The sequence below is a fragment of the Dendrobates tinctorius genome, unplaced genomic scaffold (genome assembly GCF_039654945.1).
Source record: "Dendrobates tinctorius isolate UK_male_01 unplaced genomic scaffold, ASM3965494v1 ptg000144l, whole genome shotgun sequence".
Lineage (NCBI taxonomy): Eukaryota > Metazoa > Chordata > Amphibia > Anura > Dendrobatidae > Dendrobates > Dendrobates tinctorius.
This window is the reverse complement of record NW_027361811.1, coordinates 7452501-8015000: the sequence shown is the minus strand read 5'-3', so window position 1 is coordinate 8015000 and position 562500 is coordinate 7452501. Positions and strand designations below refer to the sequence as shown.

The following is a 562500-nucleotide window of genomic DNA, read 5'->3' as shown; positions in this document are numbered from 1 at the left end:
CAAGACCGCCTAGCTCCTCTCCCTCCCGGGGGGGAAATCAGTGCATTCTGGAATTCTTCTAATATTGCAGAGAAGTGCAGGGAAGACTGCTTGGCAGTGCTGAGAAGCTTCCTTTTAAAGAGCTTGTAAGCGCTGCACACCTCACCTCCAACCACCTCTGATAAAACTGCAGCAATGGCCCGTCCCCTATGAAGGGCACTGTAAGATATAGCATTCACAATCCCTCCTTTCAACAAGTTACATGAATATAATATATCAATATAGATAATGTAACCTATACCAAATTGGCACCATGACTGGGTAATTACTAGTTAACATCGGATTTTTCTTTCGTTTAATCGAACATTGGAATAGTTCTGGTTTTCTTTCTTTACCACTACATGGTGAAGAACATTTTCTTACCACAAGGTGGAGCATGGATTCAGCATATAAAATACAAGATCTCTAGGTGCAAGTGATTCCAGTAGACAGGTACAGAGTTTACAGCAGGGTCTCAAACTCAGCTCGGTATATGAGACGCACATTCAAAAAATGTGAATTTGATCGGCTGCATTCTTTGCGGAACAAAATGACATTTTCAGCTATAGCACTTTTTTTTATATACAACTTAACAATTTTTGGCTTTTTTAAAGGCAATTTTTGTTTGGGTCGTTTATTTTAGTTTGTACATAAAATAGCATTTTTTAGTGGCAAATATTTCTCAATTGTTTTTTCATATTTTGAATTTATTTTTGCATTTTTCCCCACTTTTTTTGTCCTCCAATTGGCCCCAATCTTGTCCTATAATTAGCACCATATAGTAATTGTGTCCAACATCTTGTAGCCCCAAAACCTTATCCCCATCTTGTAACAATGATCCCCATCCTGGTCTCCATCTTGTGGCAATGACCCACATCCTGGTCCCCATCTTGTGGCAATGATCCCCATCCTGGTCCCCATCTTGTAGCATTGACATCCATCCTGGTTCCCATCTTGAAGCAATGCTGCAGTGTTTCACATACCCAAGAGACATAGTTACATACCGGTAACGGGATTTCTTAGAGCCCATGCCAGCACCACTGAGAGTTGAGGAGATCTGCCCTTCAAGGACAGGAAACCTACAGTTAAAAAGAGGGGTACCTCTCCATCGCATCAGTTGCTCTACAGAGCACAAGAGGAACTCCAAGTTATTATAATAAACATTTTAACCACAATATTTATAAGCAAACACCCTGTGACCTATACATAAATCACACACAAACGAGAGTGTGCTCACCAACACATGACAGGGGGGGGATAAGGATGCAGTCATGGGCTCTGAGAAATCCCATGACAGCACCACAGAGAGAATTGCAGAGAATAGTATCTTAGGGAGGGACTACAGCCTGTAGACCCTTCTCCCAAGGGTTAGATCAGAAGAAGAGGCTAGGTCCAGCCAAGTAAATCTGTTCAATGGAGACCTCCGACTTTTCCGCCCAGGAAGTTGCCACCCCTCTTGTACTATGAGCTCTCAATCCCTCCGGGGCAACATTCCTACTAGACGAATAGGCCAACGAGATCACATCCCTTTATCCACCTTACCAGTGTGCTTTTTGAGGCCTTAAGCCCTTTCCCAGGTCCCTGAAAACACACAGAGACCTATCGTTCCTACACCCCTGGGTGGACACTAGGTACTGAACTAGACATCTTCTTACGTCTAACATATGGAAATTTTCCTCTTGCATTCTTGGGGCTGGAGCAAAAAGAAGGGAGGACTATTTCTTGGGACCTATGGAAATGAGCGGTTACCTTGTGTAAGTAGGCAGGGTTGGGTTTCAGAATGACCCTCCCCTCTAAAATTTGAGTGAAGGGTGGCCTGCAGACAGGCCTGAATATCGCTCAACCTGCAGGCTGATCTCAATGCCACTAGAAGAACTGTCTTAAAAGACAGAATCTTAAGTGAAGTTGAATTTGAGGGCTCAAAAGGGGGACCCATTAGGGCTGATAATATCATATTTAAATCCCATGGTGGTAATTTCTGGCTAGCAATGGGCCTAGATCTTACAGAGGAATCATGATGGCATGTAGAGCCTGAGGGTTCCCTCTGGGATCTATGGAGCAAAAGGAGACTACTCTTTTGTGGTTATTGTTGGCAAAGAGATCTATGACTGGGAGACCCCGCAACTCTACTATCTGGTTGAAAATGGACAGTTATAGAACCCATTCGCCCTGTTTCAACTGAGTGCTGCTCAAGAAGTCTGCCTTGTAGTTTTCCACCCCCTGTAAATGGCGCGCAGTCAGAGAAAGAAAATTGCTTTCTGCCATCTGGAGAATCTGGGCTTATAACCATCAAGGGACTCGACCTGATTCCACACCCTAATGGTTCAGATAGGCCACCACTACCTGTTTGTCTGAAAATACTCGTACAAGCTGGCCCTGAAGGGAATCTAAGAACTCTATCAGAGCGTGACTGACTGCTAACAGTTCTTTCCTGTTCGAGGAAACCTATTTCTGATTTCCTTCCAGACTCACTGAGCAACTCTGTGGTTTAGACGAGCCCCCCAACCTATGGGTTTGCATCTGTGGTGACGACTCGAGTCACTGTGGTTACCCAAGGAACCCCTTTGGTTCAAATCTCCTATTTTTTTCCACCCACCCAGGGAATGAATAGTTTTTGAAGACAGTCATGTGTCCTTCTAACTGCCCCTTTAGGGAGACCTAATTTCTTAAGATGTCCCACTGAAGATCGCTGGTGTGTAATTGGGCCCACTGAACTGCTGGCATACAGGTCAGGGAACCTAACAGAGACATAGCTTTTCTCAATGCCATGGAAGGGTATTGTGATGCCCTCAACACCTGACCCACAATGTTCTCCCTTTTGTCTTCTGGTAGGTGACATTCCTGCTTTCGGGCTCGATCTTTGATTTTTTTTTTTTTTTTAAGCTTAAGACCCAACCTAAGTATACTAAAAAGGTCATAGCTCTCTCCAGTTAAGCTTTCCAGTGTTGGACAGAGTTGCCTATCACTAGGAAGTCATCCAGGTAAAGTACAATTAAGATGTCCTGTTCCCTTAGGTGTGCCATTACTTCCGCCACCAGCTTGGTTAATACTAGAAGGGCTCCCGCCAAGCTAAAAGGGAGGGCATTGCATTAAAAAATCTGACTTCCCCCTCCCCCCCATGGAGACTGCCACCCTGAGGAACTTCTGAGAGTCTTCGTGTATGGGAATGGGATAATATGCATCCCTCAGGTCCAGGACTGTCATAAAGCAATCTGAAAACAAGATTTTTACAGCTGACTTTATTGACTCCATCTTGAAAGATTGAGTCTTTAGTGATGTATAAAGTTTTTTCAAGTTTATTATTGTCCTGAAAGATCCATCTGGTTTCTTCACCAGAAACAATGGGGAGTAGAATCCTTCTGTCTTTTCCTGAAGGGGTATCTCCTGGACGACAGCTTTGTCCATTAGATTTAACACTTTGTGTTCCAAGGCCTGTTGTTCCTATGGAGAGGACCGTAGCCGAGTTACCACGGAGTTTGGGACTAGGAATGAGAGGAATTCTATCTTTAGGCCTGACTTTATTAGGTTCAGTATCCAGGTACTGCTAGAAATCTTTTCCCAGACCGGAAGGAAGAGGGATAATCTTCACCCACCTGGGAAAGACTATCACTAGGAGGGCTTCCTATCTTGAGAGGAACCCCCAAAGAGAAAAACTCTACTTTTCTTTTTCCCCTCTTCCCATCTGCTTTTCTCTCTTGGGTGTCTTCTACAAATTTTTTTTTTTTTCACTTCGAAAGGACTTCTTATATGTGGGAATGGACAGGTTGGGAAATCCCTTTTTCTTAACCCCTGCTTTTTCAAGAATGTCACCAACTGTTAATAATAATAATAATCATCTTTATTTATATAGCGCCAACATATTCCGCAGCGTTTTACAGTTTAACAGTTTCAAAACACAAGTCATAAGTAACAACGTTAACAATACAATAATTAAAGCAAAATAAGACGAAATAAGACGACCCTGCTCGTGAGAACTTACAATCTACAATGAGGTGAGGGAGATAAAAAGTACAGGTGTGTATTTACAATTGTGTATTTACAATGATGGTCCAGCCATCTTGAGGGAGTGAAGGATGGATGGAGATAGTGAATGGGCTACACACGCACACTTACACATAGAATGACTTTGATTAGTGAACGTGATAGGCCACTCTGAACAAATGTGTTTTGAGGGAGCGCCTAAAACTATGCAAATTGTGGTTAGTCCTAATTTCTTGGGGTAGAGCATTCTCCAGAGGATAGGAGCAGCACGGGAGAAGTCTTGGAGTCGGGAGTGGGAGGTACGGATTAGTGCAGAGGTTAGTCGAAAGTCGTTTGCAGAGCGCAGCGATCGGCTAGGCCGATAGACAGAAATGAGGGAGGAGATGTAGGGTGGTGCCACACTGTGGAGAGCTTTGTGGGTGAGAACAAGTACTTTGAATTGGATCCTATAATGAATGGGCAGCCAGAGTACTGACTGACGAAGAGCGGACATGTCCGAGTACCGATAAGCTAGATGGACGACCCTGGCCGCTGCATTAAGTATGGACTGGAGAGGGGATAGTCGAGTGACGGGGAGGCCAATTAATAGAGCGTTGCAGCAATCCAGGCGGGAGTGGATCAATGCTACAGTAAGGGTTTTTGTTGTTTCCATGGTGAGAAAAGGGCGGATTCTAGAGATGTTCTTTAGGTGTAAACGGCAAGAGCGGGCAAGAGATTGTATATGGGATGTGAAGGAGAGATTGGTGTCAAATATAACACCCAGACAGCGCGCCTGCTGCCGGGGTGTTATTGTGGTACCACCCACGAAGAGGGAAATGTCAGATTTAGGGAGGTTAGTAGACAGCGGGAGCAGAAGAAGTTCAGTTTTGGAGAGGTTGAGTTTCAGATAGAGAGTGGACATGATATTGGAGACTGAGGACAGTCACTGGCGTTCTGTAGTACAGCGGGGGTAAGGTCGGGGGAAGACGTATATAGTTGTGTGTCATCAGCATAAAGATGGTACTGAAAGCCAAATCTGCTATTCACCACAACTAACAGTAGCCGTGGGGGGTTCCTACGGTGCCCTAGACCCCTCGTCACAGCCGGAGAACTACATAAGCCTAAAGAAAGAAAGGGGAAATCTAAACTGCCCCAGAGCAGACCCCAAAGCAATAGACAGCCCCCAACATGTATTGTCGGTGAAAAACAGATGAAAACACAAACACAGACAGAAAGACAGGCTGAGCAAACGATGGGGCCCAACTAACTAGATAGGACAGGACAGAAAAGATGCTGGCTGCAATCAGTAAAAAACCCTACAAAAATGTCCCAACCGTCTGATAGGAAAAAAGGCCCTGAAGTTGCTAGACTTCAAAATCACTATATCAGCACTCAGGTATATTCTGAAAACAGAGCAGAGAGATCAACTGATCAGAGACAAAAATGGAATTCAGCCAGTCCCAACCAGGACTGGCTGAATACAAACACTAAGGAAACCAGACAAAATCTCATGGAATAATAGAAGGGCAAAAACTTAGCTTTTAGTAGACAGGAACTAAAACTGGATGCCAGAGTTCAGAGCAGAAAGGATCACCAGCAAACCCTGCAGGGCGTCGGCTGCCTTATATCCACTCAGAAATTCCAGATGTCCAATCACACTCCGCCTGTTCAGATAACAGGTTCTTTCCATCCCATTCAATTTCACTACCTCTCTTCACCAGCAGAGGGAGTTCATCAGACATCAAAGGTGAAGGGGAAAATGAACTCACAACACAGAACTATTGGTCTCAGATTCAGGGCACCTCCTGCTGGTCTTTTGCCTCTTGATACTACCCCCAGGAAAGAGATTTATAGGTGCTTTCGACCTCTGTCCTGATTACAGATCTTTACTCAGAGGTGAAATTTAGGGTCTCCTCATATAGCACCTGCTCTGTGCATGAATGGCAGTCTATTTTCCTATGTGACAGGTAAATCCTCATTACAAATTAGGCAACGCCTGTGCTTGGTCTTAGCCAAGCATTTTCCTCCCTAAATAAAAGAGAGAAAAAAGGGGGACCCCATTTACAAAGTGTAATTTCATGAAGATGCAGCTGCGTGTACCAGTTTAGAAGGAGGAATGGGATCCACTGATGGGCCTTTGGAGGCTGGAGATCTTTCCTGCTTTGTTGGGTAGAATGGCTGCTGGTATGTCCTCTCGACTGGGATGAAGGATCATCTCCTTCCTCTGTATCCTTGGCTGCTGCTGCTGCGGTGGTTTACTATTCTGCACATCCATTTCTACAGGGGACTGGCTATGTTGCAGGAAGCGTCTTACCATGCTCTCTTTTGAATGCAAGCAGCCTTGGCATGTCCCCTGTACTACTTCCGGTTTCCTCACTGGATGTTACCTCCGGTCATGTGAGCCGCTGGCCGTGTCATCAGTGAGCGACTCCAGCACGTCCCCGCGCATGCGCAGAGCACAATGCCCGCAAGCCAGCACCAGAGCATTTTGTGACGGCTGAGCTCCCTCCCAAACACCTTGAAAGGCCCCCGGCCCCAGCAGTGGAAGCTACAGGACACCACACCCGTCGTGGCAGGGGCATCCCCACTGCCTGTACCAGTCTGGTCAGGCCTGGATCCATCTTTAATCTTCTTTTATTCAAGTACGCCATAACTGAAAGGTTCCGCGTCAAGGACAGAGAGGGAGAGGTGCTGCCTTTTTAGCTGTAGGTTTCCGATCCTTGAAGGGTGGATCCCCTCTCTCCGTGGTGCTGTCATGGTAGAAGGAGAAACAAAGATCCTTCTCCTCTTCCCCCTGCACAGCACGGATGGACAATGGCAGCTACATCATATGCTGCCCAAATCGACACGCCGACGTCCGCTGCTAGCCTCTGCTTGTCTGGTATTGGTATTGCAGTGCAGAGAGCCGGTGTCTGCTCTGCAATAAATTTCAATTGAATGTACACCCAAGGAAGTACATTCAGCTGACATGAAGCGCTGGTTTTGGTGGCCCCTGAACCAATCTGCGGTCATCATGGGCAGCTAAGATGCCTGCCGCATGAAGCAGCCACAAGTGTTGCATGTGCCCTGCGGGCTGCGTGCTTGACACCTGGCTTACAGAAAGAAAATCCATGCAGAATCCATTAAAAATAAATAAATAAATGAGCGAGCGATAATGTGACATGTCTATAACTTTCAAAGCAAAACTAAAACCAGGATGTTTGTCAAAAAAAGGAAGGAACACTTGAGATGAACAATGACAAGGCAGTTTCACATGTACCATAAACATTCCAGGAATGGAGAAGTCATCTTGAGACAAACGAAAAATTGTTTCTTAATGCCAATGGACAAACTTGAAATCCGGCCTGAGAGAATAAGTGCATTGTTATTTTATGTGTAGTGAGATACAGTATATGGACTGAGTGGGGAGTTCAAAGGAGTTACTAATATTAGATATATTTACACATAAAACCAGGACAATGACATCTGAGTATATGGCATTTATTTTCTGCTGAGCTTTATCTTTTACTTAGGATCTATAGCAATGCATAGTAAGTCCACCTCACATTAGGAAAACCATGGAGAAACCATACTGTTTTCCTGGCACGTGCACATGTTGAGTATTTGCAGCAGAAATTTCTTCACCAAAACGCTGCAGTTTACAGTACCTGCAAAATTAATGAGATTCCTGATATCTCATGCACATGCTGCTTATTCTTCCTTTGCAGATTTCAATCGGTTTCATATTTGCAGCATGTCAATTCTGTCAACATTTTTCACCCATACTAATGAATGAGAAAAAAACTAAAATAAAATTGCATGCCTGTTTGTAACTACGGAGGAGCGGACCTGTCGATGTTCGGGTTCGTCGTGTTCAACCAAATGTTTGTCCAATGTTCAGTTCGGATACCAGAAACGGATTTACTGGAGAAGTCAGTGTTCGGAGTTCAGCACCGGACACAGCACATCTCTATTTGTAACCCATTCAAATGAATATGGAAAAAAACATAAAAAATGCACTCAGCAAATGCGTCAAAAAACACAAGAATTTTACGCAACATTTTCCTGTCAATAGGCCTTTTTGGTGGAGAAATTTCTGATGCAAATACTCAACGTGGTACACACCCTAATACTTTCATCTGTGTTGGCCTGCGGAATTTTCCGCAAAGAATCTGCATCTCTTCGCAGAAAACGCAGGCCAAAAGACATGCGGATTTCATGCGGAAATGATGCAGATTTCTTGCGGATTTGTTCCGGATTGTCATGCGCTTTTTGATGTGTGGATTTGCCTTACTCAATGTATAGTCAATGGGTGTAGAAACGCTGCGGATCTGCACAAAGAATTGACATGCTGCGGTACATAAAACGCTGCGAATCCACATGTGCACACCAATTCTCAAATTCCCATCGACTATCATTGGTACTGTACTACACTGCGGATTTGATGCAATTCCACATGTCGAAAAACGCTGCGGAAACTCATCAAAATCAGCAACGTGTGCACATAGCCTTAGAGAAGAAGACAGCGATCAGTTTCCAACAACAGCTCCTGTCCTCTTCTGGACCATGTGACCTCAAATCAGACTAGCCGCATCACAGGGGGGTTTAAGGCTGTGTGCCCACGTTGCGTTTTTTAAGCATTTTTGCGGCGCTTTTAGACGCGCGTTTCTGCCACGGAAACGCTTAAGAAAAGCATCCCATGGAAACATAATTGAATTCGCACATGTTGTGCTAATGGTGCGTTTTTTTCCGCTGCGGAAACGCTAAGCGGAAAAAAAACGCAGCATGTTCATTAGGAAAACGCATGCTAAAACGCTTAACAAAAGCGTAAAAAACGCTAACAAAAGCGCTCCATAAAACGCATGAAAAACGCTACGTGGGCACATAGCCTAAAAGTCGGATTCTCAATGTAAGCCAATGGCGGTTCATTTTGAATCTCAGACTATGGCCAGGGTCACACGACCATATGTTTTCTCATCCGAGAACATTAAGTCGAGATGCTAATCACACTCTGTTCATACGCAGATCAGAGTTTGATCGTACTGCATTCAGAAGTCATCCGAGTGCAGTCCGATGAGTTCCAAGCACTCATAGACTAGAATGATTGAGTGCGAGCTGAATATCGGATTGTCAGCACTGATATACTACACATATAAGGTACTTACTTCATCAGGCTGGTGTTCTTTTTACTGAATGGTCCTATTATTTTGAACAGAAGTTCTACAGCTCCATTTTTTCCCAAGTACACGGCATTTACAGCTGAAATAAAAAGCACAAATGCCTAAATGTATTGCAAAATCAGTTCAATGCATGTTAGTGGGGTCGCACCATCCATTCGAGAGGTCATCAGTATGACTAATGCACACAGCAGCCTATATGGCGGCACATGGCATACCACACAGATCTGTACTGCAGGGCTGCAGGAACTTTATGTGCCACAATAAATGCCGAGTCCATCATCACATTGATGGAGCAAATCAGCCACATACTCAGAAAATACATTTCAAGATCCATGGCGCAATTTTATTTTACCTCCATATAAAAAGGTACATTAAAGGTTTCCTGCACGTCCCTGACTTTATGCACAATGTGATAAATGTACACTCAGCGAGATTGACGTGCCAGAGATAACCCTTCAAAGGCCAGGGAATTTTTCATGTTTGTGCTTTCATTTTAACCTCCCCCTCTTCCAAGAGCCATAACTTTTTGGGCAATTCTTCCATAGTTTTTTTGGGTTTTGTTTTTACAGGAATGCAATATTTGACCTTGAAACATGATTATCCAGGTTAAGTCTATTATGGTGATAGCACATTTTCTGTAGATAAGATGCTTTCATTGCATTGAAAAAGCCATCACGTACCAAAATTGGGGTTAATTAAGTTTCACAATTGTGGTGATATCAAATTTAGATTTTTTTTTTTCCTTTATTTTTAATGGGGGAGATTTGAATTTTTATATTTAAAAATAACTTTTTTTAATTATTATATTTTACTTTATACTGCAAGACTCCTAAATGTAGGATAAGCAGTAGAGCTTCCCAGGCTGACCAAGATGACAGTGACAAGGGTCTTCAGAAGATCTCTGGCTGTCACAATAACCAGTCTATCCACTGCGATGGCGTCCTGCTAATGGGAGCTGGAGAGTGTTCCATGTAAATGCTGCTGTCAGAGATTGACAGCGGTGTTTAAATTGTTGTTAACAGCTGCAGCCAGAACTCAGGTTTGGCTGTTCGAGAGCATTGCAGGTTATGCACTATAGCCGGTATCTGCCACACGTGGAGAAATCTCTGCTCATGAGCCCTCTCCACACCCACGGAAGTTAATTCACATCTTAATGCAGGAAGCGGTGAAAAGGGTTTTATTGTCTAACGATACAGATGCATACCATAGGTCATCGGTATCAGATCTATGGGCATCCGATACCTGGCACTCCACAATATGTCGTTTGCTACTCCCAAAACCACCGGATGCATGCAATGTAGAGCTGGAAAACATGGCTCAAGTCATGGTGGAGCGACTGTTCTCAGCTCTTATTCCCTTATGAACTGCAGCTGAGAATGGCCACTGCTGATGTATGGAGGTGTGCTGTCTCTCCTCCATACATGGTTAACATGAGGCCATTTTTGGAGTGGCAAACAGCTGAACCCAGGTGGTGCCAGGGGTCCAATCTGACACTGATGATCTTTTATAACTCTTGAATACCCATTTAGCCATGACTTTGCAATACAGTTTTTGGCACAATGACCTGAACCGGTGAGACATGGGGAAGTCTCGTTTTGCCCACTGTGCCATGTGACAAAATATAGAATTGCAAAAGCATGGTAAATCACTGGAAAAAAATAATCCCTTGTGGCAGCTGTTCACGATCTTAAGTTTTTTGTCATAAATTAAAACTGCACAATACTGATCAATAACTCCTCCTTATAAATACATTTGTAGTGTGCTGATTTATCATCTCAGGGCTGCCGGTACTCACAGTTCATACAGTACACACGGAACACTTGAAGACATGGAAGCAACAACTTTGGACTTTGCAGATTTTGCTTGACGAGGTTGAGAGATATGCTTAGCGCTCCACTGACTCGTGCTTTGATTCCAAATTTTTTATCTACGAAGTTAAAAATAATCATTTCATCAACTCACAAAATCCTTATTTTTAGTTCTGTTTTTACTGTCATAAGGCTTTTATGTCTGTACACAAGTAACTGGATATTCTAAATCTTTTTTTCTACAAATATAGGCCACTAATACTAAAGACTCAGTTCTGAAAAACACTGTACATTCTGTAAAATTACAATTCTGGAGCATCTTTACTTCCACAACAGGAACGAGAACACTCAGGTGACAACTTATCCATACATTTCCAAGGTGAAAAACAGAAAAAAGGATTGTCGCAAAGTTTTAAGAAAAGAGGCTCCAGATTTTAGAGGCGCTAAATATGAATATACAGTTGCACATGGCAATCTTGGGCTTCAGTTTGTAAATCATTTTTGCCTATTAATACAGCCACAATGCTTCTTTCATTTTTAATGAGGCCTTGTTTTGTACTTGAACCATTTTCACAAATTGTGGTTGAAACACTGCGATTTTACAAAGAGCAAATCATAAGAAGACTGAAAATAGGCCATTCACAAAAACAAACTGAAAAATAAATCATTTTTGCCTATTAATACAGCCACAATGCTTCTTTCATTTTTAATGAGGCCTTGTTTTGTACTTGAACCATTTTCACAAATTGTGGTTGAAACACTGCGATTTTACAAAGAGCAAAACATAAGAAGACTGAAAATAGGCCATTCACAAAAACAAACTGAAAAATATCAAGATTTTTTGTTTGTTTTTTGTTGCCAGAAATAGCAATACAGAGACTGAAGAAGGCAAATGGAGCAAAATTTTTAATGGAACCCAATTTAAAAAAAAATTGCCTCAATTAAAAAAAATACAGCCTCTAATCTGCTATTTTCCTTTGCTCATATTTCCTATTCCGCTTATATCTGAATTAAAAATATATTAAAAAAATTTATACGCGTCTTCCTGGAAATCATCTGTTTCCTGCCTCACAATTCTTACTTAGTCTGGCTGTGAGACAGCCGGCTGCAGCAGGAGCCTCCCCCCACCTATTTACGATAAGAGACACAGATTGGTAAAGCACCCAACCCAGGATTTCTAGATATCTACAGAGCTTTCTCTGATATTATTTGTGTTAAAACCATTAAACTGATAAAAGTTTATTTTCTGATTCATTTTAAAATTTCTAAATTTAGTGTTCATTTAAAGGGATGATGTAACATTTATCAACATTATACATCCCCTGGGGGCTTTAATTAGGTCCAGGTTAGAACTATGATTGGAGTTATTCACAAATTGAAACAGACATGTGGGGAGTGTAGATTTTTCTAGAAAAGGGTCTATTCGTGCTTACAAAAAATTCCTAAATAATAGGGAATATGATAAAAAAGCAAAATAGGTTATATTCACCAGACAAATCCCTGGTGAATATAACTAACTCTGTGGACAATCACTTGACTCAGCCAAGATGGCAGCACCATCGACAGGGGTCGTATACCACGGAACGTTGTGGGTGCGGCCGTGTTTTGATTGGCCAGCATCAGAGGAGAAAAAGCAAACACCCACAGAGACGTTCTGTGTTATACGCCCAGTTGGATGAAAGGAATATAGCAATCTTTATTTAACTTTGGATGCAGAAAAAAAATGAGATAACTCACTGAGTTTTGTTAAAATATCCCATGAAATGTCCTTTTAAAGCCTGTACTGGTTTTACTTTTATGAATATAACAAGGATATGAAGGATTTACACAAACCGCAGAGGCAAGAACATTGCCATGTTACATTGTGTAATTCTAGCTTTATCAGCATACGGTAATATCATCCCTATAATGGCTTAAAATAACCAATGAATGAATAGAATTTGTAATCACGTAAAAACTTTCAACTAATGAACTTGATACAAGAATAATAATCCCTCCTGGAGCCAGTCATTATTTTATGCACTTCAGACTGACCTTTTGGTCCTATCTTTGCCAGCAAGCTGTGAAGAAGTACCATTAACTCTTCATTCGGAGAAGAGTCCTTACTAGCACTGAGCAACAATTGTAGCAATATCTGGGTCCCTCCTTTAGAAACGAGAACACTTATTCTCCTTCCCCCACCTGGAAGAAAAAACACATTGCATTGAACTCTCGCAATAGGTCCTTGCATTTTTGTACCCACATCAGCATACAATCCCCATTAAAGGCTTACCCCCGCAGGGACAAAATAAATATATATATATATATTAAATAAATATAAATTAAATGAGTACAATTAATATATATTTTATATATTTATTACATATAATTTAAATTTGTATTTTATATATATTTATTTTTGTGTATTTTTCCCCCTTCTTCCAAGCCATATGAGGGCTTGGGTTTTTTTTTACGGGATAAGTTATAATTCATTTTACCATATAATGTACTGAAAAATGGAGAAAAATTACAAGTGGTATGAAATGCCAAAAAAGAAGCAAATCCGCAATAGCATTTTAGGTTTTATTTTTATGTCGTTCATTGGGTTAATATATAGTCCAGGCACATTATAAAGTTTTTCTAGTACCATAGCGTCTTTTTTCGTCTTTCTGCACTTCTGTGCATACAGCATCACATAGTTGAGTGGGCGGTCCTATTCGATCTATTAAAACTACATTTCCCAGCACTCCGCTTCTTTTCAGTGCTGCAGGTCCCTCCCTCTGCTCTCCTGATAGCGATAGATTGATCTTAACATGGGCAATGACCCTATTGATAGTTTTGAACGTAGTGACTGTGACCCACTATTCAACCAATATTCATTATTTCCAAATTCCACATTTTATTGATGTTCAAGGGGATCTTCGGAGCATAATTGTGCTCTTCTCTGAATGAATACAACAGCTGAGCTGTGCTACAATACCGCTGTTAGGGCAATGAGGATGTCATGGGAGGGTCTGGATATGTTTTAATAGGTCATAGATGCATTTTTTCATGAATTACATTGGGTCATAAGGTGCAAATGCTGCAGGAATCAGTGGGATTTTCAGCATAGTGTAGCAGAAATGTACTACAAGCTGGCTGTCAGTGGGTTTATATTACACAGGGTCATTTGGCGATTTGAACCAGCTAGATCGTCATTAAAACTACTGAAGGACGGATCGAGTGGCAACGAAAGGTGAAGAGAGCCCAGGGAGGGAAAGGTCATCATCAGGGGTTGATAGCTGCAATTAAGTGCAGATTTAAAAATCAGCTGCTTTGGCACATGATTAATTCAGTATGTAGAGGACATGGAGACCACATTATGATTTTGGAAATAATCATTTAGGACGATGCTGCCTTCACATCTCTGCTTACACATACAGCCTATGACTCTCATCAGCACAATGCTTCATAGTATTAGAATTCAATACAATTATTAGGTTTTGGAAGTCAGAATAGCAATCATTCATTTTATATAACAGTAATGGGCAATCTCAGTGCGAAACATAACCAGCGAGAGACAAACAAAAAGTTGAAAGTGGCCCTATACAATATATAGGCCACCAGAGATGAGTGAATAAATTCTAAATGGCTCAAATTTGCTATTAATTTCCCTAAAAATTAAGATTAGATCAAATCAGAGTTTTGGGAGATTCAATTTGCACAAATATAGCAAAATGTTGGCGAGCTGATTCTGAGATCAGAGAACAGATTCTGTTTTTTGGGGGGGTGTTAACCCCCTCATTGGCAGCTTCGATTTGTACTGAACTTATTTGATGTGAATCAAATCTCTCTCCTAAGTTGAGCAAATCTACTTGAATTTATCATATTTTTCAGACCATAAGAGGCATTTTTTCCCAAAAAATTTATGGGGGAAAATGGGCCTGCGTTTTATGGTCAGAATATACTTACAAATACTGTGGCGGCAGTCCCAGTCAGACGCTGCAGGGCGATGCAGCCTCCCTTCCCAGGCTAGTACGGCGGTGGTGCTTCTCTGTGGGGTGGCGGCGACGGTGCTCACCGACATTTCGTGAAAGCCCGGAGGCCCTTGAAGATTTCGAGATCTCGTTGCCAAGATCTGAATCTGAGCATGCGCCAATGGACAGGACTTAACGTCTATGAGCACTATAGCTCTTGTACTTACATGCCTTAAATAAATAATCTATACAGTCATCGCCAAAAGTATTGACACCCCTGCAATTCTGTCAGATAATACTCAGTTTCTTCCTGAAAATGATTGCAAACACAAATTCTTTGGTATTATTATCTTCATTTAATTTGTCTTAAATGAAAAAACACAAAAAGAATTGTCCTAAAGCCAAATTGGATATATTTCCACACCAAACATAAAAAAGAGGGTGGACAAAAGTATTGGCACTGTTCGAAAAATCATGTGATGCTTCTCTAATTTGTGTAATTAACAGCACCTGTAACTTACCTGTGGCACCTAACAGGTGTTGGCAATAACTAAATCACACTTGCTGCCAGTTGACATGGATTAAAGTTGACTCAACCTCTGTCCTGTGTCCTTGTGTGTACCACATTGAGTGTGGAGAAAAGAAAGAAGTCCAAAGAACTGTCTGAGGACTTGAGAAACCAAATTGTGAGGAAGCATTTTTTTATAACAATAAAAAAGAAACCATCAACATGAATGTTGCACATAACAGAAAATATGTTGATAACCATTTGGATAAATCTGAAATCCATCAAAAAAAGGCATATAACTCCACTTCTTGATTGAGGCCCCTAGGGGCCAAACAATCCAGAGTGAAAATCCACTGCGACTCAACCCGAGACATTTGCGCCAAATAATCACCACCTCTCACGTTTTTGTGTACTCGTTGGATACCACAAAACGATGTTCCCTTAATAGATTTATTATGGTAATCTTTAAAATGTCTAGAGAGGGGATGACCACTATAGCCTTTTTCTATATTATTGAAATGTTCTTTCACTCGATCCATGAGTCTGCGTTTGGTGCGACCAACATATATTTTTTCGCAGGGGCACCTGATTAAATAAATAACACCAGTGGTAAAACAAGTAATCGAGTCCTTAATCTTAAACGACAATTTGTTATGAGAGTCGGTAAATGCAGTCTGAAAAATTTTCTTAAAACTGGTACGACTGCAACAAGAGCATGTACCGCACGGTATAAAACCCCTTGGACGTGCCCCTGATGAGATTGGCAAAAACGGTTTAATAGTAGGGGCTACCAAATTACCCACCGTTTGAGCCCTCCTAAATACAAATCTTGGAAATTACGGCAAAAGATTACCTATTATTTTATCACCCCGAAGAATAAACCAATGTCTCCGAATAATATTCATGAATTCTATATGACCAGAATGATATTGGGTGATAATAGGTAAATCCTGGATTTGCTCAGTGATAGTGGGTAACTTAGCACCATCAGGATCAGATTAGTGGATTAGAGCATGCCTAGATAACAATTCAACTTTTTTTCGGTCTACATCGAGATCTTCAGGATAACCCTTAGTGAGGAATTGCTTGGTTAAATTCAAAGCCTCAAGGGACGCTCCCACACCACCGTCTACAGGAGGGACACCTCCTTGGTGTTGCGTCTCTGGTTTCCATCGGGGTACAGCCATTTTTACACATGGCACATGCTGGATTCATCTGCAGCCCCACAGTACACAGGAAGTAAGTACAGCATTCATTCATGACCTACTTAGGTGGTCATTGCAGGATATAGTCAGTCAGCGCAGGTGCAATTTAATTCTTGATTTTTTGTTATTTACTTTTCCTTGGGTGTGCACAGACCCTGGGCATTCGCCAGCAGCGGCTGTATTGCACATATCCATCATTATTTGTATTTGGTAGCGCCGGTGTATATTTGTTACTCGTTAACAGTGATAAGCAGTTCTGCTGGAGATAGAGACATTTCTTACTTCTTGTGTGTCACTGTTCTCCACTGCCCTTATCTAATCTTATACTTGGTTAACCTCATGCTGCCCCAACCCCCCTACTTACAATGTATGAAACTGAAAGTGAAAATGTGTTGCAAATTCTTAGTAGTAAAGCTCCTCCTCTAGACTAGATCATACTAGGTGTACGTCTTCCAAGCATCTCACAGCTGCCTGCTACTCAGAAGAGGAAGACTGTAAGAAGTATTATCCTTTCAACAAACTTTGCATTAGTTAACTGTGAGTACATGAGGAATAATAACAGTATTACTGACCACTATATCAGTTGTACGACCTGGCAATAATTTTGTACAATTGTTTTTAGGAAAAACAATTGTCATTTGGATTGTGAATGCAGAATTAAAAACCTGAGAATGTCAAAGAAGCATCACATTAAATCAGCTGTATTTGAACATTTCACCATCACTCAAGATAGATACACTCAAGATACACTCAGTGTATGACAGTGTATGACAAATGATCCAGACGAAAACAAATGCTGTGAAGCCAAGATGAGTGCATATTCAGGCAAAGATAAAAATGCTCCTACCAGAGCTTCTAATCTAAAGAGACATTTACAGTACTTTCATCCAGAAGTACTGAAAGCAGTGGATGAGAAAGACTGCATCCAAACCAATGAACCAGTGCCCAGCTCTTCCAGCCAAACAAAGGAGCAGAGAACTTTGCAGCCATCAGTTGCAAGATATTTTGTCAGTGACAAAGTTACTGTGACAATGACAGTAGATACATTTAAAAAACAGATCATAGAGCTTGTTGTAAAGGATAGTGTGCCTATTTCATTATTTTCACGACCAGCTTTTATGTGTCTGAATGGGGAAATGGCCCGCAAGCTTGGTGTTTCTCTGGAGAGAGAGAGTATTAAAAAATTAGTAATCGAAGAAGCTTTTAAACAAAAGGAAGAACTTAAAAAAACTCTCAAGGGACGCTTTCTGTTTCTTAAAATGGATGCCTGCACACGTCACAGAGTGAACTATTTTGCCATCAATGTCCGATTTGTTTGTGACAAAAATGAAATAGTTACCAAGACATTGGCAGTAAAAGACACCAAAGCTCATCACACCAGTGAGTTTCTCCAGGTCTTGGTGGAAAAGGTTCTGCAAGACTATGAACTTAAAAAAGAGCAAGTTCTTTCTGTCGTAACTGACAATGCTTCAAATATGATAAGTACTATTAAGCTAATGAATGAGAGTAATGATGGTGACCAGCAGCTAGAAGAACATTCTGGGTCCACAGACACAGAAATGTTTGAAATAGAGGAACACAGTATTGTAACTGAGGAGCAAACTGAAGTTGCTTCAGATGAACAGCAACATGATAGTTTAGATGATCTTGTTGAAACTGTGTCAATATGTTCTTTCATTCATCACATGCGCTGTGTTGTGCATACGCTACAGCTGGCTATAAGAGACAGTCTGCAAGAAGGACATGCTGCTGCACTGATTGGCAAGGTGAGAAAATTGGCTACTGTTGCCAGAACCCCTAAAGTTGACTCAATTTTGAAGAGACGTGCTGGAAAAGGGGCAATTATTGATCAAGCCACACGATGGGGCAGTACTTACTTAATGATTCAGCGCTTGGTTGAACTGAAAACCTTTCTTGTAGACATGGCTAACCCTCAACTGACGCTAAATGAAAGTCAGTGGAATCAGGTGACTGAGCTGGAAAAATTGCTAGAGCACCCATTTACAGTGACTAAAAAAATTACAAGCAGAGGACTTAACTCCAGGTATTTTCTTAAAGGAGTGGAAGAACCTGATGTTTCGACTGTCCCAAAGAGGAGGGTTAATTGCAAGTGGCATTGCTACATCAATGAAACGGAGAGAGGAGCTACTATTACAAAATAACATTATTTTGGCAGCTGTTTATGTAGACCCAATGCATCGGATTCTTCTAGACGATCAACAGCTAAGTAAAGGAAAAGAAGCTCTGTTTGAAATAGCAGTAAGGATGAAAGGGTTGCAGAACAGTCAGGAGGAACAAGAAGAATTTGGTTGTCCTGCCACATCTTCACCCTCATCATCAACTGATGAAGAATTTAATTTCGAAAAATATTTGGATCACAAGGACCGTGCAAAGCGTTCCCGCATAGAAGAAGAGTCATCCCCATCAAGGAACACAGCCAGTACATTTCAGCAGAATTTTTCATGTGCACTAAAAGAAATTGAGAAATTTGACCATTCATCAAAAATAACAGTGCAACAAGCGATTCCTCTGTATCCTGACATTGTCAGAGATGTTGCCCGAGTGGTTACTGCTTTGCCACCAACACAAGTTAGTGTAGAGAGGTTGTTCTCTGCTCTCAAAATAATTAGATCAGATTTGAGGGCATCCATGAAGGAGGATCTGACAGAGGCAATACTTTTTCTGAGGACAAATTTATAGATTTCTTCTTATTAACTGCATAAAAGTGTTTATTGCATATTTACTTACAGTTTAGAAAAGTTTATAAAAGTTATTTGCTATATTCTAATTGTATTCTAATAAATGTAGTTTTTGCTCTAAGTGGTCTGATTACTTATATGATGGTGAGAAACTGAATAAGCACGATGTTTAATATTTTACAACAGTAAATTTGTTGTTATGAATTGGCCATTTATGAAGGAGTCAGAGTCGGAGCCTGAGTCGGAGTCGGAGCCTGATAAAATCCAGGAGTCGGAGTTGCAACTGTGGCTTACCGACTCCACAGCCCTGGTTTAAAGCCCATGGCACTGTGGCTAACCTCCCTAGATGTGGACGGAAAATAAAAATTGACAAGAGATTTCAATGCAAGATTGTGCGGCTGTTGGATAAAGAACCTCGACTAACATCCAAACAAGTTCAAGCTGCCCTGCAGTCCAAGGGTACAACAGTGTCAACCCGTACTATCCGTCGGCGTCTGAATGAAAAGGGACTGTATGGTAGGAGACCCAGGAAGACCCCACTTCTTACCCCGAGACATAAAAAAGCCAGGCTGGAGTTTGCCAACACTTACCTGAAAAAGCCTAAAACGTTTTGGAAGAATGTTCTCTGGTCAGATGAGACAAAAGTAGAGCTTTTTGGTAAAGGCATCAACAGAGTTTACAGGAGAAAAAAAGAGGCATTCAAAGAAAAGAACACGGTCCCTACAGTCAAACATGGCGGAGGTTCACTGATGTTTTGGGGTTGCTTTGCTGCCTCTGGCACTGGACTGCTTGACCGTGTGCATGGCATTATGAAGTCTGAAGGCTACCAACAAATTTTGCAGCATAATGTAGGGCCCAGTGTGAGAAAGCTGGGTCTCCCTCAGAGGTCATGGGTCTTCCAGCAGGACAATGACCCAAAACACACTTCAAAAAGCACTAGAAAATGGTTTGAGAGAAAGCACTGGAGACGTCTAAGGTGGCCAGCAATGAGTCCAGACCTGAATCCCATAGAACACCTGTGGAGAGATCTAAAAATGGCAGTTTGGAGAAGGCACCCTTCAAATATCAGAGACCTGGAGCAGTTTGCCAAAGAAGAATGGTCTAAAATTCCAGCAGAGCATTGTAAGAAACTCACTTATGGTTACCGGAAGTGGTTGGTCGCAGTTATTTTGGCTAAAGATTGTGCAACCAAGTATTAGGCTGAGGGTGCCAATACTTTTGTCTGGCCCATTTTTGGAGTTTTGTGTGAAATGATCAATGTTTTGCTTTTTGCTTCATTCTCTTTTGCGTTTTTTTCATTTAAGACAAATTAAATGAAGATAATAATACCAAAGAATTTGTGTTTGCAATCATTTTCAAGAAGAAACTGAGTATATTATCTGACAGAATTGCAGGGGTGTTAATATTTTTGGCCACAACTGTATGTAATAGTCACTTTTGTTGAAAACAAAAACTTTGCAAAGATCAATAGTAAAAGCAAATATAAGAATATTTGTAATATATTTTATCAGATAAAACGGACTCTTCCCCTCTTCATAAATTAGTAATTTACTGAAAAAAAAATACAAAAATCCATATTGGTCTAAACAAAATGGGCTACCAGTTCACTGACTTGTTAGAATACACCTGCCTGTTGGAATCTATTGAGATGGGAAAGGGGAAACAGCAGCTTTCTAGTTAATGGTCTTATTCCACCACAGAGCTTGATTCACAGACACACACTGCTCAGTACTACTGTATAATATTCTACATGCTGCTGCTTCTGAGCATGTGCTATATAGAGATAGGATAGCAGCAATCCCTCTTTTCTCTGTGTACTGTTTATGGGAGAAATTAAAGCCGTCAGTTTCTATCCACTAGCTCAGTTAAAAATTAAAATAGTTGAAAACAGATGGAGATACAGATATTAGTGATGAACGAATGTGCTCAGATAAGGTGTTATCTGAGCATGCTCGTGTGGTAGCCGAGTGACTTCAGTGTGCTTGAAAAATATGTTCAAGTCCCCGCGGTTGCATGTTTTGTGGCTGTTAAACAGCAGCAACACATGCAGCGATTGTCTGTTTTTAGGCAATCCCTGCATTTGTTGGAGCTGTTGAACAGCCACGAGAAGTGCAGGTGCGGGGGACTCGAGCATATTTTTCGCCGAAGACCCTCAGCATCTGAGCATGCTCAGATAACGCCTTATCAAGATCTCTATAAAAGGCAGTCTGACCAATGCACTCTGGAAAAAGTTGTAAGCTCTCAATTTAAACACCGGCAGGCCATATAATATACAGAACCAAAATCTAAAATTAATGTTCCTACAACTGAATTTTAAAGGCATTTCAGAGTGATTAGATAAGCTCAAGATCCAGTTTTACAACATAACAAAAGATTTATAAGTAATACAAATAAAACTGCACCTCTCATCCCATTTACAGCTGAGCTCCAAACCGAAGGTATATCTTACATCTGTAAACAGTATCTGGACACTTACCAGCTGACATCAGCTCATTGAGAATATTTACAATATTTAATATCGTTTGTTGGTCCCGGGTGTTCTGGAGAAACAGAAATAATATATTACAAATCCCCAGGGATTCAAATAACAAGGAAATAAAAGAACTGTACAAGAAAATCAAAACAAACAAAGAAGAGAAAATAGAAAGAAGCTCACTTACCGTATCTACTTTTAATATTATATTTAATAATCTGTTATTTTTTAATTCTATGATATTAAACAGCCAAAACAGATACAAAATGAACATATACCCAGGTGTAAGTAAATAAGTAAAAGAAATATTGCATATATGTACTATTGCTTCTACATGTTGACTTACAGCAGGGTACATGTCCATTTTGCTTCTGTCGGCCAGTGTGAACATGCTCTTATTTTGCATGCATATCAACTTATACTCCAGGTAATTTTATTTTGGTTAAGTTATGATATTAAACAGTAACAAGTGGTGGGCAAAAACTATATAAACCCAATAAATGCCACCAATCATCTGGAGAAGGAGCATTAATTAATGCCGCCATTAAGTTGGTTATCGGCAGCACATCACCCAATGGATGAGTTACCAATAACGATGAAACTCTATGCTCACAGAACGATCATATCAACAATTGTCCTGTACACAGATTTCTGGTCAACCTGTCTAAACCGGGCGTTATACGACCATCCTCGGCTCGGGTATAGCCGATTGGCAGTCTTTCATGGTCGCAGTCAACATGTCTAAATAGGCCCTAATAATTGTATTCTTTACTGTTCCCTGCAGCTAGTTTAGTTTACCAATCCTAAAAAAAAAAAAATATGGTAAAGCCTGATTACACGGACTGGTGGCAATAAACAACTTCCCGTCATTAAACTTTTACTGATCATCAGTCAATTAATATCCTGTTTACACAGGAACACAAAATGAGTGATCTGTAATCGATGGGCCAATGCACATAGGCTGCCATAGTTCTCGGCAGTACGAGTTCTGTTTACACAGGACAATGCACCAGTGAGAATGTTAATCTATTGCACTGCACAGGTGATCAGCAGCTTGCTTACATGAAAAGACGATTGTCAAATGAGCATTCTTAAGAATGCTCGTGCAAGGATGCTTTAATGATAATAATATTAACAAATACCTCAAACTAGAAATGTATATAGTTCATCTGATTCGCTATGTCACTTACCCCATGTGCAGGGCATTGCAGTAGCTTAGGTATCCATGGTTACAACCACTATGTATTAGTTGTAATAATATTAGCAAATACCTTCTATTAGAAATGTAGTATAGTTCTTATGATTAGCCACATCACTTACCCCAAGTACAGGGCATTGCAGTAGCTCTGGTATCCATGGTTATGACTACTCAGTGAAATTTATTTAACTGTTAGTGATTGTATCCATGGATACTTAAGTTACTGCAAAGCCCTACTCATGGGGTAAGCGACATAGCGAATCAGAAGAACTATACTACATTTGTAATTGGAGGTATTTGCTAATATTATTATTAGAGCTACTACATATTGAGATAGGATCTTGGAGATGGGAAGGTGTACTGTAATTTAGTGGTTAATAACTTACTCAAAAAACAACTGTACAAAGAAGAATTCGATGCAGATGACTACACAAACACAATGTGCCTCACCTCCAGTGTACAGAGTATGACTTCCATACCAGTGGACCCTTTGGCAGTCATTTCCTTTCTAGTTTTTTCTATAAAATGAAGAAAAAGAAAGAAATGAGATCTAATGTTTATAGGTAACATATCACAAGTCTCCAAAATTATTCAAATGCAAGCGTAAACCGCAAAATTATCAGGAATGGATCATTACCACACGAGGAACTACCTCCAGACCCCAAAAGAATTCAGTGTTGCTCAGCAGCCAAAGTGGTTTATCTTACTGCAGAAAGGTCTGCCAGCCTCCACAGCTGGTGTACAATCCTGGTGACGGCGCACGCTAGATATTAGACGCGCCCGATTCATTAGGCAGCACATGACGCTTAATGAATCAAGCGAGCGCTTCATTAGGACTGGCGTGCGTTATACCAGTCTTAACGAATCGCCCCTCTAAGATCTGCACATGGCCAAGGACAGAGAAGGTTGCTGCAGAAAAATGGAGTCATTTGTGACAAATCTTTAGCGTACTCACTCGGTCTTTAATATTTAACCTTTTTTGCGACTTCTATAGAAATGCAATCGTTAACCAAAAATTTTACATCCTCTCTTCTCATATTTTTTTTTAAGTTTTAGGGTAGATATTAGAAATTGTGTAATAAATGGAAAGAAAATGCAAACTTTTGACATTTAGGCATTTATGACAATGAAATGTAGCAATGTGCTAAAAAAAAGGTTGGAGCAAATACAATGTTAAATATCCCCCACAATTCTTAATTTTGCACACCAAGGGGCCAATTCAAAGGATACAAGCCAGATTTCAGGAGTAAAACACTTTGAAAGTTGTAACACTTTTCGGCAATATGACATTCGGCGCACATAGTGGAAAATCTGCTACAAGGTATCGTGGGGGGAGTGTTCTTTTTTTTCCTTTGAGCGTTGCTGCCTGCATATGATTGGTCAGCATCATACAGGGAGAAGAAGTGCACGCCCCCCAGTGAAAATTCTTTCATAACACCCAATTGGACTTAGCTAATACATTATGTGTCAAACACTTGAGACGTGAAATTAAAAATGGAAAAATTTAATTCCGCTCTGCAGCAACTATTACATTGTGTGTCCAGTTCAACATGAAAAATGTGGTGAAAGGTCCTCTTTAAAACAAGCATGTACAACGCCAGTCTTAATGAATCGGCATATTTCTGCCCAAAGTCAAATCACACAGGTTATTGCAAAATGTCATAATGCACACGGCTACGGTCTTTATTCAAAATTGATATGAAGTACCACCTTCCCTTTTCCAGAGGTTTCAGCATGCCCATACACCTTAGTTAACCCTCAACTGGTGAGGTGGGGTTTGTCACACCCCAGGGAATTTTTGTTCGGCTGCCATTCATTGAAAAATGCTGGTATGAGGATACGTGTCTCACTAGCTTCCATCCATTTCCTTGTCAACAGGATGTCGTCAAGGCCTCTCTCTTCTGGCCACGCATAACAGAGCTAGCGGTCGCTAAGTGCTGTCTTGGCCTTGCTGAACCCCACATCTCCACTGATGTTATTCTTTTTTTTACACATTTTCAAATTTTGAAAACTTCTATATTTTTGCACAAATTTATGGCGTTTTCAATTTTCATGTTAATACTTATATTCACTTGTTTTTGAAAAATTTTTGTGCTTTTTATTTACATTATCCTAAAAGTCATGTTTCATAATGCCCTCGGATTGAATCATCAAAGTATGACATTTTCCGATACTTGTGGGTGTCAAAAATTTGTTATACTCATGTGTAATCAATCGCCAACAAGAAAACAATTAAAACAAACGTGATCTTTGCATTTTCTGTAAAACTAAAAGATTTCTAAACACTGGGGTATAGGAAACCCCACCTCACCAGTTGCGCGACAAAAACCCCACCTCACCAGTTGAGGGTTAATGGTCAAAATCTACAGAGTCAGCTGACACTACAATGTATGGGGGACTTTAGTATGGTAATTTGGAAAGATTGTGTGGTATATTTAAATAGCTGCCATATATGCCGGTAACATTATAAAAGGAACAGATATTACATTTCAGGTCATGGATTTACATACATCCAAGCTTATCTCCAATTTATAGGGAACCTGTCACACGGTACATGCAGCTCGATCTGTGAACAGCATGGTATGCGTAGAAGAAAAACTATGCTGATTGAGCCATCTTATGTAAACTGCATCCTGTATTATTTCCTCATATATTCATTCCCCCATAATTTCCAAACTTGTTTCTATGTTTCTCCGTTCTTACCTTATCTTTCCTTATAGTATGAATCAATAAAAATATTTGAAAACAAATGATACGTTTGTTGGAAAACATTCAGCATAACCTTGCACTGCGTTCATTGAAATCCCTGTTTGCATGCATAGAAGTCCAGTGGGCGGTCCTACTAGTGAGTGACAGCCATCTCTGCATGTCCAGTCATATAGAGAAGACTGTCAATCACTGAATAGGACCGCTCACTACTAACACCACACAGATCAATTAACAAAATTCAAGTTTTACTGAAACTTTTCCAACAAACATGTACATCAGTCTGATCTTAGCTCCTGCCATTCTATAATATCCTGCGTGCAGATCAGATATCATTTTAATCATGGTAGGTTCCCTTTAAGGTTAGTCACACGATCAGTATTTGGTCAGTATTTTACATCAGTATCTGTAAGCCAAAACCAGGAGTGGGACAATCGTAGGAAAAGTATAATAGAGACACGTCACCACTTCTGTATTATCACCCGCTCCTGGTTTTGGCTTACAGATACTGATGTAAAATACTGACCAAATACTGATGGTGTGAAAGTGGCCTTATAGGTGTAAAGGAAGCTATAGCGTTAGGCCATGTCCACAACTTCAGTATTTGATCAGTATTTTACTTCACCAAATACTGAACATGTGAACGTGGCCTAACAATATTCCTCAATAAAGCTTGTGACCGAAGACGACATCCACATAAGCACACAGTTTCCTATACTTACCATCCACCACAAGTGGTTTCCTAATATCTCTCTGAAATGCAGTCATAGCCGATGAGCCTGCAAGGTGCAGCGTACAGTACAGTTCCCTTACAGCACATCTGACATGCTGATGAATGCTGACAAATGCCAAGCCACTCCCCACGAGAACGGCACAGAGCTGGTCGGCCAGCCGAAGTTACATTATTTTTAGCTATCATGGTTTTTCCACGACATGTGATGTTTACAGGGCGGTATGACAGTTATTACAAGTTGTTAGGTTCTTTGGCTTAAAGGCAAATTATGAAATTCCACACTGGAAACACTATTCCTTGTAATCCAGCCAAGGCTTAAAGGCTAATAGCAGGCTAGCAATATGTCATTAATAATAGTTTCATTAAAGATGTGTCACTACCATGAAATAACTGGGAATGAAAGCACAGTAAATCATAGCAATATGCAGCCCAGCAGACAAACCAACATTTATTCAACTTTCATCAATGTGATCAGAGTTTGTATACCTTAACAAGAAGCTGTCACATCCAAAATAAAAAAAAAAAAAATAGAAAAAAAAAACATGGATTTTTATGATAACTCACCGTAAAATCCTTTTCTCCAAGACGCTCATTGGGGACACAGATACGGTGGGTCTATGCTTCTGTCGCTAGGAGGCTGACACTAAGTGAAAAAAAGAGGTTAGCTCCTCCTCCGTCGTATACACCCTCGCCCCTATTGCGGGCGGAATTCAGTTTGGTGCCAAAGCAGTAGTAGGACAACAAAATCAGCCTTAATACAGGAACAATATGTCCAGAAAAGGACCACCCTTATATCACATAAATAAATGCACATTAACTAAACAAAAACAGAGGCAACTGGCTAATAGGGTGGGTGCTGTGTCCCCCAATGAGCGTCTCGGAGAAAAGGATTTTATGGTGCGTTATCACAAAAATGTTTCTCCTTCGCCTCATTGGGGGACACAGATACTGTGGGACGTCCTAAAGCAGTCCCTGGGTGGAAGATTGACTCACCTATCCAAGCTACATGCACCTCTTGTTTAAAAGGTGCGCCAGCGCTGCCTGGAGAATCCTTCTACCCAGGCTTGCATCCGCCGAGGCCTGAGCATGGATATTATAATGTTTGGCAAATGTGTGCAGGCTGGACCATGTTGCTGCCTTGCAAACCTGTTCCGTCGAAGCCTGGTGCCGAAGCGCCCAAGAGGCGCCCACTGCCCGGGTAGAGTGCGCTCTGATCCCTGCTGGAATCGGCGTGCCTCTAATGCGGTAGGACTCCTGTGAATAGTCAAACGAATCCATCTGGCTATGGTCAATTTTGAGGCATCGCGTGCCTTCCTGCACCCTTCGGGGAGCATGAACAGTGTGTCAGTCTGACGAAAGGGTGCCGTCCGCGACACATACCTCCGGAGGGCTCTTACCAGGTCTAACGTGTGAAGAGCCTTTTCCACACGGTGCACCGGTGCTGGACAAAATGAAGGCAAAACAACATCTTCATTAATGTGACAAGAGGACACGACTTCCGGCAGAAAAGGAGGGGCTGGTCTGAGCACCACCTTATCCTTATGGAAAGTGAGGAACGGAGCTCGACAGGATAGGGCCGCCAGCTCTGAAGCCCGCCTGATGGAAGTGATGGCCACTAGGAACACCACTTTCCAGGAAAGGTCCCTCAAAGAGATATCCTGAAGCAGTTCAAATGGAGCTTCCTGCAGAACACTTAGGACCATGTTAAGGTCCCAGGCGTTCATAGGTGCCTTATAGGGAGGTACCAAGTGGGAGACTCCCTGAATGAAAAAGTCTTCACCTGCAAATTAGTAGCAATTCTGCGCTGGAACTGGACGGATAAGGCCGATATCTGTCTCCTGAGGGAACTTGGGGCAAAGCCCGAGTCTAATGCTCTATTGACTGAGCTATCCGGGCTCTCTAAGCCCGACTGTAGAAAAGCCAAGATGCTGGGGATAGAGAATCTCAGCGGAGAAACACCGCGGCCTCGATACCAAGCAAAGAACACCTTCCAGGTGTGGTGGTAAATTCGTGCTGAAGCTGGCTTCCGGGCGCTAATCATTTTAGCGACCACCTCGCTCCCGAACCCTGCCTGGGTTAGAATCCAAGATTCAACGGCCATGCCGTCAAACACAGGGTCCCTGAGTTCGGGTGGCAAATCGGCCCTTGAGACAGTAGAGCTGGGCGCTCTGGCAGGCGCCAAGGAACATCGGCGAGCAGCTGCATTAGATCTGCGGCCCACGCTCGACGGGGCCAGCAGAATCGCCGGCACCCCTTCCGTCTTGATTTTTTTGATGACTCTCGGAAGTAGTGGCAGTGGGGGAAATAGATATGGGAGGTGAAACTGGTTCCATGGCAGAACCAACGCGTCCACCGCGAATACCTGCGGGTCCCCGGGCCTGAGCGACATATGCGGGCACCTTGGCATTCACTCTGGAAGCCATCAGGTCCACATCCGGAGCTCCCCATAGTTGACAAATCTGCTGAAAAACTTTGGGATGTAGAGACCACTCTCCGGATGCAAGACCCTGCCGGCTGAGAAAGTCTGCCGCCCAATCTTCCACGCCCCAGAATGTGGACAGCCGAAATCACCGAGTGGTTTGCTTCGGCCCACTGAAGAACGTGCCCCGCCTCGCGCATGGTTGCTCTGCTGCGGGTGCCCCCTTGATGATTTACGTAAGCCACCGCCGTGGCGTTATCCGACTGAATCCGGACAGGGCGGCCTGCTAGAAAGTGATGAGACTTCTGCAGAGCCAGCTGAATAGCTCGTATCTCCAATAAGTTGATCGGGAGGCGTGCCTCCTGTGGCGACCACCGTTCCAGGGTTGTGTGGTGGCGAAACACCGCTCCCCCACCGAGGAGACTGGCGTCGGTTGTCATTCCCAGCCAATCATCTGGGGGGAAAGGTTTCCCCTGGGCCAGAGAGGAACTGGCTATCCACCATCCGAGCGACTGCCTGACTTGAGAGGACAGTCGGCACCGCCGATTGAGCGTGAAAGGATTCTTGTCCCAGGCTGACAAGAGGGCGTGCTGCAGGGGGCGAAGGTGGAACTGGGCAACAGGTATCGCTTCCATTGCTGCCACCATTTTCCCTAGAATCCTCATCCCGGATCGGATGGTACGAGGGACTGGTTGGCGAAGTATCCGGACACCCTGCCGGAGAGCTAGCGCCTTTTCCTGAGGGAGAATTATCAACCTTCAGCAAGTGTCGAAGATCATTCCTAGGAAGGAGATCCTCTGAGCTGGCACAAGGGATGACTTCTTTGCATTGCCAAGCATCCTAAGCAGGCAAGAGTATCTAGCGTGATGTTGAGCTTTTCCTCGCATGCCCGTATTAACGAGCCCTTGACCAAGAGGTCGTCCAGATAAGGCAAGACGATTATGCCTCAAGAATGCAGTGTGGCCATGACAGCTGCCATAACCTTTGTTAACACTCTGGGAACCGTGGCTAGCCCGAAGGGTAACGCTAAAAAATGTTGATTGCCGATGGTGAAGCGTAGAAACCTCTGATGAGGAGGAAAAGTGGGAATAAGCAGATATGCGTCCTGGATGCCTATTGAGGCCAAGTATTCTCACTGCTCCATGGCCGATATGACTAAACGGAGAGACTCCATCCGGAAATGTCTGATCCTGATGAATTTGTTCAGAAGCTTCAGGTCCAAAACAGGCCTGACAGACACGTCCTTTTTGGGAACCGCAAAAAAGGTTGGAATAGAACCCCTGAGCTATTTCGTGTTCTGGCACTGGAACAATGACTCCGTTGTGCTGGAGCGATTTGATGGCTCCCAATAGAGACCTTGCCTGGGTATCCACCCTGGGAAGCCGGGAAAGAAAAAACCATCTTGGAGGATATCTGACAAATCCTATCTTGTAACCTGAGGCCACCAATTCCTTTCCCCATGCGTCGTGAGCGACATTGACCCAGACGTGGTGAAACCAGAGTAGGCGGCAGCTCACCTTGCCGGTGTCGTCTGGTAAAGGCCTCGAGTCATTTGGCCGACGATCTTTGGGATCTGGATCCCCTCGATCTGGGCTGCTGAGTATGCATTCTCCCCAATGGACACTAAATGCCAAATAATACATTAAATGGCACAAGGAATGTGAAGTACAAAGTATAAATATTTTTATTCTTACTGAAATTCATATTACATACAATGACACATAGTAGCCTCAAAATATCAAAAAATCGCTGGCAGCTTAGGACAAAAGACACTTCCGTATCCCCTACATAAAAACAATAACCGGTGCATAAATGGCATAAAATACCCATGCAGTCAGAGAATGATACCGCTGAAAAATCCATATTGTATAAAGTGCCCAAAAGACAATTCACATCTTAAGCATAGTGCCTGGATTTCTACACAGCGGACAAAATCCTATCCATGTGGTGGGTAATAAACCATTTAAGTGCTACTGAAATATAGATCAGCGATACGTGAATGTATGTCCGAGCTGTCACCGCGACCTACCCCGATGCGCGTTTCGCCTGTTCTTCTTCCGGGGGGGTGTCTGGAAGTCCTTATAAATAACCGGTGACCAATCGCATGAAAAGTGGCATCCCACATGTTAATTGATGAGGCGTGTGTTAGTGTAATGCCAGGAATACAGCGGTGCATCCGGCGCCAAGACCGCACCTCATGGAGCCACCCACCTCCGGACAATGGACCGCTGACAACCGGGCGGAAGTCCGGCGAGGCCATCTTAGTGCTGGGACTGGGAGACTCAGGGCGATCCAGGCAGCGCATGCGCACCTAAACCGGCAATGAAAGTGCTTAGTGCCTAGTGAAATGTAGTGTAGTGTAAAAAAGTGCATATATTAAAGTAAGCTTAGCCTCACGTGCAAATATTAAAGCAAGCTTAAAGCTCATTATGTAACGTTTTTTTGAACTGGGCAACAACATACCCATATAAAAATCGCATAGCAATGCATATCAATGTGAATGGAGTGAATTATTATAAGTGCAAGGCTATATATATTTTACCCAAAATTAAAATACTCATATTATAGATAACACCATAGAATCATAGAGTTGGAAGGGACCTCCTGGGCCATCTGGTCCAACCCCCTGCTCAAAGCAGGATTTGCTAAATCATCCCAAAGTGCCAGAATTAATAACCCATAAGCCGCTGTAGAGACCCTAGCTATTTATCAACCCACAAACCGACCCCGTACTACCTATGAAAACCGCATGTGGAATACCAATAAGATACCTAGACAATAGTGATACCCAGACCATTGTCATACCATGAAGATACCTAGACTACGGCAATAAAATTATGCCCTCATGTACTCTCTAAACTAATACAAAACCTCATAAAACATCATATATAGAACCAGTCCTATTAGAACAAAATTATTTCATCACAATTACTGAAGCAAACTTCCAAAAGAGGCGGTTTGAGGCAAATCTTCACCAAGATATTCAAAATCGCATAGGATCTTCAGAAAAGAGTCCAGGGACACCAACGGACACCAGATATTGATGATTCAAAATTGCCTAGGATCTTCAGAAAAAAGTCCAGGGACACCAACAGACACCGGATATAAATGATTCAAAATCGCATAGGATCTTCAGGAAAGGGTCCAAGGACACCAACAGACACCAGATGATAAGGACAATAAGGACAATCCTACATGAATGAATAATAAATAAAATCAATACAAAATACAAGTAATAAGAACAATAAAACCAAAACTCCGGACAAAGAGTGATATAAAGCAAAACCATTACAAGAAAGCCCCAAAATCCAACATTTTTTTCAGGATAACACCCCTGGTGAATGCATCTTCGAGCACTCCAATTAACTCCATGTGAAACGACTGCAATGGACTCATTGATAATTTCTCATAACAATCTCTCTCATTCAATAATTTGACTGAATGGGTATTTTATGCCATTTATGCACTGGTTAATGTTTTTATGTAGTGGATACGGAAGTGTCTTTTGTCCTAAGCTGCCAGCGATTTTTCGATATTTTGAGGCTACTATGTGTCATTGTATGTAATATGAATTTCAGTAAGAATAAAAATATTTATACTTTGTACTTCACATTCCTTGTGCCATTTAATGTATTATTTGGCAATTAGTGTTTATTAGTTATTGCGGAATGTACCCATGGTTGGTTGTGGGTTTTAAGGACTAATATGTATACATTCTCCCCAATGGGTTGGCTCTATATGAGACCTGCCGCTCCCTATCGTGGTTGGGGCGGCCTGAGGTGACAGAATTGGCCGCTGTAGTCCACCCGGGGTTGCGAAAGGCCCGAAATGTGCCTGAAAACACATTGTGGGTTTGGTCGCAGGGGAGGGCTCCTGGGCGCGTTCGGTGTCACAGGTTTCACATAATTTTTTACTCTGCGCTCGTGGAAACCTGGCCCCACAGGAAATGCATGTGGCATAAAGGAACGTGTGCGATTTCTCCTTTCTGGTCATATTGCTGCCAGGCCCTCTGTTTTCTATAAGAGGGTTGAGGGAAGGGAGGAGGAGGAAACGAAACCCTTTTATCGCACATAGCGCGGCTCCAGGGTCGGGGTTGCACTTACCCTGATCCTGTGTCCCCACGTGCTCCTGCCGCTGCCTCTGCGCTGCGCTCTCCTGCGCTCCTTTCTCCCCTGAGTAGGCCGAGACGTCCTCTCCCGATCGCAGCCTACCCTGTAATGGTACCGGGGGCTCAATTTGTTCGCTGCCGCCCTAGCCACGGGGGGGGGGGCGGCGCCGGAAATGACATCATGCCGGGGGCGGGGCTTCCACCGCAGCCTAGTCACGGCTGAAGCCGCGGGGCTAGATTTCTACCCCTGCCCGCTGGCGGCCCCGCAACCATGGCGATCCCGTCGGCCCTTCTCTGAGCCGCTCCATGGACCGACATCAGCTCTGGCGTCCCCTGCCTGGGGGGGTAGGAGGGAGGACAGGAAATGCTGTGGACCAAGTGAGCACAACCTTCCGCCTGGAGCCTTCTCAATGGAGCTCCCGGAACGTTGCCGCAGGGCCCTCCCCAGTCCTGCATACCTGCGATAACCTCCGCTACAGATCCAGCGCACCAGGTAGAGGGGATGGGGTAATTTTCTGGACGGTGCAAGCACCCTAGCTCCGTCCCGGAGAGAGACCGTCCGCCGCCATGCAGCACCGTCGTCTAGCGTTGGTGGAGCAGTGGGGGCCGCACAGACTAGTCTTGTGCCTCTGTGCAAGCCCATGGTTTCAATACCTAGGGGTGGACAGGGCTAAGTCCGGCATTATGTCCCACGTCGCAGGAGAGGATACGAGGAGGGATACTCACACGTGCTCGCCCGCTGATGGTTTGGGGAAATCGGATTCTTTCAATAGGATGCGTTGCCCCTGTCTTATCTTCATAAAATAAAAAAGAAAAATAGAAGTCTGGGGAAAAAGACCGAGATATGTCCCACGGTGCGGGAAAGGATACGCGGAGACGATACTCAACGCGTGCTTGCCCGTTGTTGGTTTGGGGAGATCGGACCCTTTCAATAGGATCCATCGCCCCTGTCTCATCTTCATGGGAAGAAAAAAAAAATAGTCTGGAGACATCCAGACGTGTGTGCCTCCAAAGGACACTAAGCAAAAAACTGAGTTCCGCCCGCAATAGGGGCGAGGGTGTATACGACGGAGGAGGGGCTAACCTTTTTACACTTACTGTCAGCCTCCTAGCGGCAGAAGCATACACCCACAGTATCTGTGTCCCCCAATGAGGCGAAGGAGAAAAACAGATTTACCTGCAAATACAGGGTAAATCTGCAGGGTAACATCTTGCCTGCCTTAATGGAAGAGCGGCAACAGGGAGACAAACTTATATGATGCCCGTAGGCAATCACTTACATTCATCGCTCACTATACAGTGAGTACGGCAGCAATAACTTCCCGGCTGAAATTCGTCACATATTTGTACATTATTATATTTTTGTGGATTTTTCTATTGCATTTTTGCGTCCATGTAAATATTTTAACACTAGCCCTAGAATCAACTCTTGCCCTAACCTTAGGTAGGGCTAGAAAAAGGATGTAAATGTGTTTTTGGTATTTTTGTTTGCTTTATTTTTATACAGTGAACACAGACATCTGTTGAGGAGGGAGCTGTCCCCAATTTGTCAGTTAGAAGAAGAGAGGTGGTGGGGAGCACAGTACAGATCTTTTTCATTTCAGTCACTGCCTATGCAGAGCACAGCAGTCAAAAGGAGTAGGACATTGGTTACTGCACTCTACACAGGCAACGCCGTAGATGACAAAGTACACTTCATCATTTTGTCATCTCGGTTGCTACCTATGCAGAATGCAGCACTCAATGACTAAATCCTTTTGATTGCTTCGCTCTGCACAGGAGTCTGCAGAACCACCCAAGAAGTTAATGCAGCCCCTGAAGCTGCTTTACTTATCTAGCTCACTGGGCAAGCAGTCGCTGCATTCCTGCAATGCTCCATGAAGAATTAGCAGTGAAGGGGAGGGGGGTAAAATTTTGTACCCTGTGCCCACACGCTAGGCCACTGCCACTTAATATCAGTCGATGGGTGAAACTCAACAATATGCTCAACGGCACATGTGGAAAAAGTGCAGCACGTGAGAAATTTCCAACCCTTCCAGTCAGGCCCGTGAACAAGGACAGCTAAACCATAGTTTCACAAACTATGTATCACACTGCTGCAATGCAGGTAGGTGCAGGTGTGGCGCCCCTGAGGGTTCAGTCACCACAGAGGTACTGCACCTCCTCCTGAGGTGTAGTATCCCACTCTCCAGGTAAGATGGTAACACCTTGCCAGCCTCCAACACCTGCATCCCACACAACATAGTAGTGTAGCAAAGCACCTTTGGTTTCTCCCTGCTTGGAGTGCTGGGAGGTGGGTGGAGCTTAGACTGCACAAGAGAGTAGGAGAATATTAGGACTAGGTCAGTCTGTGAGAGAAGATCCCCAGAGAGGGAGGGAGTGAAGGAGGTGCTGCAGCAGACTCCTGTGACCTGGAGCTGCTGGCACAGGAAAGAGCCATAGAAAGCCTGATTCTTCAGAAGGAAGATAGTTCTCTTCTCCTTACGTTCCGTACTAAACTAAGGACTAGGGTCAGAGCAGAACCCTTCCTGAAGTTTGAAGCGCATGGCCGGGGTCCGGTCCCCAAGGCTGTTTGTGAAACTAATGTTCCAGCAGCAGACACCGGAGGAATAGGAGCGGTGACCACTCTATTCCCACAAAAGACTCGAAGACACTGTGGCAACCTATGTGTGAGCCGGGACATGACGGATGGAGTCCCCGAAGCAGGCTACAGTCACTTGTCATGCGAGTTCAGTTCCAAGGAACATCTGAGAGGAGGAACTTGGGTTTAACACACAACTACAAGTATTTCAGTTTAAGCGCTATTGAGGAGACGTTCAGAACAGGCACACGAAAGGAAGAGCTGGAAAGGTTAATTCCATCTGCCTGGGAGTTGGCGGAGCCCCTGATCTGGAGACCGCAGCATTGAAGTGAGCACCTGTGTGCCAGGAACGTGAGTAAAAGAACTGGAACTGCACTCAGCTGTCTCATTGCCTTCTTCCTGCGCCAACCCACTCAGCACTGCTACATCTCTGTGCCTAACCCTGCACCATCTATTTCTCCTCACTATCTCCTCATTTGCCAACCTCATCTACTCTGCCCTGGGACTACAGCCCTACCTGTGGAGGGCTACAACATCATTGCTGCACCACACCATCTGTCCCAGAGAAGCAACCCTGCAGCGCTGGTCAAACTGACCAGAAACCACAGGTGGCGTCACGAATCATCTCAATGACTTTATCCCCATCACTCTACCCCTTTTACATTGACCGCCTGAGGCCACGGACCGGGTCACTGCCACTGTGACATCTCCCATTGTAATCAACGGGCCCGGCACAGAGTACCCCACAGCCTCTGGGGGCGAGTCACAGGCTCCACTAGATGGCAGTAGAGTGGAAGCAGGACTGTACCTAAACAGAGCTGGCCTGCCATGCAGCAGTGAGGCCACCACAGGAGGCAGCAGAGTAGTCAAACAAGCCGAGTCAAGCAATAAACTGCAGCGCGGTATCAAACGGAATGAACAAACTCAGAGTCAGAAGCTAGCAGAGAAGGTCAGTAACTGTCAGGAGCGGATAAGCCAAAAGACAGAAGCAGGTCAGGACACAAGCCAAGTCAAAACCAGGGAGTCAGCACACCAAAGGGAAACAGAGTCAAGATGGGAATAGGGGAAAACAGAGACACAGGTTCAGACAGCAAATGCAACAGGACCAATCAGAGTCAGCTGCAGCAGCCCTAGGCAAAAACTATAACTGACATCACATAACTATAACTGACATCACATCAGGAAGCAGCGGCGATAAATAGCCAACCTGAACCCAGACTGAGGCTGAGAAAGGTTAACCCCTACATGACCAGACCGGAAAAAGGGAACACAGGACTCAAAACCCGGTGTGGATCATGACACTATAGATTTTGTTCTGATAAGGGGGTGCTGATAGCGCTGTTGGGCAGTACTATGGTTCTAAGGTGGTGTCAACCTGACTTGAAAAATTTATGTTGATACATAGCTGAGGTACACGTAATAGGTTGCATGCTGTGCATGCCTGACTGCTAAGGCGCCACTTTATGCGAGCTCGCCTGTGTGCCAGCAGTGGTTACAGTGTGCATGGCTGATTCCCGACTCACTGAAACAGAACAAAAAGAGGATTCTCACTTATGCTGCCAGAGCAGCACTTAGTGAAGTCCCCACCGCACCGGTGAAGCAGCTGATATAAAATCCCTGACACACAACCAAAGACACTGTTTATGTCACAGGAGCAGAAGGGACATAGATAGGGTTCAAAGTGGCCACATGATGGAGGTGAAGGAGGTACGTAACCATAATTTTTTTATTTAATGATTCTTTCAGGTTATAGGTTTCCTTTAATGGCCAAGACTGAATTAAAATAATAAAACCAAATGTTCCTCTCTCCGATTTCAGCGCCACCTCTCCACCACCATTACGGTCTTGGTTAAATGACTTCAGTAGTGACAGAAGATGGCAATCATGTAGTTAGGCATCTTTGCTAACGTAGATAGGATGAGCTGCTGAACTCAGTGGTTGCCCGTAGAAGTGATACATTCAGTAATCGTGCTCTCGCTGCTGCAGCCAGTAAACAGACTAGAGCTGCAGTACTAGCCTCAGGGAGAATCCAGACACCTATAACCGGAAAACACCTATTCAGTAGACTGCGGGCATTTAAAAAAGGAGTTGTCCAGCACTAAAAGACTCCATTAAAAAAGTTTTCCATTAATACAATTAAGCAGTTACTCACTTTCCTCTGCTCCAGCAGTGACATCATGACTACAACTAATAATTCAGCCTATTGGTTCAGCCCTCTGAAACAGTCATAATAACCATGTAGTCCCTTGGTAAGTTTAAATGCCCAGCCTTGCTCTACAGAATTTAAAGGATTCTCCAACTTGAATAGTCTTACATCATCAAATAATGTTAAAAATACTTCTGATAAAGTTCCCCACCAACTGAGACTTATTTGGAAAGTGGCATGACAGGAGTTCCATAGCATGGTCACACCTTAAGAATAAAGATTATAATTATTATTATTATTTATATAGCACCATTGATTCCATGGTGCTGTACATGAGAAGGGGTTACATACAAATTACAGATATCACTTACAGTAAACGAACTAACACTGACAGACTGATACAGAGGGGCGAGGACCCTGCCCTTTCAGGCTTACATGCTACAGGATGGTGGGGAAGGAGACAGTAGGTTGGTGGGTTGCAGCAGTTCTGGTGTTGGTTGAGATGATATCTCCGGTAGTGGTGAGGAAGTAGTGGGGTCATTGCAGGCTGTAGGCTTTCTTGAACAGGTGGGTTTTCAGGTTCCGTCTGAAGGATCCAAGTGTGGTTGATGGTTGGACTTGTTGGGGCAAAGAATTCCAGAGAATAGGGGCTATTCGGGATAAGTCTTGGAGGCGGTTGGGTGAGGAGCGAATAAGTGTGGAGGAGAGAAGGAGGTCTTGGGAGGACTGGAGATTACGTGAGGGAAGGTATCGGGAGATTAGTTCAGAGACATATTGGGGAGACAGGTTATAAATGGCCTTGTAGGTCAGTATTAGTAATTTGAACTGGATACGCTGAGGGAATGGAAGCCAGTGAAGAGATTTGCAGAGGGGAGAAGTGGAGGAGTAGCGAGGAGAGAGATGAATTAGTCGGGCGGCAGAGTTAAGGATGGACTGGAGAGGTGCAAGGGTGTTAGCAGGTAGACCACAGAAAAGGATGTTGCAGTAGTCGAGGCGGGAGATGATGAGGGCATGCACAAGCATTTTAGTAGATTGAGGGTTGAGGAAAGGACAGATTCTGGAAATATTTTTGAGCTGGAGGTGACAGGAGGTAGAAAGAGCTTGGATGTGCGGTTTGAAAGACAGGGCAGAGTCAAAGGTTACTCCGAGGCAGCGGACTTCTGGTACTGGGGAAAGTGTGATGTCATTAATTGTTATAGCTAGGTCGGGTAAGGAAGATCTGTGAGATGGAGGAAAGATGATGAGTCCAGATTTGTCTACATTGAGTTTGAGGAAGCGAGAGGAGAAGGAGGATATGGCTGATAGACACTCTGGGATTGTGGACAGCAGAGAGGTGACGTCTGGGCCAGAGAGGTAGATCTGAGTGTCATCAGCATAAAGATGGTAGTGGAATCCGTGGGACTTTATGAGTTGCCCCAGACCAAGTGTATAGATTGAGAAGAGTAGAGGTCCTAAAACAGAGCCTTGGGGGACTCCAACAGAGAAAGGGTGGGGTGAGGAGGTGGTGTGGGAGTGGGAGACGCTGAATGTGCGGTTGGAAAGGTATGAGGAGATCCAGGATAGGGCAAGGCCTTTGATGCCGAAGGAGGAGAGGATCTGTAGTAGGAGGCAGTGGTCAACTGTGTCAAATGCAGAGGACAGGTCTAGAAGCAGGAGTATAGAGTATTGTCCATTTGATTTGGCTGAAAGTAGGTCGTTAGTAATTTTGGTCAGGGCTGTCTCAGTGGATTGATGGGGGCGGAAACCAGATTGTAGATTGTCAAAGAGCAAGTTAGATGATAGGTGGGAGGAAAGTTCAGTGTGGACGTGCTGTTCCAGGAGTTTGGAAGCGAATGGAAGCAATGATATTGGGCGATAGCTGGACATAGCGGTTGGGTCGAGGGTAGGCTTTTTAAGGATAGGCGTGATTGTGGCATGCTTGAAAGCAGAAGGGAAGGTACCGGACGTTAGTGATAGGTTGAAGAGGTGGGTTAGGGATGGGATGAGTGTGGTGGTGAGGATGGGGAGGAGGTGGGATGGGGTCAAGTGCACAGGTTGTGAGGTGCGATTTGGAGAAGAGGCGATTAAGCTCCCCTTCAGCGATGTTGGAGAGTGAGGTTATGGGGTTTGGGCATTGGTCTGGTATACAAAGGGGTTGTGGTGGTTGAGTGATGAAGACTTGCCTTGTTTGGTCAATCTTGCTTTTGAAGTGTGTGGCAAAGTCCTCGGCAGAGATGAGGGAGGTTGGAGGAGGCAGTGGTGGGCGGAGGAGGGAGTTAAAAGTTTTGAATAACTGTTTTGGGTTGTAAGATAGGGAAGATATGAGGGTTGTGAAGTAGGCCTGTTTAGCAGAGGTGAGGGCAGATTTGAAATCGAGTGTTGCCTGTTTGAATGTGGTGAAGTCATCTTGCGAATTTGTTTTCTTCCAGCGCCGCTCTGCAATCCTGGACACTTGCCGGAGCTTTTTAGTGGTGTTATTGTGCCAGGGTTGTCTGTTGATACGTCGCATTCTGCCATGAACGAGAGGGGCAACCGTGTCAATAGCTGATGCGAGAGTGGCATTGTAGAAAGCAGTGGCACCGTCTGTGTCATGGAGTGAGGATATGGATGCCAGTGGTAGAATAGAGTCAGAGAGCACGTGGGTGTCTAGGTGTGCAAGGTTTCTGTGGGGGTGTGCGTGTTGCTAGACATGGGTGCCAGGTGAGGAGGACAGGGATGAGAAAGTGAGTAGATGATGGTCAGATAGAGGGAGAGGGGAGTTAGTGAAGTTAGAAAGAGAGCAGAGACGGGTGAAGACCAGGTCTAATGTGTGTCCATCTGGGTGGGTGGCTGAGGAGGACCACTGAGTAAGTCCAAAGGATGAAGTAAGGGACAGGAGTTTGGAGGCTGCTGACTGAAGGGTATCAGTGGGGATGTTGAAGTCACCCATGATGATAGTGGGGGTGTCAGTTGAAAGAAAATGAAGAAGATGAAATTCTTATTAAGCTAGACAGAGCAGGATGCATGAAGGGAAATGCATGCACACTGTGGTGACATCACCCCATAGGGAATCTTGGCCCACACATGTCACGCTGCTTGAATACCCCCATCAGCCTTTCAACAGAATACACAGGTCAGATGAGATTTCTATGCATCAGGCTAACTACTTTGCACACCTTGAAGTGATAAACCTGAGGCCAAATATCCTACCAGCGCAATTTCACGCATAGGTGTATTTTTACCCAAAAAAGTACATTATAAATCAAATTGACCTACAGTATAGTTTAGAGATTTCTGTTTCTGCTTTGGTCTTTTCTATTTTTTTATGTCAACCTCAATCACCATCTACTGCAATACAAACTCAATACCAGGCTGAAATAACGCCTGCCCTGTGTGTATATGGAGCCCCCCAAAGGGCCGTGGGATGACTCGGTTCCGGGCCGGTGTCTTAAAGGGGATGTGTCACGGCAGCTGTGACCCGGTCCATGGCCCTGGGCGTCCAATGCAAGGGGAATATATACAAGGGAGATAAAAGTTTGTAATACAGTGTTTGCGATGCCAAATGCGATTTCTGGTCAAAGGTGACGAGCGCTGCAGTGTAGATCCTCTGGGACTGATGGTGTGATGCAGCAGAGTTGGAATAGCTCTCCACAGGCAAAGCTGTTGTCCCAGGGCAATGATAGTAAAGATGTTGTATTTGGTGGTGGTAGATGTAGCAGTGCTGAATAGGAGTTGCAGAAAGTATTCAGAGGACACAGCTGGGTGCAGTTCCAAAGTTTTACTCATAGTTCACTTGCATGCACGTGCCCGCTTGGTGCTGCGTCCTCCAGGCGAGGGGCCCAGCAAACTCCCAGGCAGATGGAGAACACCTTTCAAGAACTCCGTTCAGTGTGTTCCTTTCCTGGCGGTCTTCCTTTCCTCTTTTCCTCCCTCCTATCCAGCACCTTCACAAACCGTGTCCCAAGCCAGCAGACTCAGATCATGTCGGGAATAACCTTTAGGTCCCTGGATCCTATGTGTCTGCCTTTTCAGCGAATAATTGTGGATTTGGCTGCAGCACTTGCAATGCTTGGAGCCTCTGGTTTATCTAGCCGAATACGTTGTCCACTCCACTAGTTTTAGGGCCAGTCCCTATACTGCATCCGATCCCTCCACCCGACGTCAGCCGGTGTGGAACAAGCCCCACGGACAGCAGGGGTGGATTAAGGGTAGCCAGGGCCCCGGGCTGTTCAGACTCTGTGGGCCCCCCAATCATGTGACGGGGTCATGTGATGGGGTCATGTGACGGGGTCATGGAGGTCAGTGCCCAGAGATGGCTTACATAATGAGGACAAGCCCCGGGCAAACAATAGCCACAGAAGAAATGGACATCTAATCCGAAAAATGCCGAGCTTCTGCCAGGCGGCTGCTGCATCACCAGGTCATTAATATCGCAGGGAGAAGACAATGGGAGAGGGAATCCCCACACCAAAGAGGCATTTCACTCCCCCAGCAGACAAATCAATGACTGAAGCCTGGAACTCTGTGAGCAGTGTCACAGTCAGTGGCCACAGACGAGATCTGGTAACCACATGGAGAATACAGCTGGCCCATCAACCCATCACCCCAGAAGCCATCACAACTTGTACTGGGGATGAGCGATGTGCATGGATCTATAGATCTGGGGATCTCCTCCAGAACCAGAGACCATTGTGCTCCTGGGAGATCAGTTCCTGGTAACATACATGACAGGGGCATGTGGCCCCACAGGACAGGGAGCAGGGGCATCACAGGGGCAGGGGGTCCCACAGGACAGGGAGCAGGGGCATCACAGGGGCAGGGGGTCCCACAGGACAGGGAGCAGGGGCATCAGAGGGACAGGGGGTCCCACAGGACAGGGGACAGGGGTATCACAAGGGCAGGTGGCCCCATGGGGCAGGAGATAGGGGGTCCTATAGGGGCAGATGGTTCCACAGGACAGGGGGCGAGCAGCACCACATCACAATGCTCATCTGTGCCCCCCACTCTGCACTGGCACTGCCCAGGGCATCACCCGCTCCTGGCACTACTACAAAGCTGGCAGCAGGTTCAGCACAGTTTGTGGCACCATAGCGAAGCTTGTCCTCCGGGGCCCCACTCACACTGACATGTGGGGGCCACACTTTTACCTGTGGACAATCTTGGCCCCGTCTCCAATCCTGCCCCCGTCTCCAATCCTGCCCCCGTCTCCAATCCTGCCCCATTCTCCATCCTGCTCCGTCTCCATCCTGACCCCAATGTTTCCAATCCTGCCCATCTCCATCTTGCCTCACCCATGCCTCCAATCTGCCGGGGAAACATATTGTCCTCTTTAAATAATTAAATAAAAAAACGTTCTTCTTACCTGGCCGCGCTCCTGCGGCAAAGATACAGCTTCAGTGTGATCTAAGCTGAAGGACCTGTGGTGATGTCATCGTCATGTGATCAGGGGGCAGAGCTGATCAATGGTAAAGGCCTGTGATTAGCTCCACCCCCTGATCACATGACGATGACGTCACCACAGGTCCTTCAACGCTTCGGCCGCAGCGCACAGCACTTGGGGCCCGATGGCTAGGAGCACAGGAGCGGGGCCCCTGACCTGCGGGCCCCCTTCTGTACTGCTGTTCACCGGGCCCCATACAGCAGTAAGGGCAGTATTGCCCTGATGGCGGCCCTGCCTCTCACTAACAGGCTGGGCCCCCAAAAAACCTTGGGCCCGGGGAGACCGCCCCATCCGCCCCTATTAAGATCCGCCACTGACGGACAGTATGGTCGCTGTACCGTGCCTGTAGGATCCCTTCCCTCTTCAGGGAGCTTCCTTCAGTGTTTTCCTTCCCAGCAGCTGCTTCAAACATGTCGTTCTCCTTCCTCACCTCAGAGTGGACTCTCGACTAAACTCTATTCTCCCCCTCTCATCCTACTAGCTCCAACCACCTCCAAACACCCTTTAACACCCAGACAGAGTTGAGATTATCCTCCCGTAGAGTACATCCAGATGCCCTGCTGCTATAGGGTGTGTGTTGGGTGCACGTGTTAGAGTACTGTCAGGTGCCTCCACCTTACCTGGGAAGTGGGATACCACACTTCTGGGTGAGGTCCAGTACCTCTGTGGCGACTGGACCCCCAGGGGCGCCACATATAAATGTGAACATATGAAGAAATGGAGATTGGGATTCACACAACGCCCCCTGGTAAGGTTAAGCAAGGCCAACACAAAGCTGTGAGAACCCTGGTGTACACAAATCACAGACTTGGGCTGCTGTCCGTTTAACTAAAATGGAATTGTTACACAGCTAGACACAGCTGCAAGGATGATGGCATCATTGTGTGGCGCCCCTGAGGCTCAGTCGCCACAGAGGTACTGCACCTTCTCCTAAGGTGCAGTGCCCCACCACCTAGGTAAGTTGGGAATTCCTTTCCACACTCCAACACCTGCATCCCACACACAGGATAGTTCAGCAATGGACCAGATTGCGGCTCCATGCTTAGAGGGTAGCAGAGCACCTTTCGTGGGTCCTTGCTTCGTAACACGAGATGTGCTGGGAGGAGGGTAGAGTTAGATATAAAAGAGTGGGAAAGTTTAGAATTACAGATCAGTCGGAGAAGTCAGTCTGACAGTGGGTCAGAGGAGTGGAGTCTAGAGGGTCAGTCAGTCAGGAGAGACTGAGGACGGATCCCTAGAAGGAAGGATGGAGGAAGGAGTGCTGCAACTGCCTCAGTGACCTGAGCCAGCTGGCACGGGAAAGGAACAGAAGGAGAAAGACGTAGAACTGCAACCTAAGCTTCCATAAGAGAGAGAAGGAACAACGCGGAACGAATTAGTAGGAGAACAGAGAGGAGTTGTGGGTTGGAAGAGGAACCCTGCCTATAGGTTCTCAGCGCAAGGCCGGGGCCCAGTCCCCGAGGTTGTATGAATACTTATGGTTCTGCAGCAGACACCGGTGGAGTAGTTGGCTGTAAATGCACTACTCCCATCCAAGACTTGGGGCACAACAGCATCTGTATAGAGAGCCGGGACTCAGGATAAAGGGAGTCCCCGAAGTAGGCTACAGCTGTCTGCCGTACAAGGAGAGTTGTTAGGAACATCTGACAGGAGGAACTTCAGAGTACCACAGTACTGGAGCTCTTCACACTACAAGGCGCAATAGAGGAGTCGTTCAGGATAGGTACATGTTGGCGGAGTGTTGGAGAGGAGAAGCCTGACTTGCCCGGGAGGTTGATTGAGTCTCTACCCCAGAGGACACGGCACAGAGGCAGGCACCAGTGTGTACCACGAACTGTGAGTAAAGCTTTGGAACTACAAGCCCTGGTGTCTTTCAGTCATTGTGCGCCAACACCGTCAGCACCGCTACATCTGGGTATCCTCCTTTACGCTACCTGCGCCTATACACTGCCCTGGGGTTACAGCTTCACTTGTGGGGAGCTACATCATCTATGCTGCAACACACCATCAGCCCCAGAGGATCTGCACGCAGCGTTGGCTTGACATCTTGCTTGACAAACACAACAGGTGGCGTCACAAACTATTTCATCACATAAACTATATCACAAACACCATTGATTTGGGCACCCAGGGCCACGGACCGGGTCACAGCTGACGTGACACATCCCACTGACACCGGCCCGGTACCGAGTACCCCACAGCCCTGGGAGGGCGACCCAATTGTGTATGGTAAAAGTCAAAGTGTCATATGATCCATTGAGCACACCACTCTCCCAAAAAGCAGTTGAAATCAAACTGCTAGATTAGTGATGAGCGAGTGTGCTCGGATAAGGTGTTATCAGAGGTCACCTATAGGATTCAGTGGAAAATGGGGTGAATGTAGCGTACACACTCTATGGCTTTATAAATACTTGTAAAATAAAACTGTGCGAAAAAACAAAGTACTCATTATCCTAGTGACATGCCATCAACCACTAATCATAATGGACACCTGTTACAACAAACGTTACATAAATCAACAATACTAGCAAATGTAATAAAAATATCAGAGAAATTTACTTATTGCTCCACTTTTTTTTATCCATTTTGCTTCCTTAAAAAAGTCACAGATTCACTATGAAAAACTTCTCATATCAGTCTAGGTCAAAACAAGATGGGCTGTCAGAACAGTGAGGTGTCAAGTAAAACGGCATACTGAAGTCCATAACGTGCAGTAGTTATCCCAGAGCTGAGTTCACAGCTACAGTGCTCAGTACTGCTGTATAAACGCAATGCTGCTATTGCTGCTGCTGTGGCTACCTCTCCACATGTCTTAAATTACTGTTTAATAAAATTGTTAGAAGTATTTGAGATATTATCACTTGATTAGCATACACCTCATTGCCTAGGTGACGGACCAACCTGTTGTGAGTTCATTTTCCCCTTCGTCACTGAGGTCTGGTGAACTCCCTATTCTGGTGAGGGAAGGTAGTGAGCCTGATTATCAGGCACCTGAGCCTAATGATGATGACTGGCTGAATGGAGTCACTGACTGGATATAAGGCTGCCGACGCCCTTCTGCCCTGCGGGTGATTTCTCTGTGGACTTCTAGGACACCAGTCTGATTCCTGCTCCTCTAAAGCTAAGTTTTCTGATTTGCCTTTTTGCATTTGTGTTTTGTTTTTTGCCTTGCTTTTCTGTATTCTGCCATTCCCTGCTGGGGTGAGCTGAATCTCCTTTTGCCTGTTGCTCTGTCTTCAGAATATTCCTGATTACTGACATAGTCTTTTTGAAGCCTAGCGTCTTCAGGGCCTTTTTCACTGTCAGTCTGTTGGCTCTTATTTTCATAGGGTTTTTCATGGATTGCAGACAGCAGCCTTCCTGTCCTTTCCTATCTAGTTAGCTTGGGCCCCGTCTTTGCTCAGTCTATCTTTCTGTCTGTGTTGTGTTCTTTCTTCTTGCTTCACCGTCATTATATGTGGGGGGCTGCCTTTTGCTTTGGGGTCTGCTCTGGGGCAGTTTAGATTTCCCTTTCTGTCTTTTAGGCTATCTAGTCCTCCGGCTGTGATCGAAGGGTCTAGGGCATCGTAGGAACCCCCCACGGCTACTGCTAGTTGTGTTGATAGGTTCAGGGGTCTGCAATCCGATAGCTGCCAACCTCTCTGGTTTTCTGGACTTAGCTTGCATTTCTGTTTTTGCCTCCTGCGGTGACTCAATCATAACACCAACCCTGCTGTCTAGCTATAGCAAGCTCTAAACAAAAGTGTTAATATCTCAAGAATGGCTGAAAATTTTAAGAAACAGTAAATCGTAAAAGTGCTAATTTTTACAAGCACTATCCAAAACTATACATCCATGGAGATGGGAATAAGCCTATGACCAGTAATATCCCTGAAATGTGAAGAATATTTTATATATGTGTTCATGGGTAAGTAATTTTTCATCTATAGTCGCAATCTTTGAAGCCTTAAAAAACAGCTGTATATAAATTTACAAGCAAGTAATTTCAGGCAGCAACACTATTATTATCACTTAATGTCCATAGCAACAGAAAAGGGTCATACCTTGGGTTTGTGCCAAGTGGAGGATTTTTGCAGTGACAAACCTGGCATTATCCATATCCAGGGCCGATGACTCTGTGTTGATCTTCTCCAGCTGTGACAGAAGGCTCATAATCCGAGAATTGTTGGAAAGACTGCACAAAAACAAAGGATAGTCCAGATATCAACAACATGAGGGATGAGTTTGGACAGTCTACACTATGTGCACAATTATTGGTCTGCTTACAAGTCGCTTTCTTTGTTACGTCTGTTTTGTATTCACATAATGGTGTCCTCAACAAAGCAAACTGACAAGTTGCAGAAAATGTTGGCATCATACAAACCATTGGAAAAAAGGAAGAAAATTATGCTTTTGGTAGAAGGCCAGTAAAAATGTACATTCTATACAGCAAGGTCTCATTTTCTACATAGATTCATTGGAGATATTCCTACTAACCACAATTCGGGAAAGGGGAACTGCAGAAAATTATCTTCTAATGTCCCAAATCTCTAAGGCCGGCTTCAAATTTGCATTTGGCAGAGCTGCGGAGGGCTGTGTAGTTCCTCCACGAAGCTCCGCCCACTGCCGCACCTTCTCCATTCAGCTCCGCTCTGTACCTATCTTTAATATTGGGTATGCAAGCCAAATGATCTGTATTTAAATCAAAATGTACATCTTGACAAAGTCACTTATGTGGGATTATATAGCTCCTATATTCTCAACTTTATCCGACAGCTTGTTCTTGCTGACATACAGTTGTGGCCAAAAGTATTGACACCCCTGCAATTTTGTCAGATAATACTCAGTTTCTTCCTGAAAATTATTGCAAACACAAATTCTTTGGTATTATCTTCATTTAATTTTCTTAAATGAAAAAACACAAAAAGAATTGTCCTAAAGTCAAATTGGATATAATTCCACACCAAACATAAAAAAGAGGGTGGACAAAAGTATTGGCACTGTTCGAAAAATCATGTGATGCTTCTCTAATTTGTGTAATTAACAGCACCTGTAACTTACCTGTGGCACCTAACAGGTGTTGGCAATAACTAAATCACACTTGCAGCCAGTTGACATGGATTAAAGTTGACTCAACCTCTGTCCTGTGTCCTTGTGTGTACCACATTGAGCATGGAGAAAAGAAAGAAAACCAAAGAACTCTCTGAGGACTTGAAAAACCAAATTGTGAGGAAGCATGAGCAATCTCAAGGCTACAAGTCCATCTCCAAAGACCTGAATGTTCCTGTGTCTACCGTGCGCAGTGTCATCAAGAAGTTTAAAGCCCATGGCACTGTGGCTAACCTCCCTAGATGTGGACGGAAAAGAAAAATTGACAAGAGATTTCAACGCAAGATTGTGCGGATGTTGGATAAAGAACCTCGACTAACATCCAAACAAGCTCAAGCTGCCCTGCAAGTCCAAGGGTACAACAGTGTCAACCCGTACTATTCGTCGGCGTCTGAATGAAAAGGAACTGTATGGTAAGGTAAGGAAGACCCCACTTCTTACCCCGAGACATAAAAAAGCCATGCTGGAATTTGCCAAAACTTACCTGAAAAAGCCTAAAACGTTTTAGAAGAATGTTCTCTGGTCAGATGAGACAAAAGTAGAGCTTTTTGGGCAAAGGCATCAACATAGAGATTACTGGAGAATAAAAGAGGCATTCAAAGAAAAAGACACGGTCCCTACAGTCAAACATGGTGGAGGTTCCACGATGTTTTGGGGTTGCTTTGCTGCCTCTGGCACTGGACTGCTTGACCGTGTGCATGGCATTATGAAGTCTGAAGACTACCAACAAATTTTGCAGCATAATGTAAGGCCCAGTGTGAGAAAGCTGGGTCTCCCAGCAGGACAATGACCCAAAACACACTTCAAAAAGCACTAGAAAATGGTTTGAGAGAAAGCACTGGAGACTTCTAAGGTGGCCAGCAATGAGTCCAGACCTGAATCCCATAGAACACCTGTGGAGAGATCTAAAAATGGCAGTTTGGAGAAGGCACCCTTCTAATATCAGGGACCTGGAGCAGTTTGCCAAAGAAGAATGGTCTAAAATTCCAGCAGAGCATTATAAGAAACGCATTGATGGTTACCGGAAGCGGTTGGTCGCAGTTATTTTGGCTAAAGGTTGTGCAACCAAGTGTTAGGCTGAGGGTGCCAATACTTTTGTCTGGCCCATTTTTGGAGTTGTGTGTGAAATGATCAATGGTATGCTTTTTGCTTCATTCTCTTTTGTGTTTTTTCATTTAAGACAAATTAAATGAAGATAATAATACCAAAGAATTTTTGATTGCAATCATTTTCAGGAAGAAACTGAGTATTATCTGACAAAATTGCAGGGGTGTCAATACTTTTGGCCACAACTGTACTTATCTCGTCTAAATTACGTACAGTGATTGTGGATATGACCGGAGACCATTACATATGCAGCATAATATCAATCAACTTCTTGCTATCAGCAGCTAAATAAAAAGCTGCCAGGCAAGAGTTCCCAGAGATTTGCAGCAGAGCACATTAGCGGACTGTGTGATCCCAAGTAATCATCACCTGTTCCAGGTTCCTCTGTCAAATGCTAGATCTCCACTAGAGTACAATCTGTCACCAGGCTTAGATGTCCTCGTGCGAATACCAAAGAAACATGTGCTTGCCAGAAGCATAGCTCAGATATCATACTAATATGTTATACTGAATTACGGGGGCTGCCAAAAGTATCAAATATCGTATCTTGTTATCTGACAAACCCAAGTTCCATTTGCTAATATTACGGAACAAATGACAGCAACATGGGCTCGTTTCCCTGGTGTCACGCCGCCTGTCACACCGCTCTCACCTGGGGCGGGACCCGGGCCCGACGTCACCAAGTCCGATGCCGTGGCCGCTACAGGGGATCCTGTCGGGAGCGCACGCGCACCTCTCACACTTAGTTCCATGACTGCACTACGTTGCTAGTGCGCATGTGTGCTCTTCTCGGCTCTAGCTGCAGCCATGTCCTCTCTATGGTCCTGGAGGACCTGACCCGGAAGTCCCTGCGCTCATGCAATATATTAGGCTACCTGTTCCTATGGGAGGTGCCTGATTATTGTTGTGCTTCCTGGCTTGGTCTGCTTGGCCCTTGCCTGGCTGTGTGCTGCATTCGGGTTCTCTGCCCTGTACTTTGTTCCTGTACTCTGCCTTGTGCTGTTCCTGAACTCTGCCTTGCTTCCCAGCACATGCTCCGTGCATACACTCTGCTCTGTGTTCTATCGTGCTTCATTGCACACGCTCTGCCTCTGCACTGTGCTCTGTCATACTCCTTTGCACATCCTCTGTCTAAACTTACACTCAGGCGTGCTCTCTGCACACGCTCTAACTCTGTACTCAGGCGTGCTCCTTTGCACGCGCCCTGCTTTGCCCGAACCCGGGCGTGCTCTCGCTTTGCACTATCCTGTATCTAGCACACTCCCGTGTACTTGCTTTGTATTGTCCTGTACTCTCCGTGCTTCCGTACACTCGCCCTGTATTGTCCTATACCCTGCGTGTCCCTGTGCCCACGCTTTGCACATTCCTGCAGACACACTCACTCGTGTCTCCTGTGAGCCGGCCACCTGGTGCCAGCAGTCGTGGCACCTTAACCCCTTGGGCTTGCTCCTGACACTCCCTGTATAGAGGGTGGTCCTCACTAGGTCAGCAAGCCCTGGGAGGGTTGGTGCCACGACCCAGAGGGTCCACTCCAAGAGTAGTCACACCTGGTCTCTCACTGGTAATTTCAACTGTCTCCCAATTATAGATTGGACAAATGAGTGAAAATTTATGTTTGTACAAGAATTTTTTTTAGCATTTGGATTGCATAAAGCACCACTCCAGTGTTTTAGGGAGGTATTCAGCGCTGAAATGGTGCTTATAATGTAAGGTCCCTGTCATGGGTTTTATACATGCACTCTGTTTTCACCTTTTTCAGAGCTGCGCCAGTCCCGCGGTGCCATCTTGTGATCTGCAGGACTAATCATCTTGAGGGCTGCAGGGGCAAACTCTGCACCTTCAGCAGAGGATCGGGTGGAAGACAAAGCAAAGGGACTGAAGGCACTCTCAGCCAACCAATCTAAACCCACCTTTACTTGTTCTGGCTTCACCATTCATCCAGCAATACTCGGGCCTACAAAATTACGCAGAACATCCTGTCGCCTGCGTGTATCAGAAGAAAGGTTTTTCATTTGGGCGCATAGCAGACACAAATCAACCATTGCCTCTCTCCCTACAGCACCTACACCACCACCAGTAACATGGCCACATCTCCCATTTGATGCTCTCATCATTGTTCCCAACCAAAAAAATTGCAGAGCATTACATAGCCCGTATACAGAGAAAGAGCGGTCAGCAGACTATTACACTGACTTTTTTTGGGCGGGTACTCTGAAAACAATAAAAAGAAAAAAAACTCACAAAAAACAATGTTGGCTTCCTCCTTCTAGAGATGGGCAAATTCGAAGAGTAAAGTTCAGCGTCCGTACCAAACACCTACTGTTCGGGCAATGACACTGAACATGGACTTCACCAGGAAGTCTGTGCTACTGTTCGGGTTCAGCCCCCCAAACACCAGATATTGCACTGTTATGTGCATGACAGCGCAGCAAGCACTCCTTCTGATTGGCGGTAAAATCATCACCGCAGGTCAGACAGCCGTGGTTCCCACGCTGTCAAATGACAGTGTGAGTCCGCAGCTGTGATCGGCGGTAAAAAAAAAAATATACCTCCATTCACTGGCGTCAGCTGATGGGACTACTACTCCCATCAGCCTATGCCTGCTTGCAGCTAATAACAGCAAGTGCAGGCAGCGAGTGATGGAAGTATTCATCAGCCAGCAGCTCAACTCTAATAATTAAAAAAAAGGCGTTGTTTCCTCTGTATTTTTGATAACCAGCCAGGCAAAACTCACAGCTAGGGGCTGCAACCCTCAGCTGTCAGTATTGGCAAGGCTAGTTATCAAGAATAGAGGAGTCCCCATGCTTTTTTTTTAATATTTAAATAATTTAAGAAAAACTGCATGGGTTCCCTTCCATTTTTGACAACCAGCCTTGCTAAAGTAGACAGCTGGGGGCTGGTATTCTCAGGCTGGTAAGGGGCCATGGATACTGCCCCCCCAGCCTAAAAATAGCAGCCCACAACCACCCAGAAAAAGACACATCTATTAGATGCACCACTGGCACTTTGCCCGGCTCTTCCTACTTGCACTGTAGCGGTGGCAAGTAAGGTTCAATAAATAAAGAAACAACATGGAGACCCCTCAATGTTACCTTGATACCCGCAATCGGGTTGTCTTATAAGAAAAGCAGATATTCCTGTGGAATATGTAAATGAGATGTTAAGATCTACCTCCAAAGCTTACTTTAAATAACAGGGGACATTATCAGTGTGAGACATGTTATGGCTGACACTTTACTTTCATAATCACACACAGCTCTGCAGTGAAGTCAGCACTAACAAAGTACAACAGAAGTGAAACTTTGTCTCATTACAAACATTTGTAGCTGCAGTTGTCCTCTAATAGTGATGGCAGCTCTGCTTCAGAGTTGTGCTTGAATATAAATAATAGTACAGCAGAGTTGAACCTTGTCTTCTTACGAACACAATAAGCACATTTGCAGTGGTCTTCTCACAGAGCTGTCAGCTCTGCTGTACTTACCACCCGCCCTTCCCCCCATTCTGTATGCTTGTGAGATGGAAGTTGAAGCACTATGAGAGGACCGCAGCTACTGTTGCTCTGTTTTAGCTCTGCTGTACTGTGTTAGCTTTTAATCACACGCAGCTCTGCAGTGAGATCAGAGCTAAGTGTCAGTTATTACATAGTTCACACCGGTAATGCCACCTTGCATGTAAAATAAGGTCTGAAGGCAGATTTCTCAAGTAGATCAGTGCCTGGCCAATAGATATTAACAGCTCATTTACGGATAAGAAAAACATGGATTTCTCTGGAATAAGATATCACATTGCAGATATCAATGTATCATTTTATTCAGCTTTCTATGACCTACATACGCATATAGACAGCTTAGTAGTGTTGATCCTTCTGACTGTCAGGCTATGTGCACACGTTCGGAATTGCCGCGTAAATTTCCGCTGCAATTCCGCAACTCCCTGCAGCGAGAAATATGCATGCGGAATTGGCATGCGTATTCCCGCTAAACACTAGCGTTTTGCAAGCGTAATTAGCTTGCAGAATGCTAGAGATTTCCAAGCAATCTGTAGCATCGCTTGGAAAACTGATTGACAGGTTGGTCACACTTTTCAAAAATCGTGATATTCTCACCTTCAGGCGGCCCCCGAAGCCTTCCCGATCCTCGCGATGCTCCTGGCAACTCTAGTTCCCAGTGCACGATTTTTTATTTTAAAACAGGGATATGGTACCCAGGGCCTGGAGGAGAGTCTCCTCTCCTCCAGACCCTGGGTACCATGCGCACATGATCCGCATACTTTGCGCATGGTGGGCATAGCCACATGCAGAAAGTAAGCGGATCAATGCATTCCTATGTGTGCGGAATCGCCGTGATTACGCACAAAGAATGAGCATGCTGCATTTTTTTCCGCGATGCAATTCCGCCTCGGAAAAATACACAGCATTAGCATAGCATTGCGGAATGCCATTGAATTCAATGGGTTGCGTTGTGTAAGCGTTTTCACGATGAAAAAACGCGGCAAAAATGCTTACAATCCACAATGTGTGCACATAGCCTCAGGAACATTGCACTGCACTGGCTCACTGAGCCAGTGCGCGTGTCCTGAGTAGAACAAACTATGCTCAAAGATACCTGTGGAGCGGGGGGCAGAGATGGAGATGAGTGCTTCAGGGGGCGGAGACAAGCCCCGAAGCTCCGGAGACCGGCGCTTTGGCTAGAGATGCCTGGAGAATAGTCAAGTAGGCGCGGATCTAAGCCAGGAGATGGCACAGTACAGGAGCGGCAAGACAGAAACGTAGTCAGTCACAAAGCAGAGTCTGGATACCTGAGATAGCAGCACGGTACAGGCAGGAGCAATGGAACGGAGGTCAGGGACAGGCAAAGGTCATAACAGAGAGGAAAACCAAGTACAGAGTCGGGCAGCAATATCAGAAACAGGATCGGACCAGGTCATACACGAGCAAGCATACACAGGCAGACAGTATCCACAGATACACAGGGGTCAGGAACTAAGCCGAGATCAAAAGTATCACTGACAATGGACAGAGCCCAAATGAGGCTATTTAAAGCCCTCCCAGAACCAGAGAGAGGCCAAAGGTATTAACCTCTGCAGCACTAAACCAGAATTCACATGCATACCATGACACTGACAGATTCCTTTTAACTAAAAAATTAGAATTGTTTTGTCTAGGTAGCTAATCAATATAGAATTACAAAGGCCACCACCTTTTTATGTGAACATGTGCAGTAGGCAGCTCCAATTCCCTCCCTTCATGTGTAGGATGAGGTGCTGTCAGAGGACATACTGATCTAATACTTAAGGTATCAGAGCTGTTGAGGTAAGAAAGGCCGCTTACATTGCTACCCACCTGATTTAATATTGGCAATATTAGGTGTGTTAAAGCAAGGAGGCTTGAACCCACTACTGACCGCTGTGTGTTTCTGATCTAATACTATAAAAATACCAAGAGTGCTGAGGTATGTGCCAGCACCGTTAGCAGCTCCTTCTTACCTCGCACCCCTGGTATCTTCATTATTAGAGCAGACAGATACACACGGTGGTCAGTAAAGTGAACATCCATTTCTTATCTCAGCGTCGCCCATTATTGGATCAGAAAGACAGGATAAATAACACTATGAAATGACTTGTCTTTCTGATCTAATACTGAAGATACAAGGGGTACTGAGGTCAGAAGAGGTTGCTCACAATGCTGTCTATCCTGTCTGATATAAAACTGGAGATACCAGGGGTGCTGAGGTCAGAGGCTGCTCAGTATCAACCTGACAACAGGGAACCTGACAATTCTGATGTTCTTTGACACATAATAAATGAGCTACACGGTTGTGACCTGCAAGCCTAGATGCCTCCTGCCACCCTCAGAGTCTGTTTCTTACAGTTGGGTCAGAAATGTACATACACAACATGTTGGTTATTTTGTAAGGCTCAGGCACTGCTCCTCCTGATACTTCTCTCATAAAAGGAACAGATATTAATCCTGCTCCTGGGTTGATGCTCTTCTGTTGCGCTTTCCATTTCTCCTCGTGTAACAGCCAGTACTCTGGTATCTACTCCAGAGCGTGCTAGGAGACCTTCTTGTGATGACACGCAGATATGCCATCATGGGGAAGGTGGATTACTTGTAGAGCCTAAATGTGCTACAAGTACCAACTCCTTCTACCAGGAGTGATTAGGACACCAGCAAAACAAGAGAAGAATAAATCCTCATTCGCACATCAATATTTTTGCATCAGTGTTTGTATGCCTAAACAAGGAACGGCTCCAAAACACAGAAAAAGGTGTTGATCTTTCAATTATAGTTTTTCTCTGTAAGTTCCATTACTGGCTTTAGCTTTCAAACATTGATGCAAAAATAGTGATGTGCGAATGAGGCCTAATGATGAGAGAGCAATTTCTGTGACGAGGACTGGCGTTAGAGGAGGGGGAGCCAAAATGGGCAATTGCCCATGGTTCCCACTTCTCCAGGGCCCCCAGCATTTACTGCATTCAGTTCATCCTGCTTTAGAACCTGTGTTAACATCTCAGTCATGTTACCAGACATGTGACCGTGATATCACCACAGGTCCTCTAGAAGAACTGAAGGAGAGGAGGCAGGCTGGTAAGTATTCTACAGTGTATGTGTGTCTCTCTCTCTGATATCTATATCAATATCCAGCCATCTCTCATTCAGCCAGCTCTCGCATCTGTCCACCCAGCCAGCTCTCGCATCTGTCCACCCAGCCAGCTCTCGCATCTGTCCACCCAGCCAGCTCTCGCATCTGTCCACCCAGCCAGCTCTCGCATCTGTCCACCCAGCCAGCTCTCGCATCTGTCCACCCAGCCAGCTCTCGCATCTGTCCACCCAGCCAGCTCTCGCATCTGTCCACCCAGCCAGCTCTCGCATCTCTCCACCCAGCCAGCTCTCGCATCTCTCCACCCAGCCAGCTCTCGCATCTCTCCACCCAGCCAGCTCTCGCATCTCTCCACCCAGCCAGCTCTCGCATCTCTCCACCCAGCCAGCTCTCGCATCTCTCCACCCAGCCAGCTCTCGCATCTCTCCACCCAGCCAGCTCTCGCATCTATCCAACCAGCCAGCTCTCGCATCTATCCAACCAGCCAGCTCTCGCATCTATCCAACCAGCCAGCTCTCGCATCTATCCACCCAGCCAGCTCTCGCATCTATCCACCCAGCCAGCTCTCGCATCTATCCACCCAGCCAGCTCTCGCATCTATCCACCAAGCCAGCTCTCGCATCTATCCACCAAGCCAGCTCTCGCATCTATCCACCAAGCCAGCTCTCGCATCTATCCACCAAGCCAGCTCTCGCATCTATCCACACAGCCATCTCTTCCATCTATGCACCCAGCCATCACTCGCATGCACTTTATTGGCAACCATTTATACATGTACTTTGTACCTTTACTTATTGCTTGAGAAAAGCTCTATGATAGGTGGATTTATATTTCGGGCCTTTTTTGTATCATCCAGGGAGTCCTGCCTCGTTTTCATTATTTTGCTATAGTGGGCAATATTTGTAAGTCCACAAGACTTTACATCCATCGTTTGAAATAGTATTGTGGTGCTGTTCCATTGCATCGCTGTTTGATATACTCTGTCTGTATATGTTTGATGCATTCCTGCATATATGCTATGTGTGTGCATGTAACATGGTGTTTGTATGTAGCATCTCCATTTATAAAAACAGGCAGATGAGAGTTCATAGGTGTAAATATGTCAGCAGTTGCTCAATGAAGGAGCAAAATGCTGCTCATTCATCGGGTAATTGGATGGTTTATGGTGGAAAAAAAATCATTGTTCTCAGCAACACATCGCCTGGTGCAAACTGCAAATATGCTGCTGATAACATTATAAGCATGGAGACAGATTGATCTGTTAGTGATTGTGTTCTGACACAGAAGCAGTGCTGGAGTCAAAAGCTGTTTCTGGTGAAAATTTTAACATTTTTGCAGAGATTTTTTATTTATTTATTTATTTTTTTAATGTGGAGAAATGCTACAGTTACAATACAGTTAAGATGTAAGCACCATGTCAATATCGTGGCCATATAATCCCCACGGTTACAAGCAATAATTTAGAGCTGGTATTTTTTACTTACTACATAGGAATAGGCAGCTACGAGAAGCTAGAGATAATATCCAAGGACTTCACATTTGTCATACATAACCTTGCTTTACATTAGATTCTTTTCATATGACCTACTAATTCCATAGAGGAACAATGCAGTACACAGAGATCTGGAAGTATGGAAACCAGTCAGTGCAATAACAAAGTATATAAAAACACGATACAATTATGTTTAAATGGATCAAGAAGAGACACACGTTTCAAGATGTGCTCTAGGAAGACATGCTGCGCAGACTTGGCATATATAGGCAAGTATCTAGTTAGCAGTAGCAATTTGTGCCTGTATGAGAATAGTGCCAAGATTGCGCTAGTGCCAAGAAGTTATTAGAGCGGGAATTTTCTTGCTCTGACACAAAAGTTCATTTGCTGCTGTATTTAAACTCATATCCGAAGGAGAATTATTCATTTTGATTTTTGCGAAATCAAATAGTAGTGATAAAGCACTACCACAGTAAAGAAAAAAAAATACACATATATATATATATATATATACATATATACATACATATACACAGCAAAAATTAAGAGACCACCACATCAAAACCCTGTCATGGGCAGCCCATTCTCCAGACCTGAACCCCATTGAAAACCTCAGGAATGTAATCAAGAGGATGATGGATAGTCACAATCCATCAAAGAAGAACTGCTTACATTTTGCGCCAGAAGCAGTGTGAAAGACTGGAGGCAAGCATGCCAAGACGCATGAAAGCTGTTTTTAAAAATCATGGTCATTCCACAAAATATTGATTTCTGAACTCTTCCAGAGTTAAAACATTAGTATTGTTGTTTCTAAATGATTATGAACTTGTTTTCTTTGCATTATTTGAGGTCTGAAAGCATTGGATTTTTTTTTTTTTTTTAATTTTGACCATTTTTCTTTGTCAGAAAAAAACATACAAAATTTATTATTTGGAAATTCGGAGACGTCAGAAGTTTATAGACTAAAATAACAATTTAGATTTTACTCAAAAATATACCTATAAAGAGATCATTTGACATTTGAAATTGACATTTGAAAGTGATCTATATATATCTGTCAAAAATATATACATTTTTGCCGCCTTCAACCCAAGGTAAAGGAAACAGAAGGGGCCCTCCAAATAATGGAATGGCTGACAGTCAAAGACGTTCAGGAAGACTAGGAGGCCGAGAATCTGCAAGTGGCAGTTCTACTCTCAGTACGACATTGGGAGGCCTGGACAGTAGCCATTGTGATGTACTAGATGGGTCAGACTCAGACCAAACAGTAGGCTCAACTGTACGTGGGTCTCAGGACCGCCACAACTGTGGGAGGCGGCCATGGAGAGAAAGGTTGAGTGAAGGGGCACATGGAAAGTGTGGTGACTAAAGGTCTGGTGACACAGACAGACTGTGCCTTAAGGGCCAAAGCTCAAGGCCTATATATTGACCACTGGGGCAGGAGAAGCCTAACAAGGGTATAATACTGAATGACGCCCACAACCTACTGAGATGGCTCTCTCGATGGGTTGGGCAAGTAACGTGCATGATCTGTGTGTGACAAGTGTTCAACCTCACAAGTTTGAAAAGGGGGGGATATGTGAGGCAGTGCCCCCTGCTGCAGCTAGGGGGCGCTGTGTGTGCTCCTCGAAGTGCGCACAGAGGCATGTTGGGGCCATGGGACTGCATGGCAGTCGCATCTGTGATTATGATGGCGAGATAGTGACTGGAATGATTGTAAATGGCTGGTATGTGTCGCAGAGGTCCTCTGCGCTGTAAGCCCGAAATAATGTTGTTGTGCTGGGACTTGTAGTTCCATTAGTTTTGCTTAGTATAATAGGGGGGGCTTATAGGGTTAGTCGTAGAGCTGGGCGGGACTGACTAACCACACAAACTGCCCGCCTATGGGGGTGGTTTCAGCTATATAATGTGACTGAGGTCTGGTCACATGGCCCGAGTGTATGGACCTGAATGGTCAGTGTGTAAGGTCCTAAACGTCTTTGTTGGAAGGTCCTGTGTGTGCATCGGATTCCGGGAAACACTGGGTAAGGCCATGGACCTGTACAGCCTTTGACAGCTACTGCGTTGAGGAAGCTACCATCCTGCTGTGGTTCTGGACTTTTGGGTGGCCTAGTGAGCAAGGCACTGTCCGGGATGGTGATCCCAGTTAGGCAGCTTCCTCAGGGACCTAGGACTGACGAGGAGTCAGCATGAGGAGCAGGAGCTCCTGGAAGGTAACCCAGAGTATGGGGGAACTATGTGCACTGACAAATGTCACTTAATGAACTGTGCGGTCACACATGGGATCTGGACGGAGCATGGTTCAGCGTGTTTAGAGACCGCAAACTTAATGTTATGTTCTGGTGATGTATGTAAAGGACTGTTTGTGGTATGGTTTATGACTGCATAATAAACCGCATGGACTTGGTTATGTGAGAAATCGTTACTGTGTGCCTTCATCCCGCTGCCAAACGAGTGTCCCCCAACACACTCAGTAAGTGCTGTCTTACAAAATATATATATATATACTGTATATATAGTAACATAGTTATTAAGGTTGAAGGAAGACTAAGTCCATCTAGTTCAACCCAGATCCTATCCTAACTTGCTCTAACATGTTGATCCAGAGGAAGGCAAAAAAAAAAACCATGTGGCAAACAGTAAGCTTCACATTGGGGAAAAAAATTCCTTCCCGACTCCACATACGGAAATCAGACTAGCTCCTTGGATCAACGCAATATTAAGGAAACTAGTGTATATACCCTGTAATATTATACTTTTCAAGAAAGGCATCCAGTCCTTTCTTAAATTTTAGATGGGAATCACTCATTACAACATCATATGGCAGAGAGTTCGAAAGTCTCAATGCTCTTACAGTAAAGAATCTGCATCTGTGATTATGCTTAAACCTTCTTTCCTCCAGACGCAGAGGATGCCACCTTGTCCCCGTCACAGGTCTAAGGCTGTGTTCACATATAGCGTTTTTTCGCGGTTTTTACCACGGATTTTTCAATAAAACCGCGAAAAATAAAGTAAGCTTCCCATTCATTTCTATACATTTTCCACTTTTTGTGCACATTGATGCGTTTTTAACACAGCATGCTCATTAATTTCGCGGATTTTTCCGCGTTTCTGGTTATTTTTATGCGTTTAAAAAACGCACAGAAAAAAAACGCGTTAAAATCGCGGTGAAACCGCACAGAAAAAGACGTGCGGTTTCTGGGAAGGGAGTCAGGTTTTCCAGCAGAAATTTTCTGCTACGTGTGCACTTAGCCTAAGAGTAAAAAGATAATTACAAAAGGTCTTTGTACCGTCCACGCATATATTTATACATTGTAATAAGATCACCCCAAAAGCCTTCGATTTTCCAAACTAAATAACCCCAAGTGTAGTAACTTGTCTTGGTACTGTAGACCCCCCAGTTCCCTAATAACCTTGGTCGCTCTTCTCTGCACCCGCTCCAGTTCAGGTATGTCTTTCTTATATACCGAAGACCAGAACTGTACGCAGTATTCTAAGTGTGGTCGCACTAGTGACTTATATAGAGGTAAAATTATGTTCTCCTCATGAGCATCTATGCCTCTTTTAATGCATCCCATTATTTTATTTGCCTTTGCAGCAGCTGCCTGACACTGGCCACTAAATGTGAGTTTGTCGTCCACCCATACACCCAGGTCTTTTTCAGTGACAGTTTTGCCCAGTGTTTTACAATTAAGCACATAATTATACATCTTGTTCGTTCTACCCAAGTGCATGACCTTACAATTATTCCCATTAAAGCTCATTTGCCATTTATCAGCCCAAGCTTCAAGTTTACATAAATCCTCCTGTAATATTAAATAGTCCTCCTCTGTATTGATTACCCTGCAGAGCTTAGTGTCATCTGCAAATACTGAAATTGTACTCTCTATGCCCCCTACAAGGTCATTAATAAATATGTTAAAAAGAAGCGGGCCGAGTACTGACCCCTGTGGTACCCCACTGCTAACAGTGACCCAATCCGAGTGTGCTCCATTAATAACCACCCTTTGTTTCCTATCCCTGAGCCAGCTCTTAACCCACCTACACATATTTTCCCCTATCCCCATTGTTCTCATTTTATGTATCAACCTTTTGTGTGGCACCGTATCAAAAGCTTTTGAAAAGTCCATGTAGACCACATCCACTGTATTCCCTTGGTCCAGTCCGGAACTTACCTCTTCATAAAAGCTTATCAGATTAGTCTGACAGGAACGGTCCCTCGTAAACCCATGTTGATATTGGGTCATGAGGTTATTCTTTTTCAGATACTCCAGTATAGTATCTCTTAGAAAACCCTCCAGGATTTTACCCACAGTTGAGGTTAAACTTACTGGCCTATAATTTCCAAGTTCAGTTTTTGTCCCCTTTTTGAATATTGGCACTACATTTGCCATACGCCAGTTCTGTGGTACAGACCCTGTTATTATGGAATCTTTAAAGATTAAAAATAATGGTCTATCTATGACTGTACTTAATTCCTGCAGTACTTGCGGGTGTATCCCATCCGGGCCCGGGGATTTGTCAATTTTAGTGATTTTTAGATGCCGCTGTACTTCCTACTGGGTTAAGCAGGTGACATTTAATGGTGAATTTTTATCACTGATCAGGTTGTCATGGGTAGAGTTGAGCGATACCGTCCGATACTTCAAAGTATCGTATCGGATGGTATCGGCCGATCTTTAAAAAAAGTATCGATATCGCCGATTCCGATACCGGAAGTCCCATTCAAGTCTATGGGACTTCCGGTATCGGAATAAGAAAAACCCTTTCCTGCCCTTGTACAGCCTCTCTGGGGTCTGTACGGGCCTTTCGGGGGGCTGTGCCGGCCTGCCAGGGGGTCTGTGCAGGCTCCGGTGGTCTGTGCCGGCCTGCCGGGGGGCTGTGCCGGCCTGCCGGTGGTCTGTGCAGGCTCCGGTGGGCTGTGCCGGCCTGCCGGGGGGCTGTGCCGGCCTGCCGGGGGGCTGTGCAGGCTCCGGTGGGCTGTGCCGGCCTGCCGGGGGGCTGTGCCGGCCTGCCGGGGGGCTGTGCAGGCTCCGGGGGGCTGTGCCGGCCTGCCGGTGGTCTGTGCAGGCTCCGGGGGGCTGTGCCGGCCTGCCGGGGGGCTGTGCCGGCCTGCCGGTGGTCTGTGCAGGCTTCGCGGGTCTGTGCAGGCATCGTCCGATGGGACTACAAGTCCCATCGGGCGATGCCTGCTACCATGACAGTGATTGACACATTAGCCAATGATGGGACAGTAATAGTCCTATCATCCGGCTAATGTGTTGAATGTAAAAAAAAAAAAAAAAAATTACATGCTACGTACATACAACATGCATACTACATACATGCTACATTCATACTACATACTACATACATGCTACATACATGCTACATTCATACTACATAAATACTACATGCAACATACATACTACATATATACTACATACATACTACATATATACTACATGCATGCTACATACATACTACATGCTACATACATACTACATATATACTACATGCATGCTACATACATACTACATGCTACATACATACTACGTATATACTACATGCATGCTACATACATACTACATACAACGTATATACTACATGCATGCTACATACATACTACATGCTACATACATACCACATACATACTACATACATGCTACATGCTACATATATACTACATATATACTACATGCATGCTACATACATACTACATGCTACATACATACTACATATATACTACATACATACTACATGCTACATACATACTACATATATACTACATGCATGCTACATACTACATGCTACATACATACTACATACATACTACATACATGCTACATATACTACATATATACTACATGCATGCTACATGCTACATACATACTACATATATACTACATACATACTACATATATACTACATACATACTACATGCATGCTATATACATACTACATGCTACATACATACCACATACATACTACATACATACTACATGCTACATACATTCATACATATATACTACATGCATGCTACATATATACTACATGCATGCTACATACATACTGCATGCTACATACATACTACATGCTACATACATACCACATACATACTACATACATACTACATGCATGCTACATACATACTACATATATACTACATGCATGCTACATACATACTGCATGCTACATGCATGCTACATACATACTACATACATACTACATGCTACATACATACCACATATATACTACATACATACAATACATTCATACAATACATACATAGACATACAGTACATATAACATAGAGTAACATACTTACCAATACTTGTCACATTGTTCCCCGAAGCCATTGTCTTTTCCGGAATAAATATTAACATAACAAACCACAAAAATACTCACCCACGATCCGAAGCAGTCCACGAGTGTGTCCCACGACGATCTTTGGTAGAGAACTGCAGCATCAGATGATGCTGCCGTTCTCTACGGGCTGCAGGAATCCAATGACGGAAGGTAGGTATCCTTCCGCACTGTATTCCTCCGCCACTTAAAAAAAAAAAAAAGTCCCTAGTCTCACTTTATGCCATTGCAATTTCCCACACAGCAATGGCATAAAGTGAGACTAGGGACTTTTTTTTTTTAAGTGGCGGAGGAATACAGTGCGGAAGGATACCTACCTTCCGTCATTGGATTCCTGCAGCCCGTAGAGAACGGCAGCATCATCTGATGCTGCAGTTCTCTACCAAAGATCGTCGTGGGACACACTCGTGGACTGCTTCGGATCGTGGGTGAGTATTTTTGTGGTTTGTTATGTTAATATTTATTCCGGAAAAGACAATGGCTTCGGGGAACAATGTGACAAGTATTGGTAAGTATGTTACTCTATGTTATATGTACTGTATGTCTATGTATGTATTGTATGAATGTATTGTATGTATGTAGTATATATGTGGTATGTATGTAGCATGTAGTATGTATGTAGTATGTATGTAGCATGCATGTAGCATGCAGTATGTATGTAGCATGCATGTAGTATATATGTAGTATGTATGTAGCATGCATGTAGTATATATGTAGTATGTATGTAGCATGTATGTAGTATGTATGTGGTATGTATGTAGCATGTAGTATGTATGTAGCATGCATGTAGTATATATGTAGTATGTATGTAGCATGTAGTATGTATGTGGTATGTATGTAGCATGTAGTATGTATGTAGCATGCATGTAGTATGTATGTAGTATGCATGTAGTATGTATGTAGCATGTATGTGGTATGTATGTGGTATGTATGTAGCATGTAGTATGTATGTAGCATGCATGTAGTATATATGTAGTATGTATGTAGCATGTATGTATGTAGCATGTGGTATGTATGTAGCATGTAGTATGTATGTAGCATGCATGTAGCATGCATGTAGTATGTATGTAGTATATATGTAGTATGTATGTAGCATGTATGTGGTATGTATGTAGCATGTAGTATGTATGTAGCATGTATGTAGCATGCATGTAGTATATATGTAGTATGTAGTATGTATGTAGTATGTATGTGGTATGTATGTAGCATGTAGTATGTATGTAGCATGCATGTAGTATGTATGTAGCATGCATGTAGTATGTATGTAGTATGCATGTAGTATGCATGTAGTATGTATGTAGCATGTATGTGGTATGTATGTAGCATGTAGTATGTATGTAGCATGCATGTAGTATATATGTAGTATGTAGTATGTATGTAGTATGTATGTGGTATGTATGTAGCATGTAGTATGTATGTAGCATGCATGTAGTATGTATGTAGCATGCATGTAGTATGTATGTAGCATGCATGTATGTATGTAGCATGCATGTAGCATGCATGTAGTATGTATGTAGTATGTATGTAGTATGTATGTAGCATGCAGCATGTATGTAGCATGTATGTAGTATGTATGTAGTATATATGTAGTATGTATGTAGCATGTAGTATGTATGTAGCATGTAGTATGTATGTAGTATTTTTTTTTTTTAACATTTAACACATTAGCCGGATGATGGGACTACTACTGTCCCATCATTGGCTAATGTGTCAATCACTGTCATGGTAGCAGGCATCGCCAGATGGGACTTGTAGTCCCATCGGACGATGCTTGCACAGACCCCCGGACATCAGCACAGCCCCCCGGCAGGCCGGCACAGCCCCCCGGCAGGCCGGTACAGACCCCCACAGGGTGCACAGACCACCGGCAGGCCGGCACAGCCCCCCGGCAGGCCGGTACAGACCCCCACAGGGTGCACAGACCACCGGCAGGCCGGCAGAGCCCCCCGGCAGGCCGGTACAGACCCCCACAGGGTGCACAGACCACCGGCAGGCCGGTACAGACCCCGGGCAGTCCACACAGCCCCCCGGCAGGCCGGCACAGCCCCCCGGCAGGCCGGCAGAGACCCCCGGAAGGCCCGAAATGACGGCGCATCATGATGCGCACACACCGCGCATCATGATGACGTCAGGCTGTCAATCAACTGAACTTCCGATTCCGATGCCGAATTCCGATATTGAAAAAATATCGGAAGTCGGTATCGGAATTCCGATACAGCAAGTATCGGCCGATACCCGATACTTGCGGTATCGGAATGCTCAACACTAGTCATGGGATTTTCTTGTGTAAATACTGTTGAAAAAAAGTCATTTAGCATAATGGCTTTTTCCTCATCCACAATTTTGCCCAGAATATTTTTAAGGGGGCCAACACTATCATTTTTTAGTTTCTTACTATTTATGTAATTAAAGAATATTTTGGGATTATTTTTACTTTCTCTGGCAATGAGTCTCTCTGTCTCAATCTTTGCTGTCTTGATTTGTTTTTTTACAGAATGTATCTAATCTTCTGTATTTATTTAATGCCTCATCACTACCTACTTGCTTTATTTCTCTAAATGCTTTATTTTTATCTCTTATTGCACGCTTACAGCTCTATTTAGCCGTAGTGGTTTCCTCCTATTTCTCGCATGTTTATTCCCATATGGTATATATTATGCACAGGTCCTATTCAGGATGCTAATAAACGTCTCCCATTTTCTTTATGTATTTTTATGTCTCAGGATATCGTCCCAGTTAATTGCACCAAGATCATCTCTCATCCGTTGGAAATTTGCCTTCCTGAAGTTTAATGTCCTTGTAACCCCTCTACTACACATCTTATTAAAGGATACATGAAAACTTATTAATTTGTGATCACTGTTACCCAAGTGACCCCCAACCCTTACATTTGATATGCGGTCTGGCCTGTTGGTTAATATTAGGTCTAGCAGTGCCCCCCCTCTTGTTGGGTCCTGAACCAGTTGTGAAAAGTAATTGTCTCTCATAGTTGTCAAAAACCTATTACCTTTGCTGGAACTGCAGGTTTCGGTTCCCCAATGTATTATTTCAGGGTAGTTGAAGTCCCCCATAATAATGACTTCTTGAGTCGCAGCTTCATCTGTTTGCTTTATGAGGATATTCTCTGTTGCTTCCATTATTTTTGGAGACTTATAACAAACCCCTATCAGTAATTTATTATTTTTCCCCCTCCCCTTATCTCCACCCACAGGGACTCTACATTTTCATTAGATTCATATATATTATCACGAAGGATGGGTTTTAACCCCTTCCTGACATCCGACGTACTATCCCGTCCATGGGACCCGGGCCCCTATGCCCATGGACGGGATAGTACGTCGGCGCGATCAGCGGCGCCCACGTGGTGAGCGCCGCTGATCGCGGCCGGGTGTCAGCTGATTATCACAGCTGACACCCGGCACAATGTGTCAGGGGCGGTCACGGACCGCCCCCGACACGTTAACCCCTTGCACACCGCGATCAAACATGATCGCGGTGTACCGGGGGTTAAAGGGAAGCATCGGCAGGGAGGGGGCTCCCTCCGTGCTTCCCTGAGCCCCCCACGGCAGCGCAATGTGCAGCGCTGCTGCGGGGGGCTCCTTTCCTCCAGGCCCCCGAATCCAAGATGGCGACGGGGGCCTTCGGGGGCCTTTGGAAGCTGGCTTCCTCAGTGCCTGCAAAGCGCAGGCATGAGGAAGCCTTTTGCAGTGCCTGTGTCAGATCGCTGATCTGTCACAGTCATCTGTGATGTGACAGATCAGCGATCTAAAGGATGGAATCTCCAGCGCTGGACTTCAGTTAAAAATACATCATTTATTGTAAATTCTTAAAATCGAACAGAAAAAAGTATGGATAAGGACATACAGGCAGATGGGGTCTCTGGTGGTCTCCAACCAACGCGTTTCGACCTAGAGGGTCTTACTCATGGTTCACACTAGACCAATACTGATGACTACAAATAGTACAAAAACTAGTAAATCACAGGTGTTGGACAAAAGAATTAATGAAAATAGGGAGTATCCCTACCAGTTAACTCTTGCAAACACTCAGCCTAATGTGGAGCTGAAACAAAAACTTGACGGAAAAACAGGAAAAAAAAAAAAAAACTAATAAAAAGATATCATAAGAATATAATAACAATCACAAAAATTATCAGAATAACCAGAATTAAATAGGACTAAGTAGAATGTAAATATACAGAAGAAAATATCAATCTAATTGCAATATTAAATCAAGTCGTTTGTTCAGACCTAATGGTACTCTTGTATTTAATTTAAAAATCCAAAAGGATTCACGATTTAATAATTTTCTCCTGAAATCACCTCCCCTAGTAGATCTATAGACTTTCTCTATTGCTATAATTTTGAGACTATCAGTTTTACCTCCATGAACAGTTTTACAATGATAAGAAACATGAAATATTATAATTACTACTAGTAGCTTCTGACAAGTGTTTCCTAATTCTCTTTTTAAGAGGTCCTATTGTACAGCCCACATATTGTAGATTACAAAAACGCATTCAGTAACATATATTACTCCTTCTGAATTACAATTTATGTGAGACTGAATAGGGTATGATATGCCAGTAACACTGGAAGTAAATCTGCTGGTTTTAACCACATAGTTGCAGACTTTACAGGGATAATGTCCACATTTGGAAAAGCCTTTATATGACAACCAAGTATTTTTAGTTCTCCTATTGCTGATAAAAAGACTGGGGGATAAGATATCGCTCAAAGCAGCTTTCCTGGCTATGTATCGTATCTGGGTATTGTCCAGAATTTGACCAAGTTTATTATCATTGTGTAAAATAGGTAAATATTTTTTGACAATGTCCGTTATCTTATTGAATTGTGGACTGTACATGGTAGAAAAACTAACTATAGGACGGTCATAATTATTACAGGAGGCCCGTGTGCGATTCTTTTTCTTGTTAGCAGTAATTCCAGTGTGTACAAGGCTCAAAGGAGATTCATTCAGCAGGGTGTGTCTATCGATCCTGCTGACAATATTATCAGCTCTCCTTAGCATCCAATTGGCATATCCTCTGTCCTTAAGTCTAGAGAGGGTTTTGTTTGATTCTTTAGCAAATGTTATAGGTGAACTACAATTTCTTTTTAACCTAATTAATTCTCCCACTGGAATGTTTTTAACCACGTGCTTGGGATGACAAGAAAAAGCTTGTAAAATTGAATTGGTATCTGTGGGTTTTCTGAAAGGAAAAACGCAGACCTTTTGGCTGTCAGGATTCACAGACAAAGTCACATCCAGATAACTGATAGAAAAATCCGATACTGTAAATGTAAATGAAAGATTAAAATCATTCATATTAATATAGCTAATGAAATCACTAATCCCTGAGATGTCTCCCTTCCAAATCAAAATCAGGTCATCTATAAAGCGACCATATAGTTGTATATTTTGTGAAAAGGGATTATTGTTACATAAGATATATTTCTCTTCCCAAACAGCTACTGTAATATAATCAGCGATCTGTCACAGGACAGTGATGTCCCACCTGGGACTATTTAATAAAGTAAAGAAAAAAAATAAAAAAAAGTGTTAAAATATTAAAAAAAAAAAAAAAAAAAAAAAAAAAAAAATCGCCAAATAAATTAGAAAAAAAAAAAAAAATATTCCCCCAATAAATCCATTTTTTGGAAATAATAAAAAAAAAAAAACAATAAAAGTACACATATTAGGTATCGCCACATCCGTAATGACCCGCCCTATAAAACTGTCCCATTAGTTAACCCCTTTAGCGAACCCCTTAAAAAATAAAAATAAAAAACGAAGCAAAAAATAATGATTTATTATCATACCGCCAAACAAAAAGTGTAATAACGCGCGATCAAAAAGACGCATATAAATATCCATGGTACCGCTGAAAACGTCATCTTGTCCCGCAAAAAACGAGCCACCACACAGCATCATCAGCGAAAAAATAAAAAAGTTATAGCTCGCAGAATAAAGCGATGCAAAAATAATTATTTTTTATATAAAATAGTTTTCATTGCATAAAACCGACAAAAACATAAAAAAACGACCTAAATGAGGTATCGCTGTAACCGTACTGACCCGAAGAATAAAACCGCTTTATCAATTTTACCGCACGCGGAACGGTGTAAACGCACCCCCCCAAAAGAAATTCATGAAACGCTGGTTTTTGTTCATTCTGCGTCCCAAAAATAGGAATAAAAAGCGATCAAAAAATGTCACATGCCCGAAAAGGGTACCAATAAAAACGTCAACTCGTCCCGCAAAAAATAAGACCTCACATGACTCGGTGGGTCAAAATACGGAAAAATTATAGCTCTCAATATGTGGTGATGCAAAAACTATTTTTACAATAAAAAGCGTCTTTTAGCGTGCGACAGCCGCCAAACATAAAAACCGCCATAAATAGTAAATCAAACCCCCCCGATATCACCCCCTTAGTTAGGGAACAATAATAAAATTTAAAAAAAAGTATTTATCTCCATTTTCCCGTTAGGGTAAGGCTGTGTGCACACGCTGCGGATTAGGTGCGGATTCATCCGCGCGGATTTTGTAAAATCCGCAGGTGAAACCGCTGGTCAAAAGACCTGTGGTTTTACCTGCGGATTGCTCTGCGGTTTTGTCCTGCGGTTTTTCATCTCCTCAATAGAGGAGATGGCAAACCGCAGGAGAATCCGCAGAAAGAATTGACATGTCAATTCTTTCTGCGGATTGAAAACCGCAGATAATCCGCGCGGAAAATTCCGCACCGTCTGCACTGCGGTTTTTGATTCCCATAGGGAATCATGGTACTGTACACCGCAGCAGAAACTGCTGCGGGTCCGCAGCAGCCAAAACCGCTGCGGAACCGCAGCAAAATCCGCAGCGTGTGCACACAGCCTTAGGGTTAGGGCTAGGGTTAGGGTTAGGGCTAGGGTTAGGGCTAGGGTTAGGGTTAGGGCTAGGGTTAGGGGTGTGTTGGGGTTCGGGTTGGAGTTAGAATTGGGGGTTTCCACTGTTTGGGCACATCAGGGGCTCTCCAAATGCAACATGGCGTCTGATCTCAATTCCAGCCAATTCTGAGTTGAAAAAGTCAAATGGTGCTCCTTCCCTTCCAAGCTCTGCCATGCGCCCAAACAGTGTTTTACCCCCACATGTAGGGTATCAGCCTACTCAGGACAAATTGCAAAACAATTTTTGGGGTCCAATTTCTCCTGTTACCCTTAGGAAAATAAAAAATTGGGGGCAAAAATATCATTTTTGTGGAAAAAAATGATTTTTTTAATTTTCACGTCCGAGTGTTATAAACTTCTGTGAAGCACTTGGGGAGAATTGAGGGTGAAAAGATCATTTTTGTGGAAAAAATATGATTTTTTAATTGTATGGCTTTATGTTATAAACTTCTGTGAAGCCCATGGGGGTTCAAAGTTCTCACCACACATCTAGATAAGTTCCTTAGGGGGTCTAGTTTCCAAAATGGTGTCATTTGTGGGGGGTTTCCACTGTTTTGGTACATCAGGGGTTTTCCAAACGCGACATGGTGTCCGATCTCAATTCCAGCCAAAAACGTCAAATGGCGCTGCTTCCCTTCCGAGCTCTGCCATGTGCCCAAATAGTGGTTACCCCCACATGTGGGGTATCAGCGTACTCAGGACAAATTGCACAATAACTTTTAGGGTCCTGTTACCCTTGGAAAAATAAGAATTGAGGGTGAAAAGATCATTTTTGTGGAAAAAATATGATTTTTTAATTGTATGGCTTTATGTTATAAACTTCTGTGAAGCCCATGGGGGTTCAAAGTTCTCACCACACATCTAGATAAGTTCCTTAGGGGGTCTAGTTTCCAAAATGGTGTCATTTGTTGGGGGTTTCCACTGTTTTGGTACATCAGGGGTTTTCCAAACGCGACATGGTGTCCGATCGGAATTCCAGCCAATTTTGCATTGAAAAAGTCAAACGGCGCTCCTTCCATTCTGAGCTCTGCCATGCACCGAAACAATGGTTCCCCCCACATATCAGGTATCTGCGTACTCAGGACAAATTGCACAATAACTTTTGCAGTCCAATTTCTCCTGTTACCCTTGGTAAAATAAAAAAAATTGAACCTGAAGTATTTGTTTTATGAAAAAAAGTTAGATGTTCATTTTTTTTTTAAATATTCAAAAAAATTCCTGTGACGCACCTAAAGGGTTAATAAACTTCTTGAATGTGGTTTTGAGCACTTTAAGGGGTGCAGTTTTTAGAATGGTGTCACTTTTGGGTATTTTCTATCATATAGACCCCTCAAAGTGGCTTCAAATGTGATGTGGTCCTAAAAATAAAATGGTGTTGTAAAAATGAGAAATCGCTGGTCAACTTTTAACCCTTATAACTTCCTAACAAAAAAAAATTTTGGTTCCAAAATTGTGCTGATGTAAAGTAAACATGTGGGAAATGTTAGATATCAAGTTTTTTGTGTGCCGTATCTCTGTGATTTAAGGGCATAAAAATTCAAAGTTGGAAAATTGCGAAATTTTCAAAATTGTCGCCAAATTTCCGTTTTTCTCACAAATAAACGCAAGTTATTTGAATGAAATTTTACCACTAACATGAAGTACAATATGTCACGAGAAAACAATGTCAGAATCACCGGGATCCATGGAAGCGTTCCAGAGTTATGACCTCATAAAGGTACAGTGGTCAGAATTGTAAAAATTGGCCCGGTCATGAACGTCCAAACCACCCTTGGGGGTGAAGGGGTTAAGGATGATTTTTCATATAAACACACGCCTCCCCCTCGCTTATTAGTACGGTCATTTCTGAACAGACTATATCCCTATAAATTAACCGCCCAGTCATGGCTCTCGTCCAGCCAGGTCTCAGATATCCCCACCATGTCATAATTATGCTCCAACAACATTAACTCCAATTCCTCCATTAGTATACATGCACTGCATGTATCTCTCTGTACCTCTATTCTCTCTTAAATTATTAACTGTTCTAACCCCACCTCCCATGCCACCCCCAATTTCATTATTTGTGCACAGGTCTCTATCTGCACTATCTTCCCCATCTATAAAAGGAATACCCTCCCCCCGTACCTAGTTTAAACACTCCTCCAACCTTCTAGCCATTTTCTCCGCCCCCCCACCATATCACCACACACAATCCTGCCCCCACCACATCACCACACACAATCCTGCCCCCACCACATCACCACACACAATCCCCCCCACCACATTACCACACATAATCCCGCCCCCCCACATTACCACACGAGGCTCCGTTCCCCCACATTACCACACGAGGCTCCGTTCCAAACATGCTTAGAGGTCAGACTAAATCATACTTCAGTGTCGACAATATTTCATCCTCTGAGACAGAAGAAGAAAGAGCTCAGTACCCCATCGAATGTGTACATTCCCTAACTCCTACGGGCCTCCCTTCTCATATGCTGAACCTTAAGAAAGGCTGCTGTGTCATGCTACTCCGCAATCTAAATCCAAAGAAAGGACTGTGCAATGGTACTCGATTAATTGTAGAAAATCTTGGCACAAATCTCATCGACTGCAGTATTTTTTCTGGGGAGCGTCGTTGTGAAAAGGTTCTCATTCCAAGAATACCATTGGACACTAGCGAAAATCGCGATATCCCGTTTAAGTTAACAAGAAAACAATTCCCACTTCGTCTGGCTTATTCCATGACAATTACAAAATTGCAAGGACAAACATTCGAGAAGATTGGCGTTCTCCTACCTGATCCTGTATTCACACATGGTCAATTATACACTGCATTCTCTAGAGTAACAAGTTGTAAATGTCTTTCAGTTCAAATTGTACCTGGTAGAAGTCAAGGAAAGATCTTTGAAAATGATGAAAATGACTATACATTTAATTGTGTTTACAGAGAAATTTTAACTTAATTTATGTTTCGTTATGAAATTTGTTTAGATGCTGGAATGAATAAAAAACGCACATCTTACTGAATCCAGTTTGTTTTTGATTTTACACTGTGAATAAAATGTATCATTAGTATTATTCAGATTTTTAATGATTATTATTGTTATTAACTTCATTTTAATTTAATTTACCACCTGCGTAAGCGCTACTGAATGTTGTCATTATTTACTTTAGTTTAATCACCAGCAGCGTTAATTAGATAGCAATGAGCGTGCTGAGCGTTAGCTGGCTGGAAACAGCTAATATATATATATATATATATATATATATATATATATATATATATATATATATATATATATATATATATATATATATATATATATATATATATTATACATACACACACACACACACCACTATCCACTAGCGTTACAGTATCAGACTACAAAATCTTTCTGGAGTCTCAAGTCATGTTGGGTTTAGGCAAATCCACCATGGACTTTACAAAAATTCTTCAACAGAAGAGAGCGACTGATGATTTCAACCAGTGATGTGCCAGCTGATCTGCCCTTGGATCAACTCCAAACAAAAACTAGTCCGTGGATGCTAAAACCTACAGCACGTTCACTATGCCGCTTGAATAGTTTATTTTCTTAACAAACTCTAAATGTGTGAACAAGACCTATTTTTGCATCTATGACAAAGTAAACCTGATGTCTGATACACAATGCCCATGTCACTGGCAGCAGGCAGGTGAGAAGCCACCAGGGACCCACCTGTCCAACTAGCCTGCCGTGCAGCCTGTTCCCTGGAGGCTGAAAGTATGTTCTTCACTGAAATGACAACATTTCAGAGTCAAACATACATGGCTGTGATCGCACAGACAGTGTGATACATGCTGCTCATGGAATGTATATGATGTCAGGTTCTCTTTAACTCCCATTGTACCTTTATATTTCCAATCTACATGCTGTAAAACAAGAGTACCTGTAGCGCCTCAGTGAGGGGAGCTTCCTAGAGTGGACCCTCTGGGTCATGGTACCGAACCTCCCCTGGGTGAGCTGAACCTAGTGGGACCGACCCCTATACAGGGACCATCAGGGGCAAGCCCAGGGGGTTCAATTACCACGACAGCTGATACCAAGAGGGCAACTCGTAGAGAACAAGGGTACGGAGGGATAACGGTACATAGATCCGTAAGGAGACTGGGAACGCTGTGGAACAAGGAGTCCGGGCAGAGAAGAGCGTGAGTTCCTAGAACTGAAGACGAGAGGCCGAAAAGGAGGGCAGGATCCGAGGACCACAAGGGAACCAGGTGGCGTCCAGTAATGTGAAGAGAACAAGGGCAAGGCAGGGTAAAGCCAGCACTGAGCTATCGCACAAGTAAGCACACGGGGAGCCAGAATTACTACCAAAGAAAAAATGTAATAATCAGGAGCTTCCACTAAGAGGAAGCAGTCTGATATACTCAGTAAGTTACCGCTATTGGCTGGACGCCACTTCCGAGTCAGGGGACGTCAGATCCATAAAACACTGGAGCTGCGCACAGCCGTGTACGAAGCCGTCCAGAGAGTAAGTGCGAGCACCGTGGTCCCATAGCCAGCTGCAAGACAGGAAGTGCAGGAGAAGCGCTGCAAAGCCTCCGACCAACCGGACAACGGGGCAGACTGAACAGAGTGAGTGGCGGGGGACCGGACAGCAGCAGACGTAACAGTACCCCCCCCTTACATCTTCTCTTCCTAAGCCGGGAAGAAACCTCCCTAGAATACGGGGTGCATTGATGTTCTCCCATGTCTCCCAAGATCTCTCCTCGGGACCAAAATCCTTCCAGTCAATTAAGAAGAAAAAGTTCCCCCTCTAACCTTCTTCATGGCAAGCACATCTTTGACCTCGAAGACATTCTCGTTGCTAACAGGTTGAGAAGCGGTACCGGGTTAAGAATGAAAGATTTAGTACCATGGGTTTAAGGAGGGACACATGAAAGGCGTTGGGGATACGGAGCGAGGCAGGTAACGTCATCAATTTGTCCTAAGATCTCAAAGGGACCAATGTAGCGTGGACCAAACTTGTAGGAAGAAATCTTTAGTCTGATGTACTTGGACGAGAGCCAAACTTTATCACCAAGGAGATAAGGAGGAGAATCCAAGCACCTCTTATCAGCATGTTTCTTTATCCTACCACAAGCTTTTTTTAAAGAGCACCTTTAGTCTCCACCCAAATTTTAGAAAATTCCATGGACAGAGAGTCGGCTGCTGGCACTCCCAAGACAAGAGAAACTGGAAGAGGCATACCTGAATGTTGTCCGGAGAAAATGAAAAAAGGGGACTTGGTAGAAGACTCATTGGAGTGATTATTGTATGCAAATTCCACCCAAGGAAGAAGACTGAGCCAATCGTCTTGATGAGCATTAGAAAAATGTCAAAAGATAGGAAGTTAAGACCTGGTTAATTTGCTCTACTTGACCAGTGGTCTGGGGATGATAAGCATAGGAGAATTCCAAGGTCATATGCTTTCAGAAAGCTCTCCAGAACCAGGAAGTGAATTGAACTCCCCTGTCAGATATGATGTGTCGAGGGAATCCATGGAGCCTGAAGATATGACTAATGAAAATCCTCACCAACTCAGGAGCAGAAGGCAAGCCAGGCATAGGAACACAGTGAGCCATTTAAAGAAACGATCTATGACCACCAGAACAACTGTATAATCAGAGGAACGGGGTAGGTCGTGTCATGATCCCAATGCAGGTTTTTGAGCTGCACACCGGGGGTTAATGTCTGGAGCTCTGTGCAGGTTTTGACCTGCACACTTGGGGTTAATGATTGTGGCCTCTTTCTGGGTCTGGGAGAGCTTCATAAACCCCTGGGTAGCTTCAATCCCTGCCAGTTATACTTTTGCCTTTGGCCTAGTGTGCTGACCCCCGTGTGCCTGTTTGTTGCTATAGCTTGTTTATATGGTTCTGACCCGATTCTGTTGTGAGTTTGCCTGTTGATTTTGTACTGCGTTATTATCTGTGTATGACCCATTGCCTGTGACCTGATTACTCTCTGCTCGCCCCTCTTGTACCTTGCAGCTATCTGTGTATGACTCATTGGCTACGTCCTGACTATTCTCTCTCTCTCTGCCCCTTGGTAACTTTGTCTCACAGTTACTCTGCTAGGAATTGTCTTGCAGCTCCTAGCTCTGTGGAGTTTAAGCCACGCCTCTAGCAGTCACGTGCTTCAGGCCCTGCAGCTCTGAAGTACGCATCTATTCGGTTGCTGCCCGCTCCACAGGTAGCTTTGAGCACGCTTTCGCTTACTCGGGGCACGCGCACTGGCTCAGTGAGCAAGTTCAGTGCGGTGTCTCTGACAGGTCGGTAATAAAGTCCATAGCTGTATGTTGCCAGGGAGCCGAAGGAACCAGGAGCGGAAGCAGAGATCCAGAGGGTAATTGTCGTGGGATCTTTGTTTCTGGTGCAGGATGAGCATGAAGCAATAAAATCTTTAATGTCTTGGTGAAGGGAAGGCCACCAATAGTAGCGAGAAATAAGAGAGAGTGTCTTCTTTACCCTCAGCATGACCGGCAAATTTAAACGTACGTCCCCACAGTAACACCCTACCCCTGTCGTGCTTTGCCACGAATGTCTTACCCGGAGGTGGAGTAACTAAGCTTAAAGGAGCCACAGTGATGATCTGATGTGACGGTTCCTCCTCCACATCGGAAGACTGGAAAGACCTTGACAGCACATCAGCCTTGATGTTCTTGTTGCCGGGGCGGTAGTGGAGTTCAAAGTCAAAATGGGCAAAGAACAGAGACCACCCGGCTTTCGCCGGGGATTGAGCCTTTGAGCGGATCAGATATAGGCCAGATATTTATGGTCAGTGAAGATTACAAAAGGATGTACAGCTCCATTGAGTAGATATCGCCATTCCTCCAAAGCCAATTTTATGGCTAAAAGCTCACGGTCTCCAATAGAATAATTGTGTTTAGATGTCCAAAATGCCTTGGAGAAAAACCCGTAGGTGACTAACCGACCAGAAGAGGAACTCTGGGAAAGCACATCACCAGCTCCCGTGGAGGAGGTGTCCATCTCCAGAATGAATGGTCTGCTAGCCTCTGGACAATGTAGCACAGGAGCTACTGCAAAGGATTGCTTCAGGGTCAGAAAATGGTTCTCGGCCTCCCAAGACCAAACATTAGGATTAGCTCCCTTTTGAATGAGAGGCGAGATAGGCGTGGACGACGAGGAAAAATGAGGAATGAATTGCCTGTAGTCTCTCTCTCCGGCGCTGTTCCGCCATCTTGAACCGATCTACTTGCATCGGTTCAGGTGCTGTAGCAGAGGTAGGTACGGTAGGACGCGGACTGAGTGGCCTGTGAATAGAAGAGAAAGGTCGAATGGGTATCCCCTCCCGGACTTACTTACAAGAGCACTCCTGGAAATGCAAGTTAATGCGCATGGCAAGAGAGATTAGGTCTTCCAGAGAAGCAGGAATATCCCAACCTGCGAGTTCATCTTTTATTCTGCCCAACAGCCCACGCCAGAAGGCTCCGACCAGCCCCTTGTTATTTCATCCCTACTCAGAGGACAAGGTGTGGAAGCAAACAGCATATTGGCCGACTGTAAGAGTACATTGGTGAAGATTGAAGAGGGACTCAGTTGTGGAGGCCAGCTGACCTGGCTCTTCAAAAACTCTGCGAAAGGTCTTCAGAAAGGTCGGCAGCTGAGAAACTATGGGGTCATCGCGCTCCCATAGTGAATTTACCCAAGCCAGAGCCTCCCCCTCCAAGTGAGAGACCACGAAAGCCACTTTAGCCTGGTCGGTAAGATATTGCTGAGGTAGCAGCTCAAAGTGGAGGTGGCACTGGTTCAAGAAGCCTCTGTAAGGCTAGTTTCACACTTGCTTTTTTTTGCATCGCGTTTTTCCCGCAAAAAAACGCATTGAAAAAACGCATACATAAGCATACAACTGCTGCGTTTTTTTCAAGCATTTTTATGAGCATGCATGAAAAAAACGCAGCGTTTTTATGCGTTTGTATGCGTTTTTAGCGCGTTTTTACCGCGTTTGCGTTTTTTTCCAACATTTTTAGGTGGCCCCTCACACTACCCAAACCATGACTTTACTAACCCTAACCCTGACCCTAACCCTAACCCTAACCCTGACCCTAACCCTTAACCAAATCATACTTAACCCTAACCCAAACCCTAAACCCTAACTAACCCTAACCCTAACCCTGACCCTAACCCTTAACAAAACCATACTTAACCCTAATCCTGACCCTAACCCTGACCCTAACCCTTAACCAAACCATACTAAACCCTAACCCTGACCCAAAACCCAACCCTAACCCTGACCCTGACCCTAACCCTAACCCTAACCCTAAACCCCCTTAACTAACCCTAACTCTAACTCAAACCCCTAAATTCCATGGTTAAAAAAAAAAATGCATATGCAAAAAAACGCTTACATGAGCATGCCAGTGCGCACATATGCGCATCCATAGGCTATAATGGCCATTTTTAGCGCAAAACGTGCGCATATGTGCGCATGCGCTTTTTTGCAGGGCCAAAAAATGCAACATGATGCGTCTGGAAAATCCAATCGCACACACCAAAAAAACGCAGCGCATGAAAATCGCATACATGCGCTTACAAGCGCGCAGGTATGCGCACCCATGTTAAATATAGGGGAAAAAACGCATGCGCAGGTTAGCGTTTTTTTCCAGCGCTAAAAAACGCAAATGTGAAACCAGCCTAAAGCTTGGAATCTTGGAATCACCATTATACCTAGGCGGCTTTCCAAGGTGAGGCGTAGGATGCGGTACAGAGACAGAGTCTGGATCATGGGGTAAGGTCTGAGCAGAGGCTGTGGCAGTGGACTGAAGATTATACAGACGGTCATCCACTGAGACCATATAACTCAGCATGCAAGATTGTGAGTCACGCTGCTGGGTAAGTTCCTGCTGGAGACTTGCAAGCTGAGTAGCATTTACTGGGTCAGAGGCCTGCAGCGATGTCAGTCGAGACTCCATAGATTACACGAAAGACATGATGCGTTTTTGATTCTCGCACGGAAAAGCCAACTCCTTTTGAGCGTAAAATGCGGCACTGGCGGGGTCCATGGCCTGATTATTCTGTAACGCCTCAGTAAGGGGAGCTTCCTAGAGTGGACCCTCTGGGCCGTGGTAACGAACCTCCCCTGGGTGAGCTGAACCTACTGGGACTGACCCCTATACAGGGACAGTCAGGGGCAAGCCCAGGGGGTTCAAATACCATGATAGCCAAAACCAAGAGGGCAGCTCGGAGGGAACAAAGGTACGGAGGGATAACGGTACGTAGATCCGTGAGGAGACTGAGAATGCTGGGGAACAAGGAGTCCAAGCTGAGAAGAGCGTGAGCTCCTAGAACTGAAGGCGAGAGGCCGAAGAGGAGGGAGAGGATCCAAGCACCACGAGGGAACCAGGCGGCATCCGGTACTGTGAAGAGAACGGGGAGCCAGAACTACTACCAAAGAAACTAATGTAAAAATCAGATGCCTCCTCCAACAGGAAGCAGTCTGATATACTCAGTACATTACCACTATTGGTTGGACGCTGCTTCAGAGTCATGGCACGTCAGCACCATAAAACACTAGAGCTGCGCGCGGCCGCGTCCTAAGCATGTGCGAGCACTGGGGTCCCACAGCATGCTGCGAGACAGAAAGTACAGGAGAGGCGCAGTGAAGCCTCCGACCAGCCGCACTCCAGGACTCCAGGACAGACCGAACAGTGTTAGTGGCGGGGGACCGGGCAGCAGCAGACGTAACAGTACCCAATCTGTAGATCGGGAGGTATGTGTTACTCGGAGGCCAATTTATGTGTGGCTCGTGGCTACCTGTCAGTTATTACATTAGCACCAGGTCTAGCAAACAGTTATGAAGAGCCATACTCAAGATTGTGATGTTTTTGAATAGCCCGCCCAGAAGAGCAGATCTGGATAAATATATATTGGCCATGTTATAGAATGATACTGGCAGTCAGAAGACGTGCTTGAAGCTGGATGTGAAAGTGTAGTGGGGATGCTTGATGCACAAATATCGAAGGTAGGTAAGGTGGGAAATACTGTCACGGTGTGATCTCTATAAGGACGTTTTGGTTGTCATTATACCAGTAATGGAGGCTCTGGGTATCACTATTGTGGATGAAAGGGTGACTCAAAAACTTAATGTCACTCAGGGGACTTTGGATGTGGCTGAAGACACTCCATCAGAACCAAATTTGGCTGTCATGGTTGGAAAGGGTGGGGCCACTGCTGTACAAGATGCTACCAATGAATGCTAACAAATTACTTTATTTGTGTAGTTAGCAACTACCTTCTCTACCACAGCCACAGAAAAGCCAAATTACAAGCATTTTACTGATATAACCAAGTTCTTTAATTCCAATTATGTATTATATATTTTAGTTTTTATATTCATTTTTAAACATAACTATTGATGCAATTGTCATCTAGGCAGATTTAGGTGGGCCGAAGTCATATGGAGCCTTCACTTGTCATGCACCGTGCTTAATACAAATACTGTCACTTCGGGTAAAGCAAAGCACCAACTTACATGGCCATCACTACAGCTCCCATGTAGGTCAACAGTTTTCCTGAACAAAAATATATTCAAGTATTCCGCAATACTTTCCGATTGAATATTCCTTTAGGAAAGGTAGCTGATAACCCATTTGGGAGACAATACACTTGCTAAATTGAAACACAAACAAAGCACAGAATGAAAAATGTGCAAAAATACCTTGCAGTAAGACATATAATAGTAGTCAGCAAGTGCTGATAAAAAGATAACAAATACAGGGTATTTAGTGGATACTTTTTTTGCAAAAAAATGTATGCCAAGCTGCTCCACCTCGTCAAGGTAACCCCTATTGAAGCAGTCCCTATCTAATATATTTAAAACCTGAACATGTGAACAGTGTCTAAATGAGCAGGATTAAGACAGGCACTTACCAGTATGGGCTCGTGGCGTGAGACAGCTCCTTTTGTGCATGTCACACAAGAGAGGGGTGGGGTCTCTCAAATCATGCATAAGCATGAAAAAAACTGGATTAAAAACACATGTGACATGCACAAATGTGAGCAAGTCGGTAGGACAATATTCCCACCACCCACTGACTGAAACACAAACAAAGCACAGAATGAAAAATGTGCAAAAATACCTTACAGTAAGACATATAATAGTAGTCAGCAAGTGCTGATAAAAAGATAACAAATACAGGGTATTTAGTCGATACTTTTTTTGCAAAAAAATGTATGCCAAGCTGCTCCACCTCATCAAGGTAACCCCTATTGAAGCAGTCCCTATCTAATATATTTAAAACCTGAGCATGTGAACAGTGTCTAAATGTTTTTTTCATTCTGTCTTAATCCTGCTCATTTAGACACTGTTCACATGTTCAGGTTTTAAATATATTTGATAGGGACTGCTTCAATAGGGGTTACCTTGACGAGGTGGAGCAGCTTGGCATACATTTTTTTGCTGCTCCCGAATCCACAAAAGCCTTAGCGGAAAATGTGGACAGGGAGCAGATCAGAGTAATTGCCAGAAGAAACTTAGGTTGAACACCACCCACAGCAAATGTGTGTGCAAAACGTTTCTCTCGTTTAGGGCAGACAGAAATAATATGAGAGGCATCTCCACAAAAAAAACACAGCTTATTACGCCTTCTGAACTCCTGACGTTGTGCCCTAGACAAAACTCTATCACATTGCATAGATTCAGACACTTGTTCAACAGGTGGCAACACCTCTCGTGCAGTTTTGCGTTCACGCAAACGCCGATCAACCTGAATGGCTAATGACATAGAATCGTCAAGACCAGAGGGAACTGGAAATCCCACCATAACAACTTTTACGGTTTCTGACAAACCCTTCCGAAAGAGAGCTGCCAAGGCACCATCATTCCAGGTAGTAAGGACCGCCCACTTTTGGAATTTTTGACAGTACAACTCTGCAGAATCCTGACCCTGGTTCAATGCCAACAGGGCCTTTTCAGCCTGATCAATAGCATTAGGTTCATCATACAACAACCCCAAAGCTTGAAAGAATGCGTTCACATTAGTTAGAATAGGATCATAAGGTTTTAAAGAAAACGCCCAATCCTGGGGATCGCCGCAGCAAAGAGATGACAATTTTAACCTGCTGCGCGGAGCTCCCCGATGAGTTAGGCTTCAAGGCAAAAAAAAATTTACAATTATTCTTAAAATTCAAAAATTTAGACCGATCCCCAAAAAACACATCAGGAGTAGGGATCTTTGGTTCAGCAGCATGTGCATGAGCAAGATAGGCGGAAATTTCCCGCACTTCAGCAGTGAGCTGCTCCACACGATCAGACAATTGCTTAATCTCCATTGAGAAAAAATTCCCCCTACGGCTTCAGAGAAATAGAGGAAAAAATATACACAAAAAAAAATTCTGACACTTTTTTTTTTTTTTACAATTCTTTCCTGCTATTGAGTACCCTAGAATCTGCGGTATGGCTGGTGATTCTGTTATGAATGAGTCACCGGAGGAGGAAAAAACAAAAACACAAGCTAAGTCCAGAAAACCGGAGAGGTTGGTAGCTGGCGGATTGCAGACCCCTGATCCTATTCACCACAACTAACAGTAGCCATGGGGGGGTTCCTACGGTGCCCTAGACCCCTCGTCACAGCCGGAGAGCTAAATAAGCCTAAAGAAAGAAAGGGGAAATCTAAACTGCCCCAGAGCAGACCCCAAAGCAATAGACAGCTCCCAACATGTATTGTTGGTGAAAAACAGATGAAAACACAAACAGACAGAAAGACAGGCTGAGCAAATGATGGGGCCCAACTAACTAGATAGGAAAGGACAGAAAAGATGCTGGCTGCAATCACGCAAAAAACCCTGCTAAAAATAATATCCAACACGTCTGATAGAAAAGGCCCTGAAGTCACTAGACTTCAAAATCACTATATCAGCACTCAGGAATATTCTGAAGACAAAGCAAAGAGATCAACTGATCAGAGACAAAAATGGAGTTCAGCCCGTCCTAACCTGGGCAGGCTGAACACAAACACTAAGTAAACAGACAAAATCTCATGGAAAAATAGCAGAGCAAAAACTTAGCTTTTAGTAGACAGGAACTAAACTGGATGCCAGAGCTCAGAGCAGAAAGGATCACCAGCAGCCCTGCAGGGCGTCGGCTGCCTTATATCCACTCAGAAATTCCGGATGTCCAATCACACTCCACCTGTTCAGATGACAGGTTCTTCCCATCCAGATCAATTTCACTACCTCCTTTCACCAGCAGAGGGAGTTCATCAGACATCAGAGGTGAAGGAGAAAATGAACTCATAACAGCATACATTTTTTTGCAAAAAAAAAAGTATCGACTAAATACCCTGTATTTGTTATCTTTTTATCAGCACTTGCTGACTACTATTATATGTCTTACTGCAAGGTATTTTTGCACATTTTTCATTCTATGCTTTGCTTGTGTTTCAGTCAGTGGGTGGTGTGAATATTGTCTTACCGACTTGTTCACATTTGTGCATGTCACATGTGTTTTTAATCTGGCTAAATTGGTAGTAGTCCAGATTTCTCAGAAGTATAAGTTTGAAACGTGAAAGGATAAGCAAGGTCATATATCTAGAGATCTGATATAAGAAAAAAATATTGCCTTGAATCTAACTAAATGAAAAAAAAAAAAAAAAAAAAACCAATCAACGGTCTAGTTATAATAAGTGTCCCTAGGGCTTATTATTCTTGTAATTATTAAGTCAACAGAAATCCTGGGATAAAAATATCGTTTTGAGAGCTTAAAGTAAACCATCACCATATTTAGGAATTGACGTGCGCAAAGTCAATATTACTGAATATGGTCTTGTAGTCAGAATTTCCATAATTTCTACAAGTTACATAGCCTAAAAGCTAAAGGCAAATCAGTACTGTTCAGAATATGACACCAAGATTGTCAAACATAGGATATAATAGACGCATTGGCTTCGGATATGGCGGGTAATCTCTGTTATGAAACCAAAGACTGACACCTGAAATGTAAATGCCAACGCCGCACACACTCCAGATAGGACATTCATCACTAACAAGTGTCTGGCACTTAGCTTATGTTTCCAGCGGGCATGCACCAGAAAGAAACCATGTCATAATAAAGTGGCAATGCATTTCAGAGTATGAAGGAAATGTTTAGGACATAGTCCTGATGAGCAAAAAAATTTGAGCTGACCTGATGAGTTGTCCAGTCCAGGGTAGCTGCACTGGAGCAAGTCTTCACATCTGCACACAGCATCCTCAACCCAACATCATGGGAACTTACTAATTGCATTTCATGATGTTGAGGGATCTAGTAAACACAAGAGTTGCCCATAATGCCAGACGCAGCCCTGAAGACTGTAGCGAGGACGAGACTGGACACTGTAAATCTATATGCTTAACTCTAGAAAACATACAGTCATGGCCGAAAGTGTTGGCACGCTTGAAATTGTTCCAGAAAATGAAGAATTTCTCCTTGAGGCTGAGTTCACACGTGGCGTTTTTTTCGCGTTTCCGTGGCGGTTTTAACCGCGCGATTTTGCCGCGAAAATGCGAAAAATAAGCATCCCATGCATTCCTATGGGATTCCGCAATGCTGTGCTAATGCTGCGGTTTTTACCGCGGCGGAATCGCTTCGCGGTAAAAAACGCAGCATGCTCATTACTTTGCGGAATCGCGGCGATCCCGCACCCATAGGAATGCATTGTTCCGCTTATTTCCCGCATGTGGCTGTGCACAACATGCGGAAAGTAAGCAGAACAGTTGCGGATGGTACCCACGGTCCAGAGGAGAGGAGGCTGTCCTCCGGGCTTTGGGTACCATATCCCTGTAAAAAATAGAATTTAAAATAAAAAATATTGTTATTCTTACCTTCCGGCGTCCCGCGCAGCCTTCCCGCCTCTCTCCATGCTCCTGTTCCCAGTAATCCTTTGCGAAAATGCCCGCGATGACGTCCGATCTCGCAGGATCGCGAAGTCTCGCGGTCATTCGCGCGACATCATCGCGAATTACCGCGAGACGTCGCGATCCCGCGAGAACGGACGTCATCGCGGGCATTTTCGCAAAGGATTACTGGGAACGGCTGCGCAGGACGCCGGAAGGTAAGAATAACACCATTTTTTATTTTTTTTTACATTCTATCTTTTACTACTGATGCCGCATAGGCGGCCCCAGTAGTAAAAAGTTGGTCACACTCGTCAAACACTATGTTTGATGAGTGTGACAACCTGTCAATCAGTTCTCCAAGCGATGCTACAGATCGCTTGGAAAACGCTAGCATTCTGTAAGCTAATTACGCTTGCAAAATGCTAGTTTTTCCGCGGGAAAATCGCGGGAATTTAAAATGCGATTTTCCCGCGGAATGGAATTCCGGAATTCTTGCGGTAATTTCCGCGAGAGTTCCGTTACGTGTGCACATAGCCTAAAAATTATGGCAATTACACATTTTGTTATACATAGGTTTATTTTCATTGTGTGTATTGGAACGACACAAAAAAAAACAGAGGGAAAAAACAGCAAATGGGACATAATTTCAGACAAAACACCAAAAATGGGATAGACAAAATAATTGGCACCCTCAACTTAATATGCGAGTACACACCCTTTTGGATTAAATATCTGCAATCAATAACCATCAACAAGCTTCTGATACCTCTCAACTGGAATTTTGAACTACCCTTGCTCCAGGTATCTCATATTTGAAGGGTGCCTTCTCCCAACAGCAATTTTAAAGTCGCTCCACAGGTGTTCAATGGAATTTAAATTCTGACAGCTGGCCACTTCAGAACTCTCCAACGCTTTGTTTTCATCCATTTCTGGATGCTTCTTGAAGTATGTTTGAGGTCAGTGTCCTGCTGAAAGACCCATGACCTAGGACCCAAACCCAACTTTCTGATACTAGTCACTACATTGTGAACCATATTCATTTAGTAATCTTCTGATGTCATTATTAGAGTTGAGCGAATTTGTTCGGGTTCCATGTTATTCGGCAAGCTATAGCACTTACCGAATAAGCTGCAGAGGGAACGCGGCTTCCTGGATCGCACCAGACTCTACTTTGCTCAACTCTAGTCATGATGCCTTGTGCACAGCCAAGGCACCCAGTGCCAGAGGCAGCAAAACAGCACCAAAACATCTTTGAACCTCCACCATATTTGACAGTAGGAACTTAATTCTTTTCTCTGTAGGCCTCATTCCATTTTCGGTAAGCAGCATAATGATGTGCTTTACCAAAAAGCTCTTAGTTTTATGTGTCCACAAGATCCTTTCAAATAATTTTGATATACTGCAGTCTAGCATTTTTATGTCACTGTGGCAACAGTGGGATCATTCTGTGTCTCCTGCCATAGCGTCTCATTTCATTCAAATGATATATAGTTGGGCTGACACTGATGAACCTGGAGCCTGCAGGACAGCTGTAATTGCTTATTCACCATCAGGACTATCCTGCGTGGCAACTTTTCATTATTTTTTCTCTGCCACCCATGTCCAGGGAGATCAGCTACAGTGTCATGGGCTGTAAACTTTTTGATTATGTTGCACACCTTGGACAAAGAAATATCTCTGGAGATGGAATTGAGAACCAAAATTGTTGAAAAATATCAACAATCTCAAGTTTACAAGTCCTCAGACAGTTCTGTTCTCTTTCTGTTCTCCATGCTTAGCGTAGCACACACAGACACACAATGCAAACATTGAGTCAACTTCTCCCCTTTTTATCTGGTTTCATGTGGGATTTTCACATTGCCCACACCTGTTAATTGCCATAGTTGAATTTGAAAGCGCATCACATGCTTGAAACAAAGTTGTTAACTTCCATTTTTAGAAAGGTGCCAACTATATTGCCCGGTCCATTTGGGGGGTTTTGTGTGAAATTATGTTCAATTTTCTTTTTTCTGTTTTTTTTGTGATGTTACAATACACACAGAGGAAATACATGTGTGTAATTACAACAATTTTCTGGGCGAACTACTTCGTTTTCTGAAACAATTTCGGCCATGACTATGCTATTGTTGAAATAGACGAGATTACAATATTCTCACCCTGAGGAGAAACAAAACAAGTAACCAAGAGAAGTAATCCAAAAAAAAAAAAAAAAAAAAACAAGCACAAAAATTATTCATATAATTAGAAAAAAAAACACTTGGGCATTTTATAATACATGGCAACTTTCCAGTTGGCCTTTCATGCTGGCATTTTACCTGTGGGAAATAGGTTTATGGTTTGTTTTTTTCTACCTGATGAGAATACCGTTTTCCCATCACTGTCAAGATTTTCCGGTATTGCTGGAAAGAACGGTCAGTCACATGACAGCAAGTACGCAATTTGCATACCTTCTGGCCACATTCCAACTAGACGTGCTCATCCTTGCTCAATACAAGTGAATGGAGGGAGGCCAAGCACATCTCGCCGGAATGTGACAGTATGTATGCAAATTGCTCTATTATTAATTTATCTAGTGCCATTAATTCCATGGTGCTGTACATGAGAAGGGGTTACATACAAAGTTATAGATATTGTTTACAGTAGAAACATTTACAATGACAGACTGGTACAGAGGGGAGAGGACCCTGTCCTTGCGGACTTACATTCTATGGGACATTCTCCTCTAGTTTCAGATGTCAGCTCTCACTATACACGTTGTGCGGTGCACACAGTGTATGGATTCAGAAGGCTGCAGTCACAGAGTGACAGCACACTTATCAAAGGACCGTACAACCCCTATAAATTATTCCAATTGTAAAGTTGCTACAATTTGAATCAAAAATGTAATTTATGGGTGACCCTGCACTTTGGTTACATCCTGATCATCTTCTTTTATCACACAATCATTCTGCCCTCGCTATAATAGATATTAGGTCCTTATCCACTGCTGCCTGGTGTGCCTGTGAAGGACTTTCTGAGAACAGAGGAGCAGCATGAACCAATGAGGAGACAGGAGGTGTGTCTCAGACTACCTATAGGTACTCTGATCTTCCTGGCGCCGCTGGAGTGGCAGCCTGTTACAGTAGCTCCTTCTTTGCTCTCTTTTTTCTCTATTTTTTCTATTTTTCCTTTCTCTTTTTTATTGTTACTCCAAAGGACATTGCACTATGGAAAACCATAAGAGGACCTGGACCTTCGATGGACTTTTTGTCAAAGACACCGCACTGAACTTGCTCACTGAGCCAGTGCGCGTGCCCCGAGTAAGCGAAAGCGTGCTCAAAGCTACCTGTGGAGCGGGCAGCAACCGAATAGATGCGTACTTCAGAGCTGCAGGACCTGAAGCACGTGACTGCTAGGGGCGTGGATTAAACTCCACAGAGCTAGGAGCTGCAAGACAATTCCTAGCAGAGTAACTGCGAGACAAAGTTACCAAGGGGCATAGAAAGGGAGAATAGTCAGGACGTAGCCAATGAGTCACACACAGAGATAGCTGCAAGGTACCAGAGGGGCGAGCAGAGAGTAGTGAGGTCACAGGCAATGAGTCATACACAGATAATAACGCAGTACAAAATCAACAGGCAAACTCACAACGGGAAACAGAATCGGGTCAGAACCATATAAACAAGCCATAGCAATAAACAGGCACACGGGGGTCAGCACACTAGACCAAAGGCAAAAGTATAACTGGCAGGGATTGAAGCTACCCAGGGGTTTATGAAGCTCTCCCAGAACCAGAAAGAGGCCACAATCATTAACCCCAAGTGTGCAGGTCAAAACCTGCACAGATCTCCAGACATTAACCCCCGGTATGCAGCTCAAAAACCTGCATTGGGATCATGACAGTACCCCCCTCTCAACGGGGGGCCTCTGGACCCCCAGGCTTCCCCGGGTACTTGGCATGGAACGCCCGAACCAGGCGATCCGCATGTACCGAATGAGCAGGGACCCATGAGCGCTCTTCTGGTCCATATCCCTTCCAGTGGACCAGGTACTGCAAAGAGCGGCGCACCCGCCGAGAGTCCACAATATGTCCGACCTCATACTCCAATTGACCCTCCACCAGCACTGGAGGAACAACAGTCTCAGAGTTCTCTTTGACAGATCCTGCTGGTTTCAACAGAGACTTATGGAACACATTAGATATTTTTAAAGGAGGCGGGGAGACGCAACCTATATGCCACAGGGTTGACTATCTCCATAATCTCGTACGGACCAATGAACTTTGGTCCCAACTAAACTGATGGTACCTTCAAGTTGATGTTACGCGTGGAGAGCCAAACCTTCTCTCCCACCTGAAACATGTCTCCCGAGGCTCTCTTTTTGTCCGCAAAATATTTGTATCTCCCCTGGGCCCGAGAGATATTACGCCGGACTTCAGCCCAGAGGTTTTTTAACCGTTGAACAGACCCCTCTGCTCCTGGACAACCGGAATCCACCCGAGAAAACTCCCCAAAATGCGGATTAAAGCCATAGTTAATCAGGAATGGGGACATGTTGGTGGACTGACTCACCCGGTTGTTAAAAGCAAATTCAGCCAACGGTAACGCATCACACCAATCCTCCTGTCTGGCGGAGGTCAGACACCTGAGAATTTGTTCCAGGGATTGATTGGTGCGTTCCGTCTGACCATTGCTCTCCGGGTGATATGCCGACGAGAAGGAGAGTGAGATGCCCAATTTCATACAGAACGCCCTCCAAAATTTGGCCACAAACTGCACACCTCTGTCAGACACAACATTCAGGGGTACCCCATGCAATCGGACCACATGCTGCACAAACAACCTTGACAATGTTTCTGCTGAAGGTAATGCTGCCAAGGGAATGAAATGGGCCTGTTTAGAAAACCTGTCCACCACCACCACCCAGATCACGGTATTGCCCCTGGAAGGTGGAAGACCGGTAATAAAATCCATGGAAAGATGAGTCCATGGCCTATCAGGAACCGGTAAAGGTATGAGTTCCCCAGCCGGTCGGTTATGCGAGCTTTTGGAACGGGCACACATGCCACCAAAAACCCCTGGTTACTGCCTCTCTAGTGGCCGTGATACCTGGATGAGCACTCAGCCTAGAATCATGAAACTCCTGCAGAAGTCTAGGCCGCAATGAATCTGGAACAAACAGTTTATCGCTTGGCCTGGTTGCCGGAGCTAGGGCCTGAGCCCTTAGGATTTCTTGTTCCAACTCAGTTGAGACCCCCGCCACTACCACCCCTGGGGGAAGAATGGAGGACGGCGGCTCAGGGGGAGACACTGGATCAAAACTTCTGGACAGGGCATCCGCTTTAACATTTTTGGACCCCGGTCGAAAAGTAATTGAGAACTGAAATCGTGAAAAAAAAAGTGACCAACGGGCCTGTCTAGGAGTAAGCCTTTTAGCAGATTCAAGGTATGCCAAATTTTTGTGATCCGTGACAACCGTGATAGGGTGAGCCGCCCCTTCCAAAAAGTACCTCCATTCCTCAAATGCCAGCTTGACCGCAAGAAGTTCTCTATTGCCTACATCATAGTTTTTCTCAGCTGAAGAGAACTTCTTGGAGAAGAAGGCACAGGGTTTGAGATTGGTAAGGGTGGCCGGACCCTGGGACAGCACAGCCCCCACCCCCACTTCAGAAGCATCCACCTCCACAATGAATGGTTTGGACGGGTCAGGTTGCACCAACACCGGGGCAGACATAAAACATTTCTTAATTGCTGAGAAGGATTCCTTAGCGAGTAGAGACCAATTTTTTACATCATCAGCTCCCTTCTGGGTAAGATCCGTGAGTGGTTTAACCACTTGTGAGAAACCTTTAATGAATCTCCGGTAATAATTCGCAAATCCTAAGAAGCGCTGGAGCCCCTTGAGATCTCGAGGCTGAACCCAGTCAGCGATCGCCAGCACCTTCTTAGGATCCATACGAAACCCCTCACAGGACACAATCAACCCCAAAAAAGACAACTCCTGTACAAAAAACGAACATTTTTCCAGTTTGGCGAACAATTGGTTCTCCCTGAGTCTCTGGAGAACAGTCTTTAGATGTTGCAAGTGAGATTGACTGTCCGGGGAATACACCAAAATATCATCCAAATAAATAATAACAAAACGGCCTATCAGATCAGAAAACACAACATTGATGAAATTTTGGAAAATAGCGGGTGCATTAGTTAACCCAAATGGCATTACCAGGTTCTCAAAGAGTCCTTCTGATGTGAGGAATGCCGTTTTCCACTCGTCCTCTTCCCGAACCCTTATCAGATTGTAGGCCCCCCGCAGATCTAACTTGGAGAACCATTGGGCCCCAGCTAACTGGTTACATAAGTCTGGGATGAGGGGAAGCGGGTTAGAGTTCCTAACCGTTATTTTGTTCAGTTCCCGAAAGCCGAGGCACGGCCGCAAACCACCATCTTTTTTCTTCACAAAGAAGAACCCTGCTGCCACAGGTGACACAGAAGGCCTGATATGCCCTTTGCGGAGACTCTCAGCTATGTACTCCTTCATGGCTTAGCGCTCAGGCCCAGACAAATTGAACAATCGAGCCTTAGGTAACTTGGCTCCGGATACTAAATCAATGGCACAATCATAGGGTCTATGTGGTGGCAGCGCCTCAGCCTCACTTTCGGAAAAAACGTCTTCGAAATCTTTCAGGTACTCCGGAATACCTTCCAGATCGACAGATGACACAGACACTGATTTAACAGCGTTAACAAGATGTCCCCGGTTACCACATTTACTATTGCATCCCCATTGAGTGATTTCCCCTGTAACCCAATCAATGGTAGGATTATGGCGTTGAAGCCAAGGCATCCCCAGTACCAGTCCTGCAGGCAAGTTATCTACCACCAGACAACTTAGTTTCTCCACATGAGTGGAACCCACTTTTAGAGAAAAAAGTTCAGACCTGCAACAGATACCGTCTTGGGTAAGAGGAGATGAGTCAATTGCCACAAGTTTAACAGGATCGTGAAGCCTGACTGTCCCTATCTTATAAAGAGTCATAACCTTGGTATCAATCAGGTTCACAGCCGAACCGCAGTCAATAAAAGCAGTAGTCTGAACAGGACCATAACCAAGTTCCAGTTCCACCTGCAGCACCATTTTTGCACATGAGGAAAATTGTACCTGAAGGTCTGTGTAGCCTCCTCGATTACTACCCAGACCTAGTCGTTTCCCGCCATCTTGGAGGATGACGGACAGGAGGGGCAGTCCTTCTTCCAATGTCCAGATTTCCCACAATAGAAGCACAACTGCTTTTCCCGGCGGCGTCTTCTTTCCTTTCCCTCACAGGTGACAGCGTTCACCTCCATAGCCATAGGAAGAGTCTGGGTCTCATCTCCACTGAAGAATAAGGGCGTTTCCCGTTGCATAATGCCTCTAGCCCGCAGCCTGCGATCCATGCGAACCGCTTGGACCATGGCATCCTCCAGGGAGTCAGGCGGAGGATGAAGTGCCAAAGCATCCTTCAGACGTTCACACAGGCCTCTGTGGAACAGCCCCCGCAGGGCGGCGTCACTCCAGGAAATTTCCGCTGCCCAACGTCTGAATTCAGTACAGAACCATTCGGCCGAGTGCTCCCCCTGACAGACACTCATCACTTTGTCCTCAGCCAACCGCACTCTATCAGGCTCATCATAAATAAGCCCTAAGGCTTCAAAAAATGCATCCACAGACATTCTCTCAGGGGCAGAAGAGGAAAGCGAGAATGCCCAGGCTTGTGGGGACCCCCTAAGCAGGGACATCACCACCCCCACCCTCTGTTTCTCATCCCCAGAGGAGCGGGGTCTCAAAGAAAAAAAAAAAAGCTTACAGCCCTCCTTAAATGCCCTGAAATCATCCTTGTTACCAGAAAATATATCTGGCAATTTAACCGGGGATTCAGGTGGGACTAAAATGACATCTCTATTCCCCACCTGCTGGAAGCCAGCGGAAAGTACCCCCTGAACTGAGTCCTCAACCCGCCGTTGGGACTGGGCCAGAGCTTGGTGTTCCAAACTAAGCTTCTGCAGTGACTGAGTCAAGCTTCTCACCTGCTCAGATAAAGCACACATTGGTTCCATGCTGCAGAAGGGAGGAGAGAAAAAAAAATTGTAGGCCAGTTATAATGTCAAAAACACCGCACTGAACTTGCTCACTGAGCCAGTGCGCGTGCCCCGAGTAAGCGAAAGCGTGCTCAAAGCTACCTGTGGAGCGGGCAACAACCGAATAGATGCGTACTTCAGAGCTGCAGGACCTGAAGCACGTGACTGCTAGGGGCGTGGATTAAACTCCACAGAGATAGGAGCTGCAAGACAATTCCTAGCAGAGTAACTGCGAGACAAAGTTACCAAGGGGCATAGACAGGGAGAATAGTCAGGACGTAGCCAATGAGTCACACACAGAGATAGCTGCAAGGTACCAGAGGGGCGAGCAGAGAGTAATCAGGTCACAGGCAATGGGTCATACACAGATAATAACGCAGTACAAAATCAACAGGCAAACTCACAACGGGAAACAGAATCGGGTCAGAACCATATAAACAAGCTATAGCAATAAACAGGCACACGGGGGTCAGCACACTAGACCAAAGGCAAAAGTATAACTGGCAGGGATTGAAGCTACCCAGGGGTTTATGAAGCTCTCCCAGAACCAGAAAGAGGCCATAATCATTAACCCCAAGTGTGCAGGTCAAAACCTGCACAGAGCTCCAGACATTAACCCCCGGTATGCAGCTCAAAAACCTGCATTGGGATCATGACACTTTTTACCTTGTTTTTACATGGATGTATTGTGTTGGGAAATCCAGGAACTGAAAAAGACCCTATTGCCTACTCCAGAGAAGCTATACTGCTGCTTAGGGATACAGCAAGGCAGCATGCTGCTAATAGACAAGAGGACATTCTACCAGAAATAAGAAGGACTAAGAGAAGAGGTTGCAGAGCTGGAGCCCTCAGGAAAGCTAGAAGAAGGCGCTATAGACCTGCTCTTCCCTCTGTCATTATGGGCAATGTGAGGTCACTCGGGAATAAGATGGACGAACTGTCGGCGCTGACCAGACATCATCGGGAATTAAGGGAGTGCAGTATGTTGCTGTTTACAGAGACCTGGCTCACCGAAGGTACTCCGGACACTATTTTCTCGTTGGATGGCTTTAAACTCATTCGCGCGGACAGGACAAGGGAGAGCGGGAAGAGGAAAGGCGGAGGGCTGGCGATATTTGTGAATGATAGATGGTGTGACTCTAGGCATATCGTGGTCAAAGAGCAAACATGCTGTAAGGACATTGAGCTATTAGCTGTGGGCATGAGACCTTTTTATTTACCGAGGGAACTATCGCATGTAATCATGATAGCTTCATATGTCTGCGAAAGCTGATGCCGCCACTGAGGTCCTACAATCCACAGTGAGCATGATGCAGTCCCTTCACCCCCAAGCACTCCTTCTGGTTTCGGGAGACTTCAATCATGTGTCTCCAGCATCCATACTACCCGGTTGCACACAGTATGTTACCTGCCTCACTAGAGATAACAAAATATTGGACTTGTTCTTTGCCAAGGTGAGAGGGGCATATGCCTCGTCAGCCCTACCGCCCCATGGAAGATCGGATCACAACCTAGTGCACCTCCAACCCGTGTACAAGACACTTGTACAGAGAGAACCTGCTGTCACTCGCACAGTGAGGATATGGACTGAGGAGAGTGATGATGCTCCGAGAGACTGCTTTGAAACAACCACTTGGGATGTGCTGCAAGATTCCTATGGTGATGACATGGATGGTCTCAAACACTGTATAACGGACTACATTAATTTCTGTGTAGACAACACGGTACCCACAAAAGTAGTGAGGTGCTTCTCTAACAATAAACCATGGATCAGCCCCGTAATAAAGGCTCTTCTCAAAGTGAAGAAGTTGGCCTTCAGATCAGGTGACAAGGGCAGGCTGAGAGAGGTGCAGAAAGATCTGAAGAATCTAATCAGGCAGGGAAAGGCTAATTATAAGAGAAAGATTGAACTGAAATTGTCACAGAAAAGGATTCATGAAGTCTGGGAGGGTCTAAAAAGTCTATATCTGGGCATAGACAGACTGTCTCTAGGATGGTTGTAGATAAAGAGGGGCTTAATGAACTTAATCTATTCTTTAACAGATTTAATCACACACTGGCTGCTCCTGCCCCTGCATACCATTCACACCTCTCTGCTACAATAACCTCACCCCCTGCTGCAACTTGTCAACTGAGCCAGGGTCTGTTCTTCACAAGTACCCAGGTTGCAAAAGAACTGGATAAGATCAAAGTTTTGAAGGCTGCAGGTCCTGATGGCATCAGTGCAAGGCTAATCAGAACCTGCGGGCACCAGCTGAGTGAGATCATTACATATCTGTTCAATATGAGCCTGAGAATAGGTATAGTACCACAACTGTGGAAATTATCGTGTGTGGTACCAGTTCCGAAGAAACCTTATCCGAAAGACCTTAATGACTATAGACCTGTAGCATTGACATCACACCTGATGAAGGTACTAGAGAGATTGGTTCTCACACGTCTCCGTCCTCTAGTGAGCTCGGATATGGACCCTCTCCAGTTTGCCTACAGGCCGGGCATTGGTGTGGATGATGCCATTATCCACCTTCTAGATAGGACTCTCTCTCACCTGGAGAAACCTGGAAACACTGTGAGAATAATATTCTTCGATTTCTCTAGTGCTTTTAACACCATACAGCCAGGTCTACTGAGAGACAAGCTGGGCCTTGCTGGCGTGGACCTCCAACTCTCCACCTGGATCCTTAACTACCTCACGAACCGACCTCAGTTTGTAAAGGTTCGGGACAGTGTGTCAGACACGGTGATCTGCAATACAGGGGCACCTCAAGGTACAGTTCTTGCCCCTTTTCTCTTCACACTGTACACTGCGGATTTTAAGTGCAACTCAACTAGCTGCTACTTGCAGAAGTATTCTGATAACTCTGCAATAGTAGGCCTCATCACAGGGGGAGATGAAAGAGAGTACAGAGATACTAACCAAGCTTTTGTGGAGTGGTGTCAGAGGAACCACCTTAGGATTAATTCCGGGAAGACCAAGGAATTGGTGGTGGACTTTCGCAAGGGAAAAAATCCACCAGTAGTGGTGAACATTCAGGGAAAAGACATTGAGATAGTCGACACCTATAAGTACCTTGGTGTGATCCTCAATAATAAGCTTGACTGGGCCCATCACTTGGATGCAGTGTACAGGAAGGGCCACAGTAGGCTTTATCTGCTCAGAAGGCAGAGAGCCTTCGGAGTTAGGTTGGCAATCCTTGCATCCTTCTTCAACTCTGTTGTGGCATCAGTCATCTTCTTTGGTGTGGCGTGCTGGGGTAGTGGCATATCAACCAGGGACAGGAATAGGCTGGACAAACTGATTAGAAGGGCCAGCTCTGTCCTAGGATGCTCCCTTGATCCAGTTCAGGAAGTAGGCGACAGGAGGATACTGGCCAAGGTGAGCTACATGGTGCAGAATGATTCCCATCCCATGCATGAGACCGTGACAAAGATGTGCAGTACTGTCAGTGACCGGCTACTTCATCCTAAATGTGAGAGGGAGCGCTATCGAAAGTCCTTCCTTCCTGCTGCAGTTAGGCTGTATAACCAGCACTGTCCAAAACGGAGAACGACCCAAACAGATCCAAAGTTGTGATAGTCCGGTTATATCTTTTTTTTTTTTCGTATATGTACCTACTGTCAATGTAATGCCTTTATGCATCTGTATCTGCACTTGTTCCTGCCTTGCTGCTGTAATGCTCTAAATTTCCCCATGGTGGGACGATTAAAGGATTATCTTATCATATCTTATCTGAAATAGTAGTCACCGATCACAGTTGTGCACAAAATGAATCTGAACTAAAAAGCAGCCGAGCACGGAGGCAAAGAAACATCAGCTAAGGATTTCACATAGTCACTTAAATTACTTACAGGTCGGGACTGTGGGTATGGTTTTCAGCTCTGTCACCGTCCCTCTGCGTTTGTACAAGCCTTTTTTAAAGTTTGCATTAGCGCTGCTCTAGGCGCTAGCGCACAGTCATCTCCCAGTGATCTTCAGAAAAATGGTGCTGGGGGCAGTGAGTGAGCAGATTCAGACCTCCGCTCATCAGAGCAGTTGGGTCTCACTGAACACAGCAGGAGCCAGCGACAATGACGAGCCTGGTCATCACTACCTTGTACCTGTGAATAGCAGTCACTTTACTACTATCCACAGACACAGAAGCAAGGTTCAAGGAACGTTGACTACGGCAGAGCTTTGTGGGAACACTTTGGGGAATAAATTGGTGAAAGGGGCAGTGTCTTGCTTTTATGCTTTTCGGGTATCCTTTTCTGGACTACTTTGGATTTGTTTGATTAAAGCAGATCTGCACGGGATTTTACTTATTTTTTTCAATAAATTGGTGAACAAGGGATAGTGTGGGGGACTCTTTATTCAATTAAGTGTTTTTTTTTCTGTGTGTGTGATTTAATTTCATATTACCAGTTTAGTAATAGTTGAGTCTGATAGACAGTTCTCCATTACTAACCCCAGGGATTGATGGCAGCTGTGATTTTTGACAAATCACAGCTATCATCAACCCCAACTACCATTACCCCGATAGCCACAGCACCAAAGCAAATCGGGAAGAGCCAGGCAAAGTGCCAACTAATGTGATGTGCCAATTCTGGGGTGACTATGGGCTGGTATTTTTAAGTTGGAAAGGGCCCAATGACCTGAGACATTCCAGCCGGAGAACATAAGCCCACAGTTGTCTGCTTTACCTTGGCTGGTATTCAAAAATAAAGGGGATCCAACGTCATTTTTTAAAATTATTTATTTATTAAAACCAGGCGCACTAAATGCACTTACAACGCATATGCTTTTTTATTAAATTGCGGATTTACCGCATTTAATACAAGACTATGCGGAAATTCCGCACAGAAGAGTCAGTGACTCCACAAGAAAAAATGACATGCTGCGATTCAGAAACCCGCACCGCAGGTAAGCTTACACATCGTAAAAAAGAAGCAAAGTGGGCATGATATTTCTATTAATCCCATCCACTGAGCTCCTACTGTATAACTAGAAACCCAAGAGAGGCCTAGTTTACATAAAAGAGGGGGCTCATCCATAAATATTCAAATATATAACCAAAAACTAAATGGATAACCGAGCAATAATAAAAAAAAATTATACATATATAGCTTTATTGTAACTTTAAACATAGAAAATATATTTTATTAAATCATAAACATATACTTATAAAATTCAAAGGGCAGCAACACTTTAGTGCCACGTCTGAGCAAGGTTGTGGCATACAAGTCTATATAAATGCCAAAAAGTCAAAAAGATCTACAAAACGCAAATAGCATTATATACCTATAGTTGTATAGTCATGCATATAACACTCGGGAGGACAATAGCTGATGATCACACAAAAATATTTTAGTTGAATAATATAAAGTGCATAGTTCAAGTTCAACTATGCAAAGTGCATAGTTTTTTTCAGTCCTCTTATACCTTATTCCCTTGTCAGATGGTATACTAATGTCAGTGCCTAAATCTAACCTGGCTTCCCTCTGAATACTCACAGTATCTGGATGTGTATCCAATATTGACCATTATGTTACCTTACTTCATTAACATTTACCATATGTGTGTTTTCCATTAGTAGGATATATGTCTTGCACTATGCACTTTATATTCATAGAATCATAGAATCGCAGAGTTGGAAGGGACCTCCTGGGACATCTGGTCCAACCCCCTGCTCAAAGCAGGATTCGCTAAATCATTCCAGACAGATATCTGTCCAGCCTCTGTTTGAAGACTTCTATTGAAGGAGAATTCACCACCTCTCGTGGCAGCCTGTTCCACTCATTGATCACTCTGTCAAAAAGTTTTTTCTAATATCTAATCTGTGTCTCCTCCCATTCAGTTTCATCCCATTGCTTCTAGTCTTTCCTTGTGCAAATGAGAATAAAGATGATCCTTCTGCAATGTGACAGCCCTTCAGATATTTGTAGACAGTTATTAAGTCTCCTCTCAGTCTTCTCTTTCGCAGGCTAAACATTCCCAATCCTGCAACCTTTCCTCATAAGACAGAGTTTGCAGACCGGTCACCATTCTGGTCGCTCTTTTCTGAACTTGCTCCAGTTTGTTTATGTCTTTTTTAAAATGTGGCGCCCAAAACTGGACACAGTATTCCAGATGAGTGTGCTGCTCCGTCTAAAGTTATGATTATATGGTTTCATAGATGGTGTTATTTTCCATACTGTGTAGTCTAGGATTTGGTCTGCTGCCACCTGGTGGTCTTTTTCTGTATAGCAGCCTGCAGCTAATTATTTCTAGCACATGCCTTCCACTTCCGGGTCAGATCACTCCTTCTCTTCCTGTTAGCTGCCATTCTTAGTTTTACTTCACCCGGGAGAGACGCGCCTGGAACGCCAGATGCCTGAGACGGGCTGTAAAAGGCATCAGTTTTTTGACCAATTTGCTGAATCAACTTGCTACCAACTTGCTGCATACACTTTGCTGAATCACATTTGCTGCACAAGCACTGCACAACTTGCTTCACAATTTGCTGTGTCACCTTGGTCGTTACATCTGCACGTCTGGAGAACCTACTGCATTACCAATCATACGCTGTATGTCCAGATGTCCAATAAACAAGTCTGGACTTCACAATATCTGGTGTGTATCATCTCTCCGGACGCATGAACAGCAAAACAGCAACAATGGTCCTGTCTGCTCTGCACTGAGGAAACGGAAGGTAGGAATCTCTCCCAGCCCCAATCAACTACACCTCCATTCGCCTCATGTGGGGACAGAACAATGAGGTCTGACCAAAGAGGAGTAGAGGGCAATAATGACTTCATGTGATCTAGACTGTATGCTTATGTTAATACATCCTAGAATTGCATTTGCCTTTTTTGCTGCTGAAAAAAAAATTATTCAGCATTTTGGACAAAGTGAAAATATGCCGATTCCAGAAAGCTAGTATTACTGCTCGTGATCACTCAGCTTAAGACTGACTATGAAGATTTGCAATTTGAACTCCTGCCAGGGTATGCCAGTCTCTGTTCCCAGTTGGAGTCTATGTCACTTATTAATGCGCTTTTCAATTTCACTTTAGAAAAATCTGAGGCAACATGAACGGGAATACAGATTTCCCAATGCAAAGGAAGGGCTTTGTGAGTGAGTGGTCCCCACGAGAGGCATCTGAAGACATTGTAAATGGTTTCATGTACAGATCTTGCATAACCAGAAAGATGAATCCTTGAGTGGTCCAAGAAGCATTACAATGACTTGTGATGATGGGTCATTCAAAGCCCACATTTCTACCAAACCTAAACACCCCTTTTGTAATAAAGACTAATAACGGATGTCAAACTGATCACATTGTTACACAGTCCACTTAAGAGGGTTTATCTTACCATCTCTCCTTAAGATTCTTTGTAAGAGACTCTAAAGCCTTTAAGGACTTGTGCCAGTTAATTTTTAAAGCAATGTATAACAATCCAGCACATGCCCAGTATCCAGAGAGGCGTGATCCATGGATTTATGATCCGTTATACAGGCTTGTGCATTGCTAGCATATAAACAATGGCTAGGATCCCATCGCTGCAGACACTAACAAGGGGAAACCTGCTTCTGTATGACGCAGAGAGCAAACATCTGCTTAGCCGGTAGAACCCATTATAAATGGTCACATCCATTTTTCCTAAACTAGATGAAGAATCTCTGCCAAAAAGCGCCATTGCGTGACAGCTTTATCCTATTGGTGCTACAAAAGGTTACTAGATTATTAATATCAAAGCTGGACCAAAATAAGTCCGAATTTCCTTTTTGCACATTGTCAATGCCTGATTTAGTGCATTATGTCAAAACGTACGATCTAATGTGGCAAAATGCCATTCTGGGTAATATGCCTACTGCAGGGCAAGCTAGCTTCTCACTTCACTTAGGTTTAAAAAAAAAAAAAAAAAGGACTACTGACAGTGACAGCTAAGAGGCTTCGGCAGGACCGAATTGTACTAGATAATTCTCTATGAAGCCACAATTAACAAAATGAAACGACAAAAATAAATAAAACTAAAACTGAGTAAATTCTGTATTTAGAAGTGACAGACTCAAAATTCTATAGAAATTATGAGAAAGGCAATCAAAAATTTATAAAATTGAACAGATCAATGAAGAATGATTCACAACCGAATATCTATTTATATACGGTAATTGCCCTGTAATGTTTTCATTTCCTGTTCTGTCCAGATGTTACCGTATCCCAGAATTCCAAGGGGAGGAAGTTCACCGACCGCCATATTGGGACACCCAAGTGATCGGTGTCTCAATATGGAAACCGCTGCTGGTACCAACCTATTGTTAGGTACCACCAGCAGAACACCGTACACACACACACTCACGCGGTACCACCAGCAGAACACCATACACACACGCTCACGGTACCACCAGCAGAACACCGTACACACACACGCGCGCGCGGTACCACCAGCAGAACACCGTACACACACACACACACACACACACTCACGCGGTACCACCAGCAGAACACCGTACACACACACATGCGCGCGGTACCACCAGCAGAACACCGTTGCACTGCGCCTGCGAGAATTCCACACAGGCGCAGTGAATCATTCGGCTGATCCCAGCGGCAGATGAGCGACATATCTACAGACAGAGGAAGCCGGTCACATTAAAGGGGTTTTCCCACAAATGAAAGTTCATTTTAAAAATTGTCTTTGTCTGACCGTGTACGGAGCATACCACATCTCCTGGGCAGGGGAGGAAGCAAAAGACAATGCTGACATTACAGCAGGGGATCACAGATGATTCATTTTGTGAGGTAAAATATTTCACTGACTGTTTTTAAACAATATTTTACCTCACAAAATGTATCCTCTGCGATCTCCTGCTGTAATGTCAGTATTGTCTTTTGCTTCCCCCCCTGCCCAGGAGATGTGGTATGTTCTGTACACGGTCAGACACAGACAATTTTTAAAATGAACTTTTGTTTGTGGGAAAACGCCTTTAAATGGAAATTCCTCCTGACATGCTGTGCACTGACTGTTTAGTGATGGGGTACACAGGTCAAACAAAAGATGACATGAGAGAAGACAGCAGATGGGGGAGAGAGAAAGCGCCCAGTGGTGAGACAGACAGAGTACAGGGGGGAAACAGCTCAAACGGGACAGCACATGAGGGGAGAACACAGCACAGAAAGGAGAGAGACAGCAGACAAGGGGGATAAGACATGGGGTAGACAGGTCAAAGAAGAGAGCACAGACGGGAGAAGTCAGCACATGGGGAAAGAGAGTGGATAGGTGGGTGAGCACATGGGGGGGGGGGGGTTCTAAACACTGCAAAGCCTGCCCCCATTGTGACATCAACGCTCTATAGCATCGTGCCTCCATCTAGTGTTACTATAAACATCTAGTGACAATCACTTTTCCAGCCATAAGATTTAACGCAAACCTGCCAGTTTCCATGAACTGGACACATTATATTTTTGTGGCTGCAGAGAAGGAATAAAATGTTGTTATTTTGCTTAATTTCTACTCTTAGTTGCTGAAATATTAGCAATCAAAGTATTTGGCACCTAAACGGGCATTCCCAAGATCCTATCCCAGTAGATAGTAGGCGTAATTATAATAACATTGGCAAATAACTCCTATTAGCAAATCAGAAGAACTATACTACATTTCTATGTCACTTTCCCCCATGTGCAGGGTATTGCAGTAGCTTAGATATCAATGGTTACGACCAATCATACAGTGATATTTAGTTGTTAGTGTTCGTAACCATGGATATCTAAGCTACTGCAATACCCTGCACATAAGGTTCTTCACTCAAAATTAGAATGTCATCAAAAAGTTGATTTATTTCAGTTCTTCAATACAAAAAGTAAATCGCATATATAATATAGAGTCATTACAAACAGAGTGATCTATTTCAAGTGTTTATTTCTGTTAATGTTGATGATTATGATTACAGCCAATGAAAGCCCGAAAGTCATTATCTCAGTAAATTAGAATATTTTATAACACCAGCTTGAAAAAATTATTTTAAAATCCAAAATGTTGGCCTACTGAAATAAATATTCAGTAAATGCACTCAATACTTGGTCGGGGCTCCTTTTGCATCAATTACTGCATCAATGCAGCATGGCATGGAGGCGATCAGTCTGAGGCACTGCTGAGGTGTTATGGAAGCCCAGGTTGCTTTGATAGCAGCCTTCAGCTCGTCTGCATTGTTGGGTCTGGTGTCTTTCATCTTCCTCTTGACAATACCTATGGGGTTAAGGTCAGGCAATTTTGCTGACCAATCAAGCACAGCGATAGATTAATTAACAAAAAAACACCTACAAAGGCACCTGTAGGGTAAGAGACCAGGGGCGGGCTGGCCCGGGTGGCAGAGAGGCAAATGCCCCCTGGGCCGCTCCCCCAGCCCCTGTACAGGGCCGCCCGCACAGCAAATTGTGCGCGGCCGTGCCCTCTGTACTGTGACGCGGCCGTCAGCACCTCGGCGCCCGCGTCACAGTCTATCACGCCGGGGCCGGGTGCTCTGCACGGCCGTCACCCTGACGGCTGCACAGCTCCCGAGTCCCGCTCCCTTTGGCTGTACTTCCGGGTCAGGTGTCGTGCGTGCGTGATGACGTCATCGTGCACGCGCCGACATGTCCCGGCCGACGCTGAAAGCAGAGGCGCTGCTGGGGAGCGGCTGTGAGGCAAGTATGGTAAACTTTTTTTTTTCTTTATAAAATGAATTCAATGGGTGAGGGGGTGCGGGGGCTACACATGATGAAGGCGGGGCGAGTGGGGGCTACACATGATGAAGGCGGGGCGAGTGGGGGCTACACATGATGAAGGCGGGGCGAGTGGGGGCTACACATGATGAAGGCGGGGCGAGTGGGGGCTACACATGATGAAGGCGGGGCGAGTGGGGGCTACACATGATGAAGGCAGGGCGAGTGGGGGCTACACATGATGAAGGCAGGGCGAGTGGGGGCTACACATGATGAAGGCAGGGCGAGTGGGGGCTACACATGATGAAGGCAGGGCGAGTGGGGGCTACACATGATGAAGGGGGGGTGAGTGGAGGCTACACATGATGAAGGGGGGTGAGTGGAGGCTACACATGATGAAGGGGGGGTGAGTGGGGACTACACATGATGAAGGCAGGGTGAGTGGGGACTACACATGATGAAGGGGGGTGTGGGGGCTGTACATGATGAAGGCAGGGTGAGTGGGGGCTGTACATGATGAAGGCAGGGTGAGTGGGGGCTGTACATGATGAAGGGGGGTGAGTGGGGGCTGTACATGATGAAGGGGCGTGAGTGGGGGCTGTACAGGATGAAGGCGGGGCGAGGGGGGCTACACATGATGAAGGCAGGGCTAGGGGGGCTACACATGATGAAGGCAGGGCGAGGGGGGGGCTACACATGATGAAGGCAGGGTGAGTGGGGGCTGTACATGATGAAGGGGGGTGAGTGGGGGCTGTACATGATGAAGGGGGGGTGAGTGGGGGCTATGCATGATGAAGGGGGGGTGAGTGGGGCTGTAAATGATGGAGTGGGGCTCTACATGATGAAGAGGGGGGATAAGGGAGATTGCACATGATGGAGTGGGGCTGCACATGATGAATTGGGGGTAAGGGTGACTGCACATGATGAATTAGTGGGTAAGGGGGACTGCACATGAAGTGGGGGTAAGGGGGACTGCACATGATGAAATGGAAGGTGAATAAAGGGCAGCAAATGATGAAGGGCCACTGCAGATGAAGTGAGGGGGGTGATAGGGGACTGCAGGGACTGCAAATGATGAAGTGGAGGAGAGGATGGGGGCTGCAAATGATGAATTCAGTGTGAGTGATGGGGCACAGCAATTTAATTGAAGGTGGGGGGTGAGGAGAGCAGATGATGAATTGAAGGTGGGACTGGGGAGAGCAAATGATCTATGGGGAGAACAAATAATGAATTTTAAGAGTGGGGGAGTAAATGATGTATTGATTGTGGGGTAGAGCAGTTGATAATGAATAGAAGGTGGGAGAGAAAGACATGACAATGAATTGAGTCGGGAGGGGCATGTAAATATAATGAATCAGGATTAGGGTTAGAGCGGGAGGTACAAAGTGGGGGGTGTTGAGGATGAAGTGCTTGGTAATGAATTGGGGAAAAAAGTACAGGTGCTAATTAATTTATATTATTATAATATTATATTCTGTATTCAGATGTGTAGTATATAAGAAAGGGAAAAAGTGGGAAATGTGCTTTGGAAGACGTACTCTAGGTAGCTGTTATTTTATGCAGAGACAAGTCCTGGCTGGAAGAAGTGATGGCGTTCTGTGCAGGATGAAAAAGAAAAGCAAAGATGAAGGACTTCAGCTAGAGACGTCACTGGTGAGTCAGTGTGTTACCTGTGCACTGACACTATACACTATACAGAGCTCCTGTGTATAATGTCATCAGTGATCACTGTATTTCGTGTACACTGACACTATATACAGAGCTCCTGTATACAATGGCACTTAGTATTATGTTTTTTTAATTAATGATCAGTATTGTAGTACTTAGTCACTATGTGGTGGTAATATGTGGTCTGGTCATGATGTGGTGCTATTTGTTCCTTGTATGTGGTATTATTCAGTCACTATGTGGTGATAATATGTTGTCTGGCCAAGGTGTGGCGATATTTGTTCCTTGTATGTGGTATTATTCGGTCACTATGTGGTGGTAATATGTGGTCTGGTCATGGCGTGGCGGTATTATTCTGGTGGTAATATGTGGTCTGGCCATGGTGTGGCGTTATTTGTTCCTTGTATGTGGTATTATTTGGTCATTATGTGGTTGTAATACGTGGTCTGGTCATGGTGTGACCATATTTGACCCTTGTATGTGATATTAATGGTTGTTTTAAAAAAAAATGTAAGTGTATGTGACGCATTCCCTTAAAGAAAAATACATAAATATATATTTATTTTTAATAGTTTAGAGTAGAGTAGGGCCCAGCCCAAAGAGTCTACCATGTGGTGGTATCAGCTTAAAAATTATTTTGGCCAGAACAAAAGCTGCTGTTATGAATGTGATCTGGGGTTTGATGGGAACTGTTAATATCTGATCGGTGAGGATGTGGTGGGGAGTTTTTCCAAGAGTGGGCGGTGGGACGGTGGAGGCGGAGCTGGTGTGGAACCTGGGCAGAGTCTCAAGGGAACCTGAAAATTTGGCCAGTATGGGGTCCCGAAATACCTAGTGGAAGCCCTGGTCTCTCTCATAAGCTGCAGACCGCAGCTTCCTGAGACTTCAGTCTACTCACGCAGGCGGCATGATGTCATTATTGTCTCAGTCATGTCGCTCATGTCATTCTCTATATGGGAGAACTGGGCTCTTATACTATATATATGGGGATAACTGGGGTCCTCATACTATATATATGGGGAGAACTGGGGCCATCATAATATATATCTAGGGAGAACTGGGGCCATCATACTATACAGTATATATGTGAGAACTGGGGCCATCATACTAGATATGAGGGGAGAACTGGGGCCATCATAATAGATATGTGGGGAGAACTGGGGCCAGCATACTATATATATGGGCAACTGGGGCCATTGCACTAGATTTATGGTGGGAACTGGGGCCATCGCACTATATATACTACTAGCTGAAGAGCCCGGCACTGTGGTTAGTTATAGCAAATTATATTTATCCTCCATCCCATAGTCCCGTGCCCATATACCCATCACACATCCTCCATCCCATAGTCCCGTGCCCATATACCCATCATACATATCCGCCATCCCATAGTCCAGTGCCCATATACCCGTCATGCATATCCTCCATCCCATAGTCCAGTGCCCATATACCCATCACACATCCTTCATCTCATAGTCCCATGCCCATATACCCATCATACATATCCTCCATCCCATAGTCCCGTGCCCATATACCCATCATACATATCCGCCATCCCATAGTCCCGTGCCCATATACCCGTCATACATATCCTCCATCCCATAGTCCAGTGCCCATATACCCATCACACATCCTCCATCCCATAGTCCCATGCCCATATACCCGTCATACATATCCTCCATCCCATAGTCCAGTGCCCATATACCCATCACACATCCTCCAACCCATAGTCAACCATTATGACATCATAATGAGCGGCGGGGCTTGCAACCTATGATGACATCAGAGTCGCCATGGCAACCATAATGACATCATAATGAGGGGCGGGGCTTGATACACACTTGTAGATAAGGGCAAAATTGTTTGGTGAATTGGAACGCGTGGGGTTAAAATTTCGCCTCACAACATAGTCTAGGACGCTCTCGGGGTCCAGACGTGTGACTTTGCCAAATTTTGTGGCTGTAGCTGCGACGGTGCGGATGCCAGTCCCGGACATACACACATACATACATACATACATACATACATACACACACACACACACTTGAGCTTTATATATATATCCCATATCTCTATAGTAATAATAATCTTTATTTTTATATAGCGCTAACATATTCCGCAGCGCTTTACAGTTTGTTGCACACATCATCACTGTCCCCGATGGGGCTCACAATCTAAATTCTCTATCAGTATGTCTTTGGAATGTGGGAGGAAACCGGAGTGCCCGGAGGAAACCCACGCAAACACGGGGAGAACATACAAACTCCTTGCAGATGTTGTCCTTGGTGGGATTCGAACCCAGGACCCCAGCGCTGCAAGGCTGCAGCGCTAACCACTGAGCCACCGTGCCGCCCACCACTGAGCCACCGGTTCTGCTCCCATATCTCTGGAGTAAGCTCAGCTCTGCTCCAAATATCTGTAGTAAGCTTAGTTCTGCTCCCATATCTCAGGAGTAAGCTCGGTTCAGCTCCCATATCTCTGGAGCAAGCTCTGTTCTGCTTCCATATCTCTGGAATAAGCTCTGTTCTGCTCCCATATCTCTACAGTAAGCTCTGTTATGCTCCCATATCCCTGGAGTAAGCTCTGTTCTGCTTCCATATCTTTGAAGTAAGGTCGTTTCTGCTCCCATATTTCAGGAGTAAGCTAGGTTCTGCTCCCATATCTCTGGAGTAAGCTCTGTTCTGCCCCCATATCTCTGCAGTAAGCTCTGTTATGCTCCCATATCCCTGGAGTAAGCTCCGTTCTGCTTCCATATCTTTGAAGTAAGGTCGTTTCTGCTCCCATATTTCAGGAGTAAGCTCGGTTCTGCTCCCATTGTTGTGAGTTCATTTTTCCCTTCACCAGTGAGATCTGATGAACTCCCTCTTCTGGCGAAGGAAGGTAGTGAGGCTGATTACCAAACAGCTGAGCAGGTAGATGATGACTGGGTCACAGGAACTGATGACTGGATATAAGGCAGCCGACGCCCTGCTGCCTTGCCGGTGATTTTCCTGCTGGATTCTTGGAGACCAGTCTGATTTCTGCTTCTCAAAGCTAAGTTTTGCTTTGCCTTTTGTACACTTTAGTTCTGGTTTTCTTTGCCTTGTTTTTTGGAGTTCAGCCATCCCCGTCCGGGGGTGAGCTGAATTCCATTTTTGTCTCTGATTTGTTGTTCTCTGGCTCTGTTTTCAGAATATACCCGAGTGCTGATATAGTCTTTTTGAAGCCTAGCGACTTCAGGGCCTGTTTTTCCTATCAGTCTGTTGGTTCATTTTTGGATAGGGTTTTTGCGGATTGCAGACAGCAGCTTTTCTATCCTGTCCTATTTAGTTAGCTTGGGCCCCCATCATTTGCTCAACCTATCTTTTTATCTGTGTTAGTGTTTTTCATCTTGCTTCACAGTCATTATATGTTGGGGGCTGCCTATTGCTTTGGGGTCTGCTCTGGGGCAGTTTAGATTTCCCTTTTCTGTCTTTAGGCTAATTTAGTTCTCCGGCTGTGATCGAGGGGTCTAGGGCACCGTGGGAACCCCCCACGGCTACTGCTAGTTGTTGTGGATAGGTTCAGGGGTCTGCAATCCGATAGCTTCCAACTTCTCTGGTTTTCTGGACTTAGCTATTATTTTTGTTTTCTCCTCCTTCGGTGACTCATCCATAAAACCCCATATCTCCGGAGTAAGCTTGGTTCTGCTCCCATATCTCTGCAGTAAGCTCGGTTCTGCTCCCATATCTCTGCAGTAAGCTCGGTTCTGCTCCCATATCTCTGCAGTAAGCTCGGTTCTGCTCCCATATCTCTGCAGTAAGCTCGGTTCTGCTCCCATATCTCTGCAGTAAGCTCGGTTCTGCTCCCATATCTCTGCAGTAAGCTCGGTTCTGCTCCCATATCTCTGCAGTAAGCTCGGTTCCGCTCCCATATCTCTGCAGTAAGCTCGGTTCCGCTCCCATATCTCTGCAGTAAGCTCGGTTCCGCTCCCATATCTCTGCAGTAAGCTCGGTTCCTCTCCCATATCTCTGCAGTAAGCTCGGTTCCGCTCCCATATCTCTGCAGTAAGCTCGGTTCCGCTCCCATATCGCTGGAGTAAGCTCTGTTCTGATCCCATAGCTCTGTAGTAAGCTTGGTTCTGCTACCATTTCTCTGTTGTAAGCTCGTTTCTGCTCCCATATTTATGGAGTAAGCTTGGTTCTGCTCCCATAGCTCTGTAGTAAGCTCGGTTCTGCTCCCATATCTCTGGAGTAAGCTCGGTTCTGCACCCATATCTCTGGAGTAAGCTCGGTTCTGCACCCATATCGATGCAGCAAGCCCCTTAGGGCCCCGTCACACATAGCGATCTCGCTAGCGAGATCGCTGCTGAGGCACAAGTTTTGTGACACAACAGCGATCTCACCAGCGAGATCGCTGTGTGTGACAGCGATCAGCGTCCGGCCCCCCTGCCGGTATCGCTGTAGGAAACCGCTGGACATTTCTTTTGTCGCTGGTCTCCCGCTGGTCAGCACGCATTGCTGCGTGTGACAGGCGGGAGACCAGCGATCTGCTGGTAACTAACGTACACATCGGGTATCCAAGGTGATACCCGATGTGTACGTTAGTTACCAGCTCCCTGCATCAGCGCGCTGGTAACTAACGAACACAGAGACGTTGCGCGCTCGGCGTCGCTGTGCTGATCGCTGGTGAAGCTGTCTGTGTGACAGCTCACCAGTGATCACATAGTTGTCGGGATCGTTGGTGAGTCGCTATGTGTGACTCCAGCTTTACTGTTCCCATATCTACGTACCAGCCTATTTGTAAAGCCTGTTATCTCTGCTGCTTTAATGCAATGGCCAGAGTTAAGCAGGGAAAGGGAGGGCCACTGCCTTGTGATTGCCCCCCAGGCTGAAAAGTGCCAGCCAGCCCCTGTAAGAGACATATCTAGTATGGGTTATTCTGATTGGCTTTCTAATTGGAGGTATTTGGAATTACTGCTGCTGTTGCTACCACTACTACTAGTTACAGTGAAGGAAATAATTATTTGATCCCTTACTGATTTTGTGAGTTTGCCTACTGACAAAGACATGAACAGTCTATAATTTTAAGGGTAGGTTAATTTTAACATTGAGAGAAAGAATATCAAAAATAAAAATCCAGAAAATCACATTGTATAAATTATATAAAATTGCATTTTGCAGTGAGAAATAAGTATTTCATCCCCTACCAATCATTAAGAGTTCTGGCTCCTACAAACCAGTTAGACGCTCCTAATAAACACGTTACCTGCATTAAGACAGCTGTCTTACATAGTCACCTTTATAAAAGACTCCTGTCTACAGACTCAATTAATCACTCAGACCCTAACCTCTACAACATGGGCAAGACCAAAGCGCTTTCTAAGGATGTCAGGGACAAGATCACAGAACCATACGTAAGGCGCTGGGTGAGAAGGCCACACGTGTTGGTGCAATAGTAAGAAAATGGAAGAAATACAAAATGTCTGTCAATCAACATCGATCTGGGGCACCATGCAAAATCTCACCTCGTGGGCTATCCTTGATCATGTGGAAGGTGAGAGATCAGCTTAAAACTACACGGGGGGAACTTGTTCATGAGCTCAAGGCAGCTGGGCCCACAGCCACCAAGAAAACCATTGGTAACACATTACGCTGTAAAGGTTTAAAATCCTGCAGTGCCCGCAAGGTCCCCCTGCTCAAGAAGACACATGAGCAGGCCCATCTGAAGTTTGCCAATGAACACCTGGATGATTCTGTGAGTGATTAGAAGGAGGTGCTGCGGTCAGATGAGACAAAAATTGAGCTCTTTGGCATTACCTCATCTCGCTGTGTTTGGAGGAAGAGAAATGCTGCCTATGACCCAAAGAACACCGTACCCACTGTCAACCATGTAGGTGGAAACATTATGTTTTGGGGGTGTTTCTCACCTAAGGGCACAGGACTACTTCACCGCATCAATGGGAGAATGGATGGAGCCATGTACCGTAAAATCCTGAGTGACAACCTCCTTCCCTCATCCAGGACATTAAAAATGGGTCATGGCTGAGCCTTCCAACAAGACAATGACCCAAAACATACAGCTAGGGCAACAAAGGTGTGGCTCAAAAAGAAGCACATTAAGGTCATGGGGTGGCCTAGCCTAGCCAGTCCCCAGACCTTATTCCCAAAGAAAACTTATGGAGGGAGTTGAAGATACGCGTTGCCAAGCGACAGCCTCAAAATCTTAATGATTTAGAGATGACCTGCAAAGAGGAGTGAACCAAAACTCCTCCTGACATGTGCGCAAACCTCATCATCAACTACAAAAAATGTCTGACTGCTGTACTTGCCAACAAGGGTTTTGCCACCAAGTATTAAGTCTTGTTTATCAGAGGGATCAAATACTTATTTCTCACTGCAAAATCCAAATAAATTTATATAGTTTATACAATGTGATTTTCTGGATCTTATTTTTGATATTCTATCTCTCAGTGTTAAAATTAACATACCCATCAAATTATAGACTGTTCATGTCTTTGTCAGTGGGCAAACGTACAAAATCAGCAAGGGATCAAATACTTATTTCCTTCAATGTATTGGGATAGGATCTGGGAATACCCCTTTATGTTAATTTCCGTTAAGTCATAAGTGAGCAGCAACAGTCAAGAGAGAAAAAAGCACACCCCGACCACAGCTTAGAAAAGTCTACTCTTGTCATGGGTGACCTTTCTCATGACTATTAGGTTATATAAGGGAACTTTACTCATCTCGATCTGTGTATTTATTGTGACATTACTTTTTCAGGGATCCAGGTCTTCTACCTTTTTCTCTGCAGCCCAGATGATTTTTCATGGGTATTTTCATAAGCCATAGTACTACTTTTTAGACTCGTGTGACTGCTGTACACCAATTCTGCATTAGCAGACCAGATATCTTTGGCAGTCCATGTAGGGGGAGGAGTGTTATAGCAGCAGGATGTAGCAACAGAGACCCCGATTCCAGCGATATATCACTTACTGGGCTGCTTGGAGCAGTTTTAATAGAATCCCTGTTTATTCTGATGTAGATGTAGCAGAGCCAAGTCTTCTGGGTTGTGTATAACCCCATCCCCCTGATTGACAGCTTCCTGTGTACACTGTGCATTGTCACCAAGCTACTAGTCAGTGGTGGGTACGGGTTTATATTGATTAGCCTGATTGGCTGTGCAAGATGTAGTCCAGTAGTGATAACCTCATGCTGATAAAACACCGATTGTATTGAAACTACAGGGCACAGCCTAATAATTGACAAACTTCTAGAACCAGGCTCTCTACCTCTACATTACAATTCTCTCAGATTAAGTTGCAAAACCTGCTGACAGATTCCATTTAAAGGCAATCTGTCAGCAGATCTTTGCTATTTCATCTGAGCACAGCCTGATGTAGGCAGAGAGACCCTGAATTCAACAATGTATCACTTAGATTACTGGGTCCAGCTCCGCTATGATGCAGAGTATTTAGATTTAGCATGAAGCACACACAAGGCTCTATGTTTAGTGTAAATTATCTCCATGGTTTATTTGACTCAACAGCAACTATTACACAATGTGCCTGTCATGGTTCCACCCCCAGTGTGTCTAGTATGCAGGGGCGTGCTGAAGCTGTCAGTGTGTTGATTGACAGCTCAACTACTATCCAATCTGAGACTGGGAGGTGTCGGCTGTCTCCAAGTGTTCATTATTACAGGTAATTACCATGCTACTTAACAGAGCTGTTTCTTCCAGACCTCTGCCAGACATACATTCAGCTAGTCAGGTTTTTTCCTCTGTGCCTCAAGTGCTGTATGTTGATCTTTCATTGCCTGCCCTTGGACCTCTTTCTGGCCATGCGTCTGATTAACCCCTTCTGCTCTGATCCGCTATCCTCCTGGTATTCTGACCTCGGAACGTTACCTGACTACGCCTTTGTCTCTTCCTTCTGTTTATGACGTACCCTCCTTGTTTCTGACCTTGGACTTCTCGACTATCCTGACTCACGGCTTGGCCGTGAAAAGTGACTAGAGACACAGTGCCCAGTTCAATATGAAAGATTTGGTTAAGGGTCCTCTTAAGAACATTTTTGCAAACTACACATTCAATTCAGCCAGTTTGATGAATTTTGTATACTGCATTTTAAACACATGAAGCCTATTGGTCTCAGGACTCACATTACAGTTGCTTTTTCGGTGCGTTTTTTTCAGTGCATATTTATCTAAAAACCTGAAGGATTTCCTGATGCCAGCAAAGTGAATGGGAATCCTGAAGTCTCCTGCACAAGTTGCTCAGTTGTGATTTGCAGATTTGGCGCAGATATAAATCTACAGCATGACAGTTCTTTCCTTGTTTCTGCTGCAGATTTCACCCATACTAATGAGAGGGGAAAAAGTTGGAAAATGCTAAACGCCTTTGTTTGCAATGCAGATTTGTGCGTTTCTACAGCCGGCGCTCCAGGCACAAGCGACTCTCCAGCCTGATCTAATGTTTGTGTACTGGAAAGAATTCAGTGATAACGCCAGCACAGCAGAAACATTCTGGGAAACAGGGGAATGGTACTTTTCACATGGAGGTTGCACAGGTCACTTAGGAAAATATGTCCCATACTAGGCACAGAGAGTCCAATATATGCACATATTTGTGAATTTGGATTATTTTTGTATTTGCAGCATATTTTTAGTAATCCTGGGAACAAGAAAAAGCTAAGATTAGAGAGAAGAATCCCTAGGCTGTCACACGGCCAAAGATCGCTCAGTTCATCCGCTTCGTCGCAGAATAATGAATTGCGACCAGCAGGTCTGGCTTTTTCTGAGTTATTTGCCGCAGTCGCTTGGGGGTCACAATGCAACTCCACCCACGTGCATTATGCCGCTCACAGATCGATCTCTGGCAATGCAACCTGTGTCGTGGCAAAAAGTCGCCCCTTGGCACCAGCCTATAAGGGTCAGCTTTTTGATACAGAAATATTTCCAAAATGTTTAAATTTACACTTTATGAGGCCACATAAGGACACAATTTATACCCTACTAATGCTTCTCACTCAGGGCCCACCTTAATGAGCCAGAACAGAGGTGCTTATTATTAAGAAGAGGGAATAAACTCAAGAGTACTGACATTTTTTGGGGAAACTGCAGAAAATGTATCATTGAAAAAAAAAGTAGTATTTGGGTCACATCCCGCTAAGGCCACTGATGCCTATAAATAAATTATTAAAGGGGTATTCCCATCTCCAAGCTACTATGTGGTTGATGTAATAATAATATTAGCAAATACCTCCAATTAGAAATGTTGTATAGTTCTTCTGATTGGCTATGTCACTTACCCCATGAGTAGGGCTTTGCAGTGACTTAAGTATCCATGGATACAATCACTAACAGCTAAATAAATTTCACTGAGTGGTCATAACCATGGATACCAGAGCTACTGCAATGCCCTGCACTTGGGGCAAGTGATGTAGCTAATCATAAGAACTATACTACATTTCTATTAGGTATTTGCTAATATTATTACAACTAATACATATTGAGATATGATCCTGGAGATGGGACTAGCCATTTAAGCATCAATACTGGAGCCAAGGGTTTGTTTCTTTTTAGTTTATATCATATTTTTATGCTTGTTTTTCTTTTCATTATTTATTTCTCAAATATCACCATTCACCCCACATATCAAGATGATTCTTTCATTTACTAGCCCAGTTTTGGATAATTATTCACATAAAGAAAAAAAATGGGAGAAGATTAAATGAGGGGGTATGGCCAGAAATGCTGCAACATAGTCCAGTGGAATACCAGAACATGGAGCAAGAAGCAGGAAAAATTTAGGATTATTTAACAATGACATATGAAATGTAGGCTTTGTACATGTCCCTCAATTTACCTTCATATCATAGTCTAAAACAATAGTCAAAAGCGTGCAGAACAGCAAAAGCTATACCCAATACATGCTAAGTTTTTAGGTAAGAAAATCACATTTATGGATCACTCCTCTCACTTTCTTTTGCCATGACTCAATAATGACTCTTTAATAGGCAATCTGTCACCATATCACACAGCATAGACGCTATCAGTCAAGCTGGAGATGGCGGCGCTGTGCAGGGAATAGAGCTGGACTGACAGTGGCTTCAGAGCTCCAGCCTCATTTACATATCAATTCAAACACTAATTTCTCAGTAACGGAGGAACGGACTGGCCACCTAAAGGTATTGCTGGATTTGTTCTGGAAAGAGCTACATGTGCAGTAACCATTATTTAAATTTTTATAAATCAACAGTACACATTAAAACAAAAAAAGTTTGTAATATATCTTATCAGAGAAATCCTAGTCTTTCATTATCAGGACTTCATTCTCAATTCATAGGTAACAATTGTATTATGTCAAAACAGGTTTTTCATTACAGAGATAGGAGATGATAGTTCCTAGAGGACTAGGAAGTAGCTCTGCCTGCGGCGCCTTCCTCCTCCACTCACCGTCTACATAGACTCTTATCGGCAGCAACTGCCATATCCTCTCTCAGTAATGAGAAATACTGAGACTATTATCGGCAGCAACTGATAATATCCTCTCTCCGTAATGAGAAATACTGGTGTAGGCATTTTACCGTCAATTGAGAATTTAGTGAATGAATGATCTGTGCAGGAGGAGAATTAAAAAGCAGCTCTCTCTGATAAGATATATTACAAAAGATCCTTATTTGGAAGTGTACTATTGATTTAGATAATAAAAATTAAAACGAAGGTTACTCTTTAACTGGGCAAGGATGATGCATGAGCAATCATGTTTCCCCACTAATTTTAAATACGGAGAATGTTACTTTCTTCAACAATTAATTAATTGCTGAAATGTCCACTTCTTATAATGATGGTGGGTCTCACAACCTGAACCTTCAACTTCATAAACACACATAAGGTTGTAAGTCTGCGCTAGACCAGGTATTATGGTCTGTGTACGGACAGAGAAATATGCCTGTGTGAACCCCACCAACATTGCAGTGCTAACCACAAATTTAAAGAGGTTTTATGGGCAAATTTCAGAATAAACTTATGTTTAAAAGATTTCTCTTTTTCAAGATCTACCTGGATGTCATATCGAGTAACCCCTTTAAATCACTCTTCAAACCTTAGCCCACCCCCAATAAACATAATGTTTTTATCTGTAGTTTTCTTCTTGGTCCACTAACTGCTAAAACTTTTGCTTCTCCTTGAGTTGAGTTCTCTACTAGTGATGAGCGAGTATACGCGTTGCTCAGGTTTTCCCGAACATGCTCGGGTGATCTCTGAGTATTTTGGCGTGCTCGGAGATTTAGTTTTTGTCGTACTAGACAGGCTGAATACATGTGAGGAATGCCTATTTGTTAGGGAATTCCCACATGTATTCAGGTTGTCCAGCAGCCACAAATCATGCAGCTGCTTCGACGAAAACAAAATCTCCGAGCACGCCAAAATACTTGGAGGACACACCAGCATGCTCGGGAAAACCCGAGCAACGAGTATACTCGCTCATCACTATTCTCTACTCTTGTTCCCTTGAAACTTTTTAGCTTTCATCAGCTACTGTCATAACAACCTATACTAACCCATAGTCTCTTCTCCAAATAAACAGTACCTGGATGGCACTATTCACCATTTTATTACATCTGACATTTACAGTCTCAGTACGGTCTGCCATTTCTGGACTGGTCAAGGGTCTCCTGAGCCGAACACATGAAACATACCTGAATCTGTTGAATTCTGGTCAGGAGACCTGTTATCCGTCCAGACCATCACGGTCTGTATTCTGACTGTCAATATAGGACATGTGAAGCTGGCCGTAGTACTCACATTCCAGATTCATTCCATCATAAGATAATATGAGGTAGCACTTACCATTTTTCTGTAGGCACTTTCACTTTAATCATTTTGAAGCAGTTTTCATTTCACCATTTCAATCTCTGAATACAATAAAAAGAAGAACAAGACAAAAAAACTGATAAAATATGACATTTTCTAATATTAGAAATTGTACATTTAGCATAATCTTATTCCACTGCTAGTGTAGTTTTTATACTATAAGTATTGCACATGCCTCTTAGAGTCCACAAATTCAGTATTTGTTATGAACAAGACTGTCACGACTTTGTTGTTGGGTGTCCTGGGACCAGGGGCACCTTCCCTGTCCCCAAAGCTAGGAGCATCCTTGTTCACCCTGTTCCCCAGATTACTTCTGATGGTGAAGACGCCAGGGCCCCTCACCCTGCCTTAGCTCCTGAATCTGCCCTCAGTCTGTACCCTCCCCCAACCAAGGGAAGAGGGGAGTAGTAGTGTACCGTAATACACCAGACTAATAAGATAATACAAACAGGCATAAAGGAAAATATCAATCATACAAATATACTCACAAAACAGAGGTAAACACCGGGGAGTGGAAGATGGGGTAAAACCAAAAGTAGGAGAGAGGATTAGCACACAATCTAAACCACGCAACAGTCTCCGATAAATCCACGAAACACCTTCTCAATCCACCATCTCCTAGCCATGCAGCATAAGCTTGCTCTGGCAATGAGTGCTAGCCAGGGCCCAGATTATATAGGAGATGGGAGTGGCTAACAATGAACAGCTGAGAGTCTTAATGCAGGAAAACTTTCAAGAGCTCTCAACTGAGTAAATTAACCCCTGCACTGCTAAAAGAAACCTGCACATTTTAATATGAAGGTGAAGTGCTTCTAAACTGCAAGAAAATGAGAAATCAGATGCTGCGGTCTTCTGGCTCCTCTCTGTCGTGGTAAAACTATGACAAAAGCAATTGTCTGCAGCAGGAGCCTAACCCACTATCTTTACATGCACTACAATATAAAGCTTGTTAAACCACAGGCACTAAATTAAGTCCTCCATCTGTAGATTCTTGACCAAAAATGGAACAGATCAGCAAAAGGTAAAAATGCAGAACATCAGACAGACACAGTTAAGGCAAGTTTATGGTATATTTCAATAATTTATTTTTAGGTTTAGTTTTCCTTTAAAGCACCGCTCCAGCATATTTTTTTATTGCACCGCTGGAGTGGTTCTCTAAATGCAAGTCCCCTGCCCCCTCTCCGATACTCACCTGTTGCCCCCTTCATTCTTTTTCAGCGTCACTCCGGTCCATCTCCATCAAAAAGTGACCTGCTGGAGCGCGTCAGAAGTCACTTTTCAATACAAGTCTATGAGAGCTTTGTTCTGGCTTTCATAGCCTTGCATTGAGAGCTTGTGACGTAGCTTCTGACTTCCGACCAGTCAGAAGATACTGTCGCAAGATGGCGCCGCAGGATGAGAGCGGCGTCTGTAAGAAGTGTAATCGATGGAAGGCGAGTATATGACCAGGGGTAAAGGGCATACATTTAAAGCGCCACTCCAGTGCTGGTAAAAAAAACAAACGCTCGATTGGTGCTTTAAAAGGGTAGAATTGTTTTGCATTCTCCAGTGATGGTGTACGGCATAGAAATACAATATTAAAGGGGTTGTCCACTACTATGTCAACACCTTCTCATTCCTTGTGTTTGGTCACATGAAAATAAAAACACCTACCCTCATTTCTGGTGCCAGCGGTGTTCCCGGCCCTCACAGTCCCAGCACTCACGTGGAGGTTGTTACATCACATGAAGCCTGCACCAAATCAGCACCGGATTCAGTTTGGATGAATTGAACATCAACAGGATTTCAGGGCTACAGCTGATCACTTCCTCTTGATGTTCGATTTGTCCTAAGGTGGGGACAGTGACGCCAACGTTGATTATGCGCAGGCCTCGTGTGATATAACAACCTTACGTGATCCCCGGGAACGCGAGTGCAAACATTGACATCCAATGATTTTGTCATTTGAGAGCATCTGATGAGATATGCTAATGACACTCGGCTCTGCGGTGAGTGTGATCCGAGTGTCAGTGCTCTGTACACCATAATCTCACATGACAGCATCAGAGAAGACAGAGGAAGTAATCTCTCCATCTCCTCTGCTGCTAGCAGGAATCACACTGCACTCGGGTGATATCCGAGCTCAGTGCGATGTTTCACACGCACACATAGACTTACATGGGTGCATGCGATTAGATTCTCGGGGGTAATCGCAGCATACTGAGATTGTTTTCACATGCCGAATTGACATGAGAAAATAATTGCAGATGTGAGCTGCCCCATAGAGAAACATTGGGGCGAGTGCAATCCGATTGTTTTTGTCAGATTGCACTCGTCCGAATGGATCGAAAGTTGGAATGTGCCCTCACAGTGCAGCGCACAACACTGCTTTGTGTGCACAGCTCATTACACGAAACCCCCATCAGCAACTCTATGCAGCACTTGTAATATATAAAAACAACAGTTACACTTTAACCAATCAGATTTTCAGGGATATTAGATATGAATCCATAACAGCCTTAGGCTGTGTGCACACGGTGCGATTTTTAAGCGTTTTTGCTGCGATTTTTGCCGCAAAAACGCTTAAAAAACCACATACAGAGCGCACTCCATGCATTCCACACATGCTGTGCTAATGCTGCGATTTGTCTCCGCGGCGGAACCGCATCGCGGAGAAAAACGCAGCATGCTCATTCTTTTTGCGGAATCGCCGCAATCCCGAAAAGAATTGCCGCAATTCCGCACCCATAGGAATGCATGAGATCCACTTACTTCCTGCATGTGGCTATGCCCACCATGCAAAAAGTGAGCGGCTCATGTGCGGATGGTACCCACAGTGTGGAGGAGAGGAGACTGTCCTCCAGGCCCTGGGTACCATATCCCTGTAAAAAAAAAAAAAATAATTGAAATCGGGTTATAATCACCTTCCGGCATTACTGGGAACAGGAGCATCGCTAAGGCCTGGGAAGGCTGCGCGGGATGTCGGAGGGTGAATATAACCCGATTTTTCATTTTTTTATTATTTTTTAACATTCTATCTTTTACTATTGATGCCGCATAGGCAGCATAAATAGTAAAAAGTTGATCACAATTGTCAAACACTATGTTTGACGAGTGTGACCAACCTGTCAATCACGTTCCAAGCGATGCTTCAAATCGCTCGGAAAGTGCTTGAATTTCGCACGCAAAAATCGCGGGAAAAACGTGAAAAAAAAAACATGCAAAAACGCAGAAAAAGATGCAAAAAAAACGCAAGTTTTTCCTGGGAAGAAGTGCGGGTTTTTTCTGCATACGTGGGCACATAGCCTTAAAGTGCATATATCATGTGCTCTTGACACAACAATCATGGCAGCACATGATTTTTAAGAAAAATAATTTTCAAGCAAACTTTTAATCAAATCATTTCACCCATAGAAGAGTGTTTCCCTCAGGTGCTCGCCAGCCTGTAGACACCGGATAATTATCATGGAAATGGGCAATCTTAAGAACACGCATTCAACATAATCAGCCAGTGTAAACGCACCTCAGGTCTGGTGTGTAGCCAATGTGTCCGGTTTTATTACCAGTGTGTCTGTTTTTACCATCCGTGTGTCATCAGTGTGTCCATTTTTACTATCAGTGTGTCAGCCATGTGTCCGTTTTTACCATCATTCTGTTATCCATTTGTCCGTTTTTACCATCAGTGTGTCATCAATGTGTCCGTTTTTACCAGTGTGTCCGTTTTTACCATCAGTGTGTCATCAATGTGTCCGTTTTTACCATCAATGTGTCCGTTTTTACCAGTGTGTCCATTTTTACCATCATTGTGTCATTCGTGTGTCCGTTTTTACCATCAGTGTGTCATCAATGTGTCCGTTTTTACCAGTGTGTCCATTTTTACCATCATTGTGTCATTCGTGTGTCCGTTTTTACCATCAGTGTGTCATCAATGTGTCCGTTTTTACCAGTGTGTCCATTTTTACCATCAGTGTGTCATTCGTGTGTCCGTTTTTACCATCAATGTGTCCGTTTTTACCAGTGTGTCCATTTTTACCATCATTGTGTCATTCGTGTGTCCGTTTTTACCATCAGTGTGTCATCAATGTGTCCGTTTTTACCAGTGTGTCCATTTTTACCATCATTGTGTCATTCGTGTGTCCGTTTTTACCATCAGTGTGTCATCAATGTGTCCGTTTTTACCAGTGTGTCCGTTTTTACCATCAGTGTGTCATCAGTGTGTCCATTTTTACTATCAGTGTGTCAGCCATGTGTCCGTTTTTACCATCATTCTGTTATCCATTTGTCCGTTTTTACCATCAGTGTGTCATCAATGTGTCCGTTTTTACCAGTGTGTCCGTTTTTACCATCAGTGTGTCATCAATGTGTCCGTTTTTACCAGTGTGTCCATTTTTACCATCAGTGTGTCATTCGTGTGTCCGTTTTTACCATCAATGTGTCCGTTTTTACCAGTGTGTCCATTTTTACCATCATTGTGTCATTCGTGTGTCCGTTTTTACCATCAGTGTGTCATCAATGTGTCCGTTTTTACCAGTGTGTCCATTTTTACCATCATTGTGTCATTCGTGTGTCCGTTTTTACCATCAGTGTGTCATCAATGTGTCCGTTTTTACCAGTGTGTCCGTTTTTACCATCAGTGTGTCATTCGTGTGTCCGTTTTTACCATCAGTGTGTCTGTTTTTGCCATCAGTGTGTCATCAGTGTGTCAGTTTTTACCATCAGTGTGTCATCAGTGTGTCCGTTTTTACCATCAGTGTGTCATCAGTGTGTCAGTTTTTACCATCAGTGTGTCATCAGTGTGTCCGTTTTTACCATCAGTGTGTCATTCGTGTGTCTGTTTTTGCCATCAGTGTGTCATTCGTGTGTCCGTTTTTGCCATCAGTGTGTCATTCGTGTGTCCGTTTTTGCCATCAGTGTGTCATTCGTGTGTCCGTTTTTGCCATCAGTGTGTCATTCGTGTGTCCGTTTTTGCCAGTGTGTCATTCGTGTGTCCGTTTTTGCCAGTGTGTCATTCGTGTGTCCGTTTTTACCATCAGTGTGTCATCAGTGTGTCCGTTTTTACCAGTGTGTCCGTTTTTACCATCAGTGTGTCATTCGTGTGTCCGTTTTTACCATCAGTGTGTCATTCGTGTGTCCGTTTTTGCCATCAGTGTGTCATTCGTGTGTCCGTTTTTGCCATCAGTGTGTCATTCGTGTGTCCGTTTTTACCATCAGTGTGTCATTCGTGTGTCCGTTTTTGCCATCAGTGTGTCATTCGTGTCCCCGTTTTTACCATCAGTGTGTCATCAGTGTGTCCGTTTTTACCATCAGTGTGTCATTCGTGTGTCCGTTTTTGCCATCAGTGTGTCATCAGTGTGTCATTCGTGTGTCCGTTTTTGCCATCAGTGTGTCATTCGTGTGTCCGTTTTTGCCATCAGTGTGTCATTCGTGTGTCCGTTTTTGCCAGTGTGTCATTCGTGTGTCCGTTTTTACCATCAGTGTGTCATCAGTGTGTCCGTTTTTACCAGTGTGTCCGTTTTTACCATCAGTGTGTCATTCGTGTGTCCGTTTTTACCATCAGTGTGTCATTCGTGTGTCCGTTTTTACCATCAGTGTGTCCGTTTTTACCAGTGTGTCATTCGTGTGTCCGTTTTTACCATCAGTGTGTCCGTTTTTGCCATCAGTGTGTCCATATTTACCATCAGCGTGTCTGTGTTAAGCAGCCTCATCTGCGGGACACTTGTCCTTTACTATGTATATCCGCTTTGATTTACTAATGAACCTGGATTTATGGGGGAAACGAGTCAAGATCACGATTTAGAAGCCCATTAGAAGTGATATCATCTTAAGATGAATAAAATGATCTGCATCATTAGGTCTAACTCGTGAGATTATGTCTTGTCATATTGAGGCCTTACTCACACCGCGTTCAAAATGGGGATTGCTATAATTGCCTTTTCCGCATCATTGATTTATTGATCACGATCGTGTTGTCCTGATGGTCTCCATGGAGATCCCCGGCCGCAAGATGGCCGTGGGGTCCTTCAAGGAAGGTGGCTTCTCAGTGCCTGCTCAAACGCTGATCTGATGTTCTGCAGTGAAGAAGAATTGCAGGGTATCAGATCATCAATCTGCTGCTATACAGTGATGTCCTATCCTGGGACTAGATAAAGTTAAAAAAAAAAATTAAAGTGTCAAGCTATTTTAAAAAATCGTCAAATAAAGAACAAAGAAAAAGACAAAAATATTATTACAATAATTACCTTTATGTAAAAAACAAATAAACAAAAAAAAAAAAACAAACAAAAAAAAAAAATAGTACACAGATCTGGTATCGCTGCACCCGGAAAAACCTGCTCTATAAAACTGTCCCACAAGTTTACCCATTCTGTCCAGGCCTATTTCATGAGTTTTATTTTTTTTTTATTTCTGTGGAGCCATGGTTGAAAAGCAATGTCTGACTTTCATTTGTTCATTTTCATAGATTTTTGATTCATTATTACTTGTGTCAAGATTCAAGTTATTTCTGTCACCGTTGTGGGTTTTTCTGTCATTAAACGAGAGGCACCAACAATTTTGACCTCTTGTGTATACATGGCAGGGACTTATCCACGATGTCTTCAGGTTTTATACAATATAGCTTTGTCTCATGGTAAGCGAACGCGTGAACCCTGGCCTCATCCATCATCTTAAAGGAATGAATGTATAAGTGGTTTCAGAAGTGACAGACTCCCTTTAAAGACAGCTAATTGGTATATGTAGTTTCAAATTATTCTTTATTATGCAAAACTGCTACAGCGAGCTGATTTTTGAGGGGTGCAGATTTCTCTTGTTTGGCCAACAATACAGCCCGGCCAGATAAATGGGCAGGCAGAGGGAATGCCCTGACAGTGTCCTACCTACAGATCAAACATCCTAAACACTTCTCCCGGAATAACTGGAAAACGCTCAGTAAAGGGGTCATCTTCCAGAAGAGTCGGCAAACTTCATGGTCATAGCCGCAGGCAATGTCCGACATCAAGCGGTGTGTAGCTGAACATCATTATTTCCATACATGCCCAGTGTCCCGGTCCAGTGGCCATTCTGCTTTCATTTTGGCAAGTTTGTTGGCATTGATTGATATGCAGTACCAGCCTTCAAGCCACAAGTATACTGTGGGGAGATCAGATGAGAACATAGGAGTGAAGGGGGTCCCATTAAGGCATTACTAATAGTGGGGACCCCTTTTTTGTATATTCAAACTACAAGGCAAAGTGCACTTGGCCAGTATTTGGTCAGTATTTTACCTTAGTAACTATAAGCCAAAACCAGGAGTGGGTGATAAATACAGAAGTGGTGACGTGTCTCTATTATAGTTTCCCTCTGATTGTTCCACCCCTGGTTTTGGCTTAAAAATACTGAGGTAAAATACTGACAGTGTGACCGTGGCCTTACACCCGTACCCATTTTTCGTTCATCCTCTATCATCTCTAGAAATAAAATGGCAACATAAGCCATGGCCCTGTTTGAACAGCTTATTTTTGTGCTGTCATTAGGAGAGCCCTAGTGCCCACTATCCATGGATTACTTGAGTTCGGGGTCTTTACTGTCACTGCACCCCCTCAGTAGTTGCCTGAGATACTTGTGTGGCACAGACAATCACTATTGCAGACCTTTCCATATGGGCAGCAGTGGGTCAGAGAGGTGTCCTACTCCTATATAAATTGGAGAGGCATAAGGAAATCATTATGGCTGGTGAGCTATGCATGGCGGTCTCCTCCCCACACACAATCTTCAGAATCTCCGATGTCCCTTCTGAAAAGCAGACAGCATTATTCCTCAGTCTTTCCCCTTTTCTGTAGAAGGCAGTTTTATGGCAATGGACTAGATCAACAAAGTAGCCAAAAGTGGTGATAGTGTCCTGTGTGTTATACATGGTGGGAGGACATTTTTCACAAAATGTATTATGTTTCTTGGTTATATGTCTAAGACAGGCTTCTCGTCTTTTCGCTATACAGGGAATATGTTGTGAGCAGATAAAAAGTAACAGCCCAAAAAGAGCTATCTGAAAAAAAAGGACTACCCACATATACATGATAGAAATGCAAGTCATCATTGACCCTCGCAGGACCAAACATTACAAGAACTTTTCAGAAATCCTGCAATACAATAGTAGGCTTTTGCAGCAAGAGTTATACATTTTGGAATAAAAAAAAGAAGTGGGATTCCAGCCCAACCGAAGTCTTCCATCTGAAGTTCTGCAAATATCTCCTCCAGGTACATCGCAGCACCTCAAACATAGCCTGTCGGGCAGAGCTGGGCCGATTCCCCTTATGGCTCACTATACACAAGAGGGCGCTATCACACCAGGCGCATATACAGAACAGCAACCCCAGCTCCTACCATCATAAAGCCCTGCTGAGCCAGAGCCAAGAGCAAGCCAGGAACCTCGGCAGCCAGCTCAACCAAAGTCAGCAACACACTAACTAAAGCCCAAATAAAAGAGATCTCAGAGAGCTGCAAGATGCAATACATAGAGGGTTGGAAGAGTGAATTGGAGAACTCCCAGAAACTCACCATCTACCGGTCACTGCGGAGGGACTACACACTGGCTCCATACCTGGAAAGGATACGCCACCCCAAAGACAGGCAGACCTTGAGTATATACAGATTAAGCGCCCACAACCTAGAGGTGGAAACAGGGCGGCACCGACAGACATACAAGCCACGAGAGAACAGACTGTGCCAGCACTGCCAGCAGGGGGCTCTGGAAGATGAGGTGCATTTCCTGCTGCACTGCAACAAATACTCAGCAGTGAGGGACTCCCACTTCCAGAAACTTACCACCCATACCCCAGACTTCCCATCCATGGACGAGGAGAGGAAACTCTGCATCCTACTGGGGGAAGAAGAATCAATGGTGGAGGTCGCCGCCCAATTTGTCACCACATGTCATAAGATGAGAGGAACTAAAGACCTCCAAATGGACAATCACTCCCCAAATTTTGCCCCCAACACCCCATCCCCACTACCCTAATCCACTCCCCTGCCACACTTCTTTTCTTGCTTTGGCAACACTAATTGTATTTTGGTCCTGCCAATAAAGCCTATTTGAATTTGAATTTATATTGGGTACAGCAGTGTCTCCCTCTAAACCAATTTGTAACCCATCGTCTGGCAGGTTCAATGGCAAATCTAATGGAAAACCCAAATTAAAAATTTGTTTCTGGACTGATTAAATATCTTATTCAATGGTCTGTAACTGGCAGATACTATACAGACCACCTTCCCAGCCAAAAGTAAACCAAGCGACCTCCATTCAAGCAATACAAGTTATGTAGGCCAGTAAATTAAGTGCCCGGCATCAATTGCAAAATCAGGTGCCCTCACTATAGTGCTCACTGTACTCACCTGTCTGCCAGCGCCCCCAGGCAGTGTACGTGCCAGCACCCCCAGGGCGGTGCCAGTCCCAGCACTCCCAGGGCAGCGCGAGCTCCAGTGCCAGCGCCCCCAGGCAGTGTACGTGCCAGCGCCCCCAGGGCAGTGCCAGTCCCAGCGCTTCCAGGGCAGTGCGAGCTCCAGTGCCAGCGCTCCCACGGCAGTGCCAACGCCCCCAGGCAGTGTACGTGCCAGCGCCCCCAGGGCAGTGCGACCTCCAGTGCCAGCGCTCCCACGGCAGTCCCAGCGCTCCCAGGCAGTGTACGTGCCAGCGCCCACAGGGCAGTGCGACCTCCAGTGCCAGCGCTCCCACGGCAGTCCCAGCGCTCCCAGGCAGTGTACGTGCCAGGGCCCACAGGGCAATGCCGCTCCCCGGCAGTGTACGTGCCAGCGCCCCCAGGGCAGTGCCAGTCCCAGTGCTCCCAGGGCAGTGCGAGCTCCAGTGCCAGCGCTCCCACGGCAGTGCCAACGCCCCCAGGCAGTGTACGTGCCAGTGCCCCCAGGGCAGTGCCAGTCCCAGCACTCCCAGGGCAGTGCGAGCTCCAGTGCCAGCGCTCTCAGGCAGTGTACGTGCCAGCACCCCCAGGGCAGTGCCAGTGCTCCCAGGGCAGTGCGTGCTCCAGTGCCAGCGCTCCCATCCTAAAAGCTGGGTCCACAATAGCCCAGTTTCTCATATGGTCCCCCACCAGATCTAATGTAGCCCCCTTACCCAGGATGATCTGCAGCCATGTCTGTATTATATGCAGACTCGGACTGGCCCAGAGGGGAAACGGGGGGTCCCACCACCCTAGAACAGCAGGATCTGGCACAACTCACATGATTCCCCATGCACAAACAAGGGAAATAACTAAAACTACCCAGGTTGTTGTTCAAGAGGGTAACCTAATATTACATGTAGCTCCCAGAGTCAGTATTACAGGTGGGCCCCTGGCTCCCAAGTCTGTTACTGATCATAGTAACTCTTCCCTTGGATCAATAGGACAGAGACCCCAATAATGGGGGGGCTATTGTAGACAGATAGATTAGCACTCGGGACTGGGGGTCTCATATCATAAAGGGGTCATTCCTCAGAGATCAGGGGGGCTACACTTCCCTACATCATCATGGGCAGCGACCACCATATTGAGTGGAGCTGGCCCTTGGTGTCATCATTGTCTGCCACTCGCCCATGTCCCCCCACACAGCAGTGTCTGACAAGTGATCAGACAGAGGCCCCTGCAGCATCCATCACACGGGACGCATCGTGTCTCCATGACAACACACAGACCCCCGGTATACAGACACACAGCCCGGCAGGTGCGGCCACTGCAACCCTCCTCCCCGGCCACTGCCGCAGCACACCACGCTCGTCATCCAGGCCTCATCACCTGACACACGGAACTCCCAGCCGCCGCCGCTCCGGAGCCCGGGCTGTCACTGCCCCAAACAGCGAGACGCCGCACCTCGGTAACAGCAGAAGAACCGGAGGCGGAGCGACAGGTCGCGGCTGCTAGGATGCGATGCTGGGGACCTGGGCGTGGCAACCGCACATGGGGTGGAGCCGGCGTTCACACGCTCCTACTGTGCCCGGTCAAGTGTGAGCGTCTTTACTATGCGTGGGCGTGGTTACAATATGTTGTGGGCGGGGTTTGCTACCCTATTGGAGGAGAGCAGAAGAGTGCTCACGCCGCTGAGCTCACAATGAAAGTAAAGCGATAGAAGTCTGCGGGTAACCCGTATGGAAAGCCAGCCAAAACATGAAACAGCTGCCAGCAGCTTTATGACAACGGTCTGAACGAAGAGCTGCAATAATGGATCACAGCAGCCAATCCTAGGGCAGCTTTTAGTTTACTAGCGCAGGCTAAAGAATGAAAGCTGAGTTCTGATTGGCTGCTATGTGTAACGAAGATAAATAATGTGGCATTCACCAGATGAATTAAATGTTCCAGAATCCTTTTTTATTTCATCCAAGAGACTTTGGGATTTGCGGGTTAGGGAGCGTGCAGGTGGACGCCGATTCGTGCGACAAGCGCTTCAACAGGTCCAGTATTGCGAGGGGGTGGGGTCATTTCCTTTTCAAAGGATTTAGACTCAGAGTTACATATGAACAAAATCAAATGTTGCATACTTCAATACAATGAATGAAAACATTGACTCACTAAATACATAGCTTGCAGCACTGCAGCAAGAAGACTCAATTCATTATTATAAGGGTATATTTCCTCTGTCAGTAAAGGGTGCAGGTTTGACGCTGCGTACATCCGCAGCGCCCAGATGTTACAGCATAGTGGAGGGGATTTCAAGAAATCCCGCCTCCACTATGCGTTCAAAGGCGCAGGCAGCAGGCCTGCAGAAAGTGACATGTGGCACGTCTTTCCAGAGCGCAGCATGTCTTTTTAACGATGTGGCGAAGCTCTGTTGCCGCACCGTAAATTTCCCATAGACAAGCATTAGATGCAGGGCCACCATCAGGGCATTACTGCCCTTACTGCTGTATGGGGCCCAGTGATTAGAGGCAAAAAGGGGGTCACGCCCGCCCGGTCCGCACTCAGGCCTTCATCTCTTTGCTTCTCCTCATCGGGCCCGGGATCCTGTACATATTTTTCAAGTTTTCAGAACGCCCGATGCATTAAAGCACTGTGGTGTTTTAAAGATACACCACAGAGTTGTTAATGTATCCGGCAAACAGAAAAGGGCACTGTACCTTTAATCTGTGGCAGCCGGCCCGGGTGCATAATGGGACTCCTGACGTCACACAGTGTCGCTGCTCCACTTCCACTTTCTGGTCCGGAGCATAGCAGCGTGCGTGCCATGTGGGTGGGGCACGGGCGGATGGCGGCAGACGAACAGGACAAGTGGAGGCTGGCGAGCATGGTGAGTGAGTCTCTCTGGCGGCGGTGAGAAAAGGCTCACCATGGCTGCTGGATAGACTGGTAGCACACCGCTGATGAGGGAAGGCAAGGCGAGTGGTGACTGGAGGCCGGCATCCAATGGGGCGCAGGGCTTCTGGGCCCTGTTAGATGCGGGGCCCCAGACAGTCCCCACTAGCCTCCCCCTGGGCCCTGTTGGACAAGGGCCCTCAGTTCCCACTAGCCACCCCCTGGACCCTGTTGGATAAGGGTCCCCATCCAAAGTTCCCACTAGCCTCCCCCAGGCGCAGTTGGATGAGAGCCCCCAGTCCCCACTAGCCTCCGCCTGGGCCCTCTTGGACGCAGGCCCCCCAGTCCCCAGTAGCCTCCCCCTGGGCCATGTTGGACGCTGTCCCCCAGTCCCCACTAGCCTCCCCTGGTGTTAGGCATAGGGTTCCGGGCACTGCACAGCAGGAATCTCGAGCCTTGCCATCAACAGTCTCCCAATCCCCTTCAGCCGCAGTGGAGCCTACTCAGCAAACTCCTCGATCTGGCATTCTGCTCACACCAGCATTGTGGACTCGGTTGCTGCTGCCACCTCTGGTCCAGTTATGGGAAAGCAGCCTGAGCAGCAGCAAAAGACTCCAGAATCTAAGTCCTTCCTTCGGTCCACTGAGCATGCTCGTGGGACGATCTCCCATTGGGGATCGGGTGTCACGTGCTCAGGTCCTTCTCCTGCTCACATTGGCTCTTCAAAGAGTGTCCCGGAAGGACGTCACTATAAAAGGTTCACATGGCCGTCCCGCCATGCGCTATGATAGACTCTGAGGCTATAGTGTTTAGTGTATAGTATGTGTGATGACAGATGTATGAGACTGGTGATTGACGCATTAAGATTCCCCCTCCTTGGATATCACGCATGAGTTAGGGTTTAGGAATCAGAGTCAGCACCGTTGCTCTGACACTGCTTAGCGCCGCAGTGTAACTACTCATCACTCTCTAGCTCCCTGGGGCGTCGGCCAGTACAGGCCTCTTGAACCACTGCTACTGCAGCGTCCGCCAGAGTAGCGCTGTGCACCGTTTGTGCGCTTTCCAACTAAGTTGTCAGGCTGGTTAGTGGCGTCCGCCAGGGCAGACATTGCACCCGCTCAGAGCGGTGGTTCACATTGCTGTGACCTGTGATCTTAACAGGTCTCATTTATTCGCCGGCAGGTGCGAACTCCGTGAGGTAACGGAGCTTGTACCTGCAAGCAATGGGTCAGTGGTTACCCACCGGTGTCCGGCTTCCTCCTACACACCTCTCTCCTCATTCCTTAGCTGCAGTTTGTCACCTCTGCATGGTGGGCCCCGGGCTGCGAACGCACCTCATACCTTATTTCATCTTTATTATTTGGTGCGTTCCACACAGGCCCTCAGTCACCGCTAGTATCCCTCTGGCCCAAGGGCAGGATGTGAGACACAGAAGGCAGGATGGGAGACACGGGGGCAGGATGGGAGACACAGGGGGCAGGATGGGAGACACAAGGTGCAGGATCATGGGGCAGGATGGATGCAATGGAGACAGATGGTGCAGCAGGATCATGGGGCAGGATCATGGGATCATATGTGGGCAGAATGGATACTCATGAGGGCAGGATGGGAAAACATATGGCTGGAGCCAGAAATGAGATACTAGGGGCCAGGATGGGGGATATTATTACCATAGGGGCTAATTAAGGGATATTATTACTGCAGTGATGTATTTATTTTCTTTTCTTGAGGATACTGTTTTAAATGGAGGGCGGGGTGGTCCTGTTACTGTGCAGAGCGACACTATGTCACCTTTTTTTCTTCATCTGCTGTAGTGTAGAAGTTGGGGAAAAAAATAAGTAATGTGTTCTGCAAGCGGTGCTCTAGATAACTGTGCTATTTCCTGCAGAGACGAGCCCTGGCTGGAAGACGTGATGGCGGTCTGTGCTGGATGAAAGATGAAAAGCAAAGATGAAGGACTTCACCTAGAGACGTCACTAGTGAGTCAGTGTGTTACCTGTACACTGACACTATACACTATATACAGAGTGCCTGTGTACAATGTCACCAGTGATCTCTGTATTACCTGTACACAAAGAAAGCTGCTGCACTCCAGGTGAAATGCGCGTCGGGCGTCTTTTTTGGGGATCCAAACCTGGTGCCCTATACCTGCCTTCCAAAGGTAAGTGTCGCTCCACTTTATTTATACACCTAAAAAGGTTTTTACTTCACTTGTTGGTGACGACACTCTGCCACTTAGGTCATATGCTGCTGGTATAGTACTCCAGGGTTGAGGGATTGTTTGTTCATCCCTAGTTTCTAAGTGTTTGTTCCTTGTATGTTGTACTATAAGTCACTATGTGGTGGTAATATGTGGTCTGGACATGGTGCGGTGGTATTTGTTCCTTGTATGTGGTAATATAGGTCACTATGGTCACTATGTGTTACGGGCTGGCGGAACGCACCAAATAATAAAGATGGTATTTAGGTGCGTTCGCAGCCTGGGGTCCACCGTGCAGAGGTGTTAACTGCTGCTCGGTAATGGCGGAAGCTATATGGCGGTATAATAACGGGACACACGGGGTTAACCTCACCCAATGTGTACAGAGGCGGACTCTTATCTCTCAGAGCCGCACAACTACCAAATAATAAATGCCGTAGCCTGTTACTGCTCACAGAGCTCAGCAGTGTGAGCGCTAGCATATAGTCACAGAACTCAGCCCTTAGACCGCAGGACTGAAGTCCCTCTAGACAGCTAGCGCTTGGCACCGCGATGCCAGCAAGGGTTAAATCACTTGTGCAAGTGTGCACAGTGCCATTCAGGTGGACGCCACTAATCGCCCTGGGTAGGCCCAGGTAAGCGCACAGGTTGCGCAAGGCATTGCACCGGCATGGCTGTCACTTGCCGCGGTTCGATAGTGCCCTGCAGTGGGCGACACCATCGGACGCTAGTGTGCAGATGGCTGGTATGCACTGTGGCCTATAGACTAGCCACTGACAGGCGCTGACTCGGACTCTAAACCCTAACCACATTCGTATTATCAGAGGGAAGGGGTTTCATAATGAGTCAGTCACCAGATACATGCATTCGTCATCATACACTCCAAACTATTTCAGTCTATACTAGTGCATGGGCGAGTGGCCATGCGAACCTTTTATAGCCACGGGCGTCCGGGACCTTCCTGGCTTCTCGGATGGGCCAATCCGAACATGAGCAGGACCTGAGCACGTGACCCTCGATCTCCAATGGGAGATCACTCCACGGACATGCTCAGTGGCCCGACATGAAGACTTAGTCCCTGGAGAATCTCGCTGCTGAGCAGCATGCATTGTTACTGCTGTGCCAGAGGTGTCAGCAGCAAGCAAACCCACGGAGTTGTCCTGGGCAGAGCGCCGGAACCGACGAATCTGCTGAGCAGGTTCCACTGCGGCTGAAGAAGAATGGGAGACCGCTGGGTGCAAGGCTCTGGATTCCTGCTGTGCAGTGGCAGGAACCCGACGCCTAACACTATGTGATGGTAATATGTGGTCTGGACATGGTGTGGTGGTATTTGAATGTGATATTATTGGTCATTTGAAAAATAAATAAGAATATACCTAAATTGTATTGGATATTGTAACAAATGTTTAATAGGTTAGAGTAGAATAGGGCCTGGTCAAAAGAGTCTACCTTGTCGTGGTGGCAGATTTAAAAAACTTTTTGTCCAAAACAAGAGCTGCTGGCTATATGTTTGATCTGGTGATGGGAACTGTTAATGTGTGATTGATGAGAAGTAGAGTTTTTCTAAGAGAGAGCAGAGGGGCTGTGGACAGTTAAAGAGGTGGAGGCGGGGCTGGGGTGAAGCCTGGGCGGAGTTTCAAGGGGGCCCCGAAAATTTTGCCAGTATGGGGCCCTGAAATTCCTAGTAGCAGTCTTGCGACTAAGGAGGACACCATTGTTGAAGAAAAATCATAAAAAGCCAGACTGGAACTTAGCAAACTACATGTTGACAAGCCACAAAGCTTCTGGAAGAATGTCCTATGGACAGATGAGACAAAAATAGAACTTTTTGGCGAGGCACACCAGCTCTATGTTCACAGATGGAAAAATGAAGCATATCAAGAAAAGAACTGTGTCCCTACTGTGAAACATGGAGGGGGCTCTGTTATGTTCTGGGGCTGCTTTGCTGCATCTGGCACAGGAGGTCTAGAATCTGTGCAGGTACAATGAAATCTCAAGACTATCAAGGGATTCTAGAGAGAAATGTGCTGCCCAGTATCAGAAAGCTTGGTCTCAGTTGCAGGTCATGGGTCTTGCAACAGGATAATGACCCAAAACACACAGCTACAAACAACCAAGAATGGCTAAGAGGAAAACATTGGTCTATTCTGAAGTAGCCTTCTATGAGCCCTGACCTAAATCCTATTTAGCATCTTTGGAAAAAGCTGAAACATGCCGTCTGGAAAAGTCGTAGTTACTCACCGGTTAACGGTATTTTTCGGAGTCCATGACAGCACCACCTGAGAGAGGGGATCCGCCCTCCAGGAACAGGAAATCCTACAGATACATAAGGGCGGCACCTCTCCCACGCATCAGTTGGTTTACAGAGCACAAGAGGACCACAATAGTTAATAGCATAATTTATATACAATACTCTACACGACTATTAATTACCCATATACATATAAGAGGAAGAAGTGCACACCAAATAAAACTAAAGGGAGGGAATATACGGGTGCGGTCATGGACTCCGAAAAATACCGTTAACCGGTGAGTAACTACGACTTTATTCGGTCGTCCATGACAGCACCACCTGAGAGAATTACAGAGAGTAATAATTACTTTAGGGAGGGACTACAGCCTTGCAGAACCCTGACACCAAAGGAGAGGTCTGAGGAAGCACCCAGGTCTATTCTATAATGGTTGTAGAAGGTGCTCGGAGAGGACCAAGTAGCTGCCTTACATATCTGGTCGATCGAGACCTCCGATCTCTCTGCCCAAGAGGTTGCCATGGCCCTGGTGGAATGCGCCCTCAGCTTGCCAGGGGCCGGTTTGCCTTTTGAGGTGTATGCTAAAGAAATGGCCTCCCTAATCCATCTCGCTAGCAAACTTTTTGAAGCCCTAAGGCCCTTTCTAGTGCCCTGATAGGAAATAAATAAGGCATTATCTTTTTTCCAGGGGTCAGTAACTGTCAGGTACTCTCTAGGAGACATCTCCTAACGTCTAGAGTGTGTAATTTCCTTTCCTTATCGTTCGTGGGATTAGGGAGGAAGGATGGAAGAACTATCTCCTGAGTTCTATGGAAACTGGAGGCTACTTTAGGCAGGTATGCTGGATCGGGTGTAAGAATTACCCTGTCAACCCTGAATTGTATGTAAGGAGGAAGTCTAGATAGCGCCTGGATGTCACTCACTCTACGGGCTGATGTCAACGCTACCAGGAGAGCCACTTTAAGGGACAGGTTTTTCGTGGAAGCTGATGAGATAGGTTCAAACGGGGCCTCTGTCATGGCCGTAAGAACTAGGTTTAGATCCCATGGCATAAATTTATTCCTCACTATCGGTCTGGACCTGCCTGTTGCTTTAATAAACCTATTGATCCAATGGTTACTGGCGATTGCAGTTGAACAGTGCCCCTAGAGCCGACACCTGTACCTTAAGGCTGGTGGTGGAGAGTCCCATGTACAGACCTTTTTGCAAGAACTCTAAGATCTGTGCTATGGGAGTGGACTGTCCAGCTACTACCCCTGAGCTCTGAAGGAATCTCTTCCAGATCCTCACGTAGATTTTGGTTGTAACCGACTTTCTGCTTTTAAGCAGGGTGTTAATTATGGCCGGGGAAAAACCTTTCTCTTTTAGCAGTGCCCGCTCAAAATCCACGCCGTCAGATGTAGGCCAGCTACCTGAGGATGGTAAACTGGGCCCTGGGACAGGAGGTCTGGGATGTTTGGTAGGACCCAAGGGTCGGATACCGACATGGTCCTGAGGCATGAGTACCATGCCCTCCTGGGCCAAAACGGGGCGATCACTATAATCCTTGCATTGTCCTTCCTGACTTTCCTCATCACCAGGGGTAGTAGAGCCAGGGGAGGGAAGGCGTATGCTAGGCCGAAGTCCCATTTGATTAGAAGAGCATCTACTGCCAGAGGGTTCTCCCTGGGATTCAGAGAGCAGAACTGAGGCACCTTCCTGTTCTCTCTGGTGGCGAAGAGGTCCACTTCTGGCTGCCCCCATATTTGTACTATTTGGTTGAAGATGGACGCTTTTAAGGACCATTCCCCTTGCTTTAGGAGGTTGCGGCTTAAGAAGTCTGCTGTGGTGTTTTCCCTTCCTTTTATGTGCAGAGCTGTTAAAGATAGGAGATGTTGCTCTGCCCACTGGAACAGCCGTTCTGCTACCTCCATCAGGGGCCTGGACCGAGTGCCGCATTGGTGGTTGATGTAGGCCATGGTGACCTCATTGTCGGAGAATATTCGAACATGGCGACCCTGTAGATACACAAGAAGGTTTTTAACTGCCTGCTTTACGACTGTTAGCTCTTTCAGGTTGGAGGACATTCCCAACTGATGGCACTCCCACAGGTCCTGGATCAAGATTCCCCCCATGTGTGCTCCCCAACCCGTAGGGCTTGCGTCCTAGGTGACTACTCGGGTTATGTTATAATCCCAGGGTACCCCTCTGGCTAGATTGTTCTCGTCTAGCCACCACTCAAGTAATCTCAAAGTGTGTTGGGATAGAGTCAACTGACCTTCTAGATAACCGCCCAGGATCTTTTGATGGCGTAAAACCTCGCCCTGTAGCCCCCTTGTGTGGAACTGGGCCCACCGGACCGCGGGGATGCAGGATGAGAGAGAACCCAGGAGGGACATTGCCTTCCTGAGAGACATGGTAGGGTTATTGGAGGCGTTCAAGACCTGCTGACATAGGCGAACTAATTTTTCGTGTGGAAGACGACATTCCTGATTCTGTGAATCTAGGTATCACGGTCAACGTGTGTCTGGACGCAGATGTTACCGCAAGGCGAACCCATAACACACGTGACCCTGGATACAGCGCCTCCAGTGGCGAATTTAAATAATAAGGGGGAACCTGGGTAACATTAACAATGGAGGGCCCTGCGATAGGGAATGGGGACGTGGAGACCTCCTAAGCTCCCCTGAGCCAGAGTCCCTGCACTCCTTACGTTCCCTATACAGGCTCCGCACCTGTCGCCGCACGCGAACCTTAAACCCTTGCTCGCCCTGACCCTAAACCCTCACTAGGGAATTGGTCGGTGCGGAGACTAATCCCACCACTGCATTAACAACAGACATGAGGAAAGAAGACAATACAGGGGAAACACCACTTAGCTTTTGGCTCTGTGCTTATGCTCCTGCAACAGAGCCCCACCACCTGCGTGCGTCTTCTCCTCCACCCGGATCCATCACCATCCTGGATCCTACACCATAGTGCAGCCTTGGAGCAGAGTCCATCTCCAGTTGCAGCAGTCCAATAACAGAGTCCCAAGGATGAGTCAGCCTCTGCCAAAATTCTAAGCATGCTTGAGTCCAGCTCTCGGCCACCAAGTCGAGCATGCCGAGTGCAACTCTCTCCACAGTCGCCACTCCACAAAGCCATGCACGCACTTCCCGCCGACACCATAAACTGCGACTCCTCCACGCCACACCAGCAATTCCTGCAGACACCATTAGCTGCCACTCGTCTCCTCTGGCTGACTGCGCAGGACTCCTCTTCAGCTCCATGTTCACCCAGGCTTCACAAACTCAGAATGAATCAATCAATGAATGAAAGAATATCACAAGCAGTGATTGCACACCCTGAGACTCATTTATAGAGCCCCACACCTGATTCATAATTACGTGCACATTAAACCTAAAGTGCGATACCACTAACCACCACCGGGGACAGTCAAGTCACTTTGGCAACTTGCCAAAAGGAAAAAAAAGTTCACTCTGTGCTTTTAAAACTGTCAGATCCACTTCAGATCATGACACTAGGATTAAGCCCAAGAACTGCTGGACCTTCATGGGCTGTAGACGGGACTTCTTAATGTTTAATAGCCACCTTAACCGTTCCAAAGCAGATTTTGCTTTTTGCAATTGATCCAGACAATGGACTGCTGTTTTGCCTACAATAAGGAAGTCATCCAGGTAGGGGATTAGTAGGATGTCTGCCTCCCGTAGATGGGCCATAACTTCCGCTATAACCTTAGTGAACACCCGGGGGGGCGACTGCTATACCAAAGGGAAGGGCGACTTATTGAAAATGCTGTAACGACCCCTCCAAATGAACTGCCACTCTAAGGAAACGCTGATGAGACGCATTGATGGGTATATGGTAATAAGCGTCCTTTAAATCCAGCACCACCATAAAGCAATTTTCGAATAGCAATTTTATTGTGGAACTGATCGTTTCCATTTTGAAAGGCCGAATGACCAGGTATCTGTTGAGTGCTTTCTGATTAATTATGGTCCTGTAGGAATTATCTGGTTTACGGACCAAAAATAGGGGGGAGTAGCAGCCTTCGCCCTTCTCCGCCTCTGGTACCTTTATCAATATTCCCTTCTGACATAGGTCAACAACTTCGGTTTCTAGGGCAGTCTGTTCCGCCAAGGAAGACCTGAGCGGGGTGACCCTAAAACTGTTCTGGGGGACACAGGCAAATTCGAGCTTTAGGCCTGAGCCTACCAACCCCAGGATCCAGTTACTGTTCAAGATCCACGACCAGGCTTGGAAGAAGGCCGATAGTCTACCTCCCACCGGGGCCTCTAGTCATTGGGGAGGTCTCTTGGTCTCACGGGATGCTTCTTGGCGTCCCCCTCCAAACATAAAACCGGGACCTTTCCTCTTCTTATCTTCCCATCTGCCCCGGTTCCTGGATGACCTCCTCCGAAAAAATCTCTTCCTAGCAAAGGGAAGTCTATAGGAAGGGGTGGGCAGGGAAGGGAATTTCTTTTTATCGTCGCCAGCATTCTCCAGGAGATCATCTAGGACTGGTCCGAATAGATATTCCCCCTCACACGGGATGGAGCACAGCCGGGATCTGGCCTGGATATCCCCGGGCCAGCATTTTAGCCATATAGCCCGTCGGGCTATATTTGATAGCCCTGCTGCCTTGGCCGCCATTCTTGTGGAATCTGCCGAAGCGTCAGCTAAAAAGGCTGCCGCATCCTGGATGGTGGGTAGGGTTTTCAAGATAGATTCCCTCGAGGCTCTGTCCTCTAACTGCGTTTCTAGCTGGTCCAGCCAGACCATCATAGATCTGGCCGTGCAGGTAGCTGCGACCGCCGGTCTCAGGGCGCCAGCCGACATCTCCCATGTGCCTTTCAAGTAGGAATTCGCCTTTTTATCCAGCGGATCCTTTAACGAGACCATGTCATCAAAGGGGATAGCGGATTTTTTGAACGCCTTAGCCACTGCTGCATCTAATTTCAGGGCTTTATCCCATTTATTCACCACAGGGTCCTCAAAGGGATATCGCCGTTTAAAGGCTGGTGGTAGGGAGCCTTTTCTTTCAGGTTTCCTCTAGTTCCTGTTAATCAAATTTTGGACCTTGTCGTTTAACGGGAATGACTTACGTTTCCTGGGGTCGAAACCCCCGAACATTAGGGCCTGTGCAGATTGTTCAGGTTTGGTGTCTGTTACCCCTATGGTAGCCCTGACTGCCTTGACTAGTTTGTCCACTTGTTCCAGACCTAGGCAGAAACGACTGGCGTCTTCCTCTGAAGAGGACGCAGACGCAGAGGTGGAGGGCTCTGAGGAGTCTTCATTCCCTCTAGTCAGCTGAAGAGCCTGACCCTGAGAAACTCGCCCTCTTTCTCTTCATAGACGACTCCCCTTGGGGTACGGACTTTAGGGCTTTAACCTCCGTCCTGATTATTTCCCTCAGGCTGTGTGCACACGCTGCGGATTAGGTGCGGATTCATCCGCGCGGATTTTGTAAAATCCGCAGGTGAAACCGCAGGTCAAAATACCTGCGGTTTTACCTGCGGATTGCTCTGCGGTTTTGCCCTGCGGTTTTTCATCTCCTCAATGGAGGAGATGGCAAACTGCAGGAGAATCCGCAGAAAGAATTGACATGTCAATTCTTTCTGCGGATTGAAAACCGCAGATAATCCGCGCGGAAAATTCCGCACCGTCTGCATTGCGGTTTTTGATTCCCATAGGGAATCATGGTACTGTACACCGCAGTAGAAACTGCTGTGGGTCCGCAGCGGCCAAAACCGCTGCGGAACCGCAGCAAAATCCGCAGCGTGTGCACACAGCCTCAGACTTGTAGTGAAGTCAGGGGTTTCTGCCACCACCTACAGGAGGGGGACAGAGTAAGGAAGTATGCCTGTAATTTTTTTTTTTTTGGGACTACGCCCCCCCCTTTTTTTTTTTTTCTTACCGTCTGCATGACTGGCACAGCCTCTTAGGGTAGGCATCCGGCAAGGGGCATTTTCAAAGGGCGCATTCCCTGTTTTTTGCCTTGTCAGTGCATTTCTTTCCCTATAGGAGGAAAACATAAGGGGAACACTGCGTCAGGGTACATTCACGAAGATCTCTTACCCTGAGCAGAAGGCGTAGGTACCGGATCACGGGGGGGCGATCTGGATCTTTCGGCCTGGAGGAACTTCTATGGCGGGATTGTCCAGTTCGTTTCTTCTTTTGCTGGGAGCTAGTTTGGGACCTCTCTGAGGTATGTTCCTGCTCTTTGTCCAGCTGGGGCACGAGAGCTTCCTGCTCATCCATCCTGCATCTGAGCTGAAGCCGCTTGTCAGTGCCTCTGTGCCCTTTTTCCTCCCGGTAATCCGGGTTCACAGGTGACGTTGTCAGGGGCTGATTTTTGCCCCCCTCCCGCATTTTCCCCGACGTCCCTCCCTCTGCTGCCGTGCCCCCCCCACCCCCACCGCTCTTCCGCCGCCCGCGCCACCGCACCCAGCGACGCACGGGAGAGAGAAAACCACCGGCACCCGACTTCCGGCCTGGCGCCGCTGGCCCCGCCCCCGCGTCACTTCCGGTCCGGGCGCGCGAGGATGCACAGGCCACCAGCATCACCGGCCCCGCCCCCCGCCGCGTCACTTCTGGTACGGGCGCGCGCGAGGATGCGCAGGCCACCGGCCCCGCCGCGTCACTTCCGGTCCGGACGCGTGCGAGGACACGCAGACCACCCGCGCTGCCGGCGGCGCCCCCGCCGCATCCTTTCCGGTACGGGCGCACGACACACAGCGCCCCCCCGGACGCCACCGAGGCCCAGCCGCCGCCCCGACCGCGATTCAGGCTGAGGGGGACCTCACCGGCCAAAACAAGGACTGGGATCAGGGGAGGAGAGGCCATACTTACCTGCCGGCGCCGGCCCAGGAGACGGGCATCCGCCGGACCCCGCTCCCACCTGCCCCGCACACTGACGTGGAACCCTGTGCGGGCCACCGTGGCGCTTCCAGGGGACTCCGCACTGCCCGAGGTAGGAGACCACCCGCTACCTGAGTCGGACAGCCGGCCTGGGGATTCCTCATCCATGATGGCATGATCTGTAGGGAATCTTGTCCTCCAGGAACAGGAAACCAACTGATGCGTGGGAGAGGTGCCACCCTTATGTATCTGTAGGATTTCCTGTTCCTGGAGGGCGGATCCCCTCTCTCAGATGGTGCTGTCATGGATGACCGAATAAAGACAACCTTCAAACACGAGACAACTGGAGCAGTTTGCTCTTGAGGAGTGGGCCAAAATACCTGTCGAGAGGTGCAGAAGTCTCATTGACAGTTACAGGAATCATTTCATTGCAGTGATTGCCTCAAAAGGTTGGGCAACAAAATAAGTTAAGGCTACCATCATTTCTGTCCAGGTCTATTTCATGAGTTTAACTATTTTTTTAATTCTGTGGAAGCATGGTTGAAAAGCAATATCTGCTTTTCTTTTGTTCATTTTCATAAAAAAAAGTTTTTATTATTACTTTTGTCAGATTAAAGACCATTATGGGTTTTTCTGTCATTAAACGAGGATTACCAACAATTTTGACCACTCTTTCAGATTCTTGTACTAAACAGATGCAAAATCTTTATATTATATATATATATATATACACACTGCTCAAAAAAATAAAAGGGACATCCCCTGATGAAGCCGCACATGCGGTAAAACGTGTTGGGGGGACATGTGCTATAAGTTCTGATTGTCCTATTCTGTTCTATAGGTGATAGCACCCCGGGGTCTCTTCATATGAATACATACAAGTGACAATTGTCAGGAATAATTAATTAGAGGCAGATTAGGGACAAATTTTTATATACTTAAGTATTTTTAAAAAATTACTAAAAAAATATATAGATGGAGCTATCGGGGCGTCTTCAAGCGGCTCCATTTTTTGGTAGTATTGCCAATTAGGTGGACAAAAAATATCATATATATATTAATATTTTCTGTTGTCAGCTCTTTTGATCCTGTTGGATCATGGAGAGACATGAAGTTTTCAGCTTATTGTGGCCAGGAATTGTAGTGTGGAGTCTGTGTTTTCCTTTAGTTCATTGAGAAGTAGGTGGTACGGATTAAAATAAAGAATTCCTTTGAATGATTGTCACAAATGATCACATGAGGCTGTGAGTTATTTGCAGTCTGCGTCTGATGATTTTCTTTATTAATTTATGCAACTATTTTCTGATGTGTAAACTTGTTATATAAAACAGCATTGACAGTTCTGATGACGTCACCAGGCACGTGACATCACAGGACACCGGACACCATAGAACTCACATGATATCACAGTTGCTATAGAACATACAAGGTTCTAATCCGGAACCATCTTGTGTCTCAGCTTGAAGAGGACGAGTTCAGGTAGAAATCTCTCCAATAAACGCCCAAACCTGATCACATCAGAGAGGGATGAGGAAGTGATATGCAGTGTGTCCTGTGTGGATAGTGTCCTCATCATACCCATGACTTTTTCAGATAATTAATAACTGTATTGTTTCCTTCTTTCCTGACTCTCCCCCAATGCTGTTCTGAGATATTTGCTGTGAGGATCAAAGGATCTGCAATTATCAAGGGAGAAAACGTTTCAATGTCCAGCACAGAAGGTGGGTGTGTGTGCATGTGCCTGTGTATGTATGTGTGTGTTGACGTGAGTGTGCATAAATGAGTGTGTTCGTGTATATTTGTATGCATTTGTTTATGTATGTGTGAGCTTCTCTGTGTGCATAAATGTAAGCCATCCCTTGATTTGTGTGGTCTGCAGTTTGTTCTGTGTGGATGGTGTCCTCATCATGCCCATGACTTTTGCAGATAATTAATAACTGCATTGTTTCCTTCTTTCCTGACTCTCCCCCAATGCTGTTCCGAGATTTTTGCTGTGAGGATCATAGGACCTGCAATTATCAAGTGAGAAAACTTTTCAAGGTCCAGCACAGAAGGTGGGTGTGTGTGCATGTGCCTGTGTATGTATGTGTGTGTACATAAGTGTGTGTGTCCCCAAAGCATGCAGCATTGTAGGGGTTTATGCATGACAACAACATTGAAAAGGTGTGTGTGATGGTTTCTGTATCCCAGTGCTAAAGGGGTGTGTGTTTATGTCCGCAGCACTGAAGGAGGGTATGCGAGTATCTGTGTGTGAATGTGTTTTGATGTAACTGTGCATTAGTTTATATTATACGTGTATGTGTCTTGAGATAAGTGTTTTTGTGTTTGCGTGTGTTGAGGCAAATGTGTGTGTGCTTGTGTGTATGTGTGTGTTAAGGTAAGTGTGCATGTATATGCGTTTGTATATATGTGTGCATTGAGGTGAGTGAGCATGTGTGTGTGTTTATTGAGGTGAGTGTGCATAAATGTGTGTATATGTTTGTGTGCGTATGTGTGAGCTTGACTGTGTATCAAAGTAAGCTTTCCCTTGATTTGTGTAGTGTGCAGTGTTGTGAGTTCATTTTCCCCTTCACCATTGAGGTCTGATGAACTCCCTCTTCTGGTGAAGGAAGGTAGTGAGGCTGATTACCAAGCACCTGAGCAGGATGATGATGACTGGGTGACTGGAATTGCTGACTGAATATAAGGCAGCCGACGCCCTTCTGCCTTGCTGGTGATTTCTCAGAGGGATTCTAGGAGACCAGTCTGATTCCTGCTCCTCAAAAGCTAAGTTTTCTGCTCTGCTTTTTGCATTTGTGTTTTGGTTTTGTTTTGCCTTGTTTTTCTGGATTTCTGCCATTCCCTGCTGGGGTGAGCTGAATTCCTTTTTGCTCTGTCTTCAGAAAATACCTGAGTACTGATATAGTCTTTTTGAAGCCTAGCGTCTTCAGGGCTTTTTTTCCCTATCAGTCTGTTGGCTCTTGTTTTGATAGGGTTTTGGCGGATTGCAGACAGCAGCTTTTCTATCCTGTCCTATTTAGTTAGCTTGGGCCCCATCATTTGCTCAGCCTATCTTTTTATCTGTGTTAGTGTTTTTTCATCTTGCTTCACCGTCATTATATGTTGGGGGCTGCCTATTGCTTTGTGGTCTGCTCTGGGGCAGTTTAGATTTCCGTTTCTGTCTTTAGGCTATTTAGTTCTCTGGCTACTGCTAGTTGTTGTTGATAGGTTCAGGGGTCTGCAATCCGATAGCTGCCAACTTCTCTGGTTTTCTGGACTTAGCTAGTATTTCTGTTTTTGCCTCCTACGGTGACTCATTCATAACAGTGCAGTGTGTCCTGTGTGGACGGTGTCCTCATCATGGCCATGATTTTTGCAGATGATTAATTATTGCATTGTTTCCTTCTTTCCTGACCTCCCCAATGCGGTACTGAGATTTGTACAGTGAGGATCACAGGACCTGCAATTATCAAGGTCCAGCACAGAAGGTGGGTGTGTGTGCATGTGCCTGTGAATGTATGTGTGCGTACATATGTGTATGTGCTGTGAAAAATCTTGTGTGGATGAGTCATTGCCTTATCATACGGCATGACTATATCACATCTCACATGTTGTTTTTAACTTTTTATGCAATTTGTGTGTTGGTTTTTTTGTATGTGCCTTCTGTAATTAATAAAAGTAATGTTATTTTTTAAATATTTTGTAGCATTCTCAATTTATGGGGCATGTTGCTTTCTCTTCTTGCCCACACTGTGTGGACTGTGTCTTCATCATGTCCATTACTTTTGCAGATGATTAATAACTGCATTGTTTCCTTCTTTCCTCACTCTCCCCCAATGCTGTTCTGAGATTTTTGCACTGAGGATCATAGGACCTGCAATTATCAAGGGAGAAAACTTTTCAAGGTCCAGCACAGAAGGTGGGCTTTCATGCATGTGCCTGTGTATGTATACATATGTGTATGTCCCCAAAACATGCAGCATTGTAGGGGTTTGTGTATGTCCCCAGAAATAAAGGGGTTTTATTGTGACCAGAGCACTAATTGGTGTGTGTCTGTGTTGGTTTGTGTGATGACCCCAGCACTAAAAAGGATGTGTGTGTCGGTGCGTGTTTTAGCTCCTCGGGCCGTGAAGTTCCAATCTATTATCTTTTTCACTTAAATATCAGTTTTTATTGAACTTTTAGAGACTAAAATATAAATAAATGAAAATAAAAATGAATACAAATATTGACTAAAAAGTCACTAGGACCTCCATCAGCACGAGTAACAGCCCAATCAATAATTCATTTTCAACTATCAATTCATTTCTGACCATCACTTGCTTGAACTATCAATTATCCACTAGCACATCTATCAATAGCACTTTTTATAGCTCTACATGTAGTGTTTCACTCCTTGGTCTCATTTTTATCACAACATCGTATCTCCAGGAAGCATATCCTGACAATAACATATTTTTACACTATTTATTGACCTATTTGAGTTCTTTCACAATTCAGTACATGATTAATGTCTTTATCTGGTAGAAAATAAATGTAATTGTACAACTTCAGATGAATTTTTTTAGGCATGTGACTGTGTGCACTCCTCCCTCTGCTTTTGACATCTTTTTATTTTTTTTTATTTATTTTTTTAAATATATTTATAACATTTAAGCTGATTATCTTGTGTTATGTATGGATATCTCGCGTTATGTATGGTTGTCATGAGGAAGGAGATGGTGGGCTCTAAAACGCGTAGACAATAAACCTACATTTTTATTCCACTACTGGTTTATCACTATTCCAGAGAGCGCAGAATAAGTTCCATTCTCAGCATCTATTTTGGTGTGTGTTTATCCCCAGCACTGAAGGGGTTTGGGTGTAACCCAGTGCTAAAGGGGTGTGTAAGTCCATATGTGTCTGCTTTTGTATGTGTGTGTTGAGGTGAGTGTGCATCTGTGTGTCACTATGCATGTTTATTGAGGTGAGTGTGCATATGTATGTATATGTATTGAGTGTGCATGTGTATGTGTCTGTGTCTGTGTATTGAGGTGAGTGTGCATGTATACGTGTTTGTATGTATGTATGCATTTTGACGGCGTTTGAATATATGTGTATGTGTTTGTCTGTGTATCTGTAAGCTTCCCTGTGTGTATAAAGGTAAGTTAGCAATGCTGTAATAACTGCATTGTTCCCTTCTTTCCTGTCCCATACCTAATGCTGTACTGAGGTACTGAGATTTGTGGAGTGAGGATCATAGGACCTGCAATTATCAAATAAGAAAACTTTTCAAGGTCCAGCACAGAAGGTGTGTGTGTGTGCATGTGTATGTATATGCGTGTTGACGTGAGTGTGCATAATGAGTGTGTTCGTGTATATTTGTATGCATTTGTTTATGTATGTGTGAACTTCTCTGTGTGTATAAATGTAAGCCATCCCTTGATTTGTGTGGCCTGCAGTTTGTTCTGTGTGGATGGTGTCCTCATCATGCCCATGACTTTTGCAGATAATTATTAACTGCATTGTTTCCTTCTTTCCTGACTCTCCCCCAATGCTGTTCTGAGATTTTTGCTATGAGGATCATAGGACCTGCAATTATCACGTGAGAAAACTTTTCAAGGTCCAGCAAAGAAGGTGGGTGTGTGTGCATGGGCCTGTGTATGTATGTGTGTGTACATATGTGTGTGTGTCCCCAAAGCTTGCAGCATTGTAGGGGTTTATGCATGACAACAACACTGAAAGGGTGTGTGTGTGATGGTTTCTGTATCCCAGTGCTAAAGGGGGGGGTGTTTATGTCCGCAGCACTGCAGCACTGAAGGAGGGTATGCAAGTATCTGCGTGTGAATGTGTTTTGACGTAACTGTGCATTGGTTTGTATTATACGTGTATGTGTCTTGAGATGAGTGTTTTTGTATTTGTGTGTGTGTTGAGGCAAATGTGTGTGTGCTTGTGTGTATGTGTGTTAAGGTAAGTGTGCATGTACATGTATATGCGTTTGCATATATGTGTGCATTGAGGTGAGTGTGCGTGTGTGTGTGTTTATTGAGGTGAGTGTTCATAAATGTGTGTGTATATGCTTGTGTGCGTATGTGTGAGCTTGACTGCGTTTATCATGGTAAGCTTTCCCTTGATTTGTGTAGTGTGCAGTGTGTCTGTCAGAGACACCGCACTGCACTTGGTCATAGAGCCAGTGCGCGTGTCCTGAGTACAGAAGCAGTGCTAAAAGATACCTGTGGAGAAGGGCAGCAGAGGTGACCATGCGTGCTTCAGGCTAATAGTGTCAGGGTCCAGTCAGCCCTGGAAAGTAAAGAGGCATAGGACCTGCGGACACTGAAAATGAATAATCTGGCACGGGACCTATGGTCATGTGACTGCAAGGGGGTGGGGCTTAGCGTCCTGTTTTCAGATAGGACAGGACACCATACAACAACTCAGAGTCAGGCAAAACAGAGGTCACAGCAGTAGGGGCAAACGAGGTACAGGAGGGACAAACAGACGGGTAGTCAGACAGAGCCAAAGGTCATACACAAGAGGGCGACGTGGTACCAAGGGGACAAGCAGAGAGAAGTCGGGTCACAAGCAGAGAGTCGTACACGAGAGGTAGCGCAGTACAAGTGGGTCAGGCAGAACTCGTAACAGGGACAGAACCAGATCACAACCGAACAAGCAAGCAAGATATCAGGCACAAGGCACACGTATACAAGAGGTCACTTAACTCAGCCGAGGGCTGGAGTATAACTGACACCAGACCCAGGTCCAGTGAGCACTAAATAGCCTCCTTCTGCCAGAGAGAGGCAGCACAATTAACCCATAGTCTAACCAGGACGGGTCAAAGCGAAATCCCGTCCTGGATCATGACAGTACCCTCCTCTCAATGGGGGGCCACCGGACCCCCAGGTCTCTCAGGGTACTTGGCGTGAAAGGCTCGGATCAACCGATCCGCATGAACTGATCGAGCAGGAACCCACGAGCGTTCCTCAGGACCGTAGCCCTTCCAATGTATCAGATACTGAAGGGTGCGATGGACCAACCTGGAGTCGACAATTCGTTCCACCTCGTACTCAGCCTGCCCATCTACCAGAATCGGTGTCGGGGAAGATGATGATCCCTCCCCACCGGACCTCACAGGTTTCAAAAGGGCCTTATGGAAAACATTAGGGATCCTTAGAGATGGCGGAAGACTCAACCGAAAAGCCACCGGGTTAACTGCTTCGGTAATTACATAGGGACCTATAAACTTGGGTCCAAGCTTCGCAGAGGGGACCTTGAGCCTTATATTTTTGGTGGATAACCATACCTTATCTCCGACCTGAAACACTGGACCCACGGATCGTTTTTTGTCCGCAAAAAAATTTAAATTTGTCCTGGGCCTTCGTAATGTTATTCTGGACCTCCCGCCATACCTCCCCCAACCGCTGGATCGTCTCATCCGCCCCAGGACACCCAGAATTCAAGCGGGAAAATTCTCCAAAATTAGGATGAAACCCATAATTGCAAAAAAAAGGAGATGTACCCGTAGACTGGTTAGTGCGGTTGTTAAATGCAAACTCAGCCAATAGTAACACAGAACACCAATCATCCTGTCGGGCTGAGGTCAAACAACGCAGAATTTGCTCCAGAGACTGATTGGTCCGCTCAGTCTGCCCATTAGTCTCTGGATGGTAGGCGGATGAAAAGGACAGACCAATACCCAACCTCCTACAAAAAGCTCTCCAAAATCTGGACACAAATTGCACTCCCCTATCAGACACCACATTCAGGGGTACCCCATGCAACCGCACCACATGCTCCACAAACAATCTGGACAATGTTTCCGCATTAGGTAGGGCTGCCAAAGGTACAAAATGTGCCTGCTTACTAAACCTGTCCACTACGACCCAGACCACGGTATTACCCTTGGAAGGGGGAAGGTTGGTGATGAAATCCATGGACAGATGAGTCCATGGTCTCTCAGGAATTGGCAGTGGTACCAATTCCCCGGCCGGCCGGTTATGGGGAGTTTTTGCACGGGCACAAACCTCACACGCAGACACATACTCCCCAACATCAGAGGCTAAAGAAGACCACCAGAATATTCTAGCAATGGCCTTCCGGGTCAACTGAGATCCCTGGATGTCCACCCAGAACTGAGTCATGGAACTCCTGGAGGACCTTGAGACGAAACTGAGCTGGCACAAAAAGTTTATCCACCGGCTTAGCTGGAGGTGCAAGAGCCTCGGCTTCTCGAATCTCCCGTTCCAGCACATTAGAAACCTCTGCCACCACCACCCCAGGCTGAAGAATGGAGGATGGAGGTTCCGGGAGGGACACCGGATCTAGACTGCGTGACAGTTGAGTCGGGAAAAAAAAAGTGACCATCTAGCCTGTCTGGGAGTCAACCTTTTAGCTGACTCAATGTAAGCTAGGTTTTTGTGGTCCGTGATTACCGTTATAGGATGAACAGCCCCCTCCAAAAAATGCCTCCATTCTGCAAAAGCCAATTTTACGGCCAGAAGTTCCCGATTCCCCGCATCATAGTTTCTCTCCACAGGGGAGAACTTCTTTGAGAAAAAGGCGCAAGGTCTTAAATTGGTCAAAGTGGCGGGTCCCTGGGACAATACCGCCCCCACCCCCACCTCTGAGGCGTCTACCTCAACAATAAATGGTTCAGAGGGGTCCGGTTGAATAAGAACCGGGGCCGACATGAAACATTTTTTCAAAAACTGAAATGCCACTACCGCTGCGGTTGACCAATTCTTGATATCGGCCCCCTTTTGAGTCATGTCTGTGAGGGGTTTAACCACCTGTGAGAACCCCCTTATAAATTTCCGATAATAATTAGCGAACCCTAGGAAACGTTGCAGACCCTTCAAATCACACGGTTGAACCCACTCGAGAATGGCCTGCACCTTATTAGGATCCATGCGATACCCTTCAGCAGACACGATGAACCCCAGAAAGGACAGTTCCTGAACAAAAAATAAACATTTTTCAAGTTTAGCAAACAGACAGTTCTCCCTGAGCCTTTGGAGAACTGCCCGAACATGACCAATGTGAGCCTGTTTATCAGGCGAGTAGATTAAAATGTCATTCAAATACACCACCATAAAACGTCCAATCAAATCGGAGAACACATGATTTATGAAATTTTGGAAGACCGCTGGAGCGTTGATCAGGCCGAAAATCGAGGCATGGGCGCAAACCACCGTCTTTTTTTTTTTACAAAAAAGAACCCTGCCGCCACAGGAGAAACAGAAGGACGAATATGTCCCTTACGGAGGCTTTCGGAAATATATTCCTTCATCGCAGCCCGTTCCGGACCGGAGAGGTTATACAGGCGGGCTTTGGGCAATTTAGCACCTGGAACCAGGTCAATGGCACAATCAAATGGGCGGTGTGGTGGTAAAACCTCAGCCTCTTTTTCGGAGAAAACGTCAGTATAATCTATCAGGCACTCCGGAATGCCTTCTAGACCCACGGACGACACAGACACAGACACAGACACAAGACATTTCTCAGAGCAATAGGGACCCCATTTAACAATATCCCGAGATTCCCAATTAATCACAGGATTATGCAGCTGTAACCAGGGGAACCCCAACACCTGTCCCGCTGGCAGGTTGTTCATTACAAAACATGAAATATGTTCCTGGTGTAAGGAACTCACTTAAAGGAGAAACTCTTCAGTACAAAACACAATGTCATTCTTAACCAGTGGTGTTTTGTCAATAGCAACAAGGTGAATCGGAGTCTCCAACCTAACTGTCCCTAACTTACACCTGGCCACTAAGTCAGAGTCAATAAAGTTCAATGATGAACCGCAGTCCACGAAGGCAGAAGTGGATATGGAGACACTCCCACAACAAAGTTCCACTTGAAATGACATTTTAGAAAATGCAGAAAAGGGTACCTGAGAGCCTGGGTGACCTCCACGATAATCACCCGGGCTCAGTCGCTTGTTGGTTAGTGGCCGGGAGGGGCAATCCTTTTTCCAATGTCCAGACTCGCCACTGTGAACACAGCATTTTCTCAAGTGCCGTTGTCTCCTTTCGTCCTCCTTAAGGTTGATGGTTCCCATCTCCGTGATTTTAAATGAAGAACTGGCTCCCCTTCCTTGGGAGAATAATGATGTCTCGGTTTGTATCACTCCTCTTGCCCGTTGTCAGAGACACCGCACTACACTTGCTCATAGAGCCATTGCGCGTGTCCTGAGTACAGAAGCAGTGCTAAACGAGGTACAGGAGGGATAAACAGACGGGAGGTCAGACAAAGCCAAAGATCATACACAGGATCACAGTACAGTACCAGGGATGAGACAGAGCGGATAGTCAGGGCCAAGCAGAGATCAAAACCAAACAGACATAGGAGGTACCAGGCAGAATCCAAAGCGATATCCAGGAAACAGACCGAGTCATACACAGAGAATCAAGTAACCAGAACAAAGCACAAACACACTCAGGGGTCACCACACAATGCCAAGGGCGAAAGTATAACTGACAGGGATGGGAGCGTCCTGAGGCTATAAGAAGCCTCCCCCAGAACCAGGGAGAGGCCACAATCATAGCCCCTGGTGTGCAGGTAAGCCTGCACCGGGATCACAACCTTTAACCCCAGAAATGCCAGTCATCCGTACTGGTTCCATACATTAACCCCACGTGTGCGAGTCAAACCCGCACTGAGATCATGACAGTACCCCCCTCTCAACGCGGGGCCTCTGGACCCCCAGGCTTGCCCCGGTACTTAGCATGGAAAGCCCGCACCAGGCGATAAGCATGCATCAACCGGGCCGGTACCCAGGACCTGTCCTCCGGTCCACACCCCTTCCAATGAACCAGGTACTGTACCGACCGCCGATATGACCAACCTCGTACTCCACCTGCCCCTCGACCAAAACAAGAGGAGCAGCAAGCTCGGAGTCTCCCCGGACTGCTTCAAAAGGTTTCAGTAGAGATTTGTGGAAGACGTTAGGGATCTTGAAAGAGGGTGGAAGGCACAGCCTATACGCCACTGGATTGATTTTTTCCACAATCTTGTACGGGCCAATGAATTTGGGTCCCAACTTGGCTGACGGAATCTTTAACTTAATGTTTCGCGTGGAGAGCCAAACTTTCTCTCCCACCCGAAACATGGGACCAGGTGTTCGTTTCCTGTCCGCGAAAAACTTATACCTGCCTTGAGACCTAGATATACGCCGCTGGACTTCTGCCCATGTATCTTTTAACCGCTGAACAGAGTCCTCAGCCCCGGGACACCCCCAATCCAGACGAGAAAACTCACCGAAATGAGGACTGAACCCATAATTGATCAAAAAAGGAGTCATACCCGTGGATTGACTCACCCGACTATTGAAGGCAAATTCAGCCAACGGCAGTGCATCTCACCAGTCATTCTGTCTAGCAGAGGTTAGACACCTGAGGATCTGTTCCAGGGACTGGTTAGTGCGGTCCGTCTGCCCATTGCTCTCAGGATGGTATGCAGACGAAAAAGACAGAGACATACCTAATTTTTTGCAGAAAGCACGCCAAAACTTAGCCACAAACTGCACACCACGATCAGACACCACATTCAGGGGTACCCCATGCAACCGGATCACATGCTGCACAAACAACCTGGACAACGTCTCAGCTGACGGTAGTGCGGACAGGGGTACGAAATGAGCCTGCTTAGAAAACCTGTCTACCACTACCCATACCACTGTATTACCCTTAGATGGAGGGAGATTGGTAATAAAATCCATGGATAAGTGAGTCCATGGCCTTTCGGGCACTGCCAAGGGTATCAGCTCCCCTGCCGGCCGGCTTTGAGAGCTTTTAGAACGAGCGCAGACCCCACAACCAGCAATTAATTTTTTTATGTCCGAACCAAGGGTAGGCCACCAAAAGATCCTAGCCACCGCCAGACGTGTGGCCGAAATACCAGGGTGAGCACTCAGCTTGGATTCATGGAACTCCTGCAAGAGTTTCAGGCGCAGCTGCTCTGGGACAAACAACTTCCCCTCCGGCTTGGCTGCCGGGGCCAGCGACTGGGCTCCCTGAATCTCCCGTTCCAATTCAGATGAGACCTCTGCTATCACAACCCCAGGGTGAAGAATGGAGGACGGTGGCTCAGGGGGCGACACCGGCTGAAAACTGCGTGATAAGGCGTCAGCCTTGACATTCTTAGACACTGGACGAAATGTAATCGTAAACTGATAATGGGAAAAAAAAAGTGACCAACGGGCCTGTCTGGGCGTTAGTCTTTTAGCAGACTCAATGTACGACAAATTTTTGTGATCCGTGATCACTGTAACCGGGTGACTGGCCCCCTCCAAAAAGTGCCTCCATTCTTCAAACGCCAATTTGACCGCAAGAAGCTCTCTATTGCCTACGTCGTAATTTCTTTCCGCAGCAGAGAACTTCTTGGAAAAGAAAGCACATGGCCTGAGGTTGGTTAGAGTGGCAGGCCCTTGGGACAACACCGCCCCCACCCCCACCTCAGAGGCGTCCACTTCCACGACGAATGGTTTGGACGGATCTGGCTGCACTAACACAGGAGCAGACATAAAACATTTTTTCAGCGTTGCAAAGGCCTCTTTTGCGAGCGAGGACCAATTTCTCACATCCGCACCTTTGCATGTTAGATCTGTGAGAGGTTTGACCACTTGCGAAAACCCCCGGATAAATTTGCGGTAATAATTGGCGAACCCCAAGAAGCGCTGAAGACCCTTAAGATCTCGGGGTTGCACCCAATCCGCAATGGCCTGCACCTTCTTGGGGTCCATGCGAAAACCCTCACCGGATACAATTAACCCCAAAAAGGACAACTCTTGTACACAGAATACACATTTCTCCAATTTGGCATACAAATGATTTTCTCTAAGCCTTTGGAGCACAGTTCGTACATGTTCCAAATGAGAATACTTGTCGGGGGAATATATCAAAATATCATCTAAGTAGATAACGACAAAACGACCAATGAGATCCGAGAATACCACGTTGATGAAATTCTGAAATATGGCAGGGGCATTGGTAAGACCAAACGGCATGACTAAATTTTCAAATAGTCCCTCGGTCGTGAGGAACGCGGTTTTCCATTCATCCCCCTCCCGGACCCTTATCAAATTATATGCCCCCCGAAGGTCCAGTTTAGAAAACCACTTTGCCCCTGATAGTTGGTTACATAAATCGGGAATCAACGGAAGGGGGTACGTATTCCGTACAGTAATTTGATTAAGCTCCCGGAAGTCGAGACAGGGACGTAACCCGCCATCTTTTTTCTTTACAAAAAAGAAACCTGCCGCCACAGGTGAGACTGAAGGACGTATGTGTCCTTTGCGCAGACTTTCAGTAATGTACTCCTTCATAGCCAAGCGCTCAGGACCGGAGAAATTAAACAGACGGGCTTTGGGTAATTTAGCCCCCGGGACCAGCTCTTAGCGCAGTCAAAGGGTCTATGTGGCGGTAACGTCTCGGCCTCGCTTTCGGAGAATACATCTTCGAAGTCCTTCAGGCATTCCGGAATACCTTCCAGCTCGACAGATGATACAGACACAGATTTAACAGGTTCAACCAGCAGTGCGGATTTATCACATAACTCAAAATCATTAAACCCCATTGAACAATCTCCCCCGTTTCCAGTTAATAACTGGGTTATGGCGTTGTAACCAGGGCATGCCCAACACCAACCCTGCAGGTAGATTGTCCAGCACAAAACAACTTATGTTTTCCACATGAGTAGCGCCCACTCTGAGCGAAAACACATCAGACATAAAGTGAATTCCCTCCTTAATGAGGGGAGATGAGTCAATGGCCATCACCTTGATCGGAACCTTGAGCCTAACTGTCCCTATCTTGCAGTGTGTGACCAATTGGGAGTCAAGGGTCTGAGCAGCCTCCCCGTTGACTACCCAGACCTAGTCGTTTCCCGCTGACCGGGTTTGAAGACGGGCAATTCGGGCACTCCCTTTTCCAATGTCCCGTTTTACCGCAGTAAAAGCATAACTGCTTGTCCTTCCGGTGTTTCCTCTCCGTATCCTTCAGGGAGAGGGCGCCTACATCCATGGGCTCAGGGGCAGTCTCTTTTCCACTGGGGAATAAAGGAGTATCCACCTGCATCACCCCTCTGGCCCGCAGCCTGCGGTCCATCCGGACGGCCTGGGTCATGGCGTGCTCGAGAGAGTTAGGTGGGGGATGTAACGCCAAGGCATCCTGCAGCCGCCCGGACAAGCCTCTGCGAAAAAGTCCTCGGAGTGCGGCGTCGCTCCAGGAGACCTCTGCCGCCCAGCAGCGGAACTCAGAACAAAACCACTCAGCTGAGTGTTTCCCCTGACAGACACTCATCAACATGTCCTCTGCCAATCGCACTCAGTCAGGTTCATCATAAATGTGCCCGAGGGCCTCAAAGAATGCGTTCACTGACATACGTTCAGGAGCAGAGGAAGACAGAGAGAAAGCCCATGCTTGCGGAGCCCCCCGAAGTAGGGAAATAATGACCCCCACCCTCTGGAACTCATCCCCGGAGGAGCGAGGCCTTAGAGAAAAAAAAGCTTGCATCCTTCTCTGAAAGACCTGAACTCCTTTTTATCCCCTGAGAAAAGGTCTGGCAATTTGACCGGAGATTCGGGGGGCGCTAATGACACATCCCTACCCCCAGAACTAGAAGCCCCTGCATCGACAGCCCCCTGCACAGTAACCACCAACTGTTGCTGGGTCTGGGCCATCGTGCGTTGTTCCACATTGAGCTTATGGAACATTTGGGTCAGGTGCTTGACCTGATCAGCCAAGGCTTGTATGGGATCCATGAGGATAACACACACTTTTTTTTTTTTTTTTTTCCCTTCAGAGAAAAAAAAAACCTGAAATGGTCAGTTATAATGTCAGAGACACCGCACTACACTTGCTCATAGAGCCAGTGCGCGTGTCCTGAGTACAGAAGCAGTGCTAAACGAGGTACAGGAGGGATAAACAGACGGGAGGTCAGACAAAGCCAAAGATCATACACAGGATCACAGTACAGTACCAGGGATGAGACAGAGCGGATAGTCAAGGCCAAGCAGAGATCAAAACCAAACAGACATAGGAGGTACCAGGCAGAATCCAAAGCGATATCCAGGAAACAGACCGAGTCATACACAGAGAATCAAGTAACCAGAACAAAGCACAAACACACTCAGGGGTCACCACACAATGCCAAGGGCGAAAGTATAACTGACAGGGATGGGAGCGTCTTGAGGCTATAAGAAGCCTCCCCAAGAACCAGGGAGAGGCCACAATCATAGCCCCAGGTGTGCAGGTAAGCCTGCACCGGGATCACAACCTTTAACCCCAGAAATGCCAGTCATCCGTACTGGTTCCATACATTAACCCCACGTGTGCGAGTCAAACCCGCACTGAGATCATGACACCCGTAACCTGCGATCCATTCGGACGGCCTGTGTCATAGCTTCCTCCAGGGCATCAGGTGGGGGGTGGAGAGCCAAGGCATCTTTCAGATGCTCAGACAGGCCTCTACGGAACAACCCCCGGAGGGCGTCGTCGTTCCAGCAGACCTCAGCAGCCCAGCGACTGAACTCTGAGCAAAACCACTCAGCTGAGTGCTTCCCCTGGCAAACATTCATCAGCATGTCCTCAGTCATACGCACCCGATCAGGCTCATCATAAATATGCCCCAGGGCCTCAAAAAATGCATCCACAGTCATACGCTCAGGGGCCGTGGTAGGGAGAAAGCCCAAGCTTGGGGGGCTCCCCTTAACAGAGACATAATGACCCCCACTCTCTGACTTTCATCCCCAGAAGAGTGTGGTCATAAGGAAAAAAAAAGCTTACAGCCCTCCTTGAAAACACTGAATTCATTTTTATCTCCAGAAAAGGTATCTGGTAACTTCACTGGAGACTCAGGGGAAATTAATGTAACATCCCGAGCCCCCAATGAAAGAACCCCCTGCACAGTGTTGGCGATCAGCTGCTGAGACTGAGCCAGGACTCTTTGTTCTCCAAAGAGTTTCTGAGACATCTGCGTCAGATGCTTAACCTGCTCAGAAAGAGCATGCATAGGAGCCATCACACACACAGGTGAATGGGAGCAGAGAAAAAAAAATGGTATCGGTCAGTTATAATGTCAGAGACACCGCACTGCACATGCTCATAGAGCCAGTGCGCGTGTCCTGAGTACAGAAGCAGTGCTAAAAGATACCTGTGGAGAAGGGCAGCAGAGGTGACCATGCGTGCTCCAGGCTAATAGTGTCAGGGTCCAGTCAGCGCTGGAGAGTAAAGAGGCATAGGACCTGCGGACACTGAAAATGAGTAATCTGGCACGGGACCTATGGTCATGTGACTGCAAGGGGGAGGGGCTTAGCGTCCTGTTTTCAGATAGGACAGGACACCATACAACAACTCAGAGTCAGGCAAACCAGAGGTCACAGCAGTACGGGCAAACGAGGTACAGGAGGGACAAACAGATGGGTAGTCAGACAAAGCCAAAGGTCATACACAAGAGGGCGACGTGATACCAAGGGGAGAAGCAGAGAGAAGTCGGGTCACAAGCAGAGAGTCATACACGAGAGGTAGCGCAGTACAAGTGGGTCAGGCAGAACTCGTAACAGGGATAGAACCAGATCACAACTGAACAAGCAAGCAAGATATCAGGCACAAGGCACACGTATACAAGAGGTCACTTAACTCAGCCGAGGGCAGGAGTATAACTGACACCGGACCCAGGTCCAGTGAGTACTAAATAGCCTCCTTCTGCCAGAGAGAGGCAGCACAATTAACCCATAGTCTAACCAGGACGGGTCAAAGCGAAATCCCGTCCTGGATCATGACAGTGTCCTGTGTGGACGGTGTCCTCATCATGGCCATGATTTTTGCAGATGATTAATTATTGCATTGTTTCCTTCTTTCCTGACCTCCCCCAATGTGGTACTGAGATTTGTTCAGTGAGGATCATAGGACCTGCAATTATCAAGGTCCAGCACAGAAGGTGGGTGTGTTTGCATGTGCCTGTGAATGTATGTGTGTGTACATATGTGTATGTGCTGTGAGCGATCTTGTGTGGATGAGTCATTGCCGTATCATACGGCATGACTAGATCATGTCTCACATCTTGTTTTTAACTGTTTTTATGTAATTTGTGTGTTGGTTTTTTTGTATGTGCCTTCTGTAATTAATAAAAGTAATGTTATTTTTTAGGTAATTTATAGTGTTCTCAATTTATGAGGCATGTTGCTTTCTCTTCTCACCCACACAGTGTGGACTGTGTCTTCATCATACCCATGACTTTTTCAGATGATTAATAACTGCATTGCTTCCTTCTTTCCTGACTCTCCCCCAATGCTGTTCTGAGATTTTTGCACTGAGGATCATAGGACCTGCAATTATCAAGGGAGAAAACTTTTCAAGGTCCAGCACAGAAGGTGGGTGTGCATGTGCCTGTGTAAGTATGTGTGTACATATGTGTATGTCCCCAAAACATGTAGCATTGTAGGGGTTTGTGTATGTCCCCAGCAATAAAGGGGTGGCATTGTAACCAGAGCACTAATGGGTGTGTGTCTGTGTTGGTTTGTGTGATGACCCCAGCACTAAAAAGGATGTGTGTGTCGGTGCGTGTTTTAGCTCCTCAGGCCGTGAAGTTCCAGTCTATTATCTTTTTCACTTAAATATCAGTTTTTATTGAACTTTTAAAGAATAAAATATAAATAAATGAAAATAAAAATGAATACAAATATTGACTAAAAAGTCACAAGGACCCCCATCAGCATATGAGTAACAGCCCAATCAATAATTCATTTTCAATTATCAATTCATTTCTAACCATCATGTTGCTTGAACTATCAATTATCCACTAGCACATCTATCAATAGCAATTTTTATAGCTCTACATGTAGTGTTTCACTCCTTGGTCTAATCTTTATCACAAGATCGTATCTCAAGGAACCATCTCCTGACAATTACATATTTTTACACTATTTATTGACCTATTTAAGATCTTTCACAATTCAGTATATGTTTATGGTCTTTATCTGGTAGAAAATAAATGTAATTGTACAACTTCAGATGAATTTGTTTAGGCATGTGACTGTGTGCACTCCTCCCTATGCTTTTGACATCTTTTTATTTTTTTATTTTTTTATTTATTTTTTTAAATATATTTATAACATTTAAGCTGATTATCTTGTGTTATGTATGGATATCTCGCGTTATGTATGGTTGTCATGAGGAAGGAGATGGTGGGCTCTAAAACGCGTAGACAATAAACCTACATTTTTATTCCACTACTGGTTTATCACTATTCCAGAGAGCGCAGAATAAGTTCCATTCTCAGCATCTATTTTGGTGTGTGTTTATCCCCAGCACTGAAGGGGTTTGGGTGAAACCCAGTGCTAAAGGGGTGTGTAAGTCCATATGTGTCTGCTTTGGTATGTGTGTGTTGAGGTGAGTGTGCATCTGTGTGTCACTATGTATTGTATGTTTCTTGAGGTGAGTGTGCATATGTATGTATATGTATTGAGTGTGCATGTGTGTGTGTCTGTGTATTGAGGTGAGTATGCATGTATACGTGTTTGTACGTATGTATGCGTTTTTTCAAGCTCCAGCACAGAACGTGGGTGTGTGGGTGTGTGTGAGGCCGGAGTCACACTAACCTGCGCAAAATACGCTCCGTAGTTTACATGTGTAATACGGATGAATGACCCCTAAATAGTGCTCCGTAGGTCATCCGTAAGCAAGGTGAGGTCGCGTATTTTGCGCATGTCTGCATCCGTATGTAATCCGTGTGGCATCCGCATGCAATCCGTATGGCGAGATTTTCTCGCAGCCTTGCAAAATGGACATTTAAGGGTTTTGAGGCCTGCAAACAATTTAAATCATTAGCCTGCACCCTATTTAGACACTCAGAAACAGGTGGCTGCCTACATTCTGTACATTTGTCACCTTGCTTTCACGAGGTGTGTTGGTGTTCTTTGTGCAGCATGGCAGAGGGTCTGACATTCAATACAACTGAGCAGGTTCTCTTTACCTGGCTTTTGTCACGGCGCTTTGGCCAACCATATCCTGTGATAGTGGATCCGCGGAGGAGGAGACGCATGTGGGTCCATCCACTTTTGAGGCAACGACTCACAAGAGGTCATTTTCACCGCCTCTATTCTTCTCTGCGGGAGCATCCGGAGAAATTTTACCAGTACTGTCGTATGAGCATTTCCACATTTGATCGACTCTTGGAGACAGTGCGCCTTGGGATCACCTACCAGGACACAAGGATGCGCAAAGCCATATCTGCAGAGGAGCGACTTCTACTCACAATACGGTATGTACTACACAACCACATTCTCTATGTTCATAATGTGTGTGTTAAATTATGTTTTTTGGCCTTCTTGGACAAAGTTTAATGCCCTCATCTTACTCAAAATATGCTTCACCTGGCACACCAGAATGTTACATCTAATATGTCCTGCATATCACTTAGTCATTGTGCCACCAAATATGTGTGTGTTGTTCTCTCTCATTTCCTACCAAGTTTGGTCGGCATGTAACTGATTGTTTTTTACTTTAGCCATTCTAAACTGTACTATTTCTGTTGTTCTACAGCTTCCTGTCCACTGGCCTGTCTTATGCCGCCCTCCACCATGAGTTTCTCATTGGAAAGTCAACCATTTCAGGCATAGTGAGGTCTACATGTGCAGAAATCTGGACAAGACTCCCATCAAGTGGTCATGCCCGAGCCCAGGATGGAAGACTGGTTAAGGATATCAAGGGACTTTGAGGAGGACTGCCAGTTTCCAAATTGTATTGGGGCCCTGGATGGCAAACATATCAGGGTGCGTAAGACGCTGAACTCAGGCTCCCAATTCTTCAATTATAAACAATACTTTTCTGTTGTATTGTTGGCTCTGGTAGACCCTCAATACAAGTTTATAATTGTTGACATTGGGGCCTATGGAAAGACGGGAGACTCTAGAGTCTTCAATACTTCCATAATGGCTCGGCGGCTATGCACCAACCAGTTGGATCTACCACCACCACGCCAGCTACCAGGCTCCCCCGAACAATCAGTCCCTTATGTCCTTGTGGCAGATGAGGCCTTTCAGTTATCACGCAATGTCATGAGGCCATATCCCCGACGCAACCTTGACCACAGGCGCAGAATTTTTAACTTGCGCCTATCACGTGCTAGGCGACTGGTGGAGTGTTCCTTTGGGATTCTTTGTGCCAAATGGCGGGTACTCCAGTCTGCCATTCAGTTGAGTGAGCAAAATGTGAATGAAGTTGTGAAAGCCTGTGTTGTTCTGCATAACTTCACCAGGATACATGATTGTTCCTCCTCTGATGGTGTTGTGCATAGGCCGGACAATGTGCGCAGGGTGAGACCACCTATCAACCCTCAACGTAGACCGCTCTCTGGCCTCAAAGTGCGTGATATTTTCACAAATTATTTTATCTCACCTGAGGGGGCAACTTCTTGGCAAGAGCATGCTGTGTCTATGTTATAATTTGTTTCTTTAAGTGTGTCTAAATATATATTACTCAAGCCTTTATGATTCTATGAGTGTTTCATTGCATTGGTTGGTGTCTGTTAGTATGTTGTGAGGGATTGTGAAAAATCACACAGAGACGTTAACTAGAGTAGACAAATTTTTAGTTTTGCTTTTTTTTTTTGGTTTGCTTAAAGGCAAACATAATATTGCCATAACACAAATTTGGCAATGGCCAAAATGACCCTTTGTGCCTTCTTTAACTTGGTGTAAAATTAACATTACATAACAAAACAGCAGATTTGGCCACAAAAGGTGAGCTCCATCACCAAAATAAAGGCAACAAGATAACACTCACATTTCCTCATAATGTTATCCAATCATAGAAAGATTCCACTATGACAGGCAAGGCTACCTCACATCTTTCACACAGATATTACCTGTCTGTAGAACAGACAATATTTAAGCATGCTATACTGGAAAGGATGAAAATACAAAACTCACTTGTTAAGACATAGAGAGAGCGTGATATTCTGAATGCTGGTCGCCTAGAATTTTTTGCCTGTCATGATGGATTGTTTCATATGTTTGGAAAACATTGTTTAAAAATGTGAGTGTTAAATTATGTTCTAAATGTTGGTGAAGGAGAACACCTGTTTTTTGTTTTAGATTAGGAGCACCAGTTACATCTCACTGGACATCTCCAACCATCAGAATCATAAATCCTCATATGTTGGGGAAGGGGAACGTGGATGAACAGCCTGTGGGTGCTGCTGGACATTGTGGCCAACATCGCCCTGTGTGGGGCCATACTGTTGCCCATGATGCTGTAATTGTCCAGCCTCCTGGGCCTGTTGGGGATACTGGCCAGAGTAATGATGATGGTGAGGGGCTTCTTGTTGGCTCTGGTAGGCCCGTGGCTCATACCCACCAAGATAGCCAGATCGTCCCCAACCAGGTTGGGACCAGCCTCCAACACTGGGTGGGTACAAGTGGCCATATTGGTGGGTTGGCTTGAGGAAGACATTTGGGGCTGCGGAATAGAAGGATGGGTAGGGGGAGGAAGGGCTTGAGGTGTTAGCCGATGTATTAGGGGCTGTTCAGACCCTGCTTGAGCAAGCATCTGTGTGGATGGTCTCATGCGCATTAAATTTCGTGGTGAGAGCTGCCACCTCTCCAGAAATTCAAAAACCTCATATGGGGTATTGGGGGGGTGCTTGCATCAAGCAGGATCTGAATACATCCCCTAATACGGAGCCTGACCTCACGGGTAGGGGCACGGAGATAAAGGGTGAGGCTACGTGCATAGGCCTCCTCACCATCATCTGTAGTTACTCTGGACAAATAATTCAGCACCCCTGTGTCCACATTGGTCCTGCTCTCTTGAATGGTGACCTGGCGCCTTCTTCTTATTCGCCGTGAGGCTAGAGCAGCCTGTGGGGAGGACCTTATCTGGGCAGTTGGGCTGCTGCTCAAGTTGCCCGGCTCTTCCAGGATGGGTGAGGTGGCAGCAGCAGACCGTCCTGGTGGTGTGGTGTGTAGGCCAGCCATTGTGTGGTCTTGTGTTGCCTCATCTTCAGCCATCCTTCTTGTATTGGGAGAAGATGGGCCAGCCATCTCATCCCCTACAGGATCTATAATTGGCTCTGCCTCTGAGGCCGTTCCTCGATCCGTAAGGTTGGATTGAGTTCTGTTATGAAATAGAACAGAGGCAAAAATACATCAATATTTTTGTCCCTGTAAAGTATTTGTGTAATGTATTTGTGTAATGTGGTGTGAGGTATGTACTTACGGTCTCAGATCCAGAATTGGGACGAGGAAGTTCAGCCGGTCATAGTAGATATATTTTCTTTTCACATGCCCAGCATCCCCACTCCTGGACCGCTGCTGGCGTTCCCGGCGGAACTGGTCCCGGATGCTTCTCCACCGTTTCATCACATCTTCCACTGCAATGTGACAGAAAAGATTGTCAAAATCACATATTTGAGAGGTCACATTTTCGAACAGTAGTCTAGGCATGGGGCCTTCTGGGGTGTGCGTTCTACCCATGGTGGCATATGTAATTGGGCCGATACACAGGGTCTCATTAGCTCCACTGAAACTAATTTTATTGGCTAGGAGGATGAGGAGCTTGTGGCCTAACCCCTAATTATGGCTGTGTGAAGCCACGTGTCACATCCAAATGTAACGGCCTCATGAGGCTAATAAAAGTACATGCACAGGAAGGGGGGTGCTGATTCTAGATTCATTTTATAGCGCGCGCTAAGGTTAATGATGTTTTTATGGTTGCACTTACAAATTTTATGCTGCTCATCACGTGTCACCAAAGTCATGGTACATCTGGCGACAGATGCGCCTCCATGACGCCTCCTTTCTGCAGTGGGACACGTCTGGCACTGCAGGATCTGAGTCCATGGTGGCGTAGTGTGTTACTTATGGTAGGCCTTGTTACATTGGTCCTAGCTCTCTGAAGTTCATTCACTAGGTCCCCCCGCGTGGTTCTGGGATTTTTGCTCACCGTTCTTGTGATCATTCTGACCCCACGGGGTGGGATTTTGCGTGGAGCACCAGATCGAGGGAGATTATCAGTGGTCTTGTATGTCTTCCATTTTCTAATTATTGCTCCCACAGTTGATTTCTTCACTCCAAGCTGGTTGGCTATTGCAGATTCAGTCTTCCCAGCCTGGTGCAGGGCTACAATTTTGTTTCTGGTGTCCTTTGACAGCTCTTTGGTCTTCACCATAGTGGAGTTTGGAGTCAGACTGTTTGAGGGTGTGCACAGGTGTCTTTTTATACTGATAACAAGTTTAAACAGGTGCCATTACTACAGGTAATGAGTGGAGGAAAGAGGAGACTCTTAAAGAAGAAGTTACAGGTCTGTGAGAGCCAGAAATCTTGATAGCTTGTTTCTGACCAAATACTTATTTTCCACCATAATATGCAAATAAAATGAAAAAAAAAACAGACAATGTGATTTTCTGGATTTTTTTTTCTCAGTTTGTCTCCCATAGTTGAGGTCTACCTATGATGTAAATTACAGACGCCTCTCATCTTTTTAAGTGGTGGAACTTGCACTATTGCTGACTGACTAAATACTTTTTTGCCCCACTGTATGTATGTGTGAGCTTCTCTGTGTGTCTAAAGGTAAGCCATCCCTTAATTTGTGTGGTCTGCAGTTTGTTCTGTGTGGATGGTGTCCTCATCATACCCATGACTTTTGCAGATAATTAATAACTGCATTGTTTCCTTCTTTCCTGACTCTCCCCCAATGCTGTTCTGAGATTTTTGCTGTGAGGATCACAGGACCTACAATTATCAAGTGAGAAAATGTTTCAAGGTCCAGCACAGAAGGTGGGTGTGGTGAATGTGCCTGTATATTTATGTGTGTGTACATATGTGTGTCTGTCTCCCCAACATGCAGCAATGTTGGGGTTTGTGTATGTCCCCAGGAATAAATGGGTATGAGTGTGACCCCAGCAATAGAGGTGTGAGCGTGTGATGTTTTTTTTTTTTATCCCAGCGCTAAAGTGGTGTGTGTTCGTGTCCCCAGTACTGCAGCACTAAACGAGTGATTTTAAGTATATGTGTGTTGAGATGAGTGTGCATATGTGTGTGTTTAAATGAGTGTGCATGTGTGTGTGTGTGTCTGTGTGTGTGTTGAGATGAGTGCGCTTGTGAATGTGTGTGGTTAACGTGACTGTACAGTGGTTTGTATTATGTGTGTATGTGTGTTGAGGTGAGTGTGCTTCTGTGTGTTGAGCCAAATGTGCATGTATGTGTACTGTATATATATGTGTGCTTGTGTTAGGGTGTATATGTGCTAAGGTGAGTGTGAATGTATGCACGCTGGATTTTTAAAATGGAATCTATGATCCCTAGGGGCCTAAATGATCGACTAACGTATGGGTGTTTCATTTGAGGATAACCTGACATGATGTGTATACAGAGTATTATGCCTCATTTTCATAAATACAGAAAAGCCTTTGGCCTTTCATAGATCTAAGAGATGAGATGTGCAGGGATTTATACTATGGAGAATATGCGCTTTCCGCAGGTGATGCCCGTTTGATAGGGTGTCTCTGGGGTTAATTGCACTAGTATTATGTCTGGTTTTTCTTGCGCATGCGCTGTAAATGTTATATATATCTCAGCCATGATATTGGTTGCCAGGGTGATTGACACGGAAGTGACGACAAGGTTTTCACGTATATAACTGTACATTTTCATTAATGGGCTTAGTACCGCTAAATTATTATCTCCAGTTCCCCTTCACCATGTGGTGGAGGGGAGTGGACACTGATTTGAAGGTTTTCTGGCTGCGGTGCCTGGAGACGACCTGGAGGTGGGATTGGATTGTCATCAGTGACGTCCCAGGCATGCGCAGAGTGATTAATAGGCGTGTACCCATGGCTTAATGCAGGCGCGATAGGGATACATTTCATGATACCTCGGGGCATGCGCAGTATGGTTTGGGAGTGCAGGAAGTAACGTAGGCACAGTAGACACTGCTTTAACCTCCAGCGACCGGGAACAGGAAATGAAAGAACTTTAAGTAAAGTACCTCTAGTGTCTGCAGCATTGAGCAAGCGCAATAATATATATGGAGTCATGCGCTAGGTAATATCAGTATGATGTGTTACCCTGTAACCTGGGATACATGGCGTGGGAACTATAAGAAACCGTCAGTAACCACATTCCTATTGATACCTGCAACCAGGCACCATATCTGATGCTCTGAGTGAGCATAAAGGGATTATCATATGCCTCCTGAGGAACACCTATTGTGGGAGCGAAACGCCTCGAGGATAGGCGAGACGAAACTAAATCAGCATTGAGCTAAGTTTCAATTTATGTCTATACTGGCTGATCTATATTTTGGCATGTGCAATATGAGGGCATATAGCAATAATAGTCGTGTTGGTATCCTTGTATATGTATGGGAGCTAATATGATTTCAATTTGGACCAATAGATGCTCCCAGGAATATTAATCCCTGTATTTGTTATCAGAATGGATTAATGATAAGGGATACTACTGGTAAAGGAGTCTTAATGCTATATGTTATAGGCTTGTTCCCGATGAGGGTTTAGAGCTTTTATACACGATGGCCCTCATTTAGTTGCCTGACAAGGTCAATAGTCCAATTTAAATCCCTACACACCGTATTGTCCCCCCTTTTTTCTCCTTGTGAGAATAATTGATATTTAAAAGGATGTCATTAGGGTCACTAAGGGACAGCCGACACGGAGCGGGGGCACCAGCACAAATTAGGGTGAAAAAGCTCCGTTGGTAGGCAGAGACTGTTCAAATAGGGAATTCAGTTTATTTTTTCCCCCTGTCTCTTCCATAAAGTAAATCTTTTTTTCGGTTACTGGTTGTGACCCTCTTCTTATAAGCTATGGTGGTCTGTGATAATTGAAGGTCATTGGAATGTTTTATTATATCTATCGAACTGTTTCTATTCAATTGACCAGGTAGCCTGTCTATCTTATATATCCCCTTGTTTGTTTGCGTTGGTGCTCCTCATGAGAACAGCATTCAACAGGGTGAGTAGGGACAGCCATCGTGGAGCGGAGGCGCCATTTGTGTTTCAAGAGGGTGCCAACCTCCGCTGTTAGGTAGGGGGTAGTAGAGGGCCTATTAGGGACAGATAGGCTATCCTTCCCCTATCCTAAAAAATTTTTCAATACGTTGATTATGGTTGGACTCTGATGAGCATTAAGTTGCTTGGTTCTTTTTGATGTTCTATGGTTTTTTAATCTAATATATAAAGCTCAAAGTGTGTATGTATGTGTGTATGAGTGTGTGTGTATGTCCAGGATTGGCATCCGCACCGTAGCAGCTACAGCAAAAAAATTTGGCACAGTCACACGTCTGGACCCCGAGAGCGTCCTAAGTTATGTTGTGAGGCGAAATTTTAACCCCGCACGTTCTAATTCACCAAACAATTTTGCCCCTATCTACATACTGGGGAAATAGTGTGTGTGCGTCAAGCCCCGCCCCTCATTATGATGTCACAATGGTTGCCATGGCGACGCTGATGTCATCATAGGTTGCAAGCCCCGCCGCTCATTATGATGTCATAATTATTGACTATGAGATGGAGGATGCGTGATGGGTATATGGGCACTGGACTATGGGATGGAGGATATGTATGATGGGTATATGGGCACGGGACTATGGGATGGAGGATGTGTGATGGGTATATGGGCACGGGACTATGGGATGGAGGATATGTATGACAGGTATATGGGCACGAGACTATGGGATGGAGGATATGTATGATGGGTATATGGGCACGGGACTATGGGATGGAGGATATATATGATGGGTATATGGGCATTGGACTATGAGATGAAGGATGTGTGATGGGTATATGGGCACTCGACTATGGGATGGCGAATATGTATGATGGGTATATGGGCATGGGACTATGGGATGGAGAATATGTATGATGGGTATATGGGCATGGGGCTATGGGATGGAGGATGTGTGATGGGTATATGGGCACTCGACTATGGGATAGAGGATATGTATGATGGGTATATGGGCACGGGCCTATGGGATCGTGGATGTGTATGATGGGTATACATGCAGCACTGAAAGGGTTTGTGTATGTCCCCAGTAAAAAATGAGTGTGTGTGTAACCCCAGTATTAAAGGTGTGTTTGTTGGTTTGTGTGATGACCCCAGCAATAAAGGAATGTATGTCAGTGTGTGTTTGTGCCCAGCACTGAAGGAGTGTGTGATGGTGTGTGTATCCCATCGATAAAAAGGTGTGTGTTTGTGTCTCCAACAGTGCGTTTGTACATGGTTGTGTGTTCAGGCAATTGTGCATGTATGTGTTCATGATTTAGTAGGTGTGTGTGTGTGTGGAGATGAGTGTACTGTACATGTGTGTGCGCTTGTGTGTTAAGGTGAATGTACGTATGTTTGAGTGTGTATGTGTTTGTTCATATGTGTGAGCTTCCCAGTGTGTATAAAGGTAAGCGCTATCCCTTGATTTGTGTGGCCTGCAGTGTGTCCTGTGTGGATGGTGTCCTCATCATGCCCATGATTTTTGCAGACAATTATTAACTGCATTGTTTCCTTCTTTCCTGACTCTCCCCCAATGCTGTTCCGAGATTTTTGCTGTGAGGATCACAGGACCTGCAATTATAAAGTGAGAAAACTTTTCAAGGTGCAGATAATTAATAACTGCATTGTTTCCTTCTTTCCTGTCCCTGCCCCAATGCTGTACTGAGATTTGTGGAGTGAGGATCATAGGATCTGCAGTTATCAAGGGAGAAAACATTTCAAGGTCCAGCACAGAAGGTGTGTGTGTTCCTGTATATGTATGTGTGTGACAAATGTGTGTGTCCTCAAAACATGCAGCATTGAAGGGATTTTTGTTTGTCCCCAGTAATAAAGGGGTGTGTGTGTGACCCCAGCATTAATGGGGGGTGTGTGTGATGGTTTGTGTGATGACTGCAGCAACAAATGGATGTGTGTCGGTGTGTGAATCACAGCTCTAAAGAGGTGTGTGTATGTGTACCTATGGCAGGGTCACACTTGCGAGTGCAATGCGAGAAACTCACGTGAGTCTGTCGCATCAATGCCCTGCTGCCATCATTCGGGACCGTAGTGTGCGGTGGCTACATGTCTTTCTATGCAGCTGAACGCTCCGGTCTGAACTGCAGGAGCAGTGCCGGTTATTGATGTGAGAGACTTGCGCAAGTTTCACGCATTGCACTCGCAAGTGTGACCCTGGCCTATCACTGCAAAACTGAAGGGGTATATACAGGTATGAATGTGTATGTTGAGGTGAGTGTACATGTATGTGTGTTTTTAGATGAGTGTGCATGTGTGTGTATGTGTTTTGATTTGAGTATGCATATGTGTGTATGTTAAGATGATTGTGCATGTGAGTGCGTTTATATGTGCTTGTGTGTTGAGGCAAGTGTGCATGTGTGTGATTGTATCTATGTGTGTGGAGGCAAGTGTAATTGTGTGTGCGTTACTGTGTTAAGGTGAATGTGCATATGTACTGTATGTGTGTCTTGAAGTGAGTGTGCATGTATGTTGAGGTTAGTGTGCATATGTGTGCATTGAGGTGAGTGTGCATGTGTGCATATGTGTGTGTTGAGGTGAGCGTGCATAAATGAGTGTGTGCGTGTATATTTGTATGTCTTTGTGTGTGTGTGAGCTTCTCTGTGTGTATTAAGGTAAGCTACCCCTTCATTTGTGTGGTCTGCAGTGTGTCCTGTATGGACCGGCAATTTCAAGGGAGAAAACTTTTCAAGGTCCAGCATAGAAGATGTGTCTGCATGCATGCGCCTGTCTATGTATATGTGTGTACATATGTGTATGTGTGTCCCCAAAGCATGCGGCATTGTAGGGGTTAGTGTATGTCCCCAGTAATAAGTGGGTGTGCGACCCCAGCAATAAAGAGATGTGTGTTTTTGTCCCAGCAGTGACGGGGTGTGTGATGGTTAGTGTATCCCAGTGCTAGAGGTGTATGTTTGTATCCATAGCACGGCAGCACTGAAAGGGGTGTACACAACTATGTGTGTGTATGTGTGTGTTGAGGTAAGTGAGCATGTGTGTATGTTTGGTGATATAAGTGTGTATTTATCTTGAGGTGAGAATACATAACTGTGTGTGTTGAGGTGAGTGTGCGCATGTGTGTGTGTTTGTATGTGTGTATTAATGTGAGTGTGCATGTTGTGGGGAATAGATAGCTCAGCTGGGATCTTTGCTTTGGCACAAGCGTGTGGCTATGAAGTCACTTCAGCAGACTAGCAGTATGGACACGGCATATTTATTGTGCACACTTGTTATCCAATGTTACACATGCCAAACATGAAATAAAACGTCTAAGGCCATCTGGCCACTAACTAACAGTAGCAGGCTAACTACAAAATAAACCTATATAACAGCAAACAAGTCCATGTTATCTTACTGTGTCAGCTCCCAGCTCAGCAGACGATAGACTGAGAGATTCCAGCTCCTCCTGATTATATCAGCTGGACCAGTCAGGAAACCAAAACCTGGATTGAATTAGTGGAGGGGGAACTACCAGTCCTTTCCATGCTGATCACTAAGGAAACCAGGACTGGATTACAGTGAAATAAACTGGCTTCATCATCAGTACAGGGAGACATATGAAATGAAACGGGGAGAAACATACCTGTTTTCTAGTACCTCTCCCCTTGGCACCTCACACACCCCCCTCCTCTGTTCGAGCCCGTGGGGTCGGACACGACGAGTCACCAAGCAGTGTGTTCTAGACAACGCATCTGCATTTCTGTGCGCTGTGCCCACCCTGTGCTCAACGGAAAATTTAAACCCTTGTAATGCTAAGAACCAGCGTGTCACCCGTGCATTGCCTTCTTTTGCCCGGGACATCCACGTTAGGGGCGAATGGTCTGTCACTAGCCTAAACTGGCGACCTAGTAAATAATAGCGCAAGGTGCACAGGGCCCATTTCACAGCCAGGGCTTCCCGCTCAACTACACTGTAGTTCTTTTCTGCTCTCGTAAGCTTTCTGCTTAGGTAGGCCACTGGGTGTTCCTCGCCATTTACTTCTTGAGACAAAACCGCACCGAGGCCCACCCCAGAGGCGTCTGTTTGGACAATAAACTCCCGTTTAAAGTCTGGTGCAACCAACACTGGTTGGTCACAGAGGACTGTTTTCAATCGCTGAAAGGCCTCCTCTGCTTCTGCGTTCCACTTTATTGTGACAGATTTCGACCCCTTAGTAAGATCTGTGAGAGGAGCTGCGATGGTCGCAAAATGTTTGATGAACCGCCTATAATAACCAACGATCCCTAAAAAAGCTCCAACCTGTTTTTTGGTTACCGGTCGTGGGCAATTTTAAATAGCATCCACTTTATTGGCTTGAGGCTTCACGACGCCTCTCCCTATGCTATATCCCAGATAGCGAGCCTCTTCCAATCCCAACGTACATTTCTTGGGATTGACAGTCAACCCAGCTGTTTTTAGGGAGTCTAAGACGGCTTGTACTTTTGACAAATGCGTGTCCCAGTCATTGCTAAAGATAATAATGTCGTCCAAGTACGCAGATGCATACTGGCCATGGGGTTTTAGGACAATATCCATTAGACGTTGGAAGGTGGCTGCGGCACCATGCAACCCAAATGGCATATCTCGGTACTGGAATAATCCCTGGGGCGTAACAAAGGCAGTTTTCTCTTTGGCTGATTCCGTGAGGGGAATCTGCCAATAACCTTTTGTTAAGTCAATAGTGGATATGTACCTAGCCGAACCCAGTCTCTCTATCAGTTCATCGACTCTTGGCATCGGGTAGGCATCGAATTTCGATACTTCGTTTACTTTCCGAAAATCGTTACAAAATCGGATAGTCCCATCGGGTTTGGGCACCAGTACGATAGGGCTAGCCCAATCACTCCGGGACTCCTCAATGACCCCGAGCTCTAACATCTTCTTCACTTCCTGGGCAATGGCTTGTCTCTGAGCCTCCGGAATTCGATATGGTTTAAGCCGTACCCGCGCCTGTGGATCAGTAATAATGTCATGTTTAATTAGGTGAGTCCAGCCAGGAAGTTCCGAGAAAATATCTGCGTTCCTCTGTATGAACTCCCTGGTCTCTCGTTTTTGGCTTTCGGATAGCGTGTCTGCAATACCCACTTCTGGCGGAGCTACCTGGGGGTCCTTTACCTTAGAAGGTGGTGCCCCTCGAGGCCCATCCTCAAGGGCAGCTCCTGCCACCAGACTCTCCCTGTCCCGCCAGGCCTTAAGCAAGTTTATGTGGTATATTTGTTCGGGCTTTCTCTTGTCTGGTTGGTGTATCTTATAATTTACTTCACCTACTCGTTCCAGCACTTCGTATAGTCCCTGCCATTTCGCAAGAAATTTATTCTCTATGGTAGGCACCAATACCAACACCCTGTCTCCGGGTTGAAAGACTCGTGTTTTTGCCGCTCGGTTGTATACCGTGCTTTGGGCATGTTGTGCGCGCTCTAAACACTCTTTAACTATTGGCATAACTGCTGCAATTCGGTCCTGCATAAGTGTTATGTGTTCAATTACACTGCGATAAGGAGTCACCTCTTGTTCCCAAGTCTCCTTGGCAATATCTAACAGGCCTCTAGGACACCGCCCATAAACCAACTCAAAAGGTGAAAAGCCTGTGGAGGATTGGGGTACCTCACGTATAGCGAACAGGAGGTATGGTAGTAGGGCATCCCAATCTCTCCCGTCCTTATCCACCACCCTTTTCAACATTCCCTTTAGGGTTTTGTTAAAGCGCTCCACCAAACCATCAGTCTGAGGGTGATATACTGAGGTACGCAAATGGGAGATTTTTAGCAGTTTACATAAATCCTTAAGTATACGAGACATAAAGGGGGTCCCTTGATCCGTAAGTATCTCTTTCGGAATGCCGGTGCGGGAAAACATATTAACCAGCTCCTTTGAAATTGATTTCGCATTGGCATTCCGCAAGGGCACTGCTTCGGGATAACACGTGGCGTAATCCAATACTACCAAAGTGTACTGATGACCCCTGGCAGATTTAACTAATGGACCGACTATATCCTTTGCTATCCTCTCGAAGGGCACCTCTATTATTGGTAAGGGCACTAAGGGGCTTCTAAAATGTGACATAGGTGCGGTCAATTGACACGTAGGACATGACCGACAGTACTGGGTCACGTCTCCCACTAGACCCGGCCAAAAGAAACGTTGCAGAATACGGTGTTTTGTCTTTTCTACCGCCAGGTGACCTCCCAAGGGATGTTTATGTGCCAACTCCAAAACTACCTGGCGAAAGGACTTAGGTACCACTAGTTGTTCTACCACCACCCCTCTCACCTTGTCTATGTGATACAACATATCCTGCTGCACCACCACGTGTGGGAACTCGTTTTGAGCCCCTGGGTACAATGGTCTTCCCTCGGAGACCTTTATGTTTTCCCACGCCCTTGCTAGAGTAGGATCCTGGTGCTGAGCGGTCCCGAACTTACCACGGGCCACCTCAAGGTCAGGCATTTCTAAAACATCCTCTAGCTGGTCTGCCTCGCCTGCATACACAGCCAGAGGAGAGTCCACAGATTCTAGTACTTCCTCTGAGATGAGTTCTCCGTCGTCTTGCTGCAATGGTTCAGGGGCTAGCTCCGGAGCACCGTCTTCAACTAGAGGGTTCATGCCACTTTTGAAGTTCCACAAGTCCCAAAATAAGGGAAAGTCTCTCCCCAGGATTACACTGTGTCCCATAGACTTTATGACTGCCGCCGGATGTCTTTTGGTCCCTACTGACGTGGCAAGAGTAACCCAGGCAGTGGGGTAGTTCTTAGTATCCCCATGGATGCAACTAATGCCCACGGTTAAGTTCGTTAGGGCGCTAGAGTCCACCAAACTGGCATGTACCAAAGTTACTTGACTGCCGGAATCCAAGACGGCATTCACACTATAACCGTCAATCTCGACATGGCACACGTGTTGTTCATTTCCCGTGAGGGTCTCCGCCACACAGACTGACTGCACATATAATGAAAGACGCCTCATAGCATTACAGTCCATTGGCTCTGTAGTCATTGGGCAGTTAGCTGCTACATGGCCAAGCCCGCGACATCGCCAACATTGTATAGGCCCTTGTCTCCTCGATGGAGATCCCAGACGAGGTCTGCTGGCTTGATGTGAGCCCGTACCACCTCCATAGTCCTTTGTAGGTCTGCTACCCTTCATTGTGACGTTCTCTTCTTTTGAAGATGGAGTAGGTTTCGCAGGACTCTCTAGCGATTTCTTGGGGGGCCAGTGGGGTGCTAACGTCCCTTGGAGTAGGCTTTCAGAAGCATTGTAGCGTTCGACCATATTCACCAACTGGTCAGCGGTAGTTGGGTCACCCTGTCCAACCCACCTCTGGATCTTAGCGGGTAAGGACCGCAGGTACTTGTCTAGAACAACACGCTCCACCATCTGTGCGGACGTCAAAGCCTCCGGTTGCAGCCATTTTTTTACTAGATGGATGAGATCATGCATTTGTGAGCGGGCTGGCTGATGCTCCACAAAATTCCATAAATGCACCCTCTGTGCACGTACATACGTGTTTACTCCCAGCCTTGCCAGGATTTCGCCTTTGAGTTTGATATAGTCCATAGCATCCGCTCCACTCAGATCGTAATAGGCTTTTTGTGGATCTCCGCTCAGAAATGGAGCCACTACCTCAGCCCATCTGTCCAGTGGTAAGTGCTCACGTTCTGCAATACGTTCAAACACGGTGAGGTATGCTTCCACATCATCGTCTGCGGTCATTTTAAGCAAAGTCTTCTGTACGGCTTTCTGCGCACTAGCAGCGCTTTGTGCAGTCTCCCTCATCTCGGGGTTGCCGAACCAAGGCCTGTTTTATTGCCTCCAACTGCTCTTGCTGCATCTGGTGTTGCTGCTCCAGAGCCTTCTGTAAGCAAGTATTAGTCTGCTGTTGTTGCACATTTGCTTGCAATAACTGCTTCACTAGTTCCTCCATATTACTGGACTCTTGGCTCTTCAAAAGCGCAGAAGCTTTCAGCCAGGGCATACACAGCGTTTTCTCTGCAGTCACAGTCCAGCAGCCACAACTGCCCGCATTCGAAACACCATTTGTGGGGAATAGACAGCTCAGCTGGGATCTTTGCTTTGGCACAAGCGTGTGGCTATGAAGTCACTTCAGCAGACTAGCAATATGGACACGACATATTTATTGTGCACACTTGTTATTCAATGTTACACATGCCAAACATGAAATAAAACATCTAAGGCCGTCTGGCCACTAACTAACAGTAGCAGGCTAACTACAAAATAAACCTATATAACAGCAAACAAGTCCATGTTATCTTACTGTGTCAGCTCCCAGCTCAGCAGACGAGATAGACTGAGAGATCACAGCTCCTCCTGATTATATCAGCTGGACCAGTCAGGAAACCAAAACCTGGATTGAATAAGTGGAGAGGGAACTACCAGTCCTTTCCATGCTGATCACTAAGGAAACCAGGACTGGATTACAGTGAAATAAACTGGCTTCATCATCAGTACAGGGAGACATATGAAATGAAACGGGGAGAAATATACCTGTTTTCTAGTACCTCTCCCCTTGGCACCTCACAATGTGTATATTTATATATATATATATAAATATATGTTTGTATGATGAATCAGTGAGTATGTGTGAGGCGAGCGTGCATGTGTATGTATATTGCTGGGGTCACACGGCAGTTGATTCTCTCGGGGCCGATTTTGCGAATACTCTAGGATCGATCTCTGCTGCAAGTGTGAGCCGAGTGTCAGCGCTATGTGCTTCGTCTCACATGATAGTGTAACAGCCCAGGTGCGGAGGAGACGGAGAAAGTAATTTCTCCATATCCTCCATTGCCGGTGTCCACGGCAATCGCACTACACTCAGATGAAATCAGAGTGCAGCCTGATGTTTCACACGCAGCCATAGCCTTGCATGTATGGATGTGTGTGAGCCGAGTCTCATAGTCACTCGCAACGTGCTATGACCAAATTGGCATGAGAAAATAATGGCAGATCTGTGCTGCCCCATAGAGTTTTACATTTGGCCGAGTGCTGGGCGACACATCAGGTAGCACTCTGCCATGTTATACGTGTGAGCCCTGTGTGTCAGTATGTGTCAACAGTTTTTGCTGGGGAAAATAGAATCCTCTCCAGGAAACTTGTGGTATTACATGGTGCTCTATCAAAAGAATGGCGGGGCCCTATTGAGGCGTTTAGACCAAAGGCGCACATGGTATCACAGCCCCATTAGGCCGGTGTTTTATTGGCCATCGCTGTTATTACATTTATGGTGTCTTTCTTCATATTATTCTCTTTTCTTCTATTATTTCTGTTCTATCCATAATGGCTACTGGTGTCATTTTAATATGAGATGTTTTTCTGTACTTGGTTGTGCTGGTGACTGGGCAGATTTCAGGACTCCATTACATTGGTGGCTCTGAGGGGTCAGCTGTGTATTGGCTCCAGCACGTACTAATTATAGCCCTTGGTAGCAGAGCAGACATTTTTTTCTTACAGATATTTGATTGGATGGTGAAAATGGCGGGAAGGAGTGTTCCTGATAAATGCCTGCTGCTGACAGATTTCCTGTCAGTCTGAAGAAAGAAGAGGAGGAACAGTGCCCGCCCTTCCTCCCCTAATTTTTTTATTTTTCTTGTCACATTGTTGGTAGATGGGGGTTATGTCGCCCAGCTATGCCATCTGCACTTTGTGATTGTTTCATGGTTTGGTTATTTTAACTAATAATTGATATTTATTCATGTCAGTTATTGGGTAACCTCATCAATAAATATCGTGGCCTATTCAATCCAAAATTCCGGTGTCTGTGTTATCTTATGTTGGGAGGTGTTCTGGGTATTTGGGATTGGGGCTTGTGATACCATGAGTCTCTATGTAATACAAGATATATCGGAGTCTTGGAGAACAAGATATTGGAAGACATGTAATGATTTATTACCTATCAGTCATTTTCTCCTTTACCATTCACTAGTCCTTATACACATCTGGCTGATTTCAAAATGAAAAAAAAAAATAACACTACTGGTAACACTATTTTTCCTGTCAAAACAATGGACATCGTGGCCAAACTTTCAACCAAGTGTGCATGGGTACATAAATCACGGTGGGCAGCACGGTGGCTCAGTGGTGAGAACTGCAGCGCTGGGGTCCTGGGTTCAAATCCCACCAAGGACAACATCTGCAAAGAGTTTGTATGTTCTCCCCGTGTTTGCGTGAGTTTCCTCTGAGATCTCCAGTTTCCTCCCACATTCCAAAGACATACTGAGAGGCAATTTAGATTGTGAGCCCCATTGGGGACAGCGATGATAATGGATGTAAAGCGCTGCGGAATATGTTAGCGCTATTTAAAAATAAAGATTATTATTTATTAAATCAGACCCTGTGCACCAAGTCTTTGTCTACAGGTGTATGTGAAACATTGGACTGCAGTAGGATGTAATTCGAGTACAATCCGATTTATGCACACAAACTATGGTGAAATTAAGTTCTTCATCTTCTCCACAACTGTGCTGTGATTGTCTCATGAGAGAATCAGATAACGGTAAGATAACACTCGGCTCAAACTCTGATCGGAGTGTCATTAGCATGATCCAGCTGATTCTCCTGGATGAGAGAATCTACGATCATGTGGGCGAGCCCTAAGAAAACCATACAGATGTCAGTTGGCCAAAAAGTCACCGATTTGGATGAATACAGTCCTAGGTATACATTTTGCTTACACACCTGGAGATTTTCCCAGTGTGTACATCAACTGCTGGCTCTAATCCTGATGTGAACAAGTACAATTCTTCATAGTGCTAGATTAGGAGCACGGCATATAATAGTCTGTAAACGCTCAGGGGCAGCGTGTATGTTGTATACTAGATTGTAAGATCATAGGAGCAGGCCGTAATGTCTTTTCTTTGCAGGCTCTCTGGACCTTATACAGTTGTGCTCAAAAGCTTACATAACCCAGCAGAATTTTGCTTTCTTGGCCTTTTTGTTGACCTCTCTCCAAATGTAGTGTTTATAGTTGTGGCCAAAAAGTTCAGTTTTGGTCTCTTCTCTCCAAATTACCTTGTTCCATAAGCTTTGAGCCTTGTCTCTGTGCTGTTTTGCGTATTGTAGGTGAGATACTTTGTGGCATTTGCGCAGTAATGGCTTTCTTCTGGCGACTCGACCATGCAGACCATTTTTCTTCAAGTGCCTCCTTATTGTGCATCTTGAAACAGCCACACCGCTAGTTTTCAGAGACTCCAGCATTTCATCTGATGCTATTTGTGGGTTTTTCTTTGCTTTCCGAACAATTTTCCTGCCATTTGTCACAGATCAAAGGTGAGGATGTTACCTTTAGTAGCCATTCAACCCATTTGTGTCAACTTCTGTGCATGTTATCAGGCCAAAATCACCAGGGTAGGTGAACTTTTGATCAGGGTCATTTGGATGTTTTGGGTTGTCATTAAGATTTAAAAAGAGAACACACAGTAGTTTGACAATAAATGGCTTCACCCAACCACTAACCATGAGTGGAGAAAAAGATTTGGTGTTATCATTCATATTCTCTGAAAAAAGGCCAAGAAAGCAAAAATATAGATGTAGATACACACGATGTCAAATGTGTTGGTACCCCTCGTTTCATGACAGAAAAACCCACAATGGTCACAGAAATAACTTGAATATGACAAAAGCAATAATAAATCAAAAATCTATGAAAATTAACAAATGAAAGTCAGACATTGCTTTTCAACCATGCTGCCACAGAATTTTTTAAAAATAAAACTCATGAAATAGGCCTTGACCGAAATGATGGTACCCCTGAAAATAATATGACAAAAGGGACATGTTAAATCAAGGTGTGTCCACTAATTAGCATCACAGGTGTCTACAATCTTGGAATCAGTGAGTGGACCTGTATAGAGGACTACAGATACTCACTGTGCTATTTGGTGACATGGTGTGCATCACACTCAACATGGACCAGAGGAAGCGAAGGAAAGAGTTGTCTCAGGAGATTAGATTAGAAAATTATAGACAAACATGTTAAAGGTAAAAGTTATAAGGCTATGTGCCCACGTAGCATTTTTCAAGCATTTTTTTCCTGAGCAGAAACGCATACCCTTGCCAGGGAAAACGCATGCAATTTTTGACACGCGTTTTTGATGTGATGGTCAAGCATTTTGACATGCGTTTTCCCATGCGTTTTTGCAATTACAGTGTATGTATGCGGAATCGCATGCGATTCCGCACAATTATTGAACATGCTGCGTTTTTTTCCACTAAGCGTTTCCGCAGCGGAAAAAAACGCACCATTAGCACAACATGTGCGTTTTCCATTCTATTACATTAGGTGCTTTTCTTAAGTGTTTCCGCAGCAGAAACGCTGGTCTAAAAGCGCTGCGGAAACGCTTAAAAACGCAACGTGGGCACACAGCCTAAGACTATCTCCAGGCAGCTTGATGTTCCTATGACTACGGTTGCATATATTATTCAGAAATTTAAGCTCCATGAGACTGTAGCCAACCTCCCTGAACGTGGCTGTAGGAGGAAAATTGATGACAGATCAAAGCGATGGATAATACGAGTGCTAACAAAAGAGCCCAGAAAAACTTCTAAACAGATTAAAGATGAACTTCAAGCTCAAGGAACATCAGTGTCAGATCGCACCATCCGTTGTATGAATCAAAGTGGACATCATGGGAGACGACTAAGCAGGGCCGCCATCAGGGCCTTACTGCCCTTACTGCTGTATGGGGCCTGGTGATTAGAGGCAAAAAGGGGGGCCCGCCCACCTAGTCTGCACTCGGGCCCCCATCTCTTTGCTTCTCCTCATCGAGACCGGGCACCTGTACAATTTTTTCAAGTCTTCCATTAAAACACTGTGGTGAGTGAGTCTCTCCAGCAGCGGTGAGAAGAGGCTCACCATGGCTGTTGGCTGTATCTGGACTGACTGGTAGCGCACTGCTGCTGCATATGGCTGATGGGGGAAGGCGAGGCGAGTTGTGACTGGGGGCCCGCATCCGCGCATCCAAAGGGGCCCAGGGCTCCTGGGCTCTGTTGGATGTGGGCCCCCAGACAGTCCCCACTTGCCTCTCCCTGAGCCATGGTGGACAAGGGCCCCCACCCCCAGTTTCCCCCCAGTTTCCACTAGCCTCCCCCTGGGCCCTGTTGGACGAGGGCCCCCACCCCCAGTCCCCACTAGCCTCCCCCTGAGCCCTGTTTGATGAGGGCCCCCAGTCCCCACTAGCCTCTCTCTGGGCCCTGTTGGACAAGGGTCCCCAGTCCTCAATAGCCCCCCCGGGCCCTGTTGGATGAGGCCCCCACCCCCATTTCCCACTACCCTCCCCCCTGGGCCCTGTTTGACGACTGCACCCACCCTCAGTCCCCACTAGCCTCCCTCTGGGCCCTGTTGGATGTTGGCCCCCAGTCCCCACTAGCCTCCCCCTGGGCCCTGTTGGACACAGGCACTCAGTCACTGCTAGCCTCCCTCTGGCCCAAGGGCAGGATGTGAGACACAGGGGGCAGGATGTGAAACACAGGGGGCAGGATGGGAGACACAAGGTGCAGGATCATGGGGCAGGATGGATACGATGGAGACAAATGGGGCAGCAGGATCATGGGACAGATGGGCAGAATCATGGGACAGATGGGGCAGGATTGGGAGATCATATGGGGGCAGAATGGATACTCATGAGGGCAGGATGGTAGAACATATGGCTGGAGCCATAAATGAGATACAAGGGGCCAGGATGGGAGATATTACCATAGGGACTAATTAAGGGAAATTATTACTGCAGTGATGTATTTATTTTATTTTCTTGAGGATACTGTTTTAAATGGGGGGGTGGTCCTGTTACTGTGCAGAGCGACACTATGTCGCCTTTTTTTCTTCATCTGGTGTAGTGTAGAAGTTGGGAAAAAATAAAGTAATGTGTAATGCAAGCGGTTCTCTAGACAACTGTGTTATTTCCTGCAGAGATGAGCACTGGCTGGAAGATGTGATAGCGGTCTGTGCTGGATGAAAGATGAAAAGCAAAGATGAAGAACTTCACCTACAGACATCACTGGTGAGTCAGTGTGTTACCTGTACAATGACACTATACACTATATAGAGTGCCTGTGTACAATGTCACCAGTGATCACTGTATTATCTGTTCACTGACACTATATACAGAGCACCTGTGTATAATGTCACTGGTGATCACTGTATTACTTGTGCGCTGACACTATATACAGAGCTCCTGTGTGTAATGTCACCGGTATTCACTGTATTACCTGTGTACTGACACTGTATGCAGAGCTCCTGTGTATAATGTCACCGGTGATCACTGTATTACCTGTACACAGACACTGCATACTAAGTACAGATCTCCTGTGTATAATGGCACTTATTGGTTTTTTTATTAATGATCAGTATTGTAGTATTCAGTCACCATGTGGTGTTAATATGTGGTCTGGACAATGTGCGGTGGTATTTGTTCCTTGTATGTGGTATTATAAGTCACTATGTGATGGTAATATATGGTCTGGACATGGTGCGGTGGTATTTGTTCCTTGTATGTGGTATTATAAGTCACTATGTGATGGTAATACGTGGTCTGGACATGGTGCAGTGGTATTTGTCCCTTTGGATGTGATATTATTGGACTTTTTAAAAATTTAAAAATAAATAACAATATACCTAAATTGTATTGGATATTGAAACACAAAAAGTCCCAAAATAGTATTTCCATGGACAAAAAGAGTAGAGTAGGGCCCGGCCAAAAGAGTCTACCTTGTCGTGGTGGCAGATTTAAAAAATATTTTGGCCAAAACAAGACCTGCTGGCTATATGTGTGATCTGGTGATGGTGAGAAGTGGAGTTTTTCCAAGAGAGAGCGGAGGGGCTGTGGACAGTTAAAGGGGTAGAGGTGGGGCTAGGGTGGAGCCTGGGCCAAGTCTCAAGGGGGCCCCAAAAATTTGGCAGTATGGGGCCCCAAAATTCCTAGTGGCAGCCATGATTAGATGCGGTAAAAAAATCTAATGATTAGTCACATGCATAATAACTGCAGGAACTCTGCTTACTATGCATGTCTACTAATTTACATGATGTCTTACCTTGTGACCGCCGGAAGTTCACGTCCACTGCCGTTCTCGTGATGACGGAGATGACAGCGAGAACTGCTGTGTACATGACCGCCAGGATTTTCTACGATCACCCTAGGATGGTTCTCACAGTCAACTGACCAAGAGAACTACAATGCATGTGATCACCGGAGACATTTCCGGTGGTCATCCACAGGCCCTGCTATAGGCCCCTTTACATTTAGCGATGCACCAGCGATCCCGACCAAGATGCGACCCGGTCAGGATCGCTGGTGCATCGCTAAATGGTCGCTAGTGAGCTGCCACACAGGCAGATCTCACAGAGATGCAGCAGCAATACAGCGGTCGTTACTTACCTTTCAGACGCGGTGATCCTGACGTCCTCCCATCCGCGTCCACGCATCGCTCGTCGGCGCCAGCAGGAAGCCCAGCAGGAAGCGCCCGATGAGAAATGGAGCTGCGCGATCTCACGCGATCAGCGATGGACAGCAGGGGAGCCGGTCAGAGGTAAGTATCACAAATCGGTGATGCTTTAGGGATATTGTTAGCGATATCGCTATGTGTAAAACCCCTTATGTCTGGATGCCATGCATCCAGATGTAGCAGAGCTGTACTCGTTGTGGGACACTCGTTATTAGGACTACGTCGGAACAGGAAGTATTTGTGTTTGTTTATTATTTTATTTTTATTTACAGGAGAACGGGGATTTGCATGGATTAGGAGTACAATAAAGCTGGGAAACTGTTTTGTGACTTTATTCTGGCTGTGTATTTTTTAACCCTTTAATAACTATAAGATTAGTAATGGATAGGTGTGTCTTATAGACGCCTCTCTATTACTAAGCCAGGCTTGATGTCACCTTACAATATAAAGGTGACATCAACCCCACAACTTTTACCCCATATGCCACCGCTACAGGGCAGTGGAAAGAGAGAGGCTAAGTCCCGGAATTGGTGCATTTTAGAGATGTGCCATTTCTGGGGCGGCTGTGAGCTGGCGTTTGTAGCCGGGGGGGGGGGGGGGTAATATCCATGGTCCCTTCCTAGGGTTTCAATATTAACCGGCAGCTGTCTGCATAGCCTTTTCTGGTTATTAATTATAGGGGGATTCCACGTCATTTTTGGTGGGTTCCCCCTATTTTAATAGTCAGTGAATGCTATAAAGATAGCTGCAGGCTGAGATTAATAACTTGGGAATCTCCATTGGTATTACCGCTTCCCAGGCTATAAACATCTGCCCCAGTCGCTGGCGTTCCCTCTCTGGTGCAGAAAATTGCGCAGGAGCCCACGCTGTTTTTAAAAATAATTATTTATTTAGTAAAAAGGAAAGCACATTAAGTATTCCTCTCTCTGCTTTCAGGAACTTCCTCTGTGGCCGATGTCACACTTGCGAGTGTGATGTGAGAAACTCGCGCAAATCTCTCACATCAACACCTGGCACTCGGGACCAGAGTGTGCGGCTGCATGTATTTCTATGCAGCCGCACACGCCGGTCCGAGTGTCGACGGCTGTGCCAGGTGTTGATGCGAGAGACTTGAGCGAGTTTCTCACATCACATACGCAAGTGTGACATCGGCCTGTCAGGTACTTCCGGATGTGACACAAGATTCAACATATGTAAATTAGTACATATGCGTAGTAAGCTACGTTCCTGCAGTTATTATGCATGTGACTAATAATTAGATGCTGTTTTATCTAATGATAGTCTATGGGAAATTTACGCTGAGGGGACTGAGCGTCTCCGCATTGTAAATAGACATGCTGTGGTCAGAAAAAACGCGCTGCATGTCCATTTACGCCGGTCTGCCGCCTGCGTCTTTGAACGTGCGTCAAATCCTGAGCAAATACTGAGCCAATCCTGAACGTGGAAAAATACCCTCACTCTTTAGCAGAATTTTATTACGATCTCCCCCTTGTGGTGGATATGGAATGGTTTCCAAACCTGCGAATCTTAGTAATTCTGGATTTGCCTGATGTTTTTCTTTCATATGGTTAATTAAACGCATAGAACACTTTCCAGAAATTTTTGAGCGATATTGTTCCCTAAATCTCTTAGTCAGTGGTCTTATGGTCTTGCCTATATAATAGAAAGAGCAGGGGCAACATATGATATATACTACAAACTGTGATTTACGTGATATGAAGTCCCTGACCACATGTGTTATTGGTCCTATGCGTAAACAGCGATCAGTAGTGTGGAGGTGGCAAGTGGCGTAATTTCCACACTTAAAATTCCCTCTTAACCCCTTTACCCCAAAGGGTGGTTTGCACGTTCATGACCGGGCCAATTTTTACAATTCTGACCACTGTCCTTTTATGAGGTAATAACTCTGAAACGCTTCCATGGATCCCGGTGATTCTGACAATGTTTTCTCATGACATATTGTACTTCATGTTAGTGGTAAAATTTCATTCAAATAACTTGCGTTTATTTGTGAAAAAAAACAGAAATTTGGCGAAAATTTTGAAAATTTCGCTATTTTCCAACGTTGAATTTTTATGCCCTTAAATCATACAGATACGGCACGCAAAAAACTTGATAAGTAACATTTCCCACATGTTTACTTTACATCAGCACAATTTTGGAACCAAAATTTTTTTTTGTTAGGAAGTTATAAGGGTTAAAAGTTGACCAGCGATTTCTCATTTTTGCAACACCATTTTATTTTTACGGACCACATCACATTTGAAGTCACTTTGAGGGGTCTATATGTTAGAAAATACTCAAAAGTGACACCATTTTAAAAACTGCACCCCTCAAGGTGCTCAAAACCACATTCAAGAAGTTTATTAACCCTTCAGGTGCTTCACAGGATTTTTTTGAATGTTTAAAAAAAATGAACATTTAACTTTTTTTTCACAAAAAAATTACTTTAGGTCCAATTTTTTTATTTTACCAAGGGTAACAGGAGAAATTGGACTGCAAAAGTTATTGTGCAATTTCTTCTGAGTACGCTGATACCTGACGTGGGGGGGAATCACTGTTTCGGCACATGGCAGAGCTCAGATGGGAAGGAGCGCCGTTTGATTTTTTTCAATGCAAAATTGGCTGGAATTCAGATCGGACGCCATGTCACGTTTGGAGAGCTCCTGATGTGCCTTAACAGTGGATCCCCCCACAAGTGACCCTATTTTGGAAACTTGGAAACTAGACGCCCCAAGGAACTTATCTCGATATGTGGTGAGAACTTTGAACCCACAAGGGTTTCACAGAAGTTTATAACATACAGCCGTACAATTAAAAAATCATATTTTTTCCACAATAAATGATCTTTTCACTCCCAATTTTTATTTTCCCAAGGGTAACAGGACCCTATAAGTTATGGTGCAATTTATCCTGAGTACGCTGATACCTCATATGTGGGTGTAAATGACTATTTGGGCGCATGGCAGAGCTCGGAAGGGAAGCAGCGCCATTTGACTTTTTTGGCTGGAATTGAGATCAGATACCATGTCGCGTTTGGAAAGCCCCTGATGTGCCAAAACAGTGGAAACCCCCCACAAATGACCCGATTTTGGAAACTAGACCCCCTAAGGAACTTATCTAGATGTGTGGTGAGAACTTTGAACCCCCAAGGTTTTCACAGAAGTTTATAACGTATAGCCGTACAATTAAACAATCATATTTTTTCCACAAAATAATCTTTTCACCCCCAATTTTTATTTTTCTAAGGGTAACAAGACACCAAAAGTTATTGTGCAATTTGTCCTGAGTACGCTGATACCCCATATGTGGGGTTAAACCACTATTTGGGCGCATGGCAGAGCTCGGAAGGGAAGCAGCGCCGTTTGACTTTTATCACTGGAATTGAGATCGGATACCATGTCGTGTTTGGAAAGCCCCTGATGTGCCAAAACAGTGGAAACCCCCTACAAATGACACCAATTTGGAAACTAGACCTCCCAAGGAACTTATCTAGATGTGTGGTGAGAACTTTGAACCTCCCAGGGCTTCACAGAAGTTTATAAAGTACTGTCGTAAAATTAAAAAATCACATTTTTTCCACAAAAATGATCTTTTCACCCCCAATTTTTATATTCCCAAGGGTGACAGGACCCTAAAAGTTATTGTGCAATTTGTCCTGAGTTCGCTGATACCCCACATGTGGGTAAACTACTATTTGGGCACATGGCAGAGCTCGGAAGGGAAGCAGCGCCATTTGACTTTTTTGGCTGGAATTGGGATTAGACGCCATGCCGCGTTTGGAAAGCCCCTGATGTGCCTAAACAGTGGAAACCCCCACAAATGACACCATTTTGGAAACTAGACCCCCCCAAGGAACTTATCTAGATGTGTGGTGAGCACTTTGAACCCCTCAGTGCTCCACAGAAGTTTATAACGCCCGGGCGTGAAAATAAAAAAATCATATTTTTTCCACAAACGTGATCTTTTAGTCCCCAAGTTTTTTATTTTCCCAAGGGTAACAGGAGAAATTGGACCCCAAAAGTTGTTGTCCAATTTTTCCTGAGTACGCTGATACCCCATATGTGGGAGAAAACTACTGTATGGGCACACGTCGGGGCTCGGAAGGGAAATGGTGACGTTTTGGAATGCAGACTTTGATGGTATGGTCTGCGGGTGTCATGTTTCCTTTGGAGAGCCCCTGATGTACCTAAACAGTGGAAACCCCCCACAAATGACCCCATTTTGGAAACTAGACCCCCTAAGGAACTTATCTAAATGTGTGGTGAGCACTTTGAACCCCCCAGTGCTCCACAGAAGTTTATAATGCCCAGGCGTGAAAATAAAAAAATCATATTTTTTTTCCACAAAAATGATATTTTTGCCCCCAATTTTTTTATTTTCCTAAGGGTAACAGGAGATATTGGACCCCAAAAGTTGTTTTGCAATTTGTCCTGAGTAGGCTGATACCCCATATGTGGGCGTAAAACACTGTTTGGGCGCATAGCAGAACTTGGAAGGGAAGGAGCAACATTTGACTTTTTCAACGCAGAATTGGCTGGAATTGAGATCAGACGCCATGTTGCGTTTGGAGAGCACCTGATGTGCCCAAACAGTGGATACCCCCCAATTCTAACTCCAACCCTAACCCCAACACACTCCTAACCCTAATCTCAGCCCTACCCCTAGCCCTAACCCTAGCGCTAATGGGAAAATGGAAATACTTTTTTTATTTTATTATTTTTCCCTAACTAAGGGGGTGATAATGGAGGGTTTGATTTACTATTTATAGCGAGTTTTTATATTTGGCAGCTGTCGCATGCTAAAAGACGCTTTTTATTGTAAAAATAGTTTTTGCATCACCACATTTTGAGAGCTCTAATTTTTCCATATTTTGACACACCGAGTCCTGTGGGGTCTTATTTTTTGCTGGACGAGTTGATGTTTTTATTGGTACCATTTTCGGGCACGTAACATTTTTTGATCGCTTTTTATTCTGATTTTTGGGATACAGAATGAACAAAAACCAGGATTTTAAGAATTTCTTTTGGGGGGGGTGCGTTTACACCGTTCCGCGTGCGGTAAAATTGATAAAGCAGTTTTATTCTTCAGGTCAGTACGGTTACAGCGATACCTCATTTAGGTCGTTTTTTATGTTTTGGCGCTTTTATGCACTGAAAACAATTTTATATAAAAAATAATTATTTTTGCATCGCTTTATTCTGCGAGCTATAACTTTTTTATTTTTTCGCTGATGATGCTGTGTGGCGGCTCATTTTTGCGGGACAAGATGATGTTTTCAGCGGTACCATGGTTATTTATATCCGTCTTTTTGATCGTGCATCATTGCACTTTTTGTTCGGCGGTATGATAATAAAGCATTATTTTTTGCTTTGTTTTTTATTTTTATTTTTTAAGGGGTTCGCTAAAGGGGTTAACTAATGGGACAGTTTTATAGGGTGGGTTGTTTCGGACGCGGCGATACTAAATATGTGTACTTTTATTGTTTTGATTTTTTTTTCCAAAAAATGAATTTATTAGAGAATATTTTTTTTTAATTTATTTAGCGATTTTTTATAAATTATTTTTACACTTTTTTTTTTTTAACTGTCCCAGGGGGACATCACTGTCATGTGACAGATCGCTGATCTGTCACATCACAGATCGCTGTGACAGATCGGCGATCTCACACAGGCACTGTTGGAGCCTTCCTCATGCCGACGCTTTGCTGGCATGAGGAAGCCGGCTCCCTGCAGGCCCCCGCCGCCATATTGGATCCGGGGACCTGCAGGGAAGGAGGCCCCCGCAGCAGCGCTGCACATCACACTGCTGCGGGGGTCGCAGGGAAGCACGGAGGGAGCCCCCTCCCTGCCGATGCTTCCCTATACCCCCGGTACACTGCGATCGTGTTTGATCGCAGTGTGCCAGGGGGTAACGTGTCAGGGGTGGTCCGTGACCGCCCCTGACACATAGTGCCTGGTGTCAGCTGTGATAATCAGCTGACACCTGGCCGCGATCAGCGGCGCTCCCCCCGTACTATCCAGTCCATGGGCATAGGGGCCCGGGTACCATGGACGGGATAATACGTCAGATGGCAGAAAGGGGTTAATATATTTTTCTTTAGCCAAGTATTTTTTTCAGCCGGTTTTAACCTTTTATGAACCAGAAAGTCTCCTATGTTTTTAGATCTGTGATATGAGAACATGGGGGATTAGAACTTAGTTTAAAGTATGGTAAATCTTTATCCGTCTTTAAAATATGACAATGCTTACAGATTGATGAATGAATAATATGGTGTGCTTGAAATTAAAAATAAATCTTTGCTTTTTATTATCATTCATTTTTTTCTTGATTTTTATTTCTATAGCGCAATCAATTTTGTTAATTTTTTTTTGCTCTTTCATATGCATTGTTCAATAGCAATTCCGGATAACCCCTTTCTCTAAACCGACATTTTAATGATTCAGCTTGCTCTTCAAAACTGCTATTATTGTAATTGATTTTTCGCAAACGTAACATTTGGCTATAAGGGAGACCAGTTTTTGCATGACTAGGGTGTGCGCTATTGTGGCGCCCCTGAGGCTCAGTCGCCACAGAGGTACTGCACCTCCTCCTGAGGTGTGGTATCCCACCATCCAGGTAAGGTGGAGACTCCTGACCACGCTCCAACACCTGCACCCCACACCACAAAGTAGTGTAGCAAAGCACCTTCGGCGGCTCCCTGCTTGGAGTATAGCAAAGCACCTATTGGTGGCTCCCTGCTTGGAACACGAAATGTGCTGGGAGGTGGGTGGAGTTAGATTACATTACAAGGAGCGGGAAGAGTTTAGGACAACAGTCAGTCAGTTGGTTAGAGAGTTGGAGAGAAGAAGGTCCCTGGAGAGAGGGATAGATGGATGGAAGTGCTGCAGCAGATCCCAGTGACCTGGGTATGCTGGCACGGGAAAGGAAAAGAGAGAGCAACATAGACTGAAAGCCTGATTCTCCATAGAAAGAAAGACTAGTACGGAACGTGAGGAGTAAAAGGGAACAGAGGACGTGGGTTAGAAGAGAACCCTTCCTAGAAGTTCCCAGCGCAAGGCCAGGGCCCGGTCCCCGAGGTTGTATGGATACTAATGGTCCTGCAGCAGACACCGGAGGAATAGTAGTAGTGACCACTTTATTCCCACAGAAGACTTGGGGGCACAACAGCAACTGGATAGTGAGCCAGGACTTAGTAGCAAGGAGTCCCCGAAGCAGACTACAGCTGTCTGCCGTACAAGTAGAGTTCATAAGAACATCGGACAGGAGGAACTCCAGTGTAACTCAGCACTAGGAGTACTTCATTTAAAGGCGTTATAAGAGGAGGCGTTCAGAAAGGCACATGTTGGCGGAGTGTTGGAAAGGAAGATTCCATCTGCCCTGGAGGTTGACTGATTCCCTGACCTGGAGGACATGGCACGGAAGCGGTTACCTGTTTGCACAACAGACTGTGAGTAAAGCTTTGGAACTACATGCCCTGGTGTCCTCCACTTATTTCTGCGCCAACCTGCCCAGCACTGCTACATCCCTTGTGCCTGACACTACACCATCTACGTGTCACTTCACCTACACTGCCCTGAGACTACAGCCCTGCCTGTGGAGGGCTATAACATCACTGCTGCACCACACCATCTGTCCCAGAGGATCTGTCCGCAGCGTCGGCTTACATCTTCATTGCCGAACACCACAGGTGGCGTCACGACTTACACATTGACACTGAACATTTACAATGGGCGCCCAGGGCCACGGGCCGGGTTCCAGCTACCGTGACATCTCCCATTGAAGCTCATCGGGCCCAGTACCGAGTACCCCACAGCCCTAGGTGTGAGGGCATCCCACTATCAAAATGTAACAACATATTCGTTGCAGTTGGTTTCCTATATTCCTGTGTTATGAGGTTGCCATTTACGATATTAATTTTGACATGAGTTTAGTGAGTCAATGTTTATATTCATTGTATTGAAGTATGCAAAATTTGATTTTGTTCACATGCAACTTTGTGTCTAAATCCTTTTAAAAGGAAATGACCCCACCCCCTCGCAATACTGGACATGTTGAAGCTCTTGTCGCGCGAAACCGCCGTCGTCCACGTGCACGCTCCCTGCATGCCTTCCTAACCCGCAAATCCCATGCAAAGTCTCTTGTTCATTTGAATGAAATAAAAAAGGACTTTGGAACATTTAATCCATCTGGTGAGTGCTGCATTATTTCTCTTTATATATAAGAACAGACTTTTATTTTCTGTGCTGAGCACCCCGTGTTGGAAATGAATGCTGTTTATTCAATGCAAAAGGATCGCTCATCAGAGTAATGGTGAATGAACAAATCCTCTAGTGCAGTCAATTTAGGCTAATTTCACATTAGCCTTTTTTTTGCGGAGCGCATCGTGCGCAGTAGAAACGCATGCAAAAAACCGCATCATGCGTTTTTGCATACGTTGGCGTTTTTGTGCGCATTCGTTCTCTAGGGTTTAAAAGCAGTGTCTACACATGTTTATGCCAAAAACGCATGTGCACGAAAACGCAGACGAACGCATGTCCAAGCGCATGTATGCGTTTCCAAATGCATTATTTTGCCGCATTCCGTGCGCAAGCGCTTTTTTTTACATCTTTCGGCAGACCCAAAAATGCAACAGTTGCGGGTAGCGCGCCTAGTTGCATACCTTGAAAAACGCATGTGCACAAAAACGCATACGAACGCGTGCAAACGCAAGACCATGCGCACGCCACGTGAACCATAGGTATGCATGCGCATGGACGCGCTCGATGCGCTGCTCAAAAAAACACTAATGTGAAACCAGCCTTAGTCTTGCTTTTGAAGATTATGTGTAACTAAAACAGTTCTTTAAGGCCTGTTTCACACAGTGTTTCGACGTCAGTCAAAATCCGCCAATTTTTGAAAATGGCGGATCCGCTATTTTTTCGGCGGATCCGCCGTTTTTTCCCATTGAATTACATTAGTGGCGAATTTTGGCGGATGGTCGTCCGTTACGTCCGCTATTTGGCGGATTCTGTCTGAGGTGGACGGACTCTGTAATGTTTTTTTGTCTGCGTCAAAATGGCGGATCACGGCAGATCCGCCATCGTCCGCCATTTGATAGAATGGCCGCCGGCGGAATCCGCTTTGTCGCACTGAGCATACTCAGAAAAAAAAGATACTTTTCCAGACAGTCCAAAAACTATATAAGGTGGGCTAATTAATTATTGGGCCCAGACATCCGGCACCAGCAGCAAGATACAAGAAGACAGAAGAGACAAGCCTGTCATCACCTGCCCAGCACCAAGACGCCTGCCACCACAAGCCAGGAGCAAGAGGCCTGCCAGTGCCAGCCAGCACCAACAGCCTGCCAGCAAAGCCTGCAATTGTGAGTATAAAACCTATTTGCGTGGGTCATGTCTGTGTGTGTGTGTGTGTGGCCTACCTGTGTGTGTGTGTATGGCCTGCCTGTGTGTGTATGGCCTGCCTGTGTGTGTGTGGTCTGCCTGTGTGTGTGTGGTCTGCCTGCCTGTGTGTGTGTGTGTGTGTGTGTGTAGCCTCCCAGTGTTGCATGTCTGTGTGTGTGTGTATTTTTATTATGCATTTTTTTTTCATACTTGTTTTTCTGTTTTTGCATGTGTACTGCATTTTATTTTCATACTACTGTAATTTTATTTGAATATTTCCAAGTGTGCTGTGATTGTGTGTTATGTGTGTATTGTATGTGGTGTCACTGTAGAATGTGTTCAGCGATTTTTTATTTCATATACTGTGGTATTTAAAATAAAGAGCATAGTAGCTTCTAATTGTAAAAAAAAAAAGTGAAAACAAAAAAAATATAATAAATAAAAACTGTCTCCAAAAACTGTCCGTAGTATCATTGTAAAACCAGGTCACTTTAAGTGTGGGTATACGTGCAATACCTAAACAAGGTCACTTTAAGTGTGGCATATGCTCACTGATAGATTCTCAGTTAACTCTGCAGCAGGGAATTACACACATGCAATACCAAAAACAGGTCACTTTAAGTGTGGGTATCATTGTAAAACCAGGTCACTTTAAATGTGGGTATACCTGCAATACCAAAACCAGGTTCAGTTTGAAAGTGTGGGTTTACATACAATACCAAGGGGTTTTTTTAGAGCAGAGAGAGAAAACACTTCAATTTTCCCAGTAAGTATAAAGGCCTGAAAGTTTTTTTTTCCTTTGTATAATAGTTTTACAAGTGTCTTTTTATACTTGCAGATCCGTTCAGGAAGGACCAGCCAGCCAGGCCGCAGCAGACCCGCCAGCCAGGCCGCAGCAGACCTGCAAGCCAGGCCGCAGCAGAGAGAGAAAACACTTCAATTTTCCCAGTAAGTATAAAGGCCTGAAAGCTATTTTTATCCTTTGTATAGTAGCTTTACAAGTGTGTTTTTATACTTGCAGATTCGTTCAGGAAGGACCTGCCAGCCAGGCCGCAGTAGACCCGCCAGCCAGGCCGCAGCAGACCCGCAAGCCAGGCCGCAGCAGGGAGAGAAAACACTTAAATTTTCCCAGTAAGTATAAAGGCCTGAAAGCTTTTTTTATCCTTTGTATAGTAGCTTTACAAGTGTCTTTTTATACTTGCAGATCCATTCAGGAAGGATCCGCCAGCCAGGCCGCAGCAGACCTGCAAGCCAGGCCGCAGCAATAATGTCTTCTTCTGGGAGCCCCCCCTCACAGCATCAGCGAACTGAGGTAATATAAATGATGTTCTTTTTTACTCTTATTTGACACCTTTTTTTTTTTAACCCTATATGCATGTATTATGTTTTCACAGGAAGGTGAATCTGAGGAGCTTCCAGGAGGAGACATGCAGGGTGGAGAAATGCAAGGAGGGGGCGCGCAGAGTGTAAGTTTAGCAGATACAAACACTGACATACATAATGCTACACCCAACACAAACATTCATCACAGCACATACAATAGCTACGCATCCATCCAAGCACATAACTTTTTTTTTTTATAGTCTTCACAATCTGGTGCCCGCACTAGAGCGACTCCCAGAACATCCCAGCATCGTTGAAGTGATGCTTCCGGCGGTCGGCGAACAGTAAGTAACACTTTATTTGGGTGATTGATTAATGAACTTCGAGGGTCTGAATTTAATATTACATTTTTTTTTTTCACAGGTTTCACAGCGTGCTCCCGACAGACCATTCGAAGAGGGGATCATAGATGTGGACACCCTCATCGAGGCTGTGCAACAGCGGAAGCCGCTGTGGAACATGGCGAACCGCTACCATGCCGACGAACCAACCACACGACGGCTTTGGGATGAAGTCTGCTTTCAGGTTAGGCCTGTTTCACACATCAGTTTTCTCCCGTCAGTCAAAATCTGCCAATTTTTTTAAAAAACGGATCTGCCAAAAAAGGGGCGGATCCGTTATTTTCCCCCATAGACTTATATTATTGGCGGATCTTGACTGATGGTCGTCCGTCCCACCCGTTTTTGGACGGATCCGCCAAGATTTTAGCGGCTCCCGGGCGGATGAGACGGACTCTGCAACGTTTTTTTCGTTGACAGTCCGCTATTTTGAGCATTAACTCATAAATGCTGTTCCGGGAGGCGCTAAAATCTCTCTTTCTCTCCCGATCTTGAACACCACCTCCCGCGAGATTGCGGCCATGGTGCCGACCGCGACCGGCCTCCCGCGAGATCGCGGCCTTGGTGCCGACCGGCCTCCCGCGAGATGGCGGCCATGGTGACGATCGCGACTGGCCTCCCGCGAGATCGCGGCCATGGTGCCGACCACGGGCACTTTAAATCAAGCCGCATTGCTTCTTCCACGGATCCGTTCTCCTACGTGGTCCGATGTCATACGACATCGCTAAACGGAGACGGATCAGTTTCTTTCCACCTTTGGTGGATTTCAGCTGACCGCCAACGACGGAGGTGTGAAACAGGCCTTATAGAGAACTGGGAGGAGCTCGATGCGAGGGACAAGGATTTAGTGCGTAAGTATTCCAATTTCAGTAACTTATATTACAGCATGTGAAGTGTTGAATACTAACCACTTTAGTTTTTTTTTTGCTTCACAGGTGACAGGGTTATCATCCGGTGGCGGTCACTCAGGGATTGCTTCAAGAGGGACTTCAACAAGGAGATGCAGGCCCCGAGTGGATCGAGAGGACACAGGAGCAGCTGGTATAAATACTACAGAGCGCTGTCGTTCCTCCGGTCGACGATGGTGAGCAGAAGGTAAATATTCCACACACCATTTTTGTAGTACAAATGTTTACATGTTTAACCTAATTTTTTTTTCAGCAAGGCCAAATGAAATATCAATATATTAATATATCTTTTTTTCTCTTTTATAGCACCATCTGCAGCACTCGGGAGCCTGCTTCTGAGTTGCCTCCCTCTGGAGGGATCCCTTCAGAGATCGCCACCGGGGACCACAAGGAGGTATCCGCCCCCTCTGTACCTTCCCTCTTGTGTCATCCTTCTGTCCCATCCACCAGCACTGGAGCAGCAGGGCAGTTTTCATCATATGAAGCTGCAGGTGACGATTTACAGTTCCCTTTACCCCACCCCTCTGACACTGCCGCAACATCTCTACCGACTTTTGGTTCTGGACGGCAGCGTCTGAGAGGTCAGGAAAGGATGACTTTGTCTGACTATTTGAATCTGAATTCAACCGTCCAGAATGCATTCCGACTTTTAGGACAGTAGATAACTTCTGGGTTGAATATGATAAATCAAAATATCGTGGAGCTCAGAAGTTATATGGAGAGGATGAATTCAGAGTCAAACCAGGCGCCGAGACATATTTTTTTTCAATCAGTTGTCCGGCACATGGAAGATTTAAATCCTCACCTGCAGATGCATGTGATGCAAGCCTGTCACAATGCTCTAGTGACTGCAGTCTCCCAGGCCTTCCAATCTACCCATCTACCTATTCCATCACATTCTCATTCCACCGTCCATCCTTCCACCGTCCATCCTTCCACCGTCCATCCTCCCACCGTCCATCCTCCCACCGTCCATCCTCCCACCACTCCTTCTCCTTTCTCTAATTCCCCATTCCATTCTTCCCAGTACCTTCCTTCCCCACTGCATTATACCACAATGACCTCACCGTACCCCCCCCAGCCACACCTTCAATATTCCCACAAACCTCCTCTGTCCATCAACTCCCGTCCCAACCTCATGTTTTAAACCCCCCTTCCACTTCTGATCCTCACCAACTCTGTTCAGTCCCCCCCCTCGATGTGGTCAGCCCTGTTAACCCCTCCGATGATATCTCCACCCAACAATACCGGCATCTATAAAGAATTTGTTAAAAATTGTCAAAAAAATAAATTATTTTTTGGTTCAAAACAATTTTATTGTGTCGTTTAATTTTTTTCTTTAGTGTTAAGTAAAAAAAAAAAAAAACACCAGTGGTGTTGAGGTTAAATACACAACACTTCGGTAAAGGTACAAAAAGGTTCAAGGTACACCGGTGGTGTACAGGTATATACACAACACTTCGGTAAAGGTACAAAAAGGTTCAAGGTACACCGTTGGTGTACAGGTATATACACAACACTTCGGTAAAGGTACAAAAAGGTTCAAGGTACACCGGTGGTGTACATGGAAAAAACACCACACTTTTATTACACAAAATTGGTGTAAAGGTACCATAACTCTGGAACAAAAAAAGAAAAATTACAAAAGGTTTTCTTATACAAAAAAGGAACCTTGGTATAAAATTAAAAAAAAAAAAAATTATGCCTTGTCATCTTGCCAGTCAACTCTTCCTTCTGGTGACACAAAATAATCAGTAAATGTGTCCCTCATTCTTGTCACTGACACAGTACTCTGAATACTTGTCTGCTGATAATCCCTCAAGGTGGTTTCACAAACATTTTCTTCAATGGAAACAGGTTCCTTTGAAATTACAAAATTGTGCAGGATGACACATGCCTTCACCACCTCATCCAGAGTCTCAGTTTTTATTTTTATGGCAGTTAACAGCACTCTCCATTTTGATGTTAAAATCCCAAAAGCGCACTCCACCACTCTTCGCGCTCTTGTCAATCGATAGTTAAAGATTTTTTTCCTGTGTGTCAATCCATAACTTCCATATGGCTTCAGAAGATGTTTAGACAGTTGAAATGCGTCGTCACCAACACACACAAATGGCATTGGTGGGCCTGTTGTTCCAGAGAGTGGTCTTGGAGGTGGGAATTCAAAATTTTCTCCATACAAACGACGGCCCATTGTGGACATCTTGAATACCTGAGAATCATTGGATCGACCATACGCACCAATGTCGACCCCAATAACTTTGCATTTTGAGTCTGCAATGGCCATCAATACAATTGAGAATAATTTCTTATAGTTGAAATATTCAGATCCGGATCCAATGGGTTTCACAATCCTTATGTGCTTCCCATCCACTGCACCAACACAATTAGGAAACTGACACTTCTTGAAAGTTTTCTGCAATCTCAAGCCACCTTTCCTGTGTTGGCTGTGGGATGTACTCCTCCTTTAGACAATCCCACAATGCCCGGCAGGTCTGTTGTACTATTCCAGAGATTGTAGATATCCCAAGCCGGAACTGGTAATGGAGGGAGGTGAAGCGGCACGGGCGGCATGGTGGCTCAGTGGTTAGCTGAGGTCCTGGGTTCGAATCCCACCAAGGACAACATCTGCAAGGAGTTTGTATGTTCTCCCCGTGTTTGCGTGGGTTTCCTCTGGGTACTCCGGTTTCCTCCCACATTCTAAAGACATACTGATAGGGAATTTAGATTGTGAGCCCCATCGGGGACAGTGATGATAATGTTTGCAAACTGTAAAGCGCTGCGGAATATGTTAGCGCTATATAAAAATAAAGATTATTATTATTAAGGATTCTCCAGTTGCCAGGAATCTGTTAAAAAAGGGGAAAAAATAAATTTAATACAAACTACAAGCAAGAACATGACAACAAAAGTCTGCAGAATCAGAAAACTTTAAAAAAAAAGATAACTTACCGAAGGGTCACCATCAAACACTCCGCCGGTGATATAGAAAAGCGCAAGTAGGTGTCCTTTCTCTGGATTTGCACTCTGACATGCTCCACCAAAATCTCAAACAGGTCCTGTCTCATCCGCACATAATTGAAGAACTTGTCCGGGTTATCCCTCAATTCCAGATAAAGTGTAGCAAAAACTCCAAGGGTAAACCTCTGTGCATTTATAGGATGAATCCACTGCCGTCTCTTCCTTCTCCGATGCAGGATTCGCAGTCTTGTTTCCTCCTTCTGCCGAGCAAGAATTGCCAAACGATTGCACTCAAAATCAAAATCCACACAGATGCTATTAATATTCGCTAATACTCCTTCCATCTCTGCCACTAGCTCTACAACCTTTCAAAGATATTGTGTTAAAACCTAGATATAGTTTTCCCCTAGTTTCCAGGATCCAATCACGTTTGGGAGCAGTTTCCAAGAGAAAATCATATTTGGGAGCATCCCATTTTGGAGGTGTGGAAAAACGGATCCGTCAGAAAACGGACACAACGGATGGCAAAAACGGATGCCAGCTGATGGTACGGATCCGTTTTTTGACGGATCCGTATAAACCCCCGTATAGCGGATCCATCAAAAAACTGATCCGTGTCATCCGCTTGCATCCGTTTTGACACATTTATAGCGGATCCGTCAATCCGCTGCGATGCCGGATCTTGACTGATGTCGAAAAACTGAAGTGTGAAACAGGCCTAAGACAGATTTTATCAATGTAATCCTACATGTGCTGAAGTTAACCCGTTCCTGTAGCTGCCATATTTCTTTTGTGCGCTTCTGGTTTTTTTTTTCCCAAGAGCTGTTTTATTTTTACAGCCGCGTTGACTTATAAGGACTTGTTTTTGCAGGCTATTTTACCTTATAATGTGCTGAAAAATGGGGAAAAAAAAAAAAAAAAAAAAGCTATACTTCTGCCAGTGTTTTTTGGGTGTCCTTTTTATGGCAATCAATGTGCAGTAAAATGGCCTGAGAGCATGATTCTTCAGGAAAGAAAGTTTTCTTTATTAATTTAAAGGCTTAATAAATTCTTAACTTTGTAACAAAAAAAAATTGGTCCAATGGTAATGCTTGACGTGGCGCTTGTTTTTATTTATTTTTTTGCTGAGCTGTAGATTTTATTGGTTGCATTTTGGAGCACATGTGAAGTTTTGATTGCGTTTTTGGCGAAGGTACAGCAACCAAAAACCATCAATTTTAGCTTTTTTTTTATAATTTTTTTAGGGCATTTATTAAATGGGTTACATTTTATATATTTGAATTAAAGAGTGTTGTAGGAATATGATGGCGCTATAGAAATAAAAAAATATTGATAGGACATTTACAGACATTACAATTCCAAATATGCTTATTCATTTATTTTTATATTTTAATTGCAAAAAAAGGAGGTGATTCAATTTTATTTTTATTTATTTTTTTAACTGCCTCTTTATTTAAGGGGGACTTGAACCATGCGAACATTTAAAGTTGCATTACCATCTCCAAGATCCTATCCCAATATCTAGTAGGTGAAGTAGTAATCATATTAGCAAATTCCTCCAATTAGAAATGTAGTATAGTTTTCAGATTCACTATGTCGCTTACCCCATGTGCAGGCATTGCAGTAGCTTAGGTATCCATGGTTATGGTCACTAAAAGCTGTCTAACTAACTAAACACTATATGAGTGGTCATAACCATGCATATCTTTGGCTAGTTTCACATTTGTGTATGGAGGGGCTGTGGACTTCCTCTGTGAAGCTCCGCCCACTGCTGCACCTCCTTCGGTCAGCTCCGCCTACGTCCGGATACTTCTGCATGCGGCCTGCGAACCTATCTTTAACATTGGGTACGCAGGTCGTGAGGATGTTTTCGGATGCCTCCGCATGCATCGTTTTGACAATGTGGCGACCGCATCAAATTCCAACATGTTGCGTTCGCCGCGGATCGCACATCGTCAAAATGACAAATGCGAGACATCCGCATACATTCGCACGATCTGCGTACCTAATGTAAAGATAGGGTACGCAGGCCGCATGCAGATGTATGCGGATGTAGGCGGAGCTGACTGGAGGAGGTGCGACAGTGGACGGAGCTTCACGGAGGAAGTCCGCAGCCCTCCGCCCTCCGCAGCTCCTCCATACGCTAATGTGAAACTGGCCTAAGCTACTGAGAGGCTCTACGTGAGGAAAGCCACATAGAAAATCTGAAGAACTATACTACATTTCTAATTGGAGGTATTTGCTAATATTATTACTATAAGGGCTCATACTCACACGCGAGAAACTCAGACGAGTCTCGCACGTCAATACCTGGCACTGCCGCTGGCACTCGGATCGGAGCGTTCATCTGCAGGTATTTCTATGCAGCTGAGCGCTTTGATCCGAGTTTCTCACATGGGAGTATGAGTCCGTCATTAGACATATCCCCTGCTTTGATGAGGGCTCCGGCGCTGAGCCCGCATCAAACCCGGGACATGTCAGCTGTTATGAACAGCTGACATGTGCCCGCAATAGGCGCGAGTGAAATCGCCGTCCGCCCGCGCCTATTAACTAGTTAAATCCCGCTGTCAAAACTGACAACGGGCATTTAAATAGCATTTCCGGCCACCGTGCCGGAAATGACCTCATCGCCGACCCCCCGTCATGTGATCGGGGGTCGGCGTCATGTTGCCTGGACAACCAGAGGTCTCTATGAGACCTCTATGGTTGTTCAAGGCATATGACTTTCAGCGCCACCCGGTGGTCGGCGCTGAAAGCACAGGAGTAAATTTGCTACATATGGGCGATCTGCTCATCGCCCATATGTAGCAGAGCCGATCAGGTTGTGCATACTTCTAGCCTCCTATGCCAAAAGTAAAAAAAGAAATGTTTAAAAATAAAAAAAAATTAAAAAAAACCTAAAAGTTCAAATCACCCCCCTTTCGCCCCAATCAAAATAAAGCAGTAAAAAGAAATCCCACATACACATATTAGGTATCGCCATGTGGAGAATCGCCCGATCTATCAATAAAAAAAAGCATTAACCCGATCGCTAAACGGCGTAGCGAGGAAAAAAATTCAAAACGCCAGAATTACATTTTTTTGGTTGCCAAGACATTGCATTAAAATGCAATAATGGGCGATCAAAAGAAGTATCTGCACAAAAGTGATATCATTAAAAACGTCAGCCCGGCACGGAAAAAATAAGCCCTCACCCGACCCCAGATCACGAAAAATGGAAACGCTACGGGTCTCGGAAAATTGCGCAAATTTTTTGTTTTTTTTAGCAAGCTTTGGAATTTTTTTTCACCACTTAGATAAAAGAGGACATAGACATGTTTGACCTGGAGAATCATAATGGCAGGTCAGATTTAGCATCTAGTGAACCTAGCAAAAAAGCCAAGCAAAAAACAAGTGTGGGATTGCACTTTTTTTGCAATTTCACCGCACTTGGAATTTTTTTCCCGTTTTCGAGTACATGACATGGTAAAACCAATGGTGTAATTTAAAAGTACAACTTGTCCCGCAAAAAATAAGCCCTCACATGGCCATATAGACAGAAAAATAAAAAAGTTATGGCTCTGGAAAGAAGGGGAGCGAAAAACGAATACGAAAAGTCGAAAAAAGCTCTGGTCATTAAGGGGTTAAGACTCTTATGCCTTTATAATTGTACTTCTTTGAATGCAGGCCTGTGACTGCTGTTCACAGTAGACTGATTTTTGCTATACCTAGCAAAACTGTAGTATTGCTATGTATTTCACAAACTATATTACTATTAGGTTTAGGTCCCCTAAGGGGACTAACAAATACAATGATAAGTAAGAAAAAAATGGAAGAAAAAAAATATATATATATTTGAAATCACACCCTTTCCCACAAAAAAATACACATATGTGGTCTCACTGTGTTCATAAAATTTGTTTTATCAAAATATAAAATGAATTAATCCAATCAGTAGATAGTGTAAGGAGAAAAAAATTAATGCACCAGAACTGTTTGCTGTTTTTTTTGCCCACTGCAACAATACAAAATAATATAATAAGAGTCAATCAAAACATCATATTGATCCCAAAATTATATTAATAAAAACACATTGGCTTTGTACACAAAAAAAACCATCACACAGATCCATATCCCAAAAATTGAAACGTTACAGCTCTCGGAAAATGGTGACACAAGCAATTTTTTTTTTTTTTTTACAAATTTATGAATTTCTTTTTTGTTTCACCACTCAAGTAAACTAAAAACTATGCATGTTTGGTAATCACGTAATCATGCTGACTAGTAGAATCACATTATCAAGTTTTTGTTTTACTGTAAAATGAATGCTGTAAATAAAACCCTCAAAAAATCTTTTGGAATTGTCACGTTTTGCCACACTAACATTTTTTTCCTGCTTTCCAGTATATCATAATAAAATGGATGGTGTCATTCAAAAGTACAACTCATCTTGTAAAAATACAAGCGCTCACATGGCTATATTGACGGAACTATAGAAAAAGTTATGGCTCTTACAATAAGGGAGGGAAAAAACAAAAGTGCAAAAATGTAAAATCGACCGATCCTTAAGGAGTTAATTTGCAGATATCGGGTTGTGTAGGTTAATAGCATTATAAAGCGTGCTGCCACCACACTGAAAGCCTGGATACCGGGCGGAAATTAACTTAAAGGGGTATTAACATCTCCAAGATCCTTTCCCAATATGTGTCATAACATGTTGTTGGGTGTCCCGGTCCCAGAGGCTCCTTCCCTGTCCCTAACACTAGGGGTGCCCTAGCTCGCCCTGTTCCCAGGATTACTTCTGATGGTGAAGACGCCGGGGCCACGTACCTTGCCTTAGCTCCTGAATCCGCCCTCAGTCTGTACCCTGCTCCCACCCAGGGAAGAGAGGAGTAGTAGTGTACCACAATTACACCAACCAGACTAATAAGGTAAAACGAACAGGGATAAAGTAAAATACCAATCACACAAATATCCTCACATAAACAACAGAGGTACACACTGGGGAGTGGAGGATGCGGTTAAACCAAAGTAGGAGAAAAAGGCCGGCGCCACACTACCGTAAAATACAGGTGAGTGCTATGGAAGAAAACATTGCATAGCACTCGGACAAGTGTTAATTTATGGGGCAGCTCACATCACCGTTATTTTCTCTGCCATATTTGGCATGCTTGTAAAATCGCAGCATGCTGCGATTGTCACAGAGACTCAGCCGAGACTCGCAAAAGCAAGTCAGTGACAAGTCAGTGACATATATATATATATATATACAGTATATATATATATTATAGATATATAAATTATTTTTTTCTTTTTTTTTTTTAAAGAAGAAGCTTTTCTTCTATCTATCTACAGTTGTGCTCAAAAGTTTACATACCTTGGCAGAATTTTTACTTTCTTGGCCTTTTTTGAGAGAATATGAATGATAACAACAAAACTTTATCATTCATGACTATTGATTGAGTGAAGCCATTTATTGCCGAACTACTGTGTTTTCTCTTTTTTCCACTCAATGCCGACTTTTATTCCCCGTTGACTTGCATTGGGGTCGGGTTTCGGACGAAACTCCGACTTTTGTTTTGCCCTAGTCGGACCAGTTTCATCAGACTCAAATTTTGTTTCCTGAAACCTGATCCGACCAAAGTCGCTCAACTCTAGTTATGACCACTAGGAAATAGCTAACTGTCACTATATCAGTGGTCGCAACCATGGATACCTAAGGTCCTGCAATGCCTGCACATGAGAAAAGAAACATAGCAAATCAGAAAAACAATACTAGATTTCTAATTTGCTAATATTCTCATTATTACACCTACTACATACAGTGGGGGAAATAAGTATTTGATCCCTTGCTGATTTTGTATGTTTACCCACTCACAAAGACATGAACAGTCTATAATTTTAAGGGTAGATTAATTTTAACTCTGAGAGAATATCAAAAATAAAATCCAGAAAATCACATTGTATAAATTAAATAAATTTGCGTTTTGCAGTGAGAACTAAGTATTTGAAAAAAATAAAGATTATTATTATCCCCTGCAAATCATTAAGAGTTCTGGCACATACAGACCAGTTAGACTGTCACGGTCCCCGTGCCTCCAGTGGTGCGCCGCGCCAGCCCCCCCCCCCCGTTGCGAGTGCTCATTCTTACCCGGCGCCGCAGCCTTGCTCCTTACTGCTCCAGCGACGCCGTCCTCCTCTGACCGGCCTGCGGCCTGTGACGTCATTGCGAGCTCTGCACATGCGCCATAGGCCGCGGCCGGCCCTCTGCCTGTGATCTTAACGGCCGGCGGTGCCCTGACCCGGTAGCACCGCCGGACCAATGGGGGCACATCTGCGGGTATATCAGGCCGCCCTCCCTTAAGGGAGGCGCCTGATCGTTGCTGTTATTGACATCCATCTAGGTCCTGTGGTTTGCCTAGCAGCTTCCACTCTCTCTCACTGCCTTCTGCTTCCTTGCAGTCCAGCCTACCCGTGTCCGAACCTGCTGTCCTACTCCGGTCCCGTCTGTCTGTGTCCGCACCTGCAGTCCAGTTCCAGTCCAGCCTACCCGTGTCCGAACCTGCTGTCCTACTCCGGTCCCGTCTGTCTGTGTCCGCACCTGCAGTCCAGTTCCAGTCCAGCCTACCCGTGTCCGAACCTGCTGTCCGACTCCGGTCCTGCCTGTCTGTGCCCGCACCTGCAGTCCTGCTCCAGTCCAGCCTACCCGTGTCCATACCTGCTGTCCTACTCCGGTCCTGCCTGTTGTGTCCATACCTGCAGTCCTGTTCCAGTCCAGCCTACCCGTGTCCGCTCCGGTCCTGCCTATCTGTGTCCGTACCTGAAGCTCTGTCCCAGTCCAGTCTACCCGTGTCTGTACCTACTGTCCTACTCCAGGCCTGCCTTCCTGTGTTAGTCCCTGCACTCCACTCCGAGCCGCCCCTCTTGGTTCCGGCTGCCGTGGCATTCGAACCCCTGGACCTACTCCTAACGATCCCTGTATAGGGGTCGGTTCCACCTGGTTGCTCGTCCGGGGACCCTCGGTGTCACGGTCCAGAGGGTCCACTCCGGGAAGTCCACCTAGTCTAGTGCAAAGCTAACATAGACACTCCTAATCAACTCGTTGCCTGCATTAAAGACAGCTGTGTTACATGTTTAAAATCCTACAGTGCCAGCAAGGTCCCCCTGCTCTAGAAGGCACATGTGCAGGCCCATTTTTAGTTTGCCAATGAACACCTGGATGATTCTGTGAGTGATTGGGAGCATGTGCTGTGGTCAGATGAGACAAAAATTGATGTCTTTGTCATTAACTCAACTCGCCGTGTTTGGAGGAAGAGAAATACTGCCTATGACCCAAAAAACACCATCCTCACTGTTAAGCATGGAGACGGAAAGATTATGTTTTGGGGGTATTTCTCTGCTAAAGGCAGAGGACTACTTCACCGTCTCGGTGTGAGAATGGATGGAGCCATGTACCATAGAATCATAGAATGGTAGAGTTGGAAGGGACCTCCTGGGCCATCTGGTCCAACCCCCTGCTCAAAGCAGGTTTCACTAAATCATCCCAGACAGATGTCTGTCTAGCCTTTGTTTGAAGACTTCCATTGAAGGAGAACTCGCAACCTCTTGTGGTAGCCTGTTCCACTCATTGATCACCCTAACTGTCAAAGTTTTTTCTAACATCTAATCTGTGTCTCCTCCAATCCACTTTCATGCCATTGCTTCATTGCTTCTAGTCTTTCCTTGTGCAAATGAGAATAAAGATGATCCTTCTACAATGTGACAGCCATTCAGTGGGTAAACTTACAAAATCAGCAAGGTATCAAATACTTATTTCCCCCACTGTATTGGGATTTAATCATGGATATGGGAATACCCCTTTAACTCCTTTAGACAGCCTCCAGCTTTCAGTCAGAGAGGAGCGACCAGAATGCCTTCAGTCACTTCTCAGTACATAGTGAGCAGTGGGCTGTAACCAGAGGTGGGATTCAAATTTTTAACAGGTTTTGTGTTTGAGTAGGAAAACCACGCCCATTTTAAGCCATGTCCATTTTAAGTCATGTCCATTTTTAAGCCACACCCATTTACACACATTTTCCTCAAGCATATACAACTAGGGGCGCAGTCAAACAGTTGAAAAAAAAAAAAAAATTGGAATGAGATCAGAACAGTGCACATTCTGGCCAGCGGCTCTCCTGACCCAAGTGTGACAGCTGCATATATTTCTATGCAGCTGTCTCACTTGACTGACTGGCTGGTCAGGCTGTGCACTACATTCTACAGTATAATGGCCCCACATGATGATGCATACAGTATAATGGCCCCATATACTGCTCCATACAGTATAATGGCCCCACGTGATGCTCCATAATGTATAATAGTCCCACGTGATGATGCATACAGTATAATGGCCCCACGTGATGATGCATACAGTATAATGGCCCCACTGTTGTGAATTCCCTTGCTCGAAGTTCTGAGCCGAAGCTCCCTCTGCTCCCTCTGGTGGTTACTGAGAGTAGTGGAGCTGGCCAGGTGGATGGAAGTTCTCCACCTAACGACAATAATTGGGAACCTGGGACTACTGGCTGGGAGCATATAATTGAGCTGGCTGCTCTTGGAGGTTGCTGGTATTTCCTTTATTTTGCCTCCTGCCTGATCTGCATGGTTCAGCTAAGTGATTCTTTTGCTAATCGTTTGCATCTAATCTGGTTGTGTCTTTTTTTGCTTTATGTTTTGCTGCTAGGGTTCAGCGTGCTCCCTGCTGGGGGCAGCGCTGGTCCCTGCTTCATATGTTGCAGCTTGTTCAGTCCCCTGTTGTGTTAGTATCTTTTTGCTTTGCTGCCAGTTTATACCAGAGTGCTGATCTAGCGGGGGTGAGGTCGTGTGACCTTAGTTTTTTGGTATATCAGAAGTGTTGGACTTTTTCAGGGTTTTGTGCGTGATTGCAGACAGTGTCTTTTCTGTCCTGTCCTGTCTAGACAGCGTGGGCCACACCATTTGCTCAGTCTGTTCTCTGCCTGTGTTTGTGTCTCATCTTGTCTCACCGACAATATATGTTTGGGGCTGTCTATTCCTTTGGGGATCTGCTCCGGGGCTGTTTAGATTTAATCTTTCTGTCCTTAGGCTTAGTTAGTCCTCCGGCTGTGACAAAGCATCTAGGGCATCGTAGGAATGCTCCACAGCTACTGCATGTTGTGTGGATAGGATCAGGGGTCTGCAATCCACTTAGTTACCAACCTCTCTGGTCTTCTGGTGGCTTATCCTGTTCCTGCCATCTTCCTCGGTGACCCATTCATAACACTGCACATTGTGCTGCATACAGTATAATGGCCCCACATGATGCTCCATACTGTATAACGGTCCCATATACTGCTCCATACATTATAATGGCCCCACATGATGCACCATACAGTATAATGGCCCCACGTGATGATGCATACAGTATAATGGTTTTATTGATAGTTTGAATAAAAAACACCAATTCCCGTGTAATCCACAAAGACAAAAAGCCCTAATCAAAAACTACAATAACCTATCTGGACACCTTCCTAGCCGTGGAGGTTGGCACCCTAGAAGAAATCGATTATTTGGCGCCCCCACTCGGACGTCGTCTGTCCCTATCTCCCCTAACTCACCCTGGATGCAAAGGTGAGAAAACAATCAATGAAAGGAATGAGATGACGGAAGGGAAAAAAAAGGTTATGTGTAAAATGAATATTAATGGGCAAGAAACATATTATATCATATTAGGAGTGACCCTAAAAAAGGTACTAATATCAATAAGAGACCAACAATAAACCACATACAGCAATGTTATTGCACCCTAGGTACAGGTGCTGATAGAGTGAAGTATGGATATAAAATCCAAAGATACATCACAATGCGGTTCCTAGACAAATAGAAAAAGTCAAAACATGGCCTACATATATAATGCTCATATGAGATAACATATGGATATAATTTATCCCAAAAATGAAAAAAGCATGTATGGCCATGCAGTTACTTATCAGAGAGAGTAGAAAATCGCCTTGACGCGTTTCCCCGTTGTTGCGGTTCCTCAGGAGGCCTATAACTTTAGTACCATCGATGCTGAATATGTTTTATGATGCCCCAGATACCATGATGAAAAAGGCCATTATATATGTAGGCCATGTTTTGACTTTTTCTATTTGTCTAGGAACCGCATTGTGATGTATCTTTGGATTTTATATCCATACTTCACTCTATCAGCACCTGTACCTAGGGTGCAATAACATTGCTGTATGTGGTTTATTGTTGGTCTCTTATTGAGATTAGTACCTTTTTTAGGGTCAATCCTAATATGATATAATGTTTCTTGCCCATTAATATTCATTTTACACATAACCTTTTTTTCCCTTCCTTCATCTCATTCCTTTCATTGATTGTTTTCTCACCTTTGTATCCAGGGTGAGTTAGGGGAGATAGGGACAGACGACATCCGAGTGGGGGCGCCAAATAATCGATTTCTTCTAGGGTGCCAACCTCCACGGCTAGGAAGGTGTCCAGATAGGTTATTGTAGTTTTTGATTAGGGCTTTTTGTCTTTGTGGATTACACGGGAATTGGTGTTTTTTATTCAAACTATCAATAAAAGTTTTTAAGGGAATATATGTACACAAATAATATGGATTTATTCCTTTGCTTATTTAAGAAGTTTGTTATACAGTATAATGGCCCCACGTGATGATGCATACAGTATAATGGCCCCACATGATGCTGCATACAGTATAATGGCCCCACATGATGCTCCATACAGTATAATGGCCCCATATACTGCTTCATACAGTATAATGGCCCCACATGATGCTGCATACAATATAATGGTCCCATATACTGCTCCATATAATATAATGGCCCCATATACTGCTTCATACAGTATAATGGCTCCACATGATGCTCCATACAGTATAATCGCCCCACATGATGCTCCATACTGTATAATGGTCCCATATACTGCTCCATACTGTATAATTTCCCCACATGATGCTTCATACAGTATAATGGCCCCACATGATGCTGCATACAGTATAATGGCCCCATGTACTGATTCATATAGTTTAATGGCCCCACATGATGCTGCATACAGTATAATGACCCCACATGATGCTGCATACAGTATAATGGCCCCATATACAGTGCCTTGCGAAAGTATTCGGCCTCCTGGAACTTTTCAACCTTTTCCCACATATCATGCTTCAAACATAAAGATACGAAATGTAAATTTTTGGTGAAGAATCAACAACAAGTGTGACACAATTGTGAATTTGAACGAAATTTATTGGTTATTTTAAATTTTTGTGGAAATTCAAAAATTGAAAAGCAGGGCGTGCAATATTATTCGGCCCCTTTACTTTCAGTGCAGCAAACTCACTCCAGAAGTTCATTGTGCATCTCTGAATGATCCAATGTTGTTCTGAATGACTAATGATGATAAATATAATCCACCTATGTGCAATCAAGTCTCCGTATAAATGCACCTGCTCTGTGATAGTCTCAGCGTTCTGTTTGAAGCACAGAGAGCATCATGAAGACCAAGCAACACAACAGGCAGGTCCGTGATACTGTTGTGGAGAAGTTTAAAGCCGGATTTGGATACAAAATGATTTCCAAAACTTTAAACATCCCAAGGAGCACTGTGCAAGTGATCATATTGAAATGGAAGGAGTATCATACCACTGCAAATCTACCAAGACCCGGCCGTCCCTCTAAACTTTCATCTCAAACAAGGAGACTGATCAGAGATGCAGCCAAGAGGCCCATGATCACTCTGGATGAACTGCAGAGATCTACAGCTGAGGTGGGACAGTCATACACTGCACAAATCTGGCCTTTATGGAAGAGTGGCAAGAAGAAAGCATTTTCTTAAAGATATCCATAAAAAGTGTCGTTTAAAGTTTGCAACAAGCCTCCTGGGAGAGACACCAAACATGTGGAAGAAGGTGCTCTGGTCAGATGAAACCAAAATCGAACTTTTTTACAACAATGCCAAACGATATGTTTGGCGTAAAGGCAACACAGCTCATCACCCTGAACACACCATCCCCACTGTCAAACATGGTGGTGGCAACATCATGGTTTGGGCCTGCTTTTCTTCAGCAGGGACAGGGAAGATGGTTAAAATCGATTGGAAGATGGATGGAGCCAAATATAGAAGCACTCTTGAAGAAAACCTATTGGAGTCTGCAAAAGACCTGAGACTGGGACGGAGATTTTTCTTCCAACAAAACAATGATCCCAAACATAAATCAAAATCTACAATGGAATGGTTCACAAATAAACGTATCCAGGTGTTAGAATAGCCAAGTCGAAGTCCAGACCTGAATCCAATCGAGAATCTGTGGAAACAGCTGAAAACTGCTGTTCACAAACGATCTCCATCAAACCTCACTGAGCTCGAGCTGTTTGTCAAGGAAGAATGGGTAAGAATTTAAGTTTCTAGATGTACAAAACTGATAGAGACATACCCCAAGCGACTTGCAGCTGTAATCGCAGCAAAAGGTGGCGCAACAAAGTATTAAGTTAAAGGGGCCGAATTATATTGCACGCCCCAGTTTTCAGTTTTTGAATTTCCACAAAAATTTAAAATAACCAATAAATTTCATTCAACTTCACAGTTGTGTCCCACTTGTTGATTCTTCACCAAAAATTTATATTTGGCATCTTTATGTTTGAAGCATGATATGTGGGAAAAGGTTGAAAAGTTCCAGGGGGCCGAATACTTTCGCAAGGCACTGTACTGCTCCAAACAGTATAATGGCCCCACATGATGCTGCATACAGTATAATGGCCCCATATGGGCTCATTCTCATCCTCTTCCCCCCCCTCCTCCTGGGCTCATTCTCCCCCCCCGTCCCCCTTGTATGCATGATTGGGCTCATTCTAATTCTCCCCCTGGGCTCATTCTCATTCTCCCCCCGTCCCCCTGGGCTCATTCTCATTTCCCCCCCGTCCCCCTGGGTTCATTCTCATCCCCCCCATCCCCCATGGCTCATTCTCATCCTCCTCCTGTCCCCCTGGGCTCATTCTCATCCCCCCATCCCCCATGGCTCATTCTCATCCTCCTCCCATCCCCCTGGGCTCATTCTCATCCTCCTCCCATCCCCCTGGGCTCATTCTCATTCTCCCCCCGTCCCCCTTGGCTCATTCTCATCCTCCTCCTGTCCCCCTGGGCTCATTCTCATCCCCCCCATCCCCCATGGCTCATTCTCATCCTCCTCCCCATCCCCCTGGGCTCATTCTCATGCTCCCCGTCCCCCTGGGCTCATTCTCATCCTCCTCCCATCCCCCTGGGCTCATTCTCATCCTCCTCCCATCCCCCTGGGCTCATTCTCATCCTCCCATCCCCCTGGGCTCATTCTCATCCTCCTCCCATCCCCCTGGGCTCATTATCATCCTCCTCCCATCACCCTGGGCTCATTCTCATTCTCCCCCCTGTCCCCCTGGGCTCATTCTCATCCTCCCCCCCATCCCCCTGGGCTCATTCTCATCCTCCTCCCGTTCCCCTGGGCTCATTGTCATCCTCCCCCCCATCCCCCTGGGCTCATTCTCATCCTCCTCCCGTTCCCCTGGGCTCATTGTCATCCTCCCCCCGTCCCCCTGGGCTCATTCTCATCCTCCTCATATCCCCCTGGGCTCATTCTCATCGTCCCCTTGGGCTCATTCTCATCCTCCTCCCGTCCCTTTGGGCTCATTCTCATCCTCCTCTCCCCCTTTGTATGCATGGCTGGGCTCACCTGAGTTCTCCGCGGTCCCTGCATGTAAATCCAGGCGCCTGTATCCTCTCCTCTTCCTGTTGTGAGTTCATTTTCCCCTTCGTCACTGAGGTCTGGTGAACTCCCTATTCTGGTAAAGGAAGGTAATGAGCCTGATTATCAGGCACCTGAGCCTAATGAGGATGACTGGCTGAGTGGTGTCACGGACTGGATATAAGGCTGCTGACGCCCTTCTGCCCTGCGGGTGATTTCTCTGTGGACTTCTAGGACACCAGTCTGATTCCTGCTCCTCTAAAGCTAAGTTTTCTGCTTTGCCTGTTAGCATTTGTGTTTTGTTTTTGTTTTCCTTGCTTTTCTGGATTCTGCCATTCCCTGCTGGAGTGAGCTGAATCTCCTTTTGCCGGTTGCTCTGTCTTCAGAATATTCCTGAGTACTGACATAGCTTTTTGGAAGCCTAGCGTCTTCAGGGCCTTTTTCACTGTCAGTCTGTTGGCTCTTATTTTCATAGGGTTTTTCACGGATTGCAGACAGCAGCCTTCCTGTCCTTTCCTATCTAGTTAGCTTGAGCCCCGTCTTTGCTCAGTCTATCTTTCTGTCTGTGTTAGTGTTTTCATCTTGCTTCACCGTCATTATATGTTGTGGGCTGCCTATTACTTTGGGGTCTGCTCTGGGGCAGTTTAGATTTCCCCTTTCTTTCTTTAGGCCTATTTAATTCTCCGGCTGTGATCGAGGGGTCTAGGGCATCGTAGGAACCCCCCACGGCTACTGTTAGTTGTTGTGGATAGGATCAGGGGTCTGCAATCCGATAGCTACCAACCTCTCTGGTTTTCTGGACTTAGCTAGCATTTCTGTTTTTGCCTCCTACGGTGACTCAATCATAACAGAATCACCCGCCCTACCGCAGATCCTAGGGTACTCAATAGCAGGAAAGAATTGTGTAAAGAAAAAAAACAAAAGAGTGTGTATATTCTTTCCTCTATATTTCTGAGGCCGTAGGGGGAATTTTTTTTTACTCTCAATGGAGATAAAGCAATTGTCTGATCGTGTGGAGCAGCTCGCTGCGGAAGTGCGGGGAATTTCCGCCTACCTTGCTCGTTCGCATGCTGTTGAACCAAAGATCCCTACACCTGATGTATTTTTTGGGGATCGATCTAAATTTTTGAGTTTCAAAAATAATTGTAAATTATTTTTTGCCTTGAAGCCTAACTTGTCAGGGAGCTCCGCGCAGCAGGTTAAAATTGTTATCTCTTTGCTGCGTGGCGATCTCCAGGATTGGGCGTTTTCTTTGAAACCAGATGATCCTATTCTGACTAATGTGAACGCATTCTTTCAAGCTTTGGGGTTGTTGTATGACGAACCTAATGCTATTGATCAGGCTGAAAAGACCCTGTTGGCATTGAACCAGGGTCGAGATTCTGCAGAGTTGTGCTGTCAAAAGTTCCGAAAGTGGGCGGTCCTTACTACCTGGAATGATAATGCCTTGGCTGCTCTCTTTCGGAAGGGTTTGTCAGAAGCCGTAAAAGATACTATGGTGGGATTTCCTGTTCCCTCTGGTCTGGACGATTCTATGTCATTAGCCATTCAGGTTGATCGGCGTTTACGTGAACGCAGGATTGCACGAGAGGTGTTGCCACCGGTTGAACAGACGTCTGAACCTATGCAATGTGATAGAGTTTTGTCTAAGGCGCAACGTCAGGAGTTCAGAAGGCGTAATAAGCTGTGTTTTTTCTGTGGAGATGCCTCGCATATTATTTCTGTTTGTCCTAAACGAGAGAAACGCTTTGCACACACGTTTTCTGTTGGTGGTGTTCAACCTAAGTTTCTTCTGGCAATTACTCTGATCTGCTCCCTGTCCACATTTTCCGCCAAGGCTTTGTGGATTCGGGTGCAGCGCTAAACCTAATGGACTTGGATTTTGCTAAACGTTGTGGATTTCCGATGACACCTCTGCAGACGCCTATCCCTTTGAGGGGGATTGATGATACTCCTTTGGCTAAAAATAAACCCCAGTTTTGGACCCAGGTGGTCATGCGGGTCGCCCCAGACCTTCAAGAAAATTGCAGATTTTTGGTGTTGCATGGTCTGCATGATGCCATTGTTCTGGGGTTTCCCTGGTTGCAAATTCATAATCCAGTTTTGGATTGGAAATCTGTGTCTGTGGTCAGTTGGGGTTGTCGGTGTGCCTTTAGTGAGGCTCCGTTTTTTTCCACCTCTCCTCAGTCGCATGATGTTCCTGACTATTTGGCGGACTTTTATGATGTATTTAGTGAGAATGAGTCTGCGTCCTTGCCTCCTCATAGGAGTTATGACTGTGCAATTGAACTAAGCCAGGGGTGTAAACTTCCCAAGGGTCGGCTCTTCAATTTATCTGTACCCGAGCACGAGGCTATGCGGTCCTATATTAAGGAGGCGTTGGAGAAGGGTCATATTAGACCATCCTCTTCACCCTTAGGTGCCGGGGTTTTTTTTGTGGCCAAAAAGGATGGTTCTTTAAGGCCTTGTATTGATTATCGTGCCCTCAATAAAATTACTATTAAATATCAGTATCCATTACCCCTGATTTCGGATCTATTCTCTAGAGTTAGAGGTGCTTGCTGGTTTACCAAGCTTGACCTCAGGGGGGCGTATAATCTTATCCGCATTAAGCAGGGGGATGAATGGAAGACGGCGTTTAATACTCCGGAGGGACATTTTGAGTACCTGGTGATGCCTTTTGGGCTCACTAATGCCCCTTCTGTCTTCCAGTGCTTCATGAACGATATTTTCCGAGACTTTGACGATAAATTTTTGATTATCTATCTGGATGATATTTTGATCTTCTCCAAGGATTGGGATTCTCATGTGGAACATATTCGGACTGTGTTCCGGATCTTGAGGAAGAATTCCCTGTATGTCAAAGGATCGAAATGCCTTTTTGGAGTACAGAGGATTTCATTTTTGGGATTTATTTTGTCTCCGTCAACTATTGAAATGGACCCGGCCAAGGTACAGGCCATTTATGATTGGGTTCAGCCCACTTCTTTGAAGGCCCTCCAGAAGTTTTTGGGTTTTGCTAATTTTTATCGGAAATTTATAGCAAAATTTTCTAGTATTGCCAAGCCATTGACTGATCTGACTAAGAAGGGTGCTGATGTGTTGAATTGGTCTCCGGAGGCTGTTGCTTCCTTTCAGGAGCTGAAGCGAAGATTTACCTCCGCCCCGGTTTTGCAGCAACCTGATGTCTCACTCCCGTTCCAGGTAGAGGTGGATGCTTCTGAGATTGGTGCAGGAGCTGTTTTGTCCCAAAAGGATCCTGTAACATCTAAAATGAATCCCTGTGCTTTCTTTTTCCGAAAGTTCTCTCCATCTGAACGTAACTATGATGTGGGGATTCGGGAACTGTTGGCCATGAAATGGGCATTTGAGAAGTGAAGACATTGGTTGGAGGGAGCTAAACATCAAGTTGTGGTCCTCACTGACCACAAGAATTTGATTTACCTAGAGTCAGCTAAACGCTTGAACCCTAGACAGGCTAGGTGGGCCTTGTTTTTTACACGTTTTGATTTTGTGGTCTCTTTTCTTCCTGGCACTAAGAATGTCAAGGCAGACACCCTCTCTAGGAGTTTCTTTGCTGAATCTCCTGTGGTGACCAAGCCTGCTACCATCTTAGGCGAAGGGGTAGTTCTTTCTGCCATCTCGCCCGATTTGAGACTTGCTCTGCAAGAGTTCCAGGAGGACAAACCTGAGCGTTGTCCCAGTGGAAAGTTGTATGTTCCTGACCAGTAAAAGAAGAGAGTGATGTCTGAAGTTCATTGCTCTGCATTGGCTGGTCATCCAGGTATTTTTGGTACTAGAGATCTGGTGAGTCGCTCTTTTTGGTGGCCCACCTTGTCTCATGATGTCAGGAATTTTGTGCAGTTCTGTGGGACTTGCTCCCGGTCTAAATCTTGTTCTCGCTCTAGTGGGTTGTTGATGCCTTTGCCCGTCCCCAGGAGGCCATGGACCCATATTTCAATGGATTTCATCTCTGATATGCCGGTCTCTCAAAGAATGACTGTTATTTGGGTGATTTGTGATAGGTTCTCTAAGATGGTTCATCTTGTACCACTCCCTAAGTTGCCATCTTCCTCTGAGTTGGTGCTCCTGTTTTTGCAACAGGTGGTTCGCTTACACGGGATTCCTGAGAACACTGTATCTGACAGAGGAGTTCAGTTTGTGTCTAGATTTTGGAGGACCTTCTGTTCCAAGCTGGGAATTCAGTTGTCCTTCTCCTCTGCTTTTCACCCTCAGACCAATGGGCAGACAGAGAGAACAAACCAGACCTTGGAGTCGTATTTGAGATGTTTTATTTCCGCTGATCAGGATGATTAGGTTTCATTTTTGCCCTTGGCCGAATTTGCTTTAAATAATAGACCTAGTTCTGCCACTTTGATGTCACCTTTTTTTTGTAACTTTGGGTTTCATACTCGATTTTCTTCAGGGCAGGTGGAGCCTTCTGCCTGCCCAGGTGTTGACACTGTGGTGGAGAGAATGCACCAGATCTGGGACCAAGTGGTGGATAAGTTATCTCTCTCCCAGGAAAAGGCCCAGCGGTTTTCCAATCGACATAGGACCATTGGTCCCCAGTTTAAGATTGGTGATATGGTGTGGTTATCATCAAAAAATATTGCTATGAAAGTGGCTTCTCCTAAGTTTAAGTCTAGATTTATTGGACCTTACAAGATTTTGGAGATTATTAATCTGGTCTCTTTTCGTTTGGCTCTTCCTGTCACATTTCAAATCCATAATGTGTTCCATAAGTCCTTGTTGAAGAGGTTTGTTGAACCAGTTGTTCCTGGGGTGGCACCTCCAGACCCTGTATTGGTTGAAGGTAACATGGAATATGAGGTAGAGAAAATACTGGATTCCCGTCTGGCTAGACGGAGACTCCAGTATTTGGTTAAGTGGAAGGGTTATGGTCAGGAGGATAATTCCTGGGTCTCTGCCTCTGATATTCATGCCAAAAGATTGGTGCGTGCCTTTCATCGGGCTCACCCTGATCGCCCTGGTGGCGTGGTTGAGGGTTCGGTGACCCCTCCTCAAGGGGGAGGTACTGTTGTGAGTTCATTTTCCCCTTCGTCACTGAGGTCTGGTGAACTCCCTATTCTGGTAAAGGAAGGTAATGAGCCTGATTATCAGGCACCTGAGCCTAATGAGGATGACTGGCTGAGTGGAGTCACGGACTGGATATAAGGCTGCCGACGCCCTTCTGCCCTGCGGGTGATTTCTCTGTGGACTTCTAGGACACCAGTCTGATTCCTGCTCCTCTAAAGCTAAGTTTTCTGCTTTGCCTGTTAGCATTTGTGTTTTGTTTTCCTTGCTTTTCTGGATTCTGCCATTCCCTTCTGGGGTGAGCTGAATCTCCTTTTGCCGGTTGCTCTGTCTTCAGAATATTCCTGAGTACTGACATAGCTTTTTTGAAGCCTAGCGTCTTCAGGGCCTTTTTCACTGTCAGTCTGTTGGCTCTTATTTTCATAGGGTTTTTCATGGATTGCAGACAGCAGCCTTCCTGTCCTTTCCTATCTAGATAGCTTGGGCCCCGTCTTTGCTCAGTCTATCTTTCTGTCTGTGTTAGTGTTTTCATCTTGCTTCACCGTCATTATATGTTGGGGGCCGCCTATTACTTTGGGGTCTGCTCTGGGGCAGTTTAGATTTCCCCTTTCTTTCTTTAGGCCTATTTAATTCTCCGGCTGTGATCGAGGGGTCTAGGGCATCGTAGGAACTCCCCATGGCTACTGTTAGTTGTTGTGGATAGGATCAGGGGTCTGCAATCCGATAGCTGCCAACCTCTCTGGTTTTCTGGACTTAGCTAGCATTTCTGTTTTTGCCTCCTACGGTGACTCAATCATAACATCTTCCTGTGTGAGTGGTCACGTGGTACCGCTCATTAAGGTCATGAATATGGACACCACGCCTATGGGAGAGGAGTGGCGTCCATATTCATTAGTGTAATGAGCGGTACCACGTGACCGTTCACACAGGAAGACTAGAGGATACCAGCGTACGGAGCTGCAGGCACCGCTGGAGGAGGTGAGTATGATGTCTTGGGGAGGAGGGGAGGAGCGGAGGGGAGGAGGAGGGACCGACCCCGGACTTATATTAAAAAAAAACAAACTTGCCCCTCTGCCACCCGGCCCAGCCCACCCCTGGTGGCAGTACTGGATCACGGCTCTGAGTCTCCCCGATTCGGGGGAACCAGCTGCTTTTTTAATAAGCGGTTCCATCAAAACCACAACTGACATCAACCCCAACTATCACTATCCCAATTGTCATTACAGCAAGGCAATCAGGAAGAGCCAGACAAAGCGGCAGAATTGGCGCATCTCATGTGATGATGATCCAATTATTCAAAGCCACCCTAGCCTCTATTTAAGGAATTCTTCGGGATTAGAAAAACGGCTGATTTCTTTAAAAGACTGCACTACCCTGATTATGACTGGCGTGTGGTACTGCTTCTCAGTCGCAGTAAAGTGAATGGAGCTGAGCTGTAATAACACTCAAACTCCATTGTCAGGGGGTGGCAATGTTTCTGAAGACCCTCAGTACAAATGGAAACAACTTTTAACCCTTTTTTTATTATAACAGCCTTCAGCTCCATCTGAACCCATGACCAGGGCTGCCACTAGGAATTTCGGGGCCCCATACTGGCAAAATTTTAGGGGCCCCCTTGAGACTCCGCCCAGGCTCCACCCAGCCCCGCCTCCACCCCTCAAACTGTCCACAGTCCCACCGCTCTCTCTTGGAAAAACTCCACTTCTCACCTATCACACATTAACAGTTCCCATCACCAGATCACCCATATAGATGGCAGCTTTTGCTTTGGACAAAAGATTTTTTTAAACCGCCACCATAACAGGGTAGACACTTTTGGCCAGGCCCTACTCTACTGTAACCTATTAAATATTTATTAAAATATGCAATACACTTTAGGTATATTTTTATTTATTTTTCAATTTTTAAAATGACCAATAATATCACATACAAGGAACAAATACCGCTACACCATGTCCAGACCACATATTATCACCACATAGTGACCTATAATACCATATACAAGGAACAGATACCACCACACCATGCCCAGACCACATATTAACACCAGATGGTGACTGAATACTACAATACTGATCATTAATAAAAAAAACATAATACTATCACCATAAGTGGCATTATACACAGGAGATCTGTATTTAGTATGCAGTGTCTGTGTACAGGTAATATATTGATCAATCACATTATACACAGGAGCTCTGTATATAATGTACAGGTAACACAGTGATCACTGGTGACATTATACACAGGACCTCTGTATATATATATATATATATATATATATATATTATACAATGTATAGTGTCAATGTACAGATAACACACTAACTCACCAGTGATGTCTCTAGGTGAAGTCCTTGATCCTTGCTTTTCATTCATCCAGCACAGATCGCCATCACGTCTTCCAGCCAGGACTCGTCTCTGCAGGAAATAACTGTTGAGAGTTCCGCTTGCAGAACACATTACTTATTTTTTCCCAACTTCTACATTACATCACATGAAGAAAAAAAGGCGACATAGTGTCGCTCTGCACAGTAACAGGACCGCCCCCCATTTAAAACAGTATCCTCAAAAAATTAAATACATCACTGCAGTAATAATATCCCTTAATTATCCCCTATGGTAATAATATCCCCCATCCTGACCCCCGTGTGTCTCATTCCTGGCTTTAGCCATATGTTCTCCCATCCGGCCCTCATGAGTGTCCATTCTGCCCCCATATAATTTCCATCGTATCCATCCTGCCCCATGATCCTGTGCGATCTGTCTCCAATCATGCCCCGTATCTCCATTCTGCCCCCATGTTCAGCATTCTACCCCCATGTTCAGCACTCTGCCCCCATGTTCAGCACTCTGCCCCCATGTCCAGCATTCTGCCCCAGTTCAGCATTCTGCCCCAGTCCAGCATTTTGCCCCATATCCAGCATTTTGCCCCATATCCAGCATTCTGCCCCATATTCAGCATTCTTCCCCATATTCAGCATTCTTCTCCCATGTCCAGCATTCTGCCCCCATGTCCAGCATTCTGCCCCCATGTCCAGCATTCTGCCCCATATCCAGCATTCTGCCCCATATCCAGCATTCTGCCCCATATCCAGCATTCTGCCCCATATCCAGCATTCTGCCCCAGTCCAGCATTCTGCCCCATGTCCAGCATTCTGCCCCATGTCCAGTATTCTGCCCCATGTCCAGTATTCTGCCCCAGCACCCAGCATTCTGCCCCATGTTCAGCATTCTGCCCGATAGCCAGCATTCTGCCCGATATCCAGCATTCTGCCCCCAGTCCAGCATTCTGCCCCATGTTAAGCATTCTGCCTCATGTTCAGCATTCTGCCCCCAGTCCAGCAATCTGCCCCATGTCAAGCATTCTGCCCCCATGTCAAGCATTCTGCCCCCATGTCAAGCATTCTGCCCCAAGTCCAGTATTCTGCCCCATGTCCAGTATTCTGCCCCATGTCCAGCATTCTGCCCCATGTTGTGCATTCTGCCTCCTGTCCAGCATTCTGCCTCAGTCCAGCATTCTGCCCCATGTCCAGCATTCTGCCCCATGTCCAGCATTCTGCCCCATGTCCAGCATTCTGCCCCATGTCCAGCATTCTGCCCCATAGCCAGCATTCTGCCCCAGTCCAGCATTCTGCCCCATGTCTCGCATTCTGCCCCATGTCCATCATTCTGCCCATGTCCAGCATTCTGCCCCAGCGCCCAGCATTCTGCCCCATGTTCAGCATTCTGCCCCAGTCCAGCATTCTGCTCCATTAGCCAGCATTCTGCCCCAGTACAGCATTCTGCCCCATGTCTCGCATTCTGCCCCCATGTTCAGCATTCTGCCCCCAGTCCAGCATTCTGCCCCATGTTCAGCATGCTGCGCCCAGTCCAGCATTCTGCCCCATGTTCAGCATTCTGCCCCCAGTCCAGCATTCAGGCCCATGTTCAGAATTCTGCCCCCAGTCCAGCATTCTGCCCCCAGTCCAGCACTCTGCCCCCGGGCCCCCTGGATCACCGCTGTCAAAAGAAAAAAAAAAAAGTTCTCCTTACCTGGCCGCGGTCCAGCGGCGGGCAAGGCTCCCTCCTTTCCTCCACGCTCCACGCATGTCATTAGCGTCTAGCTGCCACCCGTAGCGCTGCTAGCCAGGGCCCGGTTTACCTGCCAGTAGGGGCCTGGTGAGCAGAGAGGAGACCGGGCCCGATGCGGGCCCCCTCTGCCTCCCGGGCCCCATACACCAGTCAGGACAGTAATACACCAGGGCCGGGCCCCATACACCAGTCAGGGCAGTAATGCCCTGATGGCGGCCCTGCCCATGACCACTTGATGGATGACCGATCTGTAGGAAGATCAAGCCTAGATAGGTCAACCAGGTCTTCTCTGCCGTTATCTTTATAATATAAAGCCATTGGGTTGCTGATCTTCCTCTTCGCCTTGTTCCTTGTATTATCGTGACCATCATGTTGTTCTCTGGTGATTGCTCTCTTCATATGATGTGTCCAAAGTAGGCAGATCACAGCTTGGTGATCCTTGTTTTGAGTGACATGTCTGGTTTGATTTCTTCCAAAATTGATTTGTTACCCTCCATGGTATTGATAACATCCTTCTCCATTGAAGGCGTCGACTCTTCTTCACACTATACACACTAATGTGCAGCATACAATTTATGATGGCTTTTTACATTCTCAGGTGCTTGCATTTTTAACCGCTTTATTTTGCATATTCATAGTTGTATACTTACAGAAATATATGTGAAGAAGGGTGAAATAACTCCAAATCATCTGTGACAGCCATTTAATTCTATTACAATGAGCTCTGCTGCATCAGCATTCCCATTTGTCATGTAGAATGTGAGCAACACAGTAGAAACTGTCCAGTAGTGATGGCATGCATCACTCAAGGGGTTAACGTGCTCTGCAGCTTACAGTTTGTTCCCTGGGATCTCCTCCCATGTTAGAGCAACTGTTGCTACAAACTATCTCCTGGCTCAGAGGGAGGGTTGTATCCCAATCCCACCCATCTGAGGAAGGAAGCAATGGCCGAAAGATCCCCAGTCATCCAGCAAATAGGCAGAAGTACAGATGTCAATAGTGCGGGTCTGTGGAATGCCATGTATCACCCAGATGTGGCATCAGCGGCCTCCTGCCCCCTGAGGGATCAGTATGGCAAGACTTTTGAATTTGGGGACTTATACAGAGATAAAAAAGCCATTATAATCTTTGTGCGGGTAAGACCCTGATCTTACTATTGTGCTATACACTGAAATATCATAGGCCATATGTGTAGTAAGATTATCCCAGGTTATGGTGACTACCGACCAGGACAGTTATCCTGATTGCCATATTTGGAGCCAGGAAGGAATTTTTTATCCAAAATGAAGAAAACTGGTTGCTGCCTCAAGGACGGGGTGTTTTCTTCCGGATTCGCATTAGCATTGCAGGATAAAAACTGTGTCTTTTAGATTTAATGTCTTTTACAATTATGCAGCTGCAATAGGTTTTGGCACCTAAATGTCAAAAATGTCTGCGGAGTAAGCAATGACTGTGTTTTCTAATATTTCTGCGGCATATTTCATAAACACTATATACTAATGTTAAAACAGAGCCCCAGCATTTACCTATTGTCTCAAACTCTTTTCGTGATCCTTGCAAATTGAATTGCTGTGTTCAAATTCGCATGGAAATGTGAAAATTTTATAATCTGTCCTACACCAATTGATTCGCTTATCTTTACTTATGGTATTTTGTTGTGTTTTTTTTCCTCCAAATTCTTCAAAATGGTACCCACAATTAATGAATGGTGGGCTAAGTCAAGCTTAGTTTTTACTTTTGTTTTGACCTTTATTCGATTTTTGTTAGCGGCGAAAAGTAGCACATTTTATAAAATTACACAAAAATTGTGCAAACGTGGGGTATTTTTCTGCCAAAATTGTACAATTTTTAGAAAAGTCGCAAGTGATGAATCAAACGAAAATGTCTGGAAACCCTAAATTTCACATAAAGTGGTGACTTTAAAAAAAAACAAACAGGCGGACACATGTAAAATAGATTTTAACCCCTTTACAACTTCCACCGTACGGGAATGGCAGAGGTCGCTTCCCTCCCTTTGATGCGGGCCCCGGAGGTGAGCCCACATCTTTCCCGGGACACGTCAGCTGTTTTAAACAGCTGAGATGTGCCCGCAATAGCCACAGGTAGAATCTCGATCCACCCGCGGCTATTAACTAGTTAAATGCCACTGTCAAATGCTGACAGCGGGATTTAACTAGAGCTTCTGGAATCGCGCCAGAAATACGCTCACCGGTGATCGTGGGTCACCAGTTTGTTGGCATGACAGCCAGAGGTCTCCTGGAGACCTCTATGGTTGTCAGTGATGGTTTGCTGTGAGCGCTACTCAGTGGTCGGCGCTCATAGCAAGTCAGTGAATCTTATACATAGAGGTGATCTGATCATCGCCTCAATGTAACAGAGCCAATCGGGTAGTGGCAGCTTCCAGTCTCCCATAGAGACTACTGAAGCATGCCAAAAGTGGAAAAAAAAGTTTTAAAAATATTAAAAAAATAAACAAATATATAAAAGTACAAATCACCCTCCTTTCGCCCCATTCAAAATAAAACAATACAAATAAAATCAAACACCCACATATTTGGTATCGCCGCATTCAGAATAGCCCAATCTATCAATAAAAAAAGGATTAATCTAATTGCTAAATGGCTGTCATGATCCAGTCCAGAGTTTGTTATCTGCTGTCTTCTCTTTGGACTGGTCATGTGGAGGTTAATCCCCTCTGCCTCGTTCTGGAGCTGGTGGGGCTATTTCAGTCCTCTGCAGCCTGCGGGTCAGTGTCAGCTATAGTTCATGTTTCCTGGTTAGAACCTCTGACCCTATTCTGGTGATCCTTCTGCCTCCGATTTCCCGACTTGTGTATAACTTGGCCTGATCGCTGGACTCTGCCTCTTGTTTTCCGTCTCTGATACCTCGCTCTCTGACCGGTTTTGACCCTGGCTTGTATCCTGACAACGGCTTACGTCTTACGTTTCTGATACCACGTTCCTGGTAAGTCCTGACTTCTCGCTCGTCCCTGACTACGCACTTGCTTTCTCCCTTTGTACTTCTGCTCCTGTCAGTTGCTGACTTCGGCTAGTCTGACTACTCTTTCATCACCTGTGACACCTGTGCTGTTGCTCTGTGTTACGAAGTTGTGTGTGTGCAGCCTCTTTCCCTCACCATCACACCCTGGGCGATATTGTGCTGTATTACACTGCAGCAGCACATTACAGTGGCGTAGTGAGAAAAAATTCAAAACCCAAGAATTACGTTTTTTTTGGTCGCCACGACATCACATTAAAATGCAATAACGGGCAATCAAAAGATTGTATCTGCACCAAAATGGTATAATTACCCCCAAGGGTGGTTTGCATGTTAATGACCAGGCCAAGTTTTACAATTCTGACCACTGTCCCGTTATGAGGTAATAACTTTGGAACGCTTCCATGGATCCCGATGGTTCTGACATTGTTTTCTCATGACATATTGTGCTTCATGATAGTGGTAAAATTTCTTTGATATGACTTGCGTTTATTTGTGAAAAGAAATGGAAATTTGGCGAAAATGTTGAAAATTTCGCAATTTTCCAACTTTGAAGTTTGATGCCTTTAAATTACAGAGCTATGGCACACAAAATACTTAATAAATTACATTTCCTACATGTCTACTTTACATCAGCACAATTTTGGAACCAACAATTTTTTTTGTTAGGAAGTTATAAGGGTTTAAATTTAAACAGCGATTTCTCATTTTTACAACACCTTTTTTTTCTTTTGGGACCACATCACATTTGAAGTCACTTTGAGGGGTCTATATCATAGGAAATAGCCAAAAGTGAAACCATTCTAAAAACTGCATCCCTGATGGTGCTCAAAACCACATTCAACAAGTTTATTAACCCTTCAGGTTCTTCACAGGAATTTTTGGAATGTTTAAAAAAAAATTAACATTTAACTTTTTTCACAAAAAATGAACTTCAGATCCATTTTTTTTATTTTACCAAGGGTAACAGGAGAAATTGGACCCCAAAAGTTGTTGTACAGTTTGTCCCGAGTACGTTGATACCCCATATATTCAGGTAAACTACTGTTTGGGCGCATGGCAGAGCTCGGAAGGGAAGGAGCACCGTTTGACTTTTCAATGCAAAATTGGCTGGAATTGAGATTGGACGCCATGTCGCGTTTGGAGAGCCCCTGATGTGCCTAAACAGTGGAAACCCCCCACAAGTAACACCATTTTGGAAACTAGACCCCCTAAGGAACTTATCTAGATGCCTGGTGAGCACTTTTAACCCCCAAGTGCTTCACAGAAGTTTATAACGTACAGTCGTAAAAATAAAAAATTACAAAAATGATCATTTCACCCAAATATTTTATTTTCACAAGGGTAACAGGAGAAATTGGACCCAAACATTGTTGTCCAATTTGTCCTGAGTACGCCGATACCCTATATGTGGGGTAAATCACTGTTTGAGCGCACAGCAGAGCTTGGAAGGGAAGGAGCACCGTTTGACTTTTTCAACGCAGAGTTGGCTGGAGTTGAGATCGGATGCCATGTCGCGTTTGGAGAGCCCCTGATGTGCCTAAACAGTGGAAACCCCCCAATTCTACCTCCAACCCTAACCCCAACACACCCATAATCCCAGCCCTAGCCATAACCCTATCCCAAACACACCCCTAACCCTAATCCAAGCCCTAACCCTAACTTCAGCCCTAACCCTAACTTTAGCCTCAGCCCCAACCCTAACTTTAGCCCCAACCCTTACTTTAGCCCTAACCCTAACTTTAGCCGCCCAATTTTATTATTTTTCCTTAACTACGGGGATGATAAAGGGGGGGTTTGATTTACTATTTATAGCGGGTTTTTATATCGGGTTTTTATGTTTGGCAGCTGTCACACGCTAAATGGCGCTTTTTATTGCAAAAAATAGTATTTGTATCACCACATTTTGAGAGCTATAATTTTTCCATATTTTGGCCCACAGAGTCATGCAAGGTCATGTTGTTTTGCGGGACGAGTTGACGTTTGTTTGACATGTGGTAATATAATTTATACCAAAAACAGTGATTAATCTGGTTATTGGACTGCTATTATTACATGTCAGCTTTATGACAGTAGTTTTTAAGTTCAATTTATGGACTCGATAATGAACGTACTGGCTGTGGCTCTCCCAAGCATTGCATCTTTGTGCATTTCTGTGAGGCTGTCATGCACGAGTCGGGAGACTAACGGTCAGTCCGTTTATTAGCAATCTCTGCTCAGACTGATGATAAAGACATCTGACTGAGCCCTTAGCGTAAGGTTGGGTTCAAACGAGTGTCCAAAACATTGTCCAATTTTCATCCAAAGAAAATGTCTGACTTTCATGTGAATTGCTTCCTTGTGTCATCAATAAGTTCATACAGCATCCATTTTTATACATCAGCTTTTAAAAGACTTTACAATACCAAGTACAGTTTCCCATGTTAATAATGGAAGTGTATCAATAAAGCTCGGATCAATACAGATGAACAATATGTGGGACGATTTTTTTTTTTTTTTTTTTTTTTTGGGGGGGGGGGGGTGTATCACCTATAGACTTGAATAGGTGATTCTCATCCGAAATATGGAAGAATTTAATGGATGCTGCAAATTTAATTTTTTTTATATCTTTGACACTGAAAAAAAATTGTTATCTTAGCATCCCTATCCAAAAACACTGGTTAGTGTGCTGTGTGATATCCAATGGTAGCACAGACAGCACAAGAACGTGTAACATGCTGATCACAATTGAGGGGACACCAATATATGGTGCATAAACTAAGCTGCTCGTGAAAAGTTTTTTTTTGTTTTTTTTTTTAGAATTTTCTCTGTTATATATGTAAAGAATACGTGGAAGATTTGGCTAAGATTCCAAAAAGCTATCTACAGGTATGGACTAGTAATAATGATGGTTGTAATAATGAAATATAATAGTAATAAGTAAAATATTTAAAATGCAGGTTCTTATGAGATTGCATTGAATAATTGTATATTACCACAAAAATATTTGTCCCTATTTCTCTTTATTATACAATCGGAATTTGAAGGAAATTTGTCCCTCCCTTGATTTCCTTGTCAGGTACCTGATGTCTTTATTTACCGCATCCACCGACGAGTGCTCCCGGTGTAAATTTTTGGCTGCAGCGCTGACGTCAGATCGACAGCAAAGCAGCCATTTATGGAGTTCAAAACACAAAAAATAAGCTTGATTTAAACATGGTGAGATGCAGGGAGAGGGATGAAGGAGCTTATCATGCTGAGAATGTGTAGCTGGAAGATCTGGCCCGGAGTTCCTCCTGAGGGTGCCGTTTCCACTGGTGATCACAGGAAGATGGACGAAAAATGAGGAAAGATTCCGGCACAACCATCCAGGGATAAAACAAATTCTTTATTTAAATGTAGTTAAAACATTAAAAAACGAGGCCTTGCTTTTTAATGTTTTAACTACATTTGAATAAATAATTTATTTTATCCCGGGATGGTTGAGCCGGAATCTTTCCCCATTTTTCGTCGAGCTTGGTTTAAGTTGGTATACATGCAGCACATAAATGCATGTTCGATTTGGACATAAAGCATACAAAACCTACAAGAACCAAAATAAACATAAACCTACTGTAACTAAATAAGTAAAAAGCAAAATTGCATTTAAATAACAATATTCTTAGTAATACTGTTTTTGATCAAAAATAACATAAAAGCCATCCCACCTTCGACAAGGTGGCCCTGATCAGGGCGGTCCTACACTACAATTAAAAACCTTATCATGTGTCAGAGTTGACCTCAATGTGTGAATAAGGGCAGACAAAAGGACTGGATCCACCAGTGAATCAGTCTGGGGAAGCCTTTAAATACAATTTACAACTCAAGAGAGGGAGACCACACCCCGGCTTGCACAGAATGCAAAAATGCAAAGAAAAAACACAAAAATTGAGCTTTATTTAAATCATATCGACAGCAAGGCAGCCATTCATGGAGTTCAGCGGTTCCGGCTGAGGAGAGGGAATGATCCAATTTGATCTCCCTGATTGGCTGACATGCTGTACATGTGACATCAGCGCTGCAGCCAGTAACTGACGAGCATTGGTGGCAGAGACTTAGAAGTGGATCTGGGCTAGAGAATCATAGCTTATTTTTCTCTAGCAAATTACGCACAGGGACCAAAATTTTCTGAAAAAAAAAACTAAATCTTTGATTACTGTGTCATACCCAGTTTACTTCATGCGTCAGTTTCATTTGAAATAAAATGCTAAGTATTCAGGACAGTATGCAGCAACAGATTGAAATCTACAGTAAATCCACCAATACCTTTCTATTTTCTAAGATATGCTTTTGGGTGGAGAGGTGGGGCTTCATCTTACTGACAAATTTTCTAAAAGTTTTATTTTTTCAGACTCCACACTTATCACCTCCCTACGGCATAGGTAAAAAGTGCCTGACCCCTGGAAGTTTCACTACTGAGAACCCTATCAGTCATGAGAAAGGGGATCTTGTGTCAATAGTTCTCAAGGAGATAGCCCAGGTCAACTCTACCTGTCCCATAGATTTTGATTAAGTGTGCTTGCTTGACTGCTTGCTTATTCTTGTGACCAGTGAGTGTCACAGCGGTGGGGTCCCCAGTGACCAGACACTTTCCAACTGTCCTACTGATATGTGTTGATTCTTGAAGGACTGTTCTCAATTTGTCTTCAGGACCACACCGATCCCCTGCCTTCTGCTTGCATGTGTTGGGAGGAAGGAGGCTGGGGTGAGGTCCTTAGGTATGGAGGGGGCTCCCTCCACATGTGGCAGATACCGGCTATATTACATACCTAAGAACTGTTTCTTATGGCAGGTCCCAGCCGTGGCAACCATTTAAATGCAGCTAACAATCTCTGACAGCAGTATTTAAATGGAACGCCACTTAGGAAAACACGTGCAAAATACCACTGCCAAAATGCTGCCAAAGCGAACGAATATAGTCTAACTCTTCATTTGTCTTGTGTACATATTTTTAGGCTGCAGATGTCAGACTTATTGTTATTGGGCAGTCATCCTATCTACATATGCAGGTAAAACAGATTTTTTTTTTTTTTAAGAAATAGAATGAGTAAAAATAGCAATATTTGCATCATTTTGTTCATACAAATGCTGTCAGTGCAGGCTTAATATAATTTTTGGGGATATATTGAACTAAATAATATTCTGCTAGTCTGTGCTACTGGCTCCTGTCCTTAACACACCAGAGATGGCTGTAGATACTCGCCCAGTCAATCACTGGCTAAGGGGTCACCAGTTTTAGAACTGTCCTTAAGGGAAATAGGTCCTGTTTTTTAATTAATTCAATATTTAGTTCCAACAAAAAAATTCATTTAGTATAATATTCAAGTGTCGTTTTTAGCAGCATAACAAAGATGAAATATGGCACACAATGGACATGGGGTTGGTCTTCGTCACTACTCCCTTATCTCTTATGCTGGAGTTATGCGTCCTCTATGACGTACCCAGGTTAGGGAAGAGGAATGGAGGGTTGGCTGCTATTTCTTTGAAGTTTGGAAATTGCTGCCCATCTAATATGGTCGACTTCCATTAGTGGTCTTGGTGGGCAGCAGGTGGGAACTGCAGTGCGTGGCAGCATTTATGCTGCAAAGATTAAGTTTGCCAGATAGATGAAGAGAGAAGATCTGCAGTTGTCTGATACTAATCATCTTTATTAAACCATGGACACCACAGGACAAAATGGGGGATCTGTGCAAGGGCAGTCAAAAGTGCAATAGCGCAAATACAAAAACGAGCAGGACCTACCAGGTCCACCTGAGCTGCAATATACAATTAGAGGATATCCAATCCATATACAGAGAGGCATATATTGTATCCAAATGGGTCCAAAAAGAATTTCTATTTAGCAGGAATGGAGTCTAGACTGCTTTATATTGCTAGACCAGCTACACATATACATTGCAACACATAAAGGAGGTCACATACCCATCATATATTATGTATATATGCCTAACTAATGAGGTAACTAATTGTGAATCAAAAGCTACCACTGCTGCCCTAAGGCAATACCAGCATGGCCCATATATATAGGGAAATATAGCAGCTAATTTTTCCCAATGCTGCACCAATATATGTATATACAACCCGCCCCAGTGGGGTAAATACCCTGATACACATACCTCACTACAGCCTCAGGATGACCGGGCGGTACGCTTGTCTCCCCGACGCGCGTTTTGGAGCAATGAGTGACCTTCTTTATGTGTAGCTGGTCTAGCAATATAAAGCAGTCTAGACTCCATTCCTGCTAAATAGAAATTCTTTTTGGACCCATTTGGATACAATATATGCCTCTCTGTATATGGATTGGATATCCTATAATTGTATATTGCAGCTCAGGTGGTAGGTCCTGCTCGTTTTTGTATTTGCACTATTGCACTTTTGACTGCCCTTGCACAGATCCCCCATTTTGTCCTGTCGTGTCCATGGTTTAATAAAGATGATTTGTAATTTTATTAATATGGATCTATGGTCGCAATTTTTGTTGTGGTTTCCACATCCTCGCTCCATATATTATAGCGATTGATCCTGGATTGTCCGATATTAGCGGCACCTGTGTGTCAAGCTTTGACATTCAGGATGCAGCTTTGTACCATTGCTATTGTAAGTTGTCTGATACTGTAGTAGAAATGTGACGTGCATTTATGCATGAAGTGCACCAGGAGTCGACTACTACATCATTTTTAATACATTTTTATGGTTTAAATTATGTGTGGCAAATTCTATACATGACTTCTTACTTACAGAGAGCAAAGGTCTAATGGATAACATTTTCACTGTATTTTCTAGCCATTTTGCTCCTTAACCGGTTATGATCATGAAATATATGCTGATGGTGATAGAGAAATTTATTGCAAACTGGGCTTGAAAAAAGGAGAGTCCTCTGGTTCTTCAGGTAATGATTATGCTTCTATAATTCACCTTGTTGCTTTCTCACATTAAAACACGTTAATACTTAAAATCTATCAACAATCAATTAAGCAATTAGCAACATCTCTCTAGGATCCTCTAGATTTTCATCTCCAACTCAGATTGAAAAGGAATTTGTGCATAATTATTGTTTTTACGGGTTATAGTCTCTCATCCAATGGGAATAGTTTATAGTGTCTTCTGATGAGCCGCCAAAGAGAGAGTGACGAAACGCGTCGAAACTGAGGCAATATTTCTATGTGATTGGTATACACATAACATTAGTGAGACTAGGGGTTTTCGTGTTTGTTAAGTCAGTCACTTCCTGAAATGTTCTGGATTTGAGTTATTTCAGCGCACATTGTTAGTATGTCTAATATGGGTCATTTAAACTAATTTTAATAAAAGGTAAGTTTATTTTAATAACTTTCCAGAAAGATCTATATATTGAGGGATTTTCCAACTTATACAGTGAGTTTGAAAAGTTGTGTAGAAGAGGTCCATCCACAAAGGGGTTGATATCTGATATCTATACAATAATTAACTCCCCTCAGGGGAGTTCCTTTTGTAAATATTCATATATAATTGGACTGAAGACTTTTCTGGGTAGGTACATGAGATACCAAAATTGGCAGATTATTTGGTCCAAAGTGGCTAAAACCTCAGTTTGTACCTTATCTTATACAAGGAAAATCTATACAAGATTCTCATGTTCTGGTACCATACTGCATAACTCCTTAATAAAATGAATCCCTAAATTCTGAGGTTTTGGTGGTTCTGTGGGTCCTCAGTTGGTACTATACCACATATCTGGTGACGTGGGCAAATTTGGCTCCTTTTTGGAAAATAGTCAAATCCCTAATTATAGATGTATTATTTACAGAGTTACCAATGGATTCATCCGTCTACCTTCTTAATGTCTCTCCTAGTGTACTGGGGGGGGGGCAAAAACTTTTCTTGCCTTCTTCTTCACTTATTAACAGTGACCAGATGCATGATAGTTTGTTGTTGGAAAATGGTTTTCCCTCCCTCTTATCAAGACTACTTTTTACAAATTTGGGATGTTCGCTGCATAGGATGCTTGATTGCTATCCTAAATGCAAAGGATGACCTATTTGAGATGATTTGGGTCCCTTGGGAATACTTCAGGGCTTAGCAAAATATAAAAACTCCTGTTCCAAATTTCTTCCTTCCTCCCTCCACCTACGTTTCCTGCTTTTCAGGTAATTTGTCCTCCCTTGGTTGTTTGTACCTTTAAGCAATGTCTTGAACTTCATGGGTAGAAGTAATGTCATAGTACTTATTGGTGCTATTCTTTTCACTACCAAATGTGGATATTATAGGTTTATTTCTACTCTCATTTTTTACATATATACATATCTTATGGTTTTGCTACTTCTGTTAATTCTGTAAGCCTTAAAGCGAACTTGTCACCAGGTTTGGCCGGTATAAGGTACGGCCATCACCTTTCAGGGCTTATCTACAGCATTCTATAATGCTGTAGATAAGCCCCCGATCCGACCTGCAAATGGAGAAAAATAAGTTTTATTATACTCACCCGGGGAGCTGTGCGGTCCGATGGGTGTTGCAGTTCCGGGTCCGCCGCCCTCCTGCTCGCTTCATGATTCCACGGCATCACGCTCCTGCGCAGGCGTACTTATCTGCTCTGTTTGCACTGCCCTCAATATGGCAGATAAGTACGCCTGCGCAGGAGCACAATGCCAGGGAACTATGAAGCAAGCAGGAGGGCGGCATCGCAAGAAGATGGGAGGCGCCAGACCCCGACTTGCGACACCCATCGGACCGGACCGTCCCCCAGGTGAGTATAATAAAACTTATTTTTCTTATCTTCCAGGTCAGACTGGTGGTTTCTATAATGCTGTAGATAAGCATTGAAAGGCAGTGGCTGAATCTTATATCAGCCAAAACTGACAGGTTCGCTTTAATTTTATCTAACAATTGCTTGGATTTTCATTGATGCAGTGGTATGCTGGCCATTGTTTTGGATTTCAACCATATCATATTACCTAGCAAAAACACCGGCACCTGCCAGACAAAATACGGTAGTTTAACAACATCGAAACTACTACTGCTGCTTGTATTCTTTACTTGTTACAGAGAAAGAATGTTCCCTAGTGTGTGACATGAACCTAGAATTATTACCCGCTCGGCGTACCCAAGGTTTTCAGGAACAGCAGAATTGAAAGACATCTACCCAACAGAGGACTTTCTAGCTGCTAGCTGTCACGACTCTGTTGTCGGGTGACCCGGGTCCAGGGGCTCCTTCCCTGTCCCTAACTCTAGAGCAGAGGTCTCAAACTCAGCAGAGTAAATGGGCCACACATGAAAAAAAATTTGAGCTGGGGGGGCCACATTCCTTTCAAACTTAATACACCTCGTACACGCGCGGCTCTTTAAACCTCGTACACGCGCGGCTCTTTAAACCTCGTACACGCGCGGCTCTTTAAACCTCGTACACGCGCGGCTCTTTAAACCTCGTACACGCGCGGCTCTTTAAACCTCGTACACGCGCGGCTCTTTAAACCTCGTACACGCGCGGCTCTTTAAACCTCGTACACGCGCGGCTCTTTAAACCTCGTACACGCGCGGCTCTTTAAACCTCGTACACGCGCGGCTCTTTAAACCTCGTACACGCGCGGCTCTTTAAACCTCGTACACGCGCGGCTCTTTAAACCTCGTACACGCGCGGCTCTTTAAACCTCGTACACGCGCGGCTCTTTAAACCTCGTACACGCGCGGCTCGGCTCCTTACACCTCGTACACGCGCGGCTCGGCTCCTTACACCTCGTACATGCGCGGCTCCGCTCCGTACACCCTGTAAACCCCTCCTGACCCCATTCATAAACTTACCTTCATCGAGTACCATGACAGCCAGCACACAGACAGCAGCATACGTCCTACACACACTGAGGCCCCTGATCATGTGACCCCTGACTCCTCCCCCTCCTGTGACCTAATCACAGGTCCTGTGCAGTGTGTGCACACAGAACAGCCAATGCCATCATCGCTCCTGAATGCGTGCCTTCCCCCTTCCTCAGGGAGTGTGACATGTGGTGCACCGCGGGCCGCAGATGTCTGCCTCAGGGGCCGCATGCAGCCCATGGGCCGCGTGCTTGAGACCCCTGCTCTAGGGGGTTACTTCTGTAGGTGAAGATGCTGGGGCCACGTATGTTGCCTTATCTCCTGAATCTGCCCTCTGTCTATACACTTCCCCCACCCAGGTAATAGGAGAGTAGTTGTGCACCGTAGTACACCAACCAGACGAAGAAGGTAACAGAAACTACCAGGCATACAAATATTCACTCATATATCACAGAGGAATGCAGCGGGGAGTGGAAGATGGGGTAAGACCAAAGTAGGAGAAGGAAAGTGAATTATCACACTTACTATATAAAGCAACAGTCACAGATAAACCAACCAACACCTTCTCATATAACCACCAAACTACTATCCTCCCAGCCATGCAGCATAGGTTAGCTCTGACAATGTGTGTCAGCCAGGACCCAAATTATATACATTAGTGGATAGGAGTGGCTAACAGTGCTCAGCTAACAGCCCTAACATGGTCGATTAATCCCTGTACTGCCAAAAGAAATTTACACTGTTTAAAAAGAAGTTGAAGTGCTTCTTTTCAGCGCAGGAGTAAGAGAAATCAGATGCTGCGGTCTTCTGGCTTCTCTCTGTCATGGTAATTCGTGACACTATCTTTTCTGATGCCTTCATAAATATACATCATCTGATCATGATCTGTTCATTTTAATAGGAAAAGAACGATAAGATGTTGCCAAAAGGCCCATGCCTTCTTTCCCTTATAGGTGCATTCTTTGACCATCAGACTACACCATTGCATATTTGGTCATCATCCCATTCCATTAAAATACGCAGGTTCGACCAATATGGATATGAAGTGTATAGCTAGAATATATGTTTTTTTGAGTCCATGTCCTGGCTGCAGAACAGGAAGAGGCTGTGACAGTGCATATGCAATTGACATGCGCTCCCCGCCATGTTTCGCCAGATGGTGTCATCAGGGGAAAGAGACCATCTAGCGAAACATGTTGGGGAGGCTAATGGCTGCCAAGTTTTAATAGCATGAGCTAGGCAGGGTGATAGTGATGTGTTAGGAAATAAGCACTGTGATATAGATAAATTACAATAGGAAAGACAGTATGAGCCTGCTTGCACAGTAGCTCAGGAGGTTGATATATAGCAAGATAGAATACAGAAACGGGATTCCAAGCTAAGATAGATACAAATCTGATAGTGTATGTGGATATGCTAGTGGTCAGTTGCTATACTTACAGCAGGGGTGCACTGAAATGATCTGAATAAAATACAAGCACCCTATTTATGTGACTACATAGCATCAGGAGGGTGGACACAGGAGTAAGGCAGTGGGCCTTGTGAGCATCAGGTACCTGAACATATTAGTTATATAGACGTACTAATGGTTCTCTATCCCGTCCTCTATATATCTAGTAGGACTGGTTTGTTTAGACCTCCAAGTAAGCACAAGCACCTTATATATCCAATAGGATTCACTTGGTTAACAATGTACCTTCCTAGTGTTTTAAAATACACATTTCATTCCGTTTAATGATTAAAATAAGTTATGTTTTATTGGGGTCTTTAGTAAAAGATATTTATTTGCCTATGGCAATTTGTGCGGTTATTTATGTAGTCTGGAACACTTCTATAAAGTACAACATTTTCTTAATTGCTATATTCCCCTTTATAAAGTGAATACAGCAAATACTCACCTACAGTGCTGGCGCCGTTCCAGTGACGATGACTCTTGCTCTCCCAGGGCTTGTGTCACCTTAAGTCAAGTGAGCCCTGCAGCCAATCAGCGACCTTTTCACTCTCACTTCCTTTGGACGAAACTGCTATCCGGAAGAAGTGAGAGCCGCAGCTGCTCTCTGCCTTCCTACGAATGTGAGTTGCGCTGTGAACTGTGGCGAGTGGTGCACGTTGTGTTGTGTGACATTAGACTGCTCAAGTTGCAGCTGGAAAATTGCTTGCTGTGAATTTATTCTAAACTTTAATAACAGACTGTTCCTTTTGCTGTTTGCAACTGCCAAGCTCTGTACCATGAAGTTCTGTGCCACAATACTGTGTGTAACCTCTATCTTTCTACCCCCATTGCACGATTGTAACAGCTATGCTAGTTGCCTCTACTGGAGTAAATGTCTGTTCCAGTTAAACATGCTGTGTCCATGTCAGTCACTGCCCTATTCTCAAGTTGGACGTCATATTGAGGACTTTTTGCCAGGTATCTAAAACTGACCCTCTTTTAGCCACAAGCCCAAGAATGGAGACTAGTGGTGCTGCATATCAATCTTCCTCAAGGGATACCTACATGTGTCTATCTCTACTGTGCTCCTTTGTTGTACAGTTGAATATCATAAGATGCTCTACTGTGAGGTTTAGGTTTTGTGAACTATGTACGCTCTATCACATATAAAGAGAAATATATATATATAAAAAAGGCTTCTTCAGGAGAACACCGCTCCCCTCCTTCCCATCTTCCTGCTTTGCATGGAGCAGTGGACTCCTGAAGACCAGGGCTATGGAGTCGGTAAGGCTGGTTTCACACTTGCGTTTTTTTCGCGGTATTTTAGCGCTAAATAGCGCATGCGTGTTTTTTTTCCTATACTTTGCATGGGATGCGCTTATGTGCGCATACACATGCGTTTGTACGCGTTTTTCCGCGCATGCGTTTTTTTGCGGTATGCGCTCGGGCGCACAAAATGCAACCTGTTGCATTTTTTGGGCGTCCAACTTGCCTCAAAAAAACGCATGCGCGCGCAATGCGTTTTTTTACAGCAAGACACCCATTATAAGTCTATGGTGAGCATATGTGCGCATTGGCATGCTTATGTATGCTTTTTTTGCACATGCGTTTTTTTTTTTTACCATTAGTTTAGACAATGGAATTTAGGGGTTTGGGTTAGAGTTAGGGTTAGTTAAGGGGGTTTAGGGTTAGGGTTAGGGTCAGGGTTAGGGTTAGGATCAGGGTATGGTTAGGTTAAGGGTTAGGGTTAGGGTTAGGGTTAGGGTTAGGGTCAGGGTCAGGGTTAGGGTCAGGGTTAGGGTTAGGATCAGGGTATGGTTTGGTTAAGGGTTAGGGTTAGGGTCAGGGTTAGGGTTAGGGTCAGGGTTAGGGTTAGGGTCAGGGTTAGGGTTAGGGTTAGGGTCAGGGTCAGGGTTAGGGTTAGGATCAGGGTATGGTTTGGTTAAGGGTTAGGGTCAGGGTTAGGGTTAGGGTTAGGATCAGGGTATGGTTTGGTTAAGGGTTAGGGTTAGGGTCAGGGTTAGGTTTAGGGTCAGGGTTAGGGTTAGGGTCAGGGTTAGGGTTACGGTTAGGGTCAGGGTCAGGGTTAGGGTTAGGATCAGGGTAGGGTTAGGGTTAGGGTCAGGGTTAGGGTTAGGGTTAGGGTTAGTAAAGTCATGGTTTGGGTTAGTGTGAGGGGCCACCTAATGTTGGAAAAAAACGCAAACGCGGTAAAAACGCACTAAAAACGCTGCGTTTTTTTCATGCATGCTCATAAAAATGCTTGAAAAAAACGCAGCATCTGTATGCGTTTGTATGCGTTTTTTCAATGCGTTTTTTTGCGGGAAAAACGCGCTGCAAAAAAAAGCAAGTGTGAAAGTAGCCTAAACCAAACCTCCGACTCCTCATTTTTCATGAAACGATTTCAACTCCACCAGAATGGGCTCCGACTCCACAACTCCAAATCCGACTCCACAGCCCTGCTGAAGACTAACCGTTTAGGAGAAAGACATTTGCGTATGCTCTAAAGCAGTGTTCCCCAACTCAAGTCCTCAAAAGCCACCAACAGACAATGTTTTCAGGATTTTCTTAGTATTGTAATTATCTCTTGTACGTTAGTAAGGATATCTTGAAAGCATGATCTGTTGGTGGCTCTTGAGGAATAAGTTTGGGAACACTGCTCTAAAGCATAGCCACTCTGAGACTACAGGGTGATCATTAACCTAGGTAACGAGCTGTCAGCTATACAATCAAACATTTCTCCACCTTCAGAGCAGAAAATATTTTTAGCAAAAAGTAAATTACAAAATTGCTTGTTCGTACAATAAATTGCAATTTTGGAAGCAATGAGTTCCCGTTACGAACTTGAAATACCCCCCCTTTATTGTTTATTGTATGGGCAGAATTCTTTATTTTGTTTTATATTTTTTGGGGGAAAGGAAGCTTTTATATATTTTATTTTTATATATTTTATACAGATAAATGAAATTACAGATCTCTGAAGCTATGAATGCTGCACACAAGTCACAGATGAATCTGAAATAGTTGCTTGAGCAAATTTATTTCTACAGAATCCAGCTTCCAAACTGTCAAAGTTTCACACTAACCATTTTATAATGCTGTTCTCCAAATGTATAGAGTGTTAATAGGAGAGTATAATTCTTTTTTTTTAGCAGGAAGTCCCCATGTCAAATCAAACAATATCACTGGAAGCGTCAAAAGCATTTGGAGAGCAATAAAAAGTCCTGCATTTGATTTTCAAGGGGATCCAGCACAACAAGGTGGAGCATTAATAGTAGGACCAGGTATGTAACATTGTAAGATAAAAGTATATAATATTTTCTGCGAAAAGTCCTCTAACCAAATGCAAGGGTGTGCATCTGCCAGTGCAGGTGTTAAGGGGCTGGAGGATATAGGGGTCTGTTGCTGAGAGCATATTTGTAGGTCTCCCTCATGTATTTGAAAGATGCTTTTCTATATAATAAAACAGTTTGTTTTGCTTTTTTTTATAGCTGCAGAAGGCAAAGCTTTGTATAGAAAAACTCTGTAGATCTTCACCTGTCCCTTACTAGCCCACACATTAGGTCTAAGCAGACAAAGGTAATGGGTTATTGCTGTCAACAGCCACTTGGGAATGAGCACAGAAAACAATATACTCGTCAGCTGTATCGCACCATAACTGTATAACTGAGCTGCTATGAATACCACAACTATTTAGACCTACCAGGGTTTTTCTGAAAAAAGTGCTTCATAGATTTTTGGGACAGTGAGGGAAGGAATTACTGATAATGAGTTATGTATTGTAATCATGGCGTGGCCCAGAATACAAGACGATTTTCTCTCCTCACTAGTTTAGCTTTCCATAGAACACTGTTCAGCGTGTGTCTGGGGAGGAGAAGCTGCTCTCTGCACTGAGGCTGCTAGAGGGGGAGGATTTGTTACTGTGTGATAAGGGCTTCTTCATGTGGACGGGGAGGGCCTGTAGCTATGGAGGGTGGGGTTGTTGCTATAGAGGGCATGTTTGGAATAGAGTAGGAGGTTACGACTAGTTCTCATTTCAATGCCATAACACCCCCCCCCTTGGACGTTCTGTTCAGAATATATAGAAAACTGTGCAAACTAGTGACAGAAAGCAAATTACTTATCGTCATAATTCTGCAGCCCAGATATGTACTGAGATTATGTGAAAAGCCCGGACAACCCCTTTAAATGTCTGACCACTGAGGTTTTTTTTTATCTGTGGGTCTTGAGACAGGAGAGCTCCATAGAAGTGTTTATGTGCAACTGTGCTGTACTCTGATGATTGTACCCTAAGTGGGTGGATTCCCGCAGGCATAAGGACTGTGCTATACTTTATCTTTTTGTTTCTTGTTTTTGCCAGAAAGGTGCTGACCCTACAGAAGGCCCTATGTAATAACATGGCCCTTATTCATGCCAATGACTCCTGCCCTCACAAAAGCAGTCTCCAGTTATCCCTTCACACCAGGAAGCTCTAGACTGTTCCTCCGTGCTTTCTCGGCTTGTTTCTCCCAACTGGGTCCATCAGGGGAGCTCAGCACGTGTCCATTTTGTCCAAAAAAGAGACCGGGCTAAATCACTAATTTTGTATATATGCACATTCTAGACAGTGGCATTTAGTGATTTAACCCTGTCTCTTGTTTGGACGTACAGGGCGGAGTCATTGGGATGAACAAGGGCCATGTTAGTACATAGGACCTTCTGTTGGGTCAGCCCTGACTACCAAGGACAAGGAACAGGAGTCTATGTGACATGATTTGAAATGCTATGACTAAGCTTAAATTTCTACATTGGTGAGATTTTTCCTATTTTTTATGCTCCCTATTTCTATTTTGTCATTGGGTGGTAAATCAATAGGTAGGTTGTGACTAGTAGATAACTGATCCACTTGCTGCGTCTGCGGTTCTTTCGTAATATGGACCACCTCTGTCAAGATTGACCACTGTCAGTTTAGGATCACTATTCACATGTCTTTTTATCCTTCTTACCTGTAGGTTATTGTTATTTATATTAATATTTTTGTTAATTCATTTTTAGGAATTTTGACTGGAATTGCAATCAATTTATTACATTTCTATTAAGCTGTTTTTTTAACACTTTTTTTTGCTGCTATTACTTTATCTTCAGTTGAAAACCCACTATTTTGTCACAACAAGGAGGATGCTTTGTAGGGGCATCACCATTTAATATTATGCACCAGAGCCCATGGAAAAGTGAACACTTCAAATCACTGGTCCTTTTCTGAATTACGTAACCTAGTGATGTTTTTGCTTTTTTTTTTTTTTTTGCAGGTAACAGAGTCCATTTCTTGCATCGTGATATGAACAGATACGACCATGTGCCTATTAGCTCCCTGCTTCATTATGCAGGGGTGCAAACAGTTCATTTTGGAAATAAGCCACAAATATTAGAAGTATAAAGTTATTTGTCAAAGCAAAAATATCACCTACAAGCGCCAACTGTGTTTTATATTTATGAATGAATTGCTTTCATAACAGAAAAATAAATGTACTTTTCTACCGTGAAGTGTTCAGTTTGGTATAAATAGGGTGGTCCTCAAGCAAAAAAGGAACACTTGGGTATATCAGTTGGCATTGGGCCTATAATCAATGTTCCTTGTAAGACAGCGCTTACTGAACGTATTGGGGGACACTCGCTTGGCAACAGGATTTAGTCACACAGGAATGGTTTCTTGCTTAAACAGTCTATTTCGGTTTATTTAGTCTCATAAACTGCACCACGAACAGTTCATTACATCATTTCATATACAGCTTCAACTCAGTTACTAAACACGCCGGACTTCTCACTTCGTCCAGTTACTGTGGGTGAACATATGATCAACAGTTCATCAATGTCCACAGAACACAACAAGCACCAACAGTTTGTTCCAATGGCAGATACTTGTCTGCAGTTCCATAACCCCCTTGTCTGGAGTTACCTTACAGGAGCTCCTGCTCCACACGCTGACTCCTTGTCAGTCTTGGTTCCCAGGGAAGCTGCCAAACTTGGATCACCGTCCCAGACAATGCCTTGCTCCCCAGGCCACCTGACAGTTCCAGACCCTCAGACAGGTGGTAGCTTCCCCAACGCAGTGCCGTCACAGACTCTGCCATTCCATGATCTCACCCTGTGCTCTTCAGGAAGTCAGTCCCCTCCTGGAACCTTCCAAACAACAAACCATTTAGGTCCATACACTCTCAACATGTGACCGAAACCCGGGTGACATTATGTAGCTGTAATCACCCCATAGGTGGGTGGTGTCTGTGGTTAGTCCCACCCAGCTCTCCGACTAACCATGTAAGCCCCCTTATAAACTACACAAACACTTGTGGAACTACAAGTCCCAGAACAACAACATTTCAGGCTTACAGCGCAGACTTCCTCTTCTACACATACCGGCCATTTACAATAATGCCGGTCACTGTCTTACCATCATAGTTATGCCTCCGTGCATATCCTGAGGAGCTCATACAGCACCTCCTAGCTGTAATAGGGGTCACTGCCTCACACACCATACAGATTACACAGGAAGAACATTGGCCAAATCTCAAAGCAGCTGGACTGGCACAATTAAAAAAAAAAAAAAAGTCACATGCACGGTTGGATTTATCTGTGCATATTAACAATTTAGTCTTAACCAGGTCTGGAAATGTTAACCGAGAGTACAAATACAGCCAACCCCTTACTCCTACTTAACCCCTTAGCGACCGCCGATACGTCTTTTAACGGCGGTAATTAAGTGTACATAAACCACAGCGCCGCTAATTCACGGCGCTGTGGAGAAAGTGAATAGCGCCCCCCAGTGTCAGATTTTCTCCAGGATCTCGGCAGCCGGGGGTAGCAGAGACCCCCAGAGAACATGAATCCCCGCTTTTGCGATCGCCGTTATTAACCCTATAACGGCAACCGTAAAAAAGCCGCGATTTTGCATTAAATTTCTCTTTCCTTTGATGTGATCGCATATCAGAGGAGAGAGAACTAGGGTCCCCGATTTCCCCCCCCCCGGTACCTCTCCGTGGTCCAGGGTCACCTCCGGTGGTCCCGCATCCCGCCGGCGTCCTCCGGTGGGCGCCACCATCTTGGATCCGGAAGAAAATGGCGGGCACATGCGCAGTGCCCCAGCCGGGAATCTGCCGGCTCCGGCTGGCAGATTCCATTCATTCATTTTGATCACTATGATAAACTATCATAGTGATCAAAATAAAAAAAATAGTACATAACCCCCCCGTTTATCACCCCCTCAGTAAGGCCAACATAACGAAATAAAGAAAATATTTTTTTTTCAGTTTTCCACTAGGGTTAGGGGTAGGTTTAGGGCGAACTAGGATTAGGGTTAGAATTATTATTAGGGATTAGGGTTGGGATTAGGGTTAGGGGTGTGTTGGGGTTAGGGTTGGCACAAGAATTGAGGGGTTTCCACTATTTACCAACTTTGGGGGTCTAAAAATTGGGGTCTAAAAAAATCACTTTTCTGGAAAAAAAATGATTTTTTATTTTCACGGCTCTACGTTATAAACTTCTGTGAAGCACTTGAAGGTTCAAAGTGCTCACCACACATCGAGATAAGTTCCTTAAGGGGTCTAGTTTCCAAAATGGGGTCACTTGTTGGAGGTTTACACTGTTTAGGCACATTAAGGGCTCTCAGAACGCAAAATGGCATCCAATCTAAATTCCAGCCAATTCTGCGTTGAAAAAGTCAAACGGCGCTCCTTCCCTTGCGAGCTCTGCCGTGTGCTGAAAAAGTGGTTTACCCCCACATATGGGGTATTGGCCTATTCAGGAGAAATTGTACAACAAATTTTGTGGTTGATTTTCTCTTTTAACACTTGTGAAAATAAAAAAAGTTGGTTCAGAAGTAAATTCTTTGCAAAAAAAGTTAAATGTTAATTTTTTCCTTCCACATTGCTTTACTTCCTGTGAAGCACGTAAAGGGTTAATAAACTTCTTGAATGTGGGTTTGAGCACCTTGAGGGGTCTAATTTTTAGAATGGTGTCACTTTTGGGTATTTTCTGCCATGTACACCCCTCAAAATGACTTTAAATATGATGTGGTCCCTAAAACTGGTTTTGTAAATTTTGTTGTAAAAATGAGAAATCGCTGGTCAAATTTAACCCTTATAACTTCCTAACAAAAAAAAATTTTGCTTCCAAAATTGTGCTGATGTAAAGTAGACATGTGGGAAATGTTGTTTATTAAGAAATTTGTGTGACGCATCTCTCTGATTTAAGGGCATAAAAATTTAAAGTTTTAGAATTGCACAATTTTCAAAATTTTCGCCATATTTCCGTTTTCTTCATAAATAAACACAAGACTTATCGAAGAAATGTTATCACTAACATGAAGTACAATATGTCACGAAAATACACTCTCAGAATCAGCGGGATCCATTAAAGCGTTCCAGAGTTATAACCTCATAAAGTGACAGTGCTCAGAATTGTAAAAATTGGCCTGGTCATTAAGCTGCAAACTGGCTCTGTCACTAAGGGGTTAAAGAGACACTCCACAAAAAAAAATCTCTATATAATATTTGTATTGTGCATCAGAGCAAGACTAAATTGATTTATATTGTAAAAACGTCTTTTGGCTCACACATAAACCTCAGTGTGATCTGACAATTTGGACTTTCAGTGACATGAGTGAGAAGAGGACCAAAGCTGCACTGTAAACCTGGGAAGATGGCGATCGGGAAGTAAATTAATGCACTTACACCATAGAATCATAGAATCATAGAATCGTAGAGTTGGAAGGGACCTCCTGGGCCATCTGGTCCAACCCCCTGCTCAAAGCAGGATTCGCTAAATCATCCCAGTCAGATGTCTGTCCAGCCTCTGTTTGAAGACACCCATTGAAGGAGAACTCGCCACTTCTCGTGGCAGCTTGTTCCACTCATTGATCACTCTAACTGTCAAAAAGTTTTTTCTAATATCTAATCTGTGTCTCCTCCCATTCAGTTTCATCCCATTGCTTCTAGTCTTTCCTTGTGCAAATGAGAATAAAGTTGATCCTTCTACAATGTGACAGCCCTTTAGATATTTGTAGACAGCTATTAAGTCTCCTCTCAGTCTTCTCTTTTGCAAACTAAACAATCCCAAATCCTGCAACCTTTCCTCATAAGACAGGGTTTGCAGACTGGTCACCATTCTGGTTGCTCTTTTCTGAACTTGCTCCAGTTTGTTGATGTCTTTTTTAAAATGTGGTGCCCAAAACTGGACACAATATTCCAGATGAGGTCTGACCAAAGAGGAGTAGAGGGAAATAATGACTTCACGTGATCTAGACTGTATGCTTATGTTAATACATCCTAGAATTGCATTTGCTTTTTTTGCTGCTGCATCACACTGTTGACTCATATTCAGTCTGTGATCTATTAGTATACCCAAGTTTTTTTCACATGTGCTGTTGCTTAGGCCTATTCCTCCCATTCTGTATATGCTTTTTTCATTTTTATTGCCCAGATGTAGTACTTTGCATTTTTCCCTGTTAAAAAACCATTCTGTTAGTTGCTGCCCACTTCTCCAGTTTATTTATATCTTTTTGAATCCTCTCTCTCTCTTCTCTAGTATTAGCTATCCCTCCTAGCTTTGTGTCATCAGCAAATTTAATCAGTTTACCCTCAATTCCTTCATCTAAATCGTTGATAAAGATGTTGAACAATACAGGGCCCAGGACAGAGCCCTGTGGTACCCCACTTGAGACATTCTTCCAACTGGATGTGCAGCCATTTACGACCACTCTTTGGGTCCGATCACTAAGCCAGTTATGAATCCACCTAACAGTTGCCTTGTCCATTCCATACTTAGTCATTTTTTCAATAAGGATTGTATGAGATACTTTGTCAAATGCTTTGCTGAAGTCAAGATATACTATATCTACAGCATTTCCTTGATCCACCCAATCAGTGATTCCGTCATAGAAGGAAATTAAGTTAGTCTGACATGACTTACTAGTTACAAACCCATGCTGACTCTGTTTAATCACTTCATTCTTATCCAGGTACTGACATACATGTTGTTTAATAATTTGTTCAAAGATCTTTCCTGGTATAGAAGTCAGACTCACCGGCCTATAGTTGCCTGGGTCCACCTTCCCCTTTTTGAAGATAGGAACAACATTTGCTCTTCTCCAGTCTTCTGGGACTTCTCCTGTTCTCCAAGAATTTTCAAAGATTATGGAGAGGGGTTCAAAAATTTCTTCTGCTATCTCCTTTAGTACTCTGGGGTGTAATTCATCTGGACCTGGAGACTTGAATTCATTTAGGTTAGCTAAGTGTTTCCTCACTATCTTTCTGTTTATAGATATCCTGGATTCTTCTATTCCCTTAATAGGACAGTGAAGAACAGTTGATGTCACATTTCCTTTCTGAGAGAAAACAGATGCAAAATAGGAATTTAAAAGTTCGGCCTTCTCAACATCCTGTCTTACCATTTCATCATTTTCATCCTGTAAAAATCCTATAGCATCTTTGACTTTTCTTTTACTTTTGACATATCCCCAAAATCCTTTATTATTGCTTTTGACATCTCTTGCAAGCCTCAATTCATTGTCAGCTTTAGCTAATCTGATTTGTGCCCTGCAGGTTCTGCAGACAGCTTTATATTCTTCTTTAGATATGCCTCCCTCTTTCCATTTTATAAACATTTTTTTGTTCCTTTTTAGCATGTGCTTAAGTTCTGTGTTCATCCATCCTGGCTTCCTTAAATGCTTCTTATTCTTCCCTCTTTTCGGAATTGTTAACAATTGTGCTTTGAGAATTTCATTTTTCAAGATTTCCCATCCTTCCTGGACTTTTTTGTCTTTAAGGATATCCAGCCATTGGATCCCTCCAATTCTCTTTCTGAATCCCTTAAAATCTGCCTTTCTGAAATCTAACCTTGACGTCTGAGTCTTCACAGGTCTTCCTCCTCTAGTTATCCAAAATTCTAAAATAGCATGGTCACTACCTCCTAGGGTCCCAGCCAGTTTTACCTCCTCAACCATTTCCTCCCTGTTTCTAAGGATTAGATCCAAGGTAGCAGTTCCCCTTGTTTTCTCCCCTACCTTTTGGAAGATAAAGTTGTCAGCAAGAGAGGATAAGAATTTCCTTGACCTGTTAGTTTTGCCTGAGAGAGATTCCCAACAAATGTCTGGATAGTTGAAATCTCCCATGACAACTATGTCATATTTTTGGGAGAACTTGGCCATTTGATGCATAAAGAGTTCATCCATATCTTCAGGTTGCACAGGCGGCCTGTAGTAAATGCCTACAATGGTGTCCTTTCCATTGTTCTGTCCTTGTATTCTTACCCAAACAGTTTCCACAGAACTCCCAGTCTCTGAAGCTTCAATCTCTGTGCAGATATACGCGTTTCTAACATACAATGCGACACCTCCTCCTCGTTTATCAAGTCTGTTTCTTGCAAATAAGTTGTATTCCTCTAGTCTTGTATTCCAATCATGTGTATTGTCCCACCAAGTTTCAGTGATTCCAATGACATCATATTTCTTCTCCTGCGTTAGTAGTTCCAATTCTCCTCGTTTGTTGCCCATGCTTTGTGCATTAGTATAGAAACATTTTAGTTTGTGATTGGTTTCTCTTTCTCCAATATTTTTATTAATTACATTCTTTTGTCTTTGTTCTTCCTTTCCACTTCTAATAGCAGAGTTCTCAATAGCATTTGTCAGGTGTATGGCTTTTTCTGGTCTTTTGCTTCCCTTCCCATGTTGTTCTAGTTTAAAGCTCTCCTTACAAGTGTAGCAAGACGACTTCCAAATACATGTTTTCCAGTCTTCGTAAGGTGCACCCCATCTCTAGCAAGTAGTCCATCGTAAAGGTAACTCCGTGATCCAGAAATCCAAATCGTTGCTGACGGCACCATCGACGTAGCCAGTTGTTCACCTGCAGAATCTTATTCCACCTCCTTGTTCCATGGCCATCCACTGGGAGGATGGAAGAGAAGACGACCTGCGTTCCCAGTTCTTTCACTTTCTTGCCTAAGTCTTCAAAGTCTCTGCAGATGGTTTCCAGGTCGTTTCTTGCGGTGTCACCACATAAAGTATGCATTTAGACAGATTTAGGGAATAAAAAAAATTGTGCAAGTGCTTCTTTAAAAGCATTTGGAAACCATAGGGGACTTATTGAGCCATCCAGTGGCGTATCTAGGGGGGGGCAGCCGGGGCAGTTGCCCCGGGCGCAGCCAGCAGGGGGGCGCAGTCGGGCCGCCTAATGCAGCGGTCCGCAGTGTCCTCCCTGGCGGCTGCGTTCTGCCGCCCCCCACCCGAGAGTCGGCGGTTCTCTGTGTCAGCTGTCAAGCTGACAGCCGGCGCAGAGAAGGAGGCCGTGCCGGCTCCCAGGGAGCAATTGTACTGGCGTCTATACAGACGCCTGTACAATTGAAGCTCTGACCGCCGGGCCAGAGCGACGTCAGCAGCGTGATCAGGTCATGTGATCACGCTGCTGACGTCACTCCCCGGCGCCCAAAGCAAACGCTGGTGGTAAGTGTGCTCCTCTGTGGAGCTGAAGAACCACCGAAGATGGGAGATGAGGGGGAGTTAATGAGTGGAGATGGGGGGGATTTGTAGAGGGGATGGCGGTTAATGTATGGGGTATTTAGAGTGGGGATGGGGGTTAATGAGTGGGGATGCCATGGGGTTAATGTGTGGGGGGATTTGGAGTGGAGATGGGGGTTATTTGATGTGATGGGGGTTAATGAGTGGGGGGGTTAATGAATGGGGATGGGGATTAATGTGTGGGGGCATCAATGAGTGGGGATGTGGGTTAATGTGTGTGGGGGTATTTGGAGTGCAGATGGTTATTTAATGTGTGGGGGGGATTTGGAGTGGTGATGGGGTTAATGAGTGGGGATTGGGTTAATGTGCGCGGGGGTTAATGAATGGGGATGGGGGTTAATGTATGGGGGCGTTAATGAGGGGTTGGGGTTAATGTGTGGGGGTATTTGGAGTGGGGGTGGGGGGATTTGGAGTGCTGATGGGGGTTAATGAGTGGGGATTGGGTTAACGTGTGGGGGGATTTGGAGTGGGGATGGGGGGTTATTTAATGTGTGGGGGGGATTTGGAATGGGGATGGGGTACTTAATGTGTGTGGGGGATTGGGGATGGGGGGATTTAATAAAGAGTATGTATGAGGAAACAGTATGGGGGATTGGTGCAGACAGGGAGCGAATGGGTTAATGTATGTGGATGGACACAGTATGGGGAGTCGGGGATATGTGTGAGCAGACAGTATAGAGAGTGAGGGGGTAAATATATGAGGAGACAGTATGGTGAACAGGTGGGATGCTAGAGGGGAATAGTGTGAGGAGACAGTATATTGCAGATATTTTTATTTAGGGGCATTATAATGACACTTCTATCTTTAAGGGCATCGTGTGGAGATTTTCTGCAGAAGACCGGAGAAGATGGACGTCTACAGAGACGAGATGTGGATGAGAAAACTCATCATGGGGTCTAGAAGAAAAGGTGACTGACTGCAGAGACGATGTCATCTATAAGGTACTTGGATGTAAATGTTATTTGTGATACTGACTAATTCTCATGTTTTTATTTGTTAGGAACATTAAAGGGGTTGTCCAGGTTTGTGCTGAGTCTGCAGTCATTCTATGTGACTGCAGACTTCTGAATTCTCACAGTGCGCGCTGAACGCTGTCAGGATTCTCTCGTGCCGGTAATTTACATACATGCGGTCACATGCTGACTAGACGTGTGTGGCCTCACTCAATGAAAATGAACAGAGCGAGGCCGGGCACGTCTAGTCGGAATGTGGCCAGAAGTATATAAATCACACACTTGTGCTGACATGACGGTACATCAGCAAGGGAGAATCCTAAAAGTGTGCAGTGCATTCGTTGTGAGAATTCAGAAGCTGCAGTATCAGGATTCAGCTCTGCAGGTTGCCGTAGTCATCACATGGACACTTCACTCATATGCGATTTTCAAAGGTATGATCCTGTGACAACAAGCCTCTCTTCCTGCTTCTCTCAGTTTTTTACTGAACATTGAGAGCATTAGGAGGAGCAGCTCGTGGGTACATGGCTAAGTGTTCAAGTCGCATATGCGGGGGGGGGGGGGGGGGCGCCGAACCGAATTCTTGCCCCGGGTGCCAGAAAGCCTAGATACGCCTCTGGAGCCATCTTTCAATATGTCCACTAATTTGTTCTTGGAGTCTGCTGGGCGGGTCCCTCTCAACTGGGTGGTGTGAAGGCGATTTGTATAGTGGCGCAGATTGATTGTGGATCTGAGAAGGCGTCATAAACTCTGGGTCCATCCTCTCATCAGTCAAGAGGCCTCTTAAGGCCACTTCCATTGACTGTATGAAGGGCTACGGTGCCACCCCGACAAGTTTTTTTGCTTACTGCCATATGCGCTGTCACATTTGACCAGCTATTGGAGGAGCTTCGTCCCGGCCTAGCATTCCTGAATACGACAATGAGACGTTGTATTTCTGCCAAGGAACGTCTTGTGATCACCATCAGGTAATTTTCAAATGGTGAATTGTACTTGTGAAAGGGAAAGGCATGTTTGATAAGTATTAGGTTAGATTTTAGGTTAGGTACCCATCATAGAAAGGTCACCTTGCCATGGTTGATGGACAAACATTAATTGGCCAATTTATGGGCTAATTATCATACTGCTGCAATGCAGGTAGGTGCAGGCTCCACAAGATGGCAGTAGAGTGGAAGCAGAGGAAGAAAATCATCCACAGCTGGGCAAAGCATACTGCGCAAGCGCGAGCAGCCTTTTCAATGCGCAGGCGCAAATACACAACGGCATCTGTGATATTCACAGATGAAATTACGTCCAGCTAGCCATAGAGGGGGGGGAGGAGAATAAGCCACGCCCATCGGACCGGACAGTGGCGATTTACATACATCTCGAGTGCTAAAAAAAGTTTTTATGCATCAAAGGTGCGGGGTCAGGGGGGATCAAAAGTACTACTAGAATCCTTATGTAACACACAATTGAATGATATCTTTACATGATATGCCAATAAATAAATGGGTGACAGATTCCCTTTAAGTTAAAGGGGTTGAATAATATTGCACGCCCCACTTTTCAGTTTTTGAATTTCCACAAAAATTTAAAATAACCAATAAACTTCGTTCAACTTCACAATTGTGTCCCACTTGTTGATTTTTCACCAAAAATTTACATTTGATATCTTTATGTTTGAAGCATGATATGTGGGGAAAAAGTTGAAAAGTTCCAGGGGGCCAAATACTTTCGCAAGGCACTGTACCTATGGATATATCCAGTAGCGTAGCTACTGGGGGGCATAGGGGGTGGTCACCCCGGGCCCCGCGGTCTGAGGGGGCCCACCCCAAGCTACACTACTGTAATGTATCGGCGTGTGCAGCGCGCCGATACAATTACATTCTGCGGCAGAGCAGGGAGAATCGATCTCCCCACTAAGCCGCTATGGGCCCCTGAGCAGGCGGTGGGGGGCCCCGTGCCAGCAGTGGGCCCCCCGCCCGTCATTGCAGGGTCAGCTGTATAGGCATCTAGCCCATACAGCTGACCGCAGTGCTAAGAGTTGGAGCGAGCGCTCCTTCTCCCATCATCCCCCTCTCCCTGACATCGGGCGTGATGACGTCACTGCCCGGCGCCCGCTGCCAGGAGATGAGCGGGAAAGCAGGGAGCAGCGCAGGAGCCGGGAGGAAGAGAGGTATTAGATTTATTTATTTTTGTAATGAGGTGCATTATAATACAGAGGCTGCCTATAGGGGTACAGAGGCTGCCTATGGGGGTACAGAGGCTGCCATAGGGGTACAGAGGCTGCCTATGGGGTTACAGAGGCAGCCATAGGGGTACAGTGGCTGCCTATGGGGGTACACAGGCTGCCTATAGGGGTACAGAGGCTGCCATAGGGGTACAGAGGCTGCCTATGGGGTTACAGAGGCTGCCTATGGGGGTACAGAGGCTGCCTATGGGGTTACAGAGGCTGCCTATAGGGGTGCAGAGGCTGCCTATGGGGGTACAGAGGCTGCCTATGGGGGTACAGAGGCTGCCTATAGGGGTACAGAGGCTGCCTATGGGGGTACAGAGGCTGCCTATGGGGGTACAGAGGCTGCCTATAGGGGTACAGAGGCTGCCTATGGGGGTACAGAGGCTGCCTATGGGGTTACAGAGGCTGCCTATTGGGGTACATTATAATACAGAGGGTGTCTATGGGGGTGCATTATACTATATTGAGGACTATCTGGTGTATTATACTATATCAGGGGTCCCCAACCTGTAGCTTGGGAGCCACATGTTACTCGCGGTCCCATGAATTGTAGCTCGCGACTGTCTGCCAGCATGGTGCATTAGCTCCAGGTCTAGCAAACAGGTATGAAGAGCACATCACAAAATAGTGATTTCCGTGAGTAGCCCTGCAGAGAAGAGCAGATCTGGATGCACATTTACTGGTCTTAGGGGTTTAGAGATGATTTAGGTATGGTACGCTGGAGGATAGTACTACCTGTTAGAGGAGGTGCTCAAAGCTAGATGTGACAGTATGCTGGGAGTCCTTGATGGGAGAACACCGAATGGGGTATTGTGGGAACCCCTGGATCTCAGTGTACTGCTTTGGAGTGATTTATGTGGAAAAGCATTGGTTATCACTATACCTGTAATGGGGGTATTGAGTGACAGTACTTTGAAGGAGATGGGAGGTGAATGTGGCTCGCGACCCTCTGTCTAAGCTGAATGTGGCTCTCAAGGTCAGAAAGGTTGGAGACCACTGTGCTATATGGATGCTATCTAGGGGGCCATCATACAGTGATTATATTGACGGGGCCATTTTACAGTGAGGGGGCATCATACTGTGTACAGAGGAGCTGTACAGGGGGGAGACTTGGGACATTACTAAATGTAAAGTGGGCACTTATTATAGGGGAACTTGGGTTACTGTGACTGTCAAAGGGGCACACAGGGCACTATTACATTCTAGGGGACAAAATGTGGGCACTGTTTTCTAGGGCTCTTGCACCCGACATCACTATATTGTAGAGGGTTGCTTTAAAATGTAGAGGTCACACAGAACCACACAGCAGATGCAGTAATAGGGGCACGTACGGCAGCAACGGCTCAGTATTGGGGTATCAGGTGCAGTAATAGGGACACATACGGCAGCAACGGCTCAGTATTGGGGTATCAGGTGCAGTAATAGGGACACATACGGCGGTAGCGGCTCTATATTAGGGGAATCAGGTGCAGTAATAGGGACACATACGGCAGCAGTGGCTCCGTATTGGGGCATCAGGTGCAGTAATAGGGTCACATACGGCAGCAGCTCAGTATTGGGGTATCAGGTGCAGTAATAGGGACACATACGGCGGTAGCGGCTCAGTATTGGGGTATCAGGTGCAGTAATAGGGACACATACGGCAGCAGTGGCTTAGCATTGGGGTATCAGGTGCAGTAATATGGACACATACGGTGGTAGCGGCTCAGTATTGGGGTATCAGGTGCAGTAATTGCGACACATAAGGCAGCAGTGGCTCAGTATTGGGGTAGCAGGTGTAGTAATAGGGACACATATGGCAGCAGCGGCTCAGTATTGGGGTATCAGGTGTAGTAATAGGGACACATACGGCAGCAGCGGCTCAGTATTGGGGTATCAGGTGCAGTAATAGGGACACATACGGCAGCAGAGGCTCAGTATTGGGGTATCAGGTGCAGTAATAGGGACACATACGGCAGCAGCGTCTCAGTATTGGGGTATCAGGTGTAGTAATAGGGACACATACGGCAGCAGCATCTCAGTATTGGGGTATTAGGTGTAGTAATAGGGACACATACGGCCAGCAGCGGCTCAGTATTGGTGTATCAGGTGCAGTAATAGGGACACATACGGCAGCAGCGGCTCAGTATTGGGGTATCAGGTGTAGTAATAGGGACACATACGGCAGCAGCGGCTCAGTATTGGGGTATCAGGTGCAGTAATAGGGACACATACGGCAGCAGCGGCTCAGTATTGGGGTATCAGGTGTAGTAATAGGTAGACATACGGCAGCAGCGGCTCAGTATTGGGGTATCAGGTGCAGTAATAGGGACACATACGGCAGCAGCGTCTCAGTATTGGGGTATCAGGTGCAGTAATAGGGACACATACGGCAGCAGCGTCTCAGTATTGGGGTATCAGGTGCAGTAATAGGGACAGATACGGCAGCAGCGGCTCAGTATTGGGGTATCAGCAGGGTGAGCAGTTTGTGCTGGTTGAGACTAGTCCAATTGGTGACAGAGTTGAAAATGTAAGAAGTGAAATGTGTCGTTGTTGTATTCTCTGTAGCTGAGTCCTGGCTGGAGGAGTTGTCATGTCGGTCTGGGCCAGATGGAAAAGACGTGAAAAGTGAATAATTCCATCAGAAAGAACATCGGCGGTAAGTCACTCTCTGTAACTCTGCTGTAATCTATTATATGTTCTGTAGGACTGGTATTATTTACCACTGACCATATGGCGGTAATATCAATATTGGTCTTTTTATATATAATTTTTGGCAGCTGTGCAGTCATCTGTTGAGGTTCTCTGGTTAGGGGCCCACTCAGAAGTTTCGACCCCCCTGAACCAAAACCCTAGCTACGCCTCTGGATATATCTATGGAAAATCTATAGATATTAAGTGTATTCAAATCAGGGCTCCTCGCTGCACTGTGTTATTATTGTGATTATTTTTTGTTGTTAAACCAATAAAAAAAAAAAAGAGAAACGAAAAATTTTGTTGAATAAAGAAACCAACGCTTTGTACAATGCGGAACATGACGTGCGAGCCGTGCTGGAGCCACAACCAATCAGATATCTGCTTTTAATTACGACCCAGCAATGGACTAATCAGACCTCACATCTCATTGACTACCACTGCAAACACGTCTCTCGTGTAGCACTGCACGCAGCAGCTGCGTCTGTCCGGCTTTGCCTACTACTGTCTGTGACTTGGCAAGAGCAACTGCTGCCGGTACGCGAGGATATCGCGAGAGCGTGAAATCTCGCGGTATTGTCCCCCATACGCGTACATTGTTGTATTTTCGGGCGCCGGTAGGGGGAGTACTCCGCGGTGCACTGTATCGCTTGTTGCCGATTGATTTCCATGTGATTTTCAGCCGTCACGAAAGCATGGCCTAGGAGGCGTGTCCCGCCTGTCGTGACGTCATCACGCCGTGCCTTCTGTAGTGCGTAACGTGGAAACAGCGGCTTCTTGCAGCAGCAGAGGAAGCGCACAGGTACAGTACCGGCGGTGACCTGGCGGCGCATGAAAGGAGAGCAGCTCCTGAGGTCCGTGGTGTGCAGCAAGGGAGACCCTGTACTGCAGGCTTGTGCTGTACTCCACTGTCACCCTGTGTGTGGGGGACACAGGACTGTTCACTCTTCATATCCCAATGACTGTTGGTCCCTATAGGATATAAGGGGATGGTGTGCTGCTGTTGGTTCTGTAGGGCTGTCACCATGTGCTGCCGTAGCCATTCCGTGATGGCAGTGACCTCTCCAGGTGTAGTACATGTCCCTGAAGATGGTGCTGGTGCACAGCTGCTGGCAGTTCTGTAGGGCTGTCACCATGTGCTGCCGTAGCCATTCCGTGATGGCAGTGACCTCTCCAGGTGTAGTACATGTCCCTGAAGATGGTGCTGGTGCACAGCTGCTGGCAGTTCTGTAGGGCTGTCACCATGTGCTGCCGTAGCCATTCGGTGATGGCAGTGACCTCTCCGGGTGTAGTACATGTCCCTGAAGATGGTGCTGGTGCACAGCTGCTGGCAGTTCTGTAGGGCTGTCACCATGTGCTGCCGTAGCCATTCCGTGATGGCAGTGACCTCTCCGGGTGTAGTACATGTCCCTGAAGATGGTGCTGGTGCACAGCTTCTGGCAGTTCTGTAGGGCTGTCACCATGTGCTGCCGTAGCCATTCCGTGATGGCAGTGACCTCTCCAGGTGTAGTACATGTCCCTGAAGATGGTGCTGGTGCACAGCTGCTGGCAGTTCTGTAGGGCTGTCACCATGTGCTGCCGTAGCCATTCCGTGATGGCAGTGACCTCTCCAGGTGTAGTACATGTCCCTGAAGATGGTGCTGGTGCACAGCTGCTGGCAGTTCTGTAGGGCTGTCACCATGTGCTGCCGTAGCCATTCGGTGATGGCAGTGACCTCTCCGGGTGTAGTACATGTCCCTGAAGATGGTGCTGGTGCACAGCTGCTGGCAGTTCTGTAGGGCTGTCACCATGTGCTGCCGTAGCCATTCCGTGATGGCAGTGACCTCTCCGGGTGTAGTACATGTCCCTGAAGATGGTGCTGGTGCACAGCTTCTGGCAGTTCTGTAGGGCTGTCACCATGTGCTGCCGTAGCCATTCCGTGATGGCAGTGACCTCTCCAGGTGTAGTACATGTCCCTGAAGATGGTGCTGGTGCACAGCTGCTGGCAGTTCTGTAGGGCTGTCACCATGTGCTGCTGTAGTCATTCGGTGATGGCAGTGACCTCTCGGGTGTAGTACATGTCCCCGAAGATGGTGCTGGTGCACAGCTGCTGGCAGTTCTGTAGGGCTGTCACCATGTGCTGCCGTAGCCATTCGGTGATGGCAGTGATCTCTCCGGGTGTAGTACATGTCCCCGAAGATGGTGCTGGTGCACAGCTGCTGGCAGTTCTGTAGGGCTGTCACCATGTGCTGCTGTAGCCATTCGGTGATGGCAGTGATCTCTCCGGGTGTAGTACATGTCCCCGAAGATGGTGCTGGTGCACAGCTGCTGGCAGTTCTGTAGGGCTGTCACCATGTGCTGCCGTAGCCATTCGGTGATGGCAGTGACCTCTCCGGGTGTAGTACATGTCCCCGAAGATGGTGCTGGTGCACAGCTGCTGGCAGTTCTGTAGGGCTGTCACCATGTGCTGCCGTAGCCATTCGGTGATGGCAGTGATCTCTCCGGGTGTAGTACATGTCCCCGAAGATGGTGCTGGTGCACAGCTGCTGGCAGTTCTGTAGGGCTGTCACCATGTGCTGCCGTAGCCATTCGGTGATGGCAGTAATCTCTCCGGGTGTAGTACATGTCCCTGAAGATGGTGCTGGTGCACAGCTGCTGGCAGTTCTGTAGGGCTGTCACCATGTGCTGCCGTAGCCATTCGGTGATGGCGGTGATCTCTCCGGGTGTAGTACATGTCCCCGAAGATGGTGCTGGTGCACAGCTGCTGGCAGTTCTGTAGGGCTGTCACCATGTGCTGCCGTAGCCATTCGGTGATGGCAGTAATCTCTCCGGGTGTAGTACATGTCCCTGAAGATGGTGCTGGTGCACAGCTGCTGGCAGTTCTGTAGGGCTGTCACCATGTGCTGCCGTAGCCATTCGGTGATGGCAGTAATCTCTCCGGGTGTAGTACATGTCCCTGAAGATGGTGCTGGTGCACAGCTGCTGGCAGTTCTGTAGGGCTGTCACCATGTGCTGCCGTAGCCATTCGGTGATGGCGGTGATCTCTCCGGGTGTAGTACATGTCCCCGAAGATGGTGCTGGTGCACAGCTGCTGGCAGTTCTGTAGGGCTGTCACCATGTGCTGCCGTAGCCATTCGGTGATGGCGGTGATCTCTCCGGGTGTAGTACATGTCCCCGAAGATGGTGCTGGTGCACAGCTGCTGGCAGTTCTGTAGGGCTGTCACCATGTGCTGCCGTAGCCATTCCGTGATGGCAGTGACCTCTCCGGGTGTAGTACATGTCCCTGAAGATGGTGCTGGTGCACAGCTGCTGGCAGTTCTGTAGGGCTGTCACCATGTGCTGCCGTAGCCATTCGGTGATGGCGGTGATCTCTCCGGGTGTAGTACATGTCCCCGAAGATGGTGCTGTTGCACAGCTGCTGGCAGTTCTGTAGGGCTGTCGCCATGTGCTGCCGTAGTCATTCGGTGACGGCGGTGACCTCTCCGGGTGTAGTACATGTCCCTGAAGATGGTGCTGGTGCACAGCTGCTGGCAGTTCTGTAGGGCTGTCGCCATGTGCTACCCTAGCCATTCGGTGATGGCGGTGATCTCTCCGGGTGTAGTACATGTCCCCGAAGATGGTGCTGGTGCACAGCTGCTGGCAGTTCTGTAGGGCTGTCGCCATGTGCTGCCGTAGTCATTCGGTGATGGCAGTGACCTCTCCGGGTGTAGTACATGTCCCTGAAGATGGTGCTGGTGCACAGCTGCTGGCAGTTCTGTAGGGCTGTCACCATGTGCTGCCGTAGCCATTCCGTGATGGCAGTGACCTCTCCGGGTGTAGTACCTGTCCCCGAAGATGGTGCTGGTGCACAGCTGCTGGCAGTTCTGTAGGGCTGTCGCCATGTGCTACCGTAGCCATTCAGTGATGGCAGTGATCTCTCCGGGTGTAGTACATGTCCCCGAAGATGGTGCTGGTGCACAGCTGCTGGCAGTTCTGTAGGGCTGTTACCAAGTGCTGCTGTAGTCATTCGGTGATGGCGGTGACCTCTCCGGGTGTAGTACATGTCCCCAAAGATGGTGCTGGTGCACTGCTGCTGGCAGTTCTGTAGGGCTGTCGCCATGTGCTACCGTTGCCATTCGGTGATGGCAGTGATCTCTCCGGGTGTAGTACATGTCCCCGAAGATGGTGCTGGTGCACAGCTGCTGGCAGTTCTGTAGGGCTGTCGCCATGTGCTGCTGTAGCCATTCGGTGATGGCAGTGATCTCTCCGGGTGTAGTACATGTCCCCGAAGATGGTGCTGGTGCACTGCTGCTGGCAGTTCTGTAGGGCTGTCGCCATGTGCTACCGTAGCCATTCGGTGATGGCAGTGATCTCTCCGGGTGTAGTACATGTCCCCGAAGATGGTGCTGGTGCACAGCTGCTGGCAGTTCTGTAGGGCTGTCACCATGTGCTGCTGTAGTCATTCGGTGATGGCAGTGACCTCTGGGGTGTAGTACATGTCCCTGAAGATGGTGCTGGTGCACAGCTGTTGGTTCTCTAGGGCTGTCACCATGTGCTGCTGTAGTCATTCGGTGATGGCAGTGACCTCTCGGGTGTAGTACATGTCCCCGAAGATGGTGCTGGTGCACAGCTGCTGGCAGTTCTGTAGGGCTGTCACCATGTGCTGCTGTAGCCATTCGGTGATGGCAGTAATCTCTCCGGGTGTAGTACATGTCCCTGAAGATGGTGCTGGTGCACAGCTGCTGGCAGTTCTGTAGGGCTGTCACCATGTGCTGCTGTAGCCATTCGGTGATGGCAGTAATCTCTCCGGGTGTAGTACATGTCCCTGAAGATGGTGCTGGTGCACAGCTGCTGGCAGTTCTGTAGGGCTGTCGCCATGTGCTGCTGTAGCCATTCGGTGATGGCAGTAATCTCTCCGGGTGTAGTACATGTCCCTGAAGATGGTGCTGGTGCACAGCTGCTGGCAGTTCTGTAGGGCTGTCACCATGTGCTGCTGTAGTCATTCGGTGATGGCAGTGACCTCTCCGGGTGTAGTACATGTCCCCGAAGATGGTGCTGGTGCACAGCTGCTGGCAGTTCTGTAGGGCTGTCGCCATGTGCTGCCGTAGCCATTCGGTGATGGCGGTGACCTCTCCGGGTGTAGTACATGTCCCCTAAGATAATGCTATATACCGCATTACAGTGTGGAACCTGCCAATTTCTATAGGATCCTGGTGTATGAGGGTCTTCTGACTGCCCCTAATGGCAGAACACCATTGCACAAGTCTTGGTGGCGATCTACCCCATTGTTTCCTGATGGGTACTGATCTGTGCATCTGCCTAATGAGATGCCCTTTGACATGTATGTACTGCAGACGGAGGCAGGCCACCAGTTGTGGGAAGCAAGGCGTTGGGTGGACAGTCTACGCTGTCCCATCTGATGTGGTACAGGTTTTGACGAAACCTTGTTACCCTGCAGGTGATATGTATGGGTCCCAGTATGTAGCATGGCCCCTGTGCTTACTGAGCATTGGGACTTGCTTTGGCAATAGTAGGGGCCAGCGTGTCAGATTGGGAGACACTACCCCTATTTCACACTTGTGTACAGCAGCTCTATTTGCAGATTCTCAGCACCCTATGGCACTACTGATTTCAGGAGGACACCTATTGCATTAAAGGCGTTGTCTACTGTCCATTTGGCACTGCTTTCCGATCTCGGCACCACTTTCCCCACATGTCCACTGACATAGTGTCATAGGACCACTGCTTATTGGCTGCAGCTGAAGCCATAACAGGAAACAATTGCGGTGAGCAGAGACTTGGCGGGAAGGTGATAGGAGACGGTTGACTCCCTCTCCGCTGCTTGCACTGAACTCCGTGTGCTGACCTTGAGACTGCTCGTGACACTATTCAGTTACCGTCTGTTAGTGATGTGTCATTCGTGAACGATTCGACACAAAGAGCCGGCTCCCTGCTGTGAATGATGGGAGCCGGCACCCCAGTGAGAGCCACTAAAATCCCAGAATGGCTCTCACTGGGTGTAAAATCCCGGTGTTCAGCAGATGTAACTCTGCCTACCCGAACAAAACTCGGCCCATTCAGCAATTTAATTGGTCCCTAGAAAGTGGGTGGGGTTTATGCGGTAGGTGGTTGGGGTTTTGGACGCCTGAACATGTATGCAATAGGGATCCAAAAAGAGTCGGCTCTTTTTGGTGAGCGGAGCCATGAGCGCCACATCACCAAAAACAGTCGGAGTGCACATCACTACCGTCTGTTCCCGCACTGTTGTATATTCCGGTTTTACCCGAGACACAGGACAAACTGATAGGTGACTACTCTGAAAGGCTGCGGGCCGTTGCAGCGTGTTCACGTGCTCACGACCCGTGCTCGGAGCCGTTAATGAGGAATCCGGCGCACCCAAGTCAAGCAAGACTGAATCCATCAGCATTGTCGGGCGGCAGTGTTACTCGTTTCTCCATAGCAGAGCCAGAGACTTTGTTAATCATTTGAGACGCCGCCGGGAGATTTCCCAGCCTTCCCCTTGCTAGAACTGTAACCAATAAGTTTTCCTGTTTTCTTGTATATTCCTTTTCTCTGATTGCCTTTACCTTCCCTTTGTGGAGTACTACTTGTTATTGGTTGTTCAGTAAACCCTTGTTAATCCCTTCTGTCTCCGGTTACTCACTGCATCCCACGAACTGTCCCTTACACAGCCTTCACAGTATTGTCCGATTAGACCTGTGTTTCTTCCTCTGATAAAATTGTGAATGTGGCAGTATATTGCCGGCTGCTGTTTGTCTGCAGCTGTATCGTGACATTGTCAGTTGACCAGCAGCAGCCATTGATATCTGAGGTACAGTGCTGACCTAGGACATAAGTGTATATATACACAGGTGCTTCTCACAAAATTAGAATATCTTCAAAATGTTTATTTCAGTTCTTCAATACAAAAAGTGAAACTCATATATTATATAGTCATTACAAACAGTGATCTATTTCAAGTGTTTATTTTTGTTAATGTTGATGATTATGGCTTACAGCCAATGAAAACCCAAAAGTCATTATCTCAGTAAATTAGAATACTTTAAAACACCAGTTTGAAAAAATGACTTAAAAAATCCGAAATGTTGGTCTACTGAAATGTATGTTCAGTAAATTCACTCAATACTTGGTCGGGGATCCTTTTGCATCAATTACTGCATCAATGTGGCGTCGCATGGAGGTGATCAGCCTGTGACACTGCTGAGGTGTTATGGAAGCCCAGGTTGCTTTGATAGCAGCCTTCAGTTCGGCTGCATTTTTGGGTCTGGTGTCTCTCATCTTGGCAATGCCCCATAAATTCGCTATGGGGTTAAGGTCAGGTGAGTTTGCTGGTCAATCAAGCACAGTGATACTGTTGTTTTTAAACCAGGTATTTGTACTTTTGGAAGTGTGGACAGGAGCCAAGTCCTGCGGGAGAATGAAATTTCCATCTCCAAACAGCTTGTTGGCAGAGGGAAGTGTGAAGAGCTCGAAAATTTCCTGGTAGACGGCTGCGCTGACTTTGGTCTTGATAAAACAGTCGACCTACACCAGCAGATGACATGGCTCCTCAAACCATCAGCAGCTTGGATTGTGTGCCTCTCCACTCTTCCTCCAGACTCTTGGTCCTTGATTTCCAAATGAAATGCAAAATTTACTTTCATCTGAAAACAACACCTTGGACCACTGAGAAACAGTCCAGTTCTCCCATTCTTTTTCTCCTTGGCCCAGGCAAGACGCTTCTGGGGTTGTCTATTGCTCATGAGTGGCTTGACACAAGAAATGCGACACTTGTAGCCCATGTCCTGGATACGTCTGTGTGTGGCGGCTCTTGAAGCAGTGACTCCAGCAGCAGTCCATTCCTTGTGAATCTTCCCCAGATTTTTGACCGGCTTTTCTTAACAGTTCTGTTAAGGCTGTGGTTATCCTGGTTGCTTGTGCACCTTTTTCTACCACACTCATTTCTTCCACTCAACTTTCCATTAATATGCTTGGATACAGCACTCTGTGATTAGCCAGCTTTAGCAATGACCTTTTGTGGCTTACCCTCCTTGTGGAGTGTGTCAATGACTGCCTTCCGGATATCTGTCAAGTCAGCAGTCTTCCCCATGATTGTGGAGCCTACTGACAGACTAAGGGACCTTTTTAAATGCTTAGGAGGCCTTTGCAGGTGTTTTTGTTAATCTAATTTACTGAGATAATGACTTTCTGGATTTTCATTGGCTATAAGCCATAATCATCAGCATTAACAAATACACACTTGAAATGCATCAATATGTTTGTAATAACTATGAGTTTCACTTTTTGTATTGAAGAATTGAAATAAATTAACTTTTTTGATGATATTCTAATTTGAGAAGCACCTGTATGTATGTAAGTAATATATGTATGTATATACAGCTCTGGCAAAAATTGAGACCACTTGCAGTGCTTTTTAAAAATCAGCTTCTCTGCATGTCTGTCTGACGGCCATTCTATTCCAGTGTCGGTTGAATTCCAACCAGAGTACACCTCATTCTACTTAATGTGCTTCTGATTAGGTGATCACCTGAACCAAATCTTACTAAACGAAGGAACGTATAAAAAGCCCTGCTGTGGTGTTCGCAATCCTCTTGCAATAGGACAAGCTGAATGGCAAAACAAGTGCTAGCAATATCCCAAAAGTAGTAGGAATGAAAAAATAACTTTTGACCATGCCAAAGGAATTGAAAAGAAAAATCCTGAGTGAGGAAGAGAAGGGCTCAATTCTGGCTTTACTAAAATTTCTAAGATGGCAGTCCATTACAACAAGGTCAAGCAGCAGATGTTGGGGACAACAAAGTTACAGACCAGCAGAGGGCTAAAACGATCCACAGCTGACCGAGATGACCGTCATTGTATTCGAATGTCACTCAGCAAACGCAGGATGACATTAAGTGACCTACAAAAGGGAATGGTAAATGGCAGCTGGGGTGAAGTGTCCGGCAAGAACAGTTCATAATAGGCTCCTAGAGGCAGGGCTCAAGTCATGTAAAGGTAGAAAAAAAGCCTTTCATCAATGAGAAGCAAAGGAGAGCCAGGCTGAAGTTTGCCAAAGACCATAAGGATTGGATCATAGAGGACTGGAGTAAGGTAATCTTCTCTGATGAGTCTAATTTCCACCTTTGCCCAACACCTGGTCATCTAATGGTTAGATGTAGACCTGCAGAGGCTTACAAGCCAGTGTCTTGCACCCACTGTGAAATTTGTTGGAGGATCAGAGATGATCTGAGGATGCTTCAGCAAGGCTGGAATTGGGCAGGTTAATCTTTGCAAAGGACGTATGAATCAAGCCGCATACAAGGTTATCCTTGAAAAACTGTTGATTCCTTCTGCGCAGCCAATGTTCCCCAACTCCGAGGACTGGTTTTTCCAGCAGGACAATGTGCCATGTCACACAGCTAGGTCAATCAATGTGTGGATGAAGGAGCACCACATCAAATCCCTGTCATGGCCAGCCCAATCTCCAGACCTGAACCCCATTAAAAACCTCTGGAATATAATCTAGAGGGAGATGGATAGTCACAAGCCATCAAACAAAGAATAACTGCTTACATTTTTGCTCCAAGAGAGGCATAAGGTCACCCAAAAGCAGTGTGACAGACTTATGGAAAGCATGCTGAGATGCATGAAAGCTGTGATTCAAAATCATGGTTATTCCACAAAATATTTATTTCTGAACTCTTCCTGAGTTAAAACATTAGTATTGTTTCTAAATGATTATGAACTTGTTTTCTTAGCATCATTTGAGGTCTGCAAGCACTGCATTTTTTATTTTGACTATTTCTCACTTTCTGAAAATAAATACAAAATTTAGTGCTTGGAAATGCGAAGACATGTTGTCAGTAGTTTATAGAATAAAAGAGCAATTTACATTTTACAAATATACCTATAAAGAGAAAAATCAGACAAATTTTACAGTGGTTTCTTTATTTTTGCCAGAGATGGATGTGTGTGTTTGTATCTGTCCTGGCGCTATTATAAGGTTTTGTCCGGAACCTCCTTAGATATCATTGACACCGCATTCAGGAGTGTAGACAGAGAGGAGGGCTCTCTTTGTCACACCATTAATCTTTGGCGTCGCTATCCGTGGGTAACAATGGTAGTCTGGGGCATAATGTAGTTGTCTGCTTATTATGTTGTGCCCTAGACAATGACTTAGGCATGGGAAAATACTGAGGAACACGGAGTAAGAAGAGGGAATTATATAAGGAAGCAGTGAATTGCCTTGTGAGGTCCCCTATTAGGACAATGCAAAAGCAGTTTAATAAAGTTTATTTTGCAAACGTGTTAAAAAGCCCCAAACAATACACAAATCACAGCAGTTGTAGACTTCCTCTTTGATATCACCCCTAAAAATAATAAATTGTTCAATAAGTGGTTTTAATTAAGCTTACAGCTAGCTCCCGTTCTGTATACATTGGTAGGTCCCTGTGGTGATGGTCAGACTCTACCCGTAACCGTCATTCAGGTCCAAGCAGGAGGCAGGTACATTACACATCCCGCGCAGACCTGCATTTTGGCCGTGTGACGCCCCAGGTCAGGACGACATTGCTTTGATCTGACGGGAGCCTATCCCATTCTTGTCCTTAAATAGAGCAATGTGACTTGAAACCTGAATGTGGCTTCATCTTGGTTTGTGTTCATCTTTGTTCTCTTAGTGTGCACGGTCATGGTGATGAAAGCTTCTATGGAGGATGATGACTCCGGATGGGAAATTTCCATGCAGGACAAGATGGGGAAGACCAATGCTAACTGGATAGATATCACACTGGAATTCAAAGATGCTTGCAGTGGTAATTGTGTATATTTGGGGTACAATGCTGTATGAACTTTGACTAATACCTGAACAACAAATATTTTGTATTTAAGTCAGTAGGGTCAGAGTCAGTCTATTGCTGCTGTAAAGAAAAATAAGTATGAGTAATACTAGGCATAGCTGCCAGTTGGAAGATTTCTGTGTTGTGTTTTTTTTTTTTTTTTTTTTTTATAGTGATATAGGAAAAAAAACATTTGCAAGTTTTTAAACTACATTTAACCATAAAAGCTTAACAATAGGTCATTTTCTGATGACCTTTCCTTCAGGTATAACCACAGAGCCTCCAGGTCAGATGAAACTATACCATGTTTCTCTGTTGCGATGTTTTGGCTAAAATTATAAACGCCGATATACCCTAGCATAAGAACGCTGATGAATAGACTGTAATTGTGACTTCATATTGTTCGTCTGCTGCTCCGTAATAATTCTGGACCTTGCCTTACTAAGATGTCATGTCTCCATTGCAGAATTGAAGCTGGGCGAGCTGCTACATGACAAACTGTGAGTATTAGAGGGAATGCGTAATCAGTTTACAAAGTGATATTTCGTTTTATATTTCGGTACGGACATAATGTAGTATGTTTTCCTTTTCGACAGCTTTGGCCTTTTTGAAGCCATGTCAGCCATTGAAATGATGGATCCTAAGATGGATGCAGGAATGATTGGGAATCAAGTTAATCGTAAGGTTCTGAATTTTGACCAGGCAATAAAGGTGAGTTTGTATTCAGGTCAAAGTAGTCAACAATTTTTTTTTTTTTTTTTTTTTTTTTACTTTTTATTGAAAGATTCCACAGATTAATACACCAAGCATATGACATTTCAGTATAAATTCCAGACCATCATATCATTATCATTCAAAGTGGATGTAGAATCATACCTTCAATAATAGAGTGAACAATCATTACAAACAAAGTATAACATTCCTACAAAGCATTGCATCATTAAAACATCAGGTTCTATCAAAGTTTGAGTCTGTATTTATTCCGGTTGTGATCAATGTTTATTCTTAAGATCTACCTTACCATCACCTCCATACATAAGAGAAGGTGTATTTTAGGGGTTATACTGCAGAATTGACGAAGTAACAACATCAGGGGCCAGATGTGTCAAGGGTGAGTTGCACCAACTTTCCTAAATCCTGTGAAACTTTTGGGGGCATCCTCTATGCCTATATAATATATTTTCGTATGGAATCACACCATTCACTAACTTCTTCCACTGCCGAATTGTAGGAGACCTGCCCCCCCCCCATCCATCTCAATGCTATTGCCTTTCTGATCATAAAGAGAACCTCCCGGAGAAATATTCCATCGTAATGAGTCCATCTTTCCCCATCCACTACACCTAAAATACAGCGCTCCGGGCGACATTCAATTGGTATCCCAATTATTTGTTCCAAAGTGACTATCACCTCATTCCAATATCTTTTAATAATTCTGCGGTTCCAGATAAGATGCCAGAAGTCCGCACCTGCATCCCTGCATCTATGACTTTCATCAGTTGCTCTTCTGCCAAAATTATATAGTCTACTTGGGGTTAAATAGTATTGATGAAGAATATACAATTGAATTAACTTATTGTTTGCAGCTGGAGATACCACTGTATGTGCCCCCATTGGTCATTTAATAGAGGGGATCAAATGTTTCCTTTTACATTCTACAGCCAGTTGAGTGGATGTAATCCTGGAACTTAGCAGGAAAGTATATAGCGGGGATATCACACCTGTGGGCTCCTGAGTTGATAATACTCCTATCAATGGGTATTTAGAAATTCGGCTTCTAGGGAGTGGGAATTGATACTGTATGGCGTGTCTTAGCTGCAGGTATCTATAAAAATCCTTATGGGGAATCTCAAATTTCACGTGGAACTGTTCAAATGATAATAAGGTTTGGTTTTCAAAAATTTGATTAAGCGACACTACTCCATATTTTTTCCAGAAGTTTGGATCTTGCAGCTTCTGAAGCTGCGAAAATTCAGGATTATCCCATATTCGAGTCTCCCCCATTTGGTCAGTAAACTGTATAATATGCTTACTCTCTCGCCAGACCTGTATTGCTAGATTATGTGCAAACAGCCCCGAGATGGTCTGTATGAGCCTTCTAGTATTGCCCATGGCGTATGTCCCTTGCAGAAAATACATAAGATGAGATTCCGCATTATTAAGTCTATCCTGTATTAACCAACACTTTAGGTAACGTAACTGACCAGCCAGATAATATAAAAACAAGTCAGGCACTGCGTATCCACCCTGTTGTTTAGGTCTCTGTAGGGAATTAATGCTTAGTTTAGGTCTAGATGAGCCCCATATAAAAATTGCCTTCAGGCTATGCAGCTTCCCAAAGAAACCCTTGGGGATCCGAAGTAATGTATGTTCCAGCATATATAAACACTTTGGGAGAATTATCATTTTAATTAATCCAATCCTACCTGCCACAGATAGGGGGAGTCGGGACCATATCTCAAACTTCTTCCTCATCATATCCTCCAGAGGGTATATATTGTCTCTAAGGTCATTAATCGGGTTTTGATTGATTATAATGCCTAAGTACTTAAATTTGGGAACTACCTGTAAGTCGGATAGCGTATCTACAGTTATATTATTAAGCAGTGGCATAACCACTGACTTACGCCAATTAATTTTAAGGCTCGATAGTTCTCCGAAATTATTAATCAGATCAATTGCTCTGGGAAGAGACCGCTCAATATCCCCCAGGAAAAGCACCAGATCATCGGCATATAATCTGACCTTGTCTACCTTAGAATTAATGTCAATTCCCTCAACCAAAAGATCTTGTCTAATTTTGAGTGCAATTCGCTCAATCCCCAGGTCAAAAAGCATTGGAGACAACGGGCATCCCTGTCTATTTCCTCTACCCAGATCAAAATACTCTGACAAAATGCCATTCACTAGAATATTTGCTCTTGGCTTACGATAGAGCAATTCAATCCATCCACAAAACTTATCCGTAAAACCAAATCTTAGGAGTACCCGCTGCACGAATCTCCACTCCAGTGAATCACAGGCCTTTGTCGTATCTAAAGAGGCTGTCACCTAGGGCTTTTTATATTTATGGCCTATCTGTGTCAGAACCTGGACTCTTCTAATATTAGTGGAGGTGGATCTTCCCGGCATGAAGCCGGGTTGGTCTTCGTGTATGATACTCAGTATTACCATTTTGAGTCTGTTAGCTATTAATTTTGTGAGAATTTTATAATCAGAGTTAAGTAAGGATATAGGACGATAAGAACCACAATCCTCGGGAGGCTTATCAGGCTTTGGGATAACCACAATAGTGGCATCATAAAAGGATTGAGGAAGTGAGCGTTTGTCAAGTGCCTCCGAAAAAGTTTTCATCAGAATTTGCCCAATTTGGTCTAGGTATCTTTTATATAATTCCATAGGCATACCATCAGGTCCTGGAGGTTTCCCATTAGAGAGAGACATGACTGCCTCCTGAATTTCCACCAGAGTGATCTCCCTATCTAGGAGTGCCTGTTCCTCATGAGAAAGTCTAGGGAACTCCATCTGACTCAAATATTCATCAATTTCTTCTGTAGTGTAATTTAGTTGGGAGGTGTACAGTTCCCTAGAATACTCTTCAAATCTGTTTACAATTTGGTCAGATCTGAGCACCGGGGTTCCCTCACTTGTATTGATATAGATGAGGACATTTGATTTTGTTGGACAATGTATGCTAAAAATTGACTTGATTGGTTACCCAACTTAAAATAGATTTGTTCGGTGAAAAAGAGTCTCCTCTGGGCTTTTTCCTGCAAATGTATCAGGTATTCCCTCCCTTTCTCAAGCCACCTGTGTAAGGCATCATCGGATGGGCTAGTAATATACTCAGCTTCCAGGGACTTACACTCATCAGCTAGTCTCTGTTCTCTGACATGGGATTCTCTCAATATGTGAAATCGTAGACCTAACACATCCCCTTAAATATGCCTTAAGTGTGTCCCACATCACCAGTTTATCTGGGAAATCAGTATGAACTGTTATGAAAACATCTATTTGGTCCGTTATTCTATCTTGTTCCCCTATAAGGGATAACCAAAATGGGTGTTTGCGAAATCTCCTGAGTCTATCAGGGCCACCTAGATGAAAGCACATCACCAGTGGGGCATGATCTGATATTGCCCTGGGAAGGTATTCAATCATACGCAGTATTATTCCCAAATGCGTGATCTATCCTAGACAGGCAACGAACAGCCGGGGTATAGCAGGAGAATTCTTAAGAGGGTGTTGTTGTCTCCGTAAATCAATCCAGCCCATCTCCTTGACAAAGGCATCCAACGCTGTGGTGTTGTGGCCATCAGATCCAGAGCTCACAGCTCTCATTCTGTCTAAATAAGTATTAACCCCTTTCCTACATTAGATGTACTATTCCGTCCATGTGACCTGGGACCTACGTCCCAAGGACGGAATAGTACGTCTAGCCCGATCAGCTGCGCTCACGGGGGGAGCGCAGCTGATCGCGGCCGGGTGTCAGCTGATTATCACAGCTGACACCCGGCACTATGTGTGAGGGGCGGTCATGGACCGCCCCCGACACGTTAACCCCTGGCACACTGCGATCAAACACGATCGCAGTGTACCCGGGGTTTAAGGAAGCATCGGGAGGGAGGGGGCTCCCTCTGTGCTTCTGAGACCCCCACAGCAGCGCGATGTGCAGCGCTGCTGCGGGGGTCTTCTGCCCTGCGGGGACCTTCGGGGGGCCTGCAGGGAGGCGGCTTCCTCATGCCTGCAAAGCGCCGGCATGAGGAAGCCTGCAGCACTGCCTGTGATGTGACAGATCAGTGATCTGTCACATGACAGTTATGTGACAGATCAGCGATCTGTCACATGACAGTTATGTACCCCCTGGCACATTGTAATAAAGTAAAAAAAAATTTAAAAAAATGTAAAAATAAGTTATAAAAAATTGCTAAATAAAAAAAAAAAAAAAAAATTCCCAAATAAATTAGTTTTTTTGAAAATAAAAAAAAACAAGCAAAAGTACACATTTGGTATCGCCGTGTCCGTAACGACCCGCCCTATAAAACTGTCCCACTAGTTAACCCCTTTATTGAACCCCTTAAAAAATAAAAATAAAAAACGAAGCAAAAAATAAAGCTTTATCATACCGCCGAACAAAAAGTGCAATAACGTGCGATCAAAAAGACGGATATAAATAACCATGGTACCGCTGAAAGCGCTATCTTGTCCCACAAAAAACAAGCCGCCACACAGCGTCATCAGCGAAAAAATAAGAGTTATAGCTCGCAGAATAAAGCGATGCAAAAACAATTATTTTCCCTTCACCCATGACAGCACCACATGAGAGAGGGATCCGCCCCGCCAGGACAGGAACCTACTGAAACATAAGGGGCGGCACCTCTCCCCCGCTTCAGTTGGGTTCCTGTCCTGGAAAGGAATCCCTCTGACAGCGGCGGTGCCTGTCAGGATGAAAAGACCCAGGGCCGTCCCGGCGTGTGAAGATGCAGGGCTGGCTCACCTGCAACGCTGGCCGTCGGCAGCTGGTAGCGCAGTCCCCGGGGTTTTCCTTGTACGGGCCCCGGGTTCGTGTGGGCACGGTCCGATGTCCTCCCTTCGGAGGTTCCTAGCTGTGCCGCCCTCCCCCTGCGCGCGCGCCCGTTCCTTCCCCTGCATGCAGGGGAAGCCGGGGGCGGAGACCGGCGTCTGACGTGGGGCGCGTGACGTCATCTGGACGCGACGGTCATGGCGCCGGGCGCGACGCCGGCCAGGAGAAGCGGCTGGCGGTCGCGGGGGGGAGGGGTAATGAGGGGCTCACTCACCACATAAAGGAAGGAGCAGAAGCGGCTGCAGGGGTGACAATGGCATCTCAGGAGGATCGCTCACCGTCCCCGTTGTCCCTGCCCCCATCGCAAGCTTCTGGTCGCAAGAGCCGCTCGAGCGGCAGAAGCAGCAGCCGTCCGAGTCACCGATCGAGGGATTCCTCGAGATCAAGAGAGCGCAGAGCGCACGCTCCTTCGCAGCCCCAGAACCCGGTATTCGTCTTTCCTGGGTGGTGAGTGATCTCCGTGAAAGTTAGACAATAGGCCTTCCTATGTCTTGTTTTTTCTCTTTTAGGGAGGCAAAAAAGCTATAAGCAAAAAGAAAAATAGAGAATGTGCCATATGCCACAGCACTTTAGCAAAAGACTACCAAAAGGACTTGTGTCAGCTGTATCCAGCGGACTATGGCTGAAGAGGTGCCGAGCCTGGCAACAAACCTCAGATCGATAATAAAATCTGAGGTGCAGGGCTCACTTAAAAAATTATTAAAAAAGAAGGGTAAGAGTAGGAGAGCCTCCCCGAGTTCCTCGTCAGGCTCCTCCTCTTCGGAGTATCATGTTGAGCACGGGTCATCTTCATCCTCAGACAGTGATACGGGGGGCAGACCTTGCTTTCCCGTAGAAGATACGGACGCTCTCCTCAAAGCCATCAGGTCCACTATGGGCCTGCAAGAGGAGAAGGTAGAGAGATCACTGGAGGATGTAATGTTTGGCGGCCTGCAAGAAAGGAAGAAGCGTACCTTTCCGGTCAATGACAAGGTTCAGGCCCTAATCGAAAGAGAATGGAAGAAACCGGAGAAGTCAGGTAGCCTTCCCTCCTCTTCAAAGCGAAGATACCCCTTTGAGGCTAAGGACACGGACGTCTGGGACAAGGTCCCAAAGATTGACGCAGCAGTGTCTAGATCTTCCAAGAAGTCGGCCCTGCCCCTGGAGGACTCAGGGGTTTTGAGAGATCCCCTGGATAAAAAAGCGGACTCATACCTAAGGCACACTTGGGAGGTAGCGGCAGGGGGTCTGAAACCGGCAATAGCCGGCACCTGCACAGCCCGATCATTAATGGTCTGGTTGCAACAACTTGAAGAAAAATTAGCCTCCAAGGTACCAAGAGAGAAAATATTAGGAGAAATGTACTTGCTACACGGAGCTGCCACTTTCTTGGCTGACACCTCCGCCGACTCAATGAGGTTAACTGCAAGAGCAGCGGGGCTATCGAACGCCGCAAGACGGGCGTTATGGCTCAAAGGCTGCCCTGGGGACATTCAATCTAAGGCGAGGTTATGCTCGTTACCATGTGATGGACAGTTCCTGTTTGGGAAAAACCTGGATGACATCCTGGAGAAGGCCGGTGATAAAAAGGGCTTCCCCAGATTCATGGGTGATCAGAGGAGACCGCCCTTTCTGAGGGGAAAGTTCAATCGGGGCTGTCCCCCGGGAGAGCGGAAAAGGTGGGACGACAAGAGGAAAAAAGAACCAGGGTTCATGTTTGGGGGAACTACCTCAACCGCCAAAAAATCCCCGCAATGACGTCAGCCCTCCGGTGGGGGGAAGATTGAAGCTCCTTTCTCAAGAATGGGAGAAAATATCGGCCAACAATTGGATTCTGAGCATTATAAAGAATGGCCTAAAATCCCTTTCTTCCAGCATCCGAGAGCTTCATTTGTGGTAACCCCCGTTAGAAAGGAACCAGGAGAGCAATCAGCCATAGAAACGGAAATTTTAGGACTGTTCGAGAAACAAGTTCTAATAGAGGTCCCAAAAGATCAAGAGAGAAGGGGGTTCTATTCTCCCCTCTTCCTAATAAAAAAACCAGACCTTTCCTTCAGAACAATAATAAATCTCAGGCGCCTCAATCAATGGGTCATAAACCAAACATTCAAAATGGAATCGGTGACTTCGGCCATAAGGCTGTTACACCACAACTGCTTCATGGCCGTAATAGATTTGAAGGACGCCTATTACCACATCCCGATGCACCAAGAATACCAGAAATACCTGAGGGTAGCCCTATACATCCAGGGCGACCTCAGGCACTTTCAATTTACAGCTCTTCCGTTTGGCATCTCCATAGCGCCAAGGATTTTTATGAAAGTAATAGCGGAAATGACAGCTTTCCTTCGAATCCACCATGTGATTATGGTGCCTTACTTGGACGATTTTTTTGGTCATTGGCAATTCAGAACATCACTGCGCACATCAAGTAGAGAAAATAACAGAAACCCTGCAAAGACTGGATTGGATGATAAACTTAAAGAAATCAAAACTTCAACCCCTAAAGAAACAAACATTTCTAGGTTTCGTCTTGGACTCCGACCGTCAAGTTTGTCTCTTGCCAGAGAAAAAACTAGAGAAGGTGAGAGAAATGACCCTTACGGCAATACAGCATCCTCACATGACCCTAAGAAGGGCAATGTCCATGTTGGGCACGCTAACAGCCTGTATTCCTGCGGTCAACTGGGCACAGTTTCATACCCGTCAACTGCAGGCGGAAATCTTGTCAGCCCAGAAACGATTGAAAGGGCGTTTAGAAGGGAAGCTGGAACTTTCCGAAAAGGGGAAAAACTCTCTCACTTGGTGGCTAGACGGCACAAATTTAGCAGGAGGAACTTTGTGGCACAGGCCCGTGTCCGATGTAATTGTCATGTCGGACGCTGTTCACACCACAGCATCCGGCAGGCAGAGGTAGTTCCACCTCCAGCCACTATAGCCTCAGTGGCGCCGGCCTGATCTTCAGGCTCTCGGGGGTTAATCCTGCTGGAGACCAGGTTGGATGGTTAGTCACGCCCACGGTCTTTAAATAGTCATGCTGGCCTATGGGCGTCGCCGATTATAGCTTGTGTTTCATACCAAGTGGTTCCGGTCTGGAGTGGAGGTGTTCAAGAGAGAGAGAGATTCATATCTGGTGTCGTATGATCCGTCGTTATCCTTTCTCCTTCCCATATTTGTGTTTAGTTGTGCCCTGTTCACATTACTGTTTATTCCTGTGTGTGTGCGGCGCAGTGCAGTTTAAGTTCTCCCTGTCTGTCATTATTTGTGTGGGAGCTTTGGTGGTGACTTCTCACTGGGTGGAGGGTGGAGGGTTAAGTGCAGGGCTGAGCAGGAGATAAGGAAAGGTCGGAGGCTCAGGCATTTGCACCTTCAGCAAAAACCCTGGGTTGAGGGTCAGACAGGGTTTCCCCTAGTAAAGGGACACCACAGGGGCCCCGGGTCTTTCAGCCTTAGTTGAACTAAGCCCCCGTGACATTATAATCGGCCCACATTTTTTCAGGAGTCCATGGATCCATTAGATTCCATAACCCGCCAGTTGGCGGCGCTGTCCATACAGGTCTCCGAGTTGAATGGGGCAGTTCAGCAGCAGGGCCTGGTAGTAGCAAAGGTGCAAACGGCATCTGCAGGTATCGGTGCAGAGCCGAAGTTTCCGCTGCCAGAACGATTTTCAGGCGATCGCAGCAAATTTGTCGTATTTCGGGAGGCCTGCAAATTATACTTCCGCATGCGGCCAATATCCTCAGGTAATGAGGCCCAGCGAGTAGGGCTGGTGTTGTCATTACTGAGTGGTGACCCCCAAGCATGGGCATTTTCCTTACCACCTGACTCTGCTACATTTCATTCGGTCGATAATGTTTTTTCTGCCCTCGGGCTCATTTACGATGACCCTGACCGACTGGCTCTAGCGGAATCTAAAATCCGCGCCCTCCGCCAGGGGGAGCGCTTGGCAGAAGACTATTGTTCGGAATTTCGCCGCTGGGCTGTAGACACACAGTGGAATGACCCAGCACTGCGGAGCCAGTTTATTCATGGGGTATCAGGGAGGGTGAAACAAGCCCTCCTGATGTATGAGACTCCGGCATCATTGGAGTCTGCCATGAGTTTGGTGATACGTATTGATCGCCGTTTTCGTCAGGGGGCACAGGAGACGCTACCTCTGGGGGAAAACAGAGGTGCAGGTGTGGTTGAAGTAGATGAGTCCCCTGAACCTATGCAGATTGCTGGCGTGGCACAGGTTCAGCCTCGCGCTCCGGGAGTCCGGAAGTCCGGAGCATGTTTCTACTGTGGTAAAGGTGGTCATTATGTTAACGTTTGCCCGGTACTACCTAAGAGGGTCACACCGGCGGAAAACTGTTAAGCTCAGAGGGTATGGAGGAGACCCAACTGAGCGTATGCATATCCTCCATGATGGTATCTCAATGTATGCTCCCTGCCAAGGTTATTGTCGCCGGCAGAGAGCTACCTATATCAGTGTTTGTGGATAGCGGTTCCGCCACCAATCTCATAGATGAGGAGTTTGCACACACCGCCGGGTTTAAGATTGAAAAACTTCCTCACCCCATACAGGTGGTGACCATTAATGCTGTTCCCCTCCCTCAAGGGGAGATTACTGAGTTTGTGGCAGAGGTGAAACTCCACATTGGGGTCCTACATTCTGAGTCGGTTACATGTAGGGTCCTCCGTAATCTCCCAGCTCAAATGGTCCTGGGTTTTCCATGGCTGTCCAGGCACAACCCGGTAATTGATTGGAAAACTCAGGACATAGTACAATGGAGTGGTTTCTGCCAAGACAATTGCTTGGCCACATGTGTGTCCGCCGTGACGCCCAGCCTGCCGGAGGCTTTGCAGGATTTTGCGGATGTTTTCTCTGAGAAGGGTTGCTCAGAACTGCCTCCACATAGAGCCTATGACTGTGCTATTAGGCTAAAACCCGGGGCCAAATTACCTAAGGCCAGGATGTTTAATATTTCTGGTCCTGAGAGACAAGCTCTGAAAGACTACATCGCGGAGAGTCTGAGCAAAGGTCACATCCGGCCTTCGTCCTCGCCTGTAGCCGCGGGGTTTTTCTTCATTAAGAAGAAAGATGGGGGGTTACGCCCGTGTCTGGATTTCCGAGAGTTAAACCAGATTACTATCCGTGATCCCTACCCAATGCCGTTGATCCCGGATTTGTTCAACCAGGTAGCGGGGGCAAAATGGTTTTCCAAGCTGGACCTCAGGGGGGCGTATAACCTCATAAGGGTCCGTCAGGGGGATGAGTGGAAGACGGCGTTTAACACTCCTGAGGGTCATTTTGAGAGTCTGGTTATGCCGTTTGGGTTGACCACCGCGCCTGCTGTTTTCCAACATTTTATTAATGATGTCTTTGCTCATGTCCTGGGGAGATTTGTGATTGTATACCTGGATGATATCCTCATTTATTCCAGCGATCGGGACACTCATTTGCAGCATGTTAGGCAGGTGTTACAGTTGCTCCGGGAGAACCAGCTCTATGCTAAGCTGGAAAAATGTTTATTTTTTGTCCAGGAGTTGCCCTTTTTGGGATATATTGTGTCCGCAGCTGGTTTTAAAATGGACACCGCTAAGGTGCAAGCGGTGTTGCAATGGGAGAGGCCGGAGAGTCTGAAAGCACTCCAGCGGTTCCTGGGGTTTGCGAATTATTATAGGAAATTTATAAAACACTTTTCGACTGTCGCCAAACCGCTCACGGACATGACAAAAAAGGGTGCCGATCTGGCGAACTGGCCTGAGGTGGCTATACGTGCATTTGAGCGTCTGAAGAATAGTTTTGCTTCAGCCCCCATTCTGGTGCAACCAGACGTGTCTAAACCTTTTGTGGTAGAGGTTGATGCGTCGGAGGTGGGAGTGGGGGCAGTACTGTCTCAAGGCTCGTCCTTGAGCGAGATGCATCCATGCGCCTACTTCTCCAAGAAGTTGTCGCCGGCCGAACGGAATTATGATATCGGCAACAGGGAGTTGTTGGCCATCAAACTGGCTTTTGAGGAATGGCGACACTTCTTGGAGGGGGCGGCTCACCAGGTCACAGTTATCACCGACCATAAGAATCTGCTCTACCTGGAGTCGGCCAAGCGTCTGTCTCCTAGGCAGGCTCGCTGGGCATTGTTTTTTTACTCGTTTCAATTTTCTTGTGACGTACCGTCCCGGGGCTAAAAACACCAAGGCGGATGTTTTGTCTAGGTGTTTTCCGGGGGGAGAACCTCGGGAAGAGCCGGTACCCATCCTCCAGAAAGGGGTAGTGGTCTCGGCTCTCACGACTGAGGTAGAGGCGGAGATTGCCGAGGCCCAAGAGGAGGTACCACCAGGACTTCCCGCCAACAAATCATTTGTACCCCTGCATCTTCGGCCTAAGGTGTTGAAGGAACACCACGATTCGGTACTGGCTGGTCACCCAGGGGTGAAGGGCACCTTAGAGCTGGTATCGCGTCGTTTCTGGTGGCCCAAAATCCGGCAGGACGTGGTCTCGTACGTGGCAGCTTGCATCACGTGCGCTAGGGCTAAGTCACCCCGAACCCGTCCTGCTGGCACGCTACAGCCTCTGGGGGTACCCAATAGGCCATGGACAGAAATCTCCATGGATTTTATCACTGACTTGCCAGCCTCGGCAGGGAACACGGTCATCCTGGTGGTGGTTGACCGTTTTTCAAAGATGGCGCATTTTGTGGCGTTGTCTTCTTTGCCCAATGCTAAGACGTTGGCTCAGGTATTTGTGAAGGAGGTGGTCAGACTCCACGGAGTACCGTCTGACATAGTATCTGATAGGGGTACGCAATTTGTGGCGAGGTTTTGGAAAGCTTTTTGCTCAAGGTTGGGGATCAAGTTGTCACATTCATCGGCGTTTCATCCACAGTCTAATGGACAAACTGAGCGCATGAACCAAAATCTTGAACAGTATTTACGATGCTTTGTGTCCGACAACCAGGAGGAGTGGTCTACTTTCCTTCCTCTGGCCGAATTCGCATTAAATAATCACCGCCAAGAGTCATCAGGAGAGTCTCCATTCTTTTGTGTGTACGGTCAACATCCTCAGTTTTGTACCTTACGTCAGGGTGTCTCCGGGGGTGTCCCGGAGGAGGATCAGCTAGGAGCCCAATTGTCATCAGTCTGGAGGCGGGTGAAACAGCGTTTGTTGAGCATGAGTGCCAGGTACAAACGGGTGGCTGACAGTAGACGCGTGCCAGGTCCGGACCTGTGTGTGGGTGAATGGGTGTGGTTAGCTACGAAGAACATAAAACTCAAAATCCCTTCTTTAAAACTGGGTCCAAGGTTTATTGGGCCTTTTAGGATTTCTGCCATCATTAACCCAGTGGCTTATCGGTTGGAACTTCCCGCAGTGTACAAGATACACAACGTGTTTCACAGGGCTTTATTGAAAAAGGTGGTAGGCTCTGTGGACACAACGCCGATGCCACCTCCAGTCATGGTGGATGGCGAGTTAGAGTTCGAGGTCGCCAAGGTAGTGGACTCTCGAGTAGTACGCCGTACTCTTCAGTATTTGGTGCACTGGCGGGGGTATGGTCCAGAGGAGAGGTCTTGGGTTCCAGCCTCAGACATACATGCAGATCGGCTGGTCAGTTCTTTTCACCGTCGTCATCCGGACAAGCCGGGTCCTATGAGTCTTGAGGGCCCTGGGGTCCCTCGTAGAAGACGGGGTACTGTCATGTCGGACGCTGTTCACACCACAGCATCCGGCGGGCAGAGGTAGTTCCACCTCCAGCCACTATAGCCTCAGTGGCGCCGGCCTGATCTTCAGGCTCTCGGGGGTTAATCCTGCTGGAGACCAGGTTGGATGGTTAGTCACGCCCACGGTCTTTAAATAGTCATGCTGGCCTATGGGCGTCGCCGATTATAGCTTGTGTTTCATACCAAGTGGTTCCGGTCTGGAGTGGAGGTGTTCAAGAGAGAGAGAGATTCATATCTGGTGTCGTATGATCCGTCGTTATCCTTTCTCCTTCCCATATTTGTGTTTAGTTGTGCCCTGTTCACATTACTGTTTATTCCTGTGTGTGTGCGGCGCAGTGCAGTTTAAGTTCTCCCTGTCTGTCATTATTTGTGTGGGAGCTTTGGTGGTGACTTCTCACTGGGTGGAGGGTGGAGGGTTAAGTGCAGGGCTGAGCAGGAGATAAGGAAAGGTCGGAGGCTCAGGCATTTGCACCTTCAGCAAAAACCCTGGGTTGAGGGTCAGACAGGGTTTCCCCTAGTAAAGGGACACCACAGGGGCCCCGGGTCTTTCAGCCTTAGTTGAACTAAGCCCCCGTGACAGTAATATTGACGGACGCAAGCTCCTCGGGATGGGGGGCACACCTGAGAGAACAAATAGCCCAAGGGTCCTGGGGTCACCTAGAGCAGAAGGCTTCCTCCAACTTAAGAGAGTTAAGAGCGGTGAACAGAGCCTTAGAGGCATTCCCATTTTACAGGGTCAAAACGTCCGAATTATGTCAGACAACAGGGTGGCAGTGGCGTATGTCAACCACCAGGGAGGGACAAGGTCAAACTCCCTAATGGACGAAGCCAGAAGAATCTTTCTCAAAGCAGAACAACATCTAACCTCCCTGACGGCCCTACACATCAGAGGGACAGAAAATGTTCAAGCCGACTTTCAAAGCCGCAACAAGTTAAAACAGGGAGAGTGGGCCTTAAATCGTGTAATATTCCAGAGGATAGTACAGTTATGGGGGCAGCCAGTGATCGACCTCTTTGCCACCAAAAACAACCGGCAAGTGAGGAGGTTCTGCTCGTTAAACCCAGGGGAAAACCCGTGGGCAGTAGACGCTCTGCAAATCCCGTGGCTGTTCAAACTGAGCTATGCCTTTCCCCCAGTAGCGTTAATCCCGGCAGTGGTAAAAAAGATAAGAGACGAGCAAGCCAGAGTAATCCTCATAGCCCCGTTCTGGCCAAAAAGACCGTGGTTTTCACTACTAAGAATGATGTCTCTCTCGGACCCGTGGGTACTGCCAGAAATCCCAGATTTATTGGCTCAGGGGCCGATATTCCACAAACAAGTCAAGGGGTTCCATCTGACGGTGTGGAATTTGAGAGGGCGCTTTTGAGAGATAAAGGGTTTTCCCCGGGGTTGGTGACTACTCTAATGAAAAGTAGGAAACCAATAACGACCAACATATATGGCAGGACGTGGAAGAAATTTCTACAATTCCTGGGAAAACCGTTAGGTCAAGAGCCCCCAATCGAGTCCATCTTGGAGTTCCTGCAGGCAGGCCTGCAGCTAGGCCTGGCGGTTAATACCCTCAAGGTACAGGTTTCAGCGCTGGGTGCGTTATACAATTGCAATATAGCGGCAAACAGATGGGTAGCCAGGTTCATAAAATCTTGCCACAGATCTAGGCCAGTTTCCCTACCAAAAATAGCTCCATGGGATCTAAATCTGGTACTGGAAGCCCTTACGAAGGAGCCGTTTGAACCCATACAGCAGATTTCAACTAAAAATCTCGCCCTAAAAACCATTTTGGTAGCTCTAACGTCGGCATGTAGAGTTAGTGACTTGCAGGCCCTCTCGGTCAACCCACCATATACCCAGATATACCAGGATAGGGTGGTTATGAGAACAGACCCTGCTTACTTGCCGAAAGTAGTAACTAACTTTCACCGAAACCAAGAAATTGTCCTCCCTTCCTTCTGCGAGAATCCGAAAAACCCAGGGGAGGAGAAATTTCATAGCCTAGACGTTACAAGAACCCTAGTAGAGTATATGTCTATAACCAGCCAGTGGAGGAGGTCCCAGTCCCTATTCGTAGCCTTCCAGGGTGCTAGGAAAGGTTATGGAGTGTCAAAGGGGACTATTGCCCGATGGATTAGGGAGGCCATTAGTGTAGCCTATTCAGCTAGTGGCGTCCCGGTTCCTGACGGCATCAAGGCTCATTCCACCAGAGCCGTGGCGACCTCCTGGGCTGAGAAAGAGGTATCAATAGAGCAAATTTGTAAGGCCGCTACTTGGGCCTCACCCTCAACCTTCTTTAGACACTATAGACTAAATCTATCCTCCTCTGCTGACTTGACCTTTGGTAGAAGGGTGCTGCAAGCGGTGGTCCCTCCCTAAGGTGTTCGAAGTCTCCAGAATCTCTCATGTGGTGCTGTCATGGGTGAAGAGAATACCACCATGGTTACTTACCGGTAGCCGGTTTTTCCGGAACCCATGACAGCACCCGTATATTTCCCCCCCCCTTTTCACCGTTTGTCGGGTGTATTTGTGTGATGTGGTGTTGGATAAATATGTAACTAACCGGGAAGTCCTCTCAAATGCTCTGTAATCCAACTGAAGCGGGGGAGAGGTGCCGCCCCTTATGTTTCAGTAGGTTCCTGTCCTGGCGGGGCGGATCCCTCTCTCATGTGGTGCTGTCATGGGTTCCGGAAAAACCGGCTACCGGTAAGTAACCATGGTGGTTTTTTATATATTTTTTCATTGCATAAAAGCGCCAAAACACAAAAAAACTACATAAATGAGGTATCGCTGTAACCGTACTGACCCGAAGAATAAAACTGCCTCATCAATTTTACCGCAGGTGGAACGGTGTAAACGCACCCCCCCCCCCCCCAAAAGAAATTCATGAAACGCTGGTTTTTGTTCATTCTGCGTCCCAAAAATCGGAATAAAAAGCGATCAAAAAAAGTCACGTGCCCGAAAATGGTACCAATAAAAACGTCAACTCGTCCCGCAAAAAATAAGACCTCACATGACTCAGTGGGTCAAAATATGGAAAAATTATAGCTCTCAAAATGTGGTGATGCTTAAACTATTTCTACAATAAAAGCGTCTTTTAGCGTGCGACAACTGCCAAATATAAAAACCCGCCATCAATAGTAAATCAAAACCCCCCGTTATCACCCCCTTAGTTAGGGAAAAATAATAAAATAAAAGTATTTCCATTTTCCCATTAGGTCTAGGGTTAGAGGTATGTTGGGGTTAGGGTTGGAGTTAGAATTGGGGGGTTTCCACTGTCTTGGCACATCAGGGGCTTTCCAAACGCGACATTGCGTCCGATCTCAATTCCAGCCAAAAAAGGCAAATGGCGCTGCTTCCCTTCCGAGCTCTGCCATGCGCCCAAATAGTGGTTTACGCACACATATGGGGTGTCGGTGTACTCAGGACAAATTGCACAATAACTTTTGGGGTCTTGTTACTATTGGAAAAATAACAATTGGGGTGAAAAGATCATTTTTGTGGAAAAATGAAAAAATTGAACCTGAAGTAATTTTTTTTTTTTTTTTTTTTTTGTGAAAAAATGTTAAATGTTCATTTTTTTTTTTTTTTTTTTTTTTTAAAACATTCAAAAAATTCCTGTGAAGCACCAGAAGGGTTAATAAACTTCTTGAACCTGGTTTTGAGCACCTTTAGGGGTGCAGTTTTTAGAATGGTGTCACTTTTTGGTATTTTCTACCATATAGACCCCTCAAAGTGACTTCAAATGTCATGCGGTCCGTAAAAATAAAATGGTGTTGTAAAAATGAGAAATCGCTGGTCAACTTTTAACCCTTATAACTTCCTAACAAAAAAATGTTGGTTCCCAGATTGTGCTGATGTAAAGTAAACATGTGGAAAATGTTATTTATTAAGTTTTTTGAGTGCCATATCTCTGTGATTTATATGAAAATTTTACCACTAACATGATGTACAATATGTCATGAGAAAATGTCAGAATCACCGGGATCCATGGAGGCGTTCCTGAGTTATTACCTCATAAAGGGACAGTGGTCAGAATTGTAAAAATTGGCCCGGGAGTTAACGTGCAAACCACCCTTGGTGGTAAAGGGGTCAAGAACCATATTGAAATCGCCCATGCACACCATTTTAGCATCAGGGTACTGTGACACAAAAATTGCAGCCTGTTTAAGTACCTCCAATTTGGCCGGTGGGAGATTGTAGATATTAATTAACACATAAGGCATCATGTCTACGAATGCATCTAAGAAAATGAATCTACCCTCTGGGTCTTTCTTAATTTTCTGGACAGACCATCTCAAGGATCTACGCACCATAAGTTACCCCCCCTGAAATATGACGTATGCGTGGCATGTTTCTGCCATTGTATCCAGGGCTTGTTTGTTCTCAATATGGTGTCTGGTGTCAAGTGGGTTTCCTGCAGGCATATTATCTGCGCATGGGTTTTACGTATCTGCGAGAACACCATATTCCGCTTCCTAGCACTCCCCAACCCTCTAATGTTCCATGAAAGGAGTTTAAGTGATGCCATATAGACCTCGTGGAAAATCTATGCACAGGGTAGTTTTCGCTCCTGGAGTATTCAACTCCATCACATACAGACTATCCACAGGCAATGTAATATAGATGCAATGCTGGTTTTTAACTAGATTAACCATTAGACTATAAATTTGTGACCAGTAGTGGTCATTGAAACAAAGCAAGAGATGCCCATGTACTTCTCCAAACTGAAGCATAGGCATGGGAATAGTCTCCGTCTCCTCCCCTCCTCGTTCCGAACCACCAGTAATAGATGTGGCAGATGCAATGCATGTCATAAAGTCCGATTCCCCCAATCCCCTTTTCCCGAAAAATAGTATCTCTAGATTCGGTCCGACCTCCCAGTTTTTACTAGACCCGTAGGGTAACCAGGCTGTCGGACCACGGAGTATAACATCGACGCCCCAGCATTGGACGTTCCGGTCACCCTCCCATAAAGTGTCGTACTTATGTAATATGGTCACAGCAGGGTAAGGCAGTCAGGTGACGTGTGGGGGGGCGGGAACAAAGGCTATAACCGCATTAGTTAACAAATATAAGAAAAATATCTTATCTTAAGGCTATACATGAAGTCCTAGTGTTAGAGATATAGCTATCAGCCATTTTGTAGTAACTCAGTTAAGGCATTCGTATAGATCAGCACATTAGCAAATATTATCCTCACTACGTCCGATTAAAAACATAAATCAGCAAATAATCTGGTAAGTATTTTAGGAGTGTACAGTCATGGCCAAAAGTTTAGAGAATGACACAAATATTAATTTTTACAAAGTCTACTGCTTCATTTTTTCTAATGGCAATTTGCATATACTCCAGAATGTTATAAAGAGTGATCAGCTTAACAGCAATTAGTTGCAAAGTCAATATTTGCCTAGAAAATGAACTTTATCCCCCAAAACACATGTCAACATCATTGCAGCCCTGCCTTAAAAGGACCAGCTAACATCGTTTCAGTGATTGCTCCATTAACACAGATGTGGGTGTTGATGAGGACAGGGCTGGAGATCAATCTGTCATGATTAAGTAAGAATGACACCACTGGACACTTTAAAGGAGGCTGGTGCTTGGCATCATTGTTTCTCTTCTGTTAACCATGGTTATCTCTAAAGAAACACGCGCAGTCATCATTGCACTGCACAAAAATGGCCTAACAGGGAAGAGTATCGCAGCTAGAAAGATTGCACCTCAGTCAACAATCTATTGCAGCATCAAGAACTTCAAGGAGAGAGGTTCCCTTGTTGCCAAAAAGGCTCCAGGGTGCCCAAGAAAGACCAGCAAGCGCCAGGACCGTCTCTTAAAAGTGTTTCAGCTGCGGGTTCGGGCTACCAGCAGTGCAGAGCTTGCTCAGGAATGGCAGCAGGCAGGTGTGAGTGCATCTGCACGCACTGTGAGGCGGAGACTCTTGGAGCAAGGCCTGGTCTCAAGGAGGGCAGCAAAGAAGCCACTTTTCTCCAGGAAAAACATCATGGACAGACTGATATTCTGCAAGAGGTACAGGGAGTGGACTGCTGAGGACTGGGGTAAAGTAATTTTCTCTGATGAATCCCCTTTTCGATTGTTTGGGACATCTGGAAAACGGCTTTTTCGGGGAAGACCAGGTGAGCGCTACCACCAGTCTTGTCTCATGCCAACTGTCAAGCATCCTGAAACCATTCATGTGTGGGGTGGCTTCTCAGCCAAGGGAATGGGCTCTCTCTGTCTTGCCTAAAAACACAGCCATGAATAAAGAATGGTACCAGAATGTCCTCCAAGAGCAGTTTGGCGATCAACAATGCCTTTTTCAACATGATGGAGCACCTTGCCATAAAGCAAAGGTGATGACTAAATGGCTCAGGGAACAAAACATAGAGATTTTGGGACCATGGCCTGGAAACTCCCCAGATCTTAATCCCATTGAGAACTTGTGGTCAATCATCAAGAGACTGGTGGACAAACAAAAACCTTCAAATTCAGACAAAATAAAAGCATTGATTTTGCAAGAATGGACTGCTATCAGTCAGGATTTGATCCAGAAGTTGATTGAGAGCATGCCAGGGAGAATTGCTGAGGTCCAGAAGAAGGGTCAACACTGCAAATATTGACTTGCTGCATTAACTCATTCTAACTGTCAATATAACCTTTTGCTACTCATGATATGATTGCAATTATATTTCTGTATGTGATAAAAACATCTGACAAACACACATAAAAACCAGAGGCCAGCAGATCATGTGAAAATATAATATTTGTGTCATTCTCAAAACTTTTGGCCATGACTGTAGCCATTGGTCACTATAGTAGCTCAGTTCAGGTACATGTATAGGTCGCTATGTTGATATATACTACCAGTACTGCCACTAGCGTCTTTCTGTCTTGGAGATCCACTCATCTGCCTCCGCCGGATTCTGAAAGAATCACTCTCTCCCCGTCCACCACTCTAAGCCTGGCTGGGTATGCCATTGAATAAATCACATTAGCACTCTTGAGACTTTTCTTGAGTGAAGTAAATGAGCTCTTCGCTTCTGTAAATCTGCTGAGAAATCCGGAAACAACATTACAGTGGTATAATCATGTTTGATTACTTGGACACTCTGCGCCAATTGCAGAATATTGTCTCTGTCCCTCCAATTGAGAAATCTGGCCAACGGGTCTAGGAGGGGCTCCAGGGGGAATTGGTTTCCCAGGTACCCGGTTTGCTCTCTCCACCGCATAAGCAGCAGAGAAGTTGGCGTCTGGAAACAGAGTACGGATCCATTTTCCAGGACGTCCCTCCTGACAGCACCAGGGAGGACGTCCCTCGCCTCCTTTCAGGGACAGGAAGAGCACACAAGAGGTTAAAAACAGTCTACACCCCCATTCCCTCAGTGTTTCTTCCTGTCCCTGCACGGAGGGACGCACAAGAGGAGTCGGCTTACCGGAGGGGTCCAGGGTGATCGGGCGGCCCTGCCAATCCTTCCTCCTGTGAAGCGGCCCTGGCGCTGAAACCCTCCTGGATGGGGATCCCTCAGCCACAGAGACTAGGGGAGGACTAGCCCCCTGGGTAGAGCTGCTTCCTCCCGCAGTGGAGGCTCTCAGCTCCGACGCCGGCAGCAGCGCGGGGACCGGAAGTCGCGTGCAGAGAGACCGCGACGCCCTTCCGGTGACGACAGAGCGCCATAAATACAGGCCGCCGGCGGGCGCTCTGAAGGAGCAGAGCGCGGTATCAGCGAGACAGGCAGCACCTGTCCTGACCTCGCAGAGGCTCTCAAAAGCGATGGAGAACCAGGGCAGAATCGACCCGGATGGGGTAAGTGCTCATAGCGCAGACTGACCGACTGACTCCCGGAAGGCCCAGATCAGAGCCTGACTGTCCCTCTCTTGCACTATGCAGGAAAAGGCACAACCGACAGCGCCCATTCCCACGACCAAACAGGCGGAGAAAGACCCAGGGAAGCCCAATAAGTGTCCCGTATGCAGAGTTAAGCTCCCGAGCAAGCACAAGAAGTTGCTGTGACACTTGTACGGCCAAAGTAATTAAAGGCAAACAGCTGTCCCTCCTATCGGAGATGAGATCGCTGATTCGAGAGGAGGTCCAGGCTTCCGTGGCCACCTTGTCCCAGCCACAGCCAGCCAGTCCAGGCCCCAGTGCTAAGCGAACCAGACAGGAAATGGAGCTTAGTTTGGAGGAAGGTTCCTACTCCTCGGAGTCGGATCAGGAAGAAGGCGAGCTGGGCACTAGCGAACCGGAGTATGGGAAAAGATACCTCTTTTCCTCGGATGATAGACAATCTGGTGCAGGCGGTCAGAGACACACAAAGCAGATTTAGGAGGTCCAGAAACCTCAGTCCATGCAGGACATGATCGGGGGCCTTAGGGCGCAGAGGAAAGTAGTATTTCCAGTGAACGACCATGTGCGAGCTATGGTCCTGGAGGAATGGGAGGAGGCGGAAAAACGTCTCGTGATATCCCGAGACTTTAAGAGATGGCTCCCCTTCGACCCCGAGGACATTAAAGAATGGGAGGTAGTTCCCAAGATTGATGTCCCTGTGGCAAAAGTAGCCAAGAAAACAACGATCCCCCATGGATAGGAAGGCGGATAACCTACTAAGGCGGGCCTGGGAAACATCAGCAGCCTTAATTAAAATAAACGTAGCAGCTACTTTGGTAGCAAGGTCTATGTGTTTATGGTTGGGCCAGGTAGAGGAGCATTTAACTAATAAAACCCCAAGGGAGGAAATTATAGATTCTCTTCCGATCATGAAGTCAGCCACAGCCTTCCTAGCCGATGCATCGGCGGAATCTGTTAGAATTGCCGCCCGGAATGGCTCTTTGTCAAATTCGGCACGCAGAGCCATCTGGTTAAAGACCTGGACGGGGGACGGGGCCTCTAAAAACCAGCTCTGTGCCCTTCCCTTCTCGGTTAAAAGTCTTTGGCCCAGCGTTGGATGATATATTAGAAAAAGCATCCGAGGTAAGGAAAGGGTTCCCTGAGGAAAGGAAATCTAGGGACCAGCCCTTTCGTAGACCCGGGGGATATAGAAGGCAGCAGTACTATAGGTACCAGGGGAGCTCTCAGAGGGGTTCCTATGGTAGCACCCACTCTAGAGCTGGAAGATCTAGAGCCCCCCCTTCTGGATCACGTACTAGTTACAGGAGAACATGACTATACCAACATAAGGGGTCGACTCAGAGAATTCAGTTCCCAGTGGTCTCAGATCACAAAAAATATGTGGGTACTGAGGACAATAGCAGAGGGTTACCAAATAGAATTTTCATCCCCTCCCCCCCCGAAAGGTCTATTTCTCCTCGCAGGATAAAAGATGACTCCCAGATGTGGGTCGACGTGACAGAACTGGCAAACTTAGGGGTGGTAATTCCGGTTCCCCGAGCAGAAATTGGGGCGGGCCACTATTCGTCCCTATTTGCCATCGCAAAGCCATCCGGAGAATCCCGTACCATTATAAATCTGAAACCCTTAAATGCCTGGGTCACGTACAAAAAATTCCGAATGGAGTCACAGATCCACAGTCCATTTGATAGACAAGAATGCTCTGATGTGTACCCTGGACCTGAAAAGTGCCTACTATCAGGTGCCAATTCACCCAATTTCACAGAGATTCGTGAGGTTTGCAGTAAGACTTCAGAATCGGACCTGCCACTTTCAATTTCAGTGTCTTCCTTTTGGTCTGGCCTTGAGTCTTCACGAAGCTAATCACGGAAGTGGTGGCTTTCCTAAGAAATCGCAGAATCATCATTCCATACCTAGACGACTTCCTTCTGGTTGTGGGATCGGCAGAAGAACTACGGCGACACAAGGAGAAGACAATAGAGGTTCTAGAGTTTCTGGGCTGGATCATAAACAAAAATCGAACCTAGTACCAGAAAGAAGAGAGATTTTTTTTTTTTTTGGGTACTCTGGAATCCAGAAGCAGAAATTCCTTCTTACCACCAGGAAAACAGACAAGGATATGGGACAGCATGAAGGAACTTCCATCAGAATAGCCATGCGCGCTCTGGGCCTCATGACATCCTGCATCCCTTGTGTCCGATGGGCACAGTTCCATGCGAGAACCCTTCAAAAAGAAGTACTGGCCGCCTGGGATCGTTACCAGACCTCCCTAGACAAGAAAATGGTCTTGTCTCCAGCAGTAAAAAGATCCCTGGTGTGGTGGATGCAGCGACAAAACCTAAGGAAAGGTGTCCCCTGGATCACCTCCCCATGCGTCATAATCACTACGGACGCCAGCAAATGGGGCTGGGGGGCTCATCTAGAAGGCAGAATTCTTCAGGGAGAATGGCCGGCAAACATGCGGTCCACCTCCTCCAACTACAAGGAACTTTATGCCACATGGGAGGCCCTAAGAAGAAATCAGGACAAACTAAGAAATCAACACGTCAAGATTCTATCGGACAATGTGACGGCGGTTTCCTTCCTCCGGCATCAGAGAGGAACAAGGCATTGGCCACTCCAGGACCTGGCTAAAAAGATCTTTTCCTGGGCAGAAAATACGGTTCTGTCAGTAACAGCCGTCCATCTCGAAGGGTCGCAAAACACAGTGGCAGATTATTTAAGCAGGCAGAAGATCTGTCCCACGGAGTGGGAGCTGAACACAGATCTTTCAGAACTTATGCCAGCTCTGGGGAAGACCGCAGATAGACCTCTTCGCAACCAGAAAGAATACGAAGACGTACAGGTTTTTCTCTCTGAATCCGTTGGACAATCCAGAAGGGGTAGACGCCCTAAGCCAAAAGTGGGGGCAGACTCTCTCATAAGCATTTCCCCGATAGCTCTCATTCCAGCCATCCTCAGGAAGATTCAGGAGGATCAGGCAAGAGTGCTACTGATAGCACCTTATTGGCCGAAAAGGAGCTGGTTTCCACTCCTGGGGATTATGGCAGAAGATCGACCACTCCTGCTTCCACAGAGGGAAGACCTCATTCACCAAGGGCCAGTACTTCACCAAGATCCAGGGAGACTTCACCTATCAGCCTGGATCCTGAACGGCAGATCCTGAGGGCTCGAGGCCTGTCAGACCAGGTCATATTGACTATTCAGGCCAGCAGAAAACCTGTAACTTCTGCGATATACCACAAAATTTGGAAAAGATTCTGTCTGGATAGTGGCAGGCCCGACTCAGCGGAAGGAAAGCCAGACATCCCAAAGATACTGGATTTTCTTCAGGCAGGCTTTAATAAAGGACTTAGGCCTAGCACGCTGAAGGTCCAGATCTCGGCATTAAGCGCCTTTCTGGACTACCCCTTGGCCTCCCATCCCTGGGTAATAAGATTTATCAGGGCAACTCAGAGGTTACGTCCCACAGTCAGGAGGTCAGTCACCCCATGGGACCTTAGTCTTGTCCTGCGGTCCCTTTGCTCAGATCCCTTTATCCAGAGTCAGGAGATGCCCATTTCACATTGAACCATGAAGGTAGCATTCTTAGTGGCTAGTGGCGATCACCACTGCAAAACGGATAAGTGAGATACAGGCGCTATCTATCCGAGACCCATATCTCCGAATCTGGGAGGATCGAATAATCATGAGATTAGACCCCACCTTTTTGCCCAAAGTTGCGTCAGTCCAAAACTTAAGCCAGGAAATAATTTTACCTTCCTTTTGTGAGAACCCCTCAAATGACAAAGAAAGGGCCCTGCACGAATTAGACGTACGCCAGGCAGTTATTGATTACATCAGGGCCACGCAGGCTTGGAGACAGGACCATAACCTATTTCTACTCTTTGGGGGGGGGGGGGGGGGAAACAAAGGGAGAAAAGCCTCAAAAGCTTCCATCGCGAGATGGATAACATCGCTAATCAGTTTAGCCTCTGTCTCTCAGGGGGTTCCTCCCCCAGAAGGGTTAAGAGCTCACTCAACACGAGCTTTATCAGTTTCCTGGGCGGAAAGAGCAGGGGCTTCAGTAAACCAAATCTGTAGGGCTGCAACCTGGTCCAGGTTGGACACATTCTGTAAGCATTACAAATTAGATGTATTATCTAACCAACAGACTGCTTTCGGGAGAATGGTTCTCCAGGCAGTCATCCCACCCTAAGGGGATACTTTGGTATTCTCCCTGGTGCTGTCAGGAGGGATGTCCTGGAAAATAGGCATTAGACCTACCGGTAATTATGTTTCCAGGAGTCCATCCTGACAGCACGGATAGTTCCCTTCCTGAATTAATGATGTCGTAATATGATTCTGTAAATAAAGTGTTCAGTTGTATCATCCACGGTGTGGTACTTAAAACACTGAGGGAATGGGGGTGGAGACTGTTTTTAACCTCTTGTGTGCTCTTACTGTCCCTGCAAGGAGGCGAGGGATGTCCTCCCTGGTGCTGTCAGGGTGGACTCCTGGAAACATAATTACCGGTAGGTCTAATGCCTATTTTTCCACAAAATCACTCGGGTTATTTCCTTCAGCCCTTTCCGGCAATCCAACAATACGGATGTTATTTCGCCTCAGTCTATTCTCAAGATCATCGTGCTTTTGTACACATAGCTCCATTTTTTGTTCTAATACGCTCAGGCAAAGGTGCTGTCTGGTCCTCCAGACTCGAGATTCTATCCTCCGCCTGTCAGATTTTATCTCCCAGGTTGGACATATCATTATGGAGGAGTCCCAAATCTGTCTTAACTTCCTCAGTTTTTCTCGTTAGGGAGGCTGTACTACCCTGGATGGCAGTCATCAATTGTGCCGATACTTGTTTCAGGGTTCTCTATCCATACTCTCCATTTCTTGTGGCACTGATACCTCACCCTGAGTCGATTTATTAGGGGACTTCTGCATGGTTGTTGAATTATTGCCCCTAGCATATGACTTAAGTTTATCAGCAGCTGATTGTGCCTTGGAGGGACCCATGATGTCTTTCCAAAGAGATGTATATATTAGGAAAAGTCACTTATGCCACACTATACACCTTCAGAAGATAATGGCGGTGGTTCGGACATCAACAGAAGAAGAAACAAGAAGACTTAAAGTCATTTCTCCATTAAATTTGGTTGAGAAAAATGTGTGCAGCAGGCATAATTTCCAAAGAGGGCACTAGGCTGCACAGCACAAGGGGGTAAATATCAGGGTATATGCCCAAGATGAAAGGAAGGGGGGGGAGGGGAGAGAAAAGCCGTATCTCCACTCCGATCCGCGGGTCCAGAATCATCCCCTGAAAATAGGCCTGCTTACTGCTTCAGGATTGCAGCCTGTATTATTCCAGCCCGAGATGCCTCAGAGTTATAGTTGCAGCTGGCATCTAAGATTGCCGCCGTCATCCGGTCCTCCTCCAGCCTCCGGCGGTCCAGGCCCCGGCGGCGCCGAGACAGTCCGGGTCCGGCCTGAAATCACTCCCGGCTCCCTACCACCTCCAGCAATCGTCAGGTAGGCCACAAGTTGCGTGCGTCAGGCACCTGCCAGATCCAGCGTGTCCAGCACAACACCCCCGATCAGCAACTCTAGGCCGCGGCTCCGCCAGAAGTTAAGGCCGCAACACTGTGCGCCTCTGTCCAAAGCACTAATCTCCACCAATCCTGTTCCAGAGCCTCCGGGCAGGTATCGGAGACAGCAGGAGCCCAGTATCCAATCCCGGAGTCGTCGCTGAAGGTGAGAGTCGGGCAGGAGCAGGCACAGCTGTTCAGGGCAGCACATCCAGCAGGCCCCAGGCCCACGTGTAGGCCCCGGTCTCCGTTCGCCACCAGATATGTCCAAACAGATCCGAAAAGCACCAACATCGGCCGATATAGCTTCCTGGTGTGTATCTGGGTCCAGATGGTGTGTAGATGAGGCCCTATGAGCCAGATAATAGTCAGATTGTCGATAGGGTCTCAGGAGCTTCCAAGAGCACGTCCTGCTCCCTCGGCTGCTGGCCACGCCCCCCAAGTCAACAATTTAGATAAGGCATAGAGAATTTAAATAGTCAGCCTCGTTAAGGACTGATGGATATGATTACTATCTCTGGACAGCACTGTGCTACTTATGCAACAAGGAATACATAAAATATATTAATTTACAAATTGCATACACTTTACAGTCACCATGTATTGGGCACTGGCTGTAAACACCTTCAACATTGGAAGTATTCTGCTATCATCCACCCTTGTCTTCTGTGGACGTCCAGACCTTTTTGAGATCCCAATCTCACCAGTGCGCTCTTTTTCTTTTTTTTCTTGCAGAATGTACCATTCTCTTGATTTGGCCACTCATAGCATTTGTACAATCGATTTCTTTTTTTCAGAGGAATGATGGTCTGTTTCTCTTCCATTGAGAGCTCCTTTTGACCGCGTGTTGTGGGTTCACAGCAACCGTTTCCAAATGCAAATGCCACATCTGGAATCAGCTTCAGACCATTTAGCTTTTTAATTGAAGTAATGAGGGAATAGTTCTTGCAGCCCATTAAATAGCTTTTTAGATAATAGTCCAGTTTGTTTTGGTCCCTTTAAAAGGGAAGCTACATATTAAAGAGCTGTAGTTATTAAACCTTTACTCCAATTAGGATTTGAATACCTTCACATTAAAGCTGAGAGTCTGCACTTTAAGCCCATATTAAAGATTCTTATATAATCAATGTTTTTTAAACAGCTAAAATGCCCAAACTCTCATTGTCTAAATATTTCTGGACCTAAGTGTATATGCCTGATATGCAGCCAATGTCTGATACATACTCTCCCTGGATCAGGCAGCATCTGTCCACTGTCATGTTCCCTTCATATATAATTTACTTTGGGGTTTTACTATGGTCAGCTGATCTATTAAAATTGTGCCACTGGGTCAATCTTCAGACACTATATATATAATTTTCTTGGAAAGTTACAACCTACATCATCACACATACTTACGTTGTCTGCAAGTTGCATTTTTTGGTCAAATTTGGCCAACGAAGTGACTTTATTAATGTATTTTGTTTTAAAGGATGGAAACATTAAAATTAAGGATTTAACGTGGCCAGATTTAATTGGAATTATGGACACATGTTTTTGTTGTTTGGTAAGTATTGTGATAGAGCAGTGGTCTCTAACCTTTCTTACCTTGAGAGCCACACTCTGCTCTGTGAGATGGTCACGTGCCATATCCAGCACCCAGCTCCTTACTGGTGTAGTGACAGCCAAAGCTTCCCCGAAGATCACATACAAAGGCCCTCCTTTACAGGCATTATTCTCACATCTTCAGGTTTCCACTTTACACCCATTCAGTGTTCTGACATCAAGCACTCCCACCACACTATTGCATTTAGTTTCAAACTCCCTTCTATTTGGCAGGTCCAGCATAACACATTTATCTCTCCAGTCCCACTGGCTGGTTTATGCACATCCAGATCTGCTCTTCTGTGCAGGTTACTCACAAAAGTCACCATCTGGAGACCTTACTAGACCTGGTGCTAATGCACCTAGCCGGTAGATGGCTGTGAGCCACACAGCAAGGACCCCCCCATGACATAGATTGAGTTCTCCAGTGATAGGGAATAGTCACTCAGTACACTCGTATTTTTGCACACCATGTAGGATTCTTGTAAACCTTGCACTACTACTAATCCCTTGTCATTTGTTTTCGTATCTGAAACTTTATTTTTTGTTTTCTTACAGATAACATGGCTGGAAGGTCACTCCTTAGCACAGACTGTATTCACTTGCCTCTATGTACATAATGCCGACTTCATAGAAGATCCAGCTATGAAAGCATTTGCACTTGGAATCCTAAAGATATGTGATATCGCAAGAGAAAAAGTCAACAAAGCTGCTGTTTTTGAAGAGGTTAGTCATCTGGTAGTTAAAGGATTTTTCCAGGGAAATAATGTATACTTTTATTGGCCCAGATGTCCCATCCTCCCTTATTCGCACTATCACATGTCCCAGGAGTTTGGTTTTCGATTGAAAGAGCCCAATAGCTAAGCCAGCCCCCTTTTCTTCTTATACATTGGAGAATGGTTGGGGCTTAGCTGCCCTCATTCAGATACTGTTTAGTCGTGTGATGACACAGGAAATAGTAGATTGTACAATTTAGTCATTCCAGTTTTTTCCTGGAAAACCTCTTCACGACCAATGACGCCACATAGGCGTCATGAAACCTGGTTCAAATCTGACCAGTGACGCCTATGTGGCGTCATGACTTCAAAGCCCCCCTGCGGGTCGGGTGACCGGGGTCACTGAAAGGTCACCCGACCCGCAGATACAGGGGGCTTTGTAATTCACCACAGGGGGTGTGCCTTCGCCCCCACGTGGCTACGATCGCTCTGATTGGCTGTTTCACTTTTAACAGCCAATCAGAGCGATAGTAATATTTCATCAATGAAAATTGATGAACTATTACAATCCAGCCATGTCCGATGCTGCTGTAGCATCGGACATGGCTGGAGACACCGATTCCACCCCCCCCACCGGCGATCGCCCCCCCGCAACTGAATGACAGCGGCGATCTGCCGCCGCTGTCATCATCTGCCCCCTCCCATTCCCTCTGCTCCCCGCCAGCCTCCGATCCCCCCCTCACCCCCCCCCCCCCCCGGTACCTCCGGTGTCACCCCGTCCCTCCCGGTGTCCCTCGGGTCCGGATGATGGGCGGCGCCATCTTTGAAAATGGCGGGCGCATGCGCAGTGCGCCCGCCCGAATCTGCCGGCTGCAGATTCCATTCTTTCATTTTGATCACTCTCACAGTGATCAAAATGAAAGAAAAAGTAAATAAACCCCCCGATTATCACCCCCATAGGTAGGCAGAACTAATAAAATAAAGATAATATATATATTTTTTTTTTTTCCATTAGGGTTAGGGTTGAAAAGAGGGTTAGGGTTGAAAAGAGGGTTAGGGTTGAAAAGAGGGTTAGGGTTGAAAAGAGGGTTAGGGTTGAAAAGAGGGTTAGGGTTGAAAAGAGGGTTAGGGTTGAAAAGAGGGTTAGGGTTGGAAAGAGGGTTAGGGTTGGAAAGAGGGTTAGGGTTGGAAAGAGGGTTAGGGTTGGAATTAGGGTTAGGGTTGGAATTAGGGTTAGGCTTGTGGTTAGGGTTAGGATTGTGGTTAGGGTTAGGATTGTGGTTAGGGTTATGGCTAGGGTTGGGATTAGGGTTCGGGGTCTGTTGGGGTTAGGGTTATGGTTAGGGTTGGAATTAGGGTTAGGGATGTGTTGGGGTTAGGGCTGTGGTTAGGGGTGTGTTGGGGTTAGGGCTGGAGTTAGAATTGAGGGGTTTCCACTGTTTAGGCACATCAGGGGGTCACCAAACGCGACATGGTGCAACCATTGATTCCAGCCAATTTTGCGTTCAAAAAGTTAAACGGTGCTTCCTCCCTTCCAAGCCCCGACGTGTGCCCAAACAGTGGTTTACCCCAACATATGGGGTATCAGCGTACTCAGGAAAAATTGCACAACAACTTTGGGGGTCTAATTTCTCCTGGTACCCTTGGGAAAATAAAAATTTGGGGGCTAAAAAAATATTTTTGTGGAAAATTTTTTTTTTATAATTTTCACGTCTCTGCGTTATAAACTTCTGTGAAGCACTTGGGGGTCCAAAGTGCTCACCAGGCATCTAGATAAGTTACTTGGGAGGTCTAGTTTCCAAAATGGGGTCACTTGTGGGGGGTTTCTATTGTTTAGGCACATCAGGGGCTCTGCAAACGTAATGACGACCGCAGACCATTCCATCAAAGTCTGCATTTCAAAACGCCACTACTTCCATTCCGAGCCCTTACGTGTGCCCAAACAATAGTTCCCCCCATATATGGGGCACCAGCGTACTCAGGACAAACTGTACAACAACTTTTGGGGTCCAATTTATCCTGCTACCCTTGTGAAAAAAAAAATTGCTAGCTAAAAATCATTTTTTTTGAGGAAAAAAAAATATTTTTTATTTTCACTGCTCTGCGTTATAAACTTCTGTGAAGTACTTGGGGGTTCAAGGTGCTCACCACACATCTAGATAAGTTCCTTGGGGGGTCTAGTTTCCAAAATGGGGTCACTTGTGGGGGGTTCCACAGTTTAGGTACATCAGGGGTTCTGCAAATGTAACATGATGCCCGCAGACCATTCCATCAAAGTCAGCATTTCATAATGTCACTACTTCCCTTCCGAGCCCCGACGTGTACCCAAACAGTGGTCCCCACCCACATATGAGGTATCAGCGTACTCAGAACAAACTGGACAACAACTTTTGGGGCCAATTTATCCTGCTACCCCTGTGAAAAAAAAATTGCTGGCTAAAAATCATTTTTTTTTTTTGTGGAAAAAAAAATATTTTTTATTTTCACGGCTCTGCGTTATAAACTTCTGTGAAGCGCTTGGGGGTTCAAGGTGCTCACCACACATCTAGATAAGTTCCTTGGGGGGTCTAGTCTCCAAAATTGGGTCACTTGTGGGGGGGTTCCACAGTTTAGGTACATCAGGGGCTCTGCAAATGTAACATGACACCCGCAGACCATTCCATCAAAGTCAGCATTTCAAAATGTCACTACTTCCCTTCCGAGCCCCAACGTGTGCCCAAACAGTGGTTCCCCCCCACATGTGGGGTACCAGCGTACTCAGGACAAACTGGACAACAAATTTTGGGGTCTAATTTATCCTGGTACCCTTGTGAAAATAAAAAATTGCGCACTAAAAAATAATTTTTTGAGGGAAAAAATTTTTTCTTTTTCTTTTCACTGCTCTGCGTCATAAACTTTTGTGAAGCACTTGAGGGTTCAAGGTGCTCACTACACATCTAGATAAGTTCCTTAGGGGGTCTAGTTTCCAAAATGGGGTCATTTGTGGGGGAGCTCCAATGTTTAGGCACACAGTGGCTCTCCAAACACAACATGGTGTCCGCTAACGATTGGAAGTAATTTGCATTTTAAAAAGTCAAATGGCGCTCCTTCCCTTCTGAGCCCTGCCGTGTGCCCAAACAGTGGTTCCCCCCCACATATGGGGTACCAGCGTACTCAGGACAAACTGGACAACAAGATTTGTGGTCCAATTTCTCCTGTTAGCCTTGTGAAAATTAAAAATAGTGTGCTAAAAATCATTTTTGAGGAAAAAAAATTTTTTATTTTCACTGCTCTGTGTTATAAACTTTTGTGAAGCACTTGGGGGTTCAAAGTGCTCCCTACACATCTAGATAAGTTCCTTAGGGGGTCTAGTTTCCAAAATGGGGTCACTTGTGGGGGAGCTCCAATGTTTAGGTGCACAGGGGCTCTCCAAATGCGACATGGTGTCCGCTAACGATTGGAGCTAATTTTCCATTCAAAAAGTCAAATGGTGCTCCTTGCTTTCCGGGCCATGCCGTGCACCAAAACAGTGGTTTATGACCACATATGAGGTATCTGTGCACTCAGGAGAAATTGCTTAACAAATTTTAGGATCCATTTTATCCTGTTGCCCATGTGAAAATGAAAAAACTGAGGCTAAAAGAAAATTTTTGTGAAAAAAGTGTTTTGTTTTTTTTTACAGATCAATTTGTGAAGTACCTGGGGGTTCAAAGTGATCACTATGCATCTAGATAAGTTCCTTGGGTGGTCTAGTTTCCAAAATGGGGTCACTTGTGGAGGAGCTCCAATGTTTATGCACACAGGGGCTCTCCAAACACGACATGGCAACCGCTAAATATTCCAGCATATTTTCCATTCAAAAAGTCAAATGGCGCTCCTTCCCTTCTGAGCCGTGCCGTGCACCCAAACAGTGGTTTATGACTACATATGAGGTATCGTTGTACTCCGGAGAAATTGCCCAACAAATTTTAGGATCCATTTTATCCTGTTTCCCATGTGAAAATGAAAAAATTGATGCTAAAAGAAAATTTTTGTTGGAAAAATTAAAATGTCCATTTTTTCTTTCCACATTGCTTTAGTTCCTGTGAAACACCTGAAGGGTTAATAATCTTCTTGAATGTAGTTTTGAGTAGCTTGAGGGGTGCAGTTTTTAGAATGGTGTAACTTTTGGGTATTTTCTGCCATATAGACCCCTCAAAGTGACTTCAAATGTGAGGTGGTCCCTAAAAAAATGGTTTTGTAAATTTTATTGTAAAAATGAGAAATCGCTGGTCAACTTTTAACCCTGATAACTTCCTAACAAAAAAATATTTTGTTTCCAAAATTGTGCTGATGTAAAGTAGACATATGGGAAATGTTATTTATTAACTATTTTGTGTCACACAACTCTCTGGTTTAACAGAATAAAAATTCAAAATTTGAAAATTGCAAAATTTTCTAAATTTTCACCAAATTTCTGATTTTTTGACAAATAAACGCAAAAATTATCAACCTAAATTTACCACTAACATGAAGCCCAATATGTCACGAAAAAACAATCTCAGAATCGCTAGGATCCATTGAAGCGTTCCTGAGTTATTACCTCATAAAGGGACACTGGTCAGAATTGCAAAAAATGGCCTGGTCATTAAGGTCAAAATAGGCTTGGTCATGAAGGGGTTAAAGAAAATCATACATGTGTTTTAACGGGAGCCTCAGAGTGAAAGTTATTTATTTTTTTTTCCTGTAGGAGGACTTCCAGTCCATGACATATGGGTTTAAAATGGCTAATAATGTGACCGATCTCCGAGTTACAGGTAATTTATCTGATTTCTTGTGCAATATTTCTTGGGTGTTCTTCACTTATAATTATGATTATTTTTTTAATCCAGGAATGTTAAAGGATGTTGAAGATGACTTGCAGAGGAGAGTAAAGGTATCTTCCATTTGACAGAATCTAAAATATAATTCAGCTCATCTCCATGACTTCATAAAAGGTTTACATAGCAGCAGTAGATTTCTCATTTTATTCTGTTGTGATCCCAAGAGACGAATGGGATATTTCTTTGATGCTGAAACAAATTTCACACCTGGAAGTAAAAAAGGGTTACATTTACACCTTCTTGTATCTTGCAGAACCAAGATAGGAGGGGCTGCTATCGCATGCATCAAAAGCCCTTTAATCCCTTCCCAACAAGCGCTGTACTAGTACTGCTCTGCGGGAATTGTGTTCCCGCAAACAGCAGTACTAGTACGGTGCCCTGATAGCCACGGTGCTCAGCGTGAGGCCGCGCTATCGGGTGCGGGTGTCAGCTGTATGTGATAGCCGACACACCACAGCAACACCCACGATCGGTGCCAGCACCGATCGCGGGAATTTAACCCCTCTGATGCCTGTTTAGAACTGGACCTGAGATGCCTCCTCCCTGCCTGTCAGATCCTGGTCTAGTGCCCTGCAGTATAGATGCATTGCAGAACAGCAGATCAGCGATCTGATGTACAGTAATGTGTCATACTGGTATAATGTAAAAAAAAAGTGTTAAAATATTTGTAAAAAAACCCAAATATTTTTCCAATGAATACATTTATTTATGTAAATTAAAAAAATAAACAAAAGTACACACATTTGCCGCATTCGTAATGACCCGCTCTATAAAACTGTCCCACTAGTTAACCCCTTCAGTGAACACCGTAAAAAATGAGGTAAACAATGCTTTATCATACCCACAAAAAGTGCAAAAAAAGCGAACAAAAAGATGAATGTAACTAAAAATGGTACAGCTGAAAACGTCATCTTGTCCTGCAAAAAGCAGATCTGTATGATGGCTTAGCAGCAGAATAATAAGTTATAGCGCTCAGAATAAAGCGATGCAAAAATAATTTTCTTTATCGCCTTATTGGGGGGGACAGATTACCATGGGTGTATGCTGCTGCTGCTAGGAGGCTGACACTATGCAAAACAAGAAAATTAGCTCCTCCCTGGCAGTATACACCCACCGACAGGCACCAAGTACCTCAGTTTGTGCTTAGTGTCTGTAGGAGGCGGGCCGGGATCTCCTCAGATCCGCAGTTAACGTTTCCCTTAGGTTTTTAGGTGAACGTATTAATCATTTCTCATTTATTTTTCAGATTCACGTCGGGAAACGGTGAGAGTCTCGCCCTGCTTTCCCATATCAGGCGGCTGAGCGAGCAGTGTGGTGTCTCCCACATCGCAACTCTCAGTACCGCAGGCAGGACTTTTTCCCTATCACCTTCCGGTGCTATGGGCTGTGGACAGGTGGCTGGTCCTTGCCAATCCTCCTCCTCACCCCTCTCTCGGGACAGGGCTGAGAGGAAGACTGCGGTCGCAAGTCGTGTAATTTTCTCTCCCAGCAAGAGGTTAACGCCGTCTTCTGCAGGATGCGGGTACAGAGGACCTTCCTCAGCGGCTTGCCTTCTGCTTGTGAGCCCCTGTGGTCATCCTCTTCAGGGACGTCAGGTAAGTGCCTGTACTATCCCTCCAGCCCCGCATTGTCACCAGAGAAGCCATCGGCAGTAGCAAGCGTTCCCTGTTTGAATCTCCCGCCCCTTTTTCCCCCTGCCTGCCGCGCGCTGATTTCCTCAGCCGCGCACCTCTCTATTCAGGGGGACACAGGACAATGCTTTCATTACTTCAGCCACAACGGGGGAATCAACGGGCATAGTACCTTGAATATTATTCTTCTGAATAGATATCAGGCACGGGGATGTGGCGCCTTTCACTTTCGTTTTCAGCTCCCGCTCTCAGCGCGCTCCCTCCTCCCTCTCTGAGCGTGCTTCTCTTCGCGCCTTTACTAGCTCATCACAGGGCTCCTTTCTCTTTTGCTTTGCCAGTCCCCCTCTTTACCGCGCCCCCCCGCTGCCTTTATCCAATCGCGGCTCAGCCGCTAAGCTCCGCCCTCATCATCCAGTATTTCCTGGAGTTCACTTCTCTTCCTGCGCTGCTTGGGGGTCACTTCGGCATCCTGCTGCTCGTCTGAAACTTGGTAGGCTCTCCTCTGAGGCTCAAATTAGCTCCCCTCTGCAGTTTCCTAATTCGTGCGGCCATTCAGTGCAGTTTACTTATGCCCAACCCTTCAAGGGATCTCTGCTTCAGGCCCACCACTACCCACTACGCCTGCGCACGCTGTTAAAAGAAGTGGGCATCAGGTCAGTCGTCCCCCTTCTGCCCGTCCTGCAGTCCTTCAACTATGTCTGCCTCTCAGGAGCATATCGAGTCCCGGAATGAGGACACTCCACCTCCCCCGGAGTGGGCCATTGTAATGTCTCAGTCGGTTTCTGATCTGACTAAAGTCTCTCAGACCCTGGTCCAGGTCTTGGAACGTTTACCTCAGCTATCTACAGCTACCTGTGCACCGACCGCCTCTCAAGGTGAGTCGTCCGCACCTCACAGCAACCTTCAGAGGGACAGACCGGGCAGGAGTTCTAGGAAGCAAGCTCTGTCTAGTTCGTCCTCCAGCTCGCAGGGTCCTTCTGCTTCTCCCAGGTTTCCTTCTCCTTCCTCAGAAGATGACCTTAGGTTAGGCGAGGACTCTCAATCGGGATCTAGTTCAGAAGCAGACAACGTATCAAAAACATGGGACATCGTCGATAGTCTCATTTCGGCTATCTTCCAAACCCTTAAAATTAAGTAAGATAAGGCTCCCCCTCAGGAATGCGCTGTTCTTTTTAAATGAGCAAGACCTCCATCTCGAACCTTTCCCAATCACAAAGAGTTCGATACTGACTTGTCCAAACACTGGGAGCACCCTGAGCAACGTTTCTCAGGCCGCAGATATTTAGACGTGCTGTACCCCTTTGATGCGGACCTGCTCACAAAGTGGACCAAGGCTCCCGAGGTGGATCCCCCAGTTTCCAGGATAGCTTCTAAAATGGTTCTATCCCTTCCAGACAGGGCATCGCTTAAAGATCCAACAGACAGAATCGCTGGCCAAATCAATTTTAGAGACTTCCGGCGCCTCCCTTTGACCTATTTTCGCATCCGCCTGGATGGCGAAAGTGATTTCGGCTTGGGCAAAAATTCTTTGCAAGGGCATCTTAGCGGCAGCCCCGCAAGATGAGCTGGCAGATCAAATTAATCATGCAGGTAAATACCTGTTGGCCGCCTCCTTGGATGCGGCCGGGTGCGTAGCAAGGGCTAACAGCAACATAGTAGCCATACGTCGCGTCCTTTGGCTTAAGTCATGGAATGCGGATACCACCTCTAAGAGGTCGCTTACCAACCTGGCATTCCATGGTTCCAGGCTCTTTGGAGCCAAGCTAGATCAGATAATTTCCGATGCCACTGGTGGTAAAAGCACTTCTCTTCTCCAGTCCCGGCCTAAACGATTTTTTAACAGAAAAGGTCTTCGGCCGTTTAGGCCCTTTCGTTCCTTTTTTTCCACAGACAGATCCGCCCAGCAAGACCGGCCCTCCGTCTCTAGGGAGCGGGAGCAGAAAAAACCTTCGTACAAACCCGCTCCCCGCTGGAGGTCTAGAGGACAGTATTCCAGGCCTTAAGGCTCCCGTGCCGGTAGATTTTCCTTCAAGTGACGGGTCACCCCCACCTGGAAGTTCTTCCAGGGTGGGAGGCAGACTTTCCTTTTTCAGGGAAGCTTGGCTGTCTGTTGTCGACGACGCTTGGCTCAAGGAAATCGTCGCATCCGGATACAAAATCGAATTTGCTTCCCCCCCAAAAAGACGGTTTTGCCTGTCTTGTCCTCCAAGACAGCGGTCCCAGATTCCAGGGTTCCTCCAGGCCGTCTCATCCCTTCTTTCCGCCGGAGTTATCATTCCCGTTCCTCCAAATGAACGGTTTTCAGGGTTCTACTCAAGTCTTTTCGTAGTTCCGAAGAAAGACGGTTCCCTTCCCCCAATCCTGGACCTGAAATTGCTCAATCGCCACGTGAAGAGTCTCCATTTCAAAATGGAGTCCCTTCAGTCGGTGATAGCCTCAATGGAACCCGGAGAATTCCTCTGCTCTGTGGACATACGGGATGCCTATCTTCACATCCCTGTTTGTTTGCAACATCAGAAATATCTTCGCTTTGCAATTCAAGAAAATCATTATCAGTTCACGGCCCTACCCTTCGGACTAGCTTCCGCTCCCTGTGTTTTCACGAAGGTGATGGCATCAGTCATGGCCATTCTCCGTTCCAGGGGGATTCTCATTATCCCTTACCTGGACGATCTGTTGATGAAGGGGTCGTCCCGCCGAGACTGCCTTCAAAGTCTTCACATAACTCGTCTCGGATGGGTAGTCAACAAGGAGAAGTCCATCCTGAGCCCCTCTCAGTGTCTGACCTTTCTGGGCATGGAATTCGACACGAATCTGGCCCAGGTGTTTCTTCCGAGGGAAAAATTTGCGGCTCTTTCCAAGGGAATCCGAACCCTAAAGCAGCCAACGCCCATTCCCCTTCGATCCTGCATGAAGGTTCTGGGGAAGATGGTAGCCTCCGTGGAAGCAGTGCCCTTTGCACAATTTCACCTTCGGCCCCTCCAGCTGTGCCGCCTTTCAGCCTGGGACAAGACCACGTTGTCTCTGGACCGCCCCATTCTCCACCTTCTCAGAGTGAGGCAATCCCTGACTTGGTGGGCAATGCCAGCGTCAGTTCTACAAGGGAGGTCCTTCTGCTTCGGTGGCAAGTCATCACCACCGATGCTAACCTTCTACGATGGGGAGCTGTTTTCCATCAGAAAGCGGCCCAAGGGCCCTGGAATTCACAGGAAGCTCTCCTCCCCATCAATCTTCTGGAGATCAGAGCAATCTTCCTTGCCCTTTTCTGGCAGCCACTCTTCATAGGCAAGCCGGTCCGCATTCAATCGTGCAACGCCACGGCTGTGGCGTACATAAACCACCAGGGGGGCACGTGCAGCAGGCAAGTAATGTCAGAAGTGGCAACGATATTGCGCTGGGCAGAACGTTACGTTCCAGCGATCTCCGCCGTTCACATTCCAGGGGTGGAAAATTGGGCAGCCGACTTCCTCAGTCGTCAAGACCTAGCTTCAGGCGAATGGGCTCTTAATCCCACAGTCTTCAATCAGATATGCCAGCACTGGGGCTCACCGGATGTCGATCTCATGGCATCTCGGATGAACGACAAGGTTCCGCGCTTCGTAGCCAGGTCCAAGGACCCTCTAGCCGTCGCATGCGACGCCCTAGTAATTCCGTGGTCCCAGTTCCAACTTCCTTATCTGTTTCCGCCTCTTGCCTTGATCCCAAGAGTGGTCAAGAAGATAAAATCTGAAGGCATCCCAGTGATTCTAGTGGCTCCGGACTGGGCAAGACGGCCTTGGTACGCGGAGCTGGTGAACATGCTCGCGGACGTTCCCTGGAGGCTTTAAGACCGTCCACACCTCTCGTAAGGCCCCCTTTACCACAAGAATTCTCAGACTCTGAGTCCATCAGCATGGCCGTTGAGGCCGCGATCCTGAGAGAATCAGGTTTGTCCAACCAGGTGATTCAGACTATGATCAGAGCCAGAAAACCAGCCTCTTCCCGCATTTACCATAGGTACTGGAAGGCTTTTTTTCCGTTGGTGCGATGATAGTCTTTCCAATGTCTTTTATTCCATTCCATCTATACTTGGGTTTTCTCCAGTCTGGCTTAGATGCGCCAGGTCTCCGCTCTGTCTATCCTCTTCCAAAGAGGTTAAGACCTTTCTCCAAGGGGTCGCCCATGTGGCTCCTCCTCATCATTTGCTGATAGACCCGTGGGATCTCAATCTCGTTCTTAGCGCTCTCCAAAAGGCGCCGTTCGAGCCTATCCAGGACATTCCTTTATCCCTTCTCTCATGGAAGGTAACCTTTTTGATTGCCATTATATCCATCAGAAGAGTTTCGGAGTTGGCGGCCTTATCATGTCGTTCCCCTTATCTGATTCTCCATCAGGTTAAGGTCGTCCTCAGGCCCGTTCCTTCTTTTCTTCCAAAGGTGGTATCCTCTTTCCACATTGAGGATATCATTCTCCCATCTTTTTGTCCTGCTCCTTCTCACCCTCTTGAGAAGTCATTCCACAAACTGGATGCAGTTAGAGCCTTGCGTGTCTATCTCGCCAGGACCGCTTTACTTCGCCAGTCCGATTCCTTGCTGGTCATCTCTGAAGGTCGCCAGAAAGGGCTTCCGACATCCAAATCCACGATTGCTCGCTGGATTCGTTCTACCATTCTGGAAGCGTACCGACTTCAGGAAAAACGGCCCCCTCCGGGAGTGAGAGCTCACTCCACCCGGGCTGTGGCAGCCTCGTGGGCCGTTCAACACCAGGCTTCGGCTTTACAAATTTGCAGGGCCTTGACCTGGTCGTCTTTACACATGTTTGCGAGGTTCTACAGGGTTCATACCCAGGCCTCGTCTGATGCAGTTGTTGTTAGGAAGGTTCTGCAGGCGGCGGTGGCGCACCGGCCGACCTAAACCCTTCCTGTTCTTTCGTTCGTTATTGCTGTTCTTGCCCTTGGGACTGCTTTGGAACGTCCCATGGTAATCTGTGTCCCCCAATAATGCGATAAAGATGGATTGTTGGTTCTTACCGTAAAATCTTTCTTGGAGCCTTCATTGGGGGACACAGCACCCTCCCTGTTTAAGTTGTACCGTGTTGGGTCTTTGAGTCCCTTATTGGGTTGGTACATATGTTCAGAGTTTTTCGTTGCTTCTCCTACTGCTTTCTCACCAACTGAGGTACTTGGTGCCTGTTGGTGGGTGTATACTGCCGGGGAGGAGCTAATTTTCTTGTTTTGCATAGTGTCAGCCTCCTAGCAGCAGCATACACCCATGGTAATCTGTGTCCCCCAATGAAGGCTCCAAGAAAGATTTTACGGTAAGAACCAAAAATCCATTTATTTTCTCTATAAAATAGTTTTTGTGTAAAAGTGTCAAAAAATAAAAAGATATAAATTGGGTATCCCTGTAATCGTATTGAACCGAAGAATAAAGCTGCCTTATCAATTTTACCACACGCAGAACGGTATAAAAAAAAGAAAAAGCAATTACTGAATTGATGGTTTTTGTTCATTCTGTCTCCCAAAAACCGAAATATCGAAATAGAAAACTATCATAAAATGTCATGTGCCCGAAAATGGTACTGATATAAACGTCAGCTTGTCCCGCAAAAAACAAGCCATAACATGACTGTCAGCTGAAATATGGAAAAATTATAGTTCTCCAAATATGGTGATGCAAAAACTAGTTTACTCAATAAAAAGCGTTTTTAGTGTGTGACAGCAACCAAACATAAAAACCTGATATAAATCTGGTACCGCAGTAATCGCACCGACCCGAAGAATAAAGTTGCCTAATCACTTATACCGCATGAGGAACGGCGTAAACAATAAATAAAACCAATTCTTCACCTGCTGTTCATTTGTTAATTTTGCCTCACAAAGATCGCAGTAAGGCTCGGCACACTTTTATCCTGCAGTGAGCGGTTACACCGGGGGTTTCTGTGTAAATCACTGAAATACGTGATTCAGACAGGACCCCGGCGAAAGATTCCTTATAATGAGGCAGATGGAGGCACTGTGGACACCATAGGACCTGTGATCCGGTTGTGTCTGTCATTTTAGGATTCCATTAAAGTGCCTTCAGCCACAGTTTTGTACACTTCTGCAAAGGACACCGCTGAACAGAGGCCAGACACAGTCCAGAGTAACTCTGCTGCCTCATTATAGTGAATGGATTCATCTGGGGTTTCATCTGTCACATCACTCGGAGATTTAGATGGAAACCCAAAGTAAGTGGTCAACGTAGAGCGCCGGATAAGTGTGATCATAAATTCTATGTAAAATGTTCCCAATAAAAGCTTCAACTCAGTCCACAAAAAACTCAAGCCCTCAATCAGGTCCATCATCTGTTAATGGAAATATAGGGGCTTCCACGTTACTGGTAGTACAAAGACTCTGGAAAAGCTAAATGGCTCCTCGCCCCCCAAAAGTAGTTCAGCAAATCGAAATTCCCCCCTTCCTTCTCAGCCCCAGTGTGCCTAAACTACACTTAGCGCCCACATATTTGGCATTTCTGTAGTGATGAGAACCCGCCTAATTTACAGGTGCATGTCTCCAGAGGCATGAGCTGAGCATATAATGTACTGGTCACTACAGCGTACTGGTCACTACAATGGCAGTTTGCAATTTTCACTCTGCAACATCCACTGCTGCTTGTTTCTGGAAAACAACCATGGAGTCAAAATTGTCACTACATCTGTAGATTAATTCCCAAAGGGTTATAATTTCCAAAATGTGGTCACTTGAGGGGGGATTCTGCTTTTCTAGCACTTAGGGGATCTTTATATGGAATCCGCAAACTAGTCTAGGAAAACCTAAGCTCCAGAAGGCAAATAGCGCTCCGTCCCTCCCGAGTCACTCCGTATGGCTAAGCAGTACTGTACATACACATATGGGGTATTTCTACATTCAGTAGAAATTGTGGGACAAATTCTGGTGCCATTTTTACCTATTTCACATTATGAAAATGTAAAACTTGGGACTAAGGCCGGTTTCACATTAGCGCTTTTTAAGCGCACGCACGGCCGGGGGTAGCTCCGCCCCCGAGCCGGCTCTCTGCCCGGCGTGCCCGCCCCTTGCTTGTAGCGCCGCCTACTAGCGGACAGCGGCGCCTGCGATCGGCGCACCCTATCTTTAGCATAGGGTGCGCAGATCGTGCGCAGGCCGTGCGCTAGTTGCGCTCTGACCTGCGCTGCGCACTTTTGACGGTGCGCCGTGCGCGCCAAAATCCGAAAAGTTTGATTTTGGCGCGCACGGCGCACCGTCAAAAGTGCGCAGCGCAGGTCAAAGCGCAACTAGCGCACGGCCTGCGCACGATCTGCGCACCCTATGCTAAAGATAGCGGCGCCTGCGATCGGCGCACCCTATCTTTAGCATAGGGTGCGCAGATCGTGCGCAGGCCGTGCGCTAGTTGCGCTCTGACCTGCGCTGCGCACTTTTGACGGTGCGCCGTGCGCGCCAAAATCAAACTTTTCGGATTTTGGCGCGCACGGCGCACCGTCAAAAGTGCGCAGCGCAGGTCAGAGCGCAACTAGCGCACGGCCTGCGCACGATCTGCGCACCCTATGCTAAAGATAGGGTGCGCCGATCGCAGGCGCCGCTGTCCGCTAGTAGGCGGCGCTACAAGCAAGGGGCGGGCACGCCGGGCAGAGAGCCGGCTCGGGGGCGGAGCTACCCCCGGCCGTGCGTGCGCTTAAAAAGCGCTAATGTGAAACTGGCCTAACACAATCTTGGTTGTAAAACTGTAAATTCTTTTTTTTTTTCAATGCCCAATGGTATAAAAGTTTTTGGCACACCTGTGGTGTCAATATAATCACTGCACCCCTAGATGAATTCATTGAAGGGTTTAGTTTGTCAAATGGGGTCACATATTGGGGGTTCTGCTGTGTTGGCACCTCAGGGGCTCTGTCAATGTAACATGGCACCCTCAATCAAGTGCAGCAAAATCTGCACTGTAATATGGCGTTTCTTCCCTTCTGAGCTTTACACTGTGCCACAAAAGTAGTTTTTGAAAAAACATATGGGGTATCAGTAAACTCAGGAGAAATTGCACAACAAATTTTGAGATCCATTTTCTCCTGTTACCCTTGCGAAAATATAAAATTTGGCGCTAAAGATTTTTGCTGGAAATAAGTAATTTTTTTATTTTTTATTTTCACGGCTCAACGTTATAAACTTGTGTATTGAGCACCTTGAAACCACAGGTGCTTCACAGAGCTACATAAGTTCTGTTGTCTAAATCTAGTTTCCAAAATGGTGTCACTTGTTGGGAGTTTCCACTGTTTAGGCACATTAGGGGCTCTCCAAACATGACATGGCATCCACAATTATTCCAGCAAATTTTACATTCAAGATGTCAAATGGCGCTTCTTCCCTCCCGAGCTCTGCTGTGTGCCCAAGCAGTAGATTTCAGCATGCTCAGAAGAATTTGCACAACAAATTGTATGGTCTATTTTTCTCCTGTTACCCGTGCGAAAGTAAAACAAAATTGGGTCTAAAGGAAATTTTTTGTGAAAGAAAAGTAAATGTTTATTTTTTCCTTCCACATTCTAAAAATTCCTATTAAGCACCTGAATGGTTAATAAACTTCTTGAATGTGGTTTTGCGGACCTTGAGGGGTGCAGTTTTTTAGAATGGTATCACTTTTGGGTATTTTCTGTCATACAGGTCCCTCAAAGTCACATCAAATGTGAGGTGGTCCCTAAAAAAAAAAAATGGTTCTGCAAATTTTGTTGTAAAAATGAGAAATAGCTGGTCAACTTTTAACCCTTTATAACTTCCTAACAAAAAAATTGTTTAAAAAATTGTGCTGTTGTAAAGTAGACATGTGAGAAATGTTATTTATTTTGTGCGATATGACTCTCTGATTTAAGGGCATAAAATTTCAAAGTTTGAAAATTGCAAAATTTTCGCCAAATTTCCCTTTTTTTCACAAACACAAGTCGTATCAAAGACATTTTACCACTATCAAGAAGTACAATATGTCACAAGAAAAGATTCTCAATCAGTGGGATCCATTGAAGCGTTCCAGAGTTATCACCTCATAAAGTGACAGTGGTCAGAATTGTAAAAATTGGCCTAATCAGGAAGGGGAAAACAGGCTTCGGGGCGAAGGGGTTAAAGAGACTGTCAGCACAGAATGATTGGTCAAAACAACTACAGGTGCTCGGTGCTTCTCTGCATGGATGATCATTTATATACACTCATCTATGGCTCCATGAGGCTAGATCTGTCAATCAAAGAAGGAGAAGTAGAGTGGACATAGAGGGGAAAACAAGCAAATGGGAAGCTGAATATAAATGATTGACCTTGCCGTGAAACACTGAGCCATGGGACATAGTTTGAACAGTCATCCTGTGCTGACAGAGTTCCTTTAACCCCCTTACTACGTTGGACGTAATATTCGGTCCATGTGATCTGGGACCTAAGTCCCAAGGACGGAATATTACGTCACATGCTATCAGCGGCACTCGCGGGGTGATCACAGCTGACACCCGGCACTATGTGTCAGGAGCAGTCACGGACCGCCACCGACACATTAACCCCTGGCACACTGCGATCAAACATGATCGCAGTGTACCGGGGGCATAGGAGAGAAGCGCGCAGGGAAGGGGCTACCTCCGTGCTTCCCTGCGACCCCCGGAGCGACGCAATGTGCTGCGTCACTCCGAGAGTCCGCCTCCCTGCAGGCGCCCGGATCCAATATGGCCGCCGGGGCCTGCAGGGAGGCGACTTCCTCACTGCCTGCTAAAAGCAGGCATGAGGAAGCCTGCAGCAGCGCCTGTCAGATCGCTGATCTGACACAGCGTTCTAAGCATCAGGTCGCGACAGTGATGTCCCCCCCTGGGACAATATAATGAAGTTAAAAAAAAAAAATAACACTTGTAAAAATAATTTAAAAAAAATCCCAAAATAAATGAAAAAAAAAATATATTCCCTAATAAATTCTTTTTTTCTAAATAAAAAATAAAAGTACACATATTTAGTATCGCCGCGTCCGTAACGACCCGCCCTATAAAACTGTCACACTAGTTAACCCCTTTAGTGAACCTCTTCCAAAAAAAAAAGCAAAAATCAATGCTTTATCATACCGCAGAACAAAAAGTGCAATAACGCGCGATCAAAAAGACATATATAAATAAGCATGGCACCGCTGAAAACGTCATCTTGTCCCGCAAAAAACGAGCCGCCATACAGCGCAGTGTCATCAGCGAAAAAATAAAGTTATAGCTCGCAGAATAAAGCGATGCAAAAATAATTATTTTTTATATAAAATTGGTTTTATTGTATAAAAGCACCAAAACATAAAAAATGACATAAATGAGGTATTGCTGTAATCGTACTGACATGAAGGATAAAACCGCTTTATCAATTTTACCACACGCAGAATGGTGTAAATGCCCCCCCAAAAAAAATTCATGAAATGCTGCTTTTTGTTCATTCTGCGTCCCAAAAATCAGAATAAAAAGCGATCAAAAATTGTCACGTGCCCGAAAATGGTACCAATAAAAATGTCAACTCGTCCCGCAAAAAATAAGACCTCACATGACTCTATGGGTCAAAATATGGAAAAATTATAGTGCTCAAAATGTGGTGATGCAAAAACTATATTTTTTACAGTAAAAAGCGTCTTTTAGCATATGACAGCTGCCAAACATAAAAACCCGCTATAAATAGTAAATCAAATCCCCCTTTATCACTCCCTTAATTAGGGAAAAATAATAAAATTTAAAAAAGTGTTTATTTCCATTTTCCCGTTAGGGCTAGCGTTAGGTCTAGGACTGAGATTAGGGTTAGGGGTGTGTTGGGGTTAGGGTTGGAGTTAGAATTGGGGGGTTTCCACTGTTTGGGCTCTCCAAACGCAACATGGCGTCTGAGCTCAACTCCAGCCAAAAAGTCAAATGGAGCTGCTTCTCTTCCGAGCTCTGCCATGCGCCCAAATAGTGGTTTACCCCCACATATGGGGTATCAGCGTACTTAGGACAAATTGCACAATAACTTTTGGTGTCCTGTTTCCCTTGGGAAAATAAAAATTGATGGTGAAAAAGATCATTTTTGTGGAAAAAATGATTTTTTTTTAATTGTACGGCTGTACATTATAAACTTCTGTGAAGCCCTTGGGGGTTCTCACCACACATCTAGATAAGTTCCTTGGGGGGGGGGGGGGGGTCGGTCTAGATTCCAAAATGGTGTCACTTGTTGTGAATTTGCTTTCTGGCCTACCTCTGGTTGCTAGTGAAGGTAGTGGAGCTGGTTATATTGACAGAGGGGTCGCGAGTTCTCTTTCCGGGCTCCCTGTGGTGGCTACTGGAAGTAATGGAGCTGATCTAATTAACAGAGGCCTGCCACCTGATAATGAGGATGACTGGAGATCTGGAGTTTCTGACTGGATTTAAGACAGCCGACTCCCTCTATCCCTGCTGGTGATTTTTTTTCCTGCCTCTTGAGGTCTTAGATTCTAGCTCAGTCCCTGCATGCTCAGCTAAGTGTTCTTTTGCTATTGTTCTCATTTGATCTGGTTTTGTCTACTTCAGTTTTGTGTGTTCAGCCAGCTCCGGCTGGGGCTGTGCTGAATTTCCATCCTTTTGTTACTGCTTGTGCCAGTTTGTTTTTGGCCCTTATTAGATTGGCCTCTTTTTGCTCTGCTTTCAGAATATACCAGAGTGCTGATATAGTGGGCGAAGCCTAGTGACTTCAGTATTTTTTATCAGACGTGTTGGCCATTTTTTGCAGGGTTTTTTGCGTGATTGCAGACAGTCTTTCCTTTCCTGTCCTGTCTAGTTAGTGTGGGCCCCATCGTTTGCTCAGCCTATTTTCCTACCTGAGTTTGTGTTTTCATCTTGTCTCACCGACAGTATATGTTTGGAGGCTATCTTTTCCTTTGGGGTCTGCTCTGGGGCAGTTTGATTACACCTTTCATGCTTTAGGCTTATTTAGTTCTCCGGCTGTCTCGAGGCTTCTAGGATCATCGTAGGCATGCTCCACGGCTACTGCTAGTTATGTGGATAGGATCAGGGGTCTGCAATCCGCTTAGTTACCAACCTCTCTGGTTTTCTGTGGCTTAGCTTGGTTTTGCTTTCCTCCTCCGTGACCCAATCATAACTGTCACTTGTGGGGAGTTTCCACTGTTTAGGCACATCAGGGGCTCTCCATACATAACATGGCGCCCGATCTCAATTCCAGCCAATTTTGCGTTGAAAAAGTCAAACGGCGCTCATTCCCTTCCGAGCTCTGCCATGCGCCGTAACAGTGGTCCACCACCACATATCAGGTGTCAGCATACTCAGGACAAATTGCACAATAACTTTTGCAGTCCAGTATCTCCTGTTACCCTTGGTAAAATAAAAATTGGACCTGAATTAATTTTTTTGGTGAAAAGTTAAATGTTCATTTCTACTACGCTTCATTGTGAGACACAGACAGTGGGTGTTATGCTGCTTGCCACTAGGAGGACACTAAGTAAACACAGAAAAAAGTTATCTTCTCCCCTGCAGTATACACCCTCTCGCTGGCTGGGAATTCCTCAGTTCTTGCTTAGTGTCTGTAGGAACTTGGGCCTGGCTTCAGACCCCACCGTTTTTATTTTATTTTTGAATTTTCTGTAAATTTTTAGGGGCGACGGTTCCTTTCTACGGCCCGCTCTCCCCCGGACCAACAGGCAAGCACGCGGAGTATACCGCCCCGTGCACTTTCCTGCGATGACTGGGGTTGATTCTTCTTGGCGATGGTTCCTTTACGGTCCCGGTACCCCTCAAGGATACGAGGGCGAGCGCACGGTGAAGAATTGACCAGCGCTTTTGGATGCCCTGAATCAGCCTCATAGCTCTCCATCCCTGTGCCCGATGGAGCAATACCCCTGTAACAACCTCTTCGGCTCTTCTACATCGCCCTGGAGCTTTTTTACCTCAGGATCTGAGATGGGATGAAACCTGTAGGCTATTAGACAGCGCAGACGGAGTGAGCATCGGATTGGAGGTATGGGGTCGGGTCCTGGTCCCTGGGAGAAGCGCTGACCGAGTCTCAGCAGCGGCATACCGGCGCCCTGTCGCGGCTCCCTGCTCCCCCCCTTCACCCGGCGCTCGCCACGGGTAGGCCCAAAAATTTAGTCCCCGACTTTTCGGCCTATTAGGCCGCAATTTACATAGCGCCGCCCACGTCTTTGGCGCCTCTCGCTCTGTACGAGTGGCGCCCTGCTAGTCTCGGGGACCATGTCCTTAACCCCCTTCTCTGCTTCTCGGGATCTGTGACGGCTGTGGGGGTGCATGCACGGATGGACAACACCTGGTGACGCTACATGGCCACCGATATTCCTCCCAGGGACACAGCGTCAGGACCGCATGTAACTGCATCTGCTCTCAGAGGAAAGCTTAACCCCTTTGCTGCAGATTCCCTGCAGCTGCAGCCCAGGCTCTGCTTGTATCCCTTTCACGGGTACTATGTCTCAGTCTAAGGAAGCAAAAAAGGGGACTAATAAGAAGTGCACTGCGTTCTTTACCGCTGGTACCTATTGTAAGACTGCCTTGCACAGTACCCAGACTAATCCGCTATGCACGGATTGCGACCCGACTTGTGCTAAAGCGCCATCCGCCGCCGCTGCAAGGTGCTCCCTGCGTTTAGTCCCCCTGAGTGGGCTTCGTCCTTGTCACGGTCTGTGGAGTCACTGACCAAGGCTATAGACTCCTCCGGGAATTCTCTTTAAGTCATAATGCGTCTTTACCGCCCGAGGAGGGCTTTGGCGACGGCCGGGAACCGTCAGCCAGCAGGGGCCGTGCTCGTTCAAGGTATTCTCAGGTCTCTAGAAAGCGGACCCATTGACACATCCCCTAGTCACGCTCGCGATTCAGCATCGTCAAGTTTTGTCTCGCGTTCTCACTCTCCTAATGTTCACAGAGAATGTGTCTCTGAATTCGAGTCTGACATGTCAGTCCCTCAGAATTCCCCAAATGTCCATGAATCACTTGATTCTCTGACAGTCAGTCAACAAGTTTCTGACGTTAAACGAGGAGAATATTCCCGCTCCGGAACACGTTATCTCCTTTAAGAAGACTAAACATGTACGCAGGGTATTTGCCAGCCATCCGGAGTTGAAGGACATTGTCTAGAAATGTAGGAACCGACCACATAATCGGTTCACTAGGCAAAAGCCTATCAAGGCTAAATACCCCTTTACTCCAGATCTAATGAAGGATTGGTTACAGTCCCCCTCGGTGGATCCTCCTGTAATGTGCCTTGCTCCTAAAACGCATCGATCCATTTCTGATGACTCTTCAGTCAGAAACCCCTCCGCTTGTCAAATTGGCTACCTCACCACTTCAGTTTTTGGAGCTTCAGGAGCGGCTTTTTTCCCATCTTTCGCGGCGACTTGAGTGGCTAAGGCAATGGCCACTTGGGCAGAAGTCTTAATTACTGCCTTCCAAGGTAGCAATCCCCCTCCGGAGACAACCGGTGTCGCCAAGCAGATAATTCACCCAGGGGATTTTGCAGTAGACGCCTCTTTAGATGCCGCTAATTGCGCTGCTAAGGCAACCGCTAATGCAGTCTCCATCAGAAGAGCCCAATGGCTACGCGACTGGCGGGCAGATTCCACCTCTCGAGACTTCTCTGCCGTATCAAACTGGTCGCCTGTTTGGACAAGAAACTAGACCAGCTCATTTCTGACACTTCCGGGGCAAAGAGTAGGTTTCTTCCCCAACAAGGGGCTGCCCGGCCCTTTTTGGAATCAACAGCAGACACGTTTTTCGACCTTTTTCGCAACAGCTCCAGCTGGTCCTCCACAACCTTCTCTTCCGGATCAGGCCGGTCCCCGCATAGAGACAGAGGTTCCTAGGTCTCTCACAGACCTAACCGCTCTTGGAAACCCAGGCCGACAGCATCTGGATCTAAGGAAGCAGATCCCATAGATTCTCTACTAAATGACTTGTGAATCCAGCAGACACCAACAAAGTAGGCGGCCGTCTGCTGTCATTCAGTCACAGCCTTCCTTCGGGCCGTTCATGCGCCGCAAAGGGACGGAGTCATCCTTCCGGTCCCTCAAGAAGAATGGTTCAGCGTTTTTTTATTCAAACCTTTCTTTGTGGTTCCAAAGAAGGAAGGAACGATGCGGTCCATACTGGACCTCAAGCTGTCAAATCAGTTTGTCAAAATACGGTGATTCCGAATGGAATTCCTCCCATCGGTGTCACCTCCATGCAAAAGGGAGAGTCCCTATCATCCAGCAGTTCCTGCGTTTTGCATTTCAGGAAGAACACTTCTAGTTCGTTGCCTTGCCCTTCGGTCTCGCCACCGCCCCCAGGGTCTATACCAATGCCATTGCAGCTGTCATGGCCATTCTCCACGCTCGTGGAGTGGTGGTACTGCCGTATCTGGACGGCCTGCTAATCAAGGGTCCATCCCTTCCAGCCTGCGAGAAATCCATGGATATCACAGTTAATACACTTTCTCACCTGGGTCAGAAGATAAACTTCGAAAAGTCTTCCCCAACACCGGTCCAGCAGATTTCCTTTTTGGAATTGATCTCGGACTCTTCCCGCGGGTTGGTCATTCTCACTGCAGAAAAGGCCCCGAGCCTTACAACAGGCAGCGCGGACCCTTTCCCGACCGGTTTCTCACTCCATACGTTTTCAGCATGATAGTTCTCGGAAACATGGTGGCAGCTATGGGAACGGTTCCATTCCTGCCCCTTTACAACATGCATTGCTGTTAACTTGGGACAAGAACCCGTTTTCCCTGGAACGCCGGTTCCTTCTGTCCCTGCGGGTCAGACGAGCCCCCAAGCGGGGGACACTGAAATCCTCCCTGAGTTAAGGGAAGTTCTTTCTCCCAGTATGATGGTCGGTAGTGACCATCAACGCCAGTCTCCTAGGATGGTGTGTGGTTTTTTCTTTGTCACCACACTGCACAGTGTCGGTTAATTCGAGAGTCACGTCTCCCCATCAACATCTTGGACATTTGAGCGATCAAATTAGCTCTACTGAGTTTCCACCATCTCCTCGCAGGTCACCTCATCAGGATCCAATCTGACAACGCCACGGCTGTGGTGTATATCAACCGTCAGGGGGTTACTAGGAGCAGGATGGACATGCACGAAGTGAGTCACATCCTCCATTGGGCCGAGACCAACCATTTGCTAATCTCAGCAATCCACACCCCGGGTGTGGACAATTGGGCGGTGGTTTTTCTCTGTCACCAAGGCCTTGCCTCAGGAGAGTGGTCTCTTCATCTGGAAGTTTTTTTTCAGCAGATCTGCCATCGCTGGGGGACTCCGGATGTGGATCATATGGCCTAAAGTCTAAACAACAGGGTTCCTCAATTCATTACCCGATCGCGTGATCCATGCGCCATCCGAGCGGACACCCTAGTTCTGCTGTGGCACCGATTCCGGTTCCCATGCATTCTTCCCTTGCTCCCGAGGGTCATCAAGAAAATTAGAGCAGAGGGAATACCAGTGATCCTAGTCGCGCCAGATTGGTTGAGCTGGCCATGGTATGCAGAACTAGTACAACTAGTCGTCGGCTTTCCCTGGCGACTTCCATATCGCATGTATCTACTCTCACAGGGACCGATTTACCACCAGAACTCCGGGGCCCTGTCTTTGACGGTGTGGCCGTTGAGTCCTGATTTTTAGCACAGGCTGTTTGTTCTCCCGATGTGATCTCCACCATGATTAATGTTAGGAAGCCCCTGTCCAAGCACACTTATCACCGCACCAGGAGAACCTTCTTCTCGTGGTGCAAGGACCATGGTTGATCCTCACTGGTGTTTTCTATTCTTTCCATATTGGAATTCCTACAATCCGGATTAACGTCAGGTCTCGCGCTTGACTTGCTCAAGGGCCAGATTTCAGCCTTGTCAGTGATATTCCAATGCAAAATTGCCACCGAACTTCAGATGAAGACATTCATTCAGAGAGTCTCCCAGGTGGCGCCTCTATATTTTAAGGGCCATTGGAATCATGGGACTTTAACTTGGTTCTCGGAGCCTTACAAGAGTCTCTTTTCGAACCACTGCAGGTCGTACCACTGGCTATTCTCTCTTGGAAGGTGGTCTTTCTAGCGGCAATTACGTCAATTACACAAGATTCTGAATTGGCAGCCCTGTCCTGCCGTCCTCCGTTCCTGAATTTTCATCAGGACGAGGCAGCTCTCAGGACGTCCCCGTCTTTCCTGCCCAAAGTCGGGTGGTCTTTTCATCTCAATGTAGAAATTGTTTGGCCTTCCTTCTGTCTGGCTCAAGTCCATTGAATTGAGAGGGCCTTTCACACCCTCGATGGAGTCAGGGCTCTGAGACGGTACATCTCGTGGACGGCTCCCTTCCACAAGTCAGATGCCCTGTTCGTACTTCCACAGGGGCATAGGAAGGGTCTAGCCACTTCAAAAACCACGCTAGCCAGGTGGAATTGCTTGGCTATTCAGGAATCCTACCGTGTCCAGGACACGCCTGTCCCAGCAGGGATTCAGGCGCATTCTATCCGCTCAGTGGGTGTCTCTTGGGCCATTCGGCACCAGGCTTCGGCAGAACAGGTCTTCAACGCTGCGACTTAGTCCAGCCTGCATACCTTTACAAAACATTACCAAATTCATTCTCAGGCCTGTCTGCAAGGCTGTGACTTGGTCCAGCCTGCATACCTTTACAAAACATTACCAAATTCATGCTCAGGCCGTGCAGATGCAGCTCTTCACAGACGTATCCTGCAATCGGCAGTACCACAGTGTTAAGCCAGTGGTATGTGGGGTATTAGCAGTTGTATGCTCCCCACCCAGGGACTGCTTTAGGATTTCCCACTGTCTGTGTCCCCCAATGAGGCGTAGGAGAAATAGGGATTTTTGTGTACTCACTCACCGTAAATTCCTTTTCTCCTAGCCAATCATTGGGGGACACAGCACCCACCCTGTTTGGCCTATTGGCTCACTGTAGCATTTTTAGGTTTTGACAGAGTTATGATTATTGTCATTTGTTTAATGTTCCTGCTTTTTTCACCGAACTGGGGAATTCCCAGCCAGCGAGAGGGTGTATACTGCAGGGGAGGAGCTTTTTTCTGTGTTTACTTAGTGTCCTCCTCGTGGCAAGCAGCATAACACCCACTGTCTGTGTCCCCCAATGATTGGCTCGGAGAAAGGGATTTTACGGTGAGTACACAAAAATCCCTATTTTTTTTTTTTAAACATTCCAAAAATTCCTGTGAAGCACCTGAAGGGTTAATAAACTTCTTGAATGTGGTTTTGAGCACCTTGAGGGGTGCAGTTTTTAGAATGGTGTCACTTTTGGGTATTTTCTATCATATAGACCCCTCAAAGTGACTTCAAATGTGATGTGGTCCCTAAAAATAAAATGGTGTTGTAAAAATGAGAAATCGCTGGTCAACTTTTAACCCTTATAACTTCCTAACAAAAAAAATTTGGTTCCAAAATTGTGCTGATGTAAAGTAGACATGTGGGAAATGTTACTTATGTTTTTTTGTGGGCCATATCTCTGATTTAACAGCATAAAAATTCAAAGTTGGAAAATTGCGAAATTTTCGCCAAATTTCCGTTTTTTTCACAAACGCAAGTTATACGAATGAAATTTTACCACTAACATGAAGTACAATATGTCACGAGAAAACAATGACAGAATCACCAGGATCCATGGAGGCTTTCCGGAGTTATTACCTCATAAAGGGACAGTGGTCAGAATTGTAAAAATTGGCCCGGGAATTAACATGCAAACCACCCTTGAGAGTAAAGGGATTAAACGCCTGATCCTGATAGGCGATGAAAAAGTTTGCCATGCATGTAAGAGAACACTGCATCATATATTCAGTTCTCCAACACTCTTATGTCTTCAAAATTGGTTGTTTTATAAGGGACTTGTTGCTTTGAGATTACCCATATACATATGGCCTGATCTGATCAGCTGACATGTGCCCTGAACAGCCGCGGCTGTTATGTTAAATGCCGCTATCAAAATCTGACAGCGGCATTTAACATGCACTCGCAGGAAGTGCGTCCTTTCCTCCTCCCATCGGTGCCCGTGTCACATGACCGTGAGTTGCCGACGGGTTGTCATGACAATCCGGAGTCAGAAGAAGACCCCTATGGTTGTCATTGCTGGATCACTATTAGTGCCGCCTGGTGGTCAGCGCTCATAGCAAGTGAGCATTTTTGATACATAGAGCAGGGCTACAGCCCTTTTCTAAGTATCAGAGGCGATTGGATAATTGAAGCTTCAAGCCTGCCATAGAGACTATTAAAGCAAGTAGAAAGTTAAAAAAATAAATAATAACAAAATTGACAATATAAGTTCAAATCACCCCCCCATTCAAAATAAAACCATTAACCCCTTAGCGACAGAGCCAGTTTGCAGCTTAATGACCAGGCCAATTTTTACAATTCTGACCACTGTCCCTTTATGAGGTTATAACTCTGGAACGCTTTAATGGATCCCGCTGATTCTAAGACTGTTTTTTCGTGACATATTGTACTTCATATTAGTGGTAAAATTTCTTCGATAAGTCTTGTGTTTATGAAAAAAATGGAAATATGGCGAAAATTTTGAAAATTTTGCAATTTTAAAACTTTAAATTTTTATGCCCTCAAATCAGAGAGATGTGTCTCACAAATTTCTTAATAAATAACATTTCCCACATGTCTACTTTACATCAGCACAATTTTGGAAGCAAAATTTTTTTTTTGTTGGGAAGTTATAAGGGTTAAAAGTTGACCAGCGATTTCTCATTTTTACAACAAAATTTACAAAACCATTTTTTTTAGGGACCACATCATATTTAAAGTCATTTTGAGGGGTGTACATGACAGAAAATACCCAAAAGTGGCACCATTCTAAACACTAGACCCCTCAAGGTGCTCAAAACCACATTCAAGAAGTTTATTAACCCTTTAAGTGCTTCACAGGAACTAAAGCAATGTGGAAGGAAAAAATTAATATTTAACTTTTTTTTTGCAAAAAATTTACTTCAGAACCAATTTTTTTTATTTTCACAAGTGTTAAAAGAGAAAATCAACCACAAAATTTGTTGTACAATTTCTCCTGAATACGCCGATACCCTATATGTGGGGGTAAACCACTATTTCAGCACACGGCAGAGCTCGCAAGGGATGGAGCGCCGTTTGACTTTTTCAAGGCAGAATTGGCTGGAATTGAGATCGGATGCCATGTTGCGTTCGGAGGGCCCTTAATGTGCCTAAACAGTGGAAACCTCCAACAAGTGACCCCATTTTGGAAACTAGACCCATTAAGGAACTTATCTAGATGTGTGGTGAGCACTTTGAACCCCCAAGGGCTTCACAGAAGTTTATAACGTAGAGCCGTGAAAATAAGAAATCTATTTTTTTTCCACAAAGATGATCTTTTCGCCCCCAAATTTTTATTTTTTACAAGGGTAATAGGAGAAATCATACCCGCACAGTTGTTATGCGATTTGTCCTGAGTACGCCGATACCCCATATGTGGGGGGGAACCACTGTTTGGGCGCATGGGAGAGCTCGGAAGGGAAGGAGTGCCATTTTGGAATGCAGACTTTGATGGAATGGTCTGCGGACATCATGTTGCGCTTGCAGAGCCCCTGATGGGCCTAAACAGTGGAAACCCCCCACAAGTGACCCCATTTTGGAAATTAGGCCCCCTAATGAACTTATCTAGATGTGTGGTGAGCACTTTGAACCCCCCAAGCGCTTCACAAAAGTTTATAAACGCAGAGCCGTGAAAATAAAGTCTTTTTTTATTTCCACAAAAGTGATTTTTTTAGACCCCAATTTTTAGACCCCTAAAGTTGGCAAATGGTGGAAACCCCTCAATTCTTGCTCCAACCCTAACCCTAATCCCAACCCTAATCCCTAATCCTAATTCTAACCCTAATTCTAGTTCGCCCTAACCCTAATTCTAACCCTAGTCGTGACCCTAGCCCTACTCTAACCCTAACCCTAATGGAAAACTGAAAAAAAAAAATATTTTCTTTATTTCATTATATTGGCCTATATAAGGGAGTGATAAACGGGGGGGTTATGTACTATTTTTTTTTATTTTGATCACTATGATCGTTTATCATAGTGATCAAAATAATGAATGGAATCTGCCAGCCGGAGCCGGCGGATTCCCGGCGGGCGCACTGCGCATGCGCCCGCCATTTTCAAGATGGCGGCGCCCATCGGAGGATGCCGGCGGGACGTGGGACCACCGGGAGGGGACGGAGGGCCACGGAGAGGTACCGGGGGGATCGGGGACCCTATTTCTCTCTCCTCTGATGTGCGATCAGATCAGAGGAGAGAGAAATTAAATGTAAAATCGCGGCTTTTTTTTTTTTTTTGCGGTCGCCGTTATAGGGTTAATAACGGCGATCGCAAAAGCGGGGGTCGGTAAAAACCGACCGATTCATGTTCTCTGGGGTCTCGGCTACCCCTGGCAGCCGAGACCCCGGAGAAAATCCGACACTGGGGGGCGCTATTCACTTAAATCACAGCGCCGTGAATTAACGGCACTGTGGTTTTAGTACCCTTAATTACCGCCGTTAAAAGGCGTATCGCCGGTCGTTAAGGGGTTAAAATCAAGCATACACATATTTGGTATCGCTGCATTCAAAATTGCCAGATCAATATAAAAAAAAATCAAATCTGTAAATGGCGTAGTGAGAAACCAAATCGAAACGCCAGAATTACTTTATTTGGTTGCTGCAACATTGCATTAAAATGCAATAACGGGCGATCAAAAGAACGTAACTGCACCAAAATGGTATTAATAAAAACATCAGCTTGGCGTGCAAAAAATAAGCCCTCAATCAGCCCCAGATCCCAAAAAATGGAGACTTTCTGGGTCTCAGAAAATGGCAACTTTTTTTTTTTTTTACAAAGTTTGGATTTTTTATTTCACCACTTACATAAAAAAAAAAAGAACCTAGACATGTTCAGTGTCTACGAACTCGTAATGACCTGGAGAATCATAATGGCAGGTCAGTTTTACCATTTAGTGAACCTAGCAAAAAAGCCAAACAAAAAACAAATGGGGGCTTGCACTTTTTTTGCAATTTCACCGCACATGGAATTTTTTTCCCCTGTTTTTTGTTACATAACATGGTAAAACCAATGGTGTCGTTCAAAAGTACAACTCGTCAGAGTTGGGCCATGTGCACACGCTGCGGTTTTTGCTGCGGTTCTGCTGCAGTTTTGATTGCAGCAGAACTGCAGCAGTTCTGCAGACAGTGTACAGTAGCATGTTATCCTATGGGATTAACATTCTGCTGTGCACATGCTGCGGATTTTTACCTGCGGAAAAGCTGCGTGTTTTTTTCCGCAGCATGTCAATTGTTTCTGCGGATTCTGCTGCGGTTTGCCACCTATTCCATTGTCCAGGTGGCAAACCGCAGGGCAAAACCGCAGGCCAATCCGTAGGAAAAACCGCAGGTCGTTTTACCTGCGGTTCCGCAGATATGAATCCGCAGATGAATCTGCAGTGTGTGCACATAGCCTTAAGGCTGCGGGAAGAAGAGGAGCAAAAAATGAAAATGCAAAACCAAAAGTACCACTGGTTGTTAAGGAGTTAAAGAGGGTTCCTTGGTTGGTACACCATTTATGCACCCTTGTGTCAAGAGCCTTACCGACACATGTGGCTGTCCAGATCAGGTTAGGAGACCCACAGCCGGTCCATATTTGGATGGTGACACGTGTGAAATGAAGAGAAGGGTGTTAAAGTTGAAGAAGCAACTGTATGATGCCCAGAGGGACTAAAGGGTTATTCCAAAATTAGTACGTTTTCCCTTATACCTGTAGGATATGTTAAGCTAATTATACCCTATTCCCATATGGTAGGGGATAACTAACTGATTTCTTGGTGCATGACCTCTTCAAGCTATCCCAAGGGCAGGGCTCTTGAAAAAGCCCAGAACTGTTCTTGGCTGCTTTGGCAGCCTCACAGACAGTAAATGCAGTGGTGGTGAAGCATGCGCTCCTGTATGCAAGACTTGGCTTTGTAGAGCTCTGCTCACAAGATTTTTGAGGGTCCTAGCGTGTTGATTTGAGTGTGAAATTCTGTGGGTCCTTGAAAAAAATCACACAGCGCTCATATTGTCCGAGTGCTTTTTTTTTTAACGCGGGTAGCTCTGTATGTGTTCACTGTACAATGTGGATTTACCACATTAAATAAATTTATTTTGGTGTAATTTCTGTTGCGGAGGCTTGCATCTCTGCTAGATAAGTTGACCTGCTGCGGTCTGGAAAGATGCATCTCGTCAGTGTCCACAGGTGATCCACTGGCAACATTTGGCTGCTGTGGGCTTGATGCTGCACAAGTACACAGCGTCAAACCCCCAGTAATTCCTGATCGTGGTCACATACAATGTACATCCTATGGATAAGGGTATTATCATGCAATCAGTGATGCCCTTGTCAGACTAGTAAGCATTGTATTTAAAAATAAAAACATCACAATAATAATTAAAAAAAAAAAAAAAACTATTTGTGGGGAGGGGGTAAAAACACAAATTTTCTGCGTTCGTAATGTCATACTATAAAACTATTTTTCATCCCACGTGGTGAATGGCCTTAAAATAAAATATAAAAAGCAATGACATAATTGGTTCTGTTAATCTCAAATACAAAAACTGAATAAAAAGTGATTAAAAAGTTTCAAAATAGTACCAATAAAAACGTACATAAAAACACCCACTCTAAGGCTAAGTGCACACGTAGCAGAAAATTTCTGCTCAAAAATCTGACTCCCTTCCCAGAAACCGCGCCTTTTGTCTTCGTGTTTTCCGCGCGTTTTCATGCGTTTTGTGCGGTTTTGATGCGTTTTCAAAACACATTGAACTAGCCAGAAGCACGGAAAAATCTGCGAAATTAATGAGCATGCTGCGTTTTTTACCGATGCGTTTTTTTCGCGGTAAAAACCGCATCAATATGCACAAGAAGTGCAAAATGCATAGACATTAATGGGAAGCTTATTTTTAGCGGTTTTATAGTCAAAACCGCTAAAAAACCGCTGTGTGAACACAGCCTAAAGAGAATAATGGAAGTCATTCCTCTTACAATATGGTGACTAAAAAATAACTTTTTAATTTTCTTTGAAAAGTTAGTAAAGCAGTAAAAATATATAATTTGGGTATCCTCACAATCGCATCTACCTACAGAATAAAGTTAATATGTCAATTATGCTGCATGTTGAATTTCATAAAAAAATATTTTTTTCATACGTCCTACCAAGAAAATGAATTAAAAATGAATTAAAAAGACAAATGCACCCACAATGGTACCAGTAAAAAATGTACAGCTTGTAGTGCAAATTTTTTAAAGGGAATCGGTCAGCAGGTTTTTACTACCTCATCTGAAAGCAGTGTAATGTAGGCTGAATCCAACAATGTGTTACTTAGATCACTGGGTACAGCCGTTCTGACAAAACAAGAGCTTCACAAAGAATGTGATTGACAGGTTGGTCACACTCCTCAAACATGGTGTTTGACAAGTGTGACCAACTTTTTACTATTGAGGCTGCCTATGCAGCATCAGTAGTAAAAGAATGTAAAAAATAATAAAAAATCATGATAAACTCACCTTCCGGCATCCCGCGCAGCATCCCCAGGCCTCAGCTATGCTCCTGTTCCCAGCGATGCCTTGCGACAATGACCTTTGACGTAGTGGTCTCGCGAAACTGCTACTTTATCACAGGTCTTAGCCGCAAGGCATTACTGGGAACGGGAGTTGGCGGGAGCACCAGTAAGGCTGCGCGGGACGCCGGAAGGTGAGTATAACCCTATTTTTTTTTTTATTCATTTATATATTTTTTTTTTTTTTTTTTACAGGGATATGGTACCCAGGGCCTGGAGAACAGTCTCCTCTCCTCCAGACCCTGGGTACCATCCGCACATGATCCGCTCACTTTGCGCATGATGGGCATAGCCACATGCGGAAAGTAAGCGGATCTCATGCATTCCTATGGGTGCAGAATCGCGGCGATTCCGCAAAAATGAGCCTGCTGCGATTCCGCCTCTGAAAAAAACGCAGCATTACCACATCATTGCGGAATGCCATAGGAATGCATGGGGTGCGTTCTGTATGCGTTTTCTCAGTGTTTTCGCTGTGAAAAATGTGGCAAAAACGCATTCAATCCGCAACGTGGGTACACAGCCTTAAGGCCAAAACTGTTTCTGATGCAAAGGGGTTATTCAGGACTCAGTAAGTTTTTAGCCCCATAGGAAAAACCAAACAGTTGCTTACTACCTGGCTGTTTTGCCATGCGACAATCTGTTCTGGCTGAGAGTGGTCACAGTCCGCTCTTGTCAACGATTCTCCCGCTTCCGGTAGCATGATGTCGACAGAGCAGCCCCTTTTCTGCTCTTCCGATGTCATGCTGATTTACAGCAGGCTCCACACTGTCTAAACTGCAGGGAGCCATCTGTCAGCGTGTCGTTGGTAGTGGCGCGAGATCAATGGAAACAGCAGAATCGCCTTCTGAGCTGGAAAAGATGGTTGCAGGGCAGAACAGGCAGGTAGCTATAAAGTCCCTTTAACCCCTGAGGAATAACTATTGTTTTCCAAAACATTAAAGAAAATGTGTTTTTTTTTCTTTTTTTTTTTTTTTTTTTTCTTTTTCTTTTTCTTCTTTTAACATATTTTAGAGCACCAGGAGTCGACAAGGTGAAGCAAGAGATCCCGAAGTGGAGCTGGAGGTAGTAATTCCTTCATCTTTTAAACTCTATCTACCTTAGGGAAAATTCAGTACTAAAAACTACAGAACAATTGGAGATTATTCCTTATTCTAATTTACCATAGCATGGCTATAATGCCTGGTAATGATAACGTCTATACCGCTGTTGCAAAGAGACTAGATATCACTTTTTTAGAAGGATGCTACTAAAGTCTCATCATTTCGTATATTTTTCCTTGTTTTTTTTTTCCAGCACCAGCAGTGCTTAGCGGTATTTACCAGAGTCAAGTTTACACGAGTTTTGCTTACTGTATTAATAGCTTTTACAAAGAAAGAGGTAAGGAGGTGTTTGGGTTATCGTTCAGTGTCCAACTACAGAAATTGCAATATAACTGAATGTTTGCTCTTCATTTCATAGACTAGTCCAGTGGTCGAGGCATCTAAGCTGATAAGCCAAGCAACTGACCTTCTCTCTGCTATTGAGAACTCCCTTTCACTTGGGATTCAAGCCCAGAATGACACCACCAAAGGCGGTGAGAACCAGTATATGAATAGTAAAGGCTATGTACACTTTTTTTTTTTTTTTTCCTTTTAATTCTTCGACAATTTTATATGCATAAATTGTATGTAGAACTGTGTGTCTCCATTGGTACAGAATAGAAGCCAATCCTATAGTGTGTTTCTTCTGTGATGCATTACTTTTCAACGTTTTCCTGGGACTTTGGTTAACGTACCAGCTGTAGAAAATGGCTTAATACGTGGACAAGTCAATACTTGGGCAAGCCAATTCCTCTTTGTTAGTGGCTTTACCCTCTGGCTAATAGATAGGGACCCCAGTCACAGGGATGTATAGTTAGACACACTCTAAATTCTTAAGAAATCCTTAAGAAAACCCTCTTAAAGGGCATCGGTCAGTAGGATCAACACTCTTAAGCTGTCTATATGGCCATGTAGATCATAGGAAGCTGAATAAAATACCTTGATATCTGCAATCTGATGTCCTATTCCAGAAAATCTTAGGTGCAAATGAGCTGTTAAGCTGTATCAATCTGTCTCAGGTCTGCGTAAGAATCTGCCTCCAGAGCTTATTTTAAATGAAAGGGGCATTCCCAGTGTGAGACATGTATTGACTGACAGTCTGCTCTCATTCTGACGCACATCTCTACAGTGAGATAAGAGCTAGCACAGTACAACAGAGCTAACACTGTAATGTAAAGTTCACTGCTGTTGTACTAACACACCCATACTTCAGGTGTTGTTTCCTACTATTTCACCTTCCATCTCCAATGCAGCCATTGTGGTTAGAATGACATTACAGCAAAGCTGACTTCACTGTTAGGCTGAGTTCACACGTGGCGTTTTTTTCGCGTTTCCGCAGCGGTTTTAACCGCGAAAAATAAGCATCCCATTCATTCCTATGGGATTCCGCTATGCTGTGCTAATGCTGCGGTTTTTACCGCGGCGGAATCACTTTGCGGTAAAAAACGCAGCATGCTCATTAATTTCGAGTAATCACGGCGATCCCGCACCCGTAGGAATGCATTGTTCTGCTTACTTTCCGCATGTGGCTGTGCACACCATGCGAAAAGTAAGCAGAACATTTGCGGATGGTACCCATGGTCCGGAGGAGAGGAGACTGTCCTGCGGGCTTTGGGTACCATATCCCTGTAAAAATTAGAATTTAAAATAAAAAATGTTGTTATTCTCACCTTCCGACGTCCCGCGCAGCCTTCCCGCCTCTCTCCACGCTCCCGGTCCCAGTAATCCTTTGCGAGCGATGACGTCCGTTCTCGCGGGATCGTGAAGTCTCGCGGTCATTCGCGCGACGTCATCGCGAATGACCGCGAGACGTCGCGATGCTGCGAGAACGGACGTCATCACGGTAATTGTCGCAAAGGATTACTGGGACCGTGGAGAGAGGCGGGAAGGCTGCGCAGGACGCCGGAAGGTGAGAATAACAATATATTTTTTTAAATTATTTTTTACATTCTATCTTTTACTATTGATGCTGCATAGGCAGCCTCAATAGTAAAAAGTTGGTCACACTCATCAAACACTATGTTTGACGAGTGTGACCAACCTGTCAATTAGTTCTCCAAGCGATGCTACAAATCGCTAGCAATTCTGCAAGCTAATTACGCTTGCAAAATGCTAGTTTTTCCGCGGGGAAAATCGCGGGAATTTAAAATGCGATTTTTCCCGTGGAATGGAATTCCCACGGTAATAATGCTGTAGATAAGCCCCTGGTCCGACTTGAAAGTTAAGAAAAATAACTTTTATTATACTCACCCGGGAGGGTGGCCTGGTGCTGTCTGGTCCGATGGGTGTCTGAGTCCGGCGCCTCCATCGTCTTGCGACGCCACCCTCCTGCTTGCTTAATTGCTCCCTGCCATCGTGCTCCTGCACAGGTGTACTTCTCTGCCCTATTGAGGGCAGAGCAAAGTACTGCAGTAGGCAGGCGCCGGGAAAGGTCAGAGAGGCCCAGACCTGCGACATCAATCGGAGCGGTGTCGCAGGTAAGACCTATTAATGAGGTATGAAGGAGGTGTAATAATGACCATGGTAAACTACTGTATTTCACTTTATGCTATGCTATAGAAGCCCCTTAATTGCATATGTTTGCAGGAATGTCTTGTATTTCTTCTGTAATATATGTTTAGTCAGAATTACAAAACTCATTTCTTTGTGCTTAGATCACCCAATCATGATGGGATTCGAGCCTTTAGTCAACCAGAGGTTGCTTCCACCAACTTTCCCTCGTTATGCAAAGATAATTAAGAAAGAAGAAATGGTTAATTATTTTTATAAACTAATTGACCGGATAAAAACTGTGTGTGATGTTGTTACCTTAACTAACCTTCACAGTATACTGGTAAGTGGTGGGCATATTCAGAATGTTATGGTATGTTACATTTGTATGTTTGTTTCTGTTAATCAATTGTAAAGACAGGTAAAATGAAGAAAAGCTCCTTTAAGTATTACCAGCAAGTCCTCCCTAACTGTTTTCTTTTTGTCCATGGAAGCATTTTCATTTTTCACTGTTGGGGCATGTTAGAATTGGTGACTGTAAGGCTGTGTGCCCACGTTGCATTTTTGTAAGCGTTTCCGCAGCGTTTGTGCCGGATCAGACGCTGCAGAAACGCTTACAAGATGCTTCCAATTAATTTGCATGCATTTTTGGCTTTTTGTGCCGATGCATGCGTTCTTTTAACCCCTCAGGAATCGCTTAGCGGCTAAAAACGCAGCATGCTCATTAATTTCCGCATAGCTGAGCATTTTTAGCATTCCCCCAATTTTCCCAGAATTTTCCCAGAAAACGCGTGTCAAAAAAAGCGTCAAAAACGGGCGGCTTTTTGGCAAAAACCGCGCAAGAATCGCGAGGAAAAAGACGCGCGTTTTCTGGGATAGGGGATGCGATTTCTGAGCGTTTAAAAACGCTAGCGTGGGCACATAGCCTAAGGGCTCGCTCCCACTTGCAATTAAATCGGACAAATACAATCTGTTTAAAAATCGGATTACATTCATACCAATTTAATCTTACGCTTCTTTTCTCAATGGCATTTTGCCAAATTCGTATCACACACGCCCATATGTTTATGCGTGCGTGTGAAACATCGTTTTGCACTTGGATATCACCTGAGTGCAGTGCGATTCCCGCCGATGCAGGCAGCAGAGGAGATGGAGAAATTTCCTCGTGTCCTCCGCAAGAGGATCGGCGCACAGAGCACTGACACTTCGTTCACACGCAGCAGAGCTGGAGCTAAGTTCCAATAGCATGTCGCCTCCGATGCTTTCACATCAGATGTGATACACTAGTGTGTCTTTTCAGGTTTGGTCATGCTGCGTATAAAAAATAAAAAAAAGTCCCGATTTTTCATACAGGAAAAAAATAGGAACATTTTTTTTTTCTTGTCATCCATGTGCAGACAGTATACAATCTCTTTTTTTACTCAGCAGTTATTAACCCATTCCCGACATGTGCCATATATGTACAGTGCAGGGTTCCCGCAAATTGCCATTCATTTACTGCTTCATGGTCACGTGTTTTTTTAAATCACAAAATGAAGAACAAAGACATAAAAAAGGATATCCAGTAAATACATTAATGTAAAAACAGAAACAAAAAAAGAAAAAAGTACATATTTGATATTGCAGTGTCCTGAACGACCCGACTTACACTGTGTTCTAAATTATTATGCAAAAAGAGTTTAGGTGTGATAAGGTTAGAATGTTTTTTTGTTTGTCATTTTAAACTCATTGATGGTCATGTGTGTCAGGGCTCTTTATATCACTGAAAGCAATTGCAGATACCTGTGCAAATTAGTTTGGCAGGTATGTCCAAATAAAGGCAAGACTACTTAAGAAGGCTGTTCCACATTATTAAGCAGCCTACATTTTTTGCCAAAATGGGAAAGAAAAAGCATGTGTCGGCTGCTGAGAAGCAACAAATTGTGGAGTATTTAGGCCAAGGCATGACTACAATCAACATTGCCAAGACACTTCATCGTGATCATCGCACAATCAAGAAGTATGTAGCTGATTCCCAGCACACACGTGTGCGTGCTGATAAGGAAAACTTGAGGACTCTTTCCAGCAGGCAATTGCATCAGGTTAAAAGAGCAGCTGCAAAAATGCCTTGTCATAGCAGCAGACAAGTTTTTGAAGCTGCAGGTGCCTCCAACGTCCCCCGAACAACAAGATGCAGGGTCCTTCAGAGGTTTGCAGCTGTGCGTAAGCCATCCTGTCGACCACCTCTATCCACTGCACACAAGCAGAAACTGCTCCAGTGGGCCAAACGATACATGAAGACTGACTTCCAAACTGTTTTGTTCACGGATGAGTGCCGTGCAACACTCGATGGTCCAGATGGATGGAGTGGAGGATGGCTGGTTGATGGACACCCCATGAAAACACGGCTAAGGCGCCAACAAGGAGGAGGTGGACTAATGTTTTGGGCTGCAATCATGGGGAGAGAGATTGTCGGCCCCTTTAGGATCCCTGAAGGGGTAAAGATGAACTCCATAATCTATGTGGAGTTTCTAAAATGGCACTTCCTGCCATGGTTCAAGAGGAAGAACCGTGCTTTCCGCAGCAAGATCATTTCCATGCATGATAATGCACCGTCTCATGCTGCAAATAACACATCTGCATCTCTGGCTGCTATGGGAGGACAAACTTATGGTGTGGCCACCATCTTCCCCTGACCTCAACCCCATTGAGAACCTCTGGAGCATCATCAAAAGGAGTGTCTATGATGGCGGGAGGCAGTTCACATCTAAGCAACAGCTCTGGGAGGGTATTCTGTCCACATGCAAAACAATTGAAGCACAAACCATCCAAAAACTGACAAATTCAATGGACGAGAGAGTTCAGAAGCTTCTTTTGAACAAGGGGTCCTATGTGCAAATGTAACATCACCTAGAATAAAGTTTTGACTTGAAAACTGTTTGATTTCATTTTGTAATAAGCTGATTATGCTTATAATTTCACAATTGACCCTTTTTTTGTTCAAAATAAAAAGGTTGAAAACTCTGCTGTGCATAATAATTTGGAACATGCATTTCGAGTGTTTATTATTTTAAAAATATACTGTTTTCATAGGCAGTTTGTTCAAAAACATTGCAATTATACTAGAATATTAGATGACTGGAAAACAACAATGACTGCAATTCATATAGGTAATTTAGAGAAAATATGAGGAAATATTTTTGGCATAATAATTTGGAACACAGTGTATAAAGCGTCTCCCACTAGTTAACCACTTCAGTGAACACTGTAAAAAAAAAAAAAAGCAAAGTATGCTTTATCATACCGTGTAAAAAGGGTATCTCTGAAAATGTCTTCTTATCCCACAAAAAACAAGCCGCCATACAGCTCCATCAGCAGAAAAATAAAAGAATTACTTCTCCGAATAAACCGATGCAAAAACAATTCTTTTTTCTATAAAAGTTTTTGTGTAAAACAAAACATAAAATATATAAATGAGGTATCACTGTTATCGTACTGACCTGAAGAATAAAGCTGCCTTATCTATTTTATCACACGTGGAACGGCATAAAAAGGCCCCAAAAAACAATTCCCGAATTGCTGTTTTTTTATTCATTCTGCTTCCAAAAAAATCTGAATAGAAAGTGATTAAAAAAGTCATGTGCCCGAAAATTTGGACTACTAAAAACGTCCACTCGTTCCGCAAAAAGCAAGCCCTCACATGACAGATGAAATATGGAAAATTATAGCTATTTAAATATGGGGATGCAGAAACTTGTTTTCCCTTCGCCCAAGACAGCACCACGACATGACAGAATCTGCCCATCCAGGACAGGAAACCCAAAGAATTAAAAGGGTGTCACCTCTCCTCCGCATCAGTCCAGTTTTTTGTCCTTGATGGGAGACCTCAAATAAGAAGGTGCAGCTGAATGTCTCAGGCCTGACCCGGTGGCTGAAAGACTGGCTTACCTGGCTGTGGCACCAGAGAGGTCTGAAAGCGCCACCTCAAGGCTTTAAGTGGCCAATCCGGTATGCGAGTGTGGGCAGCAAAAGGTCTGGTATGATGCGCTGCTAACATCCTGCTTGGATCTGCGTGCACGCACAGCTACCCACAAGATGGTTGGCCCTGTCGTACTTCAGGCCGACTGAATACAAGGAAGCGGACGACGTGTCATATGACGTGCCCTAATGATGGCGCCGGATAAGCTGGTAACCGTCCGTCGCTCGCCATAAGATGGAGCCCCTTGACGGCCATAACCCAAGCCAGGTTACATAGGCCTGACACCATGTGATGCGGTCAGGTGTCATACAGGAAGTGAACTCCCTTACAGGGGCCGGAGGAGGCAGGAAGACACTGAGGCACCACATGTAAAAGAGATGCAAGCTGAGGTGGAGGTTTTGATGCTCTAGCACTCCTCTTTGATGGAGGAACAGCAGCACCCACATCATCAAAGAAGTGATAGCAGCGGTGGCAGTCCCACGAGTAATAACGGCAGTAGGACCAGCCAGAGATCCAGAGACTACAGGAAGGAAAAACCCTGTGACCCAATACAGTCTCCAGCTCCGGTGTCCTAGTGTAACAGCAGGTAGTGAGTAGTTCACTTTGCTATTGGAGTCCCCCTTGTTTATTTTTCAAAATAGGACAGGCCTAGGAAAGTTGTTTCAAAGAGCAAAAATAAACAATGTGCGCTTTGCAAATCCACATTATGATGCGACTGGCAGAAAAGTATGTGCATCTCACATTCAGAAGACAATCTGTGAGGAGGCCCCTGATTTTGCATTAAATCTAAAATCAATCATTAATGCAGTGGTTAAAGATTCCCTCAAATCCCTGATGCAGACAGGCACAAAGAAAGCGAGACCTAGACAATTATCGTCTGATTCAGATAAATCGCTTAGAATAGACGACGATTCTGATTCAGGGTCCTCTACCTCATTGAAGGATGATGTCTGTGGTAGACACGAGCAGGTTAATTAAAACAGTAAGAACCACCATGGGGCTTGTAGAAACAAAAGACACTAAATCAATTGAGGATATAGTGATCAAGGGCCTGGAACATGGAAGGAAACGTACATTCCCGGCAAACGAGAAAATTAAAAAAACTCCTTAGGGAACAGTGGAAGAGACCTGACATCAAGGCCTCGTTGACCTCATCCCTGAAGAGAAAATATCCATGGAAGAGGAGGCTATTTCACTCTGGGATTAAAGCCCGAACATTGATGTAGCTGTAGCTAAATCTTCGAAAAAATCTGCTCTGCCTTTTAGAAAACCTGGGTATTCTTAGTTGGATATGAAGGCAGATAGTTACCTTAGAGGCACCTGTTAGACATCAGCAGGTGCCCTGAGACGTGCCATAGCAGGGACTTATGCTGCAAGATCTTTGATGGTCTGGCTACAACTGATGGAGGAGCAACTTAAAGACAATGTCCCTAGGGAAAGAATCCTGTCTAATCTGCTGTTATTACAGGGGCTAGCAGCCTTTCTAGCAGACACCTCGGAGAACTCATTGAGGTTGGCGGTAAGATCTGCCGCTCTTTGTAACTAAGCTAGCATTATGGTTAAAAAGCTGGCCAGTTGATGTGCAGTCAAAATCCAAACTATGCTCTATTCCCTGTGAAGGAGGGGAAACATTAGAAACATCCTAGAAAAGGCAGGGGATAAAAATAAAGGGTTCCCCAGTATGCCAATGACCACATTCAGGAGTAGGTAATTTAGGATGAAGAAATGCATCAAAAGACCTCCCAAAAGTCAGGACAATTGGGAAAATAAAAAGAGAATGAGTCCCGGATTTATGTTTGTGGGTTGCTACTCAGGGAAAAAAAAGATCACCCAATGACAACATAGTCCAGGGGAGAGGACGGCTCTCCTCCTTTCTTCCAACCTGGAAAAGAATTTCATCCAGCAGCTGGATATTAAATTTAATAAAAGATGGCATAAAGCTGGAACTTCACTCAACCCCCTCAGAGGTCCCTAATAACAATCTGCCAAGAGGTCATGAGAAGATCAGTTGGCTCTGGAAAATGTATTTCTGAATCTGGTCCTGAATGACGTCCTTGTAGAGATCCCCCAAAGAAGAAGACACCCTCCCTCTTATTGTTAAAAAAAAAAAAAAAAAAAAAAAAGTCGGAACCTTCAAGATGATTAAAACAATTAAAAGTACTAAATTAATCAAAAAGACTAAATAGTATTTTGATTCAGTGTCTTCAAAATAGTCAATAAGGACAGCCATGAGACTCCTGTACCCAGATTGCTACATGATAGTATTAGATCTAAAGAATGCATACTAAACATGTACCAATTCATGAAATCCATCAGAAATATCTAAGAGTGGCTCTACCATGGTGAGGAACCTAAGACCTTTTCAATTCAGAGCCCTACCCTTTGGCCTCTCCATGGCGCTAAGGGTGTTTACAAAAATTGTGGCTGAGATGATAGCGGCTCATATTCAGGAACAAGACACACTTCTGAACGGTTTTCTAATTATAGGCTGGTCAGTAGAGCAACACCCAGCTTCTAAGAGTCAGATCTATCTTAGCAGAGTTGGGATGGATGTCAGATCTGGAGAAATAAAGGTTAAAACTGTTAGAAGTACCAACTTTTCTGGGTCTCATATTAAACTCGACATCACAGATGTGTTTTTTCGCAGAAGAAATTAAACACAAGGTAATGACCTTTCCTTATTTGGCAGTAAATAGGCCGATCATGTTTCTCAGGAGGACTATGTCCTTAGTGGGGTCCCTGACCTCCTCATGCAGCCCAGCTCCATTCCCGGCAATTACTGTGGGAAGTTTTGAGAGAACAAAAGTGATTAGTAGGGCATTTGGAAGGAAGGATAAATCTTTCCTTAGCAACAGCAATTTCCCTTCTCTGGTGGTTAGAAATACAGTCTGTCAGCAGGGGTCCGCTGGGTAACTCCACTAAGGGTCCCCTTACATTTAGCGATGCACCAGCGATCCCGACAACGATTTGACCTGGTCAGGATCGCTGGTGCATCGCTAAATGGTCGCTAGTGAGCTGCCAAACAGGCAGATCTCACCAGCGACGCAGCAGCGATAAGCGATCTGTCGGCGGTCGCTCTTACCTGTCACACTGCAGTGATGACTACTTCCGCCTGCGTCCATTCGTCGCTAGTCGGCGCCAGCAGGACGCCAACGAGGAAATAATGGCCCAGGACATTCGAGCGTGATTAGCTATATCCAGCGGGGGTGGGGCGGTTGCAGGTACATGTCACACAAAGCGAGATCGCTAGCGATATCGTTGTTGCGTCACAAAATCGGTGACGCTTTAGCGATAGTGTTAGCGATCTCGCCATGTGTAAAAAGCCCTTAAGCGCGATACAATAACAGTTGCAAGCACGACTGGATGGGGGACACAACTAAGAAAGTGTATAGTCCAGGATGTCTGGATGAACCAGGAAGGAAAGGATTCTTACAATATGAGAGAGCTGTTGGCCGTGAGGATGGCATTTGAGAAACTTCTCCCTATCCTTCAAGGCCGTCATGTATGGGTAATTTCAGACAACCGAGTGACGGCATATTTAAACGGGTCAACAATATCTTGATCCTTGATGAGAATAATATGGGACTTTTTTTGTATAGCAGAACAACACCTCTCTTCCCTGACATCACTTCACATAAATGGGAAAGAAAACGACAATGCACATTTCCTGCGTCAGAACCAGATAAGGCAGAAGGAATGGTCCCTGAACACCCGCAGTGTTCAAGCAGGTTGTAGATGGGGGCGTGGCCTGAACGGCATGTAGGGCAGACAGCAAAGTATGAGCTCCTGCAGATTATCCTGTGTTTATCCTGCCACCGGTGATTTTTGCTATCAGTGACCCCTCTGCGCTTTCACCCAAATCCTCCTGTACAAAGATTATCTGGAGAATAAAGGCCCCGTCACACTAAGCGATATCGCTGTAATGTCACTGGTATTGTGACGCAGCAGCGATATTGCTAGCGATATCGCTATGCGTGATACTTACCTCCGACCGGCTCCCCCGCTGGTTATCGCTGATCGCGCGAGAACGGCCTGGGCCGTTTCTCGTCATCAGTTTCCAGTGGCGCCGACGAGCGGCGCGTGGACACGGGCGGGAGGACATCAGGATCGCCTCGTCTGACAGGTTAGTAGTGACCCCCGACCGCTGCTATGTCGCTGGTGAGATCTGCCTGTGTGGCAGCTCACTAGCGACCACTTAGCGATGCACCAACGATCCATATCGTTGTCGGGATCGCTGGTGCATCGCTAAGTGTGACAGTACCTTAAGTGTGGCTTCTTCCCGAAGCAGGAGGACTGATATGGACTCAGCAAGGGGTAAGAGAGGACAATCTAAGATGGCAACTATACACTCCTGCATACAGGAATTCAGATGCACTGCTAAACTTGAGAAGTTTGCCAGTCACTCTTCATGAACACCCTGACAGAGGAGAAGCAGCATTCATTATCTGCAGAGACTGTGAGTACAAAGGTCACTGTTAGCTCCACAAAGCAGGCTGATAAGACTAGCAGGAAGGATGGAGAGGCTGGGAGAGACAGTTCACAGGTTAACTCCTCGATGTCTGAACCCACGCTGAGTGAGATCCTAGCAGCAATCAATGCCTGTAATTCCACTCTGAAGGATGTAACCACTCAGATGGCAGAGATGAAAGCGGACATATCCTGTATAAAGCATGATCTACACACAGTGAATGAGAGAGTGGGTGAGTTGGAGAGGCGAGTGGGCATAACTGAAGATAAATTGACCCCTGTGACTCGAGACCTGGGTAGAGCTATCCACAATATATCTCTATTGATCAGCAAAGTTGATGATTTGGAAAATGGCTCTAGCAGAAGGAACCTGCGCCTGGTGGGGGTTCCGGAGAGAGCGGAAGGCCGAAATCCGGCTGCCTTTTTGGAGACGTGGCTGACAGGTGCCATGGGAAAGGACATTCTCTCCCCGTTTTTTTCCATAGAGAAGGGCGCATATCGTCGCGACTCGGCCTTCCCCTGGGACACCCCCACGGCCCATTCTCCTGAAACTCCTGCATTACAAAGATAGAGACACAATCATCAGGCGGGCTAGAGAACTTCAGGAACTCACCATTGATGGCAACAGAGTTCCTATATATCCAGCCTTTTCCCTGGAAGTGCAGAAAAAGAGGGCACAATTTCTAGATATCAAGAAACGTCTGAGGAAAATCCAAATTCCCTATGCTATGCTCTACCCAGCCAAGCTACGTGTGGTGGCCAAGGGGACTACTCAATTTTTTGACTCTCCAAAAACCGCCCTGGGCTGGCTTGATGATAATTAGAAAGACTTACGGAGGAGCATACATTGACACCAGCACTTTCTGGCAGTTTCTACGGCATCGGTTGCTAAGCCGGTGGCTCTCATATCCACTTGCACTTGGATTTTTTCATCCTTGCAGCTGTGGATCTGGATGATATGCGGGATAGCCTTAAATTGTTTGTCCTACCACACCAAAACTCGCATAGATTTTTGGTTGACTTGAACTTGAGGAGAGGCTGAGTGCCATCTAGTCCCGCCAGATGGCGGGTCTCCCTGTGTGGAAATTTTTGTATCTGCCTATGTGCATGACACACTGCCTTAACTGCGGTGTTGGCCTAGTTTTCTTAAAGGCCCCTAATCTCTCTTCTAGAGAGAAATGTTTAGTTGTGTGGATATTGTTTGGGTTTGTGTGTGGGAGTTTCAGCATGGAACAGATGTTCCCTAGGGGGCCCAGGTTTCAGTTATATTATGTAGGCATAGTCATTTGGATATTGTGGTAAAGAATTATGTAAATATGATATGGCTCAAAACGTGAACCTATTTGCCTGGAACGTAAGAGGGTTGGGGAACACCAATAAAAGGTATGCAATTTTTTCATCCCTCCGTAAATGTCACCCAGCTATTGTTTGCTTGACAGAAACACATTTGGTCAGGGACAATCTCCAGACACTTAGAAACCCCTGGGCGGGTGCATCATTCCACTCAGTGTATTCCACGCATGTTCGAGGGGTTAGCATTCTAATTCATCGCTCCATCCCGTTTGTGTGTGAGCTCTTCTATTGATGCAGATGGAAGATATGTTTATCTGGTCTGCTCTGTTTATGGCATTCATATGGTATTGGCTGCCCTGTACATCCCACCCCCCTACTCTGGTGAAGTTCTTAGGAAAATATCTCTCTTCATTAGCAAAAACCTTCCTGCCCCAGTCCTAATGTTGGGGGACTTTAACAACTACTTCCATCCCTTCTGGGACAAATTCCACTCAGATAATATATCAGAGCTCCCCCCCCACCACGAAAATGGCTGCTGCACTTACTGAGTTGGGTCTTCATGTTATTTGGCGCTTAAAAAATCCTAAACTTAAAGTCTATTCCTGTTACTTCTCATCCCACCACACATTGTCAAGAATTGACTTGGCGATAGGTTCTGATTCGATGCTGACTCTGGTGGTCGAGGTCGAATACTTAACAAGAAGTGTTTCGGACCACTCACCCATTAGAGTGCAGATGAGATGGGGAGCTGACGGAGTGAGGAGTTGGGCCCCATGGTGGCTAAACCCAAATTGGCTTCTTCTGATTAATGGGAATACTATAGAAGGGTGTATTAAGGAATATCTACATCATAATATTGACACAGCCCCGCTAAACATTGTCTGCTATGCTCTTAAGGCTTTTTGTAGAGGGGTTCTTTCAAAAGAAATTTACCAGTTTAAGTCCAAATCCAGAAGGTTGACATCATTCCTTCGTGAAGAGGTAGATAAATATGAACTTGAATTTACTACTACACCATCAGACTCCAGTAGGAGGCAGTGGGAAGAGGCTCAGAAAGTATACTCGGACCATTTACTTGACAAAGCTGAGCATAAGCGTTTTTTCTATAAGCAGAAGTTCTTTGAGGCGGGAGAAAGTACTGGACACCTATTGGCTTCTGTTATTAAGACACAGGAGTGCCTGGCCCATATATCGAGTTTACATAATACAGAGGGGGTAACTATCACAGATAATAAGGACATCTTAGCAGAGTTTAAAAAGTACTATTCTGAACTGTATGCTTCTAGGGCCCTGCCTTGCGAGGGAGAAATGGACACATCTGTCTAAGATAAAACTTCCTAAACTTTCTAAGCAGGCAGTTGAGGAATAGGATAGGCCCCTGACGATTGAGCTGGAGTATGCGCTTTCAGGGTTTCCAAATGAGAAGGCCCCAGGGTCGGACGGTATCCCTGGTGAATTTTACAAACGCTTCATTAGTGTTTTACTGCCTCTGCTGCTAAAAGTCTTTCAATCTGCAAGTGATGCGGCACAGCTCCCTCCGTCCATGCTAGAGGCTATTATAGTGGTCATCCTTAAGCAGGGTAAGGATCCCCTCCTTCCTGAATCTTACAGGCCCATTTCTCTACTCCAGACGGATGTTAAAATTATTGCCAAAGTTCTCTCTCGGTCAGACTGGCTAAGGTTATTGCTGGGCTCATTCATGAGGATCAGTCGGGGTTCATGCTGGGGAAGTCTACTGCCATTAATTTGCATCGGTTGTTCCTCAATATGCAGTTAAGTTCTCCTGAGGCGGGGGCCAGGGTGGTGCTATCGCTCGACGAAGCTAAGGCCTTTGATATGGTTGAGTGGAGTTATCTTTGGAAGATTTTTAGAAAGAATGGGGTTTGGCCCTCATTAAGCTACTCTATAATGGTCCGTCAGCTAGGATTAGGGTCAATGGTGAGTTGTCTGGGGTGGTGGCGATGGGGAGGGGAGCAAGACATGGATGTCCTCTGTCGCCCCTCCTATTTGCCATCGCTATTGAACCCTTAGCATAATTCACAAAGTCCACCCTAGGAAATGAAAATAACCGGGCTCCAGACCAATTGGTGGTATTAAAAAATATATTTTTATTTATCAAAACATTAAAAATATATATGAAAAGAGAGATGTACATATCAATAAAAAGGGATGCCATTACCCCATAAGGTTTCTCACAACTATCCACCACCAAAAGGATTTTTTCACTGTAAACAAAATTGTGAATAAATGCCGCTTCAAAAGTTGTATCTTATGAATAACACCTACATGACAGTAATACAAAAATAGTTAGTATGATGCGTTAACAAGATTATAAATGATCATACCCAAATGTCCCATTACTGTAACATGCTAGAATTATCCTACATTTGATCACCTAAACTGTGACAAGGAACATATAATCCACTATCTAAAGACACATATGATCGCTGTCAGAATGGCAGTGACATTTTGTATTTGCGGTATAAAATACCGCTTACAGAAAAGGCCCAAAAAGTCGGCCTTATGTGCATAATGACAGACTCAAGGTATCATGATGGGAACCAGCCATGCGGCAGTAATCACGAAGCGGTGATCAAATCATATGAAAACGAAGCAGCCCTACCATGTGATAGATGTGGAGTCCCACGGGCGTCCCTCTGCCCCGACGCGCGTTTCGCTTCAGCGAAAGTTTATTAATAGAGTCAATAGTTCTGTAAGGCTGGAAAAAGGAGTGTATATTAAAAGAAAAGCTATCGGAAAATTTGATAAAATCTGGAGCCCCTGGCTTAACACCCCTGGTTTGCCATCCCAAATTTTGCTGCTGGAGAATCTGTTCCCTATGCTTCATTAATTATGGTTCCCCTTACTCCCTCTTGGTTCCATATGATGTCTTGCTTTATGAATAGGTGTCATGAATATGTCTATTGCTCATTTTGTACTATGTGCCTGACTGTTCATAGCTTTATGCTGTACAAGTCTTACCTTGTTTCATATTGTCCCCCTTAAAAATTGTTTTTTTTTTTTGTGTGTTTCTCCCTTTTTTCTACTAAACATTTGTAGGTCACATTCTAAGGGACCCACGGTTATATTATAATTTGATAATGGGGGGGTTGGTTTGTGTATAAGAGGTATGTCTCAAATCTGTATTTTAAAACTTTGTGTGCCTTGTCTCAATTTTGTAAGTTAAAACTGTTTAATAAAAATCTGATTTAAAAAAAAAAAGCAGGTTGTAGATCTGGGGGGTCCTGAAAATAGAGCTATTCAGAAACAGAAAAGTGGGCAGCACCCTTAAGGTTCAGGCTTTGGCCTTGGGGCGCCGTACTCTCGAAGCCAATAGTTGGATTGTGCAGTTTATTAAATCCTGTTGTAGATCTAGAGCAATCCCTAGCCCAAAGATTCTTCCTTGGGTTTTAAATCTAGTTCTAGAATACTCGTAGCATTGACATCAGCTTGTAGGGTCAGTGATATTCAGACCTTGTTGGTAAATCCCCCCACAAACACTCAGGTGCTGGAAGATAGTGGTTTTGAGACCAGACCCGGCCTACCTAGCAAAAGTGGCTAAAAGATTCCATAGGACTCAGGAAATTGTTCTTCCATCTTTTTGTAGTGACACCTCTTCATTACTAAATCTAGGGCTTGGTGTTGGTGACAAATGCAGACTCCAACCCCTAATCCTATTACCCCGATATGACTGAACCAGGACATTGGGAAGAGTCTGGGCTAAGTGCCAGAATTGGTGCTTCAAGTATGACGTGCCATTTCTGGGGCAGCTGAGGGCTGATATTTTTAGCCTGGGATGGGGCATATAAGCATGAACCAAAAGGTGTTTAATAAGGAAATAGTGCCACACAATAAACTTCCTTCTCACCCCCTATGGTCTATTTTATTTTTTTTGGCCTTCCTCTCCGGTTCTGAGGGTTCTGCGCAGTATCTTAGTTCCCAGCATTGCGCTTTTCTGGACCGAGAGCTCAGATGTTGCTACTGGGATCTGCTATAGCCATTTTCCCAACTTAGGAGTCACTGCTCCAAGTGTTCCTATCAGCATTGGAATCACTGTTGCCTTCACCTTCCACATCTTCTCCAGTTCTCCTTTGAGGCCCTGTTAACTCTCCAGCTTCTCATATTCTTTCTGATGTTGCTGTCACTTGGCACTGCCACATCTATTATCATTACTGTTTTCTGATCCTTGTCTACTATCACAATATCTGGTTGGTTAGCCAACACCTGCTTATCCGTCTGGATCTTGAAGTCCCACAGGATTTTAGCCCTTTTATTCTTCAGCACTTTCTCTGGGGTCTCCCACCTGGACTTAGAGGTACTTAGCCCATATACTCTGCAGATGTTCCTTTATACAATTCCCGCTACTTGGTTGTGGCATTCGATATACGCTGTTCCTGCTTGCATTTTGCATCCTGCCACTGTGTTCGACTGTTTTCTTAGGTTTCTTTGCATAGTCTGTACCTTGGGTCTCGTCTTGTGTGGTAGATTCCTGCTTCTATGGATCTGGTACTTGCTCTTGTGCCACTATGATTAGTGCCTCTGTGCTGTCACTGAGTCAAGCTTTCTCCAGTCATTGGTAGGATTTCTCCATGTCATCCACCTCCGTTATCTTTTGATGGTACATCCCATGCAGCAGCTTGTCTTGCCATGGCGCTTCATTTTCCTGTTCTTCCATCCAGATCTGTTGTTGTTGCTGCCTTAGACTTTCTCTCAACATCTCATCTTTTGGTGCCATTTTCCTGATGTATTCCTGGATACTCCTTGTTTCATCCGTGATGGTGGCTTGGATGCTTATCAAGCCTCGACCATCCTCCTTTCTGTTGGTATACAATCTTGGTGCTAGACTTGGGGTGGAGACCTCCATTCATTGTGAGGAGCTTTTGTGTCTTCACATCTGCTGCCTCCATATCTTCTTTTGGCCAGCACACTATGCCATCAGGGTATCTGATCAGAGCATATGTATTGATGGCACGGATTTTATTCATCCCATTGAGCTAGCTCTTCAGGACCTGTCTTACCCTTTGATAATATTTGGATGTTGTTGCTTTCCTTTCCTCCTCATCATGGTTACCATATCCCAGTGGGATACTGAGGTACTTGTAGTATGTCTGTACATCTGCAATGCGTCCTTCTGGCAATTCCACTTCCTCAGTCTTGACTACCTTGCCTCTTTTTATTACCAACCGGCCACACGTCTCCAGTCCGAAGGACATCCCGATGTCTTCGCTGTAGATCCTTGCGGGGGATCAGTGAATTGATGTCTCGTTGATTTTTCGCATACAGATTGATGTAATCTATGTAGAGATGATGGCTGATGGTGCTTCCACTTTTGAACTTGTATCCATAGCCAGACTCTGTAATTATCTGGCTGAGGGAGTTCAAGCCTATGCAGAACAGCAATGGGACAGTGCATCACCTTGGTATATGCCGCATTTGATGGCCACTTGTGCTAGTTGTCTTGAGTTGACTTCCAGTGTTGTTCTCCATAGCCCCATTGAGTTTGAAGAAGGTTCTTAATTTCCTGTTGGCATTGTAGAGAACCAAGCATTCACAGATCCATGTGTGTGACATTGAGTCATAGGCTTTCCTGCAGTCAATCCAGGCTGTGCTGAGATTGGTTTGACTGGATCTTTAATCTTGAGCGACTGCTCTAGCTACTGGGAGCTGGTGCTTAGAGCTTCTGGTGTCGGTCCCGATACCATTCTGAGCTTGATTCATGTACTGGTTCATATAGTTCTGTAGCTTAGTGGCTATGATGCCTGACAGGAGTTTCCATGTTGTTGTAAGGCAGGTTATTGGGTGGAAGTTGGCTGGAAGTGTTCCTTTGTGAGGATCCTTCATGATCAGCACTATTCTTTCTTGTGTTAGCCAGGCTGGATGGTGGCCTGCTTCTAGCAGTTAGTTCATATGCTTTGCTATTCGTCCATGTACTGCTGTTAATTTCTTAACCGGATTGTTGGCAAGACAGCCAGAGGTGGTCGGCACTCATAGTGAGTAATTCTGCTATCTAGAGGCAATCTGATCATCGCCTCTATGTAGCAGAGCCGATCACGTTATGGCAGCTTTTAGTCTCCCAAGGAGACTATTGAAGCATGCCAAAATAAAAAAAAGTGTTTAAAAACATATTCAAATATAACAGTTCAAATCACCCCATTCAAAATAAAACAAAAAAAAATTAATAAAATATACACATATTTGGTATCGCCGTGTTCAGAATTGCCTGATCTATCAATAAAAAAAAGGATTAAACTGATTGCTATACGGTGTAGTGAGGGGAAAAAAAGTCAAAACGCCAGAAAATTCGTTTTTTTTTGGTTGCTGCGACATTGCTTTACAATCCAATAACGGGCGATCAAAAGATCATATCTGCACCAAAATGATATCATTATAAAAGTCAGCTCGGCACCCAATTAAAAAAAAAAAATATGCCCTCACCTAGCCCCAGATCATGAAAAATGGAGACACTACGGGTATCGGAAAATGGCACATTTTTTTCTTCTTAACAAAGTTTGGAATTTTTTTTCACCACTTAGATAAAAAAGAACCTAGACATGTTTGGTGTCTATGAACTCTTAATGAGCTGGAGAATCATAATGACAGGTCAGTTTTAGCATGTAGTGAACCTAGTAAAAAAGCCAAACCCAAAACGATTGTGGGATTGCACTTTGTTTTTTTGCAATTTCACCGCACTTGGATTTTTTTTTCCCGTTTTCTAGTACACGACATAGTAAAACCAATTGTGTCGTTCAAAAGCATAACGCATCTCGCAAAAAACTAGTCCTCACAAGGCCATATTGATGGAAAAATAAGAGTTTTGGCTCCGGGAAGAAGCAGACCGAAAAACGCAAAACTCGAAAATACCTTCGGGGGTTAAGGGGTTAAAGTGGTTTCACCAGAAAACTGACATAATACACTTTAAAATACACACACAATTCTTTTTTGTGACACTCTAAACGTTTTTTTGCGCAGGTTTCAATCATCTCTGCCAAAATAAGCTCCGGAGGAGTCGTGGCTAAGCCTTCCCATTAAATTCCTCGATGGTGCTAGCGGTTTTTACTCCAGCAATGTTAATCCAGTTTACTAATTAGATGCACCGAATTCATTAAGTGGCATTCACCTATTTTAAAAATTTTAAACATCTTATTCCTGCATACTAAATTCCAGTGGTATTGAATCGGGCGATTCGATGTGAAGAATGTTTCTCCCACTCATACACCATGAATAAAAGTTAATGGTACGAAGGTCTGGTGATCACAAGGTGACAATTGGGAAAGCAAGTGGCCTTCTGATTATGATGTATGGAGACTTTTGAGTATTTTAAGTCAATTTTGGATAATGCTTCTGTGACTTAAGTTGGTAGACCACTTGTATCAGAAGTAATTCAGCGTCTGAGTTTGGAGAAATTCCCTTCCCCTCAAACTGCCAACCATGGAGAGCAAACACAGTTGTCGCAGGCTGCATTTTGTCAGTGTACATAGGAGAGCCACTTTGTCCAGCCGTCATCACCACTGCTTCTTTTTATCTGTTCATGCTATATGCATCCTAACACATTTTTTAATGTAACCTCCTTTTACTTGCCCTCCTCTATTACCTAAATTGGATATTAGATTGTCACTTACTGTAATTTCAGCTAACACTGTGTTCACACATTACTGCAACTGTGCTTTTTTTTTTTTTTCTGCACCGCTCATGGTATAGTTGCAACTTTGGGGGGAAAAAAAAGAAGCGTGACTGCAACGTGTGAACACAGCTTAATGGAGAAGGAAGGATTTGTCAAAATAGTGATTTTTACAAACAAAAAATATATATTTTTTAGAGATTTTAATAGACATTACATAAACGTGTTAATGTTTTTTAGGATTTCTTCTGTGAATTCAGCGAGCAATCTCCTTGTGTGCTATCCAGATCGCTCTTACAGGTATAACCTTTCCAATTCTGATGCCTACATGTATTCATTGTGTGTAGCCTCTCTAATGCAGTTGTGGATAAGTTCTGTTCACCTGAGATCATCATACCTTTTTAGGTTGGATCATCTGCAGATGATTTTGCCTGTTAGCCCATCATTATCCCTGCAGAAAAATCCAGTATTGCATACTGGCAATTGAAAAACACTATAATTATCTGGCTCATACGAGAGGGGTGGAAGCATTTTTTGGGTATCGGTTTTCCTGATACTAATATACTTCTTTTATTCTACAGACCACTTTTTTGGTGGATAACAAAAAAGTATTTGGAACTCATCTAATACAAGACATGATAAAAGATGCATTGCGGTCCTTTGTGAGTCCCCCTGTCCTGTCTTCTAAGTATGTATTTTAACAGGTTTTTGCTTTCTTGTATTGACAACATTTTGCTTTGTCTGTTTTGCTTATAGTTTGCATGTCTTTTAGATGCAGCTTGTATAATAATCATCAAGCAAAAGACTACATAGATTCATTTGTCACGCACTGTGTACGGGTAAGTTTATAAATATCGTATTTTATGAACTTTGAAACACTTTTTTTTAGCTGGAAAAAATATTGGAGTGCTTGCATTTGTTAGTCTTCAGACAGGGAAACTCAGAAGTGATGGTTTAACAATTTGCCAAAATATTCAAGAATTGCTAGGCCTGATCTTTGTAGTCATGCACTTCATAGTCGTCTCCTCCACCTGTTTGGCTCAGTTCCTATCATCTTCTGCAACTGCTCCGTATGGGCTGATTCCACAATCCTTCTGCTGTAGATGCTCCATGTCTGGGCTGATTCCACAATACCACTGCTGTAGGTGCTCCATGTCTGGGCTGATTCCACAATACCACTGCTGTAGATGCTCCATGTCTGGGCTGATTTCACAATACCACTGCTGTAGATGCTCCACGTCTGGGCTGATTTCACAATACCACTGCTGTAGATGCTCCATGTCTGGGCTGATTCCACAATCCTTCTGCTATAGATGCTCCATGTCTGGGCTGATTCCACAATATCACTGCTGTAGCTGCTCCATGTTTTGGCTGATTCCACAATACCACTGCTGTAGATCCTTCATGTCTGGGCTGATTTCACAATACCACTGCTGTAGATGCTCCACGTCTGGGCTGATTTCACAATACCACTGCTGTAGATGCTCCATGTCTGGGCTGATTCCACAATCCTTCTGCTATAGATGCTCCATGTCTTGGCTGATTCCACAATATCACTGCTGTAGCTGCTCCATGTTTTGGCTGATTCCACAATACCACTGCTGTAGATCCTTCATGTCTGGGCTGATTCCACAATACCACTGCTGTAGATGCTGTAGATCAGGGTTCCCCAACTCCAGTCCTCAAGGCCCACCAACAGATCATGTTTTGAGGATTTCCTTTGTATTGCACAGGTGATGGAATTATCACCTGAGCAATACTAAGGAAATCCTGAAAACATGATCTGTTGGTGGGCCTTGAGGACTGGAGTTGGGGAACCCTGCTGTAGATGCTCCATGTCTGGGCTGATTCCACAATCCTCCTGCTGTAGATGCTCCATGTCTGCGCTGATTCCACAATACCACTGCTGTAGATGCTCCATGTCTGGGCTGATTCCACAATACCACTGCTGTAGATGCTCCATGTCTGGGATGAATCCACAATACCACTGCTGTAGATGCTCCATATCTGGGCTGATTCCACAATACCACTGCTGTAGATGCTCCATGTCTGGGCTGATTCCACAATACCACTGCTGTAGATGCTCCATGTCTGGGCTGATTCCACAATACCACTGCTGTAGATGCTCCATGTCTGAGCTGATTCCACAATCCTTCTGCTGTAGATGCTCCATGTCTGGGCTGATTCCACAATACCACTGCTGTAGATGCTCCATGTCTGGGCTGATTCCACAATCATTCTTCTGTAGATGCTTCATGTCTGGGCTGATTCCACAATACCACTGCTGTAGATGCTCCCATGTCTGGGCTGATTCCACTATAGCACTGCTGTAGACGCTCCATGTCTGAGCTGATTCCACAATCCTTTTGCTGTAGATGCTCCATGTCTGGGCTGATTCCACAATACCACTGCTGTAGATGCTCCATGTCTGGGCTGATTCCACAATCCTTCTGCTGTAGATGCTCCATGTCTGAGCTGATTCCACAATCCTTCTGCTGTAGATGCTCCATGTCTGGGCTGATTCCACAATCTTTCTGCTGTAGATGCTCCATGTCTGGGCTGATTCCACAATACCACTGCTGTAGATGCTCCATGTCTGGGCTGATTCCACAATCCTTCTGCTGTAGATGCTCCATGTCTGGGCTGATTCCACAATCCTTCTGCTGTAGATGCTCCATGTCTGGGCTGATTCCACAATACCACTGCTGTAGATGCTCCATGTCTGGGCTGATTCCACAATCCTTCTGCTGTAGATGCTCAATGTCTGGGTTGATCCCACAATACCTGTGCTGTAAATGCTGTAGATGCTCCATGTCTGGGCGGATTCCACAATACCACTGCTGTAGATGCTCCATGTCTGGGCTGATTCCACAATACCACTGCTGTAGATGCTCCATGTCTGGGCTGATTCCACAATACCACTGCTGTAGATGCTTCATGTCTGGGCTGATTTCACAATACCTCTGCTGTAAATGCTCCATGTGAGGACTTCTTTTTTGAAAGATGAGTTATGCTTTTGAACGACACAATTGGTTTTACCAAGTCGTGTACTAGAAAACGGGAAAAAAAATCCAAGTGCGGTGAAATTGCAAAAAAAAAAAGTGCTGTAGATGCTCCATGTCTGAGCTGATTCCTCAATACCACTGCTGTTAATGCTCCATGTCTGGGATGAATCCACAATACCACTGCTGTAGATGCTCCATGTCTGGGTTGATTCCACAATGCCACTGCTGTAGATGCTCCATATCTGGGCTGATTGCACAATACCACTGCTGTAGATGCTCCATGTCTGGGCTGATTCCACAATCCTTCTGCTGTAGATGCTCCATGTCTGGGCTGATTCCACAATATCACTGCTGTTAATGCTCCATGTCTCTGATGAATCCACAATACCACTGCTGTAGATGCTCCATGTCTGGGTTGATTCCACAATGCCACTGCTGTAGATGCTCCATATCTGGGCTGATTCCACAATACCACTGCTGTAGATGCTCCATATCTGGGCTGATTCCACAATACCACTGCTATAGATGCTCCATGTCTGGGTTGATTCCACAATGCCACTGCTGTAGATGCTCCATATCTTGGCTGATTCCACAATACCACTGCTGTAGATGCTCCATGTCTGGACTGATTCCACAATCCTTCTGCTGTAGATGCTCCATGTCTGGTCTGATTTCACAATCCTTCTGCTGTAGATGCTCCATGTCTGGGCTGATTCCACAATGCCACTGCTGTAGATTCTCCATGTCTGTTGTATTAACAGGAAAGCTTATCATAGTAGTAACAAAATAATGACCCCATCAGACTAGACCACTTAGTAATGTTAGCCTCTCTTTCTTAAACCACTTAAGAAAGTTGTATTTAGTATGAAATAATTTTTTTTTTTATATTTTCGGTTGTAGAGCTTGATTACAGCCTATATTCATGCGTCTTATAGTCCGAAAAATACAGAAGAACTTTTGAGAAGTATGTGACCCTTGATTTCCACTTTTCTTGTTCCAGCCTTTTTGTAGCTTAATTCAGATTCATGGTCACAACAGAGCTCGCCAGAGGGACAAACTTGGTCATATCCTGGAAGATTTTGCAACATTACAAGATGAGGTATTTGTTTCTTCCTTAGTTACCATTGACAATAGCATTCTACTTTTCAGATATTCTACCCTGCTTGCATACCCAAGTGTTATATCTGACCATTGGCCACCTTATGTAATAAATCGCATAGGGCTGACGTACTGGATACATTTTTGTTTCCTATCTGTTATTGCAGTGTTTATATGGATTCTAGATTTTTTTAATATGACTATATTAAAAAAGCCATTAAATAAAACAAGTACATTGTCTGACTAAGGAATGTAGTGAACATAACTTTTCTTGCATACTGCTCAGTATGGTTACCTCAGTAAATGGCCTGTTAGAAACAAAACAAAAAAACAGTACTTCTGTAAATCACGAAGATGTTACAGTTGGCATTAAATGGCTGACTCCATGTTGTGGATTACAGCCAGTCCCGCCGTAGATGGTGGGACATTCCTTATGCCTATAACTGCTCGAGCAGCCTTAGGCCACTTTCACACTTCAGGCTTTTGGTATCCGGCATGGTGCGGCGAAAAACCGGACTACCGGATCCGGCCGCAAACGCTGACACCGGATCCTTCTTTCTGCCGGATATATTCCTGGCAGAGAAGGTTTCCGGGCATGCAACGTTTCCTGGCATGCAACGTTTTTTCCAGACGCTGGACCGGCTATTTTCTCCTGATCCGGAAAAAAACGGACGCGTCGCATTGCCATCCGGCGCAATGCGGCAGCAATGATACAGCACGGGGAAAAAGCCGGATCTGGTCGTAACAGGCACCGGATCCGGCAGTCCGGTTTTTCGCCGCACCATGCCGGATACCAAAAGCCTGAAGTGTGAAAGTGGCCTTAGCTGTAAACATACAGCTCATAAAAGGAGGGATGATACAATTATGTGCACAAGTCTTTGGAACGGGCGAAGGCAAGGATAGTTGTACAATATGAACTTAAATATTGCTACCCTTAAAAGATGCACCTCTCTTGGTTTATCAGTAATTTTTTTTTTTAATGATTATGGCTAGGCCGAGAAGGTGGACGCTGCTCTTCACAGTATGCTATTAAAACAGGAACCACAGAGACAACACTTAGCATGTTTGGGCACTTGGGTGCTTTATCATAATTTGAGGATTATGATCCAGTATTTGCTGAGTGGTTTTGAACTGGAACTTTACAGTATGCATGAGTACTACTACATCTATTGGTAAGTGACTTCTTGTTATATATCGTGTTTGTATGGCGATGTCATAAAACTCTAGACGTTAATATAATTCGCTCTCTACTTTTCACTTATTACGGAATAATGCAAAAAATATACCGTATATACTCGAATATAACCTGAGATTTTCAGCCCATTTTTTGGTCTGAAAGTCCCCCTGTTGGCTTATATTCGAGTCATATACACCAGGGGATCGGAGGAGGAGGGGGTCGGGGGTGTCAGGTCATACTTACCCGTCCTGGCACGGTCTCTGCAGCCCCCAGCTTCTCCGCGATCTCCCTTCCTTCCTTCAGTGGTCACATGGTACCGCTCATTACACTCATGAATATGCGCATATTCATGAGGTGTAAAGAGTGGTACCACGTGACAGCTGAAGGCAGGAAGGGAGATCACGGAGAAGCTGGGGGCTGCAGAGACCGTGCCAGGACCGGTAAGTATAGCGATACTCACCTGTCCGGGTCCATCGCTGCTTGCTGCTGTCTGGCACGTCATCTGTCAGTGACGTTCAGACAGCAGAGGGTGCCGTGACGTGGTTAGTGCGTGCCGCGCCCCCTGCTGTCTGAACGTCACTGACAGATGATGTGCCAGACAGCAGCAAGCAGCGGCACCTGGACCCAGCGACGGAGTGGTGAGTATGTAATTATATTTTATTTTTAAATGCAGCAGCGGGAGCACATGGGGGCATAATGTATGGAGCATCTTATGGGGGCAGCATATAGGGGCATAATCTATGGAGCATCATATGGGGGCAGCACATGGGGGCATAATGTATGGAGCATCTTATGGGGGCAGCACATGGGGGCAATAATGTATGGAGCATCTTATGGGGGCAGCATATAGGGGCATAATCTATGGAACATCATATGGGGGCAGCACATGGGGGCATAATGTATGGAGCATCTTATGGGGGCAGCACATGGGGGCATAATGTATGGAGCATCTTATGGGGTAGCACATGGGGCATAATCTATGGAGCATCTTATGGGGGGCAGCACATGGGGGCATAATCTGTGGAGCATCTTATGGGGGCAGCATATGGGGCATAATGTATGGAGCATCTTATGGGGGCAGCATATAGGGGTATAATCTATGGGGCATCTTATAGGGGCAGCATATAGGGGTATAATCTATGGGGCATCTTATAGGGGCAGCATATAGGGGTATAATCTATGGGGCATCTTATAGGGGCAGCATATAGGGGCATAGTCTATGGATCATCTTATGGGGCAGCATATTGGGGCATAATCTATGGGGCATCTTATAGGGGCAGGATATGGGGGAATAATCTATGGAGCATCTTATGGGGGCAGCATATTGGGGCATAATCTATGGAGCATCTTATGGGGGCAGCATATTGGGGCATAATCTGTGGGGCAGCAAATGGGGCCTATTCTATGGAGCATCTTATGGGGGCCATAACCTTTATGGAGCAGCATATGGGGCATATTATTCTAGGGAGCATCTTATGGGGCCATTATTAACCTTTGTACAGCATTATATGGGGTGTATTTTGTATGAAGCATCTTATGGGGCCATCATGAACTGTATGGAGCATTATATGGGGCTCCTGATTCAATATGAATATTCAAAAACATTTAACCTACTGATGTCTCAATTAATTTTACTTTTATAGGTTAGCATAGCTAACCTATATAGCTGTGGTAGTTTAACCCCTACTGCAATAGGAGACAGGATCTATGTGCAATATCTGTTACTGGGCACATTGATTCCAGACTGAGTTCATTCCTTTTTTTTTTTTTTTTTTTTTGTGGTAGTTTAACCCCTACTGCAATAGGAGACAAGATCCAAAGGGATTTATAAGACTAGTTTTGCGCTAACTATACTGTTTGTCCTAATTTGGTTATTCATTACTGGCTCATATAATTGTTTTTCCGTTTTATTTTACGGTGACTCCAAACGCAATAGTAATATTTTTTAGTTCTATTGATTTTATTCTGACACCGACGGTGACTTTTGTATTTTACATATGCTCCTGGAGTCCGTGTGTATACTTGAGCGCCACTGATAGTTTGCATTATTATCTAATAAATTTAAAGTTGAAGTTCGAAAGAGGGAGTATATGAAATAAGTGAAAAAAAAAAAACAAACAAAATATAAAAAGCAAAAAATGTTTTGCCATTTGAAACAAATTTATGTGAAAACAAAAATTTTTTTTTTTTTTTTTTTGCATATTTGGTATTGCGTGCGGAATGGCCCAATCTGTAAGACCCTCACATTATTTAACCCCCTAAAGTGAACACTGTAAAAAAAAAAAAAAAAAATCCCCTTACTGACATCCGATGAGCCCACATCAAAGTTCAGGACATGTCGGCTGTTTTGAACAGCTGACATGTGCCCACAATAGGTGTGGGTGGAATCGCGATCCACCCGCTCCTATTAACTAATACCGCTGTCAAGCTCACATTTAACGTGTGCTTTAACGGCATTTAACGGGCGCTTCTGGCTATCGGGGGTCATCGGTTTGACCTCTATGGTTGTTGATGCCGGATTTTGCTATGAGCGCCAACTTGTGGTCGGCGCTCATAGCAATGCTTTAATTCTGCTACATAGAGGCGATCTGAGCATCGCCTCTATGTAGCAGAGCTGATCGAGCTATGGCAGCTTCTAGCCTCCCATGGAGGCTCTTGAAGCATGCCAACAATTAAAGAAAAATGTTTTTAAAAGTATTAAAAATAAAAAACATAAGTTCAAATCACCCCCCTTTCGCCCCATTCAAAATAAAACAATAAAAAAATCAAACATAGACCTGTTTGGTATCGCCTGATCTATCAATAAAAAAAAGGATTAACCTGATCGCTAAACGGCGTAGCAAGAAATAAAGAATCAAAACCAGAACTACGTTTTTGGGTCGCCGCGACATTGCATTAAAATGCAATAGCTGGCGATCAAAAGAATGTATCTGCACAAATGTGGTATTATTAAAAACATCAGCTCGGTGCGCAAAAAATAAGGCCTCACCCAACCCAAGATCACGAAAAATGGAGAGGTTACGGGTCTCGGAAAATGGCCAAATTTTTTTTTTTTTTTTTTAAAGCAAATTTTGGATTTTTTTTTCACCATTTAGATTAAAAAAAAGAACCTAGACAAGTGTGGGATTGCACTTTTTTTGCAATTTCACTGCACTTGGAATTTTTTTTCTTGTTTTCTAGTACGTGACATGCTAAAACCAAACTGTGTCGTTCAAAAGTACATGGCCAAATTGATAGAAAAATAAAAAAGTTATGGCTCTGGAAAGAAGTGGAGCGAAAAACGAAAACTCAAAAACCAAAAAAAGCTCCGGTCTTGAAGTGGTTAAACATGGCAGCAGTGCTGCTTTTTTTATCATTCCACTTGACTAAAAGTCTAATAAAACTAGATCAAAAATTTACATGTAATCAAAATTATACAACTGAAAATGTAATCTCTTCCTGCAAAAATCAATACGTAACAAGGCCCTGTTGGTGGAAAAATAAGAAAAAAGTCATACCTCTCAGAATATGGCAATGCAAAAACTTTTGTAAAATATGGCTTTAGTGTGCAAAAGAATAAGAATAAGAAAAATGAAACTCTAAGGGATCCCAAAAACAAAACTATATCACTTTTACTGTACATTGAATGGCATAAATAAAAAAAAAAAAATTCATGAATTGCTATTTTTTTTTGTTCGCTCTGCCTCCCAAAAATTGGAATAGAAAGCAATAATATTTTTATTTATGTACCCCAAAATTGTACAAATACAAGCTTCAACCATCCATGCAAAAAAACAAAACAGGCCACCGTACAGCTCTACTATAGCTCTCAAAACATGGGTCTTTAAAACAACTTTTTTTTTTTGCTGCTGTTCTGGCACCTTTATAGGCTCTGCAAATGGCACCTGCAAAAAATCTGTACTCCAAAAGTCATATAGTGCTCCTACCTTCTGAGCCCCTACTGTATGGCTAAACAGTTTCCAACCATGTTCGAGATATTTCCGCATAAGGAAGAAATTGTTTAATAAATTTTAGGGTCCAGTTTTGCTTATCACCTCTGGTGAAAATGAAAAATTTAGGACTAAAACATTTTAGTGGATAAAAAGGATCATTTTTTAAAAATTCTTATGGCCCAGTGGTATGAAATGCTGTGAAACACCTGTTGTCAACTTGCTCGCTATAACTCCTAGATGAATTTCGAGTGTGTAGTTTGTAAAATTGGGTCACTTGTGGGGTTTTCGGCTGTTTTATCTCAAGGGCTCTTCAAATGCAACATGATGTCTCCAATCCATTCCAGCTAAATTTTTATCCAAAAATTCAAATGGCACACCTTATCCTTCTTAACCCCACCATGTACCAAACAGCAGTGTCTGACCACATATGGCGTATCAGTGTACTCGGGAGAAAATGCACAACAAATTGTGGGGTTCAACTTTTATGGATTCCTTTGTGGAAGTGAAAAATTTGGGGCTAAAATAACACTTTAGTTGAAAAACTTTTTTTTTTTTTTTTTTTCATTTTATTGAAAAAAAAAAAATGTAAAATTGGTGCTAACCATTCAACTCTTCTAACATCCTATAAAAATAGTTTTAAGAAGGTCTTGCTGTGTTCTAACTTTGGGAATTTGGATCTTTGACGTCCTCCTTACTGAACGCTGTTTCATACTTAAAGGTTTTGCCTACTGCTTTTATATTGATGGCCTAGCCTAGATAGGTCATCAATATATGATTGGTGGGGGTGCAGCACCCAAAAGGCCTGCCAATCAACTGTTCTGGAACACAGCAGCTCAGTCATTTATATAGTGGCCATAGCTGGGCAGTACAGATCAACCTCCTATTCATTTGTGCTATAGTTTTGATGGTGCTGTGTTTCAGGAGCATAGAGAACTTCTGGCTGCACTGGTATCAGGGGTCACTCCCCCACCGAACAGATATTTTTGGCCTATCCTAACGATAGGCCATCAATAAAAAAAAGTAGTGGCCTGCCCCCTTAAGATTATGTTGAATTCTTGTTATTGAAATAAATAATACAGAAATGCTTTAATGTTTTATTATAGAATGAGAATGTTAATATGAAGCCTATATCATTGTTTTGGCTATAGGTATCTTTCTGAATTCCTTTATGCTTGGCTGATGTCCACACTTAGTCGGGCAGACAGCTCGCAAATGGCCGAGGAACGCATAATGGAAGAACAACAGAAAGGACGCAGCAGTAAAAAGACCAAGAAGAAAAAAAAAGGTATTGATGGGTAACAAAGCCTGTGAGCCCTTTCCAATGTTTGTCTGTCCGCCGCCAGTGGCAAGTAGCCGAGTCGTTTCGGCTTTCAGAACTGCATTTGTCGGCTGATATTCATCCCTGCTGGTGTGAAAACTGAAATGACGTATTAAGTTCCCTATATACTCGTGTATAAGCCGAGATTTTCAGCCCATTTTTTTGGGCTGAAAGTCCCCCTCTCGGCTTATACACGAGTCACATACCGGGGGGGGGGGATCGGCGGGGGTGTCAGATCATACTCACCCTTCTCTGCAGCTCCCCTGCTTGTTCCGTGTTGTCGGTGCTGCTCTTCCTTCCTGCTTCAGCTGTCAAATGGTACCCGCTCATTAAATATGCGCATATTTAATGAGCGGTACCATGTAACCGCTGAAACAGGAAGAGAGCAGCGCCGACAACATGGAACAAGCAGGGGAGCTGCAGAGACAAGCGCCAGGACCAGGTGAGTATGAAGGGGGGGGGAGGCATATTCACCTGTCCCTACGCTCTGCTGTCTTGCGTCTTCTGCAGTGACATCCAGGTCAGAGGGCGCGATCGTGCCCTCTGCCTACACAGTCACTGCAGAGCCCACAACGCTGATGAGCATGGGCAGCGATAGAGGTGAGTATACATTTCTGTGTTTTTTGTTTTTTTTTGCAACGGAGGCAGCAGCAATATGATGGGGCCATTCACTGTGCAGCATAACTGGGGCCACTCACTGTGCAGCATTATCTGGGGCCACTCACTGTGCAGCATTATCTGGGGCCACTCACTGTGCAGCATTATCTGGGGCCACTCACTGTGCAGCATTATCTGGGGCCACTCACTGTGCAGCATTATCTGGGGCAACTCACTGTGCAGCATTATCTGGGGCCACTCACTGTGCAGCATTATCTGGGGCCACACACTGTCCTCATCTGGGGCCACACACTGTGCAGCTTTATCTGGGGCCACACACTGTGCAGCTTTATCTGGGGCCACACACTGTGCAGCATTATCTGGGGCCACACACTGTGCAGCATTATCTGGGGCCACACACTGTGCAGCATTATCTGGGGCCACACACTGTGCAGCATTATCTGGGGCCACACACTGTGCAGCATTATCTGGGGCCACACACTGTGCAGCATTATCTGGGGCCACACACTGTGCAGCATTATCTGGGGCCACACACTGTGCAGCATTATCTGGGGCCACACACTGTGCAGCATTATCTGGGGCCACACACTGTGCAGCATTATCTGGGGCCACACACTGTGCAGCACTATCTGGGGCCACACACTGCAGCATTATCTGGGGCCACTCACTGTGCAGCATTATCTGGGGCCACTCACTGTGCAGCAGTATCTGGGGCCACACACTGTGCAGCAGTATCTGGGGCCACACACTGTGCAGCAGTATCTGGGGCCACACACTGTGCAGCAGTATCTGGGGCCACACACTGTGCAGCAGTATCTGGGGCCACACACTGTGCAGCAGTATCTGGGGCCACACACTGTGCAGCAGTATCTGGGGCCACACACTGTGCAGCAGTATCTGGGGCCACACACTGTGCAGCAGTATCTGGGGCCACACACTGTGCAGCAGTATCTGGGGCCACACACTGTGCAGCAGTATCTGGGGCCACACACTGTGCAGCAGTATCTGGGGCCACACACTGTGCAGCAGTATCTGGGGCCACACACTGTGCAGCAGTATCTGGGGCCACACACTGTGCAGCAGTATCTGGGGCCACACACTGTGCAGCAGTATCTGGGGCCACACACTGTGCAGCAGTATCTGGGGCCACACACTGTGCAGCAGTATCTGGGGCCACACACTGTGCAGCAGTATCTGGGGCCACACACTGTGCAGCAGTATCTGGGGCCACACACTGTGCAGCAGTATCTGGGGCCACACACTGTGCAGCAGTATCTGGGGCCACACACTGTGCAGCAGTATCTGGGGCCACACACTGTGCAGCAGTATCTGGGGCCACACACTGTGCAGCAGTATCTGGGGCCACACACTGTGCAGCAGTATCTGGGGCCACACACTGTGCAGCAGTATCTGGGGCCACACACTGTGCAGCAGTATCTGGGGCCACACACTGTGCAGCAGTATCTGGGGCCACACACTGTGCAGCAGTATCTGGGGCCACACACTGTGCAGCAGTATCTGGGGCCACACACTGTGCAGCAGTATCTGGGGCCACACACTGTGCAGCAGTATCTGGGGCCACACACTGTGCAGCATTATCTGGGGCCACACACTGTGCAGCATTATCTGGGGCCACACACTGTGCAGCATTATCTGGGGCCACACACTGTGCAGCATTATCTGGGGCCACACACTGTGCAGCATTATCTGGGGCCACACACTGTGCAGCATTATCTGGGGCCACACACTGTGCAGCATTATCTGGGGCCACACACTGTGCAGCATTATCTGGGGCCACTCACTGTGCAGCATTATCTGGGGCCACTCACTGTGCAGCATTATATGGGGCCACACACTGTGCAGCATTATCTGGGGCCACTCACTGTGCAGCATTATCTGGGGCCACTCACTGTGCAGCATTATCTGGGGCCACTCACTGTGCAGCATTATCTGGGGCCACTCACTGTGCAGCATTATCTGGGGCCACTCACTGTGCAGCATTATCTGGGGCCACACACTGTGCAGCATTATCTGGGGCCACACACTGTGCAGCATTATCTGGGGCCACACACTGTGCAGCATTATCTGGGGCCACACACTGTGCAGCATTATCTGGGGCCACACACTGTGCAGCATTATCTGGGGCCACACACTGTGCAGCATTATCTGGGGCCACACACTGTGCAGCATTATCTGGGGCCACACACTGTGCAGCATTATCTGGGGCCACACACTGTGCAGCATTATCTGGGGCCACTCACTGTGCAGCATTATCTGGGGCCACTCACTGTGCAGCATTATCTGGGGCCACTCACTGTGCAGCATTATCTGGGGCCACACACTGTGCAGCATTATCTGGGGCCACACACTGTGCAGCATTATCTGGGGCCACACACTGTGCAGCATTATCTGGGGCCACACACTGTGCAGCATTATCTGGGGCCACACACTGTGCAGCATTATCTGGGGCCACACACTGTGCAGCATTATCTGGGGCCACACACTGTGCAGCATTATCTGGGGCCACACACTGTGCAGCATTATCTGGGGCCACACACTGTGCAGCATTATCTGGGGCCACACACTGTGCAGCATTATCTGGGGCCACACACTGTGCAGCATTATCTGGGGCCACTCACTGTGCAGCATTATCTGGGGCCACACACTGTGCAGCAGTATCTGGGGCCACACACTGTGCAGCATTATCTGGGGCCACACACTGTGCAGCATTATCTGGGGCCACACACTGTGCAGCATTATCTGGGGCCACACACTGTGCAGCATTATCTGGGGCCACTCACTGTGCAGCATTATCTGGGGCCACACACTGTGCAGCATTATCTGGGGCCACTCACTGTGCAGCATTATCTGGGGCCACTCACTGTGCAGCATTATCTGGGGCCACTCACTGTGCAGCATTATCTGGGGCCACTCACTGTGCACCCTCGGCTTATACGCGAGTCGTTAAGTTTTCCCAGTTTTTTGTGACAAAATTGGGGGGGGGGGGGGGGGTCGGCTTATACACAAGTATGTACGGTAGACCCTTACTGTTCTGACCTAGTAAATTCTGCTTTTATGTTACAGTCCGTCCATTGAACAGGGAAATAACGCTCAGCCAAGCATATCAGAACATGTGTGCTGGAATGTATAAGGTAAGAGCAAAAGATATTTCTATACATTTTTACTTTCCAATATGAACTTCAGAGCTTTAGCGGAATCATAGAAACTACGTTATTTGTTTTGCTGTCTGAACTTTGTTGCTTGGATTTTGTTATCTAAGTGTAGCTGCTTAACCCCTGGAGACAAAGTCATTTTACCTATTTTGTTGCTTTTTTTTCCCTCATCTTCCAAGATCTTTAGCTTTTTTTTTTTTTTTCTTCGACACAGCTGTATCATGAGATTTTTTTGGGAGAGACAAGTTGTAGTTTTGAATGAAACTATTAATATAAACATTTATTGTGGTATAAAATGGAGAAAAAAATATGATGGAATTGCAAAGAAACAACCAAAAACCCTTCTGTTGTTTTTTGGGCTTTGTTACATGACGTTCACTTTGTGGTAAAACTGGCCTAGTATAATTTTAACTTCACAATTGATCAGTATGATTATGGTGATACTAGACTTACATGTGCTGGTGTGTATGTATAGAATTTTTGTCGAAACTTCTTACAAAAAGCTTTCAATATTATCTGTTATAGACAATGATTGCATTTGACATGGATGGAAAAGTGAGAAAACCCAAGTTTGAGTTGGATAGTGAGCAAGTTCGGTATGAGCACAGATTTGCCCCATTCAACAGTGTTATCACACCTCCACCAGTGCACTACTTACAGTTTAAGGTAGGTGACCGCTTCTTCTCACTTTCACTATGGAAAGTTGACATATCATTTGGCCCTCAGTCTAAATCCAGCTACAATTATAGCTCTTGTATATACATATGGGAGCTCTCTTAACCTCTTGCGCTGCAGTCATGGCATGGCGCTAGAGAGTTAGAGGGGATTTCCAGTCATGTTATTCTGGATGGTATATTCTTAGATTAGGTCATTAATATCAGTGATCAGTGGCGGTCCGACACCCGGTTTCGTTATGTAGCGGCTGATGCTGAATACTGCAGATCAGCTCCTTCCAGAGAATAGGAATTGAATAGGAATTGATCTACAGTACTAGGTCAGGGCCGCTACACATTGAATGGTTGGGTGCAGTTCTGTTTAGAGAGACTTTTTTTTTCTCTTTTTTTTTCTTTTTAAACACCCCTTATTTATTGAAATAGACAGTATGCAGCAGCCAGCAGTACAGGCAGACTTGATAGCTTTGACTAGTCACTGGAAGCCACTCGTGTTACCTTTTCCCATAAACAACAACATTTCACCTCTTGAGTGTAGCTGTATTTTTTTTTTTCCACATTAGGTTACTTTTTTCCTATGTACTTTGCACATTTAAATGTGATGTAATATCCCTCATTTTTGTAAATCCTAGGAAATGTCTGACTTAAATAAGTACAGCCCCCCTCCCCAATCTTCGGACCTTTACATGGCTGCTAGCAAACACTTCCAACAAGCAAGAATGATATTGGAAAATATCCCAAATCAAGATCAAGAGGTAAGGTTTTTCTTCCTTTTATACTTTGCGTCCTCTAACAATTGCTGAAGGCTGGCCACCTCTTTTCCTCATATTTACATGCATTTTATTTTCAGATCCTCTGTTTCTCTAATTTAGCAATTGTAACCCTTTGGCCAAGTGTTCTGTTCTCGTCTTTTCAGTAGCCATAATTTTAATTTTTTTTTCTACTTCTTTAATTGATGTAGCTGTATGAGACTTTTGTTTAATGTGGTACGTATTGTAGTATTTATTTTAGAGCTATGTTGGGGTCAGTATAATTTACTGTCATTTATGTAATTTTTCTTTGTGACTCAAATATAGAAAGAAGCCATTTTTTAAGTTTTTTCTTTTATTTGTCATTTTACGGTTCATGTTTTACACAAAATAACCTGTTGAATGAATTCTAAAAGGTTATTAACAGCTGTTTAGATACCTAATGTGTTCGGTTTTTTGTTACATTTTATTATATACTGTGCATGTATTTTGTGTATATATTTTTTTTTTTTAATTCGTTTATTAAACCATATACATTTAGTACAAGATGTTAAGCTTGATACAAAATATACATATTCAAATAGCATGAAAACATGAGGCATAATATGTGCATCAATTGTATGTAAATAAAGCAAACATAAGATCAATTGAATTACAGTAGTATTGTGTTATTGTACCAGTAATAAAACCTGCCTGGCTTCTAAAAGCTATCTACATCTACCAAAACAAACTATTCCGCAGCCTACTTCTATATAATGAGTAGTTTACTGTGCGACATCTCCGCTCTGCAAGGTGAGAGGAGTTCCACCTCTCCCAAATCTTTTTAAATTTACCCGGGCACCCTCTATTTTGATAGTGTCCGCTCATATGGGATAATCGAATTTACCAGAGTGATCCAGGACCCAAGAGAAGGAGGTGAATTCCCCATCCACCGTAATGCTAGTATCTTCCGTGCCATGAACAGTGTCTCCCGTAGAAAAATCCCAACATAATGATCCCATGCCTCCTCATCCCACACTCCAAACAGACAGATCAATGGCTCAAGGGGAACTGGGGTTTGTATCAAGGATGTTAATAATGACGTCACCCCTCTCCAGTATTGCACAACAGGACAGCACCAGATCAGATGTATAAAATCTGCATCCATTGAGTGGCATCTCAAGCATTCCGATGACAGGTATCGGCCCATCCTAAAGAGTCGAATTGGGGTCAAATATGATTGATTAATAATATACAGTTGTATCATCCTGTTGTTGGTAGACGGAGATACCCAGATTGGCGACTCCAGGATTTCTTCCCATTCCTCACCCTGTGTATCAGGGATGAGCCTCTCCCATTTCTTCTTAACGGAATCTAAGGCACATTCTGTCCCCACTGACAACATATACGTATATAAAGAGATGAGACCCTGAGGGCCCTGAGACTTGAGGATCCCTATCAAGGGTAAAGACGAGATGGCACCATCTATATCTAGACTTCTCATATGCGATTTGAAAAGCTGACCTTAGTTGTAAATAGCGGAAAAACTGGGATCTCGGGACACCACGATTAACCTGTAAATGCTCGAAGGACACCAAAGTACCATGATCGTATAGATCACCTATCGTAGAGACACTGTATTGGACCCAGAACTCAGCGGATGGATGTTCACGTAGCACCGGGAGGTAGCCATTATTCCACAGGGGCATTTCAGCTGTAACATCCCTAAATCTAGTCACCCCCTTAATCTGCCTCCATATTGATCTTGCCAAGCGATGCAGAGGCAGTAGTTTCGAGACATTTATTTTCCTCATTTCCAAAAAACCCAGTAGGCAACCAGTCCCTGCAGCATGGAGTAGATGACTCTCAGAATTCGGGAGGTGACCTCCATGCATCCATGTATTTATGGCCTTGGCCTGTCCAGCTAGATAATATAAAAAGAAATCGGGTAATGCTGCCCCCCCTCCCCTCCTGGGCCTCTGTAGAGTGGTTAATTTGAGTTTAGGCCTGGCTTTCCCCCAAATAAAGGATGTGATTTGGAAATTTAGATTAGCAAAAAAGGATTTGGGCACCACCACCGCACTGTGTTGAAGAAAGTAGCTTAGTTTGGGGAGCAATATCATTTTAATTAAATTAATACGTCCGGCTACAGACAGTGGGCGCTTACCCCAAATCGCAAATTTACCTTTGACCGTCTCCAACAATGGTTGTATATTGAGTTGAAGATCAAATTTACTACCCTTTGAGATATAAACACCCAGATATTTAAAACTGGTCACAATGGGCAGTAAGGAGAGAGTCTCAAGTCGTGGCATTGGGGCATGGGAGAGAGGCATCAAAGCAGATTTTTCCCAATTTATGTATAGGCCAGAATATTTACTAAATTTATTTATAGTGGTGATCACTCTTGTTAAGGTCTCTTCTGCTTTGTCCATAAATATCACCATATCGTCAGCATATAGGCCTATGTTATTCGTCCGACCCGCTATTTCTATACCAGCAATATCAGGGGAGGATCTTATACGAATTGCCAGTGCCTCAATAGCAAGAGCAAAAAGGGCTGGGGAAAGGGGACACCCCTGACGAGTTCCCCTATGCAGTAAAAATGATTCAGACATGGAGTTATTTACGATGACCCGGGCCTTGGGCTTCATGTATAAGACACTAACCCACCTTTGGAATCTATCACCAAATCCATACCTCCGCAAACATGCACGGAGAAAAGGCCATTCAAGCGAGTCGAAGGCCTTGGCCGCATCCAGTGATGCCAGTGCCCATTCATTATCCGGTACCAGAGAGCTATATTGGGCCACTGACTGGACACGTCTGATATTCATGGAAGTTCTCTTACCCGGCATAAAGCCGGTCTGATCAGGGTGTACAAGATCTAATATAACTGAATTTACTCTTTTGGCCAAAATTTTTGTAAAAATGTTATAATCCACATTTACCAATGATATATGCCTGTAAGTTCCACAATCTAAAGGGTCCTTCCCCTCCTTTTTAAGAACTATTATACTGGCCTCATAAAAGGACTCCGGCATTCATCCCCCCTCCCAAATCCTACGAAACACTGTCAACAAAAGGGGCGCCAGTATATCTTGATATTTCCTATATAACTCCACAGGGAATCCATCCGGCCCAGGGGCCTTCCCGGAGGCCATGCCTTTTATGGCATCCTCTACCTCCTCCAGAGTAAATTCAGCATCCATAAAGGCCTGTTGAGAAGGACTTAGCATAGGAAACTCTGTCTAACAAATAGTTTAAACACTCTGGGTCATCCACATCCGTCTTAGAATCGACCCACATCCGTCTTAGAATCGTACAATGAACCATAGTAAACAGAAGCATTTTAGTATCTCCTCAGTTGAGGAAACCAACGTACCACCTGAATCACGAATTTGTAAGATTGTGTTAGGCGCATTATGCTGTCGTACTAAGTAGGCCAGAAACTTACTCGCCTGATTCCCCATTTCAAAATAAGACTGCCGGGCAAAAAATAATTTACGTTTTGTCTTGGTGTCAGTGTATTGATTATATAACCTTTGAGCGGTCAGCTATTCTACCCTATTACTGTTAGTTTGATCCGATATATAGGCTGCCTCCCGAGTCCTTCAGACGTCGCTCCATCTCGCCATCCTCCTCCGATGTCACCCGCTTAATGTGAGAAATCGTGGAGGATAGACAACCCCGCAAATAGGCTTTGAGAGCATCCCAAAATACATTAATATTACGGGGTTCGGGGTGGGACGAGACAAAGCAACGTAGCTGATCTATCGTTTTATCATGGGGTGTTATCAACTTCAGCCAGAACGGATTCAGCTTCCATGCTATCCTATTAGTCAGTGGCCCATACTTAAGCTTGAGAATAATTGGACTATGATCCGAGATCCCTATGCCTCCATGTGTAATATCTACCCACGCCACCAAACTGCTGGACCCAAAAATGTAGTCTATGCGAGACAGAGAGCGTTTAGTGGAGGAGTGGCAAGTATATTCCATCGTCTCTGGATGGTGCACTCTCAATAGATCTAGCCACCCACTACCTGCCATGAATTGTGACAGTTGGGATGTGCCCGTGGGGGGGGACCCCACCCTGTACTCCATCATCTAATCTCAATTTGTCAAGATGGTTATTCATGACCAAATTAAAATCTCCCATACAGATGACGTGTGCGTCCGGGTAATTTAGAACAAAGCTCAGTGCCTTCTGAAGGATTGATATATTGGCCGGAGGGGGATTATAAATACAAAGAATTACATATTTGAGAGTTAATCAGCGCATGCACGAACACAAATCGTCCCTCAGGGTCTTTCCGGGCCTCCCTGACCTCCCACCGAACATTCTTATGGATTAACAGAGAAACTCCCCTTGAGTAGCTGGTGTGAAAAGCATGTATAAACCATTGCACCCACGATTTCTGTACCCACTGAACTGTATCTCTAGTCAGGTGCGTCTCTACCAGGGCCACAATGTGAGGACGGTAATGTCTGATCTGTGAGAATACCTTATTTTTCTTTCGAGGGGTTTTAATGCCTCTTACATTCCAGGTCATACAAATCAGCTCAGAAACCCATTCCCGTCTATCGGAATATGGTGCCCGATCCCGGTGCAGAGACCCACACAGATAACAGAATTTGGCGTCGGCTGTGGCCTCCATCTAAACAACTATAAAAATTAAAACTTTTGAAAAAGAAAAAGCAAAACAGGAACCTAGTAACATAGGCGTACAGTCTTGCGCCCCCATCAAAAAATAAACAAGGGGATACCATCACTGAATACAGCGTCTGGTATAGCTGGAATCTGGGAACTCGCTGGGAGAGCTCCAATTAGACCGTTAATTGAGAGAATCTGATGTAACAGCCGTCACATTAGGATTCCTTTGCCGGGAATCTCCCATGGGACCGTATCCACTCAGTCGCCTCCGCCGGATCCGCAAAAAACACGGAGGAACCCTCCATGGACAACCCGCAGCCGGGCCGGATACATCATCGAATACACAACGTTCCTGTCTCTGAGTTGCTTCTTGACCTCGAAGAACTGTGCCCGCTGCTTCTGCAGCTCCATGGAGAAATCCAGAAAGATGGAAACAGCATTGTTGAATTTAATAGGACTTTTCAGGCGTGCAAGACGCAAATTGGTATCTCTGTCCTTGCAGTTGAGCAGGCGTGCCAGGAATGGTTGAGGCGGGGCCCCCGGAGGCAGGGGTCCTTGTAGGGACCCTGTGGGCTCTTTCAACTGTGAACATTGAGGAATCATAGAATCATAGAATCGTAGAGTTGGAAGGGACCTCCTGGGCCATCTGGTCCAACCCCCTGCTCAAAGCAGGATTCGCTAAATCATCCCAGTCAGATGTCTGTCCAGCCTCTGTTTGAAGACTTCCATTGAAGGAGAACTCACCACTTCTCGTGGCAGCCTGTTCCACTCATTGATCACTCTAACTGTCAAAAAGTTTTTTCTAATATCTAATCTGTGTCTCCTCCCATTCAGTTTCATCCCATTGCTTCTAGTCTTTCCTTGTGCAAATGAGAATAAAGTTGAGCCTTCTACAATGTGACAGCCCTTTAGATATTTGTAGACAGCTATTAAGTCTCCTCTCAGTCTTCTCTTTTGCAAACTAAACATTCCCAAATCCTGCAACCTTTCCTCATAAGACAGGGTTTGCAGACCGGTCACCATTCTGGTCGCTCTTTTCTGAACTTGCTCCAGTTTGTTGATGTCTTTTTTAAAATGTGGTGCCCAAAACTGGACACAATATTCCAGATGAGGTCTGACCAAAGAGGAGTAGAGGGAAATAATGACTTCACGTGATCTAGACTGTATGCTTCTGTTAATACATCCTAGAACTGCATTTGCCTTTTTTGCTGCTGCATCACACTGTTGACTCATATTCAGTCTGTGATCTATTAGTATACCCAAGTCTTTTTCACATGTGCTGTCACTTAGCCCTATTCCTCCCATTCTATATATGCTTTTTTCATTTTTATTGCCCAGATGTAGTACTTTGCATTTCTCCCTGTTAAAAACCATTCTGTTAGTTACTGCCCACTTCTCCAGTTTATTTAAATCTTTTTGAATCCTCTCTCTCTCTTCTCTAGTATTAGCTATCCCTCCTATCTTTGTGTCATCAGCAAATTTAATCAGTTTACCCTCAATTCCTTCATCTAAATCGTTGATAAAGATGTTGAACAATACAGGGCCCAGGACAGAGCCCTGTGGTACCCCACTTGAGACATTCTTCCAACTGGATGTGCAGCCATTTACGACCACTCTTTGGGTCCGATCACTAAGCCAGCTATGAATCCACCTAACAGTTGCCTTGTCCATTCCATACTTAGTCATTTTTTCAATAAGGATTGTATGAGAGACTTTGTCAAATGCTTTGCTGAAGTCAAGATATACTGTATCTACAGCATTTCCTTGATCCACCCAATCAGTGATACCGTCATAGAAGGAAATTAAGTTAGTCTGACATGACTTATTAGTTACAAACCCATGCTGACTCTGTTTGATCACTTCATTCTTATCCAGGTATTGACTTACATGTTGTTTAATAATTTGTTCAAAGATCTTTCCTGGTATAGAAGTCAGACTCACCGGCCTATAGTTGCCTGGGAGAATTCATACCCCAGGGAGGTCTTAAGCCAATCCTCCAGAAATTGCTCAGGATGTTGACCTTCCAAGCGCTCAGGCAGCCCAACAATACGGATATTATTCCGGCGCATTCTGTTTTCTAAATCATCCGCCTTCTGCTTCCAAGCATTCATGGAGCCTGCCACCTTCGTTAATTTAGCCTCCATACGTGTAATGGTGTCTTCCACCCTGGACACCTTCGTCTCCACCTCCGTAATGCGTCCCTTCATGGCCTGCATATCCTGACGGAGTCTCCCCTCCTCCGTATAAACATCCTCAATTTTCTCCGTCAGGGATGTCCTGGTCAATGAGAGAGCCTGCATCAACTGCTCAGATGCTTGTTTAAGGGTCAATTCTTCCTGTTCCATCTCCTCACCCCCAGAATGGCGATTTTTTTTTTTTTTTTTTTTTTTTGCGCTGAACTTGAGAGGATGTGCTCCTATTATGCCGCACACTTTCAGCGGGGTCAGGCAGGTCTAGCAAACTCCTTTAATTTTTCCGCCGCCGTTCCTGACCCTTTAAGTCGGCTCATGATTGCCTGCAGTGCTTTCTAATGAAATAATTGAGGCGTGCGATCCAGGTATTATCCACTACAGATGGGTATCACAGCGGGCTGGCAACAGTTAAGTATAAATCAGGCCACAGGCGGATGCCTGAAGGATTACAAGGACGGCAGCCAGGCACAGTCCAAATGACCTTTATGGCCCGGGGAGGGAGGGGGGGGTCCCGCAGAGGCAGCTGCAGTGGGGGAGGGTGCACAGAGCCTCCCTTAATGATGGCGCCAGCCGGCACAGTGAACGGATAGGAGAAGAGGGATACCACGCGGGGCCCGTTTTTCCAGGGCACTCACCGCGCGCTCCCCCAGATGGTCCGCTGGTTTTCTTCTCTGCCTGGCGGCTGTGCAGCAGTGGAAAGCCGGCGCTGCAGCCCTCAGCAGCTGAGCTGCGCACCCAAGATGGTCGCCGCCTTGGGGGGGAACCAGCCGCCCGCTCCCAGAAGCCGTCTCCCGACCTGCCACGGAGTGCCCAGGGGGCCTCAGCGTCCAAGGAGGATCCAGTCAGCAGCAAGTGAGTTGTTAGAGACCAGGATCAGTCAGGATTATGCGGAGCTCTCCTCACCAGCGTCCTCTCCCTCTCACGGCATAGCCACGTCCCCGTATTTTGTGTATATTATATAAAGATTTTTTATCATGGATAACATTTAAGTTTTTCATATGTTTTACATATTTCCCATGAAAGATCTGTGGGGAGCATTTTCTTTTCCCTTGTGTTTTTTTTTTTTTTTTTTTCTTGTCTGTCCCCAGTGTAACTGGGCAATCCATAGGAGCCACAATTACAGGGAAACACAGTCCTCTGCTATGCAGAGCATCACTGGTAGAGCTGATCTGGGTTAGCTAGGACCCAGCAACTCTGCTATTCCCGCAGATACCAGTCAGTTATGTGCTGCATATGGGCGCAGTCAGAAAACCAGAGCTTCATCAATACTGGTGTACTGATATTCTCTACAGCACACTGGTATTCCCTATGGCCATGACAAGCACTTGATTTCAAGTGATCCAAAAAATTTTGTAATATAGTGATAACGCTCAGTGTCCGAGACTATCCTAACTTTTAATCTTCTATATAAAATTCGGCCAATAGTTGAAAACTTCAACAGAAAATTTTCTGAGGCACACAAACCCACCCAAGGGACATCTGTATACCGTATATACTCGAATATAAGCCGAGAATTTCAGTACATTTTTTTGGGCAGAAAGTCCCCCTCTCGACTTATATTCGAGTGATATACGCCAGGGGGTTGGAGGGGGAGCGGGGGTGTCAGGTCATACTTGCCCCTCCTTGCATGTCTCTGCAGCCTCCCTGCTTGTCCCACGGTCTCCCTTCCTTCCTTCAGCGGTTACATGGTACCGCTCATTAAGCTCATGAATATGCACATATTCATGAGTTTAATGAGCGGTACCACGTGACTGCTGAAGGCAGGAAGGGAGACAGTGGGAGAACGGAGCTGCAGAGACCGCGCCAGGACTGGTTAAGTATAGGCTATATTCACCTGTCCCCGCTCCATCGCTACTTGCTACTGTATGATGTGTCCTCTGTCAGTGACATTCAGACAGCAGAGGGCGCAGTGACGTGGTTAGTGCGCGCCGTGCTCTCTGCTGCCTGAACGTCACTGACATGACGTGGCAGATAGCGGTGAGCAGCGATGGACGCAGGACAGGTGTATGTCTCAGGTGTCGGGTCCTGAGCCAGCAGCGACATCGGCACCTGACACCCAGCGACAGAGAGGTGAGTATGTAATTTTTTTTATTTGCAGCAGCGGCAGCATATGGGGGCATAATGTATGGGGCATCTCATGTGGGAAGCATATGGGAGCATGATATATGGAGCATCTTATGGGGCATAATACATGGAGCAGCATATGGGGGCATAATCTATGGATCATCTTATCGGGGCATCTTATGGGGGCCATAACCTTTATGGAGCATTATATGATGCATATTATTCTATGGAGTATCTTATGGAGCCATTATTAACCTTTGTGCAGCATTATATGGGGTGTATTTTGTATGAAGCATCTTATGGGGCCATCATGAACTGTATGGAGCATTATATGGGGCTCCTGATTCAATATGGCTATTCAAAAACATTTATCCTGATGTCTCAATTAATTTTACTTTTATTGGTATCTATTTTTGAAATTTACCAGTAGCTGCTGCATTTTTCACCCTAGGCTTATACTCGAGTCAATAAGTTTTCCCAGTTTTTTGTGGCAAAATTAGGGGGGGTCAGCTTATACTCGAGTATATATGGTAGATGAATCTCTGGTTCATTTCTAAGGGAAGCTATAATTCTGGCAATACCTCCCTAGTAAGAGGGCCAGGTACAGAATTAAACTGTAAAAGCTGTGTGAGAGTACCTCCGAGTACATCCACAGATTTAGGGTCTAGAAAGTGATGGACACCCAGATGCCTCTCTGTCCTGAGAGTGAGTGGGAAAATTGTTGGAATTAGTGCACCCACTGCTGGATAAGTGTTATCATCGCTACATAAGATAACTTTTACACCGCATCCCACTCTTCAAGACACTCTGTCAGAGATACACTTGCATGCGGCACAGTTTGAAGAAATCATAATAGAGACCTCCCTAAGCCGCTACTTGGGCAAATGCTGAAAAGGGTGCAAGCAAAGACCAATGCTGCGCCAACATGCTGGTGGTCAAGTATAAGGACAAAAGGGATGTCCTTATTTTGACCACCATACACAGTGACATCCACCCCTTGTCACTGTCCGAAGTACCATGACGCAAGTCCCAAAGCCAGATTGTATCCTGGATTATAATATGTTCATGGGGGTGTAGATCTCCAAGTACAGGTCCTCAAACCATAAAGTGCCATGCGAAAAGCAAAAGTATTGGACAAACAAAATTTGTTGTGCACATTGTACAGATGGCACTGTACAATACTTTTGTGCTGTTTTAGATCTACCGGCAGTACGGGGACCTTCCTTCAGTTTCAGGAGGTAGTCATCGAGGCCCTAATGTTTTCGCAGTGGTTTTGTAAATTTTGTTGGAAATTAGAAATTGCTGATCAACTTTTAACCCTTCTAACTTCCTAACAAAAAGAAAACAATTGGTTTAAAAATTGTGCTGATATAAAGTAGGCATGTGGGAAATGTTAACTATTTTGTGTGACATAACTCTGGTTTAAGGGCATAAAAACGAAAACTTTGAAAATTGCTAAATTTTCCCAAAATTTCCGGTATTTTCATTAACACAAGTCATAGCTTACAAAATTTACCACTATCATAAAGTACAAAATGTCACGAGATAAGTCTCTTAGAATCACCGGGATCTGTAGAAGCGTTCCAGAGTTATTACCACATAAAGTGACACTGGTCAGAATAAAAAAAAAAATATGGCCTGGTCAGGAAGGTGAAAACGGACTTCAGGGTGAAGCCGTCAATAAAAGTAAAATATCTTGTTACCTTTTAAGGCCGGGTCTATACAGGGATATGTCTTGCAACAGCAATTCATAGAAAAGTCGCGCAACTTGGTAATTAGTAGATGCAGTGTCATCATATATAGCCCTTGCATAATGTTCACCAGGGAATATTTAACTACATATCTCAAACTGACGACAGGTCTAACAGAGTAGCCAGACTGATATTCATTGGCTAGTGGGATTGAGGGAAATGTGTATGACACTGTCAAAAAATATCAACTATATGAACTACTTGCAGGCAATGGGTATATTTTATATACAGTCCTACTCATCGTTATTGGCACCCAATGTTAGGCTGGCGGAATGCACCAAATAATAAAATGATAATGAGGTGCATTTGTAGCCTGGGGTCCACCGTGCAGAGATGGTATACTGCTGCTAAGTAATGGCGGAGTTCTACCTGAACACCGGCGGGTAACCACTGACCCGGTGTGTATAGGAGCGAACTCTGTTACTTCACAGAGTCGCTGGATGTAAAGCCAGAGCCTGTTAACTTCACAGGACTCGGCTGGGAAAGCACTGCTATATGGTTACAAGACCCTGCCCCAGAGACAAGGGAAAGGGTCCCTCCAGACCAGCAGCGCTTGGCACCACAATTGCGGTTAGAAAGCAATGCGCAAGTGTGCACGGCGCCTCTCTGGCATGCGCCACTAATCGCCCAGGCTTGGACTAAACAGCGCACAACTTGCGCCTGGCGCTGCACTGGCGGATGCTGACTTAGTGTGGAACGGTAGTGCCCTATACAGGATGACACCACCGGACGCTAGTGTGATAGTGCTAGGAGCATGGTGGCGGAAGCATAGCCACCTGTTGGCGCTGACTCAAATACCCTAACGCATGCGTATCAAAGGAGGGGGTAATATAATATATAGCCACATGGTAGGCCCTGTTCCTTTGTCACAATGGTGAAGACAAAGGAGCTTTCTGAGAACATCAAAACTGTTATTAGGAAATACAAGACTTTCAAAGGGCATAAGTCTCCAAAGATGTATCCTAGTTTCAACAGTGCATAATGTTATTAAGAAGTTTGTCAGGCACATAATCTTCAAGAGCCTCCCTGAATGTGGGAGAGGAAAATTGCCAAGAGATGTCTTCAAATGGTATGAAAACACCACGTCAAACATCCAAAGACCTGAAGGCCAACATGGAACTGTCTGGGGTCATGGTTTCAACAAGTACCACACGCCGCATACTAAACCAAGCAGAGCTTTATGGGCAAAGGCCATGGAAGAAACCATTGCTGAAGAAAATACATAGAAAGGAATGACGGATCTTTGCCAAAGAGTACCTTGACAAACCACAATCCTTCTGGGAAAATGTTCTGTGGACAGATGAAACAAAAATTAGAGCTTTTTGGCAATGCAAGTTAAGTTTTTTGTATAGACAGCGCAATGAAGCTTATAAGGAAAAGAACACCCTACCAACGATTAAGCATGGTGGCGGATCCATAATGCTGTGGGTTGCTTTGCTGTGTCTGGTACTGGAGGCCTTGACCATATAACAGGAATCAGGAAATCCGAGAATTATCAAGAGATTTTAGAACAAAATGTCCTTTCCAGTGTAAGAAAACTTGGTTTAAGTCGAAGATCATGGGTCTTCCAGCTAGACAATGACCCAAAGCACGCATCCAAAAGTACACAGGAATGGTTGAAAAATAAAAAATGGACTGTTTTAAAATCGCCAACAAGTCCTGACCTCAGTCATATTGAAAATCTTTGGGGTGAGCTGAAATCTGCCATTTTGAAAAAGAACCCTACAAACATTCAAGAGCTTGAACAAACTGCAAAGGAAGAGTGGGAGAAAATACCAGCTGAGAAGTGCAAGAAGCTTGCAGATGGCTGCCAAAGGGTGTGCAACCAAGTATTAATTAGGGGTGTTTTTATTGCTGCACGTGCTGTTTATTCTGTTTCTTCTTTGAAATTGCAACATGCAAGTTGAAAAACCATGTTTTATTGTTGTATTTCTTTGGACAAGTAATTATAAAATCCTGAGGCTATAACTTTGGTACATTTCCATTTATTTCTGAAGATATTGTACAGTCTTATGAAAAAAATGGAGTGCCAATAATGATGATCAGGACTGTATGCTAAATTATGGCTGTAAGTGTGTAGATTGATGCAGAAATGTGATTTTTTTTTTTTTTTTTTTTGTATTAGGTGAGCGAGATTTTGAAGGTATCCAAAAACAATATAGTAGTAATGAAGTTGCTTGCTGGAGGCCATAAAAAAGACTCTAAGGTAAGTGGTGAGAAATAAACATCCCTGTGATATACTGCTATAATTTCTGGTGCAATGTGAGCCAACTAACAGGTGGTATAAACTTGACTATGCAGTAGGTGGGTATGTTTACACGTAGTCTTTCATTCGGATAAGCCCAGGAGCCCACCTGAAAAAGCACTGAAGAAATGATCAAAAGAATTCTCATATGCACTGCAATATCAAATCAACTTGCAGTACATTAGATCAGTCTTTTTGAGCTACTTTTAACCACTTCAGGCTTCTAAATAAAGTGACCATGAAAATTGTGCCATCCAGCATGAAGAACTGCAAGAAAAATAAAATTCTGCACATTTTAGGACGTTTTGGTATAAATACAGTTTTACTGCATCTGCCTCAGTGCAGCGTAGGTGGCAGCTCTTCTAGTGCTATCAATGAGGGTAATGTTTAATTTCTGTCACTGTTCACAAATTTTCTTCCTGCTTCTAATATTCTGATTTAAAGGGTACCTGTCAGCAGGATTGTGCTGAGTAACCTACAGACCGTGTGAGGTTGGCACCGCTATACTGATTAAAATGGTGCCTGGGTTGATGAAATCCGTCTTTTGGATGTTGTTTAATCTCTATTTTCATTTTTCAGTTAATGGATTCTTGTGCTCTGGGGCGGCCTGTGGTGGGGGTCTTAATTTGGTGCTTTGATTAGCCATTCATAATGCGGGATCAGTGACCTATCATAAGCCATACAAATGAATAGCTAAGCAGAGCAACAGATAAAGCCCCGCCCACAGACCCCCCCAGAAGCATAAGCATCTCATTAATCTTTATTTCTCTAATCTCCTCCATGACAGCACACATGAGGTTGCCTCCCCATCCTAATTAGGGACAGGAAACAAGAGGTTAAAGAGCCCTCCCCTTCCCCAATATTTTCCTGTCCCTAATGGGATAAAGACGTTTCCTTATGGGCCCTGTGGATGGGCCGGCGACATCCCGGGGGTTTTACCTTTAGCCGGGCAGCCTGGGTCGATTGCCCCGGACCTTCCTCCCTGATGCCTGCTCCTGCCGGGGAGGGACTGCACCATCCTCCGGCATCTTCGGCAACGCTGGGGGCCTCCCGTAGCCCCCCAGCCTCATGGATCGCTCTCCCCCTCGCGCCCGATGCCGGCACGCACTTCAGGCATCCAGGTGCACGCGGAGGAAGTGACGTACACCGCTGAGGCAGAAGGTGCGTCGTCACTTCCGCCCTGCGTTCCACGGTGGAATGCACCGCCATTTTGGCGCCAGACTTTTTAAAAAAAAAAAAAAAAAAAGGAATGGCGCTAGGAAGCACTCACTGAGGGGGAGGGATCTCATCCGACTGGATGAGGGGAAAACTCTGGATCTCAGCTCCTATATAACGACCCTGATGGAAGACTCCGTAAGTTAGGACTAAGGTCTGAAGGATGGATGTGTCTTCTCTGAGAGCAGCATCTGCAGAGCTGAGCGCAAACCCTGGCCCAGTGAGCATACCTGGTATAGGGGTACCTGGCTTTGATTCAGGACCCATCCTTATGGGAACCCCCCTTCTCCTCTTTTAGGGAGACAAGGATCCTTCACCAAAAGCAAAGGAAAAGTCTGCAAGACGCAAGTGCGCCATCTGCAGTAAAAAAACTCCCCTCCAGTTACAGAAAAAGCATTGTGCAGGCTATGCACAGAGAAAATTTGTTCGGGAGCAACAACCATCCCTGATGGTACGACAGGAGATTGTCATCCCTGGCTTCCTTTTCCCAGTCATTTACAGGGAGGCCCACAGTCTCGAAAAATAGAAAATATGCCGCTGAAGATATCTCAGACTCAGAACCAGAGTCGTCAGTCTCTGGGGATTGGAGGGAAGAATGTGAACTTACTCCCAGCCATACAGAGGATGATAGGAGACTGTTCTTTTCCTCAGAGGATATGGAGGAGCTACTTTCGGCAGTCAGAAACACGATGGGAATTGAGGAGGAGAAACCATCCCGCTCAATCCAGGACGATCTATTTGGCGGTCTGAAATCAAAAAGAAAGATAGTCTTTCCTATCCATGATAATGTCCAGAATCTAATCCTGGAAGAATGGGAATTTCCAGAAACGAAGCTGAATATCCCAAGCGAGATGAAGGATCGGTTTTCCCTAGATGAAGACAATTCAAAGTATTGGACTGAAGTCCCTAAAGTGGATATCCAGGTAGCCAGGGTAGCCAAAAAAAACTATGCTACCCTTTGAAGACTCATCTCAACTCAAGGACCCTCTTGACCGCAAGATGGATAGCTTACTGAGGAAGTCTTGGGAGGCATCAGCAGCCTCCTTTAAAACAAACGTTGCATCCATCTGCATCACGAGAACCCTGTTCCTCTTATGTGGTCTTCCAGCTGTTGCAGCCAGGAGTGGTACTCCAAGGGAGGATCTTCTGACATCTCTACCTCTCCTTCAGAAGGCGACAGGCTTTGTGGCGGATGCCTTTGCAGAATCGGTTCGCATTACGACAAGAACATCGGTACTTTCCAACACTACCCGAAGAGCTCTGTAGCTGAAGATGTGGAGCGGAGACATCTTATCAAAATCAAAGCTATGCTCTATCCCCTTCAAGGGTGAATACGTGTTTGGCCCTGCACTGGACGAGCTACTGTAGAAAGTAACAGACCAGAAGAAAAATCTTCCTGAATCAAAACCTCCTAAGAAGCAGCCTTTTCTCCCACCCCAGACCCCCTCAATACAAGGGGAAAGGTAAAACGGGGCGATGGTGTTACCTTAAAGGTGGTAAAGGGAGACATATTTTCAGAGCTCTCGTTCAGACAGAAAATGACGCCAAGCAAGTAGGGGGCAGGATTTCAAACCACTTCCCAAACTGGCAAGAAAAAACTTCAGACCAAAAAATCCTGGACTCGGTCTGATGGGGAGTAAAAATAGAATTTTCCTCCTGTCCCCCACAAAGATTAGAAGTAACACATCTGCCATCGGCGAAACTTCAAAAAATTTCTGTATACAGAACTCCAACAGATGCTATCCTCAAAAGTAATATCACCGGTTCCAGAAACAGAACGCGGCAAGGGCCACTACTCCTGGCTGTTTCTAGTAAAAAAGCCAAGTGGGAAATATCAGGTCGTCGTCATCAACCCAAAGAAACTGAACCAACACGTTGTGTTCCGGCGCTTCGATGGAATCCATCAAGTCTACAATACCGTTGATCGCGAAAGATTTTGCCATGGCCACCATAGACCTCCAAGAGGCATATTACCATGTACCCATCCATCCATCCTACCATCGGTATCTGAGATTCATGGTTGCTCTAGAAGAAGAGGTACATCACTTCCAGTTCAGCGTTCTTCCCTTTGGGATATCATCAGCACCCCGAACATTTACAAAGATTATGGCAGAAGTAGTAGCCTTCTTCAGAAAGCAAGACATCTGTATCGTCCCCTACCTGGATGACCTTCTCGTCATAGCTCCTTCCAGCGCCACTCTAAAAGAGCATCTCCGATCAGTCCTGCATACCTTAGCTTCCTTAGGCTGGATTTTAAAATCGGGAAAAATCTGAATCCGTCAGTCTTTCTAGGAACCCTCCTAGATTGCCAGAACCTAAAATCGTTTCTCCCCGTCACCAAGCAGTTAGGCGTAAGATCAAAAGTTTGGACGCTAAAAATACAGAAGAGGGTGACCATAAGGTTCACCATGTCAGCGTTAGGGTCAATGACTTCTTGCATCCAGGCAGTCCCCTGGGCCCAGGCCCACTCAAGAACACTCCAGAAGTTCATTCTCTCCCAATGGAACAAAGACCCAAAGGCTCTCAGTACAAGAATCTCTATTCCTCAGCATGTAACGTTATCCCTCAATTGGTAGCTCAGCCAAGAAAACCTGGCAAACGGATACTCAGATACAATATCCTATGACATCGATTACAACAGACGCCAGCAAACGTGGTTGGGGAGCAGTGACGTCTCGGGGAGTTTTTCAGGGAGTCTGGCCCAAGGAAATGAAGTCTTCCAATTTCAGAGAATTGAGAGCTGTAGAAGAGGCCCTGAGGGCAGCAGAGCCATTGATCCAAAAAAACCCATGTTCGAGTTTACACCAACAACATGACCACCGTAGTCCTTCTACATCACCAGGGCAGCACAAAATATGAAAGTCTGCAACAGATCTCGGCAAGGATATTTTGTTGGGCAGAGCATAATCTCCTGTCCTTTATCGGCTCTCCATCTGAAAGAATTCAACGACGTTGAAGCAGATTTCTTGAGCAGAACAGATATAGATCCAGGGGAATGGAGCCTCAATATAAGAATATTCCAGGCCGTAACCAAAAAAATAGGGTCTCCTAGAAGTGGACCTGTTTGCGAACCGAGAGAATGCCAAAACAGAGCGGTACTTCTCCATAGGTCCAAACGAAACCCAATCAAGGGTAGACGCCTTCGCTCACCCGTGGAACTTCAGGCTGGTATATGCATTTCCACCAATTCCTCTACTACCAAGGACCCTGCAAAAGGTCAGGACAGACGGGGTCAAAACTATCCTGATCATCCCTTTCTGGCCAAAAAGGAGCTGGTTCGGAGCCCTAAAACTGAGGAGCTCAGAGGAACCTCTGATCCTGCCTCTGGACCACGACCTTCTACATCAAGGTCCCATCTTTCACCCGGCACCCCACAGCCTAAGCTTGGCAGCCTGGCTTCTGAAACCACAATCATGAAAGCCAGAGACCTCTCAAATGCGGTTATATCCACCTTAGAAAAAAGTAGGAAGCCGATCACCAATACCATATATTCCAAAATATGGAAAACCTCGGCATAGTATGGATCCACTCCCATCGATCCTTTCCACCCGGACATAGTAAAAATCTTAGATTTCCTACAGGACGGCTTATCTATGGGACTAAGACCAAGTACCCTGAAAGTCCAGGTGTCTACCCTGAGTTCCTACTTCGACCAAAATCTAGCAGACAATCGATTGATAAGGAGGTTCATTTCAGCTGCTTCCAGAATCCTTCCAAAGAGATCCAACATGGTCCCATCTTGGGATTTGAACGTATTGCTAAAAGGTCTAACTACCCAACCATTTGAGCTTGCAGATCAGATCCAAATAGACAGACTATCCTGGAAAATAGCATTTCTCGTAGCCATTACAACGGCAAGACGGGTGGGCGAGATACAAGCTCTATCCATCAGAGAGCCTTACCTAAGAATCCTAAACGTCAGAATAATATTTTGTCTAGACTCATCTTTTGTACCAAAAGTACCATCTGACTTCCACAGGTCTCAGTGAAAAATTCTGCCCTCTTTCTGTGACAATGCAAAAGATGAGAGAGAAGCAGGATTCCATTCTTTGGATGTTCGGTGGACAGTTCTTATCTATTTGAATAAAATGAAGCCTTGGAGAAAAGATCAAAATCTTTTTGTCCAGTATGGAGGACCAAATAAAGGCAAGAAAGCTTCCAAAAGCTCTTTAGCAAACTGGATCAAGAAAGCGATCGTGGACACTAACAAAAATCAGGATCTACCTCAGCCTGAATCCTTGAAAGCCCTCTGGTCTGTTGGTCAGAAAGGGCCCATACCTCAATAAGAGATCTAGCCTTTGGCAGGAAAGTCCTACAAGCTGTTGTCCCTCCCTAACCATTATTCTTTGCTATATCTCCTGTGTTCTGTCGTGGAGGGGAATTAGAGAAAACAGAATTCCACTTACCGGTAATTGGGTTTCTAAGACCCTCCACGACAGCACGGGTAATTTCCCCCCCTAATAAAGTTATGTTCATTTTTGATTACTTAATGTAAATAAATAACTCAAGCATTCACTCTGTGGTCCTTGAAAAACACTGGGGGGGAAGGGGAGGGCTATTTAACCTCTTGTTTCCTGTCCCTGATTAGGATGGGGAGGCAACCTCCTGTGTGCTGTCTTGGAGGGTCTTAGAAACCCAGTTACCGGTAAGTGTAATTCTATTTTTCAGCTAAACAACAACCACAAGATGGATTTCATCAACCAAGGTATCATTTTAATCAGTATAACGCGCTGACCTGAGAGTGTATGTAGGTTACTGAGCACAATCCTGCTGACAGGTTGCCTTTAAGTAATAAGGTTTCTGAACAGTGTAAACACCAGTAAGGTCAAGAACTTCTTATATTTAACAAGGACCCTTACAGCAAATAGATATAGATTAAAAGCTAAACCTTTATTAGAGCCTAAATCAAAGACAAAACAACCACACAGTAACAAACAACCGTGTCACCTACTACACCCTACAATGGGGTCTTGATGTCAAACTGCCTAACAACGGAGGTTGGCACGCTAAACATGATCGAGATTGGCGCCCCCGTTCCACGGCGGCTGTACCCTATAGCTCCTAGATAAGCCTGAATAGGTGCCACATGCAGTCACTCAATCAGGAAAGGAGTGTATAGTGGTTGCCAAGTAGGTAGTTGGGTAGGCAACAATAGAAAAAGTGCAAAAGACAAGACAATAAAGTGACTTGTGCAAAACAACCTATCTGTTGTGGGTGCCAACCTCTGCTGGTAGGAAGGTATATAGTTACAGGGAACAGATAGTTAGGTACTCATCTGTTTTGCACATGTCACTTTATTGTCTTGTCTTTTGCACTATTTTTGCACTTTTTCTATTGTTGCCTACCCAACTACCTACTTGGCAACCCCTATACATTCCTTTCCTGATTAATTGAGTGACTGCATGTGGCACCTATTCAGGGTTATCTAGGAGCTATAGGGTACAGCTGCCGTGGAACGGGGGCGCCAATCTCGATCATGTTTAGCGTGCCAACCTCCGTTGTTAGGCAGTTTGACATCAGGACCCCATTGTAGGGTGTAGTAGGCGACACCGTTGTTTGTGTTACTGTGTGGTTGTTTTGTCTTTGATTTAGGCTCTAATAAAGGTTTAGCTTTTAATCTATATCTATATTTCCTTTAAGTAATAAGAAATAAAATCGAATAAGACATGTTCCGTTGTCATAAGTGGAGATCTGCTGAAGGCACCTGAGTGAAAGTGCACAATGACTATATGTTTGCACAGAATGTTGTGACTTAGATTGTGAATCAGTAACTCTTGTTCTTATGAATAAAACAAAAGATTTTTTTGTATATACACAGCCCAGCTTTTCTCTGGAAGGTTTAACCCTTTCCACTGCAGGCACATGTCTTTTTCCTTCCCTTCTTCCAAGAGTGATAACTTTTATTTTTCTGTTGAGAAAGGCATGTGAGGGTTTTCTGCAGGACGAATTGTAGTTTTGAACGAGGCCATTCATTTTACTGTATAATGTACTGGATATCGGAAAATAATTCCATAGGCAGAGTCTGATAGGATACCTTAACAAACACAATGCTGTCCAAAAGCCAGAGTAGGGTAACCACATGATAAGTCACAAATTGCCAAAAGTCAAACAATCCTTAACTGAGGACCATAAAGTTTAACTCTTAATGATACTATTAAAGGAAAATATTAAAAAACGCATTGGTCAGCATGTCTTAATGGACACTAGTGTACTATTTATTAGACTCCTATCTTTTAAGGTGCTCACAGTCCTAATCACTTTATTTAATTTCATTCAGGGGTATGGGATAAGGTACGGCCGCGACATATATCCTATAACAATTCCACACCATAGATTCACTGACTGTTGCTATTAACATTTGCTCCTGAGCCTCCCCAACATGTTTCACCAGCTAGACTGGCATCATCAGGGGGTTGAGGCTATAATGAGCCAAAACAGACCTTGGGTCTGATGTCACAAAAAGGCCATCCAATCACAAAATTCCAACAATAGGCCAATCATGGCTCATATTACATTATTACCAAGGGGTAAACATGATGTAGGAACCCTAAAACACTGCCATATATTCAATGGATAATATCTTTTATCGCGGTGAATACTCACCATAGTACAGACTGATCCAATTATACTTAATAGGGGTAAAGTAACTTATACATTGAGTACTCACCACGAATCAGAAGATCACAGCAGGAACTCGGATGTGCGCCGTACAAACTGCCTCTAGTACCTCTGGGTGTACCCTGCCACGAGTCACGTTGGAGGAACATTCCTTCCGTGTACCCACGACTGCGCAAATGCGATCCTGACTGAGGATATACTGCGCATCTCAGAGTAATAGTCGCATCTGCACAAGTCACCAATGTATTTGGATAGTGGAGTCATCTTGCATGCGATGTAGAACACAAGCAGAATGTATGCAGGGCTCCCTTGACGCACACATAGGACTCCCATTTATATGACCCTTACATTAGACCGTGTACTCAGATATATATATAAAAATATTCCTATCTATATGACCCTTCTATTTAGTACTAAGATGCTACTGTGAGATAGTCAGAGTATATCACTACTCTCATTCTGATGAGGGCAACCATGTCCTCCATAATAGTAAAAAGGAGAAACGTAATACATGTCTCAAAGTACAATTATTGTCCTGCTAGACCTCAAATCAAAACACAAAACTTCCCAATATGTTCCTTCTCATGGCAGGAACCCAATAAGACCATCTCATTTCCATTGATTAATATTTACAGATCATATTCCATTAAATGTTGTCAGTATTACTTACTACTAATTTTAAATTATATGATTATCAAAAAGGCCAACACAAGCGCTCGATCACAAGTGAAACCACCATACAATTGATGTTATTCATTATAAAATACTCTATTGTCTACAGGATGCGTGAATTTACTCATTCTTGGTAAGTATTTACAGAATGTGCATGAACCCCAGGGGTGTGAGCCCTCGTTCGTCATTATTTCTCTCCTATTGGATGAATCTTCTTGTGTGGAGAAATGACTGTCTGACCCCTCATATTTTTGCCCCTGCGGTAAGGGACAGATGGATATCCTCCGATGACACCCCTTAAACCCGGACCAGCTCTTAAAGCGAACCTGTCACCTCTTTTGGCCACTATAAGATTCAGCCACTGCCTTTCAGGGCTTATCTACAGTATTCTATTAGATAAGAAAATAAGTTTGATTATACTCACCTGGGGGACGGTCCGATGCGGTCAAGTCCGATGGATGTAGCAGGTCCGGGTCTGGCATCTCCCATCTTCTTGTGACGCCGCCTTCCTGCTTGCTTCATCGCTCCCTGGCATCGTGCTCCTGTTACGGCGCATTTCTCTGCTCTGTTCAGGGCAGAGTAAAGTACTGCAGTGCTCAGGCTCTGGGCCTCTCTGACCTTTCCCAGCGCCTGCGCACTGCAGTACTTTGCTCTGCCCTCAACAGGGCAGAGAAGTGCGCCTGCGCAGGAGCGCGATGCCGGGGAGCGACGATGCAAGCAGGAGGACGGCGTCGCAAGAAGATTGGAGGCGCCTAAAACTTATTTTTCTTATCTTGCAGGTCAAATCCGGGGCTTATATACTGCATTATAGAATGCTATAGATTAGCTTAGTTACTCACCAATAACGGCATTTCTCGGAACCCATGGTTAGTTAACAAAAGTATATACATAACATTTTAATATTACATATTATCAAGAAGCACCGTGTCTAAACGAAAAACACTCTACGAACAGTCAACCGTGCTCAACGCACGCGTGAAGGGGGGAATAAGCGGGTGCTGTCATGGGTTCCGAGAAACACCATTATCGGTGAGTAAGCTATTCTCTCTCACCCATGACAGCACCACGGAGAGAATTAGAGATTGGTAGCTTAGGGAGGGACCACCGCCTGAAGGACTCTTCTCCCGAAGGTCAGGTCAGACGTAGAGGCTAGATCTAAACGATAGTGTCTGAAAAAAGTAGAAGGTGTTGACCAGGTTGCCGCCTTACAGATCTGTTCTATCGATACCTCTGATCTTTCCGCCCATGAGGTCGCCATTGCCCTTGTGGAATGAGCTTTTAAACCCTCCGGGATGGTATTCTCACGGGATGAATATGCCAGGGCAATCGCATCCCTTATCCACCTTGCTAGGGTACTCTTAGATGCCTTGAGTCCCTTCCGAGGTCCCTGGAAACACACAAAGAGAGAGCCTTCCTTGCTACATCCCTTGGTGGCCTCTAAGTACTGAACTAGGCACCTCTTCACATCTAGGGTGTGAAATCTCTCCTCTCCCCTATTTCTAGGATTTGGGCAGAAGGAAGGAAGGACTAATTCTTGAGACCTATGAAAGTGTGTTGCCACCTTAGGTAGATATGCCGGGTCAGGTTTCAATATGACTCTATCGTCTAGAATTTTAGTAAACGGTGGCGTTGCTGACAGAGCTTGAATATCACTCACCCTGCGAGCGGATGTTAGGGCCACTAGAAGCACAATTTTTAATGACAAGGTTTTTAGGGGTGCTGACTGGATGGGTTCAAATGGGGGGCCTGTTAGTGCAGATAGTACTAGGTTTAGATCCCATGATGGTAATTATTGGTCTAGACCTGGCTGAGGCCCTAATAAACCGTGCTACCCAAGGGTTGCCTGCCACGTCCTGGTTATAAAGAACAATAAGAAAAGAAGAGCATGCATATAACTAGGATCACCACACCAAATATCACGAGAATTTACAAATTTTATTGTGTACAAACCAGAAGAACAACACACAATTAAAAACACTTAAAAAATGCATTGGATCCGGACAAACATGATCCAGTCAATACAAAGACATTAAACAACCACTGGCCGCAAATATAAGTAAATTGTTAAAGCCATATAGCCTACAAGCATACTGCCAATATAGCCACACAGGACATTACATACTTGATACACCATAATAAGAAAAAATAGAACCATTAAGTATTTATAACCTACAAAAGAGTTGATTATATTGGATCCCAGACCCCTCTATCCTTCATGTAGGAAAGAAAACAACTTTTGTAGGAGGACATCTCTGGCCTGGAAATAATAAGGTGGACTAATACATCACCCCCAGTCAGTCAGTCATGATAAAGGCAGAGTCACCCCGTCCTATGGGAAGCAGTCGGGCAGCCAAAGTGGTGAGAGTAACCCACGCGTTCCGACACCTAGTGTCTTTTTCAAGGTGAGTTGTGTCTGGTTCTGTCAGTATCGACTATTTAAACCCTAATCATTAATCGACGATAATTACCAGCTGGCAGCCTGGCGGCAGAAAGTCGGCGGCGGTATTATGATCGCGCATGTTCAGTCACCCGGAAGTGTCCACAGGCTGGTTACGCAAATAGTCACACATTCATATGTGAATATTCAATGCCTATACAAAGACATCAATTGAGCTGCACCTGCGCATCAATAATATAGGACAGGCACTAACATGCAGCATACTACCTGGATATATACAGGTGAATATCACAATGCTAGATTTTGTAATAGCATGTAATTATAGCACCAAACTATTATCTATAATAATAAATGCCCTAAGCAGCTTCCGGTTGTAACAACTTCCGTCCAGTTGTAACCGGTGACGTCACCGCACACCTCTTTCCATGTTAACCCTCAACACACCACTCCTCCTCAACACACACACTCCTCTCACCTTTCACCATCTCCACTCACGTCCACTCACTCTTTCACTCCACATACGACCCTTTCTCTCACTCCGTCTCTCATACTCACGCCGTCATCGCCGCTGATCCACGATCCCTGACATCTTCCGCCGGCGCCATCCTGGATCCAGACGTCCTCCACGCCGGCGACATGTTCTGGCGGCGACGCCATTTTGGATCGGCGAAATCCCGCGATACTCAAGATGGCGTCGCCGCAAGAACATGTCGGCGTGGAGGACGTCGGGATCCAAAATGGCGTCGGCGAAATCTCGCCGACGCCATTTTGGATCCCGACGGCATCCACGCCAGCGACATGTTCCTGCGGCGACGCTATTCTGGATCAGCGAAATCCCGCGATACTTAAGATGGCGTCGCCGCAAGAACATGTCGCCTGCGAGGCCGACGTCGGGATCCAAAATGGCGTCGGCGAAAACTCGCGAGATTTCGCCGACGCCATTTTGGATCCCGACGTCGTCCACGCCGGCGACATGTTCTTCCGGCGACGCCATCTTGAGTATCGCGGGATTTCACGATACTCAAGATGGCGTCGCCGCAAGAACATGTCGCCGGCGTGGACAACGTCTGGATCCAGGATGGCGCTGGCGGAAGAAGATGTCGGGGATTGTGGAGCAGCGGCGATGACGGCGTGATTATGAGAGACGGAGTGAGAGAAGGGGGTCGTATGTGGAGTGAAAGAGTGAGTGGAGATGGTGAAAGGTGAGAGTGTGTGTGTTGAGGGTTAACATGGCAAGAGGTGTGATGCTATCGCATCCTCCCGATGCGATAGCATCGGGCCATAATCGAGTATTGCATAATTGGTTCTACGCCTGCGCAATTTGTCAAAGGGTCACATATACATATATATACTCAAATGCCTATGCAGTAATTTAAAGTGTATCCGGAAAAATATCCCAATGGATACTGCATCCATATGCCCATAACGTGCAGCGCTAGATTTTATAACCACATACGATAAAACACCAAGCCAGTGTTTATGTAGATCATGAACAAAGTTAGCATTGTGCTGGCGAAAAACGATAGAAACATCACATCTTCTTACTCAAAAGTCTGCGCATTGGGACTAAGTGGGCCATATTGTAGAAAATATGATGTATATAATATCAAACAATACAATGCCCACAAAAAAGATGAAATGTCACAGTTTTACTTTCTTGTGCCAAGCACACATGAAGGAACCATATGCATATGTAACTGGTGCATGCACGGTAGGTAACCCATTAAAAGTCGCCCAACCACATTATGTCGCAATTCAACCTATACATACCCCATGGCATTAGATGTTAAATATACTTTGACACTCATAGTAGGCTAATGCGGATCCAGAGCAAACTCTTTTTTTTAATTATTATTGTTGACAGACATAGATATATAGGCATACTTGCACGAAAAATGTCCTTGCACCAAAAAATGCCTTGGACATACAAGTCCATCTATTACAGAAGGCCCAGAATTTTAAAAGGTGCAAAAAGAGTGCTGCACTTGTTGTCCATACAAGTGCAACAAACACAAAGGACCACTCAAAAGTAATAATTCATTAGAAATTCATAAGTAAGACTGATTTTATAGGTCAGACATGTGCATATAGTCCATGCTTTAAAGTATGTCATTTCAACACATAACCAGTAAGGATGGACTCGAATCTAACATGGGCATAGTGTCAAAGCCAAAAGTATATATCTTAACCCATGGTGAAATACTGAGCGGGACCTGGTTGTTTAAGGTCATGTATTCACAGTGATATCACATAAACAGTACTCTGTGAGTGATTTGAAAAAAGTCCAACAGGCTCAAAGAATAGCATCATTAAAATGCAGGTTGAACAAATTTGAGCCCAGAAATTTCGTCTGAGGCTTTAATATAAAATCATCAAAAGATGGACTAATTCCATTTTTATGTCTCTTCCAGGTGGAGCTAGACAAAGCTTCATCCAAAGTCCCCTTGTGAGAAGTTTAATTTCAAGTTCGGATAATTCATATGATGAGAGGTTAATTTCAGTATTTCATCATGGGTTAAGATATATACTTTTGGCTTTGACACCATTCTTTGAGTGTGTTAGACTTATTTCAATTTACTCACATCAATCACGTCGATTAATGATTAGGGTTTAAATAGTCGATACTAACAGAACCAGACACAACTCACCTTGAAAAAGACACACTAGGTGTCGGAACGCATGGGTTACTCTCACACCACTTTGGCTGCCCGACTGCTTCCCATAGGACGGGGTGACTCTGCCTTTATCATGACTGACTGACTGGGGGTGATGTATTAGTCCACCTTATTTCCAGGCCAGATGTCCTCCTACAAAAGTTGTTTTCTTTCCTACATGAAGGATAGAGGGGTCTGGGATCCAATATACTTAATGGTTCTATTTTTTCTTATTATGGTGTATCAAGTATGTAATGTCCTGTGTGGCTATATTGGCAGTATGCTTGTAGGCTATATGGCTTTAACAATTTACTTATATTTGCGGCCAGTGGTTGTTTAATGTCTTTGTATTGACTGGATCATGTTTGTCCGGATCCAATGCATTTTTTGTGTTTTTAATTGTGTGTTGTTCTTCTGGTTTGTACACAATAAAATTTGTAAATTCTTGTGATATTTGGTGTGGTGATCTTAGTTATATGCATGCTCTTCTTTTCTTATTGTTCGAGTATAGGTTACATGCATTCAGTGATCCCATACCTGTATATTATTTTTACCTATTTATGATGGTGCCCGCTTGATACATTTCTCAGTCCTGGTTATAAAGGGCACCTAGGGCCACTATCTGTACCTTCAGTGTGTTAGTCACCAGCCCCTGTTCTAAACCCTTTTGCAGAAATTCGAGAATTTTGTCAATCTGGACTCCATCCTGAACCCTTGCCCCGGAGCTGGACAGAAATTTCCTCCAAGTTCTCCCATAGGCTCTCGTCGTGATCGGTTTCCTACTCTTCTGTAGTGTAGAAATCAGGTTTTTGGCGAACCCCCTCAGCAGTGCCCTTTCAAATTCAATGCTGTTAAATGGAGGTTCACTGCCCGAGGGTGTAACACTGGTCCATGAGACAGTAGGTCCTGGAGATCTGGTAGGACCCAAGGGTTGGTTATTGACAGTATTCTCAGCCAGGAGAATACTTTTTGGCTAGAAGGGGGCTATTAGTATCATTCTTGCTTTGTCTTCTCTGACTTTTCTTATGATCGCCGGGATGAGAATGGTTGGCAGAAAGGCATATGTTAGGCCCTGTGTCCACTGGAGCATAAATGCATCCAGGGCCTGGGAATTTCCCCTGGGGTCTAGGGAACAAAATGCTTCCACTTTTTTGTTTTTGTGGTTGGCAAACAGATCTATGTCCGGGGTTCCCCACATTTTTACAATCCGCAAAAAAATGGACTGTTTTAGGACCCATTCTCCCTGGCGTAACTGGGTGCGACTCAAAGTCTGCTCTCTGGTTTTCTGTTCCCTGTATATGCAGTGCAGAGAGGGATAGTAGGCTTGTCTCGGCTAGGGTGAAGATTTTGGAGGATGTGTTCATTAGTGCTCGGGACCTGGTTCCCCCTGGTGATTTATGTAGGCCACAGTCACCTGATTGTCCGAAAATATGCAGACGTGATGACCCCGCAGCACAGGTAGAAAGTGTGTTAGGGCATAACTTACTGCCAAGAGTTCCTTTTCGTTCGAGGAGCCTTCTAATTCCTGACCTCCCCATTCCCACTGAGCCACCATGTTGCTCATATGTGCTCCCCATCCCATGGGACTGGCATCTGTGGTAATTGTGTGTGACTTTTATTACCCAGGGAATCCCTTTGTATAGGTTGTCCCTGTTTCCCCACCAAGCTAGGGAATTAATAGTTTTTGGAGTCTAGTGTAACGTGACCTTCCAAGTGACCTCCTAATGCTAACTGGTTGGCCAATACTTCCCATTGGAGTTCTCTCGTATGTAGCCGTGCCCATTGGACTGCCGGCAGGCAAGGCGGAAAGGGACCCTAGTAGTGACATAGCTTTTCTTGGCGTCATGGAAGGGTTCTGAATCGCTTTTGCTACCATTTGAGCAATTCTCTTTTTTGCGGTTCTGAAGGTAACACTCTTGGGTGTTTGAGTCTAGTGTTAGTCCTAGGAACTCCTGAACTTTGCTGGGCTCCAACCTCTATTTTTTTCAGGTTTAAAAGCCAGCCGAGGTTCTGTAGAGTGTTCATTACTCTGTCCCTCTGTTCCCTGCATTTTTGGGCTGAGTTGCTTGCTATTAAAAAGTCGTCCAAATATGGGATTATTAAAATATCCTGCTCTCTTAGGTGGGCCATCATTTTTGCTACTAGTTTCGTGAAAACTCGTGGGGCTATAGAAATTCCAAATGGTAGGGCCCTGTATTGAAATTACTTTCTCACCCTCGATGGAGACTGCCAGTCTGAGGTATTTTCGGGAGTATTTGTGGATGGGGATGTGATAGTACGCATCGCTGAGATTTAATACTGTCATGAAGCAATGTGGGAAGAAAATTTTGGTGGTTGACTTGATTGACTCCATTTTGAATTTCTGGTTTTTGACATAATCGTTTAGTCTTTTTAGATTTATAATTGTCCGGAAAGTACTGTCCGGTTTGGTCACCAGAAAAAGAGGCGAGTAGAACCCTCTGCCCCTCTCCTGCAGGGGAACATCCTGGAGGACTCTTTTGCCTAGTAAGCTTAGGACCTCTTTTTCGAGCGCTTTTTGTTCTCGTATTGAAGATCTTAGTGGAGTTACCACGTATTTTTGAGGTGGGAGAGAGAAAATCTATCCTCAGGCCTCATCCGATCAGATTTAATAACCAGGGGTTGTTCGATATTTTCCTCCAGGCTGGGAGAAAAAAGCTTAGCCTCCCTCCCACCCTGGGCCAACAGTCACTTGGAGGGTTTTTTGTCTCGGGACGAGTTACCGAAGAAGAACCCCCTATCTCTCCTTCTGTCATCCCATTTCTGTTCCCTCAGGAGTCTCCTCTGAAAAAACTTTTTGTTACGAAAGGACCTTTTAAAGCCTGTAAGACCTATGTTTGGGAATCCCTTTTTATCCCATGCCTTTTGGAGTATGTCATCCAGTGTCTCTCTGAATAGGAATTTTACTTCGCAGGGGATCGCTCATAGCTTCATCTTAGTCTGTAAGTCCCCTGGCCAACATTTGAGCCACAGCGTTCTTCGGGCTGCTGCTTTGGATGACAACCTCACTGAATCAGCTGATGAGTCTGCTAAGAAGGCCGCTGCTCCCCTTATTACTGGAATGGACTCCAGGATCTTCTCCCTGGGTGTACCTTCCCTTAACTGTTTCTCTAGTTGATCCACCCATACCATGAGGGCTCTGGAGGTACATGTTGCCGCTATGGCTGGCCTAAGATTTTCCCCAGCTGATTCACAAGTGCCCTTGAGGAAGGTATTGGCTTTTTTATCTAAGGGATCTTTTAGAGTGCCCATGTCCTCAAAGGGGAGTGCAAATTTTTTTGAGGCCTTGGTAACCGCTACGTCTAGTTTCGGGGCTTTGTCCCAAGATGTGGACGCCTCCTCGTCGAATAGATATTTCCTCTTAAGGGAAGGGACCGTAGAGTTTTTCCTATCCGGTTTTTCCCATTTTTTTTCTTTATCAGGCCCTGTACATTCTCGTATAGCGGGAACACTCTGCGTTTCTTTTGGCCCAGTCCCCCAAACATTGTCTTGGACTGATCTATCAGGCCGAGGGTCTGCCACCCCCATGGTAGCCTTTACTGCCTTTACTAACATGTCTACCTCATCTAGGGGAAAACAGTGACTGCCCCGTTTCTTCGTCTGAGGATGATGAGTCGGTGTCCGAAGTCTGTGAGGTAACCTCTCCTGACGTCAAGATCTCTGACTGGGAACCCGCTACTACATCCCTCTTTTTAGCTTTCCTTCTTTGTTTTAGGGATGAAAGGGCACTCTGAAACTCCGATCGGATTACAGCTCTTAGATCCGAGGCGTAATCCGGGGTTTAATCACAGAGAACTTCCTGTATGCAGGATTTGCAGAGCTTTTTATCCCAAGACACTGGTAGAGCTCTGCTACAGGTGGGGCATTCCCTGTTCTGTTTTCTCTTTCTTCTTTCCCTAATAAGGGAAAGAAGTCTATTACAATGGGGAACATTCACGTAGCTCACTCACCCAGATATGCACGGTTGCAGATACCGGTTCGGGAAGTGGTTTTAGGTCCGCAACGGGTTGATTCAAGGATGGTGACTTGCTCCTCGCAGCCGACCTGCTGCGCTGTGTGGAGTGGCTACTGGACCGGCCCTCGCGCCTGTCCTCCTTTTGCCGGTGATGGTGGTGGTGCTGCTTGGGCTGCTCCTCTTGCTGGTCGCTGTCCTCCATACTTACAGGACGCTTCCAGCGAGGAGTGGTTGCAGCGCTTCCTTTTTCAAATTTCCCGGCCTGTGACGTCACTTCCTCTCCCAGCCTGCACCGCTCTCTGCCCGCTTCCCGCAGTGCGCATACGCCGACTGCAGGGACCCGGAAGTCATCTTATCCATTTCCGGGGTAGCGCCATATTGGTACACCTCTGTACCATGGCGCTGCCCGCGCGTGTCCCGGGTCTCTCCCAGCCTCCTTTCTGGAGCGGTGGCTCGGTCCTCTCCCCCCCCCCCCGCTCACCCTGTTGAGACCGTCGGCTGCAGCGGTGGTGGCTTCAGGAACCGACCCCCGCCGCGACAGGGGCCTCCCCGCTTTCCAGACCACGGACGAGACAGCCCTGGATTCTCAGGTAAGCTGCTGCTGGTTCAATAGGTCACCCGTCAAGGACAGGAACCCAACTGGGGGCGGAGGAGAGGTGCCGCCCTTTTTATCTGTAGGTTCCTGTCCTTGATGGGCGGATCCCCTGTCTCCGTGGTGCCGTCATGGGTGAGAGAGAAAAGCCTTGAAAGGCAGTGGCCGCATCTTATAGTGGCCAAAACAGGTTCCCTTTTAATATCAGCCAATATTTACGCAAAATGTTATATGCATTTGTCCCATTTACATCATATGTCACTATGAATCTTCTAATCGGGTCCTCCACCTTTTTGGGAGCCACATCCAATAGCTTATCTCTATTTGTCACTTTAGCCGTATTGAATGCCCTATGTAACACCTTCTTAGGGTAACTTCTTGCCGAAAATCTCTGAAACCGATTTTTGATTCTCTCTTCCAAATAAAGCTTCATTAGAACAATTACACCTTGCCTGATGGTACTGCCCAACCGGTTTGCTGGCATCTAAAGACAGAGGGTGCCAGCTTTTCCAGTTAAAAAAAATTATTAGTTGACGTGGGTTTTCTCTATATATTAATTAGTATGTATATGAAATACATATGATGTCTTAATTGGAAGAGAGAGACCAAATCTGTTTGAGACCTACCCTAAGAAAGTGTTGCATAGGGCATTCAATAAGGCCAAAGCGACAAATAGAGAGGCTGTTGGATGAGGCTCCCAGAAAGTTGGAGTACCTATAAGATTCATAGGGACATGAAAATTTGATGTAAAAAGGACAAGTGCGTATAACATTGTGTAAATATTGGCTGATATTAGGAGCTGATACAGATTTAAGGGATGTCATTGGAGGATATCCATCTGTCACTTACTGCAGGGGCAAAAATCGGTTCATGCACATTTTGGAAGTACTTTCCAAGAATAAGTAAATTTACCCACCCTGTAGACAATAGAGTATTTTATAATGGATAACACTAATTGTAAGGCCAGAGGTGTAACACGTCTATGTAATAAGATGCCCCTGCCTCAAATTTTACATAGGGAAATCAATACATGAATTGAGGAGACTACTATCCAAGTCATTAGCTCGGTTAATAAGGGCACTGATACATACTGTATCAGTGCATGCATTGAAGGAAACAATTATTTGACCCCTTGCTGATTTTGTAAGTTTTCCCACTGACAAAAACCTGAACAGTCTATAATTTTAAAGGTAGGTTAATTTTAACATTGAGAAATAGAATATCAAAAATAAAATCATTGTATAAATTATATAAATTTATTTGCATTGTGCAGTGAGAAATAAGAATTTGATCCCTCTGGCAAACAAGACTTAATACTTGATGGCAAAACCCTTGTTGGCAAGCACAGCAGTCAGACGGTTTTTGTAGTAATATCCGAGAGTTGACCCGTAATAAGACACCGAATGCGAAAATAAACTGTGTTCCAAATTATTATGCAAAAAGAGTTTAGGTGTGATAAGGTTAGAATGTTTTTTTGTTTGTCATTTAAACTCATTGATGGTGATGTGTGTCAGGGCTCTTTATATCACTGAAAGCAATTGCAGATACCTGTGCAAATTAGTTTGGCAGGTGTGTCCAAATAATGGCAAGACTACTTAAGAAGGCTGTTCCACATTATTAAGCAGCCTACATTTTTTGCCAAAATGGGAAAGAAAAAGGATGTGTCGGTTGCTGAGAAGCAACAAATTGTGGAGTATTTAGGTCAAGGCATGACTACAATCAACATTGCCAAAACACTTCATTGTGATCATCGCACAATCAAGAAGTATGCAGCTGATTCCCAGCACACACGTGTGCGTGCTGATAAGGAAAAATTGAGGACTCTTTCCAGCAGGCAATTGCGTCAGGTTAAAAGAGCAGCTGCAAAAATGCCTTGTCATAGCAGCAGACAAGTTTTTGAAGCTGCAGGTGCCTCCAACGTCCCCCGAACAACAAGATGCAGGGTCCTTCAGAGGTTTGCTGCTGTGCGTAAGCCATCCTGTCGACCACCTCTATCCACTGCACACAAGCAGAAACGGCTCCAGTGGGCCAAACGATACATGAAGACTGACTTCCAAACTGTTTTGTTCACCGATGAGTGCCGTGCAACACTCGCTGGTCCAGATGGATGGAGGATGGCTGGTTGATGGAGACCCCATGAAAACACGGCTAAGGCGCCAACAAGGAGGAGGTGGAGTAATGTTTTGGGCTGGAATCATGGGGAGAGAGATTGTCGGCCCCTTTAGGATCCCTGAAGGGGTAAAGATGAACTCCATAATCTATGTGGAGTTTCTAAAACAGCACTTCCTGCCATGGTTCAAGAGGAAGAACCGTGCTTTCCGCAGCAAGATCATTTTCATGCATGATACATGATGCACCGTCTCATGCTGCAAATAACACATCTGCATCTCTGGCTGCTATGGGCATAAAAGAGGACAAACTTATGGTGTGGCCACCATCTTCCCCTGACCTCAACCCCATTGAGAACCTCTGGAGCATCATCAAAAGGAGTGTCTATGATGGTGGGAGGCAGTTCACATCTAAGCAACAGCTCTGGGAGGGTATTCTGTCCACATGCAAAACAATTGAAGCACAAACCATCCAAAAACTGACAAATTCAATGGACGAGAGAGTTCAGAAGATTCTTTCGAGCAAGGGGTCCTATGTGCAAATGTAACATCACCTAGAATAAAGTTTTGACTTGAAAACGGTTTGATTTAATTTTGTAATAAGCTGATAATGCTTATAATTTCACAATTGACCATTTTTTTTGTTCAAAATAAAAAGGTTGAAAACTCTGCTGTGCATAATAATTTGGAACATGCATTTTGAGTTTCTTATTTTTAAAAATATACTGTTTTCATAGGCAGTTTTTTCAAAAACATTGCAATTATACTAGAATATTAGATGACTGGAAAATAACACTGACTGCAATTCATATAGGAAATTTAGAGAAAATATGAGGAAATATTTTTTGGAACACAGTGTAGTACTATTAACATAAGTAATAAATCTTCCTGGGGCACTAAAAACCTATACAATCATTTTACCAAAGATATTACATTATGTAAGAATGTATACATGTCCTGATGGGAAAAAAATTTAAACACTCCATTAAGCTTAGACAAATGGGAAAAGGCTATAAGACAGAGACTGGTCAAACCCGAACATCCAGGGTTTTGCCAAACAGTTAAAAAAAAGTTTTGATTTGGGTACCAGAATAGTACCTGAAACCAATTCACTTGAATGGGGGGCCCAAACATCCCGTGCTTGCCATGCTGTCATCTGTATGACAGTGCAGCAACACTGCTTTTGATGGATGGTAAAATCATTACCACCGGTCAGCCAGTGTGAGCCCTCAGCTGTAATCTGAGTTCACTGGCGGCAGCTGATGGGACTACTACTCCTTGCGGAGATAATCGCTAGCACTGTGAGAAATTTCTCACGGGAAAGTGGCGAGTTCACCGGGAGAAATTTCTCACGGTCAACTTCGGTGAATTAACTGCTGCACCGTGAGTTTTTTTTTTTTTCCCCTCTCGCTGTTCTAGCGGTGAGGTCACTGCAATTCAGGGGCCTGACTAGGAACGCAGCCTCAGTGATCTCTGGTAACCTCGATGACGTCAGAGGCAGCTCATTCCTCAGTGGTTCTCAGTCTGGATGGTTGCATCTGTTTATCTCTAGACATGGATTACGGCGTGGGAAACAACAACACAGGTGTGGGCTATGGTTGTTTTATTACAGGAGACAAGGGCTTCAATGGAATGGTTGTTAGATGAGTATAACTGTTTGTTAATTTTTAAATAAGAGACTTTATTCTGGCTGTGTGGTTATTTACAACACAATTATAGGATTTGTAATGGATAGGCGTCTTACAGATGCTTGATGCCACTGGACAATACACAGTTGACATCAACCCCACTTGCCAAGTGTGAAGAGCCGGGCGAACTTCCAGAATTAGCGCATCTAATAGATGCGCCTTTTTGGGGCAGCTGCAGGCTGCTATTTTTAGGCTGAGGGGGGCAATATCCATAGCTCCTTAACAGCCTGAGAACACCAGCCCCCCAGCTGTCTGCTTTAGCTTGGCCGGTTGCCAAAAACAGGGGAGACCCCATGCAGTGTTTTTTTTTTATTTTTTTTTTACATTAAATATTTTTTAAAGAAAACAGCGTGGGGGACCCCTCTTCTTGATAACCAGCCTCGCTAGCACTGACAGCTGAGGGTGTTAGCCTACAGCTGTCAGTTTTGCCAGGCTGGTAAAAATGTAGGGGAACCCATGTTTTTTTTTTTTTTTAATTATTTAGAGGGCAGGCACCAGCTGATGAATACACTCCCATCAGCCACCACCTGCTGTTGTTATTAGTGGCAGCAGGCGTAGGCTGATGGGAGCAGTAGTCCCATTAGCTAACACCAGTGACTGGAGGTAAACTTTTTCTCTCTGATCACAGCTGTGGGCTTGCGCGGTCATCTGACAGTGTCAGAACCGCTACGCTCTAGCCAGTCAGAGCAGCAGCGCGAGAAACAGTGTTCGTGATGCTGAACCTGAACAGTAATACGGTCTTCCTGGTGAAGTCAATGTTTGGGGTTCATGCCCAAACAGTAGGTGTTCGGTATGGACCCTGAACTTTAGCTGCTTAACTCCCAGACAGGAGAAGGATTGGACAGTGGAAATCTAATGTGCCAGATTCTCCTCTTCCCCAATATCATCTGGGGAGTACCAATTTGGTATTAAGGTACTGTCACACTTAGCGATGTACCAGCGATCCCGACCAGCGATATGACGCGGTCAGGATCGCTGGTACATCGCTAAGTGGTCGCTAGTGAGCTGCCACACAGGCAGATCTCACTAGCGACATCGCTGGGGACAGGGGTCGCTACTTACCTGTCACACCAGGCGATCCTGCGTCCTCCCGCCCGGCTCCACGCGTTGCTCGTCGTCACAGCAGGAAGCGCCGCAGGAAGCTGACGACGAGAAACAGTCCAGCCTGTTCTCAAGCGATCAGCGATTACCAGCGGGGGAGCCGGTCGGAGGTAAGTATCAGACACAGTGATATCGCTGGCAATATCGCTATAACGTCACAAGTTATAGCGATATTGCTAGCGATATCACTTAGTGTGACAGGCCCTTAACTCGTCTGGACAAGTGCTAGACAAAACTGACAGATTTCTTAGAACCCATTTGCCAAGAGTAAGGTCTCACTAGTTTTGTATAATAGCTGAATCCTATTGATAAGATGCTAAGGTTTTATAACATGACCTATTTTTCCATGTTACTAAAATTCTGTAACAAATGTTTCTAGCAGTCAGTAATAACATAGCTCATGTGGCAAAGGACATGGTATTCTGCCTTAGACCACTTGTAGTTAAGCAATTTCTGGTTTGCCCAGTGAAACCTATACAAGCCTGTTATCATTGCATGCACATAACATTGTGTTTATTTTTTTTCTTGTACAGGTTCCTCCAGAATTTGACTTTTCTGCACACAAGTATTTCCCTGCTGTGAAACTTGTATAAATAGTCAGCAAAAAGACTGTAAGCCGTTTTCCTAGCAGCGTGTTCTGACCTGGTATTGTGTGCTGATTGCAGGACACACAGGAACCTAGACTTTTTTCCATTTTTATTTTTTAGTGCACTGGTTACTTTTATGTAAAGCCACAAGGTGGACATTCTTTGTAAATTGGCTGTGTGGGGTTTAATTCTTGTGTTCTAATACCAATGTTTTCCATTAAATATTTAAAATAGCTTGGGTGTCCAATTTTATTACCAAGGATCCCCCAGGTCTGAATACTGCAATTTGCCTCATGAAACAAGTCTCCCACTGCACTTATTGTACAATCATTTCTGTAGAAAATGGCTGGGCCGAGATCACACAGCTACATTTGGACTATAAAGGCGTACCTCCTATTTCCCCCCCCCCCCAAATTTGAGGGGGAAAAGTCTTAAGTCCACACAATGTGGAAAATCCAAATGGGGTGTTGGACAGTTTTCACTTCTTATTCTGGTACAATAATGACCAATCATAAGCAAACAACACTTAAAGGGGTTTTCCCATCTCCAAGATCCTATCCCAATGTGTGTAATATTAATACTAGCAAATATCTCCAATTAGAAACGTAGTATAGTGTTTCTGAATTGCTAGGTCTCTTTCCTCATGTGCAGGCATTGCAGGACTTTAGGTAGTAACACCAGAAGCACCAAAAATAACCCCTAAAATTTAGCTTTTAATTCAATAACTAAAAACATTAGTGAAAATGACTAAAAGAAGGAGTAGTAGAGGACAAAAATGAAGGGTAAAAAATATTTTAGTTCTCTTCAGTTATCACATAATGGGCCACCAGCTAAATTGCCCTAGTCAGCCCTAGTTTTTAACCCTTCCTAGCCGCGGAGGTTGGCACCCTAGTTGTAGACGATATGGCGCCCCCGCTCAACGTCGGTATCCCTAATGGCCCCTACGTCTCCCTACATATACAAAAAGGGACACAAAAAAGAAACACACACTTATAATACCGAAAAAAATATATAAAGAGACATGAATGGTCTCATAGATAATACTAAATTGCTATGAACTTATCTCGTAGTATTTCTGATGGTATGAAAACCCCAAAAAGACCTTATCTCGGAGTCAAAAAAAGTGATAGATGGGGTTAATATCCGGCAGCTTAGAGAAGGACTTATCTCGTAGTCACAAAAATGCTAAGAAGCTGCAAATGGCAGACCCAATTACCAAATAGCAAAATTATTAAAAAAAGGCTACAAGAGAATTCAATGAAAAGCACATATACTGATTTATTTGTTGGAAAAAATTTGTTGGAAAATAGTACAAAAATTGTACATTAAAGGCAGTAAAAAAAGCAGCCTATGTAGCACATACGGCAGCCGTTACCTTGCAAGTGAGGGTAAAGATCACACTATTTCACAGGAATACAATATTCCACTCAAATCCATTATCAGTGCATAAAACAAAACACACCAAAATGTGCTACCTAACAAAAATCATATATAAATGAAAAAATGAGGCTACCATATTCATCTCTGATTATGCAGCGTGGTACACCGATATTCAAGTAGCAATGCATACAAAGTCACATAGCATAATTGCTCAGTAGATTAAATCTGAATAGATAGTACCACAGAGGGATCTGCCAAAAATAATGTACAACATTATACTTATCAGCCACTTGATGCATATGGAAACCCGACGCGTTTCCCCCTCTTAGTCCGCTGAGGGTTCATCAGGGGTCAAAAAGTGGGGTCTCATTACCCCTGGCCGAGAGAGCAATACAGTGTGCGGCTTTACTCCAAGCGCGTTCACCGCCATTGTTTAAAGATTCCGCGCCGGTATAGAACGCCCACTTCCGGTCACCACAACCAAGATGGTGGTCTAAACCGGAAGGGATCATATTGAGGACGGACAGTACTCAAAGGGCCGTGCAGCAGCCACCTGAATGACGTAGACGCCGCGCACCTTACTAAAAAGCACTGATGGAAACAGGAAATTCACAAACTAGTGCCTGAAGCGAAATGATTAAATAAAGTGATACATCCATCACAATGGAAATGCCATATCCCGCAAATAATGTGCGGACAATCTTATAGAAAGAGTGTAACTAGTTGAAAAATAACATGCGCACGTAACCATCCACATAAATTCAACAGCTTTATTGTTCAGAGCACCTAAAACTTCAAAAAAATAGATGAAAACAGTCCTCAATGGCATGGAGTGGAATAAATGTATCCCTAAATAGAATAAATAGAAAATAAGAAACAAATGAAAAAATACCAATAGTAATAATATACCGACCAAATTATCAAAAACACTATAAAGAGCTGGCTGGGAAAATGTGAAACACACTGATTATAGATAACTACTAAAATTTAGCTGTTCATTCAGGCCTTTTGGGCTCTGTCATTCAAGCCAAAAAATCCAGCGTGTCTCACGCTGTAGGATTCTATTATCCCAATCTCCCTGTCTGACTGCGGGCTGCCCTCTCTCTATAACACGAAAATTAATGTTTATCATCACCTTCATGTACCATATTGACATGACGGGCTAAAGGGGTATCTCTTTTATGTCTAATATCCCCCAAATGTTCACCTATGCGGACACGTAATTCACGCTTTGTTTTGCCAACATAGTCAAGGGGGCAGGTACAAGTACACAGATATACAACTCCAGTGGTTTTGCAATTTGCAAAGCTTTTCATTTCGTAAATCCTCTTTGTATAGGCACTGCAAAAAGTATGGGATACACAGATATATTTGCAGAAGCTGCAGTGTCCACACTTAAAGGTACCTGTTGCTCTATTCCGCAGCCACGTTTCTTCTCTTTTCTGAGGTTCCAAATGACTACCTACCACCTGATCCCTTATTGACCTACCCTTCCTAAATGTAACTGATGGACCCTGAGTGATACAATCACATATGTCATTATCCATTTTCAGGATAGGCCAATACTTCTCCAGAATGTTCATAACTTTACCGGATTGGTCATCGAAGGTCCCTATCAATCTAGTAATTGTATTAGAGTCCTCCCTAACCCTCGGAGTCAACAATGACATCCTACTTACTTGTTTGGCGTGCTTATAGGCCGGTTCAATCACCCTTGTTGGATATCCCCTGCTCCTAAACCTCCTCCATAGATCACTCGACTGCAGTTCAAAATCATTCCAATCAGAGCAGTTCCTCCGAACTCTGAGGAACTGACCCCTCGGTATACCTCGTTTAAGAGGGGGGGGATGATGATTTTCCCACCTTAGTCGAGGTTGGTTTTCGGTGCAGGTTGGTTTTAAGCAAGCCATCTGAAGAAATAGAAATATTAACATCCAGGAATGTGATCTGATCTCCACCTACCTCATGGGTGAAGAAAAGACCCAACTCATTATTAAGGGTATCAACAAAGGATCTGAATGATTCTCCACACCCCGCCCAGAGGACGAGGATGTCGTCAATGTACCGACCCCAGAATAATATCTTCGGGGACCAGACTACATCCTCGTCCCCAAAGACCTTAGTGTCCTCCCACCAGCCCAGGAGCAAATTAGCATAAGTAGGGGCACAAGGGCTCCCCATCGCTGTGCCCCTGAGCTGGTGGTAGTACCTCCCATTAAATAGGAAGAAATTGTGACACAATACAAATTGAAGAAGTTCCAGCAGGAAATTATTGTGTGCTCCAAAGTGGATACCCCTCCCCTTGAGAAAATGTTCAACAGCTCTTAGACCTTCTGTATGGCCAATACTGCTATACAAAGCCTCATCAATGGAGGCCAGTATCGTACCTGGGTCCACTGTGATTCCTTCAAGTTTATTAAGAAGGTCCATAGTATCTCTCAAATATGAAGGGAGGGATAGCACAAATGGTCTCAACAATTGATCCATTAACATGCGCACGTAACCATCCGCTTAAATTCAACAGCTTTATTGTTCAGAGCACCTAAAACTTCAAAAAAATAGATGAAAACAGTCCTCAATGGCATGGAGTGGAATAAACGTATCCCTAAATAGAATAGAAAATAAGAAACAAATGAAAAAATACCAATAGTAATAATATACCGACCAAATTATCAAAAACACTCTTTTCTATATCTGACAAATTAGCACCATACAAACTACGGGAGCGGACAAACAATCAAAAATGAGGGCTCTGGTTGTAGGGGACAATGGCAATCAGATAATTAATTTGTCCTCATACAATTTGTCAGATATAGAAAAGAGGGTTCTTGAGCGGGGGTTATCCTTTGTTCCTACGACCAGGTTTGACCCATTTGTATGGGTTAAGGATATTAATTTATTTACACGAAAACTTAAGTGGAAATTTTTTTTTGCTCTGAATGATAAAAACAAATGTCAACAACTTGGGATAACGGAGGAGGAACTTCCTGATGTAATGCTTTAGCTGATTTGTCTGAGGAAGGGCAGAGAGATATTGGGGTGGGCCCTTTTTCTGATTTGAAACCAAAAAGCAAAAAGATGCCACCCATTGGTGATACTGGGAGTATTGACATTTTTCAACAGCTTGTCTCGGCAGAGATCTGTAAGATTGACTCCAAGAGAGATAGGGTCCCACCTAATCTCTCCTTCCGTGAGAGAAAGGCTTTGGAGGAACTTGGTGGTAATGACCGGATTGTATTGAAGCCCTCTGATAAAGGGGGTAACACTGTTATCCTCAACAGAGACAAATATATTCAAATGTGTATGAGGATTCTCTGACAAATCAACGTATGAGCTGCTGAGGAGTGATCCGACGAAGGAGTATAGTCTGAAATTGTCAGCATTGCTTAAAAAGGCATTAGATTCGAAGTTGATCTCAAAGAATGAGTTCAATTTCTTATTACCCAAGTGGCCAGTTACAGCTACGTTTTACTCCCTGCCTAAGATTCATAAGGGGTTCAATCCCCTTAAGAGTAGACCAATCGTTTCGGGGATCGATGCCCTTTGTCAGAACTCCAGCAGGTATTTGGATCAATTGTTGAGACCATTTGTGCTATCCCTCCCTTCATATTTGAGAGATACTATGGACCTTCTTAATAAACTTGAAGGAATCACAGTGGACCCAGGTACGATACTGGCCTCCATTGATGAGGCTTTGTATAGCAGTATTGGCCATACAGAAGGTCTAAGAGCTGTTGAACATTTTCTCAAGGGGAGGGGTATCCACTTTGGAGCACACAACAATTTCCTGCTGGACCTTCTTCAATTTGTATTGTCACAATTTCTTCCTATTTAATGGGAGGTACTACCACCAGCTCAGGGGCACAGCGATGGGGAGCCCTTGTGCCCCTACTTATGCTAATTTGCTCCTGGGCTGGTGGGAGGACCCTAAGGTCTTTGGGGACGAGGATGTAGTCTGGTCCCCAAAGATATTATTCTGGGGTCGGTACATTGACGACATCCTCGTCCTCTGGGCGGGGTGTGGAGAATCATTCAGATCCTTTGTTGATACCCTTAATAATGAGTTGGGTCTTTTCTTCACCCATGAGGTAGGTGGAGATCAGATCACATTCCTGGATGTTATTTCTATTTCTTCAGATGGCTTGCTTAAAACCAACCTGCACCGAAAACCAACCTCTACTAACAGTCTCTTGAGGTGGTAAAATCATCATCCCCCCCCTCTTAAACGAGGTATACCGAGGGGTCAGTTCCTCAGAGTTCGGAGGAACTGCTCTGATTGGAATGATTTTGAACTGCAGTCGAGTAGTGGAGGAGGTTTAGGAGCAGGGGATATCCAACAAGGGTGATTGAACCGGCCTATAAGCACGCCAAACAAGTAAGTAGGATGTCATTGTTGACTCCGAGGGTTAGGGAGGACGCTAATACAATTACTAGATTGATAGGGACCTTCGATGACTAATCCGGTAAAGTTATGAACATTCTGGAGAAGTATTGGCCTATCCTGAAAATGGATAATGACATATGTGATTGTATCACTCAGGGTCCATCAGTTACATTTAGGAAGGGTAGGTCAATAAGGGATCGGGTGGTAGGTAGTCATTTGGAACCTCAGAAAAGAGAAGAAACGTGGCTGCGGAATAGAGCAACAGGTACCTTTAAGTGTGGACACTGCAGCTTCTGCAAATATATCTGTGTATCCCATACTTTTTGCAGTGCCTATACAAAGAGGATTTACGAAATGAAAAGCTTTGCAAATTGCAAAACCACTGGAGTTGTATATCTGTGTACTTGTACCTGCCCCCTTGACTATGTTGGCAAAACAAAGCGTGAATTACGTGTCCGCATAGGTGAACATTTGGGGGATATTAGACGTAAAAGAGATACCCCTTTAGCCCGTCATGTCAATATGGTACATGAAGGTGATGATAAACATATTAATTTTCGTGTTATAGAGAGAGGGCAGCCCGCAGTCAGACAGGGAGATTGGGATAATAGAATCCTACAGCGTGAGACACGCTGGATTTTTTGGCTTGAATCACAGAGCCCAAAAGGCCTGAATGAACAGCTAAATTTTAGTAGTTATCTATAATCAGTGTGTTTCACATTTTCCCAGCCAGCTCTTTATAGTGTTTTTGATAATTTGGTCGGTATATTATTACTATTGGTATTTTTTCATTTGTTTCTTATTTTCTATTTATTCTATTTAGGGATACATTTATTCCACTCCATGCCATTGAGGACTGTTTTCATCTATTTTTTTTTGAAGTTTTAGGTGCTCTGAACAATAAAGCTGTTGAATTTATGTGGATGGTTACGTGCGCATGTTATTTTTCAACTAGTTACACTCTTTCTATAAGATTGTCCGCACATTATTTGCGGGATATGGCATTTCCATTGTGATGGATGTATCACTTTATTTAATCATTTTGCTTCAGGCACTAGTTTGTGAATTTCCTGTTTCCATCAGTGCTTTTTAGTAAGGTGCGCGGCGTCTACGTCATTCAGGTGGCTGCTGCACGGCCCTTTGAGTACTGTCCGTCCTCAATATGATCCCTTCCGGTTTAGACCACCATCTTGGATTGTGGTGACCGGAAGTGGGCGTTCTATACCGGCGCGGAATCTTTAAACAATGGCGGTGAACGCGCTTGGAGTAAAGCCGCACACTGTATTGCTCTCTCGGCCAGGGGTAATGAGACCCCACTTTTTGACCCCTGATGAACCCTCAGCGGACTAAGAGGGGGAAACGCGTCGGGTTTCCATATGCATCAAGTGGCTGATAAGTATAATGTTGTACATTATTTTTGGCAGATCCCTCTGTGGTACTATCTATTCAGATTTAATCTACTGAGCAATTATGCTATGTGACTTTGTATGCATTGCTACTTGAATATCGGTGTACCACGCTGCATAATCAGAGATGAATATGGTAGCCTCATTTTTTCATTTATTTATATATGATTTTTGTTAGGTAGCACATTTTGGTGTGTTTTGTTTTATGCACTGATATTGGATTTGAGTTGAATATTGTATTCCTGTGAAATAGGGTGATCTTTACCCTCACTTGCAAGGTAACGGCTGCCGTATGTGCTACATAGGCTGCTTTTTTTACTGCCTTTAATGTACAATTTTTGTACTATTTTCCAACAAATTTTTTCCAACAAATAAATCGGTATATGTGCTTTTCATTGAATTCTCTTGTAGCCGTTTTTTTTTAATAATTTTGCTATTTGGTAATTGGGTCTGCCATTTGCAGCTTATTAGCATTTTTGTGACTACGAGATAAGTCCTTCTCTAAGCTGCCGGATATTAACCCCATCTATCACTTTTTTTTGACTCCGAGATAAGGTCTTTTTGGGGTTTTCATACCATCAGAAATACTACGAGATAAGTTCATAGCAATTTAGTATTATCTATGAGACCATTCATGTCTCTTTATATATTTTTTTCGGTATTATAAGTGTGTGTTTCTTTTTTGTGTCCCTTTTTGTATATGTAGGGAGACGTAGGGGCCATTAGGGATACCGACGTTGAGCGGGGGCGCCATATCGTCTACAACTAGGGTGCCAACCTCCGCGGCTAGGAAGGGTTAAACTAGGGCAATTTAGCTGGTGGCCCATTATGTGATAACTGAAGAGAACTAAAATATTTTTTACCCTTCATTTTTGTCCTCTACTACTCCTTCTTTTAGTCATTTTCACTAATGTTTTTAGTTACTGAATTAAAAGCTAAATTTTAGGGGTTATTTTTGGTGCTTCTGGTGTTACTACTGATTATATAATCCCATTGATTAGTTTTTGAGGTCTGTTTAGGACTTTAGGTATCCATGGTTATGACCATTAGCAACTAGCTGTCACTATATCAGTGGTTATGACCACTGATACCCAAAGTCCTGCAATGCCTACACATGAGGAAAGAGACACAGCAAATCAGAAAAACCATACTATGTTAATAATTGGAGATATTTGCTAATATTACTACACATACAACATATTGCAATAGGATCTTGAAGATTGGAATATACCTTTAAAAGGAAAGAAACCACCCCTTACCATAGCTTAGAGTAACTTTCTCAGCTTGTGATGTATAGTGATACAGCTGTGTGTGTGGAGGAGGTACAGTGCAGTGGTGTATAGCTTTGTCACATTACAAACCTATCAGTTCTCCTGATTATGGAGTGTCAGTTATCACACTAATGTCTGCAGTGCTCAACTAACTTGTAATTTGCTTTGCAGTTAGGTCTGGACTGTCATTACATCTCGCACAGAAGTAACCTGCCTGTTCTGGACTACTCCTTTAGTGAGATGTAATGACATCCTGCTTTAATCTCGCTGCAGACAGATTGCAGGTTTACCTGAAAACAACAGACACTAGTGTGATTATGGACACATCTCTGGACAGGCAGTACAGCATAGCTGACATTACAAAATCTATCAGCACTACTATACTAGTAATGTGACACAGCTAAACTCTGCTGTGTGGTCCCTTCACCCACAGGTATCTTATTGAAATTTTAGTCATCTGTGCTTTCAAAAACATTCAGGAGGTTAGCCCAGTAGATCAAGCTGTCTGTCATTACATCTCACACACTGGAGAAAGAACAAGCCTCACCAAAGATCTCCCAAACAGAGGCACAATAACAATTTTTTTTTTTTAATTCTGTTCTGCAGACATTTAATTACATCATGTATAAAGTTTGTGAAAAGTGAGGCGATTTAAATAGCACCTAAATTAAAAATAAATACGCAACACAAATTTTGTTTTTTAATCTACTTTGATACTTAAAAGGTCATAAATTAAACAGTTTCTGTACAATTTCATCTCAGCAGATAATTACACAATACCAACCCAATTAAAGACAACCTGCCAGCAGGATTTCAACCCCAAACTATTTATATGTGCTTGTAGCTCATTAAAAAATCCAGGAATACCTTTACATGGTCAGTCCCTTCCTCAAGACTGGGACATTGGCCTCATTTGCATATCAATTCAAATGCTGAAGAGCTACATGTAGATTAGAAGCCTCTGTCATTCCAGGTCTATTCCCTAGTCAGCCTGTCCTCTTCATGCTTAACTGACAGCCTCTATGCTGGGTGATTTCATGCAAAGAAGCGGTAGAGTAAGGCCGGGATCACACATGTGAGAAACTCGGATGAGTCTCGCATGCTAATACCCGGCATTGCTGCAGGCACTCGGGAGCGGAGCGTGCGGCCGCATAGCAAAACATGCTGCTGCCGCGCGCTCCACTCCCGAGTGCCGGGTATTAATATGCGAGACTCGTCCGAGTTTCTTGCATGTGCGATCCTAACAAAGACTTTACATCTACAAATGGCTCTTCAACCTCATTTGCATATAAGCAGAATTTTCAGTAACGAAGAAATGGATGGCCAAAGTTATTGCTAAACTAGTTATAAAAAAAAAAATTCATAAATAGTTTGGGGGTTAAAATCCTGCTGACAGATTCCCTTTTAATTCAGAAAATTATGCGCAATCTAAGAAAAAAATTGATCTTTATTCTCCTTCACACTAATTTAATTAAACCCTTTTTCATGGCTTGATTTAAGCTGAATTCACATTTTATAGAGACAGTCGTGTGATTACAGTATAGATGGTAAATCACTGCACAGCAGTACAGCTGTGATGTAAAGCAACACACTGGATTGCAACTGGTAAAACATTAAGGCTACGGCGGCGCTGGGATTATTCGCTGCAAGACAATATTGGCGTGAAGGCTGAAAACGTATAACACCTCCACATGGGCTCAGGGTTGGGCAATACCGTATATTTTGGCTTTCATACAGGAGACGCACACAGTTGTTGTTTTCAATTCATTTGTGTAATGCCCCCAACAGTTGTCATGTTCTCCAACTGAAACATTTTGACACAATGCAAAGCACCATATGGCAGCACATTGCACTGTCTGGTGGAGTTATCAATCTGAAACGAGGAGGCAAACTTTTTCACCAGATGTCATTTAGCTTTATAATTTGTAGTGGCAAAATGTTAAAAATCTGCACATTCGTCAGCACTACTGAGCAATTCTTGCAACATCACTAAGTTACTAAATGGTCTGCAGAGCTAAAGCGTGCCCACAATTTTTACATGACACTGTCACTTTCCATTGCTTCCATGGGCAAATGGGAAGAAAGAGTCACTTCCTCAGCAGCAGAATAGATAGAAAAAGACTTGTGCTGAGCCCATAGACATGGGTGAATATGAAAGCCTCGACCCTTCCCGAAATCTACATAGCAGCATTTGCAAAGATTAAAAAGATTCCCATATTACACCCAGGATATGCCATAAATATCTGAAACACAAGTCCCCAGGTTTCTGATCCTGGACCGTGGAGTTGCCTAGGTCTTTATTTTTCCCCTGCGAGTTCTGAAAACAGGTACAGATATTTCAGAAAATTATAGCATTCACCAGATCTGCCATACCTGTAACAAATGGGGTTACACCTTTAGGCTGACCATACCCCATGGTAATTTTCATATTCTATGTTCTGCTGAAGGTAGGGGTTGTAATGCCTGACTTGCCACCTACAGGCCTCTCTCAAAAAATATATGATGTGAACTACTTTGCAATTAAAATATCACTATAAAAAAAGATTGTTTGTATAAACTAAAACTACCACCAGAAAACCGGTGATCCATTCTCTCTACTTTGGTGGCCGAGACACCATGTGCACGTTTATTGCTAATATCCCTGGAATGACTCGTTACAGTTCAGATAGAAAAGGAACATGACAACCACCTACTTATATTTGTGTTTTCACTAGCCCATCTAACAGACAAATCGTTATCCCATCACTTAGCCCTGGGGTTACTGATAATTAGGAAGAGATTATCTGCAGGCCTGTGCGGTCTTAAACACAACAGAAGCAACTGCCAAAGGTCCATCAGCCACAGTCAAAGAAGGCAGACAATTCTCAGTCCGAAGTCCTCTTGCTATCCATCTGAATGTGCCAAGATCCTTTACGCTTTATACCTTTGCTGTGATTTATTATTCAGTCTGTGGTAAGGCTTTAATATGTATGAGAACAAGGTTACAAAGTCTCGGGTAAAATAAAAACCTAAAAGAAAATTAAAAAATGGGCTTCAAGCTTGTTTCTGTGTGTTAAATCAATCTTCAGTTCTCTAAAATCACCGACATTCTGGTCCATCTTTAAAGGCATCTCATGTTGGGGACCAATCCAACTGCGGTAAAGTGTTTAAAATGGGGGGCCAGTATCTTATTTGAGTCTTAGCTTGTACTCTTTCTCTGCGTTTTGCTTGTCTTCAGGTTCATTTCCGTTTTTAACGTCTATTAAAAAGCAAAATGAATCAGTGAAAGTTGTGTACTAATAACAGTAATATTGATAATTCTGTTAGGGCAATCTGATTAGAAAACAAGTATGCAAGTCCTGACAACCCAAATACCGTGTAGTGTGAGGATGGAAATGTGATCATTTCCTCATCCCAAGTAAGCAAAAATGTTAGGATACACAGCTCTGGCAAAAATTAAGAGACCACTGCAAAATTTTCAGTTTGTCTGATTTTTCTCTTTATAGCTATATTTGAGTAAAATGTAAATTGCTTTTTTATTCTATAAACTACTGACAACGTCTTCAAATTTCCAAGCACTAAATTTTGTATTTATTTTCAGAAAGTGAGAAATGGTCAAAATAAAAAAAATGCAGTGCCTCAAATAATGCTAAGAAAACAAGTTCATAATCATTTAGAAACAACACTAATGTTTTAACTCAGGAAGAGTTCAGAAATCAATATTTTGTGGAATAACCATGACTTTTAATCATGGCTTTCATGCGTCTCAGCATGCTTTCCATAAGACTGTCACACTGCTTTTGGGTGACCTTATGCCACTCCTGGTACAAAAATTGAAGCAGTTCTTCTTTGATTGATGGCTTGTGACTATCAGTTCTCCTCTTTATTACATTCCAGAGGTTTTCAATAGGGTTCAGGTCTGGAGATTGAACTGGCCATGACAGGGATTTGATGTGGTGTTCCTTCATCCACACATTGATTGACACTAGCTGTGTGTCATGGCGCATTGTCCTGCTAGAGAAACCAGTCCTCAAGAGTTGGGGAACAATGCCTGAGCAGAAGGAATCAACTGTTTTTCCAGGATAACCTTATATGCGGCTTGATTCATAGTCCTTTGCAAAGATTAACCTGCCCAATTCCAGCCTTGCTGAAGCATCCTCAGATCATCACCGATCCTCCACCAAATTTCACAGTGGGTACAAGACACTGTGCCTTTTACACCTCTCCAGGTCTCCATCTAACCATTAGATGACCAGGTGTTGGGCAAATCTGAAAATTAGACTCATCAGAGATTACCTTACTCCAGTCCTCTATGGCCCAATCCTTATGGTCTTTGGAAAACTTCAGCCTGGCTCTCCTTTGCTTCCGATTGATGAAAGGCTTTTTTCTACCTTTACATGACTTGAACCCTGCCTCTAGGAGCCTGTTACGAACTGATCTTGCCGTGCACTTCGCCCCAGCTGCCATTTGGCATTCCTTTTGTAGGTCACTTTATGTCATCCTGCTGTTGCTGAGTGACATTCGAATAAGATGACAGTCATCCCGGTCAGTGGAGTGTCGTTTTCGCCCTCTGCTGGTCTGTAGCTTTGTTGTCCCCAATGTCTGCTGCTTGACCTTGTTGTAATGGACTGCAGTCTTAGAAATTTTAAGGATGGAGGCAACAGGATGCTCACTGACCCCTTCTCTTCCTCACTCAAGATTTTTCTTTTCAACTCCTTTGGCATGGTTAAAAGTTTTTCATTCCTATTACTTTTGGGATATTACTAGCACTTGTTTTGCCATCCAGCTTGCGCTATTGCAAGAGGCTTGTGAACACCACAGCAGGGCTTTTTATACTTTCCTTGGTTAAATAAGATTTGGTTCAGGTGATCACCTAATCAGAAGCACATTAAGTAGAATCAGGTGTCCTCTGGTTGCAATTCAACTGACACTGGAATGGAATGGCTGTCAGACATGTAGAGAAGCTGATTTTTTATAAAACTGTGCAGTGGTGGTCTCTTAATTTTTGCCAGAGCTGTATCTTGCATCTCCTGCCTTGACTACTGCAACACCCTCCTCTGTAGGTTCCCATTTCACACACTTGCACTCCACCAATCTACCCTTAACTATGCTACCCAATGAATTCACCTCTCCTCAATCCTCTGCCAATCCCTTCACTGCCTTCCAATTACCTAGTGAACTCCGTTTAATGTCCTAAGGATGACATACAAGACGGTATGCTACAAACCATAGGAAATAGGCTGTGATCAATGTCTGATCTCTGAAATTCACAACACCTCCTCTTTTTTTTATGCCTGTTTATTTCCCTCATACAATCGTCTCTAAGATTGTGTCTCATTGGCCTCCTGTCCTCTGGAAATCACAACCTCAGCACTTCATTTGTCGTCCCTTAACTGAAGGCTTCAGAAGTGACCTGAAAACCCACCTTCAATGGACTGCCTACAACCTATAATAACGCCGCTGCCACCTCATTACCACAATGGCTGCTAACCCCTTATCCCCCCCACACCCAAACTACTTACTTCATGACCATTTACTTATAAGACCATGAGGGCAGCAACCTTTCCTTCTCTGTACCAGTCTATCAATGCATTCATTTATTGTACTTGTATGTTTGTATTCTATGTCTGAAACCCTTTTCGCATGTATAACTCCCTAGAAGTAGTAGTAATAATAGTATAACAGGCTGGGGATCAGAAAGGCTTCATGAGAAATGCATCTACAGCATCTATAAGTTATGTGCAAGTATACAAAATATACCACATTGCATCATTTTAATAAACAAAATGATTCCATTATTTTGAATTATTCATTTGATTCTTACTAGTCGGCTCTGCGCCACAAGTTGCCAGTGTGACTGGATGCATATGCTCTGCTAGTGATATAAGTGTATATAACAATTTCAGCCATCAGTTGCCCAATCCAGAAGGCAACAGGATACAAACCTACCTCTTATACTCTGATCGTTAGCTCTCAGCTCCACTTGTTTGTCGGTCTCGGATTCGGCCTCATTTGCGTCATCTCCATTGTAATCATTCAGTTTTTCTTTGTCCTGCTGGCTTTGTTTTGCAGCTTAAAAAGAAAACAATCAGTTTACACTTTCCAGACTTAACATTTTTTGGTTAAAAATGTGTCAAATGATGGTTTACACTGATTTCTGGATATGACGGCAGCTCATAACCAGCCATAACGTAATAATTACGTGGACCTAACAAATCTTGAAGCAGTGGGTGTGTACACTTGCAGTGCAAGTTGGCTAATAAACTCTAAAGCCCCCGTCACACATAGCGACGCACCAGCGATCCCGACAACAATATGACCTTGTCAGGATCGCTGGTGTGTCGCTACATGATCGCTGGTGAGCTGTCAAACAGGCAGATCTCACCAGCGATCAGGACCTGTGAGGACGCGGGTATAAGTGTGTGCGTCGCTTAGTTACCCACTGTGTACCCTGGATACCAGCATGCTCATGCTGGGAGCTGGTATCCAAGGTAAACAGCGGGTAACTAAGCGCGAAAGAGGAGGAGGGGGATGGGGGAAGCTGCAGCTAGAGTTGTCACAGCACAGGCATACTACACAGGAGGAGGCGGCGCCCAGACACAGGACAGAGACATGATGGATGGTTGGCAGACGACTGATGCAGGGGGACACACCATACCTATGGGACGCATTACAGGTATGAGGACCTATTTATAAAAGTCAATATTTCTGCTTCACTAGGGGTCAGAAACAGAAGAGCCACCTTCACATAATGCAGCCTTAGTGCTGCTGGAGGTGGCTTTTTAACTGAAAAACGCTGTGGGGGGGGGTGACAGGTTCCCTTTAAATCTATAGCAGCTGACTATGTGATCATTTTGTTGCCTGATATATTAAATATTAACCTTTTTCATCTTCAGGCGGACCATCCATGTTTATTAGGTTTTCCCTTTCGACCTCTTCATTTTCAGTTTCTTTATTATTAGGATCTTCAACATCTTCTACTTTGGGCTCGTCATCCTCCTCATCATTTGGTAGGTTAGGATTTACATCACTGCCGACCTCCTCGTCTTTCTCCTCTTCTAATTTGTGCAGTTGTGGAGAAGGACTTTTTTTTTCATCCAAATCATTATCTTTCTTCGTTTGTTCTGAAAGTAAAGAATAAAGTATGTTTTGGCATCATGCCGTACGGAAATAACAGGAAAAAAAAAAACTCCCAAGTAATGTGAAATGGTGAAAAATATGCAATTCCATTGTTTTAGGCATTGTTTTAACAACATTCATTATATAATACTCGTAAAAATGAGCAGAAAAATAATCCTCCAGTAAAGTTCAATTACGATGATAAAAAAGGGAAGTTTTGGAAGTAGTGAAAAAAAATTCTGAGGTTTATAATAAAAAGAAAAAAAAAAAAAAAAAAAAGTGGTTTGCGTCACATTTTTACCTTTCCAGCAATAGTTATGCTGGAGTTTGTTTTTCGCATGGCAAGCTGACATTTTCATTTATACCAATTTGGATTATATACAACATTTTAATCTGATTTTTATTGTATTTTTTTTTTAGGGAGGGGTGTGGTAACCGAAAAAACAATTCTGGGGTTTCAATTTTTAAAAAGGAAATGGTGAGGGGATTTAAACTTTTTTTTTTATATTTCTATAAAACATATATTGTAATTAATATTACAAGACCTATGTAAAAAATGTTCTGTCTGTTCCAGGAGATCAATGATTTACCCTGATTCACGTCATGAATCTAAAATCAGGTCTGTCTCTGGTTGTTAGGCTACAGCTCTTTCTGAAGTTGGAGCCAAGGCACGCCATGTCTGACCCTATATCAATCTACCGTATTCTTCGGGACGATAAAACGCACCGGACCCTAACACGCACCCAAATTTTCAGAAGGAAAATAAAGAAAAAAAATTAATGTGTCAAATGGGGGTCCGTCTTGCAGTCCGAATTTAGCTTACCTGGGGGGTAAAGTTTCTCATTCCAACACGATTTACAAAACCATTTTATTAATTTTTTTTTTTTTTCTTCGGGGGGGAGGGGGGGGGGGATTAAATCACATTTGTAGTGTCTTAAAGGGGCCTATATTACAGAAAGGATCCGAAAGAGACACCATCTTAAAGACTGCACCGCTCAAAGAGTTCTAAACCACATTCAATAAGTTTATTGACCCTTTAGGTGCTTCACAGGAATTAAAGCACAGTGGAGAGAGAAAATGAAGATTTTACTTTTTCCCACAAAAATGTTACCCTTGTAAAAATGCAAAATTTGTGGCTAACAGGAGAAATTGGACCACAAAATTTGTGGTGCAATTTCACCTGAGTAAGCAAATACTCCATATGTTGTGGAAAACTACGGGTTGGGCACACGGCAGGGCTCAGAAGGAAAGGGACGCAATGTTGCATTTGGAGAGCTCTTGGTGTGCCTAAACAGTGGAAACTCACCACTCAGGAATTTATCTAGATGTGTGGTGACCACCTTGAACACCCAGGTGCTTCAAAAATTTTATGACATTGAGCTGTGAAAATAAATCTAGCTTTTTCCACAAAAATGTTGTTTTAGCCCCATTTTTTATTTCTGAAAGGATAACAGGAGAAAATGGACCCCAGTATTTTCTGTGCAATTTCTCCTACACCCATACTCCACTGGTGGTGAAAAACTACTTTGGGCACACTGCCGAGATCCAAAAGGAAGAAGTGATATTTTGAAGAGCAGACTGATGGAATGGTTTGCGGGCGCCATGTCGCATTTGCGGAGCCCTTGAGATGCCAAAACAGTAGAAAACCCCATACAAAGTGACCCTATATTGGAATTTATCAAGTGTATTTGTGGCATGTTAATTTTATAATGTGGTGGTATATGCGAGCATCGGGTCGACATGTGAGTTATGTAGAGTACATCAAGTCATGCAATAAATTAAAGTAAATTAGAAAAATTTAGTAATCCACGGATGAGTGGTACAACTTTAAATAGTCTTATGCACAGGCCAGGTGTCACATTGCCAAATGGTGTCCTTTCTTATCCCCCCTTCTGTAACACATTTTCCACCTTTTTTGTTACCTTCCTCTCTATGCAATTTGAGGGACTCACCTGTGAAATCTTGCCATGGTATTATACGAGCACCTTTAGTGCCAGAAGTACTGCCCACTTTGATCACTACCTGCTGAAACAATGTGTGATGGTCTGGCCTGCAGATCGTGATAGCACGTAAGTAATATACATTGCCGGCTGTACAAGGTGCATGGCCAGCTTCTTGTACCATACCTTAGTTTTTTGCATGGCACTGTAGGGATGGAGGACTTGATCAGAGAGATCAATTCTCCCCATGTTCTTATCTGTACTCCAACGTGTACAGTGGTGGGGGTGCTGCCATTTCCAATTATGGTGGTCAAGAAAGGAACATCCCTCTTGTCCTTATACTTGACTACCAGCATGTGGTCGCTACATTGGGCTCTGCTCTTGCCCTTTGAGCAGCTGCCCAGTAAGCGACCTAGGAAGTCCTCTCGGATTTAAATTCCAGCAGGTATTGCTGGAATTTAAGCCTCCCTTTGAAGTGTATCAGGAATTCATCTACACAGATGTCTCTTTGGGAAATGTACACCTCAGCAAATTTATTGCTGAAGTTATTAATGGCTGGCCGAATCTTGAGAAGTCAGTCAAACTTGTGGTCATCTTGGGGTGGACACTTTTCACAAATTATTGCATTTCATGGATAATGCATAGTCTCAAAGCGTTTTCCTGGGGGTGGGAGGTGGGGTCACCAACAATAGGATGCTCAAGGACGCACACGGAGGTGTGGGAAAACTGCCAAAAATTAGGAGAAGTACTGACCAGGGATCAAGTAGATATCAGCACTCGGTGGCAGGATGGTTGTTGGGGAAAGGAGGAAAGAGGGGAAAAATGGATTGGGGTGGATTAGAAAAAAAAGCAGGGAACAGGACAGGAACAGATCGGGAAGATCTTCTATAGTCTTTTCATCGGGTCTTCAAATCAGCAGTAGCAGCAACAGCAGAAGTGATGGCACAAAATAGGCTATGTCACCACAAGACCCAGCAGATCAACAGCAGAACGACACAGTGACTGCTCTGCAACGTCTCCAAGCTGGAATGAGGTGGTGCAGAGCGGTCACTGAGAGTTCAGACTGCTCTCTGATTGCACCAATCTGTGCTTGGGCTGCAGTATCTTAGCACCAGCCTATTATCGACGCTGTTATAACACCAATCATTGATGTCCAGCTATTTATTTTGCTAAAACATTGAAATAGCTGTGATTGGCTGTCCAGAATTGAACCGCCAATCACAGAAATTGTAGCTGCGGTGGGGGGGGGCAAATCCCCAATGGCGATGAGTCCCGGTGTACTACTGTCAGAAACCGCAAACACCTTCATGCAATCATCGTGCCTTCTGATACAGTGGCCGCATAATCACCATGATGTACCATGTGTCAAAGGTTAGGAACTCCTTCCCAACTGTAGCATATATGCAAGACAAACGTCGTAAAGGGGTAAAAAACAAACTTTTTACTTTTCTTTTGTTGCTTAGGGGATCTGAACCTGCAATTGTACGATAGCTTATACTGCATGCTACACTACCAGTTTAAATGGCTAACAACCAGATTTTTTCTTTTCGAGACAGATGTTGGATATTTAATATACCCAATATATGCCATGTATATGTGCGTGTATGAGATAATGTTAAGGGGTTAAACTGTATTTATCACTAGAAAGGAATAGACGGGCGGATAAAAACATTTTCCCCTCCACTACATTGCTGGAATCTTGTCTTTTAAAATTTAAAGGCGCCCAATATGCAAGTTTCCCCTGCAACAAAGCGGTGTTTACAGAGATTCTTCACTAGGAAAGGAGAGCGGCGCTGTGTCGTCATTACTGCAGCGTGCAAACAATGGTCACATCCAATTTCCGATCTATCCCAGGTATGAGGGCATCATTCCTCAATACCTAGATCCAGAGCGTTTAGGTTATGACATTACAGCGCAGCTCTCCTCCTCCTGGCGCTGTAATGTCCAGAAGGAACAAAAATGAGGAGCTCTCACGGTGATCAGAACTGACATCAAGTCTCACCACACCATGCTGGAAAAGACTGTTCCCTGGGTGACTGACTTTTTATTTTTACCCTGTAAGACGTTGACTTCTTATGATTAGGAATGTCATGCAGGGAAAAAGTAAATGTCCCTAGAGAAGAAAAAAAAAATCTGTTAACACCTCCCTTTGATGATGGGGAATTTTGCATATTGGGCAGCCTCAACTTCAACAGCCTATATATCCACAATGCACTAGATATATAAAAAAGACTCAGCCCTACTGCTCTTTAGTGATATGTAGAATTTAAAATTAGAAATATTGTGAGATGTCTTCTTTTCACTTGTAAGAATCGCCATCTATTCTCAAGACTGAGACTGCCCTATACTGCACAGGTGAGGAGCACACTCCATATAAACAAGATGTCGGCTAAAGTATGAATAACATTACAGCTAGTACACTGTCCCAGTGACAGCCGTAGCTATGATCAGTAACAGATCTCCTGCCTCAGAGCATCCGGCTGCCGCTCGATGCCAGCCTCACCCCTTCAGCTTTGACTCTTCAGATTGGCTGCTGTACATAAGTACAAGCACACGAGAAAGTCACTCCATTTTGAGAACATGTCCCTTATTACAGCAGACAGGATCTACGTAACTAAACCACAGGGAGGAAATTGCCAACATACCAATTCCAAAGCCTCAGTGCAGTGGGAGTGTGAGGTTTCACTATGGCGCACCTTTGTACAGCAGTCTACACATACACCATTTTTGTTTCCTAATAGAAGCATACCTTTACTTTCTGGTGGAGGAGCACCCTCTTTAATGGAATTTTCTGAGGGCCTCTCGGCTGTTGGTAAAACACTCTTGTATTTCAGCTCCTCCTTGCTATCAACGGCTTTCAAGTTAATATCTTGCTTTGAAGTAACAACCTAAAAGACAACAAACATATACTAAGAGCAAGATTAAAAATAAGGATACATCTTATTGCCACATTCCAGTTCCTCTTAAAAGGTTGGTCTGACGTAACCCACCCCTGGCAAAGTATGGTGACCTCAACACAGTATGATTAGGGTTGATCGAATAGCTTTGGATAAGAGGTTATCTGAATAGCTATAGCACTTACCAAATAGCTGCCTCGGGAACCTAGATTGTTCCCAATAATCAGCTGTTCGGCGCCGCAACTGCATGTGTCGCGGCTGTGTGACAGTCACAACAAACAGGGTCTCCATGCATGTGTTCTGACTATCACACAGCCTTGACACCGGCAGCTGATTATCGGGAGCGATCCAGGTGTCCAGGATGCCGATATAGCTATTCGGATAACCTCTTATCCAAAGCTATTCAATCAACCCCAAGTATGATGCCCGAACTGTGACTCCCAACACAGCCCTTCATACAGTATAATGCCCCCCCACACATAGTACCTGCACACTGTGATGTCCCCCCCATACAGCGCTGCAAATTGTATAATGGACCCCACATAGCCCTCCATATAGTATAATACCCCCCCTCCCCATAGCCCTTCAAATAATGGCCGCACTAATAGCCCTCCAAATATTATAATGGTTCCCACATAGATATAGACACAGAATAATGGCCTCCCAAATAGCCTTGCAAACAGCATAATTGCCTGCCATAGCCCTGTAAACTGCATAATGGCCCCCCACATAGCCCCACAAACAGTATAATAGTCCCTGCATAGCCCTGTGCAAACCGTATAATGGCCCCCACATTACCCTACAAACAGTATAATGCCCACTCACATTGACCTGTAAGCAGTAGAAAGGTCCCCCCACATAGTACCTACAAGCAGTATAATGGCCTCATTCCATATAGTATAATGCCCCCCCATAGCAGTTCAAATAATGCCCGCACACATAGCCCTCCAAATAGTGTAATAGCCACCACATAACCCTCCAAATAAAATAATGGCACCCACATCGCACTCCATATAGTATGCTGGTCCCCCAAATAGCCATCTATATAGTATAATGCACCCTACATTGCCTTCCACGTAATATAATGCGTCCCACATTGCTTTTCACTTAGTATACTGCACCCCACAGTATAATTCACAGCATATAGCCTTCCATCTAATATAATGGGCCCCACATAGCCCTCCATATAATATGCTGCATCTCACATTGCCCTCCACATAGTATAATGCACCCTGAGCACTCTCAGAACCTTCAAGCCATATAATGCCTCCACAATGTACTCAATGATTTAAAAATAAATACTCATCCTCCTCATTCCACTTGCACTTTGCTATCTGCAGCGTGTAGTCTGAAGTACAGCACATCTCGGTGCCACAGAAACAATGTAGTGACATAATTGCGCCCCGCTGCGCCTAGTCGTCAGCACCCAGATGCAGGGGAAGAATGATGGAAGAGGGAGCAGACGGCTTCCTACTCCATCACTGCTTTAAACTGTATCCATGATGCAGATACAGTTGAAAGTGCAATGCAGGACGGCAGGCCTGGAGCCAGTGACGGCACTGGACCCCCTTGGCTCATGAGCCCCACATAGCAGCCATTGGTTGTACACCACTGAATGTATGAATCTTGCCGAGGAGCAGTTGAAAGGAGCATAAACTGGGCCATATCTGTGTGTAGAAATCACTCAAGGAAAATTCCATTGGATCTTTACCTTCTCAAACTTAATGGTATCCTTTTCTTCATCCTCATTCTTTGGCTTCAAATTACTTCCAGTCAATCTGCGGATCTTCTCCTCACACTGCTCATTAACCTCCGCTATCTTATTACTGCACTGCGCCCTTGAAATAACAAGAGTAAAATCATTAACAAAAGGAGAAATAATGCAGTTAAGGAGAAAGATATATAAACTCTAAAATAATAACATTAAACACATGGATGGAAGATTAGAGCTGGACAAAACATCAGATATAAGGTCATCTGCTCAAATACTGATCCTTCCACAATCTGGTATGGTCACTTTATGGAATATTTTGTGTAGTGATCTTGTCACTTCTATGGAACATAATTGGAGAACATATTTGCTGAACCTATACGGAAGACGTAGATACATGTCTATACAGTTCTCAAAAACCCCATTTGAACAACAGAATTTAATGGACAGTAGCCTTATCAATATGGGTAAAAGTAGATGTACACTCGTTAGTGAATGGACAAGTTAAGGGCCCGTTACACATAGTGATATCGCTAGCAATATCGCTATAATGTCACTGGTTTTGTGACGCAGCAGCGATATTGATAGCGATATCGCTATGTGTGATACTTACCTCCGACCGGCTCCCCCGCTGGTTATCGCTGATCGCACGAGAACGGCCTGGACCATTTCTCGTCGGCCACTTCCTGCTGGGCTTCCTGCTGTGGCGACGAGCGACGTGTGGACGCGGGCGGACGTCAGGATCGCCTCGTCTGACAGGTAAGTAGCGACCGCTGCTATGTCGCTGGTGAGATCTACCTGTGTGGCAGCTCACTAGCGACCATTTAGCGATGCACCCGCGATCCTGACCGCGTCGTATTGTGATCGGATCGCTGGTGCATCGCTAAGTGTAACGGTACCCTTAGCTAATATGTCAGAAACATATCGTCATATAAACTGCACACTTCAGGTGTTATGAAGGTCTCCCCCCTCTCAGCTCCTGTGAAGGGGAGGAAGCAAAAGTATACAGACATTGGAGCAGCCGATTCATTATTTGAGATAAAACCTTGTTTAAAAACAGGCAGTGAAACGTTTCACCCCACAAAAAGAATCAGCCGCGATCCTGTGCTGTAATGTCTGTATACTCTCTTTTGCTTCCTCCCCTGCCCAGGAGCTGTGGTATGATCTGACCATGTTCCTGCACGGTAAGACACAGCCATTACACAGAGCACAGCAGGGGCACATGTATAAGATTATCTCAGCACAGGAACATTTTAATTAATCACCTCCAATTGTGGAACTTATTATAAATATTCCAAGATCTATTAATTAAAATGTACTTTGCTTGTGGAACAACTCCTTTAAGACAAAATGTAAAACGGAAAGACCCACAAACAAGCAACAACTGAAGTCAGCTGCAGTAAAGGCCTGGCAAAGCCTCACAAAGGAGGAAACCCAGTGTTTGGTGACATCCATGACTTCCAGACCTCTACTAAGTATTACAAATAAACATTTTATTTATGGTACAGTTCATTTGTCCATTTACTTTTGCGCCTCTGAAATGAGGAGGCTTTGTAGAAAAATGCTTGCAGTTCTTAAATGCTTCACGTGATATTTACGTTCAACCCCTTTTATTAAACCTAAAAGTCTACACTTCAATTGCATCTCAGTTGTTTCAATTGAAATATAAAATAGTGGCATGCAGAGCCCAAATCATGACAGAAACACGCATACATACACATATACACAAGCGGGGGTCATAAGTATTGAACACGTCACCAGTTTTCTAAGTTAATATATTTCTAAAGGTGCTATTGACATGATATTCTCACCAGATGTCAATAACAACACATCCATTAAAGAAATCAAACCATAGATGCCCATAAACTAAATTATGTGTAATATTGAGAAATGACATAGGAAAAAAGTATTGATCACATGAAGAAAGAGAGGTACAAAAAGTCTTGGAAAGTCATGACTAAAGAGGAGAACATCGTCAGCTATAGCGCTTGCTGAATAAGGAGGGAGCCGACGATGTTCGCTCATCTCTAGCCATGACATCAGATAAAATCTATCTGTAATTATTACATCTGTAACATATTCGAGCACGCCAAAAGTCACTCAGCACACGAGCATGCTCGGATAACAGCTTATCCGAGCACCTTCGCGCATCATTAGACAGAAGTCCATGCAACACCGAGCAATCAGGCCTGGTTTACTACCTGGAATAGAGAAAACACAGAACATACCGCTAATTCCGGAAAATTGATGGCTCAGTAGGCCATGTAACTGAAGTTTACACCTTTCTCAGCCACATAGCTGCCATGGCCTTACAACCATACATGAAAGTCAGAAGGACAAATTAAAGGTCACCTTCCCTGCCAATATCGTAACATTTTTCACAAATGGTGAAGAAGGCTTTATTAAAAAAAAAAAAAAAAAGAGCAAAATTAACGGAATATAGAAATGGACAAAATAAAAAAAAAACAAACAAAAAAAAAAAAAATACCTACCGTCTCCACATAGGTTTGGTTGAGGAACAATTTATAAAAGGCATAGTAGACTGAAAAAAGTACAAATGTGGACAAGTTGCTGAACCATATGCCAGAGCCAGCACTTCGCTGCCCACGTGGGAATATATAATCCCTCACAACAACCAATATTCTCAAAACAGGCCTAATTCATCTTACTTACAACTCATAAGTTGACTTTTTGGCCTGGTTTTCTTGTAGTTCCTTTAATTCGAGCTTGGAGTCTTCTAACAGTTTCTGGACTTCCACTATTTCAGCTGCAAAAAGAATGAAGGTTACAAACCGACATATGAAGCCCAATGCCAGCAACCACTAACAGGACCCAGACAGGCAGATTTCTAGATTACAAGGGCGCTTATAATGCTTTCTGTTACATTTTCTATAAAGGAAATCTGCCACCTAATCTGAGGGGAGTATGATGTAGAGGTAGAGGCCCCGACGATTCTAGCGATGTATCACTTACTGGGCTGCACACAGTTTTTTTTTCCTCCATAAAATCACTGTTTTAATTAACAGATTATCATGACTAGAGGACTAGTAAACCTGATACCCTGTAGTCCAACATCACCCCCACCAATTATTGACGGCTTTCTGCCTATGCACAGCGTACACAGAAAACTGACAATCAGTGGTTTGGGCAGGGTTATAAAGAGCTCAACATTCAGAGACCTGCAGTAGATGAAAGTGATATTAATAAGCTGCCCAGTAAGTGATACATCGCTGGAATTAGGTCCTACATTATGCTGCTCTCAGATAGGGTAGCAAAAACCTGGTGACAGATTCCCTTTACCAACTGAACAGTAAGAATACACAATTTATATAGAGAAGACAAACAACATTTTATAGCTAACACACAAAGTGTTTCTCGTATACCAATGCACATCTTTTACATTACCAAAGGCATGGAGTTTCTCTGGAATATAAATAATTTAGAAAAACACCAGAAATAGATAAAATACAGATACTATGTTGAGAAAGCACCATGTAACCAGGCCCCACTAGGTCTAAGAACCCCAGCCAGCCCTGTTCACCGTGGGCACAGTCCTACCCACATTATTCCTGTATTGCCTCTCCCCCTTTCCACATTATATGGCCAGAGGAATACAGTGCTGTTTTTCTATACCTTGAATAACTAACAATTCTAGGTGCACAATGCTACATAGTGCTGCTAGCAGTGTGTGCGGCAAGGGGGACAAGGACTTAGGCCTCTTTCACACATCCGGTGTCAGGGGTCCGGCGGCGTGCGGCGAAAAGCCGGGTCGCCGGATCCGGCCTGCAGCGGTGACAACGGATGTACATGCGGCTTGGAGGACATTTAAAGGAGCTGCAGCACCGGGAGACAAGAGAGCAGCCAGAGAGACAGCGGGGGACGAGAGAGCCAGCCTAAGAAAGGTATGGAGGGGGGGGAAGAGAGAGAGAGAGAGAGAGAGAGAGAGAGAGAGAGAAAGAGAAAGAGAGAGAGAGAGAAAGAGAGAGAAAGAGAGAGAGAGAAAGAGAGAGAAAGAGAGAGAGAGAAAGAGAGAGAGAAAGAGAAAGAGAGAGAAAGAGAGAGAGATATGCGTCGGGCACTTGTGGGGTTAAAACTCACAGTGCCTGGGCATGCGCTGTTGAAAAAGCCGGTCCGGCGCTGCAAAAAAACGTTGCAGCCAACGTTTTTTGCAGACGCCGGATGTTTGCCGTATCGTGCCACATGTCCATCGGGCACGATGCGGCGATCATTACATTCTATGTGAAAAAAACGGATCCAATTCCAGATCCGGTTTTCACAATTTTCGCCGCATCGTGCCCGATTAAAAAAAATGGATGTGTGAAAGTAGCCTAAGTGGGAAGGGCTCCTTCCGATCCACCTAAAGTGACCAGTGCCATCCTGTGGACCTTTGGGAGCAAGGAACATGGCACAGCGTCACCTTAACACAGGGTCGGTTTCTTCCTGTGTTAAGACTGAAGAAACTATAAAGCTTCCACTCCTCTGCTGAGGAGGATAGAAACGGTTAAAGTAATGACCAAGATGAACAGAATTCTTTTCCGATGAATCTGACATCTTCCTAGCACCTAACAAGGCTATCTACTAAACTAGAATGGTAGATTTGGGTCAGTTTTTTTCTTATATTCTGGATAAACAGGTTATGTCTATATAGAAAAAAGTCATCTGAAACCGTTCAAGGCCTTCTCAGTACATTATAGCAAAGCTCGCTAGGAAAAGGATATTCTGGATACTGCTACAATTAGGCAAACACCACAAGCCTATCATGCGGATATCCTTGGGGCACTACCCGTATACATCTTCCAGAATGGAACACCAATTCCATACCTCCTGATGAACCAATATTATGATGGAGAGACGTGTCGATGTCGTGGGAATATGGTAGCAAGGTTGGGTTCTTTGCATCCTATTCACTTCACTTCTTCTCTGGCTTTTGTGTAAATTGTGGGATTTATATTGATTTACCCTCTCCCACCCTCCCCACTGACAGGGTTTCCACACTGGTCATTAGAACGATAGCACTTTATTTGGCATTTCTTATGTATATGACAATGTGTGGTAGGTAGTTATGGTGTGTGTTTACTTACTATTCCTATATGGATATGAATCTTGTTCCCTCCTGTTGGGGGAGCTTTCATTAGGAAGGGTTGATATGGTAGGACAGGACCTTTTCAGGGTCTCCTAGGGTGAGACGACATGGAGCGGGGACGCAATATTGTGACTTGATCTAGGGTGCCAACATTCGCTGTTTTGTAGGGGATTTATTTAGGGTTGCATTTGAGGAACAGCTTTATCTTCGTTCCTCTCCCACCTTACAGCATACCAATGGAGATTTGATTGTGGCCGCTGTGTCAGATAAATTGCTCTCTTACCACTTCCTTTGAGAATGTGTTTTGGGGTACTGTTATCATTTGTTTAAGCTTTTAATTATTATCAATAAAAGTATATGATTTTAATTAGGGGATTATTTTGCTATGTGAGATAAGAAACCCAGACCTCCAACACAAGGGTCATTACAATATGGAAACCATCAGGGGGTGTATAGGACACCAACATACCACAGTTTCTCTCATTTTCTTGTAATATAGCCCAAATCAGAAAGGATTTAACTGGCTGACTAATCTAGTGTAAAGCCAAGTTATACATAGTTTCAATTTGGGCAGTGTGTGGTACAGCAGAGATTAGCAACATACAGCTGCCAGAAGGTTCATATAAGACCTAAAGCTGGTCCATACACATAACCCAGCTGCAGGGCTCTAGCTATGCATCCCGACCCCACATAGGCTGTGCATGTATTCTGTACGGGGAGAGGAATCCACTGCTGGAGGCCTCTGGTGGTAGCTTATCGCAAGAAACAGGAGGTTCAAGCCACTACTGGCTGTCACCATAAAGATCACAGCACTCTTACTAACTTTTGCATTGGAAGCGGAAAACAATTAAAGGGGTATTTTTGCAGAATGTATTTATCAACTATCCACTGGTTAAGTAAAAATACTAGATCAATGGGGGTCCAATAAATAAGTTGGACTCCACAAATCAAGAGAATGGGGGGTCCCAGATTTCCTTCTAGCCAGTCACAACATGAAAACTAAGGGTCCCTTTTCACATAGCGACGCACCAGCGATCCCGACATCGATACGACCTGGTAGGGATCGCTGGTGCGTCGCTATATGGGTCACTAGTGAGCTGCCAAACAGGCAGATCTCTTCAGCGACACAGCAATGATACGGCGATCCGTATGCACGAGCAGCGATATCCAGCTGGGGGGGCCCGGTCGCCGCTGCGTGTCACATGTAGCGAGATCGCTGGCGAGGTCACTGTGGTGTCACAAAAATCAGTGACGCTTCAGCGATCTCGCTATGTGAGACGGGGGCTTAAGAGGAGCTAGAATGGTATGGTGGCATTGTTCTATGGTTGTAATCTTGTGGATAATAGAATGAGACACTGGGTCCATTTTTCTAACACTTTGAGGGGGGAGGTTTTAGCATTTATCCTGTGGATAGATAAATCATTCTGGTAAGAATACCCCTTTAACCATTTAGGAAAAGATACAGTTTAATCAAAGCAAACTGGGCAAAATTAAGAAACTGTATATTCCAAACATATCAATGATTATTTAAAAAAAAACAAAAACCTTCAACGAGGTATGAAATTTAGTACCTACGCAAAAAAAGTGAATAAACCAAAAAAGTCCAAAATTTGGAAACTTTAAAACTTCCTTGAGAAAGCCACATTGGCGAAAGGTGCATTGGAGCTGGAGATTGAGGGAGCCATTGATAATGGGTATTTATAATCCTTGTTATATTTTCTATGCACTTTATTTCAGACTTTGGTCTGTCTACTATTTGCACTTTATATAGATCATTCCTGGATTATTTAGGACAGTGCTATTTGATCATGGCCCCTAGATATGTTATGTAATTATTTTCTCCTTATATATTTTATGATGTCTATTTTTTGCTGGTTTCTCCTTTGTTTTAATATTGTCATGAATAAAACTATTTTAAAGTCTCAAAATTTTGGACTTTTTTGGTTTATTCAGGTTTTTGAGTACTACTATATTATCTTTAGTGAATACCTTCATAGGTTTTGTAATATTGAGGGAGTTGATCTCACCACGTGGTTGGTTTGAGCTATGAAATTTGTCACAGTGTATACGTCAAAGTTATTCAGGTCAGATAAAATTCCCTACAGATATCCTTATGGCATATGTGTAGTTTCTGAAAAGCAGTTATGATCCCGGTCATGAACAGGAGGAAGCGCACTATTAGGCACTTCATAACCTGTAAAACCACATTTTTGGTTTGGCTGGTTTGCCCATGGCAAAATCCATTTCTCCTATGGAAGCTGAACGGCACTGTTGGGTACCCAGACTCCTCAAAGTCCCAGTGATTGCCTGTCATTTTCATCTTATCCTTCTTATTTTTCAGACATAGTTGATGTGTCCTCTTTCTGCAGCTGAGCAACAGACTACTCACTATATCAGGGGAAGGGAACTTTTTCTGCAAAGGGCCATTTGGAGATTTATAACCTCATTCGCGGGCCATACAAAATTGTCAATGTAAAAATTATTCTGCCATATTTGATTAACTCACCCCTAATGTGATGGCTAGAGCTGCTTATCTTTGGAGAGGCATGTGATGTTAGGCGATATTGATGTTCCTATTCACAACGGCTTTTCCAGGTTTGCGTCGGTCAGGAGCGTCATCGACTCTTTGTGATAATGAGGTTTTGTAAAAAAAAAAAAAAAACGGCACCAAACACAGCTGTATATTTCACTGCATGTCTCCTCAAAGTGGGAAATTCATTACTGTTCATGTAATGCTTATAGAACGCAAGCAATGGGAGGCCTGCTGTATACATTACATAGACACTGAGACTGCTGCGTACACATCCTATAGAAGATATCACGACAGCTGCATACATCCCAGGCAGGAGCGCAGAGAGGGCCAACGCTGCCCAAAAAGATTGTCCTGATGCTTGCACTTGCCAGTGACAGATGTAATCCACTGTTATGCGCACCATGGCGGCTGTCAGTAGTTAACACTGTGTACACAGACCTCTACAAAAGAATTCAAGGGTCAGCAGTCAAAAAACAGGTCTGGTAGCCCAAGCACTGTGGCCCACCAGGAATCTGCCTGAGGCACAGCAAAATTTACATTTTTCCCAACCACTGCTCTATAATTACGTGTATGTAAATCATGTCTACTACCATACTTACTTGCTAATAACAATGAAGATGTCTAGTGCAATTGTTTCCAGAATTATATTAACCCCTTAGTGACCACCAATATGCTTTAAAACTGACTTGCGATATAAGAGACTAGCAAGCCTCTACGGGTGACAATCCAGCAGCTATCAGCTGCGCAATAAAGCTGGCAACTTGCTGCATCAGCCATGATCAGTGTTGGCAATGACCATAGCAATTTAACCCCTTAAATGCTGCTGTCAATAGTGACAACATCTAGATGGTTAAAAAGAGTGTGGGGGCTCCCTCTTTAACTCCATCGGCACCCTGATATCTTGATTGTGTTGTCCTGGTGTTTGCTATGGCAATTCATGGCCAAATAATGGCCTTAGAGTCTGCCGGCTGCAGTGGCCTGTTGAGACGTTAGAAACAATTAGGTAGTAATTGTAGGTAGTAAAATATATATATATTTTTTTTATTTTTTTACTCCTGTCATGTCACTTTGCATTAATTCCTGAAAGGTAAATAAACTACCTGAAATCAATTTTGAATACGTTGGGTGTGCAGTCTTTAAAATGGTATCACTTTTGTGGGTTTCCAAAATATAGGACCCCCAAAGTCATTTCAAAACTGAATAGGTCCGTAAAAAATAAGTTACTGTATATACTCTCGTATAAGCCGAGATTTTCAGCCCATTTGGGGGGCTGAAAGTCCCCCTCTCGGCTCATACGCGAGTCATATACGTCAGGGGTCGGGGGGGGAGTGGGGGTGTCAGCTCATACTGACACCCCCCCCGGCGCGTCTCTGCAGCCCCCCTGCTTGTCACACGGTCTCAGGGGCCTGCCTTCAGTGGTCATGTGGTACCGCTCATTAAAGACATGAATATGCGCATATTCATGTATTTAATGAGCGGTATCACATGACCGCTGGAGACCGTGGGAGAACGGGGCTTCATAGACGGCGCCAGGGGAGGGTGAGTATATGCTATATTCACCTGTCCCCGTTCCCACGCTGCTCGCTGCTGCCTCCTCTGTCAGTGATGTTCAGGACAGAGGGCGCGGTGACGTATTTAGTGCGCGCCGCGTCCTCTGCTGCCTGAACGTCACTGACAGATGACGTGGCAGGCAGTGGCGAGCAGCGTGGGAATGGGGACAGGTAAATATCGCCAGTCCCGGGGTCATGAGCCAGCAGTGTCACTGGCACCTGGCCCCCAGCAACGGAGAGGTGAGTATGTCATTTTTTTTTTTTTTTTTACATTAGCTGCAGCGGCATATGGGGATTATTCTATGGAGCATCTTATGGGGGGCATAATCTACGGAGCATCTTATGGGGGCATAATCTACGGAGCATCTTATGGGGGCATAATCTACGGAGCATCTTATGGGGGCATAATCTACGGAGCATATTCTATGGGGCATCTTATGGGGGCATAATCTACGGAGCATCTTATGGGGGCATATTCTATGGAGCATCTTATGGGGGCATAATCTACGGAGCATCTTATGGGGGCATATTCTACGGGGCATCTTATGGGGGCATATTCTACGGGGCATCTTATGGGGGCATAATCTACGGAGCATCTTATGGGGGCATAATCTACGGAGCATCTTATGGGGGCATAATCTACGGAGCATCTTATGGGGGCATAATCTACGGAGCATATTCTATGAGCCTTCTTATGGGGGCATATTCTATGGAGCATCTTATGGGGGCATAATCTACGGAGCATCTTATGGGGGCATATTCTACGGAGCATCTTATGGAGGCATATTCTACGGAGCATCTTATGGAGGCATATTCTACGGAGCATCTTATGGAGGCATATTCTACGGAGCATCTTATGGGGGCATAATCTACGGAGCATCTTATGGGGCCATAATCTACGGAGCATCTTATGGGGCCATAATCTACGGAGCATCTTATGGGGGCATAATCTACGGAGCATCTTATGGGGGCATAATCTACGGAGCATCTTATGGGGGCATAATCTACGGAGCATCTTATGGGGGCATAATCTACGGAGCATCTTATGGGGGCATATTCTACGGAGCATATTCTATGGAGCATCTTATGGGGGGCATAATCTATGGAGCATCTTATGGGGGCATATTCTATGGAGCATCTTATGGGGGCATATTCTATGGAGCATCTTATGGGGGCATATTCTATGGAGCATCTTATGGGGGCTTATTATATGGAGCATCTTATGGGGCAGCATATAGGGCCTATTCTATGGAGCATCTTATGGGGCCATAACCTTTATTGAGCAGCATATTATTCTATGGAGCATCTTATGGGTTCATTACTAACCTTTATGGAGCATTATATGGGGTGTATTTTGTATGGAGTACCTTATGGGGCCATCATGAACTATATGGAGCATTATATGGGGCTCCTGATTCAATATGGATATTCAAAAACATTAGCCTACTGATGTCTCAATTAATTTTACTTTTATTGGTATCTATTTTTATTTTCCAGCCTAGGCTTACAGTATATGCGAGTCAATAAGTTTTCCCAGTTTTTTGTGGTAAAATTAGGGGGGTTGGCTTATACACGAGTATATACGGTATGTACATTTCCTTGAAAAAATAAAATTACTGCTACATTTTTAAACCTAAAATGCTAACAAAATAAAACAACATTTAACAAATGGTGATGATTTAACGCAGACATGAAGGAAATGTTATTTATTAAGGTTTTTTTGTTATATGATTATCTGGATTTAAGTTTGAAAATTGCTAGGTTTTTTTTTTAAAATTTGCAAAATTTCTGATATTTTTGTAAACACTAAACATATCAACCTAAATTTACCATTATCATAAGGTATAATGTGTCACGAATAAACAATCTCCAAATCAATGAGATATGTTGAAGCTTTCCAGAATTATTACTACATAAAGTGACACATCAGGTTTCAAAAATTTGGCCCGGTCATTAAGGGATTAAAGATCTCATAATCCTACCGTACTTTCTGTATCGGATATTACTACTATGACAGTAGCTTAGTCTGCATGATTTTGCGCTGGTCATTCGGGTACAAAGTACAATTAAGCTAAGAGCATGACATCTCTACTTCTTGTTTATCTGCCATGAACAAAGTCATATTGAAGAATACACTGATGACACGGGGTGAAGTAACATCTTTTCAATAATCATTGTATGACACATTTGGAATATACTGTAATTTGGCCCATTAATATGCATTTCCTGTTCCCATCTGTAATATGCTTTGATTACACTTTTAGAAAATGACATGGCTACATCACATAGCGATTACATCTGTGTAAAATGGACGGCTTGTCTCTCATCCCGTTTCATATTAGTGTTGCATCTGTTTTCACTCATCTGATCTGTCTTTAAAGTTCAAGGGGATGTTGACATTTTTTTCTTTTACTAGGGAAGTCTGCTTCCCCTGTATGATAAGCAGGTAGCAACATACAGGGAGAAAAAAAAACGCCTTCATAATAGCTTAAAACAGACATTCACCTGTGGGAGACATGTAATGACAGACAGCTTGCTCTCACTGCAGAATGATTACAAGTGTAGCACTGAGACTGAAGGCCCCGTCACACACAGCAATGTCGCTAGCGAGATCGCTGATTTTGGGACGCCACAGCGATCTCACCAGCGAGATCGCTGTGTGTGACGGGGATCGCTGATCGTGCACGGCCGTTTTTTGATCGTTGCTCTCCCGATGGCCAGTGCACATTGCTGCGTGTGGCAGCGGGAGCCAACGATCAGCGAGGCTCCCAGCGCTTCAAGCAGGCGCTGGGAGCTGGTATCTAAGGTAAATATCGGGTTACTAAGCAGCGCACGTCACTTAGTTACCCGATGTGTACCTTAGAAACCTGCGTGCTCACAGCTCCCGGCGCGAGCACGCAGGTTTCTAAGGTACACATCGGGTAATTAAGTGACTCGCACTGCTTAGTAACCCGATATTTACCATAGATACCAGCGTACATGCTGGTGCTAATCACTGGTGAAGCTGCCTGTTTGGCAGCTCACCAGCGATCATGTAGCAATGCACCAGCGATCCTGACAAGGTCATATCGTTGTCGGGATTGCAGGTGCATCGTTTAGTGTAACGGGGCCTTAACACCTTTTATCTTTTTACCTTTTGTCAGTGTAGGCGGGAGGGGCAGCACAGCAAAGCTTTCTTTGTCCCATTACATTCATGCCTCACAGTGCTGTGTCAGCTCAGCTGTACTCCTCCCCCTTCACTGTCCCACATTGATTATCATGAGATGAAAGCTAAAAAGTGTTAGTAATGTACAGTCTACTCAGCTCTGCAGCCAATATTAGCTGATGTGGAAATCTTAACATGCTAAACCTTCAGAAAGGTTGTTTTGAAGTTCATGAATGTGGTGGCTGCACACATTAAGAAGCACACCACCTTCAGAGCTTTATCTCATTCATCTATAGCTTAAATCGTTTCACCATTACATGGCTGAAGTGTAATCCTGCCAAAGAGCAGACTATTTTTACCTTCTAGTCTCTTTAAAAGGGTATTTCTTTCAGCATTTATTGCATATCCATCAGATATACCAGAAATGTCTAATAATCATGGGTCTCACACCTATATTGAGGACTCTTCTAGGTGTAAGGACTTTCCGTTTTTTTTCCCCATTTATAACAGTCAATGGTAATGTAGTATACAAAGTATAAAAATCTATTTACCTTGCAGGGTCTGTAGAAAGTAGTCTTTAGCAGTTACATTGTTCTGTAAACTCTCCTGTAAAAAAATTACAGAAAATGACCTTTATTTCAAGAATAAATAGATAAAATGCACGAATAACACTGCAAGCCCTGCCAAAAGTCTTTCTGTAACAGCATGTTATCAACAACATCTCAACAACTGAGCTCTGCTTGATCTACAGCTGAGAAAACTGGGATCATTGTAACTGCCCCCCCATCTCACTCTACCCCTCCACCAGACCTATCCATCAATGTCAACGGCTGCTCTCTTTCCCCAGTCCCGTACGCTCGGTGCCTTGGGGTGATCCTCGACTCTGCCCTCTCTTTCAAACCACATATCCAAGCCCTCGCCTCCTCATGCCGCCTCAAACTCAAAAATATTTCCCGGATCCGCTCATTCCTCAACCATGAAACCACAAAAACACTAGTGCATGCTCTTATCTCCCGCCTCGACTACTGCAACCTCCTACTCTCTGGCCTCCCCTCTAGCACTCTGGCTCCGCTCCAGTCCATCCTACACTCTGCTGCCCGACTAATCCACCTGTCTCCCCGCTATTCCCCAGCCTCCCCCCTATGCCAGGCCCTTCACTGGCTTCCTATCGCCCAGAGGCTCCAATTCAAAACCCTAACCATGACATACAAAGCCATCCACAACCTGTCTCCTCCATACATCTATGACATGGTCTCTAGGTACCTACCCGCACGCAACCTTCGATCATCTCAAGGTCTCCTTCTCTACTCCCCCCTTATCTCTTCTTCCCACAACCGCATACAAGACTTCTCCCGTGCTTCCCCCATACTCTGGAACTCCCTGCCGCATCACATCAGACTCTCACCATCAACGGAAACCTTCAAGAAGAACCTGAAGACCCACCTGTTCCGACAAGCCTACAGCCTGCAATGATCCTCGGTCTACTGAACCACAGCATGACCTGCTCTACCCTCTCCTACTGTATCCTCACCCATCCCTGTAGACTGTGAGCCCTCGCGGGGAGGGTCCCCTCTCCTTATGTACTTGTGTGTCCCTTGTCTTACACATGTTTACTATACTTGTCTATATTCCCCCTTTTCACATGTAAAGCTCCATGGAGTAAATGGCGCTATATAAATGCATAATAATAAATAATAATAACTGCTGCACCCTTTAAACTAAATGATAAATCACTCTAATCAGGGCCTCTGCCCCGACCTCATGGGGCTGTCAGATCACATGGCAAAAATATGGTGACAGATTTCCTTTAAAAAAAACAAAAAACACAACATTATAAAGTTTAATACAATATCAAAGTGCAGCTCTGAACCCTGCAAAACAGTGCTGGACTATAGTGCTGGCAGCCACATTGGTTCAGGAAAAGGTTTATTAGCTAAGGAAAACAATGTATGTGAAATGTTGATTATAAAGATAACATTTTATATATTGTTTAACAATATATAAAATGGTAAAAAGTTGTTCAAAGGTGACAGACTAACTCACATAACTACTCTGTACATTCCTGATCATCACTAGCAATAATGCTGTAAGTAATGAAGGTGTGCATTCATAAATCAGTAAAGTCCAAAGTACAATTCTATTTCTTTATGACACTGATAATAAAACTCTACACAGGATTTATGAGGAGCTCCATAAACAATGGATGGTACAACACAGGAAGGATGGGGAAAAACAGGGACACCCTCCAAAAGTTACTTCAATTTTTCCCTTATATGTTTCTTAACATGGTGAAGTTATAACTATTTTGCCAGGTTTAGAAAAATAAAAAAATGAAAAGAAAACACCGCAATTATGAAGATTTTTTAATACAAATGAAGGAAAAAAAAAGCGTTTGTGTGTTAACGGAGGTCTGCAAAGACACTCGTATGTAGTGTACCTTGGCTTGTACTACAACTAGAGATTGCTGAAAGATGAAGGTCTGTAATTAGAGTTTCTTATTATTGATTATGCAGTAATAAAATCTTCAGCGAAAAAGAAGACTGATAAAATATGAGGCTCCATCTTCTAATTCAGGCTGGGATATATGGAATAAATGAAAGTGGTAAGCCTACAAGAGTGAGCCCGAGGCCACTAGCTAAAAGTGAATGTAACAGATGTGTTGGGGACAAGATGTTATGTCATAACTAAGTATTACAAATTCTAATCCTGCACTTAGTGCAGCCTTCCTCGCAGTCCATCTGTCCACAAAATGACCATTAATAGAGAAGCATGTGACCAGAAATGTCCATTACTCTCCTCCAATTAAAAAAAAAACAAAAAAAAAACAAAAAACACTATGGATGGGGAAAAAGGAAAAAAAAAAAAAAAAAAAAAAATAAATCTGTTTTCAATTGGAGGAGGCGGCAGGCAGGCATTTGACAAAGGCCATATCGCCGAAACGTGCGTCGGGGTGGGCGCACCTTATGGGTCTCTATATTAGCCTGAACAGGTAATAATTATGATACTGTCATTTCAATATAATATGTTTCCAATAGGATGCCTGTTCTGTAGGACTTAAAGGCCAATTGGGGTAGTGCAATGTGTATTAGAGCTTTTTGCTGTAGTCAGTTATTGAATGAGGTTTACATCTATCCCCCCCTTGAGTGCGCCCTTTGTGCTCCCTACATGTGAAATTTGGTTTTGATCTCTGTCCCACCTGTTTATTAAATATAGCAAGATATTTGACAAAGTACTTAATTTTGTATTTTCAACTAATCTCTTTGGGTTTTTTTTCGATCGTGGTTTTTTCCATGTGTATGAATTAATAACAGTGAGAGCAGACGGCGGCTAATGGGAGTATTAATGAGCCGGCACATGTGCTATAAATAAACAAAAAAAAAAAAATAATGTGGGTTATCCTTTATTTTTGATAACCAGCCAGGGTAAAATGACAGCTGTGGGCTGCAGTCCTTAGTCATCCGCTTTAGCAAGGCCGGCTATCAAGAATAGAGGGGCCCCCATGTTGCTTTTTTACAATATTTTTTTAAAAAAACGGCATGGGGTCCCCCCCCATTTTTGACCAATAGCCAAGCTAAAGCAGACAGCTGGGGGCTGGTATTCTCAGGCTGGTATGGGCATATGGCTATTAGCCCTCCCAGCCTAAAAATAGCAGCCCGCAGCCACCCCAGAAAAGGCGCATCTGTTCCATGCGCCTATTCTGGCACTTTGCCCGACTCTTCCCACTTGCCCTGTGGCGGTGGCAAGTGGGGTTCATATTTGAGGGGTAGATGTCACCTTTGTATTGCCTGGCAACATCAAGCCCACGGAATAGTAATGGAGAGGTGTCTATAAAATACCTATACATTACTAAACCTATTGTTATATTATTAATAAACACACAGCCAGAATAAAGTCCTTTATGTGAAATAAAAAAAACCCCTACACTTTCTTTTTTTATTTAAAAATAGCAAACACAGTTATACTCACCCAACACCTATTCCATTGAAGTCATGGACTCCTGTAAAAAAACAAAACAAACAAGAAACAACCATATCCCTCAGCTGACTTGCGCTCTGCTCATGCTGTAATCCATGTCTGGAATAAATATTTTCAACCTGGACGGTGCCAAGATGCAACAGTCCAGGTTGAAAACCATGGGACAATGAATTGCTGCGAGCTCAGCCTCAGTGACTAGCTTTAACATCATCGAGGTTACTGCAGGTTACCGATCTTGCATTCACAGCCAGGCCCCTGAAGTGCTGTGACCTCAGTGAGATCACTGCTAGCACCGCAAGAAAAAGTCTGAAGCACTGAATTCAGTGAGTCAGCGCAGTTCAGGGGCCTGGTTGGGAACGCAGTCTCAGTGACCTGCAGTAACCTTGATGATATTACCACTAATCACAGAGGCTGAGCTCGCAGCAACTCCTTCACCAGAGGTTTTTAGCCTGGATGGTCGCATCTTGGCACCCTCCAGGTTGAATACTATTTATATTAGACATGGATTAAGGTGTGGGACAGAACATCGAACAGGTGAGGGAATATGGTGTTTTTTTATTTTTTTTTTTACAGGAGACCATGCCTTCAATGGAATGTGTACATCAACAAAGGAGTATATTATATATAGACCTATCAAAATATTAGGGGCATCCTTGTTAATCCATATACTGCATACTGACAATGGCTGAGCAGCATAAAATAAGAAAATAGAGTATTACCTTCAGTAATATGGTAAGCTGCAGCCAAAGGAGAAGGACCAGCACTGCTTTAACCTGATGCGCTTCACCAAGCTTCTTTCGGGACCATTCCTTTTTTCTCAGGGGATTTATTTTATTTTTTGTATTGCTGTAGTGTTCTACTCTCAGAAGTGCTGTTCACTAATCATTTTTTGTTACTACCTGTACCACTATATATTGACTGATGATCTGCTGCTTATAAGGATTTTTAAGAATGCATTAAAAACACTTCTGACAAACAAGCGCTTTATTCATTCATCAGGTAATTGTCAGCATGTTTAGACATGCTGCCAATCGGGAACAATTGTTCACAAACTATTGGCTTGACTAAATAGGCTATTAGACCAAGTATATTATTGTGGCTGCTCCAAAACAGTCAGATAATATGTTTAAAGTACTTATGAAAAGAAAAAGTGGGAAAAATACTCAAGTTTGGCTGACAGATTCCATACTCCTGTAGTGATCATTGGGAATCCTATCATCCAGGCTCTAAAAGAGGTTGTTTTTGAACAATAGAAAAAGAATTGTTGCAACATGTTGCCAACTAGATAATTCCATGCCTAGGAGACTTGGTACTCTCTTTAAAAGTCACTAAGGTCATACAAAATACTAGATGTAGTTTTTGAAGTGGTGTGCATTCATTTTTGTATTAACCAATTTTAGTAAAATTAATGATTAAGTACTGAAAGTTATATTAACCTTAATTTCATGTTATGGATTAAAAAATGGTCTATGATACTCCAGTCTTGTCAAAATTTTGTAAATTGTTCCTGTGTTCAATGAGCTATTGATAAAAATCTTACTTTTCTAAGGGGATGTAAATGCTGAGCACTGCAAATACACCAAAATAAAGAAAAATCATCCAATATGAGATTTCACCAAACTTGGGTTTTAAAAATTAAACTATATATTGCATTTCCTACTGTACTTTTTGTGAATTTTCAGTCTCTTGATAAGTAGGAGTAATATGTATACATCAGTAAAGCAAATGCTGCAATACACTTCATCTGAGTTCACATAATGAAAGTGTAGATGTGGGAGTGTAAATGAGTATAGACAACATAAGAAGACACCTTCCCACCTTCTCACTTTTACATAACAGCTGCACATTCTGCATCTGAGAGCTGTGCAAAGACTGGATAGTGTCAATCTGCTTTTTCTGTTTTGCCAACATGTCTTCATATTCATTCTTTTTCATTTCAACGGCTCCCCTTTCGGCTGCTGCTCGTCGAATCCTGCCCTCCAGCTCCATCACTCGGCTCTGAGATAATGAAATAGAGGATTAAAAGCATTGATCCAAAAATGATAAAGAAGTCTTATAATAATGTACTTATCACCCTTTAGCGCTAATTACCTTCCAGTTGGCATTAAAACTGCCCTACTGTAGTTCCAGTGCTCCTGGTCAATCATAAGCAGTGCAGTTTCTCTAAGAGAAAGAAAAAATATTTTCAGGCGAATTGTCGAGCACTGTACAGGGTCAGGTAAGGAGTCATTTTTTTTTTTTAATTTATTGCCACACGTCTCCTTCATCAGGCAAAACATAAATATACCCTATGTTTTACCAGATGAAGGAGCAAGTACTGCTCCGAAATGCATAGCAATATATTTTTTTTTTTTTTATATACCGTACTTACGTCTTCACCCTTTATAACTGGATGACCATGTACAGCGCTCAACAAATCACCTGAAAATATCCTTTCCTTCTCTATTCTATTTCTGGACCACACTGGGATCCTGCAGGTGGCCAGCAGCTAACAGAACCATCATCCAGCTTTATTCAGTGATGTGCCACAGCTGCACATCTGCTATAGGTGAGCACCTTTTTAACCTCACACCAAAAACTTCCTTTCTTGGTGATCTGCACAAGCTGCGCTTTCCTCCTTTGAGTCTCTCTAAGCTAGAATTCTGCCCGCATACTGCTGCTCAGGCTTGACCAATAACAATGTATTCTACAGTCATATGTAAAAGTTTGGGCACCCCTATTAATGTTAACCTTTTTTCTTTATAATAATTTTGGTTTTTGCAACAGCTATTTCTGTTTCATATATCTAATAACTGATGGACTCAGTTATATTTCTGGATTCAAATTAGGTTTATTGTACTAACAGAAAATGTGCAATCTGCATTTTAACAAAATTTGACCGGTGCAAAAGTATGGGCACCCTTATCATTTTCTTGATTTGAACACTCCTAACTACTTTTTACTGACTTCCTGAAGCACTAAATTGATTTTGTGACCTCATTGAGCTTTGAACTTCATAGCCAGGTGTATCAAATCATGAGAGAAGGTATTTAAGGTGGCCACTTGCAAGTAGTTCTCCTATTTGATTCTCCTATGAAGAGTGGCATCATGGGCTCCTCAAAACAACTCTCAAATGATCTGAAAACAAAGATTATTCAACATAGCTTTCCAGGGGAAGGATACAAAAAGTTGTCTCAGAGATTTAACCTGTCAGTTTCCACTGTGAGGAACATAGTAAGGAAATGGAAGAACACAGGTACAGTTCTTGTTAAGCCCAGAAGTGGCAGGCCAAGAAAAATATCAGAAAGGCAGAGAAGAAGAATGGTGAGAACAGTCAAGGACAATCCACAGACCACCTCCAAAGACCTGCAGCATCATCTTGCTGCAGATGGGTCACTGTGCATCGGTCAACAATACAGCGCACTTTGCACAAGGAGAAGCTGTATGGGAGAGTGATGCGAAAGAAGCCGTTTCTGCAAGCACGCCACAAACAGAGTCGCCTGAGGTATGCAAAAGCACATTTGGACAAGCCAGTTACATTTTGGAAGAAGGTCCTGTGGACTGATGAAACAAAGATTGAGTTGTTTGGTCATACAAAAAGGCGTTATGCATGGAGGCTAAAAAACACAGCATTCCAAGAAAAACACTTGTTACCCACAGTAAAATTTGGTGGAGGTTCCATCATGCTTTGGGGCTGTGTGGCCAATGCCGGCACCGGGAATCTTGTTAAAGTTGAGGGTCGCATGGATTCAACTCAGTATCAGCAGATTCTTGACAATAATGTGCAAGAATCAGTGACAAAGTTGAAGTAACACAGGGGATGGATATTTCAGCAAGACAATGATCCAAAACACCGCTCCAAATCTACTCAGGCATTCATGCAGAGGAACAATTACAATGTTCTGGAATGGCCATCCCAGTCCCCAGACCTGAATATCATTGACCATCTGTGGGATGATTTGAAGCGGGCTGTCCATGCTCGGCGACCATCAAACTTAACTGAACTGGAATTGTTTTGTAAACAGGAATGGTCACAAATACCTTCATCCAGGATCTCAGTAATAGCTACAGGAAGCGACTAGAGGCTGTTATTTTTGCAAAAGGAGGATCTACGAAATATTAATGTCACTTTTATGTTAAGGTGCCCATACTTTTGCACCGGTCAAATTTTGTTAAAATGCAGATTGCAAATTTTCTGTTAGTACAATAAACCTCATTTGAATACAGAAATATAACTGAGTCCATCAGTTATTAGATATATGAAACTGAAATAGCTGTTGCAAAAAGCAAAATTGTTATAAAGAAAAAAGGTTAACATTAATAGGGGTGCCCAAACTTTTACATATGACTGTACCTTTAGAAATCACTGCAGAGTACTGTCCTACTGCCCTGTACACCGTATGCTCTTGTACAATACCGTGCTTGACCAATTTTATCTTCTGCCATCTATATCATATGGAATAGGATTAACTTCTTCCATATGCATCATAAAGAACAGCACTTGTAATGTGAAACTGCAAAAAGCTGCTCTGTTAATTCATATGGCAGAGGATTATATTCTGCCATATGCATCATCATAACAGCATTTTGCATTTTCACATTGCTAATCTGCCAGAATCAGGTAACCTACACATCTTTTTATGTTGAATGTATTTTTTTTTTTTTTTAATTATTGGCAATTTTATTAAATCATAATCTGTATGAAAATAAAAAAAAACTTGCAATTTTCACACTTGCCAAAAGGGACTTATCTAAAAATGCGGATGCGGATTACTAGTAAGAGACTGAGACCCTAAAGCAATGGAATGAAACTGATAGGGAGAAGATACAGATTAGCTATTAGAAAAAAACTTTTTGACAGTGAGGGTGATCAATTAGTGGAACAGGCTGCCCCGAGAGGTGGCGAGTTCTCCATCAATGGAAGTCTTGAAACAGAGGCTGGACAGACATCTGTCTGAGATGGTTTAGTGAACCCTGCATTGAGCAGGAGGTTGGACATATTGACCCTGGAGGTCTCTTCCAATTGTAACATTCTTTGATTCTATATAGAAGCCTCTAATGAGCTGTAAAAACCTACTGTAATTCATAGATCTGGTGTTATCAGCTATATATACTTTGTCCTTTGAGGAATAATTTTCGGCAGGCTCACATCGCAGGCATAATTACAATGATTGATGACATCTCTCTCTATATACAGTGTGCTCTAACGTTTACATACCCTGGCAGAATGTTTGCTTTCTTGGCCTTTTTTTGTAGAATATGAATGATAACACCAAAACTTTTTCTTCACTCATGGTTAATGGTTGGGTGAAGCCATTTATTGCCAAACTACTGTTTTCTCTTTTTAAATCATGACAACCCAAGACAGCCAAATGACCCTGATTAAAAGCTCACATACCCCAGTTCTTAATACCATGTATTGCCCCCCTTTAACATCAATGACAACTTGAAGTCTTTTGTGGTAGTTGTGGATGAGGTTCTTCATTTTCTCAGATGGTAAAGCTGCCCACTCTTCTTGGCAAAAAGCCTCCAGTTCCTGTAAATTCCTGGGCTGTCTAGCATGAACTGAGTGCCTGAGATCTCCCCAGAGTGGCTCAATGATATTGAGGTCAGGAGACTGAGATGGCCACTCCAGAACCTTCACTTTGTTCTGCTGTAGCCAATGACAGATCGACATGGCCTTGTGTTTTGGATCATCATCATGTAGGAACATCCAAGTACGTCCCATGCTCAGCTTCAGGACTGATGATAGCAAATTTCCCTCCAGTATTTGCTGATAACATGCTGCATTCATCTTTCCTTCAACTTTGACCAAGTTTGCTGTGCCTTTGTAGCTCATACATACCCAAAACATCAGCAATCTACCTCCGTGCTTTACAGTAGGAATGGTGTTCCTTTCAACACAGGCCTTTGTTAAGCTCTCTCTCCAAATGTAACGTTTATTGTTGTGGCCAAAAAGCTCCAATTTTGGTCTCATCACTCCAAATTTTTTGGTCCAGAAGTTTCTGAGGCTTGTATTTGTGCTGTTTTGCATATTGTAGGTGAGATACTTTGTGGCATTTGCGCAGTAATGGCTTTCTTCTAGCGACTCGACCATGCAGCCCATTTTTCTTAAAGTGCCTCCTTATTGTGCATCTTGAAAACAGCCACACCACTAGTTTTCAGAACGTCCAGTATTTCAGCTGATGTTATTTGTGGGGGGTTTTTTGCATCTCGATCAATTTTCCTTGAAGTTGTGGACAAAATTTTTGTTGGCCTACCTGACCGTGGTTTTGTTTTTACAGAGCCCTTGATTTTCCATTTGTTAATCACAGTTTGAACGCTGCTGACTGGCATTATCAATTTCATGGATATCTTTTTGTATCCCTTTCCTGTTTTAAACAGTTCAACTACCTTTTCCCGAAGATCCGTTGACAATACTTTTGCTTTCTCCATGACTCACAATCCAGAAATGTCAGTGGCTGGATGAAGATACAGGTGTTTGTCTCGATCCCAACTCACTCAGCTTTTATGCACACACTGATTACAAGCAAAACATGTCACAGGTGAGGATGTGATCTTTAGTAGCCATTCAAACCCATTTGTGTCAACTTCCGTCCATGTTATCTGGTCAAAATCACCAGGGTATGTGAATTTTTGATCAGGGTCATTTGGATGTTTTGGGTTGTCATTATGATTTAAAAAGAGAAAACACAGTAGTTTGACAATAAATAGCTTCACCCAACCACTAACAATGAGTGGAGAAAAAGTTTTGGTGTTATCACTCATTCTCTGAAAAAAGGCCAAGAAAGCAAAAATTCTGCCGGGTTATGTAAACTTTTGGGCACAACTTTATATAGAGAGAGGTCATCAATCATTGTAATTATGCCTGCGATGAAAGCCTGCTGGAAATTATTCCTCAAAAGGACAAAGTATGAGTATATAGTAGCTAATAAAATTGCAAGATATTACTAATTCATTGATGTTGGAAAAAATAATGCAAACGTGTTTTCAAAATACATTAAAACAATAGGTAATTTTATGACAATACATTCCTTTTAAGTTTTGCTGCTTCTTTAGCCAAATCGCCCAACAGCTAAAGATTGAACTGCTTCAGCAAATTAACACCAATGTTTTTTGCAGTATTTCTACAAAACTGACTTTCAGGATCATGCAGAAAATGATGCAAACCAACATAGAGTGAGAATTATAACCATGTGTAATTGCAGCATTCATTTTTGGATTTACCGTTCCTTTAATGCTTTCCAGGCTAAGCAGTTTTTCCTGGAAATGTCACTTTGTTAGTAACATATGTGCCAAGTACCTAATGTAGCGATCTAATCCATGGTAACAGAAAGAGTAATGGAATATCTCCTTTACTATCTTCAAGTTTTAAAGAAAATAAACTATAAAATGGTTCAACAATTGTCTGGTGGTCTATAAATTGCTGTTACATGATGGTCCACTACATTTCAGCGTACTTGAGAAGAAAACATTTTTTAACAGTGTTGTTGGTACTTTGCAAAAAATTATTAGCGCCTACGAGAAAAACTATGTGAAGTCATTTTATGGCTTTCCCTATTTCTACAGAACTTGTCATGGCTCGCATCTGTTGTAAGCGCTCATGAGCAAATATCACATATCAAATATTTTGTTTCTGCCAGCTTGTAGGCAAATGTAAACAATCCCCTTTAATGCAATGTGAGAACACCATAGTTATAACTCACCTTTCAAACCATTAGTCATTGAACTCATTGCCACCACTTTATAGATTCAAACCAGTCTTGCAACTGGTCATGTGGCCGAAGCAGCCAACCATTGCAAACAGGGGGTCATGTGTTGTACATGCCAGTTTCATTGTCAAGGCCAGCGATTGGCTTCAGGGGTCATGTGATCTATATACACGACAGCATAACCACAGGACAATCAAAGGACCGTTATAGCAGCAGGGGATTTGAGAGGCACGTTATGGGTATCTATTTATATAATTTTCTTGTAATGTTTTCATTTCCTATTCTGTCCAGATGTCACTGTATCCCAGAATTCCAAGCGGAGGAAGTTCACCGACTGCCATATTGGGACACCCAAGGGATGGGTGTCTCAATATGGAAACTGCTGCTGGTACTAACCTATTGCGCGGTACCACCAGCAAAACACTGACGCACCACACACACACTCTGTACGCCGTACGCACCACACACTCACGCAGCCTCCTGCGCGGTACCACCAGCGGAACACCGTTGCACTGAGCCTGCGCGAATTCCGCGCAGATGCAGTGAATCATTTGGCTGATCCCGGCAGCAGATGCGCGACGTGTCTACAGGCAGAGGAAGCCATTCACATTAAAAGGGGTTTTCCGACGAGAGACAGCAGACATTTGGGATAGCACATGGGGTAGACAGGTCAAAGAAGAGAGCACAGATGGGAGAAGTGAGCACATGGGGAAAGAGGGAGTGGATAGGTGGGTGAGCACATGAGGGGGGGGGGGGGGGATTCTCAACGCTTCAAAGCCTGCCCCCATCGTGACATTACGCCCTCCTGATGCGATAGCATCAGGCCTCAATCTAGTTTTATATTATGCTTGCCATTTTTCAGAAAGTCCCTGTGGAGGAAGGACCCGTTCCTCCCACGTCACCAATGTGACATAACTACACAGGCACAGCTCTCCGGCGCCCCCTTTTTCTCTTAGGTCAGTGAGGGAACTGCACATAGAGCAAATGGCCGCCGGGGAGGATGTCCTGTTACCCGCTGGGTATTCTAAGATTCACAATCAGAGTAAAAGCATCAGTCCAAGATTAATTTTATGGTTTAATTGCCTTAAGGGCGCACTAGATAATTACAGAAATATACAGTAAGCTATACAAGGGAATTACAGTGGATTTGCAGTCAGAGTAAAATATAACAATAAGGGTACAAGACTTACAGATATTTAGCTGGAGGTCAATTTACCAGATTGTAGGTTGCATGTGAGTGCCGGGAGCTCTGCAGTCCACAGGTACAAGAATCTTAGTTGCCGGACAGACCCCAAAGCATGGGCCGCTGCTCCCCTTGGCAGATCTGTCCCCAGTTCCTTCTTAGATCATCGTCTGGTTCTTCTGTGAGAGAGTGAGTGTCTCTGCCATGTGCTGCTAGTTCTTACGCATGCTAGGTTCCACCCCCTGTGTCAGAGGGTGGGCTAATAATCTCCACCCTTTAGCTCCCTGCAGAACTTATTCCCAATATCTAAGAAAGGGGGTAACTTTCTACAGCATGATCGGATCAGGACACGAGAGGTACCAGTGAATGCGGTTTGTTTTGTCTGTCGTGTGGAGAGCAAACATGGCCCCATTGGGTCGCTGTGGAGGGCCAATGTTTATATCTCAGGTCCCAGAGCATTAGGCCCCATATCCAAGATGGCGGCTGCTCCGTCATCACAGTCCCCTTAATAAAAACATACCTACTAATTATTCCAAGTGTGGCTGCAAGAAATATTACTGACTAATAAGTCAGCATCAGTAATGGAAATGCAGTATATTTTATAGCAAGTAGAAAATGAAAAATTGTGGGACTATAACGCAATGATGTAAGTGAAAGATCAAAACGCCTTGTATACTGCAGAATGTGAATGTTTAGAAGCCATAGTGGGGGCGAGGCCTGATCGGCATGTGGGGCAGACTTGCCTTTCTTTGCTCTCATTTCACATCCATCCCGAGTACTTTCCAGCTATAGCACCAAAGGGGCATACAAACATCATAACACACTCAACTTGGTGCAACTAGTAGTAAGAAAGAAGGAGAAAAAACAACAGCAGATCCCTGACGGAGGCCTGCCCAATATGCTGAACACTTCCACCTGAGAGAAGGTAGCTAACGCTGCTGCAAAACTGGAATGATTTACCAGAACAGCTGTGGCACGGCGCTTTAATGACAGTCTCTGTAGCTAGTTAGGAAATCTCCTCTGAACTGAAGCTTCAGACATTTTATCATGCAGAGGCCCTGATGGTTAACATGGTGACAAAACTAAAGATATTGCCATCTAGTCCTCTATCCCCACAGTGTGGAGGCAAAGGCCCTGAGATATAAGTGACAGTCCCAGTGTTTTCCAACTTACTCCCATAGCCAACTCTAAGACCTCAATGCAGAAGCGAATAGGTCTAGCACAAACTATGCTAGACTGAGCGGTTAAAAAGAGAGACATCCAGTATATTAAGCAACATTTGTAAAAAGCTAATAAAGGTGAGCTGTAGGGCAGTGTCAGTAAGCACTGTGGAAAATAAGCTGCTACTGATTTACAAAGATTGTGAACAGACTGTTCCAATGTCTACTTATTGATGAGAAAGTCAGATCAAATATAGATCAATAGACTAGTATAAAACAAAAAATAACAAACATCTGAAATCAGTGGGTGGGTGACACTAAAACATGGATGCTGCAGGCCATTGGAAACTCCGCTCTATTCCCATTTTTTGCAATCATATGAGCCCATAGAGTGCCCACCATCCTACTTCCAGCAGGAGCCCATGACCTGTTCTCAAATGTCTCATACTTCATCAGCAGACATTCTATTCTATAAAAAAACATAGACCTCAGAGATCTATTCATTGATGATAAGAGAGTCTCTATCAAGCAAGATTTATCTGCAGAAGAATTTGGCAAAGTTCCTCAATATCAAAATGTGGTTAAAAAATCTCCAGCTGTTAATCCCAATAAATGGCACATTCAAAAGCAATCGCATCATTTAGACGGCTAGGAGAGGGAGGGGGTAGTTCGGGCACCTAGAGTCTAAATAAAAAATGCTGTGTACTAGAGGACCTTGAGGATGTTTCTATCTCACCAGGCAGCAGCCTTGGATTGCAGCAGCAACTTTGTTTGCTTTTCAAATTGCTGGTATCGACAATGGCAATATACAGTGCCTTGCGAAAGTATTCGGCTCCCTGGAACTTTTCAACCTTTTCCCACATATTATTCTTCAAACATAAAGATACCAAATGTTAACTTTTGGTGAAGAATCAACAACAAGTGGGACACAATTGTGAAGTTGAACAAAATTTATTGGTTTGTTTAAATTTTTGTGGAAATTCAAAAACCGAAAAGTGGGGCATAGAATATTATTCGGCCGCTTTAACTTAATACTTTGTTGCACCACCTTTTGCTACGATTACAGCTGCAAGTCGCTTGGGGTTTGGCTCTATCTTTTTTGTACATCGCGAGACTGAAATTCTTGCCCATTCTTCCTTGGCAAACAGCTCGAGCTCAATGAGGTTTGATGGCTCCATCCATCTTCCCATCAATTGTAACCATCTTCCCTGTCCCTGCTGAAGAAAAGCAGGCCCAAACCATGATGCTGCCACCACCATGTTTGACAGTGGGATGGTGTGTTCAGGGTGATGAGCAGTGTTGCCTTTACGCCAAACATATAGTTTGGCATTGTTGCCAAAAGTTCAATTTTGGCTTCATCTGACCAGAGCACCTTCTCCCACATGTTTGGTGTGTCTCCCAGGTGGCTTGTTGCAAGCTTTAAACAACACTTTTTATGGATATCTTTGAGAAATGGCTTTCTTCTTGCCACTCTTCCATAAAGGCCAGTTTTGTGCAGTGTACGACTGATTGTTGTGCTATGGACAGACTGTCCCACCTCAGCTGTAGATCTCTGCAGTTCATCCAGAGTGATCATGGGCCTCTTGGCTGCATCTCTGATCAGTCTTCTCCTTGTTTGATATTAAACTTTAGAGGGACGGCCGGGTCTTGGTAGATTTGCAGTGGTATGATACTCCTTCCATTTCAATATGATCGCTTGCACAGTGCTCCTTGGGATGTTTAAAGTTTTGGAAATCATTGTGTATCCAAATCTGGCTTTAAGCTTCTCCACAACAGTATCACAGACCTGCCTGCAGGTGTATCTATACGAAGACTTGATTACACACAGGTGGTTTATATTGATCATCATTAGTCATTTAGGACAACAATGGATCATTCAGAGATCCACAATGAAGTTCTGGATTGAGCATGCTGCACTGAAAGTAAAGGGGCCGAATAACATTGCACGCCCCACTTTTCAGTTTTTGAATTTCCACAAAAATTTTAAATAACCAATAAATTTCATACACCTTCACAATTGTGTTCCACTTGTTGTTGATTCTTCACCAAAAATTTACACTTGGTATCTTTATGTTTGAAGCATGATATGTGGGAAAAGGTTGAAAAGTTCCAGGGAGCCGAACACTTTTGCAAGGCACTGTATATCGGAGAGCAAGTTGAGATCGCTGCCAGCTCAACTATTGTTTGGTCTACAGAAGTGGTTCCTAAACTACAGTCCTCGCGGACCCCAACAGGTCATGTTTTCAGGATTTCCATAGTGTTACACATGTGAGAGAATTCCTGATGCCTTGATGATACTTCCATCACCTGTGAAATACTAAGGAAATCCTGAAAACATAACCGTTGGGGTCCGCGAGGAATGGAGTTTGGGAACCACTGGTCTACAGCTATCTAAAGTGTTTGGGAGGTTTTAACCCTTACATTACCCTGCAGACCTCTTATGAAGAGGTGAGTTTTTGTGGATGTCAGATCAGAATTCTTGTGGTTAAGCAGTATCCATTTGTGAAATTTGATGACTACTTGCATAGTAGCATCTCTGTTTACTTGCCCTTATGTGTTCAATTCTAAATGGTCAATATCGGATCGAGCGTCAAGGGCGTCTGAAGTCTTTTTTGGTTTCAAATCATTACATTATTATTACACATATTTGAATATTTTCTCATGACTGAGGGTTTGGCCTTCAATCGCTTGCTTTAGGGTGCCAGGGACATTGCAGATAAATCCTGCAATGCTGCCAAGCAGGTAACCCAGAGCATCGGGGACTGTGTGCACTGACTAGGGTCAGTTAATCAACTGTGTAGACATAACTGCAGTTGAGAGTGGACTGTATGTTAGGTCTGTGATGTGTAACATGGCCTACAGTGGTTATGATTTGTATAATAAACCACATAGACTGTTTAAGTGGACAAATCGTTCCAGTGTGCCTTAAATTCTGCTGCCAAATGAGTGTCCCCTAATACATTCAGTGAGAACTGCACCACATAGTATTATAACATATATTTTACATACACACACACATACACACCCCCAACAAAGAAGCCATAAAAATATATTTTCTCACATTTTTTCTTGGTTCTATTTTATACTAAACATATTGTAACTCTTTTTTAAATTATTTTGTGATTTAATTCATCATTAGACAAGCTCTAGAGACTGAAAACTCGTCCAGACCTAGACCTTGACACGATTAAAGAAAACTATGCATTTCTCTAAAACAGTGTTCCCCAACTCCGGTCCTCAAGAGTCTCCAACAGGTCATGGTTTCAGGATTACCTTAGTATTGTACATATGATGGCATTATTGCCTGTGGAGGTGATGCAATTATGACCTTGGCAATACTAAGGAAAACATGACCTGTTGGGGAACACTGCGTCTAAAAGCTAAACACACTAGTAGCCACACATATCTGTCTCGTAGTCAGATATTAAAAACCTTATGGAACACATACGTTTAATGTGACAGTGTTCCAATGAAATTTGCACCCAAAAATGGTCTTTCAGGACTTTCATCATACTTAAGTGTTTTAGATATTTCTTATAACTAGTCCAACTAGTGGGTGCAGCCTCACTGAAAAGAGGTATGACTAAGCAATGGTATAAGCAATATGTTCATGAGAATTCAGAAATCTCAATCACTTTGTTGGTGCAGTAACATGCTGTTTTTTTCTTTGAGGGACAAAAAAAAAAACATGTGAACAAGCTCTTTGACAGTATTGATAAATGTGCTTCAAAGTATTTGAAAAGGTTAAAAAAAAAAAAAAAAACCTTTCCCAATTCACTATTAAAGGATTACACTAGAAAAAAAAATCTTGCATGTCACTGCTTTGTATTAGCAAGCCTTGTGCTCTACAGTGCAAAGATTTATATACCTTCACATGGACAATAATCTTTGATTCCACTCCAGTGAATGTAGCTACTGAGCCAGAACTGTTCCATGATGCCAAGCAGCGGACGCCACATCATCTTTTGGCAGCACAGCTGAACAGGATATGTGGTTATTTGCAGAAAATGTGCGTTTGCCATTGTTACATGAAAAAACTAACTAGGTATTCTTTTTAATCTTGTGCTGTGCAAATTATAAAGGAAAAAAGGTATCCTACCTGTAATTCCACACAGCGAGTGCTTGTAATCCAGTAGTTTATTCCAAGGACAAACACACATGCTAGAAGCACGGCAAGAAGAAGTGGTGGAGACTTCATTGCTCTGCGGCCACTCCCCAATCCCATAATATGAAGTACAGTTGACTAAACCTGCAGATAGATTTAAAAAAAGGGGAATGAAACACATACAGGGAGATGAAACCTATCACAAACAGTCAGTCCTGTTAGAACGTATCTACAGGGGCAGAGACATTATTCACATGGTGATGACAACTGCTTTCCGCAAAGTCACTTTATGTTTCCAGGATCCTACGCAGAAGAAAGCTGGCCTTTCTTCCTTCTTTCCTTACTTAAAACTCAACATTTTGTAACTTTTTACAGGACAGGCAAGTAACAAAATGAACTAACGTAATCTATTATCACAAGTATGAAGAACCACAGTATTGTATATAGTAAAATATCAGTCTCCTATGAACGCCCACCTCAGTTGGGCAGGCACTCATAGGAGCACAGTCATGACTGGGGTCTTCAGCATACTTACCATATGTCGAAAAAGGGCAACTCTGACCTCTCTGTTATTAAGCAACTAGATGAATACCCGATGCTATAACGTCACAAAATATAAGTGTAGGAAGTCTACTAAAATAGTAGATTTCTAAGAATCTTTTAATCAGATGTTAAGTAGCCATTGTTGTATTATAAGTATGTTTTTCTATGAGATTTTTCTATATATGCACATATTATTTATTCCCCTTATTTTGCTTTTTTCACAGGTTTTCCTTCCCTTTCGCATTTGCACCAAACCCGCCTCTTTTCCCCTCATTTAATTCATCATACACTCTCTTTTAATGCATATTTTCACTTCCTTGCACTTGAATCACACCCATTCTTTCAACAAAATTACATCCTATGGGTCCATTCACAATCACTAGCGGTGTGCGCTTCCCGCGGCTCCCTGCCTTCACGTCTCCTGGGAGACGCGTCAACACTGATGCCTGCACCGCCCCTTCACCCTGGTTCGCCAGGAGGGGGCGGGGCTTAACATCACGTGACATCACGCAGGTCCTGCTGCCGCAAGCGCCGCTTCATCCCACTGCCACTAATGATTTAGGACATGATATAAAAAGCCAGCACATTATATCCCTGCCATATACTCCCCTTGATGAAGCACCAAGCGAAACGCACGTTGGGGTACCGCTACTACGTAAGGTAACGCAGCAATGCCTCCTATATACACCTTTTTGCATCTCAGCTTTCAATATCTCTCATAATGTGCACCTCCAGTGTCGCCACATGGCTTAAACACTAAATTGTTCTACTCTGAGTCACTCAATTGCATTTGGACATTCAGGCATTCACTTGAGCCATTTTACATTCAGCCCTTTAATACTAATAGGACCCGCAGTGTCTCCATCTTATTTGGGCGTTCTTTTCTTTGTCCTGAGAGTTGATTGCTGCTATTTACATAACTATTTGCATTTGGATTACTTTTTTCTATATATTGTCATGAAAATTTCTTTACGGCTTACTGCTTGCCTTATTGTTTTTTTTGCATAGTTTTGTCCCTATTTCATGTATATTTTAGATTACTTTTTTAACATATATCACAATAAAGCTTTGTAATGTTATTGTTTGGCATGAAGTTTCATTTGTTTTTTGGATGTACTGTTGAATACTGAAGCTGCCTCTAGGCATTTATTCTTTTTGGGATGGGCTTATACTAGGCTTCAATCACCGGAGATGAGCCACATGTTTACCAATTGGCAGTCTTTAATAGCGTAAAACCGCATTTACAATGTGCATAGAGCAATTGGTAATGGACAGTTTGTTTTTGACAGCACATCATTCTGCATACCCCTGAATTCTAACCCCTTTACCCCCAAGGGTCGTTTGCCTGTTAATAAGCAGGCCAATTTTTATAATTCTGAACACTGTCCATTTATGAAGTAGTAAGGTTTCTCCTTGTGGAGAGTGACATACCAGCTCTGGCTTGTCAAGGTAAGGAGGCTTATTCGCCGTGCAATGCTCCTCTGTTAATTTAATATGCAAATTGCCTCTTCAGAGAGAAAGAGGACTTGAACTCTATAGTGCCTCCTGTTGGTTGTCGAGATACTACAAGTCACAATCAAGCCTCTCACCTCGCCAAATCAGTTCTTATACTTTGCACTGACAAGGGCCAAAAGCCTAAAACACTTTCTGAAAATTGAGATTCTGATTTGGCTTTTATCCTAAGTCATATTACAAGACTCGTTAAAGGGTTGATTGTGACTTGTAGGATCACTACTACCAACAGGTGGCGCTATAGAGTTCAAGTCCTCTTTCTGTCTGAAGAGGCAATTTGTACATATATGAAGTAATAACTCTGGAATGCTTCCATGGATCCTGGTGATTCTGACATTTTCTCGTGACATATTGTACTTCATGATAGTGGTAAAATTTCTTTGATATGACTTCAGTTTATTTGTGAAAAAAGCAGAGATTTGGCGAAAATTTCGCAATTTTCCAACTTTGAATTTTCATGTCCTTAAATCACAGAGATATGTCACACAAAATACTTAATAAGTAACATTTCCCACATGTTTACTTTACATCAGAACAATTTTGGAACCAAATTTTTTTTTGTTAGGAAGTTATAAGGGTTAAAAGTTGACCAGAAATTTCTCATTTTTACAACACCATTTTTTTTAGGGACCACATCACATTTGAAGTCACTTTGAGGGGTCTATATGATAGAATGGTGTCACTTTTTGATATTTTCTAAAAACTGCACCCCTCAAGGTGCTCAAAACCACATTCAAGAAGTTTATTAACCCTTCAGATGCGTCACAGGAATTTTTGGAATGTTCACAAAATTTTTTTTTTATTTTAACAAGGGTAACCGAAGAAACTGGACCCCAAAAGTTGTTGTACAATTTGTCCTGAGTACACTGATACCCCATAGATGCAGATAAACCACTGTTTGGGCGCATGGCAAAGCTCGGAAGGGAAGGAGCGCCGCTTGACTTTTCAATGCAGAATTGGTTGGAATTGAGATTGGACGTCATGTCGCGTTTGCAGAGCCCCTGATGTGCCTCAACAGTGGAAACTCCCCACATGTGACACCATTTTGGAAAGCAGACCCCCTAAGGAACTTATCTAGATGTGTGGTGAGCACTTTGAACCCCCAAATGCTTCACAGAAGTTTATAATGTAGGGTCGTAAAAATAAATCTTTTTTTTTTTTTTCACAAAAGTGAACTTTTGGCCCCAAGTTTTTATTTTCCCAAGGGTAACCGGAGAAATTGAACCCCATAAGTTGTTGTGCAAATTTTCCCGAGTATGCCGATACCCCATATGTGGGGGTAAACCACTGTTTGGGCACATGGCAGAGCTCAGAAGGGAAGGAGCACCGTTTGACTTTTTGGCTGGAATTGAGATCAGACTCCATGTCGCGTTAGGAGAGCCCCTGATGTGCCTCGACAGTGGAAACCCCCCAATTCTAACTCCAACCCTAACCCCAACACACCTCTAACCCTAATCCCAACCCTAACCCTAACACACCCCTAACCCTAATCCCAACCCCAACTGTAATCCTAACTTTAGTCCAAACCCTATCCCTAATGGGAAAATGGAAATAAACACTTTTATTTTATTATTTTTCCCTTACTAAGAGGGTGATAAAGGGAGGTATGACTTACTATTTATAGCAGGTTTTTATAGCGGGCTTTTATGTTTGGCAGCTGTCACACACTAAGACACTTTTTATTGCATCTTTTAGTGTGTGACCACATTTTGAGAGCTATAATTTTTCCACATTTTGGCCCAGAGTCATGTGAGGTCTTTGTTTTTTGCGGACGAGTTGACGTTTTTATTAGTACCATTTTTGGGCACATGACATTTTTTGATCGCTTTTTTTCCAATTTTTGTGAGGCAGAATGAACAAAATCTAGCAATTCATTAATTTCTTTGGGGGGGGGGGGCATTTATACAATTCCGGGTGTGGTAAAATTGACAAAGCAGTATTATTCTTCGGGTTAGTACGACTACAGTGATACCTCATTTATATAATTTTTTTATGTTTTTAAATATATTTACAATTATTTACATTTTTTTTTAAATTTCAATCTTACTTTTACACTGTGTCCCACTATGGGACACTCATTTTGTGCAGGCTGATCACTTATTTGGCCAATGTGAATGAACTCATTCTCAAAGATCAATTTGATGTGAGTTGCCTGATGAAGCCCAGTCGTAATATAGATGTGAGGTGCCTGGCATAACAAATATTTTCTACTATTACCCATGCTGGACGCTGTCCACCTTTTCACATTTGTTGTAAATCGCGTCATGTGTTTGGAAAAGCTAATACTTCTGGTTTAAGATTTGTCAGTAACAAGCCTTTGGAACTACCTGTATGCCAGAAACTAAAAAAGTAAACTTAAGCATGGCTGAAACTTAAGCATTGCTAGGAGACATTGCTATCCTTTTTAAAAGGTAATTATTCTGGTTTGCCTCAATAAAAGATAAAAAACACATTAATAACAACATTGGGGAAAAGGCTTTTCTGATGTACGTTTATGTTGGTAGAAATGTGCTACACTAAACTTAAACTTAGAAACAGTAGAATGTTAAAAAAATAAACGCAAATTAAAATTTAAAAAAAACTTGCATCACTCAATAATAATTAGAATTACAGGTATATCAACTGATAAGTCAGTTTTCATAAGACACCATGAGAGCACCAGAGATTGTTTCATGTCCCTATTATGAAAAATGGATAGAATGTTTTTATAAATACATCAGACATACCAGATTCACAATTCAAATAAGTTTAATTGATGAATAGAGGTAACAAGGGAGGGAATATAAAGGCGTTGTCATGGTTTTCTTAAGAAAAAGCCGGATTACTTACCGGTAATGCTCTTTTAATGAGTCCACGACAGCACCCACTGGAGGTATCGGATCCGCCCATTTGGAACAGGAAACCCTACAGGAAAGATAAAAGGGGCGGTCCGCCTTTCCTCCTCAGTTTTACGTTTCAGAGTACCAGAAGGACCGCCAGGGATTAGGCAATGTTCTCTTATTTTAACATCTTTCTTATCCATTATTTGGTTGATATACTTTAACTATTGATATCTTTAGGGAGGGAAGTGAGCGGGTGCTGTCGTGGACTCATTAAAAGAGCATTACCGGTAAGTAATCCGGCTTTTTACTCTTCGCCACGACAGCACCCACTGGAGAGATTCCAGAGACCATCACCTGGGTGGGACCACCGTGCCAAGGACAGTCCTGCCAAAGCTTAAGTCAGAGGTTGATGAAAGATCAAGTCTATAGTGGTTATAGAAGGTAGAAGGGGATGACCAAACTGCCGCCTTACATATAGTTTCAATCGGAACATCTCCCTTTTCCGCCCAAGAAGTTGCCATTGCCCTAGTGGAATGCGCCCTGATGTTCCCTGGAGGATCTTCGTTTTTTGCGGAGTAGGCTAAACGAATGGCCTCTCTGATCCACCGGGAAATGGTGCTCTTCGTGACTCCATACCCCTTCTTACAGCCCTGAAATGAAACAAATAGGGCCCTACTCTGCCTCCAACTGTTGGACCTCTCAATATATTTTAGGACAGTTCTTTTGACGTCCAGAGTATGGAACTTCTGCTCTTCCGGAGTAGAGGGATTTTTATAGAAGGATGGGAGGAGTATCTCCTGAGATCTATGGTATTTTGTTGCCACTTTTGGCAGGTAGGCAGGGTCTGGTTTTAATACCAAACTGTCTTGGTATTCTTGAAAAAAAAGGTGGATCTATTGACAAGGCCTGGATATCACCCACTCTTCTAGCTGAGGTCAGTGCTACCAAGAGGGCCATTTTAAGTGCTAAGTATTTGAAGGGTATTGTGTCGATCGGCTCAAAGGGGTCTACCGTTAGGGCGTCTACGACCAGATTTAGATCCCATGTAGGGACGGAGGGTATGTGGATTGGAGCTATTCGTTCACATGCTGTAATGAATCGAGTTATCCACTTGTTGCCTGCTATATTATGGCCATATAGTGCTCCTAATGCCGATATTTGTACTCTTAGCGTATTTACTGCTAAGCCTAAGTCTTTCCCTTTCTGCAGAAATTCCAAGATTGGGATTATCGGAACTTCTGCTGTATGAGGTACTGTATGGAATTGAAGAAATTTTTTCCATATTCTAGTGTAAATTTGGGTTGTGGACTGTTTTCTACTTTGTAGTAGTGTAGTAATTAAAGACTCAGAGAATCCTCTTGTCCTCAATAACTGCCTCTCAAATTCCACGCCGTCAAGTGCAAGCTGACCACTTGAGGGTGGAAAAAGGGGCCTTGGGAGAGTAGGTTGGGAGTCGAAGGAAGGACCCAAGGATCTGTTATTGACATAATTTGCAGCCACGAAAACCACGGTCTTTTTGGCCAGAACGGTGCTATTAAGATTATCCTTGCTTTGTCGTCTCTGATCTTCCGAATTACTTGAGGTAGGAGGATCAATGGAGGGAACGCATACGCCAGGTTGAAATTCCATGGAGCTAGAAGGGCGTCTAGTATGTCTGGATGATCTGATGGAGATAGGGAGGCAAATGTTTTTATCTGCCTGTTCTCCTTTGTGGCGAAAAGGTCCACCTCGGGTTGTCCCCATAGGGCTACTATGTCCCTGAAGACCTTCTGATTGAGGTGCCACTCTCCTTGCCGTAGAGTGTGTCGGCTTAGGAAGTCTGCCTTTTGATTGCTCTCGCCTCTGATATGAAGGGCCGAGAGGGACAAAAAATAGTTTTCTGCTAAGTTTAAAATTCTTGCCGCTGAAGACATCAGAGTCTCTGATCGAGTTCCTCCTTGTCTGTTTATATAGGCCACTGTGGTAGTGTTGTCCGATAGGATCCTGACATGCTTCTGTTGGAGCTGCGGAAGGAAGTTGTATAGAGCATAGAACACTGCAGTCAGTTCTTTTAAATTGGATGAGTACTCGCATTCCTCTCTATTCCACCTTCCCTGATGAAACCCATTCTCCATGTGGGCTCCCCAGCCCTGGGGACTGGCATCGGTGGTTACGATACAGGATGGAACTATAACCCATGGAACTCCTGAACATAAATGGTCATCATCTAACCACCACTCTAGAGAAGTCAAGACTTCTTGTGACAGGGTTATTTTGCTCTGTAAATGACCACTATGTCGCTTATCCTCTCGGAGGATCTGGTGTTGTAGTGTACGGACATGATACTGGGCCCACCGGACTGCCGGGGTGCAAGAATTTAGTGATCCTAATAGTGACATTGCTCCTCTCAAGGACACCCGTGGTCTATCTATAGCTGCTCGTATTTTTTGTTTCGTGAGGGTGATTTTTACCTGAGGTAGTAGACATCTCTGGGTCAAGGAATCTAGTTGAAATCCTAGAAATGTCTGGAGAGATTGTGGATCGAGTCTGGACTTTTGGATATTGATGATCCAGCCAAGGCTCTGAAAAGAGGAGATTGCGTCAGTCACGCGTTCGGTACATTGTTTGACTGAATTCCCAATTATTAGGAAGTCGTCTAAATACGGCACGATCAGTGTGTCCTTTTGGCGAAGGTAGGCCATCACTTCTGCCATCACCTTGGTAAATATTCTTGGTGCCGTGGAAAGCCCGAAGGGCATGGCCGCGTATTGGAAATGACGAATCCTGCCCTCGACTTCCACTGCGACTCTTAGGTATTTCTGGAATCTATTGTGAATAGGGAGATGATAATAAGCATCTTTTAAATCAATCCCTGCCATTACGCAATTTGGGAAAAGAAGCTTTATAGTGGATCTAATTGATTCCATTTTGAAGTTATAATTTTTTATAAATGAATTAAGCTTCTTTAAATTAATAATGGTTCTAAACGTACCGTCTGGTTTAGAAACCAAAAACAGGGGAGAGTAAAAGCCTCTACCCTCTTGTTCCTCAGGGACGTCAACTAAAACTTTTTTAGCTAGTAGGACTCGAATCTCGTCTTCGAGAGCCTTTTGCTGAACTGAGGAATTAAGGCGAGTTATAACAAAGAATTCATAAGGGATCTGAAGGAATTCAATCTTTATTCCTTCCTTGATTATTTTCAAAATCCATGGGCTTAACGTAATTTGTTCCCATTTGGTAACAAAAAATTTTAATCTACCCCCAACTGGTGGGTTTAAACTCTTAATTTTTATCTCTCCTATATGTTGGCCCTCTGAAGATGGTACCCTTCTGCTTTTCGTCTTTCGTGGCCCATCTATTCGTTCTGTCCGACTGTCTTCTCCTCCCGAATGGCCGTCTCTTAAAGGTTTTCCTATAAAACGGAATGGGAGAATCACTGAAGGCCTTTTTCCTCTCTTTTGCCTTGGCGAGAATTTCATCTAAGGCTTTCCCGAAGAGGAACTCACCCTCGCATGGGGTTGCACTAATTTTGGATTTTGATTGTGCGTCCCCTTTCCAGCTTTTTATCCACAGCGCGCGTCTGGCGTTATTCACCAGGGCTGCCGACCTCGCTGCCAGTCTTAGGGTGTCCGCTGAAGCATCTGCCATAAAGGCAGCTGCACCTCTTATCAACGGGATGGCTGCACGCAGTTTCTCCCTTGACACTCTTTGCTCGATCTGCTGGTCTAATTGATCTAGCCATACCAGCATTGATCTAGCAGTACATGTGCTGGCTATTGCAGGTTTGAATACCCCGGTGGTGGACTCCCAGGACCTTTTGAGCGAAGATTCTGCCTTTCGGTCTAATGGGTCTGCTAACAATCCTGCGTCCTCGACCGGGATCGAGGTCTGTTTGGAAGTGGAGGCTATGACGGCATCCACCTTTGGTATTTTAGTCCATTTCAATAGGTCTTCATCAGTGAACGGATACTTCCGTTTTGAGGCTGATGGGAGAAAAGCCCTCTGGTCGTGTTTTTCCCACTCTCTTTTGATGAGGTCCTTAATTGCCGGTATCACCGGAAATGATCTCCTCTTTTTTTCTGCCAATCCCGCAAACATAATGTCCTGCGCGGTTTGGGCTCCCCTTTCCTCTTCACACCCCATAGTATTTCTAACCGCTTTTACTAGGTTATCTACGCTGTCCAGTGGAAAACATGCGCGTCCTTCCATCTCCGAGGATGACGATGAGGACGTGAATGCGGAGCCTGAATTTAACTCCTGTTCTTCCTCTGACTCTGAACTAACAACGGCCTGTTTCTTATGACTGGACTCTGAGGGAGTGCTGGCGCGGTTGATGGCTTGTATCTCCTCCCTAATTATGGCTCGGATATCTTTAGAAGATATCGTCGACCCCTGCCTGGTTTCTTTCATGCATTGTTTGCAGAGTTTTTTGGGGTAGGAGTCAGGGAGAGGCTCTGAACATAATGCGCATTCTTTATGTTTTTCTTTGACTGAAGTGGGAGGTCAAAGGTAAAGAGAGGGGGGGGGGGAGGAGGTTAGCTTAATAGGTAGAGTATATACTTTGCACACTCACCCAGTGAAGCTTAATACCGGGTCGGATGGCTGAGACGGTCTGGATCTGGTTTCTGCTGCCTCGCTCCTGCGGGCAGTCTCTGTCCTGGCGCTGCGGTCCCTGGTGGAATTGCCCCCAGCTGAATCCCCTGCTGGGGCATGCGACTCCGTGGGGGACGACATGGTTCCATCGTTGCAGCGCTGTTTTATCTTCACTCCTGTCGTGCCCCCGGAAGTCGCCCTGTGTCAGGGCGCATGCGCCACGTCATCGCCATCCTACCCCGGAAGTTCAACCATTACTTCCGGGGTATAGGAGCGTCGGGCGCCGGCCGGCTCCTGCGCCACCGCTACTCACACGCGCGGTTCGCGCGCTCATGGCTTCACATCCCATGGGGGGGGGGGGGGGGGGTGTTCTGCCTCCGGATGCCAGACCGGCCCGCTCCCTGGTAAGACCGGGCGGCCCTCCCCGGACCCGGTCATCACCGTTATGCCACCAGACGAGGGGGGAACCGTCAAACGGAATCTCCCCCGACGCTGCTTCCGGACCGCAGCCCCTGCCGTTCCCGAGGAGACCGCACAGGCGGATGCATGGCCCAGGTAAGATCCTGCAGGATCCTGCTCCATTTGGAACAGGAAACCAAAACTGAGGAGGAAAGGCGGACCGCCCCTTTTATCTTTCCTGTAGGGTTTCCTGTTCCAAATGGGCGGATCCGATACCTCCAGTGGGTGCTGTCGTGGCGAAGAGTAAAAACTGAATTAGGCTAGTTTCACATTAGCGTTTTTTTGCGCAGCGCATCGGGCGCATAAAAAACGCAAAGAAAAACGCAAAACAAACGCGCGTTTTTTTAACGTCATGCGCACGCTGATGTGTAAAAAAAACGCAGCGTTGTTTGCGTTTTACATGCGTTTTTTGCATGCGTTGGCGTTTTTTATGCGCATGCGTTTTTAAGTGTGACGTTTTTTCCATTGTCTAGAGAACATTCTAGACTTGTTTCACTCAAAAACGCATGCGTAAAAAAACGCAACCGTGCGCAAGACCATGCGCACGCATGCGTTACCATAGACTTCAATGTGTTGTTTTTGCGCATTCCGTGCGCAAGCGTGCGCATGCGTTTTTTTGCCGAGACAGGGCGCACCAAAAAATCCAACATGTTGCGTCTGGCGCACCTGGCGCAAAAGACAAAAAAACGCATGCGCACGAAAACGCAAGTGTGCGCAAAAACATGCGCACGTCATGTTAAACATAGGTGCGCAGTGCGCATGCGCACGGGTGCGCACGATGCGCTGCGCACAAAAGCGCTAATGTGAAACCAGCCTTATCAGTAGGTATATTTCTACCTTTTTACAACACCACCATGACCGCGCACATGAAAAATTCCAGATTAAAGATAGATTTAGGGAGGGACAATGGCATGCGAAACTTCTCTGCCAAAAGCTAAAGCCTGACTAGCAACATCTATACTCCAGTGATTCAGGAAAGTGTGAGGGCTTGGCTAGGTTGCAGCTCCGCATATCTGTTGGAAGGATGCTGATGACCTCAGCTCAGGATACCAAAACTGTTCTTGTGGCATGTGCCTCCAGGAGGTGATACATCTCCAAGTTTGTAAGCTCCACAAATGCTGACTAAAAGTGAATCTATCAGCAGGATTGTGCACAGTAACCTACAGACAGTATCAGGTCGGCCCGTTATACTGATTACAATGATACATTGGTTGATGAAATCTGTCTTGTGGTTCAATCTTTATTTTCAGTTGTGAGTTAATGAGATGTTTGTGCTCCAGAGCGGCCTGGAGGAGGGGGGGGGGGGGGTCTTCATGTGGTACTCTGATTATGTATTCATACTAATGGCTTATGACAGGTTACTGATCCCTCACTGACCTGCCCCCTATTTTTACTTAGGCTTGTTTCACACATCAGTTTTTTACCATCAGTCAAGATCCGCCAATTTTTTTTAAAAACGGATCCGCCAAAAAAGGGGCGGATCCGTTTTTTTCACCCATAGACTTACATTATTGGTGGATCTTGACTGATGGTCGTCTGTCACACCCGTTTTTGTACGGATCCGCCAAGATTTTAGCAGCTCCCGGGCGGATAAAACGGACCATGCAACGTTTTTTTTTCCGTTGACGGTCCGCTAATTACCATTAGCCCTTCCGGGAGCAGATAAAATCTCTCTCTCTCTCCCCTCACCACTCCCGACATCACCGCTCCCGCGACATCTCCGTGCCCGACATCACCGTCCCCACTCCCGCGACATTTCCGTGCCCGACATCACCGTCCCCGCGACATTTCCGTGCCCGACATCACCGTCCCCGCTCCTGCGACATCTCCGTACCCGACATCACCGTCCCCGCTCCCGCGACATCTCCGTGCCCGACATCACCGTCCCCGCTCCCGCGACATCTCCGTGCCCGACATCACCGTCCCCGCTCCCGCGACATCTCCGTGCCCGACATCACCGTCCCCGCTCCCGCGACATCTCCGTGCCCGCGACCTCACTGCTCTCGCGAGATCTCCGTGCCCGCGACCTCACTGCTCCCGCGACATCACCATGCCCGCTCGACAAGCAGATGCCCGCTCTCTTCTTTCAGCTCCCGGATACCGCTACATCGCCGGTATGAGGTTTTTTTTTCCCCCCAGGTGCGGTTCCTTTAACGGCGGATCCCAGCACACCAACTCTGGTGGCTCCCGTTGGTGTTTCGTCGCCCGCGGATCCTTTTTCCGCCATTTTGGCGGATTTTAACTGACCTCAAAAACTGATGTGTGAAACTGGCCTTATTGCACATCTTATTGTTTGAAAAAAATATATTACATTCATCGTGCAGGCAGCGGCGCTGTAACATGGTATGATCTAGAATATCAATATTTTCATTTTATTTGGTCATAAATTTCTTGAGAAAAAAAAGAAGATCTTAATCACAATGGTGCCGGTGGCAATAGATGCTACAGCAGGCGCCGCCGGCTTTTTTTTTTTTCGGCAGCAAAATGGGCGCGACCGCCATTTTGATTAAGATCATTTTTTTTGTCTCAAATATATATGACAAAATCACATGAAAATATGGATATTATAGCGCTTCTCATGCTACAGTGCAAGAGCCGCTGCCTGCATGATGAATGTAATTTTTTTTTTCAAACAATAAGATATACAGTATGTAAAACAGGGGGCAGGTCAGTGAGGGATCAGTGACCTGTCAGAAGCCATCAGTATGTATACCTAAGCAGAGCACCACATGAAGACCCCTCCACAGGCCGCCCTGGAACACGAGAATCTCATTAACTGAAAACTACAAATAAAATATTAAAACAACCACAAGACGGATTTCATCAACCAAGGTATTATTTTATTCCGTATAATGGCACAATCTGACACTGTATGTAGGTTACTGTGCACACTTTAATGGGAATCTCTCACCCCCCCGGGACATATATGACCTATTGATATGGGCATATAGGTAATAGAAATGCAAAACTAGTCCTACCTGTATGCCTCATATTAGTCTTGTTGAGAAATGTTATATTCTTTCTGAATGCTAACGATTTCTTCCAGGCTCCGGGACTGTTTGTAATGTCTCTACACCATGTTTCAAATTATTATACAAATGATATTTTTCTCTGATTTTCCTAAATGGTCGGTGCAAATGACAGTCAGTCTAATAAAAGTCATCACCCATTAGAGTATACATGGAATTTTATTGAAGAAACCTCCCAATGATGACAGTATAATCTCCAAAATGAATAAAAACTCAAAATGCACTGTTCCAAATTATTAGGCACAGTAGAATTTCTAAACATTTGATATGTTTTAAAGAACAGAAAATGTTCATTTGTGGAATTTGCAGCATTAGGAGGTCACATTCACTGAACCAGAAAAGCTACTTAACTCCAAAACATCCTAACAGGCCAAGTTACATGTTAACATAGGAATCCTTCTTTGACATCACCTTCACAATGCTTGCATCCATTGAACTTGTGAGTTTTTGGAGAGTTTTTGCTTGTATTTCTTTGTATGAAGTCAGAATAGCCTCCCAGAGCTGCTGTTTTGATGTGAACTGCCTCCCACCCTCATAGATCTTTTGCTTGATGATACTCCAAAGGTTCTCTATAGGGTTGAGGTCAGGGGAAGATGGTGGCCTTGAGTTTATCTCCTTTTATGCCCACAGCAGCCAATGACTCAGAGGTATTCTTTGCAGCATGAGATGGTGCATTGTCATGCATGAAGCTGATTTTGCTCCTGAAGGCACGTTTCTGCTTTTTATACCATGGAAGAAAGTTGTCAGAGACTCTATATACTTTGCAGAGGTCATTTTCACACCTTCAGGGGCCCTACCAGCTGTTTCCCCATGATTCCGGCCCAAAACATGACTCCTCCACCTTCTTGCTGACGTCGCAGCCTTGATGGCCATCCACCAACCATCCAGGGTGGCTTGACACTCATCAGTAAACAAGACTATTTGAAAATTAGTCTTCATGTATGTGTGGGCCCACTGTAACAGTTTCTGCTTGTGAACACTGTTCAGGGGTGGCCGAATAGGTTTATGCACCACAACAAGCCTTTGAAGGATCGTACACCTTGGAGGTTAAAGGGACTCCAGAGGTACCAGCAGCTTCAAATATCGGTTTGTTGGTTTGTAATGGCTTTTTAGCAGCTGCTCTCTTAATCCGACAAACTTGTCTGGCAGAAACCTTCCTCATTCTGCCTTTATCAGCACGAACACATCTGTGCTCAGAATCAGCCACAAATCTCTTAACAGTACGATGATCACGCTTAAGTTTTCAGGAAATATCTAATGTTTTCAACCCTTGACCAAGGCATTGCACTATTTGATGCTTTTCAGCAGCAGAGAGATCCTTTTTCTTTCCTATATTCCTTGAAACCTGTGCCCTGCTTAATAATGTGGAACATCCTTAAAGGGAACCTGTCACCCCCCAGGGCGTTTTTCAGTTAAAGAGCCATCTTCAGCAGCACTAAGGCTGCAATCTATGAAGGTGGCTCTTCTTTTTCTGACCCCTAGTAACGCTGAAATAATGATTTTTATAAATAGCTCCTCATACCTGTAATGTGTCCCATAGGTATGTTGTGTTCCCCTGTATCTGCCGCCTACCATCCGTCCATCATGTCTGTCCGGTGTCTCGGCGCCGCCCACCATTCGTCCATCATGATGCCCCTGTGCGTTGCTGCCTCCTCCTGTTTTGAATTCCGGCGCCTGCGCTGTGACAACAGTTCTCGGGCACGCGCAGTGCGCGCTGCCCGAGAACCGACAGGCTATTGCGCCTGCGTGTTGTGGAGGCCCCAGATCCCGCCCCGCAGTGTGTTATGATGTATTCGAGCCGATTAGATGACCTTCTCCCATGCCTCTTTTGGATCATCCAGATGGTCATTGGTGAACTTCAATTGCACCTGAACATGTGCTGGGGTGAGAAGGGGGGACTTTGTGTGCCCTGCAGGATTTTAATCCATGATGACGTATTGCGTTACTAATGGTAATGTTTGAGACTGTGGTCCCAGCTCTCTTCAGGTCATTGACCAGGTCCTCCCATGTAGTTCTGGGACGACTCCTGACCTACCTCAGAATCATTCTTAGCCCACGTGGTGAGATCTTGCATAGAGCCCCAGACTGAGGAAGATTGACAGTCGTCTTTCTTCCATTTTCTAATAATTGTGACAACAGTTGTCGTCTTCTCACAAAGCTGCTTGTCTATTGTCCTGTAGCCCATCCCACCACTGTGCAGGTCTACAATTTGGTACTTAGTGTCCTTAGACAGGTGTCATTTATACAGGTAACAAGTTCAAGTAGATGCAATTAATATAAGCAATCAGTGCAAAGTAGGAGCGCTTCTTAAAGAAAAACAGCAATTTTTTTTTTATTTTTAGTTCAGTTCAGCCAGATCTATGTATGTAACCACGAATAATGATTCTTTTCATAGAAGCATAAATGATCCAACCGAAGAATTAGCGTATTGCTTGTTTGTCAGGTGACTTACATACAGGCCAATAAGTAAGCATTCTTACAAACGCTATTCATTGATTCTCGGCCCTTTTGAAGATATCAGTTGTACAGAGGACATCTAGCATTTCTGATGATTCTTTTACCAAGGGTCTAACTTTGTGTCAGTGTCAGGAGGCATAAGGCCTCTTTCACACATCAGGTTTTCTGCTTCAGGCGCGATCCGGCGCTTTTGACTAAAACCGTATCCGTCGAAATGCAATGCCGGATCCGGTTTCCCCCCCATTGACTTGCATTAGAGCCGGATCGAGCCGGATGGCCATGCGTTTCATCCGATTTTCGCCGGATCCGGCAATGTGACGCGATCCGGCGTCTGGAAAAAACGGTGACTGTAACGTTTTTTGTATCCGTCGAAAAAGCCGCATCCGGCGTGTCCGGCTTTTTCATACAATGAAAGCCTATGAGCGCCGCAATGCGCCGGATCCGGCGGCCGGATCCGGTTTCTTTGGTCTGAGCATGCTCAGTAGCTCTGCCCACAGGACATATATAAAAGCAAGACAATGGGACCCTCAGCCACACCCAACATGCCACCCAAGCCAAGAACCAGGAGCAGGCAGCAGACATCTGCAGCAGCAGCAGCACCATCAGCACCACCCCAAATGGAGCAGCATGCTGAACAATGGGAGGGGAGTCCAGCAGCAGATGAGAGACGGTAATTATCAAATCCCCCATTCCTCCAAACTAGGGCTATGGAATATCAAGATATTCATTGGCCCTTTGTTTCTCTTTATTCAACAGCCGCCCAATAGATGCAGCAGCAGCAATGGCAGCAGCAGAAACACCACCCACAGCCATGGAGTCTGGCCATGAGGAAGACAGCACATCTTCTGGGAGCCCTCCCTCGCATCGTCAGCGTTTGACGGTAAGTTTTTATTTCCAAAATCCATCATCTCTGTAATATATGTGTATTCATTGCCTTTTATTTCAAAACAGGAATCACAAGATGAAGAGGAGCTCCCAGAAGAAGAAGGAAGGGGTGGACAGACACTTGGAGTGGGCTCACAATTGGTAAGTTTTTTGCATCAAACGAAGAAACACAACATCACACTACACACAACACATAGAAAACAATGTTCTGCAGACCACACACAGCAAACAAATGCCTACATCCAAAGACATAACATTTTTTGTTTTCTTCTCTAGTCTTCCCAATCTGGTGCTCGGCCAAGAGGTCCTCGCAGTGCCTCCCAGGATCGTCGGCGACAGCAACGCGGCGGTCACCAGCGTGTAAGTATAAATATTTTTGCTTTGTTTTTTTTGCACTTTTTATTTCATTTCTTTTGTGGAGGCTAATTATGTTATTTTTGTCTTTTTCTTTAACAGCCTTCACAGCGTGCTCCCGACTCGGACGGTGAGGATGGAGGGATTGATGTGGACCGCCTCATCGATCTCGTCAGAGAAAGGGAGCCGCTCTGGAATATGGCTGACCGACGCCACGCTGACCTGATCGTTACCCAACGACTCTGGGAGGAAATCTGTTCGCTCCTTGTGGACCGCTGGGAGGACCTCGAAGCTCGGGCCCAGATTAAAGAGCGTAAGTATATACAGTACCGGTTGCTTGATTTAAACCAGTGTTTCCCGAACTCCAGTCCTCGTGGTCCCCACGGATCATGTGTTCAGGATTTCTATTTACTTTGGAAATCCTGAAAACATGACCCCTGGGGACCATGAGGACTGGAGTTTGGGAAACACTGATGTTGTATACTAACCACTTTTTCCTTTCTCGTTTCAGGGGAGAGAATTGTGAAGCGGTGGTGGTCTGTGAGGGATCGTTTCAAGAAGGAGTTCAATAAAGAGATGCGGGCCCCGAGTGGATCTGGAGGACGCAGGAGCAAGTACAAGTACGCACGAGCCCTGTCGTTCCTCCGGGAGACAATGCTCACCAGAAGGTAAATATTACACACCACATGTGACAAAAAAATGTTTAGATGTAACTTTTTTTTTTCAGCCAGGGCCATACCATGTCACTATTTTAATTGTTTTTTTTTCTCTTTATTCCACAGCACGGTGAGCAGCACTCGGGAGCCTGCACGATTGGACCCTTCTGAGGCGATCCCTGAGGAGACCGGCACCGAGGGACACTTCGACCGCCCCGGTACATCTGCACCTTCCCAGCCTTCCCACACATTCGACCCATCTGTCCCATCCACCAGCACAGGAGCATCGTGGCCGCCTACATTACATGAAGCTGCTGGTGAGGAGATCGCTTTCCCTTTACCCCACCCTTCTGCCCCTGCCACCTCTAGTACACCTGCGGGTACTGGGCGGCAGCGGCAGAGGGGTCAGGAAAAGACTTATGCGCCAGAGTTCTTGCATCTGAATGCATCTTTCCAGTACTGTCTAAAAGTCTTGTCAGAGCAAATCTCCGCAGGCTATCAGCAGATCAACTCCAGCATTCTGGAGGTGAAGACACTTCTGCAAACCATGCATTCAGAAGCAAGATCTTCGCCAAACCACACCTTTTTCAGGTCTGTTGTGGAGCGCATGGAAACGCTCTCTCCTGCCCAGCAGATGCATGTAATGCATTCATGCCACGCTGCTCTCCAGCAAGTTACCTCCCAAACTCCTCCTCCCACCACAGTAGTTCCTCCACCTGCACCCCCTCCAGCCACTTTCCATCCTCCCCCTCCTATTACATCTACACCCCCTCCAGCCACTTTCCATCCTCCCCCTCCTATTACATCTACACCCCCTCCAGCCACTTTCCATCCTCCCCCTCCTATTACATACCATCCACCTCCCCAGCACCATCCACCTCCCCAGCACCATCCACCTCCCCAGCACCAGCAACCTCCCCAGCACCAGCAACCTCCCCAGCACCAGCAACCTCCCCAGCACCAGCAACCTCCCCAGCACCAGCAACCTCCCCAGCACCAGCAACCTCCCCAGCACCAGCAACCTCCCCAGCACCAGCAACCTCCCCAGCACCAGCAACCTCCCCAGCACCAGCAACCTCCCCAGCACCAGCAACCTCCCCAGTACCAGCAACCTCCCCAGTACCAGACATCTCCCCACTTCCAGCAACCTGCCCCGTACCAGACATCTCCCCACTTCCAGCAACCTGCCCCGTGCCAAACTCCTTCCCCATACAACTTGCCATCAACATCATCTGCTCCTACAGTCCCTGCCCAACCCTCCACTCCACCACCCACCACCTCTTCTGCTTCCCACATGTCCACCCATTCTGTAGTTTTTTCCACACCTTCACCTCTAACTGTTCCTTCCCCACCACGATCCCAGTCCTCTCTCCACACTCCCAGTGTCGAAGTGTCCCGCAGCCCCTACAGCAGTATTTCCACCACACACTACACAGATTTATAATGTGTGTATTTAAATAAAAATGACCAGTTTTATGGTTTCAAAGCTTTATTAAACAAGTTTATAAAAATTTTAAAAAAAGTTTACTAAAAAAACATTTTTCAATAAAAGTTAAATTATTTTACACTGGTTGTCTGTCATTTCTTTCTGCGGCGAAAAAGGTTAAATACAGGGTATTTAAAAGGTGAAATGGTATTCAAAACTAGGTATATAACTGTGGGTAAATTTTAGCTTTTTGCCACAGTTGTGTTCCTGGTTGTGTTTGAAGCAAAGTATTTCACCTAAAAAGTTGTGTTTATTGTTGGTGATTTCATAACAATGTACACAACTTTTGTTAAAAGGTGAAATACTTTGCATAAAACACAACCAGGTACACACCTGTGGCCTAAAGCTAAAAATAGAGACCATGACAAGATAGCCAACTTTGGTTGGCAAAGGTATATACTGTTGGTACAGAAGGTACACAAGTTTGGTTGGGCACAAATCTTTCACACTCTGTCATCCTGCCAGTGTACTCTGCCTTGAGGTGACAAAGTATAGTGCAAAATTGTCCCTCATTACTGAAACCGTCACAGAACTTCTAGTGGTAATGTCATGGTAATCTTGCAAGGTGGTTTCTTCAGAGGTGTCCTCAATGGAAATGGGTTCCTTGCAGATAACAAAATTGTGGAGTACCACGCACGCTTTGATCACCTCGTCCACAGTTTCTGTCTTGAGGTTGATCGCAGTCAATAGGACCCGCCATTTGGCTGTCAGAATACCAAAGGTACATTCAACCATTCTTCTTGCTCTTGTGAGGCGGTAATTAAAAATGCGTTTTGGTCTTGTCAATCCTCTGCTAGAGTACGGTTTCAAAAGGTGTTCTGACAGCAGGAAGGCTTCATCCCCTACACAGACAAATGGCATAGGTAGACCAGATGTTTGCGGCAGCGGTCTAGGTGGTGGGAACTGGAAGGTGTTTCCATACAGTTTACGCCCCATGGCAGACAGTTTGAAAACTTGAGAGTCATTGGAGCGGCCATAGGGCCCAATATCAACCGCAATAAATTTGTATTCCGCGTCGGCGATGGCCATGAGGACAATTGAAAAATATTTCTTGTAATTGAAATATTCCGATCCCGATCCAGCTGGCTTTACAATGCGGATATGTTTCCCGTCCACAGCGCCCAAGCAGTTGGGAAACTGACATATCTGTTGAAACTTGTCAGCAATTTCAATCCACCTCTCTGTTGTGGGCTCTGGTAAAAACTCTTCAGCTAAGGAGTCCCACAGTGCACGGCATGTGTACTTCACTATTCCAGATATGGTGGAAATCCCGAGTCTGTACTGGAAATGCAGTGACGAAAGGGATTCTCCAGTTGCAAGAAATCTGTGGGGAATTAAAAAACAATAAATTAGTTTTAAATCACAGCATTACATACCAAAACTGAGCTCTAACACTTGGAGATACAAACTACCACCAACAAGATTGTAGTGAAAGTGTGCTCTGATGCGATCACATCCAATAAATGTGGCTTACCTTAAAGTCACCATCAGACGCTCTGTGGGTGAAACAGAGAAGCGGCAATAGGTGTCCGCTTTTCTTATGAGGTGTGCAATGCGCTCCACCAAGTAATCAAAATTCTCCATTTTCATCCTAACATATCCAAAAAATTTATCCGGGTTTCGTCGAAGGTCCATGCAGAGTGTAGAATAGACCCCACGCGTCATTCTCTTGGCTGTGATGGGGTGGATCCACAAACGTCGTCTACTATGCCTGATGCGCTGCTGTCTCGCTCTCTCCTTCTCCAGAACAATCACCCTCAAACGATTCGCCTCCGCTATAAAATCCGCCAAATTCTTCAAAATATTTCCAATGACAACATCCACCTTCGCCAGTAACTTGCTCTTCTCTCCAACCTGCACTTTCTCCTCTACAACCTGTCAAAGAAGGGCTGTAGGAACATGCCATATATAGTTTTCCAGTAGCCAATCCCGTTCGGAAGGCCACAAGGGTCAATTTTAAAAACCGGATCCGGCGTAATCCGTCGAAAAACGGATAGAAAAACGGATGAACCGGATGAGACGGATCCGGTTTTGTCTGTCAAGAAAAAGACGGATCCGGCAGAAAACCGGATCCGTCACATCCGGTTTTACTAAACATTTGCCGGATCTGGCGTTCCGGCACGACGCCGGATCGTGCCTGACGCCGAAAACCTGAAGTGTGAAAGTAGCCTAATGCACATCTTTAGTGTAAATCCCCGCATCGTATGTTCTTCTCACCATTGAAATAAACATATATGCTCAAACAAAGAATAGCTTTTGTCCAACAGCCATCTACCACATATGACCAGGTTTAGGTTTTGCATAGAAAGCTAATTACGAAAAAGTAGGGCGCAAAGCACGGCTAATGGGAGCATGTATTTTCTCAAACATGCAACCTTACATTAGAAATAGCTGAAAACAGCTTCAAATATTTGTATACGCCAATAATAAATGTAAGACAAGTAGAAATGTATCACGTTCTCGCCACTTCAAATGTGCCAAGGCAACAAACACCTACAGATGTGCTTCCCTGCAGTGAATGAAATGGCATATCTGACCATAATAACCACTGATAATCAATATACTCCAAACTGCTTAATGTAGGTAAACATTTTAATTATTCTTCAATTTCCAATATTAATGTATATAAGAAAATAAGCCCTCACCCAACCAGAGATCACGAAAAATGGAGACGCAACGGGTATCGAGAAATGGCGTAATTTATTTTTTTAACAAAGTTTGGAATTTTTCTTCAACACTTAAATAAAAAGAACCTAGGCATATTTGGTGTCTATGAACCTTGAGAATAATAATGGCAGGTCAGTTTTAGCATTTAGTGAACCTAGTAAAAAAGTCAAACAAAAAACAAGTGTGGGATTGCACTTTTTTTTTGCAAATTCACCGCATTTGGATTTCTTTTTCCCTTTTTCTAGTACACGACATGGTAAAACCAATGGTGTTATGCAAAAGCATAACTCATCTAGCAAAAAATAAGACCTCACATGGCCATATTGATGGAAAAATAAAAAAAGTTATGACTCTTGGAAGAAGGGGAACGAAAAACGAAAACAAAACCGAAAAAAGCTCTGGAGGTTAAGGGGTTAAAGGAGTATGTGGATATCCCTGGAATAAACTATCAGATTGCAGATGTCAAAGTATCATTTTATTCAGCTTTCAATGACCTGCATACCAATATATATTGTTTAGGAGAGTTGATCCTACTGACCTATTCCCCTTGTTAACCCCTTACCCCCCCACCAAGGGTGGTTTGCAGGTTAACGACCAGGCCAATTTTTACAATTCTGACCACTGTCCCTTTATGAGGTAATAACTCTGAAACGCTTCCATGGATCCCAGTGATTCTCACATTGTTTTCTCGTGACATATTGTACTTCATGTTAGTGGTAAAATTTCTTTGATATGACTTGCATTTTTAAAATTTCGCAATTTTCCAACTTTGAATTAAATCACAGAGATATGTCACATAAAATACATAAGTAACATTTCCCACATGTCTACTTTACACCAGCAAAATTTTGGAACCAAAATTTTTCTTGTTAGGAAGTTATAAGGGTTAAAAATTAAACAGCGATTTCTCATTTTTACAACACCATTTTTTTATAGGGACCACATCACATTTGAAGCCACTTTGAGGGGTCTATATGATAGAAAATACCCAAAAGTGACACCATTCTAAAACCTGCACCCCTCACGGTGCTCAAAACCACATTCAAGATGTTTATTAACCCTTCAGGTGCCTCACAGTAATTTTTGGAATGTTTAAAAAAAAAAATGAACATTTAACTTTTTCACAAAAAAATTAGTTCAGATCCAATTTTTTTTTTATTTTCCCAAGGGTAACAGGAGAAATTGGACCCCAAAAGATGTGCAATTTGTCCTGAATACGCCAATACCCCCATATGTGGGGATAAACCACTGTTTGGGCGCATGGCAGAGACTGGAAGGGAAGGAGCGCAGTTTTAAAGACATGGATTACGGTGTGGGACACAATGACGGACAGGTAGGGTATATTGTTGCTTTTTTATTTCATTTTTAATGCAGGAGATCGAGGGCTTCGCTTGGATTAGGCGTGGTTGTAAGTATGGGCTGTCTTTTTTCCAAATAAATTAATAATAAATTAATATTGAGTAGAATTAATTTCAAGATACTGGTTTAGCCCTCCACAACAGTCATGGTCTCTCATGTGGTCCCTCGGGAAAATTAATTGCCCACCCCTGCTCTAGTTAGATTAAAGCAATAATTTTTGGCTTCAACAGTGCAGGAGAAGAGTCTGTTTTATGACCCGGTCAGGATCGCTGGTGCATCGCTAAATGATCGCTAGTGAGCTGCCACACAGGCAGATCTCACAGCGATGCAGCAGCGATACAGCGGATGATACTTACCTTTCAGACGCGGCGATCCTGACGTCCTCCTGCCCGCGTCCACACGTCGCTCGTCGGCGCCACAGGAAGCCCAGCAAGAAGCGCCCGACGAGAAATGGAGCTGCGCGATCAACGACAGACAGTGGGGGAGCCGGTCGGAGGTAAGTATCGCACATAGCGATATCGCTGCTACGTCACCAAATTGGTGATGCTTTAGCGATATCACTATGTGTAAAACCCCCTTAACTCTATCCTTACCTTGCCAAACATCTGCTGGGGGGCTCCAATATATATTAGACTAGTACTGGCAGAACCAGTCCATATTGGTAGGTTTGGCTGATGATAGTTTTAGGTGTATTAGGGCTATTAAGCCAAGGTACCTTCAATATCAGTTGACTCATCAAGCTGGACATAAACAGACACAGAAAGCACAGAGAGAGTGGCTCAAAGCGTAGGTCAAAAGGACACATTCAAATCGGTGGGTGTGTAATAATAAATTAGAGGTAAAAGGCCATTAGAGACATTGTGCTCCTATGCACATAGTAATAGAACCACACAAGAAGCATGTCTGGTCGCATAAATTTCATCTATTGTTCCAAACACCTGCCAGGAATGTGGTTTCACAACACAATGCCATATTTACAGAGCTGAACTGACAAGTCAAACTGCCATTTGACAGGTCTTGCCAGAAGGCTCTCCCATTCTCGTTTGTTAGGCTGGTTGTTTGTTCTTATACATATATTACCTTTAGTGTTGATGACATGTCATATATAGTGTAGATAGCTGTATGTGCTCCTCCTTCTCTGCACAATGAACTCTGCACAGGTCACAGAGCATGCCCAGAAAATTCTCCCATGTTAAGCCCAAAGGTAGCGCACGTGGATTTGTGGACCCACTGTGCCATAAGACAAGGCCTACCTAGGAAGGAGCACAGCTAAGCGGCTACCAGGTGTTCACTGGAGCTCATGATGGTGGAGACAGACTGGGCTGCAGGTTGTCGCCAGGTACTACTCATAGACAGATCGCGGCACTACAGCTGCTGACCCCAGGGGTCAGGGTCGCTGACAGGGACTAGGACTATGTTCAGACACACCGGTGTAGGATACTGGATCAGGCAGTAGCCGCATTGGGGACCAGGTGACTTCGGGGTCAGGACACTGGCTGCACCGGAGACCTCACAACTGCACTGGTAGAACACCAACTACCTAATGACTCAATTCGTTGCTTGGCAACTCCATAAGGTAGAGGGAGTCTTGCATACAGGATGACTCCCAGCAATTGGCCAGGAGCCATCTTGCAGGTGTACAAATTATACTAAATGCCCCTCAGTTACAAGCTCCCCTTTAAGAGCAGGGCAGCATGCACTAGTCACCCCTTCCATGATCTGGAATAGGTAGCATTCGGGCTTCTGTTACTGTGGAGTCGCCGGCGCGGGTTCAGTCACTGCTTTGTGTATGAAGAGCTGCAGCTGTGACCACACCACTGGCACTGACTGACAGCAGCTCAGCATAACACCCGGCTGTCAGTCAGTGCAGCTGGTGCTGTTACAGCTCCCGCTCTCTATACACAGAGCAGTGACCAAAACTGCTCCTGCGCCATCGTGGCAGAAGCTCGGATGCTACCAGAATGAATAAAGTTCAACGGAGGTTTATGTCCTGGGGCTGGGCAGGTTCAGAATGCTGTTAACCTGCAGATTAATAGTATTTTTCCATGTGACAAGTTCCCTTTAAGCAATTCAGTGTTTGACAATGCGAGATCATGAAACAAATTTGTTTTTTCAGAAGGCGCTTTCCTTGTGCTGGAGTTGCAAAACGTAACAAAACTATATACGTTTTGCAATTGTAATGACCTTTTAAGTGTAAGAAAAATGTTAGTTTTTGTGTCCATTCTTCAAAGAGTTATAACTTTATTTTCCTATCAAGAGACATATGAAGGCTTGCTTTTTGCATTTTTCAGAAATGAGAAAAAAAAAAGGCTCAAGAAAAACCACACACGAAAACAGGTGCGCTTTATGCACAGTGTTTTCCTGCCAACACTGTGCAGCACAAAAACCTGCTGCAAAACCTAAACATGTGAACACAACCCTAATTGTTGCAGATTTTTTATAAAGGTCATATAATAAAATTCTGCAATAAAACACTTCACAAAAACCTTTCAGCATGGAAATGCAGTGAATCTATGGACAGCAGGCTGTAAAGCAGGAGGAGCAGAATAGATTTATATATAAATTTGTTAGGAAAGATTCAGAATGAGTAAGGGCTCACTCAGACAGCAGTACTGTCCACTTATGGGAAAAAAGGACTGGTTTTGGATGGCATCCGAATGCAGTCTGATTTTTTTTTTCATGGACTTGCATCGCCGATTTTGATCTGACCATCGGATCAATATCAGATATGTATCCGTAATTTTGGGTGGATTGCTCGGTCCATGATAAAAAAAAAAAAGTTACATCTACATGGTTTCTTTTTTTCCGCTCGGAAATAGTCAAAAAACGCAAAGGAATCCTTATGCAAGGTAATTCAATGACAATCGTGAAGTGTTGTGCACACGGTAAGTAAATTTCCGGGCGTATTTGTAGTGCGTTTTTTTCTGCAGCATGTCAATTCTTTTTGCGTTTCTGCAGCATTTCTGCACCCATTAACTTCAACTGAGTCAGTCAAATCCATAACAAAAACGCAGGTATAAAAATGTTTGCGGATTTGCTTAGTTTTTGTATTGCGTTTTACTGTCGTGCTATGGTGCTTCCCACGCTGTCATCTGTGTGACAGCGTGGGAAACACCAGCGAGGTGGTTCTTATCGACAGTAATGCTACCGCTGGTAAGACCATCGGTCAGAGCGCTGCAGGGTCATGCTGTCAGATGTCAGCGTGATCCCACAGCTGTGACTGTCACACTATTGCCAGTACTGTCGGTCACAGCACTACGGGGTCACGTTGGCAGTTGTTAGCGTGATCCCACAGCTGTGATTGTCACACCTGGTAACACTATTGCCGGTACTGTAGGTCACAGCGCTGCGGGGTCATGTTATTAGTTGTTAGCGTGATCCAGCAGCTGACTCTGACCTGCGGTAAAAAGCTGGCGTGTGCCGATGAGACTACTGCTCCCATTGGGTTATGTCTGCTGCCACTGATAACAGTGACAGCAGGTACCGCTGAAAAAAAAAAAAAAAAAAAAAAGGAAAATGATATACATATTTACATAAATGAAAAAAAAACAAAACATTATACTCACCAAACGCCTAATCCCCGATGCCCTAGTCTCCTAGAAATAATGTAAAATAATAAACCAACCTGTCCGCAGTAGTCCATATAATCCCGAGTGTCCCACGGCGATCTCACGTGTAGAAAAGTCACATAGGCAGATGTGACCGCTCTACCCAGCCACCAGTGATACAGTTAGAGGAGGTAATCGCTCCCGCAGTGTACCTCTGAGGTGCTGTGAGAGTTCACCGGAGTTCATCAGCTCCGGTCCTCTCACTTACGGCACTGCTGCATAAGAACTTTCCCTCGCATTAGTACTGTAAGGGAGATCACTGGAGCTGATCAACTGATCAACTCCGGTGACCGCTCTCTCGGCAGCTCAGTGATACACTGACAGGAGGTAATCGCTCCCACAGTGTATCGCTGGCTGTCTTTGAGAGCAGTCACATCATTGATGTGACTGTTTTCAAAGTGATCAGGATCGTCGTGGGACATTATGGCTTATCTTCTCGGTGGACAGGTGAGGAATATTGTGGTTTATTACTTTATTTTTGTTGCAGGAGATGTTGGCTTCGGTGGATTAGGCGTTTGGTAAGTATGGTTTAATTAAGGTTATTAAAGGAGTCTGTCATTACTTCAAATATAGGACTTTATTCTGGGTGTGTTTTTATACAATTTCACTATGGGGTTACTAATGGGTAGGTGTGTTATCCATGTGCACGTGTGCGGGAAGTTATGTGGCCCGTGCTGACATATAAATACGGACATGTCAGCGTGTTTTGCCCATGGACACATGATCCATGGAAACACACTGACATGTGCACAGATCCATTCACTTGAACGGGTCTACGTGTGTACAGGTCTCCGGTATGTGTGAAAATTGTCACTACACGTACTGGAGACACGGACGTGTGAAAGAGGCCTACACCTGGTATCGCTGTAATCGCACCAACCCGAAGAAAAAAGTCGCTTAAAGACGTATATCATGCAAGGAACTGAGTAAAAAATAAATAAATCCAGTTTTTCACCTATTTTTTCCATTCTGCCTCCCAAAGATCGCAGTAAGGCTTGGCGCACATTTATCTTGCACTTAGCACTTTCACCGGGATTTCCGTGTAAATCTCTGAAATACGCGATTCAGACGGAACCTCTAGCGGAAGATTCCCTATAATGAGGCAGATGGAGGCATAGTGGACACCAACTGACCTGTGATCCGGCAATGTCAGTCTTTTTAGGATTGCATAAAATTGCCGTTGACCACAGTTTGGAGCACTTCTGAAAAAGAAGAACAATGCTGAACAGATGCCAGAGGGAGTCCAGAGTAACTCTGCTGCCTCACTATAGTGAATGGATCCCTCAGGGGTTTCATCTGAATCACGTCACTTGGAGATTTAGATGGAAACCCCAAAGTAAGTGCTCAGTGTAGAGCGCCAGATAAATGTAATCCTAAACACTATCTAAAATGTTTCCAATAAAAGCTTCAACTCAATCCACAAAAAAACGCCAGCCCTCACTCAGGTCCACCATCCTCACCCGCCAAAAGAAATGCTATTTTCCTTCTGGAGCGCAGATTTTACAAGAATAGTTTACAGAAAATACAGTTTTTCAGATGCTCAGATTGTAAGTCTACAAGCTTGCACACGTACAAAACACAATATTCAGTAGTTAACATGTGGCGTGTAGTCTACCCTGCTGCGCCACCGTTCAGACGTGCTGCCGTGTGGCTGCTTGGAAAAGCTGGCTTGACAGTGCGGTCCAAAGGTGACAAGAGATGGGGGTGTCTGATACGGTGCCAATCGAGGGGTGCAGGTGCAGAGGCAGAGATGCCCTGGCCGGCACCTGTCGAAGTGGAACCGTGTATTCCGCGAAACATGTTGGTTAGCTTTTTGGTCTCTTAGACAATCCGTACTCCTGTGACGTCACACGCTGTTTTCAGCACTGTCGGCTATCTTCTTCCTGCCTGGTATCCAGGGACGCTACCGGCCGGAGCTTCCCTGACTCTGCACAGAGTCAGACACCCCATCTCTTGCCACCTTCGGACTGCACCGTCAAGCCAGCTTTTCCAAGCAGCCACACGGCATAACGTCTGAACAGTGCAGCAGCAGGGTAGACTACAAGCCACATGTTAACTACTGAATATTGTGTTACACTGCAACTATTTTAGTACAAGTGGTGAACGCAAAGTACTTAAATTGTATCCACTGAATCGCCACCCCTGTTTGTTATCCAGCATACATTGGCATATTAGAGCGACAAACCATTTACTTTTTCTTTGTTGAACCATTGGATTTGTCACACAGAATCCGAAGTTTGTCTGCAGATTATTGCTTTCCTGTTTCCCTTATTATTTCCATAGTGAGGGTACTAGTGTCATCTGTATGTCTTTTTTCTGTTTTCCAAAAAAACAAGCAGAAGTGGATGTTGCTGAGTGAAATTTGAAAAATGCCATTGTAGTGACCAGTACGTTGCAGTCACCAGGACACTGTAGTACTCAGCTCATACTTCTGGAATCATGCACCTGTAAATTAGGTGAGCGGTCATCGCTACAGAAATGCCAAACATGTGGACGGTAAATGAGGTTTTGGCACACTGTGGAGGTTCAGAAGTAACGTCAAAGCCCCTTATACAGATGATGGACCAGATTGAGGACTTGCTTGACATTTTACATAACAATTGGGATGACATTTATCCTGCGCTCTACACTGAGCACTTATATTGGGGTTTCCATCAAAATCTCCAAGTGACGCGATACAGATGAAACCCATGAGGGAGCCACTTACTATAATGAGGCAGCAGAGTTAATCTGGACTCCATCTGTCCACTTTTTTTTTTCTTTCTTTACACAAGTGCACAAAACTGGGGCAGACAGCGCTTTTACGCACGCCTAAAAAGACAGATACCGCTAAATCACAGGTCAGACGATGTCCACAGTGACTTCATCTGCCCCATTATAGGGAATCTTCCACCGGAGTTCTGTCTGAACAATATATTTCTGAGATTTACACGAAAACCTTGGTGTAAACGTTCATCGCAAATTAAATGCGAGCTGAGCTTTACTGCGATCTTTGGGAGGCAGAATAAGCAAAATCAACAGCAGGTGAAGAATTGGTTTTATCTTTTATGCCGTTCTTTGTGCGGTATAAATTACATCTTTCAGCACGGGGTCATTATGGAGACCATCGGCACAATGTGATCGCAATTGCGTTGTGCCAATGGGAGCAGAAATGGAGCTCCCTCTGCGATGCCCCTCGATGTCGCTGACACTAGTGACAGCAAGCATCAGAGGGGATAAATGCCGTGTTCAGTGCTAGCAACAATCGTGGGCGTTGCTGCAGGGTGTCAACTTTCCTACAGAGCTGACAAGACAAGTGCATTTGATTGCAGCAGTGCTCAGTGTGAACCTGCGCGATCATCACGCCATATACTGTATATACACTGAGGTTTGTGGAAACAACTCCTAAAGCTCCGTATATATACAACGCATGCAGTGAACGGGTTAAAATAAGATTTCACTCTGAAATCAAGAACTTTCTCTGTATCACCTATTTGTAAGTCAGATAGCAAAAGGCTGACTGTCACTTCCAAACAGAAAACAGGTGCATACAGATGCAACTAAGAGAAGCCATCTCCACATATTCCCAACAAATAAAGTAGCACTCTGGTGTCGAGCTATAGAATGAAAATATGAAATACTGTATTTTGCGGTTTATAAAACACACCCCAAATTTAGAGAATAGGAAAAAAAAAATTTTTTTTAATAAAATGGTGGCGCTTCTTAGAATCCATGTGTCTTAGGCTGGTTTCACACTTGCGTTGGGCAGAGCTGCGGAGGGCTGCGTACTTCCTCCGTTAAGCACTGCCCACTGCCGCACCTCTTACATTCAGCTCTGCCTACGTCTGCCTGTGTCCCTATCTTTAACATTGGGTACGCAGGCCATGCTGATGTATGCGGATGCCTCAGCTTGCGTCGTTTTGCCACTGCGCCAACCGCAACAAAATGCAACATGTTGCGTTAGACGCAGTTCGGCGCAGCGTCAAAACGACGCAAGTGGAGGCATCCGTATACATCAGCATGGCCTGCGTACGCAGTGTTAAAGATAGAACTGAATGGAAGAGGTGTGGCAGTGGGCGGGGCTTAAACTCTTCCCGACCGCCCACAGTAGATAAACGTTGGCGCTTGCTGGGCTTTGTGCAGCGCCGATGTTTATCTACTGTCGGCGGTTTTGTGCCCCCCGGGACCCCCACATTCCTTACAACGCGGGGATCCCGGTGCACAATGCATGCTGGGACCCCCGACGTCATCGAGACCTGATTGGTTCAGGTCCTGATGACGTCAGCGTCACAGCAGCCAATGGGAGCGATCGCTGGGAAAGCTGCTTGTTTCCCGGCGATCTCACTCATTGTAACGCGGCTTCTCCTCTGATCTAACACTGACAGATGATCAGAGGTGAAGCAGCGTTACTGTGTGACTAGATCGCTGCCTGGCACAGCTGTGCCAGGCAGCGATCTTGTCACACAGTAACGCTGCTTCACCTCTGATCATCTGTCAGTGTTAGATCAGAGGAGAAGTCGCGTTATTATGTGCCAGGCAGCGATCTTGTCACATAGTAACGCTGCTTCACCTCTGATCATCTGTCAGTGTGAGATCAGAGGAGAAGTGGCGTTACTATGAGTCAGATCGCAGGGCAGCAATCTTGTCACAAAAATAAAAAAAGTAAAGAAAAAAAAAAACAGGTACACAGGCTAGGGCTAGGGTTAGGGCTAGGGCTGGGATTAAGGTTATGGGTGTGCTGGTGTTAGGTTTGTGGTTAGGGTTATGGTTAGGGCTGAGATTAGGGTTAGGGGTGTGTTGGGGTTAGGGTTGGAATTAGAATTGGGGGTTTCCACTGTTTAGGTACATCAGGGGCTCTGTAAATGCAATATGACGCCCGCAGACCATTCCATCAAAGTCTGCATTTCAGAACGTCACTACTTCCCTTCCGAGCCCCACCGTGTGCCCAAACAGTAGTTTTCTCCCACATATGGGGTACCAGCATACTCAGGACAAATTGGACAACAACTCTTAGGGTCCAATTTCTCCTGTTACCCTTGTAAAAATAACAATTGGGGGCTAAAAGATCATTTTTGTGGAAAAAAAATGATTTTTTTATTTTCACGCCTCTACATTATAAACTTTACTGAAACACTTGGGGGTTCAAAGTGCTGACCACACATCTAGATAAGTTCCTTGGGGGGTCTAGTTTCCAAAATGGTGTCACTTGTGGGGGGTTTCCACTGTTTAGGTACATCAGGGGCTCTGCAAACGCGACATGACACCCGCAGACCATTCCATCAAAGTCTGCATTTCAGAACGTCACTACTTCCCTTCCGAGCCCCACCGTGTGCCCAAACAGTAGTTTTCTTCAACATATGGGGTACCAGCGTACTCAGGACAAATTGGACAACAACTTTTGGGGTCCAATTTCTCCTGTTACCCTTAGGAAAATAAAAATTGGAGGCTAAAAGATCATTTTTGTGGAAAAAAAATGATTTTTTTTTATTTTCACGGCTCTACATTATAAACTTTAGTGAAACACTTGGGGGTTCAAAGTGCTCACCACACATCTAGATAAGTCCCTTGGGGGGTCTAATTTCCAAAATGTGGTCACTTGTGGGGGGTTTCCACTGTTTAGGTACATCAGGGGCTCTCCAAATGCGACATGGCATCCGATCTCAATTCCAGCCAATTCTGCATTGAAAAAGTCAAACGGCACTCCTTTCGTTCTGAGCTCTGTCGTGTGCTCAAACAGTGGTTTAGCCCCACATACGGGGTATTGGCGTATTCGGGAGAAATTGCACAAAATATTTTGTGGTTCATTTTCTCTTTTTACACTTGTGAAAATAAAAAAAATGGTTTTGAAGTAAAATGTTTGTGAAAAAAAGTTACATGTTTATTTTTTCCTTCCATTCATTCATGTGAAGCACCTGAAGGGTTAATAAACTTCTTGAATGTGTTTTTAAGTACATTGAGAGGTGCAGTTTTTAGAATGGTGTCACTTTTGGGTATTTTCTGTCATATTGACCCCCCAAACTCACTTCAAATGTGAGGTGGTCCCTAAAAAAAATGGTGTTGCAAATTTTGTTGTAAAAATGAGAAATCGCTGGTCAACTTTTAACCCTTATAACTTCCTAAAAAAAAAATTATGTTTCCAAAATTATGCAGATGTAAAGTAGACATGTTATTTATTAACTATTTTGTGCGATATCACTCTCTGATTTAAGGGCATAAAAATTAAAAGTTTGAAAATTGCAAAATTTTCGTCAAATTTTGATTTTTTTAACAAATAAGCGCAGATCATATCTAAAAATTGTTACCACCATCATGAAGTACAATATGTCATGAGAAAACAATGTCAGAATCAGTAGGATCCGTTGAAGCGTTCTAGAGTTATGACCTCATAAAGTGACACTGGTCAGAATTGAAAAATTGGCCCGGTCACGAAGGCAAAAACAGGCTCGGGTGCGAAGGGGTTAACAGAGGAAGTATACAGCCCTCCACAGCTCTGCCCAATTCAAGTGTGAAACCAGCCTTATTCTTTACCAGGTGTGGTGGCTGCAGTAAAGCAGGGTCCCAGGATCGCTGCTGGCGGAGGTAGGAGTGGGGCGATACTGCGGATGTCCCCACACCACCGAACACCCCCCTCAACCCAGCTTGTGGCAATGCTCCACTCTTGCCTCCTCCAGCAGCGACCCTGGTCCACTGCGGCCGGTAAGGTATATTCGCATTATTAGACGCACCCCCATTTTCCCCCCAAATTTGGGGGAAAAAAGTGCATCTTATAATCCGAAAAATATAGTATATCAAATTTTAGAGAATACTTAGAGCATAAATTGGTCAATTCATGTATACCCAGCAGCCACGATAATGCGATTCTCTTTGCTGGGAACCTATGGCCATGTTCAGTATTTTACATGAGAACTAGTAAGCCAAAACCAGGAGAGGAACAATCAGAAGAAACGTGTAACAGAAACAAGTACACCACTTCTGCATTTTACACCCACTCCTGGTTTTGGCTTACAAATACTTAAATCAAATACTGATTGTGTGAACGTGGCCTACTGAGAATCCTATCCTAGGCTGAAGCTTACATTTATATAGGCAGATGAATCCTGGCAAATGAATCCTGCTGTGATTAAATCCGCCAGCCTCTGCAGTTTTAATTACAGCAGGATTCTATCTGCCCATATAAATGTAGGCTTCCGCCTAGGAGAGCATTCACATTAGATGGGATACAAGCAAAGAGAATCGCCTTATTGCAGCTGCTTAATATAGATGAATTGGCCAATTTACGCTAAGTATTCTGAATTTTCTCATTTTTTAGAGCAGCAATGCAATTCAAATTTCACATATTTCATGTTTTCAAGCTGTAACGCTACAGAGTATAACTTTATTTGCTAGTTGTAAATCAGAACACTTATTACAGACTTTCACTGTGGACTTTGTATAATGTAGTACTGGGCAAAAGGAATAAGGCCACTACACAGCTCCCTACTCCGAAGCACTATCCAAGGTCACTTAACTCCATGGTCATCCATTAGTCTTAGGGCCCCGTCACACATAGCGACTCACCAGCGATCCCGGCAACGATATCAACTTCTCAGGATCGCTGGTGAGTCGCTACATGATCGCTGGTGAGCTGTCAAACAGACAGCTTCACCAGCGATCAGAACCAGTGACGCCGAACGCGCGTCGTCGCTGTGTACGTTAGTTACCACTGCGCTGATGCAGGGAGCTGGTAACTAAGGTACACATCGGGCTTCTAAGCAGCGTGCATCACTTAGAAACCCGACGTGTACCTTGGTTACCAGCTCCCTGCATCAGCAAGCTGGTAACTAAGGTACACATCGGGTTTCTAAGCACCGTGCGGTGCTTAGAAACCCTGCGTTTACCTTAGTTACTAGCGCGCTGATCGCTGATCTCCCGCCTGTCACACGCATCGATGCATGCTGGCCAGCGGGAGACCAGCGATCAAAAAAATGTCCTGGCTATTCCAGGACGATCAACGATAACCGGCAGGGGGGCCAGTCGCTGGTCAGTGTCACACACAGCGATCTCGCTGGTGAGATCGCTGTTGCGTCACAAAACTTGTGACTCAGCAGCGATCTCGCTAGCGAGATCGCTATGTGTGATGGGGGCTTTACCCTGTAGGGCCACAGAGGTCATTTTACATACAATCCCCATTCCCTTCTAGGTCCTGACCAAATAACCTCAGACATTTACATAATTGCATATCAAAGATGATCAGATGTCAATAGCAGGGTCAGAAGTGTAATTACACACAATCTGCAGGAACAAAACAAAAGAAAAAAAAGGAACAAACAATCAAGGTAAACAATAAGTGAGCCATGGTGGCTCGTTCATTGTTCCACTTGCCCAATAATTGACAGATTATAACGCTAATGACCCATTGGCTTACAATAACTGTGTGGTGTGAATGGGTTGAGAAAATGAACATGTTTAAAACCGCTTGTTTAATGTGAATGAAATCATTTAGACAAGCAAAAGAACGTATCATTCAAACTTTTGAAATTGATCTAATATTAGTAAATGGAAATTGATCTTGCTCATCCAATGGACCGACAAAAAGGAGAAGTGGAAATTCAAGTCATAAATAGGCATGTCTGCGTGATCACAGTGCACGGACATTAGATGTTATGAACGGTCGCCATTCAGTGATTTCATTCATGATTCTCGCCCTCTATAAACACGTTTCAGATATTATTTGCTAGTTATGATCATTGTTAATACGATTATCTGATCGAGTAAATGAACCTTGACACATACAGTCAGACGTTTCCACATACATAAACGTAAAGGCCCCGTCACACATAGCGATCTCGCTAGCTGAGTCACAATTTTTGTGACACAACAGCGATCTCACCAGCGAGATCGCTGTGTGTGACAGCGATCAGCGACCAGCCCCCCTGCCGGTATCGCTGATCGCTGCAGGAAAAGCCAGGACTTTTTTTGGTCGCTGGTCTCCTGCTGGTCACCACGCATCGCTGCGTGTGACAGGCGGGAGACCAGCGATCTGCTGGTAACTAATGTACACATCGGGTATCCAAGGGACGTGCGTCCCTTGGATACCCGATGTGTACTTTAGTTACCAGCGCGCTGATGCAGGGAGCTGGTAACTAACGTACACATCGGGTATCTAGGGACGCACGTCCCTTGGATACCCGATGTGTACGTTATTTACCAGCTTCCTGCATCAGCGCGCTGGTTACTAACAGGCGCGCGGCGTCGCTGTGCTGATCGCTGGTGAAGCTGTCTGACAGCTCACCAGCGATCACATAGCGACTCACCAGCGATCCTGACACATTGATATCGTTGTCAAGATCGTTGGTTAGTCGCTATGTGTGACTCCAGCTAGTTGCAAGAGACAAGAAAGAATTGCTTCTATCCTCAATAATGAATCTTTCCGATGCGGCCTAACGGCTAGCATCACGGCGATAGTGGTAACTGGCAGGCAATCAGCAGATCACGTGAGATACAGTACTTTTCTATTAGATAATTAACCAAGGGTCAAATTAAAGATATAGGCAGATGGAGTGGCGGCAGAACAGGTGAAGCTTTGCAAGTGTCAATGGCAGCACTATGGTGAAGCTAGAGCCATAGGGAAATTGGCCATCACGGTGGGTAATTTCAGGTAATTGTGGCCAGTGACACCATTAGCTGCCAAAAAATTGCCAACACATGTAAGGTTATGTTCATAGTTTTTTCAGGAGTGTTTGGAACAGAAACTCTCCAATCAAAATTTGGGGGTTTTAAACTTCTCATAGTTTAGGAGTTGTTCTGCTTGAAAAACTCTTGAAAAAGACGCAGTGTGAACATGGCTTAAGGGTGCAGTTTCTCTCGCTGGTGTGATGCCCATTTTTAACACAGACAGCACATTGACCCAGAGAGTTTATTGGAATCATTCAGACATCTGTAACAGATCAATGTGCTGGCTCTGTATGTCCTATTCTTGTCTGTTTTTGTGGATCAGAATTGTTAATTCAAGTCTATACATTAAATAGCCATGGAGTTTTAACGCCATTTTTAACAGCTCCATCGGCATGTTGAAATCCAACATACCCCATCCTATCTGGCGATTCCCCCCATTAGCATGGTTAGCTGATCCTGATAATGCAGCGAGGTTGGCCAATAGTTACCTACTATGTAGTGTGACTGGGGCCAAAACACTCCAGAATCAGGAGGAGAGCAGCATCGACGTCATGTTCGCACGTACCTCACCTGCTGGGACGTGTGCACAACCTGAGCAGTGGATTCTATCATGTGCAGCACATCAACTCTTTCTGTGGAATTAACCCTTTACATTGCATAGGGTGAAATCTACAGCAAAAAAAACACATATTTTGCATCAGCCAAGAACATACTTTATAAGGGGCTGTCCATGAAATTGGGATCGTTAACGTCAGTGATCACATGCCACTGACCTAAAGCATCAGTCCTGAAGCTGCTTGAGCAGTGACTATTTCCGTCCGGTGTAAACGCGGACCACGGAGCATCCGGCCTAGTATTATATATTATGGCTGGGCAGCAACAGAGGTAGTGTGGCCAAAGTTCGATATATCTCAGCATCATGCAAGTGCAGGTACTGCAACAAGAAAGTCGCAGAAGTCAGAACAAGATGGATTGGTTCGGACTTACTTGTTGCAGTACCTTATGGGCCAAAATGATGTACACAGTGGCCTATGGTTGTGTGACTTGTATCTCAGACCAAGTTGCTGTGTAGCACCCAGTAACATACTAATCTATCTATAGAGGTAGTTGTAAATCAGATTACCACTCCTTAAAGGGGTTTTCCATGCTTATCACAACAGCTTGCAGTGAATTGAGCGCACGTCTATTCGGAATGTGGCTGGGAGTGTGTGTATCGCATACTTGCCATCACATGACTGCTCGGTCTCATCGCCGGCAGCAGACACTCAGCCCCGAGTAAAACACTTTTTTAAAATCCCCCATACAGTCCCAGAAACATGGGCTTCTTTATTCAGTGCAAATTTTTATGGCCTTTTCCTATGTAGTTTGACCAATAGGTTAAAAACGTAGAGCAGCCTCAAGATGCATCCCCCCAGAGAACCCTGTGAGGGGGAGGAGGAGGAGGAGGAGGAGGAGGGGGGGGGGTGTCACACTGTGAGGAGGAGGGGGGGGGTCACACTGTGAGGAGGAGGAGGGGGGGTCACACTGTGAGGAGGAGGAGGGGGGGTCACACTGTGAGGAGGAGGAGGGGGGGTCACACTGTGAGGAGGAGGAGGGGGGGTCACACTGTGAGGAGGAGGAGGGGGGGTCACACTGTGAGGAGGAGGAGGGGGGGTCACACTGTGAGGAGGAGGAGGGGGGGTCACACTGTGGAGGAGGGGGGGGTCACACTGTGAGGAGGAGGAGGGGGGGGTCACACTGTGAGGAGGAGGAGGAGGGGGGGTCACACTGTGAGGAGGAGGAGGAGGGGGGGGTCACACTGTGAGGAGGAGGAGGGGGGGGTCACACTGTGAGGAGGAGGAGGAGGGGGGTCACACTGTGAGGAGGAGGAGGAGGGGGGGGGGTCACACTGTGAGGAGGAGGAGGGGGGGGTCACACTGTGAGGAGGAGGAGGGGGGGGTCACACTGTGAGGAGGAGGAGGGGGGGGTCACACTGTGAGGAGGAGGAGGGGGGGGTCACACTGTGAGGAGGAGGAGGGGGGGGTCACACTGTGAGGAGGAGGGGGGGGGGTCACACTGTGAGGAGGAGGGGGGGTCACACTGTGAGGAGGAGGGGGGGGGTCACACGGTGAGGAGGAGGAGGGGGGGGGGTCACAAGGTGCCGAGGAGGAGGAGGGGGGGTTACACGGTGCCGAGGGGGGGGTTACACGGTGCCGAGGGGGGGGGTTACACGGTGCCGAGGAGGGGGGGGTTACACGGTGCCGAGGAGGGGGGGGTTACACGGTGCCGAGGAGGGGGGGGGGTTACACGGTGCCGAGGAGGGGGGGGGGTTACACGGTGCCGAGGAGGGGGGGGGGTTACACGGTGCCGAGGAGGGGGGGGGTTACACGGTGCCGAGGAAGAGGGGTCGGGGGGGGGGGGGGTTACACAGTCCTGAGAAGGAGGGGGGGTTACACGGTGCCGAGGAGGAGGAGGGGGGGGTCACACGGTGCCGAGGGGGAGGGGGGGGGGTCACACGGTGCCGAGGGGGAGGGGGGGGGGGTCACACGGTGCCGAGGGGGAGGGGGGGGGTCACACGGTGCCGAGGGGGAGGGGGAGGAGGAGGGGGAGGAGGAGGGGGAGGGGGAGGAGGAGGGGGAGGGGGAGGAGGAGGAGGAGGAGGGGGGGGGGGGGGTGTCACACTGTGAGGAGGAGGGGGGGGGTCACACTGTGAGGAGGAGGGGGGGGGTCACACTGTGAGGAGGAGGAGGGGGGGTCACACTGTGAGGAGGAGGAGGGGGGGTCACACTGTGAGGAGGAGGAGGGGGGGTCACACTGTGAGGAGGAGGAGGGGGGGTCACACTGTGAGGAGGAGGAGGGGGGGTCACACTGTGAGGAGGAGGAGGGGGGGTCACACTGTGAGGAGGAGGAGGGGGGGTCACACTGTGAGGAGGAGGGGGGGTCACACTGTGGAGGAGGGGGGGTCACACTGTGAGGAGGAGGAGGGGGGGGGTCACACTGTGAGGAGGAGGAGGAGGGGGGGTCACACTGTGAGGAGGAGGAGGAGGGGGGGGTCACACTGTGAGGAGGAGGAGGGGGGGGTCACACTGTGAGGAGGAGGAGGAGGGGGGTCACACTGTGAGGAGGAGGAGGAGGAGGAGGGGGGGGGGGTCACACTGTGAGGAGGAGGAGGGGGGGGTCACACTGTGAGGAGGAGGAGGGGGGGGTCACACTGTGAGGAGGAGGAGGGGGGGGTCACACTGTGAGGAGGAGGAGGGGGGGGTCACACTGTGAGGAGGAGGGGGGGGGGTCACACTGTGAGGAGGAGGGGGGGTCACACTGTGAGGAGGAGGGGGGGGGTCACACGGTGAGGAGGAGGAGGGGGGGGGGTCACAAGGTGCCGAGGAGGAGGAGGGGGGGTTACACGGTGCCGAGGGGGGGGTTACACGGTGCCGAGGGGGGGGGTTACACGGTGCCGAGGAGGGGGGGGGTTACACGGTGCCGAGGAGGGGGGGGGTTACACGGTGCCGAGGAGGGGGGGGGTTACACGGTGCCGAGGAGGGGGGGGGGTTACACGGTGCCGAGGAGGGGGTTACACGGTGCCGAGGAGGGGGTTACACGGTGCCGAGGAGGGGGTTACACGGTGCCGAGGAGGGGGTTACACGGTGCCGAGGAGGGGGTTACACGGTGCCGAGGAGGGGGTTACACGGTGCCGAGGAGGGGGTTACACGGTGCCGAGGAGGGGGTTACACGGTGCCGAGGAGGGGGTTACACGGTGCCGAGGAGGGGGTTACACGGTGCCGAGGAGGGGGTTACACGGTGCCGAGGAGGGGGTTACACGGTGCCGAGGAGGGGGTTACACGGTGCCGAGGAGGGGGGGGGGTTACACGGTGCCGAGGAGGGGGGGGGGGTTACACGGTGCCGAGGAGGGGGGGGGGGGTTACACGGTGCCGAGGAGGGGGGGGGGGGTTACACGGTGCCGAGGAGGGGGGGGGGGGTTACACGGTGCCGAGGAGGGGGTTACACGGTGCCGAGGAGGGGGGGGGGGTTACACGGTGCCGAGGAGGGGGGGGGGTTACACGGTGCCGAGGAGGGGGGGGGGGTTACACGGTGCCGAGGAGGGGGGGGGGGTTACACGGTGCCGAGGAGGGGGGGGGGGTTACACGGTGCCGAGGAGGGGGGGGGGTTACACGGTGCCGAGGAGGGGGGGGGGTTACACGGTGCCGAGGAGGGGGGGGGGGTTACACGGTGCCGAGGAGGGGGGGGGGTTACACGGTGCCGAGGAGGGGGGGGGGGTTACACGGTGCCGAGGAGGGGGGGGGGTTACACGGTGCCGAGGAGGGGGGGGGGGGTTACACGGTGCCGAGGAGGGGGGGGGGTTACACGGTGCCGAGGAGGGGGGGGGGGGTTACACGGTGCCGAGGAGGGGGGGGGGGTTACACGGTGCCGAGGAGGGGGGGGGGTTACACGGTGCCGAGGAGGGGGGGGGGTTACACGGTGCCGAGGAGGGGGGGGGGTTACACGGTGCCGAGGAGGGGGGGTCAGGGGGGGTTACACAGTCCTGAGGAGGAGGGGGGGTTACACAGTCCTGAGGAGGAGGGGTCAGGGGGGGGTTACACAGTGCTGAGGAGGAGGGGGGGGGGTTACACAGTCCTGAGGAGGGGTCAGAGGGGGTTACACAGTCCTGAGGAGGAGGGGGGGGGGTTACACAGTCCTGAGGAGGAGGGGTCAGGGGGGGGTTACACAGTGCTGAGGAGGAGGGGGGGGTTACACAGTCCTGAGGAGTGGGTCACACGGCTTCTGTATCTCTCACAGGCCACCTATCACCCCCAATGGCCGCACTCGGGTCTGGAGAGGCCGCAGCACTCACCTCTGCCGGCGTCCTCTGCGCCCAGCTCAGTACCACCGGCTCCCTCAGTGACAACACCAATGTAAACGTGTACTCCCTGCCCCAGCACTCGGCGCCAGACGCGGCGGCTCACTTCGTTGCCAGGCAACCAGCAGTCAACCAGCCAGAGAAGTGCGGGGCGGAAGAGGAAGTAATGAGGCTGGAGGAGGGCGGGGAGCCGGGCTGTAGGTGCGCGCTCAGGTACAAGGCAGGGAGAGGCCATGGCGATGGACGTCCACGTCATGTGCGCCCGGACAGGCTGGAAAACAGGAGACCGCTGCTCCGGAGCCACTGCAGCCCCGAGTAATGTACAGCAGCGCCCCCTTGTGGCATATGATAGGTAGTACAGGAGAGGGGTCTGGCAAACAGTCGCTCTATTTCTGGAAAGTTTTTTTTTAAAATGACACTAAAATCACATTGAACTCTTGTGTTTAAAATGTTTTAAATTTATATACTTTTTTATTTTTGTACAATTTTTATATTATTTTAGGCTAAGTTCACATTTGTGATTGAGTCCGCAGCGTATCATCCGCCATTCCCAAACGCATGCAAAAACGCATACAAGTGCGTGCTTATGCAGCGTTTTTTTCCGCATCATCTTACGCATGATGGGAAAAAAATAGCGTTTACATGTTTGTGTATGCGTGTGCGTTTTTTATGCGCATGACGATGCATGAAGACGTCGACGCTATTGGCAACACCCCATCCTTGAACACTCAGAGAGCCGTGGAGCTACCACTCCTTGTACACGGAGCTGCAGCAAAAGCTTCCATGAGTTGCTGCTACGTGTCCAAGGATCCATTGCCAGGCAGGACACACAGCTCTGGCGAGCAGTTCCTGCTGAGGAACGTCTCTTGGTCACCCTGAGGTACGTAGTGTTGAACCCTAACCCTACCCTACCCTATCCCTAACCAGTGTACTGATTTTTGTTTTTCATTTTCTTTTCCGCAGATTCCTGGCTACTGGAGAGACATTGTCCTAGTTACATTTCCAATTCCGGATTGGGGTATCCACCCTTTCTGGGATTATTGTAGACACTTGTCGTGCGATTCTGCGGCAAGAATTCATCCCCCAACCCACAAGTAAACTCTGGATTGAAAATGCTTCCAAATTCCAGGACATTTGCAATTTTCCTAATTGTGTGGGGGCTGTGGACGGCAAACACATTAGGATTATGAAACCTTCTGGAAGTGGAACAGAGTACTTGAATTATAAAAAATATTTTTCCATAGTCCAAATGGCTATTGCGGATGCCGATTGTAAATTCGTTGCTGTGGACATTGGCTCTTTCGGACAAGGCAATACCATATTTTTCGCTTTATAAGACGCACCTGATTATAAGACGCACCCCCAAATTTGGTGAAGAAAAAGAGAAAAAAATGTTTTTTATGTTAAATGGAGGTGTGTCTTATAATGCCAGTGTCCGTCTTACAAATCATATATATGTCCCTCATCCTGGTATTTATATAACCCCCATCCCTCATCCTGGTATCTATTTAACCCCCATCCTGGCACATGGCACCCTTGTGCTGGCACATAGCCCCCCCATCCTATCCTGGATATGGCCCCCCCAGTCACTATATGCCCCCCTGCTGGCACTCACATGGCCCCCCTCTCTCTATATGCCTCCCTGCTGGTATGCACATGGCCCCCCGTCCCTATATTCCCCCTGCTGGCACACATTGTCCCCCTGTCCCTATATTCCCCCTGCTGGCATTCACACAGCCCCCCGTCACTATGTTCCCCCCTGCTGGCACACATTGTCACCCCGGTCCTATAATCCCCCCCTGCTGGCACACATTGTCCCCCCGATCCTATAATCCCCCCTGCTGGCACACATTGTCCCCCCCCTCCATATATTCCCCCCTGCTGGCACACATTGTCCCCCCTCCATATATTCCCCCCTGCAGGCACACTGTCCCCCCCTCCATATATTCCCCCCTGCTGGCACACATTGTCCCCCCCTCCACATATTCCCCCCTGCTGGCACATATTGCCCCCTCCCATCCCTATAATCCCCCCTGCTGGCACACATGGCCCCTCGTTCATATATTTCCCCCTTGCTGGCAAGCACATGCTAAAATAATAAACAGTTAACTCACCTACTGATGATCGCTCCTGCTCCGAGCTCTCCTGTGGCTTACCTGTGTCTGTGCTGAGTCTGCTGTCATCCTCCTTCTGCAGGGCACACGCAGCTGCTGCTCATTCAAGCAGCTCATTGTAGCTACAGGACCTTCCATGATGTGACCAATAGGAGCTGCTCAGCTGCGGTCATGTGACTCACAGTGCACAATGGGAGTCATGTGACCGCAGGTCCTATGGTCACATCATGCAAAGTCCTGAAGCGATGAGCTGCCTGAATGAGCTGCTGCTGCCGCTCACCCTGCAGGAGGAGGATGACAGCAGACTGGACACAGGAAAGCCATGGGGGAGCTGAGAGCAGGAGTGATCATCAGTAGGTAAGTGTCTATAGTGACTGGGGGTGAGTGCAGGCACATGTAATATGCACCACTCCCCTGTCTACCAACTCGGCGCTGTTTCAGCACCGAGGTGATGGACAGCGGGTGCAGTGAATATAACTTGAGCCTAATGAGCGGGAGCAAAGGACCTCCCACTGTCTCTGCAGCCCCCATCCAGCCCACCCCAGCCCCCTGACTCCAAGCCAGAGCCGCCCCCCCCCACTCTATAACACAGCAGCACACAGATTCGCTTTATAAGACGCACACCCCACTTTCCCCAAAAATTTGGGGGAACAAAAGTGCGTCTTATAAAGCGAAAAATACGGTAACTCACATACGTTCAAAAACTCAGACATGGGCCAACGTCTATATGGGAATGATTTTAGTTTTCCGCCGCCACGACCTCTGCCCAACACTGATGGACCGCCAATGCCTTTTGTTGTTGTTGGGGATGAGGCGTTCCAAATGTGTGCCAACCTCATTAAACCATACTCTAGTAGAAACTTAAATCACAACAAAAAAATGTTCAACTACAGACTGACAAGGGCACGAAGAACCGTGGAGTGTGCATTTGGATTGCTGGTTTTGAAATGGCGCATTTTGTGCACATCCATTAACCTAAAAATTGACACTATTGATGAGGTTGTGAAAGCATGTGTTCTTCTGCACGTCTGCATAATGGTAAAAAAGTGACCAAGCTTACAACCTGAGGAACCTGTTACTTTGCATGACTACCAATTTCACCCTCTGTGAACCACTTTTGAAGTTGCCCAGATGAGGGATAAGTTTGCCGCTTACTTTGTTTCAGATAATGGACGTGTTTCCTGGCAAGACGAAGTGATTTAAGCCGCTAAGTTAAATGTACCTGTTATGTACCTGTAAGGTCAAATATTGCATACCTTTTATGTTTAAATGTACCTGTGATGATAACATGTACATGTAATAATTTACCCCTAATGTTTCCTGATTTAAATATAAACTACCTTCCCTCCCAAAAAAAAGTTTGTTTGTGTTGTATTTTACCTCAAAAAACAAGTGTGTTTGTGTCGGCGGCGGCTTAGAAAGATAAAGAAAAATCAAGGTATAGTGGTAACAAAATACAGCAAGTTTTATTTACAACATTTTAACAAAAATAAAAGGGTTAAGGTTGAGGTGATTTATTTTTCTTCGGGGTTTACGTGAGGGTGTAATGGGTAGGACCTTGCGGGGGTGGAGCTGGGAGGATGGGGTTACAGAGGAAGGGTCTACAAATGAGAAAGTGGAATCAGAAGGAACAGACAGAGACAAAAGGGAAGGTACTGACAAATTGGCGAGGGTGGAGGTGGTGGCTTCAAGGTGGGCAGAATTTTTTGGCTCCTACTTTTGGTCCTGAGGCCAAGATTTTTTTTTTTGGACTTGGCTTTTCTTGGCCTAGTTGGAGTGCTGGGCTCTATAGCTGTACTCTGGCAGGGTGCTGAACTGGGCCACATTAGGGATGTTGTAGTGGGCAGGATTGCTGTAGTGGGAAGGGGTGGTGGACTGGGCAGGGGTGGTGTAGTGGGCAGGGGTGCTGGACTGGGCAGGTGTGCTGTAGTGAGCAGGGGTGGTGGACTGGGCAGCATAGTAGATCCTGATGGCTGCAGGGGTGCTGTACTCTGGAGCATGGTGGATGGTACCGGCTGCAGGGTTAAAGAACTTGGCAGCGTGGTCGCTCTGTGAACTGGAGGCGGTGGTGGTGGCGGATAGTTCGGTGCTGTGGGAGCTGGATAGTACATTTGCTGCTGGTAGTATTCTCTGGCCTATTTAGTGTAGGATTGTGACTGCCACTGGGACTGCTGTTGTAATGCATGGCTGTAAGCAACCTGGCAGGCCTGCATGACAGACAGCTGGAGTTGAGGCGTAAGGTTTTCCGACACATTCTGCTCAATTGCAGAAAAAAAATGTTGCGCCGGTCTATTAAGGTCGGCTTCCAGGCGGTCTAGGCGATTGTTGACTTCCTTGAACCCATTCTTCACTCTGTCAGCAATCAACCTAATCCCATCCTGGAAGACCGAGCTTAATTGAAGAAACTCAGGCATACCTGACCTCTCCCAGGCCCTCTGCCACTGACTAGAAGACCCAGAAAAAGCAGAGGCAGAGAGCTGGGAGAGGGGAAAACCTGATGGACCGGCTGCCTCTTCCCCAGCCTGTGAAGCCTGCAAGGTTGCTCTATCGCTGGTCGATGACTGGGACTGTGTCTGTTCAGTGGCTGGTAGATGAGGGGCCGCTTCAACTGAGGAGGCTCCGTGTTGTGTGGTGCTGCACCAGATTCTGTGAAAAAATAAAGTTTGTGTTGTACTGCTCCAGGTTCTGTGTGGGGGGAAAAATTAAACATTAGTCAAAAGAAAAAAAAAATTCTATACTTACGTTCGCTGAGCAAGCGCAGGCCTCAGAAAGGCAAGGTCCCGGTGGTATTTGTATTTTCTGAACCTTGCAGCAGAACCACTTTGAACCCGAAGCTCCTCTCTCATGTCCTTGTTGAAGTGGTCCTTCATCGAGTACCAACGGATTTTGATTCGCTTCGCTGTGAAGGGGAAAAAAAAATTATTAGTAAACAATGCACATCCATTCACAGGTTCACTGCTGTTTCAGACCACATTGCAATACTTACCAAAATCACTTCTGGCTCGTGGCGTGGCACGGTCCCAACCAGGCAGCAGCGATGTTGCCACTTCTTCCCAGAGCCGTCGAATCACCACATTGTCGGAGTGCTGATGGTCACGGGTGTCCCACAATGGTCCCGTTGTTAAACCCATAGATAAAAGAGAAAAAAAAAAAAAGATGTAAGGCCTCTTTCACACATCAGTTTTTTGGCGTCAGTCGAAATCCGTCTTTGCGATGGTTCCTTAGAAAATTGCGAAAAACTGATTTGATGGATTCGTTTTTTTCGATGGATACGTCTAGAGCAGGGATCTCAAACTCGGCAGAGTAAATGGGCCGCACATGAAAAAAATTTAAGCTGGCGGGCCACATTCCTTTCAACCTTAATACAGTACAAAATTATTGTATGCATGGCTGGGCTCATCCCCCTTGTATGCATGGCTGGGCTCATCCCCCCCTTGTATGCATGGCTGGGCTCATCCCCCCTTTATTGCATGGCTGGGCTCATCCCTCCTTGTATGCATGGCTGGGCTCATCCCCCCCCTTGTATGCATGGCTGGGCTCATCCCCTCCCTTGTATGCATGGCTGGGCTCATCCCCCCCTTGTATGCATGGCTGGGCTCATTCCCCCCTTGTAAGCATGGCTGGGCTCATCTCCCCTTGTATGCACGGCTGGGCTCATCCCCCCCCCTTGTATGCACGGCTGGGCTCATCTCCCCTTGTATGCACGGCTGGGCTCATCTCCCCTTGTATGCACGGCTGGGCTCATCTCCCCTTGTATGCACGGCTGGGCTCATTCCCCCTTGTATGCATGGCTGGGCTCATCTCCCCTTGTATGCACGGCTGGGCTCATCCCCCCCTTGTATGCATGGCTGGGCTCATCCCCCTTGTATGCACGGCTGGGCTCATCCCGCCCTTGTATGCACAGCTGGGCTCATCCCACCTTGTATGCACGGCTGGGCTCATCCCTCTCTTGGATGCACGGCTGGGCTCATCCCCCTCTTGGATGCACGGCTGGGCTCATCCCCCCCTTTTAAGCTTGGCTGGGCTCATCCCCCCCTTATATGCATGGATGGGCTCATCCCCTCTCATATGCATGGATGGGCTCATCCCCCCTTGTATGCACGGCTGGGTTCATCCCCATCTTGGATGCACGGCTGGGCTCATCCCCCCCATGTATGCACGGCTGGGCTCATCCCCCCTTACAGGGGCGTAACTAGAACTGATTGGGCCCCATAGCAAACTTTTAAATGGGGCCCCTCAAAGACACACCCCCTCAAAGACACACCCCTCCAGGAACTACATTTCCCAGAGGTCCATGCGGCAGGCAGCTCTGCAGAGAGCTAATAGACAGCGAGGGCTCAGGGAAGGGGCGGGACTGAACTAGTCTGAAGCAATACACTCTGTGACTGTCTGCAGGCAGGGAGGTGGGCCCAATATGTGCTTCGCTCCGCACAGCAGGCACTGAAATGCAGCGTAGGCTGCGAAATCATAGGGTACATTTTTTCCGCCGTGGCCCTGGATCCCCTACACCAGTGGTCCCCAACCTTTTTTGCACCAGGGACCGGCTTCAAGCAAGACCATTCTTCCATGGCCCGGCAGGGCGGGGATGGAGGTGTGATAGGGGCGGGGCTTTGGTCATAAGGGGGTGGGGCTATGGACACGGTTGTAGTTTAGCAGTGCATACTTATCATTTAATTATAACATTTATAATGTGACTCAACTCACCATAGGTTTTGAATGAGTGGGAGCACCTGGCTTGTTTGTTTCTCTGTTTCAGTGGGAGCACTGGGCTCCTTCTACTGATGACTGTCACTGCTAATGATGATTGGAACCTACAAGGAAATGGAGCATTGAGCACTTAAGAAAAAATGTACTGGATTACTGTACATGCTGATCGTTTTCTAATAATCAGAAAATGTATGTGTGGTTCCCCCCGTCCTGTCCAGCTCTGTGTGACTCCCCTGTTGTATGCATGGCTCCCCTGTCCCATCCTTGTATACATGACTCTGCTCCCACTCTCACATCCTGTATACATGGCATTGCTCCCATCCTGTATACATGGCTCCGCTCCCACTCTCCAATCCTGTATACATGGCTCCACTCTCCCATCCTGTATACATGGCTCCACTCTCCCATCCTGTATACATGGCTCTGCTCCCACTCTCCCATCCTGTATACATGGCTCTGCTCCTGCTCCCACTTTCCCATCCTGTATACATGGCTCTGCTCCCACTCTCCCATCCTGTATACATGGCTCTGCTCCCACTCTCCCATCCTGTATACATGGCTCTGCTCCCTCTCTCCCATCCTGTATACATGGCTCCACTCTCCCATCCTGTATACATGGCTCTGCTCCCACTCTCCCATCCTGTATACATGGCTCTGCTCCCACTCTCCCATCCTGTTTACATGGCTCTGCTCCCTCTCTCCCATCCTGTATACATGGCTCCACTCTCCCATCCTGTATACATGGCTCTGCTCCCACTCTCCCATCCTGTATACATGGCTCTGCTCCCACTCTCCCATCCTGTATACATGGCTCCACTCTCCCATCCTGTATACATGGCTCTGCTCCCACTCTCCCATCCTGTATATATGGCTCTGCTCCCACTCTCCCATCCTGTATGCATGGCTCTGCTCCCTCTCTCCCATCCTGTATACATGGCTCTGCTCCCACTCTCCCATCCTGTATACATGGCTCTGCTCCCACTCTCCCATCCTGTATACATGGCTCTGCTCCCTCTCTCCCATCCTGTATACATGGCTCTGCTCCCACTCTCCCATCCTGTATACATGGCTCCACTCTCCCATCCTGCATACATGGCTCTGCTCCCACTCTCCCATCCTGTATATATGGCTCTGCTCCCACTCTCCCATCCTGTATATATGGCTCCGCTCCCACTCTCCCATCCTGTATACATGGCTCCACTCTCCCATCCTGTATACATGGCTCTGCTCCCACTCTCCCATCCTGTATACATGGCTCTGCTCCCACTCTCCCATCCTGTATACATGGCTCCACTCTCCCATCCTGTATACATGGCTCTGCTCCCACTCTCCCATCCTGTATATATGGCTCTGCTCCCACTCTCCCATCCTGTATGCATGGCTCTGCTCCCTCTCTCCCATCCTGTATACATGGCTCTGCTCCCACTCTCCCATCCTGTATACATGGCTCTGCTCCCACTCTCCCATCCTGTATACATGGCTCTGCTCCCACTCTCCCATCCTGTATACATGGCTCTGCTCCCTCTCTCCCATCCTGTATACATGGCTCTGCTCCCACTCTCCCATCCTGTATACATGGCTCCACTCTCCCATCCTGCATACATGGCTCTGCTCCCACTCTCCCATCCTGTATATATGGCTCTGCTCCCACTCTCCCATCCTGTATATATGGCTCCGCTCCCACTCTCCCATCCTGTATACATGGCTCCGCTCCCACTCTCCCATCCTGTATACATGGCTCTGCTCCCACTCTCCCATCCTGTATACATGGCTCCGCTCTCACTCTCCCATGCTGTATGCATGGCTCTGCTCCCACTCTCCCATCCTGTATACATGGCTCTGCTCCTACTCTCCCATCCTGTATACATGGCTCTGCTCCCACCCTCCCATCCTGTATACATGGCTCTGCTCCCACCCTCCCATCCTGTATACATGGCTCCCCTGTCCCATCCTGTATGCATGGCTCCGCTCCCACTCTCCCTCCCTTGTATAAATGGCTCTGCTACCACCCTCCCTCCCTTGTATATATGGCTCTGCTTCCACTCTCCCTCCCTTGTATATATGGCTCTGCTTCCACTCTCCCGGCCTCCCTGGTATATATGGCTCTGCTTCCACTCTCCCTCCCTTGTATATATGGCACTGCTCCCACTGTCCCTCCCTTGTATTGTATATATGGTTCTGCTTCCACTCTCCCTCCCTTGTATATATGGCTCCGCTCCCACCCTTCCTCCCTTGTATATATGGCTCTGCTTCCACTCTCCCGGCCTCCCTTGTATATATGGCTCCGCTCCCACTCTCCCTCCCTTGTATATATGGCTTCACTCGGCTCCCCCATCCACCCCCATCATACTTACCCTCATGTCGCTGAACTTCCCTCCCGTCGCTGAACTTCCCTCCCGTCACTGAACTTCCCTCCCTGCATCTCGCGGCGCTTCAGCTTCTTCCTGTGCGGAGCGGTCACGTGCTACCGCTCATTAAGATGCATGAATATGGACGCCACGCCTATGGGAGAGGAGTGGCGTCCATATTCATGAACTTAAATGAGCGGTACACTTGACAGCTCAGCGCTGGAATATGGATGAAGCCGCTGTGTCGACAGGGACCGCTATGCAGGGTGAGTATCAGCTGCTACACAGCCGCCGGCTCCTTGTGTTCGCGGACCGGCAAAAGCACTGCAACGGCCCGGTGCTGGGCCGCGGACCAGTGGTTGGGGGTAAATAAATTGCACTACCGGGTAGCGCCGATCGGAGCCGGGGACCCGGGCGGTGGGCCCCTATATGGGCCGGGCCCCAAAGCAACCGCTTCGGCTGCTTCCCCGGTAGTTACGCCCCTGCCCCTTATATGCATGGCTGGGCACATTCTCATCCCCCCCCCCCCCACTGGGCTCATTCTCATCCTTCCCCGGGCTCATTCTCATCCTCCTCCCCCCGCTGGGCTCATTCTCATCCTCCTCCCCCCTGCTGTGGGCTCATTCTCATCCTCCCCCGAGGTCATTCTCATCCTCCCCTCCTCCCGCTGGGCTCATTCTCATCTTCCCCCCCACTGGGCTCATTCTCATCCTCCCCTCTTCGCTGGGCTCATTCTCATCTTCCCCCTGGGCTCATTCTCATCCTCCCCCCCCGCTGGGTTCATTCTCATCCCCCCCGACTCATTCTCATCCCACCCTTGTATGCATGGCTGGGCAGTGGCTCACCTGTGTCCTCGCGCGGTCCCTGCATGTTGTTTACCGCTCAAGGCACCGGTATTTTCTTCCTGTGTGAGTGGTCACGTGGTACTGCTCATTAAGGTCATGAATATAGACGCCACTTTTATGGGAGTGGAGTGGCGTCCATATTCATTACTGTAATGAGCGGTACCACGTGACCACTCACACAGGAAGAATATACCAGCGCCAGAGACCATCGGAGCTGCAGGCACCACTGGAGGATGTGAGTATGAAGTGTTCAAGAGGGGAGGGGAGAGGAAGGTCCGAGTCCAGACTTACTGATAAAAAAAAAAATACGGCCCTGAGCGTGAGACATGTGGTGCACTGCAGGCCGCAGATGCCTGCCTCAGGGGCCGCATGCGGCACGTTGGCCACGTGTTTGAGACCTCTGGTCTAGCGGATCCGTAAAAAAGCGGATCCGTTGCATCCGTTTTTTTCAAACGTTTCTTCCGTTTTTTGACGGATCAGTTTTTTTAAAACGCCAAATGGGAGGCTCCCAAACGTGATTAGTTACTGGAAAATACTGGAAACCTATATATTGAGTGTTTTAACACCCTATCTTTGAAAGGTTGTAGAGCAAGTGGCAGAAATGTAATGAGTTATAGCGAAGATTGTGAACATCTATGCGGATTTTTCTTTTGAGGCAAATCGGTTGGCAGTGATTGTTTGGGAAAAGGGAGAAGCAAGACAGCGCATCCTGCATTGGCGGCGACGTCTTTGGATCCACCCGATCACTGCACTGCGAATGACACGTGGGGTCTATTGAACGCTGTATATGGAATTGAGGGTAAACCCTGAGAAGTTCTTCAACTATGTACGCATGAGAGCGGAAAATTTTGATATTTTGGTGGAACGTGTTGGAGAACTAATCCAGAGAAATGACACCTATTGCGGCTTCTCCATATCACCGGCGGAGCGTCTGATGGTGACTCTTCGGTAAGCCTTTTTTGTTGTTTCTCCTACTGCAGACTTATAAGGGTGTGTGCACACGCTGTGGATTCTGCTGCGGTTCCGCAGCGGATTTGGCCCTGCAGATCCGCAGCAGTTTCTGCTGCGGTGTACAGCACCATTATTCCCTATGGGAAATGGAAACCGCAGTGCAGATGCTGTGGAATTTCTGCGGTTTCTAAACCGCAGAAAGAATTGACATGTAAATTCTTTCTGCGGATTCCGCAGCGGTTTACCATCTCCTCCATTGTAGAGGTGATAAACCGCAGGGCAAAACCTGTCAGGAACACCGCACTGCACTTGCTCACTGAGCCAGTCCGCGTGCCCTGAGTACAAAAACAGTGCTCAAAGATACCTGTGGTGCGGGACAGCAGCTGTGACGATGCGTGCTTCAGACTATCAGGACCTGAGGCACGTGACTGCTGGGGGCGTGACCTAAGCTCCACAGAGCTAGGAGCTGCAGGGAAACTCCTAGAAAGGTAACTACGGGACAAGTTCCCAAGGGGCATAGACAGGGACGTAAACCAGATCAAGCCGGGTCAAAGCACGAGATAGCAGGACAGTACCAAAGGGTTAGACAGAGCGAATAGTCAGGACGTAGCAATAGATCAGAAAACCAGAACGGGCAATGGACGGTACAATAGGGACAAACTGTAATGGAATAACAATAGCCAAGCCAGGAGGTCAGAACCGGAGAAGACAATAGTACCAAAACGAGAGACGGAGTTCAGAGTGAGGGGACAGACCGGGTCATACACGGGAATCAAACAAGCAATGCAATATCCACGCACACCAGGGGGGTCAGACACACAGCCAGAATAACAGTATAGCTAACAGGGAATCCTAGTCTGGAGTGAGTATAAATACCCCTCCCAGATCCAAAGAGAGACCGGCAAAAGTTAACCCTGTGAGAACAGGACATTAACCATGTCCGAACCATGACAGTACCGCCCTCTTAATGGGGGGCCACTGGACCCCCAGGTTTCTCAGGGTATCTGGCATGAAAAGCCCGCACCAGTCGATCAGCATGCACCGAACTGGCCGGAACCCATGACCGATCCTCAACGGAATATCCCTTCCAGTGAATAAGGTACTGAAGTCTCCGGCGCACCCACCATGAATCAATGATGTGCCCTACCTCGTACTCCAGTTGACACTCTACCAACACTGGTGGAGCCACGGATGAGGGATCTTCTCTAACTGTCCCCACAGGTTTTAATAGGGACCTGTGGAAGACGTTAGAGATTTTGAAGGAGGTGGGCAACTGTAATCTGTATGCCACCGGATTGATCACCTCTATAATCTTGGATGGGCCAATAAACTTCATAGAGGGTATTTTAAGTTTGATGTTACGGGTGGACAACCAGACTTTTTCCCCCACTGTCAACGCAGGAACCACCCCCCTCCTCCTGTCCGCAAAATGTTTGAACTTCTTCTGGGCTTTGGAGATGTTCCCCTGCACCTCCTTCCAGAGGGTTTTTAACTGTTGTACCATCCCCTCGGCACCAGGGCAATCCGAATCCATACAGGAAAATTCCCCAAACTGCGGAACAAACCAATAATTGACCTGAAAGGGAGACTTTCCAGTAGACTGATTAATCCGACAGTTGAATGCAAATTCTGCCATTGGTAATACCTCACACCAGTCCTCCTGTCTGGAGGAGGCCAGGCAGCTCAGAATCTGCTCCAATGACTGGTTGGTGCGTTCAGTTTGTCCGTTGGATTCCGGGTGATAGGCAGAGGAGAATGACAACGTGACCCCCAACTTCATACAAAACGCTCTCCAAAACCTGGCCACAAATTGCACACCCCTGTCCAACACCACGTTCACAGGCACTCCATGCTGTTAGGAATCTGGGTCATTCTATGCTTATGCAGCAACCCAGATTCTCACATTTGTCTCCAGAGGTTAAGTCCTTTTTCCCTGCTTCTGAGCATGCTTACGGGACTAGCTCTCATTGGAGTTCAGGAGTCACGTCCTCAGGTCCTGCTCCTGATTTGATTGGTTATGTTCGGGCCTCTGGAGGTTTCCGGCAGGTCCCGTACGCTATAAAAAGTGCGCATGGCCGCTATGCCATGCGCTAGTATTTTCCATACTTGCTGCTGTGTGTTTGGTGATGGATGCTTGGACTGGTGAATGACTTATTATGAAACCCCTTCCCTCTGATAATACGAACGAGTGAGTGATTGGGATACAGCCAGTGTGCGCGCTAGCGCGCTCAAGCATCCTCTGTTGCAGCAGCCTGCGTCCTGCATTGCGCCTGCTATCTTGCGCCTGCAGTCGCGACGCCGTGCACACGTTCAGTCACGGTAAGTCTTCTCGGCTGTAGTGACGTCTACAAACTACTCCGATCTTTGGCTACCACACGTGTGCCACTGAGTGTCTGTGAACTTAATACAGACCCAGCATTTTGGTATTTGTGTTCATGTGTGCAGCTCTGTGAGTCTTTTAACAGAGCTTGCTTTTGTGCACCAGGTGCAGTTTTCCCTGTGCACATTACCGTCCTTGTGCTCTGCCTATTTAGCAGCGGTTATTACACCTGCCGCATGGTGGACCCCGGGCGGTGAACACGCTTTATTTATATTTTTTTAAGCGTGTTCCGCCGCCGTAACATAAAATTAGCGCCAGGGTCTGGCTAAATGGCAGATCAGCAGCAACTCGTGCAATGCGTGCGACAGCTCGAGGCTCGCTTGACTACCCATGAGAGGGCCCTCGCAGCTTCGCAGGCCACGGATGCTGCTGTCCAGGCACTTACGGACGCGGTGGGTCGTATGTCCATGTCCGCCCTTGCGCCGACAGTTACCCGCCTCCCATTACCTGAGAAATATTCTGGGGATGGCGCCTCCTGTAGGGGTTTTATCAGCCAGTGCTCAATCCATCTGGAGCTACTGGCTGCGCAATTCCCTACAGAATGGGCCAAGGTGGCCTTTATTATTTCCCTACTGTCGGGCAAGGCGCTGAAATCGGCAACGCCACTTTGGGAGCGTGGTGACCCGGATGTTCGGACCGCAGCTAATCTCCTTACCTCTATTAAGCAGGTGTTTCTCGGTCCACGGGTTACACACGATACCTCACTCCAATTGCTTGCCTTGTCTCAAGGATCACTCTCAGTAAGTCAATACGCCGTCCGTTTTCGGACACTGGCGTCTGAGTTAGAGTGGTCTGACAAGGCACTTATTCCATTTTTTTGGAGAGGACTAGCTGAGCACGTAAAGGATGGTCTCAGCGCCCCGCAATGGTCTGATTGCGAATCGGTTGGCGAGACTTTTGTCCCTCCTCGCCAGCGGCCTGCCTAAAGTTCTCGCGTGGGCACACGCGCCCAATGCGGATGGCTATCGTGGCAATATGCAGACCACGAAGTCACTGGCTGGTTCGTATTGGTGGCCGCACAGGGCTCGGGATGTAAAGAAATTAATTCGGGCATGCACCTTATGTGCTCGGGATAGCCTTCCCGAACGGAGAGCGGCTACGCCTGCCGATACACGGCGGCCTTCTCCTAAAACTCCCACTGTTTCTCGGGTGTCCCTCCTGAGACCTGGTGATCTGGTCTCCCCCGATACCATCCGCATCTCCCGGTTTTCGGTTTCACCTACCGGGAGATCAGGCTCGCCTTTTGACTAGTCTGAGACCTGTGCTGCTGTCGGGCACAGGCTGGTGGATCGGAGGGTTCAGGGAGGGAGGGGGGTAATGTTAGGAATCTGGGTCATTCTATGCTTATGCAGCAACCCAGATTCTCACATTTGTCTCCAGAGGCTAAGTCCTTTTTCCCTGCTTCTGAGCATGCTTACGGGACTAGCTCTCATTGGAGTTCAGGAGTCACGTGCTCAGGTCCTGCTCCTGATTTGATTGGTTATGTTCGGGCCTCTGGAGGTTTCCGGCAGGTCCCGTACGCTATAAAAAGTGCGCATGGCCGCTATGCCATGCGCTAGTATTTTCCATACTTGCTGCTGTGTGTTTGGTGATGGATGCTTGGACTGGTGAATGACTTATTATGAAACCCCTTCCCTCTGATAATACGAACGTGTGAGTGATTGGGATACAGCCAGTGTGCGTGTTTGCGCCAGCGCACTCAAGCATCCTCTTTTGCAGCAGCCTGCGTCCTGCATTGCGCCTGCTAACTTGTGCCTGCAGTCGTTTTGGCGTCCGCAGTCGCGACGCCGTGCACACGTTCAGTCACGGTAAGTCCTCTCGGCTGTAGTGACGTCTACAAACTACTCCGATCTTTGGCTACCGCACGTGTGCCGCTGAGTGTCTGTGAACTTAATACAGACCCAGCATTTTGGTATTTGTGTTCATGTGTGCAGCTCTGTGAGTCTTTTAACAGAGCTTGCTTTTGTGCACCAGGTGCAGTTTTCCCTGTGCACATTACCGTCCTTGTGTTCTGCCTATTTAGCAGCGGTTATTACACCTGCCGCACGGTGGACCCCGGGCGGCGAACACGCTTTATTTATATTTTTTTAAGCGTGTTCCGCCGCCGTAACACATGCAGCCAAACAATATGCTGTATAAACAAGCGGGCCAAGGTTTCAGCAGATGGTAATGCAGGTAATGGCACAAAGTGGGCTTGCTTAGAAAATTATCAACCACTACCCATACCAATGAGTTTCCCTTGGAAGATGGAAGATTAGTGATAAAGTCCATGGACAGGTGTGTCCATGGTTTATCCAGAATTGGCAAAGGCACCAATTCCCCGGCCGGCCGGACCTGTGAGCTTTTAGAGCGAGCGCACACCCCACAAGTATTCACAGACCTTTTTATGTCAGTACCCATAGATGGCCACTAAAAACCCCTAGCTACTGCCCCCCGGGTAGCTGCAATACCAGGGTGTGCACTTAACACAGAATCATGAAATTCTGGAAGGAGTGTGAGACGGAATTGTTCGGGTACACACAATTTACCTGGGGGTTTATTCCTGGGAGCTTGTGCTTGTGCTTCCAGAATCTCTCTCTGTAGCTCAGAGGAGATTTCGGCTACAACCACTCCCGGTTGAAGAATGGAGGAAGGAGGTTCTGGAGGGGACACAGAATCAAAACTTCGGGATAAGGCATCCGCCTTTACATTTTTAGACCCTGGTCGGAACGTGATGGTAAAATGAAATCGAGAAAAAAAAAGTGCCCACCGAGCCTGTCTGGGGGTCAACCTCTTAGCAGACTCGATATAGGCCAGGTTTTTATGATCAGTGATGACCGTAATGGGATGAGCGGCCCCCTCCAAAAAATGCCTCCATTCTTCGAAGGCCAATTTAACTGCTAACAATTAAATTGTTTCTCTCGGCCGAAGAGAACTTCTTAGAGAAAAAGGCACAGGGTTTGAGGTTAGTCAGGGTAGAGAGGCCCTGTGACAATACTGCCCCCACCTCCGAAGCGTCGACCTCGACGATAAAAGGTCTTGACGAATCGGGTTGTACCAACACAGGGGCTGTAGTAAAACACTTCTTTAATGCAAGGAAGGAATTTTTTGCTGCCACGGACCAATTTTTTACATCTGCCCCTTTAAGAGTGAGTTCCATCAAGGGTTTCACCACCTGCGAGAACCCTTTAATGAACTTCCTATAATAATTAGCGAAGCCCAGAAATCGCTGCAACCCCTTCAGGTCATGAGGCTGCACCCAATCTGTAATGGCCTGAACCTTCCCTGGATCCATGCGGAATCCCTCCCCGGATACAATTACACCCAGAAAAGATAGTTCTTGCATAAAAAATGAGCACTTCTCCAGCTTAGCATACAAATGGTTCTCCCGGAGTCTCATAAGAACCGTACGTAGATGGTGTAAGTGTGACTGACTGTCTTCAGAGTAAATCAAGATGTCATCCAGGTAAATGACTACATAACGTCCAATCAAGTCAGAAAAAAACAACATTAATAAAGTTCTGAAAAACAGCAGGAGCGTTAGGGAGGCCGAAGGGCATAACCAGGTTTTCAAACAGCCCCTCAGTTGTCAGGAACTCTGTTTTCCATTCGTCCCCCTCCCGGATCCTTATAAGTTTCTAAGCCCCTCGTAGATCGAGCTTAGAAAACCATTTGGCCCCCGTGAGTTGATTGCATAGATCAGGAATCAACGGGAGAGGGTACGTGTTCTTAACAGTAATTTTGCTCAGTTCCCGAAAGTCGAGGCACGGTCGCAACCCACCATCTTTTTTCTTTACAAAGAAAAACCCTGCTGCCACGGGTGAGACCGAGGGCCGAATATGCCCCTTGTGAAGGCTTTCTTTGATGTACTCTTTCATAGCTTGGCGCTCAGGCCCGGACAAATTAAACAAACAAGCCTTGGGTAATTTGGCTCCAGGTACTAAATCGATAGCACAATCATATGGTCTGTGTGGTGGGAGCGCCTCAGTGGTGGGAGCGCCTCAGCCTCGCTTTCGGAAAACACATCTTCAAAGTCTCTCAGGTACTCTGGAATACCCTCCAGACCGACAGATGACACAGACACAGATTTTATCGGATTGGCAAAAGGAACCGGGTTACAACACAGACCATTATCATTACATCCCCATCGAGTGATCTCCCCCTTCACCCAATCAATAAGAGGATGGTGGCGTTTCAACCAGGGCATCCCCAATACCAGTCCTGCAGGCAGATTATTCATAATGAAACAACTTAAATTTTCCACATGAGTGGAACCCACTTTCATAGAAAAAACTTCAGACATAAAACAAATTCCATCCCGGGTAAGGGGATGAATCCACAGCCACAATTTTAACAGGGTCTTTTAACCTGACTGTCCCTATCTTATTAAGAGTCACAACTTGGGCATCAATCAGATTAATGGAGAAACCACAGTCAACAAAGGCGGTGGTCATAACAGGACCGCCAGCAAGTTCCAATTCAACCTGGAGCACCATTTTTGTACGTGAGAAAAAATGTACCTGGGAGTCTGGACAACCTCCTCGATGGTTGGCCAGACTCAGTTGTTTCTCTGAAGAAGGGCAGGAGGGGCAATTCCTTTTCCAATGTCCAGAGGCTCCACAGTAAAAGCATAATAGATTGTCTCTACGGTGCCTTCTCTGTTTCTCCTTAACCGAGACTGACCCAACCTCCATGGGCTCGGATACAGGTGCAGTGTCACACAATTTGGGGTACAATGGAGACTCTTGATGCATCATTCCTCTAGCACGGAGTCTCCGGTCCATACGGACCGCCTGCATTATGGCGTCCTCCAGGGTATCAGAAGGAGGATGTAATGCCAGAGCTTCCTGCAGACGGTCAGACAGGCCCCTGCGGAACAACCCCCTCAAGGCGGCGTCGTTCCAGGATACTTCGGACGTCCAACGTCTAAACTCTGAGCAGAACCATTCAGCAGAGTGCCTCCCCTGTGTCACACTCATCACCATATCCTCTGCCAGATGCACTCTATCAGGCTCATCATAGATGTGCCCCAGAGCCTCAAAGAACAAATTCACAGACATACGTTAAGGAGCAGAGGAAGAGAGAGAGAACGCCCATGCCTGTGGAGCCCCCCGAAGTAGGGAAACGACGACCCCCACCCTCTGGAACTCATCCCCGGAGGAACGGAGCCTCAGAGAAAAAAAGCTTGCTTCCCTCTCTGAACGACCTGAACTCCCTTTTATCCCCTGAGAAAGGGTCTGGCAATTTGACCGGAGATTCGGGGGATGCCAATGACACATATCTATCCCCAGCACTAGGAGCCCCTGCAGCAACAGCCCCCTGCACAGTATCCACCAACTGTTGCTGGGTATGGGCCATCGTGCGCTGTTCCACATTAAGTTTGTGGAACATTTGGGTCAGGTGCTTGACCTGATTAGCCAAAGCTTGTATGGGATCCATGAGGATAGCACACTTTTTTTTTTTCCTTCAGAGGGAAGAGGAAAAAAAAAACTGAAATGGTCAGCTATAATGTCAGGAACACCACACTGCACTTGCTCACTGAGCCAGTGCGCTTGCCCTGAGTCCAAAAACAGTGCTCAAAGATACCCGTGGAGCGGGACAGCAGTGGTGACAATGCGTGCTTCAGACTATCAGGACCTGAAGTACGTGACTGCTGGGGGCGTGACCTAAGCTCCACAGAGCTAGGAGCTGCAGGGAAACTCCTAGAAAGGTAACTACGGGACAAGTTCCCAAGGGGCATAGACAGGGACGTAAACCAGATCAAGCCGGGTCAAAGCACGAGATAGCAGGACAGTACCAAAGGGTTAGACAGAGCGAATAGTCAGGACGTAGCAATAGATCAGAAAACCAGAACGGGCAATGGACGGTACAATAGGGACAAACTGTAACGGAGTAACAATAGCCAAGACAGGAGGTCAGAACCGGAGAAGATAATAGTACCAAAACGAGAGACGGAGTTCAGAGTGAGGGGACAGACCGGGTCATACACGGGAATCAAACAAGCAATGCAGTATCCACGCACACCAGGGGGGTCAGACACACAGCCAGAATAACAGTATAGCTGACAGAGAATCCTAATCTGGAGTGAGTATAAATACCCCTCCCAGATCCAAAGAGAGGCCGGCAAAAGTTAACCCTGTGAGAACAGGACATTAACCATGTCCTAACCATGACAAAACCGCAGGCTAATCCACAGATAAACCACAGGTCTTTTGACCTGTGGATTTATTTGCGGATTTTGAAAATCTGCGCGGATCAATCCGCAGCAAGATTCCGTAGCGTGTGCACACAGCCTTAGTGTAATGTTGTTGCTGGTAGTTTGTATTAACCCCTTTACCCCCAAGGTTGGTTTGCACGTTCATGACCGGGTCAATTTTTACAATTCTGACCACTGTCCCTTTATGAGGTAATAACTCTGGAAAGCTTCCATGGAACCTGGTGATTGTGACATTGTTTTCTCATGACATTTTGTACTTCATGTTAGTGGTAAAATTTCATTCAAATAACGTTTATTTGTGAAAAAAACGGAAATTTGGCGAAAATTTTGAAAATTTTGCAGTTTTCCAACTTTGAATTTTTAAGCCCTTAAATCACAGAGATATGGCACACAAGAAACTTAATAAGTAACATTTCTCATATGTTTACTTTACATCAGCACAATTTTGGAACCAAATTTTTGTTTTGTTAGGAAGCTATAAGGGTTAAAAGTTGACCAGCAATTTCTCATTTTTGCAACACCATTTTATTTTTGAGACAAATGTGGTAGCTAAGATATATACCAAAAACGGACAAAGCACCACACAATGGTGTATCAATATAAAATATCAAACTTTATTGAAATTCATAAAAACCGTATGTACAAAGAGATACTGGATAAAAGGAGGGACTGAAAACCATAGAACCTCCTACCACAACACAGCACAATAATCTGATAAAACCACATAATCAAGTGATATTAACATCACAAACGACATAGGGTAAGCAGAAATCTACCACTTAAATCCTTAAATAGTACAAATGTCATCCCAAAGACCACATTAACCAGTGGGTTGATAAAGTATAAAATGGACTAACTTTAGCCCATACCAAGCAAAAACCAAAGCTAAATTAGCTGTGAGAGAAAAAATGTAGACATGGTTACATACCAGTATACGCTGGTGGGGGAGCCCCGGCCGTCACCTCTGCCCCGACGTGCGTTTCACACTTGCTTCCTCGGGAGGCGCGTCAGGGCAGGGGGAGATCCGGTTTAAATAGAGGTCTCAAGGGTGCGATTAATTAGTTATTTTAACCTCTGTAAATGTTGCCGATCAGGTTCAGCTAATGACAACGCCTGTGCGGTGCAAATGGAAGGTCCTATTTCAAAATGAGAAAAGTGGCATTCATGATGCATGCGCGGGATCACATGAGTCCTGCTGTCCAATTGGAATGCAAGTCGGCGGTCACGTGATCCAGAATGCCAGGTCCTCAAGGGAATCCGTGCGCTCTTGAATCACTGAAGACTGCTTCATGCATACCGGCGGCCCAGAGTACCCTGCATGCACACTGCTACCAACGGGGGAAAAAAAAAAATTATAAAATGCAACCGTGTCACTATAAAGCTGTGTGCACTTATTGTGAACTATCACTTAGCTAATATATATATATATATATATATATATATATATATATATACACATAAATATGGATCATGTGTTAAAACTATCCTAACTAAACATACATCAATATCTCCTACCGGATGATAAATGTACTATTCAGAGATGCTTACAATACAAAAAACACCAATACATAAAAAACATCAGTAAATAGTGCTAAATAAGCATATAATAGATAGATACAAAAATTGTGTCATCTCTTTTTATATTCAAACAAAATGCTAATATGATAGCATGTGACTGCTACCAAAACGTGCTCAAATACATATAACTAAAGTAGTGCCAAAACATACTCAAATATATATACTAATAATATAATTCCCCTAGAAAAACCCCCTTTAAGGGAGAAGAACACTCCATAAACTCCAGTGGATGAATCACGAAAAGTGCACAGATTTATAAAATGCTCCTCTTCTTCCAATGATCCATGGCTGAAAAGGATGTAAGTGGAGACCCCATCATGGTGAAAATGAAGTAACAACTAGAATAATAAAAAAATTGTTAAAAACAAAAAACAACAATGGAAATAAAATAAAATAAAAACAGAAAAAAACCCTACCCAAATACTACTAGGGTTATCAGAGATATGCACTGAATCCAAAGCTTTCATTCAAACCCTGGGGAGTAAGTGTCCCCAGTCTATAGATCTATTGGCACTCTCTTTTCGCTAATACTTTAGACACATTCCCCCCTCTGGATCCAAGGTCAACAATATCAATCCCTTTAACTGTAAGTAACCTAGGGTTGCATTGGTGATACCTCCTGAAATGCCTAAGAAGGGTCTTCAAAGTAGAGATATCCGTCACAGTTTTTGGCTTTCTCTATATCAAGGTAATGTTCGCGGACTCTAACTTTGAGTTCCCGTCTTGTCATGCCTATGAAAAATTTTCCTACAAGGGAATTCTGCGTAATATACGACCCCCTTAGATGAGCATGTAATGTGGGCTCTGATGTCAAACTTCCTAGATTTATCAAGATTAAAGAAAACCAACCCCCTTCTCATGTTGGCACAACCCTTACAAAGGCCACATGGGAAAAATCCTTTGCGCTCAGGATTTTTCTTACTCCTCTCCCTTCCTTTGGGATCATATGAACTATGTACCAAAATGTCTCGCAGGTTGGGGGCCCGTTTCGCTACAAAGGAAGGATTGGCAGGAAGACATTGTCTAAGAATGGGGTCGACCAAAAGTATTTTCCACTGTTTTTCAACGATCTTTCTAAGGTCAGACCGTCCAGACCGTCTATTGTTATAGTTTGTAATGAATCTTACCTGCTTGTTACCCTTCATCCTGCAATGTAATGGGCTGATTTTTATGTAAAAGTTCATCTCTTGGCGTATTCTTAGCTCTCTTGTAACCCCTTTGGATAGCCCGATGGCCATATCCACGGTCTTGAAAACGTTTTTTTTTAATTCTGGATTGTTCTTCAAATTGTGACTCTTCAGAACAAATCCTTTTAATCCGCAAGAACTGTCCAATTGGTATACCCTGGATCATTGATTTTGGATGAGCCGATGCGGCATGTAACAGTGAATTGGTTGATGTAGGTTTCCGATAGATGGTGGTAGATAAATGCCAATTTGGGAGTGCTGAAATGGATAAATCCAAGAAGTCGATGTTACGTCCAAATTTGTATGTTAATCGGATGTTCTGGTCATTATTATTAAGTTGGTTCATAAATGACTCCAGGTCCACAATTGGTCCCTCCCAGATGAACAATATGTTATCAATGAAACGGACCCAATTGTGGACCCGGTCAACATTCAAAATACCTTCTCCCTGAAAAATGGACCATTCCCATGCCCCCATGAAAAGATTTGCATAAGAGGGGGCACATGAAGCCCCCATTGCAGTACCTTTCTGCTGTAAAAATATCTTTCCATCAAAAGTGAAGGCGTTATGTGTTAATATAAATCTCAACAAAGTCAAGATGAATGAGGACATTTCCCCACTCAAATTGCTGTGGCATAGGTATTTCTCTACTGCATTGAGTCCATCAGTATAACTAATGGAAGAATACAATGCCTCCACATCAGCTGTAACTAGTACCATTTCTTCTATTAGTTGAATATTTTCCAAGTGACCCAAAGCTGCGGTGGTATCCTTAATAAAGGAAGGCAGTTGGGTTACAAGATGTTTAAAAAAAAAAAAAGTCAACCACATCACAGATGATTTCACATAAACCCTCATTGGCCCCAATAATCGGCCTCCCTGGTGGATTTGAGGGATATTTGTGCACCTTAGGGATTAAGTAAAATGCCGCTAATCTGGGATTGCACTTTTCATAAATCTCCAAAAGTTTTTTTTGAATGATGTTCTCTTCAAAGGCCTTATTTAGAATGTCAACCAATTCACTCATAAACTTAATCAGGGAGTTGTAAGTAAGCAACTTATATTCAATAGAATTATTCAGCAACTTATATGCCTGAGCTTCATACATAGAATTCGGCCATATAACTATATTGCCCCCTTTATCGGCCATCTTGAAGAAAACATCATCCCACTCTTTTAGTTGTTTTAAAGCATCCCTCTCTGCTTTCGTTAAGTTGTTAAACACCATATTTTTTTACTTTTTTAACTCTTCTATCTCCCTGGTCACTATTTTGGTAAAAGTATCTACAGCAAGAAGTGTTGTCAAAGGAGGAAACTTCTTGGATTTTTTAATCATTTTCATTGGAAAATAACTACTTACTGTAGAAGTAGAAGTTGAAGCATTTTCTTCATTTAGAGATTCCAACACTTCCAAAGCATGTTGTTCCTCTGGATTAGGCCAATCCCCATCACTTTCTCCTTTATAATGTAGCTTTTTCAAAACTAATTTCCTCGAAAAGAGGTGAAGATCTTTCATGACTGTGAATGTATCTAAATCAGATGATGAAGAAAAGTCAACCCCTTATGCAAAACACTCTCCTGTATCTCTGTCAATATGTGTGTTGAGAGGTTTATTACCTTAACTCCATCCTTTTCAGATTTCCTAAAGGATGTGTTTTTCTTATGGAATTGCCGGGTCCTGGGTCTATATCTCCCATCATGTATCGAACCACCACCTTCACTCAAAGAAGGAGACTATGGAAGAACTTCTAGATAAATTTCTTTTGACAGATTCTTTTCTCATTTGCCAACGAAAAATCTTATTGGATTCAAAATCCCGAAGATCTCTTTCATATTTTTTCTGCTTATTCTGACTGATGGTGCTTTCCAATTTTTCAATATCCTTTTCCAGACTTTTAATCATTTCCTGGAATTTCTCAACACTCAATTCTTGTTGAATTGATTTCTGCAACACCTCAATCTCCGTTTCAATGATTTTAAGTGATGAGGTATTTTTCTCTATAATAATGTTAATGAATTCCATTGAGCACACATTTGCCGCCTTTATCCACCGATTAATCAGACCTTCATCACCCAAATCAAACGTAGGGAAAATATTGATCCTTTGTCCCCTAGGGACAATCTTTTGAGTGATATAATTTTCCAAGGTTACTTTGGTCCACCAGATTTTAATTTTTTTGTGTAATGCATTTTTATATTTCTTTATATTCTCATGACAACTACTAGCAGTAGAAGTAGAATAGATTCCAGCACCTTTTTGAAAAATCCACCGGAGTTTATGGAGTGTTCTTCTCCCTTAAAGGGGGTTCTTCTAGGGGAATTATATTATTAGTATATATGTTTGAGTATGTTTTGGCACTAGTTATATGTATTTGAGCACGTTTTGGTAGCAGTCACATGCTATCATATTAGCATTTTATTTGAATATAAAAAGAGATGACACAATTTTTGTATCTATCTATTATATGCTTATTTAGCACTATTTACTGATTTTTTTTATGTATTGGTGTTTTTTGTATTGTAAGCACCTCTGAATAGTACATTTATCATCTGGTAGGAGATATTGATGTATGTTTAGTTAGGATAGTTTTAACACATGACCCATATTTATGTACTGTATATATATATATATATATATATATATATATATATATATATATATTTTTTAGCTAAGTGATAGTTCACAATAAGTGCACACAGCTTTATAGTGACACGGTTGCATTTTATACATTTTTTTTCCCCATTGGTGGCAGTGCGCATGCGGGGTATTCTGGGCCGCCGGTATGAATGAAGCGGTCTTCAGTGATTCAAGAGCGCACGGATTCCCTTGATGACCTGGCGTTCTGGATCACGTGACCGCCGACTTGCATTCCAATTGGACAGCAGGACTCATGTGATCCCGCGCATGCGCCATGAATGCCACTTTTTTCATTTTGAAATAGGACCTTCCATTTGCACTGCGCAGGCACCGTCATTAGCTGAACCTGATCGGCAACATTTACACAGGTTCAAATATCTAATTAATCGCACCCTTGAGACCTCTATTTAAACCGGATCCCCCCCTGCCCTGACACGCCTCCCGAGGAAGTAAGTGCGAAATGCGCGTCGGGCAGAGGTGACGGCCGGGGCTCCCCCACCAGCACATACTGGTATGTAACCATGTCTAACTTGCAGTCTTCATTGGCCCCTATCTCCTCCCTCTCATGTCCTGATTCTGCACTGAAGCATTACAATGAAACACTTCAAACTGCCCTGGATGATTTTGCACCTCCTATACATAGAACAACATGACAAAGACAGCGACAACCCTGGCACACCCTGCAAACACGTTTCCTGCAGCGGTGCTCCAGGTGTGCTGGATGTCTATGGAGAAAATCCAATCTATACGAAGATTTCATCCATTATAAGTTCATGCTTAGAACATACAACACTGCCCTTCACCTCTCCAAACAAACCTATTTCAACACCCTCATCACCTCACTGTCCAATAACCCGAAACGTCTCTTTGACACTTTTCATTCCCTGCTCAACCCAAGAGTGCAGGCCCCAACCACAGAGCTTCGAGCAGATGATCTGGCCAATTACTTCAAAGAAAAAATTGATCATATTCGACAGGAAATTATCTCCCTATCATCTCATACCATGCACTGTCCTCCCTCCCCCACTGCATCTAGCTCACTCTCTGAGTTTGAACCAGTCACAAAAGAAGAAGTAAGCAGGCTCCTTGCATCTTCTCGCCCAACCACTTGCACCAGTGACCCATTTCCGTCACATCTGCTCCAGTCCCTATCCCCTGCTGTCACCCCTCACCTAACTAAAATATTTAACCTCTCTCTCTCTTCTGGTATCTTTCCCTCCTCATTTAAGCATGCCATCATACATCCACTACTTAGAAAACCATCCCTCGACCAAAACTGTGCCGCTAACTATAGACCTGTCTCTAATCTTCCCTTCATCTCTAAACTCCTGGAACGCCTGGTCCACTCCCGTCTGATCCGCTATCTCTCTGATAACTCTCTTCTCGACCCTCTCCAATCCGGTTTCCGCTCTCTGCACTCTACTGAAACTGCCCTCACTAAAGTCTCTAATGATCTACTACCAGCTAAATCTAACGGTCACTACTCCATGCTAATTCTCTTGGATCTTTCTGCAGCATTCGACACTGTGGATCATCAGCTCCTCCTCACTAAGCTCCGCTCCATCGGCATCAAGGATACCGTTTTCTCCTGGTTTTCCTCCTATCTCTCTGACCGCTCCTTTACTGTATCTTTTGCTAGTTCCTCCTCCTCTCATCTTCCCCTTACTGTTGGGGTTCCTCAAGGATCGGTTCTAGGCCCCCTCCTCTTCTCCTTGTACACTGCCCCTATTGGTAAAACAGTCAGTAGATTTGGTTTCCAGTACCATCTCTATGCTGATGACACCCAATTATATGCTTCTTCTCCTGACATCACGCCAGTCTTTCTAGAAAACACCGGTGATTGTCTAAACGCTGTGTCTTACATCATGTCCTCACTATATCTGAAACTGAACCTGTCAAAGACTGAACTCCTTGTGTTTCCTCCCTCAACTAATGCACCAATACCCGACACTGCCATATCCGTGTGTGGTTCCACTATTACTCCCCAGCAACATGCCCGCTGTCTTGGGGTCATACTTGACTCCGAGCTTTCATTCACCCCCCACATCCAATCACTGGCTCGCTCTTGTTATCTGCATCTCAAAAACATTTCTAGTATTCAACCTTTTCTTACCTTTGACTCTGCAAAAGTTCTTACTGTTTCTCTTATTCATTCTCGTCTGGACTACTGTAACTCTCTTCTAATCGGTCTCCCTCTTACCGAACTTTCCCCCCTCCAATCTGTCTTGAATGCTGCAGCCAGGATCATATTCCTCACTAATCGTTACACTGATGCCTCTACCTTGTGCCAGTCCTTACACTGGCTACCCATCCACTCCAGAATCCAGTACAAACTTATTGCCCTCACCCACAAAGCACTCCATGGCTCAGCACCACCCTACATCTCCCTTGTTTCAGTCTACCACCCTACCGGTGCCCTCCGTTCTGCTAATGACCTGAGGTTAGCATCCTCGATAATCAGAACCTCTTACTCCCGTCTCCAAGACTATACACGTGCTGTGCCAATTCTTTGGAATGCACTTCCCAGGTCAATACGAGTAGTCCCCAATCCCTACAATTTTAAGCGTGCCCTGAAAACTCATGTATTCAGACTGGCCTACCGCCTCAACACATTAACCTAACTATCCCTGTGTGGCACAGTCAAAAGTTTTACCATAACCAGGTTCCCCGTATCATGTTCCCACATGCTTTATGCATCTATTAGCCCTCTGTGTCCGTACTGTTAAGCTGGAGTCACACATAGCAACTTACCAGCGATCCCGACAACGATATCAACGTATCAGGAATGCTGGTAAGTCGCTATGTGATCGCTGGTGAGCTGTTAAACAGACAGCTTCCCCAGCGATTAGCACAGCGATGCCGAGCGCGCGGCATCGCTGTGTTCGTTAGCGCTGATGCCATATTCATGTCAAAAATAGAATTAAAATAAAAATTATTGTTATTCTTACCTTCCGACGTCCCACGCAGCATTCCCGCCTCTCTCCACGCTCCGGTCCCAGTAATCCTTTGCGAGAATTACCGCGATGACGTCCGTTCTCGCGGGATCGCGAAGTCTCGCGGTCATTCTTGCAAAGGATTTCTGGGACCGGGAGCGTGGAGAGAGGCGGGAAGACTGCGCGGGACGCCGGAAGGTGAGAATAACAATATTTTTTATTTTTTTTATTATTTTACAGCTGATCGCTGGTCTCCTGCCTATCACATGCAGCGATGTGTGCTGGCCAGCGGGAGATCAGCGACGAAAAAAATGTCCAGAGGTTTCTTGCAGCGATCAGCGATACCGGCAATACCGGCAATCAGCGACGGGGCCGGTCGCTGATTGCTGTCACACACAGCGATCTCGCTGGGGAGATCGCTGTTGTGTCACAAAACTTGTGACTCAGCAGCGATCTCGCTAGCGAGATCGCTATGTGTGACGGGGCCTTTACGCACTTAACATTATGGCTGGTCCAAACAATCAGGGCAATTGTTACCACCCACCTTTCGTGTCTCCCCTTTTTCCCTCATAGATTGTAAGCTTGAGAGCAGGGCCCTAATTCCTCTTGGTATCTGTTATGATCTATGTGATTATTGTTATGCTGTAATGTCTATCGTCTGTACAAGTCCCCTCTGAAATGTAAAGTGCTGCGGAATATGTCAGCGCTATAGAAATAAAATTTATTATTATTATTATTATTATGTCTACATTTTGCTCTGACAGCTACCGGTAATTTAGCTTTGGGTTTTGCTTGGTATGGGCTAAAGTTAGTCCATTTTATACTTTATCAGCCCACTGGTTAATGTGGTCTTTGGGATGACATTTGTACTATTTGAGGATTTAACTGGTAGATTTCTGCTTGCCCTATGTCATTTGTAATGTTAATATCACTTGATTATGTGGTTTTATCAGATTATTGTGCTGTGTTGTGGTAGGAGGTTCTATGGTTTTCAGTCGCTCCTTTTTTCCAGTATCTCTTTGTACATACTGTTTTTATTAATTTCAATAAAGTTTGATATTTTATATTGATACACCATTGTGTGGTGCTTTGTCCGTTTTTGGTATATATCTTAGCTACCACATTTGTCTCATTCATGTTCTGTGGGGTATCACCTATCTTTAGGGTAAAATAATATAAGTGGGCATTTTTTGTGATATATTCATTGTTGCTGTTGTTTAAACAGAGCCCTATCACATGGATTTCAAAGCCTAAGAGCGTTTTTGGCAAGATAAGGCTTCAAATATTTTTCAAAAACGTGCTGGAATCTATTCTACTTCTACTGCTAGTGGTTGTCATGAGAATATAAAGAAATATAAAAATGCATTACACAAAAAAATTAAAATCTGGTGGACCAAAGTAACCTTGGAAAATTATATCACTCAAAAGATTGTCCCTAGGGGACAAAGGATCAATATTTTCCCTACGTTTGATTTGGGTGATGAAGGTCTGATTAATCGGAGGATAAAGGCGGCAAATGTGTGCTCAATGGAATTCATTAACATTATTATAGAGAAAAATACCTCATCACTTAAAATCATTGAAACGGAGATTGAGGTGTTGCAGAAATCAATTCAACAAGAATTGAGTGTTGAGAAATTCCAGGAAATGATTAAAAGTCTGGAAAAGGATATTGAAAAATGGGAAAGCACCATCAGTCACAATAAGCAGAAAAAATATGAAAGAGATCTTGGGGATTTTGAATCCAATAAGATTTTTCGTTGGCAAATGAGAAAAGAATCTGTCAAAAGAAATTTATCTAGAAGTTCTTCCATAGTCTCCAACTCTTCTTTGAGTGAAGGTGGTGGTTCGATACATGATGGGAGATATAGACCCAGGACCCGGCAATTCTATAAGAAAAACACATCCTTTAGGAAATCTGAAAAGGATGAAGTTAAGGTAATAAACCTCTCAACACACATATTGACAGAGATACAGGAGAGTGTTTTGCATAAGGGGTTGACTTTTTCTCCATCATCTTATTTAGATACATTCACAGTCGTGAAAGATCTTCACCTCTTTTCGAGGAAATTAGTTTTGAAAAAGCTTCATTATAAAGGAGAAAGTGATGGGGATTGGCCTAATCCAGAGGAACAACATGCTTTGGAATTGTTGGAATTTCTAATTGAAGAAAATGCTTCAACTTCTACTTCTACAGTAAGTAGTAATTTCCCCATGAAAATGATTAACAAATCCAAGAAGTTTCCTCCTTTGACAACAGTTCCTGCTGTAGATACTTTTACCAAAATAGTGACCAGGGAGATAGAAGAGTTAAAGAATATGGTGTTTAACAACTTAACGAAAGCAGAGAGGGATGCTTTACAACAACTAAAAGAGTGGGATGATGTTGTCTTCAAGATGGCTGATAAAGGGGGCAATATACCGTATATACTCGAGTATAAGCCGACCCGAGTATAAGCAGACCCCCCTAATTTTGCCAGAAAAAACTGGGAAACCTTATTGACTCGAGTATAAGCCTAGGGTGGGAAATGCACCATAGATTATTCCCCCATATGGTGTCTCCAGAAGCTCCATAGATTATTCCCCCATATGCTGACCCCATAAGATGCTCCATAGATTATTCCCCCATATGCTGACCCCATAAAAACTCCATAGATGATTCCCCCATATGCTGACCCCATAAGAAGCTCCATAGATGATTCCCCCATATGCTGACCCCATAAGAAGCTCCATAGATTGTTCCCCATATGCTGACCCCAGAAGAAGCTCCATAGATTGTTACCCCATATGCTCACCCCAGAAGAAGCTCCATAGATTGTTCCCCCATATGCTGACCCCATAAGAAGCTCCATAGATTATTCCCCCATATGCTGCCCCCAGAAGAAGCTCCATAGATTGTTCCCCCATATGCTGACCCCAGAAGAAGCTCCATAGATTGTTCCCCCATATGCTGACCCCAGAAGAAGCTCCATAGATTGTTCCCCTATATGCTGACCCCAGAAGAAGCTCCATAGATTGTTGCCCCATATGCTGACCCCATAAGAAGCTCCATAGATTATTCCCCCATATGCTGACCCCAGAAGAAGCTCCATAGATTGTTCCCCCATATGCTGACCCCAGAAGAAGCTCCATGGATTGTTCCCCCATATGCTGACCCCAGAAGAAGCTCCATAGATTGTTCCCCCATATGCTGGGCCCAGAAGAAGCTCCATAGATTGTTCCCCCATATGCTGACCCCATAAGAAGCTCCATAGATTGTTCCCCCATATGCTGACCCCAGAAGATGCTCAATAGATTATTCCCCCATATGATGCCCCCATGATGCTTAATAGATTATTCCCCCATGTGCTGCCGCTGCTGCATGTAAAAAAAAAAAAAGTGACATACTCACCTCTGTCGCTGGGTGTCAGGTGCCGGTGTCACTGCTGGCACCTGAGATACTCACCTGTCCTGCGTCCATGGCTGCTCACCGCTATCTGCCACGTCATCGGTCAATGACGTTCAGACTCCAGGGGGCACGGCGTGCACTAATCACATCACCGCGCCCTCTGCTGTCTGAAGTCACTGACCAACGACAGACAGCAGCAAGCAGCCATGGATGCAGGACAGGTGAGTATCGCTATACTTACCCGTCCTGACGCTGTCTCTTGAGCCCCCAACTTCTCCGCGCTCTCTCTTCCTGCCTTCTGTAGTACTGCTCATGAAAACTCATGAATATGCGCATATTCATGAGTTTTAATGAGCGGTACCACGTGACCGCTGAAGGCAGGAAGAGAGAGCACGGAGAAGCTGGGGGCTCAAGAGACAGCGTCAGGACGGGTAAGTATGACCTGACCCCCCCCGACCCCCCGGTGTATATGACTAGAATATAAGCCGAGAGGGGGACTTTCAGCCCAAAAAAAGGGCTGAAAATCTCGGCTTAATCTCTGTCCTGGGCCCTGTATTGTTCAACATCTTTATCAACGATTTAGATGAAGGAATTGAGGGTAAACTGATTAAATTTGCTGATGACACAAAGCTAGGAGGGATAGCTAATACTAGAGAAGAGAGAGAGAGGATTCAAAAAGATTTAAATAAACTAGAGCAGTGGGCAGCAACTAACAGAATGGTTTTTAACAGGGAGAAATGCAAAGTACTACATCTGGGCAATGAAAATGAAAAAAGCATATATAGAATGGGAGGAATAGGGCTAAGTGACAGCACACGTGAAAAAGACTTGGGTATACTAATAGATAACAGACTGAATATGAGTCAACAGTGTGATGCAGCAGCAAAAAAGGCAAATGCAATTCTAGGATGTATTAACAGAAGCATACAGTCTAGATCACGTGAAGTCATTATTTCCCTCTACTCCTCTTTGGTCAGACCTCATCTGGAATATTGTGTCCAGTTTTGGGCACCACATTTTAAAAAAGACATCAACAAACTGGAGCAAGTTCAGAAAAGAGCGACCAGAATGGTGACCGGTCTGCAAACCCTGTCTTATGAGGAAAGGTTGCAGGATTTGGGAATGTTTAGTTTGCAAAAGAGAAGACTGAGAGGAGACTTAATAGCTGTCTACAAATATCTAAAGGGCTGTCACATTGTAGAAGGATCATCTTTATTCTCATTTGCACAAGGAAAGACTAGAAGCAATGGGATGAAACTGAATGGGAGGAGACACAGATTAGATATTAGAAAAAACTTTTTGACAGTTAGAGTGATCAATGAGTGGAACAGGCTGCCAAGAGAAGTGGTGAGTTCTCCTTCAATGGAAGTCTTCAAACAGAGGCTGGACAGACATCTGACTGGGATGATTTAGTGAATCCTGCTTTGAGCAGGGGGTTGGACCAGATGGCCCAGGAGGTCCCTTCCAACTCTACGATTCTATGATTCTATGGTAGTTATATGGCCTAATTCTATGTATGAAGCTCAGGCATATAAGTTGCTGAATAATTCTATTGAATATAAGTTGCTTACTTACAACTCCCTGATTAAGTTCAAGAGTGAATTGGTTGACATTCTAAATAAGGCCTTTGAAGAGAACATCATTCCAAAAAAACTTTTGCAGATTTATGAAAAGTGCAATCCCAGATTAGCGGCATTTTACTTAATCCCTGAGGTGCACAAAGATCCCTCAAATCCACCAGGGAGGCCGATTATTGTAGCCAATGAGGGTCTTTGTGAAATCATCTGTGATGTGGTTGACTTTTTTTTTTAAACCTCTTGTAACCCAACTGCTTTCCTTTATTAAGGATGCCACCGCAGCTTTGGGTCACTTGGAAAATATTCAACTAACAGATGAAATGGTACTAGTTACAGGTGATGTGGAGGCGTTGTATTCTTCCATTAGTCATACTGATGGACTCAATGCAGTAGAGAAACACCTACGCCACAGCAATTTGAGTGAGGAAATGTCCTCATTCATCTTGACTTTGTTGAGATTTATATTAACACATAACGCCTTCACTTTTGATGGAAAGATATTTTTACAACAGAGAGGTACTGCAATGGGGGCTTCATGTGCCCCCTCTTATGCAAATCTTTTCATGGGGGCATGGGAATGGTCCATTTTTCAGGGAGAAGGTATTTTGAATGTTGACCGGGTCCACAATTGGGTCCGTTTCATTGATGATATTGTTCATCTGGGAGGGACCAATTGTGGACCTGGAGTCATTTATGAACCAACTTAATAATAATGACCAGAACATCCGATTAACATACAAATTTGGACTTAACATCGATTTCTTGGATTTATCCATTTCAGCACTCCCAAATGGGCATTTATCTACCACCATCTATCGGAAACCTACATCAACCAATTCACTGTTACATGCCGCATCGGCTCATCCAAAATCAACGATCCAGGGTATACCAATTGGACAATTCTTGCGGATTAAATGGATTTGTTCTGAAGAGTCACAATTTGAAGAACAATCCAGAATTAAAAAAAAACGTTTTTAAGAAAGACCGTGGATATGGCCATCGGGCTATCCAAAGGGGTTACAAGAGAGCCAAGAATACGCCAAGAGATCAACTTTTACATAAAAATCAGCCCATTACATTGCAGGATGAGGGTAACAAGCAGGTAAGATTTATTATGAACTATAAGGGTCTGTGCACACGGTGCGGTTTCTACTGCGGATACGCAGCGGATTTGCCGCTGTGTATCTGCAGCAGAACTGCAGGTGATGTATAGTACTATTATAGCCTATGTAAAAAAAAAAATGCTGTGCACATGCTGCGGATTTTTCCGCGCGGTTTTTGTGCGAAAAAAAAAGCAGCATGTCACTTCTTTTGTGCGGTTTTCCTGCAGTTTTCCACCTGCTCCATTCTACAAATCCGCAGGTGGAAAACCGCAGTGGAAAACCGCACAAAAATGGCAGTAAAACCGCAAAAAAAAAGGAAGAAAACCGCAGGAAAATGCAGGTAATTTGACCTGCGGATTTAGTAAAATCCGCTCGGAAAAATCCGCGGGAGGATCCGCACCGTGTGCACATAGCCAAACAGTAGATGGTCTAACCTTAGAGAGATCGTTGAAAAACATTAGAAAATACTTTTGGTCGACCCCATTCTTAGACAATGTCTTCCTGCCAATCCTTCCTTTGTAGCGAAATGGGCCCCCAACCTGCGAGACATATTGGTACATAGTTCATATGATCCCAAAGGAAGGGAGAGGAGTAAGAAAAATCCTGAGCGCAAAGGATTTTTCCCTTGTGGCCTTTGTAAGGGTTGTGCCAACATGAGAAGGGGGTTGGCTTTCTTTAATTTTGATAAATCTAGGAAGTTTGTCATCAGAGCCCACATTACATGCTCATCTAAGGGGGTCGTATATTATGCAGAATGCCCTTGTGGGAAAATTTACATAGGCATGACAAGTCGGGAACTCAAAGTTAGAGTCCGCGAACATTACCTTGATATAGAGAAAGCCAGAACTGTGACGGATATCTCTACTTTGAAGACCCTTCTTAGGCATTTCAGGCGGTATCACCAATGCAACCCTAGGTTACTTACAGTTAAAGGGATTGATATTGTTGACCTTGGTTCCAGAGGGGGGGATGTGTCTAAAGTATTAGCGAAAAGAGTGCCAATGGATCTATAGACTGGGGACACTTACTCCCCAGGGTTTGAATGAAAGCTTTGGATTCAGTGCATATCTCTGATAACCCTAGTAGTATTTGGGTAGTGTTTTTTTTCTGTTTTTATTTTATTTTTATTTTATTTCCATTGTTGTTTTTTGTTTTTAACAATTTTTTTATTATTCTAGTTGTTACTTCATTTTCACCATGATCGGGTCTTCACTTACATCCTTTTCAGCCATGGATCATTGGAAGAAGAGGAGCATTTTATACATCAGTGCACGTTTCGTGATTCATCCACCGGAATTTATGGAGTGTTCTTCTCCCTTAAAGGGGTTTTTTCTAGGGGAATTATATTATTAGTATATATATTTGAGTATGTTTTGTCACTAGTTATATGTATTTGAGCACGTTTTGGTAGCAGTCACATGCTATCAGGCCCGGATTGGTAATATAACCAACAGGGCATTTTCTCGCAGGGCCGCTGTCATGTGGGCTGCTGGCGGCAGCGCCCGATCATCTGGCCGCTTGCCAGCTGATGCGGCCACTGGCCTGGCTGTTGTTCCTGCCACCAGCCCTCTGCGGGCACGGCGGTTATAGTTTCCAACCCTCCAGCACTGCAGGGAGATAAGCCGCCACGCCCCTCCCACGCACCCCATCCTCGCCGTGGCATGAGACCTCCCCCCGCAGCCACTCACAGCGTCGCTTGCCTGCTCTCTTCTATGTTCACAGGACCTGTGATGAGGTCACAGGAGGGGAGGAGTCAGGGGGTCACATGATCAGGAGCCTTTGTCCAGACCCCTGATTATGTCACCCCTGACTCCGCCCCTCCTGTGACCTCATTACAGGTCCTGTGCGCTCAGTCTTGCCTCTTGGTGTCTGCAAGACTCTGCTGTGCTGTTGTCATGGTGCTGGATGAGCTAAGTATGTGTGGGGTCAGGAGAGTTTACAGGGTAGATGTAGCAGAGCTGTGTGTGTATGAGGTGTAGAGCGGAGCCGTGTGTGTACGAAGTGTACGGAGCGGAGCCGTGTGTACGAGGTGTATGGAGAGGAGCCGTGTGTGTATGAGGTGTACGAAACAGAGTCGCGTATACGAGGTGTACGGAGCAGAGCCGTGTGTACGAGGTGTACGGAGCAGAGCCGCGCATGTACGAGGTGTATGGAGCGGAGCCACGTGAGTATGATGTGTACGGAGCGGAGCCGCGCGTGTACGAGGTGTACGGAGCGGAGCCGTATGTGTACAAGGTGTATGGAGAGGAGCCGTGTGTATGAGGTGTACGGAACAGAGCCGCGTGTACGAGGTGTATAGAGCGGAGCCGTGTGTGCGAGGTGTACGGAGCGGAGCCGCGTGAGTACGAGGTGTACGGCGCGGAGCCGCACGTGTACGAGGTGTACGGAGCGTAGCCGCGTGAGTACAAGGTGAACGGAGCAGGCCGCGCGTGTACGAGGTGTACGGAACGGAGCCGTGTGTGTACTTGGTGTACGGAGCGGAGCCGCATGTGTATGGGGTATACGGAGCGGAGCCGTGTGTGTACGGAGTGGAGCCATATGTGTATGGGATGTACGGAGCGAAGCCAAGTGTGTACGAAGCATACAAAGCGGGCTTTTCCCACAGACACAGGAGTACACGGCGGAGTGATTTGCTGGAAGCTGACCAGAAATTAGATAATTTCTTGAGGAGATTGTGACGGAACCAGGAATGCTTCAGATCCATCACCATGTCCTCCTCCGACAGCACAGACAGCAGAATCGCCTTGGAATCAGGGATGCCGGCCATGTGAGCGGATCATGATATGTCCTGCACTGGGAGGCTCAGGTGGGCACTACAATGGGACCTGGGCTGCTATAGTAGCTTTATAGAATCTTGATTTCTTTCTTTTTCTTTCTTTCTCTGTTCTTTCTTTCTCATTCTCTGTTCTGTCTTTCCCTCATTTTCTTTCTCTCTCTCTGCTCTTTCTTTCTCTCTCCAATCTTTCTTTTTTCTTTCTCTCTCTCTGTTCTTTCTTTCTCCTCTTTCTTTCTTTTTCTTTCCTCTCTTTCTTTCTCTCTGTTCTTTCATTTCTTTACTTCTTTCTTTCTCTCTATGTTCTTTCTCTGTCTCTGTTCTTTCTTTCTTTCCTCTCTTTCTTTCTCTCTCTGTTCTTTCTTCTTTCTCTCTCTTTTTTCTTTTTTCTCTCTCTCTGTTTTCTCTCTTCCTTAGTGCCAGTCAGTGTGCCCATAATGCCAGCCACTGTACCCTCAGTACCAGTCAGTACTGATCAGCCGTGCTAAATGGGTGCGATCAGGCGTAGACATGGGTGTGACTAGTTGCGAAATGGGTGTGACCGGGCGTGGCCCAAAATTTGCAGCGGCGCTCAGTCTTTGTCCCTCTTTCCCTTCAAAAGTTGGGAGGTATGATAGGGGCAGCTATGACCAGGGGGTCTGGTTGCCCAATGGATAGCAGATCTGTCAGGAATTCTGTCACCGTGCGTACAAAAGGGGACAGAGCTTTGGGAGGAGTACTGTACCTAAAAGCAATAAATAGGACTGAGCTGAAATATTGGGCACAGCTGTGACTACATGTTATATAGTTGTGTTAATCTCCTCTCACTTCTTGTAACCTACAAGTGTACAAAGATATTACATAGTCACCATGTGACTAGTGGGCCTGTGTAACTTCAAATGCCAGGGCTGAATTTTAGTCCCAGTCCGGCCCTGCATGCTATCATATTAGCATTTTACTTGAATATAAAAAGAGATGACACAATTTTTGTATGTATCTATTATATGCTTATTTTGCACTATTTACTGATGTTTTTTATGTATTGGTGTTTTTTGTATTGTAAGCACCTCTGAATAGTACATTTATCATCCGGGAGGAGATATTGATGTATGTTTTGTTAGGATAGTTTTAACACATGATCCATATTTATGTATATATATTTTTTAGCTAAGTGATAGTTCACAATAAGTGCACATAGCTTTATAGTGACACGGTTGCATTTTATAATTTTTTTTTTCCCCCGTTGGTAGCAGTGCGCATGCGGGGTACTCTGGGCCGCCGGTATGCATGAAGCGGTCTTCAGTGATTCAAGAGCGCACGGATTCCCTTGAGGACCTGGCATTCTGGATCACGTGACCGCCAACTTGCATTCCAATTGGACAGCAGGACTCATGTGATCCCGCGCATGCGCCATGAATGCCACTTTTCTCATTTTGAAATAGGACCTTCCATTTGCACCGCGCAGGCGCCATCATTAGCTGAACCTGATCGGCAAGATTTACACAGGTTCAAATAACTGATTAATCGCACCCTTGAGACCGCTATTTAAACCGGATCTCCCCCTGCCCTGATGCGCCTCCCGAGGAAGCAAGTGCGAAACACGCGTCGGGGCAGAGGTGACGGCCGGGGCTCCCCCACCAGCATATACTGGTATGTAACCATGTCTACATTTTTTTCTCTGACAGCTAATTTAGCTTTGGTTTTTGCTTGGTATGGGCTAAAGTTAGTCCATTTTATACTTTATCAACCCACTGGTTAATGTGGTCTTTGGGATGACATTTGTACTATTAGAGGATTTAACTGGTAGATTTCTGCTTGCCCTATGTTATTTGTAATGTTAATATCACTTGATTATGTGGTTTTATCAGATTATTGTGCTGTGTTGTGGTAGGAGGTTCTATGGTTTCAGTCCCTCCTTTTTTCCAGTATCTCTTTGTACATACTGTTTTATGAATTTCAATAAAGTTTGATATTTTATATTGATACACCATTGTGTGGTGCTTTGTCCATTTTTGGTATATATCTTAGCTACCACATTTGTCTCATTCATGTTCTGTGGGGTATCACCTATCTTTAGGGTAAAATAATATAAGTGGGCATTTTTTGTGATATATTACCATTTTATTTTTACGGACCACATCACATTTTAAGTCACTTTGAGGGGTCTATATGATAGAAAATACCCAAAAGTGACACCATTTTAAAAACTGCACCCCTCAAGGTGCTCAAAACCACATTCAAGAAGTTTATTAACCCTTCAGGTGCTTCACAGGAATTTTTTGAATGTTTAAAAAAATGAACATTTAACTTTTTTTCACAAAAAAATTACTTCAGGTCCAATTTTTTTTAATTTTACCAAGGGTAGCAGGAGAAAATGGACTGCAAAAGCTATTGTGCAATTTGTCCTGAGTACGCTGATACCTGATATGTGGGTGGGAACCACTGTTTCGGCGCATGGCAGAGTTCACAAGGGAAGCAGCGCCGTTTGACTTTTTCAATGCAAAATTGGCTGGAATTCAGATCGGACGCCATTTCACATTTGGAGAGCCCCTGATGTGCCTAAAAAGTGGAAACCCCCCACAAGTGACCCCATTTTGGAAACTAGACCCCCCAAGGAGCTTATCTAGATATGTGGTGAGAACTTTGAACCCACAAGAGCTTCACAGAAGTTTATAATGTACAGCCGTACAATTAAAAAATCATTTTTTCCATAAAAATGATCTTTTCACCCCCCAATTTTTATTTTCCCAAGGGTAACAGGACCCTGTGGTACACCAGTGCAGAAAAAATAATCCGCATGTGGCAATGTTCACACAGGGAATGCAGGGCTTCTGGCTAACAACCTCTTAGTAACACCATATAGGGGGCTGCCCAGTGCCAACTAGAATGCATCCCGTGTGAACAGAGGCCACAAGTTTGCAGAACCATTTGGGCCCAACTGCACCCTAGAAAAAATATAAAAAGTGCACAACAAACATAGCAATATATGTAAGGTATTAGTTGATATCAAGGCCTTAATATGGAAGCTGACAAACTGCGTCAAAGTTCCTTACACTTGTGAGTCCCTACTCTAACATGAACACCACAGAAAGAGGAAAAAACCTCCAAAAAATTGGTTACAGACCAGACAGGCCCAAATGCATCTGCACTAATCCAGGGTGCAGCGGACCCAAGTAAAAATGGCAGCTGCACAGGTGCATAAATACCAAATGAAACAACCAGCCTACAATGAGGGATTGTCCGTGTGGTACACCAGTGCAGAAAAAATAATCCGCATGTGGTAATGTTCACACAGGGAATGCAGGGCTTCTGGCTAACAACCTCTTAGTAACACCATAGTAACATTGCCACATGCGGATTATTTTTTCTGCACTGGTGTACCACACGGCCAATCCCTCATTGTAGGCTGGTTGTTTCATTTGGTATTTATGCACCGGTGCAGCTGCCATTTTTACTTGGGTCCGCTGCACCCTGGATTAGTGCAGATGCATTTGGGCCTGTCTGGTCTGTAACCAATTTTTTGGAGGTTTTTTCCTCTTTCTGTGGTGTTGATGTTAGAGTAGGGACTGACAAGTGTAAGGAACTTTGATGCAGTTTGTCAGCTTCCATATTAAGGCCTTGATATCAACTAATACCTTACATATATTGCTATGTTTGTTGTGCACTTTTTATATTTTTTCCAGGGTGCAGTTGGGCCCAAATGGTTCTGCAAACTTGTGGCCTCTGTTCACACGGGATGCATTCTAGTTGGCACTGGGCAGCCCCCCTATATGGTGTTACTAAGAGGTTGTTAGCCAGAAGCCCTGCATTCCCTGTGTGAACATTGCCACATGCGGATTATTTTTTCTGCACTGGTGTACCACACGGCCAATGCCTCATTGTAGGCTGGTTGTTTCATTTGGTATTTATGCACCTGTGCAGCTGCCATTTTTACTTGGGTCCGCTGCACCCTGGATTAGTGCAGATGCATTTGGGCCTGTCTGGTCTGTAACCAATTTTTTGGAGGTTTTTTCCTCTTTCTGTGGTGTTCATCCCAAGGGTAACAGGACCCTAAAAGTTATTGTGCAATTTGTCCTGAGTACGCTGATACCCCATATGTGGGTGTAAATGGCTATTTGGGCGCATGGCAGAGCTTGGATGGGAAGCAGCGTCATTTGACTTTTTTGGCTGGAATTGAAATCGGACACCATGTCGCGTATGGAAAGCCCCTGATGTGCCTAAACAGTGGAAACCCCCCACAAATGACACCATTTTGGAAACTAGACCCCCCAAGGAACTTATTTAGATGTGTGGTGAGAACTTTGAACCTCCTAGGGCTTCACAGAAGTTTATAACGTACAGTCATAAAATTAAAAAAATCACATTTTTTCCACAAAAATGATCTTTTCATCCCCAATTTTTATTTTCCCAAGGGTAACAGGACCCTAAAAGTTATTGTGCAATTTGTCCTGAGTACGCCGATACCCCACATGTGGGGGTAAACCACTATTTTGGCGCATGGCAGAGCTCAGAAGGGAAGCAGCGTCATTTGACTTTTTTTGGCTGGAATTGGGATTGGACGCCATGCGGCATTTGGAAAGCCCCTGATGTGACAGAGACAGAGAACCCCTGGAAGATTCACAACACTGCACGGGCGTCCCCAATTATGCAGGTATCAACACTATACACATACAGGTATCCAGTTTTGCTTCCTGTCTAAATCATATTTCTCTGGTCTTAAATAGTAATTTACACTTATGTATAACTAGCTTCACCCAACCATTGGCCAGCCTTCAAGGTCAGATGAAACAGATAACATGTCATCATCAGACAATGGGTCGTAAACCCTTAGAATATAAAAGCCACGAGGATTCAGATAAAACCACCACAGACAGAGGTTAAATATACCTTAATGTTTTACAATGACAAACAACAAACATAGATAAACATAGAACTGTTTGTGAAACAACAGTCCTCAAGATTGTGTCACTGTGAGCATTATCTGGCTGTCTGTAAAGGCCCCTTTACATTTAGTGATGCACCAGCGATCCGACCAGCGATCTGACCCGATCAGGATCGCTGGTGCATCGCTAAATGATCGCTAGTGAGCTGCCACACAGGCAGACATCACAGCGATGCAGCAGCGACGCAGCGCACGATACTCACCTTTCACACACAGCGATCCTGACGTCCTTCCGCCCGCCTCCATGTGTCGCTCGTCGGCGCCACCTGGAAGCCCAGCAGGAAGCTGACGACGAGAAATGGAGCCGGACATTCTCGCGCGATCAGCGATGGCCAGCGGGAGAGCCGGTCGGAGGTAAGTATCACACATAGCGATATCGCTATCAATATCGCTATAACGTCACAAAATCGGTGACGTTATAGCGATATCGCTAGCGATATTGCTATGTGTAAAACCCCCTTAACTGTTAGACCAGAAATGCAGGTCTGAATGCATTCTGTATATTTCAATATGGACTCAAAAATGGCCATTTTTATATTAGCACTACAATTCACCCTTGGCTATTTTGAGCCAAACATTACTTATACAAAGTACCATATCCTAATGGGACAGTTCTAGTGAATGATTGGCTTAAGGATAATAATGGAAGTGTACACTGTATACAACAACAAAAAGTAATGAATGCACAAAAAATTACTACTGTATGTGAAGTTCTGGGTCATATTTTCTTCTTCATCTTGAATAGATACCCCTATCAGCTTTGTCCATAACTGTAAAGGGGTTGGTACCGCCACCAGACAAGTTTCTAATATATTCGTAGCAGTAGTAGTCTTTGTCATACCAAAATGACTAGTGTTCATCAGCTAAGCCAAGTAAATCCATAGATTCTGTTTGGTTTTCCATAAAGCTCTATTTTCCATGGTTGGCCTCTTGGTTTTTCATCTGAAGATCTCTTGGGTAGTGGCAGAAGTTAAAAGGACCATGACACTGTGGCTGCAACGATGCACCATTTCCAGATTCTGATCTAAAGGGAAATATATATATATATATTATTCTCTGAGATAACACCTGTCAGTTGGGACGTGTTCCCACTTCTTTTGCCCGGGTTTCATAACTATCAGCACATTATCTGCTCCACGATCAATTACTTAAGCAGGTTCTGGAGGACCTTTGTCCCCCAGATTTTTACACCATCATTGACAGGATGTGAGGATCCAAATCCTTTATCAAATCTAACCTGATGGGCAAACCTCTGGTCTGTGCCCATTGATAAGCAGCTATTTCTCCCAGGTGTCCATATTTCTGTGCCCACTGAGTCAATCTGAGCAGTCCCTCAGTGGTGTCAGTCTTTGAACTGGATTCAGCAACTGACATTTTTCAAGGTTCCTCTGCTAATAAGTTGAAGAGATTTTCCAGTATACCTGAAGCACAATATGTATCAACATTAAACACAGTCACTTTAATTCTTTATACAATTAGTGAGATATCTTGGCACAACTCTTTCTCCAACACTACAGATTGTCCCATTCAGTAATAGTAGGTATAAGCACACCAGTCTCCTCCTAATCCTGCAATTATAACCTTGTGCCCACTGAATTGTTCTTGATTTACATAAATTAAACTGGCCTCCGCCCTCCACCCTTGTATCTACCAAAGCTTTATCATGTTGTCTGCTTTTATTTTTCAGTTAATCACCAAATCTATATCAGGGCATCTATCCATTTGTGGGGCATGGCCAGCAAGTCAATAACTTATCTTTTTCCCCCTATTATTATTATTATTATTATTATTATTATTATTATTTATTGTTATAGCGCCATTTATTCCATGGCGCTTTACATGTAAGGAGGAGTATACCTAAAAACAAGTACAATAATCTTAAACAATACAAGTCATAACTGGTACAGGAGGAGAGAGGACCCTGCCCGCGAGGGCTCACAATCTTCAAGGGATGGGTGAGAATACAGGAGGCGAGGGTAGAGCTGGTCGTGCAGCGGTTTGGTCGATCGGTGGTTACTGCAGGTTGTAGGCTTGTCGGAAGAGGTGGGTCTATTGATCCTCCATTTTAGATGATAACATCTTGGAAGTATCAAATGATAGCCTCTTCAGTTACGCTTTGAATTCCTGTATCAAGGATTTCATTTCAGCATAAAGATCCTCAATCCCCTGTGCTGTGGGCTTTAACGAAGAAGGAAAGGGAGTGGGCCCTCTCTCTCCCCGTGTCCTGTCTCGCCCCTGCTGTGGAGATTCAGAATCTTTTACTGCAACCTCTCTATTATGTGAAATTTCCAGCTTTTTATTAATTCCTCTCTTTTGATACAGTTTCCATATCTCTCCAGTACCAATCCCATCTATTCTATCCCTGTGGACGCCATCCTTTATTAAGGCCCTAAACATATATTTCCGGGTAATACGGGGTCTAGGATCGAAATTACTTTTGTCACTCTAATGCTACTCTTCATAGGGAAAATTACCTTTTTGTTTGGGACCCCAGTCTCCCAGATCCCTTAACTCTCGAATTGCCTCCAATGTATTAGCAATTGTTTTTCCAGTCTGATTTACCATAAACGTCATCATGATATGTTTATAAGCTGGAGAGTCATTTCTAATGATACGATTTCTAACAGATACACTTAAGCCAACTTGCACATAATCATCATAGATGTTTTCTGAAATAGCATTTTTCATGACCTCCTTCAACCTCTGAGCACAATTTTTTAACGTAAACCATGGTTTTTCATTGGGTGGCCAGTCCGCCTCAGATGGGTATTTATGCCGCAATGCCATAGCCAAAACCATCAAGCATACTACACACCACATGTGGTTGCTGGATTATCAAGGTACGGAATGCCTCCTTCACTACAGGATCATGACTGAGCTGGACAAATTTTGGGCCATCCACGGCATCCACCTGTACTTCATGAGCCCCCATCTCCCATAATCTGATTGCCCAAGCTACCAGGGATTCATTTGACTTTTGAGAATAACGATCATGAAGATCATTAAGATCCTGCTGACTGTAATCCTCTACCGCATTCTCATTCTGTTTACCTGTCGCTGTCTCTACAGTCTGTCTCCGATATATAGGATGAACTTTCACTGCGTTTAGAGGAGGAGCAGTTTCCCTCTTTCCATGGAAATGTTCATCCTCAGACTCGGGATCGGTGGTGTTTTTGGAGACAGTTGAATTCCACACATCACCTTCCCACTGATCAGGGTTCCACTCTCTCCCTGCTTTGGCTATGGCTAAAGCTACTTTCTTTTTATTCACCTTGCCTTTCCTCTTTCTGTACTTATACTCTGCTACATGTACAGCTGCCTTTTCTGCAACATGCTGATATCCATCACATCTGTCCATTAATAACGTATTCTGACATTGTGCTATAACCAATGCATTCTGGGCCTCACAAAACTGTTTTTCCAATTCCTGTACTTTTGTTAACATACATATTCTTTCCTTATGCTGTTTTCTATATGCAGACAACAATATCCATCCGCGCCTACCAACAGCGCTCAACTCTTTACCTTTCTCAACTTTCACTTTCTCTAAGCATGCAGCCACATCAGCAGGTTCAGCGTCCTTCAGACATCTGTCCCATGCTTCACCTAAACCAGTACTGTGCGACCACTTGGTTGCCAAAATATGATAGGGAGCCTGTTCCCAGCCTGGAATCTCAATAGATTCACACACAGACGCCTTTTTCTTAAAGACAGGCATGTTCTACGCAATATCACACTATCACACAGAGTCCTGTTACTATTAATAAAAAACTTCTGAGCCTTCTACGTATCCTGCCGACTACGCCAATTATGTATTGCCAAGTTTTTAACACTAAGGTTCAGAGACGGCTTTAAAGAAAGCTACTACTTGCGATATAACGCAATTTTATTTTAAAGTACAAAATTAAAGGAATACTATGATTGGATAGTATGATTGCGTACACTTTTGTATATTTTAAGATACAAAGGTTAAGTACATATAAAGATCGAATACATATTGTAGGGATTCGACGCGCTCAGGTGCAGCGGGAGACAATCATGAGACAGGTTCTTCCAAAAGTTCATGAGGTTTATTTTCGTCATAAACCCACAAAGCAGCGTATCACCAAAATGGCCCTTTAGCTTGGGCAAAAAGAGCACAAACGTCCGTTAACTCAGGCTCAGACCTGGAGCTTCAGCACACACAGGAGGCTTGTCCCTCCTCACACACAGCTGCCTGGTTCAGGAGCAGGCCACATTGTAAGGGTGTAGCCACACCCATGAACCCAGCAGCTGACAGGTCACGTGACTGTGACCTTACTACAGGTCCTTGCAAAACAATAATAATACAGCAATATCTGTTATTCCTTACAGTATGGAGACAAGCCATCTATGAGACACATATCTCCCATCGATTACACAACCCTTAGCCACGCCACAATATAATGATTAGGTATATATAAAGATTAACTATATACAGTATACTCACATCATCAATCACCAAGAGACTTTTAAACATTATCCATCTGGAATATCAGAGAAGCAACGCCAAGACAGAGAAGCCCTGGAAAATTCACAACACTGCACGGGCGTCCCCAATTATGCAGGTATCAACACTGTACACATACAGGTATCCAGTTTTGCTTCCTGTCTAAGGCTACTTTCACATTTGCGTTAGGAGGCGCAGCGCATGGCCGCCGTGCAGCTCCGCCCCCTACCGCGCCCCCTCTGGTCAGCTCCTCCTATGGGTGCATGACGCTGCATGCGACCTGAGTACCCTATCACTAGGATTGGGTATGCAGGCCGTGCGCAGGTATGATTTTGACGGTGCATGCGCCCTTTTGACAGTGCGCCAATGAGCGCCAAAAGCACCGTGTTGTATTTTGGTGCGCTCGGCGCACCGTCAAATGGGCGCATGCGCCGTCAAAATCATACCAGTGCACGGCCTGCGTACCCAATGCTAACGATAGGGTACGCAGGTCATATGCAGCATCATGCGCCCATAGGAGGAGCTGACCCGAGGGGGCGCAGCAGGGGGCGGAGTTGCACGCAAGTGTGAAAGTAGCCTAAGTCATGTTTCTCTGGTCTTAAATAGTAATTTACACTTATGTGTAACTAGCTTCACCCAACCCTTCCAGTGGCCAGCCTTCAAGGTCGGATGAAACAGATAACATGGCATCATCAGACAATGGGTCGTAAACCCTTAGAGTATAAAAGCCATGAGGATTCAGATAAAACCACCACAGACAGAGGTTAAATAAACCTTAATGTTTTACAATGACAAACAACAAACATAGATAAACATAGAACTGTTTGTGAAACAACAGTTCTCAAGATTGTGTCACTGTGAGCATTATCTGGCTGTCTGTAAAGGGAGTTTTACACATAGCAATACTGCTAGCGATATCGCTATAACGTCAACGATTTTGTGACATTATAGCGATATCATTAGCGATATTGCTATGTGTGATACTTACCTCCGACCAGCTCCCCCGCTGGCCATCGCTGATCGCGCGAGAATGTCTGGCTCCATTTCTCGTCATCTGCTTCCTGCTGGGGCTTCCTGCTGCGACGACGAGCGACGCGTGGAGGCGGGCGGGAGGACGTCTTCATCGCTGTGTGTGAAAGGTGAGTATCGTCTGCTGCATCGCTGTGAGATCTTTCTGTGTGAAATCTCACTAGCGATCATTTAGCGATGCATCAGCGATCCTGACCAGGTCGGATCGCTGGTCGGATCGCTGGTGTATCGCTAAATGTAAAAGGGCCTTTACTGTTAGACCAGAAATGCAGGTCTGAATGCATTCTGTATATTTCAATATGGACTCAAAAATAGCCATTTTTACATTCACACTACAGCCGGACCCCACTGAATACCGAAAAACAACGCAAGTGTACGCTGACGCATGTGAACTTATGCAAACGCATGCACCAGCATATACCATGTTAAAGATAGGGAAACATGACACATGCTGATTGCTGCGGATGAAAGGCTGCGCAAACAGACGCTAATGTGAAACCAGCCTTAACCCCTTTGTGACAACCATTTTGCAGCTTAATGACGAGGCCACTTTTTACAATTCTGACCACTGTCACTTTATGAGGCTACAACTCTGGAATGCTTCAATGGATCCTGCTGATTCTGAGAATTTTTTTGCAGCATATTTTACTTCATGATAGTGGTAACATTTCTTCTATAAGACTTGTGTTTAGTTATGAAAAAGTTGGAAATATGGTGAAAATTTTGAAAATTTTGCAATTTTCAAACTTTAAATTTTTATGCCCTTAAATCAGAGAGATATGCCACACAAATTTCTTTATAAATAACATTTCCCACATGTTTTTTCAAGGGTGACAGGAGAAATTGGACCACAAATGTGGTTGTGCAATTTGTCCTGAGTACGCCCATACCCCATATGTGGGGGTAAGCCACTGTTTGGGCACACGGCAGAGCTCCGAAGGGATGGAGCACTGTTTGACTTTTTCAATGCAGAATTGGCTTGAATTGAGATTGGACACCATGTCGCATTTGGAAAGCCCCTGATGTGCCTAAACAGTGAATAAAAAACACAAGTGACACCATTTTGGAAACTAGACCCCTTAAGGAACTTATTTATATGTGTGAGGACTTTGAACCCCCAAGTGCTTCACACAAGTTTATAACGCAGGGCAGTGAAAATAAAAAAATCATTTTTTTTTCCTAAAAAATTATTTTTTAGACCACTATTTTTTATTTTCACAAGGGTAACAGGAGAAACTGGACCACAAAAGTTGTTGTGCAATTTGTCCTGAGTACACCGATACCCCATATGACGGGGGGAACCACTGTTTGGGCGCATGGGAGAGCTCGGAAGGGAAGGAGTGCCATTTTGGAATGCAGACTTTGATGGAATGTTCTGCGAGCATCATGTTGCGTTTGCAAAGCCCCTGATGTGCCTAAACAGTAGAAACCCCCCACAAATGACCCCATTTTAGAAACTACACCCCCCAAAGAGCTTATCTAGATGTTTGGTGAGCACTTTGAACCCCCACGTGCTTCACAGAAGTTTATAATGCAGAGCCGTGAAAGCAAAAAAAATCTTTTTTTTCCACAAAAGTGATTTTTTTAGACCCCCAAAGTTGGTAAATAGTGGAAACCCCTCAATTCTAGCTCCAACCCTAACCCCAACACACCCCTAACCCTAATCCCAACCCTAACCCTAAGGCTAATCCCTAACCCTAATCCTAACCCCAATCCCAACCCTAACCCTAATTCCAACCCTAACCATAATTCCAACCCTAACCCTAATTACAGTCCTAATCCTAACCCTAATCCCAACCCTAACCTTAATTCCAACCCTAACCATAATTCCAACCCTAACCCTAATTCCAGCCCTAACCCTAATTCTAATCCTAATTCTAACCCTAATTCTAACCCTAACCATAATTCCAACCCTAACCCTAATTCTAACCCTAATTCTAACCCTAACCCTAATTCCAACCCTAACCCTAGTTCTAACCTTAACCCTAATTCTAACCCTAATTCTAACCCTATCTCTAACCCTAATGAAACATGAAAATAAATATATTTTCCTTATTTCATTATTCACTGCGCAAAAAAAATAAAAGGAACACTTAAACAACAGAATATAACTCCATTTGCACAATAGCATGTGAAATTGATTGTCAATCAGTGTTGCTTCCTAAGTGGACAGTTTGATTTCACAGAAGTTTGATTTACTTGGAGTTATATTCTGCTGTTTTAGTATTCCTTTTATTTTTTGAGCAGTGTATTTCCCTAACTAAGGGGGTGATAAACGGAGGGGTTATTTGCTATTTTTTTTATTTTGATCACTGTGATAGGGTTTATCACAGTGATCAAAATATACCTGTAATGAATGAATGGAATCTGCCGGCCTTTTCTTCCTGGACCAAGATGGCAGCGCCCACCGGAGGAGGCAGGAGGGCCCGAGGACCACGAGGACCACCGGGAGGTACTGGGGGGGGATCGGGGACCCTATTTTTCTCTCCTCTGATGTGCAATCACATCAGAGGAGAGAGAAATTAAATGCAAAATCGCGGCTTTTTTTTTGCGCAGTGTCGGTAAAACTGACCCGAATCATGTTAAAGTACCATTAACTACCGCTGTTAAAAGGCGTATCGGCGGTAATTAAGGGGTTAAGTGCATATCTGGCCTTCTGATTTGCCACTGAAACACAGTTTTAGCACAAACAATATGGAGTAGCTAATTGGGCCTTGTGGCTGCACCATTATATTAGGCCTAATGATTTTTAAGTGGAAATCTGGTCTTCTGATTTGCCACTGAAACACAGTTTTAGTGCAAACAATTTGGAGTAGCAAATGTTGCTTCCGTAGTCTGACACACAATTTTTGCACAATCCACTTCATTGCCGGAAGATTGATTTCACACAGGACAGGATCCTATCTATTACACTGAGAAGTTCACTTTCAGCACTAGTGCAGGGGCCACCTCTCTTCACTGTGACACTGATCGAATAACGCTAGCAAAACAACATGTCCACTTTTTATAGTGGAAATGCAACGATTCACCGAAGTGTGACCGACATTTGCCAACTTTGAGTAAAAATGTACTACGTTCATCCCGAATTTGAGATTAGCGAACGTTTTCCAAACACGTTCACTCATCTCTAATCATAACAACCTGTACATTAAAGTAAACAGATAAAAGTAAATTTAGAGTATCAGTAAATAGCAGAAAAATTGGTGATTTTTTTTACCTAATTACCGTATTTTTCGCACCATAAGACGCACTTTTTTCCTAAAAAATTTGGGAGGAAAATGGGGGGTGTGTTTTTTGGTGCGAAAGCAGGCTTACCGGGGGGGTTGGGGCAGCAGAACCGGCGGTGGCAGCAGAGAGATGTGGTGATGCTGTAGAGGTGGGCGGTGTGGAGTGCACCTGAGCAGGGTCCCTTCCTCAGGATGCCGGTGACAAAAATGTGTCCTCACTGCTGTGCGGTGTCCACGGCAAGCGCATCACCGGTTTCCCTGCTGCCATCTTTCTGAAGCTGTGGGCCCCCGGAGGATTCAGGTAAATGGCCAATGGAAGCTGCGCGTGCTCAGATTGAAATCTCGGCGGCAATCGGCTTCAGGAAAATGGCCGCAGAGATCTCAATCTGTGCACGTGCGGCCTCCGGCGGCCAACGGCTTCAGAAAGATGGCTGCAGGGAAACCGGTGATGCGTTTGCCGTGGACACCGGACAGCAGCGTGGTAACCAGACAGCAGTGTTGACACATACCTGCCACCAGCATCCTGAGGAAGGAACCCTGCTCCGGTGCTCTGCCTCACCGCCGACACCGGACCCACAGCATCACACCCTGGGACTGCAGCATTGCCCCACTTCTGCCACTGCTGGCTTTCTGAGGAAGGGACCATGCCTCCTGTGACCCCACTTTACCACCACCGGCCCTCAGGTAAGATACCTTAAATTCGGACAAAAAGACGGACCCCATCTCATAAAAATCTTTTTTTCTGCTATTTTCCACCCCAAAATTTTGGGTGCATCTTATGGTCCGGTGCGTCTTCTAGTCCGCAAAATACGGTACATTAAAAAAATTAACAATATTGTACCACTTATATACCTGTTTGTAGAAATGGCATTTAAAGGGAATCTGTCACCCCTTTTTTGAGATATCATATAATGATATTATTCAATTTTGTGTCACATAAGGATTCTCTTAGTACTTTTGCTCCCCCCTGACCCCGCACCTTTCATGCATAAATACCTTGCTTATATCGGTTCAGATGTATGTAAACTGCCGCTGTCCGGTCCGGTGGGCAGGGCTTATTCAACTCCTCCCCCCTCACTGTCTTGCTCTACGCATTTCTTCTTGTGTAGAGCAAGACGGGGGGAGCAGTTGAATAAGCCCCGCCCATTGGACCGGACCGTGGCAGTTTACATACATCTGAACCGATATAAGCAAGGTATGTATGCATGAAAGGTGCGGGGTCAGGGGGGAGCAAAAGTCCTAAAAGAATCCTTATGTGACACACAATTGAATGATATCATTATATAATATCTCAAAAAAGGGGTGACAGATTCCCTTTAACAGATTTACAACTCGACTCACAAAACAAGTCCTTATATAGTGAAAATATAAAAGGTGCGGCTGTTACAACTACACACGTCAAAATTGTTGGTGCCTCTCGTTTAATGACAGAAATATCCACAATGATCACAGAAATAACTTGAATCTGACAAAAGTAATAATAAATCAAAAATCTATTAAAATGGACAAATGAAAGTCAGACTTTGCTTTTCAACCATGCTGCCACAGAATGTAAAAAAAATAAAACTCATGAAATAGGCCTGGACAGAAATGATGGTACCCTTAACTTAATATTTTGTTGCACAACCTTTTGACCACATGTGTATGAATGAATAGGTGAAAAAAATATAGTCTAGTGATGCTAACAAGTGCATCACAATATATATATATACATATTATATATGCTTTTGTGTACTTCTGTGCTATGTACATGTCTGTATAATGTGAATATACATGTAATTGTGTGTGTGTGTATGTGGGTGGGGCTTGGTAGGGTAGCCCAGACACAAGTCCTGCACAGTGGGCCTTCACTGTCAGTGTCCGTCCCTGCAAATAATAACGTATATATGTGCTCTACCAATTCTAAACAGCATGCGTATAGTATTAAAGGGCATAGATAAGAATAGAAAAAAGAAATCTGAAAATGTAACAATGAGATTGAAAATCTTCAAGCAAGTCTAAAAGAATATGTAATTGATCAATATTGCATCAAGTAGCCCCCTGAACAAACTGAAAGAGCACTAAAGAGAAAAAAAGAATAAATGCAAAACCAAAACTGAAAGATAAGTCAGGGAGACTGGTAGCTTGAGTGGGGCAAACAAACCAAAGCTGTACTGCCACCTTTGTAGCTTCCTCAAGGTGAAGTCGTAGGTAGGGCAGTAACATTAAAAGCATAAAAACCATACACAACAATGACAAGTAACTTACTACCTCTGTACGTTGAGGTGTGATAGACCATGACATGCTAAAATAATGAAAGAGTGGGCAAAAAATCTCAAGGAAATCCTAATTGTACACCAGATATTATTCCCCAACACATACTGTATACGTTTATGTATCTGTGTCAAAATCCCATCATAAACGGTGTGTGTGGAAGAAAAGATAAAATGCAACACGTGATAAAACAAACACTATTATCTATTGCCAGTCAAATAGAGTAAAGGCCCTTTTACATTTAGCGATGCACAGCGATCCGACCAGCGATCCGACCCGGTCAGGATCACTGGTGCATCGCTAAATGATCACTAGTGAGCTTTCATACAGAAAGATCTCACAGCGATGCAGCAGCGACGCAGCGCACGATACTCACCTTTCACACACAGCGATCCTGCGTCCTCCCGCCCGCCTCCACGCGTCGCTCGTCGTCACAGCAGGAAGTCTCAGCAGGAAGCTGACGACGAGAAATGGAGCCGGACATTCTTGCGCAATCAGCGATGGACAGCGGGGGAGCCGGTCGGAGGTAAGTATCACACATAGCGATATCACTAGCAATATCGCTATAACGTCACAAAATCGGTGACGTTATAGCGATATCGCTAGCGATATCGCTATGTGTAAAACCCCCTTAAAAGTGTGACTTCATGAAATAATATACAAGCATCGCATAACAAAAAGCGCAAGCCAAGTTTACTAGGAGATGGCTGCGATTACAGTAAATATAGTCTATTTTGGCGAGAGAGAGAGAGCGCTTGTATTTTTTAATTCCAATTGTTCATGCCTTTCATGTATTTCAATTGTACACAGCCTCCTTTTAGGAGAGGGCACTTGTTTAAAGAGTATTGTTTGCAGTGACATTGGGTTGTATGAAAGAAATGATGCACGGATAAACAACACTTAACACGCAGGAGCCATTTCTTTACTGCTTTATATCTAGAACATTTCTGTTTCTGCATTTGGCAGTATCCAGTTATTTGAGGTACCGGGCTCTAAGGCCGGGGTCACACTAACCGACGCAAAATACGGTCAGTATTTTACATGCGTAATACGGATGAATGGCCCCTAAACAGTGATCCGTATGTCATCCGTAATCAAGGTGTGGTCGCGTATTTTGCGCATGTCAGCATCCGTATGTAATCCGTATGGCGAGATTTTCTCGCAGGCTTGCAAAATGGACATATAATGGAGCCCAATGACAGGGTTTCTAACAGAAACCAAAGAATAGATATAGACACATAGAATGCATATATATATAGATATAGATATATATATTCTATGTGTCTATATCTATTCTATCGTTTCTTTATTAAACCTGTCAGTGTGAGTTTACTGTACAGCGCACTGAATTGCCGGCTTTGCTAAAAGACACCGGGTGCGTATTTCTCACAAGTCACATGTGTGGTCCGTGTGTAATCCGTATTTTTTGCGCACCCATAGACTTGCATTGGCGTACGGCCGTAGTACGCTGACAATCGCAGCATGCTGCGATTGGCACGGAGCATAGAATACAGATGAGAAATATACGGCTGGTGCGAGGGACCCCATAGAGAATCATTGGTCCGTGTCTAATGCGTGCTTTTAACGCCTCTCACTCGTCCATATTCCTCGCCAGTGTGACCCCGGCCTAAGTGTGTGTGTGGAGGAAAGATGGAAAAGGTTTTTTGTAGCTTCTTTGAAAAACACATAGTTGACTAGTTTGCAATTCCTTACCCAATTGAGTGAAAGTGACTTTATTTGATGCCTTACAAATGCTGATTCTGGCCCATCTATATTTAATTAATTCCTAGATTCGGTTCTAGTAGACAAACATTTCCTCTGCTGAATACATCTTAATTTAATTTGAAGCCTAAAAGCTGTTTAGTTACCATATTTGCCACTTCAATCAACCTGACTTATTTGATAGCAGCAGAACCATCATGCAATGCACCTTTTCCAAGAACGCTTCAGGTCCTTTTAATGCTATAATTAATACAATATTCTGTAATAGTACAATGAATAAATATAAGTTAAAGGGGTTGGGCAATTTATTGTTGTTTAAATTGATATACAGGGACATGAATTTATGGTATTTACCACAGGTTCTCTTCCTGTACTTGTTAGTACATCCTTCCTCTTAACACTGCACAGATCTTTTCTCAATATGACTGCTGATGGAAAATCATGTGACCAAACCTTTCAATGGACTACTCCCGTTGAAAAACAGATTTCTCATGTGAAGTGTTTATCAATTGAAAAGGAACTGATAGAAAAGTTTGGTCACCTGCTCCTCTACCGTGAGCGATTTCATGACTCTGGAAAGGTCGACTTCTTGTGACTTTTTCACCCAACACACCTCTTCTTCCCGGCGTTCTCTCCCCCTCTCTCCAGAATACAGGACAAGCCACAACCATTAGTCTTTGGATAAGAATGGCCACAGCAGCTAATTTTATTAATAATTAAAGACACTTGATGGGGCTCTCGAAGCTACCACGGTCATGGTCTCGTGATTTTTTTTCATGGGCATTGTTGCCCCTTCCCTCCAAGCCTTACTTCCCGTGGCGTGTTTTCCAGCCTTGGAAGCACCGTGTATCGAGGGAAGAGGTTGCCTACACACCATTAACCTGTGCCCGGCTTCCATCGTCGGGTAACCCCGCATCTCATACTAGTGTGACCCTGACTTCCCTCGCTGGGTATCACCCAAGTCTCACCAGACCACCACTAACACATAACCTTCCAATAAAGGGGATCATTGCAATGCAAGAATCCCCAATTCCAAAATTTTTCACCAGCTTCGAGGACCCACCAACACTCAAAATATCATTGAATCAAATATAGCAGAACCTTCAGCTCACGAAGAGCCAGTCAGGAGGGGAAAAATCCCTTGTGGGGGAAACCTCGAGGGAACCATTGCTGACGGATTGCCCTTCCCCTGGGCTTAAAGGTAACTGCCCAAATCTCTCCACTTCTATATGGTATTATTAACATCGTTGCTGATAGCCACTGTGACCCAGTCGTTCTTCACCTCCTGAGGGTGATTGGGTGGGACTTGCTGTCCGGACGTCCTTCAGTCAAAGAGGGTAATTTCCCTCGCCGCATCGTTTTTGTTCCTCAAACCTCACCTCTGCCTATGTCACTTCCTACCCAAACCCGGCTAACTGCTTGTCCACCCCCCCTGTTCCCCCCCTGATTTTTTTCCCAATTTCCCCTATTTTGCCACTTCCTCCCTGCCGGTGTCATGCCCGCCTCCCTCCAACCCTCCGTGTCTATTCCGGCGGCTACCTGACTCTGGAAAGGTCGACTTCCCGTGACTTTTCCACCCAACACACCTTCTCTTCTTTCCGGCGTTCCGTCCTCCTCTCTCCAGATTAAAGGACAAGCCACAACCATTAGTCTTTGGATAAGAATGGCCACAGCAGCCAATTTTATTAATAATTAAAGACACTCAGTGGGGCCCTCGAAGCTACCACGGTCCTGGTATGGTGATTTTTTTTCATTGGCATTGCCCCTTCCCTCCGAACCTTACTTACCGACGTGTTTTTTCCAGGCTCGGAAGCACTGTTAATCAATGGAAGAGGTTGCCTCCACACCGTTAACCTGTACCCGACTTCCGTCGTCAGGTACCCAAACATTGTTACCGTGCACCCGACTTACGTCGTCGGGTGTCCCCGCATCTTATACTAGTGTGACCCCGACTTTCTTCACCGGGTATCACCCAAGTCTCACCAGTCCACCACTAACACATAACCATCCAATGAAGGGAATCCCTGCAATGCAAGAAACCCCGATTCCAAATTTTTTTTACCAGCTTCAAGGACCCACCAACGCCACACCGAGAGAATCTTGACCCCATTCAAGTGCTAGAGACCCCACCAACTATCAATGCTGTGGCCCTCTGTATCCCCTCACGCAACCCCCAGTTCCACAAATCCGTCACCACTGCGTTCAATTGCACCCCATCTGCCAACCAGTAATCTTTCTCCGTGGAATCTAACCCCGCATGGCGTATGGCCACTCCCTCGTTCTGCACAACAAATTTGGATACCTCTTTGTTGACCTTAATACGGGCCTTTTTAATTCCCTAAGGCTGGTTTCACATTTGCGTTTTTTTGCGCTGGAAAAAAACGCATACGTGCGCATGCGTTTTTTCCCCTATATTTAACATGGGTGCGCATACCTGCGCGCTGGCAAGCGCACGTATGCGATTTTCATGCGCTGCGTTTTTTTGGGGTGTGCGTTTGTATTTTCCAGACGCAGCATGTTGCATTTTTTGGCCCTGCAAAAAAGCGCATGCGCACGTATGCGCACGTTTTGCGCTAAAAATGGCCATTATAGCCTATGGATGCGCATACGTGCGCACTGGCATGCGCATGTAAGCGTTTTTTTAGCGCTGCGTTTTTTTGGTAGTGTCCACTTGTTGTACTAGTTATAATCTTCTAAAGTAAAAAAAAAAAAGTCTATATAAAGGAGGTGCCTGCCAAAACTCTGCCACTACTACACTGACAGATTGGAGAGCAGACAGTCAACAAGGAACCCATCTTATATCAGCGAAGAATGTGAGTATATTACATTATATGCCTGTCCTTTTAAATTATGTATGTACTAATGATTTTTATTATTTTTACATGCAGTATGTCTTCAGAATCCGAGTATTCCCCATCGCGGCAGGAATTGGCGCAAGCAGACCGTGAGGTGATTATTTTCGTGCATCTGGTAAGTATATCTGCTGCTTCTCCAAATCTCTTACGTTTTTTTCTACTTTTTTAAGACATCGTCATCATCATCTTCTGCGGACGGGACTAGTGAGGGCGAAGAGCAGGAGCAGCGAAGCCAAGTCCCGGTGGTGATACGGAATGTATGTATCAAATGATTTGTAATGTTCTTTATTTTTTATCTTCTATTTTTACTCTTTTTTATGTTTCTTTTTTTGTAACTTTTTATTCAATTTAAATTTGATTATTCTAATGAATGTGTTTTGTCTAGGTTCCACAACGGGATGAAGACGTCTACCTGGATAATGAGCAGCTCATCAGCCTGGTCCAGGAGCGTTCGCCGTTGTGGGACAGCCGTGACCGGCTGCACAAGGACATTGTGGTGACCCGGCGGCTATGGAATGAGGTGGCCGCAGCGTTGATGGATGGCTGGGACAGCGCCACAGCATCCTCCAAAAAGGCGTTTAGTGAGTATTTCCCTGCTCTGTATTGTGCCGCAGTGACTGTTGTCCTTGACGGCACTGTTGGGTTTTGTGCTAGGCATATTCTAGCAGGAAACCCAACAGTGTCATTGGGGTCTACAGTGACTGCTTTGAGTATTGTATTGCTACATTGTGCTGCAGTGACTGTTGTCCTTGACGGCACTGTTGGGTTTCGTGCTAGGTGTATTCTAGCAGGAAACCCAACAGTGTCATCGGGGTCTACAGTGACTGCTTTGAGTATTGTATTGCTACATTGTGCTGCAGTGACTGTTGTCCTTGACGGCACTGTTGGGTTTCGTGCTAGGTGTATTCTAGCAGGAAACCCAACAGTGTCATCGGGGTCTACAGTGACTGCTTTGAGTATTGTATTGCTACATTGTGCTGCAGTGACTGTTGTCCTTGACGGCACTGTTGGGTTTCGTGCTAGGTGTATTCTAGCAGGAAACCCAACAGTGTCATCGGGGTCTACAGTGACTGCTTTGAGTATTGTATTGCTACATTGTGCTGCAGTGACTGTTGTCCTTGACGGCACTGTTGGGTTTCGTGCTAGGTGTATTCTAGCAGGAAACCCAACAGTGTCATCGGGGTCTACAGTGACTGCTTTGAGTATTGTATTGCTACATTGTGCCGCAGTGACTGTTGTCCTTGACGGCACTGTTGGGTTTCGTGCTAGGTGTATTCTAGCAGGAAACCCAACAGTGTCATCGGGGTCTACAGTGACTGCTTTGAGTATTGTATTGCTACATTGTGCCGCAGTGACTGTTGTCCTTGACGGCACTGTTGGGTTTCGTGCTAGGTGTATTCTAGCAGGAAACCCAACAGTGTCATCGGGGTCTACAGTGACTGCTTTGAGTATTGTATTGCTATATTGTGCCGCAGTGACTGTTGTCCTTGACGGCACTGTTTTTTTTTTAACAACAGTGGACAAAGTCCGAACACGTTGGCGTTCGATCAAGGACCGCTTCAACAGTGATGTTCGTGCTGAGGGCCAGGTTCCCAGTGGATCTGCGTCAAGGACCAGAACTAGATACCGTCACTATCACGCGTTGCAGTTCCTAAGACCGGTCCTTGCCACGAGATCGTAAGTATTATAAATTTTGGGTTTTTATTTTTATTAATCTGTGTTTTTCTAATCCACAGCTGATGCTTCTTGTAAAGGCATGGTAGTAATGATTTTCCTTTATTCCACAGCACCTGGAGCAGCACCCTGCAACCTGGCCCTGGAGCGGTCCTTCCTCGGACGTCCTCTGACCCGTCCCAGCCATCCGACAGCCAGGAAGCACCTTGCAGGTCAGCCACACACACAGCTGGTAACCAGGAAGCTGGGCCATCAGGTGTTCCCCTGTCCCAGGTCTCTGCCACTGGTTATGCGGGCACTACCCGCCAGCGGCAGAGGGCCTTGGACAGGAATGTCTTGGCCGAGTTTATGCATTTGAGCGAGGCCTTTAATTCCAGCCTCAAGTCACTGTCCGACAGAGTTGAAAGCGGTTTTGCACTCATGGAACGTGGTTTTAACCACTTTGAACACCGCTTCAATTCTGTAGAACAGCGCCTTGACCGTCTGGAGGCCGACCTCAACAGACCAACACACCATTTTTTTAGTAAGATTGAAAAGGGCATGGCGGAACACCTTAGTCCTGAGCAACAGCTGAATGTGCTGTAGGCCTGCAACAATGCTTTCTTGCAGGCTATGCAGCATAATCGGTACGGTCAGCAGTCAGTGGTGTCATTTCCACCTGTGCCACCATTGACTCGCTTCACCTCACTACCGACTTGTGCTGCATACCACTGCACGGACACCTCTATTCAAAGCCAGGACACCCACCGTTACACCACCACAAGTCTGAGTGCAGCTGGTCACTTCACCGACACCACCATGGCAAGCGCTGCTCCTGTCTGGAGCACCACCGCCACTCCCATGCATGCGTGGAGCTCAGCCACCACTAGGCAAACATGGAACAGCCCTGCCGCTACAACAACATGTAGTAGCCCTGCCACCACCACTCTGCAAACCTGGACCATCACTGCCGCCACCAGTCCTCCTGCAAGGACGAGCACTGCCAACGAAGAGCAGCAGCAGCAGCCACCTCAGCAGCAGCCACCTCAGCAGCAGCCACCTCAGCAGCAGCAGCAGCCACCTCAGCAGCAGCAGCAACCACCTCAGCAGCAGCAGCAACCACCTCAGCAGCAGCAGCAGCAGCCACCTCAGCAGCAGCAGCAGCAGCCACCTCAGCAGCAGCCGCCACCTCAGCAGCAGCAGCAGCCACCTCAGCAGCAGCAGCCACACCAGCAGACGGGGGACCTACACTCAATATTTGCCCCTAGTTCAAGGCGAAATCTATCAAGGCGGGCATTGGGCCAAAGTCGGTCCAGGCACACAAGCCTACGGCGACATGCCATTACAACTAATGTACCTGAACAGATTTCCTCTCCTCCAAGTGTTCCTAGTTTAATTCCCTTAACTGGACTACCTTCCCCCACAAGTTTTGTTGCCCCTTCCCCTCAAACACCGTCTTCAACTGCAAGTGTTGCATATTCCCTGCACACCCCCAAATTGAAACCATCTGCCCCCAAACGCCGTAAAAAATAATTTTTTGGTTTACTTTTTTGATTAAAAATAAATTTACATTTGTGGTTCACCATTAAAAAGTTTCATTAATGTTGTTTGCGCCGCTCACACACACTGATGGGTAAATACATGTTAAAAACCAACCTAAGGCCTAGTATAGTCATATGTGAAATACCACGGCCTAGTATAGTCATACCAAGGCCTAGTGTAATAACTCTAGTTTTACCAACTAGAATCTGGTTTCATGAAAAACAAACTGTTGAAACTTGTCTAAAAAATAAGTTTCTTTCTAGTTTCACCAGTTTGTTTTTTGTGAAACAAGATGCTAGTTGTTAAAAATCGAGTTATTACAGTAGGCCTTGGTATGACTATACTAGGCCGTGGTATTTCACATATGACTATACTAGTAGGCCCAAGGCCTACTATACTCATATTTGAAATACCACGGCCTAGTATAGTTATTCCAAGGCCTAGTGTAATAACTTGTAAGTTGGAATGGAGCAGATTACATTCATCCACTCAATGCTGACTTGTATTCACCATTGACTTTCATTGGGGTTGGGTTTTGAGGGTTGTGTTTTGAGAAAATCACATACTTTTTTTTCAACTAGTTGCACAATTTTCTCTTGAAAAAATTTGGTTTCCTGATTCATGGCCTGCAGCTTTGCTCGTTCCAATATATTTCACACAGACTAGCAATGCTGCATTTTACATCGTATGTGTATTTACCTGCCCAGGTGTGTGAACATCAAAAAATTCAGTTATACATGGGAAGTTTTTTATTTAATTGGAGTTTAAAAAATATAGTGCACTCAGTAATGGTATCAAATAAGGTTTTTTATTACCATAAACAAACAAAAACATTACACCATTTCATCTTGCCAGTGCACCCGTCCTACATCAGAAATAAAGTAGGCCGCAAATTGGTCCCTCATTTGGCCAACTTCAACGGATGACCTGAGAGTGTGCTGAGTGAATTCAGGCAATGGGTTAGGAGCATCATCGTCCAGTTCAAAGGTCGGGTGCTCTTTAGCCATCACAAAGTTATGTAGAACCACACAGGCCTTCACCACCTCATCGACTGTTTCAAGTTTAAGATTAATGGCCGTGCCCAGAATTCGCCATCTGGAGACAAGAATCCCAAAAGCACACTCGACAGTTCTTCTGGCCCTGGTCAGCCTGTAATTAAATATTTTTTTGGTGTGGTCCAAGTCCCGGCTGGAGTAGGGTTTCAGTAAGTTTCCGCACATTTGAAAAGCCTCATCGCCAACCATTACAAAGGGCAGTGGCGGAGCTTCGGTGTGAGGAAGAGGCCGTGGCATAGGGAAATTAAATTGGTTGCCATACAACCTCCGGCCCATGTCTGAGTTCTTAAAAGCCTGTGAGTCATTACCACGGCCAAATGCTCCAATGTCCACTGCTACAAACATACATCCGGCATCCGCAATCGCCATGAGTACTATTGAAAAGTACTTTTTGTAATTATAGTACTCAGATCCCGTTCTTTGGGGTTTGATGATCCGTATGTGTTTACCATCAACAGCTCCCAAACAGTTGGGAAAATTGCATACTGTCCAGAATTTGTCAGCAATTTCCATCCACTTTTCAGCGGTGGGCAGGGGCATAAATTCTGGACAAAGAACATTCCAGAGAGCCCGGCAGGTGTCAGCAACAATTCCAGACAAGGTAGAGATTCCAATACGGTACTGGAAGTGTAGTGAAGATAGGGTTTCTCCAGTCGCCAGGAATCTGTGAACAGACAAAGAAGTAAAATTAATATTTATGTATATTATTTTAAAAAACTATAAAATAAAATATTAGTACATTCACGAAAACTAATTACCCAAGGTTTTGAATACTAAATTTAAAAAAAAACCATCAGACCGCACCCCTTGGTTTTTAAAACATACCGTAATGTCACCAGTAGCCGTTCCTCAGGAGGAATCGCACGACGGAGCTGTGTGTCCTGTCTCCGGATGGATTGTTGGACACGAGCAAGCAAATCCATGAAACTTTCGTGGGACATCCGGATATAATCTGTAAATTTCTCCGGGTTTGACTGGAGCTCGCTGTAGAGGGTGTGGTATGCCCCACGGCTCTCCCGGAGTTCAACAATCGGATGTATCCACATACGCCGCCGTCTTCGCTGCCTCTCTCTCTTCCTTTGTTCATGGCAAGCAACTGCATACGCCTGAGCCATCGCGATGTCCAAATCCAAGTTGAAGTGAAAACTCTTCCAGCGCAGATCCATGGTCACGAGAAGAATCAAGCAAATGTGAAGAATACTGTAGACAGGGTCTATATATTAACATACCACACCCACAATGCAGTCCCATTGGTCTTGTGTGTTGTTGAATGGTTGTTTTTTCTTTTTTGTGGGGTTTTTCCAAAATCTGTAAAAAAACGCAAACGCACAAAAAACGCATACAAACGCACAAAAACGCTGCGTTTTTTTCCTGCATGCGCATAAAAATGCTTGAAAAAAACGCAGCGTTTGTATGCATTTGTATGCGTTTTTTTAATGCGTTTTTTTGCGGGAAAAACGCGCTGCAAAAAGAAGCAAGTGTGAAACTAGCCTTAACTGATCGTGCCCCCCACCAATTTTTTTTTAGGTACCATGTCGGACCACACCACTTTCATATTTGGGCACGTCAACCCCAGCTGCCTTAAATCCTTTTTAGTGTTGGTAATCAATCCCTTTCCCAAGCTAGATTTTCTAATTGACTTCCTATATAAGCTGTCCTTTTCTATCTAATGGTCCATTCTGGGACTTGTAGTGGTGTTTTGTGCACAGTATAATTTTTGCTGCATGCTAAATTTCAATTTAATTTACATTTATTCATATTGCTTTTTCCAGTATATCATCAGTATGGACTCTATGGTCCACATAATTGGGTTCCTAGGACTTTGGCATACTGATCAGCAGTATTTTGCATAATTTGTGTGTGTGTGTATGCATATATATATATATATATATATATATATATATATATTCATGTTTTTTAAAGATTTTTTCTTGTATTATCTCTTTTTACCTATTTTTCATTATTTAATTCATTTTTCATCTTTTATTTTTCAATTTTTTATTTCTATTTTTTTCATATTTTTTTGAATGATTTGTTTTTATTTTTTGTTGTTATTTCTTATTCATTCATACAAATTTTTCTTTAGCCATTTTTTAAGTACTTCTTATGTGTATTCTATACTCTGGCCCATTGCCTTCTATTTGGCACTATTTTTACATTTTGACATTCTCAATCTTGTCTGCTTTGATCTTCAGTATGTTCTAACTTACGGTAGCTTCCTGAGCCGCGCATGTGTCCTTTTGTTTCCAGTAGCCGCGCTGGTTCTGGTAACCAGCGCAGGCGCACTGGAACCTTTGGCAGAGACGTCTGCCCCGAGTGTCTTTATACTCCGGTCCAAAACTTCCGGCCGCTCCTTGATCAATCCTACACACCTGTACACACTGACCACTGATGATAAAGGTATTTAACAATGCTTTCTTGACCACCAGTATCACTTCCCCTGATGAAGCTGTTTGTATAACAGCGATACGCGTGGGGTACTGGTTTTTTTTCTTGCCTCCTCATCTTTTACCTGCTTGATCATTCTCCAGGTGCTTCTCCACATGGATTCAGGATGCTTGTATATCACTGTTCCCTTTGGGCATTTCCAGGAATACTTGGACTAGATATTCCTGCAGCGTTCCTTGAGCTGCCTATATTTAGCTCTGAGTTTGATCCTGGGGTGATCATATGGACAGCATTGACTATCATAGGCACATTGGGGTCGATTGTCCGTGTCAGCTACCACATACAGCATTGGGGTTTTTGTGCTAGCAAAATTCACAGCTTTTGCACATATTTGTTATCTTTTGGGGAGCATGTTGTTGTTTCTAGCATTTCCAATTCATAGTATACATGTGGCTATGCGTTTGATCTGCTGATTTATGGATACAGATTCATGTATCAGGTTATGTCAGTAACATTTCATTAATATATTCATGATACATATAATTGGATAATTATGTGTGGCTGCATTATTATAGTGCTTTTGAAAAAAGTACTATATTGTAATCCGAACGCTGCTAACTTCTTCTTCTTATTATTATTATTCAGTTGATTTCCGCAATTAATGCGGCCCGAACCGCTACACGCACAGACTCCGTTGAGGTGTCGTTTCGAAGCCAGCGTCCATGAGAGGTGTGCTAAGTATTTTTCGTGTCAATCGGATTTGTAGTTTTTGCGCAATTTGAGTTTGAAAAATTTGTTCCTGTCATTGGAATGCACTGTCTCAATGCTTTTCAATGGGAAAATGTGGCCACAGTCAAAACATGCCCTGAGGCGATTAAAATGGCAGTTAAGCTCATTGATATGCGCAGGCAGACCCAGTTACTATGCCAATGCCTATGAACTTCACATGACCTCTCTAGGACAGAGTTTCTGGCAGATAATATCAGCTCTTAAAGCAAAACCCACAGCACAAATGCAAATCTAGCTTCATCACATGACGCATGCCCCTGAGAGAGAATGTGTGCGCCAAAGTGGATTTATAAGCCCAATGCGCCAAACTAGCTCTTAAATGGCCGACGCGCCTAAGTGATTCTTAAAGGGCTGGCGCACCGAAATGAGTCTTAAGGGGCCGGCGTGCCAAATCGAAAGCAGAGTGACCCCAGGCTCCAAATCGGAGGCTGAGCCACCCCGGCCTACAAATCGGAGGCTGAGCCACCCTGGCCTCCAAATCGGAGACTGATCGACCCTGGCCTACAAATCGGAGGCTGAGCCACCCTGGCCTCCAAATCGGACCCAGAGTGGCCCTGCTCACCAAATCGGACCCAGAGTGGCCCCGCCCACCAAATCAGACTCAGAGTGGCCCCGACCACCATATCGGACCCAGAGTGGCCCCGCCCACCAAATCGGACCCTGAGGGGCCTCTCCCACTAAATCAGACTCAGAGTGGCCCCGCCCACCAAATCGGACCCTTAGGGGCCCCGCCCACCAAATCGGACCCAGAGTGGCCCCGCCCACCAAATCGGACCCAGAGTGGCCCCGCCCACCAAATCGGACCCAGAGTGGCCCCGCCCACCAAATCGGACCCAGAGTGGCCCCGCCCACCAAATCGGACCCAGAGTGGCCCCGCCCACCAAATCGGACCCAGAGTGGCCCCGCCCACCAAATCAGACCCAGAATGGACCCGCACACCAAATCGGACCCTAAGGCTGGTTTCACATTTGCGTTTTTTTGCGCTGGAAAAAAACGCATACGTGCGCATGCGTTTTTTCCCCTATATTTAACATGGGTGCGCATACCTGCGCGCTGGCATGCGCACGTATGCGATTTTCATGCGCTGCGTTTTTTTGGGGTGTGCGTTTGTATTTTCCAGACGCAGCATGTTGCATTTTTTGGCCCTGCAAAAAAGCGCATGCGCACGTATGCGCACGTTTTGCGCTAAAAATGGCCATTATAGCCTATGGATGCGCATACGTGCGCACTGGCATGCGCATGTAAGCGTTTTTTTAGCGCTGCGTTTTTTTGGTGGTGTCCACTTGTTGTACTAGTTATAATCTTCTAAAGTCAAAAAAAAAAGTCTATATAAAGGAGGTGCCTGCCAAAACTCTGCCACTACTACACTGACAGATTGGAGAGCAGACAGTCAACAAGGAACCCATCTTCTATCAGCGAAGAATGTGAGTATATTACATTATATGCCTGTCCTTTTAAATTATGTATGTACTAATGATTTTTATTATTTTTACATGCAGTATGTCTTCAGAATCCGAGTATTCCCCATCGAGGCAGGAATTGGCGCAAGCAGACCGTGAGGTGATTATTTTCGTGCATCTGGTAAGTATATCTGCTGCTTCTCCAAATCTCTTACGTTTTTTTCAACTTTTTTAAGACATCGTCATCATCATCTTCTGCGGACGGGAATAGTGAGGGCGAAGAGCAGGAGCAGCGAAGCCAAGTCCCGGTGGTGATACGGAATGTATGTATCAAATGATTTGTAATGTTCTTTATTTTTTATCTTCTATTTTTACTCTTTTTTATGTTTCTTTTTTTGTAACTTTTTATTCAATTTAAATTTGATTATTCTAATGAATGTGTTTTGTCTAGGTTCCACAACGGGATGAAGACGTCTACCTGGATAATGAGCAGCTCATCAGCCTGGTCCAGGAGCGTTCGCCATTGTGGGACAGCCGTGACCGGCTGCACAAGGACATTGTGGTGACCCGGCGGCTATGGAATGAGGTGGCCGCAGCGTTGATGGATGGCTGGGACAGCGCCACAGCATCCTCCAAAAAGGCGTTTAGTGAGTATTTCCCTGCTCTGTATTGTGCCGCAGTGACTGTTGTCCTTGACGGCACTGTTGGGTTTTGTGCTAGGCATATTCTAGCAGGAAACCCAACAGTGTCATCGGGGTCTACAGTGACTGCTTTGAGTATTGTATTGCTACATTGTGCCGCAGTGACTGTTGTCCTTGACGGCACTGTTGGGTTTCGTGCTAGGTGTATTCTAGCAGGAAACCCAACAGTGTCATCGGGGTCTACAGTGACTGCTTTGAGTATTGTATTGCTACATTGTGCCGCAGTGACTGTTGTCCTTGACGGCACAGTTGGGTTTCGTGCTAGTTGTATTCTAGCAGGAAACCCAACAGTGTCATCGGGGTCTACAGTGACTGCTTTGAGTATTGTATTGCTACATTGTGCCGCAGTGACTGTTGTCCTTGACGGCACTGTTGGGTTTCGTGCTAGGTGTATTCTAGCAGGAAACCCAACAGTGTCATCGGGGTCTACAGTGACTGCTTTGAGTATTGTATTGCTACATTGTGCCGCAGTGACTGTTGTCCTTGACGGCACTGTTGGGTTTCGTGCTAGGTGTATTCTAGCAGGAAACCCAACAGTGTCATCGGGGTCTACAGTGACTGCTTTGAGTATTGTATTGCTACATTGTGCCGCAGTGACTGTTGTCCTTGACGGCACTGTTGGGTTTCGTGCTAGGTGTATTCTAGCAGGAAACCGAACAGTGTCATCGGGGTCTACAGTGACTGCTTTGAGTATTGTATTGCTATATTGTGCCGCAGTGACTGTTGTCCTTGACGGCACTGTTTTTTTTTTAACAACAGTGGACAAAGTCCGAACACGTTGGCGTTCGATCAAGGACCGCTTCAACAGTGATGTTCGTGCTGAGGGCCAGGTTCGCAGTGGATCTGCGTCAAGGACCAGAACTAGATACCGTCACTATCACGCGTTGCAGTTCCTAAGACCGGTCCTTGCCACGAGATCGTAAGTATTATAAATGTTGGGTTTTAATTTTTATTAATCTGTGTTTTTCTAATCCACAGCTGATGCTTCTTGTAAAGGCATGGTAGTAATGATTTTCCTTTCTTCCACAGCACCTGGAGCAGCACCCTGCAACCTGGCCCTGGAGCGGTCCTTCCTCGGACGTCCTCTGACCCGTCCCAGCCATCCGACAGCCAGGAAGCACCTTGCAGGTCAACCACACACACAGCTGGTGACCAGGAAGCTGGGCCATCAGGTGTTCCCCTGTCCCAGGTCTCTGCCACTGGTTATGCGGGCACTACCCGCCAGCGGCAGAGGGCCTTGGACAGGAATGTCTTGCCCGAGTTTATGCATTTGAGCGAGGCCTTTAATTCCAGCCTCAAGTCACTGTCCGACAGAGTTGAAAGCGGTTTTGCACTCATGGAACGTGGTTTTAACCACTTTGAACACCGCTTCAATTCTGTAGAACAGCGCCTTGACCGTCTGGAGGCCGACCTCAACAGACCAGCACACCATTTTTTTAGTAAGATTGAAAAGGGCATGGCGGAACACCTTAGTCCTGAGCAACAGCTGAATGTGCTGCAGGCCTGCAACAATGCTTTCTTGCAGGCTATGCAGCATAATCGGTACGGTCAGCAGTCAGTGGTGTCATTTCCACCTGTGCCACCATTGACTCGCTTCACCTCACTACCGACTTGTGCTGCATACCACTGCACGGACACCTCTATTCAAAGCCAGGACACCCACCGTTACACCACCACAAGTCTGAGTGCAGCTGGTCACTTCACCGACACCACCATGGCAAGCGCTGCTCCTGTCTGGAGCACCACCGCCACTCCCATGCATGCGTGGAGCTCAGCCACCACTAGGCAAACATGGAACAGCCCTGCCGCTACAACAACATGTAGTAGCCCTGCCACCACCACTCTGCAAACCTGGACCATCACTGCCGCCACCAGTCCTCCTGCAAGGACGAGCACTGCCAACGAAGAGCAGCAGCAGCAGCCACCTCAGCAGCAGCAGCCACCTCAGCAGCAGCCACCTCAGCAGCAGCAGCAGCCACCTCAGCAGCAGCAGCAACCACCTCAGCAGCAGCAGCAACCACCTCAGCAGCAGCAGCAGCCACCTCAGCAGCAGCAGCAGCCACCTCAGCAGCAGCCGCCACCTCAGCAGCAGCAGCAGCCACCTCAGCAGCAGCAGCAGCCACACCAGCAGACGGGGGACCTACATTCAATATTTGCCCCTAGTTCAAGGCGAAATCTATCAAGGCGGGCATTGGGCCAAAGTCGGTCCAGGCACACAAGCCTACGGCGACATGCCATTACAACTAATGTACCTGAACAGATTTCCTCTCCTCCAAGTGTTCCTAGTTTAATTCCCTTAACTGGACTACCTTCCCCCACAAGTTTTGTTGCCCCTTCCCCTCAAACACCGTCTTCAACTGCAAGTGTTGCATATTCCCTGCACACCCCCAAATTGAAACCATCTGCCCCCAAACGCCGGAAAAAATAATTTTTTGGTTTATTTTTGTGATTAAAAATAAATTTACATTTGTGGTTCACCATTACAAAGTTTCATTAATGTTGTTTGCGCCGCTCACACACACTGATGGGTAAATACATGTTAAAAACCAACCCAAGGCCTAGTATAGTCATATGTGAAATAACACGGACTAGTATAGTCATACCAAGGCCTAGTGTAATAACTCGAGTTTTACCAACTTGGATCTGGTTTCATGAAAAACAAACTGTTGAAACTTGTCTAAAAAATAAGTTTCTTTCTAGTTTCACCAGTTTGTTTTTTGTGAAACAAGATGCTAGTTGTTAAAAATCGAGTTATTACAGTAGGCCTTGGTATGACTATACTAGGCCGTGGTATTTCACATATTACTATACTACTAGCCCCAAGGCCTACTATACTCATATTTGAAATACCACGGCCTAGTGTAGTCATTACAAGGCCTAGTGTAATAACTCTAGTTTTACCAACTAGAATCTGGTTTCATGAAAAACAAACTGTTGAAACTTGTCAAGTTTCACCAGTTTGTTTTTCGTGAAACAAGATCCTAGTTGGCAAAAATCGAGTAGGCCTTGGTATTTCACATATGACTATACTAGTAGGCCCAAGGCCTACTATACTCATATTTGAAATACCACGGCCTAGTATAGTCATTCCAAGGCCTAGTGTAATAACTTGTAAGTTGGAATGGAGCAGATTACATTCATCCACTCAATGCTGACTTGTATTCCCCATGGACTTTCATTGGGGTTGGGTTTTGAGGGTTGTGTTTTGAGAAAATCACATACTTTTTTTTTCAACTAGTTGCACAATTTTCTCTTGAAAGAAATTGGTTTCCTGATTCATGGCCTGCAGCTTTGCTCGTTCCAATATATTTCACGCAGACTAGCAATGCTGCATTTTAACTCATATGTGTATTTACCTGCCCAGGTGTGTGAACATCAAAAAATTCAGTTATACATGGGAAGTTTTTTATTTAATTGGAGTTTAAAAAATATAGTGCACTCAGTAATGGTATCAAATAACATTTTTTATTACCATAAACAAACAAAAACATTACACCATTTCATCTTGCCAGTGCACCCGTCCTACATCAGAAATAAAGTAGGCCGCAAATTGGTCCCTCATTTGGCCAACTTCAACGGATGACCTGAGAGTGTGCTGAGTGAATTCAGGCAATGGGTTAGGAGCATCATCGTCCAGTTCAAAGGTCGGGTGCTCTTTAGCCATCACAAAGTTATGTAGAACCACACAGGCCTTCACCACCTCATCGACTGTTTCAAGTTTAAGATTAATGGCCGTGCCCAGAATTCGCCATCTGGAGACAAGAATCCCAAAAGCACACTCGACAGTTCTTCTGGCCCTGGTCAGCCTGTAATTAAATATTTTTTTGGTGTGGTCCAAGTCCCGGCTGGAGTAGGGTTTCAGTAAGTTTCCGCACATTTGAAAAGCCTCATCGCCAAACATTACAAAGGGCAGTGGCGGAGCTTCGGTGTGAGGAAGAGGCCGTGGCATAGGGAAATTAAATTGGTTGCCATACAACCTCCGGCCCATGTCTGAGTTTTTAAAAGCCTGTGAGTCATTACCACGGCCAAATGCTCCAATGTCCACTGCTACAAACATACATCCGGCATCCGCAATCGCCATGAGTACTATTGAAAAGTACTTTTTGTAATTATAGTACTCAGATCCCGTTCTTTGGGGTTTGATGATCCGTATGTGTTTACCATCAACAGCTCCCAAACAGTTGGGAAAATTGCATACTGTCCAGAATTTGTCAGCAATTTCCATCCACTTTTCAGCGGTGGGCAGGGGCATAAATTCTGGACAAAGAACATTCCAGAGAGCCCGGCAGGTGTCAGCAACAATTCCAGACAAGGTAGAGATTCCAATACGGTACTGGAAGTGTAGTGAAGATAGGGTTTCTCCAGTCGCCAGGAATCTGTGAACAGACAAAGAAGTAAAATTAATATTTATGTATATTATTTTAAAAAACTATAAAATAAAATATTAGTACATTCACGAAAACTAATTACCCAAGGTTTTGAATACTAAATTTAAAAAAAAACCATCAGACCGCACCCCTTGGTTTTTAAAACATACCGTAATGTCACCAGTAGCCGTTCCTCAGGAGGAATCGCACGACGGAGCTGTGTGTCCTGTCTCCGGATGGATTGTTGGACACGAGCAAGCAAATCCATGAAACTTTCGTGGGACATCCGGATATAATCTGTAAATTTCTCCGGGTTTGACTGGAGCTCGCTGTAGAGGGTGTGGTATGCCCCACGGCTCTCCCGGAGTTCAACAATCGGATGTATCCACATACGCCGCCGTCTTCGCTGCCTCTCTCTCTTCCTTTGTTCATGGCAAGCAACTGCATACGCCTGAGCCATCGCGATGTCCAAATCCAAGTTGAAGTGAAAACTCTTCCAGCGCAGATCCATGGTCACGAGAAGAATTAAGCAAATGTGAAGAATACTGTAGACAGGGTCTATATATTAACATACCACACCCACAATGAAGTCCCATTGGTCTTGTGTGTTGTTGAATGGTTGTTTTTTCTTTTTTGTGGGGTTTTTCCAAAATCTGTAAAAAAACGCAAACGCACAAAAAACGCATACAAACGCGCAAAAACGCTGCGTTTTTTTCCTGCATGCGCATAAAAATGCTTGAAAAAAACGCAGCGTTTGTATGCATTTGTATGCGTTTTTTCAATGCGTTTTTTTGCGGGAAAAACGCGCTGCAAAAAAAAGCAAGTGTGAAACTAGCCTAAGGGGCCCTACCCACAAAATCGGACCCAGAGTGGCCCCGCCCACCAAATTGAAACCTAAGGGGCCCCACCCCCAAAATCGGACCCAGAGGGGCCCCGCCAATCAAATCGGACCCAGAGTGGCCCCGCCCACCAAATCGGACCCTAAGGCCTGTTTCACACTTGCTTTTTT

General features: G+C 45.0%; 4 protein-coding genes across 14 annotated transcripts in view; 2 read left to right on the top strand and 2 right to left on the bottom strand.

Moving 5' to 3' along the window:
- AGTPBP1 (ATP/GTP binding carboxypeptidase 1) overlaps window positions 1-130538 on the bottom strand; it is a 261694-nt gene extending 131156 nt beyond the window's left edge. The window contains exons 1-8 of one of the 7 annotated variants that reach the window (XM_073546002.1): window positions 130485-130538; window positions 117695-117759; window positions 47098-47228; window positions 23414-23481; window positions 21769-21832; window positions 12980-13126; window positions 10933-11064; window positions 9123-9216 (exon numbers count right to left, since the gene is read on the bottom strand). In XM_073546002.1, the coding sequence (XP_073402103.1) occupies window positions 9123-9216; window positions 10933-11064; window positions 12980-13126; window positions 21769-21832; window positions 23414-23481; window positions 47098-47228; window positions 117695-117726 (668 nt within the window). In that variant the 5' untranslated portion in view covers window positions 117727-117759; window positions 130485-130538. Of the gene's footprint in view, window positions 1-1022; window positions 1474-9122; window positions 9217-10932; window positions 11065-12979; window positions 13127-21768; window positions 21833-23413; window positions 23482-26391; window positions 26501-47097; window positions 47229-73398; window positions 73483-117694; window positions 117760-128457; window positions 128685-130484 lie in introns of those variants that run through there. The other 6 variants (XM_073546003.1, XM_073546006.1, XM_073546001.1 and 3 more) reach the window with 6 other exon arrangements.
- Window positions 130539-221356: 90818 nt separating this feature from the next.
- Window positions 221357-240199, top strand: PRXL2C (peroxiredoxin like 2C). Of its 2 annotated transcripts, none has more exons than XM_073546000.1 (6): window positions 221357-221579; window positions 226240-226308; window positions 228414-228467; window positions 230242-230347; window positions 237832-237960; window positions 239965-240199. In XM_073546000.1, exons 1-6 carry the CDS (start codon window positions 221388-221390, stop codon window positions 240090-240092), a joined length of 678 nt encoding a protein of 225 aa, XP_073402101.1. In that variant the 5' UTR covers window positions 221357-221387; the 3' UTR covers window positions 240093-240199. The 2 variants fall into 2 exon arrangements, with proteins under 2 accessions (XP_073402101.1, XP_073402100.1); XM_073545999.1 differs by having other exon boundaries at window positions 237829-237960.
- Window positions 240200-253710: 13511 nt separating this feature from the next.
- Window positions 253711-397248, top strand: NAA35 (N-alpha-acetyltransferase 35, NatC auxiliary subunit). Of its 4 annotated transcripts, none has more exons than XM_073545995.1 (23): window positions 253711-253867; window positions 263703-263837; window positions 264328-264361; window positions 264458-264572; window positions 292008-292082; window positions 292679-292846; window positions 297545-297611; window positions 297687-297730; window positions 324886-324936; window positions 325168-325251; window positions 325333-325447; window positions 327608-327786; window positions 345020-345079; window positions 345361-345467; window positions 345552-345618; window positions 348785-348883; window positions 349876-350054; window positions 355140-355276; window positions 359012-359079; window positions 359626-359766; window positions 360404-360526; window positions 373289-373369; window positions 396961-397248. In XM_073545995.1, exons 2-23 carry the CDS (start codon window positions 263714-263716, stop codon window positions 397018-397020), a joined length of 2178 nt encoding a protein of 725 aa, XP_073402096.1. In that variant the 5' UTR covers window positions 253711-253867; window positions 263703-263713; the 3' UTR covers window positions 397021-397248. The 4 variants fall into 4 exon arrangements, with proteins under 4 accessions (XP_073402096.1, XP_073402097.1, XP_073402099.1 ...); XM_073545996.1 differs by lacking the exon at window positions 253711-253867 and adding an exon at window positions 253868-253919; XM_073545994.1 differs by lacking the exon at window positions 253711-253867 and adding an exon at window positions 254982-255005.
- Window positions 397249-406146: 8898 nt separating this feature from the next.
- Window positions 406147-490548, bottom strand: GOLM1 (golgi membrane protein 1). Its single transcript, XM_073545993.1, has 10 exons — window positions 490397-490548; window positions 449521-449670; window positions 437206-437385; window positions 431964-432018; window positions 421775-421868; window positions 419102-419228; window positions 417243-417381; window positions 412316-412558; window positions 411384-411506; window positions 406147-408693 (listed from the first exon to the last, which is right to left on the bottom strand). The coding sequence occupies exons 2-10, from the start codon at window positions 449644-449646 to the stop codon at window positions 408623-408625; spliced, it is 1158 nt and encodes a 385-aa protein (XP_073402094.1). The 5' UTR covers window positions 449647-449670; window positions 490397-490548; the 3' UTR covers window positions 406147-408622.
- Window positions 490549-562500: the final 71952 nt, after the last annotated feature.

Excerpts from the sequence above, each read along its gene's own strand:
- GOLM1 (XM_073545993.1), bottom strand. The coding sequence starts at position 449,646 with ATGGGATTGGGGAGTGGCCGCAGAGCAATGAAGTCTCCACCACTTCTT. Across the intron at positions 437,386-449,520 it reads CTCGCTGTGTGGAATTACAG|AGCCGAGTGATGGAGCTGGA; the intron begins GTAGGATACCTT and ends TCATTATCTCAG. Across the intron at positions 417,382-419,101 it reads ATACCATTAAGTTTGAGAAG|GTTGTTACTTCAAAGCAAGA; the intron begins GTAAAGATCCAA and ends GTTGTCTTTTAG.
- NAA35 (XM_073545994.1), top strand. Across the intron at positions 292,083-292,678 it reads ACACATGTTTTTGTTGTTTG|ATAACATGGCTGGAAGGTCA; the intron begins GTAAGTATTGTG and ends GTTTTCTTACAG. Across the intron at positions 292,847-297,544 it reads AAGCTGCTGTTTTTGAAGAG|GAGGACTTCCAGTCCATGAC; the intron begins GTTAGTCATCTG and ends TTTTTCCTGTAG.
- PRXL2C (XM_073545999.1), top strand. The coding sequence starts at position 221,388 with ATGGCCGAAAGATCCCCAGTCATCCAGCAAATAGGCAGAAGTACAGAT. Across the intron at positions 226,309-228,413 it reads TTCCAAAAAGCTATCTACAG|GCTGCAGATGTCAGACTTAT; the intron begins GTATGGACTAGT and ends ACATATTTTTAG. Across the intron at positions 228,468-230,241 it reads CATCCTATCTACATATGCAG|CCATTTTGCTCCTTAACCGG; the intron begins GTAAAACAGATT and ends TGTATTTTCTAG.